The 459,481-nt window shown below is 37.1% G+C and overlaps 3 protein-coding genes, 1 long non-coding RNA gene, 2 other non-coding genes and 1 pseudogene across 9 annotated transcripts in view; 5 read left to right on the forward strand and 2 right to left on the reverse strand.

Annotated features, from left to right (window-relative positions):
* Window positions 1-62,602: 62,602 nt before the first annotated feature.
* On the forward strand, window positions 62,603-317,113 carry SPATA16 (spermatogenesis associated 16). The gene is made up of 11 exons (XM_003894819.5): window positions 62,603-62,731; window positions 86,882-87,520; window positions 156,602-156,747; window positions 186,295-186,384; window positions 229,415-229,499; window positions 249,833-249,980; window positions 280,964-281,110; window positions 282,141-282,250; window positions 289,938-290,102; window positions 292,676-292,759; window positions 316,777-317,113. The coding sequence occupies exons 2-11, from the start codon at window positions 86,909-86,911 to the stop codon at window positions 316,897-316,899; spliced, it is 1,710 nt and encodes a 569-aa protein (XP_003894868.4). The 5' UTR covers window positions 62,603-62,731; window positions 86,882-86,908; the 3' UTR covers window positions 316,900-317,113.
* LOC110742614 lies at window positions 105,916-110,862 on the forward strand. Its single transcript, XR_002520474.2, has 3 exons — window positions 105,916-105,929; window positions 106,032-106,162; window positions 107,010-110,862. It is a non-coding gene; the product is annotated as an uncharacterized LOC110742614 (long non-coding RNA).
* On the forward strand, window positions 231,224-231,324 carry LOC116274054. Its single transcript, XR_004182533.1, has one exon. It is a non-coding gene; the product is annotated as a small nucleolar RNA U13 (small nucleolar RNA).
* Window positions 317,114-346,427: 29,314 nt separating the features above from the next.
* On the reverse strand, window positions 346,428-346,852 carry LOC116273800 (60S ribosomal protein L36a-like). The gene has a single exon (XM_031663574.1). It carries the CDS (start codon window positions 346,806-346,808, stop codon window positions 346,488-346,490), a length of 321 nt encoding a protein of 106 aa, XP_031519434.1. The 5' UTR covers window positions 346,809-346,852; the 3' UTR covers window positions 346,428-346,487.
* A 37,252-nt stretch (window positions 346,853-384,104) lies between these two features.
* LOC116273801 lies at window positions 384,105-384,614 on the forward strand (annotated as a pseudogene).
* A 10,169-nt stretch (window positions 384,615-394,783) lies between these two features.
* The window catches only part of ECT2 (epithelial cell transforming 2), an 80,812-nt gene continuing 16,114 nt past the window's right edge, over window positions 394,784-459,481 (reverse strand). For 2 of the 4 annotated variants that reach the window (XM_009201353.3, XM_009201351.4), the window contains 14 exons: window positions 448,280-448,416; window positions 443,347-443,466; window positions 435,114-435,182; window positions 433,425-433,535; window positions 432,518-432,614; window positions 430,757-430,838; window positions 414,470-414,548; window positions 414,184-414,303; window positions 411,288-411,426; window positions 409,244-409,398; window positions 400,992-401,099; window positions 399,858-400,013; window positions 397,461-397,727; window positions 394,784-396,108 (listed from right to left, as the gene is read on the reverse strand). In XM_009201353.3, the coding sequence (XP_009199617.1) occupies window positions 397,506-397,727; window positions 399,858-400,013; window positions 400,992-401,099; window positions 409,244-409,398; window positions 411,288-411,426; window positions 414,184-414,303; window positions 414,470-414,548; window positions 430,757-430,838; window positions 432,518-432,614; window positions 433,425-433,535; window positions 435,114-435,182; window positions 443,347-443,466; window positions 448,280-448,416 (1,595 nt within the window). In that variant the 3' untranslated portion in view covers window positions 394,784-396,108; window positions 397,461-397,505. The remainder of the gene's footprint in view (window positions 396,109-397,460; window positions 397,728-399,857; window positions 400,014-400,991; window positions 401,100-409,243; window positions 409,399-411,287; window positions 411,427-414,183; window positions 414,304-414,469; window positions 414,549-430,756; window positions 430,839-432,517; window positions 432,615-433,424; window positions 433,536-435,113; window positions 435,183-443,346; window positions 443,467-448,279; window positions 448,417-459,481) is intronic. The other 2 variants (XM_003894820.3, XM_003894821.3) reach the window with 1 other exon arrangement.
* On the forward strand, window positions 446,004-446,134 carry LOC116273998. The gene has a single exon (XR_004182481.1). It is a non-coding gene; the product is annotated as a small nucleolar RNA SNORA72 (small nucleolar RNA).

Raw genomic sequence — 459,481 nt, forward strand, 5'->3', positions numbered from 1 at the left:
AAAGAAAGAAAGAAAGAAAGAAAGAAAGAAAGAAAGAAAGAAAGAAAGAAAAAGAAAGAGAGAAAGACAGGAGGGAAGGAGGGAAGGAGGGAATGAGGGAAGGAAGGAGAAAGAGGAAAGAAGGAAGGAACGAGGGAAGGAAGGAAGGAAGGAAGGAAGGAAGGAAGGAAGGAAGGAAGGAAAGGAGGGAGGGAGGGAGAGAGACAGAGAGAGAAAGAAAGAAAAAGAAAGAAAGAGAAAAGAAAGAAAGAAAGAAAGAAAGAAAGAAAGAAAGAAAGAAAGAAGAAAGAAAACTGAAGGACTTGAGAAGAATTTTTTTGTAATTATTAAATCAGAAAAAAAATGAAATATGGTAATATTCAGTACTGGTGAGACACATATGCCCCATAGAGTGAGAAAGACTTTCTCCTTGATTAAACTTTAGTCAAGCTTCTCTAAACCATCTATAGACTAAGACTGGATCTGCAACTTCCCAAGCCCCATCGCACCCCTGTGCTTGCCAACCTGCATTGCCTAGTTTCAGCAAGAATCCTGCTCTCACTCAGAACCCCAAGTAAGCAGTTTTGAAGTCTTTCTCTTTACTTCTCCTGACTGGTTGATCAGGACTCCATTGGCAGGTCCATCTCCTAAACCAGTGCTCCAAAGGACAGTCCATTTAAGCACAGTAAGGACAGGTTTTGATTCTTAAGATTCTCAGTATGCCCTCTGAAGCTGTATGAGAGTCCCAGGCTTACAATTACCTGTTTGAGTAATAATATTCTGGATGGAAGTTTTCGCCCCTTCTTGTTTTTGGAGATGAACTTCCAGACTCCTGGCCTGGAATTTTCTCCTGGATCTTCATGAGTCCTTTCTGTTAGAAGCTGAATTAGAGTTCCAAGTAAACAAAACTGAGTTAGAGTCCTCAGCTTCTGTTTGCAAGGTACTATTAGTGAAGAACATGGGAGCTTTTAAGTCAGACTTCTCTCCCTTCTTGAACTCCTGCTACCTATATGCTCCCCGACTATGATACTAGCTCTTTCCTTTCTTGTTGGCATGATTTTATTAAGGATAATTTGAAACTTTAGTGATCTCTTTTGGAAATATAAGATCTCTCCAAACTGGCATCTCTAAGACCATTCCTTCCTGTTACCTCTGTTCCTCTTTCTTCCTTTCACTATTTTTGATTTTCCCTGAATCCTTTAATATGTCTCTCTTCAATCCCCCACCTCCTCTATCCCTGTGTCTGTCTCTGCCAGACTTTTCCCTGTCTACATCAGCCCCTCAACTCCCTATAATCACTGTAACTTTAGCTCTCTACCCTCATCAGGTGTTTCAAAAGATTCAGGAATACCCAAAAGCGACCACCTGAGGCTGAAAAGGGAACAAAAAGTCTGATAGAAAACAGATTGGATATTTTATCCCCTCGGATGGGATGCAGATACATCCACACAGTTATTTAATGTCCGTGAGTCACTTATCTAAAATTCAGTACACAAATCTATAAGATTACATATCAGGGTAAAATGAAAAGTCTTAAAAGTCACCTGCACAAATATTGGTGAGTTAGCCTGGCCAGGCGCGGTGGCTCCAGCCTGTAATCCCAGCACTTTGGGAGGCCGAGACAGGTGGATCACGAGGTCAGGAGATCGAGACCATCCTGGCTAACATGGTGAAACCCCCTCTCTACTAAAAAATACAAAAAACTAGCCGGGCGAGGTGGTGGGCGCCTGTAGTCCCAGCTACTCTGGAGGCTGAGGCAGGAGAATGGCATAAACCCGGGAGGCGGAGCTTGCAGTGAGCTGAGATCCAGCCACTGCACTCCAGCCCTGGCGACAGAGCGAGACTCCGTCTCAAAAAAAAAAAAAAAAAAAAAAAAAATTGTGTTAGCCTTCATATTGAGTAGGTAAATTTATTTCGTCTGCCAGAAACACAATTGAGATTAAAAAAAAATAATAAAGTGTAGATAAACCTGTGATATGTTTTGAATGCTTTATGCCCTCCAAATCTCATGTTAAAATGTGACCTCCAATGTTGGTGGTGGGCCTAATGGGAGGTGCTTGGGTCATGGGGTTGGACCCCTTATGAATGGCTTGGTGTTGTCTTCACAGTAATGAGTAAGTTTTCTATGGGTTCACACAAGAACTGGTTATTTAAAGGAGTCTGAAACTTCCTTCTTTCTCTCTTTCTCCCTCTCTTGCCATGTGATATGCCAGCTCCCACTTCATTTTCTGCCATTATTGTAACCTTCCTGACTTCCTGAGGCCTCACCAGAAGCAGGTGCTGGTGCCATACTTGTATAGCCTACAGAACTGTGAACCAAAATAAACTTCTCTAGAAATTATCCAGTCTCAGGTATTCCTTTATAGCAATAGAAATGGACTAACACAGAAAAATGGCACTAAGGAATAGGGCATTACTATAAAAATACCTGAAAATGGGGAAGCAGCTTTGGAACTGGGTAACGGGCAGAGGTTGGAAGAGTTTGGAGGGCTCAGAAGAAGATAGGAAGATAGGGGAAAGTTTGGAACTTCTTAGAGATTTGTTAAATGTTTGTGACCAAAAAGAAGACTTGGAAGCTTCACCCTAGATTTCAGAAGATATTTGGGAAAGCCCAGGTGTCCAGGCAGAAGCCTTCTGTAGAGGAAGAACTTCTACTAGGGCAGTACAAAGAGCTCCCTAATGGGACACTGCCAAAGGTATCTGTGGGAAAGTGGCCACCACCTTCCAAACCCCAGAATGGTAGACCCGCCAGCAGCTTGTGCCCTGTGCCTTGAAAAACTGGAAGCACTCAACTCCAACCCATGAGACCTGCTGTGGGGACTGCACCCTGAAAAAACAAAAAAACAAAAACAAAAAAAACACCACACACACAACAAGTGTGTTTTTTGCTGTTTTTTACCTGCTTTAGTGTTCTATTTTCTGAATTTAAGTTCTGCAAAGTGGCAGAACTGTCCAAGGCCTTGGGAGCCCACCCTTTGCACCAGTATGCCCTGGAAGTGGGACATGGAGTCAAAGGAGATTATTTTGGAGCTTTAAGATTAAATAACTGCCCTGCTGGGTTTCAGAATTGTGTAGGGCCTGTTGCCTCTTTCTTTTGGCTGATTTCTCCCTTTTGGAATGGAAATGTTTACCTAATGCCTGTATCACCATTGCATCTTGGAAGTCAACTTAGATTGTTTTTTATTTAGCTCAAAATAGCTCAGAAGTGGGAGGAACTTGCCTTGAGTCTCAGATGAGACTCTGAACTTTGGACTTTGGAGTGATGCTGGAATGATTGAAGACTTTTGGAGACTATTGGAAAGAGATTATTATATTTTGAAATGATATGGTTTGGATGTTTTGTCCCCTCCAAATCTCATGTTGAAATGTGACCACCGATGTTGAAGGTGGGCCTAGTGGGAGGTGTCTGGGTTATGGGGACAGATCCCTCATGAATGGTTTGATGTCATCTTCATTGTAATGAGTAAATTCTCAGTCTATGAGTTCATATGAGATCTAGTTGTTTAAGAGAGCCTGAAACTTCCTTCTCTCTCTTGTTCCCTCTCTTGCTGTGTGGTATGCTGGCTTCCCTTTTAATTTCTGCCATGGTTGTAACCTTCCTGAGGCCTCACCAGAAGCAGGTACTGGTGCCATGTTTGTATATCCTGCAGAACTGTGAGCCAAAAAAACTACTTTTCATTATAAATTACTCAGTCTCAGATATTCCTTTATAGCAATGCAAATGGACTGACACAGAAAACTGGTACCAAGAAGTTGCTACAAAGATACCTGAAAATATGGAAGCAGCTTTGAAACTGGGTAACAGACAGAGGTTGCCGAATAGCGACACAAAATTGAACTAACACAACCAGTGAGTTTATATTGCTGTTTTTACCTGCTTTAGTGTTCTATTTTCTGGATTTAAGGATCTCTTCTCCCCTTTCTCTTAAGTTATCTATAACTCATAACAATGTAGTAGATTATACTTTTGTACACAGAAATGAACTACTTACTTTTTCTCCCTTTTTGACCCCTCCAGAATTCAGAAACTCTTATTTAACTTTTGCAAATAATTATATTCTTATTTTCATGGCAACTAGTGGTCTATCAATTTTGTTGATCTTTTCAAAAAACCACCTCCTGTATTCTTGATTTTTTGAATGGTTTTTTGTGTCTCTATCTCTTTCAGTTCTGCTCTGATCTTAGTTATTTCTCACCTTCTGCTAGCTTTTGAATGTGTTTGCTCTTGCTTCCCTGGTTCTTTATTGTGACGTTAGAATGTCAATTTTAGTTCTTTCCTGCTTTCTCTTGTGGGCATTTAGTGCTATAAATTTCCCTCTACATGCTGCTTTAAATGTGTCCCAGAGATTCTGGTACGTTGTGTATTTGTTCTCGTTGGTTTCAAAGAACATCTTTATTTCTGCCTTCATTTCGTTATGTACCCAGTAGTCAATCATGAGCAGGTAGTTCAGTCTCCATGTAGTTGAGCAGTTTTGAGTGAGTTTCTTAATCCTGAGTTCTAGTTTGATTGCACTGTGGTCTGAGAGACAGTTTGTTATAATTTCTGTTCTTGTACATTTGCTGAGGAGTGCATTACTTCCAACTATGTGGTTAATTTTGGAATAAGTGTGATGTGGTGCTGAGAAAAATGTATGTTTTCTTACTCAAATTTTTATTTCATTTGGAGCTTCAATAGATTATATGAGGCCCAGTCTCACTGGGGTTATTGCCACTGGGTAGGGAAATCTGCTTTACTCAATCTAAAAGTCTAAGTGTTAATATCATCCATAAATACCCTCACAGGCACACACAAATATAATGTTTAACCAAACATATGACTTGCATAAGAATATGGGTGCTCCTGTATTGGGTGCATATATATTTAGGATAGTTAGCTCTTCTTGTTGAATTGATCCCTTTACCATTATGTAATGGCCTTCTTTGTCTCATTTGATCTTTGTTCATTTAAAGTCTGTTTTATCAGAGGCTAGGATTGCAATCCTTGCTTTTTTTGTTTTCCATTTGCTTGGTAGATCTTCCTCCATCCCTTTATTCTGAGCCTATGTGTGTCTCTGCACATGACATGGGTCTCCTGAATGCAGCATACTGATGGGTCTTGGCTGTTTATCCAATTTGCCAGTCTGCATATTTTAATTGGAGCATTTAGCTCATTTACATTTAAGGTTAATATTGTTGTGTGAATTTGATCCTGTCATTATGATGTTAGCTGGTTATTTTCCTCGTTAGTTGATGCAGTTTCTTCCTAGCATCAATGGTCTTTACAATTTGTCATGTTTTTGCAGTGGCTGGTACCGGTTGTCCCATTCTATGTTTAGTGCTTACTTCAGTAGCTCTTGTAAGGCAGGTCTGGTGGTGACAAAATCTCTCAGCACTTGCTTGTCTGTAAAGGATTTTATTTCTCCTTCATTTATGAAGTTTTGTTTGGCTGGATATGAAATTCTGGGTTGAAAATTCTTTTCTTTAAGAATGTTGAATATTGGCCCCCACTCTCTTCTGGCTTGTAGAGTTTCTGCCAAGAACCTTCTCCAATTAATTTTAACTTTCATATTTATAAATGTGATAACATATATAATTATAAAATCAAATTGCATAAATGTTTTAAATATTTATATTTAAATAGCCCTCTACCCCAAACTTTCATTCTCATCCCCAAGATGCAGCCATTTTGAAATCATTTGAACTGTTTCCACTGGTATTTACTTCATTTAAAAATAACCTAATAACCTTTCTTTCTTTCCTTTTTTAGATATTATTTATAGATTTATTATAATAAATAAGGTGTCGCTATACTAATGGATATGTTTGAGGACTGGCAAGCTTCATTCTAAGATCATATAGAGCTCAGTCATTTTATTGGTAGGCCACTATAAATAGCATTTATAATGTTTTCACTTTTTAATTGTGTTTAAGGAAAATTCTCTAATCTCTTGTGGAGGTGGGGGAAGTTGGAAGTGGAATGAAGATATATGCATGGGTGGCCACTAAAAAAATTGTTTGCCAGTTTCACTTTTTACTAAGTAGATTTTTATTGAATTCTTTTTTTTTTTTTTTGAGACAGAGTCTCGCTCTGTCACCCAGGCTGGAGTGCAGTGGCCGGATCTCAGCTCACTGCAAGCTCTGCCTCCCGGGTTTACGCCATTCTCCTGCCTCAGTCTCCCGAGTAGCTGGGACTACAGGCGCCCGCCACCTCGCCCGGCTAGTTTTTTTTCTATTTTTTAGTAGAGACGGGGTTTCACCATGTTAGCCAGGATGGTCTCGATCTCCTGACCTCGTGATCCACCCGTCTCGGCCTCCCAAAGTGCTGGGATTACTGGCTTGAGCCACTGCACCCAGCCTATTGAATTCTTTTATCTTCAGTAGAGCACCAAAATCCTCATCTGGACTGATGTCAATGAATCCAGAGTCCATCCTTTTTAACCTATCCTGAGCATAAACCTCCAGCCCACTGCAAATAATGAAGAAAGTAGGTCAGCTAGTTATGTTGGTGTATTATCAGTTTTCACACTGCTGATAAAGACATAGCCAAGACTGGGCAATTCACAAAAGAAAGAGGTTTAATGGACTTACAGTTCCACATGGCTGGGGAAGCCTCACAATCATGGTGGAAGGCAAGAAGGAGCAAGTCACATCTTACATGGATGGCAGCAGGCAAAAAGAGAGAGCTTGTGCAGGGAAACTCCTATTTTTAAAACCATAAGATCTTGAGAACTCCTATTTTTAAAACCACCATCATAAGAACAGCATGGGAAAGACCTGCGCCCATGACTCAATTACCTCCTACCAAGTTCCTCCCACAACACATGGGGATTTAAGAGGAGATGTGGTGGGGACACAGCCAAACCATATCATTCTGCCCCTGGCCTCTCCAAAATCCCATGTCCTCACATTTCAAAACCAATCCTGCCATCCCAATAATCCCCCAAAGTCTTAACTCATTTCAGCATTAACTCAAAAGTTCACAGTCCAAAGTTTCATCCGAGACAAGGCAAGTCCCTTCCATCTAAAAGCCTGAAAAATCAAAACCAAGTTACTTCCTAGATACAATGTGAGTTACAGGTATTGGGTAAATACAGCCTTTCCAAATGGGAGAAATTGGCCAAAACAAAGAGGTACAGGCCTCATTCAAGTCCCAAATCCAGCAGAGTCATCAAATCTTAAAACTCCAAAATTATCTCCTTTGACTCCATGTCTCACATCCAGGTTATGTTGATGCAAAAGGTGAGTTCCCATAGTCTTGGGCAGCTCCATCCCTGTGGCTTTGCAGGTACAGCCTCCCTCTCAGTTGCCTTCATGGGCTGGCATTGAGTGTCTGGCTTTTCCAGGTGCACAGTGCAAGTCGTCAATGGATCTACAATTCTGGGGTCTGGAGAATGGTTGCCCTATTCTCACAGCTCCATTAGGCAGTGCCCCAGTAAGGACTCTGTGTGGGGGCTCCAAGTCCACATTGCCCTTCTGCACTGCCCTAGCAGAAGTTTTCCATGAGGGCCGTGAACCCACAGCAAACTTCTGCCTGGGTATACAGGCATTTCCACACATCTTCTGAAATCTAGATGGTGGTTCCCAAACTCTGTTTCTTGACTTTTGTGCACTCACAAGCTCAACGCCACATGAAAGCTGCCAAGGCTTGGGATTTGCACACTCTGAAGTCATGGTCTGAGCTCTACATTGGCTCCTTTCAGCCACAGATGAAGTGGCTGGGACACAGGGCACCAAGTCCCTAGGCTGCACACAGTTTGGGGAACTTGGGCCCATCCCATGAAACCACTTTTCCTCCTAGGCCTCCAGACCTGTGACGAGAGGGGCTGCTGTGAAGACCTCTGACATGCTCTGGAGACATTTTCCCTGTTGTCTTGGGGATTAATATTTTTCTCCTCATTACTTATGCAAATAATTTCCCCTCAGAAAATGGGATTTTCTTTTCTATTGCACTGTCAGACTGCAAATTTTCCAAACATTTATGCTCTGCTTCCCTTATAAAATGGAATACCTTTAACAGCACCCAAGTCACTTGTTGAATGCTTTACTGCTTAGAAATTCACTTTTGCTCCAGTTCCCAACAAGTTCCTCATCTCCATCTGAGACCATCTTAGCCTGGATTTCATTGTCCATATCATTATCAACATTTTGGTCAAAGCCATTCAACAAGTCTGTAGGGAGTTCCAAACTTTCCCACATTTTTCTGTCTTCTGAGCCTTCCAAACTGTTACAACGTTGGCCTGTTACCCAGTTCCAAAGTTGCTTCTACATTTTCAGGTATCTTTTCAGTAGCACCCCACTCCTGGTGCCAGTTTACTGTATTAGTCAGTCTGATAAAGACATACCTAAGACTAGACAATTCATAAAAGAAAGAGGTTGAATGGACTTACAGTTTCCCATGGCTGGGGAGGCCTCACAATCATGGTGGAAGGCAAGGAGAAACAATTCACATCTTACATGAATGGTAGCAGGCCAAAAAAAAAAAAAAAAAAAAAAGAGAGAGAGAGAGCTTGTGCAGGGAAACTCTCATTTTCAAAACCATCAGATCTCATGTGACTCATCCACCATCACAAGAACAGCACGGGAAAGACCTGCCCCCATGATTCAACCATCTCCCACCAGGCCCCTCCCATAACACATGGGAATTCAAGACAAGATTTGGATGGGGACACAGCCAAACCATATCAGCTGAGAACATACATGTTTTGGGAAAATTAAAAAAAAAAAAAAAAGGATTAATCTATCACTTTGAAATAAAATCCAAACTTCTCCTTGTCAGGGTGGTTTTCTAATGACTCAATCTATAGTAAATCTGAATCTATTACAGCTCTTATCATTTCCTCTCTCCTTTCTTCCCTCCTCCCTCTCTTTCTTTCACCCTCTCTTCCTTCCTTAGTTGCCCTCCCTATTAGGATGTAAACTTGTGGTGACCTTATAAATCCCTGTATCTATAGTACCTACAAGAATATTTGGTGCATATTTGCCACTCAACACTTTTTTTAAAAAACAGACCATTTTGCAATGAATCAATAACATTTTTTGATGCTTGTTGGTAAAAGAAAGCTCACAATTGAACTCAAACTTCTTTTACCAATGCTTTGCAGAGAATCATCATCCTTTACTGTGGAAATTAGCACATTTAATTGGTGATAGTAGGGTATTTAGAACCAAGGTTTCTAGCTACAACCCAGATTCATGATTTATGTGAATCCCTTATCTATAACATAAGGATGATGACAATAATATCATCCTCACTTGGTTATCAGAGGATTAAGCAGCTGACATTTAAAATGCATTTCATAAATGTCAGTGTCCCGCCCTATCCCTCTTGAGTAGAAAAAAATTAACTTCCACTTTCTAATCCTGTGTATGTGCAAAATATGAGTGTTCTGTCTTTTCCTTTGTTTGCCAAAGAGGGTCCTGAGTTTACCCTCTCATTCTTGGATCTTCCCAGCTCTCTAAGAACTTTTCTGCAATTACCAGGTTCATTTTTTGGATTTCACAAGGTAGAATTGGAAGAAAAGATTAAGACATGGTAAGGTGATAGCTTTGCTGGTAGATTGTATAAGAAAATACTATGGGAGTATACAGGAACAATATTCTTCAATGAGCAGTGAGAGTGAGTAGGGAGGATGTGGACAAACTGGCTTAAGCATAATTAAGTTGGGGGCATTTTGTATTTAGGGACAGGGAAGGAGAGAAATGGAGGACACAGAAAGTCATGGATGAGGAAAATAATCGTCTAAGCTAACACCAAACATAGCTGATATTTATTAGGTGCTTACCATGAGCCAGCTCAATCAATCTTACTTATTCCTCGTAACAGTTCTGTAAGTATCTTAAAGATTTAAGGCTTTAGGGAATGGGAGACAACTTGAAACTTGTATAAGCTTTCTGCAAAATATGACTCCATTTCTTATATTTTTGTAGAGAAATGAAGAAACAATGAAACCTTTGTTTAGATTAGCATCTCTGAAAGAAAAATAACTGAGATTGACCCACATGGGTCACAGCTTCAGAAGATGACACATGTAATCAATGCTGCATAGGATTCTATTCCTTAGTATTAGCTGTAAATACAACAGCCTTCTCTTTGCTACTTAATATTGAAAATTTTTTTACTCTATCAGGGTGAAAAGTCTAATTGTAAAAACCTCTGAAGACAAAAGCATCCACAAGACTGTATCGTGTAAATCCTAAGAATTAAAGCTTGGTCATTCTCTGTGATGGGTACAAACATTAAAGCAAACAGAAAAAAAAGAAAGGTCGATTTTCTTCTCAGTAACTTGGAAATATAATTATTAAACCTAATGGAAAGATCCTACATTTTAAGAGGAAAAAAAAAACACAACATTATAATTCAAATTTTATTTCAAATTATTAGTTTTTAAAAATCTGCCATTGGAATTAGTTTTTACTCTACTTTTTTTATATATTTTCTTTGATTCTAAAAAAGACTAACTATTAATTGTAATTATTTTCCTTTAGGAGTCATGTGTCTTGACAATAGTATGGGTAAGTGGGTTTGTAATTCTGTAAACAAACTGATTTATACTCATTTCTGAGACTCAAAAGAATATACTCTTAAAAATTTCCTTGTAAATTGTCTAGTGAGAGATTCATTTCTGCTTTGACTACCGACAGGTTGCCTTGTTTACAAGCTTTATTTTCATTCTTTTCTTTAATTGTAAGAGTAAAAAGCCCTAGGAATTTTCAGAGGACAGCTAAACTTCAGCCCCATATGTTATCTTATTATGTTTGGCTTTTAAGTGTGTTTAATTTTCATTTTCATTGCAAAGGCAAACTTCTATCTCCTTTGATCTTTAAAACCATATTTCTGGATAATTTTAATTCACATAAGCATAAAAACACCCTTTTATTGCACCATTTTCAGGTTATTGAGTATCTTTCTACCAGTTGTCTTCAAAATAATAACAAAAACAAAAGCACAGATTTGCATAACTGTTTCAAATCAGTTTCACACACCTTGTCGCATTTTCTTCTTCCAAAGCTTTATGAGGTATGGAAGCTGATATTATTTTCCACACTGTATAGATAATGAAATTGAGGTACAGAGTTTAACATACTTGCCTAAGGGCATAGATCTAATAAATGATAAACTAGAACTACAATCCAGGACTTCTCTTTTCTGGTCCACAAAATAATGAATCATGTATGGTTTTTTAAGACCTAATTTCTATTCTTAGCTTTTACTATTAGATTGGACCAAATATTTATCCCTTGTTATTATGACTAACAGTATATTTTTGTGATGAGTCAAACTATGCCTCAATTTTCTTATTTGTAAAAAGCAGATAATGACAGACTCTAATTCATTCAGTTGTTGTAAGAATAAAATGAGTTAAAGCAAGTAATGGAGCTCTCCACGTGAACCAATCTTCATTAAAATCCTGACTCTGCCACACTAACTATGCAAGCCTGGGTGATTTCACTTTCCAGTTTATAAAATAAGAATAAACTAGCTCACATATTCTTGGTAGGATTAACTGGGATAATATATGCAAAGCTCCAGTATAGTTTAAGCATCAGATAAATGGTAACTACTATTGCTGCTCTTGTTTTCCTAAGTATGAGTCATTGTCAAAACCACCACTTGTTTTATTTTACTTTGCTTGTTAGTAAATCTCATGACTCAGAATTTCAGTCCATCAATCACTTCATTGATCAACATACTTTGGTCACTTTGAGTATAGCTGTGCACTAGATAGAAAGGCACCTTACTTCTTTCACCCACTTTTCCCCATCTTGCTCATTGGACATGATAAGAGATTTTTCAGAGGGCGTAATAAAAATAAACCAATTCAGCCTGTAATCCCAACACTTTGGGAGGCCGAGGAGGGTGGATCATGAGGTCAGGAGATCGAGACCATCCTGGCTAACACAGTGAAACCCTGTCTCCACTAAAAATACAAAAAAATTAGCCAAGTGTGGTGGCAGGTGCCTGTAGTCCCAGCTGCTTAGGAGGCTGAGGCAAGAAAATGGCATGAAACCAGGAGGTGGAGCTTGCAGTGAGCTGAGATCCCGCCACTGCACTCCAGCCGGGGCGACAGAGTGAGACTCCTTCTGAAATAATAATAGTAATAATAATAATAATAATAAATAAACCAATTTATTTGCCTTATTCATTGGATTCCCACAGCACTTAGTTTGTGCCTCTGTAATAGGATTTACTCATGTTGAGTTTCTGCTTTTACTTCTGTATTACTTCTCAATATCAGATGAGAGGAAGCTGAGTAGCACTGTGGATCCAGCCAGCAGCGTCCCATAGAAAAGGGTTTTGCCCAGAATTTCATGACCTTGTGCCCATGCCAGCAGCTCAGAGAACCAAGGGTCAGTGACCAGAGGCAGCCTCTTACATGGCTACACAGCCTACTGTCTGAAGATGGTGACCTAACACAAATAACATAAAGTGAAATGGCAAAGTTCAAGATGTTAATCTAAGTAGTTCAAGAACTGATGAATCAGGAGTTGATGAAATGTGCACTAATGAATGAGAAAATGCAAAGTTTGTGAAAGAAAAGTAAAACTGGAAAGACTCTAAGCTGGAATTCAGGCTGTATCTGATTAGATGTTTTGTGTATCTGCTGAAGGCAGTTATCAGAAATGACGTAAAAGAAGAGAATAGCTCCATATCCCACTCAGACTCGTTTTCCCTCTGCCAGACATGAAATGAAAAGCCTCACAGCCATGTCAGGCCCACCTGCAGCTACTTTTTAGCCCATCACAGAAGAGTTGTCATGGAAAGTCTTTTCTTTCCAGGATATTAACAAAATTTTTGCCATCTGGTGAAGCCTTGAGTCTCCCTTTGTGTATTAATGAGAAAAGGACACAGATTCTTCAGTCTCCACATACTCCAATGAGAAAATCCTACAACTAGGCTAAAATTCACATGGTGGATAAGTTTCCTGCTTGTACATTCTATTGTTGTTACTGTTTTCTTTTTTTACTTTTTACTTTGAGTTACTAACTTCATTCGCAAACTCTTGTCAATGATTTCTTCTGCTACCGTGCCTACGTGGCTTACTTCTGCCAACCTGTCTAGGAACAATTTGTTCTTTCAATGGAAGAACATTTACCAAAGATTTCCTTTTGCCTTTTCCTCTAGCATGGAAATGAACTTGCAGTTGCAGAATACCTAGCCAATGATCATCCAAAGCAAAAATACATGCGTAACACATAAGCTATACATCACAGGAACAGATGCCATCATGCTCAAATTAAATGGCTCTCAGGAGTAATTCTTTAGCTCCCGTGATATATTTCTCCCAATAAATTGCTGTGGGAATTGCCTCTTTGCAGCTCCTATTCCCAGAGGGGAAAGTCACTTATTACTTACTTAAGACCTATCTTCTCCTACTTGTTAACCTGCAAACCTGCTATAGAAGGTCTGCTTTAAACAAGATTTCAACTCTGTCTCTATTAGCTCACCCTCAGAATATATACAATGGAACCTTAACAATAGAATTCACCCTCTCTCATGGGCATTTGGTCTGCACAGTAACATATTTTCTTGCTTTGGTAGCTTTTCCTGCTTCTCCTATGTCGTGTGGAACTTGAGACTGGAAGAAACTGTCAGCATAAGAATAAATAGGCTAGAGTTTTCTTGGGAAATTGCAAAGGAGAAATAGATATGATGAAAGAACCTTATTTGTATTAGAATATAAAGTAGAAAGAATGGTGCTGAAAGTAACTGCAAGGTTTTAAGTCAGAGAGATCAAGAACACACAGCCCACATAATATTAAGACTTTAGACTATGCTGAATATATTTGAATATTATTTTAGTCATCACAAAACTCTGAAGCCCCTAGCACTAGCTGACAAGTACAGTGTTGTATGTAAGAAGATCCAGAAGTCTCACCCAGTGGACATTCAAAATGAGCGATCTAGCCCACTGTAATTTTTCTAAGAGAATTTTAATTACTTTTTTTGTGCATTTAATATTACATCATGCAACCAAAAGAATCATGAGAGCTACCAACTTATCAGTTGATCTGTTAATTAATTTATATAAAATCTACAATCTCTGACTCTCAGTGGTACCATGAAGGAAATTTCCAGACCACGGGCAGATAAATCATCACTGTTCATTTTCACAATTATCTTCTAATTCCCCCTGACCTTCAGCTTTCTCCTGTGTGTTTTGTGTATCTTCCATTTCTATCTCAAATGCTAAAAATGACTCACATTGTATAGTTTGAAGACTTTTATTATTTTAAAAATTAGAACATGTCCCCTTATTGTTTGACATTTTAAAGTAAAAAGGACCAGCATTTTCTTTCTATTTTCTCTTATCCTTCTCTCTTCTTCTTTTCTCTCTTTCTCTTCCCATCTATCTTGGTCAATTCTCTGCTGCTATAACAGAATAAGTAATTTAAAAAAAAGAAACAGAAGTTTATTTAGTTCATTGTTCTGGAGGCTGGGAAGTCCAAGAGCATAGCACCAGCATCTGGTAAGGGTCATCCTGTGGCAGAACAGTGCAAGGGAGAAGTGAACAAGTGAGACAGAGAGAAATATGAGGCCAAACTTATCCTTTACCAAGAGCCTACACCCACATCAACTATCCCATAACAGCATTAATTCTAATGCAAAAATTAGGCATTTTGATTTGGATTATCTTTGGCTATGTATGCAGCAAATGCAAGTTCATTTCCATGCTAGAGGAAAAGGTAAAAGGAAACCTTTGGCAAATGTTCTTTTAATGAAACATTGAATTGTATCTAGACAGGTTGGCAGAAGTAAGCCAGGTAGGCATGGAAGCAGAAGAAATCATTGACAAGAGTTTGTGAATGAAAGTTTGTAACTCAAAGTAAAACACGAAATATAAAACAGTAATAGTAATAGAATGCACAAGATCTAATCACCTCTTAAAAGCCCCACCTCCCCATACCATTACATTGGCAACTAAATTTCAATATGTATTTTGGAGGACGTGTTTAAACTAAAGTATAATTCATCTTTACCACCCCCTCTTTACCACTACCTACTACCCTGGTGCAAAGAGGCAATGATGTGCTCTTAACCACAAACATCCAGTGCAAGAATTCCAGCATTTCTCAGCCTTACCATCTCCAAGGCAGAAATGCTCACTTTCCTTTTGGAAACTTGTAGTAGATAGAAAGAAAAGATGAATGTTTAGCTAAAGCTACAATGACTTTCCCTGCCAAAAATAAATATTTTATTAAATATTACCATAAAATCTATTTCCACAAATAAAGGAAAGCAACTGCTTTCATATTTAAATAATTGTCTTATTACCCAAAACTAATGCTGGGTGATGCTATTAAGTAGCTTCATCTTATTGTGTGCTTGTTCTGTGTCAAGCATTGTGGTAAGCAAAATATACTTTTTTGTTTAATTCTCACCAGAGTTCATTGCAATCAGTGTTAATAGAACCATTGTAGGTTTTAAAATGAGAAAATTGAGATTTCAGATGGCTAAAGTTGACCAAAATAAAAAAAAATAGTAAAAATGTAAAATTGAAATTCAGATCAGATGTGTTCTAATGCTTCTAGAACTTTTTAAAGAGCTTTCAGAATATATTTTCAGGCAAAGATGAGAACAAAATTATTGACTAAATGGAATAATAGACTTCTTTGCCAAACCTAATTTACAAATGGAGCATATATCTACCCCTTTACTCCTCAAAGTATTCCATGGAGATAATAAAAACAAAAAAAGTATTAATTTGGATATATATTTTTTCTTTTTTTTTAATTATTATTGTACTTTAAGTTCTAGGTTACATGTGCATAACATGCAGGTTTATTACATATGTATACTTGTGCCATGTTGGTGTGCTGCACCCATCAACTCGTCAGCACCCATCAACTCGTCATTTACATCAGGTATAACTCCCAATGCAATTCCTCCCCCCCCCCATGGAAGGCCCCGGTGTGTGATGTTCCCCTTCCCGAGTCCAAGTGATCTCATTGTTCAGTTTCCACCTATGAGTCAGAACATGCGGTGTTTGGTTTTCTGTTCTTGCGATAGTTTGCTGAGAATGATGGTTTCCAGCTGTATCCATGTCCCTACAAAGGACACAAACTCATCCTTTTTTATGGCTACATAGTATTCCATGGTGTATAGGTGCCACATTTTCTTAATCCAGTCTGTCACTGATGGACATTTGGGTTGATCCCAAGTCTTTGCTATTGTGAATAGTGCCGCAATAAACATACGTGTGCATGTGTCTTTATAGCAGCATGATTTATAATCCTCTGGGTATATACCCAGTAATGGGATGGCTGGGTCATATGGTACTTCTAGTTCTAGATCCTTGAGGAATCGCCATACTGTTTTCCATAATGGTTGAACTAGTTTACAATCCCACAGACAGTGTAAAAGTGTTCCTATTTCTCCACATCCTCTCCAGCACCTGTTGTTTCCTGACTTTAATGATTGCCATTCTAACTGGTTTGAGATGGTATCTCATTGTGGTTTTGATTCGCATTTCTCTGATGGCCAGTGATGACGAGCATTTTTCATGTGTCTGTTGGCTGTATGAATGTCTTCTCTTTTGAGAAATGTCTGTTCATCCTTTGCCCACTTTTTGATGGGGTTGTTTGTTTTTCCTTCTTAAATTTGTTTTGAGTTCTTTTGTGGTGTCTCTGATATTAGCCCTTTGTCAGATGAGTAGATTGCAAAAAATTTTCTCACATTCTGTAGGTAGCCCATCCATTCTGATGGTAGTTTCTTTGCCGCAGAAGCTGTTTAGTTTTAATTAGATCCTATTTGTCAATTTTGGCTTTTGTTACCTCTCATTTTTGGTGTTTTAGACATGAAGTCCTTGCCCATGCCTATGTCCTGCAATGGTATTACTCTAGGGTTTTCTTCTAGGGTTTTTTATGGTATTAGGGTCTAACATTTAAGTTCTAATCCATCTTGAATTAATTTTCATAAGGAGTAAGGAAAGGATCCAGTTTCAGCTTTCTACTTATGGCTAGCCAATTTTCCCAGTACCATTTACTAAATAGGGAATCCTTCCCCATTTCTTGTTTTTCTGAGGTTTGTCAAAGATCAGATGGCTGTAGATGTGTGGTATTATTTCTGAGGACTCTGTTCTGTTCCATTGGTCTATATCTCTGTTTTGGTACCAGTACCATGCTGTTTTGGTTACTGCAGCCTTTAGTATAGTTTGACGCCAGGTATGGATGCCTCCACCTTGTTCTTTGACTTAGGATTTTCTTGGCAATGCGGGCTCTTTGGTTCCATATGAACTTTTGTTAGTTTTCAATTCTGTGAAGAAACCCACATGGATGGGGATGGCATTGAATCTATAAATTTCCCTTGGGCAGTATGGCCATTTTCACGATATTGATTCTTCCTATCCATGGCATGGTATATTCCTTCCATTTGTTTGTGTCCTCTTTATTTCCCAATCAGCAGTGGTTTGTAGCCTTGAAGAGGTCCTTTACATCCTCCTTTGTAACTTGATCTCCTAGGTATTTTATTCTCTTTGAAGCAATTGGTGATTTGAAGTTCTTTCATGATTTGGCTCTCTGTTTGTCTGTTACTGGTGTATAAGAATGCTTGTGATTTTTGCACATTAATCTTTTGTATCCTGAGACTTTATTGAAGTTTCTTATCAGCTTAAGGAGATTTTGGGGCTGATGACACGGGTTTTCTAAATATAAAAATCATGTCATCTGCAAACAGGGACAATTTGACTTCTTTCTTTTTCCCAACTGAATACCCTTGATTTCTCTTGCCTGATTGCCCTAGCCAGAACTTCCAACACTAAGTGTTGAATAGGAGTGTGAGAGGGCATCCCTGTCTTGTGCCAGTTTCTCAAAGGGAATTTTTCCAGTTTTGCCCATTCAGTATGATATTGGCTGTGGGTCTGTCATAAATAGCTCTTATTATTTTGAGTTACTGCCCACCAATACCTAATTTTGTAGAGCATTTTAGCATGAAGGGCTGTTGAATTTTGTCAAAGCCTTCTGCATCTATTGAGATAATCATGTGGTTCTTGTCTTTGGTTCTGTTTATATGCTGGATTATGTTTATTGATTTGCTATCGTTGAACCAGCCTGCATCCCAGGGATGAAGCCTTACTTGATCATGGTGGATAAGCTTTTTGATGTGCTGCTGAATCCAGTTTGCCAGTATTTTATTGAGGATTTTGCATCGATGTTCATCAGGATATTGGTCTAAAATTCTCTTTTTGTTGTGCGTTCTGCCAGGCTTTGCTATCAGGATGATGTTGGCCCCCATAAATGAGTTAGGAGGATTCCCTCTTTCTATTGATTGGAATAGTTTCAGAAGGAATGGTACCAGCTCCTCCTTTGCACTCTGGTAGAATTCAGCTGTGAATCCATCTGGCCCTGGAGTTTTTTGGTTGGTAAGCTATTAATTATTGCCCCAATTTCAGAGCCTGCTATTGGTCTATTCAGGGATTCAACTTCTCCTGGTTTAGTCTTGGAAGAGTGTAAGTGTCCAGAAATTATCCATTTCTTCTAGATTTTCTAGTTTATTTGGCGAGGTGTTTTATAGTATTCTCTGATGGTTTGTATTTCTGTGGTGTCGGTGGTGATATCCCTTTATCATTTTTATTGCATCTATTTGATTCTTTCTCTTTCTTTCTTTATTAGTCTTGTTGGTCTGTCAATTTTGTTGATTTTTCAAAAACCAACTCAGATTCATTGATTTTGAGTGCTTGTGTTTCTTATCTCCTTCAGTTCTGCTCTGATCTTAGCATTTCTTGCCTTCTGCTAGCTTTCAAATGTGTTTGCTCTTGCTTCTAGTTCTTTTTAATTGTGATGTTAGAGGTCAATTTTAGATCTTTCTAGCTTTCTCTTGTGGGCATTTAGTGCTATAAATCTCCCTCTATACACTGCTTTAAATGTCCCAGAGATTCTGGTATGTTGTAATCTTTGTTCTCATTGGTTTCAAAGAACATCTTTATTTCTGCCTTCTTATTTTGCTATGTACCCTGTGTAGTCATTCAGGGAGCAGGTTATTCAGTTTCCATGTGGTTGAGTGGTTTTGATTGATTTTCTTAATCCTGAGTTCTAGTTTGATTGCACTGTGGTCTGAGAGACAGTTTGTTATACTTCTGTTCTTGTACATTTGCTGAGGAATGCTTTATCGTTATGTGGTCAATTTTGGAATAAGTGTGATGTAGCTGAGAAGAATGTATATTCTGCTGGATTTGGGGTGGAGAGTCTGTAGAGGCTCATTAGTTCTGGGCTTGCTGCAGATGAGTTCAATTCTTAGATATCTTTGTTACCCTTTCTGTCTCAAGTTGATCTTTCTAATGTTGACAGGGTGTTGGAAGTCTCCCATTATTATTGTATGGGAGTCTAAGTCTCTCTTTGTAAGTCTCTAAGGACTTGCTTTATGAATCTGGGTGCTCCTGTATTGGGTGCATATATATTTAGGATAGTTAGTTCTTCCTGTTGAATTGATCCCTTTACCATTATGTAATGGCCTTCTTTGTCTCTTTTGATCTTTGATAGTTTAAAGTCTGTTTTATCAGAGACTAGTATTGCAACCCCTGCTTTTTTTTGTTCTCCCTTTGCTTGGTAGATCTTCATCCATCCCTTTATTTTGAGCCTAGGTATGTCTCTGCATGTGAGATGGGTCTCCTGAATACAGCAAACTGATGGGTCTTGACTCTTTATCCAGTTTGCCAGTCTGTATCTTTTAATTGGACCATTTAGTCCATTTACATTTAAGGTTAATATTGTTATGTGTGAACTTGATCCTGCCATTATGATATTAACTGGCTATTTTGCTCGTTAGTTGATGCAGTTTCTTCCTAGCCTCGATGGTCTTTACATTTTGGCAGGTTTTTGCAATGGTTTATACCGGTTGATCCTTTTCATGTTTAGTGCTTCCTTCAGGGTCTCTTGTAAGGCAGGCCTGGTGGTGACAAAATCTGTAAAGGATTTTATTTCTCCTTCACTTATGAAACTTAGTTTGGCTGGATATGAAATTCTGGGTGAAAAATCTTTTCTTTAAGAATATTGAATATTGGCCCCCACTTTCTTCTGGCTTGTAGAGTTTCTGCCAAGAGATCTGCTGTGAGTCTGATGGGCTTCCTTTTGTGGGTAACCTGACCTTTCTCTCTGGCTGCCCTTAAGATTTTTTCCTTCATTTCAACTTTGGTGAATCTGGCAATTATGTGTCTTGGAGTTGCTCTTCTTGAGGAGTATCTTTGTGGCGTTCTCTGTATTTCCTGAATTTGAATGTTGGCCTGCCCTACTAGGTTGGGGAAGTTCTCCTGGATGATATCCTGAAGTGTGTTTTTCAACTTGGTTCCATTTTCCCCCTCACTTTCAGGCACCCCAATCAGACGTAGATTTGGTCTTTTTACATAATCCCATACTTCTTGCAGGCTTTGTTCATTTCTTTTTCTTCTTTTTTCTTTAGGTTTCTCTTCTCACTTCATTTCATTCATTTGATCCTCAATCGCTGATATTCTTTCTTCCAGTTGATCGAGTCGGTTACTGAAGCTTGTGCATTTGTCACGTATTTCTCATGTCATGGTTTTCATCTCTGTCTGTTTGTTTATGGCCTTCTCTGCATTAATTATTTTAGTTATCAATTTTCTACTCTTTTTCAAGATTTTTAGTTTCTTTGCGCTGGGTACGTAATTCCTCCTTTAGCTCTGAGAATTTTGATGGACTGAAGCCTTCTTCTCTCATCTCGTCAAAGTCATTCTCCGTCCAGCTTTGATCCATTGCTGGCGATGAGCTGTATTCCTTTGCAGGGGGAGATGCACTCTTATTTTTTGAATTTCCAGCTTTTATGCCCTGCTTTTTCCCCATCTTTGTGGTTTTATCTGCCTCTGGTCTTTGATGATGGTGATGTACTGATGGGGTTTTGGTGTGGGTGTCCTTCCTGTTTGTTAGTTTTCCTTCTAACAGTCAGGACCCTCAGCTGTAGGTCTGTTGGAGATTGCTTGAGGTCCACTCCAGATCCTGTTTGCCTGGGTATCAGCAGCAGAGACTGCAGAAGATAGAATATTGCTGAACAGCGAGTGTACCTGTCTGATTCTTGCTTTGGAAGCTTACTCTCAGGGGTGTACTCCACCATGTGAGGTGTGGGGTGTCGGTCTGACCTTAGTGGGGGATGTCTCCCAGTTAGGCTACTCAGGGGTCAGGGACCCACTTGAGCAGGCAATCTGTCCATTCTCAGATCTCAACCTCCATGTTGGGAGATCCACTGCTCTCTTCAAAGCTGTCAGACAGAGTCGTTTGCATCTGCAGAGGTTTCTGCTGCTTTTTTTGTTGTTGTTGCTGTTGTTCTTGCTGTTGTTTAGCTGTGCCCTGTCCCCAGCGGTGGAGTCTGCAGAGACAGGCAGGCCTCCTTGAGCTGCTGTGAGCTCCACCCAGTTCGAGCTTCCCAGCGGCTTTGTTTACCTACTTAAGCCTTAGCAATGGTGGGCACCTCTCCCCCAGCCTCGCTGCTGCCTTGCCATTAGATCGCAGACTTCTGTGCTAGCAATGAGGGAGGCTCCGTGGGCATGGGACCCTCCCGGCCAGGTGTGGGATATAATCTCCTGGTGTGCCCATTTGCTAAGACCCTTGGTAAAGCACAGTATTGGGGTGGGAGTTACCCAATTTTCCAGGTGTTGTGTGTCTCAGTTCCCCTGGCTAGGAAAAGGGGTTCCCTTCCCCCTTGTGCTTCCCAGGTGAGGCGATGCCTCACCCTGCTTCAGCTCTCACTGGTCGGGCTGCAGCAGCTGACCAGCACCGATTGTCCGGCACTCCCTAGTGAGATGAACCCAGTACCTCGGTTGAAAATGCAGAAATCACCTGTCTTCTGAGTTGCTCGCGCTGGGAGCTGGAGACTGGAGCTGTTCCTATTCGGCTATCTTGCTCTGCCCCCGGATATATTTTAAAGCAAATTTTGAACATATTTCACCTATTAAATAATTACATAAGTATATCTACAACATATAGATATTTATTGTATAATACTGTTATCATAACACAGGAAATTTGTAATGACTCTGCAAATAAAATAACCAGTTCATATTCAATATTTTGGAAGTACAAGGAAGACTCCTACTCCTAATATTTACAGGACCAGAGACCAAATGAGACTCACATACTATAATTAAATATTTAAAATTTGACATTAAATATTTAACCATTAAACATCTAAATATTTTAAATCTAAAATCTAGCTAAATTATTAAATAAATTATGTTTAGTCTTCTAACTCAAAAAACCTACCTTTACATAATAACAAAACTTTAAAATATGTGTACAGCTATGGTTTTCATACAACTACAAGTTTAAAAAATGTTGAAGATGACTACATTTAATTATTACGTCATGTGTTAATGTTCCCTAGTTCGCTGGTAATGTTTTGATGTATACTCAAATACAGATAAATATAATTCATAAGTTACTACATATTATTACATAGTTTTTTAAAAATTTCACTTTGGTAATGTTTTGATGTATACTCAAATACAGATAAATATAATTCATAAGTTACTACATATTATTACATAGTTTTTTAAAAATTTCACTTGAAGAAAAATACTGATTTTTATCATTATAATCATGGCATAACATAGTATTTGTTCTATTAATGGGAATGATTGAAATAATTAAAAACAATGTATTTTCAAAAGTATAAAAAATTGATTATATTTTATCAAATGTTATCTGTCAAATTTTTAAATTAAAATTATTTTCATGTTTCCAGTTATTTTTATAAAACATTCTAAGTCAACTATCAAAATAATAAAAATATATGCTAAAATTAATGAATATTAAAATTCATCTTAACATCTAATATTTATATTGAATTTTTGAAAATTTAATTAAATCCTTACTTTTCAATGAAACCACTACTCTCAATTCTTTCATTCAATGCTCATCTCATTGCCGATGTGAACAAAAAGGTATTACGCTTTACCTAAATTACCTCTATATCTACATATATACAAGTTTCAAAGTAAATATGAGTGATTTCTTACTGTAAAAATTATTTAGCCATCCCATGCAACTGTTGCAAATGTCACATTATTTTATTAAAACCTCCAGAACCAAGAGTTTGAACAGGAAAATAAACAAAATAAGGGACTGTCAATACTACTGAGAAATAATACTTCATTATACTGCAAAGCCTGTGGCAGTCACAGTAACTGTAAGGAACTTCATTTGATGAATCAATTAATGTGTCTTTTTTCTCAATGAGAAAAGACATTTCTGCCTCTCTGCTATAAAGCAGTGTAAATTTCTCATGTTGATGAAGGCATAATCTTCAAACCTTCACCACATTTTGAAAATGTCTCCTATGATTTCTACAACCTAAGTCTAAAGAGATATAGCTTCTCCTTGGGGCCCAAATAGAGTCAGCCACAATAATAGATGTTTAAGACTATAGGTCATGTTGTGCCATTGCTGAATGGCAGCTCTCAGATGTCCAAAGTATTCTTTTTTTGATCTTGTTTTTGTATATGTTTTCTATATTTGTGTATGTTTGTACTACACAGAAATATCTAACTTGCTGACCCAAGGAAGGAGGCTCTACTGTCCAGGTGTAGAATTTAGGTGTCATAGCTTATTTTCAATGTCAAAGGAATATTTGTTGAAGAAGCCAATTCCAAAAACTTGGATGTCTCTCCATGTTGTTTCAAGTTTAACCTAATCAGGACTTCCATACATGATTTACTTTTGTTTGGCAATGATATACAGTATCTCTAACCCTGTCTGTGCTTAGCTAACCTACAAGCGTAAATCAGCTGTACAGCAGAGTGTCCACTGGGTCCCATCCAACACTGGACAATCAAACTATAATGTACTCATGATATAAAAAAAAAAGAAAGAAAGAAATCAGCTCATTGCTGTATCTATGCAATTTTATTTTTCATCATACCAAGACTACTCATCAATATAAAAACAATAAAAGGGATTCCAGAAATGGGAATTACCCTGAAGATTTTACAAGAAATTGGTTAAAAATAAAAATAAAATACAGCAAAGACACTCATTCTTTATTCCAAGAATGAAGAGATTCATATGTACCAAAGGAAAACAAATGTGTGTCAAATTGCTACTTAATCCTTGTCAAGGCAGAATTCAATCAGGGCAAGGTGCCTGATCAAATTGCCATGATGATCTATTGAACTTATGTCTATACATATGGCAATTCCCACAACAGAAATAAAAATAGGCTATCAATATATGTAAGAGTATATGAATGCTGAATGGGAAAAACAAGTTACAAAACTGTCTATTCTGTTTCAGTCTAGATTATAGAAATGTAACACAGAAAGTCTTATGTAGATAAAGACTGTTAAAAGGTTGTATATATTTTAATATACAAACATGCACAACTGTGCTTGAGTATGTTTGGCTAAGTATACTAGAAACCTTATATAAACAATCTGGATTGTATTCAAGTAACAGTGAAAATAATTAAACAGATAACAGCACTGATTAAAAAGAAAATACCATAATAAGTAAATATATGAAGTTTGGAAATAGAAAGATTAGTAACATAATTACATTGTTCAATCTCTGAAAAAGTGTGGCCATGAATATGAAAGAACTCTTCATTTATAAAGTTAAAATAAGAGCAATAAATTAAATTACAAGTGTTCCCTAAGTAACAAAAATATTTCTTAGAAGTTAGAAAAGTAGGAAATAGAGTGAAAGGAAAAAGAAATCTTTTGTGGAATGAGTCAGTGACAATTAGGGCCCTATATACACCACCACCAGTTCAGAGCACCAAAATATTTCTGCCAAATGTTTCCAAATTTGAATTTCAAGAAACCAGAAGGAGCATGAGTCACTGTGATGCCCTGCTCCAGTATTCTTCATGTTTGAAGTACTATAAGACCCAGTTTGCTAAACTCAGTGAACAAAAAACATCTAGTTTCTTATAAGCATTTTCTAGTGAGAAGAGGGAGTTGTAATTGTTTGACTTCTATGTTATCAGTATCATTTGCACCTATGCGAGAGATCTCATCCATAATAGAGGCACTTCAAATTCATAATAATAATAATAATAAATGGAGTTTGTTTTCTAATTAAATGAGAATGTTACAAAAGACTGTCACTCCCACCTTAATGATAAAAGCAACAAAAATCCAGATAAGATGCAAAAAATATAGTTCTTAAAACTAACCAAAGCATTAAAGAAATAATGAGACCTAAACAAAGTGTTAATCAGGAAGTGTCAGGTCCTTCATAGAAGAGAAGGGACACAGGCCTGCTGAGGAAGAAATATGCCATTAGAGTGAGATGAGGGAAGAAAAAATATGTTAGATATCAGACACAGATTTTATGAATTGTTAACAGCCATATGTAGCTTAGCATGGTAGACTTGAATTTAGAAGAAACCCACCCACAAACCAAATCTGCACCCATCTGTCAACTGTTGCTCATGAGTATTCACCGAATGTAGGGAGTAATACACCAAAACTAGGGAGGATATCAAAGAAAGAGAGCTAAGAGATAGACCCATTGAAATGTCCATGGCCTCTGTCAAGTGCAAATCTCTTTCAGAGGAGGTTGTGTTAGGCAGGTATATTAGTCCTTTTTCATGCTGCTGATAAAGACTGGGCAATTTACAAAAAAAAGAGATTTAACAGACTTACAGTTCCACATGGCTTGGGAGGCCTCACAATCATGGCAGAAGATATGAAGGAGCAAGTCACATCTTACATGGATGGTAGCAGGCAAAGAGAGGGCTTGTGCAGGAAAACTCCCATTTTTAAAACCATCAGATCTTGTGAGATTTATTCTCAATCATAAGAGCACCACAGGAAAGATGTGCCCCCAGGATACAGGCATCTCCCGCCAGGTCCCCCCCATAACAGATGGGAATTATGGGACCTACAAGATGAGATTTAGGTGGGGACACAGAGCCAAACCATATTGTTCTGTCCCTGGCCTATCCCAAATCTCATGTCTTCTCATTTCAAAACCAATCATGCCTTCCCAACAGTCCCCCAAAGTCTCAACTCATTTCAGCATTAACTCAAAAGCCTACAGTCCAAAGTCTTGCATTTGGTAAAGATAGCCATTCCAAATGGGAGAAGTTGGGCAAAATGTAGGGGCTAGTCAAATCTTAAAGTCAAATCTTGACAGCCCCAGCAGGGCAGTCAAATCTTAAAGCTCCAGAATGATCTCCTTTGACTCCGTGTTTCACATCCAGGTCATGCTGATGCAAGAGGTGCATTCCCATGGCCTTGGGTAGCTCCACCCCTGTGGCTTTGCAGAGTATAGCCTCCCTCCTGGCTGCTTTCACAGGCTGGCATTGAATGTCTGTGGCTTTTCCAGGTGCATGGTGCAAGCTGTCAGTGGATTTACCATTCTCGGGTCTAGAGGATGGTGGCCTTCTTCTCACAGCTCCACTAGGCAGTGCCCCAGTAGGAACTCTGTGTGGGTGCTCCAACCCCACATTGCCCTTCCACACTGCCCTGGAAGAGTTTAACCATGAAGGCCCTGCCCCTGCAGCAAACTTTCGCCTGGGCATCCAGGCATTTCCATACATTTTCTGAAATCTAATCAGAAGTTCCCAAACCCCAATTCTTGACTTCTGCACACTCACAGACTCAACACCACTTGGGAGCTGCCAAGACTTGGGGCTTGCACCCTCTGAAGCTATGACCCAAGCTCTACATTGGCCCCTTTCGGCCATGGCTGGAGCAGCTAGGTCGCAGGGCACCAAGTCTCTAGTCTGCATATAGCATGGGACCCTGGGCCCACCCCACGAAACCACTTTTTCCTCCTAGGTCTCCAGGCCTGTGGTGGGAGGGGCTGCGGTGAAGACCTCTGACATGCCCTGTAAACATTTTCCCCATTGTCTTGGAGATTAACATTTGGCTCCTCATTAGTTGTGCAAATTTCTGCAGCCGGCTTGAATTCTGCTCAGAAAATGAGATTTTCTTTTCTATCGCATTGTCAGGCTGCAAATTTTACAAACTTTTATGCTCTGCTTCCCTTTTAAAACTGAATGCCTTTAACAGCACCCAAGTCACCTCTTGAATGCCATGCTGCTTAGGAATTTTTTCCGCCAGATACCCTAAATCATTTCTCTTAAATTCAAATTTCCACAGATCTCTAGGGCAGGGGCAAAATGACACCAGTCTCTTTGCTAAAACTTAACAAGAGTTACCTTTGCTCCAGTTCCCAACAAGTTCCTTCTTTCTATTTGAGATCACCTCAGCCTGAATTTCATTGTCTATATCATTATCAACATTTTGGTCAAAGTCATTCAACAAGTCTCTAGGGAGTTCCAATCTTTCCCACATTTTCCTGTCTCCTTCTGAGCCCTCCAAATTGTTTCAACCTCTGCCTGTTACCCAGTTCAAAAGTCACTTTCGCATTTTCAGGTATCTTTTCAGCAGTCCCACTCTAGTGGTGCCAATTTGCTATATTAGTTCATTTTCATCCTGCTGATAAAGATACACCTGAGACTGGGCAATTTACAAAAATAGGAGGTTTAATGGACTTATAGGTCCACACAGCTGAGGAGGCCTCACAATCACAGCAGAAGACACATCTTACATGAAAGAGAGAGCTTGTGCAGGGAAACTCCCATTTTTAAAACCATCAGATCTCATGAGACTTATTCACTATCAAGAGAACACTACAGTAAAGACTCCCCCCAATACTCAACTATCTCCCACTGGGTCCCTCTCACAACATGTGGGAATTATGGGAACTACAAGATGAGGTTTTGGTGGGGACACAGAGCCAAACCATATCAGCAGGGAAGCAAATGCAGATAAATACATCATCTAAGGAAGGTTAGAGGGGTTGAAGAGATCACACACAGACACACACACACACACACAGACTCACACACACACACACACCCCATTACAATTTGGCTCTCAATTACTAAAGACAGAAGGCTAATTAGGAAAGCTAAAGTTAAATCTCTTCATAGTGTTCTCTATCTTTATAGAGTACAGAGCCATAGCCCTACAAAGACTGGGAAACAGATGACAGGTCTGAAAGAGACCTTCTAAGGTGCAGAAAGCACTGGGCATGTCTAAAAGGCAAAACAATGCTTCAGGACCCAGAAAACTGACAAACAGGCTGTAAACTAGAGACATATCCCACAGTTGCAAAAGCTGCTGGTTCAGCTTTGAAGTATAGGCAGATCTCTTGAGTATTGGTAGTGCTCTGATCCTAAGTCCTTCAGAAGGAATAGTTCTGATTCAACTCTCCAAACATTTGAAGATAGCAGAAAACTAAAGTAAGCTAATGTTGAAATAAAGCACTAACCCAAATCAACTACAGTATATTGACCCAACTTTTGCTCTCATGGCCTGATTAAAACTGTACCTGCCCCTACTTAGAAGCAAATATTACTTCCTTCAGTTTCTACTATCCTTTTTTTTACAAAACGTTTCACAAAAAAAATGAAAGATTACAAGCAAGCAAAATGCAAAATATATGAACAATGAACAAGGGAGAAAATAGTCGATAGAAGCAAATCTAGAGATAGCACAAATGTTGGAATTATCAAACAGAGAAGTTAAAATAACCACGATAAAAATGTTAAAGAATAAAGTAAAAATGGTGCATATGAAGTAGGAAGCTTGGAAATTTCAACAAACACATGATAACTGCATAAAGATCTAAATAGAAATGTTGCATATATGGGAGGCCGATGTGGGTAGATCACCTGAGGTCAGGAGTTACAGACCAGCCTTGGCAACATGGTAAAAATCCAAAATTAGCCAGGCATGGTGGCAGGTGCCTATAATCCCAGCTACTCAGGAGGCTGAGGGAGAAGAATCACCTGAACTCAGGAGATGGAGGTTGTGGTGAGCCGAGATTATGCCACTGCATTCCAGCCTCAGCAACAAGAGTGAAACTCCATCTCTGAAAAAAAAAAAAAAAAAGAGAAAGAAAGAAAGAAATGTTGCATGTAAAATTTATTGATTGAAAATTATAAATTCGTTGAATGAACTTATAGCAGACTGGAAAAAGCAGAAGACAGTATCAGTGAATGTGAGGGCTGATCAATAAAATGAAAAGTATTCAAACAAAACAAAGAGGAAAAGAAACAAGTAATATTAGAAATTAAAAAGAAAAAAAAAACTGACCAGAGAAAGTAAATAGGTGTAATTATTTAAAAATTAGTGTGTGTATAGGTATAATATCTGTATAATAATTTCTGAATTTGTTTAAAGCAATATAAAAATGAACTGTACAAAACAAAATATAAATAATGTTTTGTGGAGTTGTAAAATACTAGCAGAAAAAATAGAAAACAACAAGAGCACACAGAGCAGAATGAAGATAAAGGAAATTATATTGATGCAAGGTACATGAAGAAATATATTATTAATGTGTGCTACCTTAATAATACCTAGTGTTATATCTAGAATCAGTATCTAAAATAATATGAAAAGTTATAGGTGACAATACATGCATGAGATAAAATGTAATCCTAAAAATGTATGCAATACACTCAAGATAATAAACAAGAAAAGAGGGAGAAAAATCAAGATGAGAAATGTAACATCAATAATTGCATTACATACAAACAAAATAAATACTTCCAATAAAGAATGTCAGGTTAGATTTCAAAAATCCAAGATGAAACTGTATTATGTTTATAGGAAATGAGTTGAAAACAGAGACATGAGTAAACTGAAAGAGAAAAGATGTGAAAAATACCATGATAACACTAAGCATAAGAAAATTGAAGTAGCTATATTACTATAACTAGAGTTTGAGAAAAAGTGTCAAGACTTTTTTTATAATGGTAAATTTTATAATGGGAAAATCATCAATTTTAACATGAAATAACAAGGATAAATATATATGCAACTAATAACAAGCTTTGAAATATGTGAATCAAAAATTATTAGAACTAAAGACAAAAACACAAAAATGTGTGATCATCATTGGAGATTTTGAAGACGCCTTGTCAATAATTGATTTTTTAAATACAAAAGAATGAGTGAAGATATGTATGATTTGAACAACATTAATAACCAGCTAAATCTAACTGATATTTATAGAACATCACACCCAATCACTGTAAATTATGCATTCTTTTTAAGTGCATATGGGACATTCATCTAGATCAGCATTTTTCAAGTAGAGGCAATTTTGCCTCCCTGAAAACATTTGGTAACGTCTCAAGACATTTTTTGATTATCACAACTGTAGGGGAGAAACTGAGATCTAGTAGAGACTCTGCTAACCATCCTAAAATATACAGAATAACTCCCACAACAAAGTAATATCCAGTCAAATATGTTATGCGAAGTTTGAGAAACCATGACCTACATAGACCAAGTCTCAATAAATACCAAAGAATGTAAATCAGAGTATACACTCTAGACATAATAATATTAAAATTGAAGTAATGTTATGTAGAAAATCCTCAAGTTTTTGGAAACAAACCAAAATACTTCAAATAATCATGAGTCAAAGAAGAAATCAAAGGTAAATTTCAAAAAATATTTGAACTGAATGATAAGGAAAACAAAGTATAAAATATGTGGAATATAGATAAAGCAGTTATTACAGAGAAGCTTATAGCTTTAAATGAAGAAAGGCAAGTAAAATCAATGTTCCAATTTCTCCACTTAGGAAACCAGAAAAACAGTAAACAAATGAAAACCAAAGTAAGTAAATGAACTAAAAATAATAAAAATAGGGGCAGAAATAGATACAATACAAAACAGAAATATTAGAGAAAAATGAACAAATAAGTTAGTTCTTAGGAAAATTTCATAAACATCAACAATGAAGAGAGAAAGCATTACTGTAGATTCTTATAGACAATAATAAAGATAATATGGGAGTATTATGAACTACTTCATGCCAATTAATGCCACAATTTAATAAATTTCCACTGTTTTCATCATGTCTACTTTCTTTTTCACCATATATTTGGTAATGACTCTTTGCGAAACATGCTAACACAATTCTGATTTAGGTATCATTTTCTGTTTATTTCTTCCTCATAACTCAGAAGATAAAAGGAGAAAATATACGAAATTAACATTTAATAAGTCTCTGAACTTTCAGTGTATGTCTGTAAGAGTATCTACTGCATTTACCTTAACTCATAGAGATGCCTCCCTGTTTTTCTCATGAGCTGTTATTCTTGGAACTCTACATGCATGTGTGGAATAATTATTTTTGTAGAATTTTTTCTCTAATATCCATAATTAGAGTTCAATAATATTTGCCAAGTAATGTAGTTTTTGGTTGCATCCTCAATAACTCTATCTCTGGGAAAAAAAAATATTTAAAAGGTGAAGTTAAACTTTCGTATATCACACCTGTTCTTTAAGGTTAATCTTTCAAACTTTTGAGACCTACTTCACACACACAAAAAAAAGACAAAGGGATGCTAAAGGGCAATTATATTGTCCCTTAATATATATTGACTTAAAGAAAATATATTTTTTTCTCATGCATCCGTAAGTATAGGTAATCCAGTGCTAGCAGGACAACTCAATGATGTTAGGGCTTTTTCTTTCATTTTATTTTGCAACCTCTGTATTTTGGTCCTTGGGTGCATTGTTAAAGATGGCTTCCCACCACATCCACACTCCAACCTCAGGGAAAACGAAAAGAAAGTAAAGGGAAAGAGGTGGGTGGGATTTCTTTTTATTCTATCACTTCTGCCCACATCACATGTGAAGAACCTAGTAATGTCATCCCTAGCTGCAAGAGAAGTTGCAAATGTGTCTAGCCAAAACTTGTTACTCTAGAAAGAGGTAATGGCATGGAGATGGAAGGGCTGGAAGAGCTGCTGCTTGTATCACAGCAAATCTGCAAAGTGAATTAGATTAGGGTTCTGTACAAAAATGGAGAATAAAGTGAATTCCCTATAATGAATAGCAAAACGAGAAAGCTGAAATATTTTACTGAAAAGGAAAAGGCAAATTATAATATACACATTTAAAATTTACATTTCATTGACTCTAGAAATCTATTAATCATATGATGCACTATTACCTTATAGCCACTAAGAAAAAAAAATTTTCCTAATTAAACTATGGTATATGCTTTCCTATTATTTAGAATTTTTATTTTATACTCATTGCAATAACTCTTCTAGATTATTTATGTATGCATTTTAGCACATATCACATTGCTCTCTTTCCTTTCAATGTATACAATAACTGTATTATTGTTGAATCATAATGTGCCCTTCCTGATATTTTAAATGGCAATTAAACTCAATGTATGTAGTACTGGCAATGTGCATCATTCCATTGAATTCATGATATTACGAGCAGCTATGGTCAAGTTTTCACATGAGCAGTCAGTAACCCCAGACCATTACCACTGCTTGGCCAACAGTGATTATAAGATGCATTCCAAACTCAGAGATGTTCAAATGTTAAAAACAAAAAGCACATCTTCAAATGAATGAAATGGAAGAATTATAATACACTATACGTACCCTCCCATCTTCTCTCTCCCCACCTCCATTCATTTTTGTTAGCTTGTTTCTTTCTGAGCAGCACAGAAAAGTGATCATGCCACCTTCCTTTAAAGAGTTGAAATTCACTTTTGCTTTGCAATGAATATCTACATAATTGTGAATTTATATATGCTGATCCTTGTTTCTATTTCTAGATGTCATCTATAAGCATACCAAGGAAGATGAATAATATAGTAACAAAATGGAAGGTAAATAATAATACCCATGACAGTACAAATATAATAATATGGTAATCAGCATTTGAGTATTAGAGGTGACAAGGAGAGATTACATAAGGCCACTAAATCCAGCAACTTACATCGTGAAAATGCAAGTAATGTTTTCCAACATTGACACATCAATGGAATACAGGCTTAATACATTAAATGAATTTTAAATTTAATTAAGAGAACTAAAAGCAATAGCATGACTAGAAGAGACATGGGGACAGGGAAGAGGGGGAAGAAAAAGTGTAGAAAAGATTATATTTTTAAATATTCTTTTACATCCTTTTTTAAGACTGATTATTTTTAAGAATCACTTATTGTTTGCTCATTTTATAAGCAATTTTTTATTTCTTTAGAAATTCCACAGATGCTTAACTTGCACACTTTTCCAGATAATTCCAATAACTAAAGTCCTGGGTGATATCTCTCCATTACTCTCTGTGGTTGCCTGTTTCCTTTGTTGTTATTGTTTTTATTTTAATTATGTGCTCAAATATTTTATCTAATTTTTTCAGAGGAAGAGCCTAAAAGCCCAAATTGGGTATACTTTTCAGGGGCATTACTGACCTTGAACCTCTCTAACCCTACATAAGAAACTCTTCTTAGCTGCTTCTTACATTGCAGTAAACCCCAGGCTTGGACTCTTGTTCCCAGGAATTAGCTGTCATTTATCCTAGGGTAAACTTTCTGCCTACAGGCTTTAGTTTATTTTATCCCTGGAATTGCATCTTATTTTCCATGACTCCAGTGATTCTAATAAACTAAAAAGTATACTTTAGCTTAAATTTTGTTGTATTATAGTAAGAGCATCCTTTATAGTATTCAGTCAGTTGTCCTGGTGGAGGTAGAAGAATATGCAACACTATAATAATGTATTAGTGGTCTATTGCTGTCCAACAACTTATTCCAAACCTCAATGACTTAAAACAACAAACATTTATTAGCTCATAGTTTCTATGGGGGTCAAGTATCCTGGAATGTCTTAGCTGGGGGCCTCTGGCCCAGGGTCTCTCATAAGACTTCAGTCAAGGTGTTGGCTGGAAATTGGATCATTTCATGTCTGGATTTAGGGATGGTACACTTCCAAGTTCACTCACTCATTGAAGTCTTTTTTAAAACTATTCACCAGAGTCATAAATTCCCTGTCACATGGACTTCACAAAATGTACTAGCTTCCCTGAGAACAAAACAGCAATAGAGCAAGAGAGGATGAGATGAAAGCCACAATCTTTTGTAACTTGATCTCAGAAGTGACACCCCATTACTTTTACCATAGTTTATTCATTAGGAGAGAGTCTGCAAATCAATCCTACCCTCAAGGGAAACAGCTTACAGAAGGGCTACAAGGCAGGTATTATTGGGGACCATCTTATAAGCTGTCTACCACAAGGGTGAAAATAAATAATTTTTAAGGGAATAAGTTTAGTATTTAAACAAATCACTTTCCACTATTATAGATATACTTTCTTTGAGGCTTTATTATTATTTTACTCAATTAAGCATATTTAGGAAGTATTTCTACATTATACTTTTTACCTTAACATCTAAATAAATAAATATATACTCTCACTGGCTTTGTTCATACGTTTATCTTCTAACATAGCCACAGCAGTTTTCTCAGAACTGGTCTTCAGTGAATCTCATCTATCTAGTTTATCTTGTATACATTTTACATTATCTTTCCTTCATAAACAAGTTGTTGATCATACAATTCTAACTTCTCCTTTATTTCCCCAAGCCATTCTACTTGACCAACCTAGCGGGTATGTGTTTCCCTAGAGAGCAATTTCTGCTTAAACAAGTCTGATTCTTGTTACTTTTTGGCCTTTACTCTGATTATTTTCATGCTTCTTTGGCTTTCCCTATGTCTAACTTCCTAAAAAATACTTTCATAATCCCTCAGACTCTAGTTCCAGGATCATGTCTTCTTCCTAGGCCTACTTCCTAGCTAATAGGGTAATGTTTTATTACCTGTAATTTTCATTCGACAGTTAATCACACACTATTTTGTGACAGCTCTTATATGAATGTAGCCTTCAACTCTCACTAATATTTGATATAAATGTAATGTTTCTTCAGTTACATTATTAGTACCTCAAAAGCAGAAAATGGTTTTCCAGAATATTCAATCGCTCACCATGCACCTAGCATATAGATGCCACTCAGAAAACTATCTGAAAGATTGACTTCCAGAGAACTAAAATCAGAAGTTTTACCTTTAAATCCACACCTACAACCTTCTGAGGTCTAACTTAATCTATCAATGAATCTTTTCATATATTCCAAGGAAATAAAACTTTTTAGTAAGTAATCAAATATTAGCAAAATTTATTTCAAAACTAAAACACCAATGAAAATCTTCAATGAATAAATATTAATGATAACTATTGGGCAAAATATTTGAGTAGATATTTCTCAAAAGAAAACACAAATGGCAAACAGGCATATGAAAAGATGCTCACCGTCACTGATCATCAGAGAAATGCAAATCAAAACTACAATCATCTCATCCAAGTTAAAACGGCTTATATCCAAAAGACAAGCAATAACACAGGCGAGGATGTGGAGAAAAGGGAACCCTCGTACACTGTTGGTGGGAATGTAAATTGGTACATCCAATATGGAAAACAGTTTCAAGGGTGCTCAAAAAATTAAAATTTGAGCTATCATGTGATCCAGCAATCTCACTGCTATATATACACACAAGAGAAAGAAAATCAGTATATCAAAAAGATACCTGCACTCCCGTATTTGTTGCAGCACTATTCTCAGTAGTGAAGATTTGGAAGCAAGCTAAACATCCATCAACAGATGAATGAACAAAGAAAATGTGGTACATATACACAACAAAGTACTATTCAGCCATAAAAAGAATGAGATCCTGTCATTTGCAGCAACATGGATGAAACTGGAGATCATTATATTAAGTGAAATAAGCCAGGCACAGAAAGACAAATATCACATGTTCTCACTTATTTGTGAGATCTAGACATCAAAACAACTGAACTCTTGGAGACAGAGAGTAGAAGGATCGTTATCCGCATAGGAAGGCTGGGAGGGATAGTGAAGTGGTTGGGGAGAGCTGGGGATGGTTAACAGGTACAAAATAATTAGTTACAAAGAATGAATAAAACCTAGTGTTTGATAGCACAACAGGGTGACTATAGTCAGTACTAATTTAATTGTACATTTTAAAATGGCTTAAAAAATATAATTGGATTGTGTGTAACGCAGAGGATAAATACTTGTGGGGATGGCTACCCCATTTTCCATGGACAGATTATTATGTATGGCATGTCTGAATCAAAATGTCTCATGTACCTCATAAATATACACACCTATTATGTACCAATGGAAATTAAAAATTTTTAAAAATGATAACTGTGTTGCAAAGTTGACATGGAATTAGAAAGAAGCTTTATGAAAATCAAATTTAATGACCAATCTTTGTGGTCTTTAGTTTTCGTAGCTGTGAATGTCTAAATATCTAAGCGCAGACATTCCTAAAGATATGAGGGAACAAATGAGATGGCTACTCATAAAGGATGAGGAATATAAGTAGGAAAATAACCATAAAGTATACTAAATATTTAAGAATCTTAAAAATGGAAACTATAATTTAATCCTGTTTTCACTCATGAAGCAAAGTTCAGGGGGAAAGGTTGGCAGTCAAGTTCTCTTTGCTGCACAGGAAGCCAGGGTTACAGGCAGTGGATGGTTGCATGTTACCTTGTTGGAGGATAACACAGTAAAAGGCAATAGAAAAGAAAATAATAGGTTAGCCATACTTCAACTTTAAAGATTCCTTTTGAAGAGATCTTCATGGGAAATCCAGAAACCTTTCAATCTTATTTTGTTACAAATTATGCTTGAACAAGTCACAGCAGGACACCCAGGATCTCAAGTACTTTAAGAAAACAGAGGAACATCACAACAGGAAAACTGAAGATTTCTCTTTTCAAACACAATCTAGTTTCGAAACAACGCTAAATCTTACTAGGTTACAATGTGTTAGGTGAGGTGTCCAAGGGCAGAGAATGACTCAGTGGCAAAGCTAAGAATAAAACATGGGCTTTACACCCTAGAAAACTTTTATTTAGAATAAAAACTTCAAACCTATGTGTAACTGGAAATGTTCTTATAAATTTCCAAGTTTTTCACTGAAAATTTCCCTTCTCTTCTTTTCTCTCCTCTCTTCCTCTCTTTTCAAATTTAAAATAAGCATTTGCAAAAATGGTATGCTGAGTAAAATGCCATTAACCCCACGATATACTTAAATAAAGAGAGCTGAAAGAAGAAGAAGAAATAACAATAGGAAAGAAGAATTAAATGAAATTAACATTTGTATTTTACGCTACAGGAAGGGATTTATCTTAGAGGACCTTGTAATGTAGTACAAAATGTAGAATTTCTAAGATTAGAAAATATGAGTTCAAATCCCTGTACTGTCCTATGAGATCTGGGAAAGTGACTTCTTTTAAACTTCAAGGTCCTTATCTGTAATTTAGATTATTGTGTAGCCCAAAACAGATGTTATATCTCTAAACTTCAAAGTCTACATAATTATTAAGTCATGTCCGGCCCCCAAGACTTTACATTATTTTATCCTAACGTATGAGAGGATAGGGGCTAGCTCTAGGCAGAACTGTAGAATAGCCCAAATTAAATCTCATTACTCCTCCATTTTCCAGGTTTCTCCCTTGTCATTATTTCTTATGCGTATTTGCCAATATCTCCTCCCTCTACAACAGATGCAAATTTCCTTTCCCCTTCTACCACCTTCTTCCTTTTCCACATCCAAGCAAGATGAGGAGGTGTCCATAACTGCATATGTGTTCCCCTGTAGAGACATATAAGAATGAAAGTTTATAGAAGAACTTAATCCTCCTCTCTTCTGGTAGCATTTTGTCAATGAGCTCCAAAAGACATTCCCTCAGAATGCCCTAGAAAGTTTACTACTATGATACAGATTATGAATCATATAAAACAGAACAGAAGACACATCACAGCAGAACAGGAGATATTTTGGGAACGTCAAAATTTTTGCAACACCACTCACGGAATAAGACACCAACTACTAGCATATGCCCTACGTCTACTTTCTATTTTATTTTTTTAACTCCTTAAAAATAATTTCCGGTCACATGGTTATATTTGTAAAGCTCTGACTGACCTTAAAGGAGTTCAACATTAGAACCATGAAGGCATTTCTGACACAATGTTGCCCAACATGGGAAGTAGCCATTTTTAAATATGGACCTTCAAGTGGCATTCAATAGCAATTTGAATTAAAATATAATTCAGCTAGATTTACATTTATGGGTTGAATGACTGGCAAGCTATATTTCACTTTTTTGTCCTACAAACATTCTAAATGTGTGAAAACAATGTTTTCTGCAATATGAAGGAAAAACTAAGTGGAAATGTCAAAAGTAGCCCATTATAATATGAGTGGCTTGTCCTAGTGATGCTCTCAGATTTAAGCAATGTAGATCCTCTACTTTTAAAAACTAACAGTTGATATAAATTAGTTCAACCATTGTGGAAGACACTGTGGCAATTTCTCAAGGATCTAAAACAAGGAGTACCATTTGACCCAGCAATGCCATTACTGGGTATATATCCAAAGGATTATAAATCATTCTGCTATAAAGACACATGCACACGTATGTTTATTGCAGCACTATTCACAATAGCAAAGACTTGGAACGAACTCAAATGCCCATCAACGTTAGACTGGATAAAGAAAATATGGCACATATACACCATAAAATACTATGCTGCCATAAAAAAGAATGCATTCATCTCTTTGCAGGGACATAGATGAAGCTGGAAATCATCACTCTCAGCAAACTAACACAGGAACAGAAAACCAAACACCACATGTTCTTACTCATAAGTGGGAGTTGAACAATGAGAATATATGGGCACAGGGAGGGGAACATCACACACCCGGGTCTGTCAGTAGGTGGGGGGCAAGGGGAGGGATAGCATTAGGAGAAATACCTAATGTAGATGACGGGTTGATGGGTGCAGCAAACCACCATGGCACATGTATACCTATTTAACAAACCTGCATGTTCTGCACATGTATCCCAGAACTTAAAGTATAATAAAAACATTAACAGTTGAAATATATTTTAATAGTAATTATACACCCCAACTAAGACTTCTGTACTGTTCCTGTACAAGAAATTTAATAGTAACCTGGAATATGCATAATTGTGACTTTAGTGAAACTGTTTCAGAGGTGGATTGCTATCAATGTATTTTAATATTGTCAGTATGCTTGTTTTTTATTTTTCATGTGCCATATGTAACCCTATGTTTGTCCAACTCCATATGTCCCAATAAATATTTATGCTCACAACTATAATCTGTAGATGATAAAATTCAAGTTATATATGAATTATAATTTGTTTGCTGACTTTCAATATTTATTTTGTATAAACTTTAAAACTCCATTTCCCATTTCTTGAAATATGCACCCCTTTGTTATGAAAATGCTATAACTGTATCCTCCTAAAAGATGTTTATGTGTAATAAATTCCCTTGAACATTACAGGAATTTTCATTTTCATGCAAGGGTCCACCATTTATCTACAGTCATGAAATGTTTCAAACATGATGAATTGTCATAATTTATAACTAGCTTATTCCTAGTTTTACAAATTTCTTAAGAAAGTCTTGGCAAACACCTGTCTTTGCAAACCACAATTCCTATGTGACTGTTTTAAGACATGAAGGTCCTCTTCTCCACGTGCCTCAATTCCCTCAGCCCTCAATCCTTTGTTCTCAGTTCTCCATGTCTTTTAGTCCTCTGTCCTCATTTGAGGATGTGAAGTTCCTCTTCCCTGTGTCCCCTCAAATCTGCCTGTCTGAGCAGAAACACTTTGGCATTTGTCACACTGTCTGCCACACCCCAGCATTAGATAAATTTCACTGCCTGTGTTCTTATCCCCTACATCAGCGCTTCTGGGCCCTAATGGAAAAAATCACACAACTGCTTGGATTGATTTCAATTCCAGTTTATGGCATCCACATTTACTGGGCACTCACAAATGCCTGGCAAACTTCCTGTGTTTCTCTAGGCAGCCCTCTCTCCCAGTCTCAAATTGGCAATTTCAAATGTTCTCCCTTTCCTCACACCTCCCACTCCATCTCCTAATCTGTCATTCTCAACACTAGGCCTCTCCTATTCAGAGAGAGAGAGAGAGAGAAAGCCTTAAACTGCACTCTTTTTCCTGAGAGGTGCTGGCCCCACCTTTGTCTGGGACCACAGCTCTGCCTTCTTCAGAGGACTTGCTCTCACACTCATGCCCTTCCTTTCCTGCTTCTTTAACACTCCTCTTCCGCTTACTGTTTTCTTCCCACTAGCACTTACCCTATGCAAGTCTTACTGATACTAAAATGAATGTTCTTGACCTTTCCTGTACCAGTTACTTCCACTTACTCTCCTCCCACACATTTGTCAATTTCTTGCATCTCACACCATGCCCAGACTACTATAACTATCTGTATCCAGCCACCAAGATCTCCTTTTATTGAATCCAATAAAATGCCTCTTAATTCTACTCTTGATCTTTTGAGTCCACATGATACCTTTGATTTGTCTCTCTTCTTTGTTAAAATTCTCCCTCCTGGTGTCTTCTATGACACTATGCTCTCCTGATTTTTTTCCCTCAGCGTTCCATGCTCTTTCTTGGTCTCCAATCAAGCGGCTCTGCTTATTCTTTTAAGGCAGACAGGGCAGAAGCTCCACTCAGCGTGCGTGATGATTTAATTCACGTCCAAGACTGGCTTACCACTTATATGCTGATAACCTCCAGAATTATAGCCTAGATGTCTCTGCTGAAACTCAGACCCATATATACGACTGCTCATGAGATTTTTTAACTGAGGCATGTAATAAAGTCCTAAAATTCATATGGTGAAAGCATAACTCATTAGGTACTCATCTGGCCTGTTGCAAACCCATCTATTCTCTCATGGTTCTCTGTGAATTTCTCTGGCTTGGTAAATTACATCCCAAATTCTCCCAGGTTTTCAAGATGCAAATATGTACATACGTATGTACAAACTGGGATCTATAGTATAGAGATATTATTTTTCTAACATCATTTTACATTAAACAAAAAATTGTATAATTTTTCTTCTCAGTAAACCATGAATCTGTCCATTTCTCTCTATGCCCACTACTGCTTGCCAAATTCACGCGACCATAGTCACTCTCCTAGATTACTGGTACGGCTTTTAAGTTTGTCTCCCTGCCTCCAATGTGGCCCTCCTTCCACACTGAACACTTGAGCCAGAGTGATCTTTTTGTTTGTTTGTTTGTTTTGAGATGGAGTCTTGCACTTTTGCCCAATCTGGTGTGCAGTGGCGCAATCTCGGCTCACTGCAACCTCCGCCACCCAGGTTCAATCTATTCTCCTGCCACTGCTAGGATTACAGGCTCCCGCCCCCACGCCTGGCTAATTTTTGTATTTTTAGTAGAGACGGTGTTTCACAATATTGGCCAGGCTGGTCTTGAACACCTGACCTCGTGATCCACCTGCCTCAGCCACCCAAAGTGCTGAAATTATAGCCGTGAGCCAGCCCACCTGGCTCAGAGTGATCATTTTAAAACACAAATCTTTGTAAGCACTCCAATATCTTCCTATCATACTCAGGAATTTCTAACCTCCTGAGCATGACATTCAATTCCATCACAGTCTGTTTCCCCTGCATCTCATCCCTTGCCACTGCTGGCTTTTTTTGCCCACTCTACCAGTCAGTTGAACTTCTTGAAATCCCCTGCAAGTGCTGTGTTCTCTTTCTTCTCAAGCCTTAGCACATGTTGATAACTCTATCTAGAATGCTAGTGTCTGCCTACTCAGCCTGCACTCTTCCTCTGTGTAATTCTCCTACTATTTCCCTAGCCTTAATTCAGAGTTTGCCACCACAGGAGACGTTTCTGCTGCATCCCCCGCCATAGGTTAGTTGCTCTCAACAGTAGTCCTTCAGTGCCCTGTGCTTTACCTCTAAATTAACATATATACTGCATCATGAGTTTGTATTAAGTTGAATTTTTTTTCCTTTCACTAGCACCATGACAAGGCTGAGGTAAGTGCTAAGTAAACAGTTTTGAATGAATGAAAACGCAGTCATCCCACAAACAGGTACTTGTTATCCAAGAGTTTATACATTATGCATGGTTCATTTTCAAAGAAATGTGGAAGAGAAGGAAAAATGTGTGTCCTCAGACAAATGAGTATATTCATTCGAAATGAGAGAATAAAAATATGTGATAATCTCTCAGCATATGGGGCAGACGAGGTGTATATGGACCTTGGATGTGCATTACCCAGGCAAGTAAGTTGTACTTTTGTACCCAGGCAAGTCAAGACTTTAGGCATCTCTTGCTTGCCATCAGTAATAAGGCCCACTGGACCCATGGGTTGACAAGGGAAATGTCAGCAGTTGCAATACACCAGTATATGGCTTATGTTATCTAGTTCATAGGCTTTATCTACCAAATGATGCATGACCATCATTTTTTCTAGCAGCTGAAGATTAAAACATACTGAGAACAGCACCCTAATTAAATGTTACACTTATTGCTTACTAAAACTTTAAAATTCTTCTATTAATTTTATTTCTCCATTTTAATACACAAACTACAAAGTAATTCAACTCAACTCCTAAGCCAGACACAATTTTAGCATTTTTCTGTCTTAAGTAAAAAGTCTCAGAGGCTTCTCGTTCATCTTTTTATTCTTCTGGTAACCTACCTTTTACATCTAAAACTCTATATAGCATCTTCAGGTCTATTCAAGGATTCACCTGATGACTTCTTATGTCATTATTAAAATGTCACACAATTTTTTTAACCATAAAAGTGATATTGCAACCTGTGCAAAAAAAAGAAAAACTAACAACACTTTTTTATCCCATGCTGCATGGGTGGCAAATTACCCAGCCTCTGTCTTTATGAACTGATGTTCTATTTTTCACTAAGATGCCCTACTTGTTCAGCTCAACCTGTTGAGATAGAATAGGTTATCTACTGTTATTTAGGGTTGCCACATAAAATACAGGATACTAAGTTAAATATGAATTTCAGGTAAATAATGTATAGTTTTAATATAAATTTATCTCCAATATTGCTTGGGACATACTTGTACTACGGAGTATTCATTGTTTGTCTAAAATTCAAATTTAAATGGTCATTCTATAATTTTATGTGTTAAATCTGGCAATCCTATCTGTGTGGGTGATTGTCAGGAAGTATCATCTCAAAAATCACTTTCTACTTTCTAACCAGCCACATCCTACCCACTCCCACCCCTGTTTCATCTTTACCTGAAAAGCCCTGCTATGCAAGCTACCATTCAGAGACACAACAAGAAAGTGCTTAGCTATCCAAATTCAAGCTCAGCCTCCTCATTTTCTATTGAGAGAACAAAGGTTCAGATTTCAGTGGCTTGAACAAGACCACACAGTGATGGGATAGTGAAACTGGGAAGGGTGCCACTTTTGCTATTGTTGTTGCTGCTGTTAGCTACAAGTCCAGCATTCTATCCACTACCTGCAGGTTGTAGACAGTGAAAAACAATGTCATTATTTTTTTTTCAATATGCCGTTGACAAAATGCAGCTAAGCTTGGTTGGGTAGGAGATGGTTATTGATCCTTCCTCAGAAAGTCTAAAAGTCATATTAACGTCTACTTAATTGAATGCATGCAATACAATGTGAAGCAAATGAATGGCTAACCCAGGAATAAGGATATGGGCATGGATCTGCAGCAAGAGGATATGAAAAGGAGAGTTAGTAGCTGAAGATGTCCACATATCCATGGAAACAGAAAAGCCCCTGGAGACCCAAATGAGTTCCTCTCAGTACTATATGGAAGTCTATATCCCAGTGATAGGCTATGTGTGGCACACCTGATACTCATCAATGTAAAGACTTATCCAAAAACAATCAATATAAAGTAATACACATACATCTGAACACATTAAACCTATTTACGCTTGAAGACAACTGTTTTTGTGGGGTCAAAATCTGAAGCTGTTCTCCCCAAGAGCTCTCACACCACTCCTCTGGCATGGCAAAAGTAAAACATCTATCTATATGACATCTGCTATGTTTTCATAATGTTCAATATAATTTTAATACTGTAAAATCACAAGCATGAGATTCTCAAGATCACACTCTGTGATTATTAATTTTATGTGTCAACTTGACTGGGACATGGAATGCACAGATATTTGGTTAAACATTATTCTGGGTGTGTCTGTGAAGATGTTTCTGGATAAGATTAACATTTGAACCAGTAGACTGATTAAAGTAGATTGCCCTGCCAAAGGTGGGCTGGCCTTATTCAATCTGTTGAAGGCCTGAATAGAAACAAACAAACAAAAAATTCTGAGAAAGAAAGAATTTCCTCTCTGCTTGCCTGGCTTTGAGCATCAGTTTTCTACTGCCTTTAGATCGGAACTGAAATATATGCCGTTGGCTTTCCTGGTTCTCATGCTTTCAAACTGCAGATCTTAGCCTCCATAGCTACATAAGCCAATTTCTTATAATAAATGTATCTATTTCTATCTATCTATTGTTCTGATCTCTACATCTAGCCTTTGGTTGGTTCTGTTTATCTGGAGAACACTGTTGAATACAACCTCCCTTGCCTTTCAGCTCCTGAAGGATTCAGTCATCAAATAAATGAATGAAGTTTATACTCTGAATGGAGCAAGGCCTCAGCGTGTATGACGATCAGGATCTGTCTGTTGTCTGTCCTGTGAGTGAGCTTAAAACAGGTAAACAGGTGGCTTTTCTGAGACATAAAGTAAAAAATTAGCAGATAGCCATGTGCTTAGGAACAAAGAAGGAATACTAGGTCTACATTGTGCTGGTGACTACAGCTGATGTGATATAAGCAGGCACATGAGAAAGGTGGTATCCATAACCAGAGGAACCTAGAGACTATGCCAACTGTAGAATCTGATTTGGAACTAAACGGCTAACCAAAAGAGGATTCAGTGCACTTATAAATATAATTCGTAAAAATTAAAGACAAGCAGAAATAGATTAGGGGCAGTGGATAGAGACATCTAAGACTGCAGCCAGAGATTTCTGCAAAGATAGATACATATGATGTGCTGGAACCAGCTCTTACTAATTTCTGAGAGCTGATTGTGTACCTCTCTTCCCAACTCCATCCACAGTGACCTCATGTTGGTAACTTGAAAGTGAAAATGACCAGAGTAGGAGTATTTATACATGGAAGTTCGCAAGGCTACATATCAGTATTATTTTTTGTTTTTGAGAGCTAGTTTACAAACACAGCACTGTTCACTGCCTAAAATCCAGTGAAGGAAACATGACAGGGGACAGTACAGGACCAACAGGCCAGGCCTAGGATGCTTTCAAAGAAGGTGTACATGTAGATATGTTCCTTGGAGCAGGAGAGGCAGACTCAGAAGTAGAATTGTAAAGAGCGATCTGACATGATTTCCCCAGACCTAGGAGCCCTACCTATCCCAATCTAATTCAGAATAGATATCCAGGAAGTTTATCTCAAATTACTTTGAGGCAGAGGAAAGGGAGGAAGTGTGACCTTTAGGTAATATTCAGAAATCAATGCTAAAACATGTCCATTTTTATTTTTATTTTGTTTGCTTTCCGAATTTTCTTTTGAAAAATTCAAATCCTGTATTTGCTGTTCCAGGAAATATTATTTCAAAAGCTTAACCAGCATAGCCCCAAATGAGGTTGCCAGAGCTAGTGGAGGAAAAAACAAGCAAAAAGAATGTAAAGTTAAACTCAGCTCGCTTCTAAATAGAAACTAATACCTATTTGACAAAATACAGCTATACCTGAAATTTGCAAAATTGCATCCAGGTGCTCTATGGAACGCTCACACACTAGTGAAGATCCCAAATGTAATAATGAAGGCTTCAGGCTGCATCCTCAGGGATAGCCCCTGAATTTGTTCAATAATATCAGAATTGCCCGTTAATTTGCTTTTTCTGTAACTCTAAGACAAGAGCAAACCTTGAACAATCCATGTTTGCATGAGTAAGAAAATAATTGCTTTAGCACTTTAGCAGGAGGTAATCACCTAAGCTTATTCCAAAGAAAAGGAAATTTCTTGCATTTTCTGTACCAGTTTTGCCAGTCCTGATAAAGAACTCTGATTATGAAATTGCTCTGTATGTGCAAGACAGAGCATTCAGCTCTTTGGCTTAGATAAAAAACCATTTCATTTACTATTCCAAATGTAACAGCCATTTACAGGATATGTAAAAGAATGTTTAGGGATAACATCAGAAATAAGTATGTATATATTTGTGTGTGTGTTGATTTTTCTACTTTGAGCTTATGTAAAAGCCTTCTTTGATATTTCTTTAAAAAATTCACACTTAAGTCACAATTCAAGAGAACACTCATTTTAAAAGTATGTATAGATAAACTGTTTTAGAGAAGAAAATCATATTAGTCATCAATTAATTCAAAGCCTAAATGCTACAGATGAAGAAACAGCCGGTTTGCTCATGGAAGAGCTCAACTCTAATCTTCTGGCTCTGAATGCAGTGTTCTTTCTAGTACTATGATACATTTCTTCCCTGAAAAGAAATGGCAACCTAAAACCTATTGACTGAGGTGTGTAAAACACTAAACTATAGAGATATTTAAAAATTCAGGTGAAGTGGGAGCAAAGCAGGTTAACTGAAAGCCAAACACGATGATACCTGGATAATCCTGTCTCTTATTTTCAGCAACCTAAGAGAACCTCAGCTGGTCATCTCAATTAGGGTCACCTGCAGAAACCTCTATTCCTTCCCCTACATTCATGCTGAGTAACTTTGACTAAGTCATCACAGCTGGCAAATACAATGCAGGGCAGTTTCTCTAATATCCCTTCTTCCTATAAAATGTGCATTTCTAACCCCATGGTCACTTTCCCATTTATCCATTTGAGTATTTTACTATTCAGTGGCTCACCAGGTAACTCTGTTACCTGTGTTAAAAATGCTAGGGAGTCTGTACTGTATTTGCCTGGCATTTGTAATACAATGTCTTACTCTTTTTTTGGCGCATGAGAGGTATTTATACACACCAACATAGAGTGTTGTACCTGTATTTTTATAGGTACTCTCTTGCTTTAAATTTCTTATCCTTAATATTATTTCATGCTTTCTGGGACACTGACCCTTGATGCATTACATTATTGTATTAATTGTTTTGATGATTAAACACAAAGCAAGTTCAGAAGGTTTTCATTCTGACATCATTTATTCTATTTCTAGTTTATACTGACCTGTGTCTGAAAACTACTTGTGATTATAAAAATTAAATCAATACGAAGAAGTTACTGCATCTGATTATGCCAGTGTAGCTCTGCACAATTCCCAAAGATGCCATTCACACCATACTGGATGTGGATGACTCCCCCTCGAGTATGTACAACCTGCATGGCCATACACAGTGGTGTCATCTCCTATGGGGCTCATTTTCCTATCATTATGTATAGAGTATACGAGCAAATTTCATGTAAAAGTTTTGCACTCTGCAGCAACTACTTACTTGCTTCCTTTTTGTCCAGTTTTGCAACTACTCTTCTGAGTCTCAAATATATAGACTCCATACCTAACAAAACTTCAACTACTTGATCTGTGGAGACAGAGGGAAAATTGTCCACTCAAGATCATCAAAAGTAGGAATCTCTTAAGTAGGAAGATACGATTTCAAAATCCCCATTCAATTACTTGAACATGTTATTTGCGGACTCTAAGCCTCAATTTCTTCAGTAGTAATATAATGGTAGTAGAACCTCAGTTTTTTCATTCAGTTACTGCAGTGATATAATTAAATCGAAAAGAAGTCAGCACAATTTCTGCCATATGTGGGGGCTCGAGAGATATTAAAGGACCCTGAAGGAATTCCTGTGATAGCCCTGAGATTTAGCTCAAACGTTGACTTAAGGACCTCCATTCACTCATGTTAACCCAAAGGACTCAAGCATAGCAGGCTGTCCACTGAGGTGGGTGAGCACTTGAACTTACCATTTTCCTGGGTACTTGCTACTGTGTCTAGAGACTGTGTTCCACTAGCCCACAGATGCTAAAGTCAAGAGACAAAGCCTGGGGTGGTAGCAGGGATCCGAGGTAGACAATAGACTTCTACCTTACCTAAAGGATACTATTTCCAGAGACTGATTCAAATATAAAGGTACCTTTCAAATAAAACTAATGGAGAGATTTACTGTCGCAGCAAGAATAGAAAGAAATGAGGAAAGGAGAGAAGGAAGGAAGGAAGGAAGGAAGGAAGGAAGGAAGGAAGGAAGGAAGGAAGGAAGGAAGGAAATTTTCTTGTGTATTCCTAATCATAAGCCTACATTTAGGTAGACTTAAAAATGGAGTTCACTCTGTATATGTGACCTGACACCCCAAATCAAAAATTTGCTTTCACTTTGTCCAGATAAATGCCATAGGAAGAAAGAATTCTAAATATGCATGTACCTAATAACATTATATGTTATGTGTATGTTTGTAGAAATATATTTAAAATGGCAGAACTACAAGAACAAATACATAATTCTATAATTCTGTTATCATAGTAGAAGATTTTAATGTATCTCTGTGATTGGTAGATTAAGCAGAATCAAAAATATTGTTAATGATACAGAAGATTTGAATAACACAGTTAACAAGCTTGATTTAATGGGCATATATAGAATTCTACACTGAGTAACTGCAAAATGCACATTTTAGACATATATGAAACGTTTGCAAAAATTAACCCTGTATTATACTGTAAATTGAATCTTAATAAATTTCAAAGGACTGGTATCCTGTGGACCACATTCTCTAACTCGGTGGTTCTCAAATTTGCATTCATTAAAATAACATGAAAGACTTGTGTTAAAATCCAAAGTACTCCACCCCACCCACAAAGATTCTGATATGGTAGGTCTGGAATTGAGGCCAAGAATTTGCATTTTTAACAGGTTTTCAATTGTATTGGTTCCCTAGGACTGTCCTTAACAAAGTATCACAAACTGGGTGGCTGAAAACAACAGACACAGGAAACAACAGAAATATATTTTCTCACATTCTGGAGGTTAGACGTTTGAAATCAAGGTGTTGGGAATACTCTGTCTAAAGGTTATAAGGGAGTCTGTTAAATGCCCTTCTCTTAGCTTCTGGTATTGCCAGCAATCCTTGGCATCCCTTGGCTTTTAACACATCAGTAAGCTGGGTGTGGTGGCTAATCCCTATAATACCGGCACTTTGGGAAGTAGAGGTGGGCAGATCTCTTGAGTCCAGGAGCTCGAGACCAGCCTGGGCAACACAGCTAAACCCTGTCTCTACAAAAAATACAAAAAATAGTTGAGCATGGTTCTCTGCACCTATAGTCCCAGCTACTCAGGAGACCGAGATGGGAGAATTGCTTGAGCTAGGATGTCAAGGCTGCAGTGAGCTGTGATTATGCCACTCCACACCAGTCTGAGCAACAGAGTGAAACTCTCAGAAAAAAAGAAAAAAATTCCAATTACTCCAGTCGCTGCCTCTATCATCACATGGTATCATCCTTATGTGCCTCTGTGTCTCTTCTCTTCTTATAATTATATTAGTCATATTGAATTAGGGCCTATTCTAATCAAGTATGGCATCATCTTAATTTGATTATACTAAAGACCAGTTTCCAAATAAGGTCCATGCATTCATAGGTACCTGAGGTTAGGACTCCAGCATATACTTTGGGGGAACATAATTCAATTCACACCAGGTAATCTTGTTGCTGCTAGTTCTGGAAACAAACTTTAAGGACCACTGCATTAAACAAAATGAAATTAAGTCAGATGTCAATAGTTGAAAGCTTTTATTTTAAAAAGCCAGTATGTTAAGAACTTAAGAACATTCCTCCAAGTAAGAAATCACAATGAAAATAAGAAAATACTTATAATTGAGTAATTGTAGTACTACATGTCTACATTCATATATGTAGCGAAACCAGTACTAAGAGGGAAATTTATAATCTTAATATTTATATTGGAAAATAAAAATAGTCAAAATACATGGGCAAAGAATTAGAAGGAAGGAATAGAAATAAAAGGAGAAATAAATAAAATAGCAAGGTGCGTCTTTCAAGACTAATAAAATAGAAAATAAAACAACTATCTGGCAGCATTTACCAAGGAAAAAAGAGTGAAAAAAAGTATTGGGGGCCGGGCGCGGTGGCTCAAGCCTGTAATCCCAGCACTTTGGGAGGCCGAGACGGGCGGATCATGAGGTCAGGAGATCGAGACTATCCTGGCTAACACGGTGAAACCCCATGTCTACTAAAAAATACAAAAAACTAGCCGGGCGAAGTGGCGGGCGCCTGTGGTCCCAGCATCTCGGGAGGCTGAGGCAGGAGAATGGCGTAAACCCGGGAGGCGGAGCTTGCAGTGAGCTGAGATCCGGCCACTGCACTCCAGCCTGGGCGACAGAGCCAGACTCAGTCTCAAAAAAAAAAAAAAAAAAAAAAAAAAGTATTGGGAATGAAAAGACAATTGAATTACAAATATGGTAAAGATTAAAAGATAAAAATAACATAATAAAAAACAGATTTTTAATGTAAGTAATGTCAAAAATACTAGAGAATAATTTAATAAAAAATAGCTCAAAAGGAAATAAAATTCTGAATATCCATTAAAGGTGGGTTTATCCTGAGAATAAAAGGCTGGGTCAAAATTAAAAAATCAACCAATATAGTACATCATATTTATAAGTAAAAGAAGAAAAATCATGTAATCATATCAATTGGTGCAGAAAAAGCTTTAGACAAAATCTAACACCCAATCATGATAAAAACTCTCAGAAAAAAAAAAGGAATAGAGGGGAAACTTCCTCAACTTGATAAAGAGAATCTACAATAAACCTACAACTAACATCATACTTAATGGTGAAAGACTGAAACTTTCGCCTTAAAATGTAGAATAAGCCAAGAATGTCTGCGCTCATCTCTTCTATTTGATATCATACTACGGATTTTGGCAAGGAAAACAAATATGAGGTATACAGATTGGAAAAGGGGAAATGAAATTAACTCTATGCACAGATAACGTGATCACCTATGCAGAAAATTCCAAGAATCTTCTTTTAAAAAAAGATACCTAGAACTGAGTCTAGCAAGATCACAGAATACAACATCAATATATAAAAATTAGCTACATTTCTATATAATAGCAGTGAATATGTGGAAATAAAAATTTTTTAAAGAGTAAAATTTACAAAAGCACCAAAACATGAAATGTTTTGGAAATTTCATGTAAATTTATTAGCTACATTTCTATATAATAGAAAAAAAATTAGCTATATATTTAAATAGAAAAAGCTACATTTATAATAGAAAAAAAATTTAGCTACATTTCTATATAATAGCAGTGAATATGTGGAAATAAAAATTTTTTAAAGAGTAAAATTTACAAAAGCACCAAAACATGAAATGTTTTGAAATTTCATGAAATTTATTAGCTACATTTCTATATAATAGAAAAAAAATTAGCTATATTTAAATAGAAAAAAGCTACATTTATAATAGAAAAAAAATTTAGCTACATTTCTATATAATAGCAGTGAATATGTGGAAATAAAAATTTTTTAAAGAGTAAAATTTACAAAAGCACCAAAACATGAAATGTTTAGAAATAAATCTTATTAAATATGTACAAAGGCTGCATAATGAAAACTACAAAAATCAAAGGTCTAATTAAACACATAAATACAAACACATATCATCTTATTATGTTTTGTTCAATAGCATTTCGTCACAGACACTGAATTTTTTACAAATTTACAAATCCTCAAGCAAGTCTATAGGTGTCGTTTTTCCAATAGCATGTGCTCACTTCATGTCTTTGTGTTAAATTTTGGTAATTCTTGCAATATTTTAACTCTTTCATTATTATTATCTATTATCGCAATATGTGGTCAGCAATTTTTGTTGCTACTTTTATCATTGTTTTAGGGTGCCACTAACTGCATCCCTGTAAGACGGTGAACTTAATCGATAAATGGTTGTGTGTGTTCTGACTGCTCCATCAACCAGCCATTGCCCTATCCCTCTCCCTCTCTTCAGGCTTCCCTATTGCTTGAGACAAAACATATTGAAATTAGGCCAAATAATAACCTGACAATGGCCTCTAAAGTGTCCCAATGAAAAAAGAATCCCAGATCTCTTACTTTATTTTATTTTTAAAAATTTTTAATTTTTATGGGTGCATAGTAGGTGTATATATTTGTGTGGTGCATGACATGGTTTGATAAGGTATGCAATATGAAATAAGCACATTGTGCAGAATGGAGTACCCATCCCCTCAGGCATTCATCCTGTGAGTTACATTCAATCTAATTACATTCTTTAATTATTATTGGCTATATTCACCCTATTGTGCTATTAAACAGTAGGTCTTATTCATTATTTCTATTTTTTGTACCCATTAACCATGCCCACATCCCCCACCAAACCCCTGTGACCCTTCCCAACCTCTGGTAACCACCCTTCTACTCCCTGTGTCCATGAGTTCAATTGATTTGATTTTTAGATCCCACAAATAAGTGAGAGCAAGGTTTGTCTTTCTGTACCTGGCTTATTTCACTTTACATAATGACCTCCAATTCCATTCATGTTGTTGCAAATGACTGGATATCATTCGTCTTTATGGCTAAATAGTACTCCATTGGGTTTATGTGCCACATTTTCTTTACCCATTCATCTGTTGATGGACACTTAGGTTGCTTCCAAATCTTAGCTATTGTCAATAGTGCTGCAACAAACATAGGAGTGCAGATATCTCTTCAGTATATTGATTTGTTTTCTTTTGGGTATATACCCAGCAGTGGAATTGCTGGATTATATGGTAGCTCTATTTTTAGTTTTTTGAGGAACCTCCAAACTGTTCTTCATAGAGATTGTACTAATTTACATTCCCATGAACAGTGTACAAGGGTTCCCTTTTCTCAATTTGCTATTTTTTATTGCCTTGCTTTTGGATATAAGCCATATCAACGAGGGTGAGATGATATTTCATTGTAGTTTTTGATTTGCATTTCTCTGATGATCAGTAATGCTAAGCACCTTTCATCTGCCTGTTTTCTGTTTGTATGTCTTCTTTTGATAAATGCCTATTCAAATATTTTGCCCATTTTTGACAGGATTATTCGATTTTTTTTTTTCCCTGTAGAGTTGTTTGAGCTCCTTATATATTCTGGTTATTAATCCCTTGTCAGATGCATAGTTTGCAAATATTTTCTCCCACTCTGTGGGTTGTCTTTTCACTTTGTTGATTGTGTCCTTTGCTATGTAGAAGATTTTTAATTTGATGTGATCCCATTTGTCCGTGTTAGCTTTGATTGCCTGTGTTTGTTGGGTATTGCTCAAGAAGTCTTTGCCCAGACCAATATCCTGGAGATTTTCCCCATTGTTTTCTTGTAGGAGTTTCATAGTTTGAGGTCTTCAATTTAAGTCTTTAATTCATTTTGATTTCATTTTTGTACATGGCAAGAGATACGAGTCTAGTTTCAGTCTTTTGCATATGGATATCTAGTTTTCCCAGAACCATTTATTGAAGAGACTGTTGTCCATTCCCCATACTGTCCCCTTTTTTGGTGCCTTTGTCAAAAATCAGTTCACTGTAGGTGCGTGAATTTATTTCTGGCTTCTCTACTATGTTCCATTGGTTTAAATGTCTGTTTTTATGCTCGTAGTTTTATGCAAGCTGGTTACTACAGCTTTGTAGTATAATTTAAAGTCAGGTAATGTGATTCTTCCAGTTTTTTTATTTTTGCTTAGGATAGCTTTGGCTATTCTGGGTCTTTTCTGGCTTCTTATACATTTTGGGATAGTTTTTTTGCTATTTCTGTGAAGAATGTCATTGGTATTTGGATAGGGATTGCATTGAATCTGAAGATTGCTTTGGGTACTATGAACATTTTAACAATATTGGTCTTCCAATTCATGAACATGGAATGTTTTTCCTTTTTTTTTTTTTTTTTTTTTTTGGTGTTCTCTTTAATTTCCTTCATCAGTGTTTTATAACTTTCATTACAGAGATCTTTCACTTCTTTGTTTAATTCCCAGGTATTTAATTTTATGTGTGGCTATTATAAATGGAATTACTTTTTAAATTTCTTTTTCACATTGTTCACTATGGTATATATATAAATGCTACTGATTATATGTTGATTTTGTATTCTGCAACTTTACTGAATTTGTTTATCAGTTCTAATCTTTATCTTGTGGAGTCTTTAGGTTTTTCTAAATATAAGATTACATCACCTTCAAACAAGGATAATTTGACTTCTTCCTCATCCAATTTGGATGCCCTTTATATCTTTCTCTTGTCTGATTGCTCTGGCTAGGACTTCTATTCACTATGTTGAGTAACAGTGGTGACAATGGACATGCTTGTCATGTTCCAGATCTTCAGAGAAAGGCTTTCAGTATGATACTAGCTCTGGGTCTGTTGTATATGGCTTTTATTATGTCAAGGTATTTTCCTTCTATCCCCAGTTTTTTTGAGGGGATAATGAAGGGATGTTGAGTTTTATCAAATGCATTTTCAGCATCAATTGAAATGATCATATAGTTTTTATCCTTCATTCTGTTGATATGATGTATCACACTGATTGATTTGTGTATGTTGAGTCATCCTTGCATCCAAGGGATAAATCCCACTTGGTCATAATGAATGATCTTTCTAAAGTATGGTTGAATTTGGTTTGGTAGTATTTTGTTGAGGATTTTTGCATCAATATTCATCAGAAATATTGGCCTGTAGTTTTCTCTTTTTTTTTTTTTTTTTTTTTTTTTTTAATGTGTCCTTGTCTGCTTTTGGTATTAGGGTAATACTGGTTTCATAGAATGAGTTTGAAAGTAGTTCCTCCTCTATTTTTCAGAATAGTTTGAGTAGGATTTGGTATTAGTTCTTCTTTAAATGTTTGGTTGAATTCATACAGTGAGGCTGTGTTCCAGGCTTTTCTTTACTGAGATACTTTTGATTACACCTTCAATCTTGTTGTTACTGGTCTGTTCAGGTTTGGATTTCTTCCTGATCCAATCTTAGTAGTTGTATGTATCTAGGAATTTGTCTATTTCTTCTAATTTTTCAATGTTGTTGGCATATAGTTGCTCATTGTAGCCACTAATAATCCTTGGAATTTCTGCAGTATCTATTGTAATGTGTCTTTTTTCATTTCTGATTTTATTTATTGAGATCTCCTCTCTCTCTCTCTCTCTCTCTCTCTCTCTCTTTTCTTTTTAGTTTGGCTAAAGGTTTGTCAATGTTGTTTAACTCTTTAAATAACTAAGTTTTTGTTTCTTTAATCTTTTGGGATATTTTCATTTCAGTTTCATTTATTTCTGCTCTTTATTATTTTTCTTCTGTTAATTTTGGGTTTGGTTTACTTTTGCTCTTCTAATTCTTTAAGATGCATCAGTAGATTGTTTATTTGAAGTTTTCCCTTCTTTCAATTTAGGCATTTATAGCTATAAACTTCCCTCTGAGTACTGCTTTTACTTTATTCCAAATGTTTTGCATCCATATTTATCAGAGGCATTTGGTATTTTGTTTTTCCATTATCATTTGTTTCAAGAAATTTGTAAATTTTCTTCTTAATATCTTCATTGACCCACTGGTCATTCAGGAGCATACTGTGTATTTTCTATGTGTTTGTATAGTCTCCAAGATTCATCTTGTTATTACTTTCTAGTTTGATTTCACTGTGGTCAGAGAAGATGCTTGCTATAATTTCAACTTTTTTGAATGTTTTAAGACTTGTCTTGCATCCTAACATATGGCCTATCTTTGAGAATGTTCTGTGTGCTGACAAAAAGAATGTGTATTCTGTAGCTCTTGGATGAAATGTTCTGTAAATAGCTATTAGATCTATTTCGTCTAGAGTACAGATTAAGTCTGATGTTTCTTTGCTGATGTTCTGTCTAGAAGATCCGTCTAATGCTCAAAGTGGGATGTTGAAGTCTCTAGCTCTTATTGTATCAGGGCCTAATTCTCTCTAATAATATTTCCTTTATATATAGGGGTGCTCCAGTGTTGGGTACATATATTTAAAATTGTTATATCCTCTTGCTGAAATGTCCCTGTCATTATTATATGGTGACCTGCTTTGTCTTGTCTTACAGTTTTTGTCTTGAAATCTATTTAGTCTTACATAAGTGTGGTGACACCTACTCTTTTCTGATTTTCATTGGCATGGATTATCTTTTTTCATCTCATTATTTTCAACCTATGAGTGTCTTTAGAGGTGAAGTGTGTTTCTTACAGGCAACAGATCAAGGGGTTTTGTTTTTTCATTCACTCAGCCCGTCTATGTCTTTTGATTTAAGAATTTAGTCTTCTTTCTTTCTTTCATTCCTGTCTTTTTCTAGTGAAGATAATTTTCTCCAATGGTATAATTTAGTATCTTGCTTTTTATTTTTTGTGTATGCATTGTATGTTTCTTTGGTTTAAGGTTACCATGATGCTTGCAAATACTATCTTATAACCCATTATTTTAATCTGATAACAACTTAACGATGTTTGTGTAAACAACCAAAAAGAACACTAATAAAAACTCTATGCCTTAACTGAATCCCCTACTTTTAAGCTTTTTTTATTTATGTTTATATCTTATTGTATTGACTATGTCTTAAAAAGTTGTTATAATTATCATTTTTAATTGGCTCATCATTTAGTCTTTCTACTTAGGATAAGACTAGATTATACATCACAGTTACAATGTTATAACATTCTGTGTTTTCCTGTGTACTTACTATTACCAGTGAGTTTTGTAAATGCCTTCAGGTGATTGTTTATTGCTCATTAATGTCATTTTTTCAGACTGAAGTACTCCCTTTAGCATTTCTGAGACTTGCTGGCTTCAGGTGAGACTCTGAACATTACCAGCTATTGTGGCTACAGGGCAAAACTCCTTCTGCTTGAGAAAAGTAGAGGGAAAGTAAAGGGGCCTTTGTCTTGAGCTTTAGGTACCAGCATAGCCACAAGGGGTTACAGCAATAAGCAGGCTCTTAGGGTCCCTGATTCTGAGACTTGATTCTTGGATGGTATTTCTGGACCTTCCCTGGGCCACAGGGGAGCTCACTGCCCTGAATGGGGAGTCTCAGGCCAGGAACAAATCATGATGAGCTGACTCAAGAGACTTGGACCTGAAGGGAACATTTGCAGTAGTCTGGGAGTACTCTTTGCAGTCTGGGCTGGTTGTGGCTATGGTGTGAGGCTCCTGTGCCTTTAGGAAGGGTAGAGAAGAGCCGAAAGGGCCCAAAGGCTCTTCAGTTAGCAGATGATGAATGTTACCATGGGTCCTTTCCTTCAATGCAATGGGTTTCCTTCTTTCCTAGGATGTGTCTAGAAACTTTGTCTGAAACCTCGGGCCTCTAAAGAGGGCCTCACAACTCTGACTGGCACCCTATCCTGCTGTGGCTTGGCTGGTATCCTGGATATAAGACACAGTCTTCCCCACTCTTCTCTTTCCTCTCCTCAAGTGAAAGATAGGGTTCTCTTTTGGATCTGCGAGCTGTGCAGCCTGAAGTTAGAAGAGGGGAGATGCTGGCACTCCCTTGGCTGCCCCAGCTGGTGTCTTAGTATGTCGTGTTCCCCCTCAGTCCACAGTTCTAAGCCTAGTTCAGCACTAGGACTCACCTAAGAGCTGTGGTTCTTATGGCATAGACTGCCTTTCAAGTTTACTTAGAGACACAGAGTGCTGTAGCCCTCAGTGGTGAGGTTTGCAGTCGCTCAAGTTTGGACCACTACTGAGATCAGTGATTCCTCTCTGGCTAGGGCTGGTTTCAATGCTCCCTCCATGGGCAGACATCAGCTGAGTGTGGTCTGGTTTTCCTGGTTTTCCTTTCTGCTCTAACAGGACAGCACTGAGCTCACTGTGTCACAGTTGCTGTGTTCTCCCTCTCGCAGCACCAAGAAATGAGCTCTCTGCACCACACAGCTGTGCGGGGTAGGAGAGGGGCAGTGTCAATGGTTCGGGACTATTTTTAAAAATCTCTTCAGTGTCTCTTTCAGCGATATGAAGTTAAAACCAGGTACTATGAGTGCTCACCTAATTTTTGGTTCTTTTGAAGGTGTTTTTTCCGTGTTGATAGTTGTTGACTTGATGTCCTTGCAGGGGCATGATTGATGGAGCTTTCTATTTTGCTATCTTGCTCCACCCTCTCTCAGATCTCTCATTTTTTTTAAATCAAAAACTATAAGTGACTTAGCTTAGTGAAAAAGGCAAGTTGAAAACTGAGATAGGCTGAAATTAAGGTAACATTGTACCAAACAGTAGACCAAGTTGTGAATGCAAAGGAACACATCAATGATAAGAAAGTGAAACAGTCTAATTACTGATATGGAGAAATTTTAGTGATGTAGAAGGAAGATCAAGACAGCTACAACGTTCCCTTAAGCCAAAACCTAATCCAGGGCCAAGGCCCTATTAAACCACTTTAATTCTATGAAGCCTGAGAGAGGTGAAGAAGCTAAAGAAGAAAAGTTGGAACCTAGCAGAGGTTGGCTCATGAGATTGAAGGAAAGAAACCATCTCCATAGCATAAAAGCACAAGGTGAGGCAGCAAGTGCTGTACAAGCTGCACCCAGTTATCCAGAAGATCTAGCTAAGATCATTAATGAAGGTGGCAACATTAAACAAGAGATTTTCAATGTATACATATAGCCTTCTATTAGAAGATGTCATCTAGGACTTTTATAACCAGAGAGGAGAAGTCAATGCCTGGCTTCAAAGCTTCCAAGGACAAACTGACTGTCCTGTTAAGGGCTAATAGAGCTGGTGACTTTAAATTTAAACCAATTCTCAGTTACCACTGTGAAAATTCCCTAGAAAATTTCAACCCTTAAGAATTATACTACATCCACTCTGCTTGTGCTCTAAAAATGGAAAACCTAAGCCTGAATGATAGCACATGTGTTTACAACATGCTTTGTTAAACATTTTAAGTCTACTGCTCAGAAAAATATAGTTCTTTTGAGATATTACTGCTCATTGATAATGCACCTAGTCACCCAAGAGCTCTGATGGGAATGTACAAGGAGATTAATGTTGTTTTCATGCCTGCTAACACAATATCCATTCTGGATCAGGAAGTCATTTATATTTTCCAGTCTTACTATTAAAGAAGTACATTTTGTAAGGCTATAGCTGCCATAGATAGTGATTCCCCTGGTGGACCTGGACAAACTAAATTGAAAACCTTCTGGAAATGATTGACTATTCTGGGTACCATTAGGAATATTTGCAATTCATGGGAGGAGGCCAAAATATCAACATTAACCGGGATTTGGAAGAAATTGATTCCAACTCTCATTAATGACTTTCAGGGGTTCAGGACTTCAGTGGAGAAGTTAACAGCAGATATGTTAGAAACAGAAAGAGACCTAGAATTAGAAGTAGAACTTGAAGATGTGACTGAATTGCTGGAATCCCGTGATAAAACTTGAATGGATATGGAGTTGCTTCTTATGGATGAACAAAGAAAGTAGTTTCTTGAGATAGAGTCTCCTTCTAGGGAAGATGCTTTCAATATTGTTGAAAGGACAACAAAAGATTTTGAATATTCCATAAACTTATTTGATAAAGCAGTTGCAGAGTGTGAGAGGATTGACTCCAATTTTGAAATAAGTTCTACTGTGGGTAAAATACTATCAAACAGCATCACATGCTGCAGAGAAATCTTCTCTGAAAAAAATATCAATGCAGAGAACTTCACTGTCATATTTTAAGAAATTGCCACAGTCACCTCAATCATCAGCAATCACCATCCTGATCAATCAGTAGCCATTAGCTTTGAGGCAAGACTCTAAATCAGCAATAAGATTGTAACTCACTGAAATCTCAAATGATTGTCAGCATTTTTTAGCAATAATGTATTTTTAAATAAGGAATGCATTTTTTAGACATAATTCTATTGCACACTTAATAGACTACAGTACAGTGTAAAAATAATTTTTATGTGTAGTTTTTGGTTTTGGGAATCCAAAAACTTTATGTGACACATTTTATTGCAATATTCACTTTATTGTAGTGGTCTGGAACCAAACCCACAATATCTCTGACATATGCCTGTATGCGGTGATAATGGACTGGAAGACTCATTTGCTAAAATGTCAGTTTTTCCTAAATTGTTTTATAGATTTCAACAATTCCAATCAAAACTGTAACAAGACATTTTCGATAAAAATCAACAAGCTGATTCTAGAATTTACATGGAAAAGCAAAGAAAATAGAATATACAAAATAGTTTTGGAAAAGAAGAACAAAGTGGAAGGATATGCACTATCTGAAATTAGAACTTTATAAAGCTATAGTAACCAGGACAGTGTGATATTGAAGAAAAAACAAACATATAGATCAATAGAACAGACTAGAGAGTACAGAAATAGACTCATGCATTGATTTTTCAACAAAGGTACAAAGGCCATTCAATGGAAAAAGGATGGTCTTTTCAACAAATGATGCAGGAACAATTGGACCTCTACTTGCAAAAAGAAATTAACCTTAACTCATAACTTGCACCCCACACAAAAATTATGTCATAAATGATCATATCCTAAATGTAAAACCTAAAAACTAGGAAGCTCTTAAATGAAAACTTAGGAGAAAAATCTTTGTGACTTGGGGTTAGGAAAAGATTTCTTAAACATAAAATCAAAGACACAAGTCATAAAAAAGGTAAATGAAATTTATCAGAGTTAAGACCTTCTACTCCTTGAAAGATATGGCTAAGAGAATAAAGAGACAAGCACAGACTGGAAAAACATATTTAAAACACAAATCTGATAAAGGGCTTATATTTAGAACAAAAGAAGTCACAAAACTAAGTAGCAAAACAATCCATTTATTTTAAAATGAGCAAAGATTGGACCAGGCACTTCACCAAAGAAGATACAAATGGCAAATAAGTACATGAAAATATATTCAATGTCATTAGTTATTAGGGGAATGCAAATTAAAACCACAAGGAGATACCCAAAGGAAATATTATTTTTTAAATGAAAAAAAATCTGACAATACCAAGTGTTGGTGAGGATGTGAGAGTAACTGGAAATCTCATGTATTGCTGGTGGGAAAGCAAAATGGTACAGAAATTTTGGAAAATAATTTGGCTGTTTCTTTTGAAGTTAAACCCCATATGGCCCAGCAATCTGATTCCTAGGTATTTAAGTAAAGTAAAACTTAAATTTACACAAACATATGTATACAAATATTTATAGAAGCTTTATTTATGACCACTCCCAAATATTCCTCAACTGGTGAACTGATAAACTGTGGTATATGCACACAAATAGAACATGACTCAGCAATAAACAGGACTGAACTCCTGATAAACACCACAGCAATGTGAATCTCATATGTAATAGGCTGAATGAAAGACATCTGATTCAAAAGGCTATGTGCTATATAATTCTATTTATTTGACCTTTGGAAGAGATAACACTAAAGGGACAAAAAACACATCAGCAGATGCCAGGGTCTGGAAATGGTCCACAGAGTTGACTACAGAGACATAGTGTTATTTTTGTGGGTGGCAGTAGTGTTTAAATCTTGATTGTGTGGCACTTAACAATCAAAACTTGCAGAACTGTTTACTAGGTTAAAGAAACTTTTTAAGGAAGCAGAGGTGTGAAGGCAGGTTGGAGATACATCAGTGATAGCGGCTGAGGTGAGGTAGCAGGGAGAATATGACTACTGCAGAGGGATTGAAAAGCCTGTTATCACACAGCAGAGGCTTCATGCACCTCTTCTCAATCAATCCTTACACCTTACCTTGAAACGTAGTTTCCTCATTTTTTGCAGAAAGGTAGGAGAGAGTGGCAGTGGGAAAGTGTGAAGAAGACAAACTTTTTCCCCAAGAAGTGAAATTTAGTCATCATATTTAGTGTACTTTGTAAAAGATTGATTATACTACTATAATAAATGGCAGTATAGAGTAGTAAAACCATAACTGGACTATTTTTATTATGTTCAAAAACAGACAAAACTGAACTGTAGTATTAGAAACCAGAACAGTCACTACCTATGGTGAATGAAAAGGAATGGAAATTAGAAGGGGTTTCTGGGGTGCTAAGAATTTGTTTTTTTATTGGGGTGGTGGTTATTCTGATGCGTTCACATTGTGATAATTTATTGAACACACTGCAGTTTATTCATTTTTCTGGACATATGTCATATTTCAATAAAAAGTGATACATGTATGATTTGTTAAGCTATAAAGGAAAGCAAGGGATGTTTGTCAGACAAGCCACAACAGTGGCTAGGAGGAAGATGCAGTCCTTAGGGGTACATAGATTTCTTCAAATGTGTCAATAATGTGCTGCCTAAAATGCATGGAAGGTAAAGCATGTTTATGTTTAAACATACATAATTATATATATAACATAACATGTTATATAATAGTATTATATAATATGTGATGTTAGTATAATATAATATATTTTTGCTATATAATATACATTTATATATTCTATATAATATAACACACATTTTACTCTCAAATATACATAGGTAGGAGCTTATGAAATCTCATAAACGGTTTTAGAGTAAAATGTTTAAAATTATTTTCTTTAAAAGAGAACAAATAAAAAACTTTATAAAATGTATGTATAAAGTCTATATTGTATCTGTGTAGTTTTGTGTGAAAGAGACAGAATGGTACGATTTTTTTTTTAATCTATTCATAGTGAAGAAACTGCAAAGATATACATTAAAATGTTCTTCGTGCTTCTCTTTAGAATACAAATAATTTTTATTTTATGTACATCTTTCTGTATCTTCCAAATTATTTTAGTGATCATATTGCTTTTAGAATCTGAACGGAAAAATGTAAATAACCTTGTTTTTATTAATGGAAACATCAGGTGCAACTCAAGAAGAAAGACTAGGGAGGTGCCAGTGACCCGCGCCACTTGTGGGCGCCATGGGCCGCGTGGCACGGGACGTTTCAAGTCCGGGCGTCACCGCGAGCACGCAGCCTGACCAGGCCTCGCAGTGGGACGTTGGGAGCCCGGTGTTGGCAGATGCTGTGGCTAGGAGGAGTCCAGAGCCTCGCCCCGTCCCCGCGGGGCTGAGCCACAACTGCTTAGGTAGGAGGAGAATCATTCAGGTCTGCCCAGTTAAAGCCTTTCTCGTTCAGTGGCTGGGTGGGAAGGAAGGGAGATGACCCTCAGGTGAAGCTGGAGTAAGTTGGGAAAACAGGAGCTCCTTTCTTCCTGCCCATCCGAGGAATGAGGAATGTTGCTTATAAAAAGCACTAGTAAGTAACCAAGAAATCATCTCCTGCAGGCAGTTAGAAGACAGGTAGTTCCAAAGTGGTTCCCTGTCTGCTGCACAGGCTCACCCTATCCTTCCCCACTCTGGTGAGAAAGTGAAGACTGAGATCGCACTTGGTTTCCCAATAACAGATTTTTTGTTTTGTTTTGCTTTATTCTAATATATATTCCCTAATAAAGTGTATAATTTGAGGACGTCTTCTTCTAGTCAAGTGGGAGTTGATGACTCCTAATTCGGAGTTCACATTTTATCATTTGTGATATGGGTTGTCGTCTCCTTAACCCATAATATCACTGTGGATTGAAGGCATTGAATATCAAGGAGTAGGATATTAGTGAGAGAAACAATCCAAGCTCCCTGTAAGACATAGACCATGTCATCATTTCTGTATGCTAACATCACGCCTGGCATAAAATGCGTGCTCTGAAATGTTTGATGTATGAATGAGCAAATGAATGACTGAATGTCTTTCACAAGGACCTTGCCATTCAAAGGTTGGTCAGTATGAACAATTAAAAATAGGTTCAAGCTTTCTTTAAAATTTGCATTTTATATTTATTACCCATTAAATGTTAATAAGTGTCAGTAAAGGTCTCTGTTTTTGAAGCACCAGGGAAGTGTCTACCATTTTTAGTAAGCCTTAGTTTGAAATAAATGCATGAAAACTTTGTATTGTAAGTGGTTTTGTTTAACCCTTTGTGATTAAATTTAATGTACTAACAGTATTGTAATACAAACTACCCTAAGTTCATTAAGTTGTTCATCTTCTGAGCAGTGCAACCAGCACCTTGGAAATTGATTATGACTTAAAAGAAAGCAATAAATGAGCATGAACTGTGAGACACAGAAACTTAAAATGATCTCCAGGCATAAACCCACAGTAATCCTTATTCCAGGAGTTTACTGTTGTTGTTTGTTTGTTTTTGAGACAGAGTCTTGCTCTGTCGCCCAGGTTGGAGTGCAGTGGTGCCATCTTGGCTCGCTGCAGCCTCCACCTCCTGGGTTCAAGCTATTCTCCTCCCCAGCCTCCTGAGTAGCTGGGATTACTGGCATGTGCCACCACACCCAGCTAATTTTGTATTTTTAGTAAAGACGGGATTTTGCCATGTTAGCCAGGCTGGTCTCAAACTCCTGACCTCCATGGATCTTCCTGCCTCAGCATCCCAAAGTGTTGGAATTACAGGCGTGAGCCACCGCACCCAGCTGTTTTTTCTAATTAAGATGCACAGTGACTGAAGCTACATTCCTCTACATAGAATTTGGCTGCAAGTTGTTTTTTTGTTGTTGTTATTACTTTTATGTGACACATCATTTTGAAATAGATGAATAGGTACCCCAACAATTGTAGGCCATAGTAACAAAAGCAATGCAAACACCATATGCTCAAAGGTTTTTAAATCCTTTTACATCAGAAAGCCTGGAGTATTGTCTTTCAAATAGTGTAGAATATATTGAGTCATCTTCTCAGAAAGTAACGTTCAAGTTGTAACATTTTGCACTCACGAAGAGCTTCTGAGTTTTTTTAGGGATGTTATAAAATAAAATATTACAGCAGTCTAGCTTAAAGATAGCAAAATAAAGACTATAATTTATCATAGCTCTAACTAAATTTCAAAATATACACAATGAATGAGCATGAGCCATCTAATAGAGCATTTTTCTAATTGTCTAATTTTTTAAAAAATTGCTGAACAATAATGACAGCAATAACAAAAACGATGATAATGATAGAACAATAGTTAACATTTATTGAGCGCTTACTATTTTCAGGCAATCTTCCTATATTACTCTTCTCAACAATTATGTGAGGAAGATATTATCATTAACTCCATTTTGTAAATAAGAAAACAGAACCCAATGGCTATGACTGGTATCAGAATTCCAATTCTCTATATAATGGGGAAAATTATTGTAAAATTAATGGAAGGTAAAGATTCAGCTTTAGCTTTACATTTTAGAAAGCCTCCAGAAGTAAATGTATTTACATACTCTATGATGTAATATACATTTATGTACACCTATGTACATCTATCCTGACATGTGCAGAATTCACGTATTTGAACCACTAATATTTCACGATTTAGGCAACTTTGAAAGGTAATTGAGTTGATTTGACACAGGATAGGTGTTAGAAAGCGTCTCTTTAACCTTTATGAGTAGAAACTGAAGCTGAAGTCACACTGTCATCTAGAATTGCATGAGAAGTGGAAAACTGATATGGTTTTAAGTAGGCCATTTAAAACGAAATGTTTCAGGAAGACTTGTATTATAATTACTGAATAGAAATCGGCTCCTGATTTCAATTTATTTTCATAGACAAATTAGTTATTCTGTCTTGCTGTTTATTTTAGATTTACCTAAATAAGTTCTGCATGTGCCTTTCAAAAATAAGCTTTATTTTATGGAATCAAAGTTAAGGAAGATGAATATCTTACAGAGGAAGGGAATTGTATATAATTCTGAGCTGATGTGTTTAAAATGTTTGAAAATAACCCGTTGAAAATATTGACCTCACTTTTCTTCAGGGACCGTTAGCTCATTACTTATTAGGAAGATAGCTCCACGTGTTAGCTTAAAAGTTACTGGCACTCAACCTGGTCTGTATTTCTCCACCAGAATAACTTTCCTTAGGAAATTCCACATTGTGGGTGTTCGTCTGATTTTACATGCATGAATGCTTCAGTGCTCTCCCACCGGTTCTCAATTAAATTCCTATTAGCCAGCATAACTCAGGCAGAAGAATTCAATGCTGTCTTGAATGATCACCGAAGTTATAGCTTAAGAAGACATTGCATTATCACCCATCCACCCCCCACACCGCCAACACCAAGAAAAAAGAGTATGCATTTAACTTGTTAGAAATCAGCTCAATTTTGTTAACTGGAAGATGTAAGGAGCAAAAACATGATATAAATCACTTCTCATTCCTGTTGAACAGACATTTGGAAACCTAAGTTTAAGGTGAAGAAAGAAAGGATTGCCATAGTCCTCTGAACATACATTCCCAAACATAATACATCTGGTGTCTTCTTTAGGGAGATGTCTCTCTCTGTCTCTCTCTCTCTCTCTCTCTCTGTGTGTGTGTGTGTGTGTGTGTGTGTGTGTGTGTGTTGAGAGTCCATGGGATCCCCCTCAGAGAAGGAGATAATGGAAGAATAAACACATAGAAGGCATCTGAACCTTCTTAGGTATTGGAGCCAAGGCTTAATTAAAGGCTTTCAAAAGTTCCAATCTCTCAGTTCATTTCCTCACCCTTTATATTTACTGATGTAGTTAACAGTGGGGCATCATGTTAAACATGAGAGTCTTTACCAGATTGAAAGAAAAGACTTGAAATACATTAAAATTGACACCACTTATGCATGTAGAAAATGAGGAAGTTCTAGTGTTCATAGACGCTTTCTCTTCTGCGGCTGCTATTTCTTTTCCTGTTTTCCTCCCATAGATCCTGCCTTCTGTGGACCTTTCTGTGATTCTGTCTGTTGTTAAAGAATTTGTCTAACATCATAGTCATCTGATTTTGTTCTTTCTTATCTTTCAGTAGCAGGTGATCATTTCTGTTCTCCACCTATTTTTCTACCACCCTCATTTGCAATATTTTTTATTCTTCCAGATCTTTCACATCCACAATATTCCTTCAAGATAACGGGATGGGGTTGGGATAAAATGGGAAGGAGGTGCCATTTGAAAAGAATCCCTCAGAGCCTGATTCATCTCTTCCTCTAGGCTTGAGAGTGCTGCTTCTTTCTGGGACATTCCCACCTGGTGGTGTTGCCCTAAACTGGCATAGGGCTGATTTAGATGTACAGTGATGGCAGAGGCAGATTTATTTTGATAGCAGAACTCATCAGGCGAGCTCTTCAGGCCCCATTTCTACTAATGTTGAAATGTGGGAATGTAGAGAGGGATTATTTAAACTTTCTCATCAAATACAGTTCAGTAGTGTTTTTAAATGGGTTCTTTGGGTACATTTTTTCCTCTCAAGTGGTCACCATTTTTCCCTCCTTCCCAAGAGAGAGGACAGGGAAAGCTTATTCATCTACTTGGTGGCTGCAAAGGGAAAGGGTCTTGAGTCACTGTCTTCGCTGGTTCCCACTGGCCTCTCTTGAGACCCTTCTTCTTCCCACCTTCTCCTAGGACTGGGTGTTGACTGAGGTAAGGCTGAACCTGAGGTCATTGGTCTGGTCATTAGGTCACCCTATTTTCCAATTAATATAACAAACAACTGCGGGAGTTTGGGTCATGAGAAAGCAAGCACAGAGGTTTTATTCCTCCCTGTGCCATAGCTAAATTTAAAAAATTATGACAATAATGGGTATGATAAAATAGTTAGAATTAATGAATGAAGAAGACCTAGTATCTGACAGCACAAGAGGATAACTACAGTCAATAATAATTTAACTGTACATTTAAAAATTACTAAAAGAGTGTAATTGGATTGTTTGTAACACAAAGGATAAATCCTTGAGGGGATGGATACCCCATTCTCCATGACATGATTTTTACACATTGCATCCCTGTGGCAAAACATCCCATGTACTCCATAAATATATACACCTACTAAGTCCCCACAAGCAATAAAAATAAAAAATTATTTTTAAAAAGATAGCATAAAAATAAAAGTAAAAAAAAATAATAATAATTATGACAATGAAAGCGAGCAACTGCTACATGTCCTGTGCAGTTTGCCCTGGTTTTTAGAACCTTCAGAAATGTAATCAGGGAATCTCTTTCAGTCTATTTACCCTACACAGTCTGATAATTTCCAAGTCACTAACATGAACTGCATTTCATTTGTTTTGTGTGGTTTTACCCTCTTGGAGAATTTTGAAGAAAACACCTCCTAACTATCAAATCCTTACCCTGCCTTCTTGCTCATATTCTTAGACAATGCAAAGATAGTAGGTAAGGGAGTAGGGGCCATGTGTTTAGGGAAAACTTGCCTCAGGTAAACTCAGAGTCTTCGTATGTAAAATTTCAAGCTGTCTTGACCTGTGATTTTCTTACTGTAAACTTTCCATCAATACATAACATACATTTGGTAAAAGGCACAAATGAAGACAGATTTAATCAAATGAACACATTGGTGTAACCAGCTCTCAGATCCAGAAATGATGGTACCAGTAAGCCCAGGAGCTGCCCCTGTTCCATTCTAGTAACCACTCACCAACTCAAGGGCAACCACAAATCTGACATCTAACACCACAAATTAGTTTTGTCTAAATTTGATCTTTATTTAAATGAATCATACAATATGTATTCCTTTGTATCTGGCTTCTTTCACTCCATATTTTATTTGTGAGATTCCTCCATGTGGTTGCTTATAGTTGTAGTTCCTTTATTCTCACTGCTAATAATATTTTTCCATTGTATAAATATACCACCATATTTTTATCTTTTCTATGATTCATGGGCATTTGGAATGTTTTCGATGTTATTATGTTATTAGGTTGCTGTGAATAGTGCTACTGTGAACATTCTAGTATGCATTTCTGCTGGGTATATAGGAAAAAAATCTGCCAGTACAGAGTATAGGAGAAGAAGCAGATGCTCTCAAACAGCTTTCCAAATTGGTTGTACCCTCTTACATTTATATCTGCTTTGTGTAAAAGATCCACTTATGCCATATACTTGCCAATACTAGGTATTGTCTGTCTTCTTAATTTTAGCCTTCTGGTGAGTTTGTTGTGGTATCAACCTGTGGTTTCACTTTGCATTCCACTGATGACTAATGGGAGTTAATAACTCTTTCATGAGTTTACTGACCATTTGGAGATCATCTTTTGTGATATGTCTATTAAAATGTTTAGCCCATTTCTCTACTGGGTCTTTTTCTTCTGTCTTCTTTCATGGAAGTCCTTTATGGGGCCGGGCGCGGTGGCTCAAGCCTGTAATCCCAGCACTTTGGGAGGCCGAGGCGGGCGGATCACGAGGTCAGGAGATCGAGACCTTCCTGGCTAACACGGTGAAACCCCCTCTCTACTAAAAATACAAAAAATTAGCCGGGCGTGGTGGTGCGCGCCTGTAGTCCCAGCTACTCAGGGGCTGAGGCGGGAGAATGGCGGGAACCCGGGAGGCGGAGCTTGCAGTGAGCCGAGATCACGCCACCGCACTCCAGCCTGGGCCACACAGCGAGACTCCGTCTCAAAAAAAAAAGAAGTCCTTTATGGATTCTGGATACAAGTCCACATCAAATATATGTACTACAGATATTTTCTTTTATTCCATGAATTGTCATTTCATTTTTAAAGATTTGTTTTGATGAACAAAAATTATTACTTATAACGTAATCCAATTTATTATTTTTATGTTCTGTTCAAGAAATCCTTGCCTATCCAAGTCATAAAATCATCCATTTTCTTTTAAAAGCATTAATGTTGTTTTTTTAAAACATTTACTTTTGCAATGCATTTGGAATTGATTTTTATGCATTATGTAAGATAGGTAGCAAAATTTATTTGCTGCATTAGATTTAGGTCAGCACCATTTATTTAAAAAGCCATCATTCTAGTTTTTGACTTATTCTGTTTTCTGTTGCTATAGAAGAATACCTGAGACTGGGTAATTTATTTTAAAAAGAAGTTTATTTTGCTTACAATTCTGGAGGCTGAAAAGTCCAGGAAACATGGCACCAGCATCTGCTGTTTCTGGTGAGGAACTCATGCTGCATTACCACGTGGCAAAGAAGCAAAGAGGAAGCAGACATGCAAAAGGAAGACCAAACATGAGAGGCAGACTTGCTTTACAATGACTTTTTTTTTTTTTTTTGAGGCAGAGTCTTGCTCTGTCACCCAGGCCAGAGTGCAATGGTCCAGTCTTAACTCACCTCCCGGGTTCAAGTGATTCTCCTGCCTCAGCCTCCTGAGTAGCTGGGATCACAAGAACTTACTCCCTCGCTCACTCAGCATTAATCTATTCATGACTCAGACACCTCCCACTAGACCTCACCTCCCCACACTGCTGCATCAAGGTGAAAATCAGGCTTCCAACACATGAACTTTTAGGGGACATGCTTAAGCCACAGCACCCCCATTGCATGCCAGGGTAACTCTTGTTATAAATTAAATGAACATTTATATGTAGGTCTACTACTGGACTTTTTCTTCTTTTTAGGTGGTGTAATTTATCCTTGCATCAAAGCCATGCTGCCTTCCTTATTATAGCTTTATTTATAGTAATTCTCAATATCTGGACAAGTCTGTCAGCTTTGTTCTTCTTCAAGATTAACATGGCTATTCTTGGCCCTTTTTATTTCCATATAAAATGTGAAATTTGCTGTGGCTTGACTTATGAGTGAGCTATGGTCAATTTTGGTAAAAGTTTCAGGTGCACTTGAAAAGAATGTACATTCTGATGTTCTTTGTTGCAGGATTTCACATCTGTTTATTAAGTCAAGTTTGTGGCTTATGTTACACAGATCTCCTATATTCTTGAAAGTTTTCTTTCCTTTTTCCTTTCTGTATTTTTTTGTCTGAAATTCCATCAGCCATTGACAGAGGTGTGTTACAATTTCCCACTGCAATTGGAGATTTGTCAATTTCTCCTTTTATTCATCAATTTTTATATTTTATGTACTTAAAAGCCGCGTTATTCACTGAAGACAGATTTAAATTGTTCTATCTTCTCCTTGTGTAGTTCCCTGTCGCATCCTTAGGGATGAGGGGACATAAACAAGTAAGTAACTTGGGAGCTCAAAGGAGATCCTGCAAGGCTAAGATTCAGATCTCTGAGGAGACAGTGTGGCCGGGGTACGTCACTGAGATAGGGTTTGCTTGTCTCAGAACTAGGAAAGCAATATGGCTGTGGTGATGAAGAAATTTGACAAAAGAATGCACTGACTCTGCAGGCCACCACCGCATCTGTAAAGGCTGCCTAGACCCCTACAAACAGAAGCATTTGCTGCTGGCAGAAACAGAAAATTCCAAGAAGGAAATGTCCCTTCTTCCTCTTTCAGCTTTGCAGTGTTTCTCCAGTACCCTCTATTGGCAGAGCCTAACTTTCAACCAGCTGGAAAAATAAAAATGTAATCTGCAGATTTCAGTTCCAGTATCACAATACAGAGTGATGGGTAGGTTTGGAGCTGGGGAACAATAAATTAATAACTAACATACCTTCTGTATTTCTAGTAATGCTTCTTTCCTTAAAGTCCACTTTGATTATTAGTTAGCCATCCCTTATGTTGGTTGATGTTTGCATGCTATATCTTTCTTCATGGTTTCATTTTCAACTTCTCTGTGTTCTCATACTTAAGGTGTATCTTTCCTAAACACTATAGAGTTGGGGTTAGTAATTCTTTTTTTTTTTTTTTTGAGACAGAATCTCACTCTGTCACCCAGGCTGGAGTGCACTGATGTGATCTTGGCTCACTGCAGCCTCCGCCTCCCGGCTTCAAGAGATTCTCCTACCTCAGCCTCCCGAGTAGCTGGGATTATAGGCATACACCACTATGCTTGGCTAATTTTTGTAGTTTTAGTAGAGAGGGGATTTCTCCATACTGGCCAGGCTGGTTTCAACCTCCTGACCTCAAGTGATCCACCCGCCTCAGCCTCCCAAGGTGCTGAGATTACAGGTGTGAGCCACTGCACCCGGCCAGGGTTAGTAATTTTTTCCTGGGAGACAATCTTGGTCTCCAAATTAGAATATTTAGTTCTATTAAATCTGAAGTAATTGCTGATAGATTTTGGTTTATGTCTACCACATTGCTATCTGTTTTTTATTTGGTCCCCTTTATTTCTCACCTTTTTGGTGTTAATTCAAAAATATTTTATTTTTTATGTTAATTTGTTAATTATATATTAGTTTATATTTCATATTTCCCAGATTTTACCTTAGAAATTACAACATGAATCCCTGACTTCTTCCAATCTAATACAAATAATTATTTTTACCAAACCCCTAATAATTTTATAACATTAGAATACTTTAAATCTGTTTACCCTCTCTCATCTTTTGCATCATTGTTGTCATTCTTTTTAGTTCTGCCTAGGTTTTAAATCCTGTAGAGATATTTCTATTATTGTCTTATGCAGTCACGTAACACCAGTCAATATTTACTTCTATGTGTATAGTCTCACACATTTACTTTTACTATTACTCTTCAGTTCCTCCTGGAATTCTCTTTTGCTTTTGGTTCATTCTCTGTGTTCCTTCTAGGGCTCCAACTATACTCTGTTAAGACCTTTTCACTATGTTTCACATGTCTCCAAAGGTTTTTTAAATAATATTTTTCATTATTTTACTTTTCTGCTTAAATTTAGATATATTCTATTGCTGTTTCTTGAGCTTACTAAATCTGTCTTCTGCTGTATCTGATGTGTTGTTTAATCCATCTAAGGAGTACATTTCCGATAGTATATTTCTCAACTCTAGAATTTGTTATTCTTTTTATAGAATCTAATACTCTGGTAAAGTTCTTTATCATTTCTCACTCTCTTGTCATAAATATATTAATTAGAGTTGTTTTAAAATTCCTTGCCTAGCTCTAATAGCTTGATCTGCCATGGGTAGGTTTCTAGTGTCTACTTTTTCATTTGGTTTTTCTACTGTTATCTTGAGATGTTTTATTTTTGCATACTTAATGATTTTCCATTAAGTGCTGAAGAGTGTGTGTAGAAAATTACAGAAAATCCCAATGATGTATCTTCCGCCATAATGGATGTATCCTTTCTTTCACTAGGCAGATAACATGGCACTTTATCTTAATTTAATCAGGGACTGTTTCATATTGAGGCTGAGTTGCAACTCTCAAAAAAGTCTACCTCTGGTCTACCCTGGTTCTCAAGAGTTTCAGCTGAAAGTGTAGTGTTTCTCCAAAGCCATTTCTCCTGTGGGTCCCTGTCTTGTAAGACTGCAAAATATTTATCTTCCTTTCAGAGGCTTTCCACTTTGCCATCCTGCCCCATGTATGCCCAGAAATTGGCATTATTTTCTGAGTGGTAAAAGAGCTCTGTGCTTGAGGCTCCCCACATATTTGCCCAAAGCTGTACAGGTTTCAACATTACCCACCAATGACTCTCCTTCAGTGAAATGTTGAGATGCTCACACTCTTCCCCATGCCTACAATTAGCAGATGCTCCCAGAAGATGCCCCTGTCAATGTCAGCTCACTTCGATGAGGGAGTTGTACCCTCTCCATAGCCTTCTCAGCTATATTCAAACAAATGATTTGGTCTTTTATTCTGCTTTTCTATTAGTTTTCAGCAGAAATTCTGATCTACTACTCCATCCCACTCATAAGCAGAGTATAATGTGTAACTGTTTGAATGATGTATTTTGTTAGGTTCCGCTTGTTAAAATAGTAAATTTTAAAGTATGTCTTTGTTTTCAAGTTTTGCACAAATCAAAATATTTTCTTCCAAGCAGTTCTTTGGCTTTACAGTTTTCTTTGGCTGAGATCAACTGGGGAAATATTAGTGGATGATTAATATGCAATCAGTCTTCAAATATTTCTATACTCCTTAAACCTGTAAATCATCATTAAATGTAATTGAACATGATTGAAAAAGTAAAAAATTATATTTCTAAACTATTTTGATAATTCCTCTGTCTTAATTTCGAAGTTAATTTTTCTCACAGACAAATGCATTTCCACAAAATAAGTATCATTACTTACCCTAGAAAAAGATTCAGAGGAAATATTCAAATAATTGTACTGAAACACCATACAAGTAAGAAATTATTATTATTTTTTGCCTAGGATGAGTATATACAAATTCCAAATAGTTACATTTGAAAGCATTTTATAATTATATTATCTTTAGTATACTATCAAAACAAGAATCTTGCAAAGAATTAGGTGAGCCCTACTTTTGGCTCAACTGTTTATGACAGGAAGTGGCTTGATAGCATATGTAGATAAACAGATCATTTTTTACTGTCTGTCTCTACTAGGTTCTGTAATAAGTGCCATCAACATTGTGCTATTTATCCTCAGGCAAATCATATGGAAAAATCTCAACCAACAGTTTCTCAAGTGTTAAAAATGAGCGTTTATTCTGCAACTTGTAAAAGGAAGGACAGTGTAGGGGTTAAGTTAAAATGCACTGTAATCTATTATAAAATATTAGAATCACAATGGTGAAAGCTGTATTATACAAGATGTTTAGGGATTATAGAATTTTTTTTTTTAGGTGGAGTCTCACTCTGTCACCAGACGAGTTCAGTAGCACAATCTCAGCTCACTGTAACCTCTGACTCTCAGGTTCAAGTGATTCTCCTGCCTCAGCCTACCAAGTAGCTGAGACGACAGTCACACACCACCACACCCAGCTAATTTTTGTATTTTTAGTAGAGATGAGGTTTCACCATGTTGGACAGGATGGTCTTGATCTCTTAACCTCATGATCTGCAGCCTCGACCTCCCAAAGTGCTGGGATTACAGGCGTGAGCTACAGCACCTGGCCAATTATAGGATTTCTATGTTCATCTTTACCTGTCTCCATTCCACTCCAAAAGACACTTTACAGTGATATGTAATGATCTAAGATGAAAATAAACATCCAATTCAAACTCCGCAGAAAATAATTAAGGAGCAGTCTCATCTTCACGCCTCAGGTTCTATTTGTGAGGTAATGGAAAATACTATTCGTTCATTACCCATTGGGTACCCATTCCAGTGGATCATGCGTTATTTGCTTGGTGTATGATAACACTGGAAGGTGTGTCAGCCATCCCTGTTTGTGATAGGTGTTCCTCAGTTGTACAGACTATTCCTCAGGATGCAAAATCCTCAGGGAACAAATGTCTTGACTCAATTTTCATGTAAATATTAATTGCCAACTTAGTATTTTTAAGAAGAAAAATTATACAGATGAGTGTTTATGTATAAACAGTTTCACAATGTAAAACAAGGCACCAATAATTAAACATTATTATGTTTTATGTATAAATACTATATATAAATATATATATATACAGTGAATACATAGAAGTCTGCACATGCAGTAGAATATATAGAGAGCACAATATTTAACACCATAGGAACTGTCCTCTGTAGAGAACTGATTGTGGGCCAGATGATGCATTAGTTCTTAACACATGTTATTTTGTCAATCTTCCAATCATCTCTATGAGGAATTAGTTAGTATTCATGTTGTTTGGATAAGGAAACCAAGATACATAAAAGATAAGTAACTTGCTGAAAGTTTCTTCAGTAAAGAAAATACAGAGTTAGGATTTGAACTTACATCTCTCCAAATCCAAAATTCATGTCCTGTCTTCCATGCTACTTTGGTTCTTGAGTTTGGAACATCCTCCCGAGAAAGACAGATAGCATCTCTGATCTCTTGCTCCTGAGTTCCTATGAAGCACAGTCTATTTTATTTATCTTTGTAATTCCCCAGGAATTAGCCCTGTATTTTTACCTAGCAGGAGCTCAACAAGAGTTTGTTGACTACATGGATGAGTGAATGTCTACCAATAATTCATTCTTATAAACTTATTTTTCAAGAGAGTAGCCATTTAGACTTTAAAGTGTTTCCTTAGCATCAACAGCTAATGCAGCCTCTGTCTTTCTGGCAGACTGTTTCATCCGTGCAAGCCCAGGTACCAGTGTTACCTGAGCAAAATAAAGCATGTGAATGCATTGACCTGGGGCCAACATGATTCACCAGACCACCAATATCAGTATCCCCTGGAGTAAGCTAATCATGAATATGCTTATGTCATGAGAAAAGTAGCGTTACCAAAAAAAATAATTTTCTGGGAAAACTTGCTCTAGCATTTAGTATTTCAAAAGAAGCAAGAAAGTAATTATAATATCTGACCCTTGTTAAACATTTTTAAAATTCATTTTATGACAGTGTCGTTTTTTACTAATACTTTTCAATTCAAGTGGTGGGAGTTGGAGTAGGAAAGGTAGGAGAGTAGGAAAGGTTGGAGTAGGAAAGGCAGCATATACCATAACCATTGGCATGATGTGAACCTCTGGTGTTTTCAATACAGCTCTCTTCTGCTTACTAAACATTCAAATTCCTATGCATTACCCCAGACATACTGAATCAAAATCTGTGGGGCCTGGAACCTAGAAGGTTTCAGGGAATTCTGATGCATGCTAAAGTAGTATCGCCCACTAAACTATGAACTTCTTGTGAGTACAGGCATCCCAGTACTGACACAGGTCATGACAGAGTTGTTGCTTAGTAAATCATAAATGAATGTTTGAATTAATTAATAAATTCTTAAGAAAAAAAGGGATATTTAAAGTCACCACTGTGTGATCCACCTTTATTCTGCCTACTTTATGCCATGAGTTTGTGCTTCTAACTGCTGAGGACATTACGTCTTTAACAAATAAATTTTTATTTACTTTATGGATGGATATAATGGAGCCTAGAACCAGAGCCTGTAAACTAACTTCAGTCCTGCCATTGCCACTAAATAGGGATGTGCCCCCTCTCTAGCCCTCATCGTTAAAGATGTTAGAACATATTTGCCCTGTGATTCCCTTCCAGCGCTAAAAATTTATTTTTATATTTAAAAATATTTGTACTTTGACGATGACCAGCCCTCCATCTGAGTACTCATGATGTCATGAGTTAGGAAAGGAAAAATCACTATTTTACAGTCGTCATAGTTTAAATTGGTTCAGACAAGAATCATCAGTGGATGCTAAATTGAGGGAGGAAAGTTTGATGAGGAAGCAGGAAATTGCGTGGTCTCAAAGTGTCTTCCTACAGATTGCATGTAAGTTACATGAGGAAAAATCTGTAACTATACCTGGAAAAACTAGATAACATCTTGACCAGGTGATCAAAATTGACATCACCAAAGAAAAGTAAGTGGACGTTGTATGCCTCCAAATGTGATACCCTGAGAAACACACACATTCATTCTGTAGTATTCTGGCTGAGGCCACTTAACCTGAATCTAATCATGAGGAAGTATCAGAAAAATCCAAATTGAGGTAGATTCTGTAAAATAGCTGGTTTGTACTCTTCAAAATTGACTATGTCAAGGAAGATAGAAAAAAGCTGAAAAAAGAACTATTCCAGAGTAAAAGAGACTAAAGAGATGTGACAACTACATACAATACATTATTCCGTAGAAAAAAAAAAAAATTCCTAACAGGACATTATTGAGACACCTGACAAAATAGACAAAACAGGGATAGGGACTGTAGATTAGACAATAGTATCATATCAGTGTTAACATCCTGGATTTGATAACTGTATTATGTTACAGTAATGAAATATCCTCAGTCTTAGGAAATGTGCACCGAACATTTAAGGGGTAATGAGGCTTGATGTACACAACTTACTTTCAAACAGCTTAGCAAAAATAATACAAACGTTTTATGTTTTATACATTTCTGCATGTGCACACACACACATGCATGCACACACACACACACACACGCACACACATTAGGAAAAGAGAATTATAAATGTGACCAGGAGGTTTAAAATTGGTAAAGCACAATTTTGAGTTCTTGATATTCGTACAACTTTTCTGTAAACTTAAAATTGGTTTAAATAAAAACTTGTGAATTTTTTAAAAGATGCACTTCCCACCTCTCAGTAGCTTTAACTTTAAAACATGTTTCAGAGCAATTAACTAAATTGAAGGGTGGTTCCAAACAAGAAATCCTCATAGTTACTGTCCATTAATTTTGCGGATATCTGCAAACAAAGCACTGAACTGTCCAACATGTTTCTTCATTGGGAAATTGTGACAACAATTTACCTTGTGTATTGTAGTGGGAGGCAGTGGAGTAAGGTAGAGAGAATTCTGAAAGAGCTGCAAAATGTGGTTAAAAGCACTGATTTATTATGAGACCATAAACAGGTCATTTCACCTGCCTAAGGCTCCATTTCTTCATCTGCAAAATAAAGAGACTAGAGGATTTTGAAAGATTCTTCATCCCTATACTTCTACAATACTGAGTTATAGTTTAAGAAACCAAATGTGAAAGTCTAAGAATAAAGAAGTTTCTAAAAAGAATTAAAGAGTTGACCAAAGTTAAATGAAATTACTTTTTCTTTGCACATCTATCCACCCTCTTATGTAGATAGAAACTTGGATCACTTTTACAGGAAGACAGAGCAGTGTTTGCAAAGAAAGAGAACCAGATTTGAACTTTGTCTCAGGATGCTCATGAATTTGGCAAGCTGATTGCATTTATGTTTCAAGAAGAAATGTAGCCAAAGGTCTCTAAAGTACACTGAAACATTACTTCCTCTACTTCCATATTCCTGCCACAGCAGATGAGTTATTGTTTTTACAAATTGTGTTAAGTATTTCGAAGAAATACAATTGAGTCCTCATGGACCACACTTATAAGGATAGCAAGTTGTACAATTATCATTTCTCCAAAAAAGAGACTGATTTTTCTGAAGGTTCTGGTTCTGAATAAGCCATGCTGTACGTCAACAAAGAATAAGAGAAAGTATTTACTCCCTAACAAAGACTAAAATAAAAAAGACCAGGGTAGATACATCATAAATATTGTTGACTTAGAGTAACAAACCACAAAAATAAGAAAAAAGAAAGAGTCAGGATGCTACAGTGCCTAGAGAAGCTTTCCATTTTGAAGCCAATTTGTAAAAATCTAACTTACATTTAGGTGACTGCCTAATTTTCAGCTTTTGTAAAGTGATGTGATAACAACAACAAAAAGATACTTTTGAACGTTTCATTAATTGTATAATAAGATACCATCATCAATTTTTCCAGTCAACAAATACTTACTGCGTGTTGAGCACATTCTGAGTATATAGCAGTGAACTAAGTACACAAAGTGCAGTCTCTCACATTCTGGTGGGGGAATATAAATATGAATGAAATGCAGACAAGTAAACACCACTATGATGAGTAGCATGGAGAGACTTAAAATACCTACACACCTTGGTAGGGCTGATTACTCTAGTTCATCAGAGAAGGCTTCTTTGCAAACAAATATTTAAGCTATGATCTGAATAACATAAAAATCACAATGGAAAGAATATTCTGGCCAAACCAGTGCAAAGGTTCTGAGTTAGGAATGAACTTGTCAAATTAGCAGAACAGAAGGAATGCCAGGTGGCTGGAACATAGTAGACCAAGGGGGAAAGATACGTGATGAGTTTTCAAAGGAGGCAGAGGCATCAGAGACTGTATTCTATTCTAGGTGTTACGGGCAGCCATTAAAAGGTCTTAGTAAGAATGAGGTGGGAGCTGATTTTCATTTAAAAGGATGACTTGAGTTGCTGTGTGAGGAGCAACTGTAATAATCTAGAGAGGAGATCATGGGCCCTGGAGGAGGGTATTGATCATACATATGGAAAGAGGCAGACCTTGGAAAGAGACTCAACAGGACCAAATGATGGACTGTAGGATAGGGATTAAGTGATAGAGAGGAATAAAGGATAACTTGTAAAGCTCTATCTTGGCCAATTGGGGGGATGTGGTTGGCATGGACTGGGATGGGAAGACTGAGACAGGGACAATTTTAGGGAATGGGAATTAAGAGATCTGTTTTGGTATTGTTAAGATGTATATTTGGTATTGTTAAGCTGTATTAGATTATTTAAGATGTATATTAGATAATCCAAGCAGAGATGTGACATAGACAGTGGAGTACACAATTTTGATGTTTTAGGATGATATAAGGACTAGAGGTGTAACACGGGTAGTTAGGTGTGTGTGATGATATTTGAAACTGGACAAAATCACCTGAGGAGAGAATGTAGCTGGAGAAAAGAAGGGGCTCCAGGTGGGCTCTTAGTGGAAGAGAAAAGTAAGAGCCAATCTAGGATACTGAGAATGAGTGGTGAGTGAAGTAATTGGAAAACTGGAAGACGATGGTGTCATACAAAGTGAGAAGAAAGTATTCCATTAAACAGAGAGTGTCAACTGTGAAGACTGCTGTTACGAGATCTGGCAGATATGAGTCTAGGGGTGACCACCGAATTTGGCAATATGAAAGTCAAGGGAGTTTTTTGTTTTTGTTTTTCTTAAAAGGGCTGCTGCATCAGCACAGGCATCAATAGGATCAGTCCAATAACAGAAGAAAAGGTGGTATGGAAAGATAACAATTGCAGCAGCAAAGTCATTGAGAGGATGGAGGGACAGGATCCAAACAAAAGGAATTAACCTTGGAAAGAGCCAAGGCATTTTCATTCAAGGAGCTGCTTGTGGAATTACTAAACCTCTTCTCTTACTAAGTGCAACTTCTCTTCCATAGATCATCTCATTTGATTCTCACATGATTCTCATGTATCTGATCATTCCCAATTTCCAGAGAAGGGAAAGAAAGTTTAGGGAGGTTGTATTATTTGTCCTAAAACATGCAAATAATAAATAATAAAAGAGAATTTAAACCTTTCTTGCAGTTCCAAACCAAACGCTCTTTCCACTACTTAATATCATGATAAAATCTCCCTTCTAAAGCTCCCTCTGATCCAACATGACAAATGTTCACAGTGTTTGAGATACAAAGAAGTATAGTTGCTTTGAGGCCATTTTCCTCATTTGATGGCTTAGTGATCAGCAAATGGCTTGGCAATTTTAAATTTGAATCCCTGGAATCTATTCATGTACAAGTTTTGTGTCCACATTGTTTTTTTCCTGAATCTAATGATGGCTACAATATAGCAGGGCCATAATTACATTCACAGCTACAGATATTTAAAAATACTAAAAATCGAATACCAGCCTGGGCGTGGTGGCTCACATCTGTAATCCCAGCACTTTGGAAGGCTGAGGTGGGTGGATCACCTGAGGTCAGGAGTTCAAGATCAGCTGGGCCAACAGGGCGAAATCCCATATCTATTAAAAAAACAAAAATTAGCTGGGCATGGTGGTTGGGGCCTGTAATCCCAGATACTCGGGAGGTTGAGGCAGGAGAATCACTTGAATCTGGGAGGCAGAGGTTGCAGTGAGCTGAGATCATGCCATTGCAGTCCAGCCTGGGTGACAATAGTGAAACTCTGTTTCAAAAAAAAAAAAAAAATCTAATACCTTTCTTAACAAATTTGGTTCACATATTCAAGTTAACTTATAAATTGCTAGTTTGCTTTGTTATCATTTTAGAGGGAGTCCCACCCAGTAAAACAGCGGTAAAGTCAAATATCTCGTTATTAAGTTAAAAAAAAAAAAAACTTTTAATGAAAGGAAAGTACAAACCCCAATCAACTGGGGGTGCAATGCAGAGGACTATATTATCCTATTATCTAAAAAGCATGGAATTTGACACGCTGGGTTCAAGTCAGGTTTGGTAAACTGTCCTGGTAATGTCTTTCAAGTTGTTTAACCTCTTGCTTTCTTTGTTATGAAAATATGGCTAAAAATATTTATGCAAAAGAGTAGTTGTGAGAAACAAATGGGTTAATCCAGCAAGACCACTTCATAAACTGAGAGTACCTGTTGGTTGTTATTATTATGGATATAACACTGGATGGTTTGTTTTATTTTGCATTTCTTAAAAAACATTGTAAGGCAAATTTTCCTCTACCTTCTAATAATAACGTACCATTTCTTGAAGGTTCTCAGATAAAAGAGAAGAGCAACTACTTGCATAAGGACACTTGTTCCTCTTCTAAAAAGCTTTCCCAAATATCTTGAAATGCATCAGTCCCATGTTCCCACAGAAGTATGTCTATTATTGCTACCATATAATGTAGAATATGGTAACTCAGCCACACATTCATTCTAACAACAAACGTACATTAAGGGTCTGTTATGTTCCAGGCTCTGAAGAAACTACACATCAATATAGAAAAAGGATTGTGATACATTTCTGCCTCTCCAGCAGTTCATAGTCTAATAAACAACATCTCCTCTTTTCATCCTCCACCTCCACTCCTAGCTATGAGCACTACAATGCCAAGACCCTTGTCTCAGTCATCGTTGGTGTCCCTCATATTACCTAGCACAGCACCTTGCTCATAGTAGGTGCTCAATAAATGATTATTGGATTGAAGTAATATTTTGTAGTGTGTTTTTTAAAACATTTAAAAGAACTGGTAGACTAACAAGGTGTTTTTTTCTCATAATGTCTCACTGGTTACATTTAACAGCAAGTTAAAATTAGATCTTTTTTTTTTAAAGAAAGAAAACCATAGCAACTGTGATGTCGAATGTTTCAGAGAGCACATTTTTAAGGATTCTCTTTTGCTGAATTACCCATGTTTGAGCTGCCTATTTCAATCAAAAATTTAATAAATAAGCTGTGGTACTAATAGCCATGTAAACCACTGATTAAATCTATGAAGCAATAGAAACTCCCACACAGAACAGAACACTTGATGAAATACTTGAAGAAAAAAAACATAAATGTGTTGAAAATCCACTGAATACATTTAAAATGGTTACCCACTGGAAATGATTGAACATTAGCTTCTCTTTGTTTCTTGTACTTGTATTTATTATAAAACCTTGGAGATTGTTCCCATGTTTCATGTCAATATTTGCTAAAGATTTTTTAAAGGCATATTCTATGAGGCAATCAATTTTACAGTGCTGTCTTCTAAATTAAAGAATGAGCATTTTTACAGAATGTTATCAACAAATACTTCTATGACATACATAATGATTATCTAATGGTTTTCTCTGAAATTATTTTTATTGAAGTAATGGTTAAAGTGTAGCTCAGTGTCTCAGAAACACTGACTAATGTCATGTTAATCAACTTGACTACTAAAAAAAAGTGAAGAGGTTGATAGTTTAAATCTAGTTGGTACATGATTCACTTGAACTATCAAAGAAGAAAATGTACTTTACCCAAGACGAAATTTAAAACAAAAAATAAATCCAGAAATATATCTCAGAAACAACTTTTTCAAAGTTATAGTCTGTACCTTTTAAAAAAAAATCCAATTTTGTTTCTCTTAAATAAGAATGTGTAAATTAGCTGTTGATTGACAGCATTCATATTGATCAACATCTATTGAATGCCTACTCTATGCAAAGCACTGAACTAATGTCAAGAAGAGTAAAGTATATTTCTGCTTTTAGGGAGCTTATTGGAAGAAAAAATCATTCAGGAATAACTGCGACATAAAAAATAAAAAATAAGTGCTATAAATGCCATTGGTATTATTCAGAGGAGGTAAAAATGGATAACTCCTTGGTAGGTTTGGTCAGGTAGAATGAGGTGGGAATAGGAAGTTGGGGAATTCTTAGTTGACAGACTGAAAATGAACATCTTTTGGAATTAACAAGATGTTCAGCTTGACTTCAGAGTAGTTTATAGGAGGAGTGCTAAATAAGGTTGAAAACACACATTGAGTGAGGTGGTAAAAGGCCTCAAATTCCAGATTATTTAAATAGAGTTTTATAATTTTTTAAAAAGCCATAGCAGCAGTTCCAAAAGTCTTCTGTACATGTGTGACAATTTTTATAAACAAACAAACAAAAAAACACGGTGAAACCCCACCTCCACTAAAAATACAAAAAAATTAGCTGGATGTGGTGGCGGGCACCCATAGCCCCAGCTACTCGGGAGGCTGAGGCAGGAGAATGGTGTGAACCTGGGAGGCGGAGCTTGCAGTGAGCCAAGATCATGGCACTGCACTCCAGCCTGGGCGACAGAGCAAGACTCTGTCTCAAAAAAAAAAAAAAACAAAACCACAGGCTGAAATAAAGTCATCTGATTTTCAACCAGCCCTGAAAAATTATGGTTGGATTTGGCCATATTTTTTCATCCTGTGCATTTATGACACTTTCAGACATTCAGGTATTTATTCTGAATTTGGGAGGGAACCTGAATTAGTTTCTTATATATATATATAGGGAATAATTGATCTTTCAGATGTCTGAAAGCTAAACATTTGCTTACATATTTATTCCGAGTGCTCTAGGTACACCTTATATACTTTTTCCCCCTGTTATTTTTTCTTGTATAAAAATGCACTGAAGACCAAAATGATGATTTCTATAGAGCCGTTTAAAGACTAATGCAGAAGTACTCAAAATCTGATTTCTTAAAAACAATAAAACCTTCCTTCTTGCAGAAAGAAAAAGGCTTGGGGTGAGGGACATCTGGGAAGAGAATTGGAGTGGGAGGAGTTTGGAGGAAAATAGGCAGAGGAAAGGAGCACGGGAAGGAGGGAAATGGAAAGAGGGAGGCAGAGAGAGAAAACAATTATTCTTTAGAAGAAATGGCTATAAAGATAATTTTAAGCATTTATATGTGTTATATGCATTTATATGTGAAATAAATACAGCAGAGATAGGTAATGCTGCTGTAGATGCTAAAAATATTACTAATGACAACCAACTACAGATATTCTGGTACATTTTAGCCTCTAGTGCTTGAAGTAGAGAGAGTTTCAATAGATAAGATACCTGGGGGAGGCATTATGAAAATCTTAGAACAGCTCACAAACCAGTGTTTCCTGTTTATATTTTTAACAGCCTACTGTGGAAATTAAAATGAACCAGAAACCCTTAAAACCAGGTATTTTGAGCTTTAAACAAGTTTCAAGAACAGCATCTCTGCTACCAAAAGAAACTTAATGGTATAGATACATATCTGGGAGTGTTCATTCAACAGAGATCTTAACTGAAGGACTAAAGTTTATTTTTACTCAATCCAAATCATATGTAGATGTGGCACAAGAGCAAACAAAAGATAAAGAGATGGCCAAGACCGTTTTCCCCTTGCTACTCTGAGTAGCCACATTAGCAGTCCAAAAGATGTTGGATGCCAGCAATGTCTTTCTCCTTTTTTTTTTTTTTTTTTTTGAGACGGAGTTTCACTCTTGTTGTCCAGGCTGGAGTGCAATGGCACGATCTCGGCGCACTGCAACCTCCGTCTCCCGGGTTCAAGTGATTCTCCTGCCTCAGCCTCCCGAGTAGTTGGGACTACAGGTATGTGCCACCACGCCCGGCTAATTTTGTATTTTTAGTAAAGACAGGGTTTCACCATGTTGGTCAGGCTGGTTTCAAACTCTTGACCTCAGATGATCCGCCCGCCTCAGCCTCCCAAAATGCTGGGATTACAGGCATGAGCCACCGCGCCTAACCAGCAATGTTTCTAAGAGATGAAAAGGAAACAGGGTCTTGCCCAAAGTGAAGCTGTTGGTGGGGCTTGTGATTCACAGTCATGCTGATCTTCAATACTAAACATAACACCGGCTGGTAAAAATTTCAAACTTAGATGCTTTATCCTATAGAAACACAACTCTACTGTGTCATTATGAATCATTGGGGAAATATTCTAGGACTTAGCTTTTACAAATTAATAAACAAGATAGCTATTATTAGAATTATTGGAATTCAGTCATTCTTATGAGATAACAAAGACCATCAAGGTAGATCCTTTGATATGTCCATGTATGACCGTAAACCTTTTCTGATGACATATGTGTCCAATGATACAGAGGGGGAAAGTACTTCAAAGGTTAGAGCCATGGGAACAGTTATGGGTCTTCCTTTACTTAAAAATCTAATGGGTCACAGTTCAGGATGCTTTGTTTGTTTATTTGTTTAAGTTCTGGGATACATGTGCAGAATGTGCAAGTTTGTTACATAGGTATACATGTGCCATGGTGGTTTGCTGCAGCTATCAACCCATCATCTAGGTTTTAAGCCCCCCATGCATTAGGTATTTGTCCTAATGCTCTCCCTCCCCTTTCCCCCGACCTCCCGACAGGCCCCAGTAGGTGATGTTCCCCTCCCTGTGTTCACGTGTTCTCATTGTTCAACTCCCACTTATGAGTGAGAACATGCGGTGTTTGGTTTTAAGAGTCTTCTTTGGCAAACTACTGTCTTCCAAACAAACAAATGAAAATAATCAACAACATTAGTAAGTTTTGAGAAGTGACTCATGATTTTTATCTTGAGTCGGACACTGACCTTGACGATAAAAGCACAAGTGTTAGCTTTTATCTCATTGTTATCTTATTATATGCAGCCCTTCTTTCTCGCATTTTTCTCCTATCTTTGTGGTCCGATCTATGTCTATTAGCTATACTAAAGAACATCATGTTACAGAGGAAGTATCCCAGGCTAGGGGTTAGCGAGTGGCAGTCCTACGAAGGTAATAACAGTCTGAATGGGTAGGTTTTGCTAATGACCAACCAATGTGACCTTGGAGAAGGAACTTAATCCCTCTATCCCTTAGTTTCTTTGCAAAATGTGGTCCCTGTTCCTATTTACTCCACAAAGTTGTTTCCAGAATAGAATGTGATAGGTGAAAAGAAAGAGTCCTAAACGGCAGGAACCAACCATACTAAATAATTATTATATCTTAGAACACTTGATTTTTTGAAACAAATCTAGAAGCACATAACATGCAGAATCTTGGAATCAAAAGACTATTAGTTATACATATTGAGCATTAATATTTTAGGAAAATATCTCCTCTTTATATAATGTACATTGTTGATACCATTACTGTAAATATATTAATATGGTAGACTGAAGATAGACTATGGCTCACATTTGTGTAAGGCTGAAGGTCATGCTTTTCTTCTTTAAAGCCTGTTGTGAACAGTAGTTGTCTATGAGCTTTTTAAACATGAGATTTTCATTAGTAATAAAAGAAACAAATTTAGGAAAGATTGTGCTCACATTTTTTAGAAGATTTTCAGAGAAAGCAGCTGGGGTTTCTTTAGACTCCCAAGTCTATTATTCAGGTGAGTAATGTATTTTATACTGAGTTCTAGACCACCTGCCTTTCTGAGGAAATTAATATTGAGATAGATTTACTTTGGCTTTTCTTGTCTCAGTGGCTATGTATAAAATTTTCCTATTCAATGAGTTTGGGTACCCCATTAATGTATTCATTCAATGTTGTTCAGCCATGGAGGATTATTTTTTAAGGCAATGTCTAGGTGTGTTTACAAAAAATTCTTATCTTGGTGAGTTTTGAGACTGACACATATATTCCTCTATTAAAATAGTCAATAGATGATGTAAATACAGTTTTACTTGCAAGGCAACAAATACTAATAATGAATAAAATAGTGTTTAAAATGAATTTGACTATAGTCTAAACCACTGGAATTCAAAATATTGCCTTAATTACTTTCCTTTTTCTAGCCCCTGCAGGAGTTTTGGGCAGGATCAATGGATGCAGGAAGCAGTAGGAGTTTGGAGAATGCAGTGAATAGGATCTATCATGATCAGCTTGTTCCAAAGATAAACACAAGCAAGAAAATGTCCACCTTAGCACACCCACCTAACATCCTGGAAATGCCACAAGAGATTAAGAAAAACTGTGGAGGTAAACAGGTAGAAATCACACTTGAAAGAATAAAAATGACAAAGAGCATCAAAGAAAAACAAAGCAATGATTTAGAGAAAGCAGCCTTTAAACGGAAGGCAGAAGGTGAAGAAAAGCCAACTAGAAAGAAAGAGGCAAAGATAATAGAACTTGACAATCAGTTAATCACCATGCCTCTGCCTCACATCCCCTTAAAGAACATAATGGATGTGGAAATGAAGTTGGTCTACATTGATGAAGTGGGTGTTCGCTATGAGTTTGTAGAGTCCTTCATGTCTACTGGGAGTCAGCCAACATGCCGAGTTGCTGAAATAGTAGACCCTTTGAGTGTACCTAATTTCAGCTTTCTGCCTCAGATTGACAAATGGCTTCAGGTAGCCTTAAAGGATGCCAGCTCTTGCTATAGACAAAAGAAATACGCCTTGGCAGCAGGACAGTTCAGAACAGCACTTGAGGTATGGGATTAAAGAAAATATAGATTGGTGACAGGAAGCTATGAAATGGAAAGTTGCAATTGCATTGAGGGGTTCTGACCATACTGTAATAAACAGAGATCATGAGGTGAGGATATTTAATGATATCAGGATTTTGCAGTTCCCCATTTACATAAAGCAAATAAATAAGCTATGCCTGCAAATTAATATGCCTGTGTGCACCTGATATATAGAAATAACCCCAAAAGCACACTTCATGCTTTTTACAAACCCTGAAGTGAATGGTGATATATTTTAAAAATGCAGTTGGTTTCTTCATTTATATGTACACCTATAAAAGCCATAAAGTTTTAGTACAATGGTGGTGGGTAGAATATAGATTCTCTAGAAATAGGCAGTTAATGAGTATATGAATTGTCCGCTTTTGATATGTAGTATCCTCATGATTAAACATAACCATCTTTACTTTTTAGCATGTGCTTATAATTTATACGTGATACTTATTACAAACAAAATAACACCATTTGACTTTACCATCAAACTTTATTTTCCTCCCCATTCTAGTGATCTTTATGAATAATTATCTTCCTATCTGTAAACAGGTAAGTCTGTGACTATCTCGGCATAAAAAAATAGCCCATGGACTAAAATAAACTTCAGAATCACTACTAAAACACAAAATAGGTAGTGGGAAAATTATACTAGCTCATGACATACTGTACCTATAGAAGGACCAAAGTGTATGCACCATTGGTCTTGTTATATTGATGAGTGCATACGTAGTATTTTATTTTACAAAACTATCTTACAGAAAACATGTCAATGCATATTATATATGCCTGCTGGGCACTGGAGATATTTAAAAAGAAATGAATGAAGACATGGTTCCTTCCCTCTAACCATCTGGTGAGGAAGACAAACCATTAAACATTTAAATAAAGATGCCATAAAGTCCTGGCATGGTGACTCACACCTGTAGTCTCAGCACTTTGGGAAGCCAAGGTGAAAGGATTACTTGAGGCCAGAAATTCTGGACCAGCCTGGGTAACATAGTGAGACCCTGTCTCCACAAAATGTAAAAATTAGCTAGGCATAGTGGCACACATCTGTACTCCTAGCTATTCAGGAGGCTGAAAGGATCTCTTCGGCCCAGGAGTTCGAGAGTGCAGTGAGCTATAGTGACACCACTGCACTCCAGGCTGGGCAACAGAGTAAGACTCTGTCTCAAAACAAAAAAAAAGAAGAAAAGAAAAATGCTGAAAAGAGTAATTGACCATGGGCAATGAGAGTGAGCAGGAGTCAAATGTGAGATGTTGTCGTGAAAGTGGTGAAATTTAAAGAGTAAAGTATTATTTTCATTGTTAGTTTCAGGTTAAAATGACTACAACTACAATGAATTATTAATAGGTGACATCAGACAAAGGGTGCCCCTAAATATTTAAAAAGGCTCTAAGTACAAAAGCAGACCTAAGTATATATGAAGTAATTAGGTAGCACACAAATAGATGCATCTATAAATATTTCTGCTCGCATAAAGGGTCATCTACACAAATAAGGGAAGTGTGATGCACTATGTAAACTTCTAAGCTACCTAATAAATGCTGAAAAGTCCGTATTATCCACAAACCACCAAAAGAATCCTCTGTTCTTTTGAACAGTCTTTTGAGCTAAAGCTCCGCAGCCTCCATCTACGAAAAGGATGCTAATGAAAGACTCTACGAAGAACGCCAGGCAGTTCTGCCAGAGCCATCTTCAGCTGAAATTTATTTTCCCGGTGCAGGGAGGGTTAAAGGTATAAATTTTATAGATAAAGAAAAATAATCATTTTGGCAAAAAAAAAGAAAGGCATCTTTTCTTAGCTACTGTAAAAGCTTCAAATTAAGTCTAGGTAAAAGCAAAAGACATCTGCGTTAAATGAAAGAAAATACCCAGTTTTCCATAAAATCCAGTGCTCACAATTATAAAATTTGAATCAGGTTTTTTTAATCCTTTTCTTTTTTTATTTTTATTTTTTTTTGAGACGGAGTCTCACTCTGTCGCCCAGGCTGGAGTGCAGTGGCCGATCTCAGCTCACTGCAAGCTCTGCCTCCCGGGTTCACGCCATTCTCCTGCCTCAGCCTCCCGAGTAGCTGGGTCTACAGGCGCCCGCCACCACGCCCGGCTAATTTTTTGTATTTTTTAGTAGAGACGGGGTTTCACTGGGTTAGCCAGGATGGTCTCGATCTCCTGACCTCATGATTCACCCGTATAATTGTACTGTATAATGCTTGTGTTTCTCTCTGTCTCCTTCCCTACTTCCTCTTTTTTTCTCTCTCCTGTTTTCTTTCTTTCTCCCAAGGTTTTAAGGAAAGTTTTGGATGCTGACACTAATTACTGATAATTAACAAAAATAATTATTTTGAAATCAAAACTTAGCTTAGACATCTGGCCTAGCTTTTGTCTAATTATCTGGGGAGTTAACTTTGAAATCTTAGCTAGAATGTCTCAATAAAACAAAGCTACTGGGAATGGAAGAGATTTGTAGCCTTTTCAGACTTTCTTTTTTTTTTTTCCTAATTTAACTTCTAAATTTAACCTTATTAAATGTGAGTGCTCTCACATTTCATTTAAGGCATCTCTCCCTTTTCCTTAAGTCCTAAAATGGCTTTGAATAAGATAGGATGGACGATAGAGGCCAAGGCATAATGATAATGATCACACTTGATAGATGTAGCAGCAAGTGTGGATACATTAAGGTTAGGTTTGGCTGCAAAATAAGTGTCTGAAGGAAGGTAGAAATTTATTTCTCTCATACATAAAAGTGGGTAGTCAAAGGCTGGTATGATGTGATGGTCAGGGTCCCAGGTTATATCTCCTTTCCTAAGAAGTGGCCTTGACTTCATGATCCAAAATAACCGTTCCTGCTGGTATCATCAAATACACATTCTAGCCAGCCAAAAATGAGAAAAAGGAAAGACAGAGGCACACAGTGTCTCCACGAGCACACCATTTTCATTTTTTTCCCGTTAACCAAAATTTAGTCATGTGGCCACACATACCTGCAAGGGAGGCTGAGAAATAAATACAGTCTTTATTCCAGATGGCGCTAACATTCAGAAGTTCTATTACTGAGAAAGAAGGAGAAAATAGGTATTGAAGGATAAGTAGCATCTCTCTCATAGAAGGCTTGCTACAAGGGAAGTGTTATGAGACTTTTTTTTTTTTTTTTTTTTTTATGTGGCCCAGGCTGGAGTGCAGTGGCGTGATCTCAGCTCACTGCAACCTCTGACTTCCACGTTCAAGCAATTCTCCTGCCTCAGCCTCCCGAGCAGCTGGGATTACAGGCGCCCACCACCATGCCCGGCTAATTTTTGTATTTTTAGTAGAGACAGGGTTTCACCATGTTGACCAGGCTGGTCTTGAATTCCTGACATCAGGTGATCCATCTGCCTCGCCTCCCAAAGCGCTGGGATTACAGGCGTGAACCACAGTGCCCAGCAGAGACATTTAGAATGGTTGCCAAACATGTGGTGCGAAGTCAGCTGTAAGAGCATGTAGAGGACTGGCTGTGATTAAAGGTGAGGCCACAAAAAAGAAACAGAAAAGTAAGAACTGAGCGAAGGCCCTGGAGGCATTTAAATATTTATTAAGTGACATAATAACTTCCAATGCGTCTAATAAACCCATTAGAATGTTCTGTTTATGTGTTAGTTTCCTTTGTGTTCTTGACAAAGTACTAACTCCTTTTATTTTCATAACATAGTCACTAGATAGCTATATTTATGAAAACATTTTATAATGATTAAGGTCAAAGGGTATGCAATGAGTCAGAAGACAACAGTTTAACTTCCAAAAACAGTCAACTTTAGTCTTTTAGGATTTTGTAACGTAGCAGGCATTTATGTAAACATGCTTAATGAAATAACTTATTTTTGCATGCTTTCTTTTTACTGTATAAAGGTGAATCAGTTATATGGGTAAAATTGGTGCTTAGCTCTATGACCACCTCATCAATCTTTCTCAAGTTTTATTAAAAACAGTCATCATATGCTCTTATGTTTGTATTCACACCAGAAGCTAAACCAATAAGGGCAAAAGGTGTAAGCTGAAGATAAAAATACAAATTCATATTACTTTATATTGTCATGCCTAGATACTATTCCCTGCAATTTTTAAAAGACAGCTATACAAATTTCCCCACTACAAAAACGGTAGGGATTCTATTTAAAAAAAAAAAAATGACTGCCTCATATAGTTATATTTGCATATTAAGTAATACATACTACTATGTAATAAATCACTTGGCTGTCAACAAAAAGTAGGCAGAGATTAATAAATTAGGAATACAGAAAGGACAGAAGATGTAGTAATCATATTTTTTGTCACTTATTGGAACAACACTCAAAGAAATGATCAAAGGTTTTTCTAACTTCCGAGCATGCAACTTAGACAATACCACCATTTCAATCTTAATCATAGGATCCTAATAATTAAGAGGCTTCCACCTTCTGAATTAGAACAAATCTACATGTATCCTTTAAGATTCACAGCTTCAAACAATCCTACTCAACCCATCAAAGAAGACAGAACAAGACCCATCCATTACCAACCAGAACTTTCAATTCCTCTGATTTCATCATGCAGCAGACCCTTGAGGTGCTAATCTTTTTTTAATATCTTGGCGCTCCAGTCACTGGTCTGTGAAGTTAAAGTAATAACTCACATTTATGGAGCTCTTTATATGTGTCAGGTACTATATTTTACATTCTGGGATTATTTACATTCATTATTCCATTTTATTCTCACAACAAGCCAGTGAGATAGTACCGGTATTATTGTGTTACTAATGAGAAAACCAAGGGTGGACAGGTTAAGTAACTTGCTCAAGGGTCAAAAACTAGAGGAGGTGGAGTCAGGATCTGGTTATCTGGCTTCAGGGCTCACCAGTGTGCCTTTGCTGCTCTAAGTGTGAGCTGGTTGGAAATACAAAATTCCAGACCTTGCCAGACCTGCAGAATCAGAATCTGTATTTTAACAAATTCCAGATGGTCCTTATGCACATTGCAGTTTGAGGAGCACTACACTCTCTGATATGCCTACACAGAACAGATTTGCCCTCCAATTAACGCTTTGTAGCTTGGTCCCTACATTGTATAATTTAAAATGTTGTATGTCCAACATTGATTTTATAGAAAATAATTTCCTCTTAAGCAGGTGTTTCTATAACAATAGCTCAGAATTTTCGCATTTCAAGGATCCATAAAAAATGTTTTAAGTGTGTGTAGGGGGAGAGTGGGTTGACATTGCATTTGTGTTGTACAAGAACATTACAAAAATTACCATCTATTACCACCATTGAATCATAAAATATGGAGCAGTTTTACCCATAAAAGTTAGAAGGAAAGATAAAAAGAAACAGAAAGGTCATACTGTCAAAATGAAGGATATTTTAAAAATAGTTATATTTTAATTTTATGAAAAGCTATGTTGTCTTTATTTTTTATTTTCCCTTGGATCGGTAAAGCATTGGTCTGAGAACAAGCTTTTGGGAATCACTGTTCTAGAACACATTCTTTATGGTAAATGTTAGGTATCCAACATGATTGAACCCGCACCGGGCCCTTCTTATGAGATTACTTCCAAGATAATGGAATTTGCTTCAAGACAGGTCCATTTCGGAGCCCATTCAAGGGGGTTTATTTAATGAAGTAGAAAAGATATCTCATTACAGGGCGGCCTCACCTGTAATTGCTCTGCTGAGAATAACTGTAGCAACTCTCTAGAGCACAAAAATGTGGATATCTTAGAAAGCTTAATTTAAATAAATTCTAGCACAGGTATTTCTCTGGTGCAACATAATCAGAAATTTAGGGTTTCACTGAATTCTCTGAGTGCCTAAGCTGTCTCATTGTAATCTGTGGATTTGTATATGAATTCAGTATGCATTTCTTAAACTCCTGTTGAGTTCCAGGCATTTTGTTGTTGTTGTTGTTATTGTTGTTTGTTTTATGATGGAGTCTTGCTCTGTCACCCAGGCTAGAGTGCAGTGGTGTAATCTCGGCTCACTGCAAGCTCTGCCTCCCAGGTTCAAGCGATTCTCCTGCCTCAGCCTCCTGAGTAGCTGGGATTACAGGTGCATGCCACCACACCTGGCTAATTTTTGTATTTTTAGTAGAGACAGGGTTTCACATTCCAGGCATTTTTACTCATACAATCATTGTAATAACCCTCTCTAAGATGGATATTATCATCCCATTTTACAGAAAAACTGATGCTCTAAAAAAATTAAACAACTTACTTAAAGTGCCATGGCTAGTCTGTGGCAGGGCTGAGATGGAATTCAGGTCCCCTGATTTCACATCTGGACTTCTTTACACTACTGCTTTTCATACTGTAATGTGCATTAAAAAATGTACAGTAATCTTGTTAAAAATGCAGATTCAGATGCATTATGTTTGTAGCAGGACACCAGATGCCTCATTTCAAATAAGTTCCCAAATGATGTTCATAGTGCTGGTCCAGGGACAACTCTGAGAAGGATTTATACCAAACCACTAGTAGGTTCTCAAGTGACTGCCATTGCCCCTCTAGTAAATTAGCAGTAAGCACTAGCTCACATACTCCTAAGTGGCTGCAGGGGTCCAGAGCTGTGATGAACAGGGCACTGAATTTGGAGTCAGATTATCTGTGTTTGACACTGTGTTGATGCTGTGTGACTTTGAGCAACTTTCTTAGCCGCTTAGAATGCCATTAAGTAGAAATGATAGATAATAAGGTGCTTTCATGTAGAATATCAGGAATTGTTTATTGAAAAACATAATGAAATCTAAATTTATGTACAAGTTGTCACTGTACTTCTCAAGTCCCTCATTTCCCTGTGTGGTATGTGTTTAATTTAAAGCTTAACATTCCAAAGGATTTTGCCCAACTATGTGTTTACCAACATTTTTTAACATCCATAGCCCAAACCCTTTGATTAATATTAACAATTTCTAGTCTTCTCTTAATTATATTTGAAATTTAACCAAAGCAAGGGACAAAATAATGCATCGTGTTCTACTTTATTTTCCCTTGAGAAGCAGTGATCTAAACCAAACACTATGTTGAACTATTAACTGCCTCTCGCACAAATATAAGCCTTCGCTTAAATGCACAAATTGTTATTCTAGAGATAGCCCATTGTTTCTTAGTTGTCAAGTATAAACTGACTGTGAACTCTTCATGTTCAAGATTAGACATTTCAGATTTTAACTTGATTGATGTCATCTTTGTTCCATACAGGGACACCATAACTAGTAAGTATTTAATGATTTAAAAAAATTTGGAAAATGTTAGCAAATATAGCGAATATACATGGGAGGAAAATAAGAAATGAATTTCCCCTTTAACCTCAAAACTAAGATAAAATTATTATTATATACATTTGTATAATTAATGTGTTTAATTTTACCTTATAATAATTAAACACTGATTAAAGTACAAATCTCTAGAAAATTAGAATTTGCCATTATAAGAAAAATGTATGTTAATACCACTAGCAGTTACCAGCTATTTTAACCTGGCATAATGCTAGATGTTGGAAATGCAAATATAAATAAAATACAGTTTCTGCCCTCAAGGATTCAAAGTGTAGAGACAAGGAATTGGGTCTTGCTTGCCTGAATTCCAATACTTCATTTACATTTTAGGGCTATGTATTTTTATTTATAGTTCAGTGTGTTAGTGTTTATATTTAAATTTTTTTTCTGAAATGTGATCTTTAAGTGGACATTTAGAAAGATATCCAACATATTTTACTGTAATTTATTTACCTTCAATGGTTATCATCCCAACCCCGGTGGAATAAAAAACAAATTAGAAGATTTAAGATACATAGAGGAGAGTTGATTATTGGTTAAAGGAGCAAAATATTTTTCAGGCTTAGTATTACATAAAAGGGATGAGAAATAGGAGATATATCTGAGGCAATTACTCAATTTGATGGGCCACTGTTCATTACTATCGAGGCTTTTTATCCACATGGTCCTGGCTGTGCTGCACACCCACCCTCTGACTCATCTGACTCATGCTAAGCCCCTCCCTTTCCCACACAAAAGCAGCCATTGACACAGCCACAATTCCTATTTGTATGCAGCACGCATAACATGGGAGAAGTTGTGACGAGGGATTTGGAGAGAATCAAAAGGACAGGAAGAGTGGAAGAGGGGGCCAAATGAGAGTCGGGAGCTAGGCATTGACCATCTTGGGGAGGAGAGAGTTTTCCCATAACTTAGATGGTGGTAGAGTATGGAAGGGGGGTTAGTAGGAGAATTTTCAGTAAATAAACCTACATTATAATTTGTATCACTTTACAAATGAAAGGAGAATCACATCCCATAAAAAAAAAAGATTATGAACATTGTAGGTTGTTAATACAGTCATGCGTAGCTTAACAATAGAGATACATTCTGAGAAATGTGCCATTAGGCAATTTTGTCATTGTGCAAACATAATAGATTGCACTTACACTAGCCTAGATGGCATAGTCAACTACACACCTAAGCTATATGGTAAAGCCTACTGCTTCTAGGCTACAAAGCATGTTATTGTACTGAGTGTTGTAGGCAATTGTAACACAATAGTATTTGTGTATACAATCATAGAAAAGATATAGTGAAAATACGGTGTGAAAAATAAAAAATGGTACACCTGTATAGGGCTGCTCCATTATAATCTGATGAGACTACTGTCATATATATGGTCTGTCACTGACCAAAGCATCATTATGCAGCACATGACTGTATAATTACAATCACCTGGGGAGCTGTTAGATGTACACAGATGCCCAAATCCACTCTCAGAGAGTCCAATACAATTATCTGGGGTCCAGGCAATGATCACTCTTGGCACATTGGTATTTTTACAATCCCAGGTTGACTATGGAGCAGCTTAACATGGAGAACCACTAGCATTGAAAATACTCATCACTTCCTTCTCTTTTAAAAATCACAATAGGTTTTAACACACATGTAACTTTTGAAAGAGAATTAATAAATAAACATACAAAGCTATTTAAAAATATACATAAAAGTTTAAATTGTCATGAAAATTTACTCTGAAAATTTATACTGAAAATAATATCACATTCATTTAAAAAGCAAATTAACTTAATGACTACTTTTCTATTAATACTAAAAAATAAATTGATACTGAACTTGGGCCAATGGCTAGTTAGTATGTGTCTCTGAAACTTTAAGTTCATCCCATAAGTGAAAACTTCATCAAAAAAAAATGGACAATTAATCCATAGGAAGCTGAGAAAGATCTTTTTCAAGATCTTTTTCATCAGTAGGATTATTTCCATAGTTTACAGGTGGCCATTATTTGTTTGATTCAAATGACAGTAAATGTTAATGAAATTTTTAAATATAGTTAACTCTGTTATTCCTCTGAATCAAAACCTAACCAATTGTGATGAAGTCTTACACAACCCTAAATTGTAATCAATTTGAAGACTGTTTGGGGCTGACACCCAGAAAAATTTAAGTCAGATGATTCTGACTTAAGTATTGGATCATGTTGTGAAACACTTCTTTCACTATCCAACTTTCCAAATGTGTATCAGTCTACTGAAACCAAATAGACTTAAAAACAGCAATTCCCTCTCTTTCCTCTGTTATGTACTCCATTGCAGCCTTCATACACGTACAACTTCATAAACAGACTCTGGAATAGTGAGTAGATGAGATCCACTTTAATGTGTTCACAAAAATGTAATGCAGAGTAAAGTTGCAATTGCTTTTTCAATTCAGATTATCTAGAAAAATATTAAAGGAAAATTTAGTTTCAATTTCTACTAAATTATGTAACTCTTCTTTTGCCTCATTTGACATTCACCAAAATAGAGAGGACTTTGTTTCTGCCTGAGAGATGATTCTGTTTCTATCAGAGAATGGGAAGTAACTACTTAGGGAGTGAAAAAAAAAAGAGAGAGAGAGAGAGACAGATTTTCAATGCACTCAGTGTGGTTCCCTTGTTTTGTAGGAATTGTTTTGCATACCTAGAACATTGGATTCATATATACTTGAATGCCACTACTAAAATATATTTCATATCTATAAATAAATATCTTCTAGAGTGTTTGGGTGGAAGATGATGATGATAGTGATGATATTCATCTATGAATAAATGATCATTGATTTTGCAGAGCAAATTACACCCATAAATCAACCACAGATTATTAAGTCACTAGAATGTCACTATAAGAGTGATTTTGGGGTAAGAGGATGTGATGTGATAGGGCTTTGGTTTTCAAGGAATTTGAGTCAGGTTTTAGAAAGAAATCTTATAATGGCAAGACAATTAGAAATCTATTAAGTGTTCAGTGATGGGCAATGGCTGTATAGAACAAAGGCTTAGGATGAGAAAATTCAAGGGAGTCTATGATATATACATATGAACACAACTGTGTGGCAGGCACTTTATCTATATTAACCTATCTAATTCTCACAACCAACCAGTGGGTTGGAAACTCTTATTATCCCCATTAAAGATACCTAGATTAAAATACATGAAGTACCAATGGAAAAGATAGGATTTTGGAGCGAACTTCAAAACAGAAATAGCTAAATGGAAAAGTGGGGAGGGAGAGGGGAAGGAAGATGAGTATGATGTGTGAAACATTACTAGAAGGAAGGTGAACTTGATGAAAGAAGGATAAAACAGAAGGGCAGCAAAGTGATGAGCAAGCCAGAGAAAGACATTATTATAAAATAAGGGTGGATAGATAGAGATTCTGGAGGATCCAAACCAGGAAGAGGACATTGGAATTGATGTTGAAGGCAAAAGGTGAGTTCTTGGACAGGAAAGTTATAACAAATGGATCCATTGGGAATCAGCAAAGGACATAAAAAATATTATTGAGTAGTTACTACTTTAGCAACATTGTGCTGGTTACTACAGGAGCTACAGGGAAGCATAGGATTTCAACCCCACAATCATAGCTCTTTATTTATTCTTTAATTGCATCTAAAATATTCTGCTTATAGTAGACATTTTATTTGCCATAATCCAAGTCTTGATTTTAGGGGAAAACAACTAGAGGGGTAAAAGTATGAGAGAATATAAAGAGAAAACATCAAGGGTAAAATAGGAAGGAGTTGAGTGTTGCTAGGGTAGTAAATGCAGGGAAGAATGAATAGGGAGAAATAAAGCTGAAAAAGCTGGCAGGTTGTCAGGGGCCATACATGCCTTCTGAGATTTTATACAGCAGGCAACAAAACGCCTTCAGAAAGGATCAACATGGGGAAATGATGAAGTCTAATTTTTAATTTTGCTTTATCACTCCAGTGTATATATAGAGAAAATATAGTATTCAGTCTCTGAGTTATTACCCATTGCTGGGTTGTAAAATCAATTTAATGGATTGCAATCAGCATTATGTTTAATTGAAATCATAGAAAGGAATGGAATAGAATAAAAATTCAATACAATAAAAAATATCAGAGTTCATTGAACATTGGAAGATAAGTTTTACTTTGTAAAAACTTTGTTACATATCCAGATATATCTCTATCTATCTATAAATAGAAATATAAATAGAGAGGAAAAGAGAGAGAAAAAGGAAAGAAGGAAGGAAGGAAGGAAGGGAGGGAGGGAGGGAGGGAGGGACGAAGGGAGGGAGGCAGGGAGGGAGGGAGGGAGGGAGGGAGGGAGGGAGGAAAATTTGCAGAGTTAGTGAGTGTAACTTTGGATATATTGCATGTGAAGTCTGCTGGCAAGCCCAGTTGGAGCAGCACATTTGTTGGCTAGAAACATGCAGGAAGCACAGGGGAAAGTTCATGATCAAAGACAGGCATTGAGGAGTCACCAGTACCTGAAGCCACCTGAACTGTAAAAGGAAAATAAGGATAAGGAAAGAATTTTGGAGAAATGTGAATAATGCAGAAAGGACTATCTCTGAGATTAAGAAATTAATTGAGAGAAAACTGTAATACGTTACTCCTCATGGACTCAAGGTTTTGAGGAAATTGCTAGTTACAGAGTTTCTAAAAGTAGCATTAAGGGTAAAGAATAACCTGTTTGGCTGTCAAGGGTCTTTGGAGAGAACAATTTTAATGGTTATCACTGCAACCCAACCAGGAAGCCTCCTTTCTCAAGAATGGGTCTGAACACCCTCTAGTTTAAGAAGCCCAGGGATGAAATAGTTTTGACCTGAAAAGTTGGACTAACTATGTTAACTATGTGTTCAAGATGTCAACTAAAACTTAGCAAGCATAATTTTTACTGCAAAATTTTATGTATTGGCACAATTAGTCTTTGCACTCATTATATAGTGGAGCATATGATGTAGTTTCAAAGACTCATGTTAAAAGAATAGACCACCATCTGAAATTAAAAGCTGACTATTGTTTGTAATCCAGGAAAAACTGGTCTTGTAGAGCACAGCCTTTCTGAACAAAGCCAACTTCCAGAACAAAATTAAGTTTGGAAAAAGAAGTGGACAGCACGACCTATAGAATTGCTTGAAAAGGAAAAGTAGAAATGGGACAGTAGCCTAAGAGAAATGCAAAATGATGGGCTGATTTTCAAATTCTTTCAGAATATGACCACTGGCCATTATTATATTAAAAGGGCCCATAGAGAGAGGGAATAAGTCAGTGAAAATATGATTGAAAGGGTAAAATCTCTAAGGATGTTTAAAAGGATGAAGGTCTGGAGACAGATGGAAAGATTAGTAATATAGTTTGGATGTCCCCTCCAAATCTCATGCAGAGATGTAATCCTCAATGCTGGAGTTGGGAACTGGTGGGAGGTGTTTGGGTCATGGCTTGCTGTTGTCCTCAAGATAGTGATTTCTCAAGAGATCTGGTTATTTAAAAATTTGTGGCACCTCCCCCAACTTGCTCCTGCTCTCACCATGTGATGTGTCTGTTCCTGCTTCACTTTCCATCATGATTAAAAGCAACCTGAGACCTCACCAGAAGTAGATGCCAGCACCATATTTCCTATAAATCCTGTAGAACTGTAAGCCAACTAAATCTCTTTTCTTTATAAATTACCCAAGCTCATGTATTTCTTTATGGCAATGCAAGAATTGCCTAACATAGAAATTAGTACTGAGGAGTCGGGCACTGCTATAAAGATACCTGAAATTGTGGTAGCAACTTTGGAACTGGGTAATAAGCAGAGGTTCAAAGAGTTTGGGAGGGCTCAGAAGAAGAAAGGAAGATGAGGGAAACTTTGGAACTTCTTAGAACCAGGTTAAATAATTGTAACCAAAATGTTAATAGTGACATGGACAGTGAAGGCCAGGCTGATGAAGTCTCAGATGGAAATAAGGAACTTTTTTGGGAATTGGTGCAAAGGTCACCCTTGTTATGCCTTAGCAAAGAACTTAGCTACATATCTGTGGAAGTTTAAACTTAAGAGTGATGACCTAGGGGATCTAGCAGAAGAAATTTTTAAGCAGCAAAGCATTCAAGACTTGGCCTGGCTGCTTCTAACAGCCTGTAGTCAGATGCAGGAGCAGAGAAATGACTTAAAGTTGCACTCTATATTTAGAAGGGAAGCAGAGTATAAAAGTGAAACATTTGCAGCTTGGCCAAGTAGCAGAGAAAGAAAAAGCATTGTCAGGAAAGGAATTCAAGCAGGCTGCAGAGCAACCACTTGTTAGAAAGATTTGCATGACTAAAATGTAGCCAGGTGCCGGTAACCAAGATAATGGGGGAAAGGCCTCAAAAACTTATCAGAGATCTTTGTAGCAGTCCCTCCTATCACAGGCCCTGAGGCCCTGGAGGAAATAATGGTTTCGTGTTCTAGGGCCAGTGCCCCATTGCCCCACACAGCCTCAGGACACTTTTCCCTGCATCCAGGCCATTAGAGCTCCAGCTGCAGCTCAAAAGCCCTCAGGTACAGCTTGGGCTGCCACTCCAGAGGTTTGGAGCCATAAGCCTTGGTGGTTTTGATGTGGTGTTAAGCCTGTGGGTGTGCAAAGTGCAAGAGTGAAGAAAGCTTGGCAGCCTCTGCCCAGATTTCAGAGGATATATGGAAAAGCCTGGGTGTCCAGGCAGAAGTCTGCTGCAGGGACAGAGCCCCCACAGAGATGCTCCACTACAGCAGTGCAGAGGGGAAATGTGGGGTTGGACCCCCTACACAGAGTCCCTACTGGGTCACTGCCTAGTGGAGCTATGGAAAGGGGGCCACCACCTTCTAGACCCCAAAACAATAGCACCTCCAGCAGCTTGTGCCTGGCACATGGAAAAGCCTCATACACTCAACTGTAATCCATGAGAGCATCCACAGGGGCTTAACCCTGCAAAGCCACAGGAAAGGAGCTTCCTAAGGCCTTGGGAGCCCACCGCTTGTATTGGGATTGCCATGATTGTGGGACATGGAGGCAAAGGAGATTATTTTAGAGCTTTAAGATTTAGTTACTTCCTTCTGGGTTTCAGATATGCATGGGACCTGTAGCCCTTTTCTTCTGGCTGATTTCTCCCTTTTATTTGGGACATGTACCCAATGTCTTTACCTCCATTGTATCTTGGGCATAAATAACTTGTTTTTATTTTACAGGCTCATAGTTGGAAGGAACTCACTCCCAAATGAGATTTTGGACTCCTGACTTGGGACTTGGGACTTCTAACTTAATTCTGAAATGGGTTAAGACTTTGAGGGATTATTGGGAAGACATTATTATGTTTTTTTAATGTGATAAGGACATGAGATTTGTGGGGCAGGAGTGGAATGGTACAATCTGGCTGTCTCCTCCAAATCTCATGTTGACATGTAATCTCTAAAGTTGGAAGTGGAGCCTGGAGGGAGGTGTTTGGGTCTTGGAAGTGGATCCCTCAAGGATTGGTACTGTCCTTACAATAGTGAGTGAGTTCTCATGAGATCTCATTGTTTAAAAGTTTGTGGCACCTTCCCCCATCCCTCTTTCCCCCACCAATTGCTCTGGCTCTTGCCATGTGACATACCTGCTCCTGCTTAGCCTTCTACCATAAATAAGAGCTCCCTGAGGCCTCATCAGAAGCAGATACCAGCATCATGCTCCCTGTAAAGCCTGTGGAACCATAAGCCAATTATACCTCTTTTCTTTATAAATTACCCATCCTCAGGTATTTCTTTAAAACAATGCAAGAATGACCTAACACAATAATATTTGAACATGTAAGCACCTGTTCCATTGAGATAGGAAGAGTTCTTTGGGTAGAAGATAAGTTGAGAAAATTCTTAACTTAAATGTGTTTTAATTGAATTGAAAGCGATTGAATAATTTGAGACTTGAAACCCTAGATTAGACAGACTATAGAGAGAAATTATATAGGAGGTGAGTAGGAATAAGGGGAAGGGTTCAGGACCTCTCTAAGGAAAGGGATCATGAATCTACCTGACAATAAACTGCAGTTATATGATTTTGTCTAATGTGTCTCTGAGAATCCAAAAGTTTTGATTGACTCAGACTTGAGGTTTTGATGAAAAGAATGAGAAAGGAGAACCATTAATTGTGATTAATGATGAGAGGGTGGTTACAATGGTGGACTGTGGGTCTGAGCTGGGTAGGAGAGGACAGAAGAAAGATGTCCAGTGAAGAGAATGCATAGTGGCTCAGGGACTGAAGATGAAAGGAAAGGTGTTGGAGGATATGGGAGTAAAAGAGATGAAAGGCTTGGAGGTTTGGTCCAGGAGTAGTACTCTGGGATCTAGAGTATAGGTTTTGAGAGGTTTAGCAATTTCATGAGATTGAGTTGCTAAGCTAGAGAGGAGTTGAGGAGATAAAATTGTGAAAGGCCAGAATGTTAGAAGATTCATTCACAGCCAGATATCTGAACTCACTCAGATGATGTCAGGACGAAGAGCAAAGATGACCATAATCCAGGTGTCAAGTCTTAGTAAATGAGGGAAAATAATTGGAAGTCTTGTAGGTGACAGGGTTAACGACAGTAGAATATCTAGATGACACAGTGTTCTGCAATGTTGTACTAAGTGACAGGAAAGACAAAAACCTCCATGTGACAGAGACTGTAGGGGATGTGGGTTCCTTTGAGAACCCAGCTTAAGATGAAGAAAGTAGAGAGAATACTCAACCTTTTGATTAGGGTATGGAGTAATTTGTTTACATTGCCCTGTACATGACAGTGAGCAACAGTGAGAGGAGAGATTTCCAGCACAATTGGAATGAGGCTTTTGGAGTGTCTCATTCAAAGAGGGGGTGAAACATGCTTGGGGCAGCAAGTATTATCCCCGCCGCAATTCCAATTGGTCAATGGTCTAGGCCAAGTGAGGTCAATATGTAATCCACTTGCACTGAAAGTCTTCTTCAAAGCTCAGTAAACCCTAGCCCGAAGGAAAAAAAAGAAAGGAGTCTTTCATGCCCAGTAAAGTGTAAGGGTAATTTTCTTCCTTTAGTTACTTGTACCTCTCTTGTATCATTTTTTCCTATGTACATACAGCACTAATAGAAAACCTGTAAGGTTTATTAGAATTATGTAAACTGCTATGAAGATAAATTGCTTTGATAATACACCTTTAAAGTTAGTCAGCAAAGTTGTTTGTATATTTTGACATGTTCATTTATATTTATTGAATTTTTCTCTTGTTTTTGATATTTGAAACATTACTAAATAATTGTTTATGACTACTTCAGAGGAAACATACCAGTACATATAGTGGTAAGCACATATTTTTAATGGAGTAGCTACCTTTATTTACCTTGTGTTTTTAAAATTAATTTTAAAAATTGATAAACAAGAATTTACTCTGTGTGTGTGTGTGTGTGTGTGTGTGCTGTTTATGTGATCTGTGCTTTTAATGCACTCTATTTTGGATGTTTCCTAGAACTGCCTTTGAGATAAGGATTATAATTATTTGTTGACATGTACAGTTTTAAACACACAAATAAATATTTTAAAATACCAAGCAGAACGATGAAAAGTGAAAACTAATGAAACCATATTGACACTTTCTGATGCCTTTATAGTGTGTCAATGTTGAAAGCTGGTAGCTTTACACCAGCTGGTTCTTTTGTTTTTATTTCAATTATATTATAACTTTAAAACTTCATTCATTAATTGACCAAAAAAATATACCCAAGTTGGTTTAAAGTAGCTCAGCCCTAATACTAGCCTCAAATTATATATGAACTGAATATCCTATTACTTATTTGGGTTATGAAAACAGCAATCAAGTATCCACTTAAGCAAAAGAAGTCAGTGCAATATCGTGCTGTAATACTTGAGGCAACAGGAGACCACTGCTGACATTAAGCGGCCTGCTCAGCATTTCTGGCTCCCATAGAGAGGTATCCTCACAGATACTTTAAAACTGAGTTATTGTATATTTCTCTCAGCTTTAGTGGCATGAGCACTGGGAGTGCATTCTAAAACAGGTCCCAGACTGCTGTTTGTGGGCTGATTAATTTAGGCACAGTTCTTCAAAGAAGCATTCAGAGAACACCAACTTCTATGTGGGGACATCCATTTAAGGAATCACACAGTTGCTGCCCACTGCCACTTGTTAATTTAGGCTGTGAAAGGAGAAATATGAAAAGATAAAAATGAATCCCAGAGGCTTAGCTGAAGCTAGAGAGGGGTGTAGGTGCCTATGATGGAATTTTGACCTCTCCATAAGTGCATTCTGATGACAGGAACAAGCACAGTGGAATTCTTGAGTAAATCATCAACTTACTCCCACACAACATGAGTATCACAAGGAGATGTGCTGTGCCACTTGTTGCTTTTGTTTCATCCATTTTAAATTACTCTTTCATTTTTTGAATAGGTAATATATTTACACAGTTCAAAATTCAAGGCAGAAAATAGTATAGAGTAATGGCTCCTTTCTATCCCTATTCTCTAACCACAAAATTTCCTTCCAAATGGGCAACTGTTGTTCATCTTTTAAGTAAATAAATATAAACAATGTAATAGTACAGTAGTCTACCTTTATCCTCAGGAGATACATTCCAAGACCCCCAGGGGATTCCTGAAACTGTGGATAGTACCAAACTCTATATACACTATGTTTTTTCTTATACATACATACCTAGGATAAAGTTTAATTTATAAATTATACACAACAAGAGATTAACAACAATAGCTAACAATTAGAACAATATGCTGTAACAAAAGTTATGTGAATATGGTCTCTCTCTGTCTCTCCCTCTCCATCTCTATCTCTGTCTCTCTGTCTCTCTCACTCTCTCTCTCTGTCTCTTTCTCTCAAAATATCCTATGGTACTGTACTCATCCTTCTTGTGATGATGTGAGATAACAAAATGTTGCATGATGAGATTGAGGTGAATGACCTAGGCATTGTGAAGTATCTTTACACTACTATTGACCTTCTGATGCTATGTCACAAGGAGGATTATCTATTTCAAGTGATCCTGAGTCATCAAGCCATGACAATGTCAATGGTTGGATGTCAGAAGCAGACAGTGTTGATGATTGGGGATCCTCGATAGTTGAAGGTTTTGTTTTTTTGTTTGGTTGGTTGGTTGGTTTATTTTTGCCAAATCCTTTTAAAAGAACATTGTATTCTGACATTATTATCTCTTTTTAACTCATCAAAGTGTTGCTGCAGAGGTTCTAATCCTTTAGTGATCATATGGGTGACTTTAATGCTGCATTCTCTCAGAAAATAGTGTTCCATAACTTTTTTCCTTTAATGTCTATGCCATTAGAAGCACCATGGCATATTTTGGTAAGTGCAAGTTGCTGGTTCTACTTCAGTTTCTTCTTCTTCACAGTCTTCTCTCTGTAAATGACTCAATAAGCTCTTCTAATTCTTCATTTTATAACACTTATCAACGGCCTTCGATATGCTTTTCCACTTCTTCATCATGCATGTCGGCAAATCTCTCCCTATCACCTTGTCTTGCTGCATAGATGATTTTCCTAACCCCCATTTATCCCCAAGAGGCCTTTAAAATCATTCACAGCTTTACTCTGTACGTTCTTCCAGAAGAAATTTATGATTTCTGGTTTTAACTTATTCATTGCAGCTTTGGTAAATGTTATTGCACCAGCAATAGTGAATGATTTCCAGCATGACATTGTCCAGATTAGGGTCTACATCAATTGCTGATTAAGTGAGATAAAGTACCAAGTGAGTGCACGTGACCTTGATGAACTGGATGATGCCCTGGTGAAGGGACTGAAAGAACGAGGTTGTATATAGAGTTAAAAATACAGCCTCAACATTTTCATTTTAGTGGCAAACAGATTCAGGATGGTTGGGTACATTGTCTATTATTAATAGGGCTTTAAATTCCAACTCTTCTTTTTCCAAGTATTTTTTTTTTTCCACTTTTGAGATGAAGGATTGGTGGAATTATTCCATAAACAAGATGGCTGTCACCTATATTTTCTGATTATTTTGCCAGAAGAGGGGCAGATAATTTTTGCTTTAATTTTTTAATAGTGTGTGGGTTCTTCTCTCTGTTCACTGTGCCTGGCTTTGCAATATGCTCTGCAGCATTGCTACATAGTACCAACATTAATTTGTCCTTCCATGGTTTATGCCCTTGTGCTTCCTTTGACAAATGCAGGTTCTACTGGATATTTTCTTCAGGAAGATCCAGGTCTCACACAATTGAAGACTGGCTTTGTTGAATGGTATCCTTTGTCTTTAATAAACGTTTTCAACTCTGCTGGAAATAGAGCAACAGCTTCCTCACCGGCAGAGGTAGCTTCTCCAGTAATCTTTATAATTTTCAGTTCAAACATATTCCTGAATTTGTGTAGCCATCCCTTACTTGCAGTAAATGGCCTGGTGTCATTCATTTCAGGAAATCCCTTTCTGAAGCCTTTGTACAGACTCAATGCTTGCTGACGCAACATGTTGCCATCGGTCAGAACACATTTTCTGTTCATGCCTTCCACCCACAAATGTAATGCCTTTTTCGTTTTAAGTAAGCACTTATCATGAACTATGGCTATAACTTTCGCAGTTTGAGATGCTACAGCAAAACTAATACAAATTTCCTTTTCCTTATTCACAATTTTATGGATAGATTTGTTCTTACTGTAGATCTCAGCAACCTCAGTATATGATTTTTTTTCTTTCTTTGTTAAGTTGAGAACTTCCACCTTTTGACTTAAAGGAAGTACTTTATGGCCTCTCTTTGGCACACCTGAATTGCCAGCATCACTAGTCTTGCACTTTGAGGCCATTAAGTAAGTAAAATAAGGGTTACTTAAACACAAGCTCTGTATGCTTGGACAGTCAATCTGATAACCAAGAAGGCTACTAAGTGACTATGTGTGGGTGGCATCTAGAACATGGATATGCGAGACAACAGGACGATTCACATGCCAGGAATGATAAAGCAAAATGGTATGAGATTTCATTACACAGACTAGTGTGCAATTTAAAACTTATAAATGTTTATTTCTGGAATTTTCCACTTAATATTTTTGGACTGCAGTTGACCATGGGTAACTGAAACTGCAAAACCATGGGTAAGAAGGGACTACTGTATATGATATTCTTTCTAAAACTTGAATTCTTTTTGCTTAAAAATAAGTGTTAGTGGTTATTCTATATCAATATATAATAAATTTCTTCCTTTTTATGATTGTATAATATTCTGTCATGTTAAGGATACATATTCCCTATTAATAAACATTTGAGCTGTTTCCGGTGTTTTGCTCCTAGAAATAGTATTGCAATAAATCACCTTGTACACATGTCATTTTGCATGAATACAGATATATCTGCTGGATACGTTACCTAAATTCAAATGAAAGAGGTTGCATATTGAAATTTCAAAAAATATTGCTAAATTACACCCCCATCAGGTGTGTATTAAAAAGTCTATTTTCCTTTATTCTCACCAGTTTATCCACTTTATTCTTTCCTTTATTCTACACTTGTTAGTGTATTACTAATGTTTTTTATCCTTTCCCTAAATAATAGGTTTAGACAATCAGAGTATAAGACAAATCTGCATTTCTCTTATTATGAATTGAGTACCTTTTTCTACATTTAAGAGTCATTTGCACTTGCTTTTCTGTGTATTTCCATTTCTATGTCTATTATCTCACCCCAGTTTTCTAATGGGTTTCTAAGTGGTTTTAAGTTCAAAATAAGTTCAAAAAGTCCCTTTTGGGCAAGTAAGTTTTCCCCTATGTAATTCTGGTATTCTTTGTAGAGTAGTAGAAAATGACTTCCCCTTTTAATTTCTGTTTAGTTACAAACTTGCATTAGAACCTGATTACCATCCTATGATGGTGCCAGCGCTGACCCAAATGCCCATTTCTTACAGTGTAAGGTAACTGTCTCTAAACTACAGCACATGCTCATATTTTTGAGAAATGGTATAGTAATTTAGCAATAACATTTATTAAAAATTATTTTTAGTCTCTAAAAATCAGAAAGCTCTTTATTAGTAGTAAGTTTCTTATATAAATAAAAGCATTATTTCTTTTATATAAGGAGATTGTAAAATCCACAAGGGCTCCTTTGGCAATTTAGGAATTGTTTATTACTAGAGATTATAACCTTTTAGATTTTGATATTGTTTCTAATGCACCAAGTCTAATGTCATTTCTCTTAAAAATGCTTAGAGGAAAAATAAATATGATAGAAGTTAATAGCTAGATAAGGTAGGTTTCAACTAAAATATTCTCTAATGATACATTATATGAGTAGCATGTGGTAGCACAGTTCTATTAATTCCAGGTGAATGTTTTCTTGTTAAATTTTGTTGAAAGTGCTACATTTTAATTTGTCTCTGATATAAACCATTTATTTCAAATAAGAAAATAATTTGAATCCTCCTACTATGTATTTACTCTATAGCAAGAAATATAAAGACTGTCAATAATGGCTTAGTCAAATGTGACACCCAACTTGGAATTCTCTCTGACTGGTGGCAATGATTGATAGGAGAGATGTATTTCTTCCATGACATCAGAAAACCCAAGCTGAACTTTGAGTATAGAATATCTCTGGTAATACTATAAAAAATGGAAATTTATAGATAGCTGACATATACATAGGTAGATATTTACATTGTTTTCATTTATTCTTCACCTCTAAGAGGTATAGAAGAAACTTGACTGTCATAGTCAACAAAAAATGAATAGTTTTTTTATTATTGTCTGGAAGTCCCTTTTATTCAAATGTTTGGAGTTATAGTTTTAACTCTGGTTTGCTTTTTTGTTTTTTGCTTCTTTGTTTGTGGACTTAAGTTAGCATTCATTAAGTGTTTAGTTTATGCCAGCACTTTATTTACCATACTCCTTCAATTCCCACAACAACCCAAAGAAGTAGGTTGACCATTAGCCTCATTTTGCAAATGAGGAAACTAAGGCTCTAAGAAGCCAGATAACTTGCTAAAGATCACCCTACTAATAAGTAGCAAAGCTAGAGCTTGAACCAAACATGTCTGGTTCCAAATATGTAGTAATTATAACCACTATACAATAATGCCTGTTTAGTAGTAGAGCCCTTTACAAATAAAATTTTACATAGAACCATGACTGATATTCAAAATATTTTATAATCAACATAGCCAAATCACTGAGTAGCCATAAAAAGGACAAACACTAATGTGAACAGGTGCTTACAACCAGGTGCTGAATATAAGCTCAATAAATTTAGGAAGATAAAATGGAGCTGCTCTGAGACTGACCGGAGATGGCCAGGGCTTAGCCCTATGGCCTACCCATCACAATCTTTTGGAAGAAGCTCCTTCCGTCTCCATTACCCTCCCAACCTTCACTTCATGGAAACCAGGATTTTATAGTAAAAGAAAAACAAAATCCCATAACACCTTATTTGCATCAATTCATGATCTAATAGAATAGCTTACATGCTTTGCATTTGTATTCTTCATGAATACCTGAAGATAAAGATACAGATTAATCCAAAACCCTTTAAAATATCTTTTGACTAGACCCGCCCTGATTCTAACTTTTCTAGTATTATTTCCTAGGGAAATCTCTCCTTGTACATTTTGGCAAACACTTGCTGGGAAATATATATATCTATCCGTTACAGTCATTTACTGAATCTTCACAACTATATGCTTGAAATTCACATTTGGCTCAAAATTACTTTCCTCTTTAAAGTATTATATAAACAGTATAATGTCCAATAGGGAATTTGGCTTTAAATATTTGTAATTCATTTATTTATATGGCTACTAGGCAAACTATATAGTGGGATGGTGACCCTTGGATGATGGTGATAAAATTGGACAAAATATACAGAAAAGAATACAGAACAAACCCAGCAATTATGAAAATTCAAATATTTGTGCTTCGGTTCATCAGTGATTAAGCCAGATAGCACTTCAATTATTTTTCAGAAAGTACTTGTGGTGTGTTACTATACAAAGAAAACGTAACTAAAATAAGAGTTAAAGGAATGCAAAAAAAAAAAAAAGAAAGAAAGAAAAAGGAATTGAATAGAGAAGGAACAGAGAGAGCTGGACAGGAAAGAGGAAAACGAAGTAAATCTGAAAGACTGCTCTGTGCTCCATAGCACTCCAAATAAGCACAAAGTGGTATTCTGTACTTACTAGGAGCTAAGATAAAAAGAGAAATGGAATTTATTTAGCTAGCTCCCATTTACTCATTTAAAAGAATACTGACCCATGAGAAGAAATAGTCTTTTTATTACTACTGAACTCTAAAAGAATTTTGTTACAGGGGAATTGTATAAGAAGTGGCAGTATCAATACCTTTTGAGGTTATCTATTTTGGCGTATAAATATAATTTTAGAAGCATTCTATATACAAAAGTGATGGCCCAATTTCTGTCTCAAATACATAACTTCTGCAGGCTTATTTTACAAGTTCTTGGGGTGTTTGCTTGATGAATATGATTTTAATCCTTATAGTATCATCATATACATAGTAATCTTTTAGAAGTTTTTATTTCTTCACTCAATGTCATTCAAAACTTTTTTATTGTGTGCCTGTTCTGTGCCAGGCACTGGGTTAAACTCTGGGAATGTAATCCAAAGCAGACATGTTCTCTCCTTTCCAGAAGACTATAGTTCAGAAATGAGAATGCAAAGGAAATAAAATGTGTAAACATGCTCCAGTAAAGGAAGAACAATGTACTGTGACAATACATGACATCTGACCGAGTCTAGAGCTGTGCTTCACACAATTTTTATTTCATTAATCAGTACCATTTTTTAAAAAATAAGGGTCAACATAGCTTGTCATATTTTGTTAGCAAAGAAAGACAATTTTTTAAATAGAAATTACTATCTTCTAACAACACCATTTCATTTAAAGAACACTTTAAATTAAAAATGTAAGAAGAACATAGAATTAGGGATACACTTTCACCCAAAACACAAAGAGATAACTGTCAATCATAACGTGAAATATATATATATATGCGTGTGTGTGTGTGTGTGTATATATATATATATATTTCATGTGCGTATATATAAATATATATGTTTTAAGTGCATAAAAATTACAATAAAACTTTATTTTAATTGCAGTTAGTGGAAAGTGCTACAGAAAGGAAATACAGTACAATGATAGAGAATAACAGGAGGGGACTACTTCAGAAAAAGAGGACAGGAACTCTCAGAAAAGGCAGAATATTTAAGCTGAAATCCAATGGATAAGCGTAAACCAGCTAGGCAATGAGAAAAGAAACAAAATCTTTTTTGTCTGAAATGTTTAACACTGTCCCCTCTGTATTCATTTTCTATGGTTAACTAGAAATTTCTAACAAGTTACCACAAATTTAGTGGCTAAAACAGTACAGTTTATTATCTTATAGTCCAAAATGGGTCTCACTGGGCTAAAATCAAGGTGTCTGCAGGGTTAAATTCCTTGGGTAGACTCTAGGGGAGAATCTGGGTTTTGGCTTTTTCCAGCTTCTAGGAACCACTTATAATCTTTGGCTGTTGGACCCTTCCTCCATCTTCAAAGCCAGCAGTGTAGCATTTTCAATTATCTCTCTAACTTTGACACTGACTCTTCTGTATCTCTATTTCACATTCAAAGAACCTTTGTGATTATATTGAGCTCACTCCAATAATCTAAGATAATCCGTTTATCTGATTAGCAACCTTGATTCTATGTGCAGCTTTAATTCTCCTTTGCCATGTTGCATAACATAGCCACAATGAGGGAGTAGGATATAGACATCTTTGAGGAGACATGATTCTGCCTACCACAGCCTCTGGCTAATGAAGAACACTTTGTGCTAAATTGCTTTCTTCTCAACTACTGGCTTGTCAAGAACTGTGAAGACTATGAGACATTACTTGACTTGCAAGCTGACAAAGTAGCTTGCCAGAGTTCATGGATGGCAGTATTTAAGAGATAAAAACTCCTGAGTTACAAAGAATATTATTGCTGATGGCACCACAAGCATTATGAACATCAGCATATTTGCATCAATTCTGCTTATCCCCAAATCTCACAGGGCTGATCCAGATGGGTCCTGATGAATGGTTGTATACAACAAGAATTGTGCAGGAGAGGAACTTCAAGCTTAGGTAACCCAGGTCTTTTCTAGTGGGCAGTAAGCATGCCTGTCCTTTCTTACAGAAGGAGACACTACCTGCCTCTTCCAAGGCTATTCTCTATATAAATATTCTTGAAAAGATAATCTAGAACAAAGGGTGCTTACTGTCTTGTTGACAAGACATGCAAAAACTGTAAAGACCCATGGAAAATTATGCTGCATCTTTATTTTATAAATGACCTGACCTATAGTTTCTCAAATGCAGGGGGCTAGTTCCTTCAAAATCATTTGAAAATCAATTGGTTTTATATTAAAAGATTTGATTTCCTCTCTTCTAATACCATTTTTCCACCTTCTTGTTCAACTCAATCTTCATTTATTAATACATTTCATTTAAACATTTTTCTAGAACTTAGAAAAATGTCTTGCTACTGTTCCTTATTACTCTCTTATCATTAGACAATTCTATATGAAAATATGTTGACTTTTTGGCTTCAAAAGACAGCTTGACCTCACTTTACAATGAGGAAACAAACATTAGCAAATTCGTTAATTAGGGTCCTGATACACACAGATAACTATGAAGAAAAACCAAGGGCCAATATTAACTTGATGTGAAATGTCAGTAAGAAGTGGAAAGCAGACAAAATAATTTCTACACATTAAATCTAAACCCATTGGAAGAGCAAGTAATGACTGCAGTAAGTTAAAAAAAAAAAAAAACCCAGTCAAATAAATAAATGATTATATTTGACATTAGAAGTATAAACATTTATGAATTTACTAACAGGTCTATTCTCTCCTCTTACTGACATTAGTCTACTAAGTTAAAGCTACTGCTTACATATGTTTTTTAGTTTTAAGGGCAAAGAAGATTACAAGAAAAATATTAAGCTATCTAATGATAAAAAAGGAGCTAGGTCAGAAGAAAAAAGAAATACGCCCTATCCTCTTTGTGCAGAAGTGATGGTGGTAGACATATATCCTTTAAGTAACTTTTTTTTTTCCCCCAGAAGCTGTAATATGTAAGGTGAGTTGTCAATGTCCTCCCACCTAATAGTCCTAAAACCAACATTAAGATGTCAGATCAAGGGAAAGTTAGCAGTCTTTATTCAAAAAAGAGAGGTGCTCAGAAGCAAACTAAATTATATTTATACTCTACATGTGTAGTGATTACATACAATCTTGCTACTCTTCTGGTCCCATTCATGGCTCAGAAAAACTGAAATAAAGCACGATCTCTACTTTTACCATATCCTGTGTTATCATAGATCATTGGTCCTCTGTTAAATTTATCCATTTGAATATACTGGCAAAGAAGCACTTAGGAGTTGCCAAAAAGCATGACAAACTGCAGCAGCTTTTCTTGACAGGTAAAATGCTACAGCAATTCAGTGGAAGGCATTTAGGAATTGCAATCAGAAAACCTGCATTTTCAGTCTAGCTCCCCCTTAGCTGATGTCTGTGAGCTTTAAGCTTCAATTTCCTCATTTGCATAAAAAGGATAAAAATATGTTACCCTATTTCTGATCTCAGGGTGATGCAGTATTTGTGGAAGCACCAAATTCATAAATGTAAGACTTTTTGCATCATTCCATTCTTGCATTGCTGTAAAGAAACACCTGAGACTGGGTAATTTATTAGAAAAGAGGTTTAATTGGCTCACAGTTCTGCAGACTGTACAGGAAGCATAACAGGCATTGGCTTCTGGGGAAGCCTCTGGAAGCTTACAATCATTGCAGAAGGTGAAGGGGGAGAAGGCACATCACATGACAAAAGCAGGATAGGGTGGGGGAGGTGCCATACACTTTTAAACAGTTTCATGACAAGCCACTCACTATCAGGAGAACAGTACCAAGAGGAATGGTGCTAAACCATCCATGAGAAATCTGATTCCATGATCCGGTCACCTATCCGAAGCCCTACTTTCAACATTGGGATTTACATTTCAGTATGAGAGTTGGGTGGGGACACATCCAAACTATATCAACAGTTTTTTCTGGGATTTCATCCTCTTTGTTTCATTTTGTTTCAGAGTTTTCTTTGAGGTAGTTCTTTAGCACCTGTTGAAAGCAGGATTTTTAGTAGAAAATAGTATCCAGTTGAAAAATAAGAAGTGTGATTATAATCCACAATTTACAACCTGCGCAAGTCAGAATTTCTGAGCAGTTGTCACAATCTCAGCCAGGGCTTAGGCCCTGTCTTTGTCTTCCAGTAAGGGCCCATGTGCTGAGTCCTGGAGGAGCAGTGTTTCTGCAGTTTACCAGCATCTTCCTGTTTCCTCCTGCCTAGTGTTCCAATCTCTTCCTTCATCCCCATTATTTCCAATTCAGTGCTTTTCTCGCTCCCCATATCAGCAAGGTTCACTATAAGAAACCCCTTACAAGATACAGCTCCACGTCCTCATCTTTCACATTCCTGAAACAAACAACCACCACCATGTCTTCAGGTCCCCTCAAGTCACAGGCTCCCCTTTTCAGGGCCTCCTCTGGTTTGTTTTCCTGCAGATGCTAATGGGCCCTTATCCTTATCTTCACTGACTGCTGTCACTGATAACAGGCAATCATGCGCTCCATTGCAGCTGTTAACTCCTCACAATCACTGCTTCCTCCACTTCCCAGTTATTTCCTGAAGTTTCCTTTCAGGTACCAATTTCCTCAGCCATCCTCAGATAAGAACATTTCTATAGTAAAGCTAAAATAAACTTGCAAAAGCCATTTGATGTGGCCTTCTGCCTCTGGAGGAGAAGGAAGTGCACCACAGAGGATGCAAGTCTTCACATCAGTGTTTCCTCTACCTTCCATTCACAACCAGAAGAGAATTATTACTCTGAAATAAGTTCTTCCCTTAGGCTCAAACCAATTCTCTATGGATGTATTTTGAGCCATGTTTTCCCTCTTTGATCTTCTCTGGAGAACGTGTCTCTTATGTAGGCATGAGAAATTGGGGATCTCAAAGTTCAAGGGTCACCTGGTCCAACTACACATCTGCTTTATAAAACATCATCACTGCCAGTGGGTAATACAGCAGGAAAGGGAATTCAACTCATTCCGGGGCGGTCCGTTCATCCTTGGACAGCTTTGACCAGGAGAAATGTTTAACCTGAATTCACCAAAATCTGCCTTCCAGAATATTCTATTCTCTGTTTATAATCCCAACCATCACAACAGCTTCAGTGTTCAGTACCATCTCATTGCTTCCCCTGCCCTTGCACATGCTCCCACAACACAGTAGGCTTTTAAGAAATGTTTGTTGGGTGAGTAAATGAATGTTCATGTTCTTGCCTATGGGAAGGCACTTTGTACCTAGGACATCCATGAAATATAATCTGAGTTTTCTCCAGGCTAAGTCCTTAGTTCCTTTACTCATTTTTCATAAGGGAAGTTTCAAATTTAACACTTGTACAGTTTCTTTCCTCTGATTTTTTTCCAGCATGTCTAAATCCATCTGGGTAAACACCCAAAAAAATTAAACATACACAAAAAATATACATTTATATGTATACAAATGTATATAATCATAAGTGCGTATAAATTCAGTTTAAATGCACACATATATGTTTAAAAATTCTGTATAAAATAGTTTCTAAATAAAGCTACATCAAGGTATACAGAATGAGTAAACAAAAACAAATTAAAAGAAGTATCATTAACTTGTAAAACTATGCTTTGGCGGCTGGATGCAGTGGCTAACGCCTGTAATCCCAGCACTTTGGGAGTCCGAGGTGGGCAGATCATGAGGTCAAGAGATAGAGAGCATCCTGGCCAACATGGTGAAACCCCGTCTCTACTGAAAATACAAAAATTGGCTGGGCATGGTGGTGCACACCTGTAGTACCAGCTACTCAGGAGGCTGAGGCAGGAGAATTGCTTGAACCAGGGAGGCAGAAATTGCAGTGAGCTGAGATCACACCACTGCAGTTCAGCCTGGCAACAGTGCAAGATTCCATCTCAAAAAAAAAAAAAAAAATGCTAATCATCAGATTCTCCAAGGTCTAATTAGAGAAAAAAATGTTAAGGGCAGCCAGAAAGAAAGGCCAAGTCACCTATAATGGGAAGGCCAACAGACTAACAGCATACCTCTCTGTGGAAACCCTACAAGCCAGAAGAGATTGGGGGCCGATATTCAACATTCTTAAAGCAAATAATTTCCATCCCAGAATTTCATATCCAACCAAACTAAGCTTCATAAGGGAAGGAGAAATAAAATCATTTTCGGACAAGCAAATGCTGAGAAATTCATCACCACCAGGCCTCCCCTGCAAGAGCTCCTGAAGGAAGCACTAAATATAGAAAAGAAAAACCAGTACCAGCCACTACAAAAACACAATGAAGTGCACAGAACAATGACAAGATGAAGCAACTACATTAACAAGTCTGCAAAATAACCAGCTAACATCATGATGACAGGATCAAATTCACACATAGCAATATTAACCTTAAATGTAAATGGGCTAAATGCACCAATTAAAAGACCCAGAATGGCAAGCTGGATAGAGTCAAGACCCATCAGTGTGCTGTAATCAAGAGACCCATCTCACATAAGAAGACACACATAGGCTCAAAATAAAGGGATGGAGGAAACTTTACCAAGCAAATGGAATGCAGAAAAAAAGCAGGAGTTGCAACCCTGGTTTCTGATGAAATAGACTTCAAACCAACAAAGATCAAAAAAGACAAAGATGAGCATTACATTAATGTAATGGGTTCAATTCAACAAGAAAAGCTATACTATCCTAAATATATATGCACCCAATACAGGAGCACCCAGATTCATAAATCAAGCTCTTAGAGACCTACAATGAGACTTAGAGTCCCACACAATAATAGTGGGAGACTTTAACACCCCACTGTCAATATTAGACAGATCATCAAGACAGAAAATTAACAGTGATATTCAAGACTTGAACTCAGCTCTGGATAAAGGGGACCTGGTAGATATCTACAGAACTCTCCACCCAAAAACCAGAAAATATACATTCTTCTTGGCTCCACATGGCATTTACTCTAAAATTGGTCACATTATTGGAAATAAAACACTCCTCAGCAAATGCAAAAGAGCTGAAATCTTAACAGTCTCTTAGACCACAGCACAATCAAATTAGAACTCATGATTAAGAAAGTCACTCAAAACCATGCAACAACATGGAAATTGAACAACCTTCTCCTGAATGACTTCTTAAATAATGAAATTAAGGCATAAATTAAGAATTTCTTTGAAACTAACGAGAACGAAGAGACAGTGTACCAGAATCTCTGGGAAACAGCCAAAGCAGTATTAAGAGGGAAATTTATAGCACTAAATGCCCACATCAAAAAGCTAGAAAGGTCTCAAATTGACACCCTAACATCACAACTAACAGAACTAAAGAACCAAGAGCAAACAACCCCTAAAGCTAGCAGAGTGCAAGAAATAATCAAAATCAGAGCAGAACTGAAGGATACAGAGACATAAAAAACCTTTCAAAAAATTAATGAATCCAGGAGGTGGATTTTGAAAAAAGTAATAAAATAGGTAGACCACTAGCTGCACTAATTAAGAAGAAAAGAGAGAAGAATCAAATAGACTCCATGGAAAACCATAAAAGGGATATCACCACTGACCCCAAAGAAATACAAACAACCATCAGAGAGAATACTATCAACACCTCTAACCAAATAAACTGGAAAGTCTAGGAAGAAATGGATAAATTCCTGGATACATATACCCACCCAAGATTGTACCAGGAAGAAGTTGAATCCCTGAATAAACCAATAACAAGCTCTGAAATTGAGGCAGTAATAATCTACCAAAAAAAAAGCCCAGGACCAGACAGATTTATAGCTGAATTCTACCAAAGGTACTAAGAGTAGCTGGTGCCATTTTTTCTGAAATTACTCCAAACAATTGAAAAGGAGTGACTCACTCCAGATAATTCAAACCAATACATGGAGTTTTTCTACTCCATTAAATACAAACGAGCCCAGCACACTTTCTTGTAATTATGTCCTGCTGTTTAAACCATAATAACTTGCAAAGAGTATAAAAATGTTTTTGCTAGATGGTTTTATCAGTACAAAAATCTGTAACATTTAATGTATCAGTTCCTATCACTGTGGCCCTTCATTTTAATACTTAATAAAGGTTTATTCAGCAAAAAAAAAAAAAGAAAAGAAAAGGAGTGACTCCTCCCTAACTCATTTTATGAGACCAGCATCACCCTGATACCAAAACCTGGCAGAGATACAAAAAAAAAAAGAAAAAAGAAAAGAAAAAGAAAAAAGAAAAAAAGAAAATTTCAAGGCCAATATCCCTAATGAACATCAATGCAAACAATCCTTAATAAAATCCTTGCAAACTGAATCCACCAGCACATCAAAAAGCTTATTTACCATGATCAAGTTGGTGTTATCCCTGGGATGCAAGGCTGGTTCAACATATGCAAATCAATAAACATAATTCATCACATGAACAGAACTAAAGACAAAAACCACATGATTATCTCAATAGATGCAGAAAAGGTATTCAATAAAATTCAACATCTCTTTATGTTAAAAACTCTCAATAAACTAGGTGTTCAAGAAACATACCTCAAATAATAAGAGCCATTTTTGACAAACTCACAGTGAGTATCATACTGAATGGGCAAAAGCTGGAAGCATTCCTCTTGAAAACCGGCACAGTACAAGGATGTCCTCTCTTAACACTCCTATTCAACACGGTATTGGAAGTTCTGGCCAGAGCAATCAGGCAAGAGAAAAAAAAATAAAGCATATTTAAATAGGAAGAGAGGAAGTCAAATTGTCTCTGTTTACAGATGACATGATTTTATAATTAGTAAACCCCATCATCTCAGTCCAAAAACTCCTTAAACTGATAAGAAATTTCAGCAAAGCCTCAGGATGCAAAATCAATGTGCAAAAATCACAGGCATTCCTATACACCAAAAATAGACAATCCGAGAGCCAAATCATGAATGCACACCCATTCACAATTGCTACAAAGAGAATAAAATACCTATAAATACAGCTAACAAAGGAAGTGAAGGACCTCTTCAAAGAGAACTGCAAATCACTCCTCAAGAAAATCAGAGAGGACACAAACAAACGGAAAAACATCCTATGTTCATGGATAGGAAGAATCAATATCATGAAAATGGCCATACTGCCCAAAGTAATTTATAGATTCAATGCTATTTTCATTAAACTACCATTGACGTTCTTCACAGAATTAGAAAAAAAAAAAAACTATTTTAAAACTCATGTGGAGCCAAAAAAGAGCCCACATAGCCAGGACAATCCTAAGCAAAAAGAACAAAGTTGAAGGCATCATGCTATCCAACTTCAAACTATACTACAAGGCTACAGTAACCAAAACAGCATGGTACTCATACAAAAATAGACACATAGACTAATGGAACAGAATAGAGATATCAGAAATAAGACCACATATGTACAACCATCTGATCTTCAACAAACCTGACAAAAACAAGCAATGGGGAAAGGATTCCGTATTTAATAAATGATACTGGGAGAACAGGCTAGCCATATGCAGAAAACTGAAACTGAACCCTTTCCTTACACCTTACATAAAAATTAACTCAAGATGAATTAAAGACTTAAATGTGAAACCCAAAACTATAAAAACCATAGTAGAAAATCTAGGCAATACCATTCAGGACATAGAGACAGGCAAAGATTTCATAACAAAAACATCAAAAGCAATTGCACTAAAAGCAAAAATTGACAAATGGGATCTAATTAAACTAAAGAGTTTCTTCACAGCAAAAGAAACTATCATCAGAGCAAACAAACAACCTACAGAATGGGAGAAAATTTTTGCCATCTATGCATCCAACAAAGGTCTAATATCCAGAATCTACAAGAAACTTAAACAAATTTACAAGAAAAAAACAAACAGCCCTATTAAAAAGTGGGCAAAGAGTGTGAACAGACAGTTCTCAAAAGAAGACATTTATGAGGCCAAGAAACAAACGAAAAAAAGCTCAACATCACTGATCATTAGAGAAATGCAAATCAAAACCACAATGAGATACTATCTCATGAGAGTCAGAATGACAATTATTAAAAAGTTAAGAAAAAAGAGATGCTAGCAAGGCTGTGGAGAATTAGGAACACTTTTACACTGTTGGTGGGAATGTAAATTAGTTCAGCCATTGTGGAAGACAGTGTAGTGATTCTTTGAAGACCTAGAACCAGAAATACCATTTGACCCAGCAATTCCATTACTGGGTAGATACTCAAAGGAATATAAATCATTCTGTTATAAAGATACATGCATGCATGTGATCATTTAGATTGATTCCAAGTCTACTATTGTGAATACTTCATTGCAACACTATTCACAATAGCAAAAACGTGGAATCAACCTAAATGCCCATCAATGATAGACTAGATAAAGAAAATGTGGTACATATATGCCATGGAATACTATGCGGCCATAAAAAGGAATGAGATCATGTCCTTTGCAGGGACATGAATGGAGCTGGAAGCCATTATTCTCAGCAAACTAATGCAGGAATAGAAAACCAAACACCACATGTTCTCACTTATAAGTGGGAGCTGAACAATGTGAACACATAGACACAGGGAAAAGAACAACACACACTGGAGTGTTTCGGAGAGGGCAGGAGGAAAGAGAGCATCAGGAAAAATAGCTAATGCAGGACTTAATACCGTGGAGATGGGATGATCTGTGCAGCAAACCACCAGGGCACACGTTTACGTATGTGACAAACCTGCATATCCTGCACATGTACCTCAGAACTTAAATAAAATAAAATAAATAATAGTGTTAAGTATAATGGTCTATCTTTTGCATCATACATTTTTCATTTAAAATTAGATTGTGCAAACCTTTCATATTATCATTCATCTTTACTATTATTATTTCATCGGCTTAATAGTACTCTATCAGTGTGATATAACCGTTTCCCAATTCCTGGTAATTTAAAATGTTTCTAGTTTTCTGTCTTACAAATGTTGTTAAGAATACTAAGATAAGTATCAATTTCTTCCTAAGTATGTTGCCAAATTTTAAAATCTTTCCTTCTTTCTATTACCATTTAAAATAATTTTTCATTTTCTATGTGGATGAGTTCTGTTCATATATATGCTATTTATTCCTAATGTTATAACAGTGTGGTTTAAAAAAAGCCTATAAAACTTTGACTTTTAATTAAAATTATTCATTAAGCCCTAACGCATAATTTTTACAAATGTTGCATACGTACTTTAAAAGATACAACCCCATTTTTAAATAACTAGCATTTCTTTTATTTTATAAATTTATAAATACCTAATTGATGCCAGGCACTGTGCTGGGTACCAGTGATACAAAAGTGAACAAGGCAGATCCTTGCCCATATGGGGCTTAGAGTCTAACTTGGAGTAAAGACGTGGAAAAAAAAAAAAAAAAAAAACTGGGATGACTGTGATGATTGGACAGTCCGAGGCACTAGTACCCTTAGATCCAAGCATAAAAGGACCTCTGCTCTTATCCCAGGTTTCAGAGAACGTCATTCAGGCCTACCTTGAGCTGTGTTCCTCTCTTCTAGGCAAAAAGAGAAGCACAGGAGGTGAGGGGATATCTGTGGGCATCCTGGGCATGCCAATCTGGTGCCCACAATCCCCATTAGATGCACCTTTGGGGGCCAGGGATACCCGAATTCCCTGCTCAAACAATTCAAACCTGCTCCCACAGGCAGAACAGGCTTCCCTAGGTCCACCCTCCTAAAGATTGACTTTGCCTTTTATGTGTCCACCAATGGGTGACTATTTAGGGGAGATCGTGAACAGTTTAAATGTTTGGTCTGGATTGTCCAGGCACATACAGGAAAAGCCCCTTTCTGAAGTTCTAGATGGAGGCAGGAGTGGGAAGGAAAGGTGAGGGGTGACAGACAGGACAAGCAGCTGGAAGCCATTTCTTCCCACAGTCATGTTCCTGCACAGAACTCCAAGGATTCTGAGAATTCTAATTTGAACCTAGTTTTCCAGGTGGTTTTGAGGATATATTTGTCAAGGTAGGAGGATAGAACATACTTTGTTTAATGGTTTGTTAGCTTGATTTGCAGTTTTAAAATATTTAGACATATGGGATGTGGGCCTTCCTTTGAATTCTTACCCCAGGCCCTGCAAATGTTGGGGTACGCCTGGTACAAGGTGCTATGGGGACACCTAAAAGAAAGATCTAAACTTACGTGAGGGAGTCATAGAAAGCCTCTCAAAGTAAGTCATGGTTCAGTAGAATAGGTTCAGCCACAGAATATTCTACTTACGTAATCTGCATTTATAGTCTAAAGATGGAAAAATCACATGCTCATCTTAATAACTGTCAAAAATGCATTTGATGAAATTCAAGAAACAGTCGTATTCAAACTAACTTAATATTCTAGAATAACCATATGATTACCATAATAAATGATATCTGCACGAAGCTAAATCCTGGCATCATACTTAATGGTGAATACTAGCAGTTCCCTTTAAATTTAACTAAAGACAAAGATGGAAATATTTAACATGGGTCTTAAATTTCTAACCAGTTTATTTTGGCAGATGTTAATTTCTTTTTTCCTTTTCTGGTAATCTCATGAACAGTTTTATGTGAGAAGATCTGTGTTTTCCTTTACTCCACCACATTTTTAAGGTTCTTTACCTTGTTCTGGTCTTTTGTCATTGTTGTTGCTGGTCTAGACTCCCTTTTTAAGATATAAGTTTCATAAAATTGCCCCCTGCTTGTTAAAACACACATTCATTTACCACAAATTCTCCTCTTTAACGATTCAATGGAAGTCTCAGTTTTGTTCATTATGATTTTGTATTTGTTTGGTCAACCATTGCCTGGAGCTGGTGTTTAAACCAGGAAGCGACTCATTCTCCCAAATGGTTCTTGTGTCTCGGTTATTAATCTGCATCAGCGGGAGGCAAGTAGCATTCCCCACACTATCCAGTCTGGACGCATAATCCGGAACTTGGCATAGGAATAGAGTGGTGGTGGAAGTTCTGGCCTGGCTGACTATGAGGAACAAGCAGTTAATCTAATATACACAAGTCATGTGGCATTTTTAATTTGAGTACGAATACAAGTCTATTTTAAAGTTGTTTGCCTGGTCACTGCCAGGCATCTGTTAGCTACCGTGTTTTCAGATTCTCTCTCTCGTAAATTTCTAGACTAGAAATCTACAGATAAGATTTTGATATTTTGACATTAGGGTTCAAAGGATTATTATTAAACAATGCCCAGGGAGAGACAGGGCATCTTTATGAAGCAGCAGTTTGGGTGTTGCTTTCCGATTCCCTTTCAAATTTTACAACAGAGCACTTGCAGGCTGGGATGCTGCGGCTTCTCACCGTATACCTTCAGAGAAAGTATCTCATTCCAAGCCTCTATATCATTCTTTTCTTCTCCAACAATTCAGGACTTGTGATAATTTTTTGGACATCAAGCATATTTATGCAGAACTCTCCTACATTAAGTAAAAGGCAGGACTTTCAGATGTGTGCTTTTGGTGCTCCCTGCATTTTATAAGCTTTTGGTCCTCCCTGCATTCTATAAGTTAATAAATCAGAGAATTCATTCAGAATTTGTGAAAACCTTGGCAAGATTAGAAATTGCCTAAAACTAGTTCTTCCATTAGTCATCAGATATAATTTTGACAATGAAAGTGATCTCTGAGATCACCCCGTCCATAAAATTCCCCACAGTGTCTTCCTCATACTGCTCCACTGGGCCTCATTTTCCCATCATCCTCATCCCTCCTCTCCCCGCCATCACACCCTCAGCTCTGTCTCACAAAGAACAACCAAATAGCAGGTGAAAGGCACTAAGATGGCGTCACCCAGCATTCTGGAGTTTCAACGTGAAAAACCTGTCCTTGGTTTCTCCACCTCTAAGGCAAATACTCTGTTAGCCCTGCAGTTTGCTCGTTTGCTTTCTGACTCTTTTCAGTCTTTGCCTAGTCCCTAACTACTCAACCTTCTGAGCAATTTGTCTATTCTTTTTTGATTCCTCCCTTCTGAAAGATACTTCGGTGGATTCTGATAAAAGGAACCTTAGTCTGGGCCTAAAGAATCTTTTAATTTATGGCAGTGCCAAAATACAAGGGGTGTGTTCTGTCCTCTCCTAGACTTTTGTTCTAGAAAATCAGTTATCACTCAACACCACACACTGAGTAATCAAGAAGAAAGAAATTAAAACCACAAATAATTCCATGATCCAGAGAAAAACATTGTTGGTACTTTAGGATATAGTGTGGTAGGGGGCATATTTATGCTAAACAATTATTTATCTAAAATTCAATTTAACTAGGTATTGCGTATTTTTATTTGCTTAATCTGGCAACTCTATTACAGCTCTAATCCCAACAGGCTGGTTTACCTTTACATATATCCTCACTAATAATTCCACATTTCTAAAAATAAAAAAACAGTAAAAGAATATTTCAGAAATAAGTTTGCTCAGGAAATTTATAACATTTATAACATTTTGCCACCCACGCACTGGGATGGAAAATTTTATCTCTTTCCTTTGTTGATTTGTAGTATGTTAAAGAAAATTAGAGTGATTTTAGTTTACAGGTTTTTTGATTTTAGTTTACAGGTTTTTTGTGTTTTTGATTAGGAGTTAAAGCTTCAATATGTGCTAACTGCCTAACCAGTGCATACCACTTCAGCTCATTCTGAGTACTAAGTGCTAATAAAATATTTTTATTTAGAAGTAAATAAAAAATAAAGTTGCCAAAGTAAATCTTATGGGGGAGATAAATTCACTTGAAAAAGATATAATAATAACATTAGTTTTACTTCCATACTGCATTAAAAAAGTAAGAAAATACAATTTGTGTAATCCTCTGCAAAGAGGAAAAATGTTACTGTAGCAATAATCATAGGATTTTTTGGAAGGAGATTGGATATTATTTCATTTGATTAATTTCTAATTTTTTCGCTTATTTTAACTGAAGATTTCATCTTGCCCATGGTTTTTCTTATTTATGTTCACCATAACATTGTCAACAATGCACTCCTTGAACCTAGAAGTGATTTCAAGTCATAATGATGACTGCATATAAGATATTTGTGACGTGTCAAACTCACAAGAAATATAGGGAATTGTACCTGAACAATTGCCCCTATCTATATCAACTCACTGTCAGTCTTTGGACAGTAACATATTTCACACAGTAACTTTATAAATTTGGGCACCTAGAGAAATTCTTTAACTAAAACATTTTCAGGGTGACTTGACAGATGACATAGACAATAACACATTTTTAGGAATAATGTGCAGACAAAGTTTTAAAAATGGGTTTATACTGCAAACTTTTTCAAGTCCTTTTAATTAGTGTACTATAATGGATGAAAAATAATGGCATGAAGATTTCCTCCTGCTTGTCTGCAGACCTGTTTTCTTCTATTCCTCATTACCAAAGACTAGTATAGAAAGCAGTCATAAAGGTTGGGCAACAGAAAAATGTCTACATCTGCTCACTGGATGTTTTCAGAAAGTGCCATGGCATCAAGGGCTCACCAACAGCTGAAGGAAGGTCTGCAATACTAATTAGGGAAAAAACAATTCTCATTCATCTGGCTTATTCTGATATCATTTCTTGGCAGTAAAAAGAGACTAAAACAATGTGCAAATGTGACGGTTGGGAAGTCAAGTTAGAGTGGAAACTTGATATCATTTCTCCTTTCTGGTCTCCCATTGTTTATGGTGTTTTGAATATTATTTTAGGTATTAAAAATGATTTTGTGTGGTCAGAATCACAATATGATGTGGCAGCAACTAAAATCAAAATCAATGCATGTTGCTATTCAGTTCAGTCTTGACTATATTTAACCAATAGATATGTTTTTAGCCAAGAAATTCCCCATTCTAAAAATATGCTTTTAACTCTTCGTTTTTTCAATACATTTGTCCTCTTAACATTGCCATTGACCGATAAGAGTCAGATTCCTATAGAGAGAAGTAGAAATTTCCTGTCTAAGAGCCAGTATTGCACTAACAGTACGTTAGTAGCCAGTACTTAAATACTACAGTATTTAAGAATGCAGTGGTTCACCGCATACCCCCTGGGCTCTGAGTTATGTGAGTTTAAATCCAAGCTCGGTCATTTACTAAAGCATTGTGATAATGAACTTATTTAAAATTCTCAAGCCCAAGTTTTTCATCTATAAAATGAAAATAATATAAGTAACTTTATCCTATGGTAATACAAGTAAAGGGCTTAGCACAATTCATCACATCTGTAAATAATAAATAATTGCTATTGTCATTACTATAAAATATTATTTATATTATAGCATGACTCACTGTAATGTGCTATAATTATCACATTTCCTCATGGATTTTCTTCCCTCACAAATGACTAGCCAAAATATTAAGGTAGAAATAGTTCTTTTCTTCATACATTTTCTCCCAGGGCTGCCTCTCGGTAGCAAATGGGCAAACAGGAGATTGGAAGTGATGTCTCCATGTTAACCTATATTTTCTAAGCAAGGTCAGTACAGAAATTCACTTCCTATATGGCTGGGTGAATCTTTCTCTTTCTTTCAGAAATGGAAAACATTTTCACAGAGCCTTTAGGAGACTCTGATATAAGGGTATTAGTTGGTGAGAGAGAAAATAAGTGTTCTCTTCTTTGTGCACTTGGACTGAGCCATGAAAGTAAGTTATCACCCATTCTCACATCTGTTGAAATCCTGATTAGTTCTCAGCAAAAGTGTTTCTTTCTGCTATATCTCACTATCAGCTCTGGGAAGCAGCATGCATGTTTTTACACTGAAACTTCAAAGGTGTGCTTTAAGTAAAGTTTTATCCTCCTATGGAGGAATGACTTGCATGTACTATAGAAACTTAGTTTTCTCTGCATAAATCCATAAATATTGCTTGAAATTCCCTTTCAGGAATTCAGATCCCTTTATTATTGCTTTTATACCTCTTTTTTCCTAAAGTATTTAAATTTGAAAACAATAGTTTTTTTCTAGATTCCCACCGCCTTCTACCATTTTTCAAGTGAAGAAGAAAGTCTAACTTATGAACTATATACTTGGAATCAGGAAACAAACCTTGTGAAAAAAAAATTCAGAAAAAAAAAATGTAGAAAGATACAGAAAAGCATTGAATTTGAAATTAGAAGAATTATTTGTTATTTCTTCCTCAGGTATTTATAAGCCAAATGATATTGAACAGATCATTAGATCTCTCTAAATCTAGTTTTATTACCCACAATATGGGAGTCTGGCCTCCCAAATTGCCTCTTGGAGCCTCAGTAAAGAGAAAATAAAATCGTGCACATAGAGATGTTAGATCAATTCCAAAGCTCCATTCATCCATTTTTAGCAGTATGGGATTAACAATTCACATGCTCTTGAGAAACTCTCTAAAGGTTCTGAGGATTTGCTGCCTGTTATAATCAGAGAGCACGCACTTCCAGGCCAAGCAGGAAGGATCAGAGTTCACTACAGCCAGAACATCCTGAACCACATAATCCTTCCTTTAACTTTAGGGTACAATGATAAAAGGGGATTTATGCAAAAATGTGCTGACATTTTTCCTGAAAGATTAGTGAGTAATTTTCCTTTATCCTATTTTTAAGAGCAAACTCTTTAAAAAGTCACAATATTGACTCATATATTCCCCTCATCTACATAATATAATATGTTTTTCAAAATTTTTATTATCCCTGAGTGGCGATAAAATCTCAACTGTTTAAAATAATTTTTTTAGATTTATAACATTCAATAAAAATTTTAGGTGTGAAAGATATTTTCTACTGAGATAAAACTCAGTACCTCCGAACCTCATGGATGCTTTTTAAAAAAAGTCTTACTCACTATAGCACAGCCTCAAAGTGTTAATTTAAACATACATTCTTGGAGGAAAAATATACATTTGTGTGCTGATTTAAAAAAATAAAAAAAGGTTTTATACTAACCAGGATTTCAGACCTGGTGTAATGGCATGGATTAAATGAGCTCAGAACTACATTCTTCCTAGATCTAGAAGTATAATTCTCTTGGCATTCACAAACGTCAATTCTAGTATTCTTTAAATATGCACATAAACACCTCTGAAATACTTAAAAAGAAAATTTTAAAAGATAGCAAGATGTGCCTGATTTCACTAACTTAAAAGTAACATGGGTAACATATAAATTGAAATACACCATACTAGCTCATATAAATAATATATTGTCTTGTGATAAAATGTGCTAAATCTGCTTCTTCCTTCTGGTTTACTTTTTATTTTTTACTATTATGAGTACATGATAGCTGCACATATTTACAAGGTACATGTGACATTTGTAATGATCAAATCAGGGGATAATAAATGATCAAATCATAGCAGTATTCATCACTTCAAGCATTTGTCATTTCTTTGTATTAGGAATATTCCAATTCTACTCGTTCAGTAATTCTGAAATACACAATAAAGTATTGTTAATTATAGTCATCCTATTGTGCTATCAAACACTACATCTTATTTCTTCTATCTAAATATATTCTTGTGTGCACTAACCATCCTTCTTTATCCTTCCATCCCCACTACCCACACCAGCCTCTGGTAACCATCACTCTACTGCATATCTCTATGAGTTCAATTTTTCTTTAGCTTCAACATATTAGTGAGGACCTGTGATATTTGTCTTTCTGTGCCTGTCTTATTTCACTTAACATAATGTCCTCCAGTTCCATCCCTGTTTCTGCAAGTGACAGGATTTCATTTTTTATGGCTGAGTAATATTCTATTGTGTATATGTACCACATTTTCTTTACCCGTTAATCCATTGATAGAACTTAGATTGATTCCATATCTTGGCTATTGTGAATAGCACTATAATAAACATGGCAGTGTTATAATAAACACGGAAGTATATCTCTTTGATATACTGACTTCCTTGCTATTAAGTGTCTATCCAGCAGTGGGATTGCTAGGTCATATGGTAATTTTACTTTCAGTTGTTTGAGGAACCTCCATACTATTCTTCATAGTGATTTTACTAATTCACATTCTCACCGTGTATGAGGGTTTCCCTTTTTATACATCCATCCTCAGCAGAATCTATCATTGCCTGTATTTTTAATAAAAGTCATTTTATTTTCCCATTTTATTTTTAGAAGTTTCCTCTTCTACATTTTTTATCTTTTTTATTTCTCCATGAAGGCCTATTTTTTTTATAATTACAACTTTTATTTTAGATTCAGGGGGTGCCTGTTCAGGTTTGTATATTGCATGATGCTGAGGTTTGGGATACAAATGATCTCATCATCCAAATAGCATAGTACTCAAAAGTTAATTTTTCTTTGTTTTCCTTTTCTTTTCTTTTCCTTTTTTTTTTTTGAGATGGAGTCTCGCTCTGTCACCTGGAGTGCAGTGGTGCAATCTTGTTTCACTGCAACCTCTGCCTCCCTCATTCCAGCAATTCTCCTACCTCAGCCTCCCAGGTAGCTGGGATTACAGGCACACACCACTACACCTGGCTAATTTGTGTATTTTTAGTAGAGACAGGATTTCACCATGTTTTCCAGGCTGGTCTCAAACTCCTGATCTCAGGTGATCCACCCGCCTCAGACTCCAGTTAGTTTTTCAACCCTTGTTCCTTTCCCTCCTTCCCCCATCTGTCAGTCTCCAGTGTCTATTGTTGCCATCTGTATTAGCCCATTTTCACACTACTGATAAAGATATATCCGAGACTGGGTAATTTATGAAGAAAAAGAGGTCTAGTGGACTCACACTTCCATGTGGCTGGGGGAGGGGGCGCTCACAATCATGGTGGAAGGCAAAAGGCACATCTTACTTGGTGGCAGACAAGAGAGAATGAGAGAGAATGCTTGGTTGCAAAAGGGGTTTCCCATTATAAAACCATCAGATCTCACGAGACTTATTCACTACCACAAGAACAATATGGAGAAAATCGCCCCCGTGATTCAATTATCTCCCACCAGGTCCCTCCCACAACATGTGGGAATTATGGGAGCTACAACTCAAGATGAGATTTGGGTGGGGACACAGCCAAACCATATCATTTCACCCCAGCCCCTCCCAAATCTCATGTCCTCACATTTGAAAACCAGTCATGCCTTCCCAACAGTCCCCCAAAGTCATAACTCATTTCAGTATTAACTCAAAAGTTCACAGTCCAAAGTCTTATGTGAGACAAGGCAAGCCCCTTCCACCTATGAGCCTGTAAAATCAAAAGCAAGTTACTTACTTCCCAGATACAATGGGAGTATAGGCATTGAATAAATACACCCATTCCAAGTGGAAGAAATTAGCCAAAACAAAGGGGCTAAAAGCCCCATGCAAGTCCAAAATCCAGCAGGGCAGTCAAATCTTAAAGCTCCGAAATGATCTCCTTTGACTCCATGTCTCTTACCCAGGTCACACTGATGCAAGAGGTGGATTCCCATGGTCTTAGGTAGCTCCACCCCTGTGGTTTTGCAGGGTACAGCTTCCCTCCCAGCTGCTTTTACAGGGGTGGATTTGAGTGTCTGCGGCTTTTCCAGGACCACAGTGCAAGCTGTCAGTGGATCTAGCATTCTGGTGTCTGGAGGATGGTGGCCCTCTTCTCACAGTTCCACTAGGTGGTGCCCCAGTGGGGACTCTGTGTGGGGGTTTCAACTCCATATTTCCCTTCTGCACTGCCCTAGCAGAGGTTCTCCATGAGGGCCCTGCCCTGAATCAAACTTCTGCCTGAGCATCCAGGCATCTCCATACATCCTCTGAAATTTATGCAGAAGTCCCCAAACCTCAATTCTTGACTTCTGTGCAACCTGAAGGCTCAACACCATGTGGAAGCTGCCAAGGCTTGGATTTGCACCCTCTGAAGCCACAGCCCGAGCTGCACCTTGGCACCTTTTAGCCATGGCTGGAGCAGCTAAATCCCTAAGCTGCACACAGCAGGGTGCCCCTGGGTCCAGCCCATAAAACCATTTTTCCTCCTAGGCCTCCAGGCCTGTGATGGGAGAGGCTGCCATGAAGATCTCTGACCTGCCCTGGAGACATTTTCCCCATTGTCTTGACCATTAACATTTGGCTCCTCGTTACTTACGCAAATTTCTGCAGTCAGATTGAATTTCTCCTCAGAAAATAGACTTTTCTTTTCTAGTGCATTGTCAGGCTGCAAATTTTCAGAATTTTGATGCTCTCTTTCCCTTTTAAAACTGAAGGTTTTTAACTGCACCCAAGTCATCTCTTGAATGCTTTGCTGCTTAGAAATGTCTTCCACCAGATACCCTAAATCATCTCCTTCAAATTCAAAGTTCCACAAATCTCTAGGGCAGGGGCAAAATGGCAAAATGCTGCCAGTCTCTTTGTTAAAACATAACAAGAGTGACCTTTACTCCAGTTCACAACAATTTCCTCAACTCCATCTGAGACCACATCACCCTAGATTTCATTGTCCATGACATTATCAGCAATTTGGTCAAAGCCATTCAGTAAGTCTCTAGGAAGTTTCTAACTTTCTCACATTTTCCAGTGTTCTTCTGAGTCCTCCAAACCATTCCAACCCCTGACTGTTATCCAGTACTAAAGTCACTTCCACATCTTCGGGTATCTTTACAGGAGTTCCCACCCCCAGTGCCAATTTACATATTAGTCCATTTTCATGCTGCTGATAAACACATACCTGAGACTGGGAAATTTATAAAGCAAAAGAGATCTAGTGGACTCACAGTTCCACATGTCTGGGGAGGCCACACAATCATGGTGGGAGTCAAAAGGCATGTCTCATATGGTGGCAGACAAGAGAGAATGAGAGAACGAAGTGAAAGGGGTTTCCCTTATAAACCTATCAAATCTCATGAGACTTATTCACTACCACAAAAACAGTATGGGGAAAACTGCCCCTATCATTCAATTATCTCACACTGGGTCTCTTCTGCAACACATGGGAATTATGGGAGCTACAATTCAAGATGAGATTTGTGTGGGGACACAGTCAAACCATATCACCATCTTTGTATTCATGAGTATCCAATGTTGAGCTCCCTCTTATTAGTGTGAGCAGGCAGTATTTGGTTTTCTGTTCCTGCATTAATTTGCTTATGATAATGGCCTCCAACTGCATCAAGGCTGCTGCAAAAGACATGATTTTGTACATACATGTGCCACATTTTCTTTATCCAGTCCTCTGTTTATGGGCACCTAGGTTGATTCCATGTCTTTGCTATTGTGAATAGCACAAGGATGGATGTGTGAGTGCATATGTCTTTTCTGTAGAATGATTCATTTTCTTTTGGATACACAACCAGTAGTGGGATTGCTGGGTCAAATTGTAGTTCTGTTTTAAATTAGTTGAGAAATCTCCAAACTGTTTTCCACAGTGGATGGATTAATTTACACTCCCACCAACAGTGTATGTGTTCCCTTTTCTCCACGGCCTCACCAGCATCTGTTGTTTTTTGACTTTTTAAAAATTGCCATTCTCACTGGTATGAGATGGCATTTCATTATGGTTTCTATTTGCATTTCTCTTATAATTAGTGATATTGAGCATTCTTTCATGTTTTCTGGCCAGATAAGAGCCATTTTAAATGGAATGTAATGATATCTCACTGTTGTTTTAAGTTGCATTTTTTTTTCTGATGATTAGTGATGCTGAGCATGTTTTCTTATACCTGTTGGCCATTTGCATGTCTTCTTTTGAAATATGCTTATTCAGATCTTTTGCCCATTTTTTAATGTTTTAATCAGAATATTTGTTTTCTTCCTATCAAGATTTTTGATCTCCTTATATATTCTGGTTTTTAATTACTTATAAGATGGGTAGTCTGCAAATATTTTCTCCCATTCTGTGGGTTGTCCCTTCACTTTGTTGCTTTTTTTCCCTTTGTTGTGCAGATATTTTTTAGCTTGATGTGATCCCATTTGCCCATTTTTCCTTTGGTTGCCTGTGTTTTTGAGGTCTTACTCAGTCTTTGTCCAGACCGATGTCCTGGAATATTTCCCCAATGTTTTCTTCTGATCGTTTAATGGTTTCAGGTCTTATATTAAAGTCTTCAATCCATTTTGAGTTAATTTTTGTGTATGGCAAGAAATAGGGGTCTAATTTCATTATTTTGCATATGGATATCCAGTTTTCTCAGCACCATTTATTGAAGAGACTGTCCTTTACCCAATGTATGTTCTTGGCACTTTGTCTAAAATGAGTTAACTGTGAATGCATGGATTTATTTCTGAGTTCTCTATTGTGTTCCATTGGTCTATATGTCTGCTTTTATGTCAATATCATATTGTTTTGGTCACTATAGCTTTGTAGTATAATTTGAAGTCAGGTAATATGATGGCTCCAGCTTTGTTGTTTTTTTCTCAGGATAGCTTTGGCTATTCTGGGTCTTCTGTGGCTCCATATAAATTTTAGAATTTTTTTTATATTTCTGTGAAGAATATCATTGATATTTTGACAGGAATTCCATTAAATCTGTAGATTGCTTTGGGTAGTATGAACATTTTGACCATACTGGTTTTTCCAAACCATGACCATAGAACATCTTTCCATTGTTTTGTGTCCTCTTCAACTTCTTTCATCAATGTTTTATACTTTTCATTGTAGAAATCTTTTACTTCTTTGGTTAATTCCAAGATATTTTATTTTATTTGTAACTATTTCAAATGGGATTGCTTTCTTGGCATATTGAAATGCTTCTGAGTTTTGTAAGTTGATTTTGTATCCTGCAATTTTGCTGAATTTGCTTATCAGTTTTTTGGTGGCATCTTTAGATTTTTCTAAATGTAAGATTATATCACATGCAACTAAGGCTAGTTTGATGTCTTCCTTTCTAATTTGGACGTCCTTTGTTCCTTTCTGTTGTTTATTTGCTCTGACTAGGGATTCTAGTACTATGTTGAATAAAAGTGGTGAAAGTGAGCATCTTTTTTTTTTTTTTTTTTTTTTTTTTTTTTTTTGGAGACAGAGTCTTGTTCTGTTGCCTGAGCTGGAATGCACTGACATGATCTTGGTTCACTGCAATCTTTGTCTCCTGGGTTCACACAATTCTCGTGCCTCAGCCTCCTGAGTGGCTGGGATTATAGGTGTGAGCCAGCACACCTGCCTAATTTTTGTATTTTTAGTAGAGACGGAATTTCACCATGTTGGACAGGCTGGTCTTGAACTTCTGGCCTCAAGTGATCCATCCACCTTGGCCTCCCAAAGTGCTGGGATTACAGCTATAAGCCACTACACCTGGCTGAAAGTGGGTATCTTTGTCATGTTTCAGGTCTTAGAGGAAAGGTGTTCAGTTTGTCCCCTTTCAATATGATACTAACTGTGGATGTTATATAAATGGCTTTTATCAAGTTGAGGCATGTGCCCCCTATGCCCTTTTTTTTTTTTTTTCTTTTTTTTTTTTTTTGTCTTTTTATCATGAAGAGAATGTTGAATTTTATCAAATGCTGTTACTGGTATCTATTGAAATAACCATATAGTTTTTGTCCTTTATTAAGTTGATATGGTGTATTACGTTTATTGATGTGTGTATGTTGAACCATCCTTGCATCACTGGGATAAATTCTACTTGATCATAAGGAATGATCTTTACAATGTGTTGTTGAATTTGGTTAGCAAGTATTTTGTTGAGGATTTTTGTATCTGTGGCCATCAGAGATATTGGCCTGTAGTAGTCTTTTTTGGTTATCTCTTTTTCTGGTTTTGGTATCAGAGTGATACTGACCTCACAGAATAGGTTTTGAAGTATTTCCTCCTCCTCAACTTTTTAGAATAGTTCGAGTAGGAATGGTATTAATTCTTCTTTGTATATTTGGTAGAATTCAGCAGTGAAGTCATGAGGTCCTGGGCTTTTCTTTGATGAGAGACTATTATTGCTTCTATTTCATTTCTTGTTATTGGTCTATTCGGGTTTTGGATTTCTCCATGGTTGAATCTTGGCATGTTGCATGTGTCTAGAAATTCATCTGTTTCTTCTAGTTTTTCCAATTTATTGATGTATAGTTGCTCATAATAGTCTCTAATGAGCCTTTGAATTTCTGTGCTATCAGTTGTAATGTCTCCTTCCTTTTTGTCTCCAATTTTATTTATTTGGCTCTTCTTTATTTTTTTCTTAGTCTTGCTAAAATTTGTTAATTTTGTTTATCTTTTAAGAAGCCACTTTTCATTTCATTATGTATTTTTGTTTTTAGTATCAAGTTCATTTATTTCTGCTATGAATTGTATTTCATTCGTTCTTTGTTTTTTTTTTTTTTTTTTTACTAATTTGGGATTTGGTTTGCTCTTACTTTTCTAGTACTTAACAATATACCATTAGATTGTTCATTTGAAGTTTTTCTCCTTTTTTGATGTAGGCATTTATTGCTATAAACTTCCTGCTTAGCACTGTTTTTGCTGTATTGCATAGGTTTTAGTATGCTGTGCTTCCATTTTCATTTGTTTTAAGAAATTTTTCAATTTTCTTTTAAATTTCTTAAAAACCCCCTGGTCATTCAGGAGCAAATTGTTTAATTTCCATGTGTTTGTATGGCTTGTCTCTGGTACTATATTTTAACTTCTTGCTTTTTATTCTTTGTGTGTCTGTTATAGGTTTTGTTTTGTGGTTGCTATCATGATTGCAAATAACATCTTATAACCAATTATTTTAAACTAATAACTGATTACAAGGAAAAGAAAAAAGCAAAGAAGCAAAAACAAAACTACAAACGTCTACACTTTAACCCTTTTCTCCCACTTTTTGACTTTTTATTGTCTCTATTCATATATTTTATACTGTCTATATCTAAATAGTAGTTGTAGTTATTATTTTTGATAGTTTGTCTTTTAGTCTTCCTACTAAAGATATGAGTGATTTAAACATTGCAATCACAGTGTTAGAGTATTCTGTGTTTGTTTGTATACTTACTATTACTAGTGAGTTTTATACCGTCAGATGATTTCTTGTTATTCATTAACATCCTTTTATTTAAAGTTGAAGAACTTTCTTCAGCACTTCTTTTAACACCAGCCTAGTGTAGATGAAGTCCCTCAGCTTTTGTTTGTCTCCTCCATGTTTGAAGGATAATTTTGCTGGGTGTAATATTCTATGTTGAAAGTTACTTTCCTTCAGTACCTTGAATGTCATTCCACTCTCTCTTGGCCTGTAAGGATTCCACTGAGAAATCTGCTGCTAGGTATATCACAATTCTTTTTATTTTTATTTGTTTCTTTTATATTACTGCTTTTTGGATTCCTTCTTTATCCTTGAGCTTTCAGAATTTGATTACTATATACCATAGTCTTATTTCTGTTGGATCTGCTTGTCGTTCTTTGACTTTCTTGTACCTGGACATTCATATCTTTCTATAGGTTTGGAAAGTTCTCTGTTATTATTTCTTCAAATTAATTTTTACTCCTATTTCTCTCTCCACATCTTCTTCAAGGTCGGTAACTCTTAGATTTGTCCTTTTTAGGCTTTCTTTTTTTCTTTTTCTTCCCAACTTTTATTTTAGGTTCAGGGAGTGTACATGCAGGTTTATTACATGGGTAAATTGCATGTCAAGGGGCTTTGGTGTACAAATAACTTTGTCACCCAGGTAATCAGAATAGTGCCCAATAGGTAGTTTTTCAATACTCACCCTCCTCCCATTCTCCATCTTCAGGTAGGCTCTAGTTTCTATTGTCCCCTTTATTGTGTCCATGTGTACTCAATGTTTAGCTCCCACTTATAAGTGAAAATATGTGGTATTTGTTTTCTGTTCCTACATTAATTCACGTAGGATAATGGCCTCCAACATCATCCATGTTGCTGCAAAGGATTCTTTTTTATGGTTATGTAGTATTCCATGGTGTTTAGGTATCACATTTTCTTTGTTCAGCCCACTGTTGTTGGGCATCTAGGTTGATTTCATGTCTCTTTGGAAGTTATTTTCTAGATCTTGTAGGACTGCTTCATTCATTTTTATTCTTTTTCGTTTCTCTCCTCTGATTGTATATGTGAATATAGCCTGCCTTTGAGCTCACTAAATCTTTCTTCTGCTTGATCAATTTTGGTATTGAGAAACTCTGATGCCTTTTTCAGTTTGTCAATTGAATTTTTCAGCTCCAGAATTTCTGTTTAATTTCTTATTATTTAAGAATCTTTGTTTCTCTAATGAAATCATGAATTCCTTTCCTGTATTATCTTAAAGTTCATTTATCTTGCTCAAGACAGCTGTTTTGAATTTTCTGTCTGAAAGTTCACATATCTCTGTCACTCTAGGAGTGGCCACTGGTGGCTTATTTAGACCATTTGATGAGGTCATGTTTTCCTGAATATTCTTGCTGCTTATGGATGTTTGTTTATGCCTGGGCATTAAAGAGTTAGGTATTTTTTCTAGTCTCTGCAGTCTGGGCTTGTTTGTATCTATTCTTCTGGAGAGGGCTTTTTATGAATTCAAAAGCGATTGAGCACTGCGACCTAAGCCTGTGGTCACTGCAGCCATTTCAGCTCTACGTAGTACCCTAAGCCCAGGACTTCTGTAACTCTTGCAGAGTTAAATACCCAGCCTTAGTGGACTTGAGTAGGATAAAGAAGAATTCCTTGGCTTACTAGGAAATATCTTTTGCTCTCTTCCCTCTCTTTCCCCCGGTGAGAAGTCTCTCCATGCTGGGCTGCCTGGAGTTGGAGGAAGGGTTGACACAGGCACTCCCAAAGCCATCATAGCTGACACTGTGCAGGGTCACATCTGAAGTCTTGCAGACAAGAACAATACTGGGGCTCACCCAGAGCCTGTGACCACTACTGCCTGGCTGCTGATGATGTTTATTCAAAGCCCAAAACCACATTAATCAGCAGATGTTGAATTCTGCCAGGATGGATCCATGCCATGAAGCCAGCAGATCCCCTTCTGGCCCAGGGCATATCTAGAAATGCTATCCAGCACCACATGCCTGGAATTTGGTGCTTCAGAAATCTGGTGCTGTATTTTACTGTGGCTGAGCTGGTACCGAAATTGCAAGGCACAGTCCACTGTACTCTTCTTTCTGCTTCCCCCAAGTGGAAGGAGCCCTGCCTGGAGTTGGGGGAGTGGAGATACAGGCACTCCCTTGACTACTACGGTCAGTGTCTCACGGCTGCACGCACCCCAAGTACACTACCTCTGGGATCAGTGCAACACCATGGCTTGCCCTAGAATGGCAGTCCTTGTAGCCTGACTACCACTCGAATTCATTTCTGGCCCCAGGCCACTTTAGTCAGCTGGTAAATAAAACAGCTGGAACTCAGGCCCCTATACTGGGGCAGGGAATTCCCCTCTGGCCCCAGGCTGATCTACTATTACAGCAGATTTCTGCTCTATGTTGTGTTCTGTTGTGACAGGGCAGCACTGAGTTCCAATGCAAAGTCCAACACTCACTTTACTCTTCCTCCCGCAAGCACACAGATTCTTTCTCTGTGCTGCTCTGCCTGGGTTGGTGGTGTAGGCAGTGCAAGACTTTATTTTCCGCCCTCTTTAATACGGCTCTCCATGATACTGTGTTCCAACCTGGTGTTGTGGTTGCTCACCTAATATTTTTTTGGTTCTTATGAAAGTGATTTCCTGTGTGGGTAATTGTTAAATTCTGTGCTGTTGTTGGGGAACAATTGCAAAAGTGTTCTATTTGGCCATCTAGCTCTTCCTCCTATCTCCCTCACATTCTTTTTAGAAATACTGCTCTCAAAATTGGGATATTAACCAGATGCCAGTACTATTTGAACTAAGAAGCAGGAGAGATGGAAGTTGCTTTAAGAGAGCATTTCCCAAAATGAATTCCACAAAACTATAGGTCCTCAAGATGTTCTTTTTTTAAAAAAATGTGTTTGTTGAAGGAAGGGGATTCTGTTGTCAAATAAGTTTGTGGACTGTTGTATGCCATATATTTCTCTTAAATATCTGCAATATACATCAGTAGGTTAAATGGTTTTAGTAGTCCTGCAATGAAGCATATCACAAGCTTATTTGATCTGAGAAACTTTGTTAATATAATAACTCCTTAACATCCTGTAGAACAGACAGTTTCAGAACAGTTTTTTTTTTTTCCTGAAAGAACCTGTGGTACTAGAAGAAAAGGAAGAACAGTAGTTGTAGAGACCCAACTTGTGCCGTAACTCACACTGTACACCTTCACATGAGTTTGTGGATGAGAAATTTAGAAAAGAAATTCTTACAGAAATAGATGTATTTCTCTGCTTGTAATAGACTAAATTATCAATCCCAATTTTTCATCATTCCTCTTCCTGCCAAGTCATCACGTTCTATATCTACATTCTGGCAGTATTCTCAGGTCTTGACTTTGGGCTTGGCTATAACCAGGGGGATGTTAATGGACCTGAAATAGGCAAAGCTTTTAATGTGCTTGCACAGTTGTCTTACCCTCCCATATTCCTGCATTTTCCATGAGAATAACATGTCTCATGAAAAGCATACATCTGCTGTTATAAGTCCTAGTTAATGTACAGTTAACTCCATCCTAGGGCTAAGCTTGGCTGAACACAACCTAGATTGCCCACCCATAGTCCAACCTGCAGATGTGTGGACAAGATTACATATTATTGTTGTCAATGAGTTTTTGAGTGGTTTGTTTTGCAATATTTTCATGACAATTGCTAAATAATGTACAGGGAGCTTGCACCAAAATAATTAATACTGCTATAAATGTACATGAAAGCTGGGATTAAAATCAAATGATGTATCATAAAGCATTGAACTTGAGGATTATTGGTTTTTTGAATTCCCTTCAATTTTGTGTGTGTGTGTGTGCATGTGTGTGTGATGGAGCTTTGCTCTGTTGCTCAGGCTGGAGTGCAGTGGTGTGATCTCAACTCACTGCAGCCTCTGCCTCCCAGGTTCAAGCAATTCTCCTGCCTCAGCCTCCCGAGTAGTTGGGATTACAGCTAACCATGCCCAGCTAACTTTTTTTGTATTTTTAGTAAGACAGGGTTTCACCATGTTGGCCAGGCTGGTCTCAAACTCCTGACCTCAGGTGATCAGCCTGCCTCAGTCTCCCAAAGTGCTGGGATTATAGGCATGAGCCACCGCGCCCAGCCTCACTTCCGTCTTCTGTATGTCACCTTCCTTTTTCTATCCATAAATCTTCTTCCACCCAGTGGCTGCACTGGAGTCTCTGAGTCTACTCCAGCTTGGGTGGCTGCCCAATTCACGAATCATGCATTACTCAATTAAACTTTTTAAAATTTCATTCAGCTGAAGTTTTTCTTTTTTAAGCATATAACTTTTTAATATCTAACTTGCCTTAATTTGGTTATTCCAACATTTCTAAGCAAAATATACACTCCCAGATAGCCCAATTTTCCCCACTTACATTTAAACAAAATGACGTTATTAAAAATATTTAATTAATGGAAATGCAAATTGGAAAATATCTGTAGTAAATCTGCAGTTTATTAAGGCAAAAGGCCTCATAAAAATTCAGTTATTATCCAATGTCCTAAAAAGTATTAATTTTTGACTTACTACTGTTCAGCAAAAGAATAGACTAGAAACTCCCGTGCCTAGTGAGCTGTTGGTTCTGGCATGCTAGACTTTGGCTGACCAGGCTGCTCACTGCTACGAACCAAGGCCTTCATCATTGGACCCAGACCAGGACAACTGTGATCTTCATAAGAACCATGCCCCTTTTCTCTCTGTAAAACCTCCACCATCTCTTCTTTTTCTCACTCTGACCTAACCGCATAGTCCTTCTTCTTTCCACTTTCGCATGTTCTAGCCTTCTCTGCTTCTTGAATTAGTGAACTACCTACTTCATTTATAAAATAGGTGATTGCAAAACATAAGTGATTAATGCAAGTAAAAGTGCCTTAAATGATTGCTCCATACATGTTGACCTATCTCTTTTCCTGCATATCCTACATTCTATTATTTCCTCAATGCTAGTCCACTGATATATAGATACAGATGATATGGATATAGATATTCATATAGATAGTATATAGACAAGTATAGACATGGATAAATTGGTCATAAATTAAGAAAGCAATATTAATAATAGCTGTTGGGATTCACATTTGTTCCTCTAAGACAGGGTTCCCCAAGATTGGCCTGCTAGGAACAGGGCCGCACAGCAGGAGGTGAGTGGGGGCCAGTGAGCATTACTTCCTGAACTCCGCCTACTGTCAGATCAGTGGGGGCATTAGATTCTCACAGGAGCACAAACCCTATTGTGAACTGCATATGCGAGGGATCTAGCTAAGTTGTGAGCTCTTTATGAAAATCTAACTAAAGGCTGATGATCTGAGGTGGAACCGTTTTGTCCCAAAACCATCCACCTTCCACCCCATCCATGGAAAACATTTCTTCCATGAAACCAGTCCCTGGTGCCAAAAACGTTGAGAATGACTGCTCTAATATTTAACTGTGGCTAACATTAATGGCCAGTTGAGAAGCAGTATTTTATACTACCTAGAGGACATAGGATCTAAATGAGACAGCAAACCTGAATTTCAATCATAGCTCTAACACTTATTGTCTGAAAAGTTAGTCAGACTTATCTCATCAGAAAATTTGGAGTTATAATATTAAATAAGATTTAATAAGATACCATCTATATATTTAATGGGATACAATATATAAAGAGCTTAAGTCAATGCTAATCACATAGCACTCAATAAACGCTAGCTATTAGTCAAAGTACAAGATCTGAGTTTGCATGTGACAATGTATTTATTTCACAGTACAAATAACTACCTTAAACACACTACTAACATTTTAATTTTAAAGTCATTACCTTTATGAGTTAAAATGCAGGGCAAGAAGGAAGAAGGTTTATTATTTTAATTCATCTCCCTCCTGCTATGTTTCCAATCTGCTTTTCACATTAGGTAACTGGAGTTTAGGGGTATCCCTGATACAAAAACTCTGAAGGTTAATGTGTATCATCTACATGCTTCAGAGCATAAGCAAATTACTAGCTGGTCAGATCAAGGTGAAACACAGTGGAATGAACCCACTGTGGCCACGCCTCTATTTTAAGGCTACCTGGCAAAAAAAAAAAAAAACAGACTGAAGCACAGCTGTTTTAACAAACAGCAGTAGGAGTGATTAATTACTTTTTACTGTCATTCAATAGCTTGTCACCCAGGGAGTAACCTCATTTTGCATAAATTTAATAGAGATCACACCATGGCCTACCTGGCTGAAAAGCATTGTTCCTGAAACCCTGATAGTACTTTCAAGTCCACTGATGTGTGAACATAATTCTTTGCATCTCTTAGCCCTACATACTCTGTCTCTCCCAGGGAGACACTTTAGTAGATCTATGTGGCACCATGTGGAAAGTTACAAGTGATGAGCTTGCTGATTCATTCCTCTTTCATGTAACAAAATGATAAGAGAATGTAAAACCAATGGATGTTATTCTACAGTGTAGAGCTTCTTTCCACCCTGTTAAGGGAGCATAAAAGATATTTATTAAAATTGAAAACTATTAATTGCAAGACCCCTGATGTCTTGAACATTTAGTTTGGTATCTGAAAAGAAATTTTAAAGATACCATTAAGGAATCTGCAAGTTAGGATGGTGGCTAATTGATGTGCATATTTCTCATCCCTCCATATACATTAACCCACAGGAAGAGATTTTTAAAAAGTATAATAACTATGAAAATCTATGAAGCACTAAGTGATATTTCTGAAAACCAAATCCCCAAGAAAGAACAGCAGATAAAAAGTAGATTGTTACCTATAACCATTGCATGCCCAACTCAGAGACACAAGACTCTTGCAACTAGAGTGCCGACAGTATCTGCTCCCTTCTGCTCAAGGACTTATATCTGGGGCTCTCAGTGCTATTTTATCCCCTGGTTAGTATCTCTCTCTGTATATCCATGTACAAATGTTAATCTCATTTATCATGTCCAACGTGGAAATGGACAAGTGTGGTATACTTCATTTTGAGATACGATGTTGGTAAGAAGAGGTGGTGAAAGAAAGAGTGGTGAACTCTGGTGACTGAAGTCTGGGATTCTTTTTCCCCTTCCAATTCTGGCAAAGGGAGTTCTATATGTAAAAGGTCTAACAGCACTGAAGTGAGTTGCAGGTGAACCCAGTAAAACCACCAGCTCAATCTATTAGCAATCATTTGGCTTGGATTAATCTCTTATTATACAAAGATAGACCTTTGAATAGATGCTACACAGTGAAAAAAAAAAAAAATGGAAGCATTAAACTCAGCTAGAATCCAGAAACCATATTTCCAAAAGAAAATCATTGAGAGTTGTAAAGAAAAGGTCTACTGAATTTCTAACAGAGGTGCTACATAGTAAGATTTAAAAAGTAATGAGTAGCATAACTTAAGACAACTAGCATGAACTTTCCATTTAACAAATCAATTCTAGCATCTGCTATCAATGGGGGCAAATCACTAAATCTTTTAGCACAGATTTTTATACCTGTAAAATAAGGCAATAGTAAGTGTTTTATTGACTTCATGGAAATTTTGAGAAATTAAGTACAATTATGCATATGAAAATATCTTAGAAGTTGTGAAAAGTCTTTAGTAATGGAATCTTTAATATTGTTTATTTTTAAAGCTTATCCTCCACATTTACAATTTGATCTTATCTCATATTGGTTATGTGCTTATTACATCTAGTTTAAAATTCATTCTGTAATTTAATTTTTTTTATAATTTTATTTTTCCTCTAATTCTCTAATTTAAATTACTTTTTCAAAATACCTAAAAGAATACTGACTTTTAAAATTATTTTTTATATTTTGATTCAAGAGAACATCCTTAGGATTCGGTGTGGGACCTTCTCGCTTCTCTGTCTTTGGCTTTGTTTCTTTCTTTTGGGATGGAGTTTCGCGGTTGTTGCCCAGGCTGCAGTGCAATGGTGTGATAGCTCACAGCAACCTCTGCTTCCCAGGTTCCAGCAATTCTCCTGCCTCAGCCTCCTGAGTAGCTGAGATTACAGGTGCCCACCACCATACCTGGCTAATTTTTTTATTTTTAGTAGAGACTGGGTTTCACCATGTTGGCCAGGCTGGTCTCAAACTCCTGACCTCAGGTGATCCACCCGCCTCAGCCTCCCAAAGTGCTGGGATTACAGGCACGAGTCACCGTGCCCAGTCGGCTCTGTTTTTTCTACATTAGATTCCTTCTCAGGCTGACTTTCCTCCACATAACAAAGAGTCACTCAATGCTTGGCTTCTGTGCAAACATAGTATCTGTACACTGGAAAAAAAAAAAAAAAAAAAAAGCTACCAAATGGGATAGAGACATTTATCCAGAGGAGTTCATTTATGTGGGATGGGAAAAGAAATGCATAACATGTCCAAACCCCATGCTTCCATGGCTGAACTCACAGAAATTAACAACAACAAAAAAATACAGTAAAAACATAACATACAAATCATAAAGGAACTAAGTAGATAATCCATAAATGATTAAATATAAATGAGTAACAAATACACAGAAAAGGTCTAATCTTACAAGTAACTGAGAAAAGTAGGTGGTAAAGTTTTTAAAAATAATAGCCCAAACTTTCTTAACTAACTCTCGGTAAAAAAGGTGGAAAGAAAAGCTGTGAATTTTTTTCCTAAGTAAAGCAAAGAAGCATACAACGAATTTATACAAAAGAAAAAGTAAGATAAATGAGCTAAGCATTCAACTAAAGACATTAGCACACTATCACATTGGAGATGAAAAACAAAAACAAAAACAAAAACAAAGACATTAGTAAAAGAACGAAGAAAACAAAAACCGAAGGAAAGCAAAAGAGGAAGGGAAAAAAAAAAAAAGCCAAGATAAAACCCAAAACTAATGAATTAGAAAGCAGAATACAAGACTTAATCAATTAATCTAAGAGTTTGTTGTTTTTAGAGAAAGCACAATAATCAAACCTCGGGCAATTCTAGTAAAGAAATACAGTAAACAAAACTACAACGTGCTAAGAATGAGCCACAGGGGATGACACCACTAGCACATAGGCATTCGAAATGTTCTAAGAATATCATGTTCTCTACTGTAAGGACAGATTTTAAAAAGTTAATAAAATCTATGATTTTCTTTTTTTTTTTCTTTTTTTTTTTTTTTTGAGACGGAGTCTTGCTCTGTCGCCCAGGCTGGAGTGCAGTGGCCGGATCTCAGCTCACTGCAAGCTCCGCCTCCCGGGTTCACGCCATTCTCCTGCCTCAGCCTCCCGGCGGCCGCCACCTCGCCCGGCTAGTTTTTTGTATTTTTTAGTAGAGACGGGATTTCACCGTGTCAGCCAGGATGGTCTCGATCTCCTGACCTCGTGATCCGCCCGTCTCGGCCTCCCAAAGTGCTGGGATTACAGGCTTGAGCCACCGCGCCCGGCCAAAATCTATGATTTTCTAGAAAAATAAAAATAAACAAAATTAAGGCAAAATGTGGAAAACCTGAACAGAATGATTAAAAAGAAAAAAAGAAAGAGGTGAAGGGAGCAGGGCTTAGACTTTTTCAACTATTTTAGAATGTTTGGGAGTATTTAAAAAGATGGCAATCTTTCCAGTCTTTCCAGTTTGTGTTATAAAGCTAGCATAAGCCTGATAACAAAACATGATAAACTTATAATAAATGACACATTTTTAAAAATTAATTATATATTCAGTAAATGAAAATAAGTGAAAAAATTTAGAACAGCCTAATTTAAAAGGAATAAAATGTATGAGCAAACAGTATACACATGGCCAATAAACATAGGAGACTGAGCTAGTAATTGATTTTGAGGTGAGGTTCCATTTTTGTCCATCTAATTATCAAAGAACAAATATAGTGAAACATTGCTAATATTTAGTGTAGGTACTAGTATACAGAAACAAGAACTTTTACCTTGTTGCAAAAGTATAAAACTTTTCTGGAGAGCACTTTTATGATGTATATTCTAAAGTATTAGTATTTTCTGGATTCGATTGTATACTCCTGACTCAGCAACTCCAATATGTAAGCATACATTATAACAGATAGAATATAATAATTTGAAAATGATCAAACCCGTGGGCAAGATGTATACACAAGGCTGTTCATTGTATATTATGTATGATACTGAGAATTTTCAGTGTCACTAGAAAAACTTATCATTAGGGAAACCATTAAATGGAGATCTAATAAAATTATGCAGCCACTTATAATAATGATATATATATTTATTAATGTGAAAATGTTCATGATATATTCAGAGAAACAAACAGATTACATAGTAGTATGGATAACAATACCATCTTTGTAAATGGATGGAGATAGAAATTCATATAGAAATAGTAACACTATAGATATAGATATATCCATGATAGTATCTAATGGTGGCCCCTTTTTAATAATAGAATTTTGAGTTTTTTTCTTTATAATTTCTGAATTGTCTAAATTCCTAACAGGTTGCTAGAGTTTTTTTCTCTATCTGTCATGAAGAACTAGTTCTACTTTGTTGTATTTCTGTCCCAATCTATTGTGGACCAATACTTTGTTAAATATAGGAAAAAAGAATTACTAGGAAAAATGCCGGGCGCGGTGGCTCAAGCCTGTAATCCCAGCACTTTGGGAGGCCGAGACGGGCGGATCACGAGGTCAGGAGATCGAGACCATCCTGGCTAACACGGTGAAACCCCGTCTCTACTAAAATACAAAAAAAATTAGCCGGGCGTGGTGGCGGGCGCCTGTACTCCCAGCTACTTGGGAGGCTGAGGCAGGAGAATGGCGTGAACCCGGGAGGCGGGGCTTGCAGTGAGCTGAGATCCGGCCACTGCACTCCAGCCTGGGCAACAGAGCCGGACTCCGTCTCAAAAAAAAAAAAAAAAAAAAGAAAAGAAAAGAAAAATGAAGTAAAAATAAGACATAAAAATACAAATTCTATTTTTTTATTATGAGATTTAATAGATGTAATGTTTTTCTGTTGAATTGCTATAAAAAGTTTCTAAACGCTTACTTTGTTTTTGTACTTAATGTGGATCTGTAGTTCATGGAATGGCACTATGTGGCTCTGGTGTGTGATTAAACGCACAGACTCTAGGGCCAGATGTTTGGGGAGAATCTCACATACTAACTTAACAGTATTTAAATGTTTGCATTTATTATCACTAGCATTGGCTTATAAAATGAACTATAAAGTAAATAATGAAAATAAAGTGAATGATACAGCCAACAATCTTGAAACACTCTCCTGAAATACAGAGGTGAAAAAAATCAGAGATCCTAATAGATAGGAATAATAAAGGTGAAAGATGCAGCTTAAGAATTACTTTCTTAAGAAAGAAAACACTCTAGGCCAGCTACAGTGGCTCACGCCTGTAATCCCAGCACTTTGGGAGGCCAAGGCGGGTCAAGAGGTCAGGCGATCGAGACCATCCTGGCTAACACGGTGAAACCCCGTCTTTACTAAAAAATACAAAAAAAAACAATTATCCAGGCGGTGTGGCGGCGGGCACCTGTAGTCCCAGCTACTCGGGAGGTTGAGGCAGAAGAATGGCGTGAACCCGGGGGCGGAGCTTGCAGTGAGTCAAGATATTGCCACTGCACTCCAGCCTGGGCCACAGAGCTAGACTGTCCCAAGAAAAAAAAAAGAAAGAAAAAGAAAACACTGTAGTTGAAATGTAACTGAAGAAAACTTTTCTAAGTTAGAAAAATAAATACATGAGTACGCAAACACAGAAGTTATCTTTTTTCAGGCAAAATACATGAAAATAGAACATATGTGGACTCCCGGTAGTAGTAATTTTGAGTTATAAAAAGAAAAATAATACTACACATTTGGGAGAAAGAAAGAAACTTCAACATAAGAAGTTATTTTAAATTATGCCTGGTTTCATTTAAAAAGCATTTTTTTTTCTTGTCTGCATGGGAAATACCATAATGTAAATGGCGGTCTATGTATTTACAGAAAAAATGATTATATCCCAAAAAAACACATTTCTTTTTTGTTTGTTTGTTTGAGACAGAGTCTCACTCTGTTGCCCAGGCTGGAGTGCGATGGTACGATCTCAGCTCACTGCAACCTCTGCCTCCCGGGTTCAGGAGATTCTCCTGCCTCAGCCTCCCTAGTAGTTGGGGTTATGGGCTCCCACCACCACTCCCAGCTAATTTTTTGTATTTTTAGTAGAGATGGGGTTTTACTATGTTGGCCAGGCTGGTCTTGAACTCCTGACCTCAGGCGATCCACCCACCTCGGCCTCCCAAAGTGCAGAGATTACAGGTATGAGCCACTGTGCCTGGCATTTCTTACATGTCAGCAAAATACATTCTTAGCTATTCATGAGCTTAGAAAAGTTACCATCCACATTTGCTCTTTTTGAAAAAAATTACTTGTAAATAAATGCTAACAAACTAAAAGATCATTAAGAAAAACGAAAACAAAAATGACAAAGTCGTTATACAGAAGGACTTGCCAATTTCCTTCTATGAATATCACTAAACACAATCCTCATCTTATAGCAAATGTCCTAAAACAACAAACATCATAATGAAGATGTGGAGGGGCTGATGTACCCTTCTATAACGGCTTGTGAATGAAACTTCAAAACAAACTTCATTATGAGTTGTCCTGGTTTTTTTTTTTGAGATGGAGTTTCACTCTTGTTGCCCAGGCTGGAGTGCAATGGCACGATCTCAGCTCACTGCAATCTCCGCCTCCCGGGTTCAAGCCATTCTCCTGCCTCAGCCTCCTGAGTAGCTGGGATTAGGTGCGTGCCACCATGCCTGGCTAATTTTTGTATTTTTAGTAGAGACAGGGTTTCGCCGTGTTGGTCAGGCTGGTCTTGAACTCTTGACCTTGTGATCTGCCCTCCTCAGCCTCCGAAACTGCTGGAATTACAGGCGTGAGCCACCATGCTGGCCCATTATGAGTTGTTACTCCTCATTATAGAAATCTATCTAAAACTTAACACAGTAAAACCTTACAGAAAATTCCTTCCTTTAGATATGATTTATCCTGTCATCCAAAACCCCAGTTAAACATGATTAAAATTGTCCTGAATAAAATAAAGGAAGGAATAAAATTAAATACATCTAACTTTTAACATTATTATTTTTAATTAAATTTTACTTTAAGATAATTGTAGATTCATAGGCAGTTGTAATACAGAGAGATCTCATGTACCGTTTATGCAGTTTCTCCCAGAGGCAATATCTTGCAGAACTAGAATATTAACACCAAGGCAATCCACTAATCTTAAGATTTTTTGTTTTACTTGAACTTTCGCTCGTGTACATGTGTGCGTGTCTTATGTCTGTGCAATTTTATGACACGTAAATCTGCATATCCACCTACTAAATTCAAGATACATTACAGTTCCCTCACTACAGGATTCATTTTTGTTGACTTTTGTAAACACAACACTTATGCATTCCCTAGTTCCTCATTATCACCAATCTATTCTCCATTCCTATGATTGTGTCACATAATCATATTTTATGTAACAGTTTGAGATCAGATTTTTTTACTCAGCATATTCCCTAGAGATTCATTCAAGTCATTGCATGGATCAATAGTCGGTGCCTTCTCACAGCAAAGTAGTGTTCTTAGTATGGATGTACCAGTTTGTTGAATAATTCACCCATTGAAGGATATCTAGATCACTTACAGTTTGGGACTATTATAAATGAAGTTGCTATGAACCTTCTTGTACAGATTTTTGTGTGAACATAAGAATTTCTCTGGAATAAGCGCTCTGGAGTGGAACTGTTGAGTTGTATAAATGACTTAAAAACTGTTTTCTCCATATTGCTTTCTCTAGTGGCTGTACCATTTCACACTACTATCAGCAATGTAGGATGGAGCAATCCATTTTCTCAACATTCTCAGTTTTTGATGTTGCCACTATCGTTTTATTTTAGCCATTGTGTAGGTGTGCAGTGATACCTCATTGTAGTTTCAATTTGCATTTCTCTAATGAATAATGATGTCAAACATATTTTTATGTGTTTATTTGCATATGTATGAAATGGTTTTTCATGTCTTTTGTTCACTTTCAAATTAGATTATTTTGGGGATTTTTACCATTGAGTTTTTATTCCATTATAGTCAGAGAACATGCTCTGAATTATTTCAGTTTTCTCATTGTGTTGAGGTTTGTTTTATAGCCCAGGATACTGTCTATATTGGTGAATTTTCTACGGGCATGTAAGAAAAATGTGTATTCTTCTAGTGAGTGGAATGTTTTACATATGTGTTTTCTTTCTTTTTTCTTTATTTCTTCTTAAAAAAAAAAAGGATACATGTGCAGAAAGTTCAGGTTTTTTGCATACGTGTACGTGTGCCATGGTGGTTTGCTGCACCTGGCCCACCCCTCAATAGACCCTGGTGTGTGTTGTTCCCCTTTCTGTGTCCATGAGTTCTCAGTGTTCGACTCCCATTTATGAGTGAGAATATGCGGCGTTTAGTTTTCTGTTCCTATGTTAGTTTGCTGAGGGTGATGGCTTCCAGCTTCATCCATGTCCCTGCAAAGGACACGGTCTCATTCCTTTTATGGTTGCATAGTATTCCATGGTGTATATGTACCACATTTTCTTTATCCAGTCTATCACTGACAGGTATTTGGGTTGGTTCCATGTGTTTGCTGTTGCAAATTGTGCTATAATAAGCATATGTGTGCATGTGTCTTTATAGCAGAATAATTTATATTCCTTTGGGTATATACCAGGTAATGGGGTTGCCGGGTCCTGTGTTTTTTATTCCTATGTATAATGTATATATGCATGTATGTCAGTTACATCCTGTTAGTTGATTGTGTTGTTCAGATCTATCTTTACTGGTTTTCTTTCTAATATTTCTGTCATTTGCTGAGAGGGGAATATTGAAATCTTCAACTATAATTGTAACATGTAATATAATTATAATTAACATGCTTTTATTTACCAACTTAAAAAAAAAGCAGAGCATATGAAAAAGCAGTGTAAAAATTATGTAATATATCTTCTATTATGACACAAAAACACAAAATGTGTAGAAAGAAATATGGCGAAAATTAATGGTAATTATATATATGGTGATAGGGTTATGGATAACTTTTTCCCCATCTTTAGATGTTTTTATAATTTCCAAAAACCTTACAAATTACCAATTGATGATTATATATATCCTTATTTGTAGACATTTGATGACTCAAACAGTGCCATGCTTTTCCAGATTTATAGGTATCTTCTAAATTGTCAGGGATCACTGAAAATTTTATTCCAGGATACAGTGAGGAAACACTCATCAGGCAGAATTTTAATAAAGGAGAAACTATTAGCAATATTAATCTGGATAATGATGATCCTAATTAAAGAAAAATGTGTGGTTGCGTTTTTAAGAATGTGGCTCACCATATATTATTTAATATTATTTCTGCAACTAATGTAGTTTATGTTATTTGTATCTGTTTTTAAACAAACCTTGAAATCCCTTTGTGCACAATTCTAAAAGCTAGATATTTCTTTCTTAAAAGAACTTTGAGAAACCTTATTAAAATTTGAGCTTATGATTCCAATTTAGTACTGACATTTCCCATTATTATTATTATTATTATTATTATTATTTGAGACTGAGTCTCAGTCTGTCACCCAGGCTGGAGTGCAGTGGTGCAATCTTGGCTCATTGCAAACTCTGCCTCCTGGGTTCAAGCAACTCTCCTGCTTCATCCTCCCTAGTAGCTGGGAATACAGGTGCCCACCACCATGCCTAGCTAATTTTTTATTTTTAATACATATGGGGTTTCGCCATGTTGGCCAAGCTGGTCTCAATCTCCTGACCTCAGGTGATCCGCCTGCCTCGGCCTCCCAAAGTGCAGGTATTACAGGCATGAGCCACCGTGCCAGGCCTGAAATTTCATTTTTAATATCTAGGTTCTTATCAAAACAACAGCTATACTCATAAGAATTTAGACTGCATTTTTCCCTTAAATATTGACTTTTAATTTGTCCATACTGTATTCAAAAATATTTTAGGGTTTCTTTTGAAATAAAAAGTTAACTCCTAACTTAATTTTTCCTAATTAAAAGTCTTCTCGGTGATATACTATTTCAAATAACTTAAAAGTTTTTATTCCTTATCTCCATGACTTATTACACCAAAGATTTAAATTATACATTTCTAGACAAATACTCTTTGTTTTAAGGTGAACAAAGTTGCCCTTCCTAGATTTAAATAAATTCACACCACATTAAATTTCTTCATCTTCTGGAGAATTAACTGCCCAGTCTATACAAATGTCTATATGGAAATTTTAAAATTTAGTAAAATATCTGAAATGTGTTTCATGGTTCTGATGCCAACGTTTTGTCTACATGTACCTATAACTCTACCTCTAACTTCAACACATTTTTTTAACAGTTTACCTTATTGCAAAGCTTAATTCAAAGATGTGCTACTTTGGAAGAGAATAAATAAAGCAATCTTCGATACAGTCAGTAAAATTCTCAATCTTACAATACTTGATTGGTAAAGCAAGAATTCAACGAACATACATAAAGTCTACCCAGCAGGCTGCCTATTTTCCGATTTTAACATGAACTGAAGAATTATCCTTATCTTTCCCTGCTGTCTTTCAGCTTGGTTTCATGAAGTATTCTCATTAGTGTGTTAAGATAGATGATTTTTCTTTCTTTTCTTGCCTTGAATCTTATACAAGTAAAGACTTTTCACTTCTCTCAGTGTTTATAGACAAAGCCTTTACAGTTATGAAATCTGAAGGTGGCTTCCTCCTGCCTGCCATGAAAAACCTGCATGTCCTCATGGAAACTACTCACTGAATGACTTCCACATTATCCCATAAAAAGTGGTTGGGGCGGGTGGCTCACGCCTGTAATCCCAGCACTTTGGGAGACCGAGGCGGGTGGATAACCTGAGGTCAGGAGTTCGAGATCAGACTGGCCATCATGGTGAAATCCTGTCTCTACTGAAAATACAAAATTAGCCGAATGTGGTGGCATACCCCTGTAGTCCTAGCTACTTGGGAGGCTGAGACAGGAGAATCGCTTGAACCCGGGAGGTGGAGGCTGAAGTGAGCCAAGATGGCGCCACTGCACTCCAGCCTGAGCAAGACAGAGTGAGACTCTGTCTCAAGAAAAAAAAAAAAAAAAGTGTGCCTAAAGGGAGGCTCTTCCGCACCATCACATCAGAGAGAAACAAGGATAGGAAGGGGCAAAGACCACAAGACATCTTGTTTCTTTTTTAAGATTTTATGTGAAGAGGAGATTTGAGTATTTAAGATTTGAGGAAATAAAGGCTGATTTCATTTAAAGATAAAATTAATTGAGCCAAGCGCAGTGGCTCATGCCTGTAATCCCAGCAGTTTGGAAGGCTGAGGCGAGCAGATTACTTGAGGTCAGGAGTTCGAGACCCAGCCTGGCCAAAATGGTGAAATCCCATCTGTACTAAAAATACAAAAATTGACCGGGCGCGGTGGCTCACCCTTGTAATCCCAGAACTTTGGGAAGCCAAGGTGGGCGGATCACGAGGTCAGAAGACCAAGGTCATCCTGGCTCACTCGGTGAAATCCCGTCTCTACTACAAATACAAAAAATTAGCCGGGCTTGGTGGCACGTGCCTGTAATCTCAGCTACTCTGGAGGCTGAGGCAGGAGAATCGCTTGAACCTGGAAGGCGCAGGTTGCTGTGAGCAGAGGTTGCACCACTGCACGCCAGCCTGGGAGATAGAGCCAGACTCTGTCTTTTAAAAAAAAAAAAAAAAAAAAAAAAAAAGGTAGATAAAATTAATTGAGAAGATCTGGAATGTTAATATAAGATATTGATAAATAAAACTACATAATTTCAACTAATTTTGTTTTTTATTTATTTGTGTTTTTATAGTCATGTCGTAAAAAAATCTTTCTTTCATGGAAAACTCTGTTTAGGTATTTCTGGATCCTGTGGGATCAGATTGACAGAAGAAAGGAGATGCTATCTCCAATTGACATCTTCAAACTATCATGCTTTGTAAAATTATGTTTTAAAACCTGTTTACAGCCACACTTGACACTTCTGAGGCCAGATTCTCTAGAATAATTACTAAATCTGGGTTAAATGTTTTCTCTCTTTTATTACCAATTTTATCAGGTGACCTTTATGAAGCATCCAAACTTAGCATTGACTGAGGCCATTTCCAGTGTATCTTCCACAAATAGTCTTTGCTAATTTTTTTCAAAATAATTGAGAGAAGTGTTTTATGTATTCTGAGAGCCTTTACAAAACATGAGGGAAAGTTGACACTTTTCCAAAAAATTATTTGTGGGTGGAATCCCTACATTTTATCATGTGTATATTATTACTACCAGAAAAGGGGTAATAGCTTAAATATCTAAATATTTATTATAATTAATAATAAAAAGATTTACTTGTCAATAGAAATAGGTAAGGAATAAGAAAGGGGAATTTATATAGAGCTAAAAATAGACAAGATTTATGAAAAAATCCTAATCAATTCAAATTAAAATGTAAAGAGAGCAATTTTGTCTGGTATATAGTAGATGCTCAGTAAGTATTTTTTACTAAATGAAGAAAGTAACATATTTCATTTATCCAACTGACAAAGGGTTTTAAAAATAATATGAATCTCCAGGATTAATAAGATATCCAAGCAAAAGAAAACAGCATTAGGTAACTACCAATTCAGACTGTGGATATTGAACATCTAGATTCTAGATTTTTTTTAGCCTTTAGTCTTTTTTTAGCCTTTACTAAGAAAGTAAGTGCATTTTAGAACAGAATATAACCACATTCAAATTACAAACTGCATTTAAAAAAATGACAATAGCATTAATATAAATGGCAAAACCATCTCAAGACTTAACCTATAAAAGAAAATTTATTTTAAACTATGTCATTTAAGCAAACAGGATTTAAAATACAAGAAATTTTATGCTAAAGGATATATAAATAAGTATTAACTGCAAATACTACTATCTCTGGCAAGAAAATTTCCCCCAGTATATGCACAGATGGAGGTAGAAAAGAGCAAAGAAGGCGATATCCTGAGTAAGGTCACTGAAAATAGATAGGACTTCTTTTCCATCAGTCTTAATTCCAAAGAACAGTAGAAAACTCCGAGGGGAAAAAAAAGTGCTGATCTTCCCTTGTCATATTATTGACACTTCGTAATGTTTGGGGATCTCCAAAAAAATTAATTATTTTCTTTCTCTAGAGTTTATCTATGATGCCCAGAAACCATTGACTTCCTGGAACTATTATTAAGAATTCATATTCTTGCCATGTTTTTCAGATACTGTGTCCTCTGCCAATAAATTCTAATAAATTTTCACTTCTTTTCTTTCAATAACATACTAGAGAATATGATTCAGACTCAAATTAATCACCGATCATGTTAATGGCTCCTAGGAGTTTACTTCCGATACCTCTTGTTGTATTAAATCAAACTTGATAGTGTGCTAGATCATGGCTCAGCTGGGTTTTCATAAAAGCACTGGTATTTAATATGATTTATGTCTGGCTTTCTGTTAATATCTTTGGTTATTGTGTGCTTTATTTTTAAAACAGACATTCTTAGCAACTGGCACTCCTTTAAAACCTATCATACTTTTAAAATATTTTACAGGAAGCATTTTACAGTAAAACGTGTCCTTTATTTTATATTATAGTCACTTAATAGTGACCAGGAACAATTTATTTAATTTATAATCAAAATATGAATATTTTACTTGTGGTTTGGAAAAAGTATCATATATACTTTTAACATATATACAAAACATATATAAATAAAATGTACACGTGTTTTGTTTATTTAAAAGGTAAATCACATGAAAGATTATTAGGATGTTGAAAGTATTCTATTTTTTAAAGCTTTGCAGCAAAGGAGCAGTTCTGGGAGAACCATTTGATGCATCTGCGGAAGATATAGCAAGCGTGGCGAGTTTCATTGAGACAAAGCTTGTTACCTGTTATCTACGGATGAGGAAACCAGATCTTGCCCTGAATCATGCACACAGGTAACATCATATACTAATAAGTGCAAGTAAATGCTGTTCATGCTAGTGAAGGGTACTATCTGAGCCTGCCTGATCACCTTCCATTTTATTTCAATTTAAAGAAGAAACAAACCACATTTATTTACTGTTTGGTTTATATCAAGTGAGGCAATCATGGAGACCACAAAAATCTCAAAACCTAATGGAAGAAATAGAGACGCAAGAAACTATTCATAATGCAGGGCAAAGCTAAGAGGCAGACAACTGCAGAAGCAAATTGCTATGGGAAGAAAGGAGGGAGAGAACAGGTAAATAAAGGAGGTGGTATTCAAAGGTAAGAAGGATTGTCAAAACTGCAGTTGTGGAATGGTAGAAGGGAATTCTGACTGTGAAGTATGAGCCAAGACTTGAAAGTTTATGGCTTATTTGGTGATCACATTAGCTGATTCAAAGGATCCTTTGGACAGCTTTCCAAAGGTATGAAATACTTTTTATCTCGGTCCTTAAAATTTTCTTTTTTATATTTCTATTCTTCTTTAGAAGTATGTATCTGTGTGTCACTATATGACTTCCTAGAGTCCCCAGAGTTACCCAGGCCTGTCTTTTCTTCTATAAAAATGTACCTCTCCGATATTTTATGTTTTAGGGGTCTTTCTCTCATGCGTGATAATCAGTTTTAACCTGCAGCAACGATAAAGAGATTGTATTATGCCTTTCAACAGACTCTTTCCTTGAAATTGTGATGACTCTATCCCTCCCTGTCTGACTTTGAGCAACTTACCTAGAACTTTTGTGTTGTTCATTTTCTCATCTCACTTCCTGTACTTCTTTTGGATACAAATGGCAAACTAATATCAAAATGAAAATATAATTTCTGCTCTCTTAATAACCAACTGGGGAATATGATTATCAGTTATATTAAGACTAATTTGTAAATGGGAGATTTATTAGCACGGTAAAAGTCATTTACAAACTCACATCCACTAGGATGTAAAAGTTGTTTCTACCCAAGATTTTTCACAGCCCTAGTAGTGAACTTAAACTTGACCTCAAGAACCTACAGACAACAAAATCACTTTGAAATTCACAAGACAACCTGTTTGAAAGCCATTCTACCTCTTAAGTAAACTACAAAACCTAGAGGCAGATTTCCTTTGACATTAAAAGAAAATTTTAATCCCTATATTATCTGGAAATATTTTATGCAACCATAGTTTTCAAAAAACATCAAGATATATGGTCGGTCAAAGAATTTTGTTCTATTTCCATTTGAAATAAGAAATATTGGAAAGGTAATGTGTATTTCAGTATGTCAAAATATTGCAACTTCTGGGCTACCTGGGTGATTTGTGGGAAAAATATTTGTGAACTATTTACAGACTAAAAAAATATTCGATCATGCAAAAGAAAAGAACATAAATAAGTAAAAATTTTAAACTTAGAAATAAACATTTGCAAGCTATTTATATAGACTTCAAAATATTCATAAAATCCAAAGGCATGCATAAACAATAATATATTGAGATGCACTGAAAGTAATCATACTTCACCTTCTCCATGGTTATAATCATACATAAAAAGGGCCACCTATATGGCCTACATTTTAAAGGAAATATTTCTTGGCTATCAGAATAGTTTGATGAATTTTTGAATCATATTTAATAATAAAAGGGTTCCAAATGGCATGGTCATGCCAAAATGTAATTAATTCATTGTTGTTAAAAGTAAGTAACAGTCTCTGGTAAGTAAGAATTCAGTAAAAAAAAAAAAAAAAAAAAAGAAGTAATGAGAACGAAAGATCAAAAATTCCACTGTAATCCAAATATAAGAACCACAAGATGCTGCAGTTCCTGAGAATGCAAAAATCAGCTTCAGTAGGTTCACTATTTAGAATTAGAAAATTTCTGCTTTGAAACTAAGAGTGCTTTTTCAAGACCTTGAAAATTACTGAATTGAATGTATTTAACAGTGAATAGTAAAATTATCTTTCCTATTATATTAGAATTAACTTTTGTAAAATAATTTTTGCTGCTGTTCCTAAGTTGAACATTAAGTAGGAAATGTAAATCAATAAAGGTTAAACAGTCAATTCATACAATTAATAATGCACCAAATGAAATAAATCATTTTGCTGGGCTGGTCATAGTGCAGAACTGCATAAGTCAGTACATATGATTTTAATATCAAAACATCTTGAAAGATCTTAGATTTTAAAACCATCTGAAATACAATCAACAAATGTGTTTTATAAAATAAGTTAATTAGGATATTTACTCTATAAATAGCTTACAACCATTAGTTATATACTCAATGCAGAATTCTGCTTTTGTATTATTATCACATTGTGAAAGTTGATACTAATCATGAATCAAAATTAAAATATTCCTTTTTTGCATTTATTTGCATTTGCTGAAGCATTTTCTCTTTAATTTTATGGAAATGTGAGGTCTACTGCATATTTTTAGGAGACTCGTTAATACAAAAATTAGCTTAAAAACTATCATGTAGTTTTGCTTCTGATAAAAATAAATGCATATTGTTTTGTTATAGAGAAGACTACAAGAACCATAACTTTATGGTTTTAAGATCAACAAAGATACGTTTTGAAATTAATCAGCTAAGCATTGCCATTTAAACTAAAATAGTCAACAATACAAAGACTCTGAAAACAACTATTATCAAAATGGCTCTTCTTTTTATTCATAACATATCCAAAGTGGCAAATATAAGTATTATTTTTTACTTCAACCAAAAGTAATGCTTAGACTCTCCTAATACATTAACTCTCTGCTCACTTCATTAAACCAGTGCCACTGTTTATCAGAAGATGTTTTGAACATTTCTAGAGACCAATTTGTAATTACTGCTTTCTTATCAAGATTAAAAATTCTGCTATGATTCTTTTCTTATTATATAAATATATTTTGATATACATACAATTTTGTTGCCACAAGGTGGCAGACAAGATGAAGTCTAAAGTACCAAACATGTAAGAAAAAATCCCTATTTAAAAATTATTTTATAAAAGTAGTATCTACATTCATTCATTCATTTTAAAAAACTTATTAAATATTTGCACCAAGAGCCTATTCCTGTGCTAGGCAGTAGAGAGACAGTTATAAATAGAAAATACATGATGCTTATACACCAGCAGAAGTAGCAAACAAAGTGTAAATAAATAAATAAATATTGGCCTATATATGAGATGAAGAGTATGATAAATGCTGTGAAGGAAATCAATGTAAGTTATGTTGCAGAGGCAGCATAGTATATTTAGTCAGAGCACAAAGTCTAGAATGTGACTGCCTAGGTTCAAATTATGACTCCTCCACTCACTAGACTGAATTTAGTTTTTGATAAAACTAGGTTATAATAGTACTACTTCACAAGCACTATTTCACAAGGTTTTGTGAAAAATAATTATAAACCCATGAATTTTTTATTCTAACCATGACACAGTTATTGGTACTGAATCTGCCTTCTTGCTGTAAACAACTGTAAAACTGAACAAAATATAAGAGGCAACTGTTTTGAGGCCTTGGACAATGGTCAGAGCAGGACTGTGATCCCTGAAAGAAGGAAAATACACATGATGAGCCCCATAATCTTCTCAGCTTTTTGCTCGGTTTATTTTTCTGCCCTAGTTCAGGGACATGGATATCAAGTTAAACTGCAGTCTCACCAAACCTAAGAGGCCGAGATTAGAATAGCAAGGCTGCCAAGGAAGCTATAATTACAGGAAACATGGCCAAGAAAGAGGCAGTTGTGTGAAAGGGTGGAGAGAAAGAAGTCTGCATGGGAATTTACTGTAAGTTCTTAGCCAAGATCTGTGCCATGCATGTGAGGAAAGAGATTCCATGTAGCAGAAATTGCCTGCCACAGAACTAAGTGCTAAATGGAAATACTTAGATGACCTGCAGTGCTTGGAGATGTTGATGTTGGAGTACTAGGGTAAATAGACCTCACTGAGCACCTCAGGTACTCAGTTGAGCCCCAGAAAGATCATACTGCAATAATAAGGACCATACCTACCAAAAGGACTGCAGCTTAAGATTAAATTCAAAGACAAAATAGGCCTGTCCTAACAAAAAATACAACTAAGCTTCATAAGAACAAGAGTATCTGCCATTGCATTCTCTCACAGGGGGAAAAAACAAAAACAAAAACAAAAAAACCTCAACATCTTAACATATTTTTCAGGAAATATGTCATAATCCAGATTCCCCACAAAGTCTCACCCAAAATATCCAGCATAAAGTTAAAAATTACCACACATGCAAAGAAGTAGGAAAATGAGACTTAAGACAATAAGTAGTCCATAGAAATAGACTTCAAGATGTAGAACCAGATATAGATCTTCAAGACCCAGATGTAGAACTGGCAAACAAGGATTTCAACAAACCTACGAAAATACGTTCAAGGATCTTAAGGTAAAAATAGTTATAATGAGTGAAGAGATGAGAATCCCAACAAAGAAACAGAAGCTATAGGAAGAACCAAATGGAGATTTAGCATAGATGAATAAAATATTTGAAATTTAAAATGCACTAATTTATTACTTTAACATCAGTTTGGAGAATGCTAAAGAAAAGACTAATGAAGCTGAAGACAGACCAATAGAAATTACCCACTGTAAAGACAAGAGATAGACAATAAAAGATTTTTTAAAAATTAACCAACGGCTCAGTGACCTGTCTTCAGGGATAGTAACAAGAAATCTAACATACATGTAATTGAAGTCTCAGAGAAAGAGGAAAGACAAAATAGGATGCACTATACAATAAACATAAAAGATTATTTTTAATGCTCACTTTTCCTATGCTATTATCAAAGTAGATTTTAAGAGAAGGTGTACTACTAGAGATGAAAATAAGACTCAATTAAAATTTCAAAAATTTTAAAATCTTATAGAGCTTGTTCTCTAACCATAATAGAATTAAATTAGAAATCAGTTTAAGAGTAAGATTCCCAGAAAATCCCTTAAAATACTTGGAAATTAAACCATACCCATCTAAGTAACTCACGGATCAAAACATAAGAAAATTAAACAAACAAAGGCATAGATTTGAATCCCTGTTTTATCACTTACTAGCTTTGACTTTCATAATTAACTTCCCTTTACCTCTGTTTTCTCTTCTTTAAATATGAGTAAACTGCTTAAAAACATTCCTGAATCTCAAAACCTACCAGGCTTGTGTTTATTATAATCCCACCACCAAAAGCAAATACAGGTAATTCTCATTGGTATTGGAAATAAGCTCTATATTTTCATAAAGGAGACTATTATTTTTTAAATACCCTTCTGCCTGTAATCCCAGCACTTTGGGAGACTGAGGTGGGAGGATCACCTGAGGTCAGGAGTTTGAGACCAGACTGGCCAACATGATGAAATCCCATCTCTACTAAAAATACAAAACTAGCCAGGTGTGGTGGCACATGCCTGTAGTCCCAGCTGCTTGGGAGGCTGAGACAGGAGAATGGCTTGAACCCGGGAGGTGGTGACTGTAGTGAGCTGAGATGGCGCCACTGCACTCTAGCCTGGGGGAGAATTCTGTCTCAAAAATAAATAAGTAAATAAATAAAACACCCTTCTGGACATAACATACTCAGTAAAGTAGACAATTAGAAAACTCCTATGAAAATACAACTTTTGGGATATCATCAATCACAATTTTGGGGATAATTATGGTCAAACATCATATTCACTTAAAGCATTACAGATACTCATGAGTTTTAGAAAGAATTGATTCATAGTAAAAGTAATAGGAAATTTGCAAATTTCTTACAGATACCAAGAAATAAGATATTTTAAATACAATGCTCTCTTCCTTACCAGAACTAAGAGTTGAAAATTTGGCCACTAAAGGTAACACATAAATAACATTAGATAAAATAATTCTCATGACCTTGGATGAACTTAAACAAAACTATAATATAGTAAAAGAATAGGGAACATTGCTGGTGCTAAAAACCATTGCTGGTGCCAGTTTCTTGATATGAACAAATGTATAGACTACTAAGTATTAGTGTTGATGCTGCTTCTAGGGGACAATAATTGGGAACACAAAAGAAAAGGTTGTAATCTTACCTGCATATATGTCTTAACACCTCACAATGTCTTGCTTTGGGAAAACATATGAGTGGTTGTTTTGATGATATTGCCATTCATTTCTGAAAGACATTACATTATCCATACTCATTTTCATCAACCCTTAAAAGAAAGACTCAACGAAGAGAATGTTTATTCTTACTTATCTCCTTCTGTGATTCATAGGTTACTGATTGTTTCTTCCAATTAAATGAAACAAACACAGTCTCTGTGTGTGTGCCCATGTGTGCATGAGTTTATGTTTATATGGGCTTTCAAATGTGAAGAAAATAAAAGAATATCCTGGCATTGCTATTTTAAAAGCATTCCTGAATCTGGTTGGTCTTTTTGCAAGTTAGGCAGTTTACCTCCTTGAGAAGTCAGGAGAAATAAAAATGCTATATGGATCATTAGTACTTTATGTCTCTTGCTATTGTATTCCCATGAAAATAAATCCACCTATAAAAAGATCCATTCTCTGAAGATCACATTAAACATTCCAACTCATCCTTTAAACCCTAAAAAAATATAAAAAGGATGCTAATTTTTATGAAAGGGCAAAGATTATACCTCTTTTGTTTCTACTGTAGGGAACAACTATTATGCAACACCTTTCTGCAGTGCAAAGTTGACTACATCAAGAAGTAGTTCTCAAGCAGGAACAAGAACAAGCATTCATTGAACACCCACCATGTGGCAGGTGGAAACTGGGCCCTTCATAAGCTATCTCACTTAGTTCTTCCACTAACTTCCTGAGAAGGTTTTCTTATTACCATTTCCCTGGCAAATAAACTACATCCCAGCAAACCTATGACATTATCGTCACTATTCCTCCTCCAAAAATTCTAGTTGTCATGTCATTTCATCGTGAAAATGATGAACCTTTAAAATCTGGAGGACTTCCCTTGCAGGTTACAGTAGCATTGAGAAATACTAGACATTGTCTTTGAAATCACAGAATGCAGATTTCAGCTACCACTTCACTCACTGGGTTGTAAAGCCTTGCTTTCATCATGTGTGATTTGTGAATAATAACATTTAGCAAGTCTATTTTACAATATTGACACAACACAACTTTTAAATCATGAGACTCTACTAACATACGTCCACTTTCTTCCCCTTTCTTATACCTGAAATCCTCCCTCCTCTTTGTGATTATCATATGAATTAGTAAAATAGCCTTGCAGGGTAAATACATAGACTGACTTGTATAAAAAGTAAGAAAAATGATAATGACGATTAAAGCAAATAAATTCCAGAAAATAATTAAATATAACTATATATTATCCACATAAAAATGGCTAAGTTTCTAAGGGTCATCATTTGTTTCTCTTAATATGAACACAAGAAACGGGATCCAAATGGCTAAGACATCTAATTAGAGGTTTCTTTACTAAAGAAGAAAAGGAGGAGGAAGAAGAGAAGAAGGAGGTCAGGGGGTGGAGGAGGAAGACAACAATGACTATGTATAATAAGAGAGGAAAATGTAAAGACATAGCAAAGACAGAGAAAAACAGATTAGGCCCCTCTTGAGCTTTTAATCACAGGCACGTTCTGGAGGTGGATCAGATTCCCTGAGGAGCCTTCCAAATTGCACAAGATGTGATAAAGGGATCATATTCTGTTTATTTTAAATACACTCACCACCTTTTAAATGCGTCTATTGATCATTTTTTTATTTTAACATAGCTTGCAATTATTAATTAAAATAGCTCTGCCTACAGCGCTCCTGTATTGCCTCTATGACACTTTCCCATGCCTACCACAGCTCTTCACCCAGACATTTTATCTTCTAACCTTATATTCAAGTTGACAGCAGTTTAGTTTATAATCATCTTGCTTGATGTTTTCTTTCTCATCTTAGTTTTCACTCTTTCTCTTCTTAAAATTTAACCTCATCTTATCCCTGAGGTCGGTGCCCACTTGGCATTTATCTTTCCCATTTACTCATGAATATGAAAATAGCTTATAAATGAGGAAACAATATATGCACTTAATGGGGTAGTATTGTTATGAAACAATGCATCTGTTGTTGGGGGACTCTTTAGAATGTGAATCTACTAGTTATTATTGATCTGTTCTTTGCTTTTGACTTCCATGCGGTCCTCAGAAAACAGATTAGGGTGTGCTAATGCACAGCTCCCATGCTGAGGACTGCCTTCGGGAGATGTTCATTTTGATACTTGAAGCTGGCAAGAAGGCTGCACAGGTACTCCTTGTGAGTGGGTTTATTCATGTTATTTTAGGATGATTCTTTTATATTTGTTTTTCACTTTCTAATATATCAGCTCTAAAATCCATTCTAGTGAGTTGAACAAGTCATTTAGCCTTTCTGCAAACTCTTTCTCTGTAATTCTCACTGAGGCATTAAAAACATTCATGTACTTAAGATTTTAAAAGTTCTAAAACATGTAAGTGGTGTGTCCTGGGGTTTAAAAAAAAAAAAAGTTCTAGATTGTCAAGGATTAACTCTATAATTACAAATAAAGAGAGAAGTTGTAAGATTCCTTGTACTACAGGGAAACAAACTTCAGAAATCAAAGGCCTGAGTTTGAATCCGTGCAAAATTGCTGGCGAGCCTTGACTTTCTCAAGTCACATAATTGCCCTTAGCCTCAATTTCTGGATTTCTAAACATAAGATCATGACAATATCTTCCTCAACACTTGTGAAAGGGGTCAGATGATATTACAGATGTGAAAATGTTCTACAAATGGAAAATTTCTGTGCAAATTTCATCCTTAATGTCACCTTTGTGACATTTCAAACACCTCAGGTGACCAACCTGAAATTTTACGAGTCTAGAATCACGAACTTCTTTTCCTGAGCTCATTTGCTCTATTTAGCACAGTGAGTGGCTGGTCTATTTAATGCTTATCAACAAGGAGAAAACTATTTTGATGGTCCCCATGGGGACATGTCTGTTTTTAGCCTCCCAATTTGTTGCCTCTACATGCAAAATATTTCCAGACAAGTGGTGAAAACTGAAATAGGTAAGGACCAACACTAAAACTGAGAAATTCTAGGGAAACATAGAGAGCTGATGAATACTAGATACCCAAAAATATTTTAAAAGATTAGCTTAGAGGAAAACTGGAAGACTACCCACATTTCCAAATTTAACCAGCACAGTTTTAAGGAACTAAAACTCATTCCCACTGAATCTGCCTCACCCAGGCTATACTGTAAAACTGATGTTTGTGTCTTGTTCTCAAGGCAACTTCCCTCAATGTTTTTTTGCCCTAATAGTCTTTTCTGGGACATTTGGCATGGAGAAGTCACTATATAGGCTATTACATACAAGGTTACAAGTAGCAAGAGACAAACCAGTCTTTATTGGAGATTAAAAAAAAAAAAAAAAAAAGACTCAGATGCCAACCCCTACTCATTTTATAACTCTTGCCAGCCTATGCCTGATATTTAAAATTTTCTCTCTTCCTTTCCAGATAGAAATCCCTTGTTGAATATGCATGACTCACTCTCATGCTAGTAGTTTACCTTTGAAGAGCGGATGACCTTACAAACAGACACCACTCTGCTATCCCTTTGACTTTTGACATTTCAATAATGTGTATTTTATGGATACGAATATTTTTTAGGATATTCCATACATATTCTACATTACTGACAACATAGCATTAGCTTTAACAGGCATTTTGCAAATCCTGTGGTTATACTGTTATTGCTGTATTTCCTCAAACCATTCCTCATTTTCTTTTCTGTTGCTACGGCAAGAATTCCTCATATTCATCCTCTCTTGGGCTTGTGACCTTTTCTCATTTCTTGTTGAAGTCTGAAGAGCAGCCATATGTTAAGTTATAACACCTTTAGTTTGAGAAGAAATGTCTCTTTGGTGGCACTGTCTATAACTTTGCTCACAGGTTATAGATATGACATACACCTTCCTTATGATTCTTTCTCACTGGGGAAAGTGCAGACCATGTACCTTTCCTGGCTCACCTAGGCAAAATAATTTTGTAATTGGATAGAAATATTCTTATGTTATTACCAGTTATTAAACTTTTACTAGCAAATATGACCTTGACACAGAAGACAGTTGAATTCAAAGCAGTGTTTGATTTTTGAATGCTTAACAATGAGAAATTAGCAGATGAAAGAAATATATACTTTACTCTACATTTAACCTTATCATTTTGCTTTGTTTTTAGACTTCTAGTTCCTATAAGTTTTCCTTGTGGAATCTGTTCAACACATACAGGCTCTGGGAAAGTAGTTCTTGGTTTTTGTGGATAGAAAATAATGTGAAAATAACATCGAGAAGTCACATGTACGTACCCAAAAAAGGCAGAGAGGGTATTTTCATCTTAGGAAGGAGGGCAAAAGGATGGTGTAATATAATGCAAATTATCCAACAAGTATGTTCCATGTGCTTCTTCATCTTCATTCTTGTAGTTACAGCCTTCATCCAAATTTTGACTATTTACTTATATAGTGATCCTCAAACTTGGAGGATTTTACCATATTTTTAAACATTATATAATTTTATATTTTAATGTTGTTATATTTTTAAACATTATTAAAGATACCAAAGGGTTTTTGCTTATGTGAGTCTCATCTATAAATATTTGCCATATAAAAATGACAACTTAGAAATTAAAATATATTTATTTACTCATTCACTTCAAAATGATAATCCCATTACATGTTAACGTAAATAAATATTTTGTGAAAAAAATAACTGCAATATTTTTAAACATGCATGAAAGCAGTAACATTGTCTGACATTCTGCAAGAGTGATTTCATAAAAGGAAGCTGAGTGCTCATATCTGATCCTGCATTCAATCTATTATAATATGGTTGACATATATGAACAACATTCAATGTCACACAAGGTATGCAGCTAGACAATGAAAGACAATTTGAATAGTCTTTTCAGATAATTTTGAATATTCTTCTTTGATACTACACCAAGACTTGACAAGTGGTAGTTTCTTAATGATTAATTGCAATATGGATTCTGAAACCATATCAATTCAACGTGGTACTCTGTAACATTAAAAGTCATTAGTTCATCTTATACTTTGATTGGATTGTTTATCCATTCATGAGTTAGTAATATCGCCTGTTGGTCATTTCGAAAATATGCAGATTTCCAAACGTTGACACATTTCATTATGCAAAACCAAATGTTTAAATCGCAGTTGTTAATATCGCCAACCTCATCAGAAAATCTTAGAGCATTGGGTGACTGTCAAGCTCACAGTGACAGATGTAAGTTTTCCAAAATACTAATTTTTGCTTGAAAGCTCAAACTTTTATCACTAGCAATATATACTGTCAGTTGTGTTCCTTTAAGTGTTCCTTTAAGTGACAGGCACACATTTCATTTTTTAGAAAATGTCTGCCAAATTTCAAGTCTGATAATCATAATTTGTTCATCATTCTTCCAAGAAAAATATAGTGTTCCATAAAAACAGTGGCTAAATCAGCTCACAAATGTAAACAATGGCACAAGGGCAGAAGTGCTTCTCCCCAAGACAGCTATTATATTTTGGTATGCAGAAGAAGTGCTTGATGCACACTTCTTACATCATCCTACCAAATGTTAAAGAGACATGTACTCAAGGATTGAAATTTATTAAAATATATATATAGAGAGAGAGAGAGGCTGAGTGCCCATAATAGTAAAGAATACACTCAATGAATACCAGAACAGTTTGGTATCACCTGTTTGCTTCCTGCAAAGAAGCCAGCTGTTTTCCCCACCATGCTTTTGCAACATTGGTGCAAATGTCAATACAGTGAAAAGGGAAAATAATTTCTTAATATTATTATGAAAATTGACTTCATGAGCCCCTGAAAATGTCAATGAACCTATAGAAAATTTGCAGGCCGCACGTTGAGAACCACTCTACTTTTTCACAGAATCCTTAGCATTCTCCCAGCAATTGGATTTTTCATCAGAATAGTTGCAATAGTTGTCTTCTTTAAAAGTGTTTCCATCATGTGCTTTCTTAGTAATCCCTGAAGCATTAGTAGTTTCTTTCATAAAATTAAAAATCCTTTCACTAATGAACAGCCCTTGATAGACTCCCACCTTCCCCAATGGTCAATTTATTGCTTTAGCCAAGCTAATTTACCTGGCGGTTGTTAATACGGCTTACCATTCTCTATCACCAAGGCATTTCTGAGCCTCTCTCCCAATGTGAATTTTCTACCTTCCTTCCCTTGATGAGACTATTTCAAAGGCAACTCGAAACTCACTTTCTTTGGATTTTTTTCCAGATTAGCCCTTTTTACCTTTTAAATTGTCCTATCATTGGAAATCCCCTTTCTAAACCTTTTATTTTTTCCGTCTCCCTTGCAAGCATTCCACAGTTTAACTGTTTCAAGTTTTGATGTGTTGTTTACTGGTTACGTATGTATTTTTATTATTTCTCTCAACTAGGTTAATACTTTTAGTTGAGGGCTAGTCAGTTAGTATCCAACGTAACATTTTCAACAAAAACAACACAATATATGCTGTTGTCATTATATTCACAGAAATGGCAGCACTGCTAAAAATATCTGGAAAGCGTATTCTTTCCAAAGTAATGTGCTGTGACACTCTATTTGGTGCAAGTCACAACAGGTTGAGACTCAGTACAGTGAGCCAAAGAGGACAGAATGTCAAAATGGGAGATTTAATCATCTTTGTCAATAAAGAAAGGGTGTGTATTACAAAGACAAACCATTAATATATTCATTTATAATATTAGTAATTAGTAGATTTCCCTAATTGGAATCACTTAAAGAAATGGTAATTTGATGTATAACTAAACATTGAATCCAGTATTGATATAATTCCCATATCAAAGTCCATAACCAATTCAAATTTTGACTTTAAACTTGCAAACTATAGCATATAACCTGGTGGTTTAGCTGGGCTGGACATTATCTACATAAACACAATGTCCATTGTGGAACTCCCACTAATTCTGTTAATTTAGCAAAGGAAAATCAGAGACAATATTTAGAAGTCCTACAATGTCATAAAGCATAGGAATAACAATCAATATTTCTCTTTTGGTAAAAGGGCTACGAAGGACTTAGTAGGTAAAATATTGTTATCTGGATGTAATTTAATACTTCCACAGATCAAAAAATTATGATGTTAATATGGGTAATTTTAATACCCGATATACAAATGGTCTTGATTTTTCTGTCAAACATCCCTCTAATTCTAAAACTCTAACATCAAAAATCCCTCTAGTTTTCAGACTGTAAAAGAAATAAGGGTATGATTTTATTATCCAGTAAAATTACATAATGAAATTCAGTATACTATATTTCAGTTCATTTTTAAAATTCTTGTATAATTTGCTATGTGAAGGCAGCATAAAAAATAATAGAATGCAGACAGACACTTACTTCCATACAATAAGGCTACTCAAAATATTAGTTTAAGTATGTTTTTACCTTTCTGGCTCTTTTCTTTAAAACCTGAACAGTGACTGGAACATGGTTTACACTCAAAAATTGTTGCTGAATGAATCATAAGTAATTTCCAACAGGTAGAACAGAGGGAAGTGTATTCATTATACCTTTCAAGCTAATAATTCTAAAATACATCTCGGCCCGGCGCAGTGACTCACTCCTGTAATCCCAGCTCTCTGGGGGACTGAGGCAGGCAGATCACTTGAGGTCAGGAGTTCAAGATCAGCCTGGCCAACATAGTGAAATCCATCTCTACTAAAAATACAAAAATTAGCCAGGCGTGGTGGTGCATACTTGTAGTCCCAGCTACCTGGGAGGCTGAGGCAGGAGAATTGCTTAAACTTGGGAGGCGGAGGTTGCAGAGAGCCAAGATAATGCCACTGCACTTCAGCCTGGGTGCCAGAGTGAGACTCCGCTCCCCCCCCCAAAAAAAAAATAAAATAAAATAAAACAAAATAAAATAAAATAAACCTCACCCAAGTAACACAGCAAATGGCAAAAAACATGTGAAACTCAACACACCACTCTTGAACCACCATCACCAATCCTCCACCCTCCCCTCCAGTATTAGACAGACAGATGTGTAGGGCCTCACATCTACATCTTTGGTTTCTGAACTTTGATAGCTTTTCTACAAGAGAGCTGATAGCTGATATTTTGGTTCACAGACTCCAAAAGATAATAGGGCCAACATTGTATTATTTTTTAAGAGAAAATGTCAAGAACGAAAAATGAAAATGTCAAAAGATAGGTTGATATACTGTATTACTTAAAGACTATTTTGTTGGGAGAACTGACCAAGTGATTTACTAACAGCTTTTACCAAACAGACTCGGGATTACAATGTAGATGAAAAAATAAACAGGAATTTATTTCACGTTCACTCTATCCAGGCATTTGACAGATGAAAGAAAAAATGGAAAGACACAGTCTACAAAGATGAGGAACTTTTTTCAGATTTTCAAATTATAAAAAAAAAAAAAATGGGGGGAAATTGTTTTCAAATGCCCTACTTACCTATCTCTATGCTGTTATTACATTAACTGCCTTTTGTTCCTGATCACATCTGCCTAACGTAGAAACTGTAAGATTCTGTATATTTGATGTTCAACTGGGATACAGGCACAGAAGTTGGTGGAGGGTGATCCTTGATATATTCAAGTCACAAGAGATGTAGATCTCATTCGTGAACCTTAGGTATGATTAGGTTCTCTGGAAGCTCCTGAGGAAATGTTGTTCAGCCACTTTATTAACATTGATTTATTCTGTAAATATTTATTGAATGCCTATTATGTGTCAGTCATTTACTTAGGTGCTGAATATATAAAGGTGAATGATAATAGTGAGTATTACTTCCCATTATGGAGAAGTCTGCAGTGGATAAAGAGTAATTAACTGAGTAAGAAAGTCAAAGAAATGTAGAAAAAATAAATGTTCTCCATTGCTCAAGAAGGCATTTCTCTGCATGCTTCTAAAGATCCAGTAATCATACTTATTTTTGATGGTTATTTGATGCATGTTAACTGATAATACTCCTTTGGATGAAGAACATGGAAGACTTGAAGCCCTAGGAGACTCCCTTCTAAAGGTTCTTATTTTTTGGTATAGATGATCCATTAAATGTATTATTTGAATCCCCCACTGTAATATTATAAATTCTGTCTTCCTAAACAAGGTAATGTCATACTCAAATTTCAGAGTAAAATATACTTGAACATAGATCCTGATAATTTTTAGTGTGTTTTCATTACTAGCTCTACAAAGAAGATAGAGAATATAATATTTCTTTCTGACTACATACTTTTCAATGTTGTGACAATATAGCAAATCTTTTAAGTAATTATTTCATAAATTATTTGTCCTGTCAAGAAATAGGTGTTCGGCCGGGCGCGGTGGCTCAAGCCTGTAATCCCAGCACTTTGGGAGGCCGAGACGGGCGGATCACGAGGTCAGGAGATCGAGACCATCCTGGCTAACACGGTGAAACCCCGTCTCTACTAAAAAATACAAAAAACTAGCCGGGCGCGGTGGTGGGCGCCTGTAGTCCCAGCTACTCGGGAGGCTGAGGCAGGAGAATGGCGTGAACCCGGGAGGCGGAGCTTGCAGTGAGCCGAGATCCGGCCATTGCACTCCAGCCTGGGCGGCAGAGCGAGACTCCGTCTCAAAAAAAAAAAAAGAAATAGGTGTTTGTTGTTCACTTGAGATAATTCTGTAATTTAATATTTTTCACATTTAACTAGTTGTAGAATTAATTGCAATTTGGGGGGTAAAACATGAAAGATAATATTTGAGTTGTTTTCTGTTTGACTTCTCTAAACCTCATTTTCTTCTGCTGTGCCACATACATGCTGAGATTTCAAGTAATATTTGAGAATGATTTCTTGTTATTTCCCTGAAGTTAGGTTTTACTTTCACGCTTTTGCAAAAACATACTTTGCTAGTGTTTTGGCAGAGCTATATGCTTTGTTTGACAATAATCTATGGTAATTTTCTTATTTCAAAATCTAACACCTTTATTTCTAATTTTATGCTCTAATACTTTATAAAGTAGTTCTTTTTCTCCAATGCAAATTAAATTGGGTTATTCCATTTTTCTATCTTGGTTATCTATGGAAGATATTTAAACTGCATGAGCGTTTTAATTCTTTTCAATAAGCAGAGGACTATTATACTTCATTTTAGTTTTAATTTAATTCTAACGATCAATCTTTTGTAGCAAGTCAGTTGACCAAATAAGACAAAACTACTAAGATTTCATTGAATCTCTGTATAGTGACAGCACTGTTGCATAAGTTTTCTTTCTATTCTCATTTTTACTTACCCCAGAATTTAAGTTACTAGATTGAGATTTAGTACTATGCCAACAGCCCATGTTTAAAGAAGCTGTAAGAAGCAACAATATGGAACACTTGCTGATTTTTCTGTAAATCTGTTACTGAGAATACAGATTGTTACATTATAGGGCATCTTTGGATAAGCTCGTCTTTCTGATTATAGCCCAAGAAATACTTGAGATGAACAACTGCTTGTTTAATACTGGCTATGTGACCCTCTTTTCATTAGCTACCTGCAAATTTAGATGTGTAGTCCATCTCAATCAAACTTTTAGGATCTTAAGATGTAATATTTGTACACTAACCTCATCCAGCCTTCATCTTAACTATCTCTACTTTTAATCTTGCTTCCACATTCAGTTATTTTTGTTGTCATTTTAACTGTGGTAAAATACACATAACATAAAATGTACGATCTTACCCAGTGTTAAGTGTACAGTTCAATTGTGTTAAGTACTTTCACATTGTGCAAGCAATCTCCAGAACTCTTCTAATCTTGCAAAACTAAAAGTCTATGCCCATTAAATAACAAATCCCTGTTCCCTTTTCCTCCTGTCCCCTGGCAATCACCATTCTACTTCCTGTCTCCATAAATTTGACTACTCCAGGTACCTCATAAAAATGGAAGCATATAGTATTTCTCTTTTTGTATCTGACTTATTTCACAAAGTGTAACGTCTGAAATGCATTCATGTTGTAGCATGTGTCTTAATTTCCTTGCTTTATAATGCTGAAGAGTATTCCATTGTATGTTAGGTACCATGTTTTGTTAATCCATTCATCCATGAATGGACGTTGGGCTGCTTCTACCTTTTGATTATTATGAATAATGCTGCTTTGAACATGGGGATACAAATGCTTCTTGGAGACTCTGATTTCAATTATTTTAGGTATATACACAGAAGTGGAATTGCTGGTTCATGTAGTAATTCTATTTTTAACTTTTTGAGGAACTTTCATACTTTGTTCCACAGTGGGTGCATTGTTTTACAATCCCACAAACAGTGCACAAGCATTCTAATTTCTCCACATCCTTGCCAACACTTTTTCTTTCTGATTTTTTATAGTGGCTATTCTAATGGGTGTGAGATGGTATCTCATGGTGGTTTTGGTTTGAATTTCCCTAACAGTTAGTGATGTAAACATCTTTTCATATGCTTATTGGCCCTTGGTATATCATCTTTGGAAAAATGTCTATTAAAGTTCTTTGTCCATTTTTAACAGGGTTACCTTTTAAATTGTTGTTGACTCAAAGGAGTTTCTTATAGGTTCTGGATATTAACCCTGTGTCAGATATATGATTTGCAAATATTTTCTCCCATTCTGTGGGTTGCTGCATTACACTGTTTATATTGTCCTTTGACGAATAGAAGATTTTAATTTTGATACAGTCCAATTTGTGTATTTTTATTTGTTTCCTGTGAGTTATTTTTACTTTCATTTAATTTCATAAGTATTTTATAAACTACCTTAATCGCTTCCTAGGACAGAAGATAGATAGATAGATAGATAGATAGATAGATAGATAGATAGATAGATAGTAACCACTGTCTCTTCAATATTAGGCATTCTGTCACTTACCTGTGATATCTTAATTTTCCCATTGTTATGAATGTTTTTCAAATTTATTAATGGCATGAATATAACAAATAGGTCCTACACATCTGAACAAAAGCTATCCATAGTTTCTGAATGTGGTGGCATGCACCTGTGGTCCCAGCTACTAAGGTTGAGGCTGCAGTAAACCATAATCACACCATTGCACTCTAGCCTTAGCAACAGAGCAAAACCCTGTATAAAAATAAAAATAAAAATCTATCCTTGTGGGGAGACAATTACCCGTGTGTATAGCATTTTTGCATATCTTGTGACCAAGGCACTGACTGGTCTTTGCTCCAGACTATCTTTTCAAAGATGGTTGTATGGCAAACAGCCTTGAAAGAAAAGACAAGTCTTGTTACAGCCTTGCCTAAGCTTCCCCTTAGAGCAAAAGATAGGCAAGCTCAGAGCCCATCACAAAATATTCACATTCTCTAAACTCATATTTTTCTCATGTGGTACAACCTACTGCATGTGAAGGTGTCACCTGACCTTCCTTTCATCACCATCTGGGATCTACAGTTCAGAGAACCGGTAAAAAAAAAAAAAAAAAAAAAAGAATTAAAAAAACCTCTGATTACTGTTATTGCTGTGAACAATAAACTGTCTTTTGTCTCTGACCCTGGAGGCTCATATCTTCTACCAGCTTCCATAAAACTGTTTCAAGCTAACCTGTTAGTTTGCAAGTAGGGAAAAAAAAATCTCAGGCTCTTCACAGTGCTGTATACTGCATTATAAGAAATTTTTGTGAATATACTTCAAAGTCATTTAGCCTAATCTCCCACTCAGTGAGGAATTTCTTATACATGTCCTGACAGATGGCATTCTAAATATCATTTAAATGTTTCCAGTAAAAGGAAACTCTCCTGAAAACCTGTTGCATCACTGGCTAGTAAGTTCCCTCTTATGTTGAACTGAGCTATTTGTAGCATTATAACTGGTTTTTGCCTGGCCTCATCTGATATTACATTGAATAATTCTTCTATATTCCATATGGAAGGACTTTGTATTTGAATGTATTTACTGTGGCTCCGACTGATATTATTTTACTCTCTAAGCATATTTATTTCATTCCATATTCTTCACACACACTGTTTTCCAGGTCACTCATTCTAGATACCCTCCGATAATGGCAATGATCTTCACAGATGCTCAGAACTATAGATGAATTCAAGGGACTATATGACTAAGGCACAATTCAGTGAAAACACCACTTATTATTTGAAAATATTGCGTTATATTGATTTAGCACAATTTTATGTGCAATTTTTGTAGTTCTATTATATTATCATATCATTTAGCTTGCAGTTAGTTAAAATATTCAGATTTTTTCCATGTGATCAAACTCAAGCCATGATTATCTTTATAAAATGATTGTTTATACTTTATAACATAAGATTTTGGCCGGGCGCGGTGGCTCAAGCCTGTAATCCCAGCACTTTGGGAGGCCGAGGCGGGCGGATCACGAGGTCAGGAGATCGAGACCATCCTGGCTAACATGGTGAAACCCCGTCTCTACTAAAAATACAAAAACCTAGCCGGGCGTGGTGGCGGGCGCCTGTAGTCCCAGCTACTCGGAGGCTGAGGCGGGAGAATGGCGTGAACCTGGGAGGCGGAGCTTGCAGTGAGCCGAGATCGCGCCACTGCACTCCAGCCTGGGTGACACAGCGCGAGACTCCGTCTCAAAAAAAAAAAAAAAAAAAAAAAAAACATAAGATTTTTTATTTTTAAACAGTCCATATTATTTTAAATTTTGCTTCTGTCATCAGTTATATGAGTTCCTGTTTCAGTAAAATTTATGCCATTTGAAAATTTTATCGACATCTTTTCAATTTCTTAATCTTAGTTCACTAATGAAAATAAGGTCCACAAAAAGGGCTAAAGACATTTCATTAGATTCCTTATTTCATAATAACACAGGCCATACTTACATAGCATTAATCAGTTATTCAATTGGTTATAATCTACGGAATGACGCCATTATCCAGCATTAATGTCACCATCTTGTCTGTAAAGTTATCATGATTTGCTGAAATTAAAACATTCCATGTTCCTGACTTTCTCTAGATCTGCCACCTATTTCTATTTTAAGAATGTCAGCAAGTTATTAGAAGAATAAGAGGAATGTTTTCTCGGGAGGATAAAACAATCATTACTTTGCTAACAGTTAGACAAGATAATGGTAACTAGAAAGGCATCTTTGCCTAAATAAGAAATTGAAAAAAGAAAGAAAGAAGAAAGAAGGAAAGAAAGAAATTCCTTCCCTAATTCCTAGTCTCATATAAAGCTAAAGTCTGAAGTGCCTGGGGTAGTGATAGCAGACATTCACATTCTCAGCACCCAGGCAAAAATCCATAGCTTCTGATTGAGAAGTAGAAGCAAAACATACGCCTCTGGGGAAGAAGTCAGAAATTATCCTGCCCCCATAGCCACTGAAGGAAGGGTAAAGCATAAACCCTATGCTGTGGGGAAGAGATAAAAAGAGATAGAAACCACTCTTGTGCCCGGGGAAGACACCAAGAGGAGTTCTGCTACCACTAGACAAGAAGCAGAAAACACTCTCTAAAATGAGACCAACCACATGTTCAATGCAGGGTTCGCCTGCTATGAGTAAGAGTCCCAGAATGAGGAGGAAAAGGAGAGAGAGAGAATGGGACAGAGATAAAAAAAAAAAACAAGAATTTTCCAAAATTAAAGGGAAAACAATAAAATTCAAGTCCAAGAAGCTTAGAGAATTCTGAGGGAAGTAAAACAAGACAAAACAACAGCAACAACAACAACAAAAAATGGTACTGGAGGTGACAAGCAGTACAACAAGCAAAGAAAATAAACAAATGTTATAGGCTGGAAAGAAAGAAGTAAGTCATCTTTATTTGCAAAAGATGTAGTCATCTATGTAGAAAATCCCAAAGTATTTTTGGAAACACTTTTGGAACTAATAATTAAGCTTAGTTGTATGATGTAGCAGAATACAAGGTCAACATAAGAAATCAATTATGTTTCTATAAATTAGCAATGAAAAATCAGAATTGAAATTTTAAAATCATTGCCAATTATAAGGGCAACAAAAAATGTCAAATGTTTGGAATAAATCTAATGAAGTTTGTGTAAGATTTTCATGCTGAAAACTACAAAACATTGATGAGAAATTAAATAAAGCCTTAATTATGGAGAAAAGTGCTATATTTATTGAGTAGATGACTCAATATTATTGTCAATAGATCCTATAGTTTTCTATAGACTTATCAAAACCCAGCAGACATTTAACCAATTAACAGGCTACTTTCTTAAATGTAAATGGAAAAGTACAGAATTTCAATGAGCCCAAACAATGTTAGGGGGAAAAAAAAGAACAAAGTTGGGAGGACTTAAACTACCTGATTTAAAGGTTTATTATAAATCTATAATAGTCGGCCAGGCGCGGTGGCTCAAGCCTGTAATCCCAGCACTTTAGGAGGCCGGGAGGCCAGGCCGGATCGAGGTCAGGAGATGAGACCATCCTGGATTGTCACAGAGCCCGTCTCTACTAAAATGCAAAAGGGCGCTCTTGAAAGCCAAACTGGCAGAGCGCCTGTAATCCAAACCTTCACCAGGAGAGGCTAAGAGAGCAGGAGAATGGCATGGAACCAGAGGCCAGGCTTACAGTAAGGCTGAGATCCACAGCCACTTTCACCTCCAGCCTAAGAAGCGACAAATGAGAGACTCCATCTCAAAAAAAAAAAAAAAAAAAAAAAAAAAATCTATAATAGTCAAGACTGTAATAATGGCATAGGATAGACAAATAAATCAACAGAACAGAATACTCCATTCAGAAATTGACTCGCACATATATGGTTAATTGATTTTTGATAATCGTGTCAAGGTTATTCAATAGAGAAAGAATAGTCTTTTCAATTAGTGGTGCCAGGAAAATTGTAGATTTATAAGCAAAAATAAAATGTCTTTATCTTTACTTCACACCTTAAATGAATTCAACTCAAATAGTTTATAAATGTTAAAACTATCAAACTTTTTGAAGAAAATAGGAAAGAAATTCTTTGTCACCTTGGATTAAGTGAAATTTTCTTAAATCGTATATTTTAAAGGTACAAACTGTAAAAGAAAAACAGTCGATAAGTTGGACATCATCAAAAAGCTGCTCTTCAAAAGAAACTATTGAGAATATTAAAGGACAAGCCACAGACTCAGAGAAAACTATTTGCAGTATACGTATCTTACAAAGAATTTGCATCCAAAATACATAAAGAACTCTTACAACACAATAATAAGGAAACAAAATGCCCAGTTTTTTAAAATGGCAAAAGATTAACAAGGACTTCACAAAAGAATATATACAAATGGCCAATAACCACATGAAAAGATCCTCAGCATCTTTAGTTACTAGGGGAATGCAAACTAAAGCCACAATGAGATACCATCTACACCTATTACAGTCGCTAAAACTTTATTTATTTTTTTTTTTTTGAGACGGAGTCTCGCGCTGTGTCACCCAGGCTGGAGTGCAGTGGCGCGATCTCGGCTCACTGCAAGCTCCGCCTCCCAGGTTCAGGCCATTCTCCTGCCTCAGCCTCCGAGTAGCTGGGACTACAGGCGCCCGCCACCACGCCAGGCTAGTTTTTTGTATTTTTAGTAGAGACGGGGTTTCACCGTGTTAGCCAGGATGGTCTCGATCTCCTGACCTCGTGATCCGCCCGCCTCGGCCTCCCAAAGTGCTGGGATTACAGGCTTGAGCCACCGCGCCCGGCCAGTCGCTAAAACTTTAAACACATACATGCATACATGCTGATCATACCAGTTCTGGGGAGGATGCAAAGCAACTGGAACTTTCATGCATTGTTGGTGAGAATGCAGGATAGTACAACCGCTTTGGAAAGACGTTTAGGAGTTTCTTATAACGTTGAGCATATGCTTAGACTAGGACCCAATATTCTCACTCCCCGGTATTTTACCATAAGAAACGGAAGTTTAAATCAAAAGATTTATATATGAATGTTTACAGCAACAGAAACAAAAGAATGCTCATCAGTTGGTGAATGAATAAACAAATTGTGGAAAATGCTAATAGTTAAGCAGTAAAAGGAAGCAAACTATTGATACATATAATAATACGGATGAATCTCAAAACCATTATTCTAAATGAAAGAAGCCTTACATATAGGGTATATACTATATTACTCCATTTACATGATATTCTAGAGAAGGTAAAACTATAAAGTTGGAAAATAGATCAGTGGTTGCCAGGAACTGGGCATAAGGGAAGAAAACAGATTAAAAAGGAAAGTGAGAGAACTGTTTAGCACAGTTGTAAATTTCTGTATCTCTGTTGTGTTGATGGCTATGTATTTGTCAAAACAGACCAAACCATACACTTTTAAAAAGTGAATATGACTATATATAAATTAAAACTGACTTAAATAAAAATATGTTGGAAAAAATTTAACTTTCTGAGAAGTATTACAGAACATGAATATAAACAATAAGAATATTGCCTTTGAAAACAAGCTGCATTTAAAATGGTAATAATCACCATTAAAATTTACTTATCAAAAGACTTTCCAAGGAATTTGAATGAAGTAAAGGTGTCTAGAAGTTTTATTTAAATCATTAAAAATTTAACGTTATCTCCAGTGATTTCAGACTAACAATACCTTAGAAATGAATATATTACTTCTTCTACATACCATTAAAATATTTTTAACACTGAACCATTTATTAATTTTGATATATATCAGAAGAAGAAATTGTACAAGATATTCTCTATTTACATTGTAATAAAATGGGAAATTAACAGTAAAAGTTATATGAAAAAAACTCTTTTGAAATTGAACAATGCTGTCCTAAATAATTCTTTATAGAGGAATTAAAATCTATAATTAGAGACTAGGAGAGAAAACTATAATGAGAATAAAATATACCCTTTCATTCTTAAGGATACGGTCAAAGCTAAAATTAGTTTAAAAAGTCAAACCTCTAAATGCTTTCTTTAAAAAGAAAATATGAATTTTCTATATGTCAAGAATAAGAGAAATAATAAAAATAAATTTCAGAGAGGACAAATATTGATTAATAAGTATAAAAACAGAAATGAATAAATCAAAAGACAAAAAGTAGAATTAATAACTAAACCTAATATAAGTTCAATTGAAAAGACAAAATATAAAACCTCTAGCAACTTAATTTTAGTATACTATTTCATAAAAATCATAGTATTATTTTTTAAATGAATTTTTATATTGTTCACTTCCTATCCTGGATATAGTTTTGTTTTATTTTATTATTCACTTTCTCAATCCTTGGCTTTAGTATTCTGTATTAATTTTAATACTTTATTTTGAATCACTAATTAACCTAATTCATCAATACAAAAGATCAAAGGAAAGTCCACAAGATCATTTTGATAGATTCAAAGAATATTTTTAAAAATTATTTACTTCTGGTAACTCTTGGAAAATAATGCATAGAATGATACTTCTTTTTTTCTTAAATTGATCGATAATAATAATTATCAATGAAATATTGAAACACCCTTAGCTCACCTCACTTATCTAAATTCTTTTACTGAAAAATTTAGCCTATGTAGTAAGAGAAAAAAATAGTTATAAATATTGAAAAGCAGTAACCAAACATCATTATTTGCAGATGATGTAAATAAAATTAAATTATTTCAATATTAAGTTATAAGGATACAAAATAAATATTTTTAAAAATACATGTTTAAACGCTATGCTATCAATAAGAGTTTGGAAAATATAATAGAAAAAATCCCATACCTATTGTGCATACATGTAGTGTTTCTCAAACCTTAATGTGCATACAGATCAACTAAGAATCTTGTTAAAATGTGATTCAGTAAGTTTGAGGTAGGAATCAAGATTTCACATTTTTAGTAAACTCCCAGGTGCTGATGCTGATTATACTCACAGTAATATATATATTTATTCTATACATTTTATATAGTTCTTAAGCTTTAAAATTCTACATGAGAATATATAGGCAAATATGTATGTGTATATACATAGATTTGTGAATATAGACATATTGACATATATTCTCATACAGAATTTTTAAACTTAAGAATTAACAAAAAATTAGTAAAACTTCTATTTTAAAAAAAGTTAAAATATTACAAGAAATTAGTAAAACTTCTATTTTTAAAAACAAGTTTACAATGTTACTGGGAGACACAAAAGAATATTTGAATAAAGAAGAGAAATGCCACATTCCTGGAGGGGAAGAAAATAATATAAAAATGTCTATTCTTCCTAAATTTTAATCTAATGCCTTTAGTTTAATACCAATAAAAATCACCAAATGATGTTTTTGTAGCTGGAAGAAATAAAAATTATAAAGTTCAACAGGAAGAATAAATATGCCATATTAACCAACAAATGTATTCACAAAGAGGACATAGGTAGTTGTTTCCCTTCTGGAAATTAAAATCTATTGTAAAATAAAGATAATTAGGACATTTTCTGTCACAGAATTATTCAGATCAAAAGCATGGGCTACAAAGCCCAGCCGTAGACCCAAGTGTACATATGATCTTAGTGTATAATAAGGATGGCATATCAGATCATGATAGAAGGATGGATTATTTATCAAGCGAATTGGGAAACCTGAGTTGATTACCAAAATAGACTTATATTCCAGCCTCACCACTGTACAAATTTAGGACTTAATAAAATACCCCCCCACCCCCGGCCACACACACACACACATACATCAAATCATGTGAACTGTAATATAAAAGATAAATTGTAAAGTATCCACAAGTAGAAATCATAAAAAGCACAAGATTTACCACAGGTAACAAATTTGTTTTAAAAATAAGCTTTCATCTATTATAATATATATTATTTTACAGGATCCCATTGTTTTAGAATGGGGTGAATCAATGGAGTAAGCAATCATTGCCCATTACTGACTCTTTTTCTTTTGACTAAAATTCAATGACGTGTATCATTTAGTTAGTCTCTAACATATTTCTTCTTTTTTACCAAAAGCCCTATCAGCATAGCTAAATCAGAGTTTTTCCTCTGTGATAAAATCAGACCAATCAGCTCTGAGATTGTTCTCTGATTACAATTGTAGTTTTTTGTTTTTTGGTTTTTGTTTTCACTGTAACTGCAGTGAGATTGTCCATTTTGGTCACAGGCTACCTCCTGCAGTTTTCCAAATGGCATCAAATGACAAATGATTAAGAACTTTTCAAAAGACAGATCATCATTTCCCCTACAAGTTGCACACGACGTAAAATATATCTTTAAAAGCGTATGTCATTTTAGAAAGCATCAATAGGCCGGGCGCGGTGGCTCAAGCCTGTAATCCCAGCACTTTGGGAGGCCGAGACGGGCGGATCACGAGGTCAGGAGATCGAGACCATCCTGGCTAACACAGTGAAACACCGTCTCTACTAAAAAAAATACAAAAACTTAGCCGGGCGAGGTGGCGGGCGCCTGTAGTCCCAGCTACTCGGGAGGCTGAGGCAGGAGAATGGCGTGAACCCAGGAGGCAGAGCTTGCAGTGAGCTGAGATCCGGCCACTGCACTCCAGCCTGGGTGACAGAGCGAGACTCCGTCTCAAAAAAAAAAAATAAAAAATAAAAAAAAGAGAAAGCATCAATAAATGAATAAAAGTATAAAAGCTAGGCTTTACAACTGCCTCTAGCATTTCCTTGTCAAATATCTAACAGGCGCATACGATAAGCACGCAGTGAATACTGCAACAATTATAAAAGTCACAAATAATAAATTGCCAAATAAAATATTTCATCTCAAATCACCAAATATTCTTTTTTAATTACACTTTCAGGGTAGAGACTGGATCTGGGTCTTCCTTGGGTTCCTCTCATGAAGCCACGAATCATGTGGTTTAGGGCAGAGTGGTGTTATGGTTAAAAGAACCTAGTCCCGTCTAGCGATAGTGATTTCTAAACTCATGTCCTCTACTTGCATTTCTTCCACACTATACAGAGGACTTATAATTACAAGCAATTTTTTAAAAATTCCAATCTTTTTATAAATCACACCGTAATGGTTCCAGTAGTGTCAACCTCACTAGCCCTCACCACTCACAAAAATCTTCTCTGCCTACATCCAAAGCAAGTGTGATGCCTTCTCCCCTCTCTCCTCTCTCTCTTTTGATAAGCTCTTTCTTCACTACCCCTCCTTCCCACCACACCTCATCCTTGTCTCCAATCTAATCTACTTTTGTCAGAAGAACTTGTCTGACAGAGCAAGATTCCTGGAGAATAGCTCAGCAAAGCGAAAGCATTGCATCATAGGCAAAGAGAGGCCAAAGACTGGAAACATTCATTCGGTAAGGATTTTGTCCATCAAATTTGTAGATGCTAACTAAATATGCATGAGTGAATAAAGTAATAGGGGAGTACACCACATAGACTTGTGGAAGAAATAAATAAATAAAGTAATAGGGGAGAATTAGCTATCATGTGGAAGCAAATTGTCAGAATCAGAAAACCCAGTCCCTGGACAGCACTCTGCTTCAGCTACTCTGACTTATCTTTACAAAATTGCTTCAGTAGGGACAAAATATATAAACATGATTTTCAAACATTCTCTTTTTCTGAAGTAATAAAAAGTATTCATGGTAAGTATTAGTATTATAGTTTTGATATTAGTATTACAGTATTGATGTTGTCTTGATATTAAATGAACCCATGTGATCGTTTTAAAATTTCCGACATTTTAATCAGAATACACCAGAGCAAACAATCTGTGTTCTGGAGGGATTAATATATTCATTTGCAAAAATCCTTGTCATGGAGTACCGTAAAACCTCATTAACTAAGACCCTTCTAATTCAGAAATCACCATACGAAAGGCAGTGTGGTATAATACAATGCTGTGTGGCTAGACATGGAGAACCAATAAACTTAAGACAGCTCTTTAGTTATGCATGATTTTAGAAAGTTCCCTTTTCCTCTACTTTCTGCTCATTTGTGTTTGCAGTGAGCTAATTTATACAATCGATCCATCTCATCATCATACAATTCTATGATTATCCATAAGCCAGATAGATTTTGTTTCTACTTTATTCTTTTTATATGCAATGTTTCAGGGACTGGAATTATTTTTGTCTGCATATTTTTAATGTGGAATACCTGAAGAGCCCTGAGAGGTCACACGAGTTTCCTAAATTTGGGCAATTATGATTATGTACATTTTTCTGGACACAGGTTCAGACTTTTTATCTGGTTCCCGAAAGCTCTGTATACCTCTCAAAAAAAAGGTGAAGAACCACTTACTTTAATAATGAACTAATTCCAAGTGATTCCCATCAACTTGTAAAAACAGGCTCACAAAATGTTGCTTAATAATCATGTGTTGGTTCTGTAACATTCTGTAGCCCACATTGATAAATACAGTAGAAGCTACATTTCGAACTTTCACTAATGGCTGGGTCCCCATTTGGTGATAGGGCATGGACTGCATCCAGCTAGTTGACCCTGTTATATCAAAAACCTTGAACAACACCTACCCATAATAGGCTCTCAATGAAGCAAGGAAGTGAAAGGTCTACCCCTTTATCTCTAGGAGAAGAAGGCAGCTAGGGTGATCATTTCACATGTAGGTTTGGATTGAGATTCCAGAACTCTGTGAGATGATGGAAGAATCAACAAGTAAGAACAGTTAGTTCATCTTATCTACAAGTCAAGTCTTGTCATTTCAGTCAAGAAAAAACAGAGGTCCAAAGTGAGGAAAGGCCTTAACAAAAGAGTCAAGACCAAGACTAGATCCCTTAACCAATGGTACAGGTCTTCTCTTACACCCAGCTGGAAGAAGACACAGAACCAATTAAGGAATTCAAATGAACACATCACCCCAATTCCACTTCCTTTTTTTTTGAGATGAAGTCTCGCTCTTGTCCCCCAGGCTGGAGTGCAGTGGTGCAATCTCGGCTCACTGCAACCTCTGCCTCCCGGGTTCAAGCGATTCTCCTGCTTCAGCCTCCCAAGTAGCTGAGATTACAGGCACCTGCCATCATGCCTGGCTAATTTTTGTATTTTTAGTAGAGATGGGGTTTCACCATGTTGGCCAAACTGGTCTTGAACTCCTGACCTCAGATAATCCGCCGGCCTCGGCCTCCCAAAGTGCTGGGATTATAGGCATGAGCCACTGCACCCAGCCTCCAGTTCCTTTTTTTTTTTTTAACCGAAATTCAGCAACTAACAACCTCCTTCAGTAAAAGTAGACATACCATAAATAACCTGCTTTTTCCCTGATTTATTAAAATAAAAATTCATTTAAAAACAAATAAAATAGCACCATGTCTTATATGTAACATAAGTTGAATTCAAATTCTTTGTCATTGTCATATCTGTAAAAATATCCAGCCCCATAAATAAAATTTCTTTTATAATGCAAACTTAAGTAGTTTTTCAATAATGCTTGTTTATCTTAACTGCCAAATACGGGGGGGGGGGGGGGGGGGGGGGGGGGGGGGGGCAGGGAGAGGGGCTCATTTCACTAGTATCTTTAAAAACACATAGTATATAAAATGGAATGCCTGTGATTTCATTCCAATGCACTTGTAGTAATTGTCTTTTAAAACCCAAGTAACATTTGTATTTCTTTTACCTTTTTACAGAAGTATTGTTTTAAACCCAGCCTATTTCCGGAATCATCTTCGTCAAGCCACAGTGTTTAGATGTCTGGAGAGATATTCAGAGGCTGCTCGGTATGTTTGTTTTAACTTTTGTGAGGATTGATTTCAAGTTAAATTAATTTTATTCTCAAATTCTGGTAATAGTATAACAGAACTCTCCATTTCTCTCATGGAATATGATTTTATCCAAATTATTATCTATCAACGTCAAACCAGCAATTATTGACTATCTTTCTCTTTAATTAAAGCTATTCCATGTTCATAGCTCTTAAAATTCAAACTTCCCAGCCATGAGGTCACTGACAATGATGGAAAAACTTGCACAAAGTAATAGAAATGCGCTTGACCTCTTGCTCTCATGTTCTGGTCTAGATTGTAATAATACATTTCTATAACTATCTCTTGAGCACTGGAGAGGAAATCCAGTCATGAGAAAGGATCCTAGAAACCCATTTCTGGAGAAGATGGCATCAGTTAAATAACATCAAGGTTGCTAGAGATGTCCCAAAGTATTTTTTTCTTGGACCCCAGTGTATTTTTTTAAAAAGCTAGTGAAGCTTCCCCTAATATTTGCATCCCAGAACTTAGACTGTGGCAAATAATTATAAGAGTTGCGCAACAGCCTCAATGCTACACTCAGAATTCCTTATCGCCTGTGACAACCCAGACTTTTTTCCTTCCTGGATTAGCTCACAAGACTCCTCTTCCTTTCCATGAGCTCTCTCAAATAATTTTCCTTATTTCCTAATGTAGAGGTGCCTGCTATTTCTTCCTCATCCACTTTACCACCCCAGGAATCTAGCAGGAAAATGTGGTTGGTTTCTAGATTTACTCCAAGCACAAATTCTAAGGATAAATCTGCAGGAATCGAGATGCAGTGCCTAGGTTGCTAGTGACTACTGTCTAGAATGTTTGTAAATAATAATATCTTTGACATTGGAAGCAAGAGTTTGAGTGTATAATAAAATAGCTTCATAAAATTGACACTGTGTCATGCCTGTAATCCCAGCACTTTGGGAGGCCAAGGCAGGTGGATCACCTGAGGTTGGGAGTTTGAGACCAGCCTGACCAACATGGAGAAGCCCTGTCTCTACTAAAAATACAAAAAATTAGCCTGGCGTGGTGGTACACGCCTGTAATCCCAGCTACTCGGGAGGCTGAGGTAGGACAATCTCTTGAACCCGGGAGGTGGAGGTTGTGGTGAGCTGAGATCGCGCCGTTGCACTCCAGCCTGGGCAACAAGAGCGAAACTCTGTCTCAAAAAAAAAAATTGACACTGTGAGGTTTACATGAATTCCATGTTTGTAAGATGTTCCCAGGAGTTGCCTAAACTCAATTAAATAGATATGGAAAGCAGAGTTCATCTCAACTGCTCTCACTTTGCAGTCAGACAACCAATATGCCACATCTTCTTACCTGTGTGAAGGCCCACTTTGAACAGTTTTTAAAAGGTCTTTATTACTCTCTTTTTTGTGTACTTCCCCCTCTACTATTTCTCCAATGTGTTTTATCTAAGGTACTCACGTATTACTTCTTCCTACTTTCTATTTACTCCACTGAAGTGCCTCGGTGGCTCACTTTTTGCCCACACACATTTCCTAGCTGTATGAATGAGAGAGAATCTAAGAGATGATAATAAGTGTCCTTCTGTTTCACATTTAAATAAACAGGTTTTAATAAAGGTCACTAGCTACAAATGAAGCTAATAAGTTCAGCATTAGCAGGTAACAGCCATCTGCAAAATAGGCTCCATTAACAGGTGATTTATTAATACATCTTGAATCGAATTGAAAGATCAATGGAAGGCTAGATACAATTTCAGGACTAGATTTCAACTAGTAAAACAGTGCTAGTGGTGTGCTTATACAGACTCTAAAGATCAAATTGTTAAATATTCAGGAATTTGGAACGAGCTAATTGCTAAACTGTAGGAGAAATTAGCAATGCTGGGAGAAGCTACACTATTGAAATTGCAAATGCTACAAATCCAGGTTTGTTTGTTTTTTTTACTTTGGGAGGGCCCGGTTACCAGCATACCATTGGCTATAACATAATTGTATCAAGCCTGTTGAAGCCAAAGTAGTGACATAAATTCTTCATGGATCCCAAAACAAACAACAAGAACTTAAAAATTTGGAATTTGTCAATATTTGCCCTGTGAAATTGGCACAGAATATTCCACTGCCTTTCTCATGTATACTGAATTAGGTATATCTGCAGTGAAATAGGCATATCTGCTTAATATCATTTGATGACTGGCCTGATAATGCTTCTTGAGAAAATTCCTGATAATTCTTGGTTATGCTGGTGTGGAGTTTCTATAGAGAAGCAATACAATTACTGTCAGGTACAAGTATTTTTTCATCTTGGTTTCTTTAGCAATTACAGCCTTCAATATACAGTATAAGGTCATTCCCCCAAAGAAAGGATGTTATGAACTGTGAACATAAATATCATAGTGTATCTTAGCAGCTAGATTTCTAATGTAAATCAACATATATAAAGCAATATATACAGCTTTTTATTTTATTTTATTGAGACAGTTTTGCTGCCCAGGCAGGAGTGTAGTGGCAAAATCTCAGCACTCGCTGTATCATCCACCTCTCAAGTTCAAGCAATTCTCCTGCCTCAGCCTCCTGAGCAGCTGGGTCTATAGGCACACACCACCACACCCAGCTAATTTTCATATTTTCAGTCGAGATGGGGTTTCGTTTCACTGTGTTGGCCAGGCTGGTCTCAAACTCCTGACCTCAGGGGATCGCTCGCATCAGCCTCACAAAGCAATGGGATTGCAGACATGCGACATTGCACCTGGCCTACAGCATTTATGTTTGTCAATCAATCTATCAGGCCTCTTACAAGGCCTCTATTCAGGCCTCTTACAAGTATTTTACGTTAAAATCCATTGGTAAAGACAACACATCAAGGTTATTTCCTGTAGGATGCTAAGCAGTCATGTTTCTTGCATTGAGAGGCACCTACCACATATTTTAAAAAATTGCCATTATTATGTGATTTAGGAGATCCTAAAACCATAATTCAAAAAAAATGCATCAGCCCATATCTTATCCAAGATAAGGGTATATATAACCTGTCCCTGGAAATCAGAATGTCTTAGGTTTGCTGAGCCTAATCACCTTCACCCATGAAGGGATTTCTAGTAAATAGGCCAGAATGATTCCCAGAACAGCCTCATTTAAAAAGCCCAAACTCTCAACAAGAGAGGCTGGAGAAAATGCTACTCCCTGTGGTTGGAGGGAAGATATCAGGTTTACAATGGACAGATTCTTTTATTTTACAGGTCAATATCCCTTCAGTAACATTCTACCAGAAGAAAGTGTAAGAATACATAAATGATAGAAATTGAACAAAAATGGAGATATTTTATTACAGTTTAGGGTTCGCAGGGATGCTAGTCACTTTGTGGAGATGGCTGGAACTGCTTAAATTGATGAAATCACATTTTCAGACCACAAACTAAGTTAAGATAGCTCTAACCGCCATTCCCAAAAACAAGCCACCTTGTGAAGCCTTAGCTAAAATAGAAACTTGCAAAGCTTGTTAACATCTTTCTGTTTCAATGCATACAAAAAAATCTGTGTTGACATAAAATGAATGTCATCACTCAAATCTGCCTCTCCTCCCCCAACACTCATACTTACACACACACACACACACACACACACCCCGTTTGGGACTACCTTCATGAGAAGAAAATTGGATTCAAAGACATAAAATCAAAGAAAAGCCAAGACTGTTTTGTGAAGACAGCTAATGACTTTTGACAATACAAATATTATGGTGTCTTTTATCTCTTTGTGCTCAATGACTAGCACGTGGTCTAAAATATGCCAAGCACCAGTTAGGGGGTTATGAATTAAATCAGCAGGTTTTTGAGTCTGTGGTAATATGTGGTTGATAACCATTCAGCTATATCAATAAGATATTAGATATTATATAAAATTCTTTTTTTTTTTTTTTTTTTTTTTTGAGACAGAGTCTCGCTGTGTCTCCCAGACTGGAGTGCAGTGGCGCGATCTCGGCTCACTGCCAACTCCACCTCCCGGGTTCACGCCATTCTCCTGCCTCAGCCTCCCGAGTAGCTGGGACTACAGACGCCCGCCACCACGCCCGGTTAATTTTTTGTGTTTTTAGTAGAGACGGGGTTTCACCGTGTTAGCCAGGATGGTCTCGATCTTCTGACCTTGTGATCCACCCGCCTCGGCCTCCCAAAGTGCTGGGATTACAGGCGTGAGCCACCACGTCCGGCCATAAAATTCTTTGTAAAACCCTGATTGAAAGATAAATATGAGAAGTGTGCTCATAGTAGTGAAGATTATGGGATAGCATGATGACTTCTAAACTGAAAATACATAGGCAAAAACCATATAACATTGTACAGGGTCTTTATTTAAAACCACATTGTGTAAGAAGCAGCATACAGAAGGTAAAACTAAAGAAAAGATGCAACAAAGTCTTTTTAATGCATCATTGATAAAGAATTTTCTGCCGGGCGCACTGGCTTAAGCCTGTAATCCCAGCAGTTTGGGAGGCCGAGGTGGGCAGATCACCTGAGGCCATGAGTTTGAGAGCAGCCTGGCCAACATGGTGAAACCCTATCTCTACTAAAAATAAAAATACAAAAATTAGCCGGGCGTGCTGGCAGGCACCTGTAATCCCAGCTACTCAGGAGGCGGAAGCTGGAGAATCGCTTGAACCCAGGAGGCAAAGGTTGCAGTGAGTGGAGATCACGCAATTGCACTGCAGCCTGGATGACAAAAGCAAAACTCTGTCTCAAAAAAAAAAAAGAAAAAAGAGAAACAAATTTTCTGTGTATTTCTACATGCATGGGCTAGATAAGGGATCCGAAAACAGGAGTAACACATTCAAATGCTTATAAAGCCCAGGTAGATGATGTATGTATCAGACCAATTGAAAGATAAAATATGTTCTATGAACTACAGTGAACTAGAGACCACTCATTAAAGTGACCAAAAAATTAATCTTTCATATCATATACCTATGATAGTCAAAGTGGACACTATTAAGAACTCCTCCAGGGAAACAGGTATAAACCAGGACTTTCACAAGCACACTGGCCGTATCATCACCCTACCACTGGCCCTTCCAAAGAGAGTGGCCATCACTCAAGTCCAACTAATGTCGCTCTCTGGGAATGTAGGTTCAACTTTGGAGATTATTTTGAGTCTTCAAGAGATAATATTAATATAACTTCAGAGCTTTCCAAGAAATTTATTTACTTTTTAAAATATTTTCAACTTTCATTTTAGATTCATGGGATACATGTGCAGGTTTATTACACGGGTATATTGCATGACACTGAGGTTTGGGATACAAATGGCCCTGTTACCCAGGTAGTGAACATAGTACCCAGTTGGTAGTTTTTCCACCCTTACTCCCCTCCCTCTCTCCCCACTTTAGTAGTACCCAATGTTTATTGTTTCCATCTTTATGTCCATAAGTACCCAAAGTTTAGCTCCTACTTATAAGTGAGAACAGAACATGCAGTATTTGGTTTTCTATTCCTATGTTAATTTACACTTAGGATAATGGCCTCCAGCAGCATCCATGTTGCTGCAAAGAACATGGTTTCACTCTTTCTATGGCTGGGTAATAGTCCATGATGTATATGTACCACATGTTCTTTATCCAATCCACTGGTATTGGACACCAAGGTTAAGTCCATGTCTTTACTATTGTGGATAGTGCATGAACATACAAGTGTATGTGTCTTTTTGGTAGAATGGTTTGTTTTCCTTTGGGTATACACTGAGAAATGGGATTGCTGAGTTGAATAGTGGCTCTGTTTTAAGTTTTTGAGGCAGGAAATTAAAGAAAAACAAAATTAAAAAGAAAGAGAAATAAGCTTTCCTGTATTAGGCTGACTTGTCCCAGAGGCAGCAACAGGCACAGCCCAGACCCAGGAAAAGTCTTGGTAATACTATCTAATGTGCTCTGGAGACTCTCCTGGCACTCCTTCAACATAGGGAGAAGAAAAACAAACTTTCCTTTGTTTTATGGAATGAGTTTATAGATTCCTGTTCTCTGTAACTAGTGACTTCAAGTATTCTGTTTTATTTAAGCAGTAGAATGAAGGTCATGAGCCTCTGAGCAGGCCTGAGTTACAGCTAACTGAGCACCATAGTGAAGGTTATGGGATAAGCCTGTGCCTAGGCAAACCTAGATAATGGACATCTGGGTTGCATAGCAATGGACATGTCCTATCTTGAGTTATGAACCTGTTACAGTTTGATTAACTGTCTTTGTCCTGCCTCTGTATCCTTGCTTTCAGGCCACTGTAAGCTTGCTTCAAGCTAGCCCACCCCCTTTTGTGAAGTGTGTATAAAAGTCAAGTGCTGGCTTTGTTCTGGGCCCAGTCTTTGGACGTTAAGTCTGCTGGGTCTGAGTGCACTCAATAATAAAGATATCCTCCTGTATACACTCCAAGGTCTCTCTCTGGTCCTCCTGATTCCACAACACTTTGAGAAGTCTCCAAACCGCTTTCAACAATGGCTGAACTAATTTACATTCCCACCAAGAGTGTATAAATATTCTCTTTTCTCCACAGCCTCACTAGCATCTATTATTTTTTGACTTTTTAGTAACAACCATTCCAACTGATGTGAAATGGCATCTCATTGTGGTTGTGATTTGCATCTCTCTGATTATTAGCTATGTTGAGCTTTTCTTTAAATATTTGTTAGCCATTTGTATGTCTTCCTTTGAGAAGTGTCTGTTCATGTTCCTTACCTAATTTTTAATGGGTTTTTTTGTTGTTGTTGTTTACTTGCTTTTTGCTTAAGTTCCTTAGAGATTCTGGATATTAGACCTTGTCAGATGCTTAATTGGCAAATATTTGCTCCCATTTTGTAGGTTACCTGTTTCCACTGTTGATGGTTTCTTTTGCTGTGCAGAAGCTCTTTAGTTTAATTAGGCCCTACTTGTCAATTATTATATTTTGAGGACAGTGCCATAAACTCTTTGCCAAGGCCAATGTCTAGAATTGTAGGTATATCCTAGGTTTTCTTTCGAGATTTTTGTAGTTTGAGGTTTTATATTTAAATCTTTAATCCATCTTGAGTTAACTTTTGTGTATGGTAAAAGGTAGTGGTCCAGTTTCATTCTTCTGCATATGGCTAGCCAGCTGTCCTAGCATCATTTATTGAATATGAAGTCCTTTCCCCATTCCTTATTTTTGTTAACTTCGTCAAAGATCAGATGGTGTTAAGGGTGCAGCTTTATTTCTGGATTCTCTATTCTGTTCTGTAGGTCTCTGTGTGTGTTTTTGTACCAGTACTATGCCGTTTTGGTTACTGTAGCCTCATGGTATAGTCTGAAGTCAGGTAATGTGATGCTTCAACTTTGTTCTTTTTGCTTAGGATTACTTTGGCTATTTGGGCTCTTTCTTGTTTTCATATGAATTTTAGAATTTTTTTTCCAATGTTGTGAAAAATGACATTGGTAGTTTGATAGGAATAGTGTTGAATCTGTAGATTGCTTTGGGCAGTATGGCCATTTTAATGATATTTATTCTGCAAATCCATTAGCCTGGCATGTGTTTCCATTTATTTGTGTCATCTATGATTTATCTCAGTAGTGTTTTATAGTTCTCCTTTCATCTCCTTAGTTAGCTGTGTTCCTAGATATTTCATTTTTGTATGTGTGGCTATTGTAAATGAGACTGCATTCTTGATTTGACTCTCAGCTTGAACATTATTGGTCTATAAAAATGCCAGGCAAGGTGGCTCATGTCTGTAATCCCAGAATTTTTAGAGGCCAAAATGGAAGGATCACGCAAGGCCAGGAGTTTGAGACTCACCTGGGCAACACAGCAAGACTCTGTTTCTAAAGAAAAAACAAACTTTTTTTTTCAATTAGCTGGGCATGGTGGCACACACGTGTAGTACTAGCTACTCAGTAGACTGAGGCAGGAAGATAGCTTAAGCCCAGGAGTTCAAGGATGAAGTGAACTATGATCATGCCACTGCACTCCATCCTAGAGTTCAGACTCTGTCTCCAAGTGAGACTCTGTCTCTAAAAACATCAATAAATAAATAAAAAGGAAAAAAAGTGCTACTGATTTTTCTACACTTATTTTGTATCCTGAAACTTTACTGAAGTCATTTATCAGTTCTAGGGGCCTTTTGGCAGCCTTCTAGCATCAAATCATATTGTCTGTGAAAAGATATCATCTGACTTCTTTGTTTCCTATTTGTATGCTTTTTATTTCTTTCTCTTGCCTTAAGTTTGCCGGCTAGGACTTGCAATACGATGTTGAATAGGAGCAGGCATACTTGTTTCTTCCTTTTCTTAAGGAGAATGCTTCCAGTTTTTGCCCATTTAGTAGGTTGCTGGCTGGTCTACGGCCATACCAGCTGAATGCACCCGACCTCATAAGTATGATGTTGGCTCTAGGTTTGTCATAGACGGCTTTTATTATTTTGTTGTATGTTTCTTCAACGCCTAGTTTGTTGAGGGTTTTTGCCATGAAGGGAATGTTGAATTTTTTTGGAAGCTTTTTCTGTGTCTATTTAGATGATCATATGGTTTTTGTTTTTAATTCTGCTTATGTGATGAATCACATTTACTGATTTATGTATGTTGAATCAACCTTGCACCCCAGGAATGAAGCTTACTTTATCATAGTGAATTAACTTTTTGATGTGCTACTGGATTCAGTTTGCTAGTATGCCTGTAGTTTTCTTTTTTCGTTGTGTCTTTGCCAGATGTTGGTTTCAGGGTGATGCTGGTTTTGTAGAATAACTTAGAGAGAAGTCCCTCCTCCTTGATTTTTTTGGAATAGTTTTAGTAATATTGGTACCAGCTCTTCTTTGTATGTTTGGTAGAATTTGGGTGTGAATCCATCTGGTCCAGGTGTTTTTTTGGTTGGTAGGTTTTTTATTACGGATTCAACTTTGGAACTCGATATTGGTCTGTCTAGGGGAGTCTGGTTTTGAGGATTCAGGTGCTGGCTGTAATGGGGAGGGTCAGCCTTGTCTTCAGGTCACTGACTGAACTCTCAGGTGAGGGCAAGCAGAGTTGCTTAGGTGGTAGGAGCCCAACGGAGATCACAGGCCTGTGGGGTAAGATTTTTAGAAGTACTTTGGGCCACCACTGAAATACCCAGGCCCGCGCTGGGTGGGTGCACTGGAAGCCAGAAGACCCCAAGCCCCGTTTGGGAAGGGACAGGGAGTCAAGCGAAAAGCAGTCTGGCTATCTCTCTGCAGGGCAGTTGCGGCATGCTAGAGGCAGGAAAGCACTCAGGCTTTCTGTTCCCTCTCCAGCCTGGGGGCAGCAGGGGTAAGGACCACGGCAGCAGCAATGGCAGAGGGCCTGTCAGTTACCTCTGGGAGCCCCACCACGAAAAAAGAAAAAACACACACACACAAGCCGAAACGTGCCAGAGTGGTCAGGCCGGGTGGGGCGGCTATGCTGGGAGCCCAAATCAGTGGGCTTTGTAACAGAGAGCAATATAGGGCAGGGACTCTCAGGGAAAGCAGCCTGGCCTCCTCTCTGATGGAGTCATGCAAAAGAGCTCAGGCTCTTTGTTCCCTCCCATCCTGGCAGCAACAGAGGGGGGCACAACGGCCTTGGCAATCACAGTAGGTCTGTCCCTTATGTCCCAGAGAAACTCAGAGCTGCAACCAACCAGAGTGCTCAGGTGAGGCATGAGAATAGGGTCTGGATGCAGGGAACCTACTGCGGACTCATGCTGAGTATCAGAGGCTACTCCCTTTTTAACCTCTCCTTTTCCTGCGTGGCAGTCGAAAAATGAAAGTACCTCTGATTGGTCCCCTGCCACAACCAATCAGACTGGTCATGGGCCTACTCATCACTTGGAGTGGTCCCCTCCCACAACGAATCAGACTGGTCACGGAGCTTTATTTGCATATAGTAAACCAAAGGGAAACGTCTAGAGGGTATTTAAACCCCAGGAAATTCTGTAACTGAGGCTCTTGAGCCGCTTGTTCCAGCCGGCTCCTGCCCCGTGAAGTGTACTTTCGTTTACAATAAATCTCTGCTTTTGCTGCCTTGTTTTGTACGTGCGTTTTGTCCAATTCTTTGTTCAAAACACCAAGAACCTGCACAACTGCCTTTGACCAGTAACACGGGCAAGTGTGCACACTGGAGGCCCAAGCCACTGGGCCTTGACTGGCGAGCAGCAGCAGAGGTGGGGTCTGTAGTCTGCTCTTCAGTACTGCGGCTGCTGCATCTATCCTAAGGGCATGCGGAAGAGCCTAGACTCCCTTGTTGGTGGGGCTACTGTAGCTGGCTCTAGGGTGCTCAGGGATCCAAGACCCATTGGGCTTCACATGGGCTTGAGTGGTGCCTCTGCACAGACTCCAGGCAGCTCTCTGTGTCTGTCTGTAGACCCTGGGGAGTCAGAGGGGCTCTTCCATGGCCAGGACCGCAAAGGCCTGTGGTGGAATTGTGGATCCTCCAAGAGCTTTTATTCAATCACCCTTTCTCTCACGATACGACAATTCCTCTGGCTGTGCAGCAATCCCAGGTGGGTGGCTGTCCTGCTTTGCTCCTCTCTTTTGGGTCCTGTTGTGTATTGCTTCCTTGGTGAATTCCAACATGGTCTCCTGGAGGAGGCACTTGAAGAGCTTAGTGTTTTTCTCTCCACTGTTTTCTCTCCAGGAGCCGCAGGCTCTAGCTGCTTCTAGTCCGCCATCTTGAACCAGAATGCTCGATTTTTAAATATTGCCAGTTGTTTCAGTTTTTTTTTTAAGTGCAGAATCATCTTAAGAAAGCTGAAGTGGGCCGGGCGCGGTGGCTCAAGCCTGTAATCCCAGCACTTTGGGAGGCCGAGACGGGCGGATCACGAGGTCAGGAGATCGAGACCATCGTGGCTAACACGGTGAAACCCCGTCTCTACTAAAAAATACAAAAAACTAGCCGGGCGCGGTGGCGGGCGCCTGTAGTCCCAGCTACCCGGGAGGCTGAGGCAGGAGAATGGCGTAAACCCGGGAGGCGGAGCTTGCAGTGAGCCGAGATCCGGCCACTGCACTCCAGCCTGGGCGACAGAGCGAGACTCCGTCTCAAAAAAAAAAAAAAAAAAAAAAAAAAGAAAGCTGAAGTGGTCTTATTTATGAAATGAATGAGTTCACTAGAATCAATTTACCATATGACCAATTTGCAGAATTCATTAATTTTAAAGTTTGCTAAAAACTTACTTTAAGAGATAGTCTTATTGAATATATTTAGTTGATATATTTTCCTATGTACATGTAGTAATTTTTTATTTTAGCAAAAATTGCTTTTAAAAGTTTAGCAATTTTTTTTAATTTTAGAAAATTTTCAAAAGCTAAAGTCATGGAATGATTTATTCTCATTAATGTGTTCTTGTGTGTGTAGTTATGACTCTGTTGTTCTTTAATATATTTCATTACTATTTTCTTCTTATGAATACAATTAAAATTTTAATTTGGAATTTTAAAAATTTATACAGATTTATTTTTAAAATTTTAAGTCGTTTTCTGTTGCTTCTAGGCCCTTTGGCTAAGATCAAAGGAAAAAAGTCATTTCCTGTTTTTAATATTTTATTGTTTTTAGAATTTTCCCCAGTTTTTGCAGAGTGATCAAATGTACCTATTTTATGGAATATATTTTAAACAATTAAGATCATTTTCTAGAATTCATATTAATCAGACAATTGTAACAGCTGTCTGCTTTATCTCCTGAAACTAAAGAAGTCAAAATAGGGAAAATCAACAGTGAGCACCTAGCACAATCTGAGCTGCGAATCCCAGAGTGGAAGACTGAAGACTGAGAAATGGAAAGCCCCAGATTTCTGGAGTCCTGGCTCCCTGCAAGTCCATCTAGCAGGACTGCTATAAATTTTCTAAAGAATTAAAATAAACAAATTTTTGTAAATAAATGTGCTTATGAATTTGACAGATTGGTCATTTGGCAAACTCACGATCTGATAAATAACTAAGAGCCCACGGAAGGCTGAGGGCCACAGCATCGGATTTGCAACCTGGATTAAAGCTCTCTTCTAGTTGTAAATGAATCCTGGAGTTTAATCCCTCAACAGAATAAACCATTCCATGTCTTTTGCTTTCGAAAATTTGAAAATTCACTGAAATCAAAAATATCACTAAATATATTTTTAGTAAATTTTGCTAAAATAAAAAAATTGCTAAATGTACATAAGAAAATGTATTCATATCAGTTGAATATATTCAATAAGATTATTTCTTAAAATATGTTTTTAGCAAACTTTTACCCTAAACATTGTAAAAGCTTAAGGGTAAAGGCTGAGCTTCCTTTCACTAGTAAGAGCGATCCTTCCCATGTCAAATTTTGTGCTAAATCATTTAGGGAAATATTTTAGTCCAAAGTCAGCTGTTAAAAAAAAAAAAAAAGATGTATTTTACCACATTCAATTCAATAGCTTTGGTGAATTCACTATTTGCAACAAATCTGGTCTGTTCTCCTTTTCATTTTGTAATACTCTTATTTAATATTATATAACATGTTTATTATGAGAAACAGATTAAATAATAAGAATAGGTATTCTAAAATGTTCTTATCTTTAGCCTTTTTAAAATAATGCACTGACACTGGATTCAAAGCTATTTTATATTACACATGCCTTTCAGGATTTAAGAAAAACAACAAATTGGTAAGATCCCACTAAGTTGTATCAGTTGCCTACTGCTACACTAAGAATTTTCTCAATCAGAGCTCATTCTCAGCTTCACCTCTCTCACTCTTGGCCTCTGACAGTGTCTTTTTGTTTACTCCTCTTTTACCATATCAGCTGCCTGCCACTCTTATCATCCTCTGCACCTGTCCTTCTTGTTTTTATACCTCCGTCCACTTCTTCAGAATTTCCCATTCCCTTCTCAGAATTTGCTCCACAGAGATTAGCATAATTCCCCTGTGTGAGCATAATCCGCCCTCTGGTTCACTAATAAGCTATTCTCAAAACATCTCACGCAGTCTTATAAGCTCTTGGCCATCCTTAGTGATTGCTGTTGTTTTAACTGATCAGTGATTACAATTGCTTTTGTTTTATTTTGACACTCTGAGTTTCAGATATTTGAAAACTGCTCTCTGGATGAATGTACAGTAAAAACGTCAAAGACCATCAATTGCCTTAAAAATAGGCATTTCCTTTAGAAATGAATGATCTGCTAGCCTAAGATGTGACACATTAAAGTTTCCATTTTTGAACAAGAATTAGTATAACATTTAGGGTCTGTGCTATAAATGATTATCAAGATATCTTGTTCCTTTTTTGCCAAGCAGCAGTATATTTCTTTCTTTTTTTTTTTTTTCTTGGCTTACAGAATTTAATCCTACTGGAAATAATGCATATATAAATCACAATCTGCCAAAAGAAAAGAGTGATCCAAAAATAAATTGAGGTGTTCAGAAATCTATTAACATAAAACAGTAGCATTGCTATAGATAAGTAATCACTCAGGAGAAGTACTGTACCAGCAAGCAGGGAGAAACTGTGTCAGCTTTTTTGGTGTCAGGGAACTCTATGATTTTAAATGAGATTATTATGTATCTCATGAGGGAAGAGAATATTCTGACAGGTAGACTCAAGACAAGTGGTTCTGAAGAGATGATGGTAGTGTTGAGAGTTTAACTTACTTCATATTCACTTAGAAGTCTAAGATGCATTCATTCATCATGCAAGATTCTAAAAATACATCATGGATTTTTTTGGCTAAAATAAATTCTCATTTATGCCTACAAATAGATTAAATGAATTCTACAGGCTAATTTTTATTCTTAAACTGGCCATATGCAAGGGCTTTCTCTTTATTGGAGGCATTTCACCATTGTCAGGGCAGTTTAGTGTGTTCTAGCATTAATCTTTGTAACATACATTTATGCACTAGAAGATAGACATGATAATTCCACCATTAAGTGGCTTTCCTGTTCCCTAAATATCATAAAGCTGTAGGAATGCTAAGCACTGTAAAAATGTTGTGTCTTGGTGTATGATATCTAAAACTGACATTAAAAAAGAAAGATTTAGTCATTTGCCATAGCTTAGGTCAAATATCTGACTTTAAGACTACAGCTCATCCAATATTTCAGTAAGTAGTAGAAGTATTTTATTTGTAATTTCGAGAAAATAGATGAAGGTTAAAATATAGTGAAACTTCAAGTTGATAGTCATCTCTTCTGTTTTAAGGATTTAAAATTACAGAATTTTAAACATATAATCTTATAACAAAAATACTAATTTTAATGTTCCCGTGACAGCAGGCAGTTAAAGAAAAACAGGTGACCTTATGAAGAGATGGCCTTTTGAACATGTTTCAAATAACAAGTAAATAATGGCAAGAATACATATTTTTTCTGTAAAAACATAGAAAAACACTTTTTAAAGAGTCAGGCTGTTGATAAGGACATCTAGAAACCCATTAGTGAAAAACAAACATTGACTGACTTTGTTAATTTCTCCATCCTGCATTGATGTTAATCATGATAATTATTTTTGCCACTTTTTCCTTTCGAATGATATGCTATGAATTTGCTTTATCTCTAAACATTTCTAAAATAATTTATCATGCAAAATTCTTGGGTTGTGTGCACTTTCTGTAAACATTGGTCTAGAAGACTTGTGACAGAGTACAAAGAAAGATACTTTTTCTTTGCTTAGATCCAGCCTCACATCTTAAAGAAAAGTCAGAGGTGAGGGCAACAAAAACTACAAAAGAGGGAACACAGAGAGGCCCCAAAATGTCATGTTTTAAACGTGATTAAATAAAAATTCTACATTTTCTTTCTCTTTTTTTTCTTTTTTCTTTTTGAGACAGAGTCTTGCTCTGTCACCAGGCTGGAGTGCAGTAGTGCAATCTCAGCTCACTGCAACCTTCGCCTCCTGGGTTCAAGCAATTCCCCTGCCTCAGCCTCCCAAGTAGCTGGGACTACAGGCGTGTGCCACCATGCCTGGTTGAAGTTTTTGTGTGTTTTAGTAGAGACAGGGTTTCACCATGTTGGCCAGGATGGTCTCGATCTCCAGACCTCATGATGCACCCGCCTTGGCCTCCCAAAGTGCTGGGAATACAGGCATGAGCCACCGCACCCGGACTGATTCTACATTTTCTACAAAAATGTAATGTAAAGAACCAATTAAGCATAGAGATATTTAGCCAAAAGGAGTGGAGGTTTACGTTGGAGAGTTCTGTGCTGTTTCCTAATACCTAAGTGTTGCCAAGTGAATTTGTTTAGTCTGCAAATGCTAAAATTATGACAAATAGATCTAAATCTCTAAGTTTTTAATCTGTAAATTAGAGAAAATAATAGCATCTATGTCACGGAGGTTATTATGAGTATTAAATGAGACAATTTATATAAAGCTTTTAGCACAGTATTTGGCGCATCATAAACTCTCAGTTTTAAAAATGAGATATTGTCATTGTCTTTGTTATTGTTAACAATTACAGCTCTTTGAAGACAGATGAAGCCACCTCAAAAAACAATGAGTTTCCCAACCTTGAAACCCAAATAAGTTGAGTAATCACTTAGCTGGGGTATTACAGCATAAGACTATTAAATCCTAACTTATTCCAAGTCCATGTTTTTGGAAGGAAAGCCCACTGCTAACATAGAAGATGAAGGGTCAAGGCTCTGGCTGGTTTAAGGAGCGGAGAGGGGCAAGCAAGAGTCTGGCTGTTGTTGTTGTTGTTGTTGTTGTTGTTTGTATATGGTATGCCATGAATTTTAGCAGCCTGCTTCATTCCCAGTGATATTTCAATTATTCCTGAAAGGAGTTAGAGCATGGAGTCCCCCAAGATGAAAAGGTGGAACTTCAAATTACGTAGAGCAAGACTGTATCAGTCAACTGGTCCCGACTCCAACTCCCCTTCTTTCCTTTCCTTCATTTCTGTCAAAGACAGTAACACTGACAAAGATTAGGTTGGAAATTCTAACAGCAAACTCTGAAATTCTTACTCTTTTTTTAAAATACTGGCTTCAGTTCATCACACTATTATGCACATAAATTAATCTTGATGCCACTAATTGTGAAGATTGCTTACAAGAGAAAAGTTCTGTTTCTGGATCAGTCTGCTAAAGAGAAATCATCTACACTAGAGAATCATAGTAAAGAGAGGCCTGTGTTCTACTCCCAGAGTTGCAAATGACCCTATATGTGACTTTGGGCAAGTAAATTAAGCTCTTTGACTTTCAATTTCCTCATCCATAATGGAGATAATACTATATCTAGAGAGAATACATACTGCACTACAAAGTAAACATAAGAATTAAATGAAATAGTGAATATAAAAGACTAAACTCACTGCCTGGAACATTGTAAGCCCTCAATTAATCATTGCCGCTGCTGCTGCTGTCATTGTTAATACAAGTTTTGAAGAATGATATTTAAAACCTTAATACATTCTCTCTGAATTAGTTCTATTGAGTGAAACACTGGTATAAACATTATGTTCCTGGACTGTCATCCCAAATATGTCAGTTTGAGCAGCCATCATCAATGACCCTTTGCTCTATGCCAAACTTTGTCAGATGCTTGGTGTGTATTATCTTTGTTTCTCATAACTCTGCAGAGAAGTTATGCTTTGCATTTGGTAGGTGAGCAAACTGAAGCTAGAGTTTAAATGACTTGTCAAAGATTACACTGCTGATAAGCAGCAAATCTGGAATTTGTGCGTTATTTTATGTCAAGACCCAAATTCCTGCATGAAAGGATGATAAAAGGGGTATTGTCAGAATTATTTGTATTTTTCATTTCATCAAGTTTGAAATGGTATTGTCTCATTGTAGTTCTCATTTTCATTTTTTTGATTACTAATGAGCATATTAAGTATGTTTACTGAGCATTTTTAGTACATTTATTAGACAATCGTGTTTCTTCTTCTGTAAAGTACTCATTTGTATCTTTATTTTTGCTCACTTTTTATTGGATGGTTTGTCTTTCATCATCAAATATTAGACTTCTTTGTATATTCTGAGTTCTAATAATTTTTGATAATATGTGTTGTAGGTAATTTCTTCTGACTTAAGAAAAGATACCTTCATGGTGTCTTTTGATGAAAATAAGCTTAAAACCTTGGTTTTAGTGTATCAAATATAATCAGGCTTCTTTTTGATCTGCAATGTTTGAATTTAAAAAAATCTTCAATATCAAGCTCATTAACATAGTTTTCTATATCTATGAAAATTTTAAAGTTTTCCCTTTTCCTTTAAAGTTCCAACCCAATGGTAATTGATTTCTACGTATGATGAGAGCTAGGAATCTGCTATCAAGTTTTCACCTCAGTGGATAACCAATTATTTTGACACCATTTTATCAAATCTTTTTGCTATTGATCTTCAATATCAGCTCTGTCCATGTCCATTTTCCTTCTATGAATATGTTGATTTTTTGTCTGTATGCTACTCATTTATTTGTCTATTGCACCACCAAACCACACTATCCTATATAAGATAATTTTGTAACATGTCTTGTTATCTAGCAAAGCAAATCTCTCCAAGTGATTCCTTTTTCAGGAATGCCATGTCTATTCTTTGCCTTTTGTTCTTTCATATACATTGTAAAAGAACTTGAATTCCAAATCAGAATAGTGTAGGTTCTGGTTAGGAATTCCCCAGGAAGACTTTCTTGCTTTTTCTGTTGCTACACTAAGATCCAAGACCAAGACTGGCATTAGTTCCACCATTTCACTCTGCAAATATTTCTCCTAATTCTTTCACTGAGCATGTTGTTTCTTAAGGAAAATTTCATGTGGGTAATCATTCATTCAGTCTGCATTTTATTCAAACTCCAGTCTTTGTCTCTTTTTCCCCATGTGCATATCCTAATAAAACAGTTACCAGACTTCTAAGAATTAACAGCTATTTTCAGAAAAAAACACCAGCTTCAGTGTGTGTTTACCAAAAACTCTCTTAATTATATAACCCTACCCTACATTTCAAAATGTCTATTAGACGCAAGGACCAAGCATAAAAAACTCCCAATGGCCAAAGCTGAAACAATTTAAAAATCAAAGTAAATATTGATAGTATCCAATTATAACCTCTAGAATTAAATGAATATCTATGCATCCATACCGATATAAAGATAATTTGATAGATAAATATGTGGCAGATAAATAAAAGCTCTTCTTTACAGAAGACTACCAACTAATAAATGTAGAAAGAATGAAAGAAAATCAATATGAGTAAAATCAATATGAGTAAATACCACAGTAATAATTATTGCAGGCAAAATTTACTAATGGTCTTCTGGTTTCCAGTCCAGTTTGTAGGGAGCTTAGAAGTCATTACTCCACACTAACAACAAGTAAAATGCTGAACAAACTGAAAAAATCAACATCTAGACTAATCTGATTTTTTTTTAGATTAGTCAGAGAAGTGAGGTCACTGAGCAAACCACTGCCCCCAAAATTGGAGAGACAGACAAGTAGATACAAAGAATAATAGCTTACTGAAGGAGAAACCCTGAGTGGAAACCTCGTCAGGAACCACTACCAGGTACAAAACCTGAAATGTAACTGATGAATTGCTGGAAGCTCAATGTGGACAATTCTGAGAGTTAAAAATTCATGGAGGACCAAATTCAAATGAGAGATGACACTTAGGGTTTTACCTCTAAGAGCTATACCAGGTCCTTACAGTGAAGATAAGAATAAAAACCCCTCATACTTTTGGCAGGGGAAGGAGAAATGAAACCATTTTGCAATACACCAGAGCATTCTGTTCTTTAACAAGGGCTGCCCTCAGGAGAAACTAACTAGAGCCTAGCCTGCTGTGGTTTTATTAGAGCCTAATTTACCGAGAGAAGGGAAATATCCAGCTCCAGCTCCCTCTAGCCATCCTGTTGCACCTAAGAGTGAAAACAAAAAAAAAAAAAGAAAAGAAAAAAAAAAGCAAACTGAGAAGCATTGGTCAAGCTCACAGTTCAAAGGCACAAGCTCACTAAAAGACTGAGATCTAATTATAGGACAATAGAACAATTCCCCTGCCTCCACACCTTACCACTACATTACTGGCAGTCTTTGTAGTCTTTGTACTGCAGTTCCTTTTACCCACTACATCAATAAAAACTTGCAAGGCACACTAAAAGGCTAAAAACACAGTTTGAAGAGAACAACTGAACAACCATCAGAGTCAGAATCAGATGTCGCAGGAATGTCGGAATTATCAGAACAGGAATTCTAAAAGAAACTGTGATTAATATGTTAGGGCTTTAATGGGGAAAGGAGACAACATGCAGAGACAGATGAATAATATAAGTAAAGAAATGAAAATTTTAAGAAAAAAATCAAACAGAAATTCTAGAGATCAAAAACGCAGTAACAGAAATGAAGAGTGTTTCTGATGAGCTCATCAGTAAATTGACAGGGCCAAAGAAAGAATCTCTGAGCTTGAGGATATGACAATAAAAACTTCCAAGCCTAAAAAGCAGATAGAAGAAAACACTGGAAAAAAAACAAAAACAAAAAAAAACACAGAACAGAATATCCAAGAACTGTCAAAATATCCAAGAACGGACAAAAAAGATGTTACATATGTGTAAAGGGAATAACAAAAAGGAGAAAAAGAGAGAAAGGAGCAGAAACAATATTTGAAGTGACTGAGAATTTCCTTAAATTAGTGTCAGACACCAAACTACAGATTCAGGAAGCTCAGAGAATAGCAAGATAAATGCAAAACAAAAACAACACCTAAACATATCATATTTGAACTTCAGAAAATCAAAGATAAGGAAAAAATTGTGCAAGAAACCAAAGGAGAAAAACACCTTAACTATAGAGGAGCAAAAGTAAGAATTAAATTCAACTTCTCCGCAGAAACCATGCAAGCAAGAAGAGAGTAGAGTGAAATATTTGAAGTATTGAGAGAAAAAAAAAAAAACTATCTCAGTCTGTTTGGGTTACTATAACAAAATACATTAGACTGGGTACTTTATAAACAACAGAAATTTATTTCACACAGTTCTGGAAGATGGGGAGTCCAAGATTAAAGTGCTGGCAAATTCAGTGTCTGGTGAAGACCTGTTACTCATAGATGGCTCCTTCTGTGTCCTCACATGCTGGAAAGGGCAAAACGAAATGAACTTCCTCCCTCAAGCCCTTTTATAAAAACATTATTCCCGTTCTGGAGGGTGAAGCCCTCATGACTTAATCATTTCCCAAAAGGCCCACCTCTTATATTCTAGTTGGAGATTACAATACCCGTCTATCAGAAATTGACAGATCTAGGAGGCAGAGAATCAGTAAGAATATAGCTAAACTCAACATCAACAGCAACATCAAAAATTGGAGCAGAAATCAAGAAAACTAAATATAAGATATGAATAGAGAAAGTCAATAAAATCAAAAACTAGTGCTTTGAGAAGATTAATAAAATTTATGTTTCTAGCCAGGCTAGTGCTTTGAAAAGATTAATAAAACTGATGTTTCTAGCCAGGGTAGGAAAAACAAAGATTCTTATTACTAATATCAGAAAAGAAATAGGAGGCCAGGCACGGTGGCTCACACCTGTAATCCCAACACTTTTCGAGGCCTAGGTGGGCGGATCAACTGAGGTCGGGAGTTCAAGACCAGCCTAGCCAACATGGTGAAACCCCATCTCTACTAAAAATACAAAAAGTAGCCAGGCATGGTGGTGCATGTCTGTAATCCCAGCTACTCGGAGGCTGAGGCAGGAGAATCACTTGAACCAGGGAGGTAGAGGTTACAGTGAACCAAGATGGTGCCACTGCACTCTAGCCTTGATGACAAAGTGAGACTTTATCTCAGAAAGAAAAAAAAGAAAGAAAGAAATGAAATAGGGGCTATCACTACAGGTCACATGGACATTAAAAGTATAATCAAGTAACATTATTAACTTATCTATGCCCACAAATTTGATAACTGAAATGAAATGAATCTACTCCTTGAAAGACACAATCTGCCAATATTCACACAAGAAGAAATAGACAATCTGAATAGGCCTATATGTACTAAAGAAACAAAATAAATAATTAATTAATAACTTTCCTAAACAGAAAGCATCCAGCCAAAGTGAGTTCACTGGTTAATTCTAACAAACACATAAAGAAGAAATTATACAAATTTTCCACAATTTCTTTCAGAAGATAGAAGTGGAAGAAATACTTCCAAACTCATTCTATGAGGCTGTCATCATCCTAATACCAAAACCTGACAAAGACATTACAAGAAAAAAAAATACTGCAGACCAGTACTTCTCATGAACAAAAATCCTTCCTAAAATATGAGCATATTGAATCCAATAATACCTAAAAAGAATCATACTCCTTTATCAGGTGGAATTTATTCCAGGTATGCAAACATAATTCAACATTTGAAAATAAATTGATGTAATCCATCATATCAACAGGCTAAAGAAGAAAAGTTGCATAATCATATCAACAGATTCAGAGAAAGCATTTGACAAAACCCAACAAATGTTCGTGACACAAATTCTCAGCAAACTAAGAATAGGAAGGAACTTCCCAAACTTATTTTTTTTTAAAAAAAGTCTACAGAATACCTACAGCTAACATTGCACTTAATGGTGAGAAACTTGAAACTTTCTCACTAAGCTCTGGAGCAAAATAAGACTATTACCTCTCACTGTTGCTTTTCAATATGTCACTGGAAGTCTTAGCTAATACAATAAGACAAGAAATGGAAATAAAATGCATAAATATTCATAAGAAAGAAATAAAATTGTCTTTGTCTGCAGATGACATGATTATCCATGAAGAAAATCTAAAATAATCAGCAAGGAAACTCCTGAAACTCATAAATGATTGTACCATGATTGCAGGATACACCAATGATACAGAAAAGCAATCATTTTCCTGTAACCAGCAATAACCAAGAGGAATTTGAAGTTAAAATCATTCCATTAATGCTATCATGTACATTAGTGCCAAAACAAATAAAATACTTGGATGTAAATCTAACAAAAGTATGTATAAGATCTATATGAGAAAAACTATAAAACTCTGTGGAAAGAAATCAAAGAACTGAATAAATGAGTGGTACTCCATGTTCATGAATAGGAAGACTCAAAACTGTCAGGATGTCAGTTATTCCAAACTTGATCCATAGATTCAACACAATCCCAATCAAAATTTCAGTGTTATTTCATTTATATAAACAAATTGACCCTAAAATGTATATACAGAGGTAGAAGACCCAGAATAGTCAACTCAGTATTGAAGGAGAAGAACAAAGTCAGAGAACCGACATTATCTTACTTCAAGAATTACTATAAAGCTACAGTAATCAAGATAATTTGGTATTGATGAAAGAACAAATAGATTAATACAACAGAATAGAAACTCCAGATATAGATCCACATAAATATAGTCAACTGATCCTTAATCCAGAAGAGCCAAAGCAATATAATGGAACAAAGATAGTCATCTCAACAAATGGGGCTGAAACCACTGGACATGCAGACGTAAAAATAACGAATCAAGACACAGATCTACATCCTTTACAAAAAATTATCTCAAAATGGATCATAGATCTAAATGCAAAATTAAAAATTATAAAGCTCCTAGAAGATAACATAGGACAAAATCTTGGTTATAATAATGACTTTTTAGATACAACACTGAAGGCACAATCCATGAAAGAAATAATTGATAAGCTGGAGTTCATTAAAATTAAAATTTTCTGCTCTGCAAAATACACTGTCAAGAGAACAAAAACAGAAGACAGACCAGGAGAAAATGTTAGCAAGAGGCATATATGATAAAGAACTGTTATCCAAAATATACAAAGAACTCTTAAAACTCAACAGTAAAAAAAAAAAAAAAAAAAAAATCTAATTTTAAGAACGCCAAAGACCTTAACAGACACCTCACCAAAGAAGATATACAGATAGCAAGTACTCATAGGAAAAGATGCTGACATCATGTCATCAGGGAAATGCAAATTAAAACAATAATGAGATACCAACCACTACACACCTATTAAAATGGCCAAAATCCAAAACACTGACTACACCAGATGCTTCATTGCTGGTGGAAATGCAAAATGGTACAGCCACTGTGGAAGGCAGTTTGACAGTTTCTTATAAAATTAAGGTATACTCTTACCATAGAATCTAACAATTGTTCTCCATGATATTTACACAAAGGAGATGAAAACTATGTCCACCTGAAAACCTGTATACTAATATTTATAGCAGCTTTGTTCATAATTGCAGACACATAAGTGCAACCAAGATGTTCTTCAGTAGGTGAATAGATGAACTTTTTGTAACATCTAGACAATAGAATACTGTTTGGCACTAGAAATGAGCTCTCAAACCATGAAAAAAAAAAAATTAACTTATCTGCCTATTACCAAGTGAGAAAAGCCAGTCTGAAAGGCTACCTATTGTACAATTTTAACTATATGACATTCTGGAAAAGGCAAAATATGTAAAAAGATCACTGGTTGCCAGGGCTTAGGAGGGAGGGAGGGATGAGTAGGTAAAGATGGAGATTTTTAAGGAGTAAAAGTATTACATGTGGTACTACAATGAAGGACATATATCTCATTGTACATTTGTCAAAGCCCATAGAATGTACAGCACTAAGAGTGAACTATAATATAAATTACAGACTTTGGGGGTGATGTAAATATAAGTCATCAATTGTAACAAATATACCACTCTAGTGAGGGATGTTGACAGTGGGGGAGGTTGTGCTGGGTTGGGGAAGAGATCAGGGAGTATCTGGGAACTCTGTACTTTCCACTCAATTTTGCTTTGAACCTAAAGTGTCTCTGAAAATATAAAGTTTATTAATTTGAAGTAAATTTTTTTTAAAAAGTTTTTAAAACATCCACTAGTAGATGCTAAAATCAATGAGCAAAAGTTTGAAAACGTATTTGCATAGTCTCAAAATATGTCCTCCAATTACTTATCAATCACAAAAAAACAGCTGTTAACTTTATGGTGAAGAAACCCAGCAGATACCACCTGGGGCAACTGGCCATATTTGCCATTTGATAATAAGTGATTAAGTAATCAAAGTTAATAATACCACTAATAAGACATCACCATCACATACTCACTGACAGTATGCAACGAAGACACAACATCACTTTTATGGTGGTCTCGCCTAAAATGTATAGTTTATCATGAAAAAAAACAAACAAAACTAATTTGAAAGACATTCTACATAATAACCAGTTAGTACTCATTAAAAGTGTTAAGGCTATGAAAGGTAGGGAAAAATGTGGAAATGTCAAAGATTGGAGAGACTAAGGTTATACAACTAAATTGGATACTGGAAAAGAAAAAGGACATTAATGGAAAACCTGGTGAGATTTGAAAAAGTCCATAGTTTAATATTAATGTACCCATATTAATTTCCTGGTTTTGTTAATTGTATAGTACTATGATTATGTAAGTTGTTAAAGTTAGATGAAGCTGGAGACGCTGGGTGAAAGGGTATACATTAACTATACTGTTTTGTAACTTTTCTATGTATTTAAAATTCTTTCAAAGTAAAAAAAAAAAAGAAGTTGTTGTTTAAAATAGCTTATTTGTTATGTTTGTTTTCAGTCCATTATGTTGAAGAGTATCAGCTCTACTGGGTAGGGTTTCTCTGATTATCTCATCCACCATATTCTCAAATTTGAAAGCCAAGACTTAACATTTCAAGACATTTTTATCAGCTTTCTCTCCTAGCCTATTTTGGGATATCCTTCTTTGCCTGCTTTAATTTAAGAACATGTTCTTTTTCTATACATTATATCTCCTACAGATTCCAACTTAATTTTAGCTTCTGAAGCTTATCCTGCTATTCTTTTATACTCTCTTTCTTTAATTACCTGAATCATAAAATCCAGTTCTGTTAGAACTGAAGCTAGAAGATCAGGATTAGCAATCCAGTTTTAATGTTTACAATTGTATTTGCCCCAAGAAGACATTTAGCCTTTGTGGAAAGTAAATAATAATAATAGTATTACCTAGTCTCACCTTTCTAAAAGTTGTTATAGGAATCAACTCTCTCTTTTCCTCTGAATCCTCCTACATCACACTCTTCAGATTTTTTCCCCATCCCCCTGACTTTTCTTTCCCAATCTCTTACTACTCAACTCACTGCCTAGAAACAGTATTTCCAAAGGTTCTATCCCCTTTACTTTTTTAAAGAATTGTACATTTTCTTTTCCTTGGCCATTAAGTATCCCCTTCTGACTTTAAGTAATCAATATACTAATGATTCCCATATTTATGTCTACATTCTCAGATCGTTCCCCTCAAGCTCCACCTCTATATATTCCAGCACCATCTGAATATTCAAGCACCCCCATTTGGCTGTATTACAGGCATCTCAAGCAAAGCATGTTCTAAACTTAACTTTTTACTGCTCTCAAAAACTTAACTCTCAAGTTTTCTAATTGCCTAACATAGGAGATTAATTAATTAAATAGTTAAAATGCCCACAGAATGCAATGCAATCATTTTAATTAATGCTACAAATGAATATTTACTAATGTGGAATATATTAGCACCATATTGTTAATTTAGGAAAGCAAGTTAACTATATATGTAGTATGCTTTTTATTTGCAGTACAAATTTGAACGCATCTCTTTCCAGACTAATTACCTTAAATGGCTCTCCATAATCTACAAAATAATTCCTGGCCAGAAAAAAAATTAAAAATTATCTTGTAATTAAGATTCTGTTTGTCACTCTGGCCTCCTTTCCCATCGCGCACACGTGCACACACGCACTCTCTCACACACACACACACAGATTTCAGTACTGAAATATTCCCCAAGCACGGCATGTTATTTTGTGCTTCCACACATTTGCCTATGCCATCTTCTATGCTCAAAATAGCTTTTTCCTCTTTAGTCACCTCTGAAACCCTTCTCAGGACCTATCTGCCCTAGTTTCTCTGACTCTGCTTTCTCCCAGTAGAATTAACTCCTCGTTTTTTGTACTATCTATCGCTATGCCTTGTCTATACAGCTACTGGTGCATATTCCATGAATGCCAATTGAACTTAAAATAGCATGGGTTTCTTGAGAATGTAGAACTGACTTATTCACCAAGAGTTTCTTCGACCAAAGGGGGCTCCTTACCAGTAGTCACATACTCTTGGTATCTAAATCTTGAATCTAATTCTAAAGTAGGTAAGATTTCCTTAGAACAGGTGTCTGTGTATTAAAATACAGAATAAAAGGGGAGTTCCTTATTCCAGACCTTTAAAAAAGTCAACAAAAGTATTTATTGGGAATTATGTGACCTAGACCTTGTAATGAAAAGTTTATGGCTTTTGCTCTATGTCTTACATAACTTGAATTTCCCTAAGCCTTATTAACGTGTGAACACAAATTAAATCACAAGAACTGCAACAGGTCAATATTCTAGCTTATATCCCCACCAGAATAATACAAGACTTCAGTCCCCCCAGCTGTCTTCTGGGATTACTGGTGGCCAGCTAACATGCATTCCAGACAAGAATAGAGCAGAACAGCATGGTACAAAGAGGTTAGCATATTAAGCGGGGGAGGGGGAAAGAGAAGAAAAGCAAAGAGGTAATGTCAGAAATATCCTTAAAAGTTTTTTGTATCATCTGCTACTATGTGCATGGTTTTGTGTATACAACCTATACACAAATATGCTCACATAAACATTTAATATTTATTGTAATTATCAGTATATCATGCCACAGGAAGATTATAATCAGAAGCTGTCACTCAAGGATTTCTCTGCTTGGAATACTTCAGCAAAGTAATGAAGATACTATCCTGTTGGCTCTTGCTGTTCATCATCATCATTCTTTCACAGATGACTTTACCTGTCTAGCAAACTCTTCCTTAGCCCTGAATTAATTACTGCTTTTTATCCTGGATGGCTCAGAGGACCACCCACTTGCCTGGAAGGTGTTTGATGTATTTGCCATTGATCAGGGAAACCCTTACATCTATCTCATATTTTAAAAATAGGTTTCAAATTTGCAATGATTATTGATGATTGGACTGATTCCATTCATTGCCTGTGGGCTTAACCTTATTGAATAGAATGGCAAGCCGGCACTTGCCACTACTTAAATTTTCATTTTATCTCTTTTTTTTCACTAATATTTTAAAATCCAACTAAGCTTGGATTTTAAACCTGCATAATGTAGCCTTGCTGTTCATTCTGTTTGGGGATCAATCTTCAGCCTCTGGATCCCTTGCCAAGGAACTGGGGATAAGCCCCAACCACTGAATTCTCTCTCTGCTAGTATAGTGTGGATACTCTTGTAGGGATTCCAAAACATTCTTTTTCTGGGTTTGTTGTGTTTTAGGTGTAATTGCTCAAAAGATTGTCTTTGAATTGCCTCTATCAAGAGATTTCTGTAAAAGATTTTGCTTTCCTCAAATAAATTCTGTAAAATTTTGGCCATGGCTGTAAATTCCTAAATCTTCACTTATTCCCAGAGCACAGCATTGTCTCTCAGGGATGCAAGCTCCAACCCTTTGATGGGAGGAGCCCTTTCCTAAATCAGGAAGAGTGAAAATGGATCCCATTTGGGCAGGGCCTTGAGTCTTCTGATGTCCACCTTTGATCACACCCAGGGCAGTAGTAGCTGCTCAGAAGTACCTTAACAGGGTCACCATTAATTCCCTTCTATCCAGGATCAAGTTGATTATATAAACTCAGTAAGAAGCAGAGTCATCATGCCTGCATCATGAATATTTTTTTCTTGTATTTAACACTTTCCCCCGCCCTCAATCCTCCCCACCAAGCCAACACACACACCCTAGAGTCCCCTACCTTCCTTCAAGGGATATGCTTTTTCTCTTTCAAGTCCTCATAAAATTTGAAATTTTGTTAAGAAGCTCTTGCTGCACTGTCTACTCCTCTGTGAACTGGTATGGTTTCTTTCTTCACTCCCAAGAAAAACTGTTTATTGCTTTCCTTAAAAGCAACTCACATGAAAAAATACTTCCCAGCTGTTATTGCTTTCCCAAATTATTTATTTATATTTTAATTTATAAATATGCTGCCATTACTTAATGCCTCTGGGTACATTTGCAAAATTAAAAACACAATTTTTAAGAAGACAAATATCATGCAAGCTGTGGTTTTTAAAATAGAAGGAAAAAGAGCATCATCTGCCTGCATTACCCCCCTTCAAGCAAATACTCAAAATAAACAAATGAGTATTGTACTGTGCCACAAAAGGAATGCAGAATTTTCCTAACGCCCGTACCATGAACTAGTTCAAGGGTGCAAAAGCTTCTAAGGAGAGGAAAGGGGAGACTATCTTGTAAATTCAACAACTGTGGTAAAATAATTCAGTTTCTCAGTTCTCCCATATATTCTGTCTCTAAAGCTCAAGTAATATAAATACTATAAACACATATAGTGAGCACGTGATAAATAAAAAACTGTTTGCTTTCAACACACATAGCATTCCACTTCCCAACTCCATAACTTTGCCTATGCTGTTCACCATATCTAGATCCCTGTTGCTTTTTTTCTTCAGCTCTGTTTGTGTCCCCTTTTTACCTAAGGAACAGTGTATAGAAACTTACCTTTCTGTTATCAGTGTTCTTGTGTGTGTTGCATAATCTGTGAGGTAGTGAAATGCATCTAAGTGTTTATTAGCCCAGTTTCTGGTTTAAATGTATAAATTAAAAGCTAGAAAATATGAGTTTGGAAAGCACAATTTCAGCATAAAAATCAAGGTTGCTATGGATTGCATCAGATAAATTCTATAAGAAAGCCATCCAGCAGTTCAGCTGACTGAAGATAAATACATGTTATCTCTAAGAAAATATATACCTCATAGGAAGAAAAAAAAGTGTGCACGTATATGCATTTTTTTCTGTAGGTTCTTAGGGGAAAAGTTCAATATAATTTAATAAGAATTTATTGCAGCCTATTATATAATCAGCTCTTGTTAGGAAGAAGGAATAGGAAAAGGAGAAAATGAGATTTCTGCCCTTGAAGAGCTTACAATCCTAGTAGAGAAAGGATCTATCGTTCTCTTTGTAGAGTACTAAACAGGTATATTTAACCATGGAGCCTGGCTGTACAATGTGCAAACACACTCTGAAACATCTCCCCTGAGAGAATAATAGGCGTTCACATAATTTATCATTGAAATCATAACATCTAAACCCCTTTCAGTGAAAGGGGCCTTATTACCCTAGGACAAGGATGGACTAGGACTATCTTGGGAAAACCTAGGTGTATGGTCATCCCGAGCAAGGGATCAAAAGTGTGGGCATCACAGTCATGACCAGATAATGGAGATTTGTTTTCCTCTGCCCTTTATTTTCTTCTGCCCTTCTTCCACTGCTGCGCACTGATTTTTCCTTTAAATCTCTTAGTTCATACATTTTTATTGATAGTCAAGCATGGTTTGACCAAGATTTTTGGACTAGATGATTTCATTGGTCTCTAAAACTTGACTGCCACCCTGGTCCAAACAGAAAAGGGGAATGAGATCACCTAGACCTGCTTCTTCATGAGAGACATGAGCAACGCATTTTCTCTTAGAAGTGGACTAGTTAAGACCATCACACTTTATTCACAATTGCCAAGAGCATAACACTTTATTCCAGGTACTCAGACATGAATTCTGTGATCAACACCTTTTCATATCCTTCGTGTCTCATGTGGCCCATCATCAGCCACAGTGCCCTTCATGAAGCAAGAGGTCAATAGCTTTTGGTTGAATGAATGAAGTGATACCTATGGCTAGAGACAGGAGACTATAGCTTATGAATACTGACCATCACTGTCCTCCCCTGCCTCAGAGAAATATTTCCAAACGAGCAAGTAAATGTATTAGTTTATGTATTATAGTTTGTTTCCCCAGTGCGAATTTTTTTCTGGAGGAATATATCTCAAAACGTTTAATGTAATCAGTGAAAATGTTGGTTTAATATATAGAATCCCATTTTTACTTCAACAGCACATCTGTGCCTCCCTTCATTTAACAAAATCACTTAGCAAATGTTTATTCACTTACTATGCCCCAATCACCATTCTAGATACTTGCTGATATAGATGGCAAGGAGCAAAACTTCAAAAATCCCTGCCCCTGTAGAGCTTATAATTATTCATTCATTTAATAATCACATGGCATATGCCTGCACTGTTCAAGCATTTGGTGAATTCATAGTAAGTGAGACATGATCCTTGACCTCCAGCAAATTGCTTTCTACTGAAGATGGCTTTAAAGAATACCAATAGCTAATTTAAAAGAGAGAGTTAGAGGGCTCTAAGCGATGACATAAGCAAAGTGTTATGACAGAGTAGAAAACAAGAATATTCAAGGGTTAAATGTAATAAAGGTTAAAGAAGGCTGCACCAAAGAAATGGCATTCTCATTGTGGACTCACAAACCTACACTACCTGTGTTAGTTGTAAGCTTGTGTAAATTTTGCAAGCTCAAGAAAAAATTTTAATAACGAGATAATATCCTTTCGAAGCAATCTCAGTAAGTCTATTTGGGTATAAACTTTTCAACAAGTCAATGTGTATTTTATTTTCCAAACTATCGGTGTTAAGACTTGGGCAGAATATTAACTGGGAAGTTACCACTTACTGAGTACTTCCCAAGTATCAGGCACTGCTAATATGCATTACATTTAACAGGGCATTTACTCCACCTGACAACTCTGTGAGGTTGGCAACTATTATTATCCACATTGTACTATGATGAAACTGAGGCTCAGATAGGTTAAGTAACTTGACCAAAGTTACACAGCCAGGAAATGACAGGATTAAGATTCAAACAAAAGCTGTCTAGCTCCCAAGTCAGAGTTTTCAACCTGTATGCCGTATTGTCTTTCTGTTATTCTGATGAAAAATAATTTATTCAAAATTATTAAGAAGAAATAATACTTTCACCTTCCAATGAAACACAAATGTGCAATACCACTTAATATCTCAACCTGAAGAAGTAACTGTCATTTTATGGCAGTTTAAGTCACTGAGGGAAAGATTTGTGAGCCAGAATATTTTTTGATGCCTCTGAAATTACCTACTTATCTCTAGATGTACTGTGTACTTGAAAAAATTAGATACAGAGTTGATACACTTGGATGGATATTTGAGAGAGGGAAAGATTGAATCCTATAATACTGTCCTGAGGGACCAGGCCTAGGTAGGTTTCACAGTGGAAGACTTTAGTACAAGCAGAGCACATTGGAAAGAAAGAAGATCCCAGAGCAGAGACATGGACTATTCAAAGGGGTCTAGAAAAGTGCTGAAAGCAAGTTTAAGCACATCATAATTCTGCCTGATGTCTGCTCTGAATATATATAATTCATAAAAATTAGCACATGTTTATATGTTATCTTACAGCTGTCCTCTATCTTGGCAGAGTGCACACCTGTAATCCCAGCACTTTGGGAAGCTGAGCCGGGTGGATCACCTGGGGTCAGGAGTTCGAGACCAGCCTGGCCAACATGCAGAAAACCCCTCACCACTAAAAATACAAAAAATTAGCTAGGCGTGGTGGTGGGTGCCTGTAATCTCAGCTACTCAGGAGGTTGAGGCAGGAGAATCACTTGAACCAGGGAGGTGGAGGTTGCAGTGAGCCAAGACCACGCCATTGCACCTAGGTGACAAAAGTGAAACTCCATCTCAAAAAAGACAAAAAAAAAAGTGTTATAAAGTAAAATTCAACTTCAAAATATTAAGCATCCATTCCATCAACCTTTAATGTGCCTCCTCTTCAGAATCTCCATGAACATCTCTGAGTGGATCTCAGCCCCTCCCCATCTCTTGGAAAGTGAGTGAGGGTATTTGGGTGGCCAAAGTAACTGGTAAGCACTATTGGCATGTTGAGGGGGCGCCTAAAAACACAGCTTCCTGCAATGCACAGGACAGCCCACACAATACACAGTGTAGCTACCTAAAGTTTACAAGAGTGACTGCAGTTGAGAAACACCGAAAAGGAAACCTGATTCTACTCAGTTTAAAAATTCAGACGTTTTAAGTCACTTTACCCTTTTATTTAGTTTTATTTCATTGGCAAAACATTGCATAACTGATAAACGTGTATCATTTCAGTAAACTGGTTTAAACAGATATTTGTAGGCTGCCTTGACAACCTTACAACAGTGTATAAGATACTTTGGTTCTATTAGAAAATGGACTCCAAGTTTCAAAGAATCAGTTTACCATATCAGGGCCTGTCTATGCTGGCTAATCACTGTTTTCCTCACTCTCTCCTTCTTTGCCTACAGGTCTCAGGCTCTTGAGAAATAGGCAGCAGAGTTTATGACTGTGGTTGAGTTGCACTATTTGCTAAATAATCAGGATATTTTATCAGGCTGTATAATCTCTATATCTTCGGAGGGATTTTTTTCCTACCCAAGCAGAGATCAGGAGATGGAGTGCAAGCCACACCCCTCGACTTGCTACAAGCCTTAAGATTGTGCTTTGATTTCTTTACTTCTAGAGAGTAACAAGACAGTTAGTTCTGGCTACTTTCTCTGTAAGCTGTTTCTCTGCTGTGAATGGGTTTATTTTCTGCTCTAAGTCCTCTTATTTCCAACTGCTTTACATTTTATATTGGCTCCAGAAACTACCGCTGTGAATAACTGAAAGCAAAGTTAAATTCAGGATTGCCTATTTTTGTACAGCCAGGCTCTCCTCTAGCTTTTGTCCCCTTTCAGCATGACCTAATATGACATTTTTCAGTTTTTGCTAATTGTTCCCGTTCCTTTAATCCCACAAAACGTTAAATAAAATTTCAGGATCATGTTCAAGATGGGAGAACCCTACATTCCGGATTTCCATTCATACCAGAAGGTGAGGGTTCCCTCTGCTGGTAGGGAAATGTTCCAAGAATGGATGCTTGACTCTCCATCATGGGAGGGTGACCCAGGATATGGTGGGGCAGGAGACAGGTCACTGGTAGGAAAAATTCCCTGTGGGGATGCTCCAGGAGGAGCTCTTGAAAAATGAGTGCTAAGGAAGCGTCTCTAAGGCTTACCAGGTACCATCAACACTCCAGAGAATCAGAGCAACAGATTATTTAATTTGACTGCTGGCCTGTGATTACCAGTGAGTCTCCACCAAAGAGTTACACAGTTGGCTTCAGGCCGAGCCCATTAGCGTTTTATCATTTATGGTTTCCTTGAGCATCAGATATTAGTTCATTCATCTGGAAAAGGAAAGAAGTCAGTTTTAGGTTTTCCTTTCCTCACAAGATTAATAGGACTATTAATAGGAACAATAACTTCTTCAATGCCTCTTCCTCTATGAAAGCCCACCCTAGTCTGAGACTAAATCACACAGGACCTGGAATGTACCATATTTAAGCTCAAAAATGCCTTCTCCTTACATTCCTTGTTAGTTGACTTTGTCCTTAAGAATGGTGTCTTTATCTCCATTTCCTATGTTCTTATAGTCACTGCCCTAGTTTAGACTTGTCTGCTGTCCCCTAGAATTCCTGCAATCACCTCCCACCTCCAGTCTTCTCACTCAAATACATCCTCTAAAGCGTTATCAAGGTTGTCTCTCTCAACCACAGAATCACTTTCTATTTAATACCATACAACAGTTCCCCATTACCCACAAGATGAAATCCAGCCTTCTTTATGCCTTTCCTCTGCCTTCCCTCCCCTGCTCAAAATGCAGCAAGATGGTACTTTTGGAGTTTCCTGCTCTTCCTCCTGCTTCTAACCTCTGCACCTGTGTTCAAGTTGTATGCTAAGCCCAGAATGCCCTTCTCGGGCTTAGGCTCTCTTTGCTTGGCTAACTCCTATTCATCATTTTAAGCTGACCCAGGTCCCCCTCCCTGAATACCACCAACCCTCTCAGCTGCTTTAGCACATATATTGATTTGTCCACTTTACTCACTGTGATATAATTATATTTCCTTCCTCATTAGACCTTAATGATAGGAATGGCTGAGCCATCTTAGTATCCTCATCTTTGTGGAACAGGGAAACTCATTAAATATGCAAATACAAATCCAGTACTCATATGTATTTAGATGCCTTCCTATATCCATATGGCCCTATCAGGACCCAACAACAAACAACAGTAATACTACTATTACTATTTGTAACAGCAGCCAATCAATATTTACCGAGAGCTTAGCAATGTACATGGTAAGACAATCTTCTTCATTCCAGAGAGCAAATGGGGTCTAGATATTAAGGACACCACTTATAAACTCATACCTAAAAAGCAAAATACAGATAACCCTGGATTGTTCCCAATATAGCTAGAGAGTGTCACTGTCCCTATTAAACACAAGCCAGGCAGGTCGTGGCCAGGTAAGACCTCCTTCCCATTATTAAATCCAGACTAGCAATGGCTGAGATTTTTAAACTAGAAGTTCCCATGTTACCTCCCTCCAAAAACTCAATTGTCCCTTGCATCTATAGAATAAAGTTTAAATTCATCTGCCTGAAATCCAAGGTTTATCATAATCTGTCCCCAACATAATTTTCTAGCTTTGTCCCCTCTCTATTCCTCTACACAAACCCTCTGCTTCTCCTAAGATTCTGCATTAATACCTCTACTTTCAATTCCCTAGCATGTGACATGTCCCTGCTCCCCAATCAAATAAAAAAAAAAATGCTACCTTTTCTTCATTACTGTTTAAAAAGAATGCTAGCCATTCTTCAGGTCTCAGCACTGAAAATTCCATTACAGTAAAAAGTAATCGTTTTCCTCTTTAAAATTCTATGGCACTTATGATCTGTACTTCTTAGTTAACATAATGTACTTAACATTTGCATGGTTCTTTGTGGATATAAAATGCCTGATATTTTGGCATGTCAAATATGCTAAATATGGACGTCATATTGATAGCCCAATTGGAAGCTCATAGAGATCAGCATCGTGTCTTCATACTTTTTGCATGTTGCCATGACTCCAAATCTTGCCTATTATAATAAAACAAGAAACATTTGCTGATTTTGGGCTCCACACAGAAAAGAAATCAAAAATAAAACTTCATAAAAATATCTGAAATGAGTTCTATTTATCCATTCCTCTTCAATCAGGCATATAGTTTCTGTAGATATAATAACACCTCTCTTGACACAGCCAGAAAAGAAAAAAAATTGACCATGTTATATTAATAAGTCAGAACTAAGGATAGGACATGTCTGCTAGTGAGACAAGCATGAGTGGGGGATAAGGGAGGAGGACCAGGCGTCACCAGGCGATAGCATTACACACAGTTTAATCAGCCACAGTGAACATAGCTTTTAGAGAGTACACCAACAGTCAACAGCTTGACATGAAATTAGCATCAGGCACCCCATATATCTAGTTGAATCCTGACTCTGCCATCTACTTTTTAGAAAATTAACTTCCTTAAACCTCAGCTTCTTCAAGTTATAGCTTGGTTTTAGGAATTAAATGAGATGTAAAAGCATTTGCTATGTACATGGTAAGCTCTCAGTAAATATCGGCTGCTGTTACAAATAGTAGTAGTAGTACTGTTGTTGTTTGTTGTTACCAGTTGAGAATCTAGGAACAGGCAATATTTGAAACTTCAGACTAGCAGGCAGGCAGTAAACCTCAAGGAAAATTCCCATCAATGACCTGTTAGTCATGCAGGAGCATGGCTAGAACTCCAATAATCATCAGAATCTAGAATTATAATCAAGGCAAGAACCTATAAACTCGATTTGGGCTGCAATAGGTAAAGACTCAGTCTCAGGAAAAATTTCCAGATATTAGAGTCAGGCAATTAGGCATAGAAGAAGGCTTGTTACAAAAGTCCAGAGACCGAAAAACTTCTTCAATGACCATCAGCTACGGAAACACCTGAACCCAGAGCATTCCCGAAGCTGAGTCTCCCTGTGAATTATTGTCAAATGACTAGGGGCAGGCAGTAAGGGGGAAGGAAGATGGATAACTGAGGGAAAGCCCAAACACAGCACATATGAATTACTGATCACTTAAATAGACAAAGTGTTTATTTAAAATTTACTGAGCAACAACTATTACCAGGTGTTGTAGGAGGCGCTGTAATGGTGGGCTCCGGTAGCTTACAGTCTAGATCAGCACTGTCAGATAGAACTTCCAGAGATGATGAAGATATTCTGTGTCATTCAGGATGATATCCACCAGCCACATAGGGCTACTGAGCACCTGAAATGTGCTTGTGTACCCAAGAAACTAAATTTAAAATTTTAATTTTAATTCATTTAAATATAAATAACCACAGATGGCTAGTTGTTCCCATATTGGACAGCACAGGACTAGAGAAAGGAGGCAATAAGCAAGTAAACAGAGGTAATGACAAAATGTGAAGCTTATTTAGAAAAAGCACAAAGTTCTGGTTTAGGAATAGCAGGGCGGGGCCAAGGGGTGGGGTTGGGGGCTTGACCAGAGGGTTATGGAAAATGTGTTGAAGAGGAAACAGCCTGTTAAGAATTGGAGGCTACCGTAGGAGCTTGGGTTTTGAGGTAATTTTCCTTTACATTTTTTGAAAGAACATTGTGACTGGCTGCTGTGTGGAAAATATATGAGCCTACATAAAAATGTTTCGTGGGGGTGTGTGTGTGTGTGTGTGTGTGTGTGTGTTGGCTTGAATGAATTTACTAGTTTAGCTCTTCTCCCCATAAGAATATCATCTTTAACATTAGTGTGTACTTATATTCAAAAGAAAAACATACTCTGCATCAATATTAATTCATCTAAAAGGAACAATGTACATATATATGTTCTTGAGCTTTTTTAAGTACAGGAGAAAGGAAACAACCTCCTAAACATATTGATAATACAAAAGAATTCTGTAGTTCGATCTCATACACACACCTTTAAGAAGTACCTATACAATTACGTAAATGAAATAGATGCATATAAAGATAACAGATTATCCTTAGACTTGTGAGAGTTCAATTTCCAATTGTAGAAGGCAGAAAAGGAGAAACTTAAATAAATTGGAAATGCAACCACAAAACTGACTCAAGGCAAAAAAAAAAAAAAAAAAGGACACTTTCGAGAAAATGGAAGCAACTGGGGTTAATTAATTAACATAGGGAAAAGAAGATTATAAATTATTGTGAGGATATTTAGAACTTCTATTCAGAGAATATGGCGTAGTTGAGTTGCATTAACACTGGAGAAAGAACTAAAGCCAGCAGACTAAAACTGCAGAAGATGCTATTTATGGCTGTGAAACTCTGGAATCAGTGAGGAAAGCAGAGCAATGTCCTTCTGTGGAGGTCTTTAAAACAGAATAGATTCTCATCAGTCTCATTTGAAAGGTTTAAGTGTGATCCTGCCTAAAGGCAAGGTGATGAACGGAATGACTTTTCAAGGTCTCAGCCAGTCAGCCCAATGAGACCACACAGCTGATTGTGTGCTGTGATTTTTTTTGTTTACTCATATCTTATTGTTTTACACCACCATGTGGCCACACTGAGTAGAAATGTTATAAATTTTGAATCTGAACATAGGCCTTGAGACATGTCAATAGTATTTTCTTATACTCTTAGAATTGCACATTCTGTTTAGAAATATTCAATCTGTAAAAGCACCTAACATAAATGTGCTTGTACTCATAATCCTTTTGTGGTATTCATTACAAATAAGCAAATAAAACTGGTACCTATTTGATTAATAATAATATGTCACATTATTTTATTGTGTATTTGCCATTCTATGGAAACAAAATTTGATTCACAATAAGCTGAGTTCATAAAATAAAAACCTTTTATTTTATATGTGTATATATTTAAAAACCAGATTCTGGCCCTTTTATACTTAACAGATGTATTAAGTAAATAAAATGTGAACATTTCCTTGTGGGAAAGCAATAACTGCTGACATATGACTGAAGGCATCATGTAAAAAATAATTTTAGATACGACATATTGGGCCAATGTGTTTCCCAATACCTTTCCTCTTCAATTTATGCCATAAATACATCAGCATCAATTAGCATTCATTAAACTCTCATATGAGCTAAATTTTGCATTGGACAAATTAGACTGACAAAGCCCATTCTGTCGCTCCACTACCATGCCACTTTCACTACAAAAGCATTCTCTTCAATATGGACTGTGAGATAGCTCTAAGACCAGACTGCTTCTGCTAGAATGCTAGTAAGCCGTGTAATTCTGTTCATCTCAGGCTCTTTGTAAGATAGAATTCAATTTTTTGAATTTGTATAAATAAATAAGATAATGCGTAGTTGTTAATTCAACAAATATTTATTGCGTGACTACCATGACAGGCACTTTTCTAGGCACAGGGGATACAGCAGTGAATAAAACAGACAAAAATCTCTGCCCTTGGGGACCTTACATTCCAGTAAAGAGTCAGATAGCAAATATTTTTGGCTTTGTGAGAGATAGGATTTCTTTTGCAACTGCTCAACTCTGCCATTGTTGCACGAAAGCAGTCATAGACAACGTGTAAGCAGTGCACAAATGAATGAGCATTGCTGTGTTCCATTAACACGTAATTTATAAACACAGGTAGCAGACCAGATGGGACCCACAGACCATAATCTGCTGACCCTGCAGTAAGGGAAGACAGCAGTAAACACCACCAAAACTAATACAAACGAAATAAACTTTATGTTGAATGGTGATAAGTAGCATGGAAAAAGCACAACAAGTGAGGGTATGAATAGTGTTGGAATCTGGTCAGGGTAGTTCTCACTGAGAAAATGACACCTACAAAGACCGAAGGAGGTGAGCAAGAGAGTCATAAGAATGTATAGGGAAAGAGCATTTCAGGAGAAGGACTGTCATGTGCAAAATCCCAGAAGCAATAGTATGGCCATTCTTTGTGAGGGACAGCGGGATGGACCCTGTCTGGAGCAGAGTGAGCTAAGAAGAAGGTAGTTGAAAATGAGGTCAGAGAAGCAATGTGTGTCCAGATGATACAGGACTCAAATGCCATTATAAAGAGGTTAGTTTTTTACTCCGAGAGAGGCAGGAAGCTTTGCAGTTTTAAGCACAGGAGTGACCTGCTCTAGTACCCTAATTTTAATGGGATCAGTCTGACTATTGTGTTGAGAATAAACTGCTGGAGAAGCATGGAGCCGTTGCAGTAATCCAGGTGAGAGATTATGGACCAGATGATAATGCTGGAGATGGTGAGAAGTGGCAAGATTCTCATGTAGGTTAAAGAGAGCCTGACCAGGATTTTAACTTGCAATGGATAGGGAATATGACAGAGAGGAGTCGATGGTGATGCCAAGGTTTTTTGTCTGAGAAATTAGATAGATGGAGACTACTAGAGGTTGGGGAGATGAAGTAAGGAAGATCTGTGTCTCCAGTGTGATTAAGTTAAATTTCATACCTTTTAGGTGTCTAAGTAGAGATGTCTAAAAGACAGTTTCTACAAGATTCTGCAGATCCATGAAGAGGTTTAGCCTCAGGATATACATATAAGACTTGTCAATGTATAGATGCTATTTAAAACCATGAAACTGATGAATTCACCAAGAAAGACAGAGAAAAGGTCCAGGCATTGCATCCTGAGACACTCCAAAGTTAGGAATCTAGGAAGATGAGAAGATAACTGCAAGGAAGGCTGAAAAGAGCAACCAGAAAGATAGGAGGAAAATCCAAAATAATGGCACAGTGGAAGCCAAGTGGGAGAGTGTACACTGGATGAGGGCATGAGCTATTGTATGACTTGCACCTGAAAATGCATAGAAAATGAAGATTGAAAATTAAACCATTACATTGGGCAGTACAGAGACTATTAGTGGTACGGACAAGAGCAGTTTCAGTGACGTGGTGGGAATGAGCTCTGCTGGAGTGAGTCGCAGAGACAACAGGAAGAGAAAAATTACAAGTAGAGAAAGCACACAGCTTTTTCAAGAGTGCAAGGTTTTCCAGTTTGCTTTTTAATAGTGAAGGGAAGAATTCAGGTGATAATTGGAATGGAGGACACGGAGCAAGAGAAGCTTTTGGGGTATTTTGTTTTGTTTTAAAAGGAAGAAACAACAGCATTTGTGTATGCTGGAAGAAAAGCTCCAGGAGAAAATGAGAAATGAAAAGAGAGAGAAGAAACTAGAAGAGTGAGAGACTTGGTGGAGCAGTTTCCATGAGTAGACGCAATTGGATGAGATCTAGTGCAGAAGTAGATGGGTTAGGTTTACACTCTGCTCCATAAAGTGCTTAACATGGTGCTTATCACTTCGTAAAGCCTCACAATTAGCAGATGTTAAGCCACCGACTGTCAGTTAAAAAGATTTGCCTTACATGATCTTATAGCTCCAGTGCAGGTACAGCATTCAGTACATTAATGAAAATAAGATGAATAGAATCATGACAATGAAATGAAAATAGTTGGAAGCTAGCACCTAGATATTGTTCTAATGGTAGAGGGATACCTGAAGGAGAATAGAAAGAATGATGGGTTACTGTTTACATTTGATTCATGGGATGAGTCTTCTGGAACCAGGATCTCACATGGTACTTGACTCCTTATGGATGCTCAGTGGGTTGATCAATTAATTATCTTGCCTTTTATAAATTCAGCATGATGAAAACCCCATGGCTCTTGCCTCACAAATGTTGCATGACACAATGTTATTTCCATGCACTTTTAATATCATTTCACCAATTTTCACCGATTCATGAGGGCTGAGCAGTAGGGCAGAGCTACAATAGAGAACCAGACAAAGGAAGGTGGGTGGTAAAAGCACAGCTGCCATTTCCACGGGGAAGAAAAAGGGGCTTGGAGCAACTACAATCTGAATTGTGTTCCAAACATGAACACAGCTCTATGAATACATGCCAGGTATTGAAAGAAATGCATCATACTTATGAAATATATCTCAGCTAATATGGAGCTTTAGGAAATCATTTTTTGTTATTTAACTTTAGTATCCTTTTGCTCTTATAAAACTTATGCTTCACTGAGGTATGGCAGGTAAGGAATTTCAATGCATCTTAATTCTTCATGGTTTCAATATAAATTTGGAGTTGTGTTCCTTTAAAAAAAGACTTGAGCCCCCAGGTGAAAAAGCACACTTAAGAATGTAGCAAACAATGTGACAACATATAATTATAGAAAAAGCAACTTTTGCAAAACATTAATAAAAATGCTAAAAATTCTAATTTTACAACAGTGAACACAAAACCAAATCACCAAAAGCATTAAAAAATCAAGAAAGCTTTGGAAACCCACTGGGGTGATCTACCTCCTTCTCTTTCACAATTGTCCTAACCCAAAAATGACAATAACTAACATTATAAAAATTCTTATCAATTTATCTTTTACTTGACTCCAGCCCCTGTGTCTATGATCCAGAATTATCTTTTACATTTTTTGTGTGTTTCAAATTGTGAAGTTTAGTTACTGGACTCTGCTCGGTAATATTAGTGCATGTTATATTGTCCCTTGAAGAGAAAATAGCAGATTGAAATATCTAAGGGGACCTGTGGCTGGAATGTGTGCATGCTGGCATCGGATATTGATTGACAGTTATATAAATGCCCACCATGGCTTGATCAACCTACTAATTTTCTTATGTTAGAGTTAAACTACCCCAATTTGTTTTTTGTAAATAAAATCTTATTGGAACACAGTCACACTAATTGGTTTATGTATTGTCTATAGCTGCTTCTGCAAAGCAAAGTTGAGTAGTTGTGAAACTACATGGCCCACAAAACTTAAAATAGTTACTATCGACCCTTTACAGGAAAAGTTTGCCCACCCTTGATTTAACTAATGGCGGATACTTCTTAAGCAATGTTTGTTGAACCATATTTGTAAATCCAAATGCTAATGGTAGAAGGAATCATATTGCAGACCAAATTGTCACCTAAGTGTACCCTACTTCTATAAATATAGGGCGTGTTGTCCTTGAAAGTAAAATTTCTATATTTTCCACTGATTTCTTAAATTCAGAATTTATTAAATGAAATTCTATTAAATAACAGGCACCTCCATGTCAAGTAAACTTTCTTTTTAGGTTGTTAAGAAAGGAAAATGTTTCCATGTGCTTCTATCACAATGTAAACATTTGAAATACACTTTTGTTCCTCTACAGTCCATGATTTTTATACCTTGTTTCTGTCCCATTCATATTCACACAACATCAAAACCTCCTACCTCTCTTTACCTTATCATTAAGAGCTTTGGAAAATATAAAAGGATTCTTAAAATATTAGCTATTCTTAAATTATTGTCATTTATTTTGAAATGTCAGTGGGCAGCTTCTTTCCAATACTACGTGTGTTATATATATATATAGAGAGAGAGAGAGAGCGAGAGAGAGAGAGAGAGATATGTGCAGATATGTGTCAATTTACAATGATGTCAAGAAACTACACATATCTGCAGGCAAAGATAACAAAAACATTCAGGGGTACACAGTCACAGGTCTACTTAAATAAATAAACTTTTGGTACTAGTGATTAGGTACACAGGATTCTTTTATGTTTCATTGGCTAACGTGACAATTTGGAATTACTTCTAGTCACATTTAATTGGATCTGGAATCTCTGGAGAAAGAAATAGAGAGACCTAGCAGAGAAATAGTCATAAAAGTAAACTGTTTATCCAAAGGGTACTAAGTAATGAATTAATATCCATTGCACAATAGTTTTTAATATCCCCTCAACTTAATAAGACTAATGCAGCAAGTGTACACACTAGGCATTAAAATCAATTCAATTACACACAAATTTGTGGGGAGAGGATTCTTCCTTGAATTGGAGATTTTTTTTATTTTCCATTTTCAGGAGACTAATAAGAAGTGAATAATATTTAACTCAGATAAAGTCTGAGATATGCTTAAATACCAATCTAATAGTTAGCTATATATGCTATGCTAGATTTGAAGACCTAAAAGTTCCTAAAATCTGTGTCACTCTGTAAGTGCTTTGAAGCTTAATATAGGCCAACCAAAACAAAACATTATTTCATAATCTTTAAATATTCTTATACTGTACAAATTTAAAGCCACCTAGAAGACAAATAGCTTATTGCTTCTCTTTTATAGTTTTGGTTTATCTACCCCCCAAAAAAAACCCTACTTTCAACATTCTAAAATGTGCTTTGTGTTTTGCTTAATATTAGTCTAGACAAATTTATACATTAAAAATCATCTTCCTCCATATTTGTATATAGTGCCTGTTATGGTTTTCCTTCTGTCCTATACATTTGTGTGTGTGTTTTTTTTTTTTTTTTTTAATCTGTCCTTGTTCTTAGGAGTGCCATGATTGCTGACTACATGTTCTGGCTTGGTGGAGGAAGGGAACAGAGCATAAGCAAGCTCATCAAACTGTATTGGCAGGTAAAAATTGATGTCCCAACTAGGGAGGAGAAACCCATCTCATTTTTAGAGCTAAAATGAAAGATTGGTGCTTAAAAGACTGCAGGGAAAGGTAGCTCTGGGCATATCAATCAGAAGGAAGCTACTGAATAATAATGTATTTATAATGAAGTAGATTTTCTAAGAGTAATTCTAGGGGCAAAATTCAAGGTTGTTAACCCATGGCCCATACTTCAGTTTTACAACTCAATATAAATTTTAGAGATCCCAGGAACTACTTTTCCAGGCTTGCTATTATAATAATAGGATTTTTTAAAATATGAACATTGTATTTTCATAGATTCTTATTGATCTATGGCCTGTAAAAACAGATGCTAGAAGTAATATTAATTACATAATAAAGGAAAAATGCAAAGATCAGATGTATTTGTTTACTATTTACTATTTGAAACAACCAATAGCAAATTGCAAATCTTGTTTCTAATTTATTATTCAAAATGGCAGCAAGAAGTCATACCAAAGGTCAATCAGATGCCAAGATGAAAGTAATAATTTCTTAGACATATAAGAATAATTTTGGATTTATTAGTTCAATCTCATTTATAAGACATGAATCTGTTCTGGCTTTACCCTCCACCAACAAGCTGTCAATAAGTTTCTGCTGAAGTATACCCAAAATGAAGAGCTCACTTAACCCCCACAAAAATAACATCTGGTTTGCTAACTATTAAACTGTTTTCTTCATTTAAAGCGAATTTCTGCTCCCTTAAACTTCCATCCCGTTGTTTCTAGTGAGTCCACATGAACCACATGAAACCCATTTCCAAGGAAGTTATTATAAATATTTGAATATCAACTACAAAAGCCAACTTTCTCCTCCATGTCTTCTCTTCTCCAGACTGTGTGGAGCTTTTTCCGTGTATTTCAAGATGTTTTAATTTAATGGAATGTGAACATTTTGAACCAACCAGAATAAGATGTTCTAAGCCACTAACTGTAAAGTAAGAAATAATCATCAACAGCCTTTTGAAGCTTCCTGGTTTTTTCCTGTCTTTTTTCTTCCCCCTACATTTTCACTACTGTGTCTTGGTCCCTAGTTTTTTGTCTCTCTATATTATATGTTATCTTCATTAGACATTAAAGTGTCAGGTTTATCATACACAATTTCCAGTAACTCACATGGTTCTATCTGGAGATCAACTTACCTTCTATTAAAAAAAATTTAGATTAGTCCCATTATACTTCAGTTCTGTGATTGTTTTAAAATAAAAAAAAACAAATGTTGATCTCCAAGTAGACAAACCTTTAATCCCAAAACAACCTATTACTTCTCTGATAATTTTAAGACTTTCCTAAGAGAATCTGGAACATACAAACAGCAGTAATTGCTGATGAACATGTAACTAAATAGCTGTTAAAAAATGCCAGATGGGAAAAATAAGCAAATAATATGGGCTATAGATATACAAAGAGGACTTTTTTATAAGGATTTCAGAGGCTTTTATAAAGGATTTAAGAGAGGTGGGAAAGGAGTTGTGAATCTTGAGGACTGGAAAATATTCAGCAGGCCTGGCATATACTAGGTCCCCAGCGAATGCTTGATTTAATTTAATTATTCATTAAACAAATAGAGATGAGTACCTATCATGTTTTCTACATTGAACTAAGAAAATAATAGATCCAGTGTCAGCATAACCTAAGACAAAGTAAGACCTTGGCGGTTTCGTAAGTAAAAATTTTGTCTGACCATGTTGTGGTTCGCAAGCGTGATAATTCAGTTTATACGCTCACGTATGAGACACACCTCCTTCAAATCTTGTTATGTCATCACATTATCCATCTGATGTGAAAAAACTTTTTCTGTTTCCTTTAGCTTTCAGAGAACATTAATATCTCTATTTTATTTACCTCAGACTAAGAAAACAATCTCCACTTACCAAGGCATGCATGTTTGTGATAGAAAATGAAATAAAATGAATATTTTACTATTATGCATTAATAAAAGATAAAAAATAGTTCTCTTTGTATTCCCTTTTTCTTGATTGGACGTAACCTGGTGTAAGAGAAAAGAGCTCTTGTCTAGAACTCAGGTCTGATTGGTACAAGTTCTAATACTAACTAGATCTTGAACTTAGGGCAAGTTAGTCTCTAGAGGAGCTTTAACTGGAAAGTGAGGATGGCTGGAACAAAGTGTTTGAGAAGATTTATTCTTAAAGCCCATTTTAGCACTAAAATCTTATCCAAAATCTTAGGCACATCCAAAGATGATGTCACAAATTTTGAGGAAAAAAGAAGCAACATAATTAGAAATCACTTCCTGCAGATAAATTCTATAAATTAACACTCTCTATCAAGCCCCAACATCAGCACAACAAACTATTCACTCACCCATTATATACTTCCTGCTGCTAACCGCTCTCCTTGATCTTGATTCAAATGTATACATTCAAATCCCTAAACCTTGTTCTGTCCCAAATCAGAAGGGGGTATTTAATCCTTGCCAGAGAGTGCCAAGTCTATGCCATCTTTAAAGATATATATGCCCCACTACCCAATCCACCCTAGCAATTTCACTGATGACTTCAAGAATGTCCCCAGACATCACAGACTAGAGACTGTATTTGCATGCAGTTTTGTAGGCATCCATTCAGGTTAAATAGACAGACACTATTTTCACCACCTTTGCCAGAAGTTACTGTACTGTATATCTTCCTTTTCAACCACATAAAATCCATACTATTTTAGTTGGTTATTCTTCTTAACAGGAAATGGAAAATTTCAGAATGTAAAAATTTGAGAACATGTCTATATTTACTCTTATACATGGTTGACTTACAAATTCTCAGATGCAAAAGAATGGACCTTTGCTTTGGTGGACTCAAGAACCTTTCAATTGCATTAGGAACATTTTTCATATCATCAACGCAGCAAGGAAAAGAAAGGCATTAAGCACTGTACTATATGACAGCTCACACTGGGATATATCACTTTGAATAAGTGTTTGCACAAGTTATTCTATAATAGTGTCACCTCTTCAGAGCTACAGAGGGTTGAAAATAACTTGTCCTGACTGTACTTGCACGCAATGCCTCTGCAACCCGATATCCAGGCATCTGTAATAAGCCAGTCTCCTTGAGAACACCTGGAGACCTCATCACACTCCTGAACTAATTAGCAAAATAGAAAGTACCAAGTCGGGCTGAGACTAAGCTATTTTTGAAACAGCTGCCCTATAGTGTTTATATATTGGTCCTACACTAATTTTATTTCAAGAAGAACTTTATATTAAACCCTAATCCACCTCTCCCTGCTCCTTACATCGAGGACTAGTTTTAATAACATGAGGAAAACAAGCAAGCAAGCTTACTCCATCTTCCACTCCCCTGTTCTGTCCTGCTGCATTCACTTTCAACCACATTCTGAGGCACAAAAGTTTTCATGTGTGTGTCTTTAACTCATGTAATGTGAATAACAGAGCCAACCCTGGTCTGCACTGCTCAGCGAAGTGAGAAAAGGTAACAGCTAATTGTATCACAGAACTCCCACAAAACGAGTGCAGAGGAACCCCACTAAACAGCGGCATGCTGCCTGATCAGCTCATCCCCTACCTTAATGGTTCTTTTTTCCTTTAATTTTTTTGAGTTATAGACCCCTCTGAGAATCTAATTCATTTACAAGCATCCACCTAGAACAATACTCATAAACACATACACACGAAATATGTGCTTACTTTTTATCTCATTGGATTGGAAATTGATCTCCTATACATAGTCAGAATACCAGAACAGCATTTACAGAAAAGTATGGTTTTCTCACTCTTGTGAGAAGGCTTTTGTAGCTTTTCTAGATCAAGGAATTGAAATATTTCATATTGCATCAATTTCAACATTTCATTTGAATGTCAATAACAGGTAAAATCCTGATTCACAAAGTCTCTACTAGCAAATGGAGTTACAGCTGCAATACTACACAATATCTCAGATGGGTCAGCATGAATCAAGAATTACCAAAATTTTCAACTAAAATTTATAATACGTCATTTCCTTTGTCCTCAAGTAAATGAGGTCATCTTTGTTAGGCTTATATCATCAAGGCTATCTATGTCAGCGATTTGTTTCCATTTTAAGGCTGTCTGAACAAAAAGTGACCTTCATAAGAAATAAGCCACTTGCCAAGTGTCTGTAAATTTTTGTCCCCAGAAACTCTCAAGTCTTCATCAGTCTCACCTTCAGTGTTGGAAAATCTATATTGTTATTTGACTTCAGTCACCTCATTTAGAGTAGCTGCTTGGCCAAAAAAAAAAAAAAAGCTTACAGTTTTTCGGCAGGATCTCTAATAGTAACTTCAGCATTTTCAATCAAAAGATTTGTTTAATTTATGTGCCTAAGATATCAGCCATTACAAAACTAGTCCTGGAATTTCTCACCATCAAATTATTCTAAGAAGGAGTTTTCTTTTTTCTTAAAAAATTGTTAAAAAAAAAAACAACAACCAAACTAAATCAGATCTAAATCTCTTCACTGGATTGTCAACAAACTTCTCTAAAAGGAAAGAACCTCATGGTGTGCTCTTGTATCTTGACAAAGATCTACTGAAAAGGCACTAATTCAAGCTCTTGGCTCCGAAGAAGCTGAAGACTTTCACAGCAGTAGAAAGACCTCTTTTGGGATTGCTGGAAGAGCTGTTGACACCAACACAGGCCCGTGTAGAAAGCATGACATGTGGAGCATCTTTCTTCAGTGAAGCAGCAGAGGCTGAGGCAGTGCCAGCTTCACAGGTCTTCCATCTGTGCAGAGAACACCAAGACTTCCCATCCAATTCAAGTTGCACTTGGCATTGAAATGTTTCCCATCGCATAGCTATCAATGGCCTATATGGTTTCCAAAGGCAGCTTACCAAAAAGAAATATCTCTTTGGCGTGATTAGTCCTACTCTCAAAGGACAAAACCAGGAGCTGGCTGAACTGAGAGACAAAAGATTTTCCACAGCCACATGCTCAAAGATGGCCCATAGTTTGTGGGCCCCTAATGCCTTTCTATGGACTTCAAGGTTCACAGACCACAGGCTAAGACTCTTTTACAACTCCTTCTCTTTACATCATTGTCACTATTGCAACAACCCCTTTTCTTTTTGCTATTAGGCCTACCAGGAGGCATTTACTGCTTCTAACACTCAAAGAAAAATATAGCACCCACAATGTTATTGTCATATAGTGCCTCCATAAACTGCATCATGGTCATTCAAGCTTGAAACCTTTGCAATAGTGTCCAGACTCTTCTTAAGGTGGTGGATACCTTTATTATTTACTCTCAAACTATATTTGTCATTCATACTCATTCAACAAATATTTAGTGACTGTATGTAAGAAACTGGGGTATATGTTGGAGATACAGGAGTGAACAAAATAGGTATCACCTTGTCTTCAAGGAGCATATATTCTAGCACAAACTATTTACCAGGAAAAGCTACAGACTATAAGGTACTTAAATTATATACCACCTCTTGTTAATCTGCTTTCAAAATGCACTGCCATCAAAATGCATTGCAAAAGCAGCTCAATAAAGATTTGTTAAATCAATCAATCAAATTAAATATTGGTTTGACATGAAGCTCAAACCAATAACATTTGACATGAAAATATTTTGGCATAGTTGTTTCATGATTTTTAAAACCAGTGATTATGAATCCAATGAACATTTTGCTAGGTATGTGCACATGTGTTCTAAGTTCACAATTGTAAACAACTTTTGTACTTCGGTTGAGTTGAGGATCAACAGAATTTTTGAAGAAAGTTGCAGATTTCCAAGAGATCTTTTAGGCTCATTAATTTTTGTGCTCAGAGGTGTCTTCCTGGAAGTTCCAAGTTCTTAGCCTACTAACTGCTTCTTTCAAACATGACAATCGAGGGAGCAGCAAGTAAATAGATTTCTCTAAACAGACCAGAGAATGATGTACAATAAATTAATACTAAACATGTTTTGATTACATATACTAATAACGATGACTTTTTTCTCTTCTATTCTTTGTTTCTCCTCTTGATATTGCAAAATCATCCCAATATTACTCATTTACATGGTAAACATGTACGATAACCCCAAATAAATACAAAATCTTCTACATGAAATTACAGGCAAAGTAAGGTCAAGGAACTGAAAATATTTTTTATCTTTAACAAAACACCTATATTTTCTGGAGAAATGTGCTTTCTCTGAAGATTTGCTTCCATGTGAAAAATTTTTCCACAGAAAGGAACAAAATAGCAATACCATCTGAACAGTTCTCTTAGTGGCCTATATTTATAGTGCATTTATTTATTTGGCCCTGTCAGGCAGAGAGTTTCTAAATTATTTGCATGAGGAATGTCTGAAAGCAGCCCAGGTCCTATAGTATTTAGATTAGATATAATTTGAGAAGCACTAAAGACACTCACCCAAAAATATTTTCCCCATCAATTCCTATGTATCATACTTAAATTCTTATCATTTGGCATTGAGTCTCCAGTCAGCCTCAGGTCATATGCAGAAGAAATTTTATCTAGAAGTGTTTAACTAAGTACATTGTTACCTCTGAATAGAATTGTAAAAATTAGTTTATTTGAGCTTTCTTAGTCTTCTTTGAAAGGTGAAAGAAGAATTCTATAATAATAAGATATAGGGAAAGGTAAAGTCTAATGAGAAAATTTGACAGAAATATAGGAATATAGGAAATGTAGGCCAACCAGAAGTACCTTTTGAAGGCAAAGGACATCTGTGCTTAATTCTGTCAAGGAAAGGAAGCAAACGAAAATAGGTATCATGGAGCAGTAGAAAAAGGTTGGGCCTGAGATTCAGGAAATTTAACTTCTAGTTCCAAAGCTGACTCAATTTTTAATAAATCACTGCAATTTTTTATTAGCCAGCTACTGCTGCAATAATACTGCATAACAAGCCACTCTAAAACTCAGTGGCTTATCAAATAAACATGTTGGCTCAAATTTGATTAGTTGAGGCTAATCTCAACTGGGCTTGGCTTACCTCCAAGCTGCAGAGAGGTCCAAGTGTATTTCACATATCTTTCACTCTCTTTTGTCCAGTGATTACCTGATGCAGGTTCTTTTTATGGCAAAATGCAGGATTCCAAGAGAGAAAGCCAAACCATACAAGCACATTTTAAGCCTCTGCTCATACCATCGTTGCTAACATTCTAGTAGTCAAAGCAAGCCACACGATCAAGCCCAAAAGCAAAGGGTAGATCCTTCTGCCCACTACAAAGCCAAGACAAAGGGGTGGAGTTGATGTTGCAACAGGGAGGGGAAACATTGAGACCCACAACTCAATCTACCAAAATTGCTCTAGGCCTTCGTTTCTGCTTCTGTTGGCCTTCCAATGAGGAAGCTGGCCTAGGTTAGTGGTTCTTAAACACCAGTCTAGTAACCAACTGCATCAAAGTCACTTAGAAAATCATTTAAAATATTAGATTCCTAGAGTTGAGTGGGATACTAAAAACTGTATTTTTCTATTGTCCCCCTTCAACCAGGTGATTCTGATGCACAATCTCAGGTATATGTCTCAAAAGCTATTTCCAATTTTTAAGTTAGTGACCAACTTAGCCCACCATAGAGTTTATCTGGGACTGCCCAATGTGCAAAGGTATGACATTGGATGACCTGCACAGGTGATCCTGCCTACCTGATACTGCAATTTAAATAATTTATAAGACCCAGATTCTCCCCTCCATCTTCCCACTATGTAGATTACCTCCCAGTAGATTAGGCAACTTATGTTTCCCATTGTTAACAGTTAACAACTGCTGTCCCCTTCTCCCCATGATGTAAGTCAGATTTTTCTGTATACTTCACATCCCTGAAGCAAACCTCTTGGCTGCTTAAGTGTCATATCTAGACAACAATGGGCATGCAATATTCTTTAGTCTCTTGCCTACAAAGAAATTTGTCTATTAAGCTAGATAATATTAAAATTCATAGTTTATGAATTATCATATTTTTCAATTAGAAGACAGACTAAAAAGGAAGTATCCAAATTGAGGTGAGAGGTAAAAGAGAGCTTCCTTTCCTGGGTCCTGCAAAAAGATAAATGTAGAAATAAATTTCTCATCTAATTATTCATTCCTGTTTATATATTCTTTAATGATATGTTTCCATGGTTACCAGTGTTGTTAAACGCTGCCTGTGTTTCATTTTGCTTTGATGCTATTTGAGGTAGTATGCCAGTAGGAGAGGTTCACTTTTAAATGAAAGATGTAATTGAGGCATGTATTTGATCCAAGGTTGAGTGTTCCCATGAAGGAGATAGTGACCGTGACATTATTTGCTGGTTGTATAGTTTTGTGTAGTTCTTCTATTGATGTTCTGTGAGTGCTGCAGGCATTAGAAAGGAAGGGAAGAAAGGAGGAGGGAGAGAGGGAAGAACCTGAACCATACACATATATAAATTAAAGTGTATATATTTTCCTACCTTTACACACACACACACACACACACATATATATATATATATAGAGAGAGAGAGAGAGAGAGACATTGATTTAACTGGACTGTCAAGTAGGTGAGGTTGCTTTTTACCACCCCATTCCTCTCTTCTCCTCATGCTATCCCCACTTCAACCCAACATGTACATGCCAACAGGCAGTTTTTTTTCAAAAATGGGTTGAGTATTCAATTGCTTTGCCTCAGTGTGAATTTCAGCCACAATGCCATCTCTCTGGAGGTTTTTTGCCTTTAAAGCCCCAACTCTCACTGAGATGGGCTTTATCACCTGCTGCCAACACAGTGTCAGGCATCCAGATCACACAAGAATTTGAGGGCAGTAATCCTTGCTAGTGCCTCAGAATATGCCCTGCAAGGGGCAGCATGCTTCACTTGCACATCAGCCTTCTCTGTACATTGATAATTAAGGCTTGTTAGAAAATTCGGGCATCAGAGCTGATACAATCCCCCCTTCTCAGGTGACTGAGGCAGGAGAATCACTGGAGTCCAGGAGTAGTTAGAAGCTATTGCAGTGGTCCCCAACCTTTTTGGTACCAGGGACCAGTTTTGTGAAAGACAATTTTTCAATAAATCAGGGTAGGGGGATGGTTTCAAGATGATTCAAGCACATTACACTTACTGTGCACTTTATTTTCATTACTATCATACTGTGATACATAATGAAATAATTATACAACTCACCATAATGTAGGATTAGTGGGAGCCCTGAGCTTGTTTCCCTGCAACTACACAGTCCCATCTGGGGATGATGGGAAACAGTGACAGATCATCAGGCATTAGATTCTCATAAGAAGCTCATAAACTAGATCCCTCGCCTGAGCAGTTCACAATAGGGTTCATGTTCCTATGAGAATCTAATGCCACTGTTGATCTGACAGGAGGTGGAGCTCAGGCGGTAATGCCAGCAATGGGGAGCAGCTGTAAATACAGACAAAGCTTCTCACCGGCCTGCCGCTCACCTTCTGCTATGTGGCCTGGTTGGGGATCTCTGAGCTATAGTAGGCTGTAACCACACCCGTGAATAGCCACTGCACTCCAGCCTGGGCAATATAATGAGACTCCATCACTATAAAAATAACAAATAAATAAACCAAAAAATTCAGACATCATTAAAAGCAAAACAATTAATCCTCAGTGACCCCTGAGTAATGTTTATTTTGTATCTTCTTCAGAAATGTCTATTTTTTCAAAATATTCCTGGTTCGGTGTTTCAGTATTATTAGTAGGTGACAGCAGAAGCCCACATCATTTAAATGCAGCTTTTTCGTTACCCTTTTTGCCTCCTAAATAGCGTTTGGGTTTCTGGTAGTTTTTATAGGAGGAAAAAAAAGTTACCTCCAAATTTCTTTTCATTTTCTCTCATATGAGAAAGATATGAGCTTAGAGATGTAAAGCAATTCAGGCCTTTCTTTCCTTTAACAAATTTAGGTCTAGATATTTGATTCCCAGGAGGCCTGTGGCTATTCTGCATGGTTTCCATGAGGTTACTTTATTTTCATAGAGACTTTGCCTTCCAGTCTAAATTTACAAACATGTTGATTCCTTCTTTGTGCTTGTTTGCATCTGAAAATCAAAACTTGTTATGAGCAAAACCAAATTTAGAGAGTTTTATGGTTATCTATTCTATTTTCCATAGATTTTTATGGGTTATTGATTTACAAGCTTGCAGAGAAATTGAGGTCACTTTTTTTTAGCAGCTGGAGATGTGTAATAACGATTCCATGAAATCATGAAATTTTTTAGGCTGTGTTCACCCAGGTATAAGATAATCTGCAAAGCTCAAAGCTTTTAATGTTTTTATTTATATTCAGTCATTGTTTTGGTGGTATTGCACACCAATTAAGATAAATTCTCCTCTTTTCTTGAATTCATATGATTGTATTTTCCTTGCTAATTTTTGAAGACTGCCTACTCTATCTGTACCTGGACTGAATCATTCTCTTTTTCATGGTAATTTTCTCTTTTCCAGATAATGAGACCTTGGCATTTCAAATGTCAGCCTTTAACATGTGGCATGATTTCGTTTTTCTCAGGATTATAAAGTAACTGCTAAGCTCACCTATTTTTATTCAAGAAAGCATAGGTGCTATTATATATATAGTGCAGCCTACACCAGGAACCAACAACCTATGAGGAACAATAACTTCCAGAAAACCTCAGAAGGATTCTTTCAAGCCCAAACCTAGAGGGATGGAAAATACCATCTTTAGCATGGCAAGCCTTCACTTCATTTATTATTTATTCTTCATCAGGTGGAGGTTGGCCTGCTGTAACATTCATATAAGATGCAAATCAGAGATGTAACCAGAGACTGGACAGATAACTTGTAAAGTATAGTGGCAGGTCTCTTGAAGTTAGCACTTTATCTCATTTCATTTAATATTATGTGAAGTTGTGATTTTTTCTTATCACAAAGCACACAGAAATATATATGTATATAATGTATGTGGATCTATATATTATACATGTATTTTGACAAGTCCATTGCATTTCTCACAGGCACAATTGTTTCACCTCTGAGACATTTTGATGTTAGGATGAAAGCATGGGAAGTCATGTATAGGAGGCCACCTGCCCCATAAAATTATCCTCCTGCGATCTGTTCTCTTTTAAAATATAAAGTCTTCTGGGAGAGGCCACAACCTGGAAGACATTAATTGCAGACAAAGAAATAATAAAGAAAGGGTTGGGTGCGGTGACTCACGCCTGTAATCCCAGCACTTTGGGAGGCCTAGGCGGGTGGATCACGAGGTCAAGAGATCGAGACCATCCTGGCCAACATGGTTAAACCCCATCTCTACTAAAAATACAAAAATTAGAAAATCACTTGAACCTAGGAGGCAGAGATTGCAGTGAGCCGAGATCGCACCATTGCACGCCAACCTGGTGACAGAGCAAGACTCTGTCTCAAAAAAAAAAAAAAAAAAGAAATAATAAAGAAAAATAAAAGGTGTCTGATTGCCAAGCAAAGCTGAAACTTATGTGAGAAAAGAAATTACAGGGAGGCAGGAGAGGACCAGGACAAACTGTGAGTAATATTTCCACAGCACAGTCATCCCTCTTACTAGATTCCAGATACACTCATTTCTCTTGATCTGCACACCACCAAGGTCATAGCTACTAGCTTCTAAGATGAACAATTCCCTTCTTAGAAGCCTCCATTAGAACTTTCTTCTTCCTGCGAAAGATTCTGCTTCTGCCCTCTGAAGCTTTGTGCAAGAACCTTTCATATATTTGGAATCCTATCTTAGTGCTGGACAGGACTGTAAACATCATTTACAAGTCAGCACAGCATAATGGCTCAGAGGAAGAGGCCCTAAGATGTAACTGATTTGAATCCCATCTCTGTCATGAAGTAGATGTGTGAACTACACCATGTTGTAGAAGCTCTATACAGACTGAGTTTTCCTCAACTATAAAATGGAGTAACAATGCTTGCTTTCCAGCATAGTTTTAGCAAATTAACAGAATAGTTTACCTACAGCACTTGGCCAATGCACAGTGAAGGCTCATTCGATAAATAAATGAGTTTTTCAGGTTTATCAGTAAGCCAAATAAAGTCTGCATAGAGAGAATCTGAGAACACTTTGCTACCTGATGACAGAAAGTTAGTCCTTGAACCTAAATCTTGTCTCCAGATGAAACGTCCTCAAATCTTTTTAACTTGTTCTCCAATATACACTTCTTCAAAGGTAACCCTGACCTTTCCACTCAAAGTCATCTCAAATAATAGCCCAAAAGACAAAACAAATTCTGAGTAGAAAAAGCAGTACAAGTTTGAGAACCAAGTCACCAGGTCTTTGTCTCAACCCTGCCATAAATTAGTTGTGTGTACTGGCAAGGCATACCCCACTTTAAAACCAATGGTCAAGAAATACAACAAAAAACAACATACAGTTAGGAATAGAAATACCTACCTTCATACAACTAAATGATATATAGAGATGAAATGTACAATGACAAAAAAGGGTCCCAAGCTGTGTTGACATTTACTACTGAACACAGAGGCTAAAGCTCATTGGTAATACCCAGTTGTCCTTAGGAAATAATTGCAGGTAATGTAGCTATTTATTTCTGCAATACCTTTTGGTGATTCATTTTAAGTCATCAAGAATAAAAGCTCTGTGGCATCCTAAAGAGTCTGGAGGCTGCTGAAACCCACACTTGTAACTCTGAGTTTCTTTCAGCTGGTGTTTCTCTAATGTGCAAGCAGAAAATTATTTGGGGTCTATAGAACACGAACATACTTAAAGTTCTATTTATAAGTTATATATGCTTTGCCATTAAATAAGCTAGACTGACCTAAGCACGTTATTATTTAAGCTCCCCTATCAAAACACCATACGTCTAATTTTTGTAAATGTTTCTCCTTGACACTGGCATGCTAGCTGATAACATGTCCTAAATCTAATGAGGGGCCAGTGGACAAAACAATCTTACTTGTGGCCAGTAGGTGTGAGTGATGAATATTCCATTTTGTGTCAGAATTCTTATAAAGAGGATCTTGATCTGGTTACGGTTTGATGTGGTCTGTTTGTTTCTCTGTGCTAGAGTCAAATTCTAGCTGTCTGTGGAGACAGAAATAGACAGTGATGGAAAAAGAAGAAGGGAATCAATGCTTGACTTTATTCTTCCAAGAATTTACAATCTAATTAAAAGAATAAAACGTTGCTCACCGTAGAAGAAAGATTGGCTTAGGGGACTTGGGCTGTCATCTTGCTTTCATTTCTGATTTTGTAACCTCAGAGGAATCACCAGTACTTACCAAGCTTTACGTTTAGTGATTATAAAATAATATTTTAGATCCTTTCCATCTCCTCAGTTCTATCTTGAAGGACCATGGAAATAACATTTTACTAAAAAATATAAATGATTAAAAGTTAATTCAGGGTAAATGTTAGGCCTTAAGTGCAGAAGTTAGTTAATGGATGCATCACACGTAATGAAAACTCTAACCCTAACCATAGTGAATGGTAGACAGTAGCTCAAATAATATATTTATACAATTACATGCATGTGTACATACATATATGTGTTCTAGAATTCTATAGCAGTAACACACTACAAAACTAAATTAAATACTTTAAATTTAATATTATATTTATTATGACTATTTTTAAACAGAAAGGGTTGCAAAGTAGAGAATTCAAAAAAGCTATATAAAAGTCCGTTTCCCTTGCTACAAATAACCTGTTTACATAATTTTTAGTGATTTCTAAATAATGCAAATAAAATTTAAATATTTTTATTTAAACTGCATGAAATATTTATAACTTTCACATCACTGGACTGACAGAGGTAATGGCAAAGCTGCCAAATATTCTTTTATATTAAGAAAAAATGAAACTTAAAGTGAATGTTCTTTCATAAAATAGCTTCCATAAATCCAGGGTAATATTTCAGAATCAAAATGTTGATCACTGCAGCAGGGACAATCAATCAATTATTACATATTCTATTCTGACACTCCATTATATTAAAATCATCATACAAATGTAAATCTTGACTGTTACATAAATGATACAGTGATTGTGTTTATAGGGTTGTCTCAAGGTAACATATTTATGAAAATCTATTTTTAAAGTCAATTCTAAATTTCAAGAAAATTGAAATCTTCCAATTTAAACCAATATGTATATTTTAAAAACTGAATTTGAAAAACGTTGCTCACAAAATTTTATTTTTCCATTTTCTAGAAAATTATTATCATCATTTAAAATTGCATTATTATTAATGTAATAACAAAGAGCGTTATTAGCCATTAAATACTAAAGGTACCTATCTCGATCATTTATAGCTTGCAAGTATAGTACTGCTTCCTTTGAATGTAATAATGTTAACTCTGAAAATAAAACAATAAAACTGTAGTATTCAATCACTAGTAATACCTACCTAGATGGATTTTATGAGGACTAAAGGAAATAGCCTATATAAAAACATTTATCACACTGCTAAATGAAAGGTTGTTGTTTCATCTCTTTAAATGCCATGTTTTTCTTTACTTTTCAAAATAATACACAAGTCTTAGTAGATAAAAAGGGATTATGAGAGAGATTCCAAGTTTTATTTATTAGTATTGGTGTGTTAGGGTAGGCTACCGTAACAACCCCAAATTTCAGAAACTTAAAACAACAAAACAATAAATTTGATTTCTCACTCGTAGTGCAACATGGGTGTTTCTGGTTGGATCTACTCTAATCAGCAACTTGGGAACTGACACTGCTTCCACTCTGTAGTGCCATCTTCCTTCCCACCTGTGAGTCCTCTCTGTTTTTGTTTGTTTGTTTGTTTGTTTGTTTGTTTTTGAAACAGAGTCTCACTCTGTTACCCAGGCTGAAGTGCAGTGGCCACAATCTCAGCTCCTGCAACCTCCACTTCCTGGGCTCAAGCAATTCTCCTGCCTCAGCCTCCCAAGTAGCTGGTATTACAGGCGCCCACCACCACGTCTGGCTAATTTTCATACTTTTATTTGAGACAGGGTTTCACTATGTTGGCCAGGCTGGTTTCAAACTCCTGGCCTCAAAGGATCTGCCTGCCTTGGCCTTCCAAAGTGCTGGGATTACAGGCATGAGCCACCACGCCCAGCTGAGTCCTCTTTCTTAAGGCAGCCTGACAGGAAAAGAAAATAGAGGATTATGCTAGGCAGAGTTTCGTGGGCCTGGCCTGAAGAAAGTTAATGTCTCTCCCGCCTCCATTCCATTGGTCCACATTCTGCCATGATTCACTGTAAGGGAGTCTGGAAAATGCCTATTATGTGCCTGTGAGGTAAAGTCATAATTTTCAAAAAAGAAAGTGAAATACAATATTAGATACCCTAATTCTAAATTCTATAGAATTTTTTAAAGTCATTTAATAAGTCCTTAGATGGCCGGCCATGGTGGCTCACGCCTGTAATCCAGTACTTTGGGAAGCTGAGGCAGAAGGATCACCTGAGGTCAGGAGTTCAAGACTAGCCTGACTAACAAGGTGAAACCCCATCTCTACTAAAAATACAAAAATTGGCCGGGCATGGTGGCAGGCACCTGTAGTCCCAGCTACTCAGGAGGCTGAGTTGGGAGAATCGCTTGAATCCCGGAGTGGGAGGTTGAGGTGAGCCAAGATCGCACCACTGCACTCCAGCCTGGGTGACAGAGCAAGACTACATCTCAAAAAAAAAAAAAAGCCCTTAGCAAAGTCACTTAAACCTCTCCAAATCTCAAGAAATTGGGCTGGAAGATTCCTAATGTTCCTTCTAGATATAATCTTCTAAATAAATCAGTTTACTCTGATTATGGTCAACCCTAAGACTGGAAGCAATAAAGGAATAATTTGATGATAGTCTATAATAATCATCACCACATTTTCTAATTTTAAGTGACAAGTTTCCCTCTTACTAAACCACTTTCACCAAGCATGTAGTTCAAAAGTTAAATTTACCCAACTCCTCCAGAAGGAAGGAAGGGAAGGAAGGGAAAAAAAGGGAAAGAAAGAGAGGAAGAGAGGGAAGGAGGGAGGGAGGGCACCACGAGGTCAGAAGATCGAGACCATTCTGGCTAACACGGTGAAACCTCGTCTCTACTAAAAATACAAAAAACCAGCCGGGCGAGGCGGTGGGCGCCTGTAGTCCCAGCTACTCCGGAGGCGGAGGCGGGAGAATAGTGTGAACCCGGGAGGCGGAGCTTGCAGTGAACCGAGATCTGGCCACTGCACTCCAGCCTGGGTGACAAAGCGAGAAGCTGTCTAAAAAGAAAAGAAAAAAAAGAAAGAAGGGAAGAAAGAGAGGGAGAGAGAGGAGGGGAGGGGAGGGGAGGGGAGGGGAGGGGAAGGAAGGGGAGGGGAGAAAAGAAGAACAGAAAGAAAAGAAAGTTACATAATTCTACCATCCCAAAAATGTTTGAGGTTTATAGTTTCTGCCAGCTTAATTCTGGCTACGTTGAGTGCTCTTAAAATTTTACCAGGAAGAATCGGCCCTCTTAAGTTTAGATAAGGGAGACAAATTTTGTTTCTTTCTTTTTTGCTGGTCATGTTTCCCTCTACTTTTGTTGCTTTTCTTTTCCTCTGGATGGAATATCTCTCCTTTCTCTCCCGTGGTCTCTCTTGTACAGTCATCCTGGACAAGTTGATTTCTAAGGTAGCAAGGGGTTCTTTTTACTAAGCTACAGTACAAAGAGAAATTATTATAAGTTACTGTTTGTAGAGAAAATGAGCTGCCCACATACACTCTTGGTTTTTGTAACTTGGCTTTAAAACTTGATAAATGTGAGAGTAACAATAGAGAGTTATTAACTCCCAAATGTAAACACTTAATTTCACAGCTTATTTTTGAGTAACAGCAGAGAAAACATAATTAACAGCAATGTACATTTAACAACAGGGCACAAGGACTGATTGTTTTCTCCATTCTCTGCACACGTGCAACATTTACTGACATCAGAGAAGTTCACAGGTCCAGAAAGAATGATTCAATTACAGAATATTTATGTCAAATTAAGAAGTATCATTTGAAATCTGCTTCCATTTTAAGTATAGCTTATTTTTTACAACCAGAAATTCCTTGTCTGGTCTCTTCCTTTATTTGCAAAATCAAGGAAAATCTTTGTTTATAAAAAGTAAATTAAAATCTATCTTTTATATTTTAATGTCTATGATTATATCAAATCATTCTAGTTTTTAAGTATAATTTTTTAATTTACACATATTAGACTCTTTAAAAAGACAAGTCTAACTCTAAATTGCCAAATTATTACCATCACAAAATGAAAATTTAATCTTTGGTGTCTAAACACAAACGGTCAAAAAAAAATCCTACTATTTTAATTAAACACAAAGGCTAAGTTTTTTCTAGATTATTTCACTAGTTAGTTATTCAATGATGCTATTCAATACCAATAATGCTAAAATATATATGTTATATATGTTATATATATGTTATATTACTCTATTTCTTTACAACAGTAACGTAGGATACGCTCACAGCCTCAAGATTGTCTGTCTCTAGAAGAATAAGAAATATTAGTACATTAAAACACAAAAGGATGTTTCAGGATCCGATGCAAGGGTCATCTGTATTCTCATTTCTACTCTATGTTGTACTATTTCTTCCTGGGGCTATAATAATTTCCTTTAAGAAACATCTCCATGGAGAATACAATTTCTATTTGTAAATTACATACTCTCTATTTACTCACCCACTTCCTTACCCATCATCTTCAGGTTGGAGGGCAGAATCCATGGAAGAACCCATCTCTATTGGTTCTCAGTGGAGAAAGAGGGAGGCCACTCTCCAGCGCATACCCTCCTAAGTGAGAGCCCTGTTAAGGCCCAAAGGCAACGCCTTGAGCATTAAGCCAAGAGTACAGATCCTTCAACGAGCAGATCAAGCTGCCACATGAAAACCTACACTTCTGCCACTTTTTAAAAAGCTGGTGTAGGTTCTTGGGCACGAGTCTTACCATCCCCACTGTGAGATGGCTTCGCCAAGCTACCCTGCCAGCAGTCACTTAAGCTGCCAGCAGTTGGAAAAGAAATGGGGTGGAGAGAGTGTTTTCTTCTATCCTGGCCTGACTAGGATATCGCTAATGTCTTTCTGGAAGCAAACTGGAGGATTAGGTACCTTTGCTAAATTTTTTAATCCAGAAATTAAAGCAAAATACCCTTCAGCAAGATATTCAGAGACCATCAGAAAGCTGTTTATGAGTTAGAAACTGTTACGGGCTGAATTGTATGCCTCCAAAATTCATCTGTTGAAGTCCTAACCCCTAGTACCTCATAGTGAGACTACATTCCATTAGCCCACACTCAGCCACAGTTGGAGACAGAATCTTTAAACAGGTAATTACATTAAAATGAGGGCTTTAGAGTGAACCCTAATCCAACATGAGTGCATGCTTATAAAAAGAGAAAATTAGAACACACACAAACACACATGCGCGCACACACACACACAGAGGAATGACCATGTGAAGACACGGGGAAAGACAGCCATCTACAAGCCAAGTAGAGAGACCCTCAGAAGAAACCAACCCTGCTGACACCACAGTCTTGGACTTCCTGTCTCCAGAACTGTGAGAAAATAAATTTCTGTTGTTTAAGCCACCCAGTCGGTAGTACTTTTTTGTAGCAACCCTAGGAGACTGATACGGGAACCAAAAGCTTACAAAGGCAGTAAAGTCAGCCATGACCTTAGAGCTGAGGTCTAGAGCAGCTTTCGTCCTTGGCACATCACTGCACACATGCCTGTGCAACCACACGCCTGATGGTCTGGACAGGCCATCCCAGAATCAGTTCCAGCAGTGAACATAGGTAAGCACCAAACTGGAGGAATTATTCCTCCTCCTCAGTATAAAGGATCTTCATTTTTGCTGAAGGACTAATACTTGGTGCCTAAACACCTTATTTGAATTCCTAATCCACAACTCAATCCCAGACCTGCTGCCTGCATTATCCCCAGTAGCCTTCCAAAGCTGGCATCCAGGTCTCCACATTCAGCAATTCCTTGTCTTGTCTCTTCCTTTATTTGCCATGCACTCCATCACTAACTCCATCTGAGGGCTGGCTCCGGGTTTGGAAGAACTGCTATGTATTTTCTGTTCCCCATTCAGTTCCTTGAACTTGAACAGGACAATGTTGAAGGCAATGTAAGTTCTAGCATTCAATTATCCAATAATTTGTTGAATTTCATTGAGAAATTTGTCCACTAATTTTTACATAATTTTAAAGCTAATCTCAGAGAAAGGAAGACCCTTTGCATCCAGAAAATTATTGCAAAGCTGCTCTTTTAAAAGCAATGTAGATGATCATAGAGGCATTCGAAGTCACTAAGAAATGAAGTAAGCAATGAACAAGTTTATTTGGACTTCTCAGTTTAAAATCAACTCCTTGTTGCTTTTATTATCAATGGAAAACTTGTTTTCAAAATACTATGATGGTAATAATGTAAATTGTTGTTTGTTAAATGGTTTTTTCTCTGTTGAAAAGCTTATATCTATTGTTTTTCCTTATTGTTTGTTGGCACCTTATTTGTCTGGAAGAATTTCATTCCTATAAATAAAAATGGATTGTTTTATAATATGCTTTTATGCCATATTAAAAAACTGAGGTAACCATAGACACTTCCACATTTTATTCAATTTGCAAGCCTCATTAGAAGGAAAAGTTGTAGGAAAGGAATAAATTCCTTTTAAAACTTCACATAACTTTCTTTTAGGTCTGTTACAAATAGTAATGGACCTATTTAAAACAGGAAGCTGAGGATGATGGCTGGGCTTTATCAAGAATGGTACATGAGCAAAAATAATGTAAAGAAATTCTTAAATAGCCAAAACCATCCTAAACTGCTCTTGTGATCTGGAGGGAAGGGAAGCTTTTCTAGGAGGAAGCTGAGGAAGGATATTTTTAATTCCAAAAGGCTTTCCCAGGTATTGGAAAAAGAAAACAAAAAATACCATCTGTCTAGTTCGCCGTGTTATTTACAGAATATACTTTAGATATTTAATTTATTTTTTAAAAGAAATCTCTCCATATACAAATTGCTCACCAATGTCTGCTCAAGAGTAAGTTAATTATGTCAGACTTAAGAATTTGACTTTTAAAATCAAGTAAAAAAAATGACACCTTAGGAAATAGAATTTATATTTTTATCTTAAAACAAGCTCAGTTTAGAGGTGCCTGTTTACAAACTTCCTTCATTTAATTGGTTTTCTTAATATGAAATAGTATTTCCAGAACTAATTAAAATTTTGTTCTAATGAATATTCAAGACCAAAATATGTTATCTTTGCAGTACAGTATATAGATTTTTAAGTCATCCATAAAGGTAATTATATTTTTTACATTCTTAAAAAGTCATGTATTGTTATTGATGCCAAATGGGTTGTTTGTTTCATCTTAGGCCATGATTGAGGAAGCCATCACCAGAGCTGAATCTTTCTCAGTTATGTACACACCATTTGCGACAAAAATAAGAGCTGATAAAATAGAAAAAGTAAAAGATGTTTTCACAAAAACTCATCCTGCATATGCAGAGTATATCTACACAGGTAAGATTCAATATCTTCGAGTTATCAGCTGATATTTTGTTTCCAATAAAACAAATACAGGGTTCTTTCTGGTTTATTAGTTTATTGCTTCTGTTTTAGGAGTATGCTGTTTTAATCTGATGATTTGAAATGGAAAGTAATTTATAAGGTTTTAATAGGGCTAGCCTTATAGTTCTAGCACAATATTCCTTGTACTTTCTTTCTATATTTTAAGAAGTAGGGATAAAACCTAGAAAATCTAACATTTAAAAAAATGGAGGAATGACCTGTGGTAAAATGCTATCTTTCCCTTTATCCTTTATTGGTAAAGGATAATCAGATGATTATAGTATTTTCCTGCTGATGGATTATTTTTCCAGTCCCTACTATTTTTACTTTTTCCCCCATCTATCTCATACCTCAAACCTTCTCTCCTTATGCTCTTGAATCACTGGTATTCAAATGAGATCTGGAGAGCTAAGGGTCCCACAGAGGACACAACCACTGGTATGATGTTTTTTCCCTTTTTCATCTTTGGAAATCACTTGTTCTCATTCATTTATGCAAAAAATATTTTGTACTACCTACTGTGCATCAAATGTTATTTTAGTTTAAGGGGAGGATTTTTTTTGGCACTAAATTAGGAACTACTCGACAATGACCCCCGTGTTAAGAAAATCTCTAAATGCATACACCTGATATTGCATCCTTCTATTCAGGCCCCTTCATCCCTTCTCTCAGAACTTTGGGGCTGAGTCACTGAATTATAATGTTAATAATATACTCTATCATTGATCACACTTAAGGCGCCAGACACTCTGCATTCATTATCTCTTGTTATTCCCATAATCCATGAGATAAGGTGCTTCCCATTTAGGAACAAGAAAACAGTAACCAGAGAAGACACATAGCTTTTCCAAAGATGCACAGCAAATTAGACAGGCCTTGGATGTGAACCCATGAACATGCCATCAAGCTACACTATTTCCATGTGACAAAAACATTAAATGTGGGTCCTATGGATTTCATATTTTTCTCCACATTCCCTCTTGCTCTTCAGAAGAAAGATGTTAAATAAATCCCACTAGTGATGACTGAATAGTAAATCCCTAAGGAAAAATGGTAATTTGAGGGCAGAGAAAGGGAAGAGAAGAAGGCACAATACAGGCCATAGTAACCATTTGTGCTGATTGAGCATTTCATAAGAAAGTAGGTTAAAAAAAAGTCTTCAAACTCATATTTTTTTGTTAATTGCTACAAATTATTCATTACTCTTATGGATATTTAAAGGATTTTTTGGAGGGCATACACTAGCAGCACATAAAAGTCATATCTACCTAGCATTATGGAAAAATGAGTCCGATTCAGTTATTTCCATTTCCACCCCCAGATCCATTGGTAATGAAGAGAAATTCATTGAGGAGATCACCAGTTTGCCAATTTCTCTTCTGGTAGAATAAATTTAGTTATATTTAACCTATTTCACAGAGCAGTCATGAAGATTAATTAATAGTTCAGAAGCACCACTGCCAAGAGTTTAAAAACAATAATAACATTAATGAGCCAGACTCATGTCTCGTGTAATTCCATCAAACCTGTTATCAAGATGAATTATGATCTGTTGGCAAGACGATTCATGCTAAAGAATCTTACACTTTGGGAGAGAAGATAATTATAAGTTACTAATGATTGTTTCTATTATTTTATAATTACTAACTGCTAGAGTATGCTAGTGCTATATGAGAATCTTGATAGAAAAGACAGCTTCTGGAGGAGGAACGTGAGGTAGAGAAAGGAGTCTAGAATTTAAGTTTCACTGGGACTGATAAAGTTCTTTGCTCTGTGGAAATTGTGCTTTGGCTTAACAATGCTACTGCATTGGTGACATTACTTACCTCTGTTGCAAATTATTAAAGGGTTTCCCCAAAGCCATTGCTGGAATAATGGTGAAACAACTGTTACTAACCGTATGTGCACAGTCTCGGAGGTATAACTCTTTCCCCTAGGCAATTCCAAGGTGGCTGAGGGCACACAGCATGGGAAGAGGAAAGGTCAGGTGTTATTTTTAGCTCTGGATGCTTCTCCCAGAAGATGCAGAGAGGTATTTAGAGCTGTATCAGTAGCCAAAGGTAATAACTAAGAAGTAAGTAACATAAAGACAGATAGGGCCTAGAAGAGTAGACACTTTGTTTTCTTGGCAGTTTCCAAAAACCAGAATCCTCTGATATCTTTTGGCTGTGTCTCCACCCAAATCTCTTCCTGAATTGTAATAACCCCCAAATGTCAAAGGCATGGCCAGGTGGAGATAATTGAATCATGGGGGCAGTTTTCCCTATACTGTTCTCATGGTAGTAAATAAGTCTCACAAGATCTGATGGTTTTATAAATGGGAGTTCCCCTGCACAAGTTCTCTTGCCTGCTGCCATGTAAGATGTGACTTTCTTCCTCCTTTGCCTTCCACCATGATTGTGAGGCCTCCCCAGCCAGTGGAACTGTGAGTCAATTAAACTTCTTTCCTTTATAAATTATCCAGTCTTATGTGTGTCTTTATTAGCAGCATGAGAACAAACTACTGCATCCTCCTATTATCAGCCTTGTAGATAGAATTTAAGAAGCTTCTATCCTGATGGAAATTTATTCAGCTGTTTATTGTAACATGTGTTCATGCAACCAGTATGACTACACAGTCACACAGTAGATGTGTGCAAACATAAGAGTCTATACATTTTACCTACCTATTTTCTTCTTTGCTCTGCCCAGAGCCAAAATATATTCTGTCTCATCCCAGGGCACTCCATATAATCCAGTCATTTCTAAAATTAGTCTATCTTTAGAACCTATCTAACCACATTCACCAGTTTCCTTCTCCTTTTCATGGGTTTTTCTTCTCCCTGTGGTCTGGTTTAGCTTTCGTAGACCTCAAGCATACCCCATGTCCAAAAGGATCAGTGAACACATGAGGGAGACATCCTCTTCTCAATCTGTAGCAGGCTGGTACAGCTGCTTATCAGATGGCTGGTGGTACTTGAGATCAGCTCTGGTGTCTTGAAGAGGACCTCATGGATTCATTTATGTGGCCCATTAAGTGACTCAAGACACCTACATGGATTCTCCATTCTGTTTATTGGTGTAGTTGCTTCTTCATATGTACACCAACCACCCTTACCATACCAGTTGGCCCAAACTAGAGCCACTCTCTGAGATTTCCTCTTACTGCTGGACTGCTGACTTGTGAACCCAGCCATTTTCTAAGTCTTACTCAATAAATCCCCTCCATTCCAGAGGAGACTGGAAGTCATCGTAGCCCTCTCTTCAACTGGCTATGTTACTCTGCCATTTTTCCCTTGCTGCATGCTCCAGCAAGCCAGGACCCTTAGGACAAGAAGAGGGTCTACAATGGAGATTGGGGTGGGGGTGGGGGTGAGGGCGGTTGTTCATCTATTTATTTATTCAGCGAACATTTATTTACACAGTACTCTAGGTGGTGCTGAGAATATACCTGCTCCTAAGAAAGGATCCGACTTTAGTAACTTATACTTCAGCATGAATATTTGACTATATTTTTCCCTTTTCCCAGAGAAAATTTTCATCTAAAACCAAAGCTCTAATTGTGGAATAGAAGGCTGACTGTAATTAAAAGAATTAGGTAGGATAAATAGAGCAGTTTGAGAATAGAGGTTGTTGCCACTTAATATCGCAAAAACTGGCTAGTTGTTTACCAAACTGTTTTATATTTATTTATTTATTTATTTGTTTGTTTATTTATTTATTTATTTATTTTGAGATGGAGTGTCACTCTGTCACCAGACTGGAGTGCAGTGGCATGATCTCAGCTCACTGCAACTGCCGCCTCACGGGTTCAAGCAATTCTCCTGCCTCAGCCTCCCAAGTAGTTGGGACTACAGGTGCACGCCACCACACCCAGCTAATTTTTGCATTTTTAGTAGAGACGGGGTTTCACCATATTGGCCAGGATGGTCTCTATCTCCTGACCTCATGATCCTCCCACCTTGGCCTCCCAAAGTGCTGGGATTACAGGCATGAGCCACCGTGCCCAGCCGAAACTGTTTTCTTTTTACCTCGGTCATAAATCTAGAATCCATTTCCAGCCTCCCTTCCAGTTAGATGAAGATTTCTGACTGAGTAATGGTCAAGGGAAAACGGACAGATATAATATATGTCACATCCAGGCCTGACCCATAAAGCCCCCCTATGTAAAACTGTCTTTCCCCATCCACTGGCTGAGTAGAGAGAAGCATGGAAAGGGGCTGCAAAACAAAAGGAGCTAGATTCCTGAATGTCTGTGTAGATAGTCACCCTCTGAACACTCTGAATACCCACATGAACAAAAAACACAGTTATCTCTCTTTAGACCACTGAAATTTGGAGTTTCTTTGTTAAATCTGGTAACTTTAACATCTTTATCTGCCCTGCATCATAACAAGTAGGCAGCTTCCTACTCCAACTACAGTGTATACAACAAGTTTTTGCTAACTCGATCAAATAAACACTCATCCACATGCAGCCTACTCCATCCTCAAAAATACTCAGCGTTTGTACATCCATCTATTCTTCTAACTCACACTCCCCTCTCCACAGACAGCTACAGATGATGTTTTCATAAACATGTGTTTGTACCCACCCACAGAAAGATAATGTTTCCAGAGAGATACTGATGCTCCAAGAGATAAAATGCAATTATCAAGCTTTCACTGCAGCAAGAGAAATGGAGGCTATATGTAAGAATTTCTAAATTATAGAAGTCATCTAAATAAATAATCAACAGATGAAGGTCATACAATCTGTACCTTGAAGATTTTGGAAGAAGAGTCTACCTATCAAAGTTTTGCTGGAGAAGTAATTATTATCATTAAAACTTGGAGACTAGCATATTTAATTCGCCCAGTGGAGGCTGGCAAGCAAACCTCCAACTCAGAAACTCTGCCCAACTTTAGGTCACCTTCATCAAGCATAGAGAGTGTTGAGTTTATTGTTCCCTGGTCACGTGACAGTGCCGTGAGCCCAGCACAAGCTGGCAGAGGTGCTGGTGATGAGCAGGAAGAGTAGTCACAATGGACCTCCTCCAGGCAATATTTTCTCTCCAGCCAGCCCCCAATTCACAGTCACCCATGTCGGGGATTTCCACAGGAAAAACAGACACAAGGGGGAAAAGGATAAAATTAACTCATTCTGAAATGTATTTAGGTTTAAATTTAAAAAAAATTTTATTGAATAAGCCAATCACATTATATATTAACTTTACAGTGATTTATCATGAGAAAATCCATTCACCTTCAGTGGCAGGTATAGGATTATATTACCCATATAATTTCTATGAGACTGATGAGGGAGAGTTAAAATTCAAATCTGCCTTGTAGAATAACCAGGTTTATACATGCTCAGGAACTTACTGTGCATCCTTTTCTGTTTCAGGAATATAATAAAACCCACCAAAATCTTAAAGTCATATTATAATAGAGTTGTATTGTATTACATTTCATGGAGAAAACAATACTGATTTTTTTTTAGCAGTATAGCTATCCATTTTTATTATTTAAGAAAAAAACCTGGCTTGATTCATACAGAGTAGTCAGGGTATATAAAACAAATAATAATGTACCAGCCCCAGAATTTTTATGTTTTCACTTATAAAGATTTGACTTGAGATTTTTATTCATATATTCCAATGAAATAATGCAATTCTGCATAGTTCTTATTCTTGCATGGTTGTATTTTAATAATAATAAAGTAATACAATCAGCATATCCTGTCTCCTCTTGATGAAAATATCAAGATTTATTTGCTAAGTAAATAAATAATCAGTAATGGATCTGTGGTTAGTAATGTTTAATAGGAAAGTTTTCTGGATCAGATATCAATTACTTTAACACTTAGGTGGATAGAGTCATATTTTGTCTTTCCAATGCAATTTGAATCCCAAGAGTAAATATGTATGTTTGGATAAATAATACATTGTTTTAAAATAGACCTTTAAAAATAACTTTTCATTGAAATTTATAACCTTGTTCTTGTTCAGTCATCATTTACCAGTAAGAATAATACATTCTTATGGTCTCTAAAACATGAAGTTAACATTTCTCATTTTATTCTTTCTTCTTTAAATTATTGTAATTTTATCATGATCAAGAGTTTTCAAAATCAAACTATTTTCCTCTTTGTAACTAGTTTTCTCAAATAGAAAAAGTTATAGAATTAAACAGTCTTCATCCCCAATATTTATGAAAGTGTTAAAGTCGGGTTGGTTATAAGATGATAAATCATCTAATATTTGCGCCACAGAATTCTTCTTAGAATCAGAAAATCATTCCCAAGGTAAAGAAATCCCTCACATATGGGGCTAAATTCTCTGTTCTTAAAATATTAAAATGTTGACCTTCCCAATGGGAAGCGTGGTGCTCTGGCATTGCTCCATCTAATGGAGTTCACCTCCATGTAACCACTTCTCAACCAGCAGTTCACTTGTCCTTTGCATTAGCAGGTGATAGTGCTGTTTGCCTCTGGTCTCCATCATCCACTGCACCTGAAATCCCTGAAACTATAATACCTCTTGCTTAGCATATTGTCCTAGGGGATCTTACTGAAGAAGGCAGGCAGGTTGCGTTTAAAGAAACAGCAGTCAATAATCCAAAAACAAGTGGAAGTGATGTAAGTTTTTCCTTCCACCTCTCAAGAAAGCCCATGAGTTGAGGTAGGGTAGGGCAGTTGTAATGCGGTATGTGGTAGAAATTAAACAGATATTGTAAGTATTGTATCCGTAATGCTCAGCAAAACCTTGTAAAATGCACATGTACATAAACACAAACATTCACATGGCAGCTTCCCTCAATTTCCTTTCCTACTCAAAATTCTCCAGGTATGTCCTTTAAATTTATTCCCTCATGAATTGATGAGTCTCTTCCAGTGTCATTCTTGATGGTCTTACCAGTTTCTCAGGTTCTTACCCATCCCCACTATCTCAGTCTACATAAGAAAGTCCCATGACCATTTCCAAACAAGCAGAACTCATTTTAGCAGGTGAGGGAGTTCTCAATATGAGTGAGGTAAGTGCTCAACTGTTAACACTTTATTTTTCCTGAATCACTTTACTTATGCTTTCTAATGTAGCCTCTCTATAACAATATAGTTAATCATTAGGTGCTGCAGTCTAATAAATCATGCAGCCGAGCATTAAAATCCCTGAAGACTGAACTCTCAGTAGTATATAACAATTTTAAATTGAGAATTTTAAAAAATTTTGAAGTCAATGTTGCACAGAATTACAAATTTTTTATTTTGTAGCGTTATCTTTTATTCTTTGCATATTCAGCATCTAAATCCTATTTATTTCTCCTCGAATACTTGACTCACAATAATCTACAACTTATGAGCATTAGCATTTTCTTAATGATCTTATAGTCTACAAATAATCACTGCATTTGACAACTAAGATAAAGCCCCATCCAACCCATTTATTTATTTATTTATTTATTTATTTATTGCTTTTAGTAGTTTTATTTTTTAAAACATTTTATGGTATCACACACATATAAAAATCCATTTTTAAATGCAGCTTAACTAATTTATTATGGAGTAAACATCAAGTCAGAAAAGAAAACATTTTACCAGCTCTCCAGATATCCTTTACTGGCCCTTTCTTAATCCCAAACAACTCCCTACCCCCACCAAGGTAACTACTGTCCTAAAGTTTAGAGTAATTACTTTTTTACTTTACAGCATTACCACCTATCTATTCCTAAACTCTAGACTTCAATTTGCCTGCTTTGAAATGTTATAAACATGAAATTATATAGAGTAGATGCTCTTTTGTATCTGACTTCTTTTGCTCAATAATTTGTTTATGAACTTCTTCCATGTTGCAAAAAGCATTAGTTTATTCATTTTCATTGCTGTGTAATATTCTGTCCTATGAATAGACAGGTCTGGTGTTGATGACATCCCTCAGCTTGGCTAGGCATGGTGGCTCACCCCTGTAATTCCAACACTTTGGAGGCTGAGGTGGGAGAATCACTTGAACCCAGGAGTTAAAGACCAGCCTAAACAACATAGCAAGACCCCCGTCACTACAAAAAAATTAAAAATTAGCTGGACATGATGGTGCACATCTGTAGTCCCAGCTACTCAGGTGGCTGAGTAGGAGGGTCACTTTAGCCTGGGAGGTCAAGCCTGCAGTAAGCCGTGATCACACCACCGAACTCCAGCCTGGGTGACAGAGCAAGACCCTGTCTCAAAAAAATAATAATTAAAAAAAATTAAAAGAAAAAAAGAGAAAAATCCCTCAGCTTTTGTTTGTCTGGGAAAGTCTTAATTTCTCCTTCGTGCTTGAAAGATATTTTTTTACCAGATACACTATTCTAGGGTAATATACTTTTTCCTTCAGCACTTTAAATATGTTATGCTACTTGGACCTGGCCTGTTAGGTTTCACCGAGAAGTCAGCTGCCGGACGTATCGAAGCTCTTTTGTGTGTTATTTCTTTCTATTCTCTTGCTGCTTTTAGAATCCTTTATTTATCCATGGCCTTTGGGAATTTGATTATTAAATGCCTTGAGGTAGTCTTCTTGGGGTTAAATCTGCTTGGTGTTCTATAACCTTGTACTTGAATATTGATATTTTTCTCTAGGTTTGGAAAGTTCTATTACCATTTTGCAGAACTTCTACCTCAATCTCTCTCTCTCCCTACTTCCTCTTTAAAGCCAATAACTCTTAGATTTGTACTTTTGAGATTATTTTCTAGATCTTGTAGGCATGATTCATTCTTTTCTCTTTTTTTAATTTTACTTTAGGTTATGGGATACATGTGCACAACGTACAGATTTGTTACATATGAATATATGTGCCATGGTGGTTTGCTGCACCTATCAGCCCATCATCTAGGTTTTAAGCCCCACATATATTAGGTATTTGTCCTCTCCCTCCCCATGCCCCCCACTCCCTGACAGGCCCCAGTGTGTGATGTTCCCCTCCCTGTGTCCATGTGTTCCACTGTTCAACTCTCACTTATGTGTGAGAACATACGGTGTTTGGTTTTCTGTCCCTGTGTTAGTTTGCTAACAATGATGATTTCCAACTTCATCCATGTCCCTGTAAAAGACATGAACTCATCCTTTTTTATGGCTGCATAGTATTCCATTTCTAATCAGCACCTTCACCCCCACACCACTGTGTTGCTATTGTAAACAATGCAGATGGTCGTTCAGGTATTTTGTGAATGCAAGCCAAACGTAAGCTAATGTAGAGAAGTGTTTCTGGAAAGATATGAACAAATCGAGTCAAACCTACATGTACTCAAGAGTGTGCATTACATAAAGGAAATCCGAGGTGGGTTCCCTGGTGCCTTATTTAGTTGGTTTAATGAGGTCATGTTTCCCTGGATGTTCTTGATGTTTGTAGATGTTTATCAATGATTGGGCATAAAGAGTTTGTTTGAAGAGTTATTCAAGAGGTGTTTATTGTTGCCTTTGCATTCTGGGCTTGTTTGTACCTATCCTTTCTGGGAAAGTTTTCCAAGTATTTAAAAAGAATTGAGTGTTGTGATCTAAATCTTTGGTCCCTGCAGCCATCTCTGCATTAGGGGACACCCAAAGTCCTGTAACACTGTGACTCTGGCAGACTTGTAGAGGTACCACCTTGGTGGTCTTGGGTAAAATCCAGAAGCATTCCCTGGATGACCAGGTAGAGACTCTAATTCCTCTCTTTCCTTTCCCCTAACAAATGGAGTCTGTCTCTCTGTGCTGAGCTGTGGGAGAAGCTTGGGAAGAGGTGATACAAGCACTCTTATGGCCACGACAACTGGGACTGCGCTGGATAAGACGCAAAGGCAGTAAAGCACTGGGTCCCACCCCAAGACCCACCAAGTCACTACCTGGCTACTGCCTATACTCACTCAAGGCCTACGGGCTGTTCAGTCCGCAGGTGGTGAATCCAGCCAGGCTTGCGTCCTTCCCTTCAGGGTGGTGAGTTCCCTGCTGGCCCAACTCTAGTCCAGAAATGCTGTCCATACTCCAGGGCCTGGAGAGGGGAACCTTTGGAATCTTCTTGGTGCTATGTTCTACTGTGGCTGAGCTGGCACCCAAGCCAAAAGACAAAATCCTTCCCATTTTTCTGTCTCATTTTCTCATACAGAAGGAGTCTCCCCCTGGGGCCATTGCTACCCCGGCTCACGGCTAGTACTGCCTGGCTACTGTCAATGTTCACTGAAGGCCCAAGAGCTCTTCAGCCAGCTTGTGGTGAATGTTCCCAGGTCTGGGTCTCTCCTTTCAGGCCAGGAGGCTTCCCTCTAGCCCAGGGTGAATCCAGAAATGCTGTCCAGTAGCCAAGGCCTGAAATTGGGAACCACAGGAGCCTGCTTGACTGAGCTGGTGCCCAAGCTGCAAAACAGAGCCCCCTTTACTCTTCTCTCTCCTTTCCTCAAGGAGAAGGAGTCTCTTCCCATGGCTACCACAGCTGGGAATGTGCTGGGTCACACCTGAAGCCAGTACAGGCCTGGGTTTTACCCAAGGTGCCCAGTGAGTACTCCCTGGGTACTTCTGATGTTTACTCAAGGCCCGAGTGCTCTTTAATCAGCAAGTGTTGAATCCTGCTAGGACTGGGTTCTTCCCTTCAAGGCAGCAGGTTCCCCTCTAGCTCAGGTTGTGTCTAGCAATGTTGTCTGAGAGAATAGTGCCCTATCCTGTGGCTGGGCTGGTATCCAAGTTGCAAGACAAAGTCTTCTTTACTCACCCCTCTCCCTTCCTGAAGCAAAAGGAAGGAGTCTATCCCAGAGCTGTGAGCTGCACTACCTGTGGTGGGGGGAGAAGTGACACCAGAACTCCCATAGCCACCCCAGCCGGTGTCTCCCTAGCGTCATTTACCCCAAGTCCACTGACTCCAACCCCAGCATAGTGCCAGAGCTACCCCAGAATTTAGGTCCTTGAAGCCTAGACTACCTTTCAAGTTTATTTAGAACCCCAGAGCTTCTTTAGCCCATGGTGGTGGGGCTAGCCAGAATTCAGGTTCTGACCACTGGGATGGAGAATTCTCCCCTAGCTAGGGCTGATCTAAATGCTCTCTCCATGGATGCTGACTGGGTTCTGCCCCCATGTTGCTTTCCATTGTGACAAGGCAGCACCGAGTTCCAATACAAAGTCCCACAATTACTGTATTCTCCCTCCACCATGCACACAGAGTCTCTCTCTGCGCCACTTGGCTGCTGCCAGGGAATGGGGGCGGTGTGACATCAGCAATTCAAGACTATCAAGTACTGTAATGGCTCGTCTAATTTTTTGTTCCTATGAAAGTGTTTCTTGTATGGACAGTTGTTCAAGTTGGTGTTCCCATGAGGGAGACAATCACTGGAGAGTTCTGTTTGGACGTCTTGCTCTGCCTCCTCCTTCTTATTAGCTCTTTGATGTTCTTAGAAAACTCTACTTTTTAGATTTCTTCTAGGAATATTAGTTGTCTTCAGAAAGAAGGTTTGTCCAATTTGTCTGTTTTGAGATTACAAGAATCAGAAGCTTCTATTTTTTTAGTTATGTAATACTTGAAATATGCTAAAAGACACAAAAATAATATAATGAATGCCTACATAATTACCACCTTATTTGAGAAATAAAACATTAAAAGTATTGTATAGTTGAAGTTCCCAAGGTTTTTCAGATCCTAATCTCCTCCCTCCCCTCCAGAGGTAATCACTATCATAAATTTGTTTATTACTCCTTTTTTATTGTAGTAAAATATACACAACATAAAATGTACCATTTTAAACACTTTTAAAGTGTACAGATCAGCGGCATTAACTACATTCACATTATTGTGCAACTATTACCACCATCCGTCTACAAAACCTTTTCGTTTTCCCAAACTGAAACTCTACCCATTAAATAATAACTCTCCATTTTATTCTCCTCCCCCCCGATCCCCTAGCAAACACTATTCTATTTTCTGTCTCTATGAATTTGACAGCTCCAAGTGGAATCATATAGTATTTGTCCATTTGTGTCTGACTTATTTCACTTAGTATAATGTCTTCAAAGTTCATCCATGTTGTAGCTGATGTCAGATTTTCCTTCCTTTCTATGGTTAAATAATATTCCATTGTATATGTATATCACATTTTGTTTATCTATTTTTCCATTGAGAAAATCTTGGTGCTTCCACCTTTTGGCTACTGTGAAACATACTGCTGTGAACACGGGTATACAAGTATTTCCTTGCTTTCAATTGTTTTTGGTGTATAAATTGCTGGATCATATGGTAAATCTATTTTTAATTTTTTGAGTGTCACGTCATTTCTTGTGGTGGCCACACCATTTCACATTCTCACCAGAAGTGCATGAGCGTTTCAATTTCCCCATGTCCTCATCAACACTCGTTATTTTCTGGTTTTTGGTAATAGCCATCCTAACAGATATGAAGTGGTATCTTGTTGCTGTTTTAATTTGCATTTCCTTAATGATTAGTGACGCTGAGCATCTTTCACGTGCTTATTGGCCATTTTTATGTCTTCTTTGAAGAAATGTCTGTTTAAGTCCTTTCCTGATTTTTTAATTGAGTTGTTTTTTGTTGCTATTTTTGAATTGTAGTTCTTTATGTATTCTAGATATAAATTCTTTGTCAGATGTATGATTTGCAAATGTTTCCTCCCATTCTATAGGTTGCCTTTTCATTGCATTTCCGTGACTGTTAATTAGGGTGAACATCTTTGTTGTCATTATTTGTCCTGTGGTTACATTTCCTTAAAAAATAAACAGAATTCTTAAAAATTTTCAAATTTATAAAAATGGTATTTTTACTATTTCTCTATTCCTACAATTTGCATGTTTGTACCCTTTGTTCATTTGGGTTTTTTGAATAGTTTTATTATTGATTTATTGGAGTTTTTATATTTTATCTCATTAAGAAGCTTGACTTTGCTGCGGTGACTTTTGATGAAGTGAGATTTAAATTTTAATGTTATTTTATAATTTTCTTTCTGTTTTTGTTTTCGCTTTTGTTTTTGAGATGGAGTTTTGCTCTGTCACCCAGGCTGGAGTGCAATGGCGCATTCTTGGCTCACTGCAACCTCTGCCTCCCAGGTGCAAGCAATTCTCATACCTCAGCCTCCCGAGTAGCTGGTATTACAGGCATGTGCCACCATGCCCGGCTAATTTTTGTATTTTTAGTAGAGACGGGGTTTCACCATGTTGGCCAGGCTGGTCTCAAACTCCTGATTTCAAGTGATCTGCCCACCACAGCCTAATAGCTTGTAGTTTGGTGTCATATTTAAGAAATCCATCCCTGTTCCAGTACCTAGATATTCATTCTTTCTTTTCGGTTTGTTTGTTCAATCTTCTACTGTTATGGCTAGGAACACAACACAAGGTTGAATAAAGGAGTGATAGTAGGCATCCACATGTTGTTCCAGAGTTAAGATTTTTAAATTTCCACCACCAACTATAAAGTTTGCTGCAGATTTTTGATAAGTATTCTTTATCAGGTTTAAAAAGTTGTCATTTATTCATATTATGCCAGATGTTTTAACATTGTCGAACCTTTCTATTGTATCCTTTTTCTTACATTTAACTCCTTTCTGCTCTTATATTTATTATTTCTTGTATGTCCTGTTTTGGAAACTTATTCTTTTATTGCTTAATTTTCTTCACTGAATTCTGGGGTCAATAATTTTCAACACTCTCCCTCATTTTTAGTAAAGACTATCAATTTCTCTCCAAGAATGATTTTTATTGTGCCCTAAAAATTTTGTAAAACATTTTCATTGTATTTCATCTCAAAATATTTTCTCACTTTCATTGTGAAATCTTCTTTGAGCCATGACTTACTTAAATACACAGTTTTTAATATCTGAATGTATAGAAATGTTTAGCTATCTTTGTTATTGATTTTTAACCTAGTTGCATCATGTTCAAAAACATAGTCTAAATTTTAATAATCCCTGAAATTGTTAAGGTTGGTTTATGCCCTAATATATGGTCAGCTGTCATTAATATACCATTTGTGCTCAAGAAGAATGTCATTTTTTAATTGTTGAATGCAAGGTTTTTTAATGTATTCATTAGATGGATCAAGTTTGAAAATTACTCATACCTTTTAGATGCTACAATTTTTTGTCTACTTGACATCAGTACATAGGAAAAAAAAAGGATGTTAAAGTAATCCAAAATAGTGGTAGATTTGTCAATTATTCTTATAATTTGTCAATTTTCACTTTTTGTTTCAGCATCAATGTGCCTATTGTTTTAAGATCATTAATTGTGTGTTATTGTTATGTAATTACATTCTTCACCTTAATGTTAATAATTTTTTTGTATTAAAATCTATTTTGTCTGATATTAATATAAATTCACTAGTTTTATTCTGATTAGTATTTTTCTAGTATTTCTTTTACACATCCTTTTCCTTTCAACATTTTATAGCTCCATGTTAAAATATTCTCTTAAATATGACACATTAGCTGACTTTTTTATTTATTTAATTATTATGTAGTCAATCTCTGTCTTTGAATAAGTAAGCTTATTCTAATTCCTGAGTTGATTGATTGAGTTTTTCTGCCAGAGTATAAGTTCCTGAGACACAGAAATCTGTCTGTTCACCATTGGCTTAAATAGTGCCTGACAAATAGTAAGTACTAAATAGATCTTTGTTGATTTCTGTGTTATGTTTGGTTTATTTCTGCCATATTATAGGCTTTAGTCCACATACTTTTTCCCTGCTCCTAACCTGCCTTCTCTCATATGCTTCAAGATTTCTTTTATTCATTTTTTCTTTATTTACAATAACATTACATGTTATTGTAAACACAGATATCTTAACAAAATCGGAATTTAATGATTATCAACTGAAGAAGATAAAGGTCATAGAATACTTTAATGAAAATCACCCCCTAATATTATACATAATATATATTTATTTCAACCTGATATTTTCCCTGACACCATCCTTAAGTTAATTATGGTCATAAATGTGTTTACATAGTCAACATTTATCTATAATTATTATATACACATGTCTACCAAATTTTTCTCACATTTCAGTTCTTCTGAATTTTATTTCCTTCTTTCTAAAGTGCATCCTTTGGAAGTCCCCAAAGTGAGAGTCTGTTGGAAGTATATTCCCTTCATTCCTGATTGTCTAAAATGTCTCTAATTCACCCTAGTTCTTAGATAACAGTTCAACAGGTTATAAATTTCTAATCTAAAATATTGGTACCTTGAAGATATTATTTCACTGTCTTCTGACTTGTGTCATTGCTATTGGGAAGTCAGATCTTATTCCTTTGTAGATAATCTTCTTTTATCTCTGATGCTTTTAAGATCATGTCTTCATTTGAAGTTCTACAGTTTAACTACAGATGTGTCCAGGTATAATTGGTTTTTTTCTTAACCTGCTTAGTCACTGTGTTCATAATCTAAGAGGTCAAGTCTTTCATAAATTCTGAAAAACTGTCATCCATTTCCTTTTCAAGACTTTAGTCCCTGATTCTCTCTATTCTCTCATTTAAGAACTTTAACTGGACATTTGTTACTTTTATTTATTCTATCCTCCAGATCATCAAGGCTGCTTATTAAATTCTCCATGTCCTTGTCTCTGCTTCATTTTGAAATGTTCTCAGATCTGCATTCTCATGACTTCCTTTAGCTCTGTCTAGATCACTCCTTAGTAGATTCAAGATTTTCATTCCAATAATTGTTTTTCCACTCCTAGAAGTTCTCTTGAAGTCTTCTTTTTTTATGTAATTTGCTTATTAATTTTTTATTTTTGTTTTTATCTTTTGAGACGGAGTCTCTCTCTGTCACCCAGGCTGGAGTGCTGTGGCATGAACTCACTGCAACCTCTGCCTCCTGGGTTCAAGCAATTCTCCTACCTCAGCCTTCCAAGTAGCTGGGATTACAGGTGTGCACCACCACACCTGGCTAATTTTTTGTATTTTAGTAGAGACAGGGTTTCACCATGTTGCCCAGGCTGCTCTGTCCTGAGCTCAGACAATCCACCTGCCTCAGCCTCCCAAGTGCTAGGATTATAGGCATAAGCCACTGTGCCCAACCCTTTTGTTAAATTTAACATTTATTTTAAGTTCAGAGGTACATGTGCAAGTTTGTTATATAGATAAACTTGTCTGATGGGGCCCCAGTGTGTGTTTTTCCCTTCTATGTGTCCATGTGTTTAAAATCTTTTTCAAAACAACTTTTAAAAATCTAGTTTTAGTCTTGTGATTTTTATTATATTTAGTACTTTAAATACATTTTATATTTTGTATCTAATAGTGCTATTTCTCAAGATCTCAGAATGCTAATTCTGCTATTTGTTGTTTTGCCATCTCTGGGGTATTTCTCAAAAACCAACCAATTCTCCCATTCTGCAACACCAACTGGATGTCTGAAGATTCAATTCAATTCTGATAACTATCCACATAGAGTTAGTATCAGGTCCCACAAGTTGAAGGCTTCAGTATGACAAAACTGTGCCCATTTCAGATACCAGTTGCAGTACTTCTGATCAACCAGCTACAAATCAGGAGTTTTCACAACCCCCTCCTCATGTTCAATAATTTGTTTGCTGAGCTCAGGAAAATACTTTGCTTGCTTGTATTGGTTTATTATAAGAGATACCACTCACGAACAGCCAAATGGAAGAGATGCGCAGGGCAAGATCGTGGGGGTGAGAGATGTAGAGCCTCTAGGTCCTCTTTGGTGTGCCATTCTTCCTGTACCATGATGTGTTCACCAACCTGGAAGGTCTCCAAACCCCAACTTTTATGGGTTTTTATGGAGTCTTCATTATACAGGCATCCTTGTTTAAATTATTGGTCATTGGTGATTAACTCAGTCTCCAGCATCTCTCCTCTCTCCAGAGGTGGGGGAGGCATGAAACTGAACATTCCAAGCCTCTAATCACATGGTTGATTTCTTTGCCAAACTGCCCTCATCCTGAAGCTATCCAAGGGCGCAGCAAGGGTCACCTCATTAGCATATACTCAGATAGGGTTGAAAGGGGCTTGTTACGAATAACAAAAGATGCCCCTATCACTCAGGAAATTTCAGTCATTTTAGAAGCTGTGTCAGGAAGTGGGGACAAAGACCAAATATTATTTTAAAAGGACATTACTCTTAGCCCTTGCATTTCTATATTCTTTCAGTCTAATTGTAATTTGTGTTAGGGCTTTACCAACAAATTTTGTGCATGATGTGCACGCACCATAGTGCATGATGCTTCTGTGTCAAAAAATTCCATAACCTTTTCTTCACCATTTTACCTATTCATTTGCATAAGATTTTGGGTTTGCAGCTGGGGGTCAAGCTAAGAGACTCTGGCCCTTCTGTCAATAATTATTTTGATTAGTCTGCCTGTCTATTGCCCCAAATGACTACAGACCAGGTTTCTCATTGTAATATTTGCCTTCCAGCTTTTTAAAATCCCCACACTTTTATGAACCAAACTGGGGTTCACTTGCTTGGTGCATCATGACCAGATATTTACATCAAGGTTTATAGTAGAAGAAAGAAAGGCTTTATTTGCAGGGCACCAAGCAAGAAGGATCAGGCAGTTAACACTTAAGTTCCAAACTCCCCAATGTATTAGAGGCAACAGGTTTTTTTTTAAAAGCAAGGGTAAATTTAGAAAGGCAGAAGTTATAAGCAAAATCATAATGCATGGAGAGTATGCATTGCTTTTGGCCTTAAAGGGCAGGATTTCTTGAAGCAGGGGCTTCCAGGTCATAAGTGGATTTAAAGATTTTTTCATTTGTAATTGGTTAACAAATAGAAGCTTTCTTTTAAAATTTGAGATCTGCAGAAAATAATGTTAGCTCTGGCATGTGGGTGTGACTTCCTCCAGGCCCCTCAAGAGGAAATTTAGAACCAAGAATCATGGTTACAGTTTAGTCCTCAGTTCTCCCTTATCTGAGGTTTATATGCCAGTGGATCCATTTGGTTAGGGGCAGCGGAGGGGGGGAATCTGGATTTCTGAAAAACAACTCAGAGACATAGATTAAGATGTTATTTTTAAGTTTTATAGGAGAACCAAACGTTCTGTGATTCTAACGTTTTTGATTATTGTTTTAAGCTATTATATTTTTGCTTATCAAGTTATTTATGTACTTTTCAGGGCTAGCTATTTGCCTGAAACTTTTTTTAAAGAAACTCAAGATATTTTTCTCATTTTCATACTTAAGGCGGCCCACAGACTCCAAAGAGGGGGTCTCTGCTCTGTCTTAAAATTGGGGTAATTAGAACTTGTTTGGGGCCCTTTATTATTGAGAGACTGGCAGAGGATCCCTTTGGTCCACCCAACCTTATATAGTGCTGTATTAAGATTTTTGTTTCATCCTCATCAATGTTCATCTATGTATCCCATTTCTTAATAACCATTTAAAGATTTCCACCTGCAGAGGTGAGTCCTTTGACTCTCTCCTTCTTCCCTATTGTTTCCTCCTATCAATGTTTGCTTTATTCACCCCCCATTTCTTAATAACCATTTAACAATTTCTAAATCATTGGGACAAGTCCTTTGCCTCTCCCTTCTACCTCTCCTCATTCTGTTATTAAATGATCTAATGTTTTTACAGCATCTGTAAGACCCGTGAAGGGAAGCTGAGAAAGCAAATTTTGTTAAGAACTGTTGCTCCATTTTGCAACAGTTAAGTTACATGGGCACCAATTTACCATGACCTGGGTAATGAGCATATTTAGTGGATAAATCTCCTGATTATTATGAAGACAATCTTACATGGCTTGCATATGAAACATATCAGCTGCTTCATCTGGGATATCCCAATTGTCATTTATAGGGGGAGTTGGACAGTCCCCCTTCTCAGGATAAACAGATCTTACAGTCACTTTTATTTAGTCCACCAGGCTGGCTGTTCTTTCAGGAATATACCCATCTGCAGTGGTTCCACAGTGAGCAGTGGATCCTATATCCACCCAAACATGCCTTCCTACTCTACAAAATTTAAAAAGTTACTTTTTTTTTAAAGTTAGTCATTCTTACAATGCATTTTAGTAAAGGCAGCTGATGACACTGATCTACAAAATAAAATATACCCCCAGGTATATATATTTACACTCTATCCCCTGGTTTCAGTAGTTTCTTGGTTTTGGCCTCTCCTCATGTGGACCACCTTCTTAGTAATCAGAGATCTTAGAGGTATGCTCAGTTATTCCTGTATAATTTCTCCCCCTGAGAGACTTCGGGGGCTAGTGGCTGAAGTTCAGCTCAACTGAAATCTGTGCTTGGTTCAGCATTAAATTTTAACCCAGCAGTCACTTTTAATTTCTTTCATTTTAGCTCTTACAGATAATAATAGCCAATGGATTGTACACTTTATTTGTTCTGTTAGTTTGCATTACCCTGTGTATTCAGCAAACCAAAAGGCTGGGAATCAGATTCACCTCTAAATTCCATTGGTAACTTTTACGTTTAGTAACTAACTGAAGCACAGCTGCTGCTCCATACTATGGATAACAAATCAAAAGTTCCTCCTCCCTCACCGTTTCATCCTTCTCTTCCCAAACCACATGCTTCTGTGAGTCAGGGCCATTCTAGAAAATTCCACTTCTGACACCAATTTTGAAGTGATTTTTTTTCCCACAATATTCTGATGTCAAATGTGTAGGGTTTTCCACATCACTATTTCTCTAGCTTTGTGACACTAACTAGGTGTTCAATATTGCAATTCAATTCTGACACTAACTACCTGGAAACCCTGCAGGTTAAAGGCTCAGTCCCATAGTACTGCCCTCCACTTTATATACCAGTTATAATAATCCCAGCACTTTGGGAGGCCAAGGCAGGCAGATCACTTGAGGTCAGAAGTTTCAGACCACCCTGGCCAGCATGGTGAAATTGCATCTCTACTAAAAATACAAAAAAAAAAAAAAATAGCTGGCCGTAGTGATGCATGTCTGTAGTCCCAGCTGCCTGGGAGGCTCAGGCAGGAGAATGGCTTGAACCCAGAAGGTGGAGGTTGCAGTGAGCCGAGATCATGCCATTGCACTCCAGCCTGGGCAACAGAGCAAGACTGTGTCTCAAAAAATAAATAAATAAGTAAATAAATAAATAAAGTCCCAGGCCTCCTATGCTTCTGACCAAGCAACCATAAATCAAGGGTTCTCATAATCCCCATCTCAGCTTTGACAGTTTGTTAGACCAACTCACAAAACTCAGGATTTACCATTTAGCAACATAGTAGCAACAAGATACCATAATAGCAACAAAAACAGTCAATGAAATAATAGCAAGTAAGGGATACAACTTAGAAACAGCCAAATGAGAGAGAAGCATGTATAGAGAAATGTATGACAGAGGAGAGAGGACGCACAGAGCTTTCATACCTTCTCTGGGAATATTACCCTGCTAGAACTTCAATGTGTTCACCAACCCAGAAGTTCTCCAAGCCCTGCTGTTCAGAAGTTTTTATTGAGATTTCATCATGTAGGCATGATTGATTAAATAATTGACTATTAGTGATTAACTCAGTCTTTAGTCTCTATTTCCTCCCTTGGAGGTTGGTTGGTTTTTCTAGTGACCGGCCCCATTTGGAAGCTGTTATAGGCCTTCCAAATGCTGCCACATTAGAACAAAAGACACTCCAATCATCCTTATCATTCAGGTAATTCTAAAGGTCTTAGGAGCTTTGCAGAAACTAGGAAGAAAGACCAAGCATCTTTCTATGATACCACACCACCTCCCACTCATTGAAAATTGTATCTTTGAGTGTTTTTCCACTCTTGTGTGTAAGGTATAAGCCATAATTCAGTGGGGCTTGATCTGTGAGAATCCTGTGCAGTCTACAGTAATTTTGCATCCTTCCCCAGAGGATTTTCTTTCGCTTTTTCTATATCATAGAATGTTACCAATCAGAGCAGTTTGTTCCTAGACATGAGAGTTCCTAAACTACCCAGGTAGCATAAACTCAAACCTTAACCCACATGCTTATAGTTAAAATTCCCAGAGGAAAAAAATTTCTAGTCTAGGCCCCAAACAATTCAAACAAGTTTATTCTCCTTTTGTCAATCATTAAAATTTTTATCTCTATCATTTTACTCATACCCCGATCTCACCCTAATTTAATAATGTACTGTGCTGTATTATAATTGACTGTTTACTTGTTTACTATAGGCACCAAATAGTAAACAACACCATGCCCTCTATTATCTTACCTTTTCATTCTAATGTCTGACATATATTTATAGATTCTTGCAAGAAGAGCCTAAAAATATTTGTCAAGTAAATTAGATAATCAAATTATCAAAATTATATATCTTGCTAAGCTTATTTCTAATTTTTTTTTGCTATTATGGATCAAACCATTGTTTTCAATATACTGCATATTTTATTATATCTACATATTTTGGGTTTTTTCATCTTACATGGTTTCTTGTTTGCTTGTTTGTTTGAGATGGGGTCTCAAACAATGGCTATTTTTGAATGGCTATTCGCAGGTATGCTCATAGCACATTACATCATTGAACTCCTGGCCTCAAGCAATCCTCACACCTCAGCCTTCTAAGTAGGTAGGACTATAAACATGTACCACCATGTCAAGCTTTAAATCCTACATGTTTATTTTTATATATTTTCTTTTTTGACACCTTAGTGAACTCTTGTCTATACTAACTGATTTTCAGTTTATCCTCTTGGATTTTCTACAACCATCTATTATTAAGTAACAATACAGTGATCTCTTTACTTCCAATATTTATATCTCTCATTTTTATTTCAGGTCTTATTACTTTGTCCTAAAGTTCCAAAGCTATAGATAATAATAATAGTGGTCAAAAACAGTTATTTTGTTACTGAGGTTAACAGGAATAAAACAGATTAAAAGTTGTTTCATCACAACCAAACTAACTACTAATAGTGAAGAGTGCATAGCAATATCTAATATCTATATATCAAGGTGTCTGTTCTTTTAGATTTCCAAATATAAAGCAGCATCTCATCTCAAGTTCTAAATCAAAGCCTTGCTTTCAAAATTGGTATATATGTTAACTGCAGGAAATTTCTGATAAGATTATTTGCTTATGAATCATGATAATTCATGAGTAATAATTTTGTACATGATAATTCTTTGTTTTTAAGTTATCATTAATAATACAGATTATTACATGAAAAGTTGTAGTACTTATAAACCAATTTCAACAAAAAGCAAAAAAGAAAGTCTCTGTTCTCAGGAAAGGAAATCACTGTGCTTTTCTGTGATTATAGAAGTTTTTTAATTAAGAACATTGTGAATGACATATTTGATCCTCTTTTAGCAAATATACAGGATTTCATAAAATATATTTTGTGTATTAATCTTACTTATGGCTTCATCATCTATTTTTAATTTTTCTTTTGATCTATTTTCTTCAAACATGCTACTTTTCACTTTTTCTTATCTCATATTAATTTATGTAAGGCAAGTCATTACACTTCCAGAACAAAGGGAAATATAAACAAACAAACAAGTGAATAGGTTACCAGTCCGGATAGAAAGGAAAATTAAGGCTTTGAGATCACATGACTTTTATTGTACAATTTTTAAATTAACTACCAAAGAATCATTTTCTGTGAGATGTAGAATTTAACCCAAAGTGGGAAAATAGTAATTATAATTTAGGTCAAGAAAGATTATGTTAAACATTTATTATTTTTATTATATTTATAAATGTAAGTTTAGTTACCAGTGATAATATTATAATAATGTTGTAATAATGGCATCACCAGAATGTATTCAATATTGCTACATTTGTGCTAGCTGTAAAAAGTAATAATTCCAAATCCCCCAACTGTTATTTTTCTTAAATAAGAAAAACTTTCTTCCTAGAAATTCAACATGACAGTTTCATCTCTGTCTTACATCTCAACTATAGTAAGGATCCTACATTATGTGTAAGATATATTGAACTACTAGCTAAACTCCTGTATGAGGAATCTTTTGTTTCAAGTGGTAGGAATTACAGCTCAAACTGACTTACTGAAGTCAGTTTTAAAGGGGCAGAACACATTGGAACACATTGACTTACATAACATAAAGATCCACAGGTGGGACTGCTTTTAAGCACAGCTTGATCCAACCAATAGCTCACTTACTGTCTCTCAGCACTCAGTTTCCACAGTCAACTTGAGAATTTATTCTCAAATTCTACCCGGTGTTCCACTAATTCTACCATGCCCTCAAGTGCTGGGTTCTTGAATAAAATAGCAACATTCTCAAATGTCATTACAGATCTCAAATCTCCCTGTACCAAGGAACAGGAGTGCCCCTTCCACACAATTCCAGAAGCCCACTCTTTTCCTTTGGCCCAAACTGCGTAATATGCTTATGATTGAACCAATCACTGGGACCGAGGGAAATGGCATGGATTTATTGACTTTGTCACTTGGGTCTCACTTTTAGAGTAGGAGGTGAGTGAGAGAATTAACCAAGGAATAATAAGGGGAGGAGGAGAGATAGCCAATTAACCAGTGATCATTCCAACTCTCAGACAGTGCAACAAGACATCAGTTTATTGGAATTATAGCAACATTGTATTATTTCAATGATAGTGAGTCTAATAAATATTGAGGAGGAACAGCCATACTTTAATGTTTGTATTGTCTCTAGTCTACTTTGATAAAAGTAGGATCAAGGAGCTTCAGTGTAATAAAGCCCAGAATAAAGATCCAGTACAGTTCATTAAACATAAAACTTTGGAATCAATAAGAATTTCAAATGAAAGAGAAATGAACTGTGTGTAAAATTCCTGCAGGATTATGTGTCTTTCTAAGTTTCTGTGTGTGTTGCAAGAGAAAACTTAAATATACAAAAATTGATCTTGGAGAAGTAGACCAGCAACCTGAAGTGAAAATTAGGAATCGTGGGAATGAAAACCAGCTTTTTCTATTTCTGTCTATAACTCTGAAATTACAATGAAGGTCAAAGGGAAATATAATTTATTGTACAATTTATTATCTATATAGTATACATATGACTTTCTCAGACATCAAATACAAAACTCAAAATATACTATCTGTTTCTAAAAGTAGAAACCATTTTATTATTTATGGGGGGCAATAATAATAACTTTGCTTCAAAGTTGCCACCTTTTGCTATTTTCTTACTGATGGGAATTTGTGGATAACTTCCAAGATAGAAGTATTAGCACTAAAAAGAGTACAAAATAAAACTCAGAACATGATTGAGAAAGAAGTAATGACCAAGTGTTGGCATTATGAAGGTACTATAGAAACAAAAGTCTGAAACTGATCAGTTAAAAAAGAGTCTCATAAAACTTACATGGTCCTATCTCACACTAAACAATTGGGGCCTTCAAAAATGAGATTTTGCTTTAACCTAAATGTTAGAACATTTTGTTATGGACAAAGGGCAGGGAAATTACACAGACACCAGAAAATAGAGGATAAAATGAAACTTCTAGAAAAGTAATGATAGAACCCAACAAATCTGCATCTTTCTAAAAGAGTTTTTAAATCTCTATGATTTTTCTTTTTAAGAAACTGCTTTGCAATGTTCCTTCATGATCTGTTGGCTGTGGTTAGGATGAGGTGTCCAAGAGAAAATATAGACAACAATGGTGTCTATGCTTAGTGCTTTACTTCCATAGAGCTTAAAATGTATTTTATGGATATTTAACTACATAACAAATACAGCTATCCCTCACACATATAGATGAGTCTGTTCATCTACAGTCTATATTTTACATTTTTGCAGATGTTTTTCTGGCGCTGCCAATGGTTGCATTAAGCCAAACTCTCCCCATTAATCCAGTCTTTTGTGACTGAGTTCATATTTCCCAAAGAAAAAGCTGCAGCAAGCCAACTATGAAACTAATTTTTCCATCCAAGCAAAGCTGCTCTGTTCATTTCAGCATCTACTCTACTGAGTCACCCAGTACAAATTATTTCACTTCACTCACCCTTCATAAGGTGAACAGAACCCATTTTAGGCAAAATGAAGAACAAAGACAACGTGATTTTTTTTTTCTAAGTTTAGTATCAGAAAATAAATCATATCTCAGAAGCTCTAGATATTTTATTAGTTTTGATTTTTTGCAGTTCTATTCCCATTTGGACCATTAAAAATTCAAGATTTGGGAATGTGTGTTTTCAATTCACATGTGTGTTTAAATTCAAATGTTGATTGAGCATCTGCTAGTTGCTTGAGGCGTGAAGATAATTTAAAGATGTGGCCAGGCACCATGGCTCACACCTGTAATCACAGTGATTTGGGAGGCCAAGGCAGGAGGATCGCTTGAGGCCAGGAGCTCAAGACCAGTTTGAACGACATAGCAAGACCCCATCTCTACTAAAAATTAAACAAAAATATATTAACTGGGCATAGGGGCATGTACCTTTAATCCCAGCTTCTCTAGAGGCTGAGGTAGGAAGATTGCCTGAGCCCAGAAGTTCAAGGTTACAGTGAACTATGATTGCATCACTACACTCCAGCATAAGTGACAGAGTAAGACCCTGTCTGCAAAAATAAAAACCGGAAATTAAAACAAACAAACAAGCTGGAATCTTCAAGGGGATTAAGATTTGTCAGGTTGTTAAGACATGCCCCCATGAAACAGGAGATTCACTCTGGAGTGAATATAAATGTTCTTTAAGAGTTTGAGGCCAAGCGCGGTGGCTCACGCCTGTAATCCCAGCACTTTGGGAGGCCCAGGCGGACCGATCACTTGAGGTCAGGAGTTCGAGACCAGTCTGGCCAATATGGAGAAACCCCGTTTCTACTAAAAATAACAAAAATTAGCTGGGTGTGGTGGCAGGCACCTGTAATCCCAGTGACTCAGGAGGCTGAGGCAGGAGAATCGCTTGAACCGAGGAGGTAAAGGCTGCAGTAAGCCAAGATTGCGCCATTGCACTCCAGCCTGGGCAATAAGAGTGAAGCTCCATCTCAAAAAAAAAAGAGTTTGAATAGAAGATTGGAAAATACTGTAATATTCAGGAAACCCTTTATGAGCTAGATGGGACTTAGACATATCTGGAAGGACAGTGATAGATAGAATAAAGAAAAAATGAGGAGACTAGGTAGTTGTTTCTGAGTGTGAAATCACAAGCAAATTTCAGAGGCCAGATAAGCACAGGCAGTGAAATCAGCAGAGCTGGTTATAAAGGTTGATACTAGAGAAAATGTAAGAATAATGGATAGATTGTGAAGTAGATGCACACTGGTGAGAGCCTTGAATACCAGGAAAGGAAAAGTCCCCAGAGTTCCTGAGGGAGGATGTGACAGTGAAAAAGGCAGGTGATGTATCAAAAATACTCATCGAGTGGTGACGTAGCGATGTATTGGCATGAAACAACACTAGTAGCAGTGAGACTGGTGGGGAAACTCTTCAATAATACAGATGTTATGTGATGAGAAATTTGACCAAGACAATAGCAATGATAATGCAAAGAAACAGGCTGATATGGGATGTATTGCAATGTGCAGGTTTAATTAGTTTTTGAGAGACTCACTAAATGGGGAGTAAGAGAAAAGAAAAGTCAACAATGGCTTCAAATTTTTAAGCAGAATAATTGGGTGAGTAATGGCTATCCTCATAACAGGCTGGTGAAAGAAAAAGGAAAAGAGAAGTCGAGATTATGAAAATCACTTTGGAAGAACATATTTGCTCTATTTTAACTAACTTTTGGAGTTATGAGCAAATAGCAATGTCCCAGTAGGTATTTGGAAATGCCATGTTGGAATTTGGTGGAAATTTCCAGCTGCGACTGTAGCTTTGATGTTCAATTTTTTGGTTAAAAATAGTAGCCAAAGACACAAGACTAGCGATATTCCCAAGGGTGTATGTATGAAGACAATATCAGTGAGCTGGGGACAGCTGTGAGGAGCACTGAATGAGAAGGCAGGAGGAGAAAGGGGAACATGTGTCTGTGTGTGTGTGTGAGTGTGTCAGAGAGAGAAAGAGAGAGAGAGAGACTACTGCTGAACTCCAGGAAGATGATTTTTAAGGAGGGGACAATAATACCAAAAAGTCAAGAAGCCAGAATAGCTTGAGGACTTGCAAGGTGGTCAATTTCAGCCTTCCGTAGTACAATAAGATGTTTCTGAAGAAGGGAAAACTGTTTACCTCTTTCAGTGAAAGTTTGACATCTTTCGTCTGGGGGGAAAAGAAATTGAAGGATTATATTTCTGTGAGAAATTTAATCTGCATAATCTATCTTTGATATTATTTTTTAAAGCATCCACTTTGCTGATGGTAAAAATTTGGAGCTGTTCACACACGCAAACTGATTTTTTAAATAATAAATTCAGTCATAGTCATATAAATTTCATCTCCAATTGGGATAAATTGTAAAGGAATACATTAAAAGATCTGTTTCTCCCAAGTTTCTTTCGACATGACAGGAGCAAAGAAGACATTTTTTTAATCAATTCTACTTTCCTACAGAAGGGTAATATAATCTGGTTAACTGTTATATCCATCAGAGGCACAGAGCTTTTTGGACATAGGTAGAGGTTTATAAGCACAAAATTGAGAACAATTAGCACTCAAATTAATGTTACATGAGATTCAACATCTGGTAAGTGTGTTGTCATTTGGGGTCATAGACCACCTGTTAGGCTAAATGTTCATACAACAGCAATTTACCCTGCATACAAATGGTAAAAGAATGATACTTGAAAAACATTTTTTTTCTAAATTTAACCTTATGTATATAGGAGCCTCTTACATTTTAAAACTTCAACTGTAAGTTAATAATGGGTCAAATACTCACAGGATGAAGCATATAGGATCAGAAGGAACAGAGAATATTTACATTTTTGCAAGCATGTTTTATAATAAATTAGCCATAGTATAGTACTAACATTAGTTTCTATTCCGTCCAATCACTGCCAATATTAGTATTGGTCTCCTCTTTATCTATCAAATATTTAAGGACAAGAAGAGGTAAACCACTCAAAGTCTTTAGGCTATCTATCTACATAAGCGAGTCCTCAAACATCAGGCTGGTTTTGGCAATAATGCGGCACCAGAAAATGCCAAATCTGGAGGTTACTCAGCTGCCTTTTCATACAATCCAGTTATTGGAAACTTCAGTAAAACTAGTAAGCTGTGCCCTTGCTAATATTTCAACAAAATAGTATTCGCTTGCAAAGAGAGGCGTGTCTGTGATGATCAGCTGCAGATTTCAAAAGCAAAGAAACTTCCTGCACTTTTGAAATTGAAAAGCAGAAATCACATTTTACCTTGTTTATAAAAATGAGCCATCCTTTTAAAAAGAGCCATTTTGTAACACAACCACCAACTAAAGAAGCATCTAAGGCTGGGTACAGTGGCTCACGCCTATAATCCCAACACTGGGAGGCTGAGGTGGGTGGATCACCTGAGGTCGGGAGTTCAAGACCAGCTTGACCAACTTGGAGAAACCCCATCTCAAAACCAATACACACCCCACCACACCGATACAAAATTAGCTGGGTGTGGTGGCGGGTGCCTGTAATCCCAGCTACTCGGGAGGCTGAGGCAGGAGAATTGCTTGAACCCGGGAGGCAGAGTTTGCAGTGAGCCGAGATAGTGCCACTGCACTCCAGCCTGAGTAGACAGAGCAAGACTCCATCTCAAAAAAAAAAAAAAAAAAGAAGCAGCAGCAGCATCTAATACTTACAATCTGTATGTTAAGATGCCTAAAAGTCACTCTGTTAGTTTGGGAACTCTTGAGCATTTGCTATACTTTTCTAGACAGAGAGCATTTACTGGCCTCCCTATAGAATGTTTCCCATCGATTTTTTATAACTATGACCCCAGACTATCACAAGGATAGTTCTGAGTGGTAAGCCTTTGTACTTTGGCATCCAGCTGCCTGATTTTCAATTCTGGTCCTTATGCTCAGTATGTGATCTTGGGCAACTTTGTAATCTCTGGAAGCTCCAGCTTTATCATCTGTGAGGTGGGCCTGATAATATGCCCTGCTCCCCACTCCATGATTGAAAAAGATAACCCTGATAATGTGTGTGGCACAGAAGAAGCACCAGATGAATATTAGCCTTCATTAACACTAAGGGGTGACCTTGATCCTAAGTCACCAAAGAAAAACTAACGCTTGCTTGGGTTCATTAATATGTTTTTGCTCTGTGTTTGTGTTTAAAAGGCATTGTGTGATATTTTAATTATTTCAATAATCAGCATATATTTTAACTCTCAATTTGACAGACACACACTGTTTACTTAACCAAACTGTGACAAATAACTTACTGCAGTGTTTTCCAAACTGTGTTTTGAAAAACGGAGGTTCTGTGGAGAAGCTCGAGGTGGCGTCTGTGAGTAGGGTATAGAACAGAGTACAGTAGTGAGGGTGGGTGATCAGTGTGCCAGGATTCAAACAGAATGTCCCTACTTTTTGTTGGCTTTTAATATTGGGCTTGTCAGAAAATTTTAGTTTGGATAAAAGGTTCTGTGGCTTAAAAAGGGGGATGGTGTTAAAAAACACACTCGTGGTGTACTATCTTATTTTTAAAAGAAGTATTACAGACAAATAGTGAAGGCTATATTTGAACCATTACCATTTGAGTTCTGAGTCTACATTAAAATTTTACCTTTAAACCATCATTCAATGATATTTGGGATTTTGCCTTTTCCCCTTTCTGGTAGTGTTAAACAAAGAGGGCTTATTAAACCTCTCTGTTCACCATCCTTCATTTGAGAAATCTATTTTAATAAACCAAAGCCTTGTTACTCAAAATGGAAATGAATTAAGTGAATCTTGCCTCCAGGCCCCCAAGAGGTTAGCCTTTGTACTTTGGCTTTCGATTCTGGTCCCTCTGTTTGCTAAATTCATGATCTTGGGCATGTTTGTATCCTCTTGAAGCACCAGTCTTATCATCTGTAAGGTGGGCCTTTATCCCTAACCCCAAAGTAACCTAGTGCAAAGCAATCTCGAAGAAGGGTGCAGCGGCTGTGCCTGTGGTGTCTGGAGTCAGACTACCTGGTTGTGAATCCGGCTTTGCCCACTTTGGAGCTGTGCTCTTGGGCAAGTTACTTCCCGTGTGTGTCCCTCAACCTCTTATTCATAAAGTGAGGACAACAGCACCAACCTTGTGAAGTTATTATGTGGAATTGAAAGAACAGTGCACACAAAACTCTTAGAACAGGGGCGAATAGAAAATAAGTACTCAGTAAACATTAGCTCTTATGGTCATTAAGAATTGAATCTGTTTTAGAACCTTTTTCATGACACGAATTTTTTCCAAGTCTGATTACAGTAGTCAGTGCATTTATCATTTTAAGTTTCTTCCTATGGCTATATGAAGGATGGTAACTAAATTAATTAGCTTTATATTTTAATTCTCACTTGTAATTTTTCTCTTTCTTTTTTTTTTTTTTTTAATATATCTTAAGCTAGAAAGAGAAAAATCAAATTCTCATCCGACCTCAGTGGCTCACGCCTGTAATCCCAGCACTTTGGGAGACTGAGGTGGGTAGATCACCTGAGGTCAGAAGTTTGAGACCAGCCTGGCCAACATGGTGGAACCCCATCTCTACTAAAGATACAAAAATTAGCTGGGCGTGGTGGCGGGCACCTGTAATCCCAGCTACTCAGGAGGCTGAAGCAGGAGAATCGCTTGAACCTGGGAGGTAGAGGTTGCAGTGAGCCAAAATCACACCATTACACTCCAGCCTGGGCGACAAGAGCAAGACTCTGTCTAAAAAAAAAAAAGAGAGAGAAAAAGAAAAATCAAAGTCTCTTGTAAATAGTCACAGCTAAAAACTAATAAGCATGTGAGCTGGTCCTGAATGTCTGTTATTCTGAAGATGAGGAAAGATGACCATGTGATCTAGCCATATTTTATTGTTATGCTTTGTGTATGCTTAGATTACTAAGAAAAGTATAATGAAATATGATTTTGACATGTTATCTATTCGACCTTTTGATACATATAATTTTACTTCATACCTTTCATGTTTATAGTTATCATTTTTTCCATGTACAATTCCTGAAATCTGAGGGGGGGAAAACCCTAAACATATTAAAACCATAACAAAGCCTCTTAGTTCTTTTTCTGTTATATTTCAGATCTTCAGACACTCCACATGTTGCCTCAAACAGTTGACTGGTCATCTTTTCCTCCCCAACAATATCTCTTGACTCTTGGGTTCAAAAACAAAGAAGATGGAAAATTTTTGGAAAAAATATCAAGCAGGAAGCTGCCGATATTCACAGGTAAATCATCTGAACCTACAAGGTCTAGCATGTAGTAGGACCTGTGATGAGTTTGGGGCCCCAAAAAATGTTTGAGTTAAAATTAACTCCTTCTAATCTTCTCTGTGGGTTAGTTAACAATACTTGGAATTCTGGTTCCAGGAAATCTTTCCCCCAAGAATACACACAGTCCTGGAATGCCCACCCCCTGACTCTAATCATCTAATCATCTTACCCCACCCACCTCTATCATCAACGACTAATCATACAGCACTTAAAGAATACTAGTTTTCATCATTATCAATTAGCAGAGGTAGAAGAAAATTATGCAATGAAACTGCTATATGAAATCAAAAATATAGCCAATGACAATCTTAAATTACTTGTATTATCTATTGTTGTATTAATGTCGGTTCCCCTGTTTTCTTATGTAATTAGCCAAGAGTTTAGATCTCCTGGAGAGTATCACAGTTAAATGGTGTTCAGTAATCTGAGTTGAAACTTTCAAAAATCAAGAAAATATTCACATGGAGTTGAAATCTCAAACTTATGGGCTGAATTCATGACCAGGTTCCATTTATTCCTGCAGCTCTAACCACATAATTAAGAATGTGTGTTTTGTCTGGCACTGTATCCTCTGAGGCTTATCTGAACTTCGAGCTACATTCAAAGTCAATGGATCTGCACACTTGAATAATACCTAGGAGGAACAAGACAAGAATCAGACACATTTATGACGCATTTTTTCACAACTCAGGAAAAACAGACTCTGAAGAGATCGGTGAATCATTATAGGCTGTCTCTTAGATCTCTCAATCAAGAAACACAACAAAAGAGATAAATGATAGTTTCTAAAGGGCAGTGTCTCCTCTGCCTTTCTCCCCATAGATCTTTCTTTGTTATACATATGGTCTAGGGATGGGACTAGTTTCTATACTAAAGATTTCGTATCTATTAATATTGAGATATCCGTTTATAGCTTGCTAAAGAAAACATTTTGAAATGGAAGTCTGGAGAAAATAGCGTAAAAGTTTATTGTTACAATTTTTAGAGCATAAAACACCTTTCGGTCTGACCAGAGAAGATACAGTGAGACAAATGGAGACAATGGGGAAGCGAATCTTGCCAATATTGGATTTTATTAGAAGCACTCAATTGAATGTAGGTATATGAGTCTTTTATATTTGTCCAATGTACAAATATTAGAGAATTCTAGAAGTATATATAAGGCTTACATGGCAAACAGTGCAAGTGTTAGGGGATTTTGAAAACGTTCATAGTAACTCTCATTTGCAAAAACAAGCAAATTTTAGCTAATGATTTTATTTCTTTTCTTCTAAAACATAGTATAATGCTACACTTTGCAATTTCAAGCACTTATTAGAGTAGTGTCTCTTTAAAGAACCTTTTCTTTATGCCTTCCTGATATCTAATTCAACATTGCAGTGAATTTGTCATTTCAAATCAATACGAAAATTTTAGCAAGCACAATGTTTTCTCTATTTCACTTATTGAGCTATTGCATATAACCATCTCATTACCTACACAAGAATTCAGAGCTTTTCAAGATAGTGCCTTTGTACCACACTGATGAATTGGATGCTTCTCTAAACATTGGCAATTGATCTTTATATAGCCATAAGGTAAATTATCTAATCTCTTTCTATGATCCAGGAAAAATATGCCTTTTCTACTTTTCAGTCTTAAAGAGTCCAAAATAAGACCTGAATTACACTGCTATTTTACAAAATTTAAGCCATTGTACTGAAAGTATATAAAGAGAGCTTCTCATTAACAGGCTATAAAGGCTGCAGATTTCTCCTCTTTTAATATTTTTCAAAAGACTTGTAAGCTGGAAATTTTAAAGAATTTCCTTCCTGTTCCCTCTTTTGTGTTACATCATTGATTTGATGTTCTTACCTTATAAGGGGAACCAAGGGGGTCATCACAAACAGCTACTTAACATCTGTTCAGCAGTTTATCTGCTCAGTAACATTATTCAGCATTTTGGAAAAGCTATAAAACACCTAATCTATTTGCATGATTTGCAATTCCATGCATTACAAATACAAAAGCACATTTTTACTGATGTTCCTACCACAAAGCTACCCCTTCTCCACAACCACGTTTCAATTGTCTCCCCTATATTTCTGTTAATAAGAAATCTATCTATCTCTAAGCAGTTCAGGCTGCCATAACAAAACACCATCCTAAGAACCCACACACATCATTACCCTCATCATCAGGCCCGTGCAAGCAGGGAAAGCTTTGCTAACCAGAACCATCACCGTGTAGCATTATTTCATCTCACTCATGCATGGCTAGCCTAGCAGAGCCAGTGTGTCGGGTGCTGTGAATGTGATCTGCCTGTGGCCTAGCCCTTTGTTTTTTAGTTTTTAGTTTTTTGGGTTTTGGTTTTTTTGTTTGTTTGTTTGTTTGTTTGTTTGAGACAGTCTCGCTCTGTCAAACAGGTTGGAGTACAGTGGTGCGGTCTTGGCTCATTGCAACCTCCACCTCCAGGGTGGAGGTTGATTCAAATTCAAATGCTTCTCCTGCCTCAGTCTCCCAAGTAGCTGGGATTACAGTGTGCACCACCAGCCTGGCTAATCTTTTGTATTTTTAGTAGAGACAGCATTTCACCATGTTGGCCAGGCTGGTCTTGAACTCCTGGCCTCAAGTGATCCACCTGCCTTGGCCTCAAAAAGTGCTGGGATTACAGCCATAAGCCACTATGCCTGGCCAGCCAGGTCTGGTTCTTTGAAGCAATGCCTGCCTTACCTTCTCACTTACCAGGAAACTGACCACATCATCTGTTGCCAGCTCAGATCTCACTGTGTGAACATAGGCTGGGCCTAACTAGGCATTATGCACTTTTTCAACGTTCTTAACTCATTTTCTTATCACCTTTTAAAGAGTATCCTGGCCATTTGGAAATTTGTTTAGACAGGTATCTTTTATGTGCCTATACAGGAGACTTTAAAACCATAATTAATGAGATTCTTAACATCTGATTAATAACTCAGTCTTCTCATAGTGAGTCTCAGTACCACTTTGCTGACTGTGAAGAATTTCATGAACTTTCCTATGTTCACTTTTAAGGGAAATAACAGTTTTCGGAAGATTGTTTCAAAAACTTTTAATGAAATTGAAGTAGGCAAGCCTGAAAGTGCCTAGGGATCACAAATATATCTAAATATCAGGTATTAGGTTTCTTATTATTTGCCCAGCAACAGCTTCATAAAGGAGGATTGACAAAATTGCCTGCAAAGGTAACCTAGCTTAATGAAGCAAATAATGAATTGGTGACTAGAAATTATTCCTACATGGTACCATTAACTGTAACCCAAGCAGCCCTCAGTAGTGTTTTTAAGACCCTTCAAGGTGTTATTTCTTTCTTGTCAGATGTCAAATGACATTCACTTGAATATTTAGGCATTGAATTGTCATTGTTTGTTACCCTAGTTTGTAATACATGTAGACAAAGACTTCTGCCCAAAGCCATGCTCTGGCCATGTAACCCTAGGGCAAGTCACTTAACCTCTGAACTACTTTTTTCTCATTTATAAAATAGGCTGGTAACTGCCAGGCCCACTTCACAGAGTTGTTGTGAACCATAACTACATAATCCATGTTCTTGAAGCACTTTGTCAAGTATTAAGAATTTTAGTTTTAATTATTTGTATTGGTTTTAGGTTGCTTTGACAAAGAAACTGTTTTACAGATCTTTTTTTCTTTATACAAGCTGTGTAGTTTGAAGTTACCTATTTTTCTTCTAATACGAAGATTCCATTCGTGTTCTGTGAATTTTGATTCTTTTTTCCTTAGCTTACTTTGCTTTGATCAGTGATTTGCTCAGATCCCTTCACTCAGGCAGGGTTTGAGATGCCATTTCCAGCCATGAACTGGACTCAGGACTGCAGTCTTGTTGACATGCTCATGTGACAAGCAGCCTCACATGTCTTGGTGGAACACAGCCAATACCCAAGACACTTCCATTAGAAGACAGTGAGTGACCAGTGTCTTGGGCAATAAATTTATCTTAAAGAATTTTAGATTTGTCAGTCATCCTTAACACTGGTGACTAAGGCTTTAGTTTACATTTCTGTTGTCTGTTTCAGACAGACAACTCTTTACCCTAGTAGAATGCCACATTTCCATCAAGGCCTAATGGCTAGGAAAAAATGCTGTAATCCCAGCACTTAGGGAGGCAGAAGTGGAAGGACAGCTTGAGCCCAGAAATTCAAGACCTGCCTGGACAACATAGTGAGACTCCATTCTCCCCACAATGCAACAACAACAAAAAAAAGTGGAACTAATGGCTAGGAAATATACTTTGCCTCATACCATATATGTTCAGAGATGTTTAATTCATTTGGACAATGTTTTTTAATGAAAATGGGCTTGGAATATGAAAATACAATGCATTAAAACTTCAGCATTCCTAACAGCAGGAGACCTAAAAGATGATACTAGTTCTTGACATAATACCATGACCAGAATCAGTTACACAATGTTTAAGTATTATCACATTTATACTGTCACATAAATAATGATAAATATGTAGCTTTCTAAACAATACTTAGACAATGCCAAGAATTCTCATGATCTATTCCCTAAACATATTGAATATTTAGTCACCTTGTAAATATTAGGTTTATAATACCTACCTAATATCTAATTAGAAAAAAGTTAACTTGGCAATAATACACTGAATTATAATATATGATTACTTTTAGGTAATACTTTTAGCTGCTCTAATTTTTCATTTTTCTCCATTAAACTAAAAGATACATGTATTTATTCTCCACAAATTACATATAAAGAGATAGTTTAGCAACTTACTCTCAACCAAAGCATTTTAAATATAAAGTGAGTAAAATTTTCTTCTAAAGCTAACAAAATACTCTCGCTTCCAAACTCTTGAAATATTTGATAGTCAAGAAGTTTTCTTTACTCAAACATATCTTTTTTAAAATACAGAGCAGTCCTGGTCATTAACCAGGTGCTGACTGCATGCAGAAATTACCACTTTGGAACTATGGTTTAGGAGAAGCACGTGCATAGTGCTCTACAATTTAAAAAGTATTTTTCCTGCACATTCTTTAATTTGACCCTCACAATTTGGTGACATTGTGTTACCTTCATTTTACCAGTGAGGAAACTGTGGCTCAGAGGAGTGATATATTCAAGTTCACACAGCTAGGCCTCAAAATCAGAGCTTCAGAATATCGTGCCAATATTCTTTTACTAAATCATATTATATCTCTTTGATTTAAAAGTATGATCCTTGCCAGAGGCAAAACATGCGTACACACAACATAGGAATGATTCCATAGCTGAATTCAATTTTTAAAAAAAATGAACATATAGGCCAGGTGCAGTGGCTCACGCCTGTAATCCCAGCACTTCGGGAGGCCAAGGTGGGTGTATCACATGAGGCCAAGAATTCGAGACCAGCCTGACCAACATGGCAAAACTGCGTCTCTATTAAAAACACACATGCAAACACACACAAAAATAGTCAGATGTGGTGGTGCACACCTGTAGTCCCAGGTATTCAGGAGGCTGAAGCAAGAGAATTGCTTGAACCTGGGAGGCGGAGTCTGCAGTGGGCCGAGATCACACCACTGCACTCCAGCCTGTGCAACAGAGCAAGACTCTGCCTCAAAAAAAGAAAGAATAAAAAAAGTAAAATGAACATATAATGTACAAATTAGACCAAAAATTAATTATAAAAAGCTTCCTAGAAAACATGAATTTTCAACTCTTGCTATGAGGTGGTGGATACAGTTGGTAAAGACCTTTCCTGGTCTCAGGGAGGTTTCTATGTGTCAGACAATGATTCTCTTTACACTTCTGACCCTAGTTTCCTTATCTTTGTAGATTAGTCTACTAGGTACACAATACATGGCCAAACAAGGATGATTCCAGCATTTTAAGAGTTATAATCTGCAATATGATACAACCTTCCTGGTGACTTCTAATCCCACTGAACATCAACCTCATTCAGCCAGCAGCCCTGCTGCTATGGTATTTTTCATTCTCTAGATTTTTGTCCTAATTATTTCACATGCTACTGGATGGCACTATACTTTTCCATTCATTAACTTTATTGGCTGCTGTCAGTTTCAGACCTTATGTACTGTGCTTCCTGGGCTAAATGTTAAAGAGTTAAAATAATCAAATCTCTTGCCATGCATGAAGCCGCCTTCACAGGATGACTTGCCAAAAAATGACCTAACTAACCATGTTTTTAATACCTCATTAATTTTACTTTTAATTTCTTCCAAGTGAAGCATAAAAAATGTTTACATATGCATATTTGAAATGAACAATAATAAGTGTTTCCTACCCCTTTTTTGCAATCAATGTTTCTATATCTTATGCCAAACGGAAATACATTCCAAATACTAGGACTCTGCTTTTCAGCAGTATTATATAGTGCCACTTATTTGCCAAATATTTATTTGTGACTGCTATTAAGCCTTCACTTGAACTCGCTATTACCTAGCCCTCATTGTACCTGTGTGAGGTTTTAGCTTCAATCATGGCCACTTTATTACACTCTCTCCAGCAGCTCAGGAGCCCTTTGATCATTCCTGAAGTCTCACTGGAAGGGATACCTGCCTTTAGATTTAGTCTTTGTTAGCATTAGATATTTCAGTTAATTTCTACTTTTTATTATGTTCTTTATTTCCTTAAAGCAACAGCATTAAAGCATTTCTGCCACACTAGATAGCAATTTTATTTCTTTTTCACTTTGTCTTTCAAAAACCCCTATCTTGGATAGGTAAAATATTAATCTACAGTTTCCTGATAACCAAAACTGCATTTGGCTTCAGGAGGAGGGGTGACTATTAGCAGTCAACTGTATTCTTTCCCTGTTTTCTTATTCAAATAGAGCACTTCCTGTTTTGTTATACATCCAACAATCAGGCTAAAACTGTTGCCTTCCACTATGTTTATTTTCCTGATGTTTTGGGAAATTACACTGATAGATTATGTTCCTGAGCAGCCTGCAGTTGTTTCTGCTCTTTAGAGTTGAATCACTACACCACTTCCCTACAACTAGCCCCATTGTTTATTTTAAAGAAGGACAAAGAAAGCAATTTTTCTTCAGAATGAAAACCGTTTCTCCTCCAACTTGCTTTCCTCTATTTGACAGAATGCCATTGTTTAGCTACATGTTTAAACTGAATGGGTAGGCTAGGTTTTTCATCAATTCAGGAAGGAACCCCAAATCTACCACTTGCAATCATCAATCTTATAGGTTTATGGATTTTCAGATAAATGATTAATCAGAAAGAACAAATTACTGTAAGAAAACATTCATTGAACAGCATGTATAGGTGTTAGGGACAAATAAAGCAGATACAGCACGATGGTGCCCAGTCTTTATTTATTTCCAAGATTCTAGAAAAATGTCAGCTTCCAAAGGCTGCTGTCAATCAGAATTTGAGTATGGCCTTTCAAAAAGAAGTGCTTTCTAATTTTAAGTTGAACTTCAGTAATATTAGTTTCTAGTAGTTTTTCTCCTTAGAGGAGATTCTCTTAAGAAAGTGAAATTATATGTCTGCCTTCTCTGATTTCTGGAAGAAACTGTGTTTCATAAGTATGCGCAAACCAAAATAGTCTTTACTCAGATACTAAACTTTAAGGTGGTGGTTTGTCTCAAACTTCTGCTTGAGATATTTGAGTATCTGGGGAGGCACCTAGCTGAAATTCGTATTTCTAGGGCCACATAACAAGAGATCATGATTGGGTGAAGCCCAGCACTCACTTTGCTAACTGCCAAAGTCCACAAGCAAACGTAGTGATTCTGGTATAGGCAGTCCAGGGGGCCCCTGCTACAAAGGGGCACTTGGACGCTTCTCTTCTGAGGACCAGGATGTACAATGCAATTGCCAAACTAAGTCCTCTTTTGAATTCCCATTTCTCATCACCCTCCAAATGCAGCAGAATCTCAAGGCTTTTATGTTAACCCTTATATACCCCCATGTCAAAAGTACTTTTTCTCAAAGATAAACTTAAGAATTTCATGACTAACTTTGTCTCTCCTATCAAGCATTACAATTTGTATTAAATGTTTTTAAAGATGGTAACATCTCTCTTTTGTGCATGGCAGTAACACGCACGTTGGTGGGCCACTTTTTTCTAAATGTGCCTCATCTTAAGAAAGCCCAAAATGCCAATAGATGCATGGGAGTTGGCAGTCCTTACAAAGGTACACAGTAGTCTGTGTCAAGATGGAACATGTTAGTTGTTGAAATGGTCCTAGTAGACAGAGGGAAGCTAGTCAACAAGAAGAAGAGACTGTGCAAGGCTATCCAATAAGAACTGGAGATAAAAGCAGAGCTAGAGTTTTCATGTAAGCTATTGGGGTAAACAGAATTCAACTTATACAACATTTGTCAAGATTCGACCTGCATTAAAAAAATTTCTTTCAGATAAACAAGATAGTAGGCAACTCTTAGCTCTTATGATGCTTTGGTGATATAGATAAAGTCGCCCCTTCTAGGCAGACACAGCTGTGTGGGATCACTCCTGGGTGAGCGAAGTGCAGATTCAAATTCAGTCCCCTCTTTTCCCCTCAGCCTAACTCCTAATGCAAGACAATCAGCAAATCAGTCTCAACACATCTCCAAAGGACTCCCTTTTATGTATATTTACCTACTAGAAAAAGGGGATAAAACAATACTGTAAAATGATAGAAGGAAACATTTATTTGTACTAGATTCCATTGTTTCAAAAGATGTAAATACATTATCACAAGCCCTGACTTCCATCCCTGGGGATAGGTCTATTTCTGTGGTTTTATTCTAAAACATTTCTTTTACTTTGAGACTAGGGGAGTTTTCCTGCATCCTCAGGTGTGATGGAGAAGTTGCAATATGCCGGCCTCCTCAGCCAGCTGCAGAGAGTAAAGGAGCAGTCCCAGGTCATTAATCAAGCAATGGCAGAGCTAGCAACCATTCCCTACCTACGGGACATCAGTCAACAGGAGGCAGAACTGGTAAGTATTTTTCTTTGTTTAAGGGTTTCATAGGCCCAGCACCAACAGAAAAGTGATACGGTCTGGAAACAAAAAAAAAAAAACTATGGTAATAAATGTAGTCTGAGGGCAAACTCCCCAACCCTCCTGAAGCATTCTCATGACAAAACTGAAAACTGTAGGAAGGTGTGTGTCTGGTTTTTATTTGCTCACATTAACTAGCTCCCACTATTACAGCAAAAACGTTGTGATGTGTAGAAACATAGAAAGGGGCTGGTTATTTACATTGTGTGTCAGGCTTCTGGTTTTTGGTAAAATGAGATTAATAAGCTCCAAGATATATTGATACATGATTCTCTTTTATGAAAAAGTGAGAGGACAAAAGAGTAATTATTGTATAGAAAAATGACCCTACAAAATCATCTTTAGAGTTTTCTCAATCACTTCTAGGGTTAAAATAGATAATTGGCAGTGCCAACACTAGTACCTTTAGATACATCAACAAAAGTTGTTTATTTGAAAGGAAAATGTAGCTAGCCAACATAGATGGTTTTTTTTTTAACTGAATTGACAAGTTAATTCAGAAAACCAGACACTTTAGCCACACACAGACCCAAGCAAAAGCTAGTTGAAGGGATTCTAACAGAAATAATCTTCAGATAGATATGCATATTATAACCATAATTAATATCAGAAATGGTAGCACATCATTTGAAAAACAGTTTACTGAACAGTGTGTTGCCCATTCAAGGAAAGGTAAAATTTACTCCATATGGAGCTCCTAGTGTGTTGTAGGGAAAGGCCCTTTACTGTGAAGCTTTAATTGAGAGTAGCTGAAACTAATTATAGCTCCGAATTGAATTCACATAGTAATGATAAGAACAGTCCAAACTGATTACCTGTAATTTTCAGATAACTAAAGAAACCCTCCCTCTTTGAGCTTTTTAAGATTTAATCAAGAAATGAGCTGCCAACATTTATAACGTTCATCTAAACCAGCTAAAAGCATGTTAAATAAATACTGATATTCAGAGTAAGCATACAAAGTTGTATGACTAGCCAAATAATAAAACTATGCATACTAAAGATGAAAACTATGAAATAAGTCTATGAATCAAGGAATTACCAAGTCAAAACTGGCAATGATACTTTCTAAACCTTTATGTTTGTGTACAAAAGAATACTTTCTAAAAGGCTAAGTGTTTATCCTGCCATTCATAAAGCACTCAGAAGTATAGTAAGTATAGAGCTTTCAAAGTGCACATTATGGCCGATTTTACATGATTAATGCTTCTCAGAGATAAGAGGAAGCAAAGAAAATGTTAATTTAAGAAGCCGGCAAAATGTTGATCCTGTCTTCCTGAAAAGCACATTCAAGATTTAAATGAAAAATACAGGGGAATTCTCTGCACTTAAGTCTTCTTAATCACACATCTATGGCTTTTTCGTTTTGTTTTGTTTTTGTTTTTTTACTGGAAATACTTAGTTTTCAAAATATACGCAAAGGAGCCTCAAAGTAGCATTATTGACATTCCTTTCGAAAGTGTAATTTTTCTCTATTTGAAACCTTAGAAAATGAAAGTTCATTGGATATTCTTGTACTTATATGCCCAGCAGAAAAAAATTGAAATATATATGGATGTATATCTGTATGCCAAATATTCAAAAATTATGTATCTTATAAAGTTTCATGACCTTCAATAATAGATTTTACTTTGCAACTTACAAAGAGAATTAATCCTAGTAATACCCTGTATGCTGCTATCTAAACAGTGACTGCTTAATAGAAAATTTTTGAGTGACTCAATTCTCTCTCTTCCTGCTTACACTCTGCAATATCTAAACCAAAGAAAGATTATCTAAGGGTCCATACTGTTTGATGCCATAGTGAACTGAACTGGTATTTTTTGAGAACGTTTTTTAACCTTTGAATATCACACGGCTTGATATAACTTCATTTCATTTTTGTGGTCGCCTATGGACCATGCGTACAGGATCGTTTCACATTAGAGTACAGTAGGTGCCTGTTTGGGACAAAGGTTAGAATGTTTAAAACCTTTGAATGGGACCTAAAAATTTTTAAAAACTTGGCCCTTTTAAAATTTTAACAAAGAAAAGAATAGTAAAAGAAGTTAAATGAGCTAGATTCTTTAAGAGGCAATAAAATGGCACAACTGTAGTATTGTCCTCTGGTGAGCTTTTGCATGATGCCTAGAACAATGATACATTAGCCTCAGGAGAAAACGCTAAAACGCATTCATGTACTACATGCCGTTTCCCGAGAGAATTAACTACTGCCTTCATTCTTTACAACCCAAATCTGGTTTTCACAAAACATCAACACTTACTACATTAAAACCTATATGTTTTCTACAAATTTTCAAGAAGAATCTTTTCATTGTTTCAGTATTTTATATCTGCAATAATATTCAGCAATGACAAGCAAAGACGAGGTGGCAATATTCATTGTAGGAAAGATGAGTAATAAAATCATCAGCGTACAAATGATTTTTTAATTAGGTTTTAATCTGTGTATTTAGAGAAGTTACTTCTGTGTGAATTCCACACTGATAATTTTTATCTTGGTGCCACAGCTGCAGTCACTAATGGCAGATGCTATGGACACCCTTGAAGGAAGAAGAAACGATAATGAACGTGTGTGGAATACAATCCAAAAGGTAAAACTTTGAGCTGAAGGAAAAAGATCTATTATTCTCAAGGAAAATGTCCATCTTGGGTCAAATCTGTTTGGAGGATAAAAAGAAATCCAAGTTCTTTGGGCTGTTTTTTGTTTTTCTTTTTAAAAATAAATGCAGCTCTCTCCGTGGAAGTGTGACCAAAATCAAATATGGATTTATTTAATCTGCTTCTTTTCCAACAGACTGTGTTCATATGCTTTCATGATTTTTCTTCATTATCATGCTCATTTTCATATTCTATTTTCATTATCTGTGCCTTCGTTCTCGGTTTTGTAATTCTTTAAAGCCCTTTCATCAGTGTTTTAGTCCACTCCCCAACTATATTTCCACTTTTTTCACTTGAGGAATAATGACTACTTTTCAGGGAACTACAAAGAAACTAGCACGTTGATGTTTGTTGTAAAAGAGTAACATACTGGTTGTTAGAAATAGAGGAACATCCCATCGTTGGCTACTGGGGTTTAAATTCAGGAAGTGCCGAGATGCACCTGGACCCAAGTACTCAGGAGACTTGTGTGACACAATAGGACCCTCTGAAAATGTGAAAGTTAGTAATCTTGGGTCTCCAGTCAAGCTCAAAGTAGTAAGTTCTGATTGATCAACTCCCCATTCATCTTCCTCCCATCATTGTAAGAACCCACCAGCAGAGACTGGCATCAGGAGATGTGAAACAAACAAAAGAACCTTCAGTTTAAAAGCCAACTCTAAGGGATTCTGGAGCATCTGAGGAAACACGTGTCTTTTGTAATGAACTCAGAGGTCCTGTGATATACAGTTGACCCTTGAACAACATGGTGGTTAGGAGCACAAAAATCTACATTTAGCTTTTGGCTCCCTAAAAACTTAACTACCAATAGCCTACTATTGACTGAAAGCCTTATGATAACATGAAGAGTTGATTCACACATATCGTATTGTATATATGTATTATATACTGTATTACAATAATGTAACCTAGAAAAAAGAAAATATTATTAAGACAATCATAATGAAGAGAAAATATATTTACTATTCATTGAGTGGAAGTCGAGGTCTTCACCCTTGTTGTCTTCATGTCGAATTGGCTGAGGAGGTGATTGGTCTTGCTGTCTCAGGAGTAGCAAAGGCAGAAGAAAATATGCCTATAAATGGACCTACACATTTCAAACCCATGTTGCTCAAAAGTCCACTGTATGGACAAAAAAACAGAAATTGACTGTCAGCAAATATGTGTTGAATAGGTATCTACCATGCCGGAAAAAAAAAGTTAGATATTGGGAATATTGTGCTCAGCAAGACAGGCACAGCCCTTGCCTGTATGGTCCTTATAATCCACAAAGCTACTTATGGGCTAACTGAATATTACGGAATAAAGGGGATGTTCAATGATCTATGGAAATAAATGGCAGAATAGCCTTGTCTAGGTGGTCAGAAACACTGTCTCTAAGAAAATGATATTTACACACTGTTTAAAGAATGTGTAGTGGTTTTCCAGGTAAAAGGGGGCATTTCTAAACAGAGGGATCACTTTGTACCAAAAGTGTTTTTTTAAAAAAAGAATGGCACATTCAAAACTAACCAAAAAGTAAATAAGATATTTCAAAATGAAGTTCAGAGGCAGGAGAAATTACAGAAGGACTTCTAAATGAAGTTTGGATAGTTTTAGAGTACATTTAACTAGAAAATGTTTTTAGGACATCTTTAGGGCTGTGGTGGGGAGAAGAGATTGAGGGGCTGCAGAAATGCAGGGACGTCAGTGATAAAGTAGGAATCGTAATCCCGGTGAGATATGCTGGCGTCTTGGTTTAGGGTTGTGGACACAGAGAAGAAAAGAAGCAGATGGACCTAAGAAATATTCAGGAAGCCACATCTATAGGCCTTGTTCAACTGATGGGATCTGGGAGTTGAGAGAATAGAAATGGTTAAGAATGATGCCTAGATACTTGCTTCAGCAATTGAGCAGGGATAGGGAAAGGTTTGCTGGTGCCATTTACTAAAGAAGAAGATACTGTCATAGGAGCAGCTTTTGGCCAAGAATATAAATGCCTTTAGAGTTCAGTTGGGAGAAAGAAACCGTGCCAGATATATGAATGGAAATTTAATATAAAGAACGGTTAACTAATTTATGAAGTTGTTAATTAGGTAACTGAAGAAGGAAAGGAGAACACTAAGTCATCACAAAGAAAACCATTAAAGAAAGCAACTACCATGTCTTAGGGCTGGGTAATCAAAGAGAAGTTGGAATGGCTAAAACTTAGAAACTTAGAGCAAGGACCCTGCTATGCCAAAACCCAGACCCCCCACTAGAAGGTGCTGCTCAGCAGGTAATGGTGTCCCTGAGGTTGGAGTCCTGAAGGGCTGGGACCCAAACCTCCAAGGAGGGACCACTAACCCACCGGAGCTGTGGGAAGTGATGGGGAGGTGGGTAGTAATGGATGTAGTTTGCAACTTTTGTAAAAACTAAATTTGGCTGCTACTGCAGAAAAGAAAGTATGTTTCTGATTGAAGGTTTGTTGATGAGATACTCCCAGGAACCCTAAAGCAGACAGAAGTAAACAAGAAGCAAAGAAGAAGCAATTCCCTTCTTTCTCCTCTAATGCCCTCTGATGATAGAATCTAACAGTTGACAAAAAAAGAAATGGAATTGCAGAGTCCTAGCCATATTTATCACAGGGCTGAGTATAGAAGAGCAGATTTGGAGTTGCAAGGCTATAGGTTAACAACTGGCACAAAAGTGCGCCTATGTTCACATAGGGTGCTGGCAAGACATCCAACAGGAAATACAAAAGCCTTGGGTTCTGGATAAAAGACTGAGTAAAGATAGATATTTCTTAGTCATTGGCAAATTGTCATTAGCTGAAATCATGGCTTAGAAAGAGTATAATAGAGTAAGGAGATAAGAGGGCCTTGAGAAGCACATTTCAAACTTAGGAGGAGAAGCCTATGACAGAGACTAAGAAGGACTGGCAAGAGGAATTAGAGATAGAGCAGCCAAACGCGGTCCTGATGAGACTCAAGCAATATAATCACACGTCTCTGTTGGTTCTAGAAATAGTTGTTTAGAACAGGGGTCAACAAACTACAGTCTGCAGGTCAAATCTAGCATATTACCTATTTTTGTCAATAAAGTTGATTTCACACAGCCATGCCATTTATTTACATGTTATCTAAGTCAACTTGACTGAGTTAAGTAGTTGCCACAAAAACTATAATAACGCACAAACCCTAAAATATTTACTATCTAGCACCATCAAAAACATTTGCTGGCTGGGCACAGTGGCTCATGCCTATAACCCCAGCACTTTGGGAGGCTGAGGCAGGCGGATCACGAGGTCAGGAGTTTGAGACCAGCCTGACCAACATGGTGAAACCCCATCTCTACTAAAATTACAAAAGTTAGCCAGGTGTGGTGGCGGGTGCCTGTAATCCCAGCTACTCAGGAGGTGAGGCAGCAGAATCGCTTGAACCCAGGGGATAGAGGTTGCAGCGAGCCAAGATCGTACCACTACACTTCAGCCTGACAGAATGAGACTCCATCTCAAAAAAAAAAAAAAAAAAGTATTTGCTGTACTCTGGTGTAGAGCGTTACCTCTCCCCCCAAAAATTGCATTTGTACAGTAAATATTTGTATTTACAAATCCAAATGGTAATAGAACAATAATCCAATTATCACCTTCTAGGGACCAGCTGAAAAGATACAATAAGGATTAACATGACATCTGTCTCTATCATGTAAACAACAACTAATTTCACCTCACTTGAAAGATCCTTGATACCCATGTTCATAGGAGCACATCCTATGATGGATTTGCCACTATTTTGCCACTATTGCAGTTGTTATCTATTGCTGTGTTACAAGCCAAACCACTCCAAATGTAGCAGTTTAAAACAACAATTCAAGACCAGACTCCTGTAGGTGGCTCTTACTCAATGCCTCTCATTCAGTTTAGTCAAATGGCTTCCATGCATGGGGCTGGAGTCATCTGAAGGCTAAGATGGACTGAACTCCAAGATGGTTCGCTCACATGGCTTACAGTTGACACTAATCCGCTGAGGTAGTTGACTGGAGTACCTAACCGTGGCCTCTCTATGTGAATTAGGCTTTAAACAGCGTGGCAAAATAGTGGCAAATCCATCACAGAATGTGCTCCTATGAACTGGATTTCAAGAAGGGGAGTATTTTAAGAGAAAGGAAGTAGAAACCATCAGTCCTCTTAAAGGGTAAGCCTAGAACTTGCACAGCAAATCCCATCACATTCCACTCATCAAAGCAGTCACAGGCCAGCTTATGTTCCAAGAGTTGGAGGAATCAATCCACCTCCTCTCAGTGAAGGAGTAATATGTGCATTCAATGAGAGAATAAAATGATGGCACCATCTCGGAAACAATGTACAGTAGCAGGACTGTGACTGTGTGTCCCAGGCTAGAAATCATACATTAAAGCAAGCAGGAGGATAGTAAAGTCAAGGCCTCCAAGGCTGAAACACAGTACAGCCACTCTACCCAACCACTGGGTATCTAGAAAGGCTCACTGGTGAGCAGCCAATCTTTCCAAATTAAAAGCCCTGATAATGATCATCACTTTCTAAATGAGAGGTCTTCAGGAAGATGTGAATGGGAAGGAACAAGGTGCCAAATTTTTCCCAAGGGCTTTTAATTTGGTTAATGTGATTCTACAAAAGATGATCGTATCACTTTCAGACAATTCCGGTAGCAAGTAAGTAATTTCCTTTTACTGCTACAGAGTTAATTTGCGTGTGCAGAAAAAAAAATAATTTAAAAAAAAAAAACCTAATTGTACAAGCTACACTGTGTTCTGAGCCCAGTAGAAGTTGATATCAGCATCATCACCTCTGAGATCTGTTATCTGTAATAGAAACAGCTGTTGTACCTAATGAAAACACTTGAAATTTTCATCTGAAGCAGCAGAATTATAGCAGAACCTCCTAGTTCCACATAGTTAAAGGGTCTGTCAGAATCCCCATTACCTAACACAATTTTCAGGGCTCTACTTTGTTATAGGTCTATAAAAAGCCGATCAAGATGAAATCTGATTCATGAAAGCTGACCTCCTGTCTACATTCTGTTTTCTTTGAAGTTTCTCTAAGAGCCCAGAAAGAGAGGGAATGAAACAAATGTATTTTCTCCTGATTCACCAGAATGGAAATATATTCTTTACAGAGTTTTAGGAAAGTGGTTGTTGTTTTGGTTTGGCTTTGCAGAGTATTTCCTAACGATTAACTCAAGAAAGATAGATGCCTATAGGTTTAGCAATGCAAACATAAAATTACCAGGTTATGATTAAAAAAAAAAAAAAGGTAAATTTTAATGTGTTGGAAAGTCCCCTGCCACAGCATATTTAATTAAGGATAGAACATTTGCTTAGTTTTGTTAAATAACTAAAACACCTGAGGAAACATATTCTTTTGAACATCCCACAAATCCTATTGACACTTTGCTCATTTATGTACTCATCACACATTTACCGGTACCTCCTCTGTGTCAGTCGTCATTCTAGACACTGGAGAAACAGCCGTGAACAAGTGTGCCCTCATAATGTTTACACTGTACTGAAGTAGGCAAACACTGCCTAAAGAAATACAGGATATGTTATAAAGTAGTGAATGCCCCATCGGAGAGAAAGCACAATAGGAAAATGGAAAGTGCCAGAGGAGAGAGCATATCATGCAAATATCAGGTGAAAAACATCCCAAGTAAAGAAAACAGCACATGTGAAACCTGAGATTGGGCCGGGCACAGTGGCTCACGCCTGTAATACCAACACTTTGGGAGGCCGAGGCGGCGGCTCACCTAAGGTCAGGAGTTCCAGACCAGCCTGGCTAACGTGGTGGAACCCTGTTTCTACTAAAAATACAAAAAAATTAGCCAGGCATGGTGGCACGCACCCAGCTACTCAGGAGGCTGAGGCAGAATAATCGCTTGAACCCGGGAGGCGGAGGTTGCAGTGAGCCAAGATCACGCCATTGTACTCCAGCTTGGGTGACAGAGCGAGACTCCGTCTCAAAAAAACAAAACAAAACAAAAAACACCAAACCTGAGATTGGAGTGTGCCAAAATGCACAAGGAACAGCAAACAGGGTAGGGTAAAAAGCTGAATGAGTGAGAGTAGTAAGAGATGAAGTGAGAGGGGACATAATGCTTTGCAAAGAAGCACTCTAATCTGTTAAGTTGGAAATAGATTGAAGAAGGCAAGAATGGAAGCAGGGAAATGAGTTAGTCGGTTATTGCAGTGAGAGCAAAATGGTGGCTTAACCCTTGAACCCAGTGGTAGGAGTGGAGGTAAGAAGTCATCTATTCAGAAGGGCAAAGGCTGATTTAGAGGGAGACTAGTAAAAGAAAACATGAACAAAATAAAACAAGAAAACCCTGAACTAGCATTTTGGAGACTGGGTCAGTCATAAATTAAATCAGAAGCCACTTCCTTTCTCTGGTCCTCGGTGTTCTCATGTGTAAAATAAGGATATTGGGCTGGATGATTCTAAGTCCCCTTGCAGCTCTGATTGAACAGGTCTTTTGAAAATCAGATCATCAAATAAAAGGATAGGAGTTAATATTTTATGAGCTCTTAGTAGGGACCCAAACTCTCCTATTTACTTTACATATACCAAACTCATAATCCTCACGAGAGGTAAAAAGTATAATGTATTAAAAAGAGAAGTTTAGCAGTTTGCCTAAAGTCACACAGCCAGTAAATGGAGCTAGCAAACGATCTGACCCCGGGGGCCTAAACTCTTTCTCGATCAAAGTCCAGGTTTTGTGCTGCCTGAAAAGGCCTGAGTGACTAGCATTGTTGTCTGTATAGTTGAACATTCAGGTGTGAGGCCCTCCAACCAAAGTAGAATTTAGCTATAAACCAGCCCAGTTTGTCTTCAGTTCTCAAAATAAAGTTCTTTCAATCTGAGCTAAAGAGTCACTGAGGAATTTGTGCTTAGTCCACCTCTGTAACTCACTTGTATACGATCCTCCATCTTTGTTCCTTAGTTTTCCATCTATATCCAGAAAGAATACAGAGCCTAAATCTGGAAGTCCTTAACCATTAATTCAGCTTGCATTCGTGGGACAGCGGGCAAGTCATAGCCTTCTGAGAAGCATGATGTGTCCTTACCCACACCACTTTTAGATCCCAATATTTTCTGTTACCATTGAATCCCTAGGTCCCTTGGAGTTTTAAGAACTAGGCTTAAAGTAAATAGAAAAAGGGTTCTTAAAAAAAAAAGTACCAACTGTTAAGTTGGAACACTTCTATTTCTTCTTGTCATAGAATCAAACAGCTAAGCAACACACTGTCTGCAACTAAGAAGAAAAAGTTATTTGCTCTTCATTTATAAAGCCTAAACCTGGCACTGAGAAGATCAGCATTTAACATGACATAAAGTATTGTCTTGTTCTGCTATGGCTCTGGATCACTGATTGAAAACTAAATGAGGAAAATAAAACTTTGTTACATTAAAAGTAATGAGAAAAGTGCTCCAGCATATACTTTCGGACCTGTGAGTTTTCCTGAGGAGAAATACCACTTTAAAATTTCATCTAATATAATATAGTACCTTCTAAGCTTCAATGAATCCAACAAACAGAGTATAGGTAGATCTCTTTAAACCATCCATATGAATTTATTCAAAATTATTTTACTGCTTGTGTTCCTTTTAACCTCAAAATCTTAACTTATGAATCATACTCATTGTGATCATACAGAAATGGCGTTCATTGATATACTAATTTGGTCTTTTCAGATGAAAATGTGATGGAGTTACATGTTACTTAGCAACTCTGTTCTGTTCAAGACTGTTGATGTAGGCAAAGCAAACAGGAGAGAACACAAATTTGGGAAATGGGGCAGGGGCAGTTGGTTGAGAAGGTAGAGGGAAGAGCAAATTGGAACGTGTTATTTACTTTCCATATCAGTATTTAAACCCAAATCCTTCCAGAAACTCTTCTGAGAGAGATTGTACACGTGGCACTATCATTCATCGGCCAGTCATTTGGGCTGATACGTGGCTAGGTTAGTACTTCTGAGAGTACTGCTGTCTTTTCAAAGATTCAGCAGCCATACCATTCATTTGCAAAGCAGTTTTTCCAGCAGTCAGCCTTTTCCTGTGTGTCTTGTTCTTTAAGGAGTCTCTGCAGATTTATTGCAATTTGATTGTGAATCTTCTTGCTTTTGGTTATGGGCTTCCTCATTAGCATATCCCCAAATTCCTTTACAGTGTGTGTGCTCCAAGCACTGCTAAGCAGTTCTGTCCAAGGCGTAGTGCAGATCGTGCAGGGAAAGAAACCTAAGTGCTTTTACTGCTGATCACGCTGGGGAGGAGAGGAAAGGTTCCGAGGACAAGCGGGGAGGGAGACAAGGCCCAAGGGGCTGAAAGAGGCCAGGTTCCTGGGACAAACGAATCTGTGTCAATGGCATCCAGGCCAGCAACTGCAGTGGAAGAGCCTTAACTAAAGTCCTGGCAGAGCCTCGTGATTGTGGTCAGAAGCTAAATCCTGGAGCAATCGGACCCGGGAAGGGAGGACCTCATTTTCAGATGTTTACAGAGCAAAGCCCAAGCCTCGCCTGCAGAATGGAGAAAGCTGAAAGCCTTGGTCTGGCCATCTTTCCCACCACAGTGCGATGCTCCAAATCTAGATGGTGAACTTCAATTATCATTTAAACCAACATCTTTCTCCTCTGACTTCAAGGGAAAAGTATAAGGTTAATAGGTAAAACATTTTCAGCAGCTGCATTTCCTAATCACCCACTTCCCACCTGTGCTTGGCCTTGCCTCCAAAACTGGAAACACCTCTTTTAAGTGCTTTGTTGGCTGAAAATACTGTCTTCTAAAACTTTGATGATTTGGCAGGAAACCTCTGCAGCAGAAGTATTTCTGTGCAGGTGGCAAATCGTGGCATAGCCCTCATCTAGGGAGCATGTATCCAGGAGCTTGGCCACTTTTAAACAAGAATTTATCAAGGGGCAGACAAAGCTAATCTGCCACCATTCACATGTACCTAATAAAATACTGTGTTACCACACACATTATCAAACTATGTTAGTTTGTCTGAAGCTTGCTTTTTAATAACTATCACAATTGGAACAAGCTATAGAAAAATGTATTTCAGATAATTAATGATGATGACAGATGTTATCAGTTTTTATTCCTGATGTCTTAGTGTGTGCCAAGCATTTCAATACATTATCACATTTAATATGATTGCAACAACCCTATAAGAGAGACGTCTCTCTTGAAAGATGAGGAAAAATAGCTGTGTAGAATTAAAAAAACAAGTCCGACTTTGTTGTGACAGGGTTTAGTTTTGAATCAGATTTGTTTGGGTCAAAGGCTTGTTCTTAATTGTTAGCTCGCACACTTATATTAAACCAAACAAAGCTGCCACAAGTCAATGGCACAAAGAACACTGCCTGACCTAAGTTCAGATTCCGTAAGACAGCCAATGAGACAACCTTTGAGTCTGCTTTTTGGCAGGGAATCCTTTGTTCATCACTAGGTCACAGCTTGCTGCCCATCTGGCGACTTGCCCACACTGCTTCGTGGTAGCTGCCTAACCCACTGCACTTCCCTGAGTCATGATGCTCTTACTGTCCTCCCTTACCATCCTTCCCTTTGTAGACATATCATGTTAAGGTTTGCTTTGGTAGCTCACTATTTTCCCTCTTTCTGCAACTTCAGAACTTCAAGGAAACAGCTTAGAAGTCTAGACATTTCTGCAGTCTACTTACTGTTGCCCTGAGGGTCACCCTCTGGTGAATAATCTGAATTATCATCTGCAAATGCATTAGGCTTTCAGTGAAAACACAATTTTATAAGCATATATTGCCATAACCCCTCCAAGTTTTACCATCACAACACAGGGGGTCTTGAGGCTGGAAGTGGACCAACACAAAGTCTACCACCTCCACTTCCTGAGCACTTTCTCTCCCTGATCCACTTATGAGCTAATTTATGGAAGTGACTAAAACAGAAATTGGAAATGCTCATATTAGTCCAAACCTATTAGAGGAGTTTTATCTTTGCAAAAGTTTTTCAAAATACATCTTTCAAAATTTCAGTGTGATATTCTGGTGAGAGGAGTGGAAACATATATCTCAATTGTATTTTGAACTGAAGAGTAAGTTTGTAGTTCCTTCTACACATTGCTTCCTTTAAATTACTAAGAGTGTCTTCTTTGCTTGGCAGCCCAGCATTTTATTGCCTGTCTTTTATACATTAAGTTTTGCAATCCTTTATAATTCTGGAGAATAACAGAATAACAGCTTATACCACTTGGTAGCTAAATGAACCATAGGACATCTTCCATTCTGTATTGAAAGTGGGATTAATATGGAGTTCAGAGCAATTGACTTGTAGCTCATTCAGTCATTTATAGTGTACTCATTATACCTTTCATCTTTGGGAGAAGGGCAAAAATAAAAGTGCCTGTACATGCAGCTTTAAAGGAAGATATGGATCATTTATCCTTCTGATTATGATTTTCTTAAAATGATACCTGTGGAGAAGGGGACAAGACTGGAATCTAAAACACACACAAATTCCACAGCAAAATATACCCATGTCTCTCAGCATCATCAAAACTGAATTAAACTAATGTGTACTCTACCAAAATGACTTTCTGCTGGAGAATAGACTCTGGAGAGGAACATGAGAGGACTAGTGAGGAGTGTGGACATAGTGGACATATGTTGGAGAGATCCTAACTTAGATGTAGAATAAAGTAAGACCTATCTCTTATTACAAGAAATCTGAAAGGCTTTTAACTTCCAAAGACCTCTTATGGAAAGAAGGCCCCTTCAGCTGTACAATAGGTGATTCACTTTATCACATTGATAAAGGTATCTAGAAGCAACTGGTCAAACTGATTTGAGAAATGAAAGCACATCTTCCTAAGGCACAGGGGTCAAAATCATTTTTTAAAAACCTGTGATAGAGTATTTCTACTTTGAAGAATATGGAGCAGATGTGCTTTCCCCCATTCACCCCATTACATACAATTAAAATTCCTAGGTATGGCTGGGCATGGTGGCTCATGCCTGTAATCCCAGCACTTTGGGAGGCCAAGGTGGGCAGATCACCTGAGGTCAGGAGTTCGAGGCCAGCCTGGCCAACATAGAGTGAAACCCCATCTCTACTAAAAAAATACAAAAATTAGCTGGGTGTGGTGGCACATGCCTGTAGTCCCAGCTACTTGGGAAGCTGAGGCAGGAGAATCACTTGAACCTAGGAGGCGGAGGTTCCAGTGAGCCGAGATCATGCCACAGAACTCCAGTCTGGGTGACAGACCAAGACTCCGTCTCTCAAAAACAAAAAAACAAGGTATCCCAATCTTTCTATCCTAATAGGGTAGTGTCAGAGAAGAACAAATAGGGAGTCTAGACTTTTATCCCCAGTAGGAAGTAAATCTCTCCTTTTCCTTCCCCATTCTTGCTGGTATGGTGTTGGATGAGACCTGGTAGAAAGTCAGGATTTTTAGCACCCAGCAATGGTAGTGAGTCTTCTCCCACAATGTCGTGTCAGTGAAAGCCATGTGGGAAACAGTGATAAAACATTCCTACCCTCCAAACCACGAAGGTATCAGTGGAAACCCAGTGAGGAGCTTGAACTCCCATCCCCAACCAGAAGTAATGAGAAGCCTCTCCATCAGGTGTTATGGAGGGTGAATTGGGAACCTGAACTTCTGTTTCCACGTGGAAGTAATGAGGCAGATCCCTCGTAACAAAATACCCAAAATGTCCAGACTTAAAAGATCACTCATCATACCAAGAACTGGAAAGATCTCGAACTGAATGAAGAGAGATAATCAATGACTGCCAAAAGAGATGTCAAATATATTAGAATTATTGACATTTTAGGCCGGGTGTAATGGTTCATGCCTCTAATCTCAACACTTTGGGAGGCCAAGGTAGGCAGATCACTTGAGACCAGGAGTTTGAGACCAGCCTGGCCATCATGGCAAAACTCCATCTTTACCAAAAATACAAAAATTAACAAGGCATGGTGGCACATGCCTGTAATCCCAGCTACTCAGGAGACTGAGGCAGGAGAATCGCTTGAACCCGTGAGGTGGAGGTTGCAATGAGGCGAGATCTTGTCATTGTACTCCAGCCTGGGCAATAGAGCGAGGCTCTGTCTCAAAAAAGGAAGAATTATCTGACATTTTAAAGCAGGCATTATAAAAATGCTTTAATGAGCAATTACAAACACATTTAAGTGAGAAAAATAGTCACAGCAAATAAACAGGAAGTATCAGCAAAGAAAGAGAAAGTATAAAGAAAAACTAAATAGAAATTTTAGAACTGAAAAAAAAAAATAACAAACAAAAAATGTACTGGATGGACTCAATAGCAGAATGAAAGGGACAGAGGAAACAATCAGTGAAAGAACGATAGGACAATAAAAATTACCCAATCTTGGCCGGGCGCGGTGGCTCAAGCCTGTAATCCCAGCACTTTGGGAGGCCGAGACGGGCGGATCACGAGGTCAAGAGATCGAGACCATCCTGGCTAACACGGTGAAACCCCGTCTCTACTAAAAAATACAAAAAAAAAACTAGCCGGGCGAGGTGGCGGGTGCCTGTAGTCCCAGCTGCTCGGGAGGCTGAGGCAGGAGAATGGCACAAACCCGGGAGGCGGAGCTTGCAGTGAGCTGAGATCCGGCCACTGCACTCTAGCCTGGGGACAGAGCGAGACTCCGTCTCAAAAAAAAAAAAAAAAAAAATTACCCAATCTTAGGCCAGGCACGGTGGCTTATGCCTGAATCCCAGCACTTTGAGAGGATGAGGCGGGCAGATCATGAGGTCAGGAGTTCGAGTCCAGCCTGGCCAACATAGTGAAACCCCATCTCTACCAAAAATACTAAAAATTAGCTAGGCATGGTGGCATGTGCCTGTAATCCCAGCTACTCAGGAGGCTGAGGGAGAATTGATTGAATCCAGGAGGCAGAGGTTGCAGTGAGCCAAGATCACACCATTGCACCCAAGCCCAGGTAACAGTGTGAGACTCCACCTCAAAAAAAAAAAAAAAAAAAAAAAAAAAATTGCCTATTCTTAACAACAAAGAAAAAATAAACTAAAAAAAGCCTCTGGGGTCTGTAAGACTGTAACAACAGATCTAACATCCATGACATCAGAGTTTCAGAGGAAGAGTAAGAGCAGGCAGGATGAAAAAAGTTCTCAAAGAAATAATGGCTGAAAACTTCCCAAATTTGGCAAAAGACAAAACTATAAATTTAAGAAGTTCAGTGGATGTCAACTAGGATAAGCGCAAAGAAATTCATACTAGGATATATCATAGTCAAACTTCTGAAGACTATTAGCAAAAATATCTTAAAAGCAGCAAGAGGGAAATGATGCCTTATCCATACGAAAAAATAAATGACAATGGCTTTCTCATAAGAGACTATGGAGGCCAGTGGGAAGTGGCATAATATTTTTCAAGCACTAAAAGAAAAGAATTACCAATCCAATGCAAACATCTTTCAGGAATAAGGAAGAAATTAAGACATTCTCAGATGAAGGAAAACTGAGAGAATTCATCATCAGAAAACCTACTCCAAAAGAAGAGTTAAATAAAGTTTTCTGAATAGAAAGGAATCAAAAGAAACACCTAGAAATATCAAAAAGGCTGAAAGAACACAGTAAGTAAAAGTATGACTAAAAATTATACACTTTTCTTCTCTTCATCATATTTGGTGGGGAAAGCAAAAATAATAACATTGCTTAATGTAGTTCTCAATTTATATAAAGGATTTAAGATAATTATAAATGGGAGAGGGTGAAGAGACAAAGAAAGAAATGATTCTATACTTCAAATTTAAAATGAACACACATACATATTTTACATACACACATATAATGTAATATCTAGAGCAAATACTTAAAAAGCTATACAAAAGATATATCAAAAACTCTGGTTAAGTCAAAATGGAATTCTTAAAACTGTTTAAGTAACCTCAGAAAGGTAGGGGGATAAAACAGAAGCAACAACCAAAGAAAATAAAAATAAAATGGCAGACTAAGGTCTAACATACCAATAATTACACTAAATTTAAGTGGCCTAAATACACTAATTGGAAGATAGAGACTGGCAAAATATTCAGAATATGACCCAAATATTCTGTCTACAAACTCCCTTCAAATGTGATGACATAGAAAGTTTAAGGGTTAAAAGATATAAAAAGAAATATCATGTAAACTTTAACAAAAGGAAAGTAGTAGTGGTTATATTAATATCAGACAAAGGAGACTTCAAGCAAAGAAAGTTACCAGAGACAGGGAGGGATATGATATTCTATAATAATAAAAGTATCAATCCACCAAAAAGACAAAGCAATTCTAAGTGTGTATGCACAAACAACAGGGTCTGCAAAATATATGAAGCAAAAATCGATGGGACTAAACAAAAAATAGACATGTCCACAATTATAGTTGGAGATTTCAACTGCCCTTTCTCAACAACTGATAGAACAACTAAACAGAAAATCAACAAGAATATATAATAACCCAATAACACCATCAAGCAACAGAATCTAATCAACATTTATGTGCCCATGGAACATGCACCAAAATAAATGCTATTCTGGATCATAACAAACTTAAACAAATTTCTAAAAACTGAAATCATAAAGAATGTGTTCTACAACTGCAATGGACGCAAACTAGAAGTCAATAACAGAAAAATCTCCAAATACTTGGATAGTTCATGGATCAAAAATGAAGTCTCAAGGGAAATATAATAATATATTGAACTGAATAAAAATGAAAATATAACATATCAAAATTTGTGGGATATAGGTAAAAGAGCAATGAGAGAAAAATTCATAGCACTAAATGCATATATTATAAAAGAAGAAACTATCTCAAATCAATAACTCAAGTCCAAGTTCAAAAACCTAGAAAAAGAAGGGCAAAATAAATACAAAGCAAGCAGAAGGAAGAAAACAATAAGGATTAAACTAGCAATCAACGGAAATGAAAACAGAAAAATAGAGAAAACCAATGCCACAAAGAAGTGGTTCTTTGAACGGGTTAGTAAAATTAAAAAAAAAAAAAAATCTAGCAAGACTAATGAATAAAAAAGGGAGAAGACACAAATCACCAATACCAGGAATGAAATGGAACATCACTACAGATGCTGCAGACAGTAAAAGGATAAGAGAATCTTTAGAACAATTCTACATATATAAATTTGACAACTTTGATGACATATACCAATTCCTGAAAAAATATGCTACCACCACTCACCCAATATAAAATAGTTTCATTAACCCTCTAACTATTCATAATTATAAACACCCCAGAAATCTCCAAGCCTAGATGGTTTCACTGGATGATTCTGCCACACATTTAAAGAATTAACACCAATTCTGCAGTTTCTTTCAGAGAATACAAGAGTAGCAAAGCCTTCCCAATTCATGTTATAAAACTAGTATTATCCTAATACCAAATCAGACAAAAATAGTACCAAAAAAATTTACAAACCAATAGCTCTCTTAAATATAGAGGCAAAAATCTTAATATTATTAACAAATAGAAATTAGCAATATGTTTAAAATTACATACCATAACTAATTGGGATTTATCCCATAGATGCAAGGATGTTTGAATATTTCAAAATCAGTACAATCTACCATATAAACAGATTACACAAGAAAAATTACATTATATAAATTGATGCAGAAGAAACATTGGACAAAATTGACACGCATTTATGATTTAAAAAATACTCAGAAAACTAGAGATAAAGGGGAACCTCCTCAAATTGTTAAAGAGCATCTCCAAAAATTCTACAGTTAACATTACACTTAATAGTGAAAGAATAAAATCTTTCCCTCTAAAATCAGGAAGAGGGAAAGGATATTAGCTTTCACCACTCTTATTCAACATAGTGCTGGAAATTCTAGCCATGGCATTAAGGCACAAAAAGGAAACAAAAGGCATGTAAAACAGAAAGAAAGAAAGAAATCTGCCCTTCCCTATTTGCAGATAACATAATTGTCTACATAAAAACCCCCCCCCAAAAAATGAGTTCAGCAACATTGCAAGATACAAAACAAATGTACAAAACTCAGTTGTATTTTTATGTAATAGCAGTGATCAGGGACACTAAAATTTAAGACAGTATTATTTACAGTTACTCAAACAAATGAAATACTTTGGTGTGAATCTAGCAAAACATCTACAGGACTTGTATGCCTAAAATTACAAAACAGTGATGAAAGAAATCAAAGCTCTAAATAAATGGAGAGATATACCATGTTTATGGATTGAAAGATCTGACATAATATAGACATTGAACTCTCAAATTTGATATACAAGACTTTTTATATAGCTTCAGTAATCAAGAATTTGTGTACTGGTGGATTAACACAAAGCTCAATGGAACAGAATAGAGAACCCAGAAATAAACCCATATATCCTCTGCTGATTTTTTTTATAAAGGAGTAAAAGCAATTCAGTGGAACAAAAATAGCATTTTCAACAAATGATGCTGGAACATTTACACATCTGTAGACCAAAAATAAAAGAAAACCAAAACACAGCCTTGACCTAATCCTTATACTTCATACAAAAATTAACTCAAATTAGGTCATAGACTTAAATGCAAAATATAAAACTATAAAACTTCTACAAAACAATAGGAAAAATCTATGGGATTTTGGTCTATGCAAACTTCTTAGACTTGACACCAAAAGCACAATCCATAAAGGTTAATTTATAAATTAGACTTCATCAAAATTAAAAATTTTATCTGTGGAAGGACTCTGTTTAAAAAAAAAAAAAAAGGATGATAAAAAAGCTCAGCATGAGAGAAAATACTTGCAAACCCCACATCCAACAAAAGACTAATCTATATACAGATTCTATAAAGAGCTCTCAAAATTCAGGAGTAAAAAAACCAGTCCAATTTGAAAATGACAAAAGATATGAACAGACATTCACCAGGGTGAATGACAAGTTAGCATGTTAAAACATGTTCAACATCACTAGCCATTAAGGAAATGCAAATTAAAACCACAATGAGATGTCACTACACACCTATTAAAATGGCTAAAATGAGCAATAATGACAATACTAAATGCTGGTAAGGACACAGATTAGACACAAATTAGATCACTAATACATTACTAATGTGATGTAAAATGGCACAACCACTGTGGAAAATAACATGACAGTTTCGGGCGCGGTGGCTCACGCCTGTAATCCCAGCACTTTCGGAGGCCAAGGCGGGCAGACCACGAGGTCAGGAGATCGAGACCATCCTGGCTAACACGGTGAAACTCCCTCTCTACTAAAAAATACAGAAAAGTAGCTAGGCGTAGTGGTGGGCACCTTTAGTCCTAGTTACTCGGGAGGCTGAGGCGGGAGAATGGTGTGAACCTGGGAGGTGGAGGTTGCAGTGAGCAGGAGATTGCGCCACTGCACTCCAGCCTGGGTGACAGAGTGAGACTCCATCTCAAAAATAAATAAATAAATAAATAAATAAATAAAGCTAAATATAACCTAGGGATAACATCACTATTATAAAGCCTAAGATCAGTGCTTGAGATATTTGGCAGATGCTGCACCTGATCAGCTGGCACCACCCGGACAGATAAACGGGCTCATCTGACCTTGTGGCCTCCACCCTGAACTGACTCAGCACAAGACAGGTTCGACTCCCTTTGATTTCATTTCCAATCCAACCAATCAGCACTACTGAAAAAAAAAAAATTAAATATGCAGCTCCCATATAACCTAGAAATTGCCCTCCTGGGCTTTTATCCCAGAAAAATAAAGACTTATGTTCAAACAAAGACCTGTATACAAATGTTTATAACTTATTTTACAATAGCCCAAATTATTGTAACTTATTTTACAATAACCCCAAACTGGAAATAATCTAACTATCCTTTAAAGCATGAATGGTTAAACAAACTGGTTAATTCATACCATGGAATATTAGTCAGTGATAAAAAGAAATAAACCATTGATACAACAACCTGAATAAATCTCCAGAGAAGTGTAGAGTTATATACTATATAATTCCATTTAGATAACCTCCTTGCAATAACAAAATTATATAAATGAAGAACCTATGGCCAGGCACGGTGGCTCACTTCTAATCCCAGCACTTTGGGAGGCTGATGCAAGCGGATCACTTGAGGCCAGGAGTTCGAGACCAGCCTGAGCAACATGGCAAAACCCTGTCTCTACCAAAAATACAAAAACTAGCCTACTGTGGTGGCACATGCCTGTAATCCCAGCTACTCAGGATGCTGAGGCAAGAGAATTACTTGAACCCAAGAGGCAGAGGTTACTGTGAGCCAAAACTATGCCGATTGGGTGACAGAGCGAGACTGTCTCAAAAAAGAAAAAGAACTTACTATTGTATTAGTGGTTGCCAGGGCTTAAGAAGAAGTTAGGGACCAGGAGGAAAACAGATGGCTATAAAAAGGCAACATGAGAGATCTTTGTGGTAATATAACTGTTCTGTGTCTTGACTGTATCAATGTCAATATCCTGGCTGTAGTATTCTACAGTTTTGCAAGATATTACCACTGACGGACACTGGGTAAAAATTATGCTGGGTCTTACTGAATTACTTTTTACTGATGTGTGTGAATCCTCAATTATCTCAAAACAAAAGTTTAATTTAATAATATATATTCAAACCTTCAGATAAATCTTACCAAAATGAATTTTTTTAAAACTATGATACATGGTACCTTAGCCTGTTCAGGCTGCTATAATAAAATGCCATAGACTGGGTAGCTTATGAACAACAGAAATTTATTTTTCATCATTCTAGAGGCTGGAAAATCAAGGCAGTGGCAGACTCAGTGTCCACTGAAGGCCCCTTTTCTGGTTCATAGATGGTGCCTTCTAGCTGTGTCTTCACATGGTGGACAGAGCAAACAAGTTCCCTTGGGCCTCTTTTCATAAGAGCACTAATGCCATTCACGAGAGCTCCATTCTTGTGACCTAATCACCTCCCAAAGATCTTACATTCTAATACTATCACTTTGGGAGTTCGAATTTCAACATATGAATTTGGGGGCACATAGACATTCAGACTATAACACATAGTTTCCTGGACTATCTGATAGCAAAATTTCATAAGAGTTTCTAAGTCTATATTAAACACACTGAAAAGACTTATCATTATGGGTATTTTCAAGAGTTGGTGATATAGTTTGGCATTTTTTTTTGCATGTTTCATAAAATCTCAGGGGTAGGTACCCCAGATTTTTATGTTACACTCTTATGACAAAAAACTAAATAATATACCAAATTCACTAAATGAAAAAGGAAAAACTTAGGGGCTTGTCTGTCTGTTTGAATACTAGCCCAAAGCTAAAGGAAACTGCTGTATTATGAATAGTGGAAACAACTCCGTTTCAGAAACTAAGTTTATTTTAGAAATTAATTTCAAGCCTATTTGAAAACAACTGTAATTCTAATAAGAATTAAAATTCAAACCATTTTGGATGATAAATATTTAAAAGCTTTTGGTCTGGAAATAAAACTGAAACAGAGCAAAGAAACTAATGTTATCAAATCCACTGTGGTGGGGTGAAATGTCTGTTTTGCCGAGAGGATTTTGGTCCAAACTGCTAATCACTGAAACACATTCCCATTCTGTAACTACCACTATAGTCATATAAGCCTGATATTTATTCCTGATGAATTTTATTCCTATTTCCTCAACTTTCTTCTTTAAAAAAATCTTTTAAAGCTTTAATTTAAAAAATTATTTGAGCACTCAATTCCTAAGGCATGAACATGTGCAAGCAAACCCATATAAACACACCTAATCCTCTCTCCTTGATTCAGACTACATGAAATTTAATAGGAAGCCTAAATTCAAGCCCAGCATCTTCCTTCTCAGTATAATTTACTTGTTCATTCATGTTTGAGATCAACTTCTTCTCACAGCCATTACTGGCAAGAGAGAAGCCTGGTTCCCAAGGTATACACTACGCCTGTGCCAAGGGGCATCAACCAAGTAGGGAACATCAGTGGGAAATGAGTGTTTCAGAAAGGATCAAAGTCATGTTTGAGAGGAAAATTATAATTTAATTGCTCTTCCCTTCACTTTGTGGCTTAGTAGTTATATTCAGATGCTAGGACTGCCATATCAAAGTACCAAAAACTGAGGGGCTTAAATAACAGAAATGTATTGTTTCACAATTCTGGAGCATAAGAATCTGAAATCAGTGTCTTCAAGGTTGGGTCCTCCAAGGGCTGTGAAGAAGGAACTGTTCCATGCCTCTCCCCTAGTTTCTGGTGATTTGCTGGCATTCTTTATCGTACCTTGGCTTGTGGGGGCATCACCCCAATCTCTACCTTCCTCTTCACATGGTATTCTTCCTGTGTGTGCATCTGTCTCCAAATGTCCCTGTTTTATAATGACACCAGTCATTTTGGATTAGGGCCTGCCCTAAGGACCTCATTTTAACTTGATTAGCTATGTAAATACCTCCAGATAAGGCCACATTCGAAAGTACTGGGTATTTTAACACGTAAATTGAGAGGGGGACACGATTCAGCCCATAATAGTAGTGTTTAAATGTGAATTAAAAGGCTTTGAGAAACTGGCTGATGACAATTTCTTTACTCTTTGATATGGGTTATGACCAACAGTCATATGATGGGTCAGAACCTGCCCTCCGACAGAGATAGTTCATTCCCCTCCATCATTAGACAGCCTAAAATTCTCTGCAAGCTCATTTGGTCTAATGTCCATATCACTGTAATGTCAAGTCAGCATTGGCACATATATACACACACAAAAATGTTATCTGCCCATTTTGCAAAGGGAAAGTTAGACCCAGAATTACCAAGTAGCCTATCTGATACAGTTAAGCAAGTAGATTCTGTACCAAAGAGAGTCTAATAAAGCCTCTGCTTCAAAAACTGTGTACTTTCTTGTGTATTTTCTTGTATACTTACATATTTCTTTGTATTTTATTTTCCCAAGGGCTTTACAGAAATTTCTATCATTTGCAATCTGTTCTTCTAGTTATATGAATCTATTTTCTCTTTAACCAGCATTTTTCTTTCCTTGACATAAAAAAAAAAAAGAAAAGAAAGAACCAGCTTTTCTAAAAAACATGTTGCAGCTCTCCTACACGTCAGTAAGTATAGAAGCTAAAATTGACTTACTTTGCTGCATATTGTGTCATTCATCTAATGGTGTAATCTAAGAGAATAACCTCTGATTTGAAAATGTGAGTACTCATTTTTAGGACTAGACTACTTGGATCTGATATGGTTGTAAGTCACAGAATTTTATGACCAGATGTGTCTCTGGAAATTATCCAGGCCAATCCTCTTTTAATACCAACTGTTGGTGAAAACTGAAGTTCAGAAAGGCCAAGTAATTTCCCTGGGGTCATAGAGTAGGGTTAGAAGCCAACCCAAGAGCAGAATTCAACATTCCTGCTGACTCCTCATCCAGTGCCCTTTCTACTCCTGGCTGTTTCAAGTATACAGGCAACACCTTGTCGTAACCTTGCTTGTCTTGACAGTCTTAAAGCTAAACAATGGTAAAAGAATGGTGGCATGAGAAAGTCATGTTTATTTAATTTATAGAGGAAAAGAAGGCCTTCTGATATCCTTCATTCCAGGCATCACTTAAATATGGAAAAAACACATGGTTTTCTGAATCTCTTCAACTCTTTTATCAGAGAGTAGGATTACTGAGGGTCTACAATATCCTAGGTTTTAGAAATAGTGGACAACATGGACCTGGTCCCTGCCTTATGGAGCTGAAAGTCCAGATGAGAAGACAGATATTATATAAATCATTATAAACAATTAAGTTTAAAAATTATGATATCTAAAGAGATGAAAAAATGTTACTGAGACAACCAACTTGGCCTCAGTTCTAAAGGAAGACTTCCCTGAGGCATTGATGTTTGACCTGAAATCCAGAGGATATGTAAGTGTTCTAATGGACATGTTCCATTAGGAAGATGGAGGGGACATAGAACAGTGCATGGCTGTGCTCCGATAATTGAGAGATGTCCCCCACAGCTAAAGCAGATGGATTGATGTTAGTGCCAGAGATGCAAGTGAAACCTGATAACCCAGGTATACAGGTGTATAGGCCATGGTAAGAGTTTAGAAATCCATTTAATGTAATTTGAGCAAGGGAAAGATGTGAGATCAGATTTATCTGTTTAAAAGTTCATTCTGGCATCTTTATGAGATGGATTAAAAGCACAGGAGGGAGACAGGCCAGGTAGGAGATGAACATACAGGCCAGATACAGCACACACATAATATGTGGTCTGGACCTGCCCAGTTAATTCAGCAGAATTCTTTTTTTCCAGTGACATATCTTGTGTTTCTTGTCTTTTTAAAATAAAATGCAAACCTGTTACTAAATACTACGCTTAATGAATACAATTGTTTTTAAAAGACAGCAGATACCTAATGGATATTTAAAAACAATTATTTCACTGTCTTATTGAAGGAAGCTTTTTTACTGCATTAGAATTGTAATTTTAAATTATATTTGGGCTAATTGCAAATATTCTCATTGTAAAGAGCTTTGATTTAAATAATATATTGTCGGTACAAATAATGTGAATGAATCATCAACTCAACTATTGAAGTAATGGTAAGCTGCCATCCATTGTATTTGCACTGATTGTGCTCCATGTTAATTTTTAAATGTCTTACTTTGGTGAAAATCAGATATTGTGTATGTACGTGTGTGTGTGTGTGTGTGTATGCGCGCGCGCATGTGTGTATGGAATACATAGAATAATGCATTGACTTCATGGAGGAATCCAAGAATATTCTGTCAAATGATTTTGATGTGTCCTGCAGTGATCAGACATCATAAAAAACAATGTGCTTTTTAAAAAATGTACCTGAAATAGTTTTTACAAGAGTTTCAAAAAGAATAGTTTTCATATAAATAATTTATCTTGTTTTCTTAAAAAAAAAACAGTGGACAGTTTATATCACTAGTATGATATAAGATCTAAGCATAACATATGGATGAGTGCTACCATTTATTATTCTCTTTTTGACAATCTGAATCATCCTTTGGATATTACTCTGAATGATAAATCAAGCAATTTAAAAGTGGAACTCAAAATTGGAAAATTGAAGTTGTAAGTGCTTTTATCTTAAGTAGATGATACGTTCACGTACCTTGAATAGTAAGTGCTCTAGCTTTGAGTTAACTTTATGACAATGAGCTCTTCAGTGAGTAATGTTAGGCTAATGCAATATGCAGGTCCTAGGAGTCAGGGTTAAGTATGAATTGTATATCTACTGACTTTCATGAGAACTCAATTCAGCATATGTGTAAACTTCTATTCTATAGTTTTTTTCTGACAAACAGTATGATACATTCTATCAACTGCCATTGAATAATTGTAAGTTTTCTTTGAAGAAAGACTAATTCTTTTTCAAGAATTGTTGTGTCTATCATTATTTTATCTTATTCCCTGGAGTGTGGCATTTTTTAAGAGAATGCATTCTTTCAGAATTTCATTTTGATTGAAAGGAGAAATGATTCCTGCCAAGACTATACAAACATTCATTTTTCTCCCATGTTGGTTAGGGGCATCTAAATGCTAGAATCTCTGGCTTTGAGAGAAGTAAGTTTGTTTGTTTGTTTTCACTCTTATTGTTGGCAAAGGAGATGGAGAAAAGGCTTGCCATGGATTAATCTTTTACCGTTCACTTTCTTTTGAAATCCCTGGTTTTACTGACCATTAAAAACTGCATGGTGACAGTAATCCCCATTTCCATTCCAACAGCTTGGACCAAGTGATAAAGCAAACTCCTGTGCTTCTGCTTTGCTTTAAGTTAGTAAAACAGGGGGACCTGTAATGGAAACAGAAGGAGGCTTTTGTGTTTAATCATTTCTGTTTCTGCCAGTTCTGTTCCAACATGGATTTGTATGTGCCATTTATTTTAAATACCTCACCATTTTTTATAAGTATACAAAACCCAGGATACCAACAACAAATCTTGTTGCATCTGTTTATTTCTTCTAGGTTGGACAAATTGAAGATTTTCTATACCAATTAGAGGACAGTTTCTTAAAAACTAAAAAACTGAGAACGGCTCGAAGGCAAAAAACAAAAATGAAGCGACTTCAAATTGTTCAGCAAAGCTAGTCATTAGGGAGCAGGCACTACCACTAACACATCCCAGAAGAAGAGGCAAGGGCACCCATCCCAGTGCCCACCTAGCACTGTGACAGCTGGATAACAAAAACTTGTCACCAAAAGAAAGAGGTGGTATTCCCCTCAGTTCATCTTTACCGAAGACACTCTATGCTTCATTAATCTCAACTGACAGCAATAAATATTCTCAGCAAGTTTGACTTGACTTTTGTTCAGATTTTTCTTGTTTAAAGAGCTTATAAAATAACCATTGATACCTCTTTCACTGCCTTGATCTTTCAAAATGGATGAAGGTATACCAGGTCTACCCAATAATGTTTATAGTATACATCTATAATCATGGGCATTCATTAAGAATTATTCACGGGCCACCTACAGATATAGAAAACAATATAAATGCAAAATTGAACTTATAAAAGTTATAATGTACTTTCCCAACTCTTATAACGATAGTCATACATGGTATGGCGGCTGACATCAGTTAAGTTTTCTCATTAAGTGGTTGTTTTCCTCTAGATCCTTTATGTTGTATTTTCTCTGCCCCTTAAGCTATGCAACACAAATTTGACAAGGTAGTCAAGTTTGCATATGTTTGACAAGGTAGTGAGTTGATAGCCATCACTGAAGACCTCAACTGATGCCAACAAAAAGATTTGAGAATAGAATAAGGAGGAAGAGCCCAGATCCTGAGTAAAATAGGAAAACATATTTTGTTTAATAGTGAAAAATAAATAGAATTTTGAAATACATTGATAAAAGCTCAAAAAATAAAATGAAACCAATCAAAATTTCCCAGCAGAAGTAATAGACTAAATGATTTATAACAGTTTATCCAATCTTAACCTAATAACATACAAAAATTTATAATATTAAAGCTAGAGGCATCATACTACTGGATTTCAAAATAGATTACAAAGCTATAGTGATCAAAACAGCATGGTACTAGCACAAAAACAGCACATTGACCAATGAAATAGGATACAGAGCCCTAAAATAAAACAGCACATTGACCAATGAAATAAGATACAGAGCCCTAAAATAAACCCACACATTTATGGTCAATTGACTTTTGACAAAGGTGCCAAGAATACACAATGAGGAAAGGATGATCTCTTCAGTGAAAGGCATTGGTAACATTGGATATCCACATGCAGAGAAGTAAAAATGGACCTTTGTTCCACTCCTTATGCAAGAATCAACTCAAAACGGTTTAAAGACTTAAATGTAAGATCTGCAATTGTAAAACTACTAGTAGGGAATATAGAAGGGAAGCTCCATAATATTGGTCTGGGCTGCAATTTCTTAAGAGCCCAAAAGCACATATAATGAAAGCAAAAATAAACAACTGGGATTGCATCAAACTAAAGAGCTTTTGCACAGCAAAGGAAACGATTAACAGAATGAAGAGACAACCCACAGATTGGGATGAAATATTTGCAAATCATTTATTGGATAAAGGGCTAATATCTAAAATATACAAGGAACTCAAACTACTCAGTAAAAATAAAACAACCATATAAAAAAATGGCAAAAGACCTGAAAAGACATTTCTCAAATGAAAATATAAGTGGACAACAGATATATAAGAAAATGCTCAACATCTCTAATCATCAGAGAAATGTAAATTAAAACCACAGTGAGATACCACCTAACATATGTTAGATTTACTATTTATAAAAAGATTAAAGATATTAAGTGTTGTTGAGGATTTGAAGAAAAGAAAACCCTTGTAGACGGTTGGTGGTATTGTAAATTAGTACAACCATTTTGGAAAACAACATGGGGATTCCTCAATAAGGTAAAAGAATTATCAGAGGACAAAACAGTTCAAGGTGGCTGACTAAATGCATCTGGCACTTGCTTCTTCCACAAAGAAGAACCAAACAGCAAGTAGATAATTATACTTCAAATAGATTACATAAGAGAGAACACTGGAATTCATCTGACAAGGGAAAGAAAACACTGAAAGCAAGGAAGGAAAGGGAAGCAGGTCAGCCTGCTCAGCTCGTATTGGTTGGGAGCCTGGAGAAGTTTTCTAATGCAGGTAAAGGGTAAGTGAGAGACCCCCAGTGGTCCATACTCCCACTGCAGACTCCTGCAGTCCTAGCCATTGGAAAGCCCCTTGACCCTTGCAGGCCCTGAGTAACATAAAGAATGGCCTGAAGACGGTACTCCAGAGAGGGAGCTCACATAGAGTCCCACGAACACCCAGGTCCTAAGTAGCTCCAGCAGGATGCCAGTTTGAGAACCCAGTGCCCACCACACAGCATCTTGCCCTGGGGCCCAGACACCCCTGCACCGCCACATTCCTGGACCCCATTGACATTCCCCACGTATAGCTGCCACTAATGGAGCCAAGACAGAAACCACTGGCAGCAACTCACCCTCCCAAGCAGAGGAGTGGCTGCACATTTTCACACACCCCTGGAACAGAAAGGATGCTCACAGAAAGTAGAGAGTTGAATGGTAGTTACAAGAAGCTTGGGGGGGACAGGAAAAGGGAAGACATTGGTCAAAGAGGACAAAATTATGGTTAGAAAGGAGGAGTAAGTTCTGGTAATCTATTCCACAGGATGGTGACTACAAGTTAACGATAACGTATATTTCAAAATAGCTAAAAGAGAATTTTAAATGTTCTCACCATAATGAAGTGATAAATATTTGCAGTGAGGGGTATGTTAATTAGCCTGATTGGATCATTCCACAATATACATATATAATGAAATATCACATTATATACAATTATTAGTTGTCAATTGAAAATAAAACTTTTTATAAAATTATGTTAAAAGAAAAAAGATATAGAACTATTAATATATGTCACATAATTATAACTACATTATAATTTGAATTAAATATATATATGTTATTAAATATATACCTATAAAAGACTGGAAAGAAATAAGATATTAAGAATGGCTATCTCTAGTAGGAGCAATTATGAGTAATTTTGTTATCTTTTCCTTAATGTTATGTAATATGTTCCTTGATAATAAAGTCTTTTAAAAATTATTATTTATCACTTTGCAGAGAAAGAACTAATTCACATCACCTTTTCTTCCTAGTTTATATAAAAATATGTATTTTTTCTTTATAAGAAAAAATTATTTTTTCAGAATATATATACACACACACACACACACATATATATATATATATATATATATATATATATATACTCTGATACTGGCATCATAAATAATGGTGATTGCGCAGACAGAAGCCAAAGGAAGCATTTCACTTAAAGAATTCTTCGGCCGGGCGCGGTGGCTCAAGCCTGTAATCCCAGCACTTTGGGAGGCCGAGACGGGCGGATCACGAGGTCAGGAGATCGAGACCATCCTGGCTAACACGGTGAAACCCCGTCTCTACTAAAAAAAATACAAAAAACTAGCCGGGCGAGGTGGCGGGCACCTGTAGTCCCAGCTACTCGGGAGGCTGAGGCAGGAGAATGGCGTAAACCCAGGAGGCGGAGCTTGCAGTGAGCTGAGATCCGGCCACTGCACTCCAGCCTGGACGACAGAGCGAGACTCCATCTCAAAAAAAAAAAAAAAAAAAGAATTCTTTAAGGTGTAAAAATTTTTATGACTGCCTCCACCAAGTATCCCTGGTGCAGGAAGTCCAGAAGGTCACTAAGTAACTATTACTAAAGAACAAATTATGGTATTTTATCTGTGTTTACAAATAACAAATACGGTAATATATGGGTTGTCCCTTATCTGTCTCACTTGTGTTCCCCATAAGTTTCTCCTCTGATTATTTTGTTTAGTTCTTTCCCTGTACTCACAGTATATCATCTCATGAAATATGAGATGATCACAGACCAACGTCCCTTAAATCAAAAGGTATTGAAGGTTGAGAGACCACTGGCAGAGCAAAGCTGTGATTTATGGTGGCTTGATTCATTGAGATGGTATGATGGAGTCTAAGTTCAATCAGATATTTCACAAGTGGCCTGATCCACTCAGCAGTTTCCTGGGCTCATGGACATGGATACAAAGGACTATTGTACAATCTTGACAAGCAGCAGATTGTCAAGATGGGGTGTAATGACACTTGGAGGCAGGCAGCTATTTATGACAAACCATCAAAGGAAAGGTAAGTCAGAAAATAGACCCAAAGAGCATCCCAAAAGTTATAATGTGAGCATACTCTGTTTGTATCTTAATGAAAAAAGCCAGAGACACTCAGACCACAGGAGGTAATCAAAGCTCAAAATTATTCTCCATGCATGTGATATAATAAATAGTATGGGAATTTGAAAATTATATATTGAATATATGCTTTTATTGTGATCTGCCAATCCAAGGCAATGTGCAGAATTAATATGCATTAATAATCAAGACTTTAGTTTCCTTTTAAGATAAATGTTTGAAAAAGTAGCAAGGCAAATATTTAGTGAGAAATGAGAAGACCAAATCCCTGATGTTAGTAGGAAGTCAGCCCTTTCTCTAAAATTCATACAACAGGTTTACAGATAAAATTGTTGTCTCAGGTCTGCTTCCATAAAGCCGGAAGGGAACGCTGGTGTAGTACAGCTGTTAAATAGAAAGATACCTCTCATGGGTACCACTCAAGTTAGCCGATGATGATAGTAATCATCATATGAAAAGCAAAATGGGCTTGGATTTTGAAGACCTCTGTTCAAATCCTAGCTCTGTGTAAAAAGGGATAATTCTTTTCCTACCTAATAAGGTTTTAGTAAGGAATAAATGACATAATGAATTATGAAATAATTTTTAAACACTGAAGCAATAATACCTTACCTGTACTGACAACTCACTATAAACCAAACATTGTTCAGCTTAGTCCTTATCACAATGCTGAGACAAGAAATGTTATCTTCTTTTTACCTAATAGTAACGTCAAGCCCAAGGGGTGGAATGACTTTCTTACAGCTTGAAAGTAGCAAAGCTTGAATTTGAACCAGGCAGTTTTACTCCAGAATAGGGAATTGACATACTGCTTTTCTGTGTTTTATTTTCATATTACTGTTTTTAGGACCTTGTGGGTCCTAAGTAAAATTAGAAATATACATGCCTGAGATTGCCCAAAAATGACCGTGGGAACTCACTCTCCAATTTGGTAGCCACTACTCATGTGGGACAACTGAGGCCCTGAAATTGGCTAGTGCAAACAAATAACTAAATTTTTAAATTTAAACTTAACTTTAACAAGTTAAAATCAGTTAAAAACTGATACTCAATTCAGTTATTGGAAAATGTTGAAGTATATTTGAGACAACTTGGATATGAATATTGACTTTTTAACTATACATTTTATGAAATCTAAATACAGATCAAGTATTCTGGATGAAAATTTAGCATTCAAATTGAGATGTGCTGTAAGTGTAAAATACACACTTAATTTCAAAGACTTGGTATTAAAAAAGGATGTAAAACAACTCAATAACAATTTTTATATTGATTACATAAAAATAATTTTCAGATATAGTGATTCAAAGAAAATATATTATTAAAATTAATGTTACTTGTTTTTTGTTAATTTTTTAATGTAGTTACTAAAATATTCAAAATTACATAGGTGGCTCAAATCACATTTCTGTTGAACAGCACTGGCCTGGACAGTAAGTCAGATGGAATTGAGAGCTCCCCCGTTCTTCTGGCAGGATGAGCTGAACTGGATCTCAGCCTTCAGACCTCGATTGTAAGTTTCTGTGGACCCAAGGTCCCCAGGAGCAGGGCAACTGGCTTTTCCAGACAACTGGCCATGAAAATCCTATAGTCTGTTACTATCTGTATTAGTCTGTTCTTTCACTGCTAATAAAGAACAGCCCAAGACCAGGTAATTTATAAAGGAAGGAGGTTTAATTTATTCACAATTCCACATGGCCGGGGAGGCCTCAGGAAACTTACAATAATGATGGGAGGTGAAGGGGAAGCAAACGTGTCCTCCTTCACATGGAGGCAGGAGAGAAAAGTGTAGAGCAAAGGGGGCAAGCCTCTTATAAAACCATCATATCTCATGAGAACTCATTCACTATCATGAGAACAGCATGAGGGTACCATCCCCATGATTCAATTACCTTCCACCAGGTCCCGCCCCCAACACATGGGGATTACAATTCAGGTTACAATTCAAGATGAGATTTGGGTGGGGACACAGAGCCAGACAACAACTGTATCTATCCCCTTTAATACTTTTCCTTAAGATAAGAGATCAACAAGGAAGCAGGTTCTGCTCCCAAAATGTACACCTACAGTGTGTCCAACACAACACAACAGCTAGCACATCATGCTGTGGACATGACAAATATTACATCTGACTGAACCTTGCATTGTTTCCCCAATAAAGCCTTTCTTTATAAAGTAGAACTATAGGATCTGCCTTGGCTTAAGACAGATGGTGATTGCTCAAGGACCCACCTTGCACAACAGTGCCTCCTAGGAATACTTGAGCAGAATAATCCCAGGAAAAGCCTGAAATTTTCTACTAGTACAAAGGTAGGTACTCAAAGAGCATTGAGATTTGTGATCTTATTGTTAACGTAACACATGGTTACTTAACACAGGAGAAGCTAAGGATGTACTGGGAACATCTGTAACCAGTGTTAGTCCCTTGAGTCACATTATCCCATAAAAACATAAGTGGTAGCAAAGTGAAGTTCCTGAACTAACACACACAATGCATTTAACTAAGAACAAAGTAGAAACACAATACTATTTATATACTCCAGGGACAGAGATTCCCTTCCACTAGCATAGAAAGAGCTGTCTATTGATGAGAAAATTGACCTCCATATAATGCTAATTAAATGAAAGCATCCAAATATATGCCAGGACATAGAACGGACATTAGGACAGTAATGTGAAGTAACACAGAAAGCATTGGCTTTCTCATTGTGCAATCCAGATCTCAGTTACCAAATCCATGAAATGATGATAATAGTCCTCATATGGATATTGAGAGCCCCCATATATTTTAATGGCCTAAATCGTGTGTGACACAAAGTGGAGACTCTAAATATTAGTGTCCTCCCTCTGAGATAGAAAGTAGAGTAAAAAAAACAGTCCTTGGCCTAAAGGAGTTAACACTATAGCAGAAGGGGCAAGACTGCAAAGGACTGTCCAGAAATATCTCTGACAGTGCTGCCTAACTGAGTCTATGCGGCAGCGAAGAAGGGGCTGCTAGCTCTGTGTGGGTGTATGAATGCAGGACAACCAGAAAATGGATGTTCAGAGGACAGAGGGGCAGGAATGTGACACCAAAGATGTACGAAATTGAACTAATATGAAGTGGTCCCGAAACAGAAAGTAGAAATGACTTACTGGAAAATAAAATTGGTTTCAGTCTATTTTCTTGTCATTTGCCTTTCTCATAAATGTTTAACACAGAAAAACCAATTATTTGAGGTATTTAATGAGCTGTGATCCAAATAATAACAATTTAAAACTAAATATATGCATGCTCTACCAGAACTCTAGATCTTTTTAAGATAGAAGTATGTCTTCTCCCTTATACTTTGCAACAAGGCAGTCTTTTTTTTCTATTCTAGCACAAAATGTCAATTTTTTCCACCTTGCCTGGTTCATTCCCACTGTCATTGCCTTAGTTCAGACTTTTTCACATCTCCTACAAGTTGTCCCTGTGGATGGGCCTTGCCTCAGTTTGCTGCTATAACAAATTATCATAAACTGGGTGGCATAAACAACATTTATTACTCCTAGTTATGGAGTCTAGGAAGTTCAAGATCAAGGTGCTAGCAGATCTGATGTCTGGTGAGGACCCTCTTCCTAGCTTATAGATGGATGCTTTCCTGCTATATTCTCACCTGGTAGAGAGTAGAAAAGGGAAGCAAGCTCACTGTGTCTCTATTTATGAAAACAATAATCCCATCATTAAGTCTCTACCCTTATGACCTAATTACCTCCCAAAGGCTGCATCTCCTAATATCATCCCATTGAAGGTTAGGCTTTCAACACATGAATTTGGGGGGTCACAATGATGTACCCCATAACAGATATCATTCTCCCTGATTTCTCCTCACTCCAATCCCCCCTCCACACCATGATCAGAATAATCTTTATGAATTTCACAATCTGAATCTGCATGGGTGTATGAATGTCACACACTTTCACACCAGAAGCAGCTCCCTATATCCACAAGAGATTCCAGACTACTTCAAAGGCACTGGGATTTCAAGAACCAGCTCTACCTAACTTGCTGCCCTATCTTTTGGGTAACCGCACCCTGGAGCACCCCATATTTCAGGACGATGGGTACCTGTATTAGTCCGCTTTCTCGCTGCTGATAAAGACATACCTGAGACTGGGCAATTTACAAAAGAAAGAGATTTACTGGACTTATAGTGCCACATGGCTGAGGAGGCCTCACAATCATGTCAGAAGACATGGAGGAGCAAGTCACATCTTACATGGATGGCAGCAGGCAAAGAGAGGGCTTGTGCAGAGAAACTCCCATTTTTAAACCATCAGATCTCATGAGACCCATTCACTATCACGAGAACAGCACAAGAAAGACCTGGCCTCATGATTCAATTACCTCCCACCAGGTCCCTCCCACAACACATGGGAATTCAAGATGAGATTTGGATGGAGACACTTCCAAACCATATGATTCCACCCCGACCCTTCCCAAATCTCAGGTCCTCACATTTCAAAAGCAATCATCCCTTCCCAACAATGCCCCAAAGTCTTAACTCATTTCAGCATTAACAACTCAGAAGTACCCAGTCCAAAGTCATCTCATCTGAGACAAGGCAAGTCCTTTCCACCTATAAGCCTGTAAAATAAAAAGCAAGTTAGTTACTTCCTAGATACAATGGAGGTACAGGTATTGGGTACAGCCATTCCAAATGGGAGAAATTGGCCAAAACAAAGGGGCTACAGGCCCCATGCAAATCAAAAATCCAGAAATACAGTGAAATCTTAAAGCTCCAAAATGATCTCCTTTGACTCCATGTCTCATACGCAGGTCACGCTGATGCAAGAGGTGGGTTTCCATTGTCTTGGGCAGCTCCATCACAGTGACTTTGCAGGGTGCAGCCTCCTTCCTGGCTGCTTTCACAGGCTGGTGTTGAGTGTCTGTGGCTTTTCCAGGCACACAGTGCAAGTTGTTGATGGATCTACCATTCTGGGGTCTGGAGGATGGTGGCCTTCTTCTCACAGCTGCACTAGGCAGTGCCCCAGTAGGGATTGTGTGTGGGGACTCTGACCCCACATTTCCCTTCCCCATTGTCTTAGCAGAGGTTCTTCATGAGAGCCCTGCCCTTGCATCAAATCTGTCTGGACATCCAGGTGTTTCCAAACACCCTCTGAAATCTAGGAGGAGGTTCCCGAACCTCAATTATTGACTCTTGTGCACCTGCAGGCTCAACACCATATGGAAGCTGCCAAAGCTTGGGGCTTGCACCCTCCGAAGCCATGGCCCAAGGTACAGCTAACTCACCCCATCTGCAAAATGGAAATAATAATATCATATCTTACTCCTTGGGGCTGTTAAGAGAATAAATGAATTGAAAGAATGGCTTTAAAATACCAATTTTGAATTGAGTCTGTGGTCATTCTATTTCTTAAAAAATGTACTATTGAGAAAAGAAAACTCAGAAATTTTCTCTAAATATTTATTGAAAAAAATTATCTTTTGTTGAATAATGAGAGGAGATAAAACATGCCACAGTTCCAACTCTTCCACCTTTATGAATGAAGTAAGCCACATCAAAATGCAATAAAAAGGGTATAAGAGGCTCCTAAGAATCATTCACAATTTATCAGTCATTTTCCTTCCATAAAATGAGCATTTCTATTAAAATGATATTACATAAAAATGGAATTTTAATGTGTGGAGATTCTTTAAAATCATGAGACCACCTGATAAAAGGTAGGCTTAATTCTGCGTTTCCCTCCATAGAAATTAGAAATGAAAGAAATTAGACATGAATGAAATTAGAAAATGCAAAACCAAAATAGCCACAGAATAAATTGTGCTACCCAAATTTGGAAGTGTCAGGCATCCAACTCAAAGATTGACAGTAGTTAAAAGCGTTAGGCTCTGCATCAGCTTTGACCATAGGAAACGGGAAATTGTTCACGAATAGAAGGTCCATATGGGTTATGCAGGAAGGCACAGCCACAAGTGAAGGAGCAGTGTGTGACTAGGAAACAGGGATTCTGCCATCCCAGCACAGCTGAAAACAGGAAGAACTTGCCAACAAGGTAGATGCCATGAGAAGAGTCTTCGTAGGCAAAAAGTACAGCAAAGTTGAAAGGATGGTTATTGCAGAGAGAAATGGACTCTTCAAAGAACAGTGAAAGGTTATATTTGGCAAAATTGTGTCAGTGTCAAGCTTTGATGTCATTTTCTTTTTCTTTTTGAGGTGGAGTATTGCTCTGTCACCAGGCTGGAGTGCAGTGGCGCCGTCTCAGCTCACTGCAACCTCTGCCACCTGGGTTCAAACGATTCTCCTGCCTCAGCCTCCCAAGTAGCTGGGATTACAGGCATATGCCACCACACCCAGCTAATTTTTCTATTTTTAGTAGAGACGGGGTTTCACCATGTTGTCCAGGAGGGTCTCGATTTCCTGACCTCGTGATCCGCCCACCTCGGCCTCCCAAAGTGCTGGAATAAGCCACTGCGCCCAGCCTGATGTCACTTTCAAAACGTGACTATGATGATGAATAGAAAGGATTGCAATAAGCATTAAACTTCATTCATTGTAAATATTTTGGAACATAGATATTTATCTTGATAATTACTGAAGAATTTCAAATAAAAAGAAAAAATGAAAAATATATGTGAGAACACATGACCCAACAAATAAGAATCTTCTAGGGTATGAGCCGAGTACCTTAGAGCATGCATCACATGTGTTGTTCCCTCAGAAGCAGGTAAAAAAAATTTCTCTTACACCCAAAGGCTCCCAAGTTTATTAGATGAAAAACTAGGCCTCCCAAGGGACCATGAGGTTAAGAGTCACTGTTAAGAGTCTTTTACAAACAGGAAACATCTAGCTGTAGCTCAAAGCACTCAATGTACTTAAGAAATCTACAAGGCTACAAATCACTGTTACTACTATGTCCCACTTGCCTTTTTCACCTCACTGCCAGATAGCAATACTGACAACATCTTACATTTGAAAAGCTGGCCCCAGTTCCCAAAGCACTTCACATGCATTAGCTCCTTTGATCTTCGACACAGCCCTGCGCAGTAAGCAGGGTAGTTATTTTCCTAATGAAAAAACAAAAGCTCAGAGAAAGCAGGTCATACTCCCAGAAAGAGGCACATTGAAGATAAAAATCCAAGTCTTCTGGGTCCAAACCTGCTGTAGGTCTCATTTCCATTATAAGTTACGTAATGATCATGAGAATAGCTCAAGTCTTCCAGAAAGAGCAAAACCCTTTACAAGTGCTCCTAAATTTTTCCAGAGCCCCTTAGAGAAGTAGATGCTGTGTCTTAACATTTGGAGTGGAAGGGACCAGGAAGGACTGAATTTCTCATGTGAAAGGCATTGGCAGCAGGCTCGGGCTGCAGATGGACAGAGGGAGAGACCAGGGTGCAATGCTCCAAGCGGGAATTAAACATCAAAATCAGAAAGAGAACAGCTGTAGCCCCTTCACATTATAGTTTTAAAATTCCAAGCGTGTGAAGAACCATAAAAATCACAAGTAGGCCCTGGATCATAACCGATGAATAAGGGATTTATAATCTTTAAACTGCAAGGAGAATGGCTTACATTTGTACCACTTCCCATTTTGATTACAATCATTGTCCTGAGAGCAGATTCATGTTGTGCCTTTTCTGATTCTTTTTGCAATCCATCACAAGGAGGCAACGGAATGGTAATGTTGCTGTACATTCTTTGAAGACAATAAAAGCCTGTGTAACTTCCAATCTTTCCATTTGTTTTGCTTTTTGTTTTCTGGTTTTGCTTGTTTATCATAATTTGATTGGTCAGTCATTTTCTTTTGTGGTCTGTTAGCCACCTCATTAACCTGGAAGGCTGAGATGGTCTGGACAATTAGCATCCAGAATATTATAAAGGTTAAAGCCAAAAAGGCTGCTGCTGAGTGCTTTTCATAAACAAGCACAGGTTTTAAATGCTGATATCTTGTTCCATGTTCCCTGTCTATAATCATAAGAAACACCACAAAGCAAGGCTCTTCCTGAATGGTTTTTAAATGACATTCTTCTAATGCTTTCTGGCCATACATACTTTTTACACCAGTAACCTAGGGGAAATTTCTACCTCTCCCTTTCCTACAACACCCTACTACAATAGAATGCTCTTTATTCCTTAGTAAGGAATTTTTTCAGCTCTATCTTTTTCCTCTGTATATTAAAGGAACTTCTATCGAATTGATAAGGACTACTATAACAAACAAAAAATCTTGATTTTTCTAGAAATTTCCTGTTCATGAAATGCAGTGTGAAGGTATCAAAGCTCATATGCAAAGAAACAAATGCAAATATCTTGGATCCAATGCCTCTGGGCTCTAGTCTGACTATTAACTGTTAGGGCATACAGTGGGGCCACAGCAGTGTGCACTTACCTGTATTATTGTGCTATATACGTAACCATCTGGAAAACTATAGCTGCACCAGGGAAAGAGAAATGAAAAAAGAAGACATGGATTATGTTACATTTTTTAAGTGTTATTCAAATCCCACAAGTGGGGTAACTGTAAGGATAACATAAAAATCCAGTGATTTCAAAATTAAAAAGGAGAACTTTTTCTTCTCTTTGTTGATTTATTTTTCCTCTTGGTCCAGCGGTACTGCTTATCCTTTTATACCATAGAAAATATATCAAGCATAAGAAATTGGTATGATGCTGACAACTGACCTGATTGAAAAACTGCACTCCTATACCCATCACTTATGTTATCCTCTATCCGCTCCTGGGTGGCTTTACACACAGGTGACATTTGGGACCTATGAGGTGTTTGCTCTTTGAGGCTGCAAAACAGAGTAAATCCTATCATATGTAGCATTAGAGCATTTCTATATAGTGTTTTATGATGGATGTGGTAGCCTCAGGAACTCCAGTTGGATAAACAGCCTCTTGTTTGTTATTTTAATTGTGGTCATTATACAAATGTAAATGAATGGGCACTCTGCTCTTCATCATTTGCATGTAGATTTGGCAAGCAACACACTTGAAAAAAAAATCACCCAGTTCTTTTATAATCATTACTATTCTCAGACAGTAAATTAACTCTTTCATTTATTCATTCATTTATTCCACAAATATTTACTGAACATATACACAAGGCAGTGTGAAAAGGCAACAAGCGTGGGATATGCAAAAATGGCAAGGAGAGAGTTCTTGCTCTCAAAAAGCATATAGTCTAGTGGGAAGAGAAACAAACAATTACATTACAGAACTATTTGTATGTTGTTGTAAAATTCAAAATCAAATAAAAATCTATGCCAAGAGACCCAAGCAGGCACGTTTAACATAGAAGACGCTATTTGAGTTGGATTTTAAAGGATGAGTAAGACATTTCCAAATGGAGAAAGCTCAAAGGAATCCCTGATCAAGGAGAGAGAAAAAGAGATGTATACAGAAGGAATGCAATTTTATTTCTGGCCTAAGCAAAATATAATTAAGTGAAAGATATCTACTTTTCATCACTTCCCCATTCCCTCTCTAAATCACACAACACAGGCAAAACTCCAGTACAAATAATTTGGAACTTTGCTTCTATTCCTCTTTAGTGGTATGAACAAACGTAAGATTTCGTTACTAATAACCACAAAACAGTAACTAACATGCTCTTTTCACACTGTCATCACCCTTGATCTCACAGGTCTTAGGAAGTAATCAAACCAAACTTGTTGAGTATTGCCAAGTAACTAAGATTTATCCAGGTGAGTAAGAAATGTTTAAGCCAGGCTGGGTACACTGGCTCACTCCTATATTCCCAGCACCACTTTGGGAGGGCGAGACGGGTGGATCACCTGAGGCCAGGTGTTTGAGATCAGCCTGGCCAATGTGGTGAAACCCTGTCTCTACTAAAAATACAAAACTTAGCTGGGCGTGGTGGCAAGCATCTGTAGCTGCAGCTACTCGGGAGGCTGAGGCAGGAGAACTGCCTGAACCCGGGAGGCAGAGGTTGCAGTGAGCCGAGATCATGCCACTACACTCCAGCCTGGGCGACAGAGCTAGACTCTGTCTCAAAAAAACAGTAATAATAAAATAAGTAAGAAAGAAAGAAAGATTTAAGCCAGGGCGTGAGACATTTTCAAAGGGGTCAGCCAAAATTTCAGGCCACAGGGTCCTCAGCTGTAGTATTGCAGGAACTGACTGAGTAAATGGTTCCTGCCTTCCTACACCTTATGAACATCTCCAATGTGGTTATGCCATGGGCCATAGAACAGGGCAACTTCTCAAGGGGTTGGTTACTGCCACAGTAATGAAGCTATGTGGGGATCACATTTTCTAAGAACAAAATGAGAACACATGATCTGGTAAGACGACCTAATATGTGAATGCAAAAACATCTTGCCTAACTTTCAAGATGGAAAGGTATAGCTACCATTTCCCCAGGCAGGATCTGCGCTCTAAACAAGTCGCTATGGTTTGAATACGACCTCTAAAACTTAGGTTAACATTTATTACCGTTGTGATGGTGTGTACGGAATTGGTGGGTTCTTGGACTCATTGACTTCAAGAATGAAGCCGCGGACCCTCGCCGTGAATGTTACAGTTCTTAAAGATGGTCTGCCCAGAGTTAGTTCCTTCAGACGTTCAGATGTGTCTGAAGCTTCTTCCTTCTGGTGGGTTCATGGTCTCGCTGTCAGGAGTGAAGCTGCAGACCTTCGTGGTGAGTGTCACAGCTCTTAAAGGCAGTGCGTCTGGAGTCCTTCGTTCTCCCCAGTGGGTTCGTGTTCTTGCTGGCTTCAGGAGTGAAGCTGCAGACCTTCGCTGGTATTACAGCTCATAAGGCCGCGTGGACCCAAAGAGTGATCAGCAGCAAGATTTATTACAATGAGCTAAAGAACAAAGTTTCCACACTGCGAAAAGAGACCGCAGCAGGTTGCCGCTGGCTGGCTCGGGCAGCCTGCTTTTAGTCCCTTATCTGGCCCCACTCACATCCTGCTGATTGGTCCATTTTACAGAGAACTGATTGGTCTATTTTACAGAGAGCTGACTGGCCTGTTTTGACAGAATGTTGATTGGTGTATTTACAAACCCTTAGCTAGACACAGAGTGCTGATTGGTGCGTTTACAATCCCTTACCTAGACACGGAGTGCTAGACAGAAAAGTTCTCAAAGTCCCCACTAGGTTAGCTAGATACAGAGTACTGATTGGTGTATTTACAAACTATGAGCTAGACACAGAGTGCTGATTGGTGAGTTTACAATCCCTTAGCTAGACAAAAGTTTCCCAAGTCCCCACCAGACTCAGGAGCCCAGCTGGCATCAGCTAGTGGATCCCACACCTGGGCTGCAGGCGAAGCTGCCTGCCAATCCTGCACCATGCACCCATACTCCTCAGCCCCTGGGCGGTTGAGGGGACTGAGCGCTGCGGAGCAGGGGGCAGTGCTTGTCGGGGAGGCTCTGGCAGCGCAGGAGCCCACCGCAGGTTGGGGAGGTTTGGATATGGCGGGCTGCAGGTTCCAAGCCCTGCCCCACGGGGAGGCAGCTGGCTGGCCCTGCTGGGGGACCTGGTGCACCCATCGAAGCTGCTGGCCTGGGTCCTAAGCTCCTCACTGCCCTGAGCCTGTGCCCCGGCAGGCCAGTCCGAGTGAGGGGCCCTCCAGAACTCGCGCTGGCCTGTGAGCGCCCTGTGTAGTGCCAGTTCCCGCCGGCACTGTTCCCTCCACACCTCCTCGCAAGCAGAGGTAGGCGGCTCCAGCCGCGGCCAGCCCAAAGAGGGGCTTCCGCAGTGCAGTGGTGGGCGGAAGGGTTCCTCAAGCGCCACCAGCCTGGATGCCCAGGCTGAGGAGGTACTGAGAGTGAAGGCTGCTAGCACATTGTCACCTCTCAATGGTATTAAGAGGTGAGACATTTAAGAGGTGATTAGGCCATGAGGCCCCATGAACGTATTACTGCTTTTCTCTTGGGAAGGAATAAGTTATCTTGGGAGTTTGGCCTCCTCCTTCCCTCTGTCTCGTGTACTCACTTCTGCCTTCTGCCATGGGATAAGGCCTTTGCCAGATGCCAGCACCATGCTCTGGGACTTGCCAACCTTAAGAATCAGAAGCCAAATAAAACTCCGTTCATTATAAATTACTCTGTCTATAGTATTCCATTATAGCGGCAGAAAACAAAGACACATCAGTGCTAATGAAAATATAATGAGTCATCACAAAGGTGAACCACATATATAATTTTTAATTTTTATAGCAACATTTAAAAAGTTAAAAAAGGTAAAAATAATTTTGATAATATATTTTATTTAGTCTAATTTATCTAAAATATTATAATTTTTAATGTAAGCATAATTTTAAAGTATTAATGAGACATTAATGAGGCTTTAACATTGAGTACCAGTTTTTCATTTACAGTACATCTCAATTTGGACTAGCCACATTGCAAATGCCGAAGAGTCATGTATATCTAGCCACTGTGGTATTGGACAGCACAGCTCTATGCAAAAGCAACTATCTGTGTTCCCCCCTTCCCTGAACCACTCTGCATTGGTAGTCATCTCCAAATAACCAAAGGGTTCGCCAGTGTTAATCAAGACTCCGGCTCAAGACATATGATAAATCTCCTTTGTTCTGTCATTTATTCACTTCACAAACATTGGTGTAGCAATTATTATCATGTACCAAGTAATGTGCTTCCTGTGGTAACAAGAAATAAAGCTGGATCTCTGCTTTCACAGTGTAGTTGAGGAGAAACAAGTTAGACTATAATAATAATACGATGCCTTGGATTATTTGACAGTGTGTGCACAGGGGCCTCAGAAGCCCAGAGGCAAATCAGGGAATGAACAGAGAACGGAGGGAAGCTGGAAAATCACTCACTGCAGGACAAGTGAAAGTCCTCAGAGAGTTAGTTCAAGGTAGAAGTTCTACAAACCATGGCTGTCTCACAAAATAATAGCCTATCTCAGGGGTAGGCAAATTATGACTGTGAGCCAAATTCAGCCCATTGCGAGTTTTTGTAAATAAAGTTTTATTGTAACACAGTCATACTCATTGACTTACATGTTGTCCATCCATAGCTGTTTTCCCACATTAGCAGGTTTAGCAATTACAACAAAAACCCAAGGGCCTGCATAGCCTAAAATATTCACTGTCTGGCCCTTCATGGAAAAAGTTTGCTGAGACTGTGAGATTTTCATTATAGGAAATATTCAAGTAAAGGCTGGATCTATCCAGGGTATGTTCTTTAAAAGGGAGAATGGTAACCTTTAAATTCCTTCACTCTGGGCAGGTCTGTGATTATGGACCTGCTTTTCTGTGACAAAAACAAGTCATACTCCCTCATTTATCTTTGACTGACAGCCTTATTATGGGCAGCACTGCAAGTTGTAGAAAAGGAAGTCATTCCCTATACGACCATGGTTTAGGTAATGCACCTGACTTCTTAAATATAGTTTACTGCCGCTCTAAATAATCAAGGAAATAAATTTGTGACTTCCAGGATCACCAAGCCACTATCATAGGAAATGCTGCAGTTAATTCGAAGGAAGTCCAGGGGACAGCAACCCGACCTGCCACTGACTGCATTTCCCAGCAGACTAAAAACCAGGCTTTCCCTCTTGACCACAGATATTAATCACGGGGCAGTCCTTCAACCTTTGTTGTTCTTTACGAGGCTGGATGGTCTCCGCAGAGAAGGAAGCCACCTCTGAGATTACCTCTTTAGCAGTCACCATAGCACGTTTCTGATATCTCTAGTAGTATGTTGTTCGGCAAATAATGGAGGCACAGAAACAAATCACAAAGACTCCATTTTAAAATGTCTACAAGAGCTACCCGCAACGGCATTTATGTTCATTCCATCCCCTCTTTAAGTTCTCCTCACTGAATATGTCAAGTCTCAGATGATGTTCAAAGGTGAAGGTAGCTGAAAAGACCCCAAAGCATTTGGGGTAGAAAATTATTTATAGCCGCTGTTTACTTCCCTCCAGCAGTCGCCTTGGAAATACTTATGGGTTTAAAGTAAATCTTCCTTCTTTCCCTCCTGTCCTCATGAAGGGATTCTCTTCCTCCTTGTTGACCATGGCTGCTGTGCCAATGAGCTGCACTCTTGCTCTCCGACTTTTGCTGACTCTTGTTATCAGTCTGAAGCGGTGGCTGGGGAGAGTCCTCTCTAGCACTGGGTAGTATAAAGGGAGGATCATGTAAGTTATAGCTATCTAGGGCCAGCTGGTGAGAATACTTGGCATTTGTTCTCCCCCACTGTCAGCCCCCAGGCTGAGGGATACCTGCAGCAGTAAAAAATAATGGAAGATTTGCTCCCATGAAGCCTTATTGAAATGACTGTAGGTTGGGAGGGGAAACGTTCCGTCAGTGGGATTCAGAGTGATGTTTCCTCTTCTAAACTCCCATGGTACGAATGAGCTGAATCAGTCCATGGCATTTCTCAAATCCTGCTCTACTCTGTTGTCTGAATGTATGTGTTTCATTCACTCAAATAGTGTCTTAAAAATTCCTTAAAGGCAGTATAATCCCACATGTTCTTTTGTGTACTTCCAGTAGCTCCTAATACAGGGTCTACACCCTGAATTCATTTGAAAACTATTTTCTGATGTACTACTTTTGAGGCCTGTAAGTAGTTTGAATACATTTTAAGAATTTTATAGGTTTTAAGAGTAACCAGAACACAGAAGAAGGAGCAGAATTTTTAATCCTTTCTCACTGTGACAGGCAGAATAATAGCCTCCCAAAGATGTCTCATCTCCAGAACCCATAAATGTGTTATGTCACATGGTAAGGGAGAATTAATGTTGCAGTTGAATTAAGATTGCTAATCAACAGATATTGAAATAGGAAGAGTATCTGAGTGGCCTCAATGTAATCACAAGGGTCCTTAAAAATAGAGGCAAGAAGCAGAAGAAGAGTTAGTGTCATAGTGATCCTATGTGAGAAAGCTCTACAGCCATTGCTGGATCTGAAAATGAAATGGGCCCATAAGTCAAGCAACACAAGCAGGCTCCAGGAACTGGAAAAGGCGAAAAAAAACAAAAACAAAAACAAAAAAACCAGATTGTGCCCCGGGGCCTCCGGAAAGGAATGCAGCCCTGCCAACTTCTTGCTTTTAGCCCAGGTCTGACCTCCAGAACTGTAGGAGGCCATGACTATGTTGTCTTAAGCCACTAAATTCACAGAAATTTGTTACAGAAGCAGTAAAAATCCAAGGCATTCAACTAAGACTTAGGCAAAAAGAAGGAAGTTTAATATTTGAAACATTTTCTTCCGATAGGTTCTGCCTTCAAGAGAACCTTAAATCCTGTATGACCAGATGGTTTCTATGTAATAAGGACTAAGGAGTCAAGTGACTACAGGGCAAAATCTTTGGCCTCCAAGGCCCTTGTATGTTTCAGGCAATACATATTATGGAAGGCAGAACTAGCCTTGTTCTTGTATGGAATGAACAGTTGCTTCTGCAGTATGATTTCATGGGGAAGGATAAGGGTTTCCTCATCTACTTCCCTAGAAAAGTCCTTCCCACTTCTCTTCTGGGCTCTGAGACCTAGGAAAGTAATATCACAGCCAATTGAATAGGTTACCATCCCTGCTTCCTGTAAGAAAATCTTTTATCTGTGGATATCAAAGATCTAGTTTTCACAATGCTATAGTGCCTGGATGACAAACTGTCTGTTGAAAAGTGGTGTCCCCAAACCTGATAAGCAGTGGATGTTAATTGAGATAGGTTAACAGCCCATGATACTGGCTGGAAATGCAAGGGAACACATGGAGACACAGATGTTTGCCAAGCCAGAGAGGAGAATAGAAATAATTGGACTCCAAAGACCATTTTTGCTATACTACAATTTTGCTTCCTGTCAACACTTAAAGGGGCAGGCTTCCCAATTCAGTCTGTGTCAAGTTGATTAGCCTGAAAGGGCTGCAGAAGCTGCCTCCATTCCATTTTCCCAGTGAAATAGGAGCCTCCAGGGTTCTTGAAATTGCTCAGTACCAAGGTACAAGTCTAAAGCATTTATGGGAGTTGGCCTGTAGCCCACTTCTTATGAATACACATAAACACACCTTTTATTGCTCAATAATGTTTTCCCTTTTGCAACTTTTTATGAACCACTAAAAAAAACTGTAGCTTATATTTTCATTTTTTCAGGAAAAAACACAGAAATACCAAATCTTCCCAATGGGAACTTCTCTTGCCTGCTGCCTCAATCAAAAATTATTTGTCAAGGGAGTGGTCAAAGCTTCAGCATTGACAACTCAAGATATTAATTTGGTCCAAATCCAACTGATTTGCTTTCCAGACTGAGTTGCTTCATTCCTCTTTATGAGCCCAAACCTCCTTCTCTGGGGTGATTAAGGTGCAATGCAGCAGAATTCATCAGCTCTATATGCCTGTGGGATGTGCTCCCCACCAGCTCTATTGCAAATCAGCATTCTCTCCCATTGGCTCCCATCCAGAAGAACAAAATGCCCTTTCATCTGTGCATATCTCTTCATTTCCACTTTCACACCATGAGTCCAAACCTTCATGACCACTTACCTGGACCAATACAATAGCTTCCTAACTGGTCTCCCTATCTCTAATATCCACATTCTCCAATTTATGACCACATTGCTGCCACAGTAATCTTAAAGGAGAGATGCAATCATATCATCCAGTTCAGATGTTTTCATAGTTCTCCCTTTTTCACCAAATGAAGTTCAGTCTCCTTAACCTGTCATTTGACTTCAGACAACCTGGCGCCCAGTTACCTTTCCAGATGTGTGGCTCAGTACTCTCCTTCATGTATTCTGCACTGCTGACAATATGGAAGGTTTGGCATTTTGCAGTGTAGCCCACACGTGGATTTACTTTGGGCACTTAATAGTCGTTTGCTGCAAGCCACAAAAACTGATTTTGGCTACCTTAGGAAAAAGGGGATATACTGGAAGGATGTGTAGAAATTCACAGAAACTGAAGCATTAGGCTTAGAAAGCTCGGTTTGGGGCTCAGGGACAGGGTCTCAGAGTAACAAAAACTGTTGGACAGTCTTTTCAGGGCACAACCAGAGTGAACAAATGAGGTCCACATTTTTGCTTTTTTTTTTTCTTTTTCCACTCTGCTCAGATTACAGAAAGAATCCAATTGACCTGGCTTTAGCTAGAGGTAATCAGAGCATGTCTGTAGATAATTTTGTGGACTTTACCCAATGGATGGAGAGAATTTCCCCAAGAGTAAATCAGAGTGTTGGGTATTAAAAAAAAAACAAATAATAGAGGCTGTGCAGCCAAACACAGCAAATATCTGTGACACATTATCCCTATCTGGAATGCTTGGTTTCTAAATGCCAAAACTATGGTCTTCCTTCAAGACCCAGTGCAGACACCATTTTAAAGCCTGAGCTCATCTCTCATGTTGTCAATTGTAGTTCAGAGCATGTTCCTTGCTTTCAGTTCTCTCTTTTTTTTTTTTTTGAGACGGAGTCTCGCGCTGTCGCCCAGGCTGGAGTGCAGTGGCGCGATCTCGGCTCACTGCAAGCTCCGCCTCCCGGGTTCACGCCATTCTCCTGCCTCAGCCTCCTGAGTAGCTGGGACTACAGGCGCCCACCACCGCGCCCGGCTAATTTTTTGTATTTTTAGTAGAGACGGGGTTTCACTGTGGTCTCGATCTCCTGACCTTGTGATCCGCCCGCCTCGGCCTCCCAAAGTGCTGGGATTACAGGCGTGAGCCACCGCGCCCAGCCGCTTTCAGTTCTCTTTACTTTCTGCCTTGTTTTAGAGTTTTTATGTTTTATTCTCTTTTTCACATTGCAATGAGAAAATCTTTGTAATGAAAGTCAGCTCCCCTCACTATGCTTCAGTTTCTGAGTCTATAAAAAGGATATAATAACTATTCCACAGGATCATTGTGAGTAGGATTAATATCTGTACCTAATGAAATTAGTTCAGTGCCTGACATGTAGTAAGCTCTCCATATATGTTAGCTGTTGTTATTATCATTTTTACTTAGTTGTCACCATAATTATTATTAATACATAACTCTTTGAGACCAGGAACTGTGATTTATTCATCTTTAGAGACCTCAGTCAAATATTTTGTACACAAAAACTATTCATTACTCCTCATGAATGAATGACTCAATCAATAAAGCAATCAATCAGTGAAGGAAGAAAAAATTTGGAAGCTGAAATTGAAACTAGGATTTGAGTTAGCCTGCCCTTTCTATTTTTCCCAGACAATAAGGAGGCCTCAACTATAAGAGCAAGGATCATAATAGATATTCCAATAAATAGACAAGAAGAAAGCTTCACATTGAACATTCATTCCATGGTTCTGAGGCAATTGGAAATAAAGCTCCAGTTCTGTTTGTTCTTTTGCAGCAATAGTCTATGCCTGCAGGAGACTATAAAATTGGAAATGAAAGGAAAGAAGTGATGGAGGGAGGGGGGAGAGAGAACATTAATAGGCATTAATAGGAACTTTAGGGTGGCCCAGGGTGATAGGAAACACATACACATACCAGCCCGAGTTCTAGTTCTCTAACTCTGCCAGTGGCCCCCTCAAAAGACATCCTTGTTTGCTGCCACTACATACAATAGTCATGGATGCTTTTCAGGTGTTACTCGGTTACCATGATGGGTCTGTCATCCATTAATTTATCTAAACCTTCTTGAAATCCATTTACATGTTCAGCCTCTGCTACTTTCCACTTGCATCTTAAAGCTTTGCTTCAGACTCATCTTGGTGGCCAAGGATAGATGAGGAAAATGCAAGCCCTTCCAACCGAGAGCTAGAGACAATTACATTTAACCTTAGCCATGCCACTCCCTCAACACTCTTGGGCCAGGAATTTGCCCTCCTTCCTTCACTTTGATCCATTTAAAATTGACATAATAATCTCAGATGAGTGCGTTAAAGGTTAATTAGATTTTAACATTTTCATGCCACTCAGAATATGATGAAGATTATATAAATGTTGCATCTCATTATAGATCCTGGATAAGAATCCTTTTTTAATTTGACTAAATTTATATTTCTACTTGTTCGCTCCCCTGCCCTGCATACCAGCATACTTTTACACACCCTGGATAATCCCTGCAGGGCCCCAGCATGTGTAGATTATGCCCTGCTCTATTCTAGAGGATGACACTCACATCCTATCAATCACAGATCTGCCTATTCCTTTTGAAAATTTGCAGACAAAGCAGTCAAGTGTCCTGAAGAAGCAGCACCTTTTCCTGCTTCACTGGATTTGAGACATCAGTATGTATTCACCCACTTTATCCTTGGGCCTTTAAACAAACTGCCATTTATAAACTAGTTTCGAAAGAGTGAAATGGTATTTTAAACATAATGCACATGTAGTAGTTACCTCCTGCAGCCAACTTCCCACTCAGTATATAGGCCTTTGATTGGAGCTGTTCCTCATGGAGTGGATTTGGGGGCCCAACACTTTCTCTTCCAACCCTGGTTCTGGGTCCAGAAGATATGCTCTTAGGCAGGTCTAAAAATTAATCAAGCTTGGATGTCTTCTCTCCAGATCCTCCATTTCTGGCACAGAAATTTGTCTCAGCCTGAGTGAGAGGATGCCAGGCAAATCCACAGCGCTAAATGTGGCTCCAATTAACAGTATCTTTTATTCTCTCCTCAAAGGGAGGCTGGCCCCTGGATCTGGCTCCTCGCAGGCACTGAACAGCATGTGCCTAACCCTCAGAGTGGAGCACAAAAACACCTCTTGTTTTGTTTCTAGATATACTATTTTGAGTGGATTTAAGGGAAAAAAAAAAAACGCTTTTTAAAATTATTATTATTATTTTCCTCGCTTCCCATTGCTTTTACTCCAGGTACCTGCACACAAACATATAATCTCATCACACACACACACATACACACACACACACACACACACACATCACCTATGTAAAACAAGATTTAACCATTTAACAGGAATGGCTGTGCATGTAACAGCCTTGGGAGTCAGAATTCTCAGGATGAAGTAAACAATCACGCATCAAGTATTTATTGAGCTCTTACTTAAAACTCAGCTTCTTGACACTACAGGTGAGGCAAAATCCTTGCCCCGGGATAGGAATGGAAAGATGGCAAGGGACTTACTCTACTTAATCTCATTTTTTAAAATCTGTAAAATGAACAAAATAATGCTTACCTGCACAGACCATTAGCTAATTGAAAGAATACACATAAAATCTCCTAAGTAGCTAATAAATGTTCAGTAAATACTTACAGAAGACCCACTATGCTAATTAAAAAGATAAGCATTATTCCTGCTTTCATGGAGCTTTTACTCTTATTAGACTTTTTTTTCCCCTCAAGAGGTTCTAGAGCAAAGGAGCAACCAGTGGTGGGCTAGAGGCAGTTTGTCCTGGCTTGCAGGAGCCAATTATTAAATATTCAAAACTAGGCTGGAGATGGTGGCTCACACCTGTAATCCCAGCACTTTGGGAGGCCAAGGCAAGCAGATCACTGGAGGCCAGGAGTTTGGGACCAGGCAAGTCAGCATAGCAGGACTCTATATCTCCAAAAACAAAATAAAATAAAATAAAAATAAGCTGGCATGGTGGCATGTGCCTATAGTCCTAGCTCCTAGCTACTACTCCAGAGGCTGAGCCTAGAGGATCCCTTGAGCCCAGGAGTTCCAGGCTACAGTGAGACACAATCGTGCCACTATAATCCAGTCTGGAAAACAGAGTGAGACCCTGTCTCAAGTAAATAAATAAATATTTAGAACTAGTTGCTAAACCATTGGTAACTTGAAATGTTAACTGGTTGTTAAACTATGGGTAACTTAAAATGTGGGAGTATTTATATCACAGTATATAAATCAACAAACGCTACAAATCAGGCTTCTTGCTGTTGTTGTTGTTTCAGAAAGCCAGTTTTCCACACACCTTTGGGAGTAATAATATGAAAGAATGAGGAATATAGCATGGTGGTTTAAAAGAGGTGCCAGACATGGTGGCTCATTCCTGTAATCCCAACACTCTGGGAGACCAAGGCAGGAGGATCGCTTGAGCCCAGAAGTCTGAGACCAGCTTGGGCAACAAAGTAAGACTCCCTCTTTACAACATTTTTTTAAATTAGCCGGGCACAGTGGCACATGCCTGCAGTCCCAGCTACTCAAGAGGCTGAGATGAGAGGATCACTTGAGACCAGGAGGTCGAGACTGCAGTAAGCTATGATCACACCACAGCATTCTAGCCTGGGTGACAGGGAAAGACCCTGTCTCAAAATATTTAAGTAAATAAGAATCTAGAATTGGGGAGACAAGAATTAGTATTCTAGCTCTACAATCTATAAGTTGTGAGACTTTGAGCAAGTCATCTAGCTCCTCTGAATCTAATTATCCTCATTCATAAAGTGGGATAATAATGTAACTTAACTCATGTTAGTGTGTTCAAGCTGCCATAACAAAATACCATAGACGGGATGTTTATGGTTTTCTCACATTTCTGGAGGCTAGAAGTCCAAGACCAAGGTGCCAGTATAGTCGTTTCTGATGAGGGCTCTCTTCCTGACTTGCAAATGACAGCCTTCTTATTGCATCCTTACGTGGCCTTTCATTGGTGTGTGCACACGAAGAAAGAAATCCATGCCTCTGTTGTCTCTTTTTATAAGGACACTAATCCCATCAGATCAGCGTCCCATGCTTATGACCTGATTTGACCTTAGTTATTTCCACAAAAGCCCCATTTCCAAATATAGTCAAATTGGGGGTTAGGGCTTCACCATATAAATTTGGTGGACACAAACATTCAATCCATAACTCTACCTCCTAGGTTTATTCAGAAGGTAAAATGAGATGCAGTATGTAAATACAGTGCTTCAGAAGTACTCAATAAATATTGACTATGATTACTATTACATGTTAAATACGTGTATTAGTCCGTTCTCTAATTGCCATAAAGAAATACCTGAGATTGGGTAATTTATAAAGAGAAGAGGCTTAATTGGCTCACTATTCTACAGGCTATACAGGAAGCATGATGCTGGCATCTGTTTGGCTTTTGCAGAGGCCTCAGGAAACTTGCAATCATGGCAGAAGGGAAAGGGGGAGCGAGCACTTCACATGGTGGAAGCAGGAGGAAGGGGGGGCGGGAGGTGCCACACACTTTTAAACAACTATGAGAGCTCCTATGAGAGCTCACTCACTATATAGTACCAAGGGGGAATGGTGCTAAACCATTCATGAGAACTCCACCCCATGATCCAATCACCTCCCACCAAGCCCCACCTCCAACATTAGGGATTACAATTCAACAAGAGATTTGCGCAGGGACAAAAACCCAAACCATACCAATATATGAGTCTGGCTTTGTGGGGTGGTGGGAAGGGATGTTAGAGAAGGCAAGCCTACAGTCAAACAATCAGGCTGTTGGAAAACCACAGACAATTAAAGTCTAGACAACAACAGATCTTATTAAATAAAAAATTAATAAGATACAGAAATTACCAGGTATGAAGTCAAAAAGAAGAAGAAATGGTCAGAAATAGCTCTAGGGAGTCTGGGTAACCAGAAATTAGAAATTGAGGAAAAAAGATGCTGTAATATGAGAAGTAGATTTAGAAGAAAGATGAGAGTCACTGAAACAATTGAGAATTTAATATAATGGCCAAAAATATCTATTATCCAGATATTTCAGTTTATGGCAATATGTATTTATTGATCAGCTATTTATTGAGTTTCTACTGTGTGCAAGGCATTGTAAGGGATACAAAAATGATCAGAATGTGGACCCTGGGCTTGATATGCATATGGCCTATTAAGGGAGAGAACATGAAAAGAAAATTGTCATGCAAGCTTGAAAGAGATTCAAATTAGGTGCAATGGAGTTTCATGCTGGGGAAAGATTAGTATTTCATGAAAGCAGAGGTACGGGGCATAAACGATAGATTGGATTTGAATAAATAGGAAGATAGGGATTCGGTGGAAAAAGGCATCCTCAAAGAGACTTCCCTCTGGCATGAACAAACACACTGAGGTGAGAAAATACCTTCAGGGGGCAGTTCATTCAGTCAAAGCATAGAAGGCCAATTGGGGAGTAGTAAGAAATCAAATTAGAATGCTGTCAAAGATCAACAAAAAAGGTTCTCAAAATCTAGGTTACAGAATTTAAACTTTAGTAGATAGTGGTATGTCACTACTATGTTGTTCAAGTAAATATAAACATCTTTCACCCACCCATAATTGATATACTTAGATCCTTGCGTTCCACAATTCTCTAAATAATCTTTCATCAGCTGTGCTGACTTTTAAGTTGCCTGATTTCCTGGTATTCATCCTCTTGTAAGTCCTTGGCAACCAAACTGCTCAAGATGATCCCACATTTCCCAACTTTTGGAAAACTAAAAATCTCTAGCCTTTAACTACCTTAGCTTTTCAAACCTCAGAGCTTCCTCAGAAAGATGAAGTAGAAAAGTCCAGCTGCTCTCACTTGTGCAGGGTAGTGCATGAATGAGTTGTCTTAGTTAGCCAGGGCTGCCATAACAAAGTATCATGGCTGGGTGGCTCAAACAACTGAAATTTATTTTATCTCAACTTTGGAGCCTGAAAATCTGAGATCAAGGTGTCAGCAGCATTGGTTTCTGCTGAGGCCTCTCTCCTTGGCTTGTAGATGGCTGCCTTCTCCCTCCTTGTGTTCTCATATGGTCTTCCCTATGTGTGCTCCTGCTCCTGGTGTCTCTTCCTCTTCTTCTTCTTCTTTTTTTTTTTTTTTTAGATGGAATCTCACTCTCTTACCCAGGATGGAGTCCAGTGGTGTGATCTCGGCTCACTGCAACATCTGCCTCGTAGGTTCAAGTAATCTCCCTGCCTCAGTAGCTGGTATCACAGGCACCTGCCACCATGCCTGGATAATTTTTGTATTTTTTAGTAGAGATGGGGTTTCGCCTTATTGGCCAGGCTGGTCTTGAACTCCTGACCTCAGGTGATCCACCCGCCTTGGCCTCCCAAAGTGCTGGGATTACAGGTGTGAGCCACCGCGCGTGGCCTCTCTTCCTGTTCTTAAAAATACCAAGTCATATTGGATTAAGGCCCACCAATATGACCTCATTTAATTACCTCTTTAAAGACCCTAGCTCCAAATACAGTCACATTCTGAGGGCTAGGACTTTAACATATGAATTGAAGGGGATGGTGTAGTAGGGGGTTCAGCCCATAACATTATTAAGCAAAAGAAAGGGAAGTTAAGGTTTTTGACATGTCAAGAATTTTGGAAAGCTGTCTTCTGAGCCCTACTCTCAACTTTCTTCTCACTGAAAGTATCTGGGAAGAGAGTCAGAAGAAGAGTGGAGGCCGATGTGTCTGTGCTCCAGGCCGCACACATGCACACCTAGTGGCTTTCTCAAAGCATCTAGGCCTCTCGCTACCTTCAAGTATGTGCAGGTACTTGCAAGAGGCCTAGGTGCTTTTGAGAAAGACACTACGAGATTGTGCACTTCTGAAGAACAATTCCAGAACTGTATTCATGTCCATATCCCTCATTCCCCTAGCGCTTAGCCTCTGGCCTAACAAAAAACGGGCACCCAGTCAATGATAGCTGAAGTAGGTGAGGGAAGGGAGGAGAGAAAGGAGACAGGAAGTGTCAGCATGATGATGGGGCCAGGGCTTTGGCACTGAGACCTGCCAGGCTTCCTTTACTTGGGTGCTGCCAGCCTCCACGTTTAGATTTTGAGCTTAAAAACAAAGACCATAATCTAGAATCATCTTTACATTCTTCCAGACAAAATGCCTAACATAGAATCGAGCACACACTAAACATTCAATGTATGTACATTAAATTGAATTTCCTCAGTGAAGTGAATCTTTCTTTCACTTTTAGGGAGGATGTGTAGATGAGTCATACTTTTAAAAATCCACAGATTTTTGTAGCTGAGTCATTCCTAAATACAAGACTATAATGGATTTATTATTATTATTATTATTATTACTATTATTATCATTACTACTATTTCTACCTCTTGTGTACCAGAATACTTAAAGATCCCATGGGTAAAGGAGACCAGATTCTTTTAAAGACTCAAAACTAAAGGAACTTGCCTTCACCTTCTCTCCGCCACACTACCAAGAATTAATTACCTACTTTGGGAGAATGAACAGAAGCATTATTCCATCTAGAATGGGAAAACCAGGCCCTCGGGACTCAAAGGGCTTCAAAGCTGAGCCTGCTAAGCTGCATCAATTTAAGGAGGATTTAAATGCTTTACCCTGCTTTCTCTCTGTCAGTAGTGAGCCATAGTTAGATGAGAAGGTGGTCTGGCAATGACAGGAAGCATCTTGCATGAGGTTGGTTGGCATAATCTGTTCTAGATACACAAACTCTGAAGATGGAGGTCATATCTCAGGTGTTAGCACACTTTTCAATTATTATTAAAAACAGGGATTATAGATTAAATTTTAAAAAGCCTTTCATTTAAAAACAGATGAATTTATCTTTTTTTTTTTTTTGAACATAAACTCAAGATTTTATTGTCTTCATAATAAAAGATGACACTTAGAACTGGATCACTTGGCCCTTTCTCTTCTTATCTCCTCCCAGGTCAAAATGCTTGCATCTTTTAATAGCCAGCATTCTCTTAGATCTGCAGTTGGGCTCAACGCACTCAAGCCTTAGCACAATCTTCTTTGTAGTTTTAGCCTTTTTCCGGAAAATCGGCTTAGTTTGCCCACCATAGCCACTCTGCTTCCTGTCATAACGCCGCTTTCCCTGGGCATACAGAGAATCCTTGCCCTTCTTGTACTGTGTCACTTTGTGGGGTTGGTGCTTGCCACACTTCTTACAGAAAGTCCGGCGGGTTTTAGGGACGTTAACCATGATTGCGAGAGCGATACCGGCACAGGAAGAAAGTGAATTTATCTTAATTTCTAGGGACATTAGAAATGCTCGAATGCTGCTGCTGGTAGAATTAACTTCTCCTATTAATATGTTACAGGGTTGATGCTGTGTGATTTGTGCATTATAAAACCCCAAAATCCTCAAGCCCTCTGAATAGTAACAACCCGAGTAAACTGAGCCTGAGAGAGCTCCTTTGTCTATGTCCCTCATCATGTTCCACTTCCCCTCTTCTTCTCTGCACCGAGCCCTCTCTAAGGCAGTCACCCATGTAAAGAATGCAGAAGCCCAACAAAGGCGATGTGTTCTTTCCCTTTGTAACAATGGAATCTTAAACTGTTACCCAAATCTAGCAGCACGCCAGTTTTAAAGATCTTCAGCACACTTCGTCAGTGGTAATCAGGACATAGGAATTCACTGATTAATTCAACAAAGTTTTCTTGAGCATCTACATTATGCCAAGGATTGTGCTTTCAGAGGTACTGGTCAGAGTCCATCACCACAAGTCTGTGGCCACCCCACTGTGACTCAGACCTCACATACACAAATGGTCAGTGTAGTCCCATCAAACATAGGTTTGTAAAGTCTTCCCAAAGACACAGTGACAAGACTGAAACAAGATGTTCTTCATAGTGCCTATAGTACACTTTGAAATAGGGTTTTTAAAATTAATCTTGTTACTATATTGTGAAAAGCTTATTTATAGTACACTGTATTTTGGTGTTAAAAGAAATAATTGATCATATATATACACACACACACATTTTTTAATACAGCACAGTTTTTAATCCTATTTTGACATTTCTCGATTTGTATATATACTGGGTGCTTCAGTATCTGGAAATGATCCAAACCTCTCTAAGAATATAAAATAAAAAAAGATAACATGAAACCATGGTGATTATACTTAAATCATTTCAAAATAACAATTACTATACTTTTCTTTTAAATCTCCACTAGAGGTTTCTTATTGACTCTTTTTATAGTGGCCTGATGGCATTTCACTGTGGTTTGAAATTGTATTCTGCTTCATTTTATATCCCTCCTGCATCAGTTTCACTCTATTCTTTCTTGAGCGATTGGTGTAAATGGAGAAGGTACTTACTGTCATTTATACTGGCTATTTCTTATCTTTTTGCAGTGTATGTGGACAGAGTACTTTGCTCATCGTGGGTGCTGAAAAAATGTCATTCAGATTTAACCAATCAAGTCAAACTAATCACTATTAAAAAAAAAAAAAAAAAAAACCTAGTGGCTATTGAACAAACGACTTCTTCCAAAACATTTGATGTATATTATTTCACAACATTTTGTTTTCTCTGATTATACAGCTATGGAAACTGAGTCTCAGAAAGGCTAAGTAACTCATCTCCAAGGTCACACAGCTAATGAATTACAGGGTTGGAACTTATGCCCAAGCCAATCTGATCTCAAAAGCTATGTTTTTGGCTCTAGCCTAGGCAATGTCTCACCTTTGCTTTGGGGGCAGGATTTGGCTGCCTTTAATTGCCAACAGACTCCACACGTACTTTCTAATGAAAACAATTCTTAAACTATGAGCAACTCTACAGGAAATTTGAAAAAATAAAGAGCAAATTTGGAGAGGTCAGAGCTTTGAAATGTTTTCCATCATATTTCCTGAAAGTAATTGTTCAGGAAGATAAGGTGGTACTTTCCAGTAAAGCTGTGACAGTCCCAGAAATGCTGACTCACTTGTAATGGAATGTCATTCCTGGAACCATGTCCCATATAAAGTGGCCTGTCAGAGTTCTAGTAGAGATAAAAGGGCCTCGCTGGTCATGGCGCCTCTCCCTGCCACTGCGGCCAGCATGTTCACAAGACACCTTCTGTCTGCTTGATGCTTACATGATAAGCCTGTGTTAAAGAAGCCAACACTTCTCAAGTTGCATTCGAAGATATATAGCTACCAAGGCATTTGTTTCATTTAAAAGGAACAAGGTTTAGAATTAATAATTTATTTTAATGTCTCCTTAATACTTTAGCATTTCATTTTTGGACCACTTTGCCCTGCTTCATTTCCTTGAAACTCACTTCCCTAGACTTCTGTCTCACTAACATACAGAACAGAAAGCAGAACTCTGGCCAACTCTTCTCTCCAAAGCCACCTGTCCAATAGTTTTTGCTATCCTTCCTGGGACAAGCTTTTGAAAGATTCATTTCCACTCTATTACTTAGTGTCTCCTTGATCCTCAGCCTTCAACTCACTACAAGAAAATGGTCCCATTAATGCACCTCCAAAGAGTCATATTAAACGGATGTTTTAATTCCTTTTTCTAGTTGGTCTTTGCAATATTTGGTACCAATCACCATTTTCTCATCTTTCATATAAAAGATGAAACTTTAATATTTCTTGACTTCCTCGGTACCATTCTCATTTTCCTCCTATTTATTTGGCCAATCCTTCCTGTTTTCAATTCGTATATCATTTACATCATTCATCCTTTTTCCTCCTGCATCTTAAATGTTAATTGTCCAACGGATCCTGCTTCTGCACTTTTAACTCTACATTTTCCCTGGGTGACCTCATTCTCAAGACTTCAAAGGCCCCCATTATTTGGTGTCTGTCAAATACTGAAATCATCATGAAGGCAAGGATCACACTAATATTGGTCTGGAGTATAGTAAATGACTAATACATGTTTCTTAAACACATTAGATATCGATTTCCAGCCCAGGTCTCCTTCCTGAATCCCAGACAGCAGATATGTACATCTGTACATATGGGTCTATATATTATATAATCCACCTGTTGGATTACTCCACTTGGTGTCCTGCAGACATCTCACGTAACTTATTCAAAAGTAGCTGATTTTTCACTGGCACTGAATAGTTCTATTTTGGTAAATGGAACTGTGAAAATCAGAACCTTGAAAGCTGTCTTTATGTCTTTCTTTTCACCTACATACCCTTCTTCCATGTCCAGTTATTCATGAAATCCATTTCTTTTCCTCTTGTAAACCTTTCCAATCTATCCTCTCTACTCCATCCACTCGCACTGCCACAACTTTAGTTCAGAGCTTCTTCATTAGGCTACCACCAGAGCCTCCTAACTGGTCTATCTTCACTCTCTCCAGCTCCTTAACACCCCAGTGCATCCTCTGCACTGCTGTCAGAATGCTTTTTTTCTGAAAAAAAAATTCAATTGCATACAATTATGTATCCAGTATTATAAGCTCCATGAATTCTCCTTTTTCTGCTCTTGTAAGCACTGCAACATGCACTTTTCATGAAAGACTCACTCAATGCAAATGCAATTGTAGCCTTGTAGCAGGATTCACACAATCTTCTAATAGGAACCACAGACCTGGGTCAGGAACACCCTAGATTATTGTATCCTGTTCATGCTAAGGCAGTACTGCTTGTGCCCTATTTCTAACCAATGTACTTATCTTGAATATTACTTATTTCACTAATTTAAAATTATTACTAGCATCCCCCAGGCTGGTTAATAAACCCTCTAGTGCTAATTGTGATGGCTGAGAGTTAAACATTTAGAGTAGCTACCTGATTAGAGTCTTTCAAATGCTAACTAATCTCCCCTAGAGTGTGTATTTCTGATTAGGGTTCTTCAAATATTAGCAAGGTGCCCCTGGAGGTAAGTTAAACTTACTGAACACACACATATGTATCATACTTTCTATGCTGAATGATTTTGAACTAAATTACGGAAAACACAGTGCCTTATTTTATGGGTCCCCACATGCATGCCTGATCTGCCTACTGGGTAATTAAGCACTGAAGAATAGATATGCAACAAATGCTTTGTTAATGAAAAAATAAATGATTTTACTAATTCTTTAGTTATAAGGACAAAGCCTCCTGATGAGGAATCAGAATTCATTTCATCGATACAAGCTTCAAACTTCCATTTCTCTGGCAGTAGCTAATATTAATCTGAACCTTATAAAACTGCCTTCATTACGGTTCAAAAAGACACAAATATTGACAGATTTTTGTAGTTCAGTCTTCAAATGATGCTTCCAAGCCACCTTCAAACACACAAAGAGAAATTCGGTTAAAGCACTTGTAAGAATGAAGTTCTATCTAAATGCTTCATAATGAGGCCCCACGAGGAGAAGCAGATACCTACCTCTCAGTGTTGCCAGCGCCCTCAACCTTATTAATATTCTTAATCACTCAACAGGGGGTGGAGTTGCTGTGAAGTTGTCACAGATCAATTAAATCTTGGGAGCTTCTGAAGTGACATTCAGATTCGTGGGAAGGTGAAAGAAAATCAATTTTTACTTTTCAGCTTCCAGGTGCTCACAGATTTCCTAGTGTGAATAGTGAACTCTCATTTCCAACACAAAGGCAAAGATGGCCTCTCCTTTCAGGGCCACAGGCTGATTGCTGAGGTGATGCAGGGAAGAATGGGAACCCCAGGGATCTTGCCTTGCCATTACTGACACTGACACAAAAAGAACGATTTATTTCAGGAGTTAGAAAAAGGAAAGGACAGAATTCCTATTTCACCAATCCTTGACGTAAAATTACCTGAGAATTTAGCCTTCAAACAAGGGAGAGAACACCAGCCTTCATTATCCAGCCAACACGTGAAGGGAAGAAATGCTTTTTGAGAAAGAATGTCATATCAGAGGGGGAAGAGGAAGGAAAGATGAGTCAAAGTTGGGCAAAGTGAATTCTACCATTTAGCTGGCAATCGCCCCTGAACTGCCAAACTAAGCTAGCATAATTCCTGAATGGCTGAGTCAAAGCAAAAGAGCAGGTAATTAGACAACAAGCACTAGAGCATTGAGAAGGTTCACATTTCCAGGGTTTGCACTGAGAGCGAACTGGATATATGTGTTATGCTTTTAATATATTCTGCATCCTAATTAGCAATCACAGCTGATTTGTCAGTCATCCTACCTATAATGCATAAAGCACTGAAACACAGAAAAAAAATCAAGTTCAGAAAATCAATTATGCTTATATTTACATTCCCTCAAGACAGAAGCGTTAAAAAATTGCTGAAATATTATCTATCTTTTTACAAAGGAGCAGAAAGGAAGGGTAAGATTGCAATTCAATATAATGAATAAATCGCAGGCAGTTTGGGGAAAGGTACAATAGCTGAATTTTTATGAGACTGGTGATAGAAAATGCATCTCAGATGGTCAGCAACTGTGGAAATATTTTACCATTTTTAAAGAGCATAGGAACAAGTACATGCTCAAAAAATTCTCAAAAAATTTAGAATCATCATTTACATATAGAGAGCTAACAGAAGATATTTTAAAATTCAGCCTTTTTATTGGATGGTGGTTGCTAGAATGGGAATATTTCCTCATGAGTGTAACACTACACTCAGATGAGAGGCGGTGTATGACTTCCTTCTAGCCTTCTCAAGATGGTAGACTAAACTCATTCTGTGTCTCCACTTTTTCAGTTCATGTTCAGTCTTCAACCAAAGCACCTGCATTCCATTATCACCAGTCCACCGAACCCAGTTCTGCCAAGGCCACCAATGACCTCTTAATTTCCAAATCATTCTGTGAGATGGAAGAATGAGACTAAGAAAATAAAAGTGCAATCCTTGAGTATTTCCCAGTACTCATCTTAACAAATCTCCCTGTGGCTGTTGACACTTCTCCCCTCTTCTGGAAACCCTCTCATTCTTGGTTTCTGAGGTTTTCACTCTTCATTATCCCTCTGCCTCTCTGGTCATTCCATTTGTATCTCTTTTGTGGAATTTTCTTTATCTGCCTGTATCTTAAATATTGGTACACCTCACTCAGCCTGCACATTTTCTTTGAGTGATGGAGAAAGAATTGTTTGAACCTGGAAGATGGAGGTTTCAGTGAGTCAAGATCCCATCACTACACTCCAGCCAGGCCAACAAGAGCAAAAGTCCATCTCAAAAAAAAATTAAATTGAAAAAAAAAGGTGAGGCTGGGCGTAGTGGCTCACACCTGTAATCCCTGCACTTTGGGAGGCCGAGGGCAGCCAGATCACTAGGTCAGGAGCTCGAGACCAGGCTAGCCAACACAGTGAAACCCCATCTCTATTAAAAATATCTCTGGCGTTAATTGCCACTGGCAGGCTAAAGATACCTAAATCTTTACCTCTTGTTCAGATCTGGTACTTGAGCCTCAGGCTGAACATCCAACTTCCAGACAGACGTCTCCATCTAAATATTCGTCAACATTTTATACTCAATACGTCCATAATGGAAGTGATTAATCCCTCCCTGACTTCCAACCCTGCTCTTCCTCTTGCTCTCCCTGTTGCTATTTGCTGCTTGCCATAGGAAGCCTCTGAGAGAGTCCCCAGTGAATCCCTTGTGCAATCCGCCCCCGCTACTGCCTGCCACTGTTGAGTGTGAGCTGGACCTAGTTCCTTGCTTCTAACAAATACAGACCGTATTTCAATTCCATCAATTTCTGCTCCAGGATTGAATCAAGGATCCCACACTGCTTCCTCATTCTCCTCCACATAATCTGTGGCAGTCCCTCATGTTTTTCTTGTCTTTAATGTTCTTGACAGAGTACTGGTCAGTTATGTTTTAGAATGTTCCTCAATATGAATTTGTCTCATGTTTTCAACATTATTCCTTTTGGGAAAGAATATTACCTAAGTAAAGTTTTCTCTTTCTCAGTATATATCAGAGGGTAAATTAATCATGCCTTGACTCTAGTGGTGTTAGCCTTGATCATTGGCTAATGTGGTATCTGCAAGGATTTTTCTCTCTAAACTTCTTATTATTCTCCTTGAAATTAATGAAGATAGTTTGCGATTGTGGTAGTATTTTCAAACTTTTGCTCAACGATTTTAGCATCCCTCTTATTTAGTGGATCTTACTGCTGTGTTTACATAGTAATAACTTTGTACGTCCTTCATATCTTCTACATTTGTTAATTGGAATTTTTCTGTAGGGAAGAGCTGTCCCTTCTCCTTATACATTTATTTATTTGGATTATTTATAAGTGTAGAATTCAGGATATTTATTGTATTCTATTGGTTATCATCCAATATTATCATTATATATTTCATTGCTCAAATTGTTACATGTTTGGCCATCAGGAGCTCCTATGTCCTTAGGACATGCCCTTGTTCTTTTTTTGACCACTTTCTTGTTTTCTGGTACCACAAGATGTTCCAGTCTCCTCTTTTATTTTCTCTTTCTCAATTCTAGAATCAACCACTTTTTCAAGGAGCTCTGCTTTCTTTCTTTTCTTTTTTTTTACTTGGAGAATAGTATTTATAAACTAAGATTCTGCCAGTAGGTATGCTCATGGATACTGGGGTATCATTACTCTCAGGCCCTCTCAGTGGACAAAGCTAAGAAATACGTGTATGAATACTAACCCACACATACACACATCTATACTTATTTCTAAATCTATTTGTGTGTGTGTATATATGTGTGTGTATATATATATATAAAATCACAAGTGCATATTGATACCTCTAATTCCAATCCAACATCATGACATTCATTCCGTGCTTCCCCTTTATTTAACTGTAACTTCTTTCTCCAACAGTGAGAAACCTGGCTCTCATTATCTACAATACATTCACTTATTTAATAATGTACATAAAAGGTAGTTAAACAGTTACTAATCTTTACATATGAGAAGCAAATTTCCAGATAACAGTATTTATATACAGTTCTTTTTCTCTTTAGTCTCACAGTGTCCAGTCAACATATTATTTTCACACATTCACTTCAGTGTGATTATGAATTAATTTGTCACACATTAGGTTCATTTGTTATTGATTACATTCCATTTTGGGTTTATCCCACTTCCTGGTTGATTGTAAGTATTTATTAGGGAAAAAGTATGTATGTGAAACATTACTATGGGTCTAAGAGTCAAAACTATATTAAAAATACACTCAGAAACATGTTTCTTCCTCTTCCTCTCTACTAATCTATCCATATTCACTTCTTCCCATATTTTTCCCACCAACTTCTGTAGGTAACCAGTCTCTAGTCTCTGATTTATCTTTCCTGAATTTCTTTTGCACACATGTGCAGATACATGTGTATTTTCTTATGCCTTTACATCTAGTTCTTTCTCATATGAAAGGTAACATGCTATATATACCCTTTTGTGCTTTTCCTTCTCACGGAATAGTATGTCCTGGAAATCATTCCATATCAGCTCATGGAGATCTTCCTCATTCTATTTTACAGGAGCATAATCCTCCATTGTGTAGGTGTGCTAGAATTTCTTCAGCCACTCCTCCAAAGTGTTGAAATTTAAGTTGCCTCCAATATTTCTCAGTTACAAACAATGTTACAATAAATAACTTTGGTATATATATTTTTGTATTTGGGGAAGTATATAGTCATGGTGAATCCTCACAGTGGGATTTCTGGGTCAAAAAACAAGTGCAAATATAGTTTTGTTAGGTATGAACAACTTGCCTTTTATGAGTGGTACCGGGGCACATTCTTACCAGCAATTTGTGAGCTACTATTTGTGCCCTTACAGCATCACTAGCTGAATGTGTTGACATGCTGTTTAATTTTTCCCAGTCTGATAGTGAGAAATTGTACCTCAGTATTTATCTCTAATTATAAGTGAATTTGAATAAGTTTTTCACGTATTTGAGGGCTATGTATTTGTGTGTCTGTTCATATTTTTTTCTAATAGGTCTAGGTCCTTCTTCTCTCCATTTCTCAATCTCTGTATGTATGTCATGAATATTTTCTCCTAGTTTGTCAGTTGTTTTGGTTTTGTTTAGGATGTGTGTGTTTTTTTTTTAAATTTATTTATTATTATTATACTTTAAGTTGTAGGGTACATGTGCATAACGTGCAGGTTTGTTACATATGTATACTTGTGCCATGTTGGCGTGCTGCACCCATCACCTCGTCATTTACATCAGGTATAAATCCCAATGCAATCCCTCCTCCCTCCCCCCTCCCCATGATAGGCCCCGGTGTGTGATGTTCCCCTTCCTGAGTCCAAGTGATCTCATTGTTCAGTTCCCACCTATGAGTGAGAACATGCGGTGTTTGGTTTTCTGTTCTTGTGATAGTTTGCTAAGAATGATGGTTTCCAGCTGCATCCATGTCCCTACAAAGGACACAAACTCATCCTTTTTTATGGCTGCATAGTATTCCATGGTGTATATGTGCCACATTTTCTTAATCCAATCTGTCACTGATGGACATTTCGGTTGATTCCAAGTCTTTGCTATTGTGAATAGTGCCGCAATAAACATACGTGTGCATGTGTCTTTATAGCAGCATAATTTATAATCCTTTGGGTATATACCCAGTAATGGGATGGCTGGGTCATATGGTACATCTAGTTCTAGATCCTTGAGGAATCGCCATACTGTTTTCCATAATGGTTGAACTAGTTTACAATCCCACCAACAGTGTAAAATGTTCCTATTTCTCCACATCCTCTCCAGCACCTGTTGTTTCCTGACTTTTGAATGATTGCCATTCTAACTGGTGTGAGATGGAATCTCATTGTGGTTTTGATTTGCATTTCTCTGATGGCCAGTGATGATGAGCATTTTTTCATGTGTCTGTTGGCTGTATGAATGTCTTCTTTTGAGAAATGTCTGTTCATATCCTTTGCCCACTTTTTGATGGGGTTGTTTGTTTTTTTCTTGTAAATTTGTTTGAGTTCTTTGTAGGTTCTGGATATTAGCCCTTTGTCAGATGAGTACATTGCAAAAATTTTCTCCCATTCTGTAGGTTGCCTGTTCACTCTGATGGTAGTTTCTTTTGCTGTGCAGTAGCTCTTTAGTTTAATTAGATCTCATTTGTCAATTTTGGCTTTTGTTGCTGTTGCTTTTGGTGTTTTAGACATGAAGTCTTTGCCCATGCCTATGTCCTGAATGGTACTACCTAGGTTTTCCTCTAGGATTTTTATGGTATTAGGTCTAACATTTAAGTCTCTAATCCATCTTGAATTAATTTTCGTATAAGGAGTAAGGAAAGGATCCAGTTTCAGCTTTCTACTTATGGCTAGCCAGTTTTCCCAGCACCATTTATTAAATAGGGAATCCTTTCCCCATTTCTTGTTTCTATCAGGTTTGTCAAAGATCAGATGGCTGTAGATGTGTGGTATTATTTCTGAGGACTCTGTTCTGTTCCATTGGTCTATATCTCTGTTTTGGTACCAGTACCATGCTGTTTTGGTTACTGTAGCCTTGTAGTATAGTTTGAAGTCAGGTAGCGTGATGCCTCCAGCTTTGTTCTTTTGACTTAGGATTGTCTTGGAGATGCAGGGTCTTTTTTGGTTCCATATGAACTTTAAAGCAGTTTTTTCCAATTCTGTGAAGAAAGTAATTGGTAGCTTGATGGGGATGGCATTGAATCTATAAATTACCTTGGGCAGTATGGCCATTTTCATGATATTAATTCTTCCTATCCATGAGCATGGTATGTTCTTCCATTTGTTTGTGTCCTCTTTTATTTCACAGAGCAGTGGTTTGTAGTTCTCCTTGAAGAGGTCCTTTACATCCCTTGTAAGTTGGATTCCTAGGTATTTGATTCTCTTTGAAGCAATTGTGAATGGAAGTTCATTCATGATTTGGCTCTCTGTTTGTCTGTTACTGGTGTATAAGAATGCTTGTGATTTTTGCACATTAATTTTGTATCCTGAGACTTTGCTGAAGTTGCTTATCAGCTTAAGGAGATTTTGGGCTGAGACAATGGGGTTTTCTAAATATACAATCATGTCATCTGCAAAGAGGGACAATTTGATTTCTTCTTTTCCTAACTGAATACCCTTGATTTCTTTCTCTTGCCTAATTGCCCTAGCCAGAACTTCCAACACTATGTTGAATAAGAGTGGTGAGAGAGGGCATCCCTGTCTTGTGCCAGTTTTCAAAGGGAATTTTTCCAGTTTTTGCCCATTCAGTATGATATTGGCTGTGGGTTTGTCAGAAATAGCTCTTATTATTTTGAGGTACGTTCCATCAATACCGAATTTATTGAGCGTTTTTAGCATGAAGGGCTGTTGAATTTTGTCAAAAGCCTTTTCTGCATCTATTGAGATAATCATGTGGTTCTTGTCTTTGGTTCTGTTTATATGCTGGATTATGTTTATTGATTTGCATATGTTGAACCAACCTTGCATCCCAGGGATGAAGCCCACTTGATCATGGTGGATAAGCTTTTTGATGTGTTGCTGAATCCGGTTTGCCAGTATTTTATTGAGGATTTTTGCATCGATGTTCATCAGGGATATTGGTCTAAAATTCTCTTTTTTTTGTTGTGTCTCTGCCAGGCTTTGGTATCAGGATGATGTTGGCCTCATAAAATGAGTTAGGGAGGATTCCCTCTTTTTCTATTGATTGGAATAGTTTCAGAAGGAATGGTACCAACTCCTCCTTGTACCTCTGGTAGAATTCAGCTGTGAGTCCATCTGGTCCTGGACTTTTTTTGGTTGGTAGGCTATTAATTATTGCCTCAATTTTGGAGCCTGCTATTGGTCTATTCAGGGATTCAACTTCTTCCTGGTTTAGTCTTGGAAGAGTGTAAGTGTCCAGGAAATTATCCATTTCTTCTAGATTTTCCAGTTTATTTGCGTAGAGGTGTTTATAGTATTCTCTGATGGTAGTTTGTATTTCTGTGGGGTCGCTGGTGATATCCCCTTTATCATTTTTAATTGCATTGATTTGATTCTTCTCTCTTTTCTTCTTTATTAGTCTTGCTAGTGGTCTGTCAATTTTGTTGATCTTTTCAAAAAACCAACTCCTGGATTCATTGATTTTTTGGAGGGTTTTTTGTGTCTCTATCTCCTTCAGTTCTGCTCTGATCTTAGTTATTTCTTGCCTTCTGCTAGCTTTGGAATGTGTTTGCTCTTGCTTCTCTAGTTCTTTTAATTGCGATGTTAGAGTGTCAATTTTTGATCTTTCCTGCTTTCTCTTGTGGGCATTTAGTGCTATAAATTTCCCTCTGCACACTGCTTTAAATGTGTCCCAGAGATTCTGGTATGTTGTATCTTTGTTCTCATTGGTTTCAAAGAACATCTTTATTTCTGCCTTCATTTCGTTATGTACCCAGTAGTCATTCAGGAGCAGGTTGTTCAGTTTCCATGTAGTTGAGCGGTTTTGATTGAGTTTCTTAGTCCTGAGTTCTAGTTTGATTGCACTGTGGTCTGAGAGACAGTTTGTTATAATTTCTGTTCTTGTACATTTGCTGAGGAGTGCTTTACTTCCAATTACATGGTCAATTTTGGAGTAAGTACGATGTGGTGCTGAGAAGAATGTATATTCTGTTGATTTAGGGTGGAGAGTTCTATAGATGTCTATTAGGTCTGCTTGCTGCAGAGATGAGTTCAATTCCTGGATATCCTTGTTAACTTTCTGTCTCGTTGATCTGTCTAATGTTGACAGTGGAGTGTTGAAGTCTCCCATTATTATTGTATGGGAGTCTAAGTCTCTTTGTAAGTCTCTAAGGACTTGCTTTATGAATCTGGGTGCTCCTGTATTGGGTGCATATATATTTAGGATAGTTAGCTCTTCCTGTTGAATTGATCCCTTGACCATTATGTAATGGCCTTCTTTGTCTCTTTTGATCTTTGATGGTTTAAAGTCTGTTTTATCAGAGACTAGGATTGCAACCCCTGCTTTTTTTTGTTCTCCATTTGCTTGGTAAATCTTCCTCCATCCCTTTATTTTGAGCCTATGTATGTCTCTGCGTGTGAGATGGGTCTCCTGAATACAGCAGACTGATGGGTCTTGACTCTTTATCCAGTTTGCCAGTCTGTGTCTTTTAATTGGAGCATTTAGTCCATTTACATTTAAGGTTAAGATTGTTATGTGTGAACTTGATCCTGCCATTATGATATTAACTGGTTATTTTGCTCGTTAGTTGATGCAGTTTCTTCCTAGCCTCGATGGTCTTTACATTTTGGGATGTTTTTGCAATGGCTGGTACCGGTTGTTCCTTTCCATGTTTAGTGCTTCCTTCAGGGTCTCTTGTAAGGCAAGCCTAATGGTGACAAAATCTCTAAGCATTTGCTTATCTGTAAAGGATTTTATTTCTCCTTCACTTATGAAACTTAGTTTGGCTGGATATGAAATTCTGGGTTTAAAATGCTTTTCTTTAAGAATGTTGAATATTGGCCCCCACTCTCTTCTGGCTTGGAGAGTTTCTGCCGAGAGATCTGCTGTGAGTCTGATGGGCTTCCCTTTGTGGGTAACCCGACCTTTCTCTCTGGCTGCCCTTAAGATTTTTTCCTTCATTTCAACTTTGGTGAATCTGGCAATTACGTGTCTTGGAGTTGCTCTTCTCGAGGAGTATCTTTGCGGCGTTCTCTGTATTTCCTGGATTTGAATGTTGGCCTGCCCTACTAGGTTGGGGAAGTTCTCCTGGATGATATCCTGAAGAGTGTTTTCCAACTTGGTTCCATTTTCCCCCTCACTTTCAGGCACCCCAATCAGACGGAGATTTGGTCTTTTTACATAATCCCATACTTCTTGCAGGCTTTGTTCATTTCTTTTTCTTCTTTTTTCTTTTGGTTTCTCTTCTCGCTTCATTTCATTCATTTGATCCTCAATCGCTGATACTCTTTCTTCCAGTTGATCGAGTCGGTTACTGAAGCTTGTGCATTTGTCACGTATTTCTCGTGTCATGGTTTTCATCTCTTTCATTTCGTTTATGACCTTCTCTGCATTAATTACTCTAGCTATCAATTTTTCCATTTTTTCAAGATTTTTAGTTTCTTTGCGTTGGGTATGTAATTCCTCCTTTAGCTCTGAGAAATTTGATGGACTGAAGCCTTCTTCTCTCATCTCGTCAAAGTCATTCTCCGTCCAGCTTTGATCCGTTGCTGGCGATGAGCTGCGCTCCTTTGCCGGGGGAGATGCACTCTTATTTTTTGAATTTCCAGCTTTTCTGCCCTGCTTTTTCCCCATCTTTGTGGTTTTATCTGCCTCTGGTCTTTGATGATGGTGATGTACTGATGGGGTTTTGGTGTAGGTGTCCTTCCTGTTTGATAGTTTTGCTTCTAACAGTCAGGACCCTCAGCTGTAGGTCTGTTGGAGATTGCTTGAGGTCCACTCCAGACCCTGTTTGCCTGGGTGTCAGCAGCAGAGGCTGCAGAAGATAGAATATTTCTGAACAGCGAGTGTAGCTGTCTGATTCTTGCTTTGGAAGCTTCCTCTCAGGGGTGTACTCCACCCTGTGAGGTGTGGGGTGTCAGACTGCCCCTAGTGGGGGATGTCTCCCAGTTAGGCTACTCAGGGGTCAGGGACCCACTTGAGCAGAGAGTCTGTCCCTTCTCAGATCTCAACCTCCGTGTTGGGAGATCCACTGCTCTCTTCAAAGCTGTCAGACAGAGTCGTTTGCGTCTGCAGAGCTTTCTGCTGTGTTTGTTATTGTTTACTGTGCCCTGTCCCCAGAGGTGGAGTCTACAGAGACAGGCAGGTTTCCTTGAGCTGCTGTGAGCTCCACCCAGTTCGAGCTTCCCAGCAGCTTTGTTTACCTACTTAAGCCTCAGCAATGGCGGGCGCCCCTCCCCCAGCCTCGCTGCTGCCTTGCCGGTAGATCGCAGACTGCTGTGCTAGCAATGAGGGAGGCTCCGTGGGTGTGGGACCCTCCCGGCCAGGTGTGGGATATGATCTCCTGGTGTGCCTGTTTGCTTAAAGCGCAGTATTGGGGTGGGAGTTACCCGATTTTCCAGGTGTTGTGTGTCTCAGTTCCCCTGGCTAGGAAAAGGGATTCCCTTCCCCATTGCGCTTCCCAGGTGAGGCAATGCCTCGCCCTGCTTCAGCTCTCGCTGGTCGGGCTGCAGCAGCTGACCAGCACCGATGGTCCGGCACTCCCCAGTGAGATGAACCCAGTACCTCGGTTGAAAATGCAGAAATCACCGGTCTTCTGTGTCGCTCGCGCTGGGATTTGGAGACTGGAGCTGTTCCTATTCGGCCATCTTGCTCGGATGTGTGTTTTTTAGTATTGAAAGGTTTTTAAAAATTTTTTATGTAGTCAGATTTCTCAATCTTTACTTTTATTGATCTTGGACTTTGAGTAATGGTCAGAGAGCCTTTCCCTACACCTTCTACAAGGTAAAAAAGGAATTTACCCATGTTTTCTTCGCATTCTTAAATGCTTTCTTTATTCACATTTAAATCCATAACCCTTCTTGAGTTATTCTTGTGTATGGTATGATATATGGATTTAATTTTTATCTTCTTTCAAATGGCCACCCATTTATCCAGCACCATTTATTTAAAAGCCCAGGCTGGATGGCACCTAATAAACTAATTTTTAAATCTACAACAATAAGGAAAGGAAAGGAAATCATGCCCTAGAGTACATGCCAGGGAGGGATACTTTATAATGATTTTTAAAAGCCAATTTATCAAGAATACATAACAATCTTAAATGGGTATCAACTACAGTGCATTTCTTGACTTCTTTTCTAATCTAACAAAAGTGCTATGGCTCTCATTTAACACAAGAGTTGGGCTGGAAAACTCATTTCTTTATTTGCTCTTCTGGAATTGTTTTTCATTTCAACCCACAGAGTCAGAGGCATATCACAGAGCTTCCAGCCACATCTACAGTAACATCTTGACATCCATGACATACTTTAGGTCCTTAGAAAACAGCTGGATATAGTATTCATTTAATTCTTCCAGCTGTTAGTTTTTCCCTTTTGCCTTTGGCTTTTTAAAATTTTACCAATTCATTTCCATTCTCCAAGAAAAGCTTCAGACACCAAAAACCTCAATTTGTTTTAAAGGGAGTGGTTCTGGGATAGGACTTTTTACTGTGAAAGACTGAAAACACAAAGCAAAGCAGCTCCTGGCTACGTTATATAAGTGATTCAATTCCAAGTTTGTCCTGTGTACTTCTCTGCCTCCCACCCTGCAAAACATTGAGAGATGAATCATTTAATTTCATAAACACTTGGTGTTAATTACTGGATGATGAATTTTGCTATAAGTAGGATCAGTTTGACATTTAGGAAAGGCTGCACAATCCAGCTTTTAAGGTGTGCATGAGGTAGGTACATTAAGTAGCTAGAATTCATACCAAAAGATTTATCCATACCTCTGAGCTGCTGAAATCAGTGAGTCAGCCAGAGTCTTCACTTCGTGTTTATGAAATGTCTTTCCTCCAGGGAATTCTCCTCACATTCATTATCTCATTAATCATCCAACTGTTTCCCTTGGAGAAAGAAAAGTGGGGAAACATACGTTCTATTAGCTCTTTTATTCCCAGGAGGAAACATAGAGGCTTAGAGAGAACAAATAACTTCCTCATCTGTAAAATGAGTCCTCTGGCCCACTCCATGTCTTTTGCCCTAGGTGCTTGGTAAAGATGAAAGATTTGAGAAAAGCTTTACTTCTTAGGAAAAAAATAATTACATTTGGCTAGTCAGGCAAATTATTAGAGGTTGTACCACTATAACTTGAGTGAGAATTTTAATACAAATGAATATATATGGTACAAGAACCTATTGCTCTTTTGTGGCTCCTGATGTTTATTTTTCTGGTATATCATGGTTATGATCCCAAATAATGAGGCTTCTGTAGTTTAGTCACCATTCGAAGGTATTGACATGCTTATTATACACATGAAGGAATGGAATTAATTAACATTTTGGGGATACCAGCTTTTCACACAAAATTTTATTTATTCTTGAGAACAACCAAAAAAAGAAAGCATTATTATCCTTATCTTAGAAGTAAAGATACAGAAGAAACTTACCAGGGATATCCCAGCCAGTAAATAGCAGAGCTGGCATTTGAATCCAGATCTTTTGATTTTTAAGTATATGTTTTCTCTAATATATAAAGCATTCACCAGAAATGACGTGTTTCATCTTAATTCGAGTAGATTCCAACATTTTAAATGATGTAATTCACAAAATGGGCATGCATCTGTATTTGTTGTTTTAAAAATATTGTGCTTCTAGATAAGACAGGAGCATAATCTTTGCAACCACAAGCAGTGACTCTGCCTGGCAACTATAAAAGCACCTTAACCTCATGATCTCAATTCAGTAAACCTGGGTACACATCAGGCTACTTGCTGTTTGATCATGTTAAATCTCTGTCTTAGTTTGTTTGGGCTGCTATAACAAAATATCTTAGACTGGGTAATTTAAACAGATACCTATTTCTCACAGTTCTACAGACTGCGAAGTTCAAAGTCATGGCGATGGCATATGGCTGCTCTCTGCTTCCAAGGTGGTGCCCCATTACTGGATCCTCATGCATCCTCCTGCATCCACCTGATGGTGCCCTGTTGCTGCATAAGAGGATGCTGTGCCCTCACATGGTGGAAGGGATGGAAGGGATGAGAGAGAGAGGCAGCTCCTTTGCACCTTTTATAAGAGTGCAAATCCCATCACTCCACCTTCATAATTTAATAACTTCCTAAAGGCCCCACCTCTTAAGACTATTACATTGGTGATTAAGTTTCAACATACGAATTTTGGGGACACATTCAGACCATAGCATTCTCTAAACTTAGTTTGTATTTCTCTAATTTGTGAATAATAATAGTTACCTCAGAGGTTGTTGTGAGGATTAAATGAAATAAAGTTTATAGAGTTTTTAGCATAATTAGTGGCACATAGCTCTAAATTAATGAATACTATTACAGTTAATAAACAAATAAATTATACCCTTGGTTATTTTAAGCAAAGAACATACAAGAGTAATTCACAACATAAATGCAAATGGACAATTAATATCCAATAAATTATGTTCAATTACAAGAGCAATAAAACATATCAGGAATAAAGCAGGTCAACATTTTTCACTCAAAATATTGGTAAGATAAAATAAAAAATAATATCCAGTACTCATAGGGAGTGAGGAGCTGGCACTCTTTAGACTGCTAGTAAAGATTGTAAATCTATAAAACCTTTTTAGATGGCAACTTGGCAATATGTATCGAAAGTTTTAGAATGCCCACATATTCTTTGATTGAGGAATTTCACCCAGAGGAATTCATCCTGAGGAATATCAAGTACACTATAATAAATGTACAAAGGATTTCATGACAAAAATTGTATGCATATTAGAAGTTGGAAATGATCTTAATGTTCAGCAATGAGGAATTGATTAAATATATTATGGTACGTAAATACTGTTAAATGTTTGGGGTTACAAAAAGAGAGACTTATTCAATTTGTCTCCAGTAAGTCAGTACCTATTGGAACTATAAATGCACAAAAAGAAGTTGAGAATCTTATCTACAAGATCATGCTTCATGGAACCAAAAACAATTCCCAGAAGAAGTGCAAGTGCAACCATCCATGAAGACCTCCCAAAGGCTACAATGAAATTCAGAGAATTTGAGAGTTATTCAGAATCCAGCAGCTTAGAAAACCAGAGTATCTGTTCTCCTGTCATCACTCTGAATTTGTTCATCCTGACTGCATCATGACTCAGCTCTACCTAATTACTCCTACTCTACCTACTAACCAACTATATCCTCCCCTGTGCTGTAAGATTTAGCTTCTAATAATCATAATTTTCTCTTACTTGTAGCATCTACTGCTTTATTTTCCTCCTGCCAACCTTTTCCATGAGGGTATTCTATCTTCTGCTCCCATTATCACTGACTAAATCCTTGTATAATATAAATTCTCAAAGGAATATGATCTTTTTGTATTAATTGCTGATATGGTTTGGCTCCGCATTCCCACCCAAATTTCATCTCATTGTAATCCCCACATGTCAGGGGAGAGGTCTGGTGGGAGGTGATTGAATCATGGGGGTGGACTTCTGTCTTGCTGTTCTTGTGATAGTGAGTGAGTTCTCACGAGATCTGGTTGTTTGAAAGTGTGTGGCACTTCCCCTTTGCTCGTGCTGTCTCTCCCCTGCTCCACTCTGGTAAGATGTGCTTGCTTCCCCTTCGCCCTTCTCACATTATAGTAAGTTTCTGAGGCCTCTCAGACATGCTTCCCATTAAGCCTGAGAAACTGAGTCAATTAAACCTCTTTTCTTCATAAATTACCCAGTCTTAGGCAGTTCTTTATAGGAGTGTGAAAACAGACTAAGACAACTGCCATCATCACTGACTGGGCAAGCTTTTGTGACAGTGGTCTCATAGGTTGTAAGTCACTGGAACATTTACACGTTGACTGCCCTTGGAAAGGTAGAAGTTGGAAACAAGCCACATGGGGAATATAAGCGTGATTTGCTCGGCTTGCACTTTGTTGGCTCACACAGGAGATCAGATAATTTCTTTTTCTTTTTTTTTTTTTTTGAAATAGTCTCGCTCTGTCACCAGGCTGGAGTGCAGTGGTTCAATCTTGGATCACTGCAACTTCCGCCTCCTGGTTTCAAGCGATTCTCCCAGTTTCAAGCGATTCTCCTGCCTCAGCCTCCTGAGTAGCTGGGGCTACAGGCATGTGCCACCACGCCCAGCTAAATTTTGTATTTTTACAAACAAATACAAAAATTTTACACGAGGTTTCAACATGTTGTCCAGGATGGTCTCGATCTCTTTACCTCGTGATCTGCCCACCTCGGCCCCCCAAAGTGCTGGGATTACAGGCGTGAACCACTGCACCTGGCCCTCAGAGAATTTCATTTTTAAAAAATCAGAATGTTTAGGTTTTCTTGAAAATCTCAAGATCTACCAACACTTACTCTTTATTCCTGGATGACACAGCTATTGGCAAAAGCTAAGTATTGGCCAGCCCCTTAAGACGGGGCACCTTCTAATTCTTTGCAGTCTACAACAAACTCCCTGTTATCTCTTACATCTACCAACTAACTTCAGTTATGTTAGGTGCTGGCCTGTATTGACCCTTGAGTCTGCAAACCCTGAGTTAAGGACCCTCCTCTGCTTCAATCATTTGGGACCAGAATGGTAACGTCAGGTGATGAGAAGCGGCTCTCTATTTATAAGAAACAATATGGTCTTGCTTCCTCTGCAGAAAGCCATGGACATAAAACCTCAGAGAGGAGCTGTGGGTACTGCACGCATTCCGACGCTTGGCCTACCAATTACGTAAACAGGACAAATGCATATATTTTTATAAATAGCAATATATATCATATTTACTTACAAATAGATATAGTCACAATATATTGTGGAAAAAAAGTTCAAATCAATAAGATTATATCTCACTTTGTTAAAAAGTAAATAAATAAATTTGAATACAGGCATTGCTTCTTATTAGAATCTAATCCTTTCCTGGTTTAATAGTTGGATAATACATAAGGAGACAGTGGCAGAATAAACTATATGTATATTCTATTATTTGAGATGGGAAAAAGCATACTCTGTTTTAAGCCCATCCAAGAACCCCCAAAATATTCCAAAGTTTAAACCCTCTTATGCACCTACAGAGTAACAATTCCAAGAATTTTTGCATAAATATACTGTACAAAATATCAACTACATAATTATTTCATACTTAATGGGCTTTTTAGTGGGTATGTTTTTATGTAATATGCAACAATACAACAGAATATCGAATAGAAATTAGTTTTCCTTATGTACTACAGCAGGCATAATTTTTAATATAAAATAAAAACTGCTGTGTGTTTTAAAGTTATGTCATAAATACAAATAGCATTTAGCTAAATAAAATAAACAAACATGGAAATTTTACAAAATGATTACTAACCAAATAAAGAGAGGCTTAGAGAGAGGGAGATGGAGATTGCAGGCAGGCAGGTGTTAATATTGCTCAGTGGGTATGAAGCAGAATAGGAATGAGCTGGCAGAGAGTGAGTGGAGCATCAAATGCCTGTGGTTCACCTATTTTCAAGTCCAAGGATCTTATGGATGCTCATCTCTTTTTGGCACTTGAGACACTAGAGGTGGATGACTATGAACCATTACCTGTAATGGCAGATAAAGTTATGGACCAAAACAAAACAAACTTTGCAAGAGGAGTTATTTTATCTGCATAATTTCATGTTTCCTAAAGACCCAGCAATGAGCATTTATTGCTCCTCTTCTTTCCCTTCCTGGGCCCTAGAATGAGCAACTAGTTGAACAAGTTTCGTGGTCACACATTAAGTTCTTTGTACCATCCACTTCACTAAATCTAGCCTTCTTCAGAAGATTTAGGATTTTTGCTTTGCGTTAATCACTTCCCTGAAACCTTGGAAGTCAGCAACATATTGCGGTACTAGTTTCTCCCATAGACCATTCATTGTTTGTTATGATACATGCCAAACCCAGTTGATAAAGGTGAAGACCTTCTGAATGTCAAAACTCTTCTATAAATTCTGTGCTGAGGCAGTGTTGCCTGCATCATCACACCATATATCAGCATGTAAGTGCCACATACTGCATCACCATCTGCAAACAATATGCCTTGAAGGCTGCAGTGACTCAGGTCCAGAGGCTACAATAATGGCATCATGCTGGAAGGCAAAAAGCCCATTGCGATATTATCTCCATAATTGTCAATACTAGAAGGACATCTTGGAGCTTAGTCTATTATCAAAAGAGCCTTCTTTGCAAGTTTTCCATCCGTGTGTATTCTGATGAATAGAGACAGTTAGCTCCTCATGTAATCACTGAAGGCTGCCTTGGTCATCCTATCTTTACGAGCTGAATATTACATAGCAGGCAATTCACTCTCTCTTAGCCCCTAAAAGGCACTGGGGCTTTTGAAGTGATACACAAGCAGAGGTTTTAGCTTAACTTCACATTCACTTAAAAGTAGCGTTAGACTACTTTGGATGCTTTATTTTCTGGCATTTTTGTTTCCTTTTCTGAAGTGAACATACAAGATGGCATACGTTTCCAAAGTAGATCAATTTCATCAACATTAAAAATTTGATGTGCAGTTCAATCACCTTTGCCAATAGTGTTCAGCAATTCACGGGCTCATACTTCTTCACAGGCTCTTCCGCATTCTTAGAAGACATTTTCATATAATAATGTGGGGATCTGATGTGATCATGCACTACATGTTGAAACTGCAAGCACAAGAGTCAACGTTATCAAAAGAAGAGCTGAGAATCTACTGCAGCAACTCTATTTTCTCCCCAGAATGTGGGCACAAATCAAACAGTCTTACTGCTGTAACAGTGCAGATTTGTTATAACAAGTTTTCCTTTCAGATAGTGATTTTAAGAAAAAAATTTTATAAGCCCTTAAAACAAATATTTGGATAGTCAGATTCAGATGGCAAGGGATGTCCATTACAGTATAAGGAGAATATAAAAGGACATAAATCAAGGTTAATAGTAACCATCCCTGAAAGTTGGGACAGAATCATTTTAATAATTTTTCTTTTGGTTCCTCAATGTTTCTAGTCTATCTAAAATGAATAGCTATCAGTTTTAGAGTTTAAATGGAGAATATAGATACATTGCTAGATTGACCTGCCATCTAGCTAGACTAACACAGTATTTCATGCCTACATTGTTTTGGGCCTCAAAGAGAAAAGCTCTTCAGCAATATTTCCTATACACTTATACCACAAGATTTCAGTAAAGATCTAATAGGATATTCCATGGGATTCTTTTTCCATCATTTAAGAAGGCAAAGGAGGTGTCAGAAAACTAACTTTTTAATCTTTAGCTCAACACCACATCAAGGATATAAGAGGCCGTTATAGAAGAGGCCTTTGTAGAAGAGGCCAAGAAAGAAAATTAGGAGAATGTGCTCTCACATTTTCCCTCCTTCTTCCACTGAAGAGGAAGAAAGATGTTTCCCTTTTACCTCAAGCTTAAAGAAAAAGGCTTTCAGGAGAACATTTAGAGAGCTTGATAAGGGTTTCCTGGAATGTTTAGGGCACTGGTGTCTGACATACCCTGGAGGATTTACCCTCTGAGATAGGAGAACCCAGAAAAAGGCAAGGCTGGAGAAGGCTCTCCCTACACTTGCACCAATAGAGAGGCACGGCTCTGGCAGTTAAGTAAGGTATTTCCTATCCCTGACTTCTGTCTTCTCCAAGTCAGGGGAATCTGAGACACGGTGGTGGAAGGTAAGGGTGTGGCAAGGAAGGAGAGAAAGAAAATGGTAAGAACTGGAAAGAAGCAAGAGGCCTTCTTTACCACCACAGGCTTCCAACTCAGCCAGGGGAAGGAGAAAGGTTTCACTTCACATGAAGTACGGTCTTGATGATCTCAGTGGACTGAACAGAATGATGGCTACAAGGAGACTATGCCAGTGACTGAAAGTGAATGGAAACAGTGATTTTTGTTTTGTTTTGTTTTTTGTTTTTTGTGGGTTTTTTTGTTTGTTTGTTTGTTTAATAAGAAAACTGGGGCTGGTTGCAGTGGCTCAAGCCTGTAATCCCAGCACTTTGGGAGGCCGAGGCGGGCGGATCACCTGAAGTCATGAGTTTGAGACCAGCCTGGCCAATATAGCAAAATCCCATCTCTATAAAAAATAATAATAATAAAATTAGCTGGGCATGGTGGCGGGTGCCTGTAATCCCAGCTACTCGGGAGACTGAGGCAGGAGAGTTGCTTGAACCCAGGAGGCAGAGGTTGCGTTGAGCTGAGATCGTGCCATTGCACTCCAGCCTGGGCAAAAAGAGTGAAACTTTGCCTTGAAACAAACAAACAAAAAACAACAAAACAAAACAAAAAAAGAGTAAGAAAACTGGGAGATTAAATTTCACAAAAAGAGTGGGGAAAATCCAACAGCATTAAATGGTTAGTGATTGTGATATGGGAAGTGGAAGAATATAGTTGCTTATAATCCTACCTTATGGAGTTCTGCTTGTTCATATTACTAAAACTCCTATATGCATCATATTGCTATCTTCACTGTAAAGAAGTTATGAAGAACATCATTCTCTACATTTCACATATGTGCTTTACTAGAACCCACAGGAAGTAATTCGGCCAAGTCTTTTTCCAGCAATAGTTCTCCATAGCAAACTGCTTTTATGCTTTGTGCAATGTGAATTAATGAACTTGATCTGCTGGCTGTGGAAATGGTTTTGGTCAGCTGTTAGATGCTCAGAATAAAATGTGTGGTACATTCCTAACAAATGCACCGGACACTCTGAAGTAACTTTGGGTCCCAATCTCAATCCTAGCTTCATCCTACCATTCCTACTCTTTTTCTCATTTTTCTTATTTATCTTTTTGTGTAGTATGTATTTACGTACGCCATCTCAAATTCTTTCTGTACTATGGCAGGGCAATAAATACATTTATCACAAATGCCTATAGACATAGCTTAAAATAATTTGCACTAAAATTAATCTTGAACATAATTTAACTTTGTTCTGGTGATTATTAAGATGCTTTGGGATCTTGCTTTGCCTTAAAGACATCAATATGAGCATCCATTTTTCTTGTGCTGTAAGTGTTATTAAGCTGATAGAGGACTCCAATTAACAATGGTGGACCTGATAACAAAGTTGTCTCTGTGTTATTAGCCTGGGGTAGGTGGGAGGTGACTAATAAGGTTCCAAAATCATTTCCTTTAATGTGTAGGTATTTCTAAGTAAATATTCATCTATGTCTAAGCCATTTAATTTTAAAGAAGCAAATGCTGTTTATACCTGACAATGCTATTTGTACACATTTAAGATTATATACATACACACACATATATATACACACACACACACACATACATACATATACATATCACTTTGACTATTTAGGATGTGGACCAAATAGGGTTTCTAATTCAAACTGCAGTTTAAGCACAAATGATTACCCAATAATTTCAAGAAGTGTGAAGAAATAAAACAGTAGAAGTGGACAAAAGGGGATAAATCAGTAGGCAAGAGGTTTGAACACATTTCTAAGAGATGGGAAGAAGATGGAAGCCTACTGAACGACGAAAGCAGATGAAAGGCAAGGACCAAGAATTCAGGAAGGAAGGAAGGAAAGAAGGAAAGAAGGAAGGGAGGGAGGGAGGAAGGAAGGAAGGAGGGAGGGAGGGAGGAAGCTGTCAACACTGCAGAAAAGCTCCAAGTTCAGGGTCAGAGGTAGAGAGGAGGGGAAAGGGAGCTGAAAAGAAGGGGTTAATTAAAATTCTACTACACAAACAGGTGAAGGGAGGAAGGTATAATAAATAGCAGGATAAAGAACTGTACATGAAAGTCATGCCCAAAAACCATGGAAACTAAAATGTGACATGAGTTTGAGCAATTGAAGGGAGAATTAATAAAAAATAAAAATTAATTAGAACTGGATGCAAGGATCATTTGGCTTTGACTGGTGCCAAAATTGAAACATCGAATTTATAATCCTAAGGCATTAATTGTCTCTATAATGAACAATATTCACTTAGTTGTAATAATGTAAATATCGTATATTAATTTTCAGCTTTTGAATGAACCTACAAACCAAACCTGGGAAACTTAAAAATGTTACATAGCAGAATGCAATTGTTATCAGGAGACACAGGGTGAAAGGGGAAAGGTGAAGTGGAGGCAAGGCTAGGGGCTCTAATGGCCTTCTCTATGGGGAGCAGCAAAGCATAATCATGACTGCACAGATAATAGAGCCATCCCAGTTCCTCTTAACTAATAACCTTGAACAAGTTTCATAACTACTCTGTGCCTCATTTTCCATGTCTGAAAATGAGGATAATAATTTGTATTTCAGAAGTCTGATATGAGGAGAAAATGAATTTATTGTATGTAAAGTGTTTAGAACTGTACCTGGTGTACAGTAAGCACTCAAATGTTCAATATTATCTAACACCATTAATATTTATGAGATGCAGCCTCACTTAGTAAATCTAAAAAATAATAACAATTGTTGTATATTGGGAAGTGGGGGGAAGGAAGGGAGAGGATATAGCTTAAATAGACTAAACACTTTTCAGCTTCTCAGAAGTTCGGCTAATAAGTGACATCTAAAGCTGACAGCTGAAGAAATAGCAGCGTTTCGTATTTCAAGTTAGAAACTCTTAAACCAGAAACAATTACAAGCATTTGTTATTTTTTTTCTAATTAAATAAATAATTACACAATCATTCTTTTTAAAATAAAGTTATCATACATTTGGCAATCCTATGAATGCCGAAACCCCCAAAGCCAAACAAATCAAGCTGAATCTATTCTTTCACGAGAGAATTCAGTCTGCCAGCTTTAGTTGGAAGTGAAAAGTAATCTCTGAGCCTACAATATTTTCCCAAGTCTTTGCTGCACTTTCCAGGGTGATAGCAATGCCACACCTCTTGGCAGTGAGACTCCAACCTCGGGGAAGTATAATATTAGTGCCGTATGTCAGTTTCAAGCTGCACTAAAATTCTACTGGCCCTCGACCCAATTTCATACGGCTCGTGTGTCTGCTTTCCCGGCTACAGCTTGTGGGGGCAACTTGTGTGGAAGGCTAAGACACCCTCTCTAAGAGATGGCTACACAGGTTATCAGTTTTCACACTTGTTGAAGGCAGGTGATCAGTGAAGGATTATTACCACCTGAAGGAATAAGACAGCTCTTTGGACCCTTCTGGTCTTTCAGAGCTGATACCTTTTTCATCTCTTTGCCCAACACTCCTCCATACAATGATAATAATCTGTATTCTTCCTAAGGCACATGTTACAGGAAGATGTTAGATTAACACCTTCTGGAAGGACTAAAACCGCAATGATGTTTAAGCATACATTGAAGGTGGTTATTCTTCATTTTAGTGATAAACTTGGTTCACTTTTTCCTGTATACGGCTTTGCAATCGATAGTGAAACAATGTCAACAGTTATTGATCACCTACTATTTGTCAGGTTCCGTATTAGGAGTTGACAATCTAGTCTAACAGATAAATCAGACAAAAATGTAATGGAATGTAATAAATTCTATGATGATCATAAACACAGGGTGCTCTTGGAACACACAGGAGGGAACCAACTCAGCCTGGGAAGAAGAGTAGAACATCAACTAAGGCTTGCAAATAAGGAGAAAATAGGCAAGCAAAAAAGGAGAGGAAGGTCACTCTAGGTAGAGGGTACAGCACAGATAAAGAGCTGGGAAGGGTTTGTATGGACAAGTCCTACTTTCAGGGAGGTAGAAAAGGGCCAGATAATAAAGGGAGGGCTTCTATGATGTGCTAAGGAGAGTATATTTTTCTGAAGGTCTCTAAAAGGGACATCAAAACGCTTCAAGCAGAAAAATAATAAAATCACTTTGTTTTAAGAAGATTATTGTGGCTACAAAAAGTGGCTAGCAGAAGGAGGGCAGGACGATCAGTTGGAAGGTAAATCAGACATGTATTATGGGCCGCTTTAAACCCTCTCAGCCCCACCTCTTCCTACTGGAGCCACTGCTGGAAGGTGTGACACCACGTCTCACTCCTGTCCCAGGAATTTCTGACGCTTTGGAGCATCAGTACCTCTGGGCATTAATGCCAGTACAATCCGGAATTGCCAGGGACTTACTATTATTGGACCGCTCTTGAACAACTGGGCTGGAAGCTGAGTGATCAATGCTTCTCTCTTTCACACACCAGATGAAAAGTTCCCACAGGACTCAGCAACACTGGGTTGTGGTAGTGGCCAACCCAATATAGCAAAACCGTGTTGGCATTCCTTCTGTCTCTGTTTCTTCACTTCAATTCCTCAGGATAAACAATCTCCAAATAAACCTAACACAAGTCTTTGTTCCAGATTCTGCTTTTGTGGAACCCAGTTTAAGAATGAAGGTTACCAGATAAATCCAGGATAAAGTCATGTGTACATGAAATAAGGTGTGGTAATGAAAATGGAGATAAGGAAATGGATTATTCATTCACAAAATCTTTTACGATGTGGAATCAACACCTTGGCTATGAGGAATAAGGAAGAAAGATAAGCCCAGGCCTAGGAGAATTCTCAAGTATCTGACTCAGGTGGTAGAGCAGATGGGGATACCATTTATAGAAAGCCATACAGAAACAAAATAGACGGGCATGGTGGTTCACGCCTGTAATCCTAGCACTTTGGGAGGCCAAGGCAGGAGGCATTACTTGAACCCAGGAGTTCAAGATCAACCTGGGCAACATAGTGAGACCCTGTCTCCATAAAAATAATAATAATAATTTTTTTTTTTTTTTTTTTGAGACGGAGTCTCGCTCTGTCACCCAGGCTGGAGTGCAGTGGCCGGATCTCAGCTCACTGCAAGCTCCGCCTCCCGGGTTTACGCCTTTTCCTTCCTCAGCCTCCCGAGTAGCTGGGACTACAGGCGCCCGCCACCTCGCCCGGCTAGTTTTTTGTATTTCTTAATAGAGACGGGGTTTCACCGTGTTAGCCAGGATGGTCTCGATCTCCTGACCTCGTGATCCGCCCGTCTCGGCCTCCCAAAGTGCTAGGATTACAGGCTTGAGCCACCGCGCCCGGCCTAAAAATAATAATAATAATTTTTTTAAAGGAGAATGGTATTGAAGAAATGAAGGAAGAGTGTTCGTCTCTTGGATTTGTAGGAGTTTTTTCTATATCCTAGATACAAGTTTTTTATAGGGTATGTGGGTCTTTGAATCCACATTTTAAACCAAGCGGATGATATCCTGTGGCAGTTTTACACACATATACATACATGGCGTAAATGTGTAATATGCAAAGAAATGAAGAGGAAAGATGGACATTTGGGGAGCATCTGCATGAAAGGGATGAGCAAAAGATTTTGTGAAATACACTGAGTTGTGGCTCAATATGCAGGAAAAAAGTGGTGACACAGTGGATTAGATAGGGTTCTCTAGAGAGATGACCAGTAGGATGAATGGAGGGAGGGATGGATGAATACCTAGAGAGAGAGGAGAGAGAGGGAAAGAAAGAGAGAGAGAGATTTAGGGGAATTGGCAGTCTGCAAACTGGAGACCCCGGAATTTCCGTAGTGTGGCTCAATTCAGTCCAAGTTCTATAGCTTTAGAACCATGGAAGCTGATGGTGTAATTCTCAGTCCAAGATCAAAGGTCTGAAACCCAGGAGGTGGTGACGAGGAAGAAGGGGGTACTGGTGTAGGTCTCGTAGTCCAAAGGCTCGAGCTCTGATGACCAAGGGCAGAAGAGTGTGTACCAGCTCTGAGAGAGGGAGACCAGATAATCTCTTTGTTCTATCAGGGCTCTTAGCCTACACACATTGAGGGTGGATCTCCTATACGCAATCCACTGACTCAAATGCCAATGGCCCCTGGAAACACCCTCTCACACACCTAATAGCAATGCTTTGCTGGTTCTTTAGATATTCCTTAATTCAGTCAAGTTGACACCTAAAATTAGCCATCACACAGAGGACCCAAAGGAAAAAAGAGGCCAGAAGGGGTGGCTCACTCCTGTAATCCCAGCACACTGGGAGGCCAAGGCAAGTGGATCACTTGAGCCCAGAAGTTCGAGACCAGCCAGGGTAACATGGCAAAACCCTGTGTCTACAAAAAAAAATACAAAATGTATCCGGATGTGGTGGCATGCTCCTGTAATTCCCACTACTCCTGAGACTGAGGTGGGAGAATTGCTTGAACCCAGAAAGTTGAGGCTGCAGTAAGCCAAGGTCGCGTCACTGCACTTTAGCCTGGGCGAGACAGCGAGACTCTGTTTCAAGAAAAAAGGAGAAACGTGTTTTAGAAAAGGAGGGGATGGCTTACAAGATAGAACCAGAGGGTCCAATAGACGAGAACTGAAAAGTGTTTATTAGATTTGACAACAGGAAGTCATTGGTAACTCTGGAAAACTCGTTTTCATGGAGAAGTAAATACAGAAGTCAAATAGCAGTGGATTACGGCGTAATGGGGGACCAATAAAGATAGGCAGAAGCAACAACAACTTAAGATTCTCTGCTCCCCCCACTGGAGATGGATGGATGGATGGATAGATGGATGGATGGATAGATAGATAGATAGATAGATAGATAGATAGATAGATAGATAGATAACCTGTTCATCATTTTAAAAATCAGACAATAGAGGAAAGAAGAAAGATTTTTAAAAATCACCCTTGGTGCCATTCATTGATAACAACTGCTACAATTTTGGTCTATCTCCCTTTAGACTTTCTCTTATTTATATGCATTACTTTTAGCAAAAATGTCACCGTATTCTATATACCACTTTATAATCTGTTTTCTTTGTGTAACAATAGGTAATGAACATCTTTCCAGGTCTATAAATCTTTATTTACAATATCATTTGTAATGGCTGTGTAGATGCCATGGCATGAATGTATCACAACTTAAATAACCAATTCCCTGTTAAAGGACGTAAAACATTTTTGTATTGACTACTCTGCAATACAACTACACACATTTGTCTATTTGCATAGGGATCAGTTTCTAGGAGATTGACTGGATTAAAGGATATGTTTGTTTCATTGAAAGATTCTGATAAAATGATGCACCAGAATGTTTATAGCCCAAGCATTCTGTAAAAGCATACCTTTGACAATGCTGCATCATTCTTTTTGTTATCTGCCTATGTGATTTTTAAAATAGCATCTTACTTTTTTGTATTTGCTTGTTTACTCGTAATGTTGAAGGTCCTCATATATTTATTGGTAGCTCTTGATGAATTGCCTGCTAATGACTTGTCCATTCATCATATTTATATCTTGATACAACAGCTTTATGTATTAAATACGACATTTGACTTTGACTGTTAGAGATGTTACCAATATTTTCCAGCTCTTCATTTGCCTTTTGATTTTGTTTAGGGCACTTTACAGCACTTTTGTTTTGTTAGTTTTTTCATTATGAAAAATAGGTATGTTCCAAAAAAACTAAATCTTATTTTTTTTTCCATCCAATTTTAAGCCCTGGGGCTAATCAGTATCAACTGAAATATATTTTGGTATTTTCAAAAACACATGAAAAGTTATCTATTTTGTATATTCAGAGATATCTTTTTTCACTTATGGCCTTTGATGTCATGCTTAGAAAAGCTCCCCAAAACTATATAAATATTTGCCTTTGTTTCTTTCTTATATTTTTAGTGTTTACATTAAAAATTTTAATCTATCTAGAACTTATCCTGGTATTTGATGAGACAGATGGATCTAAGTTATTTTTCCCCAGAGGGTTGGCTAATTGAGCCTCATTTATCAATACTATAGTTTTCTTTCCAAAATGATTTGAAGTAAACCTTTGTCATAAATTGAATTTTTGTATATTATTAAGTCTCTTTCTAAACTTTCTATTCTATTCCGTTAATTTGTTTGTTTTGGTGCCAGTACCATAATGTTCTAAGTATTGCCACTCTGAATTTTTAACAATAAGAACACTAATTAACATTTACATGCCGGGCGCGGTGGCTCATGCCTGTAATCCCAGCACTTTGGGAGGCCAAGGCGGGTGGATCACGTGAGGTCGGGAGTTCGATACCAGCCTGACCAATATGGAGAAACCCCGTCTCTACTAAAAATACAAAATTAGCCGGGCGTGCTGGCACATGCCTGTAATCCCAGCTGCCAGGGAGGCTGAGGCAGGAGAGTCGTCTGAACCTGGGAAGCGGAGTTTGCAGTGAGCCGAGATCTCGCCATTGTACTCCAGCCTGGGCAACAAGAGCAAAACTCCGACTCAAAAAAAAAAACAAAAAAAAAAACTCTTACAATAAGAATAATAATTACATTATTACTACATACCAATGTGCGATGTACCATATTAAATATTTTAAATAGATTATCTCTTTCACTTCTCATAGTATCCAATGATATAAGCAACTATTAGTATCATCTCCAGTTCATTTTTTAAAAAATTATAATAATGATAAATAATTTATTAACCACTAGCTGGGTATCAGGCACTGTTCTAAGTGGAATTTTCACAGTCCACCTATGAAGGAGGCACTATTATTACCTCCAGTTTGTAGACAAAACTGATATAAAAAGAGGTGAAGCAACTTTTCCAAAGTCACCCAGTTATCAATGGATGAAGCTGGAATTCAATCCCAGGCAGCCTTATTTCAACCCAACCTATGCTACTCTGCTAAAAAATTTTACATGATAATAAAAGTAAATTTTATTATCATTTTTAACATTTAAAAGTAAATTTTATAAGACTTCATTACACATTATTTCACTGGAATTTTGTTGGTTCTTTCCTCGCAAATAATTTTATAAGATCCCTTGGTACTGGCTGTGTGCAGTGGCTCATGTCTGTAACCCCAGCACTCTGGGAGGCCGAGAAGGGCAGATTGCTTGAGTCCAGGAGTTCAAGACCACTCTGGGCAACTGGAGTGAGATTCTGTCTCAAATTAAAAAAAAAAAAAAAAAAAGGTTTTTTTGGGGGGGGCTGGGGGCGCATTCTATCACCCGGGCTGGAGTGCAGTGGTACAATCTCAGCTCACTACAGCCTCGACCTCCCTGACTCAGGCAATTCTTCCGCCTCAGCCTCCTGAATAGCTGGGACTACAGGTGCACCACCACACCCGACTAAGTTTTATATTTTTGTAGAGACAGGGTATCTCCATGTTGCCCAGGCTAGTCTTGAACTCGTGAGCTCACATGATATCCCCACTTTGACCTCCAAAGTCCCGGGATTACAGGTGTGCGCCACGGCACCAAGCCAAGTATTTTCAATATATATGCCCTTTGCCATACGACTTGAAAATTTTTTATGGTCTTTTGAGTATATGAAATTTTTCACCATATAAAAACAAGCTATTTTTTATGAAGTTAAGCACGTCTATCTTGACGTTTTTTGCTTCTGAGTTTTTCTAACACATCAAGGTTACAAAATATTTTCCTAAATTTCATTCTATATTTTATACTTTTATATTTTTAAACTGAATTTATTTTCAAAATGATATGAACTGTAGATATAATTTTGTTTTTTTCCAGATGGAGAGCACATTATGCCAGCATATTTATAAATAAACTTTCCTTAGCCATCAAATTAAAATGCACTCCTACCATTTATTAGTTTCTCATAACACTCTGATCTTTCTTCTGAATATTTTTATATCGTTTACTAATCTAGTTGTCCATTACCATTGCAGTACTAAGTGGATTTAACTATGGTAGCTTTCAGGTGTTGATACCTGAGAAGGCAAGTCTTCCCTCATTAAGTTAGAAAAGAATTTTGACCAGTCTCAGCTATTTTCCCCTATAAACCTTAGAATCATTTCAACCTATTAAAAAAAAAAAAAAGGTGGAAAAGTCAAAAAATAAGATTATAAGTGGAAATGCAGTCAATTTATATATTAATTTGGGGAAAACTATTTTAAATATTAGGTATTCCCATCTAGGATAAATAATTCTCTACAGTCATTAAAGATTGATTCTCGACCTTTAATGAAGGTTTCCATAGTACCTGTATCCTTTCATTAAATTTATCCCAAGGGACAAGTCATATACTTTAGAACTATTGTAAAAATGTTTTTTTAATTTTTAAATGTTTAAGTTTTTTTCTTCAAATGCTAACTGGATATTTCTATGTTGAAGGAAAGCTTTTTATTTTTGTATATTTATTGTGTAACCAGTCGAATATTAATTCAATGAGATTTTTAGGAAGTCTCTGAAATGTATAGCCACATTATCTGCAAAGAATAACATTATTGTTTATTCTTTTTAAAATATATATATTAATTATTTAATTTCCTTGCATTATTGGACTTAGCTAAAATTTAAAAAACCAAATAGTTGTGGTGATGGAGGGTAAATTTAACGTTTTCTTAATCTAATGCAATGGTGTTGATATTTTATTATGTACTACGCTATCTGTTCATTGTTATAAAAAGTCTTTATCATGTTTAGGTGATTTTCTTCTATTGCTGTTTTATTTGGGTGATATTTTTTCTTTTAAAAAGTTCGAGTTTGAGATTTTTCAAAAGTACTTGGGCATGTATTCATTTCCTTGCCCTTCCTCGTATTCCTTCTGTGGGGTGTTGAGGTAAGAGTGAGATTTCTGCAGCCATTTCAGATGCTGAGAGGGAAATTGTCTGTTAAGAATGGCAAAGCAGCCCTAGCAGCCCTGGACCACCCACCTCTAATTTGAGAAAGAAATATGCCCGGCACGGGCGTGGTGGCTCACGCCTGTAATCCCAGCACTTTGGGAGGCCGAGGCGGGTGGATCACGAGATCAGAAGTTCCAGACCAGCCTGGCCAAGATGGTGAAACCCCGTCTCTACTAAAACTACAAACAAACAAACAAAAAATTAGCCGGGCGTGGTGGCGGCCGTCTGTAATCCCAGCTACTCGAGAGGCTCAGGCAAGGAATTGCTTGAACCCAGGAGTCGGAGATTGCAATGAGCCGAAATGGCGCCACTGCACTCCAGCCTGGGCGATAGAGTGAGACTCCATCTGAAAAAAAGAAGAAAAGAAAGAAACTTTTATTGTATTTTTAAAAAATTCTACTTTGAAATATATAATACACGCAACTTAAAATATATAATACACACAACTTAAAATATAAAGTGCACGTTATGAGAATAACAAAATAAACAGCCACTTAGTACTGTAATGGTAATAGACAACTAGATTAGTAAACAACATAAAATATCCAGAAGAGAGATCAGAATGTTATGAGAAACTAATAAATGGTAAGAGTGCATTTTAATTTGAGGGCGTGTACACGTGTACACGCCATCTTGTTTAGGAACTTAAACATTTCCAGTACCTTAGACATCCCCTCTGTGCTCTTCCCTGACCGCATTTCTCTGCCTACACGCATTCGCCCAAGATGTTACTATTATCCGGAATAGCATACTTATTTTTAGAGTGTTAGAGCGATCTATCTCTAAATAACTCAGTTTTGCTTGTTTTAAATTTTATGTAGATAAAATAATGCTATGGATATTTTTCTGATTTGCTTTTTCACTCAGTATGTTCTTAAAATTATGTTATTGCACGTAGATAAAAAGCATTTATTTTCATGGCTCTATGTCAATCAGTTGTCCTATTCATAGACATTTGGGTTGTTTCAATTTGGGAATATTATAAGCAATGCTGCTGCGGACATTTTTGTGCACATATTTGCTTGTGCACATGTGTTTTCCTAGGTAAGAATGGATATAAATTTGGTCATGTACAACTTCTCTATATAATAACAAACTGATTTCTGTTCAATAAATCAATTTACTTATCAATATATCACTTTATTTATCCTTGCACCAAATAACATGCTGTTTATAAGCCTTAATTGGGAAAGCAAATTATTTCACCTGTTCTTTGTGAATATGTTAACTACCCTTGGCTTTTTGCTCTATGCGGTGAATTTTAAAATCAGCTAGTTTCATAAATTAAAATTTTTATTGAAGATATATAATCGATTTGGGAGATTTCCTATCTAAGAATCCTCCATTTACTTCGATCTCATTTAATGTGTTCTAAGAAGGTTTTAATTTTCTCCATAAAAGTCTTGCAAATTTTCCGTTAGAATTATTTCTAGCATTTCATATTTTTCATTGCTATTGTCCATTGTAATGGTTGCCTTTTTTTTTTTTCTTTTGTTACAGCTTCTGATTTTTTCTGGGGTATAGAAATATAATTTTTACTTATTAACTTGTTTCTAGAAACTTGCTAAACTTATGAATGGCGTCACCGGACTTACCAGGATGCTGTGACACCCCGGAGCGCTACTCAGAAGAGCAGAAGGCCTACTTTTCCACTCTGCCTGCCCGAGGATTGGCCCTGTGTGGCTTGGCTCAGCCCTCAGAGAAGCCTCGCTCTCCATACCCTGACTTTCCCTTCACCACACTCACCCTCAAGAAGCCTCAAAAGCCCAGCAGAGCCCACGACCTCTCCACCTGGATCCCCTGTCCCTTGATTTCTTCCCTGTGGGACCCCAATTTATGGTGGTACTTGATAGGCCTTTGGCAAAGCAAGAGGTTTTATTTTGGGTACAAGATGACTATTTTTGATAACATAGTAGAGATCTTCCATGAAGATAACAAGGCCCAAGGAAGTTAGGTTTGGACAAGACAAAAGCCCAGGAAGATCTAGAATTCTCATCTGCCTTCGAATATGGGACTCTTACATGTGTTACTATTTCTATGCAGTGCCCCAAGATGCTAATCGTTATACGGCCTCAAGGGCAAACATCCCCTAAAGAATATTTACCTCATAGGGTTCTTGTGGAGCTTGAATTAACACAGGTAAAACATTTGGGAAAAAACAAAGCTTGATTATAACATAGTGTGTTAGTCCATTCTAATATTGATATAAATTTCTGACTTTCCAGTTTCAGGCTTTTTTTTTTTTTTTTTTGAGTCCCACTCTGTCGCCCAGGTTGGAGTGCAGTGGCACGATCTTGCCTCACTTCAATCTCTGCCTCCCGGGTTCAAGTGATTATCATGCCTCAGCCTCCCGAGTAGCTGGAATTACAGGCCTGCACCACCATGCCTGGCTAATTTTTGTTTTTTTGTATTTTTAGTAGAGATGGGGTTTCACCATGTTGGCCAGGCTGGTCTCGAAATCCTGACCTCAGGTCATCTACCCACCTTGGCCTCCCAAAATGCTGAGATTACAGGTGTTAGCCACCACACCTGGCCGGTTTCAGGCCTTTATATATAGTACCAACAATGAACATTCTTATACATGGATCCTAGTATTCATATTTCTAAATGTATCTGGCATGAATATCAAAGATTAGAATTGTTGGGTTTCAAAGTATGCATATCTTAAACTTTATTGATTAATGTCCAAGTGTTTTATACATAACTTAGTTATACAATTTACACTCCTACCAACAGCGTCTTCTTGTCTTGTAAAAGAAGAAATTTCTCTTTGCTTTCCATGTGCTAAGCCACGATGGTGCATGTGCAATGGAATCTGATTTGCAATCCTGCATTATGGATTAGATTGAACATTTTTAAATAAGTTTTTTAGCCTTTTGGATTTCCTCACTTTTGTTGCTGTTCTTCTTGTTGTTGTTGTTGACAGAGTTGCACTCTGTGACCCAGGGGCACTATCTTGGCTCACTGTGAACTTCACCTTATGGGTTCAAGCAGTTCTCCTGCCTCAGCCTCTTGAGTAGCTGGGACTACAGGCACATGCCACCACCTCTGGCTAATTTTTGTATTTTTGGTAGAGATGGGGTTTCACCATGTTGGCCAGGCTGGTCTTGAACTCCTGGCCTCAAGTGATCCACCTGCCTCAGCCTCCCAAAGTGCTGGGATTACAAGTGTCAGCTGCCCAAATCCTTGGACAGGCAGAGTGAGGATTCCTTCACTTACAAAGTACTTGTTTTTCTACAGGAATGTCTGATTTTTTTTTTTTTTTTTTTTTTTTTAGATTTTTATATAGTCTGGATATGAGTCCTTTTGTCAGTTACATGTATTGTGAACATCTACTCTGTGACTTTGTCTTTTAATGATGTCTTTTCATGACTGGAAAGTCACATACATCTTAATTTTAATGTAGACATCAATCATTCCTTCTATAATTAACTTTTGGAAAAATGTGTAAGTAATCTTTTCTAACCCCAGACAGATTAAGGTACTCTCGTATGTTATCTAGTAAAATCTTCATAGTTTTACCTTTCATATTTAGGTCTATAATTCTCTTTTAATTCAAATGTGCATAAAATGTGAAGAACAGATTTTCTTTCTTTTTTAAAATAAAGATACCAATTTTTGGCTGAGTGCTGAGACCAAGGACTAAAGCTGGGAGACTGAAAAAATGCAGACCACTGGGGCACTGTTCATTTCTCCAGCTCAGATCCACTGTTGCACCAGGGGTCTAATCAGGCCTGTGTCTGCCTCCTTCTTGAATAGTCCAGAGAATTCATCTAAACAGCCTTCCTACAGCAGCTCCCAACTCCAGGTGGCCAGACAGGAGTTCCAGACCAGTATTGTCTCCTGGGACATTGACACAGCAACCAAGTTTATCGGTGCTGAGGCAGCCACAGTTGGTGTGGCTGGTTCAGTGGCTGGCATTGGAATTGTGTTTGGCAGCTTGATCATTGGCTATGCCAGGAACCCGTCTCTCAGGCAGTAGCTCTTCTCCTATGCCATTCTGGGTTTTACCCTGTCTGAGGCCATGGGGGGGCTCTTCTGTTTGATGGTCACCTTCCTCATCCTCTTCACCATGTGAAGCTCCATGGGGGCCACCTGTCCATCCCTGCTGCTACGATTCCATGCCATTCCTGATGCTGGGGTCTGCTAAACTTTTACCATTAAACACAAAGTTTCTTAAAAAAAAAAAAAAAAAAAAGACACCAGTTTTTCTCAGCACCAGTTATTGCATAGGCTATTTTTCACCCACTATTTTACAATGATAATGATGTCGGTTTGGGGGTTTCAAGTATGATCTACTAATTCATTTGTGTTCACTACACCAAGACTTCCACCACTGCACTGTTTTGATTACTACCGCTCTATAATAAACCTTGTATCTGATAAAACAGATCCTTTCACTTCTGTAACCGTACTCATTATTCTTGACCCTTTGTATTTCCATATATATTTTAGAAACAATTAGTCATGTTTTATACACACACACACACAACACACACATAGCCTGTTGGTATTTTTATTTGCCTTATTTGAATTTGTTCAATTTGGGGAAAACTGGTATTTTTCAACACTGAGGTATCCAATCCTTACAATCATATCAATTAAGGTCTTCTTTAATTATTGTAAATAAAGTTCCACAGTCTTCTCTGTAGATATTTTTGTATATCTTTTATTAGACTTATTCTTAAGTATTTCAATGGTTTTAATGCTATTGGAACAAGTATCTTTTAGGAAAAAGAATTTTTACTTCTTTGTGGCTGGTATCTATTTGTATATTGATTTTGTTTCAGAATTACTTTAAGTTTTCTCCAGATTATTTATAATTTTCTAACCAAGCAATCATATCATCTCTGAATAATAAGAGTATTGGTTTTCTTCCTTTCTAATTCTCATGCCGTATCTTTTTCTTGCAATACTGCACTGCTTGAGACTGCAGTAAAATGTTGATTGAAGGTGGTAGAACAAGTACTCTTTTCTCCTTCCTGATCTCAAAGGAGATGTTGCCATTTTTTATCATTAGATATGTGTGTTATAGTATTTTTGTAGATAACCTTTATTAGAATAAGGATGTCCCTTTCTATTCCTAGTTTGCAAAGAGGTTTTATTATAATGGATGTTGAATTTATCATATTTTTTTCTGTGACCATTGAGATAATGTAATTTTTTCCTTTATTAAGTATGAAAATATACTGATGAATTATCTAAAGTTAAATAACCTTGCATTCCTAGCATAAGCCTAACTTGGTCATGATATATAATTCTTATTAAATAAGATTTTGTTAATATTTTACTTTGAAATTTTGCATGTATTTTCACAAATAAGATTAGCCTTTCTTAAAATGTCTGAAGTTATCCAGAATTCAAAAAATGAGTTGGGAAGTATTCCCTTTCACTAGGCTCTGTAAGAATTTGTAAGATTAATTCCTTATTAAATATTTGATAGAATTCACCAGTGAAGCCATCTAGGCCTGATGGCTTCTTTTTAGAAATGATTCTTTTTTTTTTTTTTTTTCAGACAGAGTCTCGCTCTGTCACACAGGCTGGAGCACAGTGGCAGTCTTGGCTCACTGCAACCTCGGCTTCCAGGTTCAAGTGATTCTCATGCCTCAGCCTCTCAAGTAGCTGGAATTACAGGTGCTGCCACCATGCCCAGCTAATTTTTTTATTTTTAGTAGAGATGGGGTTTTACCATGATGGCCAGCCAGGCTGGTCTTGAACTCCTGACCTCAAGTGATCCACCCACCTTGGCCTCCCAAAGTTCTGGGATGACAGGCATAAGCCCCTGCAGCTGGCCTTAGGAATGATTTTAAATGTGGATTATATTTCTTGGGTGTTTACAGGAACATTTACGTTTTCTATTTCTATTTCATTAAGTTGTGTTTTTCTAGAAATTTGTTTGCATTGTACTACTCTGTTGCAGTAATGAGTCCCCACTTGTGCGCATCTTCCAGCATCCACACCTCTGGATGGTAGTATCTTCCCACATTAACTTTAGTTTCAGCTATGCAATTTGTTTTGGCCAATGAGAGACAACAGGAAAAATAACATAAGCAGAGATTTTTAAACTATTTGCTTTTTTGAACCCTAGAAGTGCTACCATGTGAACAATCCTGCACTGGACTACCGATGATGACACATGCCTCCACCACTCTAACCAAATGCCAGGAAGCCTGTGATACCCTGAGTAATGATTCTCCAAATATGTTGACATCCAAGCCCAGGCACCTACGAATATGTTAGATGGTGAAAGGAACTTTGTAGATGTGATTGTTATGGATCTTGCAATGGAGAAATTATCCTGGATTATCCAGGTGGGCCTGATGTAGTCACCAGTGTCCTTATAGTAAGAGGGAGGCAGTAAGAGATTTGTCTGCAGAGGAGGTGAGGTATGACAGAAGTAGAGATTGGAATGATGCAGTCACAAACCAAGGAATACCAGCAGCCTCCAAAAGTTGGAACAGGCAAGGAACAAATTCTCCCCTAGGACCTCCAGAAAGAACAAGCCCTCTTGATAGGTTGACTTTGGTGAGTCAGACTCATGATTTTGGACTTCTTATCTCCAAACTACAAGAGAATAAATTTGTGTTTAAGCCTCTACACTCAGTAATTTGTTACAGCAGTAATAAGAAACTAAATAGGTTTTGGTATCAAATGTGGAGTGTTGCTGTAACAAATACTTAAAAATGTGGGGGTGACTTTTGAATTGGTCAGCGGGAAGAGGCTAAAAGAATTACAAAAAGCAAAATGGAAAAGCCAGTATGTATTCCAGTATTGCAAGTATATGAGGTAATGCATGTTAACTACCTTCATTTAGCCATTCCACGATGTATACACATTTCAAAACATCATTTTGTAAACTGTAAATATATACAATTTTTATTTGTCAATTAAAAAAATAAGCAAAAACTAAAACATCCTGGGGGAAAGCCTAGATTGCCTTGAATAAACTGTTACTAGAAATACAAATGTTAACAACTCTGCTAGTGAGCACTCAGAAGAAAGTGAGGATACTGTAGAGAGGGCCCACATGATGTCAGAATACCTGCATTATCAAAAACAGACTGCTGGCAGGAATACATTAAATGTGTGCTGGGGAGAAATGAGGAATTGGAAACTAAAGGAAGCCTAAAACAATCAGGATTCAGTCAGAGGACCCTATTCAAGCCTCCTGAAATCTTTGTGAAGAGATCAGGCATGGGACTCAGCTTCGTCATCAGAAGCCAGGAATAGAGATGGGATTATCCAGAAAAGACATGTGAAAGGTCTCTTGTCTAATGGAGCAAATTGTGTGCCAGTTTACAAGGATTCTGAGAATGTTATACTGGCAGAAACACTTGCAGCTTAGACCAAATGAAAAGAGAAAACAAAACAAAACAAAACAAAAAAACAGTTTTAGACTCCGAAAATTCTATAAGCAAGAAACGGACTGATAAAATCACTTAACTGCAAACTTGTGCTACGCTTCACGAAAACGTAACGATGATTCACAATGCATCCTTAGGTGCCTAACAAAAACTTATCTAAGGATGTTCCTTGTCTTATCAAATTATGGAAAGTCACTTCGCACAATACATATTCTGAGGTCATTAATATGATCTCTTCCTAGCCTCTGCTTAGGCAGGATCCTAACACATTTATAAGCACAATTTTTGACCAACTGAAGTGGTCCCTTTATGTTGATCATGTAACTGTCTACATCTTCCTGGCAAAACTCTTACTATATATACTCATTATATTCCTATAATTTTTACGTGTACATTTATAAATTACTAAGTTCACTAAGAATAATAGAATCAAAAAAGCCATAATGGGACTTTTAAAATGTCAACCATAATATGCTTACAAGGAACTCTTAAAAAAGTGGAAAGACAAAATACCAAGCATTCAATGGTCAGCTTTGATTGATGTCTAGGCCTCAAAACAAAACACCAATCCCAAAATAGCCTCTTTCAAAGTAAGCCAAAATAGTTTATTCAGACTCAAACCTGCTGAAACTTTTTACGTTTTAACGTTTTATTGTTACCTATAGTCACCCTATTGTGCTGCTGAACAATAGATCTTTTTCCTTCTAACTGTATCTTTGTACCCATTGACCAACCCCTTTATACCTTCTTCCCCACTACCCTTCCTAGCCTCTGGTAACCATCATTCTACTCTATCTCCATGAGTTCAACTTTTAATTTTTAGCTCCCACATACGAGTGAGAACATGCAATATTAGCCTTTTTGTGCCTAGTTTATTTGACTTAACATGTCCTCCAGTTCCATCCATGTGGTTGCAAATGAGTTTTATTCTTTTTCACAGCTGAATAGTACTCCATTGTGTATATGTACCACATTTTCTTTATCCATTCATCTGTTGATGGACACTTAGGTTAATTCCGTATCTTGGCTATTGTGAATAGTGCTACAGTAAACATGGGAGTGCAGACATCTCTTTGATATACTAATTTTCTTTCTTTTAAATATATATCCAGCAATGGGATTGCTGGATCATATGGTAGTTCTATTTTTAGCTTTTTTGAGGAACTTTTATACTGTTCTCCATAGTGGTTGTACATACATTCCCACCAACAATGTACAAGGGTTACCCTTTATGTTCTCAAAGAAGCATCCCTTAGTGCTTGTTCTTTTTATAAAAGCTATTTTTACTGTGGTGAGATGATATCTCATTGTAGTTTTGATTCACATTTCTTTTATTAGTGATGTTGAGCATTTATTCATATACATGTTGGCCATTTGTATGTCTTCTTTTTAAAAATGTCTATTCAAATCTTTCACCTATTTTAAAATTGGATTCTTTTTTCTATTGAATTACTTAAGCTCATTATATATTCTGGTTATTAATTCCTGGCAGACGGGTAGTTTGCAGATATTTTTCCATTCTGTGACTGGCTCTTCACTTTGTTGATTGTTTCCTTTGCTGTAAAGATGTCTTTTAGCTTGATGTGATCCCATTTGTCCATTTTTGGTGGAGGGTCTCGCCTCAATGTTGATGGCTGCTGACTGATCAGGTTGACGGTTTGCTGCAGGTTCGGTGGCAGCGGCAATTTCTTAAAATAAGGCAACAATGAAGTTGGCCACAGTAATTGACTTCCTCTCATGAAAGATTTCTCTGTAGCATGCAGTGCTGTTGATAGCATTTTACCCCTAGAAGAACTTTCAAAGTTGGGGTCAGCCCTCTCAATTCCTGCCTCTGCATTATCAACTAAGTTTCTGTAATATTCTAAATCCTTTGTCATTTCAACAATGTTCACAGCATCTTCACCAGGAGTAGATTCCATCTCAAGAAACCACTCAAGAGTCTCATAAGTGGGCTCAAAATAGTCAACCATGCTATAAAAAGATGTGCTGTCATTTGGGCTTTGTTATTCCATTTATAGAACACAACCAAAGTCTATGTAGCATAATCTTAATGGTCCCAGGATTTTCAGAATGGTCAATGAACACAGCTTCAAGTTACCAGCTGTATTAGCTCCTAACAAAAGAGTCAGCCTATCTTTGAAGCACTGAAGACAAGCATTGACTTCTGTCTAGCTATGGAAGTCTTAGATTGACTGGGCGAGGTGGCTCACTCCTGTAATCCCAGCACTTTGGGAGGCCGTGGGCAGATAACCTGAGGTCAGGAGTTCGAGACCAGCCTGGCTAATATGGTGAAACCCCATCTCTACTAAAAATACAAAAAATTAGCAGGGCGTGGTGGGGCGTGCCTGTAATCCCAGTTACTTGGGAGGCCGAGGCAGGGGAATTGCTTGAACCCAGGAGGCAGAGGTTGCTGTGAGCCAAGATCGCACCATTGCACTCCAGCTTGGGCAACGAGCAAAACTCCATCTCAAAGAAAAAAAAAAAAAGAAAGTCTTAGATAGCGTTTTCTTCCAACAGAAGGCTGTTTCGTCTACATTGAAAATGTTATTAAGCATAGCCACCTTCTTCAGTTATCTTAGCCAGCTCTTCTAGATAACTTGCTGCAGCTTCCCTATCAGCATTTGCTGCTTCACACTGCACTTTTGTTTTGGAGACCATTTCTTTCCTCATGAACCAACCTCTGCTAGCTTCAAGCTTCTGCAACTTCCTTCTCTCTCTCAGCCTTCATAGGATTGAAAGAGTTAAGGACTTACTCTGGATTAGGCTTTGGCTTAAAGGACCGTTGTGGCTAGTTTGATCTTCTCTCTAGACCATTCAAACTTTCTTCGTATCAGCAATAAGTCTGTTTCGCTTTCTTATTATTCACATGTTCAATGGAATAGCACTTGTAATTTCCTTCAGTAACTCTTTTTGCATTCACAGCTTGGCTAACTATAGCACAGGGGCCTTGTTTCAGTCTATCTCTGCTTTCAACATGCCTCCTTCACTAAGTTTAGTAATTCCTAGCTTTTGATTTTTTAGACGCCATTGTAGGATTAATTATTAATTAGCCTATTTTCAATACTATGTCTCAGGAATTAGGGAGATCCAAGCAGAGGGAGAGATTGGGGAACAGTTGTTCAGTGGAGCAGTCAGAACACACACAATTACTGATAAAGTTTTCAGTCTTAGATGGGTGCGGTTTGTGGTGCCCTGGAACAATTGCAATAATAACATCAAAGATGACTGACCACAGATCACCAAAACAGGTATAATAATGAAAAGTATAAAATACTGCAAGAAATACAAAAATGTGACACAGACACATGAGGTGAACACATGCTTTTGGAAACACTGTACTAACAGACTTGCTCAATGCAGCATTGCTACAAATCTCCAGTCTGTCCAAAGCACAGTATTTGCTAAGTGCAATAAAACAAAATATGCCCATGTCTACCAAAATTATATATTGATCTTTTGACCTAGTAATCCCACACGTATTTTTTTTTTGCAAAATATGCTGACAGAAATACAAAATGACCTATTCATAAAACTTGCAGCATCATTGTGGTAGTAGAACACTAGAAACATCAATAGGGGATTGGGTGAATAAAATAGAGTCTACTCACAGTGGAGTACTCTGCAATTGTAAAAAGAAATGAAGGACTTATATACAGATAGAGTGATTTCCAGAATATATTTTGAAGTGATAAAAGCAAGATTGTAGAACAGTGATTATTATACGCCAATTTTTCTGTAAGAAGGGGAGAGAAAAGTGTATTGCATATTGATATAGTTTGGATCTGGGTCCCCGCCTAAATCTCATGTTGAAATGTAAACCCCAATGCTGGAGGTAGGGCCTGGTGGGAGGTAATTGGATCATGGTGGCAGTGACTCATGAATGATTTAGCACCATCCCCCTGGCGCTGTTCTCCTAAGAGTTCTCATGAGATCTGGTTGTTTACAAGTGTGTAGCACCTTCCCCATCTCTCTCCCTCCCTCCTGCTTCTGGCCATGTGAAGTACTGGCTTCCCCTTCACCTTCTGCCATGACTGTAAGTTTCCTGAGGCTTCCCCAGAAGCTAAGCAGATCCCACCATGCTTCCTGTGCAGCCATGCAGAACTGGGAGCCAATTAAATATCTTTTCTTTATAAATTATCCAGTATCAGGTATTTATAGCAGTGCAAGAAAAGACTAATACACATGTGGTACCATCAGATTTAAAGGTGAACTTACTACAATATCTAAAGATGCTTCAACTAATTTAGTTAAGCCTGCAATTGCTTTTGAACAAGGATAAGTCTTTGCTGCTAGATAGTTCTTTGAGAAGAATCTCAAGGCAAAGGTAACTTGTTCGGGAGGTTCAAGAGAAGCAGCAGAAGGAACATAAAGAATGTAAGTGGTGAAGATGAAGCTGTGGAGACAGAGTGAGACTGTCTCAAAAAAAAAAAAAGTTTTAAAAAGAAAAAAATATATATCACATGGACCCATCAATATACAAATATATGTAATACAAATATTATGTATCCATAATAATTAGAAATAAAAAATATTTTAAAGGTCCTCCACCAGAAAAGATTATGACTCACTGAAGGCTCTGATGATCTTTAGCTTTTTTTTGGTAAGCAATAATGTATTTTTAAATTAAGGTATGAACATGAACATTTCTTTTTAGACATAATGCTATTACACTTAATAGTCTATGTATAGTGTAAACATAACTTTTATATGCAATGGGAAACCAAAAATTCATGGGACTCACTTTATTGAGATAGCTGCTTTATTGTGGTGGTCTGCAACCAAATTTGTAGTATCTCTGAGGTGTGCCTGTACTAAATTTCCCTGCATGGAGGTTGCAATAATTTTTATATTCACAACAGACACATGTAAGAGTGCATTTACCCACAGCCCCACCAGCAGAAATACTGTCAAATATTTAGATTTCTAATGATTAAAAATGGTATGTAGTGTAATTTCAATGAATTTTCTCTTTTAAGCCTGGAAAGTCTTACATGTTGAATGGTAACTTTTCATTTTCTGCAAACCATCTATCTTCTGGCAATTTTTCCACTGGGTTTTTAGAGACTGGAGTTTTCCTTACACTCTAAATGTAAATCCTTTATTCTGAGTTACATTTTTCTGTGACTTGTTTTTAACTTTGTTTATAATGACTTCTTTTGTATTAAGTTCCATAAAAAAAATCCACTAAGCTTTCAGTTGCATTTAAGTGTATTGGTTAAACTGATGAAAATTCACATCCTTTTTACATCTTTCTATTCATAAACATGTTAGCACTCTCCATTTATTTTTCTCCTATACTGACTATAACGTTCTCAGTGAGAATTTTTTAATTGACTTTGCTCAATACTTGATGTGCATGCTTGATTTTAAAGTTCCATGTTTTTCTAGTTTTAGAAAACTCTCAACTCTTCAAATATTGCTTTCTACCCCCTTCTATTATTTTAATTTTTCTCTCCAGATATCCTATTATAGGTTGTTGGATATTCATGTTCCATTTTTTACATCTCTTAAAACACTTCTTAGTACTTTTTGATAGTTTGTGAGGGTAATTTTCTGAAATTTATCTATTAGTTCACTAGTATTCTCTTCAGTCAGGTCTCTCTCTTTACTTCTAGAAGTTCAACTTGATTCTTTTACCAATCAAGCTTGTTTATTTTAAAAAGTCATGTCTATTATTCAGTATGAGTTCTTTCTTATAAATATATTTTCTTTTTGATCTATTATTTCCAGTTCCTGGAGAACACATTCTATTTACTTCATTTCTTTACTCTCCTCATGCCTTTTTATTTCCTCTTTTGCTTTTAACTAAGATCTTACCTTCAGCTAGGCTGAGTCAAGGATCAATGTTCCAGCATTTTAAGGCTTATATATTGGTCTCGAATCCTTTCAATTGGTCTTTGGTATCAGTCTACACTTAGCATTATGGCTTTGATTCTTAATTTCTCATATCTGAGGATTTCCAGATTATTCTTTTAACCTCAGTTATATATGAAAATTATTTCTTGGTTATATTTCATAAAGAAATGCTTGATGTTTCTGTTAGAAGAACATGCACTCTAAATGTAGTAGCTTACTCAGACATGGTACCAAAAGTCCTTAGAATTTTTATTAAGAACAGTGGCTAAGATTCTGTAAACAACCTTTTGGAACCTACTGATAAATCACATGTCTTTCTTCTTTGTCAGTGTAAGTCATATTGGTAAATTTTCCAATATTGAACTAACCTTGCATTCTTGGAAAAAACACTATTGGATGACCTAAATGCCTTAAGGAAATTAAAAATGCTCTTAATAATTAAGAAAACCTAAATTATTATTTTCTCAATAGATAAATTAATTATATTTAATATCCATGCATGATACAGAATCCTAATTTTACACGATACATGCAAACTGTCTTCATCTGATAACAAGGATAGTCTAAAAACCTAAGGTCGGCAGATAACAGTAAAAACCAGAAACATTCCCTTTCAAATTAAAATTAACTACCTGCTATATTTTGCCAGTGTATAGTCAATACTTTTCTAGCTTTATGCCTTATGTCATTTCTTGTCTCTGGAAACTCCACCCTTTTGGGGGAAAGTAACAGTTCCACCTCCACTAAAATAACAATTGTGTATTTTCTGCCAGAAAAATGCATATATGCACATAAACACAAAATTTTGCATAAAACATCATAGGATTCACTACCTACATTTCGCAAAGTAGATTCCAGATTAAAAATTTCTAACTTACAGATCACCTCTTAAAACAAAATACTCAAAAATATTAATGGAGGAATAAATAAATAAGCAAGCAAATACACAAAAGAACATATGTTGATGCAAGCATTCATATTTGCCTATGAAAATTTCCCTGAAGAAACTAAGACATGAGACATAAAATACACTTGGGTTTTAGGTATTTATTTACAAAGTTCTTACTAATACAATTGCTTTTAAAATATAGCAAAGAGTCATTTACTATTCTCAGAAGTGGCACATGCACGGCATAGAAAATCTATAGTCAGTTAACTATTAAAACAGATACTTGAAAATTAAGTGGCAAACATTTGTAGTACTCCCTAAAGAAATAGGAAATAAAAATGCATTTATTCATATGAACTTGATTATTCTGAATTACTGACTATAAAAAAGGCTATTGTGAAAGATATCACACTTTGAAATACCAAATGAATTTTCAATTTTACATTTAATTATAAGACCATAATAAAAAGTTGAACACACACATATCTATGTATTTCACAGAAGATTAGTAAAACTGATGGTAACTTCAGAATTATTTCATAAAGGGTACAAACAGTCTTTACCACAATTTTCCCATGGTCTTATCCTTCAAAATAAAATTCCACACACTATCAAACTAAATCAAGATTTGCTAGTGGCTAAAATCACCATAAATATATAGTACTCTCTCTCTGAAACAGCTACAAACATCTTGTTTTTGGAAAATATACAATGTTTCTCAATCTTTCTGTCCTTATCTCAATTTGCAAAAATATTTTGAAACAATCTCCTTTAAATGTTATTCTTGTTAATAAGGGCAAATCTTTTAAAATCCACATGCTAGATCTTGAAAACACTTGAGAAGAAAATAAACTGCAAAAGGAGTGTTTAAATACTTCAAACTGCACATGTGAAACAGACCCACTATCTAATCAGAATTCTATGCAAGTTTTTATCCAGTATTATGATGTCATTTAATCTCTGAATAAATTGAGCTGCACAAATAACTATTTCCATAAATTCATTCACAGATACTATACAAATAGATTCACAGCAGTATTTGGCACCCACCCATAAAATGTATTTACTCTATCAGGGTTGCAAAGCTACTAATATCAGCTGATAGCAACTTAAATTATTGGCCTTTGAATGACAGATTCAAACAAAAAGATAAATTACATCAAAATAACTATCATTTTTTTACATGAATTAACTTGAAAATGTAACAGGTAAACCTTACTCTTTCAAGAAGAAAAATCAAATAGCATACTTTAGTGTTACTTATCTTCCTTCCAGCTTTCACCAAGTGCTAATTACAAGTACCATTTAAGTCAGTTTCTTATTTGAGTATGAGGTGTTTATACATTTCTAAAATTTAAGATTTTGGTAACACTTCATATCAAATGAGTTGTAGATCTACTTAACGTATGACTTCTCCTTTCAAAGAAGGAAGGAAGGCTGACAAGGGAGGGAGAAGGGATACCCTGTAAAGACAAAACAAATTATTTCATATTTTAAATCTTCCTTTAAAAAAAATTGTAAAATACAGTTTGGTATCATGCCTATTATTTTTACATTTTAAAAATTACTATAACAATTAAGTACAAGACATCTGACAATTCTAAACTCTTTAAAGTTAGGGGAATGGAAAAGGGAGAAAAAAGAAAACTATTATAGCATTCTGAAAACAAAGCCAAATAGCTAGACTAGTTAACTAGATATTAACTCAACTGAACAGATACTGGCCTATTGCCAGTAGTGATACCTAACTTTGTTTTATGAAATATTAATGATTCAGTGTTTCAGGTTATAAAAGAAAAAATTATAAATTGGCAAACAAGGTTTCTTCTTAGTTCATAAAGCAGAATTAAGAGGAATGAAATCATTTCATGGGAAATAATTTTCTAAAATTAAGTCATACACTCTCAAAGAGTGTTTGTAATATATGTACAACTCAGATGTACATATGTGAGTGTGAGAGTGTATATGTATATATATAATTTTGTTCCACTGTAATCCCAGCTACTCAGGAGGCTGATGTGGGAGGACTGCTTAAGGCCAAGAGTTTGAGACCAGACTGGACAACTTAGCAAGACCCCCATCTCTCAAAAATATTTTTAAACAATTTTTAAAATTTTGTTCTATATAAAAATTGAGTGAAACAGCAATCCTTCTGGATAACAGTGATTATTAAATTGCTAAGTTTTATATCCCTGAGAAGTCTTAAAAATTTTAAAATAAAACAACTCTAACAAATAACATGCGAAGACTCAAGAATAACTGTAAATGAAAATAAATTTTAAGGCTACTGTTTTATTTTAACATACATAAATGGCTAACTGTAAGAGCTAGTAAGGTAGTTGGCTGTAAGTTCTCATAAACAAGGTTGTAAAATGAAGCATTTAAAAAGCTGGGCTGATGAAGTATAACCATTCAAGTATCAACAAAATGATGATATAAATGTATAATATAAAAGTTGACACTTTCCTCACATGGAACTTTTATGATTTGGTATATTAAAAGCATAATTTTCTGTAAATGCTATAAATCTAACATTAAGAATCAGATTTGGAATATAAATCCACTACTCATGACAATCATTACTATTCTTTAAAATGATAATTTTCCTAAATAAGAAAATTTCTAATGGAACTTATTTTTTCTGGACTTAATAAACTCTATTAAACCTAAATTGTTATTAATTCAAAGCAGTCATAACATTGTGAATTCCAAAGTTCCCACCCACCCAATAAGTGATTCCTTGGAGAAAAAATATGTTCCTTTTTTTTTTTCTTTTTTTCTGCAGATACAAATTTTAAATAGCTAATAAGCTCACATTAAACTTCATGAGGCTTGTTTCCATTAGTGGTTGGCAAATCTCCTAATTCTTCACAAGTGTCAAAGATGAGTTGGAAATAACTTTTTTGAAATTTGAAAAATCAGTGTTTCCTTCTAGTATCTCTGAAAAACTAGCTCGGAAAGCAGAATGACGTACAGATCGAAACCAGGAGTACTGAGAGCGCCCACCAATAGAGTTTAGGCGCTGAACATAAACATGCTTAGTAAATCCAATTACATTGCTTGTGGAAACAGAATGGGTAATCTGTTAGAACAGAAACAAGCAATTGAGAAGATGACATTAATGTCTTGAAGGTATTTTAGCTGCTTGTTACGTATATTGTCTATTAAAAGTGACATAACCATAAATAACAAATTAATTTTCTAAAATTTTCTATAAAATGCATTTACTTTCATTTGAAAGATGAAAATGTTTACAATAGTTGCTACAGGTGGCTTTGAGAAAGCTATAATCTAATTTTCACAAATTAATGCTTATCTGCATTTGTCAATTTTAATCGACCAAACTACTTTGCATATATTCATTTTATCAACTAAATACAGCTTCTCTCCCATTGGTTAAGGTTAATGTTGATTAAAAACCTGTATAAATACACTAGTAGATTTAGCCATAACTCTTTGATGTGTTAACTAAAGACTTTAACCAACGTTAAAATATATATTACTAAGTATTATTTATGTGCCTTACCTGCAAAAATTTTATATAATAAAAAGAAATCACTTATAAAACACAAGAGCCCTCACAATGTGCCAGGTACTGTTCTAAGCACTTTACATATAATAACTCACTTGATCCTTATAACTACTTATGACTTACTTTACAGACAATGAAATTGAAACAGACCTTTAATAACTTGCCAAAACACATATAACTGGTAAATAGCAGAGCAAGGATTTGAACACTAGGGTTCCAGAAACCAGGCTCTTAACCACCACCCAAACTGCCTCTCAGTATATAACATCATATACATATGTGTGATTATATAATACATACATATATTATTTAGTCCTACAATGAAATTATGGAATAAGTAAGCACTATTAACATCTTTTCTCTCATCTGCAAAAATGCAGATGAGAGAATAAGAAACCTGGTACAGGACACACAGCTAAGAAGTGATAGTCACTTGCTTTTCTTAACTTCAGTAGGTTAATAATTGTATTAAGTACAGATATTTCACTCAAATACTTAGTAATAGTATTAAATATCTAATAATTTAATAATTCTGAAACTTGGAAATTTGGATTGTTCAGGAAAAATTTTAAATATACATATATATATATAAAATATACATGAATTTAGAGCCCATAACATCCTCTGAAATTCAGTTTCAGAGATTATATTCTACTCATCACAAAAATAGTAAAAGGAATAAAACTCGGTCTCTGCTATCTTATTGGAACAGATCTATATAAACAGAATCATAGCTATTTACATTAGTAAAGTGACAGGCCAGATTGAAACGTGTTTCTTTTCTTAGAGATTTTAGAATATGGCCGGGCGCAGTGGCTCAAGCCTGTAATCCCAGCACTTTGGGAGGCCGAGACGGGCGGATCACGAGGTCAGGAGATCAAGACCATCCTGGCTAACACGGTGAAACCCCGTCTCTACTAAAAAGTACAAAAAACTAGCCGGGCGTGGTGGCGGGCGCCTATAGTCCCAGTTACTTGGGAGGCTGAGCCAGGAGAATGGCGTAAACCCGCAAGGCGGAGCTTGCAGTGAGCAGAGATCCGGCCACCGCATTCCAGCCTGGGTGACAGAGCGAGACTCCGTCTCAGAAAAAAAAAAAAAAAAGAGATTTTAGAATACATTTCAATACCAATAAAATTTCCTATCAAAAAAACTACACATTAAGTATGTCTCTAGTTCATTCGTAGTAGGGTTTTCTCAGTTGCCTTTACCCAATAAAGAGGTTAGAAGTTTGGATGTACATATTTTACAAATGACGTACGACTATGTTAGGATGCCAAGGTTTAAAGCACTAGGGGAGAGACCTCCTCCCTCCCAGCATCATGCTTTCCGTGCTGATTCTTCAGTGCTAGTGTACAGAGCTGTGCTGTCCTTCCAGGAGCCACTAGCCACATGTGGCTATGAAACCCCTGAAACATAGCCAGTCTGAAATGCAGTCAGCTTTGTAAGTATAAGGTGCATCCCACATTTTTAATACTTAGTACATAAGAAAGAATGAAAATATCTCACTGGTAATTCTTACATTGATTCGCATTCAAATGATAATATTTTGGCATACTGGGTTAAAATACATTATTAAAATTTTTTAAGCATGGAAGAAATATTTCCAATTTTTAGAAGTTAACAAATCCCATACCAGCTTCATAAATAAGTCATTCACCCCATTAAATCAAAATAACTTACTGCTAATGATGATGTGCTAGAAAGACGACTCATTACATGCTTATCATTGCTGGAAGGACTTCTTCCTTCCACTGAGCCGTGGGAGCCGTGGGATGTCATAAGAGCCCTTCGAAGAGCTCTTTTTGGAGTTTTGGAGAAAGAGAATGCTCTTGTAACCTAGAGTTTAAGAGTTACAATTACTTAAACCAAGACAAATTTAATACAGTTGATAAGAATACTGAAACATAAAAAAGACAAATATATGGCAAAAGTTTTTCTACTGTAGTATGTGGCAAGATTAGAATCTCTTTGGCACAAAGCAGTGAGGAAATTTGTATACTATTTCAACTTTCATTTAGAGAGCAGTGAAGTCCAATGGAAGGAGGAGAAAAGAAATCTAGCCTGGGAGAGAAGAAACCTAAGTTCTTGTCTGATTCAACCAGTCTAGTTGTGAGATTTCTAATCCAAAAATCACCTGAACCTCCATTTCTTTATTGAAAGAGTGAAGGAATTCACTTGAATAATAATCTAACATGTTTTTCTTTTATACATCATACATGTTAAACGATAGGAGATACAAAAATTACTAAAATACAAAGCCTCCCCATAAAGGGAAAGAAAACAAAACTTGTAAATCTAGCAGTAGAGATTATGGCTGTAAATCTCTCTTAGAACACTAAAATTCTAGTTCTACTTTTAAAAAGCCTATTATCAACATACTTATGTAATCCTCAACAACTCTGATAAGGTAAGTAAGTTATCTTAATCACGAGAAGACTAAAATATACTTCTAGAGTCAGGAATAGATCCCAGGTCCCCTGACTGTCGTCTGCCCTTTGCTGAAAATAACTGTGGCAATATATTTAAGATGAGGGCACACATATTTAAATCTAAAACACCAACAGTACATTTCTACTGCAGGATAGTTCACAGAAGCATCATTATTACAAAATGGGAGGGATAACAAGTTATAGTTACTGTGGCAAAGAACTCACTGAAGTAAAACTATTGTTTCTGTGGGTCATTTCCTAGAATTGAAGAACAGCTTTGTTCTATAAACTATCTTTATACTGGTGTTCGCAGTAATATTATTTGAATATAGTCTGGAAAATACATATTAGAGATATGCTAAATAATAATTTCACTAAAACGCACCTTTTTTGAAGTCTTTTTTATTGCTCTTGATGCTCTACTCAATGTACTGTCCATATCTTTTGTATTTACTTCAAAGGATTCTGGATCAGCAGTATAAATAAGATTCTCCTATTGAAAAATAATATTTTTTGTTATCTTGAAAACACACAACTGTTTCTAAAAATCAAACTTTTAAGCATATTTATGTATGGAGTATTTGTAAATGAAGCTACTCGATTATTCATGTGTTTGATATAACTTCTACCCCGAAATGTACTAATTTAAGGATAGTGAAAAATAAGCATTCAGTAAATGAGTAATTCCCTGTAAGGGTCATGGATACCAAAGCAATTGGAAATAGACCTCAAAATAAAATCTAACAACTCTTAAACAAGTTAGAAATTTAGCAGACTTAAACTTAATGCTTAAGTATAAAGTCAGCTACAAAACCAAGACCACAAACATTGTTCTTGACATAAACTCAAATTAAGATTTAGACTTTCTCCTACTTTACCCTTTCGTCCTCAATCAGCATTTGTAAGGATTCTAAATCAGAGGTTCTAAACCTGTGACCAAGAGCCTGTAGGGTGACAATGAACAGAAACTGGGCACAAAATTTTGTGTGTACATGTGCAAAGGGCATCTTTCTGAAGAGGGGGTTCACAGCTTGTATCACATTCCTAAAGGAATCAAAGACGCCATATAACCACCAGTCTACTCTGTACTTCTATGAGGTCAGCCACTGCTGATACGCTGGGGAGGACGGGATGGGGTGGGAGCTGGAGTGAGGTTGGTCAATAGGCACAAAGTTACAGTTAGAAAGGAGAAGTAAGTTCTGGTGTTCTATTGCACAATGGTGACTATAGTTAACAATACAGTATTGTATTGTATATTTCAAAATAACCAACAGCGGATTTTGAAGGTTCACACCATAAAGAAATGAGTATATTAGGTGATGGATACGCTAAATACCCTGATTTGATCAACACACAATGTATACATGTATCGAAACATCACATTATACCCTATAAATATGTACAATTATTATGTGTCAATTAAAAATAAATTTTTAAAAAGACCTCATATAGGCCAAGAACCACTGAACCACTTAAACAGGACAATTAATCTCTAAGTAATTAAAAATATTACTTGCTCAAATTATGGCTGAATTTTCAGAAGAAAGCAAGTTAGACAAAATGATTTTGCATAGTACTATAACCAATTTGCACTTTAAATTTATAAATCTAGACTATGAATAGGCAAATTGCCTTGTTACCCTGTCACTATAAAGACTATTTTCCAGCAGTATCATTCTGTGGTGACAGAGAAAAAACAACCTTGTGAAAGTTGTTTTTTCTGAAAATTTTTTCCATTTGCAAAATGTAGAACATATCTAGAATACCTAACCCATAGTAATCATAAGGCTAAAACAAAATAATGCATAGAAGTACTTTGAATGAAATGTTAAGCCTCTTTACCAAGTGTTAAATATTATACTCTACAATTATAATGCTTGATTCAGCTCTCCACCACTGATACATAGACAGTTTTTGTTATTCTAAAGCTTCTCTAATGTTGTCATTTGAACAACCACATGCTCTCTGCCTGCTACAGAACCTCTCTTTCCACTTGATCGATTTGCTATGCTTATCCTGTACAAATCAGGTAATAGTACTTGTAAATGTCAATATCTTTTCAATTTAATGTTACTTTTTGAGTTAAGAAAAATTTAGAAAACATGAATTACCCATAACTCTCTTAATCAATTACCATCTACACTTTGGTATATTTCTTAGAGATATTTTTCTACATGTATAAAATGTTTCTTCATAACAAAACTGGAATATTATTCAGTTTTGTACCTTACATTTTTCAATTAGCTGTAATTTTTTTGTCTCAAAGGATTTACTCTTAATGAAGACCTGACAAATCTCTTCTGATTATACCACAATTAATTTAATCATTCCACTATTTTTGAGCATTTAGAGTGCAGTAATGGGGAATTACTGTGTAATGGGTCCACAGTTCCAGTTTAGGAAGATGAAAAAGCTCGTAAAACAGATGGTGGTGATATTGCACAACAGTATGAATATACTTAATGCCAATAAACTATACACTTAAAAATGGTTAAAACTGGTAAATTTTATGTTATGTATATTCCACCACAATAAAAAAAGAAATACATGAAACTATATGTCTTTGTATATGAAAATATTAAACCACATGTTGGTAATTTTCTAAACCAGAACACTAGAGGTAGAAAAGCAGAATATGAAAAGTTCCTGATGGAAAAAGGGTACACTTCTTCAACCTATACTCTCACTGTCAGAACAGGAAAGAATCCATCTTGCCTCACTAGCTCTCAATGGTCTCCTTCAGTTTTTTTTTTTACAATTTGGTTTGTGAAAACAATTGATATAATGCTATCTGTATCCGTATTGCTTTAAGTTTAAAGCAATTAGTTGCGTATATATTTTTTCATGTTTTACAGATATTTTATATCAAATTTTATTGGAAAAGAGGCCTTCATTTCCTACACTTTCTAACTGGTTACTGCCAGCATAAAGGAAAACTCTTGATACATATGTATTTATATTTTATTTGGCTGCTTTACTAAGCTCTGTTACAAATTCTAATAGTTTTCAGTTGGTTCTTGACAATTATCTAGGTAATCGTTTGTAAAACAACTGCATATTTGATACCTTACGTCAATCTGTAAGAAACAAAGCACTGAGGAATGTGACTTAAGCTCTGCCACACATATCTGAAAGGTTTTACACTACTAGGATTTCCTATATCTCATGGTAGAGGGATGACATTTCCTATACTACTGTATATATGGGTAAGCTCAATTGTATCCTTACTTTTATGAATTTAATTCTGCTTTGACCGCATTCCATTTTTATTTCAATTTTTATCTCATTCAATCAACAGATATATACTGAAAACCTACTATTTGATAGAATTTTTTATGTCCATAAGATACAGAGGTAAATTCAGAAAAAGAATATTTTGACATTTAAATATATTTTCCTTAAAGAAATAAGTGATATGGTAATTACCCTGATTCGGTCATTATACGATGTACACATGCAACAAAACATAACACTGTACCCCAATATATGTACAATTATGTCATTATGAATAAAATCAATTAAAAATCAAAATAAGCATAGTCTTCTGTTAATGTCTTATTTTTAAACTATAAAGTAACTTATCAATGCTTCTTTCAATTGGTAAACTTATGACTTTTTTAACTGAAAGCTAAAAGATCTAGTAAAATTAGCTGGAAAATAATTTAAAACAGTGATAATTTATTAACTGACTGGTTACAAAATAACACACATACCAAAGAGTCACCTATTCACAAAACAGCTTAGAAACAGTAAAATATCCATTTATGACTGCATTCTAAAGAGAAAATTACTTAGGAATCAATCTAATAAATACATTTTTGGTCAGGTATGGTGGCTCACACACCTGTAATCCCAGCACTTTGATAGGCCCCCAGGTGGGCAGATCACTTGAAGCCAGGAATTCAAGACCAGCCTGGCTGGCCAACATGGTGAAATGCTGTCTCCACTAAAAATACAAAAATTAGCCAGGCACGGTCGTGCACATCTGCAATCCCAGCTACTCAAGAGGCTGAGCCATGAGAATCACTTGAACCCGGAGGCAGAGGTTGCGGTGAGCCAAGATTGCACCACTGCACTCCAGCTTTGGTAACAGAGACTCTATCTTTAAAAAAAAAAAAAAAAAAAAAAAGAAAGAAATACATTTTTGAAGAATGTACATATGTCTCTGCTTATATTTCTGGAAAGTATCAAAAGTCATACCCCTGGAAAGACAGATTAGCCAGACAGGGGTATGAGACATATTTTACTGCAGTATACTATTGTATATTTGACTTTTTTTCTTATATGCAAATATTATCTTTCAATTTAACAGATGGTAAAAATCATAGCATGACTATTAAACTAAACATTGGTAACTTACTCTTTGAATACTTAGATGCAAAATGTATCCATTTTCATATGTCATGCAACTAAACTCCAAGTGCGTTTAATTTTGCTGAAATGCTCTTTATAATGAAGTTCCCTGAAATTTAAATCCTTAGCAAATGCTAATAAAGGAGCTTCTCATTTTTTTCCATTGTTATCTTAACTATGACTAAGTATTAATAACCACTGATGAACTAAAAATGAAACCAGTGGCTTCATATTTTCTCTCAATGAACTAACAAACTGCTTCTGACTTAGGGGAGGGGAAGATTGATACAAGATTTTTTACCTTTCTAGAAGATTCTGGGTTCAGAATGACTGAAAGGGTGAACACATTGCTAGTTCACTAGTGGCTTAGAATATAATATATTATTTTTGCTAAGATATAAATACGAAGTACTTCCTTTAGTGCTTTCCACACAGAGGAAGGTAGATAGGGTAAATCACAGGCAAAAGTACAAAGTCGGGGAAACCTATCTTCAGTAGTCCTAGGTTTATTTGTTATTCATTCTTTCTCAATAATTATCATTCTGTCTTTAAAAACAAAAAAAACGAAGAGAAAAAACTTTGTGCTTTTTAGTCTATTTCTAATTCTAAAATATAATACGTACTAGGACAAGGACGAAAAATTAAATAAAATAAAAGTGAAATTGATAGATTAGCCAAAACTCATTTTTATTTTTATTTACTTTTAAGCTCTGCTGGACTTGAGAACACACATTTTTAATAAATACTTACTATAATTCCAAAATCATTTTATGACTTATTCAAAGTATGTCAAGCATTAAAGAAGCTTTGGAAGGGCAGGAGTTTTTCAATCAACTCCAAATTCACATGTACCTGAAGACAGACTTGCTGAGTTCAATATTAAAAAGTAGTAGTCAGTCTCTCCCACTGAGATATATAATATTAATTTCAGGAGAAAGTGAGCCTCAGCTACAGATTTTGAAATCCTATTCTCGGGTGTTAATTCACAGGAAATTTTCTAGCATTTGACACCTTAAGCCAATTAACCTGTCTACTTGTGAGTTATCAGATACTTCTCTCCTTTGCCTAAGCTCTCCTCTTACCCTCGTCTTCAAACCCCCAGATCCTACCTACTATCACATGTCCCCTTCCTTTAGCCTGTGCCTCAGTGTTTTCCTCAAACTCTGTAATCATGCCTATAGCTTAGAGCTTCTGATTTGGCCAAATTAAAGTGGTAGCAATAACAGACACTTATACTAACAACTTACTAGGTATGTCTAATAAATGGAAGAATAATTATAGCTTTAAATACAAATCATATTAACTTCATTATAAATATTATTGGCATACAAGCACAAACTTTTAATATATGTCCACTCGTTGATCTATTTCTCATGCAGTTAGAAATTCTACTTACAAGTTTAAAAACTCAGAATGAAGATTGCAACTCTTAAGTAGCCAATGGTGATTTATTTGACCAAGATGTAGGATAAGTTTTGCAAATTTCAAATAAATATAAAGTTAGCAGCAAAAGTACTAAATTGTAGCACATGGCCTTTAATTATCAAGTTACTTTTAAACTAATCAAACTTCGGGAAAGGGTATCATTGCTTAAATTTATTTATTAATAAAAGTATACTTCTGATATTAGAGGTTAGAAATTGTAATGGCCTCCACAAAGCTACCAGCTTATCTTAGGCAATATATGAATGTTAGAGTACGGACCATGCAATTAAAGGTTACATACTGGCAAGAGACCAAAAATACATATATAAGGATTCTGAGACATAAGATCTTCAATAGATTTAAACTTTAATCTTTAAATTCTGAAATGACAAAATATGGGACATGACGTCCATGGGGAGAAAAACTATTAAGATGGTTTGACCAAGAATCAGTCAGTCATGCTCTTGGCCTTAGATTCAAACTTAATGGTATCAACTAAGTTTTCTTTCAGTCTGATAAATTTAACTCTTACATCATTAATGAGTGAATATGACAAATGAAATAGTATAGAATAAAATAATTGTGCTTATTTTACTCTTTTAATTAAGAAAGCTCAAGCTACTTAGGGTACCAAAAATATATATATACAGGGTACCAAAAACAAAAACTACTAATTCAAAGAATCAGAGACTTTTTTATCTTTTTACATCTTGTATGTGTGTGTGTGTGTGTGTGTGTATGTATTTACATCTTTTGTGTATACGTATATATATGTACACGTATAGGTATAACGTGGTTTATAAACTAAGTATTCATTGATGAAAACCTCCTTCCAAAGTGTTTAGAACAATTATCAGAATTTTTGTGTGTGTGTGTGTTTTTTTAGATTTCTATGGACCAAGAATATGTTCTTATAAATAAAAAATTGTTATATATATAAATATGTATATATTTAAATATATATAAAATTATAAATATATATTATATATAATATAAACAAAAAAATATGTATACACACATATATATGTATACACACACACACATATCTTCACATGGAAAATTCTCAGGCTTTATAAAAATTTACTATATGTAGAATTTTAAATGCAGGAAAGGGCTCAACTGAAGTCACCGAGTATCTGAATTTACACATGTATTTCTTAAGAACAAAATTTCAATAGACTGAAAGAATTTTGTGGTGTAAGCATAAGTCAGAACATAGTTAAACGTCTGCTGCCATCTTGTGGCTAATTTTACTTATGAATTTCTTCCATGTTATTTATATTTCAGTTCTAGTATTATTAGCTATCATGTGGCTAGTAATTCAATAGATATAAGAAAAAATTTCTGTTAACGTTACATTTCAGTATTAGGGTTATAAGTTTGGAAATGACTCTATAAGCTATCTAGTCTGACATTCTGATAAGAGCAGGAGTAATTTCTGCAATAAGGAATTACTACAGGTAAAGAAAACCATTTTATATACGGATACCTAGAAAAAATGGATGGATACCTACAAAATAAATCTTATAATGAGCAGTTTTGAAAGATTTATAACAAAAGTGGTCTCCATCATTCTTCTAGCTAGCATTCTATTGTATGTGCTAGCATTGTATTTCCCCCTCTGAATCTTTTGTGCAACAATTTTTTATTTATAAGAACATATTCTTGGTCCATAGAAATCTAAAAAAACACACATACACAAACAAAAGTCTGATAATTGTTCTAAACACTTTGGAAGGAGGTTTTCATCAATGAATACTTTATAAACCACATTATACCTAAATGTCTTCCAAGGTTTCACACTTAACTGTGATTACATGTTTCATTCCCACAGAAACACCCAATGCAATCTCAGTTACAGTACTATTGTACTGAAAAGGGTCATCTATTATATCAGCACATTCTCTTCAATCTATGTCATTTGTGCAAAGAGCAAGAGGTCTATATCTGTCTATCACATGTCTCTCTCATATATAGAGAAGCAGCAGCCAAATTATCTTTTAGGGACCTAGATTTCATCCAGGGATACCTGATTTCAGGCAAGTCATTTAACTTCAATATTTTGATTCTCTCATCTATTTTCAATCTGTATGGTATAATGATAATTATATATTTATGATAGCATTTGATTTTAAGAGGTTCACGTGAGAAAAATAGATTGGGAACATGCTATTAGCTATCTATTGCTTTCAGTAAGATTTTTTTTTTTTTTTTGGCCAGACGCAGTGGCTCACGCCTGTAATCCCAGCACTTTGGGAGGCCAAGGTGGGCAGACTGCCTGAGCTCAGGAGTTCAAGACCAGCCTGGGCAACACAGTGAAACCCCATCTCTACTAATATACAAAAAATTAGCAGGGCGTGGAGGCGTGCACCTGTAGTCCCAGCTACTCAGAAGGCTAAGGCAAGAGAATCACTTGAATCCAGGAGGCAGAGGGTGCAGTGAGCTGAGATCATGCCACTACACACTCCAGCCTAGGCAACAGAGTGAGACTCTCGTCTCCAAAAAAACAAACAAACAAAAATCAAAATGCTCTTTAATTTTTAGCCATGTCTAAGAGTACCAATGAAAAAATCACAGGGTACATTACAAGAAGTCCCAAAATCTTCACTGAATCAGAGCCACGGGAACCATGAGACTATGAAGGCCTACCTTATGTAAGCCAAAAACTCAAACGATGTTTTCTGTACCTACACTATATAAAATATTTCCTAAAACAACTTATTAAATCAGTTTTTTTAATATACACAAAACTAAAACTCTCCATTCATAATAAATAAGTCATTAAAAATGTACATGTTTAGTCTGAGTGCACTGTCATAAAATTGAAACTTTCATTATAATACTGTTTTAAGAACTTACAGCATCTGCTTTACAAATGGTGTTGGCTACATGTCGACACAGCATCTTTAGCCAGTTTTCTTTTGGAAGTTCATCTGATGTCATCTGGAAACTGAGTAGCACATTTGCCTGCTCTGTTGGTGGCCTCACAAGCAAGGCAAAAGCATTATGGCAATCTAGGGTTCCAGAATAACCATAAACATTAAGTGTCACTCCTTGGAAAATGACAGATGTATGCAAGTTTAGTTCCCTCAGAGCAATGAAATTCCAATGAAATGAACTCTCTCTTCTCCACTTTCCTCGTCCTCTCTATTTTTAATAAGACAACATCACCATAATAAGTTGAAGTACTAAAAAGACAATATAGTATACCACGTAAGGAACTAATGATGATAAGTTAATGACATTAATTAAACAGTATTTTCCACATCATTTAATATTTTCTATAAAAATATTAAAAGTGTTATAAAAGGTGCATGACCAAGATGCTAAAATACAACCTATTTTAAACAAAGTCTGCCATAATTAAAATCCAAAAATGAAGATTTTTAAAACAAAGATAGAGTCAGCCTTCCGTATCTGTGGGTCTGCATCTGTGGATTCAATCAACTGCTGACCGAAAATAGTAGAAAAAATACTACAAAATAGATTGTATCTGTATTACACATGTACAGACTTTTTATTCTTGTCATCATTCCCTAAAGAATATAGTATAACAACTGTTTACTCAGCATTTACATTGTGTAGGTACTATAAGTAACCTAGAAATGACTTATAGTACATGGGAAGATGTGTATAGGTTACATGTAAACACTATGCAATTTTACATCCAGGACTTGAGCATCCCAGATTTTGGTAACCAACGTAGGTCCAGTAACCATCCCCCATGGATACCAAGGGACAACTATACTATGTAATCTTTAATAAATCCAGAATTTGTCAACTAAGTGAAAAGAGCAGTAAGTTGCTAAGTTTTCTTTAAGAATCATTTCTTGGCTGGGCGCAGTGGTTCATGCCTGTAATCCCAGCACTTTGCAAGGCCGAAGTGGGCGGATCACTTGAGATCAGGAGTTTGAGATCAGCCTGGCCAACATGGTGAAACCCTGTCTCTACTAAAATTACAAAAAAATTAGCCAGGCATAATGACACACGCCTGTAATCCCAGCTACTCAGGAGGCTGAGGCAGGAGAATCCTGGCGGGGGCTGCAGTGAACCAAGTTCACGCCACTGCACTCCAGCTTGGGTGACAAAGTAAGACTTCATCTCAAAAAACAAACAAACAAACAAAACCCCACAAAAAAACAAAGAATTATTTCTTATAAAGGAAAAAAAAAAAAAGAATAATTTCTCATGAACTGAAACCTTTCATTATTAGAGGAATCAGTAATGGAAAGAGCTAAACATTGTAAAAACATATGCCTAACATCCAAAATATGGCCATGCACATACACCACTGGGTGTCAGTTAAATAGATGACACTGTTGTAGGTAGTTATAAATTTTCAGCAATTTCAGGCCTTCACAGAACCTGCTCTGTAACACTACCAAAGTTTAGAGTAAAACATTCCTTAATACACATATGACTCCCTATCAAGTCTACCAGTTACTCTGGGTTTATTTATTGCACTCACATCTATTCCTGATCCATACCTTAAACCTAGCCCTAAAAATGCAGCTGTTGGCAACAGTGAAAGTGTTAAGATACGGGGTACAGGTAATAGATTGGTTATTCTGTATTCTGAAGGAAACAAAAAAATAAATTTTGGTGTGGGAATAGGCTAGGCTAGGGTGTTATTTTAATACATAGCCATTTAAAAGCTCTTTGACCTTTAACAGATGAGGGTATCCTATAGGTTGAGATAGTACTTTCATTTGAGAAAATAAAAAGTCAGTTCTGTTCCTAGAGATGGAGTTGGGATAGAGGTGCAAGAACAATTACTTTAGCAGTCTGATCAACTATATTGAAAGATAATTTACCAATTAAAAAAAGCCAAAATGGAGTAAATCAAACCTACAATGAATATAAACTATTTTTATATAACCAAGAATGTATCCGACCAGCATACCTTCTGTCTCTCTTATGTCCAATACCTTCTTAATCTGAGAAAGGGGCATTAGGTGAATATGCTTAAGAGAAGCTGGGGGTCGGGTTTGGCCATGAGGACTCCTAAAAGTGCCAATAACCTTGTGCCGTTTTCTTGCTATCTGATTATAGAAAATAAAAAAGTATCAGTCAATAAAATGAAGAAAAGTAAGGACCAAATACTTAAGAAATAACATAGCACTAATCACATAAATCCATTATAACTCATTTAGTGATTATTCATTACAAAGTTGTTATAAGCAGAGTTACTATGTAACAAAAGTCAGACATGTAATTGTATAGCAGAAATGCTCATGTTTATATAAGACGAGTTCAAACGTCAGGAAAACAGGCCAAGGGATATTTTGCAAAAGGTCCCAGAGGTATGAAAAAACTAGAAGCATGATGAGAAGAGATGGAATCAAGGAATGACAGAATCTTAAATAAAAGTCCTAGAATTCAGGAGAAGAGGAATAGTTGGCTAAGCAAAACAATTAAGTGATTTTAAGTTTAATTTTTTAAAAGTAAAAACAGTAAGTGTTCTTTTGATGACAAATGCCAGTACATCAGAGTTAAAAAAAAAAAAACAAAAACAAACCCTTAAAATACAGAAAAAACATTTAAAAGTTAAATATATCCTTAAATCCAAAATTAGTTGCAGTATAACATAATCTGTCATTAAGAAAAAATAGATTTTATCCATTTTGAATGTTTCTAACACTTATTAAATATGATGATGGTTACAGGTTTTTATCAGGTTAAGAATGTACCATCATTTCCATTCCCAATTCACTAAGAGTTTTATTTTTCCTAAACAAACAAGCTAAAGAACAACAGTTTATTTAAGATTATGTTTTTATTTTATTTTTATTTATTATGAACTCTGAAGTCCAAATTTAATGTTATAAATAAAGCAGTTTTTGTTGAAGTGATTCTAAGACAGGGAGGCTACAAGAGATAGAACAAAAATATCAACAGATTCAAGAAGGTAGGGAAAATGAGAAGCCAGGGACTTGGGAGCTACAGAAGATGACCAATACCAGAAAGTAAAGTGAATGGCAAGTTAATGAACCAATTACAGAAGACTTCAAGGAATTTGGAGGGGATATAAGATCAAAAATTTAAAGTAAGTCATAGCTCTCAGGAATAAGGGATGAAAACCAGAATGGAGCAGCAAAGAAATAAAGATAACCTAACTATTAGATGAATAGAGCAAGCTGACTTAGGAACTCCAATACGAAAAACCTATAAAAGCTTTAATAGAAGCAAACAATGTATAGAGAAACTATATACAGTAAAACCCCATGATGATGCAAATCCAGATAAAATATAATTGAAAATTGACTCCGCCGAGCATCTGTTCTCAATCAGGGCAGGCTAAACTCCTTTTTATGAGGGAAACAGGTAGTTGAGAATTATCTGCCTCATGATTTTTTTGACTTTCTCACTTCAGGAGACAGTCAATTGTGTATAGTAGTTTGACTGTCTTTACTTTTGTGCTTTTTATAACATAATTGACCAAAAAAAAGTATTTTTCATTTAGTCTCATAACGACAAAACTCTGCATTTAACATAAGTGAATTTTTGGTGAGATTTTATTGTACCTGTAACTGTTCTGCACATGAACTGTTCTTTAAGATTCCCTTGTATTTTATAGTATAAATAATAATGTATGTGATATATAAAAAGGCAACACTTTGATAGAAGTAGAAAAGGACAAAAGGAAAGCATGTAAGACTTTAAAGAAAAGGGAGGCAGGTGCAATAACTCATGCCTGTAATCCCAACGGTAATCTCAACACTTTGGGAGGCTGAGGTGGGTTAATTGTTTGAGTCCGGGATTTCGAGACCAGCCTAGGCAACATGGCAAAACCAGTCTCTACTAAAAATAATTAGACTGGTGTGGTGGTGGTGTCTATAGTCCCAGCTACTTGGGATGTTGGGATAAGAAAATCACCAGAGCCCAGGAAGTCAAGGCTGCAGTGAGCTGTGATCTTGCCACTGCACTCCAAGCTGGGCAATGACAGTAAGATCCTGTCTAAAAAAGAAAAAGAGAGGAAAAAAAAAAAAAAGAAAGAAAGAAAAGAAAGGAGAGGAGAGAAAAGAAAAAGGAAACTCTTTAATCATTTTGATGAAGGTAACAGAAAGTTTCCAGCGATAGAAAAGTCAAGAGTCTTCTTATTAATGTCTGTTTAATCAAAATGAACATTTTTCTCTTCTGAGATGAAGGGAAACCACACTTCTTTTTATCCGTCACTACTGTTGTTTAAAAATACGTATTAGAGGGATGAACACGTTAAAACACACACACGTAATTCAATTTGCTTGCAGGGGTAATACAAAAAGAAAATCTAACTTGAATAAGTAAGAATTTTAGAATTAGATTCATTATACCCCATCTGACCCCTCATTCACTCTAAAACCTGCTGATTTAAGAAGAATCGAGGAATCATAAAGAATTCATAATAGTAAATTATCAATTTATCTCCCTCTTCAACAAAATACAATCGCATCATTATTGAAAAAAAAATTAGTTAAATTTCAAAAAACTCAGAATTATTTTATAAATCTTGAATAAGTAAACATAGAAACAAGAAGTTATCAGATTTCTTGACCTAAGCATTTATTTGCATGGAAATAAATTTTCATTTTAACTTAGATTTGAAGTAATGAAAGTTTATACTTCTTAATATTAGACCTTCTTCTAAAGGCATTCTATTAACAGTTTTAAATCATCAATTGTCCTCAATTTTTAAAAAAATGATTATTTGAGTTTACTTTAAAATTCTACATTATACTTCAATTAAAGCTTGGTTTTAAATATTCAGGGAAGTTACAAAAATCGGCAGTGTTATTATACTATATGAAGTACATCTTTACCTCTAGGCAATCATTGAAGAGGAAAAGAGTCACCTGTTCTCCTCTGTCACAGGGGTGCTCACCTAGAGAAATTGTTTCAACCCGTTGTATTAAGCTTCGGTGAGAAGATAAAAGATTAGCCTGTATAGGTTGAAAATATTAACAAAAGAGATCACTTGGTATCAAGTAATTTTTAAGAAGTTGTAATTTAAAAGAAAGTAGTGCCAAGATATTATTTATACTGAAACCACAGAAACCTCATTAACAAGAAGGAAAAAATAAAGTAATTATTGCTAAGAATACTTACTGGACATCCATCTACTTCATAAACAACATCAAAAATTTGCTTTTGAGCTTCTGTTTTTCTCTTATCCTCATTAATATGCCTGAAAAAGTGATTTTTAAAACTTTTAAAATAGAACATGAAAACTGCAACAAACACAACTTATGTCACAAGTTGTGTTTGATGTGAATGTCTTAATTTTGACAAGTGAATCAGTTAAAATATTCCTTAAAAGTATCCTATTACATTAAAAAAGTTTCCATGCCTATGGAGCCCAGGATGAGGAAAACAAACAAACAGCTTCCAGCCAGGTGCGGTGGCTTGCGCCCATAATCCCAGCCCTTTGGGAGGCCAAGAGGAGTGGATCACTGAGGTCAGGAGTTCGAGACCAGCCTGAACAACATGGTGAAACTCTGTCTCTACTAAAAATATAAAAATTAGCTGGGTATGGTGGCAGGCACCTGTAATCCCAGCTACTCGGTGGCTGAGGCAGGACAATCACTTGAACCCAGGAGGCGGAGGTTGCAGTGAGTCAAGACCGCACCATTCCACTCCAGCCTAGGCAATAAGAGTGAAACTCTATCTCAAGAAAAACAAAAAACAAAAAACTTCCATAGACTCCTTCAGAAAAGTATGTTTTACTATTATTCCTTTCTATATTCTTTACTATACAGCCTATGCACTTTATAAAACACATTAAACCTGTACAAAATTAAGACTAATAAAATTTTGAAGTTCTCAATATAAGTTCAAATAAGGTTTTATGGAAGTCTTCCCAAGTCATAGGCTAATCATTTCACTGAAATAAAAACTAAGGCTACTGCTCCAGACAAGATAGAATAACAGGGGATGAACTTACTTTTCTGCCTGAAACAACTAAAAAAATCAGTCAAAATATAAAGAAACAAGGGTTCTCAAGACACTTAACATCCATTTCTGTGAAACAGAAACAAGACAAGCCCTACAACTGTCCTGGCTTATAGCCTAGAGAAAGCAAAGAAAGCACAGATAGTGCCTAGCTATATCCCTAAGAGAAAGAAACAAATGTGGGAGTCCAGTGTGATCAGATGCCTAGTTTGAAGGGCAAATTACTGGAAAACTGCTGCACAGAGAGAACTCCCTCTGTTTTCGGAAGGCTTCCTTGTGTACACAGTTCTCAACATGATCACTGCATGTGTGTAAGAAAACTATCCGAGGTTAGGGAAGACATGTTAAAAAATTAGAGGTAACAGTGCTCAGTGCTCATATGGCATGGAACAGTGACATCAATCAGAGTGGAAAACTTCAAGATTAATGTGACCTCAGGGTAGAGTACTAAGAAAGGTCTTTCCTCAATAGTGGGGAAAATTAACCCAGACTAAATACTGTTCTGATTCTGCCTAACAAAGTTTAAGGGCAAGACATGAAAATATCAAACTGTTTGCAAGCTACTTAACTACATGCCGGGAGAAACTAAAAAACATTTTTAAGAATACAAAAATATCTAGCTCTCAGAAAAGTAAAACTGATAATGTCTAGAATCCAATAAAATGATACCAGGTATGCAAAGAAACAGGAAAATAAGACTAATGAGAAAAAAAAAAAAAAACCTGAAACAGAGATGAGTGAATTAGTAAAGTTATTATACTCTCGTCATAAATTCAAAAAACTGCAAGGAGGATTGAACATTTTAAGCAAAAACATGAAAAATATTTTTAAAAGATCTTATTTATTGACCAAATAAAAGTATCATTTTTCATTAGCCTCGTAACAACAAAATTCTGCATTTAACACAAGTGAATTTTTGGTGAGATTTGATTGTATCTGTAACTGTTCTGCACATGAACTGTTCTTCAAGATTTTCTTGCAATTCATATGTACATGATACATAAGGCGGCAACACTTTGGCAGAAGTAGGAAAGTACAAAAGGAAAGCATATAAGACTTAAAAGAAAAAGGAAGCGGTGGCCATTTCTGATGACCCAAATCAGTCATATAGAGATAGAAGCTACAATGTTTTAGATGAAAAATATACTGGATAAGAGTAACAGCAAATTAAACACTACAAAAGAAAAGCTTAGTAAAACTGAAGACAGCAATAATGTCAAAGTCAAAAATAAAATATACATTTCTAATTTTACTTTTTATCAGCGAAGCAAGAATTATACTTCAGGGCATACATACTGACCAGGTGGTCTTCAAATAATCAAGTCTGTTCTAATAATAAAGAGAAGGTTGGGAGTTTTATCAGAAAGAGAAATGTGATTATGTATTGTTTTTAAAGAAAGTTCACTGACTCTAGTAAAGTTTTGGGGAACTGGCAAGCTGAGTGGTGAATGATAGTAGTGAGTAAAACTAGTTACAGAGTCATGGCAGGTTGCTTCAGCAACTATTAGGTAAAACCGATTGTAGGATTATAGCAGGCCATTTTAAGCCGCTGGGCTTGTGGAAAATTTAACTATTAGAACAGCTGCCATGTGCCCTGAGTGTTTTTCCCCTCTGGCCCTCAACTCTGATTTAGTTGGGTATAACAAGAATGATCCAATTTTGTATAATCAACGCTCACATTTCCCCCTTTGATCAAGATCGTTCTCTGAAAGCAAAGCTAATCAATCATCTTGAAGTTAGGCTTAATCGTCCCTCAGGGCCTGGACAAACCTGTCCTGGTTGTCTCCATCCCACATTGTGGGGAAGATATAGAGGGTCTATGTCAGGGAGCTGGGCCACATTTCAGTATCAAAAAGGACAGAAGGGAAAATTTTCTCAGGGCAGCTTTGCCTGAAGTCCAGCACTGAGCTCCATCTTGTTAGTTCCATAAGTATTAGCAGCCATCTCAAAGTGTTAAGCTAACATTAACCTGTTGGGAGAGTTGGCTTTACAAAGATTAGACAAGCAATAAAAACAAGGCTTAAAAATCATAACAAAAAATAATATAATAAATTCAGTTTGTACAATCATTTTGAAACAGAACACAAGCCTGATGGCAACTAACTAAACAAATCAAAAGACTGTTGTGGGTACTGGATGAGACTAATTGTTGTCATTGAGTAGTATTTTAGAACTGGGTTGAACTAAAGCAAAGAATGCCAACTCTACAGAAGGGACCACCAGTACATTTTGAACAAAAAGTTGTGTTATAGATATTGCTAAAGTTACTAGTGGAATAAAAGGATTTCTTAGGGCAGGTTTTGTCAAGTTACTTATAGCAGTTACTGATTGTGAAATTTAATTACAGTATTATTTTGTCAAGCCAAAAAGACAGGCATCAAGAGGGGTAGGAGTGTCATCATATGGAGTCTTGCCCCACTGTCTTGGGAAAGGCTGTCTACAGCATTAAAAAAATGTCAGCTTCCTGTCCTGGTTTGCAGTTTGAATGTCTCTGATTAAAGCATAAGATATTTTGGTGAACATTTTTTTTTTTTTTTTTTTTTTTTGAGACGGAGTCTTGCTCTGTCGCCCAGGCTGGAGTGCGGTGGCGCAATCTCCACTCACTGCAAGCTCCGCCTCCCGGGTTCACGCCATTCTCCTGCCTCAGCCTCCTGTGTGGCTGGGACTACAGGCGCCCGCCACCGCGCCCGGCTAATTTTTGTATTTTTAGTAGAGACGGGGTTTCACCGTATTAGCCAGGATGGTCTCGATCTCCTGACCTCGTGATCCGCCCATCTCGGCCTCCCAAAGTGCTGGGATTACAGGCGTGAGCCACCGCGCCCGGCCTTTGGTGAACATTTTATGTGGCCCATACATCAGGCACAAGACTTGTTTCTTAAAATTTATCTAGTTTCCATTGACAGGGCTTTAGAAACAGTACAGTTCCCATTTTTAGCAATTTTATGGAAGACAGTTGGATTGGAGAAACCCGGAAGAATTTAGGATCTAGTCTATAGGTAGATAACAAGAATTCAAAAACAACCAACAGAGCGACACTGTAAAAGGTATATTATAGCTTTTTATTAGAAATATAACTTTTTTTCTATACTGATCACATATAAATCTCAGATTTTTAAAACCTCTTGAGGCTAGGAAACCAAACCAAGGCAGATTTTATATTTTACTTACACTCTTAAGGTTCCTGGGTCTGCCAAGAAGTGACAGTTTTTAATTTACTCACTGTAAGGCTAGGAACCTTTGAAGGCAGGCATTTTATGCATATTGTCAAATATGACATTTCAGTCAAAGCCTTGGTAATATAACCTATGTTTTCAATTGTTTTCTGGTATAAACAGAGCAGATTTCTATTAGACTTAGGTAAATAACTATATTGCTAAAAGAATGCTCAAAAAGTTTTCAAACTGTGGAGGAATCAAACAGAAAAAAAAGTTCTATCTATATTTACAAAAGCATACTTTATCAAACTGTTGTAAATTATAGATAGCTTGAGAGAGAAGATTTTCTTAAGTCTGGAAAACAAAACATTTGCATAAAGAACCAAAGTCATTAAAACATTTCTTCATCAGTTATTCAATCTTATGTAATTCATTTTTGTTCTGCTTGATCTCGTTTCATGAATCCAACAATTTTTTAAATTAGAGTCTTGGAAATTTTTATCAAGTTCATTGATCTTAAAGTTATCAGAAACTTGACTTAAGGGCACTTGTTAGATAGAATCATTTTCATGATTATCAGTGCTTTTAGAGAAGAATTCCAAACCGTAACTAGATGATGAAAACTTAGAATAGCCATAGTCTAAGAAGCTGATGAAAGTTTGCAACTGACAACAAAATGCAGTTATCTCTATTAAACATGGCATTAAGATAACCAAAATTATAATAACAGACTTCTATAATTTATATAATTTGTGAAACATATCAACAAATACCCACAAATGCAACTAAAAGAAGATCTAGTATCATTTATCATTTGTCAATGTCTTTTACACAGTTTATCAAATAAGCCTAATAATTTAATATCTCTCAAGACAAGAAAAATCTTTTGAGGCTTTCCAGGGGTTCCACCTCATAAATCTCAGTTAAGTTTAGGTAAAAAAGACTAAAACTAGAATTTGATTTTGGGGAAGTTTGTCGAAGATGTTGAAAGTCTCAAGACATTTGATCAAAACAGGATCACAGGTCACTTGTGAAATAATAGTCATTTATGTAACCAGAGTGATAATCAAAAGGCTTTAAAAGGAATACAGAGCTACACGGATTAAAAAACAAAAAAAACCTTAACCTTTTAAAATCTCAGTTGTTTGTTTTGTATATTACGCATATGGGTTTTATTTTAAGTAATCAAAAACCTAATAAAGGCAACACAGGACATTTTCTTGATAAAACATAAAATCTGTTTCTTAGGCCAGTTATCAAAAAGGCAAAGAAAAACTTTCTGCAGTATGATTGTTCCTTCTTGGGGGAAGCTCATTTAGATAACCTGGAAGTTGAGCCAGATGAAAAGAGCACTTGAATTTAATTAGACAAAGGAACAATGTTACACAATAACTGTTAACAATTCAGACACATCATGAAAAGCCACAAGTAAAGGATCAAGGCCTTCAAGATGAACATTTTAGTGTCAAGATATAACAGCAGAGTTACAAACACAGAAAACAGTTATAAAAGCTTATAGAAAAAAGCTGAAGCAAAGAGCTATCAACCTATGCCTTCTCAAAAGGTGAAAAAGCAAAAGGTAGCAATGTATGACCTGAAAATCATGTGCTATGAGACACAGCAGAAGCTGAACCTCCAGCCGGGCATGGTGGCTCATGTTTGTAATCCCAGCACTTTGGGAGACCTACGTGGGTGGATTGCTTGAACCCTGGAGTTTGAGACCAGCTTAGGCAAAATGGCAAAAGCACATCTCTAAAAATAAATACAAAAAATTAGCCAGGCATGGTGGTGCACACCTGTAGTCCCACCTACTCGGGAGGCTGAGGTAGGAGAATCGCTTGAGCCTGGGAAGTGGAGGTTGCAGTGAGTCAAGATTGTGCCACTGCACTCCAGCCCGTGACAGTGAGACCCTGTCACTCAAACACACACACACAAGTTGAACCTGATACTTGAATCTGAGAAATTTCAGGAAAATGCTACCTTAAGAAATAAGGCTGGGTGTGATGGCTCATGCCTCCAACTCCAGCACGGTGGCAGGCCGAGGTGAGAGGATCACCTAACAAAGCGAAACCCCGTATCTACTAAAAATACAAAAATTAGCAGGGCATGGTGGCGTGCACGTGTAATCCCAGCTACTCAGGAGGCTGATGCAGGAGAATTGCTGGAACCCGGGAGGCAGAGGTTTCAGTGAGCTGAGATCACACCAATGCACTATAGCGTGGGTGACTGGGTGAGACTACCTCCAATAAATAAATGAATGAATTAATTAAAATAATCATTTTAAATACAGAAGACAGTATTTTTAACCTGAAATGGGGAAATTAAATAGATGCCAGGAAGAAATGTAGGAGAAAACAGAAAACGCCCGCAGTTTAGAAGATGGCTGATAAACAGATTCTGGAATTAAAAATTAAAACCTATTGCAATTGTATTAAAAGCTGATCAATACTTCAAGTAAAACTCATTGTTTTAAACATAGAGATTCAGACTTTGGTCCTAGATCAATCAGTGCACTCCTGACACCAATGTTTAATTTTTAGAAAAAACTTACAAAGAAATCCTTTCCAACCCTGTCAACCTGATCACACACAAACCTTCCTTTATAAAGCTCAGTCTTCATAAACTCTCTGTGACTTGTTTAGATCCTTTATCATTTTCTCAAACACCTACTTAGTCCTATAATTTTTCATTTTTGATACTGGAACAACCATTTTGCCTTAGAACAAAAATTTATCACACACATTTAAAAATTATTATTTAACTAAAAATACATCTTTATATCCATAACTATCTTTGCATCTCTCTCTCTCTCTCTCTCTCTCTCCCCCCCCTACTAGTTTCTCCTCCAATTTTAATTTTCTTCTTAAATTTATATTTTGAAACAAACTTTAAATAACCTGTGAATTTGAGAAAATCATTATTTTTTAATTAAAAAAATGCATTGTCCTCTTATGTTATGTGTATTAATAGATCTAAGCATAGTTAGTATTTTTATAAAATTTACAAATCTAAGAACCAGCCTATTTATATTCAGCAATTTGTTTTCATTTTTCTCTTATTTGGATATGACTCAGGCATTTAATGAGCTGTCTATTACTTAATTTAATGTAACATAACTTAAAGATTTCAAATTACTTGCAAAGTTTAGTTATAAATGTTTATCCCATTTACAGTTACATAAATTTTTTAGCAATTATGCCTAGATTCATTATGAAAATTGAGGTATTAGAGCTAGTCATTATTTTAAGTTACTTTTTACTAATCAGAATTATAACCTGTTAATATCAGATATTTACCTAAGTAAGAACCTAAAGTGAAATACATGGGTATGTTGTAAATAACTCAGAAGATACAGCTGTTTTTATTAAATCAATAATATTAATTTAATCTTACATATCAAAGAATTACATGAAGATCATTTCAATTTAGGCTGGACTTAAAGCTCCATGACTTTAAAACATTTGGCAGCAACAAACATAAAACTGTCTAACTACTAATTCCAAGCAAAAATGTATTTTGACAATTTTGAAGGACTTTTTTTTTTTTTTTTTTTTTGATAGCATCTCACTCTGTCACCCAGGCTGGAGTGCAGTGGTGCAATCTTGGCTCACTGCAACCTCCACCTCCTGGTTCAAGCGATTCTCCTGCCTCAGCCTCTGAGTAGCTGGGACTACAGGCACACACCACACCACCATGGCTGGCTAATTTTTGTATTACAATAGCATCAAAAAGAATAAAATACTTAAGAATAAGTTTAACAAGAAACCCACAAAGCTTATCCTCTGAAAAACCACAAAATACAGTTGAAAGAAATTAAAAGTAAATAAATGGAAATATTCATAAATCAGAAGATTTAATATTGCTAACATAGGCCAAGTGCGGTGGCTCATGCCTGTAATCGAAGAACTTTGAGAGGCCAAGGCGGGTGGATCACTCGAGGTCAGGAGTTCGAGACCAGCCTGGCCAACAAGATAAAACCCCATCTCTACTAAAAACACAAAAAATTAGCCAGGCGTGATGGTGCACACCTGTAGTCCCAGCTACTCGGGAGGCTGATGCTGGGGAAACACTTGAACCCAGGAGGTGGAGATTGCAGTGAGCCGAGACCATGCCACTGTACTCCAACCTGGGCGACAGCGAGACTCCGTTTCAAAAAATAATAATAATATTGCTAAGATAATACTCCTCAAATTGATGTACAAATTCAATAAAATTCCTATACACATTCCCCACAGTTTTTTGTTGTTGTTGTTTTTCGGAAACTGACAAGATGCTCCTAAAAGCTACATGCCAAATTTATGGAACTCAGAATAGTGAAACCAATTCTCAAAAAGAACAAAGTTGGAAGACACATACTTCCCAATTTCAAAACTTAAAGTACAGTAATCAAGGCAGTGTGATACTGGAATAAGCACAGACATACAGATCAATGAAACCGAACTGAGTAAAGAAATAAACCCTTACATTTATGGTCAGCTGACTTTCAGCAATGGTACAAAAACAATTCAGTGGAGAAAGGATACTCTTTGCAACAAACACTGCTAGAATAGATTTCCATATTTTAAAAAATGAACTTCAATCTATACCATGCGCCATGTACAAAAATTAACTCAAAATGGATCATAGACCTAAATGAGTTTTACCTAAAGACTAATCCCACAAACATTCTTAAAGAAAATAAGAAAAAAATCCTTGTGACCTTTGGTTAAGCAAATATTTCTTAGATAAAACTATAAAAGCACAATCCACTAAAATAAAATTTGCTAAATTTTACTTAAAAATCTAGAACTCTTATTTTTTCAAGAAATTGTAAAAAGAAAAAAGCAAGCCAGAAACTAGGAGAAAGTATTTGCAAATCATGTATCTTTTTTTTTTTTTTTTTTTAAAGCCTTTTAACTCAAATATATAAAGAACTCTCAAAATTCAATTACAAAAAAAAAAAAAAACACAATTTTTTTTCAAGTAGACAAAAGATTTGAACAGGCATATCACCAAAGAAAGTAATACGACAGCAAACAATCACATGAAAAGACATTTAGCATCATTTGTCATGAAAATGCAAATCAAAACCACCAGGAAAGACAACCAAACATCTATTAGAATGTCACAAATTAAAATGACTGGCCAGGCCAGGTGTGGTGGCTCACACCTGTAATCCCAGCACTTTGGAAGGCTGAGGAGGGTGGACAGATTGAGGTCAGGAGTTCGAGACCAGACTGGCCAACATGGTGAAACTCCGTCTCTACTAAAAATACTAAGCTGGGCATGGTGGCGGGTGCCTGTAATCCCAACTACTTGGGAGGCTGTGGCAGGAGAATTGCTTGAACCTGGGAGGGGGAGGTTGCAGTGAGCAGAGATTGTACCACTACACTCCAGCCTGGGCAAAAGAGTAAGACTCCATCTCAAAAAGTAAGAATAAAAAAGTAAAAAATAGGCCGGGAGCAGTGGCTCATGCCTGTAATCCCATCACAGGCCGAGGCAGGCAGATGATGAGGTCAGGAGATCGAGACCATCTTGGCTAACATGGTGAAACCCCGTCTCTACTAAAAATACAAAAATTAGCTGGGAGTGGTGGCATGTGCCTGTAATCCCAGCTACTCGGAGGCTGAGTCAGGAGAATCACTTGAACCAGGGAGTCGGAGGCTGCAGTGAGCCGAGATCGCGCCACTGCACTGTAGCCTGGTGACAGAGACTCCATCTCAAAAATAAATAAAAAATGAAATCACTGACCATACCAATTGTTGGTAAGGACGTGGAAACTCTGGACCACCACACACTGTTGGTGGGAATGCAAAATAATACAACCGTCTTGCCAACAGTTCGGCAGTTTCTTAGAAATGCATACACCTTGCTGGGTGCAGTAGCTCCACCTGTAATTCCTGCACTTTGGGAGGCCAAGGCAGGCAGACTGCTTGACTCCAGGAGTTTGAGACCAGCCTAGACAACACAGTGAAACCCTGTCTCCACAAAAAAAAGAAAAAAGTACCAGGTATGGTACCACAGCACCAGTAGTCCCAGCTACTCAAAAGGCTGAGGTGGGATGATCACTTGAGCCTGGGAGGTGGAGGTTGTAGTGAGCCAACATTATACCACCACATTCAAGCCTGGGTCACAGAATGAGATACCACCCCCTCCATCAAAAAAAGGAAAAACCTACTATCTGACCTGCCATTCCTATTCCTAGGAATTTATTCAAGAGAAATGAAGGCACATGTCTATACAAACTTGTTCACAAATGTTCACAGCAGCTTTACTTGGAATAGCCAAGAACTGGAAACAACATGAAAATGGATGAATTGTGATATAGTCATACAATGGAAAATAAAAGAAAATTAACTATTGAAATAAGCAACAATAAGGACTAATCTCAAAGTAATTATGCTGAGTAAAAAAAAAAAAAAAAAAACGCCAGACAAAATATTCCATGTGTACCAAATCATAGAAAGTGCATATAGGCATACCTCACTTTATTGTGCTTTACTTTATTGTGCTTCACATACAGTGTTTTTTCTTTGTTGTTGCTGTTGTTGTTGTTTCACAGATTGAACGTTTGTAAGCAACTCTGTGTCAAGTAGGTCTATCATGTCATTTTTCTAACAGTACGTGCTTACTTCATGTCTCTATCACATTTTGCTACTTCTCTCAATATTTCAAACTTTCTCATTATTATTTTATCTGTTACAGTGAGCTGTGATCAGTGATCTTTGATGTTACTATTGTAATTGTTTTGGGACACCACAAACAATGCCGATGAGACATCAAACCTAATTGATAAATGTGTGTGTATTCTGAGTGCTCCACCAACTAGCCATTCCCCCCGCCTCTCTCTCCTCTTGCTTCTCCATTCCCTGAGATACAACAATATTGAAAGTAATAGCCAACCCTACAATGTCCTCTAACTATTTAAGTGAAAGGAGGAGTCACACATTTCTCACTTCAAATCAAAAGCTAGAAATGGTTGAGTTTAGTAAGAGAGGCAAGATGAAAACAGAGATAGTCCTAAAGCTACGCCTCTTGCACCAAACAGCCAAACTGTGAATGCAAAAGAAAAGTTCTTGAAGAAAAATGAAAAGTGTTACTCCAGTGACATGAATAATAAGTAAAACAACCTTATTACTGATATGGAGAATGTTTGAGTGGTCCAGACAGAAGATCAGACCAGCCTTAACAATCCAGAACAAGCCCCTCTCTAATTCAGAACAAGTTTTTAACTCTCTTCAATTCTGCAAAAGCTGTGGGAGGTAAGAAAGTTGCAGAAGAAAAGTTTGAAGTTAGCAGAGTTGGTTCATGGAAGTTTAAGAAGCTATTTCTGTAACATAAAAGTATAAGGTGAAGCAGCAAGTGCTAATGGAGAAGCTACAGCAAGTTATCCAGAAAATCTAGCTAAGATAATTGAAGAAGGTAGCTATACTAAACAACAGATTTTCAGTGTAGACAAAACAGCCTTCCAGCAGAAGAAGGTGCTTTCTAGGACTTTCACAGCTAGAGAGAAGTCAATGCCTGGTTTCAGAGCTTCATAGGACAGGCTGACTCTTTTGTTAGGGGTGACTGACTATGTTGAAGCCAATGATCATTGACCATTCTGAAAACACTAGGGCCTTAATGAATTATGCTAAATTGACTGTCTGTGCTCTATAAATGACACAACAAAGCATGGATGACAGCACATCACCATGGTTTACTAAATTGTCTTTTCTTTCTTTTTTGTTTTTGAGAGAAGAGTCTTGTTCTGTCATCCAGGCTGGAGTGCAGTGGCACAATCGGTTCACTGCAACATCCAGCTACTGGATTCAAGCAATTCTCGTATGTCAGCCACTGAGTAGCTGGGATTACAGGCGTGCATCATCACACCCAGCTAATTTTTGTACTTTTAATACAGACGGCGTTTTGCCATGTTGGTCAGGCTGGTCTAAAACTCCTGGCCTCAAATGATCTGCCCACCTTGGCCTCCCAAAGTGCTAGGATTACTGGCATGAGCCACTGCACCCTGCCCTACTAAATCTTTTAAGCCCACTCTTGAGACCTACTGCTCAGAAAAATATTCCTTTCAAAAGATTACTGCTTATTGACAATATACCTGGTCATCCAAGAGCTCTGATGGAGATGTACAAGGAGATTTTGTTTTCATGCCTGTCAGCTCAACATCCAATTCTGCAGCCCATGAATCAAGGAGTAATTTCAATTTTCAGGTCTTAAGAAACACATTTCATAAGGCTATCGCTGCCACAGATAGAACAGATCCATCAGAAGAGTCACAAGAATCAGTAAGTCAATTGAAAACCTACTGGATGATATCCAAAAGAGCAAAGAATATTTTTCCAAGTAGAAGTGAGCACTGGGATATTTTAGTTCCAGGCTGCAGTGGACAGCCACAACAAAACCTCTCTTTTATTTTCTTTTCATAAGTAAAACACTAGACTTTAGATTCAGCTGAGATGTGGTGTGTTACAAAGCAGGTCTTTCCTACAGGGGTTACAGAGGCCGGCGTTTCTTCCGTTGGTAAGAATGGCGTGAGCTCTATTGTGGGGCAGGCCACTGGTTTGCATGCTGTATCATTAGAGGGCATAAGCCAGTTGATCTTTTGCAGTTTCTATTAAACTTGAACTGACAAAAAAAAAAAGAAAAAGAAAAAGAAAATCTACTGGAAAGCATTCACCATCTGGGTTGCCATTTAAGACCTTACGTCGGGCAGGTAAAACTGAGAGTGAGAGATAGGAGGCATGGGTAGAGACCTCAAGGGAAGTAACTGTCAAGGTTCAGAGAGCCTGCAGTGGTCAGCAGCAGAGAGGTGAGGGAGACAAAACCAAAAGCCAGAGCTCAGCCAAGAAGGAGGTACAAATTAAAACGAAGGAAAAAAAAAAAAAAAGAACATTTGTCAATAGTGGGAGGTCAAAATATCGACATTAATAGTTTGGAAGAAGTTGATTCCAATCCTTACAGATGACTTTGAGGGGTTCAAGATTTCAGTTGCAGAAGGAATTGCAGATGTGGCAGAAATAGCAAGTGGACTACAATCAGAAGTAGAGGCTAAAGATGGGACTGAATTGCTGCAATCTCATAAACAAACCTGAACAGATAAAAGAGCTGCTTCTTACATATAAGCAAAGAAAGTGGTTTCTTGAGATGGAATCTACTCCTGGTGAAGATCCTGTGAACATTGTTGAAATGACAAGAAAGGATTTAGAATACTACTTAGTTGATAACATGGTGTAAAAATCTAAGAGAACTGACCCCAACTTTGCAGTTTAATATGGGTTAAATTCTGTGCAACAGCACTGCATGCTACAGAGAAATCGTTCATGAAAGGAAAAGTCCACTGATATGGCCAACTTCACTGCTGTCTTATTTTAAGAAAGTGCCGGCCGGGTGTGGTGGATCATGCCTGTAATCCCAGTACTTTGGGAGGTTGAGGTGAGCAGATCGTTTGAGTTCAGGAGTCTGTGACCAGCCTGGGCTACATGGCAAAACCCCATCTCTACAAAAAACCATAAAAATTAGCTGGGTATGGTGGTGCACACCTATAATCCCGGCTACTCAAGAGGTTGAGGTGGGAGGAGGTGGAGGCTGCAGTGAGTTGAGACTGTGTCACTGCATTCCAGCCTGGGTGTCCAGAGTGAGACCCTGTCTCAAAAACAAAAACAAAAAAAAGAGAGAGAGAGAAACAATTACCACAGCCATCCCAGCCTTCAGCAACCACCACCCTGGTAAGCAGTCATCAACATCAAGGCAAGATCCCCCACTAGCAAAAAGACTATAACTTACTGAAGCCTCAGATAATTGTTAGCATTTTCTTTTTTCTTTTTTTTTTTTTGAGATAGAGTCTTGCTCTGTCATCCAGGCTAGAGTGCAATGGCGCAATCTCAGCTCACTGCAACCACCACCTCCTGGGTTCAAGCGATTCTCCTGCCTCAGCCTCCCAAGTAGCTGGGATTACAGACACGCACCACCGTGCCTGGCTAATTTTTGTATTTTTAGTAGAGACAAGATTTCACCATCTTGGCCAGTCTGGTCTCGAACTCCTGACTTCATGATCCACCCGCCTCAGCCTCCCAAAGTGTTGGGATTACAGACGTGAGCCACCGTGCCCCGCCTGTTGGCATTTTTAACAATAATTTTTCATTAAGGTATGTACATTAATTTTTAAACATAATGCTACTGCACAATTCACAGGCTATAGTATAGTGTAAACATAACTTTTATACGCCCTGAGAAATGAAAAAATTTACACGACTTGCTTTATTGGGATATTTCCTTTATTGTCACGGTCTGCAACCTAACCCGCAGTATCTGAGGCATTCCTAAATTACAGTGATAGACAGTTGCCTTGGGAAGGGTAAAACAGGATGGGCCAGAAAAAGAGATTACCAAGGCGCATGAGTAAATGTTGGGGGTGATGGAAATGTTCCTCATCTGGATTATAGTGACGGTTTCATGGGAGCATATGTGTGCTGAAATTAATCAAACTATATTTTAAATATGCGTATTTTAAGAAAAAAGCCATATTTGAAGTAACTAAAAACATGTATCTATAACAAATATTGAAAATCTAAGCATGTATAACTGATGTTGCTAGAATCCAATTTTAGAGGTTTTTTTAGTTTGCTTAAATGGCAAGGACTAGTGAATTGGTGCTGTGTCATTATTTTCTGCATCTGACAGGTTACGGTGGTTTTAATCAACCATAATAAGCATTAAATCTCTAGGCTAAATGTTCAAGAATCTTGAGAATTTAGATCTGGTAAAATTCTATAAGGCTTCTAAATCAGCATCACAATTTGACATTAAAATATTAGCTCCTATAATTTATCATTTATTGAAAATCTATGAGAAAAGCACTTAGGGTAAGGATATACTAAAAATAGAAGTTCTCAAGAAACTTAAATAATGTCTTACTGATTCAGCCCATTACCCCTCCAGCAGCCAGCTTGACACTATTCTAAAGAAGGCAATAGGTCAAATGACTAATCATTTGCTACTTTTCCTTACTTATTTTATAATCTTTGCTTACCAAAATATATTATATATAAATAACAAATAGCATAGCCACTTGTAGAGTATTCTACACTCCAAACAGATAAATTGAGCAGGTAACAACATCTCAGTTTCTTTTATAAAAATATGAAAATAATGACTGCCTACTTCATAAAGTTGGTTGAAAAGATCAAGGTAAATAATGTGTCAGAGTATTTTAAACCATAAGGTGTTGAAAAATTACAGAGAATTGTCATCATAATAGTCTCAATACCGTTATCCCGGTCCCAGGGGAAAAAAATCAAAAGCATGATGGCTGGCTGGTGAACGTACAAAATACATAAGCAAAAAAGAAAACAAAACAAAAAAAGTATATACACTTGACCCTCCATATCTGCAGATGCTGATTGTAGGGGACTTGAGCACCTGCAGATTTTGGTATCTGAGGGAGTCTTGGGACACCTGTTTACATAACCCTTTCAGCAACAACAAAAGCTGGTAATAACTAATTTGAGCATTATTGTCTCAAATAAGAGAATGAGAGAGAGGTCTCCGCTGAATCTCCTCTCTAGAGCTAGTGAAGTTTCTCCTTAAGAGCCCTTCTGGAAGCCTTTTAAGAAACTCTCATACAGAAGCACCCTGGAATCTCAGAAATTAATTAAATCTATTAAATACACTGATATATAAAGTCCACTTAAAGTACCTTCTCTGAGGCGAAACAGAAACAGCCAATAGCAAGAGAGTTTTCCACTCTGCTCCTAACATTTCTGATCAGTCCTGCTTCCAAGTTAGACCTACAGTAAGCAGCCTAAGTTTATGATCAAACTCCCCAGATCAATTTCATTGAATTTATACTTTTAATACATTTCCAACCAATCCTGCCAATTCAATTCCACAGAACTCTAGGTAGAAAACAAAAAGTTTAAAAATTAATATGAAAAAGTATTATAAACCTTTAAATTTCACTGTGGTCACATTCTCAAGTTACATTTGGGCAATCCACATTAATATGAAGACAGAAACAAGCTATGACTAGAGTTATATGAAGAAAATGTCTATTAGGGAATTTGTAACATTTTCAAGTTTCTAAACTATTATTCTCTGTGCACAATAGTTTAATACCTTCAGAAATAAATGTTTTGATTAATGAATGTATTCTTAAAACACTTCATTTTAATGTGTAACTACACTATTAGAAAAATAATTTAGACATTTTACAAAAATTTGCTATTGATACTTTCCTATTTATGATTCTAGTTTTCTATCAATTCCATTCGAAATCTAAGGCACGATCAAAAATTGAAAATAATGCACTTACATCATTACTTCCTTTAGTGATCCAATAGCTTTTTCTAAAGTGCTTTTGTCTGGATTTTCATCAGCTGTATGCTTCTTAAGATCTGTAATAACACAATGTTTTTCCATGCATAAAAAATTCAGTGATTTCTCATCTAAGACTAAACTGCTGTCCATCTTGATATAGCTAATTTTTAAAGATAATATTCAATCTTCACTTTAAAAAAGTTTTAAGCACTGTTCCCTAAAAGCTCTCTTATTACACATCTGTTAAGGTTTCCATTTTTACTGACTAAATTTTCAGAATATGTAATCCTGATTTTCTTACACTGCTGTTCCAATCCCTTCAAGTAATACTTGGGGACTCCTAAAGTCCTCAAACTTTCTCCATAGTGCTAAATGAAAACACATGATCCTCAATAAGCTCAGAAATCATAATGTATTTTGTGTTTCATACTGGGGCCCCTGGCTACATCACAGAGAGCATCTGCTATCTTTAAGCACAGATTTTGGTACCTTAGAGATTTATACTTAACACATTGACTCTTCTAATCCAGGTTGTTTATTTGTGTTCCCTGTGCCATCCTTGGCATATTCTTATCAAATCTAGGTTTAATCTAGTACCACTGTCCACCTAATCTCTCATGTGGAATAATAGAAATAAAGCCTAGAAATCATTTTATTTATAACGTTTATGAATTTCTACAAGTACTTAAACAATAATGAAGATATGCAAATTAGAAGAAAACCACAATGTTTTGGAAACCTGAAGTCTGTTCATATATTCTCCTTATAATTTGTAAATCAGAATAGTTTTAAAGAGTGGACAAATCTTTTTAAAAGCCAGTAATTCTCAACTATGTAACTCTAAAAAACAAAAAAAAAAGTCAAATTTTTAGTTAGTACTATAATTCACATACTAACCAAGATTTTTACAGAAAATAACAGATTAAACAGTCACAAAATTTGCCTCCTTGTCTGCTGTAAATATTAGTGTAGATTTAGCTTAGGAATTAAATAGTTTATTATAGACTTTTTCCTGTTTATAATTTAGTTATCCTCCTTTTTTTTTTTTTAATTATTTTTAGAGACTGGGTCCCTGTATGTTGCCCAGGCTGGTCTCCAACTCCCAGGTTTACCCTCAGTGTTCCAAAGTGCTGGAATTACAGGCTATAATTTTGTTTTCATACTTAAGAATAAAATAAAAATGGATACTGTCCTTAGCCAGCTAAATATAACAGAATATATATACACATTTTTTACCACAGGCAAAATTTATGCATACAAATTATCTGCTGTAAAATTCCCTTCTACTGATATCTATAGTTCAGTTCTAGAATAAACAGGTATGTTTCAAGAGTACTCTGAACAATCTAAGGTCAAAAAAAGTAAGCATAAAGCCAAGTATATAGAACTTTACTAAAATTCAAAAACGGGCTACAAAAACTTGGGACGTACAAATTATCTTCTCCTCGTGATTTTGTGGGCAAATTTTGTATGTACTTGGATGTAAAATGATTTTGAATTAGTGACACACCATGAAATATTAAGAAAACTTTTAAATGAAAAGACAAAATACTAATCAACAAATAAAATATTTCAGGCCAAGCTGAATTTTAGTAGCACCAGTGACTATTTTTTAAGATAATCCATAAAGTAAAACATATATAAACTTTAATGCTGAAATCTAAGAAACTCTAAAAATGAGAAGAAATTCAACTTTTTTGGAAAAAACAATTCTATTAAAATATCTGACGTAGTTTGAAACAGATCAGACAAGTACCGTTTAAAAGTAATGCAACACTGGGTAACCTCTGTACTGGTCGGATAAGAAGTTCAACAAGGCTCTGCCGTCCACATTCTGGTTTTGCTTGGTTTATCTGAAAAAAATTTATTCAACAATTTCAAAAAAGGTTTTCTGCAAAGATTATATGCCCTACTTTTACTGGATTACACTTTATCATTAGTGTCCCTGATACAAACTAATAGAAAAGAGGTGGAATTTCTCTGTGGTAGATTACTTGGCTGAATAATTTTCCAGGGCCTGAAATGGCCTCTTGGCCAGCCAGTGGTTAACATCTTACATAAAAAGGGAGTTCCTCTACACACTCCTATATATCTCACCTTAAATTTCTCTTAAGTCTGCATCATTCACAAGAAAAAGCACATTTAATAATATTAATTATGCTAATACCATTAAATAAACAAAGTAAGGAACTGATAAGAAAAAAAATCATTAAAAGCAAAACAAATCTCACTGGAAAATCATTAGGTGTTTTGAAAACTAAAATACATAAAACTTTTTCAAAAACTTTTTGTAGAGATGGGAGTCTCACTATGTTGCTCAGGATGATCTCAAACTCCTAGCCTCAAGCAATCCTCCCTCATCAGTCTCTCAAAGTGCTAAGTTTACAGGCTGACATTGGCCAGTGCACCTGGCCACAACTTAAAAAAAAAAAAAAAGACCACATATAACATTCTTATTCCTTCAACCACCTCCTGGCACCTAACACTGAATATAACAAACTTTCCAAAGCTAAACATCATGGTCACCCACAAGTACAACTAAAACTAACAGATATTAATAGATACATTTTACTAAAGTTAAAATTTACTTCATTGTTTCATAATTTTGGTGAATTACTTCAGAAATAATTCTCAAATTTTTATTTGAAAGAAATATACATTACCTTGAGAAAAGCATGAAATCTTGGTTTCTGTTTTTCACATTTAATAATTGTTTCCTTGCTCATTTCAAAGAAGTTTACAAAGGGAGGGTAGGTTTTTACCAAATCTTTTGACTAGAAAGAAAAGGGAAGAAAACATTATTTGTTATGCATTTGTCACCCTTAGAGACAATGTAACTTAAAGTCAAATAATTAATAGTCACAATCTGAAATACTGGATACAAAGTTTAAAGTAACTTTTGTCTCAAATTAAATATAGGAATTTATTTCATAAATTTCTCAGTAAAGAATTGCTAAACAAATACATCAATTGGTATACATAGTCTAAAACATGAAAACACCCAGAAAAAAAAACAAAAGATATGTTAAAGCTTATTGTATTGATACAAACATGATAAAGAAAACATCTATGAGTTTAAAAAATATTAATTAAATTACAGCTGATCTATGTAGATTCCAAAAGCATGGTATTTATTCAAAAATCCAAACCGCCATTAAAAGACCAGTTATATTACCCAAAAATGCAAGCAAGAAAAGGAAAAGTGTTGGCTGAGTGACAAAATTTAAAAGTATCAAAAAAAAATGAGAAAAGAATTTGTAATTTTTAATTCTCAACCAAACTGAAAAAACACCTAAGAGATTATTTTGTAAGGTAAGAAGTTAGAGGCCTCAAAAAATAGAAGTATAAATGCCAGTGCTCAAGGCACTGAAACTTACAAATCCTATTTAAAGAGATTCAAAGAAACATATAAATTCTATTCATAGAACCTTGTCGAAATAAATTTATAAAACTTAAGTTGTGTGGTTCTTATCCTAGTAAGAGGCAGTTCATTAGAAGCCTTTAAATAGAAACAGACATGACAGCAAAAAGTGTTATCAACTAAGAAGGGAGAAAAATAAAAACTTCTTTGTACATCTGGTAGAATTCAGCAATACTCACAATAGCAAAGACATGGAGTCAACCTAAGCGCCCATCAATGATAGACTTGATAAAGAAAATGTGGTACATATACACTATGGAATGCTATGCAGCCATTTAAAAAAAAAAAATGCGAGATCATGGCCTTTGCAGGAACACAGCTGGAGCTGGAGGGCATCATCCTTAGCAAACTAACAAAGGAACAGAAAACCAACACCACATGTTCTCACTTATAAGTGGGAGCTAAATGATAAGAAGACATAGACACATAGAGGGGAACAACACATACCTGGGGCCTTTTGGAAGGTGGAGGGTAGGAGGAAGGAAAGGAACAGGAAAAATAACGAATAGGTACTAGGCTTAACACCTGGGTGATGAAACAATCTTTACAATTAACCCCCATGACACAGTTTTACCTATGTAATAAACCTGTACATGTACTCCTGAACTTAAAATGAAAATTAAATAATATATAAAATGAAAATACAATCTGTGGCCATTTATGAAGGGCAAATAACTTGATACATACTAAAACAATTATAGTACAGCATGATAATTGGCATTCTTCTAATAATCTTGAGCTATTAAGGTGTTAAATTGCATCTAGAAGGCATGTTTCAGAAGACAAAAAACATTTCCAATATATTTTATAAACACAATCATGTCAAAGTTTTAAAACCTCTCACATTTAAATAGGTAAATTACATTCCTTGCCAGTCCTTGATGAGATCATATTTTAATCTGAAAACTTAAAAAGGAAATACAATACTTACATATTTCAGAAAAATGTCACCAATGCTTTTGCTCTCATCCCAATTAACTATAAGGTCTTCGAGATCATCCTGAAATAGCACGAGTTGAAATATTTAAAATTAAACCTGACAGCTCCTTATACAACTTTTAAAATTTCCGAGATACTCGTTGGAAAGAAGCACTTTACAAAGTGTCTGAATTTGATGTGTAAAATAATGAACATCCCATTCTTTCTCTTCAACAAGGAATTAACTTTTACTACAAAAAAAAAAAATCCTTTGAAAAATAATTTTTAAAATATAAAGTCAATAAGCCTAACTTTCCAATATGATGTGATAACTCAATATTTTTTTCTTATTAACTATAAAGCTGATCGGTGTTATTAATTATAGAAAACTACTTTCAATCCTGCTGCTGAAGCATCTTATTTAACATCAGTCATTAAAAACTGTAATCTCTAACAGGGGGTCAGCAAATTTAAAAGTATGAATAAATGAGTGTGGCTGTGTTCCAATAAAATTTTTTTTAACCAAAACATGCAATAGGCTGGATTTGGCCCATGAAGCATAGTTTGTTAATTCTTCATGGTCTTTCTAAAATATTACTTCTTTGTAAAAACTTAGAAGAACATTTAAAAGCTTTATAATAAACAAATCAGATGATAAAATGAGATGACAAGAAATGATATGCCCTAATTGAAATTCTAAGTGATTTTAAAGTAGACATCAATCGACAAGCTCTTATACTAAAGACCCTCTAAAGTTTCATCAAAGACTGCTGGGACACCCTTTCAGTGGGATCCCTGAGATTAAAATTATTTTTGTAATACTGCTAAAGCATTATTTGACTTTTTCACTCATTCTCTCACAAGTATACAGTTGTTTTCTAGAAGCGACATGATATGTGATATTGCAACAGACTGAATGCAGAAGGAGATACGAAAACCAGTCTTTTATTAAGGCAGACAGTAAAAAAACTACAATACCACCACTCCCCTTACTAATTATTTTTGTTTGGGAAATTATTTTTCTTAAAGAATGGTACTTGTGTTGCCATGTAATTAGTTATATTTTAAGTGAATTAATATAAAATTAGATATCCCACATACAAAAAGATGAACTTAAACCCTCACATCAAGCAAAACAACTTTTGAAGAAAACAATCTTCAAAATCTTGAGTTAGGAAAAAAATTTTTAGATATGACACTGAAATCACAGTCCATAAAAGAAAAAATGAATACAATGAACCTCATCAAAATTTAAAACTTTTGTATTTCAAGAAAACTCATATCCAGAATTTATAGAGAAGCCTTACAACTCAAGAAGACAATCCAATCAAAAAACAGGCTATAGACAGTAGCCATTTCACAAAAAATAATATACAAATGGCTAATAACCATGTGAAAAGACACTTATCATTAATCATTAGGGAAATACAGTTAAAGCCACAAGAGATGTCTCCTCACCCACTAGGATGGTTATAAGGTAAGAAAAAAAAGATAAGTGTTTTTCAAGAATGTGGAGAAGTTGCAACTCTCATTCATTACTGGTGAAAATAACAACTGATGGGTCTGAGCTTCTCAAGAGGCTGACGTGGGAGGATCACTTGGGACCCAGAGTTTGAGGCCGGCCTGGGCAATTAGGCATGAACACATCTCTAAATTGATTAATTAATTAACTTTAAAATGACGGGAAAACCCTGGCATTTTCTCAGAATTTTTAAATACAAAACTACCATACACCTCATCAATCCTACTCCTAGGTATCTACTCAAGAGAAATGAAAACATGTCCACACAGACTTGCACACCACACTCTCACAGAAGCATTATTCATAATAGCCAAAAATGGAAACAATCTAAATGTCTATCAACTCATGAACAGACTTTTAAAAATTAGTATAGTCATATAATGGAATATTATTTGACCAGAAAAAAAGAACTTCTAACATGCTACATTTAGATGAACTAAAAAAAACATGCTAAGAGGAAACCATATATATAAAACCACATACTATATAAACACATTTACACTATATAGTGTATCAAATAGTATATCTATATGCTATGTGTATATACATAGTATCAATGTATAACATATTAAAGATATAAAATGTCTAGAAAACGCAAAATCATAGATACAGAAAGTACATTAGTGGTTGCCTATGGCTGGGCGTAGAAATAAAGATTAATTGTAAGGAGACATCTTATTTGGGGTGGGTAGTGAAAATGTCCTAGAGTGGATTTATGGTGACAGTTGTACCACTTGGTTAAGTTATTAAAATAACTGAATTGTATCTTATATTTAATTTTTTTTTTTTTTTTTTTTGAGACAGGGTCTTACTCTTTTGCTCAGGTTGGAGTGCCGTGGCACAATCACGGCTCACTGTAGCCTCAACCTCCCAAGCTCAAGCAATCCTCCCACCTAACCTGCCAAAGTAGCTGGGACTACAGGCATGTGCCACCACAGTCAGCTAACTTCTTTATTTTTTGCAAAAACAGGTTCTCACTATGTTGACCAAGCTGGTCTCAAATTCCTAGATTCAAGCGGTATTCCTGCCTCAGCCTTCCAAAGTGCTGGGATTATAGGCAGGAGCCACCAGGCCTGGCCTGAATTGTGTATTTTAAATAGGTGAATTTAAAAACATGTAAGATGTACCTCAATAAAGCTGTTTAAAAATAATACATCTTAAATAATATTTTAAAATTTTGAATACAGCAAATACCAATATATAAAATCCACATGAGTAAAACTTCCTCAATTTTTAAGAATGAAAAGGGATTCTAAAGACAAAATAATTTAAGAATCACTGTCCTGTATTAGTAGATTCAGTAAAGTTCAAAAAGGAGAAAAACTACTTTCAATAGCATAAAAGTAAACTCAAAGCAAGAATATTTTAACAGCCCACACACATCAAGAACTGGGAAGACTGAACTGTTCAGAATTGCACTTGAAAGAAAAAAAAAAAAGGAAGAAATATTATAAATAAGTCTAATCTTGGGGCAATACAATGCAGTGAATTCTGGCACTGACTACTGAGGTTTAAATACTGGCTCTTGGGCTTGTTACTTCTGTGCCCTTGGACAAGTTATTTAAGCTATATGTTCCTCAATTTTCTATTCTGAAAAATGAGGAAAGTAATTATTTCTACATCATAGAGGATTTTATGAGCATAACTATCTGTTAGGGATTCCTCTAAATGCTTTACAAGTATTAATCCATAAACCTGTAAAATACTTATATAAGAACATTGCTCTAAGAAAGCAAAATCATCTTTAGGCACTGTGAAATATAGTCTGCTCCATTTCTGGTTAACTTTTAATTCCTAATGCTTGTTGACTAAAGATTGCTGTCTTAGGCCAGGTGCCGCGGCTCACGCCTGTAATCCCAGCACTTTAGGAGGCCAAGGTGGGAAGATCACAAGGTCAGGAGTTTGAGACCAGCCTGGCCAGCATGATGAAACCCTGTCTCTACTAAAAATACAAAAAATTAGCCAGGCATGGTGGCACGTGCCTGTAGTCTCAGCTACTCAGGAGGCTGAGGCAGGAGAATTGCTTGAACCCAGCAAGTGGAGGCTGCAGTGAGCTGAGATCGTGCAATTGCACTCCAGCCTGGGCAACCAAGCAATACTCCATCTCAAAAAAAAAAAAAAAAAAGATTGCTATTAGCTCAGGAACTAAGTAATAAAGGAACTAAGGCTTAGAGAGATTAAGTAACTTTCCTCAAATCACACAGCTGTGAACCAGTATTCAAACAGCTGTGAACCAGTATTCAAACTCAGGATTGTCTGACTCAGATTCCATGTTATTCCACAGTCGGCCCCATTAGAAAGGGGGACTCAGTTTGGCAGGCGAGTCCCCAATAGCTTTATTCATAACACCACTATTTCTTACAACATTTCTGGGGAAAATGCCTGATACAATTTAGGACAGAGACTGAGATGTATTTCCTCCTCCTTGTCTATAATACATCAGAAATTCTCATAAGATTCTCTTAACTTTTCCTCCAAAAGAAAGGACAATTCTACAGTTCTAAGACAAAGCAGATTCCAAAGCCTGGGCAAGAATATTAGAAAAGTGGGGAAGTCATAAACAGATGGGGCTTAAGAAAGCTAAGCTACTTACTTCTTTTCTTCCTTGTTAAGATTTATTCTGCACTGTTAAGTAGGTAGTAACAGTGCAGAATTAATCTTAACCAGGGTTTCTCTTTTGCTGAGCTCACTGCACAGTAAGCCAACATACCTGGGTTCCTAAAACAAGTACACAATTCTTTGAGGCTTACACTAAAATAAGAAAAGATATATATATTAAAACAACAACAACAAAAAAAAGAACTCCTATCAATCCCTCTCTCTTTTGTTTCATCATAGTTGTGTAAAAGTAGAATATTGGTTTATTTTTTGTTTTGTTTTGAGACAGGGTCTCACTCTGTTGCTCAGGCTGGAGTGCTGTGGCATGATCTTGACTCACTGCAACCTCTGCCTCCCGAAGAGCTGGAACTACAGGCATGCGCCACCACACCCAGCTAATTTTTGCATTTTTTGTAGCGATGGGGTTTTGCCTTGTTGCCCAGGCTGGTCTCACACTCCTGGGCTCAGGCAATCCACTCGCCTCGGCCTCCCAAAGTGCTGGGATTACAGACATGAGCCACTGTGCCCAGCTAAGAGTAGAAAATTATACAGCAAGGATTAATGATGTTTAATCCTGAAAAAGAAAAATTCATACTGAGGAAAAGAGAGAGATGTAGATAACAACCTCAAATATTTTCATCTTACTCGAAACATCAGCTCACAAGATCTTGGAAGCAAATTAAGAATGAGGCTACTAAAGTTGTTTACATAATACTTAGATAAGAAAATACACTGAGTGCTAGTCCTGATTTTGAAATTTAAAGGTAACATGACCGTCATTCAGTAAACATTTACTGACAGTAATCTAAATGCTAGACACTGGCTGTAAACACAATGGGTAAAAAAGTTTTAACACTACACAAAACTTCTGAAGATTAGTTGACCCAACTTCATGAGTCAGTTATTATTATCCCATTTTATAAACAGGAAAACTGAAGCACTTAAAGTCACCTGACTTCAAACTCAATCAAATCTGCTTTGTTCAGGCCAAGCACAGTGGTGTAATCCAAGCACTTTGAGAGGCAGAGGCAGATCACCTGAGGTCAGGAGTTTGAGACCTGCCTGGGCAACATGGTGAAACCCCACCTCCACTAAAAATACAAAAATCAGCTAGGTGTGGTGGTGCACACCTGTAGTCTCAGCTACTGGGGAGGCTAAGGCAGAAGAATCATTTGAACCCGGGAGATGGAGGTTGCAGTGAGCCAAGACTGCACCACTGCACTCCAGCCTGAGCAACAGCAAGACTTCATCTCAAAAAGGAGGAAAAAAAAAAAAACAACTGTTTTTTCCACTACATATTCTTAACCACTATGTGATATTATAAAATAGAGACACCAATGTTTTCAGGAATTGCTGTATTGAGATGATATGAAAAACTGTACAAATTTAAGACACATTTACACGGTGTCATTTACATACTAAAAGAATGTACCTCAGCATGATTTTAAAGAAGCAAAATAGCATTAGTAGTTAGGAGAAAAGACTTTGAAGTTACACAAATAAAGGTTCAAGTCTTGGATCCAGCGTTTATTAGATGACTGCCTCTAGAAAATTATTCTCTGTGTGTACTGGTTTCACATCTCTAAAATGTGTACAATAATACCAAGTTTTTGCTCAATAGATGTGGTAATGCTCAACAGATGCTTGGTTTCATTTAAAACAGGAAAAAAAAAAACTGCTACGTATTAAAAGGACAAAGAAAATAAACCAAAATTTTAGGCATATTTGGATAATGGAATTATGTGTATTTCTCTCCCTTTTTCCTTTTCTCTTGAGTTTTACAAATGTTTGACAGCACGTACTGGTTTCACAGTAGAAAAGAACATAAGCTTTAAAATGGTTAAATATTTGACAAACCTGAAATCAGCTAAAAAACCAAATAGTTGCAGTAAGCTCAGATCAGGCCACTGCATTCCAGCCTAGGTGACAAAAAAAAAAAAAAAAAGAAAAAAAAGAAAAAACTGAAAAACTAATAGTTGAAGTACCATCTTACAAAAGAAGCTTAAAGAATTAAGTTACACACAAGAAAACTAAAGGGTGATAAACGTTCAAAGTTTCACTGAATCAAAGAATATGATTTTCTAAATTAAGATTATGACTCTGCAAACATAAAATAACACATTTTGTCATAGAAGGGTGTCCAGACTAGCTAAATAACTGACACAAATTCAAATTGATACACAAATTTAGTGGCAAAACACCAAGACAAAAACCTACTTGACAGGCCGGTCACAGTGGCTCATGCCTGTAATTCCAGGACTTTGGGAGGTCGAGGTAGGCGGATCACTTGAGGTCAGGAGTTAAAGACCAGCCTGGTCAGCATGGCAGAATCCCAGATCCACTAAATACACAAAAATTAGCCAGGTATGCTGGTGCATGCCTGTAGTTCCAGCTACTCGGGAGGCTGAGGCAGGAGAACCCGGGAGGCAGAGGTTGCAGTGAGCCGAGATCGCACCACTGCACTCCAGCCTGGGTGACGGTGTGAGATTCCATCTCAAAAACAAAACAAAACAAAAACAAAAAACAAAAAAAAAAACCCACAAAACCTACTTGACCTTCATTCTGCTTTTGTGCCACTCAGTAAGTCTTTTAAAACAAAAAATATTCCAAAAGTACTTTCCTCTTCAAAAATTCAGAATCCTAATTGGAATAGGATTAACTAGCCTGAAACTCTCTAGCTTTCTAAGCTTTTTAAATAGACTCCTTCCGAGTTCTCTTCAGATCTAGAAATTAACTGAAATATGACCAGCAATACCGATAAAACACAAAATACAAGCAACTGGTAAATGTCATTTTTAATAATTTATAGATCTGCTATTTTTTGTTTATAATGCATACTAAAAAACAATCTTATATATTTGAAAACATCCTGTAATTCGGATTGGTTCTTTTATTGGAATGTGGCATAAACATTAATGTGAGTTGATTAGAAAAGAAAACTGATTAACTTTGCTCAAGTACTACATAGATAAAGTAAGAGGAAATAAAACTAAACTACTTACTTAAAAAGTAGTTTAAGAGTTCAGCTAAATCTGTCCAGGAATTATTTTACTGTAAGAGACTGACACCTGGAAATCACAGGCCCTTCACCAAAGGAAAATCATTAATAAGAGGACAGCATTGTCTCACATACTTTTGGCATTTACCTACCTATAAATGGAGAAGGGACTTAAATGAACTCTTAGTCCATTAGAAGTTTAGAGTTTTCAAAACAAGCCAAAGCAAAACAAAAATATACACCCCAAGAGCAAAAGCAATAGGAACATTAAAAAAATAGTACTGGGAGTAACATGTCTCTACAGAATAGATTTTATAAAGCCTTAATTCCTTGTTTGTAGGATTAACTGAAAATAAAAAAACAGCAAACAAAGGCTGGGTGCAATGGCTCAAGGCTGTAATCCTAGCACTTTGAGAAGCTAAGGCAGAAGGATCAGTTAAGTCCAGGAGTTTGAGACCAGCCAGGGCAACATAGCAAGACCCTGCCCTATCTCTACAAAAAACTTTTTTTAAAAAATTAGCCAGGCATGGCAGCATGTAACTGTAATCCCAGTTACTTCAGGGGAGGCTGAGGTGAAAGAATCACTTGAGCCCAGGAGGTCAAGGTTGCAGTAAGTCATGATTACGCCACTGCACGCTAGCCTGGGTGAGAGAGTATTCTCCATCTCAAAAAAAAAAAAAGCAGGGCACAGTGGCTCACACCTATGATCCCCTCACTTTGGGAGGCCGAGGCGGGTGGATCACTTGAGGTCAGGAGTTCAAAATCAGCCTGGGCAGCATGACAAAACCCATCTCTACAAAAAAAATACAAAAATTAGCTGGGATGGTGGCACATGCTTGTGCCCAGCTACTCAGGACTTTTAGGCAGCGGGAGAATTGCTTGAGCCTGGGTGGCAGAGGTTACTGTGAGTCGAGATCACATCAATGCACTAAAACCTGGGTGACAGAGTTGAGACTATCTCAAAAAACAAACAAGAGCAAACAACAAACATTATAAGGCGTTGGAACAGAGAAAAATGACTCAAAGTTTTAGGTACAAAACTTATTTCGCTGACCAGAAGTACCTCAAAGATCATAATAAATATGTACAATCTGAAAAAAATTACAAATCTAACATATACAAATTTACCTTTATCTTAGTGTGTACATCAAAGATATCTGGGATGCTACCAAAAATAGTCTTAATCTCCTCTGGTGCAAGGATACGTCCACCACATTGTCCTTCCTCTTCCAATGGTACTTGAAATAGCTAAAGGAGAAAAAAGACTAGTTTAAGTAGATTGTGGGAAAAAGGAAAGACCTAAAATATAGACAGTGATAGAGGAGACATAAGATGTTAATAGAGAAGGAAGTAATAATAAAAAATATTCTCCCTAAATTTGAAACATTTTCCCCATATTTTCTATTCTATTTTATTCTATGTACTCTATTTATATACCTGTGCATATGTGTATACATATGCTCTTGTCATGAAATGTCATTAGAAGCAAATAAAAGTTCACACAGTTCTGCAATCAATCATTAAAATCGTTAGTATGATACAAGAGTAATTTCTACTTTTGTATTTAAGTTACTAAGGATGAAAGCAACAAGCAATCTGTTGCCTCCAGACATACTTAACACATGTGCTAAATGTTTTAAAATTTTTAGAAGCTTGGCTTGGGGGAAAGACTGGATTTGAAGCTAGAAGATCTGTTTGTATCTACGTTGCTGCTCATATCAACCTAAAAAATAAAAGAAGAAAACTAAGAACTAATAAATGAGTTTGGCAAGGCCGTAAGATACAAGGTCAGAACATGCATATGTGTGCACAGACACAAATCAATTTTACTTCTATATACCAGTAACTTACAAATGGAAAATTTAGAAAGTAGTATCACAATAAAAAATCAAAATACTTAAGTATAAATATAAAATACATTCATGATGCTAAACACTACAGTATACTGATGAAAAAAATCAAAGACAACCTAAATAAATGTAGACATATGGTCATGGATTGAAAGAATCAACACAGTAAGAATGTCAATTCTCCCTCAAACTGATGTATAAATTTAATGCCAATCAAAGTTCCAGGACTTTTTGCAGATATAGAAAACCTGATTCTAAAAATTTATACAGAAAGGCAAAGAAGCTTCTTACTGCAAAGCTGTGGTGTTCTAGATTGTATGGTATTTGTGAAGGGAGAAACATACATAGATCAATAAAACAGGGAATTCAGCAACAAACTCATGCAAATATGGTCAAGTAATTTTAGGCAAAGGTACAAAAGCAATTCAATGCAGGAAGGATAGTCTTTCAACAAATGGTATTACAATACCATCTGCCATAAGCAAAAAATGAATCACAGCCTAAATATAAAACTTTATACAAAAATTAACTAAAATGGGTCACAGACATAAACAAAAAACCTAAAACTATAAAACTTTTAGAAGAAAGCAGAGGAGAAAATCTTCAGGACTTAAACTTAGGTAAGGAGTTCTCATACATGATATCACAATCTATGAATGAAAAAAACTGTTAAATTAGACTTGAATAAAAATTTACTTTTCTTTAGCAAAAGACACTTGAGAGAATTAAAAAAATATGCTATGAACGATGAAAAAGTATTTGCGAGTCATGTTTGACAAAGGACTAGTATCCACAATATATAAAGAATTCTCGGCCAGGCACGGTGGCTCACGCCTATAAGCCCAGAACTTTTAGAGGCCGAGGTGGGCAGATCATGAGGTCGGGAGATTGAGATCATCCTGGCTAACACAGTGAAACCCTATCTCTACTAAAAATACAAAAACAAAATTAGCCAGGCGTGGTGGTGGGCACTTGCAGTCCCAGCTACTTGGGACGCTGAGGCAGGAGAATGGCATGAACCCGGGAGGCGGAGGTTGCAGTGAGCTGAGATCACGCCACTGCACTCCAGCCTGGGCAACAGAGCAAGACTCCGTCTCACAGAAAAAGAAAAAAAAAGAATTCTCCCAGCCTGGCCAATACGGTGAAACCCCATCTCTACCAAAAGATACAAAAATGAGCCAGCTGTGGTGGCGCATGCCTGTAGTCCCAAGCGCTCAGGAGGCTGAGATGAGAGAATCACTTGAACCCAGGAGGCGGAGGTTGCAGTGAGCCAAACCAAGATTGCACCACTGCACTCCAGCCTGGGCAACAGAATGAGACCCTATCTCAAAAATTCTAAAAAAAGAATTCTCAAAACTCAGAAGGAAACAACCAATTTAAAAGTGGGCAAAAAACACGAAGTTATTTCAACAAAAAAGATATACAGATGTCAAATGAAGATAATACGTTCAACATCATTAGTCTTTGTGAAAATGAAAACTGAAACCACAATGACTCTATCTTTCCAATATTTCTCAGATCTATCCTCTTATCTTCACTGATACTATCCTAAAAAGTTCAGATCTTCAAAATCTCTCACGACTGCTGAAATAGCCTCCAAATTGGTATCACTGATTCCCCAATTTCCCCTCTTCAATTCCTCCTTCAAAGTGAACCAAGTTATCTTTCTGAAATGCAAGTCAGATATTATTGATCTCTCATCTCATAAAAAAAATTATTCTATGGCTCACAGATAAGATAGCACACCGTTCAAAGGCCTGCTCTAGATTGGTACAGGCCATCTCATCTCAACTCTCACGGTATCCATATGCCTACTCCACCCTTGCTATCGATAATACATTGAATGATCACTTGTACTGTTTACTCAGTCTCAGAGACTTCTCATCTATATCTTCTACTTGTACCAATCATATTCATACTTTAAAATTCACTTCACTGTGAATATTCTCACTGTTTTGATTTTATAATAGTAAGGACAAACTAAACATTCACTATATTAAGACCATGCATGTGTCTTGGACCTACCTCCTTCCCTAGGTCTGTTTTTATAAATGCTGGTGAAAAACCAGCTCTGACTTATATGATCATTTTGTATGACCATCTGAGGGCTGTGATTCTAGGTTATCTTTGGTCAGCCTTAAGGAAAACGACAGTACAGCTAATCTAGTAACTTTTACAAACAATCAGTGCTAATTTGCAAACTTCTGTCAAAAAAAGGCATTACTAAAGGAGGGAAATTTCATATGTACCAGTTGCTATTAAATAAACTGTAAAATTACCATATTTTTATTTTCTAGAAAAAAAGTTCACTTCAATCATTACCTTCTGTATGAAGCTTTTTCTGATGCACAACACACAGAAAATTCCAGCCCAACACCTTCCCTAAACTAAACGAGCAGTAAAACTCTCACTTTACAAATCTAATACCTTAATTCCTTTATTATGCTGATACGTTCCATTTGGTAAGTATAATTGTGTATGTTTTATCTCCTCTTCTAGTAAAAAGTTCTTTAAAACAACAAAAAAAATATATTTAACACTTAGCATAGTACTTTATATTAATTAGGCATCTAAGTAGTATGTGGAATAAGCCTCCGGATATTTATTTAATTTTGAGGATAAGTTATAATTAAGTTATTCCAAATCCTATCCCCCCAAAAAGGAAAATATCAGTCCTAAAACAAAGTTCTTTAAGGAGAGTATTATCATGGGCTGGGCACAGTGGCTCATGCCTATAATCACAACACTTTGGAAGGCTGAGGCAGGAGGATCACCTGAGCACAGGAGTTTGAGACCAGCCTGGGCAACATAGAAAGACCCAGTCGGTACAAAAAAAAAAACTTAAAGAGAGAATTCTATCATGAATTTAGGCCACAATCTTTTAAATAAAACCTTTGATGAGTTTATACTATGCACAGTGGTATGAAACCTTCTCCAGTCTAATAATTTCATGAGCTTTTTTAAAAGGAGTTTTAGTGAATTTAATTGATATGCAAATGAGAATTCTGAAACTTCAATGCATTTTACCATGGCCTGAAAGGATTTACATTTCTAAGCAATAAATGCTACTAAAATACATGAATAGTATATGCCAAAGAGATTTTTTGCTACTCAACCACATTTTGAATCACTATAAAAACTTCAACAAGAAACTCATCTATCTAGCGTGATTTCCCTTGAGAAAGAAGAGCAAAGGTGACTTAAGATAAATCTAACACAGCAAAGAACCTCATAAAACCCTGACTGCTGCTAAACAAATAATTAACCGTGAAAAATAACCTCTCTATGACCATCAAGTAAGAAGTCTTTCCATTTCTTATCCATACATTTTATCAATGGTACAAGCAACTTAAAGGCTATTAAATTGGACCTTAATGAGTTATTTTGTGAATTCAAATAAAGGTCAATTAAAAACTAAACCCAAATCAGAAACTCCCTATTGTTTTCTATTGAAAGATAAGCTTGGTCTTTTCAACTTCGTTTTCTTAACAGTATGTCAACCTATCTCTTTTATTACCTAAAACAGACTTCTTCCTTCTTTCTACAGATACCAACATAATGACCTATTATTGTCTTTCAGAATCTTAAATTTCAGTTTATTCCTTAATATCTTCTATAATCTCATCCTACAAGGATTCATTAGAGCTGTTTTTCTTCAGAAATAACTTTATTTTAATATTGATAAGCAATGAGTTAACATCTATTTATAACTAACCACTGCATATTTCATGTGTCACATGAAATGATTACTGAAAAAAACTACTTATATCAACACTGTTATGCTTCACTGCTATTGTATAGGCAATGTTTTTCACATATATACAGTACTAAAAGCAATGACTCTTAGAACACATAATTTCAGAAAAAGTTATCTATCGTTTCCAAATATAAATGTAGTACCTTGACAAGGAACCTGCAAAATTCTCAATTAAACCTGATAGATACCCTCTGAGATCACCTACTGAGTTCTGTTCGCTTTAGTTATTAAAAATAATTAATAAAAATAATAAAAATATTTCTGAATAAATAAAAGGTAATATTACAGTTATGACATTTCCCTAACAGCAGCTTTTGTCACACATTTCCATTTTTAATTTCCATGTTCAAATTGTATGTTTATATAATTTTCTTGTAAGAAATAATATCACCTAGATTTTGTTTACTTAGGAACACTGGAACAGAAATCATTTTCCAATCAAACTCATACTTACCTGAATAATTGTTGCCAATATATTAACATAATTACTTTCAGTTTGATAAAGTTCTTTTGCAACTTGCCACCTTGCTGACTGCTTTGAAGGAACTGGAGTGGAGTTTTTAGAAGACTTAGTACAAGACTTTGGGGTGTCTGAAATGTTAAAAGGTGGAAAGATTTAATGGAAGCCAAATATAAATACCAAACATAACATACACTTAACAAGATAAAAAGGAGAGAAAACCTACTGTTATAATATACCACCATACAGATTTCCATTAAAGAAATTTTTTCTCATAGGCTAAGGCCAGAAAAAAAAATGGTCAAAAATATCACTGACTCCAATTGGTAGGCATTCCACTAAATGGCCTGTACTCTTCAAAAATGTCAAGGTTATTAAAAATAAAGAAAGACTAAGGAACTGTTCCAGGTTCGAGAAGACTAAAGAGAGACAACCTAACAAATGTGTATCCCGGATTGGATCCTAGATCAAAAAGAAAAAAATTTTTTCCTTTTGCTAAAAAGGACATTAAGACTTTTTAGGATAACTGATGAAATTTGAAGTCTACAAAATAGTACATAGTATTAATGTTAATTTCCTTACTATAATAATGTAATAAGTAATACAGTTATTTAAGAAATGTGTCTCTATTATAGGAAACAGACATTTAAGTACTCAGAGCTAAAGGCGTATCATGTCTGCAGCTTACTCTCAAACAGTATATATATTAAAAATACACACGCATGTCTGTATTGTATTTGTGTTTAGAAAAAGAGATTTTGACTGAATGAATGCTAAAGCAAACATGGCAGAATATGTCCCTTTGGGAAATCTGGGTAAAAGGTATATGAATCTTTGTACAGCTAAATAATAAAATAGAAAAGGAGAGGTAAAACTACTTACATGTAAAAAGGAGGAAAAAGTTGTTGTGATTACACCATTACAATAACGAAAACTTGTCACATACATATGTCAAAAAGAAGCCCCCCACAAAAAATTCAATATTAACTGAAAATTCTTTGTTAGTTCAAACTATCTTAACGTAATATAAAACAACCAGTATAGTGGAAAGAGGATGCAACAGTGTATTTCATATACATTTCATGAAAGAAAAAAATTTGCGGCCAGGCATGGTGGCTCACACCTGTAATCCCAACACTTTGGGAGGCTGAGGACGACAGATCACTTGAGGTCGGGAGTTCGAGGCCAGCCTGGCCAACATGGCAAAACCTCATCTCTACTAAAAATACAAAAATTAGCTGGGCATGGTAGCACATGCCTATAATCCCAGCTACTCAGGAGGCTGAGGCAGGAGAATCACTTGAACCCAGGAGGTGGAGGTTGCAGTGAGCCAAGATCATGCCACTGCACTCCCACGCCAACTGCACTCCCGCGCCACTGCACTCCAGCCTGGCAACTAAGTGAGACTCCATCTCAAAAAAAAAAATAGAGAGATATATATCTTTTTAATGTATAAAAGCTTAAAATACATTTTCTTACTGTTAATATGGTTAGAATACTTTAACATTATATATAGAATCACCTAATAGCAAGTTTTTCAATAGGAAAAGGAATATATAACATAAAATAGAAATGGGTGACAACCATAATATATATTTCTAGCATATCAATTTTATTCAATGATAAACAATTTTAAATGCTTTTATATGAAAACAATTATGTACTATAGAGTTCTGAGTGTTTTTTTTTGGAGATGGAGTCTCACTCTGTCCCCCAGGCTGGAGTGCAGTGGTGTCATCTGGGCTCACTGCAACCTCCACCTCCTGGGTTCAAGTGATTCACCTGCCTCAGCCTCCTGAGCAGCTGGAATTACAGGCACACGTCACCACACCCTGCTGATTTTTGTATTTTTAGTAGAGATGGGGTTTCACCATGTTGGTCAGGCTGGTCTTGAGCTCCTGAACTTGTGATCCGCCCTCCTCGACTTCCCAAAGTGCTGGGATTACAGGCATGAGCCACCGTGCCCAGTGCGAGTGCTTTTTAAACAAAACAGAATTCAAAAAAATTTCCCACTTGCCAAACATTATTTTAGGCTACACTCACCAGACCCAGAAGCCTCTGCCATTACAGAATATACTTCAGTGGGAAAAAACTGAGATGCACTGATCTAATTTAATTATTTTGTGTCTAGGCAATGACCTGAAACTGGGGAATCTATTTTATAGAGCACCTAATATATGAGTATACTTGTCATATCTGTTTACTTCAGTGGTTTATTTTCTTGCCTAAAATGCATATTCAAGGCCGGGCGCGGTGGCTCAAGCCTGTAATCCCAGCACTTTGGGAGGCCGAGACGGGCGGATCACAAGGTCAGGAGATCGAGACCATCCTGGCTAACACGGTGAAACCCCGTCTCTACTAAAAATACAAAAAACTAGCCGGGCGAGGTGGCGGGCGTCTGTAGTCCCAGCTACTCGGGAGGCTGAGGCAGGAGAATGGCGTGAACCCGGGAGGGTGGAGCTTGCAGTGAGCTGAGATCCGGCCACTGCACTCCAGCCTGGGCGACAGAGCGAGACTCCGTCTCAAAAAAAAAAAAAATAGCATATTCAGGACTCATGTCTCATATTCTCCTTGCATTATGTGTCAGTAATCCAACAGCAATCTTTCATTTTTGTATCATGGGATACTTTTCAGGTGAAGCTCCCAGACCCCCTTATAAATATTTATTACATGGGTACTGCACTTATCAGAATGAAGGGAAACAAGGTACCAAAGAACTCACACCATAGAGAATCTATTACACATCTTTATAATATTCTTTTTTCTGCAATCCTCTTGCTGTCCTTCTTTTCTACTTCCTACTGTGAAAGCTTACATATATTTTGTTTTATTAATTTGAATAAATTAACATATTCATGGCATTTAAAAAATCAGATCTTCTCTGAGCTCCCATATGTGTTAAGCACTCTGCCATGTAGTTTTTGGCCACGTTGGACCTTAACCTCAGGATGCTCAGAATTTAAAGGGGAGAAAGAAATATAAGCATTGGAAATGCCAAAGCAGGGAGTAGAAATGTCAAACCCGGGGGAAGAAATGCCAATGTGGGGTAAGCACAGGTTAGTAAGGGAACACAAGCAGAAGCCCGAGCTCTACCTTGGGGAGTCAATAAAGGCCTTCCAGGAGAAGTGACATTTGTGCTGGCACTGAGAGAACATAGAAATTCTCCAGATGGATTAGGTAAGGTGAAAGCCTTTCTAGGCAGAAGCCATAGCTTGTGCAAACACATAAAGTCATGAAATTACCTGACTTACTATTTGGAGAATAATAGGTAATTTTTAGTGCTCCTGTAAATTCTGTAAGACCAGGAATTCATGCTGTATCCTCAGCATTAGAATAATGCCTAGAGCATAGTAAGCACTGAATAAATATTTGTCGGATATAAGGAAACAAAGGAGGGAAAGAGCGATGGAGGAAGGAAACATAATTGAGGTGAGAGAGGTAAGAAAGGTTTGGCAATAAAAAATTTTGTTCATGACCTAGTTGGGAAGAGACAAGTACGAAAACACTCCTAATTGTTGTAAAAACTGACATGCCTTGAAAAGTACACAAAAAACATTATGAAGGTTCCGAGGAAGTAGAGGTCCACTTCAGATGAATGGATCAGAGAAGTTGTACTTGGTTCTGAATTGTTTGGCTTTTTAAAAACACATGGCGGTGCCCCATGCCATGGCTCATGCCTGTAATCCCAGCACTTTGGGAGGCTGAGGTGAGCAAATCAATTAAGGTTAGGAGTTCAAGACCAGCCTAACCAACATGGTGAAACCACGTCTCTACTAAAAATACAAAATTAGCTGGGCATAGTGGCACATTCCTGTAATCCCATCTACTGAAGAGAGGCGGAGGCAGGAGAATTACCTGAACCTGGGAGGCGGAGGTTACAGTGAGCCGAGATGACGACACTGCACACCAGCCTAGGCACTCTGAAAAATATATAAATAAATAAATTAAAATGTGGAATTGGAGAGAAGGTGTTGTGGTGGAAGAGGGATGTGTGAATTTGGGACTAGACTAGACAGCCTTGCTGACTCTGTCATAAATACATCAGTATTTTGTAGGCAGCCATTTATCAGCCTACACCACTTCCTTGGAAGCAAAACCTGACAGTCTCTGATGTTATCTGTAGCAAACATGGTTTTCTTATGCATGAGGGTGTCTGTGTTTGTTTGTGCTTGCACCTGCACACCAGAGATTTGGGGACAGCTCTTTCCACAGAGACAAGACTAAAGGGGACACATCAACTGAAACACCAGCTGAACTATAAACAGATCTTTTAAAAATGCCCTTGGTGCCCATACGCTACGTGTCTATGTGTGCACCTGCAGCACACAGAAGTACACACATAATTCTGAAAGCAGTGACCTGGTCAAGATTTTAAATGACTGTAAATAAATAGTACTTATTTTTATTTTTCTCAGTTCCATCCTATCTGGCTATACCTCAATTTTCATTTCAATATAAGGCTTATTGGGCACCAGTTATGTCTCCTTTGACCTGCTAGATACTATAAGGATTTCATGTCAGAAAATGATTCATTTCTCTCTCTCTCTCTCTCCACACACACACACACACACACACACACACACACACACACACATATATATATAAGATTACTAGCTGTGTGCCAGGCAATATTCTAAATACCAAGGATGCATCATGGAATAAAAAGAACCAATCCTTGTCCTGGTGGAGTTTACTTTCTGGGAGCTGGGTGCGGAGAAGTCATAAAAATTGGTATCTTTTAGGGTTATACATGCTTTGTGAGACCAGTAAAGCAGGGTAAGGGGGAAAGAGAGTGGGAGCACTGGGGACCAGGAATAGCCTGTCCAATAATGTGACATTTGAATAAGGACTTGAAAAAAAGAATAAGCAAAGGAAATATCTGGGGGAGGAGTGTTCCAGGGCCAGGAAACAACTAAAGACCGTAAGGCAGGAGCATGCCTGACAGTGTGTAAGGCCACATGGCCAGAGCAGAATAGGCAAGGCAGAGGGCAGCAGGAGCTGAGGCCAGGGGTGGGATGAGGCTCAGTCCTATCAGGCCTGTGGGCCATTGTGGGGACTTTGGCTTTACTCTGAGTGAGATGAACAGCCATTGCAGATTGTGAGTGGAGAAGTGGCATGTTCTGATTTACTTCCTGCTTTCTGATTTTGCAGTGGAGGATAGACTGCAGGATGAAAGGGTGGAAGCAGGAAAACTTACAAAATGGTGGACTAGACCAGGCGAGCAACAGTGGAGGTGAGGAGAAGCAAGCTCATCGTTGATATATTCTGAAGTCTGAACTGACAGGATTTGCTGATGGGTTAGATGTAGAGTATGAAAGGAGTCAACTATGATATCTAGATTTTTGGTCTGACAGCTGGAATGCCGAAGGTGCAGGTAACTGAGATAGGAGAGAGTGCAGGAAGAGCAGATCTGGGAGATGTCAGGACCTCAGTTTTGAACACATTAATTTTGAGATACCTACTAGTGAGGAGTTGGATATACAGCTCTAGGGCTAGAGATACAAATTTGGGAATCACAGCAGTTTGATGGTTTTTTAAAGCTGTGAAACTGAATAAAATGACCTAGAGAGTGGGTGTAGGAAAAAAAAAAAATCTCAGAACTGAGCATTGGGGCATTCTAATGTTTGGAGGTCAGGGAGATGAAGAGGAACCAGCACTGGAGACTGAAAAAGAGAGGCCCGGTAGATAGAAGGAGAGTTGAGAGTGCATGCTGAAGCCAGGTGAAGAAAGTGTTTCAAGGAGAATGGAATAATAAACTGTTGTCAGATGTTGGAGAGAGATCAAGAGAGATCAGGTTAAGGCCCATGAGTTGATTTATCAGCACTGAAGTCTTTGACACCTTTGATGAGCTATTTCAGTGGTGCAATTGGGGTGGTGGCGGGGTGGGGGATAGCCTGATTAGAGTGCCTTCAAATAGGATGGGAGGAAACAAAGATTAGTAGTATAGAATACTCTTTGAAGTATAACTATAAAGAGAAGTAGAAAAACTGGGCCATAGTTGGTGAAGAATTGTGGGATCAAGTCAAGCTTTTAATTTTTTCTTCTGAGATAGGAAAAGTTGTCTTGATGGGAATCATCCTAGTCAGGAGGAAAAATGCAACGATTCTGAAGAAGGGGAGAATTGTTGAAGTGATGTCCTTGTGCACAAGTGGAAGATGGTTGGCCTTGATTGGAAGGACTGTTTATGCTCCCTAGTGTGTTACTAGGCTACAGGTGTAGGCAGGATGGTAAATGTAGTCATGGAACATGTGTAAATTTTCTTTTGATTGTTTATGTTTTCTCATGAAATAAGATATAAAAGAGTGGAGGCATTGGAGGTTTAAAGAGAGAAGCTAAGAGATTGTTGCCAAAGAACAGGAGAAAGTCATTAACTAGGTAAATATAGTAGGATTGTTGGGCAACATGAGGGGCCACTTGAAGTAAAAGTGAGACCAGTCAGCATGGTCATATGATTTTCTCCATCTATGTACAGCCAAGTGGAAACAGAGCTGGCAGAGCATTAGACTTAGCTGGGGTTTGCTGGGTAAATAAGAGGAATGGAGAAAGAAGCAAGGGAATGATTATGATAATGGATTGCAGAAACAGAGTTGGATAAGGAAAGAAATTAGGACAGGGATGAAAGGTGAGAGTGAAAAGATGGTAGAATTAACAGAGTGTAGATCCCATGGGGTCTAAAGAATTGTGATAATCAAATCCTTGACATTTGTAGTGCTTCAGGGTGTATACAAAGTGCTTTGAGCTCATTTGCATAATAACCCTATGAGGTAGGTAGGGCAGATGGTGGTGGTAGTGGTAGTGATTTTCATTATATAGATGAGGCAGGATTCAAAGAGGTAAATGACTTAATCAAAAATCACACAGTGCCAGCGTGCAGTGTCTCACACCTGTAATCCCAGCACTTTGGGAGGCTGAGGCAGGTGGATCACCTGAGGTCAGGAGTTTGAGACTAGCCTGGCCAACATGGTGAAGCCCTGTCTCTACTAAAAATACAGAAATTAGCTAGGTGTGGTGTTGGGCACCTGTAATCTCAGCTACTTGGTAGACTGAGGCAGGAGAATCGCTTGAACCCAGGAGGCAGAAGTTGCAGTAAGCCAAGATCATGCCATTGCACTCCAGCCTGGGTGACAGAGTGAAACTCCATCTCAAAAAAAAAAAAAAAAATTCACAGAGCAAGTCAGTGGTAAAGCATAGACTGAACCCAGGTCTCTTTTATATGTAGTCTTTGTGTGATGTCTGCTTACAGATTACTCAGTCTTGCTGAAGAAATGGAATGTAGAAGACAACTTGAGAGAATATGTAATCACCTGTTCAGTTCTATGTGTGGAATGGTATAAGGAGTTTACTCATTCAGTAATACATATTGAAAGCTTAGTAGGTACAAGGCATTATCATAAGGACTAAGGAAACACCAGTGAACAAGACAGGAAAAAAAAAGTCCTGAGGTTACATGTTTTAGAGCAGTTTGTCTGTGATTCTTCTAAGGCATCATGTTTTGGTTAAAAGCAGGTTGTACTAAAAAGTTAGACAACTTGTTTTTCTGCTACTTACTGTGTATAACATTGTTACTTCAACTCACCCTGCCTTAGTGGGGGTTCCCATGGATAAACTGATTATGGCTTTGCAAGTTCTCCCTTACCTAAAAATGCTATGAGTTTGGATCTGTATTCTAGCCTAAAGAAATAGTTGCTCTGAAGTGTCATCATCTAACTTCCTGATCTAAACAGTGGAAATGCCACATCTTACTTTATAGTGATAAGACCCTGTTTACATAGTAAGATGCTGCACAAACATGCATTCTAAAATAATCCTCCAGTTTTGAAACCTGGGAATTCTGAAAAGGGGACAGGTCACGTGGCACCTGCAGGTCCCACAGCCCCCATCTTTAACCTACGATATCTGAGAACCTATTAAAAGCTTTAAGGTCGTGCGGGTGCGGTGGCTCACGTCTGTAATCCCAGCATTTTTGGGAGGCCAAGGCAGGCAGATCACCTGAGGTCAGGAGTTGAAGACCCGCCTGACCAATGTGGAGAAACCCTGTCTCAACTAAAAACACAAAATTAGTCAGGCATGGTTGCACATACCTGTAATCCTAGCTACTCGGGAGGCTGAGGCAGGAGAATTGCTTGAACACTGGAGGTGGAGGTTGCGGTGAGCCAAGATCATGCCATTGCACTCCAGCCTGGGCAACAAGAGTGAAACTCCATCTCAAAAAAAAAAAAAAAATGCTTTAAGGTCAGGCACAGTGGTTCATACTTATAATCCAAGCGCTTTAGGAGGCTGAGTTGGGAGGATCTCTTGAGACCAGGAATTTGAGACCAGCCTAGGCAACAGAGCAAGACCTTGCCTCTACAAAAAAATTTTTTAATTAGCTGGGCGTGGTGGTGTGCGTTTGTAGTCCCAGCCACCCGGGAGGCTGAGGTGGGAGGATTGCTTGAGCCCAGGAGTTCAAGATTACAATGAGCTTTGATTGTGCCACTGCACTCCAGCCTGGGCAACAGGGCAAGACCTGTCTCTGAAAGAAAAAAGCTTTGAAATAACTAATGACTTCTTCCCCCTCTTCTTACTCCTTCCTGATATGATTTAGGCCTGGAAGAAACGCTGGTTTATCCTACGGAGTGGCCGGATGAGCGGTGACCCAGATGTTCTGGAATACTACAAGAACGATCACTCCAAGAAGCCTCTGCGGATCATCAACCTGAACTTCTGTGAGCAGGTGGATGCAGGCCTGACCTTTAACAAGAAGGAGCTGCAGGATAGTTTTGTGTTTGACGTCAAGACCAGCGAGCGCACCTTTTACCTGGTGGCTGAGACAGAAGAGGACATGAATAAGTGGGTCCAGAGCATCTGCCAGATCTGTGGCTTCAATCAGGCCGAGGAGAGCACAGGTATGAGAACACACACAGATCTTTCTCACAGGGGGTTGAGGCGAGTCCCTTGGATTCCTGGAGCATTGACAGCAGGCTCTAGCTAAGGTTTCCTGTTGGAAGAGGGTTCATAGATAAAGGGTAAAGAGTGAAGGGGTTGGCCAAATATTAGAGGGACACCTGGCCCTAATTATGCTCTAACAGGAAAGCAAAAAAAAGTGTTAGGGTTGTGATAAAGCTAAAGGTATTTGTGGTGTTTCCTCAGGTGCCTCAACACCACTGCCATTCCTCATCCCTCCCGCTTTCTCTCTTCCCTGTGCTGTCCAGCACTCTGTGTCCCATTACCTGTCACCCATCCCATAGGGAAGGTCTCAGCTTGGTCCCTCCTCTGCTTCACCTCTGTCTGTCCTAGCCCATTTCAGGCCATCCTGCACAGTCACACTTGACCCTTGTTTGTGTGGGTTCTTTGTGATGATTATTGATGATCCAGTGTTCATTTATGTTCACTTGAGAGGGACAGATAAAAGGAGGAAACAGTCATTTATGTTTGGGTTTTGATAATCTTCACAAAAGAGTAGCTCACCTTTTTGAAATTAGTGTTAAATTGTAGAAATGCTCCTTAACATTTGTTTAGGCTCATCTCAAACTCTGTGGGATGGTTAAAGAGCGGAGTTTTTTCTGGGGTGGTAGAATTGACCCAGCAATTCTACTCCTAGGCATATTGCCAAAACATGTTCACACAAAAACGTGCACAAGAATGTTCACAGCAGTATTACTTATAATAGCCAAAAAGTGAAAACAACCCAAATATCCATCAATAAATCAAATATGGTATATACATATAACTAAGCCACAAAATGGTATGAAGTACTGAAAACATGTTAAGTGAAAGAAGACAGAGCGAACCATCTTTTTTTGATTCCATTTATATGAAGGTTCAGAGTAGGCAAATCCACAGAGACAGAAAATACATTGGTGGTGACAGAGAGTGACGGTATGAGAAGCGACTGCTCATGAGTATGGGGTTTCTTTTTGGAGTGGTAAAAATGTTCTGGAATTAGATAGTGATAGTTGTACATTTTCATGAGTATACTAAAAACCACTGTATTTTACACTTTAAAATGCTGAAATTTATGGCATGTAAATTATGTCTCATTCTTTAAAAAAAGTTCCTCAGGTGATTCTGAGGACCAGCCAGGTTAGGGAGCCCCTAGACATAGGACCAGCTTCATGGAGAGCCCCATCCTTAGAAGGCCTTGCACTTGGTTTAACACTCCACTATTACTATCTTGAAGTTCTTGATAGTTTTTTTAACAGGAAGTTCTGCGTTTTCATTTTACACTGGGCTCTGCAAATTATGTAGCCAGACATTCCTGAACGAGATGTCCTAACCTAGGAATTCTGTGATTTTTATCTTCCTTGGGGAAGGATAATGAGCCCCTATTTATTAAGTTCTTTAGTATAATCTTCTTGCTTCCTGAGTAGAATTTCCTGTTTTCCCCAAATCTTTGTCATTTTATAGGTTTCATGGAGATTTTTTTCCCTTTATTTTATTCCTGATGAAGAGCAATGCATGTTCAGTGAAAAAAAAGTCAGGGAGGGAAAGGGGCTGCAGCTGGGGCAACATAGCGAGACTAGAGTTCTGTGACGCAATCATGGTTCACTGTAACATTTTTATTTCGATAAAAAATAAAAATTAGCTGGGCACGGTAGCATGCCTGTAATCCCAGCTACTAGGGAAGCTGAGGTGGGAGGATTGGTTGATGCCAGGAATTCAAGGTTGCAGTGAGCTGTGATCACGCCACTGCACTCCAGCCTGGATGACAGTACGAGACCCTGTGTCCAAAAAAAAAAAAACAAAAAGTTGGGGGTGAGGAATAAGAAATGAATTAAAAGGCCGGGGAGCTGGGCATGGTGGTTCCCTCCTGTAATCCCAGCACTTTGGGAGGCTGAGGCAGGCGGATCACCCGAGGCCTGGAATTCAACACCAGCCTGACCAATATGGTGAAACCCCGTCTCTACTAAAAATACAAAAATTAGGCTGTGATGGTGTGCGCCTGTATTCCCAGCTACTCAGGAGGCAGAAGCAAGAAAATTGCTTCAACTCAGGAGGCAGAGGTTGCAGAAAGCCGAGATCACGCCACTGCACTCCAGCCTGGGTAACAGAGGGAAACCCTGTCTCAAAAAAAACAGAAAAAAAAAAAAAAAATGAGGCTGGGCACAGTGGCTCAGACCTGTAATCCCAACAGTTTGGAAGGCCAAGGTGGGTGGATCACTTAAGATCAGGAGTTCAAGACCAGCCTGGCCAACATGGTGAAACCCCATCTCTACA

Source organism: Papio anubis, chromosome 2, assembly GCF_008728515.1.
Source record: "Papio anubis isolate 15944 chromosome 2, Panubis1.0, whole genome shotgun sequence".
Lineage (NCBI taxonomy): Eukaryota > Metazoa > Chordata > Mammalia > Primates > Cercopithecidae > Papio > Papio anubis.

What these genes read in the sequence shown, in the direction of transcription:
- SPATA16 (XM_003894819.5), top strand. Translation starts at nt 86,909, where the DNA reads ATGGATGCAGGAAGCAGTAGGAGTTTGGAGAATGCAGTGAATAGGATC. An exon ending in GCCCTGAATCATGCACACAG is followed by an intron (nt 156,748 to 186,294) that starts GTAACATCATAT and finishes ACCTTTTTACAG; the next exon opens with AAGTATTGTTTTAAACCCAG. An exon ending in AGATATTCAGAGGCTGCTCG is followed by an intron (nt 186,385 to 229,414) that starts GTATGTTTGTTT and finishes CCTTGTTCTTAG; the next exon opens with GAGTGCCATGATTGCTGACT.
- LOC116273800 (XM_031663574.1), bottom strand. Translation starts at nt 346,808, where the DNA reads ATGGTTAACGTCCCTAAAACCCGCCGGACTTTCTGTAAGAAGTGTGGC.